The sequence below is a fragment of the Equus caballus genome, chromosome 14, assembly GCF_041296265.1.
Source record: "Equus caballus isolate H_3958 breed thoroughbred chromosome 14, TB-T2T, whole genome shotgun sequence".
Taxonomy (NCBI): domain Eukaryota; kingdom Metazoa; phylum Chordata; class Mammalia; order Perissodactyla; family Equidae; genus Equus; species Equus caballus.
The window spans coordinates 59294074-59745922 of record NC_091697.1 but is presented as its reverse complement, the minus strand read 5'-3'; the positions used below and the strand labels follow the sequence as shown (position 1 = coordinate 59745922).

The 451849-nt window shown below is 36.8% G+C and overlaps 3 protein-coding genes across 32 annotated transcripts; all 3 read right to left on the bottom strand.

The window, feature by feature from the left end:
- Positions 1-5573: 5573 nt before the first annotated feature.
- Positions 5574-207058, bottom strand: RAPGEF6 (Rap guanine nucleotide exchange factor 6). Of its 24 annotated transcripts, none has more exons than XM_023616911.2 (30): positions 206164-207053; positions 179978-180048; positions 178505-178561; positions 174480-174563; positions 154667-154736; positions 134663-134803; positions 101477-101608; positions 87714-87891; positions 85507-85643; positions 83225-83383; positions 82488-82640; positions 78597-78761; positions 75714-75821; positions 73365-73568; positions 70797-70905; positions 61464-61704; positions 54807-54964; positions 52159-52173; positions 46987-47227; positions 44954-45337; positions 37366-37577; positions 33147-33270; positions 30698-30721; positions 26990-27210; positions 23498-23689; positions 20883-21017; positions 15455-15683; positions 13404-13906; positions 11205-11519; positions 6914-10314 (listed from the first exon to the last, which is right to left on the bottom strand). In XM_023616911.2, exons 1-30 carry the CDS (start codon positions 206230-206232, stop codon positions 10289-10291), a joined length of 4857 nt encoding a protein of 1618 aa, XP_023472679.1. In that variant the 5' UTR covers positions 206233-207053; the 3' UTR covers positions 6914-10288.
- Positions 207059-212380: 5322 nt separating this feature from the next.
- On the bottom strand, positions 212381-342188 carry FNIP1 (folliculin interacting protein 1). Of its 6 annotated transcripts, none has more exons than XM_023617744.2 (18): positions 341706-342188; positions 298096-298222; positions 280192-280326; positions 276725-276825; positions 276388-276462; positions 270259-270350; positions 266293-266376; positions 265040-265111; positions 262256-262391; positions 259908-260109; positions 256175-256260; positions 245391-245537; positions 244317-244486; positions 239556-240975; positions 238611-238779; positions 220956-221153; positions 216860-216975; positions 212381-215157 (listed from the first exon to the last, which is right to left on the bottom strand). In XM_023617744.2, the coding sequence occupies exons 1-18, from the start codon at positions 341795-341797 to the stop codon at positions 215079-215081; spliced, it is 3501 nt and encodes a 1166-aa protein (XP_023473512.2). In that variant the 5' UTR covers positions 341798-342188; the 3' UTR covers positions 212381-215078. The 6 variants fall into 6 exon arrangements, with proteins under 6 accessions (XP_023473512.2, XP_023473514.2, XP_023473513.2 ...); XM_023617746.2 differs by lacking the exon at positions 341706-342188 and adding an exon at positions 302677-302724; XM_023617745.2 differs by lacking the exon at positions 266293-266376 and having other exon boundaries at positions 341706-341994.
- A 9729-nt stretch (positions 342189-351917) lies between these two features.
- MEIKIN (meiotic kinetochore factor) lies at positions 351918-449085 on the bottom strand. 2 transcript variants are annotated; one of them, XM_023617742.2, is made up of 14 exons: positions 448736-449085; positions 448490-448583; positions 447992-448079; positions 446263-446323; positions 438364-438501; positions 430876-430992; positions 426630-426669; positions 418898-418962; positions 414181-414251; positions 412709-412873; positions 409839-409919; positions 402194-402313; positions 360893-361016; positions 351918-352344 (listed from the first exon to the last, which is right to left on the bottom strand). In XM_023617742.2, the coding sequence occupies exons 1-14, from the start codon at positions 448851-448853 to the stop codon at positions 352313-352315; spliced, it is 1314 nt and encodes a 437-aa protein (XP_023473510.1). In that variant the 5' UTR covers positions 448854-449085; the 3' UTR covers positions 351918-352312. The 2 variants fall into 2 exon arrangements, with proteins under 2 accessions (XP_023473510.1, XP_070090533.1); XM_070234432.1 differs by lacking the exon at positions 402194-402313.
- Positions 449086-451849: the final 2764 nt, after the last annotated feature.

Below are 451849 nucleotides of genomic sequence, written 5' to 3'. Positions count from 1 at the left end.
ACGAGGATCTTATTTAAGAAATCCCTACCATTGTTCAGATTTTGTTATATGAGTGTTACTTCAAGTTTTTCATACAACTTACAGGCAAGGCCATCCAGGACTTGAATATTCTTTGTGGAAAGGCTTTTAAATGACAGATTCAACTTCTTTAACAGTTCTAGGACTACTGAATTTTCCTTCTCATTATGGTTTTGGTAAGTGGTGTTTTCATGAATTTATTTCATGTACATTTTAGTTATTCAAAGTATCTTGTTATCTCTTTAGTGACTATAATTATGATTCTTTTGCATTCCTAACATTGGTTTTGCCCTTTTTCTTTTTCCTTGATCATTCTCACCAAGAGTTTAGCAATGTTATCATTCTTCTTAAAAATTAACTTATTGTTTTGTTAATCTTTTTTGCATGTTATATATTTCATTAATTTCTATTATTTTCTTTCATTTATTTGAATTTAATTAGTTATTATTTTGGTTCCTGGAGAATGATTAGCTAATTCATTTTTAGCTTTTCTACTTTTTTTTTTTTTTGAGGAAGATTAGCCCTGAGCTAACATCCATGCCCATCTTCCTCTACTTTATATGTGGGACACCTGCCACAGCATGGCTTGCCAAGCAGTGCCGTGTCCGCACCCAGGATCCGAACCGGCAAACCCTGGGCTGCCAAAGCGGAACGTGCGCACTTAACTGCTGAGCCATCGGTCAGCCCCTATTTTCTAATATGTGCATTTAAGGCTATAAACTTCCCCTTAAGTATGGCTTTAATCACATCCAAAAGGTTTTGATATTCATATTTTCATTTTCATTCAGTTCAAAATAATTTCTACTCTCCACTGGTTTATTGGGAGGTACATTTCTTTACTTCCAAATTTTGTAATTTTGTGTGTGTGTGAGGAAGATTGGCCCTGAGCTAACATCTGTTGCCAATCTTCCTTTATTTCATGTGGGATGCCACCAAAGCTTGGCTTGACAAGCAGTGCTAGGTCTGTGCCCAGGATCTGAACCTGGGAACCCTGGGCTGCCGAAGTGGAGTGTGCAAATTTTACTACTACACCATCAGGCTAGCACCCCTAAATTATGTAGTTTTTGTTACCAATTTCTACTTTAATTTTGCTGCAGAAAACCCTCTCTATGTAAGTTCAACTCTTTGAAATTTGTTAATAGTTTCTTTATGGCTTAACATTTAGTCAACTTTGACAAATGCTCCATGTTCCCCTAAAAATAACATGTATTTTGTAGTTGTTGATTCAGTGGTCTATATAGGTCCATTAGATTAAGTTTGCTAATTGTGTTGTTCTAATCTTCTATATCCTTACTGATTTTCTTTGGTGGAAGAGGGTGTATCTGCTTCTGTTATTTACTGAGAGTTGTATTAAAATTTTATATATGCACTTCCACTTCTGATCAAGATGGAACAACTGGCCCTTTACCCTCTTGTCTGAAGCAACTAAAAAAATAGACAAAATGTATAAAACGGTGCCATTTAAGACACTGGACATCAGGCATTGAAGGACAGTAATTCTTCAGAGCACAAGAAAGAAAAGAAGCGAGCCCTATCACTGCCCCAGTTTACTGCCTGCAGAAAATTTACAGGCCATAACACAGGGGAGGGGAAACTCACACAGAGCTCAGCAGTGTTCCAGGGCCAAAGAGATGGAGGTGGGAGGCCAGGAAGGCGAAAGTGGCTAGAATTCAATCCTTCATAAACTTCCTGAGAACAGACAAAGAGGAAACAATTTCCAGATCTTTCCATGAGACCAGTTTAACACTAATCATGAAAAGGAAATTATAGACCATCTCTTAAATCTGGAACAAAATGTTGCAAAATAAATCTAGAGATATATAAAAATAACATATCATGACCAAGTGGGGTTTGTTCTGGGAAAGCAGAAGGTGAAGTGAGGGAGCAGGGGTATATAGTGAGGGTTAACACTAGAAAACCTATTCGAAAGGATGTTGCTAAGACCAATGTCAAAGAGTGTATTGCCTATATTTTCTCCTAGGAGTTTTATGCTTTCAGGTCTTACATTCAAATCTTTAATCCATTTTGAGTTAATTTTTGTGTATAGTGCAAGATAATGGTCTACTTTCATTCTTTTGCACGTCGCTGTCCAGTCTTCCCAACACCATTTATTAAGAGACTTTCCTTTCTCCATTGTATGTTCTTGGCTCCTTTCTTGAAGATTAGCTGTCCATAGATGTGTGGTTTTACTTCTGGGCTTTCAACTCTGTTCCATTGATCTGTGTGTGTGTTTTTGTGCCAGTACCATGCTTCTTGATTACTATAACTTTGCAGTATATTTTGAAGTCAGGGATTGTGATGCCTCTAGCTTCATTCTTTTTTCTCAGGATTACTTCAGCTGTTTGGGATCTTTTCTTGTTCCATATAAATTTTTGGATTCTTTGGTTCATTTCTGTGAAGAATGTGACTGGGATTCTGATTGGGATTGCATTGAAGAATGTGACTGGGATTCTGATTGGGATTGCATTGAATCTATAGATCGCTTTAGGTAGTATGGACACTTTATGTTTATTCTTCCAGCCAATGGACATGAAATATCTTTCCATTTCTTTGTTTTTTTCAATTTCTTTCAATAATGTCTTATAGTTTTCAGTGTACAGGTCTTTCACCTCTTTGGTTAAGTTTATTCCTAGAAATTTTATTCTTTTTGTTGTGATTGTATTCTTGATTTCTCTTTCTGCTAGTTCATTGTTAGCATATATACATGCAACCGATTTTTTAAAATTGATTTTGTACCCTGCAACTTTCCTGTAGTTGTTGATTACTTCTAATAGTTCTCTGGTGGATTCTTTAGGGTTTTCAGTATATATAGTCATCTCATCTGCAAACAGCGAAAGTTTCACTTCTTCCTTTCCAATTTGGATTCCTTTTCTTTCTTTTTCTTGCCTGATTGCTCTGGCCAAAACCTCTAGTACTGTGTTGAATGGGAGTGGTGAGAGTGGACACCCTTGTCTTGTTCCTTTTCTGAGAGCTACCTGGGCAAGGGAAACAAAAGAAAAAGTTAACAAATGGGATTACATCAAACTAAAAATCTTCTGCAAAGTAAAGGAAACCATGAACAAAATGAAAACACAACTCACCAACTTGGAGAAAATATTTGCAAATCATTTATCAGACAAGGGGTTGATCTCCAAAATATATAAAGAACTCATAAAACTCAACAAGAAAAAAACAAACCACCAGATCAAAAAATGGGCAGAGGATGTGAACAGACATTTTTCCAAAGAAGGTATACAGATGGCCAACAGACACATGAAACGATGGTTCAACATCACTATTAGGGAAAGGCAAATCAAAACTACAATGAGATATCACCTTACAGTGGTCAGAATGGCTATAATTACCAAAACAAAAAACAACCAACATTGGAGACGATGTGGAGAAAAGGGAACGCTCATATGCTGCTGATGGGAACGCAAATTGGTGAAGCCACTATGGAAATTTTTCAAAAAATTTAAAATAGAAATACTATACAATCCAGCTATCCCACTACTGGGTATTTATCCAAAGAACTTGAAATCAATGATCCAAAGAGATTTATGCACCCCTATGTTCACTGCAGCATTATTCACAATAGCCAAGATGTGGAAGCAACCCAAGTGCCCTTCTACAGATGAATGGATAAAGAAGATGTGGTATATATATACAATGGAATACCACTCAGCCATAAAAAGAGACAAAATCATCCCATTTGCAACAAGATGGATGGACTTTGAGTGTATTATGTTAAACAAAATAAGCCAGAGAAAGACAAGTACTGCATGATTTCACTCATATGTGGAAGACAACAAATACATGGATAAAGAGAACAGATTAGTGGTTACCAGAGGGGAAAGGGGTTGGAGGGTAGGCGAAAGTGATAAAGGGGCACAAACGTATGGTGATGGATAAAAACTAGACTCCTAGGGGTGAGCATGATGAAGTGTATTCAGAAACTGATACATAGGGGCCAGCCCAGTGTCACAGCGGTTAAGTGCGCCCATTCCACTTCAGTGGCCTGGGATTCGCAGGTTCGGATCCCAGGTGTGGACATGGCACCGCCTGGCAAGCCACATATAAAATAGAGGAAGATGGGCACGGATGTTAGCTCAGGGCCAGTCTTCCTCAGAGAAGAGGAGGAGGATTGGCAGCAGTTAGCTTAGGGCTAATCTTCCTCAAAAAAAAAAAAAAACAACAAAAAAGAAACTGATACATATAATGTACACCCAAAATTACACAATGTCACAAACCATTATGATCTCACTAAAATTACTTAAAAAAAAAAGATGAAAAACTGAAAACACTCTCCACCAATTAAATTTGTGGACAACACAAAATTTTCACTTTCATTCCTGTTCTTTAACGTTGCTTCAGAATTCTGAGCAGTGCAATAATTCATGAAACAAGAAGGGTAATATTTATGGAAGAGGAAAACATGAGATTAAAATATATAATTTTAGGGACCGGCCCCATGGCTGAGTGGTTAAGTTCACGCCCTCCCCTTTGGCTGCCCAGGGTTTTGCCAGTTCAAATCCTGGGTACGGACATAGCACCGCTTGTCAGGCCATGTTGAGGTGGCATCCCACATGCCACAACTAGAAGGACCCACAACTAAAATATACAACTATGTACTGGGGGGATTTGGGGATAAAAAGCACACACACACACACACACACACAAAGATTGGTAACAGTTGTTAGCTCAGCTGCCAATCTTTAAAAATATATATGTGTGTATATATAATTTTATATGCCCAAAACACTAGGAAATCAACTAATTCACCACACTAACAGATTAAAAAAAATCCTATATCTTCAATAGATTCGAGAAAAGCATTTGACAAAATTCAACATTATAAATCCATTTAGCAAACCATAAATAAAAGGGAATATCCTTAGACTTAAAAAATACCTACAAAAATCCTACGGATTTTGAAATCAAAAAGTTTTCCCCCTGAGGTCAGGAACAAAGGAAGGAATTCCACCCTGAGCACTTCAACATTGTACCGGCATTTTGACCAGTGCAGTAAGGCAAGAAATGAAATGCAAAATGACTAGAAAGAAATAAAAGTCATTATGAACAGATATGAGTATATACAAAAATTCAAAAGAATCTACCAACTGTTAGAATAAATGAATTGGGCAATGTTGCTAGATACAAGGTCATTATAAAACAACTATATTCCAATATTCTAGCAACAAACAAAAGACTTAAAAGACACTTCACAAAAGAGAATATCCAAATGGCCAATTTGAAAAGATGCTTAGCAATATTAATCATTATGGAAATTAAAAGTAAAACCACAGTAAAATACCAGTACAACACACTCACCAGAATGTCTGAAATGAGAAAAATGAAAAATACCAAGTTTGGCCAGGGTGATGTGTGTCCTTTCTGTGAACACTTGGAAACACAACAGGCTGACTAGGCTGCTGAAAAGGAGGCCTCCAGGGTGGCTGGTCCCTCTCCAATCTTTACCAAATGCTTCTTTGGGGTAGAGAGAGGGGGCATTCCTGAGGTATACGTTTGAATCACCACATCCTTTAATTGCAAATTCTGGGTCCTAAACATCAAATACAATGACATGTATTAGCTTCCTAGGGCTGCCGTAACAAATTTCCAAAAATTGGGTGGCGTAAAGCAACAGGCCACAAGTCCAAATCAAAGAGTTGGCAGAGCGGAACTCCTCTGGAGGGTCTAAGGAAGTCTCTTCTCTTCTAGTTCCTGGCGGCTGTTAACATCTTTGACTTCTGGCTGCATCTCTCTTCTGTTTTCACGTTGCCTCCTTCTATATGTCTGTTATTTCCTTTGCCTCTCTCTTATGAGGACCCTTGTGATGGCATTCAGGGCCCACCTAGATGAACCAAAGTAATCTTCCTCAACTCAGAATGCTTAATTACATCTGCAAATACCCTTTTCTCAAATATAGTAACATTTATAAGTTAAAGGAATTAGGGCTTGATATTTTTGGGTAGCCATTATTCAACCCACTACACTTGTGTTTAATATTTTCTAAACAAACTAGTTCGTTTAGTGACATTGCAGAGAGATGATCATGGGGAGGAATGGCCTGAGAAAACCAGGTGTGTGTGTCAGGAGGAGGCAGAAGCCTTACCTATCATGGGAGTAACATTCTCTGGGTGCAGAGGGGAGATTGGAAGGATTTTAGAAAGGAGTGCTAAAGCAGAATTTCTTCCTTCTTTGCCAGGGTTCTGAGATCTGATCTCATAAAAGAAATTGCTGCATTTACATATACTTTCTAAAGAAGTGGACAACAGGCATGCTGTGGCAGACCCAGCCAGCTGCCCATTCAATATCCATTCTTTCATTCTTCGCTGAAAAGAATCCCACTTTTATTTAGGGCCATCAATTGCTCAGCTCAAAAAGTTCATTTCCCAGGTTTCCTTGTAGTCACTGGTCATGTGACACAGTTCTGATTAGTGGGACATAAGCAGAAACACTCAAATGAAGCTTCTGGAAAAGCTGTTGTTTTGCTAATAAAAAGGGGCACACATTTGCACCTTTCCCTCCCCTTCCTTTGTGAAACACCTGATGTTTCACAAAGGTGATGCCCTGAGGTGAGGTGTAAACGTCAGGGCCTTGAGTCCTTGACAGCATTGTGGAGTCGCCTTATAAGCCCTGGACAGGGCTGTAGACTTTTCTGTTAAAAGACAAAAACAGGCCCCAATGGGATTCAAGCCACTGTTATTTGGCTTATAATCACACTTTTAAAAAACTAAACAATAGCTAGGTGTTTTACAGATACTATAAAGTCAACAATAAATGGACCATTTCAATTTCTCTGTAGACTTAAAAAATAAGGACATCACACCAACATGGGTCCCAGACTGGCTCTCTTGACTGGGTGTAATTATTTTGTCTGCTTCCATACATTTGCAATAAAGCGCAGAGAAGGTTATTGTAGATTCTTTATTGATTCCACCAATGTATTAGTAGATATGCTAATAATAATGGTACTTTTACATTCTCTTAACCAAAAATATAACAAATATTTACACTCAGTAAAAATACAAAAAGCATACAGAGGCACTGTCTTTCTAAAAGACATAAGTTTAAGAGGTATCAAAAAATAGGAAACAAACATTGCTTGTTACAGGATACTTTACAATCACTGAATTGTGCAGTATAATTGCTATTTGATTATTAGGACTGTGCAGTTCTGTTTTTGTCTTTTGCTGATAAGCTCATGTTTTAATTTTTAAAAAATCAAGTACGACTGCAGTCTGTGTATCAAAAATAAAGAAGCGTTAAAAAAGCACAACGAAAGCTAAAGATGAACTGGGATTCAAGTCTAAACTTGAAAATGTACTGTGACACTTTTCTGAAGATTTACCCCTTTGTTCTAGCCTTTAAGGTAATGCTAAAGGGATATATCTACTTTAATATCACATTTTTAGAAACAAAATATATTAGAATAATCATTGTTTTAAATATACAAGGAAACTTTCTCCCCATCTTTTTGTAGGGGAGACAACACTTTATAAAAAGTAGGTTTCTTCTTGAAAACTCCCATGATTACTGCCACATTTCCAGCCTGGGAGAGATTCTCGAGGAGGTCATGCACATGATGACATTGTGACTTATCACCCTCATGAAAACCATTTAAGTTTTTTTCTCCCTGAAGATCATATTGAAAGTAATCATTTGGAAGAAGTAAAAACCTATTAATTACAATAAACTTTTATGGAAGTATATATTAGATTTACTAATTCTCTGAACCTTTCATTACGAAGAGATTATTTTGTTGATACTTATTATTTGGCAAAAGTTTGCACTGAGGATTTACTGCTTCAACAGTCCTGATAGATTCAGAGTTGTGGTGGGATGTGGGCACTGGTCTCTTTGTCAAAGGTATAAATATATAAAATAAAAACAAAAAAAAAATGAGGATTTAGAATTGGAGCAAATACAGGTTAAGGCTTCTCTTGTTCTGGTCATATGACAAACTAAGAGAAGGCAGAAATGTACCCTAAATTAAAATGGAAAGATCACACTCCATGATTTTTAAGGGATACATACATATCAAACTACAAAGCATTTGGCTTTAGTGCCTGATCAATGTGATCGGCCGACTCAAACACTCACAGTTCAAGCTAGATGAAACAAAGGCAGCTACAAGGTGCAGCCTCAATCACAAGCCTCCAGCTCTCTGTGCAAGGCATTACTGACACCACTAACAACAAAGATGGGTAAGGCTCCCATTCGGTTAGAAAGACCTGCAAATAAATAGATACTGTGCAAACAGCACATTTTTCTGGGGTAATGGATATAAAATAGTGAGAATAAATACCCAAACCTGATAAAAAGAGGGTTATAGCAAAAATATCTTCCATTTTCTTTGTTTTGCTCTACACATAAAAACAATATTGTGTAAATCAGTGAAGGAAAAATTTGTGATCAGAGGACCACTGTTAATAGGTCAAATCACTAGTGTGACTTTCAAACCAGGATTTCTGATCCAGGCTACTTTTCATTGCAATGGACCAAGAAAGCTATGGAGCCAAGTAGCCTCATTCTAACATACCGGGGGTTAATTTCTAAGGCTTAAGTTTCACATAAACACTTTTTCCCCAGGTGGATTTTTCAGACATGCCATTTTTCCTAAAATGAAGAGACAATCATTTTGATGGAAAAGATGGACTACTGCCATTTACCACTTGGAACTGATTTATAATTTTAAAATGAAGGGCACAGGCAGAAAGACAGAGAGAGGGAAGAGATAGCGATGAAAAAAAGAGAACAAGCTCTTGAAAAGGAAGTCACTGACCAACTAAATCCTGTAAATTCACATATGGACAACCACTCAGAAGTAAATCCATTTTGGCTCCACTGTGATCTGGGTAGTGCACATTAATGGCTTTGGCTTTTTTTTTTGGTAGTCATAAAAGTTTATTAAACTTTCACTTGCCTTTTCACTAGAAAAAATGAAAAAATTTAAACTTAGGATATAGAAAACATTTAATTTGTAAAAATGTGGAAAGTCTAGTTTATCCAGTAAACAGTCACTGAAATTTTAATTAAACACTAAGAGCGCCATACCCAACAGGCTGTTAAAGTATATATCTCCTTTTCCTCAAGGGCTACAACTGAGAACAAAGAGATAACTATTCCCATAATTCTCGCTCCTCTTTCCTCAGAAAAGTTTCAATCAATTATACATCTTATGGGCTAATGAGCTTTACTGCAGGCAGCTGGGAGCTGCAGGCTGTATCAAGATGGAACATAGCCTCAGGGTCGGAGATGAGGAGAGGAGGTGCTGCAGAACACTGCAAACTGCTAAATTCATCTTCATGATTATACCATCAATGATTACACTTTCTTTACAAAAAATGAACTACATATTTGAGTTGTGAAAAATTTTACTTTTGGGTTTCTACAGAGTAGAACTCTCTAGAACCCATTCTCTATTTACTGAATTTATACTTTTAGTTGCAGTTAGATGCAGCATGACTTTCACTTCAGAAAGAATTGGTATACATGTTATTTAAAATGAAAATTTAATTCTTTGGAAATTCCCCATCATAGCCTTCTCCTTTTCCCAAAGAAACCCTCTGGCAGCTTCATTTGGCCTTCCCAATCACAACCAGCAGATGGCAGTATTTTTCCTTCCTAACACCTCAACCGCAAGGGCTTCCTATTCCACTCAAACTGAGACCCTACATTGCACTGGTGCTACAAATCGAGTTACATCTCTGTACAGATGGAGCATATCGCCCTGTCAAGACAATTTCTGTTTGGTCAGACCAGAGACAGTTTTATGGCCCCAAACATAAACAACAGCTAACGAGAGCTCCCAAATACAAACAAAACCACAAAACTTCAAATAATAAATTACTGTCAAATACACATGAATACCCTTGGTATTGGCAGACATTTTGAACTTGTCCATTAGCTTAAGCTATGGCTTAGAAATACTACTACCACTATCTAAAAAACAACTTGTTAAAGAAAATCTATAGTGATAGACATGGGAGGACTCTTGAGTTTGAATTTGTTCTAGTAACTGTGGTCCCAAGGCAGGTGTGGTGTGCAAAGTGAAGACTGGTATCCAGGCACAACATCCAGAGCTGAGGAAACTACGCATCTGCGGGGGTTAAACGAAAGGAAGTAGGATTCAGGGCTATCACACTGTTCGGAGTACAGGGAATGAAACTGCTGGGTTGGGAGCAGCAGCGAGCTGTTTGTTGGCAACGGCCTGCAGAATCATGAGGTGGTTCTGCCCACTCCTTCGCCATGACTTTCAGTAGACTTTAAACAGGTCATCCAAAGGCTAGACTGCTGAAACCTGTTCATTTTCTGAAAATAATAAAAACACAATTAAGTGGTGGATCAGCATATTAATAAAGATCAACTAACAATCTAGTTATCTGTTTACAGAATTAGTCAATTTCAACAAAGAAATTCTCTCAAATATCCCACCAAAGTCCAGATTTTATTGTAATGACATTTAGGAGTTCTGATTACATTGAAGGCTGACAAAAAACAGGAATTTCATAACTGCTTTTTAGTCACTTTATTATTCTATTGTTTAAAAGGATAAAATTTCTTAAAGCAAATCATTTTTTCCTTTCTGCTTTTTCTCCCCAAATCCCCCCAGTACATAGTTGTATATTTTAGTTGTGGGCCCTTCTAGTTGTGGCACGTGGGATGCCTGCGCCCAGGATCTGAACCAGTGAAACCCTGGGTCGCCACAGTGGAGAGCGCAAACTTAACCACTTGGCCACAGGGCTGGCCTAAAGCAAATCATTTTTTTAACTAATGCCACAGCTACAAAGTCGGTCAAGAGTTTTGCCAATAAGAGGAACTGTATCAACAGCATTATTTCAGATAATTTGGCATTTTCACACCTACAGTTCAAGTTTCCACGCGTTAATGTAAAACACAACTCTACTAATGTCAAGTGCCTCCTTTAAAAATTATCCTATTAGACTGAGATGCTATCTATCAAATATAAGAATACTCCATTTGACCCAGAAGAAAGGTACTGGGCACACAGAAATAAGCAGCTTGCCCTCTCCATTTAAAAAACACACCATCATATTCAGAGATTTTCTTTTTTTTTTTTTAACAGAGCTTTCTAAGGCATTTAAATAAAATATTACTGATTACGTAAAACACCAGACTAAAGACCATTTAATGTGTTCAGCAATTCATTTAAGAGCCATTAAGGTAGTTTGTCAACATACCATCTGCTTCGCTATCTGCGTCAGTCACAGCTGCTACTTTAGGATGGGATGGCTGCAAATTATGCCTCTGAGGCTGAGTTACAATCTTCGATGGAACACAGGCCACAGGGTTGCTACTGAGAGAAGCGGGTGGCAGTCTAGAGAGGCTGTTATGCATCATCTTTGACCTCTGCACTGCCACACTATAATCTGGAGGTTTTAGGTGTAGGTGGGGTCCTTCCTTTAGATCCGCTAAAGAAATCCCCATGTATCCTGGAGGAGTGGGAGGTGGCTCCCTATACCTATCCTCCTTCTTGGGTGAGGTGACACAGTACACTGGCATGAAAAATAAGCAATGGAAATGTTAATAAAAATATAAGAAATGATTAAAAAAACCATACTGAAACTTATTACAGTGACAAAACAACTTAAAAACAGACAAAATGAATATATTTGAATACTATGACAGTAGATAAAAAATTTTTTAAAAGTTTAATAAACTTTTTAAACCTGTTTTTAAAATACATAAGTTACATTAGGTTTTATAAACATTAAATAGAATGAGAGAGAGTTGAAGGAGATGACACTGATGATAAGCTTCCTTCTGCAGTTCAGCCCTCATATCACAGGTAACACCAGCCCTAAAGGTGATGGAGTCAGAAACATTTAAGAGTTTACCCTGAACATCTATCCCCTGTTGACTGGCAGGATTTTCTAGAGTAACTAATTCCTTCAACGGCCTCACTTCTAACTTCTGCTCTGTGATTAAGTGAAGAAGAAAAAAACCGTAATTTCAGGAAATCCATCTTACATTAAGTTTCTCTGATTTTCATGGACATTAAAAATAATGGTGACTTAAAATCCTTTTCCCTAAGTTTGCAAACCCTGAGACTAAGGCAAAGCTTCAAAAAGCACCAGAAACAGGTTAAAGAGGAAGTTCCATAAAATTAAGACCAATCCATAGGACTCATAGGACGAATGGCTCTGAATATCTTGATCATGTAAGTGACTTAAAACACAAACACTACCTATATACAAGCAGAATATATTATAAAGAATCATTAAATAATTTTAACATTAACTCTCTCTTTACAGGATCAAGTTTGCCCATAGTGAAATTTCTACAATTCTATCAGTCAAATTTGCATGTAGTATCAAGGTCAGAAAGGATCTCCATCCCCATCTGAGGATGATGGGGTGAGGAGGTGGAGAGGCTGTCAAGAGAAGTAAGAATAAAGAATGTAAATGATTTGCCCAGAGTCATCTAGAAATGAAAGAAATAAAAGATTTAAAAAAATCTATTTTCCCAAATGGACAAGAGAAAGATCTTATATCCTTGTACCACATGCTTTTATATCCATATTGTGGTTACCTACAGGCTTTAATAAAAAATCCTTGGAAAAAAATGAAGGAGCTAAAAAAATCCAATCTATAATGCAATTTGACAAATAAAAAATAAAGGTGTTATAAATATGCTATAGATGTGCTATAAAAATCAATACATCTGTCTTTGGCATTTTTAGTAATTTAAATTGACATCATGAATATGCTATAGAATTAAGAGTTGATCCAAAGTACAGTCATTCCATGTAAATAGAAAAGCAGAGGCTATTATACCTGAGTGTTTACATAATTCAATGAAGAAATGGAAAAACAAAGTGTTTAATGGCTAAACACTTAAGGAATACAGTAAGAAAACTGTGTGTGGTTAGAATGGAACCCACAAGCAGGAGTTGGCACATCCATAATGCGCCCAGGAGGGTATACTGAAAAGTGTTTTGGATTTCTTTATCACATTTTTTCTTACTACCTAAAAGTAATACCAGATTCAACGTTTCTATCCTGCATGCAGAGCAAGTGTGGTCCAATTTAAGAGGTGACAGAGAATAATTCCTTTATTACTAATGCATAGTAATGCAATGATATTTCCTCAACGAAACCAAAAACATCTCAAAAAGAAAACAAGACCAATAAACCTGTCCCCTTAATTAAATACCTCATACCAGCCTTTTCATTTTAATAGGATAGAATACCTGCCCCAAAGCCCTTGAGAAATCATGAACATTTTGAAAATAATTTACTTGTGGAGGAAGGAAAGAGAGGTTGGAGTGAGAGCAGGGATTTTTGTAAGAATAAAATTCTGAGCCAAGATATCCCAATGTCATTTTTTACCACTTAATATCTAAAGGCCACAGATAAGACTAAGAACACACAACTTACCAATCAAGCCCTTTTCTGTACTTGAAGTAACAGTTTTATAAACTGAGTCAGTGCCATCCTTAAGTTCCAAGCCTTCAGATGATTCACCTGGGGTGCTCTCCAACACTCTCCGCTTAACTGTCCCATAGTTTGGTTCATAAGTGTCAGACAGAGAACTGGAGGAGGCCCAACTCTGTCTCACCTGATTTGTCTCCAGGCTTCCTTTATTCTGACCACAAGTTCTAGAGCAGCCTTTAGGACAGGAATAGGGCTCACAGTCAGTGGGTTCAACTTCAGCAATGGGGCCATCCAAATGGGTATGTCTATAAGAGTTCAAAAAATCCCAGCCTTTTGGGTTTGGAAGGTTCTGGAAGTTGTCATGGGAGCTGCTTGAACAGGAAGTCCAACTTCCACGACCACTATCGGCTGCCTCTATAATGATATGCTCATGAGAAATCTCTTCATTGCTCATAGAAGATGAGACAGCTAAACTCTTGACTAGAGATGGCTTTGAGAGTGTCCACCTAAAATTGGAGATACACAATTAAAAGTAATTTACTGGCTTAATGGAAAAATTTTTGTCTGTCCACTGCAAGTAATACTGCCTACCAGACTATAGAACATGCGTCACAAGTGTTTGTGCCAAAACCACCTTGTGCAAAAATACTATAATCAATCATCATTAAACTTATATTGACATTAATGTTAATACTTAGCTAGAAATACACACTGAAGAAACTCAAATACTTAGCAAGGTTACCTCAGAATTTTTCTTGAATTGATTTTAAATGAAAACAAAAGATGAGGTTTGAAATGAATACTATTAAGCATATGTTTTGTTCTTGGTCAACATAAGGGTAGATTCTTTCCATGCACACAGAATTAAGAACTCCCAACTACAGGAACCATGTTTTATTTTTCAAGGTACCTCTGAGGTCAGCGTAGTACAGTGCCAAGTAAACAGCAACTTCCCCAACGACCTACTACTAAATGAATTCTATCATTTACAGCAGGGGTCCCCAAACTAAGGCTCATGGGCCAAATCCAACCAACAGTATGTTTGGCATGGTCTGGAACAAAGCACGGTTTTTACATTTTTAAAGGGTCCAACAAGACAAAACAAAATACTCCAAAGAATTTGACACAGAGACCATATGTAGCCTGCAAAGCCTAAAAGTTATTATCAGGCCCTTTACCAAAAAAAAAATTTTGTGAACCCTTGATTTATAGTATAGAGCAGGAGTCAGCAAACTAGAACCCAAGGCCAAATCTGGCCCTTGCCCTGTTTTTTGTAAATAAAGTTTTATTGGGACACAGCATGCCCATTTCTTCACGTATTATTTAAGGCTGTTTTGGTACAACAACAGCAGGGTTGAACAGTTGCGACAGACACTGTATGGCTTGAAAAATCTAAAATATTTACTATCTAACTTTTATAAAAAAAAGTTTGCTGACCCCTAGGCTAGAGAATCATAGTTTAGAAACCCTTACAAATATGACAATACTTTACAATATCTTAAATTTTTCATATTAAAGCATATCAGATTTACCATAAAGTATAACAGATTTAACAATATTTACCAGTTTAGAATCAACTTTCTCAAAGATTTCCATTTTGCTTGAATCTAAATAAAAACTGAGTTAACATTTTTTCAAAAATTGGTTTTTGCTAGCTGATAATTCTTACTAGCCATACTTTCAGAGAATAAGGATCAAGTACTGGTCCTACTTCCCATTATGCAATCTTTTTGAGCAATCTCTAACCTAACCCCCTCCATATCAATAGCAGCTTCACTCTGAGTTCTTCTTGACTGGAAAGATACATGACGACAGAAAGTTACTTGAATTCAGTAACACTTTAAAAATGAGCACCCACACATCTTCCACAATAGTACTTATTTGCATATTCAGCATAGAGAATACATGCTTGGCTCTCACATTCTTTTATGGATCTCCCTGCAACAACCCTATGGGGGCTGAAGATGAGGGGTCTAGGGTCAAGCTGTGGAGCACTGCTTGCAGTGGCCACTCCACTTGGGTTTTGTGATATGAACACAGGCAAGGACGTTTACCCAGGGCTAAGATGACTATGGTCTCCTGCTCCTGAGGAGTGCTCTGTCTTTTCCAATGCCCCAGTGGATTCAGGAACCGCCACAGCCTGGGAGGAACACCGTTCATCCTGTAGAGCTGCAGACATGGAGTCAACGGAACAATTGCTCACAATGCTGGACCGTGAAGAAATCTCACTATGGCTGGAGTCAGACAAGTTGTCAGATTTAGCTGATGGTATAAGTGTATAACCTGAACGAGAGAAGACAAGTGATCAAACTACAAAACAAGGAAACAGGTGGGGGTATGTGTTCAGGGAGAGGACAAGAAAAACATAAAAAGAACAAAAGACAAATGAGTAGCAATCTCAGTATCCATCTATGTAGATGAAATGGTGCCAATTTTATATCCAGATTCTTCTATACATCTATTCACCTACCTACCCATATCACATCAATCCAACTTCAATTCAAGAAATAGGAAGTCAAAATGGAGTATTACTGAGAAAACTAGTCCACAGGTATATCTGCTCTAGGCTCTCACACAGCTACAAGCATTTAATAAAATAAGAAAGTATTATACATATTACAAAACATTAAAAAGTAAACATCTTGAGTTTCTCTACTTCTTTTTAATCCTATGTCTCTTTCTTTGATTCACATAAATATTTCATGGCCTGATCTGACTGTCCAAAATACCACCTTGAGGTAGGGATGGGGGAAGGGAGTCAGGATTCAAGGGAAAGAATTATATTTTTGCTTTTTCAAACTACATATACTTACCCCAGATATTCTGCTTACGTCACCTAAGAAGTCTTTGCCCCAAGATGAAAGTCATTGTTTTCGTATTTTGAAATAAATTGTTTTAGATTTGGATTTAGTCTTACACCTAGTTTCCTTTTTCTTCATCAACTTGGCAGAATGTTAAATTAAACAGCTGAACTGACAGATTTATAAGAACGTGCTACGAAAAAATCAGTATCTACCTGTTTTAAATTGTTCTATAACTTACTGCACAGCAGACAGAGCTAGAGAGATTTTCTCTTGCATTCTTTGGAAAGAAAGGGTGGAGACAGTGAGGTGGAAAGATCCAAAAACAAATCTGCACCATGACAGTTAAATGTACATAATAGTCTGTTTTGATAACTATTAGAAAAGTAACCAAACTTCTTTTGTTTAGAAATAAAAGAAAATGCCATAGTAATCTCAACAAAGAGGTCTCAAAAAAGCAATTCTCTTCTTGTTCACCAAAAGAATGAGCTTCAGTAGGTAAATCAATCCCCAGAAATCTCATTAAGAAGAACTATAGGCTTTATATTCACATACAACTCAAGTTATTAAAGAAAAAAATCTGTGGAACAACAACTTTATTAAGTAGTTTCATTAACTATTTCAAAGAGAAATATCAAAACCCAGAAAATGTGTGATTTATTTGTGGCTTATAGGGCCTGGCACACAATAAGCCAAGATAGCCAGTCTCTTGGCTCCTAGCCCAGTCCCCTGATCTTGTGATCACTGCTATTTCTCATGCCCTTCATGAACTGACTGGTAAGCCTTCAAGAGGACTAAGAAAATGGATGTGGTAAATAAATTAAAAAAATCAATAAAATAAATTCTTCCTCAAAAAGAAAAAGCATCGCTCCTTTATCCAGGAGATAAGCTTGCTTTACTGTTTTAAAAATAACTTCATCCCTATGTCTGTCAGATCAGTATTTCTCAAATATAACCAATTTTAAGAGTCATCTGCAAAGTTTATTAAAATACACATTCTTGGGCCCATTTCAGGCGATTCAAATTTACGAGGTCTGCAGTAGGACATAGTAACCCTATTTTTTACCAAGTTTCCCAGATGACTGTGAACCTGCTATGTTAGACTATCTCCTCCTCCTCTGATCAGAGGTACACGAAAAGTGGGTGATACAAAAAGTATACGTGGACACAATGCACTTTCTTGCCTCCAAACACTTCTTTTTCCTTTAGTTTGCAAGTAGTTGCAGCAGTAAGATAGCAATAAAATTCTCAGAGGCAAAAGTTCTGATCAGATTGATCAGATCGTTACTGGCGGTTTTAATGTAAATATTGGTTCCTAAAAAGCCTCCTCTCCTTATTTCACTCACAGACCCCGCTGCTATCAGTAGGAAAAAAAAGCCAACTACAGAAAACAAAAGTATAAAGTTTACTAACATTAGTAAAATAACATTGTACAAATAAGGCACTTTAAATCAATATGATTTTGTTGCTAGAGGACCTGCAACACCAATCATAAAACGCTTATAAACTGTATTTTACTAAGTTGTTTGTCTAAGCTTTGACAAATGACTTAAATTTAAGCTATATTGACATTAATAAATGAAAACAAATTTAACACTAAAATTAAGTAAGGAACTTCATCAGAGTGTCTTTCTCCTTTTAGACTTGAATCGCGTATAGAAGCAGTTTAAACTGTTACTGTTGCCTCTGCTATTTGAATTGAAGATGTCACTCCCTTTCTCATCTTTGATGTTGCTTCCAACATCCTTCACTTTCTCACAGCTTTCTGTAGCTTGATTGTGATCTGCGTCCTCTTTTTTGCTGTTGGCTAGTCTCTCCCTTGAAAGAGTTCTTTCCCTAAATCTTCTAAACGGGGATGTCATTCTTTTTCTGGCTGTGTTCTCACAACTTGTCCTGTCTCTATTCTCCTCAGTGGCCTTCTTGGTCCTGTCTGTTCTTTTGGCTGTGCTCCCGGTAATCTGAAGGATTTTCTTTTGCAAGTAAACCCCACCTATTCCGGGGCAGCTCTGGCCACTGATCTTGGTGCTGGACTCACAGGGAGGGGATGAGGAAGACCCTGAGAGGCGAGGCAGGATGCTGTGATCAGATATGATACTGCCAACTGGAGGGAGAGATGCAAAAACCCTGTCACGGTCAATTAATTCTTTCCAATTAATCACAATTAGCCTGACTTATATAACATTTCTCTATTAAAAAATTCCAACATCTTGACAATATCTAAAAAAATTCATATCTAGAAACCTATTTTTTAAAACATGGAGAGTCTACTATATAGCATAAACACAGCAGTCATTGCAAGACAGAACACAGGAGAAAGATTACCTTTATCAGAATAAGTTAGTAATTAAAAAAACTGCTGAAAGTAAGTCAAGGTGGTAAAATCATAAGGAAAAATATAACAAGAGTATCAGATAACCAGAATTACTTGTCAAAAGTAACTATGTCTAGAATTTTCAGGCAGATTCTACTAAGAAAAAGCTTAGCAAAAACCAGACAGGACGTCTAACTAGTACATACAATAGATGTATTTACAAAGCACAATTTCGGATCCTGTTGTATCTCCAAGGTGGAGAGGCTGCCTTCCTTGGGCAGTGGGGAAGACAAAGGTTAAGGCCGCTTGACTTCTCACTTTTTAAAAGTTCTTACTTGTTTAAACTCTCCTTGTGAAAAACATGAGATAGGTTTATTTTCTTAATTGTCAGAACACAGAGAACTAATTCCAAAGTTTAGGAAGAAGTAAGAACAGATACTAATAATGTACTCTCAGTTTAAGGACATTTTTGTTCAATCACAGACAATTGGCAAAAATATATTTACAGAAATAAAAAGAAATATAACGTTCAGTTGGGGTTTTGATAGAACATATGTAAGAACAACTGGAAAAAGTTTTGAAGAAAGTAATTTTCTCAGGTTTCTAAAGATTCTAAACACAGCTCACAAATCTATAAACATCATGACTGATTGTTGGCTACACATGGCAAAACACAATGAAGAAGACTTCTCTATTCCAGTGGTGAGAGCAGATTTTCCATTAGGAGTAAGAGCAATGGGGAAGTTCCTGTTCCTAATATCTTTTGCCAAAAGTCACAGTCAGGCATAAAACCAAATCTGATTCAACTAGCTTCCTGATTAGAGAATAGTCTACAATGGGACCTCTGAATAGCCTTCAAAAGGAATGGAGGGTATAAAGGTGTCCCTGAAAGAGCATATGGGCACTGTTCATCAGGACCATTTGTGTGACTGGGCACTATAGTCAGTCCCACTCCTTGAGTGATCTGATAAGCGGCACTTTGGATAGGGCCAAACAGACAGTGAAGAGACGAAACAGATGTGTGTGCCTCACAACATCATATGAGCTACATATGACAAAATCAGAAACCTGTGTTTTGTAAACATACTTCTTATATATGCTGCTTATACGTCCTATTTGATTTTTACTAAACTTTTCTTAGTAAAATCTGAATGAAAATTCTAGCCCGTCTCAGCTATGTGAAGGGGGGAAACACAGGTCAGTAATGGAGCTACATTGCTCTGGGGTGGCAGCAGGGAAAAAGAAGAGACACTTCAATTTACTAAACACTTACCGTGTATCACGCTTTAGAAATATTTTGTTTAATCCTTATAAGGGCCTCCTAAAATAAGTGGTCTTTTCCCCATCTTACAGACAGGAAACATGACCTTTTAAATCAGTTGGTTATAATAACATGGCTTTAGTGGGGGACAGAGTCAGGATTCAAATTCAGATCTGACATCACTGTACCACATTGCTGCCCCATAGGTGGCAAAAATAACAGCCCTTAAAAGTGAGATGAAACTTAGAACATGGAAGCTGAGGAAAGCTCTGAAAGATTGTTGTTCCTGCTATAATTCGTAAACTTGCCTTCCCTCTGACCATGTACCATCCTGTACTGTGATTATTTAAAGACGTAGTTTTTTTACATCTGTGAAGACAATGCCAGGACTAAGGCCCCCTTTCTGCCAAAGTACACACAGAGTGTGGAGGGGCCCATGCAAGAAATACATGCACCATTAAGAATGCTATGTGTGCAGCTAACATAAAACGGCATCTACATGCACACTACCCAGACTAGTCAAGAAAAGAAAAGCTTCAGTCTGAATTATGAAAACATATGCCAATGAACAAGGGTAGTTTCAGATTTTTTTTACCTCAAGAGGTTCTGTATTAGGTATAAACGTAAAAATCCATAAAAGTATAGGTTAATTTAAATTCTGATTACTAAAAAGGTAATAATACTCTATCATGAAAGAAAGGAACATATCAACCTAAATACTTGTTTTTTTCCCTAAATCTTGTAGTTGGTTAAAAACAATTTCTTATAGAAATTCTTATTTTCAAATACTGCACAAAAATGTTTAAATAATTGGAAATTTGAGTAACATCAAGAATCTGCACAAAATGACTGTGATTTCTGCACTTATTCTTATCTCTGCTTGTCCTGTCAAAGGAGGACCATACGCTGAATACAGGAATTCTAGTTATATGATGCATAATACCTGGAAAGCATCTGAATAATTCAATCCAAAATATGAAAGTTCAAGAATTATTAGGAGTTACATTTTTCTTCCTACTTTCTATTATCACCATAGATTAAAAAGCAAAATACGTGGCACAAAGTATTCTTTGGTATAACAAGAACTAGTTTGAACTGTTCTGTCTTACCTTTGCGAGGGGAACCTTGAGGAGATGCAGGAGGACTAGAATGCAAGGATGATGCCATCGAAATAGTATCTTCTGTATGTTTCTTACCACTTATTTCTTCAGTTGTTCCTAAAACCTTCTGAGGTAAACCTGTACCTAAAAATAAAACCAAAGAAGCAAATAAGCATCACTTAACAATTAAAATGTCTGTAGTTGCCTAAATTACTACATAACTAAAGCCACGAGGCACAATGGCTAGTGTAGTCAATTGAAAAGTGTAAATGACAAACAGGACTAAATGACTGGGTAATGGCATACAGAGATTCTCACCTCTAGGTCATTTGTTCAAATTCAGCCAGTCAGCATGGACCAGACTATAACAGTTCTTTTTTGTTTGTTTGTTTTGTGGCATAGGGAAATCGATTTAACAGTCTGAGTATAGTGTCCCACCCCCTAAACTGACACACTTGTTAGAAGTCTTAATGGAGAAGGCGTGGGTTCAAGCTCTTCCCTCCCCTCTAGAGGTGGCCTCTCCAAATCAGGGTGAGGCATGTGGCAGGGGCAGTGTAGGGATGTTGGCACTGTCACTACCTGTGGTGCATCTGTGCTGTGGGTATACAGAAGAGGCTGCAGGGCTGCCAGTCCAGCCCTTTTCAAGAGCACTAGATTCACACTATAGGAGAGAGGTAGACAACAGAAAGAATCATGAATTTATAGAAAAATACTATGGAGCCCACTGGAAACATTCCTGCAGAGTTCTATTATTACTCTTGTCCAAGAGCTGGTCCTGTTCAGTATAGGTTAAACTTAGCAATGGTTTCAATATACTGACATTTTTACATACATCTCTAAGAAATGGCAAAGAGCTATTGACATTATTCTGAACCAGTAACATAACCCCAATTTTGATGAGAATTTGGCATAGTAACAAGCAGCCCTTTGACACTGAAAAAATTTAAATCACAGTATACTCACACTACGCCTAAGTGCCATTTTAACAAAATAAATTTATCATCTAACAACAATCTTACAGCAAGATAGGAAGAGGGCTACCTGGTACAAGTAATTGTGCCTCTCGGGTGGTGACATCTAAGTAAGAAACCAGAGCTATACTCATCCCTTTTCTCACTCCTACCAGCAAATTGATCTGCTTCACCAATTCCGCATCTAATCCTCTCTTCATTTCCACAGCTAGCAAACTAGTTCAGGCTCTGAGCAACTTCTAGTTAATTGTCACATCAGCTTTCCATTGGGAGTTTTATCTCTAGTCTCACTGCCCTCCCCACTACAGTCCTTCCCCAACATAAACTGGACCATAACCTTCCCTTGCTCAAATCTCTTCAAGAGCTACCCACTGACAACTTTCCTCTAGCATGCCATGTTATAATTTCGGCATGCCTAAGACTTCACTTCTCTTCATCCTGGGAGGCTGTTTAGTACAGTGGTTAAAAGCAAGGACTTTAAAATCAGTTAGCCTGGGCTCTTTTCCCAGCTCCATCACTTACTGGTAAGTTACTTAGACCCTCTGTGTTTCCTCTGGAGAATGAGAATATTACCTATCTTGTAGGGTTATTATGAAGATTAAATGAATGTAATATATAAAGTTAGTAAAGCACTTAGACCTGTGTCTGACACAAAGTAAGTGCTCTATAAGTGTTAGCTTTAATTATTACTGTCTCTCAACATTCTTCCTGCAGCTTTGCATGCACTCAAAGGCAGCAAACTGTCTGTAGCTCCTTGCAGAAACCAAGCTCTTTTGCTGCCTGAAGCAAGTTCTCTGGAATTTTTGCTTAATTATCTCCTTCCTGATCAACCTCTATTAGTTGTTCTCTCCAAAAAGCCTTCTCTGAAGCTCTACCTTACCTCTGTCTGCCCTAAAAGCTCTCCTTTCTTTTTTATGTTCTGTACATACCTGTGGTATAACAGCAAACACATTATACTGAAGCAATCGGTTTGTGTGTCTATATCACCAGACTGAAAATCTGGTAAAGGAGGGGGCATTTCTTATTTAGCTTTGGATCTCAAAACAAAATCAAATTAAATTCAAAAAGTTCTACTGAATATGTCCTATGTATAATGCATGGGTTAAGTAATAATGCTAGGAATCAAATCTAATCTAGCGTCCCATCTGAAAGCTAAAATAGTGATACTCTTAAAACAACAAATAAAAGTAATTTGGATAATGTCCACACGGCCTAACAGAGGAAAAAAAGTACAGTATATACCTTATATGCTTTATACTCTCTTCTCATCTCCTAACTAGGTTTTCAGAAGTGGTCATTAATGAGAAACCAACATAACAGTTATTTTTAGAATGAGCAACTTCTTTCTCATAGATTTCATTTACATTAGATAACTGATTAAATGCACCTATGAATGCAATAAGCCCTTTATACCCAAGTGTATTGCTGCAAGTTTTCTGTTGACATGATTATAGGAATTCCAACGTCAGTATTTAAAATATGTATGCTGTCATCAAATACCAATAGGCAAAATTAAACATTTTTTGATTAATGAGTGATTATATTACATAAACTACAATATCTGCTCTCCTGAATATTTCTATTTGTAATTATTTTTCATTCTAACTTCCCTGGAAACTCCAACTAAATGAATGTAATATGGTGAATACTCACTCAATGTGGCAGGGTCTTTTGCTTGTCCCTTCTTCCTCATGGGGTGCAAATTAACAGCTGGCACTTGAAGCACCTGGCTTACTCTGTGGGGCTGATGCAAATGGGCTTTAGCTGCTTGGCCAGATGACCTCGTAGGCACTGGAGACATTTCTGATGATTTGGCTGATCTCTTCTCATTTAAGTTCTTGGTCACTGATAAGAAGAGAGTAAGAAATATGTAATTCTGTACTTTTTTAGGCAAGGTTATTACCACTGACAATAATAAATGGTTGATGTATCTATAAAACTATAAATAGGTTCTTTTAATCCACTGATTTTTAACACAAAAAATAAAGTAATTTTCCTAAAAATAATTTAAGTATTATAAAATGTTATTTTAAAGTTTTTGTAGAATTAAGTTGTTAATTTTACTTCCTAAATACTTTTTGAATCCATTAACTTAATTAGTTCCATCTCCACCAACACCCTGGAGGCCAAGTTAACATCTTCATCTATACTACTGAAATACTCTCCTTATTGTATCAATCTTAGCATGCCTTCACGTCGTTCTCCATATAACAAGAGAGTGACTCTTCCAACATGAAAATCTGATGATAGCACTTTCCTTCTCCAAACACCCTCCAGAAACCTTTAGATGACTTGCTACTGCTCTCAGGATAAAGACCCAAATCCCTAAAAAAAGCCTATTAGGCTCTGCATGTTCTACGTCGGCCTAGTATTAGTTTTCCTAATACCCCATACTCTGCAGCTACTAGAATAGATCCTCTGTTTTATGTTCTCAAGGCATCCTGTATCTTTCCTTCCCACTACTGATTTTTGTTTGCAACAATATAATTATCTGTGTGATTAATTAATTAATGTCTTTTCTCCCCCACCAGGCTGTAACTAACATGAGAGTAAGGATTGTATATCTTACTAATCTATCCTTCTGTGTCCAGTGAATGACAGAAAACAGATGCATAATAGGTATTTGTTGAATGACTAAGTAAATTATTTCAACAGTTATACAGAGGAAAATTGTTTTGTAAGTTCATGCTTAGAATATCTGACAGTGAACATCAGAATTAAAAACCGAGAACTCTGACTTAAGAAACAAAAAGCTGCCTCCCTGGCATAAAATCAATACTGTAGTCCAAAGGAAAGAACTTCTTCCTTCAGGTTGTACTTTTGATTCTTCAGTCAGTCAATGAGTGGTTTCAAGGCAGGCCCGACCTCCGTACTCCATGATGTATTTGTTTTAAATACCAAGATAAAAGCAAAATTAGCATTTTAACCTGTCCCAGCACAGCTACAATAGTTAGCTAATACGCTTTTATTATGAGAGCCTAGAGAATATTTTGGGTGATAAGAATTTGGGAACATCTCACAAAGTCAAAACACAGGGACTCCTGGGGGTTAACTGGCAGTGGCTCATCAATGAACTGAATCCAAGATGTTATCATCTTTTAGTTAGAGCCATGAAACACATTTTCCCCCTTCTATCAATACTCATTAATTCTCTACTGACATCTTATTTTAATAATTGCTACAGTGCAAAGAAAAAATCAAGAGACTACTTTAAATATAAAAAAGGGTTCACAGACGAGTGCCAAAACCCACGTAACATTTATTAGGAAGGACCAAATTCCATAATACTCAGCAACCAACTGTTGTTTGGGCTTGAGACAGTCATTAAACATTTAAAAATCAATTATGCAATAGAAATCAAATAAAGATTCTCAAACCAAATTATAGGCATGTGCACTGAATTAAATTTTCACAAAACTCAGTTTAAAAAAGAAAGACTCACAGGTTTTCTCATTTTAAAGCAATATTAAATATGTAGGAAAGGACACCATTTAGTGTTATGAGAAAAGACAGATGTAAGTCTAGGGTAGGTGTGAGAAGAGAAAGGTGTGCAGGAGAGTGTGTGTGTGTGTGTGTGGGAAGGGAAGGGGGAGGGGCACAGGGTTAGGGAAGGAAGGAAGGTGCAGAGGTAGGTATGTGGGAATCTTTCCCAGACTAAAAAATTTTAATAACGAGCAAAGCATAAAAGAGATTTCTATGCTCTTAAATACCCCAAATCAGATATAGGGAACAAAGAAAAGCAGATAGCAAAAACAAAAGATAAAACAAATAACCTTTTATGAAGACAAAAGCAGGAATAATAAACTGTGTTCCATAACTATAAGATGATAAACGTCTATATTGAGTTAGGGAAAAAATAATTTTGATGATCATTCCAAGCAGGGCCAGAGTGCTTTAATAAATTAAATACACGTATGGCTTTGAACTTTAAAATAAGAATAAATTTTAAAGATTCTATACACTTTTTCAGTCTTTACCACTTTCACATGGCTGACACTTTTCTTAATAGCCCATGTTTAGTAAGAGATTTTCCTAGATATCTTCCAAGTTTATATACATTGGTTATTTAAAAAAATTTTTTTTTAAGGTCATAGTAGCGTATAACATTGTATAAATTTCAGGTGTACACTATTACATTTTAGCTTCTGTACAGACTGCACTGTGTTCACCACCAACAGTCTAGGTTTTATCCATCACCATACATATGTGCCCCTTTACCCCATTCACTTGTAATTTAACCGTCTTTTTTGGTTGTTACAACAGAGTATATTTTACCATCTTTTTTTTTTGAGGAAGATCAGCTCTGAGTTAACATCTGCTGCCAATCCTCCTCTTTTTGCTGAGGAAGACTGGCCCTGAGCTAACATCTGTGCCCATTTTCCTCTACTTCATATGCGGGACGCCTACCACAGCATGGCTTGCCAAGTGGTGCCCCGTCCACACCCAAGATCCGAACCAGCGAACCCCGGGCCGCCGAAGCGGAACATGCGCACTTAACGGCTGCACCACAGGGCTGGCCCCTATTTTACCATCTTTAATTTCCTTTACGACTCATGAGTTTCCTCGACCCAGAGACACGTGCATTCTATTGTTTGTACTTAATTAAAAAAAAACCCACCAATACTGAGAACAGGCTCTCTTTTGTCCATCCTATTTTCTATACGCTAACAATATCAGAATGTCTGATTTTTCTTGTTTTACCTTATTTGCTGACACTTATTATCTCTAAAAGTGTTTCTCTAAAAGTGTTTCAACTAAATCTCTTGTAGCTTCTAGTTGGTAAGTGATATTATCCACGAAAATTAAAAAAAGGGAAAAGTTTCACTTATTTTTACTCTTCATGTAGGGATGAAGGTAAAAATGTTTTCAAACAGAAGGGCTCCTCTCTAATGTTCCAGTGTTTACAAGAAGACCTTATAACGCTTTTCAAAGAATCTATTTATTCCTCTATTTCTTGCATAGGATATCACCAGGAATGAATGGGATTCAGTATCTGATTAACAGGATCACATGACGCTCGGGTTATGTCAGTAATCTTTTGTGAGTGAAAGTTAATTTTCTTGGGACTTCAGCATAACTCTAAAGAAATAAATTTGTTTTGTTGTGCTATTTTATTTAGAGTCACGAGTGAAAATCTGTACTCACAGGTACTATATGCAGGCTCGCACTGCAATGACATCATCTGAAACTTCTCCTCATCTGTCTCTACATCTAGACTGGAAAGATACTGCTTTACTTTCCGTGCCATTTGGGCATCTTCGTATAGCTTCTTGGCGTTAAGCAGAGAGCTGCGCCGTGCCCTTTTTTTGTGAGCACCTCCCTGAACATCCAGCATGTTTGAGTTTGTGCTGCCTTGACTCAGTGACCTGTAAGAAGATGGACATCACAATAGGGGGCTGTAAAGACGAGAATTAAGCATGGCAGACTGAAGATAAAAGAATTTTCTTCTGTTAATGCTATTGCATGCTGATGCAAATGAGTTAAAAGATGAAGAGCATTAATGCAAAGTAATAAGGCACACACGGCAATGTTCTCAGTTTTCAAATTTGGCAAAGTGCAGAATTCAAAAGAATAAGATAACAATTCCCCCCTGAGCAACAAATCCCATCAGACCTGTGTATGTGCCTATGCAAACCATGGCACAATGTGACAAGTAAAAGCATTCCTCTGGCCCTGGTGTCCATCCACACTCTAAAGATATGGCAAGAGCCTGGGTCAGGACAAGTTCATTCTCAGCCACATCTCTGCACCATGGTTCTTCAGCAAGGAAGTTTCTAGAGCAGCTTTGCTTGTCTGTGCTGCTTTGAACATGCTACTGCCATCATAACTCCTGTCTATAGCAGGCCCACTCTGCGCATGCTGACCGATTTTGCCAGTAACCAGATTTTGGCCAAAATCCAAAGAGAACCAGTAAGAAAAATTCCACTCACATACATAATGGTCAGGCAATATGTGGGTTCTAGGACTGGGGATCTGGGATCTGGGATCTGGGACCTTTCTTCTGCAATGCCTTTGAATGTGATGGAACTGCAAGCTGGATAGAAATAATCACAATTCAAACAAGCTATAGCTTCACCCAACTCTACTCTTTTTGGCAAACCTCCTTCTACAATGGCTACATCTAGAACCAATGAAAAACAGGAAATGCAATGCTATTTGTCCTTCCTAACAAGGCTACCAAACACAAGGTTCTTAGATGATTTTTATTTTACAGGCAGTTGTCATTCCAAAATAATAAAGGTACCTATAGGTTTTCTAAATTAGTCTCATATTTACACAAAAATATTCTAAATACATAGACCACAACCATAGAACAATTTATTCTTTAGTGCTCACATACCCAGTTTAAAACAGACACTAAAATCCTAATATTTTCATTGTAAATTAAGTGAAACAAAGTAGGAAAAGTGTTATGCTATTTCTTTCATAATTTTAAGATCTTTGAAATAGGGTGTGTCCTACATTTGATGGCAACTTTCGATTGCTATTGGTCAGGCAGAAACTGACATGGCTGTCACTGCTTACACATGTAGAATGGTTTGGAAGAAACTCCAATTACATCAGTGAATTACTCTTTTAACCTCCAGGAATCAAATGATTATAAGGAGGTAGTGAATCTGACAAGTCCAACAAAATTCCTAAAGCAGGTGTCAAAAGGAGGCTGGCTCTAAATACTTGCAAAGCCAGCCTAACAGACCAGCACCAGCAGCTTTTATTGCTTTTAAAAATGGTTTAAGAAATGTTGCATTACCAACACATTTGATGGCACACAAGGCAATAGTGTATCAAAAAAAAAACCCCATAAACTAATAACTCTAAAAGTGATTCAGAAGATTCATATTCTGAGTATGAAGTTTTACAAACACCTAAACCAATTTAATTGATGTATATTTTCCTTTTTATGAATACAAACGGGTGTTATGTGATTGAACTATATACCTAAGTTTATATAAGAGCTCTTTCAACAAGTATAAAGTAAAAAATTCTCAGTGGCAAGAAGGCACTGCAGGGATTTTTCTTACAGGTACGTGAAATATTGGCGTGTCCAACAACTGATGATGACTTGGATTCAGAGAAATGCAGCAAAACCAAGTCCCAATGTTGAGGAGCTTTTTAATAGAAATATTTAATAACTTTATCTTAGATGACATACAAAGGAAAAAAAAAGAGAAGTATCCACAATCTAGGACACATACAAAATTCTGATAAATGAAAACATTGTGAGAAATGACAATAAAACATCTTCTAAGCTACTTCCAAAGCAGAAAACACTCTGATGTAAAAACGAAAGTATGTAGTGTCTGCAAACATCATACAATACAACCCTAAAGCTGAATTAACAGTAAATGTGTTACATAAGTCACTCAAACACCCCAAATTTCCACTAAGATATACTGACCAAATATTCTTCTTCATAATAATGACAGGAATCAATTTCTATTTTTAGTGAGAAGAACCGGAAAAGACCAAGACACAAATGTATAATATAGAAGAAAACACATGAGAAACACACAGAGCAGGGAGGAAGAAAGTAGAAGGAAATTTAAGTTTATCAAGTTCCAACAGAAAACAAGACCACAAATAAGACAAGACTCAAGTTAAAGTGGCTCACAAAAAATTCTTCTTACATGTAATAAAAGCAACTAACTTCATGATTTGCTATAGTCCTAAAATAACAAAATTTTTCTTACGCAATCCATCTACAAGAACCATCTCTTTCTTCACCTAAGAACGAAAGGACTTACAAAGAAGGTTTATAAGATCCTAAATATTCTATGATTCTAAATAGGTATCTAGTTATGTATAAGCAGATATCTGAACCTACCTGAACAACAAAAGGTGGCAGTTTCTGATTCTATTATGGTTTTAAGAGAGATAAGGGAGTCTTTAATTAAAAATGGTAGGAATTTAAAACAAAATTGACTCAGTGTTGGGGGGCCAGCCACGCGGCATAGTGGTTGGGTCAAGTGCACTCTACTTTCGCAGCCAAGGTTCGTGGGTTCGGATCCAAGGTGCGCAGACCTACACCACTCATCAAAGTCACACTGTGGCGGCAACATACATACAAAATGGAGGTAGACTGGCACAGATGTTAGTAGCTCAGGGCTAATCTTCCCCAAGCAAAAAAAGAAAAGTGGCAACAGATGTTAGCTTAGAGCAAATCTTTCATATCAGAAAAGGAAAAAAAATCAATCAACGCTCTAAGTCCTATGGTATTAGTAGATCTGAGGAATTAAAATCACCTTCAATTTCAATTATTTACTAACTCAATTTTATAGTATAGTTTGGATAATGGCTGCCTCTTTTTGGAAAATGTAACCTTTATAAACAAATCTCATTCATATTTATACACCTATATATTTGTTTTTATAAAATATGGCATTTAAATCAAAGAAAATTGCGTGGACTCTGGAATCAGACTACCTAGGTTTGGATGCACCATTAGTGAGCTGTAAGAATCTGCATGACTCCATCTTGCCTATCTGTACCATGGGAACAACAGTATTCATCTCACAGGGTGGGTGGAAAATAATTCACATAAAGTGCTTAGAACAGTGTATGGCACATAGCAAGCACACAGCAAATATCTGCTATTATCGTCATCATTTAACTGACGCTGCTAAATTAAAATCTAAAAGGGACTTATGGGACTCAATAATGGAAAAGTAAAGAAAAAAAAAAGCTAGTTCTATCACTACTTTCACCTTGTTAGCAAAGGCATTTTTCAGGAATGTAGGTTGACAGGGTTAATAGAACGCATGCTATTTTATGTGCGTGCATTAATGAAAAGGATGCAGTATATGTTAAGAGTTGCACAACCTTCATTCCAGTTGCATTTATCTCCACACTTACCCCAGACTCCGCCACCTCTTCTTCCTGTAAGCAAGAGCCACAAACATTGAAGCATGTGTTTGAATAGGAAAGCACAGAAAAAAGACAACAGTTGAGAGTCAGAGAAACTATGGAGACAGAACAGAAAAACTTTACTAGGAAAAACTGATGGCTTAACAGTAAAACAACATTAATAGAATGCAGAGGGGTAAAATGAATTACGATATGTACTTAAGGAGAAAAAACTCTCCCAATATTTCCTACAATATGCTTTTAAACCAATTTAATTTATAACACCTAACTCATCTAGAGGCTTATGTTAATAAGAAGCTTAAGAAAAACATTTACTTACTATGAATTCTGAACTCAAAGTTTCCAGGAAGGAAAACTTAAATTAAGGAATAGAACTTTTGAACATTGTTTTTGAAAGATTTTTGAGCCACTCATTTAAGTGACAGGATGAAATTACAAGAAACAAAGATTTATAATTTCAATTTTAAGTGTAGAAATTTCTCTGACAACGTATTTTACAAGAAATTTTGACCAGCAAATCCAACTTAAAACGTAATTTAAAATATATTATCAAAATCTTTATGATGTAGTATATATCCTTATACTACAATTGGACTAAATATTGTTTATTTATATTTATTTATTTTGTTCTGGTTCCCCCAGCCCCCTGGCTGGCCTAAGTACACTCCAGGCCTGCACCCACTAAGCTCCAGCCGTGGGTAGCCCAAGATTGTTTTTCAGTCAGCAAACTGATTACTGTTGAAATAAAACAGGTTACTTTGTTCACACTAGATAATATACAACACCAAAACGGACAATTACTTGCTTAAAGAAAGATAGCACATTTCAGTACTTGCTGACAAATAAAACTGATTCAGGAAAAGCTCAGTCCAATCTAATTATAAATGTTTTATTTTCCCCTATACCTTATTCTACTTAGCCTAGACCATTCCCAAGAAAACAGCCAAGTTTATTAATTTCCTCCTCAGTTTCTTCCTCCTTTGCTCATTTCTGAATCATAGCTGGTACTTGGTATATTATTAACTGGTCTAGCAGGATCACAAATTCATGACGTCTTCAGGAACTAGGGTGATAACACATATGAGTAAATGGAGGTCCATGTAAGACAAAAGGGAGTGGTGAGGCCACTGTACAGGGACATGCAGCAACAAAAAACTTAAAAAACAAACAAACAAACCCTCCTCCAGGTTTGCTTTGGTTCCTGGTTCTTACTGTTTTCTGCTTTCACACTGTTCAGCAATGACATCTCTCATTACATGGAGTGATTCTCAGGGAAAGAAGTAGGATGGGTAGGCAAGAAGAGTGCTGATACACTCCTTCCTCCAGTCTTTGAGAATTTCTAAACTAGAGCAACCATCAGATCCACTACTTAGAAAAACAAAGACTCCTGAACAGTGATTTAACCACACCAAAACAAAAACAAAAACCCAACCCTGACACACACTGATTCTGTTTGGTTACGAAAACTCCATCTCTGATTTTTAAAGACCCAAATATTTTTGTTTCCTTAGAAGACTATAGTTTTTTAAGCCACAGAAATTGTGTCTGCCTCTATAAATATTTCATTATTTTAAAGCTTGTGTATACTGAAGCTATACATATAGGCCCAGAAGAAAATCAGACCAAAAATTAAAACTCTCATCGCTATTTGCCCTGAAAACTACAAAAATCACTGGGAACAGCTTGACAACATACTTCCTATAAGTTTTATATAACTTGAGGAAGTCTCTGTTACATACAGTCATGCACCACATAATGATGTTTTGGTCAAGGACAAACCGCATATACAACAGTGGTCCCATAAGATTAGTACCACACAGCCTAGGTGTGTAGTAGACTATACCATCCAGGTCTGTGTAAGTTCACTCTACGATGTTCACATGATGACAAAATCACCTAACATCACATTTCCCAAAATGTATCCCTCTCGTTAAGTGATGCATGACTGAATTTTAGAAGAATGAAGCATGACTTAGACAGAAACAGAACTTTAAACATATTCAGTAAAAATAAAAGACAATATTCAGACTAATACTTGAGAAATCAGATGAAAGCACTTGTCCTCTGTGAGAACTTCAGTAAAGATCAGCAATTTTCTTACATTTAAATTAGCTGATATTCTCAGTAACAATAACAATACACAACTATCCATGTACTCAAAAAAGTAATACAGAACTAGGGTTCAAATCTCAGCAAATTATGTAATCCTGGGCGCATTACCTAACTGGTCTGAGTTTCAGTTTCTTCATATGTAAAAGGAAGGCCAATACCACCTATCTTTAAGGATTACTCTGTAAAGCACAACAATTGACATGTGTAAAGCACTTCATACAGCACTAACAAATGGTAGATGGTTAATAAATGATAAATATTATGATTATAATTATATCATTTTCGATGCCACTCTCTAACACTTTTATACACTTCAATGTCATACCTCTGTCGGAACATCATAGCTGGGTCCATGTTAGCAGAAGTCATTCGAACAACCTGACGGATCTCCCTGGCAATCATTCTTAGCTTCTCAAAGTTTACTAAACCATCTACTTTGGAGTCATTTCCTATGGAATAAAAGTAATTTTTTAATTTTCAGAATTAAAATATCTATATACAGGTAGCAGAAGTTAAGATTTTACTCCTGAGAGGCACAAATCAGACCTTCTTCATCAAACCGCCACTTTTGTTTTTAAGAATTGATAAACCCACAGATGGTTCAGCTCTGCCCCCAGGGAATGAGCTACCAGGAGGAACTCTATTCCTATGGGAGTAATGATTATGAATACTGAAAAGTGATAAACTGCATAACTTCTAAAACCAATTTCACTATGTTATAGGCACACCTAAAAAATGCAGCTCCTCAAATTGAACTCTCCAGATGCTCAGCCCACTCTCAGGCAGGTAGCTGCATCTGTTCCTTTGGGCAGCAGGTTACAACACTTGAAAACTTAGGTTTTAGCCAGAGGTTACAAACAATGACTTTTGAGCTTAACCCAGTTAGGTTTTCTTCAGTTTACAATACTTAAAAAATTGTTAAATGAGTTGTCAACATTTAAGAAGTAGAAGACATCCCATGAAAACAAGAATTTCTGACTTCTCTTGAAGAAAAAAAGGTAGGGATTAGGTGAGGGATTAAATAGTAGTAGGTCTATTTTCCCAAATGGCAATAAGTAGTTAAAATTAAGAGGTGGATGGCTCAACTGGGGTAGACACTTTCTTGCCTGCCATTCACCTTCTGAATTTACAATCATGACTTTAATCATTAACACAAATTTTCTTGTTTATAAGTTCTATAATTTTTATTGCTGCTTTGTTAAGTAGTTCTCTGTTGGAAAATTTTCACAACTTTTGAAATGGTCTACTCTGAAGAGAGTAGGTATGAGACCAGACTTAGCCCATTTGTTGCCTTACCCAGTTCAAACCACAAGGTAAAAAATTATATTCAAAGGGCTATCTGATTGTCTGTAGTAGTGTTGTGTTTTTTTCCCACAACTGTCTTTAACAAATAGTGTGACCCCATTTCTCTCTCATGGTAACTGTTAAGATGCCTCTGTAGAACTCCGAGTCCCTGAAGACAAATTTTAGAACCATATGGGCCTGGAACATATGGTGGTCTCCCTTCTCATAGTAAACAGCACCTATACATTGAACATATGAATTATTCAGGGTCTCGACAAGAGCTGGAAACAAAACAATCACTAAAAATATTTTCAAATCACATAAACATGTTTTGAAGGAGCATGTCAGAAAAATATCTTTGAAGCCTATCATAACATTTCCTTATGAAAAAGAAGTGATAATGAAAGAGGGGGCAATAAGACTAGCTACTTAGAACAACCTTGCTGAGAACAAATAGAAAGTTGGACAAAAATAGAAAAAATGTTCTAAGGCATCAAAAAGCTATCAAGGCAGTGAAAATCTGGAAGAATGAAGATCTGGGGCAGGTTAGGGTTAGAGTTAGCATTTCCCAGTGCTTGGCCCTAGGGACAACTGCTGATTTCAGAAAAGAGGGATGATGAACAGAAAAACTGAATAGTGCCACCCTGACTTCAGAGGTTAGAGGAAAACAACTAAAGTCTAGGTAAACCTCCAGTGCTTTGGGTTGGTACCCTAAAGGGCTGTATCCTAGGACTAAGGATGAACTGAATGTGGACTGGGATAAAAGCTCAGTGTTAAATTATTTCAAAATGTGAAAATGGATTAAGGTGATTTTGGATTGTTAGCACTCCTAGCTGCCTGGTAGAAGCAAGCTTTAATTCTCTCTGGAGGAATGGAACATCATCTGAAACCTCTGAATATTTCTGTAATTTTTTTTTTGGGTGAGGAATATTGGCCCTGAGCTAACATCCGTGCCAATCTTCCTCTATTTTGTATGTAGGATGCTGCCACAGCATGGGTTAATGAGCGGTGTGTAGGTCTGCACCCAGGATCTGAAACCTCAGACCCCAGGCTGCCAAAGTGGAGCATGCGATCTTAACCAGTATGCCACTGGGCCAGCTCCTGTTTCTGTAATTTTCTATATACAATATCCATTTGGTCAAAAATAACTAGGGCTATCAGGAGAAAAGACGACATGATTGAAATGCAAGAGAAAAAGAAAAAAGACAACAGAAAGGGACCCACAAAGGATCTAGATTATGGAGTTATAAGAGAGAGACCTTATAATAACTATGTTGAGTATGTGCCAAGATATAAAAAACAGCACTGAGAACCCTGGCAGAGAAGACAAAGATAAAAAGATAAACAAATGTAAACTGTAAAACTGAAAAAACACAAGTGAAATTAGGAATTCACTGATAAATTTAACAGTAAATTAGACATAGTTGAAGAGAGAATTAATGAATTGGGCAATAGGTTGGAAGAAAATACTCAGACTAAAGCATGGTGAGACAAAAAGGTGAGAAACACAGAAAAGAGAAACACAAAAAAGAGACAATAGGGGCAGTGATCAGGTCTAACAGAAGTGAAAAGAAAATCCCTACAGGAGAGGTCAGATGAGGTCAGATAAAACACTTGAAGACAGAATGACTGAGAATTTTACAAAACTCATGAAAAATATCAAAACACAGGTTTCAATAATTCCTATAAACACGTCATAATTAAAACAAAAACCAAACTGTCACACCTAATGACATCATAGCAAAACTAGAGAAAAACAGAGATAAAGAGAAAATTATAAAGTAGCTCTCAGAAAAAGGGTAGAATATAGTCAAAGGAATGGCAATTAAGGCTGACAGTGAACTTTTCAGCATTAACAATGGAAGCCAGGAGACAATGAAATGTTATCTAAAAATGTTGAAAGAAGATAAATGCCAATCAAATTATGCCTTAAGAATGAACATGAGGGGTTGAGCCCATGTTGTAGTGGTTAAGTTTGGCATACTTTGCTTTGGCGGCCCAGATTTGTGGGTTTAGATCCTGGGTGCAGACCTCTATCACTCGTCAGCCGTGCTGTGGTGGCATCCCACATATAAAGTGGAAGAAGACTGGCACAGATGTTAGCTCAGGGCTAATCTTCCTCAGCAAAAAAAATAAAAAATAAAATAAACAAATTAAAAAAATATATGTATATCTATTAAAGAGACAAACTAACAATAAGAAAAGGCAAGAAACTCAAACTGATAATTGACAAAAGAGAACAAATATATAAAAGGTGCTCCATTTCATTAGTAATCAGGTAAATGCAGATTAAACCACACCACTACTGGAATGGGTAAAAATAGAAAGAATGAATTTACCAGGTATTGGTGAGGACGAGGAACAATGAGAACTCTGATAACACTGCCAGTGTTCCACTGCTTAGTAGATAATGCCAAATTGTTTTCTAAAGTTGATTATACGAATATAAGGACCCATAAATTCCACCCCGAATTATATGGAACAAAAATGTACCTGCACCAAAAGAGGTATGTGCAAGAATACTCACAGCAGCTTTACTCACAATAGGTGAACAGTGCAAACTATCAAATGTTCATCAAGAGAATGGATAAATCTATTGAATTGCATTCATGTAACAGAATACTAAATAGTTTTGAAATGAAGTATAGCTACACTCAAAAACATGGAAGAATCTCACAAATGTAATGTTGACTAAAGCCAAAAGCCAAACCAAAACATAACAAAACAAACAAACTCTGTGATTCTATTTATAGAAAGTTCAAGAATGGGTAAAACTAAACTACAGTCTTAGAATTCAGGACAGAAGTTACCTTTGGGGAAGAGAACGAGGGTGGTAATTTGGAAGGGGCATGAGTGGGGCTCCTGGGAACCTGGTAATGTTTTATTTTTGGCCTGGATGTTGGTTACGTGGGTATTTGCTTTGTCATAATTCATTAATTTATTCACATTTTTGGGGCACTTTTCTGTATATGTTAAGTAATTCAGTAAAAAAAAGCTGGAATGAAAAATATTACTAAATAAAACAACAAATACGATCAAACAGTCTGATCCTGGTGTAGTCAAGTTTATGTTTGAATGCATATGGTAAATGCCTAAATATCTTCTTGTCAATGTGGGTTTTGGATTCCTAAAACTTGCTGCGTTTAACTGGGTAAAGTGACATAATCATTAAGCTGAAAAATATATTACATCTAATAAATCACAATTTTATAGAATTAGCTGAAGCTAAATAGGCTGATTTTCAAGTAACTTTTAAATACCTTCATGTAGAAATGTCATATCTTTCTTGACCACAGGGTAGAGTGGAATAATTGGAGGCTGCATGCTTTGACTACTTAGAACATTTCTGTACTTTGCCATGTTTCTAGATGGATCAAAAAGGTCTTGCAGATCTTGAAGGTGTTTCTCATATTTGCTAGGTAACTTTTCCCAAGTACCTCTGAGTCGTGCAACAGAAGACAGGTTCAAGCCACTGCCATAGATCAGAATGAAAATATTAAAAAGGGAAGTAAGGAAAAGAGAGGATTCAGGTCAGTAAATCGGTATACACCAAATTTCTCTAATAAAGCTAAAATAAGCAAGGACACATTTCAATGTGTTGAAATAAACAGAAGATAACCATGAAATAAATAAATAAATAAATAAAAGGGACTTCTTGATCTTAAAACAAGGAAAACTTCCTTCAGAGGAACTGCATTACTTGTACACCCATGGTCTTTATTTTATAGTTTGCATGTAAGTGACAAATATAATAATTCCATAAAATAGACATTTAACTTTAAAAAAAAAAACCCTTCAAGTATCATAGTGTTTTTATTCGTTTTACTTAGAAATAGCTTCATGGGACAGTATCTGTTTAAAAGCTATTTCAGTAATGCTGAGCACAACTGTTATATAACAACCGAGGCACGTTCTGGGACTGAACCAGCCTCTTCCTCTGAGATTTTGTCCACTCATGTCCCTGATTCCAAACCTTCCATATGCCCAGGTTCTAATCTTGTCCCTCAGGCCTCTATATATACAATGTCTCCTTTCCACAGGATTTTAAACAATTCAGCCCTAACTTGAAAAATAATCTATGCCAATTAGGCTGCAACTCCTCTTTCCTTCTACACTAGCACCCATAGGCAGGCTGTCAGATTAGAGGAGGGCATATACAGTGCCTCAGTTTTCTTACCAGTTAATCCCTCTTTTATTCTCAGCCACCTGATTTTTACCTACACCACTGTATTTAATTTTCTCTTGACTTCTAATTTCAAGATGTGGAGTTAAGGTATCTTTGTTCCCTTTGCTTCTCAGAAATCATCCCAAACAACTACAAGGATGAATAAAAGAAATGCAAATTTCATCTCCGCTGAAACCAAGAGATATCTGTAACTCCTAAACACATCAGAAAGGCTGCCAAAAAGTAGCCAAGGTCAAACAGGAGTACGCAAAATGCTGAAAAAGGATGTCTGCAGCTGAAGATCTCAATGAAAGCTGGTAAAGCACAGTTCTCCAAAGCAGGTTACTCACCCTGAAGGCAAAAACAGCAATCCCCTATGTGGAACACCACAACAGAGTCCATAGGGAAAGTAAGATTAAAACAGTACACACAGTGATATAACATCTTGGTGAGAAGCAGTTTAACAATGAGACAGGATAGAAGGGGGAAACTGAATTGTAAGCAGCCCTAGAGCTGTCAATCTCCATTTGTTGAAAAGAGGAAAAGGTGAAACAATTCACACAGAAGCTCAATTCCTGCTAGCCTGGAATATTGCCTTGGCTCCTCTTCCACACGTACCTCCTGCAAATAGTTGGAACAGAAAAACTCCTCTCATTCAAAAAGAAGGAATGAACACAGGATCTATAACAAGCTGCTACAAGGAAAAACAAATAGGTGAAGAACATAAAGCAGAAAAATATTGCCAACAATCAAATAAAAACTAGGAGTAACCAACTACATAACCATGATTTCAAATGAGTCAATAAAGTAAATAAAGAGCTTAAAGCAGTAATATAAGAGATTAGGGAAAATATGGTAAGAGAAGTTTAGAAAAAAAAACTAGTAAAGTTCAGAAAAGAAATGGAAGAAAAAACCAACACAAAAATGAAGTCCACACTGGAATCTACATAAAGAAAATAAAGATACTGCTAAAAGCTTGTGCAAGTGACATGGAAGAAAAGATTAAAAAAAGCAATCAATGGAAATGGACAGAGTTGAAAAGGACTAGAGAAAAAATAATGGGTACGAAAGACAAGGAGATCTAAAATCTGTGTAATTGGTATCCTTGAAGAAGGAAACAAAAATAATAGAACTGAAAAAATATTCAAAGGTACAATTTAAGAAAACTTTCCAAAAAGAGATTGAGTCTACAGATTGAACAGGCACCCACCAAAGTTCCAGAGAATCTGATACACAACTAAAAGAATGTAGAAACATCCAGGCAAAGATAGATGACTACAGAGATAAGGAAAGAATCTGAGGAGTAATCTCAGAAACTTGAACAGCTACAGAAAATGTTAATTGTGGAGCCACTGCCTATGAAGTGCCCAAGAAATAACACATGAGACAAGAATTTTAAAGACAGACAAACTGTCACTGAAGTATGAAGGCAACAGTAAGACACTATGAATATGCTCAGGAAATATAATTCCCACAAGCCCTTCTTTAAGAAATGACTAGAAAACAAACTTCAATTAAGAAATGACTGGAGAGTGATGTCAGCATCATGGCAGCATAAGAAGTCCCTTGTTTTATCCTCCCACACCATCAACAAAAATTTGGCACCTATCCATGAACAGAAGTGCCTCTGCAGGAGTTGTGGGACCAACCACCACATGCCAAGGAACCTGGGAGGAGCCTTGCCCACCAGTGTAGTGGGTAATAGGCAGACAGACTTCGGAACTGGCTGTGGAGCCTACAGGAGGCTATGAAGTTGTTCTAACCCCTCTCAGCTGTGGTCTGGGAATGCCTGCAGAACGCTGACTTGGGTGGTCACCTACAAACAAGAGAGGCTTTGTGGAAGTCCAGGTTTCTAGAGAAGTTCCAACACTCCACTGGAGTGAAATAAAACAAAAAAAAAAGTTTGGATACACTAGAGTAGATAAAAGGAACACCTTGATTTTGCTGGCATTACCCCTCCCCCAAGGTGGTACAGCTCAGGGCTAAACTAGACAGTCTGTGATTTCTCTCCCACAGAGGAAAAGGAAAGTGGGTAAGTGAATGCCTGGTTTTCCCAGCTGTGTGGGACACTGCCAAAAACACTCCTTTCTCGCTCACAGCATCTAGAGCATTAAAGTGGGAGCTCCAGGATTAGGAAGAGGAACCAGATCAGGAGAGTGGCATGTAAAATATCTGGAGGGCATTAAAGGGGCACAGTTCCTGCTGACTGCTCTGGACTCCAAGAGGAAGCCCACCCAGGAGCCATGGGGAAAATCTCACCCAGAGATACCCCTACTGTCCCATGGGCACCTGTGGTACACCATGTACCAAACCCATACCTCCCCAAACTCTGCTGCTGGGCTCTCTGTGTGAGGTCCCAAGAGCAAGCTCTGGTAGAGAGGGAGAATGCACAGAAAACAGGCCAGAGTCTGTGGACAAAGGAGAAACCACAAACTTGAGCTGCAGCATCACCTTCAGGAAAACAAAAGAGGCTATCAGCTGCTGACATGGTGCACTGTAGCATCAAGAGAAGACATACAAGCTTCAGAATTCTCCCACAAGAAGGAATGAGAATCATGGAGTAGGTGTATCCATACAATGCTTGAGAAAGTCTCAGAATCTAAAGTGAAACTATTGAAAGGTTTTTTTGGTTTTACCCTGAAGGCAGCTAGTAAAAACTGGAGGTGATTGCTACTTCAAACGCAGAAAGAGGCAATGCAAAACTCCAAGTAGCATGAAAAATCAAGGAACATGACATCACCAAAAGTTCATAATAATCTTTCAGTAACCAAACCCAAGACATGGAGATTGACAATTTACCTGAATAAAGAATTCAACATAGGTGTTTTAAGGAAACTCAATGAGTTACAAAAAACCACAGTAAGACAATTCAGTGAAATTGGGAAAATAATGATAAACATGAGAAATGTAACAAAGATACAGAAATCACAAAAAAGAACCCAACAGATACTCTGGAGCTGAAGAAGTCAATGAATGAAATGAAAATTATAAGAGAGAGCATCAACATCAGAGTAGACCAAAGACAGGAAAGAATCAGTGGAATAGAGGATAGGAACTTTGAAATAACCCAGTCTAAGGAGGAAGAGAAAAAGAATGAAAAAGAGTGAAAAAGCCTATGTGATCTATGGAAACCATAAAAAAAACCCCCCAATATCTGAATCACTGGAGTTCTAGAAGAACAAGAGAGGGAGAAGGGGGCAGAAAGCCTGTTTAAAGAAATACAGTTGAGGGGCTGGCCCCATGGCTGAGTGGTTAAGTTCACATGCTCTGCCTTGGTGGCCCAGGGATTCACTGGTTCGGATCCTGGGCACAGACATGGCACTGCTCATCAGGCCATGCTGAGGCAGCATCCCACGTGCCACAACTAGAAGGACCCACAAGAAGAAGGACCTGCAACTAAAAAAAATATATACAACTATGTACTGGAGGGATTTGGGGAGAAAAAGAAAAAAAAAAAGATAGGCAACAGTTGTTAGCTCAGGTGCCAATCCTTAAAATAAAAAAAGAAATATGGCTGAGAACTTTCCAAACCTGGAAAGATATCTGGACATCCAAGTTCATGAAGCTAATAGATCACTGCATTATTTCAGTCACAAACAATTTTCTCCAAGACACATTATAATAAAACTGTCAAAAATGAGAGCATTCTAAAAGCACCAAGAGAAAAAAAGACTATAACCTACAAAGTAACCCCCATCAAACTATCAGCAGATTTCTCAGCAGAAAGCCAGGAGAGAGTGGGATGATATATTCAAAGCGTTGAGAGAAAAAAAATTGCCAATCAAGAATATTCTATCTGGCAGTTATCCTAGAGAAATGATGGAGAACTTTCCCAGAAAAACAAAAGTTGAGGGAATCCATCACCACTAGACCTGACTTAAAAGAAATACTGAAAATAATTTTTCAAACTGAAATGAAATGATGCTAATAGTAACATGAAGACATATGAAAATACGTAACATTCTGATAAAGGTAAATACATAATTAAAATTAGAAAACTCTCAATACTGTAATATGATGGTGGGTTAATCACTTAGAGTATAAAGGTTAAAGGACAAGAGTATCAAAAATAACCATAGCTGCTATAATTTGTAAATGAATACGCAATATAAAAAAAGGCAAACGGTGACTTTAAAAACATAAAAGAGGGGGAGCAAAGGGTAGAGTTTTGTACATGATTGTAGTTGTCATCAGCATCCAATAGATTGTTATAAGATATTTCATGTAAGTCTCATGATAACCACAAAGCAAAAACCTATAGTAGACTCACAAAAGATAAAGAAAAGGGAATCAGAGCAGACCATCACGGAAAATCACCAATTCATAAAGGAACGCAGCACGAGAGTATAAAGGGAACCAGAGAATTGCAAAGCAGCCAGAAAACAATTAATAAGACAGTACTAGTAAGTCCTTACACATCAATAATTACCCAATGTCAATGCAACAAATTCTCCAATCATTCTGCACAGAGTGGCTGAATGGATAAGAAAACCAAGACCCAATTATATGCTGCCTACAAGAGACTCATTTCAGCTGAAAGGACACACCTAGGCTCAAAGTTAAGCAATGGAAAAAGATATTCCATGCAAGTGGAAACCAAAAGAGAGGAGGAGGAACTATATTTATATCAGACAGAAATAGACTTTAAGCCAAAAACGGCAATAAGAAACAAAGAAGGTCATTATAAAGAGGTCAATTCATCAAGAAGATGTAACAATCATAAATAAATGCACCCAACATTGGAGCACCTAAATATATTAAGCAAATACTTAACAGACCTGAAGGGAGAAGTAGACAGCAACACAATAGTAGGGGACTTCAAGATCCCACTGTCAGCAATGGACAGATCATCCAGACAGAAAGTCAACAAGGAAATGTTGAACTTAAACCCATACTTTAGAACCAACGGACCTAATAGACATATACAGGTCATCTCATCCAACATCAGTAGAATACACATTCTTCTCAAGCATGCATGAACATTCTCCAGGACAGATCATAAGACAAGCCACAAAACAAGTCTTAGCAAATTTAAGATGACTGAAATCATACCAAGTATCTCTTCTGACCACAATGATGTGAAACTAGGAATTAACAAGAGGAAAACTAGAAAATCTACAAATATGTGCAAATTAAACAACACATCCCTGAATAACCAATGAGTCAAAGAAAAAATCAAAAGGGAAATAAAAAAATCTCTAAATAAAGGAAAATGGATCTGCAACATACCAAAACCCATGGGATGCTGCAAAAGCAGTTCCATGATGGATGTTTGAAGTAATAAACGCCTACATTAAGAAACAGATCTCAAATAAGTTACCTAATTTTACACATCAAAGAACTGGAAAAAGAAGAAACTCAGCCCAAAGTTAGGAGAAAAAAAAAAAAGTAACAAAGATCAGAGCAGAAATAAACAAAATAGATGCCAGAATAACTACAGAGAAGGTCTATGAAACTAAGAACTGGCTTTTTGAAATGATAAACAGATTGACAAACCTTTAGCTAAACTAAGAGAAAAAGAGAACTCAACAAAATAAAATACACTATTTAATTCCAGGCAGAACTGATTCATCTGTGTCATCTCTGCTGAAAAGTTAAAATGTCCTTTATATTCTTTGACATATTTTAATATAAAATTTAAGATATGAATACCAAGCAATTAACTTTACACAAAGTACTGAAAATGTGTATAATAAACTGTTCCTTATAACAAAACAAACCTCTTAACCAAAGCAAAGCTTCTTAACCAAATCCCAGGCCATCCTTATAACCGTGTCTTGGGGCTACTGTCCACCACCTTCTCTCAAATCACTCTCTCTCCTTGGCTTTAATGACAATATTATAACCGTGATGTTCTACCATTTCTTGTATTGATCCTCCATCTCTCTGGCTAGAGACTCTCTTCCTTACCCCCACAATGAGAATGGTCCCTAGGTAAGGTTTTTAGCCCTCTACCATTTTCTTTCTACACTCTCTTTTCATACAGAGATCCCTCTTGGTGTCAATCAATTTTCTTCATGGACTACTCCAAAATTGACCCTATTTTCAAATTCTGTACTCCATACTTCCTGTACAAATAGTTTCAATTTCTAGCCTTCCAAGTGTTCATCAATGGCATCTTTATTACCCATTTTAGACCCAGCTGTTAAAAACTGTGAGGTAGGTGGTGTAATTCCTGCATTTTACAGATGAGAAATTTAGTCTTTAATTTTCTATTGACACACTGCTACTACACAGGAGAGGCAGGATTCAAACACAGGTGCAGCTGATTCTAAAGGTAACTCTGTTAATCTCTATTCAATACTCCTCTACAGATTTTTCAGCGCCAAATCACAGTGAGGCAGGTTCTGAAAGATGCAGAGTACAGAAGTCTTATGATAAAGACCAGCTGTTGGGCACACATCAAAAGAGGGCACATCCATCAAAGAGGGAGAAAGGAAGAAAAATGGGAAGGCAATAACCCATATTCACCAAAAAAAAGTCTAACTGATAAAAAGATGGAAGAAACAAAAAAGAGGAAAAGGTAGTATCACCAGAATGGAAAATGTTAACTCTAACAATACTTTAATAAAAATATATTAACTGAACTTTTCTTCTCCTAGTCATTTAATACCTAAGCAGAACATCTAATATCAGGTCTAATATCATGACAAAGCCATACACAAATATTTGTACAAACTTACCTGATTACTGCAAACATGGAATTGAAGTTCTTACATTCTCGACAATGAAGTGCAATTTTAATAAAATGCTTAATAAGCTTCATTCGTTTGAGTTGATTTGATTCAGTTAAAATCTCTGTGGCAACCCAGAATGTCTCTTGGTTTACAATGTCCTCAAACTCTTTCAAATGAGTATTTCCTGTTTTGGAATCTAACTTAAAAAGGTCATCAATGTATTCAGTAGGCTCAATATTACGAAACAAATCAAAGTCCCTCATTGACAGCTGAGTGGCCACCTCAATGGTACTTAGCTGAAGCATGGATAATTGGCTTTCCTTAACTAGTTCTTGAGCATCTTCATCTGAACATAAGGTTTCTGTCTCCATGTTATTTTTTAAATAATACCTAAAAGGAAAAAAATTGTTTTGTAAGTGATTCACATTTATAAGAGCACTTTTGCTCTTTGTTATTGTTGTCAAAATATCATTATATTGGTAATAACGTTGCCAAGATGTTAGAATATTCACTTACAGATGATATGGAAAATTACCATTTTAAACAAGACGACTTTAAAGATGTTGTCCATTATTCTGCTATGTGACATCTATTATTTTAAAGAGTAAAAATAATGTTGATTATGCTATGAACTTAATCATTTTATTAAACTACTCACACAATGTGTCAACAATCGTGCATATATTCTTGAGGATAAAAGCTGTCTGATGGCTCTATGAGGGTATCTGACACAGAGTAGGTGCTATATAAATATTTGTTCACGGACAGCATGAATAAACACCTGAATCAAGACTGTTTACATCTCTATTCAGGACTTGTTACTGAACTCATTTCCTTCTTTAATTCTAAATTTCTAAGAGAAGCAAAGAAGAATAAAAGCCATAAAGGACGGGAAACTCTTCCACTAATGATTTCTCCCTTGTTAAATACAAAAACCTTGTTCCAGCAAACTGCATGGATCAGCAATCATAAAAAAGACCATTTTTCTTTCTTCTTTTTAGATCGACAATTCTACAGCTCTTAAAAGCTAAGAGACAGGTTTCACAATTATGAAATATCTTGCACAGGGTTGTCGCTAGGGAGAAAAGGTAATATATCACATGTAGCTTTTAATTCATTCTTTTCTAATATACAGCTTGATCTAAGCCTAAGTTTGTCTCCATCTATTTTTTACTGTCAAGGAACTACATCTCTTCTTCTTCAGCCTTTTTACTGTCCACGTGCCCAAGAGAATACCATAAATAATACTTTTGAGACTCATTATACTATAGATGATAAAATTATATCTAACATTTATAGACTGTGTTATATTTAACAACTCACTTAATATTTACAACATTCCCGTAAGGTAGGTTCTATTATCACTACCCTCATTTTACTGATGAGGAAATTCAGGCACAGAGAAACTAAATAACATGCCTAAGGCCACAAAGCCAGAGTTGGGATTTGATTTTGGGTAGTCTGGCTCTGTGGTCTATGCTCTTAATCACTATGTATAGCCAGCAAAGCAGAGATAAGCCTCTCTCTCTTAATGGCTACTGTGATGGGCAGTCATTTTAAGGTTTCCAAGGATCTCCTTCTCTGTGTGAATCTAGGCTCACTAAAAAGATTACACTATTCTCAGAGAAAATCACCAGAGTAAAGAACAAATGTACCACTCAAAAAATGTTCTACTTGATCAATTTTCAGAGCACAAAAATTTAAACATTTTCCTGCATATTCATAAAAGGAAAACTTAAAACAGGGATCTGACTACATGAGTGGTTCTATGGCTTTATTTTAGCAGGAGGGCTAAAATATTTTACCAGTTGTCCTCCCTTTCCTTCTCCCACTTTTGGGCAGCCCTTGGAGTGCTAACACTCCAAGATTACATTTACATGGTTATGGAGACAAAAAAGCTGATAAAAGAGAAATCCTACTTTAATTTTAGAGAGAACTCAGTGGTCCTAAAACATGTTTCTACTCAAAATATCTGTTTTAACACAGAATCTTCAAAAACGCATCTAGAAGTAAGTACATTCACTAATAAGCACATTCACCTTCCATTGAGCTGAATTCTATCAGCCAATTTGGAGAACTGGTCCGGAAGTCTTCGCTGTTTTATAACACCCTCAGGAGTAACAGAAACTTCACAGAGAGAATATGTGTCAGATGCACCAGACAAACCAAATTCATGAACAGCATGACAAACAACTTCTTTAGCTGTGGTGTCTTTACTGATGATAATGTAGCAACTCTGTTGATCTGCTTTGAAAACTCTTATAACTTGATCAGGAATATCTATATAAATACAAAAATGTGCCTTGTTATTTTTGAGAAAATTACTTTTAAACTCTTCAAAAAGTAATTTGGAACACAATGATCCCTCTAAACAGTGAAAAATAAATTTCTATTTAAGGAGGTTAACAGACATCAACTGTTGCATTTATTGATAAATAAATTTATCTTATCTTTTCAGGTGACAAAATACTAATACATGTTCACAGAAAAACACAAACAAAATGATAAAAATTAGGGTCAGATACATCCATACAATTTGGAATCCACAGTTTTTTTCATTTACTATAAACATTTTGATGTCATTAAAAATTTTCCTACAGGGGCCAGCCCCGTGGCCAAGTGGTTAAGTTTGAGTGCTCTGCTTTGGTGGCCTGGGGATTCTCCGGTTGGGATCCTGGGCCAGGACATGGCACCACTCATCAAGCCATGCTGACGTGTAGCATCCTACATGCCACGACTAGAAGGAACCACAACTACAAGTATGCAATTATGTACCAGGGGGCTTTGGGGAGAAAAAGGAAAAATAAAATCTTTAAAAAAATTTTTTTCTACAACATAATTTTTTAAAAAATATTGTTATAGTTTTTTTTATAAAGATTTAATTTTTTTTCTTTTTCTCCCCAAAGCCCCCCAGTACATAGTTATATATTCTTTGTTGTGGGTCCTTCTAGTTGTGGCATGTGGGACCCTGCCTCAGCGTGGTTTGATGAGAAGTGCCATGTCCGCGCCCAGGATTTGAACCAACAAAACACTGGGCCGCCTGCAGCAGAGCGCGCTAACTTAACCACTCGGCCACGGGGCCAGCCCCCAAAATAATTTTTAACGGAGGCAAAGGACTCGATAATATGTACCTTATATTTTTTAATTATCCAAATCCTTAATGATGGACATTTAGGCTGCATACCGTTTTCTTTTATCATAAATATCATTATAATAAACAATCCCCGACCTCCCCACTAGATAAATTTTTGCAGGCAATCTGATTATTTCTGCATTGGAGAAAATCCAAAAGAGAAATGCTGAGGTAGATGGCATGCATATTTTTAGGTTTTTGAAATACAATCCCAAACTGTTCTCCAGAGAGGTTATAATATTTTATAATCCCAGTGTAAAAGAGCAATTTTAGTCATACTCTTATCAAAACTGTGCATTAAATGTTAAATTTTTTTTTTCCATTTTGAAAGCCCTATGCTTTTCCTTCCTCCAAAACCATGTCATTATTTTATATTTCACTTCTTTGGCTACTAGTGAGATGCACTAGTTTAATGAACCATCAATATCCTTCTTTTCAAAACTATCTTTTAGTATTCTTTGTGCTTTTTCCTACTGAATTATACTAATTACCAACACTTAGTCTACTATAAAGTGCCATGTGTTTTCAGTTTTTATATTCTATTTACTTATTTTAATGCAGGAAAATTTTAAATATTCATGTGGTTAAATTTCAGACTTGGCCTCTGTGGTTTCTGCTATTAGTAGATAAATTCCACCTCAAGATAAGCACATATAGATAATGATATTTTCTCCCCTTCTTCTATTTCATTTTCTTGTCATACAGCATTGTTCTAAAACTTTCAGAACAATGTTCAATATGATGACAGTGGGCTAATTTTTAATAGAATTAAATGTAAGTGAAAAGTGATCTGGCAGCATGAATTTTTCATTACAAAATTTTTTCTCTTTTTTAAAATTAGGAAAATGTACTACTGTAGACTTTTTTGTGTGTGATGACTGAAGTTGGGGTGGATTGGGGAGAGTTTGGTGGCTCAAGTAATTGTATACCGTTTGTCTAGCATTACCTTCTTACCATTTATAAATTGTTAACTTTTATAGAAAAAGAAAAATTAAAAATTTGTCTCAAAACCATCTGTGGTATAATTCTGGCTAAAGGAAAGAAGACAGTAATGAAATTGATGTGGTTGGAAATAATTTCACAGAATAAGGTACACTCCCCCACCCCCTCACTCTGGTCTCACCCTTGAGGCTGATTGACTCCCAGGACTGGAAGATTCAACTGAATATATGTGAAAACAATTCCAGGGAGGAGTTGTCTTAGTCAACAGATGTTGAATGTTGCAGGTCCACTGTCAAGTTGCAAGCAGAATGCTTCATCTAGTCAAGCCCCTTTTGTAAGATGTATGCACCAAATTCTCTTTTCTTGATGCATGCAAATATTTGAGCCACCAAATGCCTCTTGTTCATAGTTCTCTGCAATGAGTCAATTCTTAGGGTGCTGCTATCATCATCAGGTTTCTAAATCTACAAGGCTTAAGGTGAGACTGTTTTATGATTCACCAAAATCAGAGAGGCTTCTCTACCCTAGGCTAGAAAATGACTGCAAGCAGACGAAAATTTCAGTTTGCCAAGAGAGATACTGGACAAAAGGGTTTCATTATCTCTTTTAACTCTACAAAAGTTTAAACAACACATTGTTACCTCTACTGTTTCTACCCTCTTTACAAAATTAGGTCTTAGTGGTCTGGAGCTCTAGAATTGGATCTGTTTACTGGAACTTTGGAGGCTGAGCCTCAGCCAGCAGGCCTCGCTGATCTTGAAGGAATAGGGAGATGTTCTGATCCCTTTTATTAATTTCTTCAGAGAAATTTATTCACAAAGATAGACTGAGAATTTGCACACATTTCATTTTCTCTTCTCTTGCTGCCAACATACATAATATAACATCATCTGGGAAGGAACAGAGTTGTGTATCTTGCTAAACAGTGTAAAAAAGTGATACTCTGTTAAAGCCATTATGTCCCATGCAAAGGACAAACTGCTATAAAGTAACATCAGAGGGATTCAGGCATCATAAAAGGGTACCTCTAGATCAGATCCACACATGAGATTATCCAAAGGGCACTCCATAACCCAAACCCTGATGAGTCTGCCAAGGTAATAAGTGCCAATTTGGAAATCCATTTGAGAGACATCAGAGGAAAAAATTTCTCTGCACTAATATCAGTGTAAACCTCCTTTTTTATTTTAGAATTGCTACATACATAATACATACATATTCTTTACAAATATGTTTGTTGCTAGAGGGAGAATATCATATATGCCAAACATAATACTTGGCACATGGCAGACACTCAAATGTTAATTGATTAGATGAATGGTAAATATAAGGTTAGTAGAAAGTTGAATCAAGAAGGAAAAATGATCTAATCATTTCAAATTTTAGGTAAGGAGGTAGAATGCACATAAAAATATAATCCCATAGGGCAAAACAGACATTTAAAAAGAATCTTGGAGGAGTACAGCATTTATTAGTTTTATGATTCATACTTTATTAATAAAATTCTTATATAAAAGGTAAATGAATTCATGAACAGGAATCTCAGATATCTGGACTTTCAACCCAAAGGCAAAATTTCTAGAGTGCCAACTATAATCTTGCATGAGTAAAATTAAATAATGAAATACCTGAAGGATGCAGGTATTGACCCTAAGATTACACTAACAATGGGAGAATATTTTAGGTATTTAAGACAATCCTAAAAAAATCCCCAAAGACTACCTTTTCATTCTGCTTTAAATTGTTAACTGATGAACAAATATTTATGGAGTGCTTGTTATGTGTCAACAGTGTTGAGGTGATGAAGATACAGTAATAAATGAGATGGACAAAGTCTCTGCTCTCAGGGATTTGCTTATATTCAAGAGAGTAACGGGTGGTACAAGGAAAGACAGAAAAGTAAGTAAATAAGACAACCCGTATAGCGAAAAGCGTCATAAAGAAAACACAGGGTAGTTGTATAACAGTACAGATCAAGGATTGGCGAACTTGTTACATAGAGAGTCCGACAGTAAATATTTTAAGTTTGTAGGCCAAGAGGCAAAACAGACGATATTTTGTAGGTACTTATATATCAGGAGGGGAAACAAATTTCCATAAAATTTTTAACAAAATTTAAAATATAATAATAATGCAAACATAAAACATGTAAAGATAGGTAAACACAGAGGTGTAGGCAACACTGTAAATGTCCATTGAAAGGGGACTGGTTAAATGTTAACACTATCAGCTGCTTAAAAAATTTTGGTAGAACAATACATCTCGATACAGAAAAGTACTCAAGGTATATTGCTAAGCAAAATGGGCTAAGTGGAGGAGAAGTACAGCATATCATTTGGGGTGAAGGGAATGGTATAGACATTTTTTTTCCTACACAGAAACTTCTGGAAGAATATACAATTAAATGAACAACTGTTAATTCTAAGAAATGGAGTAAAATAACTCAGACTTGCAATGCAGAAAAAAATTTAAAGTTTACTCAAAGTTTAAGAAATCAGGGTTGGTCCGGTGGCGGAGCAGTTAAGTGCGCATGTTCCGCTTTGGCAGCCCAGGGTTCGTCGGTTTGGATCCTGGGTGCGGACATGGCACTGCCTCTCACGCTATGCTGTGACAGGCGTCCCACGTATAAAGCAGAGGAAGATGGGCACGGATGTTAGTTCAGGGTCAGTCTTCCTCAGAAAAAAGAGGAGGACTGGCAGCAGTTAGCTCAGGGCTAATCTTTCTCAAAGAAAGAAAAAAAAAAAAAGAAAAAGAAATCAAATAAAAGGCTTGTGCCTTTAAAATGAAAAAGAGTAAGCCAAAAGTTCCACACGCAGACTCAGAAAACTTCAATTTCAAAATCCTTTTAGCCACACTCCAAATTCTTCTAGGCTTCATCTCGTATTAGGTCAAAAATTCCAAAAAACTTTTCAGAAGTTATAGAATAGTATGTATACTCTGATTCTATGAGTATAAAAACATATATTCAAAGAAAATGACTAAAAGAGTACACACCAGTTTATACCGGCAACCTTATAAGTGAATAGAAAAGTTCTGCTTCCTACTTCATTGAATTCTATATCATTTGACTTTCAAAAACTAATAAAATGCTGCAAACAAATCTAAGCACTAGAATGAATACAATCAAGATACTTACAGTAAAAACCAACAGCTGTACGCAGCAAAAACAAAGCAAAACCATAAAAAAGTCAGTAATCAAAAGCAAACTAACAGGTCTGTAGCTTTGTCCCCACTTTCTAATAACTTAAACATGCAGTATAAACATGGCTGAGATCAACATTAATATGTTAATCAAACCCAGTTGATGTTATATATGTATTGCAATATACATACGTGACATACACAGCTAACCTAAAATTCAGTGCTGTCATATATAATTTAAGGAGCTGAATTGGGAATTGGTAATGAATATCTTATTCAACATAAAATGGCACTATAAAAAGTCTTTCATAAAGTTGCACATTTTGGGGTTTAAAACTATAACATATAAGTTAAATACCTATCTTATATGTGTTCACTTATATTGCTGGTATGGACACAGGCTGCAGACTGATATTCTCTGAATAGATTTTAAAAGTGCATCTTCAGCTCTTTAAACATGTTTTCAATGAGAGAATTATGCAATCAATCTGAAATCAAGCTGAGCAGCACCTCCTCTCCAGAGATCTGACTTTAAGTGCCACGGGGCTTCCAGTGTCTAAATTTCAATGATTCCAACCTCTTCCCCTTGTTCCCCCAGCAAAATCCCCAGTTTACTTCTCTCTCTCCTCTCCTTAAAACCTACCCCTTACTCCCTCAGCCCCACTTCTGCATATACCTATGGCAAAAGGACAGACATAGAAATCAGTCAATCTATAAATCATGTCCCTAAACACTAGTCACGAAAGGATGCATATTTAGTTTGTGCTTTTGGTAGAGTGAAAATATTTTATTTGTGAGTATAGTGTAAGAAGGATCGCTGTGGAACACATACATACAGACATGGAAATAAATTCCCATGGTGCTTACATGACAAGCAACAGAGAGACAACGAAAATGTGCTAGAGTTTTCTGGAAAAAGAGGGACTGATTCTGCAGCAGAGGGACCTGGGTTTCCCAGATGAGGTAACATTTGAATTCAGCACTGAGGAGTAAGAAAAATTTCATGACATACGCAGGGAGAGGACAACACAGGAGGCAAACAGTATGGACAAAGAAAGAGTTCTGAAGGTACATGCTACACTCAGGAAAGATGGATGAGGTGACAATGGGGAGAATGGCAGAACAAGAGGCTAGAAGAGGTTTATAATTATGCCTTGAAAACTGGACACTGGCAATTATTAAGTTATTGTCTTTAGGCTCCTGACCCACTTGGCCTTGTCATGATGGGGCTGAAACTCTGCAAACCACATTTCTTCTTTGCCAAATGACTCTCTCTTAGGCTCTGCCAAAAGAGGGCACCAGAGGTAAACCGCAAGGTTAGATGAAGAGACTTGCTGCTCTGTTTTTTCGTAAGAGCTTTTTATTTCTGTATCACTCCAGGAAAACTTTCTTCAGCCTGGTAGTGGCATTTCTTTCATGTACCAGATGCTGAATCCAACCTGCAGTTTTCCTACCTCTGTGATACCTCAATGCTTGCTTTTTGACCCTTTAAAAATGGTAGTTAATTTATACCTTGGTGACAATAACTTATACTAACTTCTGATCAAATATCTGGAGTGGTTTCTATCTCATGACTGAATCCTGACTAACACAGAAACCACTAGAAATTTCTAAGCAAAGCAATGACTCACTAAAATCTTTGTTCTAGAAAGAACACTGGTAGTCACATAGAGAGTAAGATGTGTCAAAGACGGATTACTGTGTGTAGTTAATCTCTCTAGTGTTAAGAGGCAATTGAAACAAAAAGAAAGAAACAATGTGCAGAGAGACTTTCGTTAAACTGCATTCTTATCCTATATCCTAGAGTTTTTATTTAAGTTACTATAATAAAACATAAACTTTACCACTACACTTATATTTACTCCTTTCTAATACTGAGATTTACGTAATCAAGTTTCCTCCCTTTTTATGCCAGCTGCTGGGAACTTCAGATTCAAAACTAAAACTGAATTACAACTACGCTGATCTTTGTAGAGTTATTTGTTTCCCTCCCCTGCTTGGACCCAATTATATATTTCAGTTCTTAATTGTATGTGTTTTTTATTGAAAGTCATCTTAAATCCTCTCAAGTGATGGATATATAAACAATTCTTCAAAGTCTAAGCTGTTCTTCCTTGTAATGAAATTTTAGATTACACAGCTAAATGACAATTTCTGGCTCTGCAGATGTAGAAAAATTAACTTGATGTCCCAAATTGAAAGTATTAACACCAATGAAAAAGACACTATAGTACTTTAGTTCATAATATATGACAAAAAAAACTTTAGCTTCAGGCGTTGAGGGGGAAATCAATGTTTCTAGAGAATTACTAACACATTTCTGTACATCACAGAGGAAGATAAATGAGGCCACTTAGATTAAAAAAAAGTATTTCTGCTTTCATTCCACTGCTCGGATTAGGGTTACCAAGAGATACGTAAATATGATCTCTTTTCTGTGTACTTTTATTTCATATTGGAGGAAGAATCACTCCAGCTTAGACAAAAAGACATAATCTTCTCCTTAGCTTTTGCATGAAGTCATAAGCTGGAGGTGAGATAAGAGGGCTGCAAGCAAATTTAGTATTTGTTGCACAGGGCTCAACCACCTATTTGTCCACATGGTACCAATATGGCTACATAAAAATCACAAACAAAAATTACCTGAAGGATTGGAAAAATCCAACATGCTGGTGGTAGGCTGCAGGAGATCAGGGCTGCTGGATGACAGTGTTCCAGGAATAGGCATTATAGCCAAACTGTGCCTACAGTGTCTCGTTCCCACAATGCTGTCGTCTTGTGACTGGCTCAGGCCTCCATCACTTCAAAAAAAGCCATATATCACTTTGAAGTATTTGAGGGTTCTAAATAGTAAACATTTCTGTTCTCTGCACTAAGGCATAATAGAACCAATTCAAAGTGGTGATTTTAAAAATTAGATTGAAATATTACAGCAATTTAAAAATTAAGGACAACTAATAATGAAAATGGTAATAAAATATATTTTTAACAATTACACTCAAAATTTAACTTATACATCTAAGTAATTCTACTACATCATAGAGAAATAGTCATATTTAGTTACTGCTGGTTTTGGTAGAGAAAGTGAACCTGAGTGTTTAGGGAGCCCTTGAGATCCTCCACTTTCAGTGCACACTAATATATGTATCCAACAATGCATAGCTACACCACAGCAAGCTTCTCTCTCTCAACAGAAAAGCCTGGTGACCTTCTAGGCAAAGGAGGGAGCTGGGTCTAAATCCAAACCAAAAATATGGCAGGGTGTAGAAAACAATGGAGCCAAGCTTGAGTGACAAAATAAGAGAGGCCTTTAAATTTAAGAACAACCTGAGAACTGCCCAAACCAGCAAGAACAGGGAAGAGATAACAGGAACATGGCATAGAGAATAGCAACAAACAACAATGGGAATATGTGACAAATAAAAAAGAGAAGGAAAAAGAGGACCAGAAATGAAAATAGAAGAAAAAGAATTTTATAGTCTCTAAAGTTGATTCTAAAGGCACATTATTTCTTCTGTCATCTCTCAAGCCTAATTATTTGGCTGTTCCCTAGATGAAAACATCAAAACCAGAGCAGAAAGCAAGTCGTCTATAGTTAATTCCCTTTAAAGGTTTCAAAAACGAGTGTCAATTAAATGGCCATATTTAAGCAAACAGTACATCCTTCCTTTAAATATTTTAGTGGTGTTACACAGGCAACTCTAAATCCATCTAAGAGTAAAGACAAAAACAAAGAAACAGAAACTCTCTCACTTAAGTTTTAGATACCGCCCCCCCCAAGTCCTATAAAACATAGAATAAGTGAAACGCTCCTACACAAACACAGGATAGCAATGAAAAAGAGATTTCCATCAGCATCAACAACCAAAACACCACTTACTTCTAAGGGTTGTGCTTATTTAAAACTAATGCTTTACGTTAATATTAATTCTCATCTATTTTTTATTCAATGCTGCATTCTACCCAGTACTAGCTACACAAACAGAGGTATCACAGAATACTTACCTATTATCATAAAATAGATTGAGGTTTATCTTAAAAATGAGTGATATGGGATACATCTAGACTATGTTAGGAGTAAAAAATAGGATTTAGGCAGATTAGGAAACTACGCAAGATGGTGTGCAGAGGACAGTTAAATAAACAGCTAAAGAACCGTTAACAGCCAGACAAGGAAGACAGAGCTAGGATGAGAAAGAGCAGATGAGTCAGGAAGAGCATGAAGACATGGAAGAGAGCAAAGATAAGTATTTCAAGAGCAAGCTATGCCAGACAGACCTGGGTTATTAGCTGTGCAACCTCAGGGAAATTTCTTTCTGTTTTTGGACATTGGTTTCCTCATCTAAAAATGTGAATAATACTATCTATCCCTCAAGACTACTGTGAGGATTAAATTAGGTCATGTGGGTAACATTTTGGCACATTGGAAAATAGTGAAATACTCTTACCAAAACTAAAATAGACAGGACAAACCTAGGAAGAATAAACAATTCATATTGAGAAACAGTGCGGGGTACGTTGGGTACAACAGGCAAAGGCACTATAGAAACAGGAAATGTTTTCCTGGGGAGAGAAGGCAATCTAATCTGAGAGATAAAGATAAAGGAAGGAAATATCTTAATTTGATAAGTAATTTGTATTTATCCTAAATTGGCTCTTTATAATTATGTGTATATTCCTAAAGATTAGAGCTAAATGCTGTAAGGTTAGGTAAGAGAAAAAAAGGAGGGCTTTCACAGATATTTTATTCATAGTTTTTTAAGTAATCTGGCAACAATTTAAATTATGTAGAAAAAATATATATTTTAATACAACAGTGTTTCTTTAATTGATTTTTGAAAACAAATCTGACAATTTTTAGAGACAAAGGATCAGATAACTGAATTCAACAAAGCAAATTGTTAAGGAGATTAGCTGGTACTACTAATAATCAATGTAGGAGCAAATTTAACAATGTTAAGAAGTTAATTTTCTTTTAAAGAGAAGTGGCTGCATCAGTTGCAGTAAGTTGGAATTTACTACAGTGAGAGAAGGGCATGAAATACTAAAAGTCTTTCTCTCTCTTACTGCCGTTATTTAACATTACTTTTGCTTTTTAATAAGCAACAGATATGACACTGTTCAGTTATAATAATGTAAAGCTGGTTACAAATTTATGGTAAGCTGTGAGCACGTATAAATGAAACTATATTAATGTTATGGACAACTCATGCTATGACATGAATGAAATAGAATCTAATTGGAAAAATATCCATGCTTGTTTGGAAGCTGAATTGATAAAGCCCATTTGCAAATAGCCATGTCATTTCTTACCAAAACAGTCTCCTGAGAAGGTGATGCAGTAACAAAAACAAGATAGTTTTGAAAAATTCCTCAGTAATTCCCCGACACTAAACTGACTTCATAATATGAAACTAAAAAGGCTGCATAAATATCATCAATATGCAAATAAAAAAAATCCCAATATTAAAAGCAAACAAAGAAAGTATGCTGACAAGAAATGGGGAGAAAAATAACTTCTGATAAGCAAACACGGTAGTCTACTTCTGGGGCTGTTAACAATGAATAATACAAAGATGTTACTTAGCCAATTTGTGATTAAAGAAAACAAAACAAAAGCGGAGTGATTAAAAAACAGGAGATCACGTTTCCTGAATTGTGAAATATTCTCACGTCAATAAAAACCACACTATGTCTTAATTTACAGATGTTATTCAATATCAATAAATTTTTTTAATTCTAACTTTCAGCAGCATTCTTTCATTTGAAAATTTGTCATGGTTAGGGATTTAGGGAATTATCTATTCCTGCCTCGACTATTTGTTCCTTCCTTATGTTCGTTTTCTTTGCTCCTCTCCCAGATGTAGACATCCTTTCTTAAAGTACTTCTGTGACAATGCATCCTCTCCTCTCAGAGAAGGGAGTGCTGCAAAGATAGAGAGCAAGTGCCCCTTCCAAAGAACCCTGGCACATAGGAGATGTCCAGAAATTGTGGAATCAAATTCTTTTTCAATCAAAGTAGGAAATTTTAAAAATATAGAAAACAAGCAAGCAAGGAAGAACGGGAAAAAATTACCTATAAAACCACACTCTAGAGAAAACCACAATCAACATTTTTCCTTCTAGTCATTTTTAAGGTATAGAGCACAATTTATTTAACCAACCCCTAAAGTTGGACATTTAGGGTATTTCCAATTTTGTTTTTTCATAGATAATATTTCTAAGAACATCTGTATATAAATCTTCATCGAATTATTAGAAATGGAATTACTGAATCAAAGGTATGAACATTTTTTTAAGCCCTTAATAAAAAAACTGCCCAACTGCCTTATAGAAAGCTTGCATCATTTTATATTCCAACAGTAGTCTGAACTTATTATCTATCCTACGTTATTAATTGTGGTCCTAATAATTATCTCTGTCAACCTTTGATGAAACAAACAGTATCCTGTTTTAAATTGTGTATCTTTGATTTATTAACAGAACATCTGATTCACGTTCTCTGCCTATTTTTCTACTAAGTTTTAGCAATTTTGTGTGTGTGTAGCAAAATGGGTTGTCTGAATTTATCTGTAATAATTAAGTGCCAAGAAATGTGACATATGTTCTCAAAAATGCAAAGTGACTAGTCTGAAAGGTAAAAAGACAAATGGGTTCTCTCTGCAAAATATGCTCCAGTAGAAAACACTTATGATTTCTACTAAAATAATCTGTTTTTTGGCTTTTCCCCCCCCGGAGGAAGACTAGCCCTAAGCTAACATCTGTGCCCATCTTCCTCTACTCTATATGTGGGATGCCTGCCACAGTGTTACCTGACAAGAAGTGCATAGGTCCACACCCGGGATCTGAAGTGAAGAACCTCGGGCCACCAAAGCGGAACATGCGAACTTAACCGCTGTGCCACTAGGCTGGCCCCTTTTTGGCATTTTTAAGGCTGAAATTATTGGCAGTTTACTTCACTGAAACATGTTAGAAGAGATAGTCAGTTTAATATTAATTCCTGAAGGGCAGCATTTTACTCACGTTTGTATTTATAGCCCATAGCATCCTGTTGGCACAAAGCAAAAGACTCAACAAATACTTGCAGACTGAAGTGGAAAAAACCCAAAATCCCTTCTGAGTTTAAGTAAAACTATTTCTACTATATCTTTCATTTCTTGGGGTACCAATATAAAGAAAGAATGCTGGCGAATACTCAAATGATTGTTCCTGGTCACCTCAATTTCCATGCCTCTTGCTATAACCAAAGAGAGAATACAGGTGGAGCAACCAATTCTCACTCCCTGAAGGAGATACTGTGGAAAGGCGACAGTGATTTAGCTACCTGAAACTTGAATATAACCAGTGGGAATGTGACACTAACAAGCTAGTCAGTTACAATCACAATGTTCTCTGGTTTTAGACGACACATGTCACAACTGTGCTACTGTTCAAAATGAGAACCAGTTAAAAGAGATATATGTATTCCAGACCTAACCCACCAGGGTTTCTGGAAATGGAACTCAGGCTATTAGCTCCTGAGGAACTCCCCTTGTGAATTCTTTACTGCCTTCTGACCCTCCATTCTTTTCCCCTTTGCTCAGTGCATTCATGCAGACTTCTGGCCATCCAAAATTGTCCCCAGTCTCTTCAGTTTGGGCTGGCTCCCCTTACATTCTCCTTACTCAATTCTCATTTGTGAGAATAAAACTTGTCTTATAGTGTTTGCTGTGCTGCTGTCATACTACAGTATGCTCAATATTAAAAGAATTTTGCTATCTTAAAATTATGATTTATACAAACCACTCACCTCAAGGATAGCAGTCACTCAGAAAGGAATGAGTAATAAACTTTCTAGAAATGAGCGACATTAAGGACAGAGCTCAGGATGTTTCAGTCCTCTGTGAGGCCCAAATTAAATGAAGAGTAAATGCGTTTCCCTGACTGGAAACAACTCAAGAAGAGCATTTTCTGATCAGGAAATCTTTGAGATCTTTAACTAGGTAACAGATGAGAGCAAACATTTACCTAGTTCCAAGTTGCCTCCTAATTGGTCTCCTTGCTATTACTGCTACGTTGTGCGGCACCTTCAACTCCAGACCACTACCACAGCTAAGAGAGATCGTCCTAAAATAGCAAATCTTATCACATCATATGCCTTCTGTGGCTCCCTATTATGACATGATGAAATCACTATCCGTAGCATAACATTCAAAGTCCTTCACAACCTAGCACTTACCTATCCTCTCTTGCTTCATATCGAGGTGTGCACTCACAAACAGTCTACTCAAACCTACCAAGCCTTTTCTGACTTTGTACAGGTCAAAACACTTATCATCCTGTAATGCACCCATTTCCCTGCCTTCTCTTTTAGGAGATCAACTCTTAGAGGACAAAAAACTTGCTTTACTTATCTTTCTGTATTTCTATCTCTGGATATTGTGCCTACCGTATAACAAATGTGTGGAGAATAAAGGGTTCCTAATACGAATTCCTTAGAGGTAGGGACTACCATGTTCCAGCTCTGTAACTGTCACCTGGCACAGTGCCAGGAACTACCAGGAACCAATTAAGTATTTTTGTGAATATATTTTGTTTGAATATGCTTTCTTTCACTGGTCAATTCATTGCCCTAACTTACTCAACAAATACTGAGTGCCTACTGTGCACTAAGTATAAGTACTGCATTTGATTAGAACTTTTGTGATTGCTTTAGGAAGTAGATGATGTATAACATACACAGATATAATATATACTAGAGTCATTCTCAACCATGACACTGCAGTAGCTTGATTTCATCAGTATCTTGCAGACCTTAAATTACATTTAAAATGTTAAAGTTTTATGCAGTTTTTGCGACATCTCACTTTGGAAACTGAAACAGATTTGATTAAAAAGGTCAGCTTTAGGATTTTAGGAGGGAATAAATAGTGCAATAAAAGAAAGATGATTTAAAAGACCAAAAACTAGTATCACTGAATATGTCCCAAGATTTAAGGTGTTCAAATTTGTAGATAAAGGTACTGAAATGGGATCAAAAATATACAAAAAAAGATTTCATAAAACAGTCAGTCTTTTCTAATATTCAAAACAAGGCTAATGGAAGAATATGGAAGAATATATAATCTAGCAGTGGTAACTTCATAGAAGTGATGGGGAAACATTCAAAATTTATTCTTTCTTATTTATAGATTGCTTGTAGATTTTATGATACATTAGTTGTATAAAAAACAAAACTAACCCAAACTTCCCTTCCCCGAAATAAAAACTGCACAGTCAATAGGAAAATGCCTACACATGACTGAGATCAGCATTACCTACCTAAACAGTTTTGGAGGCAAGATACTAAATCGTGTTTTATCCAAAATTTTCCTGATTTTGTTTCTTCCACCTGAAACCGTATTTGCTTTTACTTTCTTATTTCCTTTCTCTTGTGATGTCTGTTCAATATCTCCTGGTACATCTTGGATTGAATGGCGATTACTTTTTTTTTCAGCAATTTTGGGAATATGAGGAACACCAGATTTCTCTTGTTCAGTCCTACTAAGTAATTCTTTGAACACTGTGGAAAGAAATAAATAGACTTGTCATTTCTTTCCTTCTCATTAGAAAGTTTTCATATCAACAACAAAGTTTAAGGATAAACAGTTGCTTTGTATTACTTGGCCTTTCACAGTCCCATTCATTAAACATTATGGAATTTATACCCATCCGTTATTTATCAGCTATACCCACTTTCCTCTTCATCTTTTATACCTGACTATACTTCTAATGTTGTCTACTAGTGATAAAACAAAGTCTCTTGGGAAAATGGAAAGGAAGAGGGCAGGATGCACCGTGTTTGAAAAGTCCAGGGGTTCCTATGTAGGTAATAAGCAATACAATTGCTAATCAACTCAGATTTTATAGAAACAGACCTTTAGATTCTATTAGTTATACATTATTCCTTATCATAATATATTTGAGATGAGATATAAGTACTACAGTCAGGCTCAGATTTGTAAAACTTAGCCATTAAAAAACTGGGAAGTGCTTCACTGGGCCTGATTTTACCAGAAATAAACACTACTAAATTTGGTGATATATGACAGTTTCCTCAAAGTCACATGTATGAGACTTATGTCACTCAGTAAAGCAGCTAATAAACATTCGCTATAGTGGTCTGAAGCAAACCACCAATTATTCTTAGATAACTTGCTGTCAACCCTAAGTCTAGTGAGTTACTTCATCCTTAAGGAGGGTTGCAAGCACAGTGAGGGACGTGCTGTCTAGCAATCTCTTTGCCTAGATTCGATTTTTCACCTTGTGAGAGGGGTGATATCTCCCTGGGATAAGGCGAAAGAAAGATCAATCTGTGTAAGACTATATATCGAGAACCTATTAGTGTGTCATTTTTCATTTAGGAAAGTCTGTATCACCTATTTCTCATTCAGTAACGTCATAAAAAGTTTTTTTGGTGGTTGCTTTAAAAAATAAGACAAGCTGCTAGAGGAAAAAAGTACTAAAAAGACAAATGCTAAAGTAGAAGCTAACTTTCCTAAAAACTCATGGTGCCTGGGGGAGTCCGCACATACACAAAAAATAGTGGCCGCATATTCTTGAATATGCAGGTCTTCTGCCACATGAGATACAGAACTACAACTTATCAGCAGGTGTAGCTTTGAGCAGTATTACTCTGTATGTTTAGAGAAGAAAAGCTGTAAATTGTACAAATGTGCCCACTGAAACCCAAAACAAAGATAACTGCAATCTTTTCTGTTGTTTTTGGGATAAATCAACAGTTTCCAACAATATCAAAGGACTTACAAGTAAGATTCAAATGGATAGAGCCTTAAGAATTGATGCATTACAACATAGTTTGATATTCAGTTGTAAAACTGGATCATTTTTAAAGTTTCAACCAGGATGATATCAAATTACCTAAGCACATTGCAAGTTTATTAAAAGCACATTTTCTGGGGCCGGCCCCATGGCTGAGTGGTTAAGTCTGCGTACTCCGCTTTGGCGACCCAGGGTTTCGCCGGTTTGGATCCTGGGCGCAGAAATGGCACCTCATATCAGGCCATGCAGAGGCGGCATCCCACATAGCATAATCAGAGGCACTCACAACTAGAATATACAACTATGTACTGGGGAGCTTTAGGGAGGAGGAGAAGAAAAAAAAAAAAGATTGGCAATAGTTGTTAGCTCAGGTGCCAATCTTAAAAAAGACAAGACATACAGCTTAAAAAAAAAAAGCACATTTTCTGTCTTCAAAATAATGGAAATCTTTAGGAGTCACTTTTCAAAGATACTCTCCTTGATTAAAATACAGTAAATTCCTTTCAGTTTCTATTTTTAAAACTTCACTTTATTTTAAGCCACGTGGTAAAGGTAAAAATGCTTTTCTGAGTTAAAACCAAGTTACTGTATTCATCCATTCAGAAAATATTTACTGACCTATGAACACAAGTCAGGTACTACACTACTATATGCTTGTAGATTCCTCCTGCTGTGGAATATATAGTCAAAGATACACGGTGCTGAGAGAACACAATGAGACAAACTAATTAAGATAGCAGGAAAGGGAAAATCTTCCCTAATTAAGTCACTGTGTAAGAAGAGATCATTAAGGTTAGCAGATTTTAACTAGGCCAAGGGAGGGGAAGGGGGAATGATGCTAGGCAGAGGAAATCTCAAGTCCAAAGTCCCTGTGGCAGAAGGAAAGTTCAAGAAAATGAAGATGACTAGAGAACAAGGTAGAAAAGGGGCCTGATAACGGTAAAGTGTCTGATCTCTCTGTTAAGAGCAACAGGCAATCTCTGAATGGGCAGCAGATATCCCTGGCTGTGGTGTGTATGTAGGGGGACTCAACAGTGTACACAGTGGTTTATATCTTCATTGTACTTGTGAATACAATCATAAGCAAAAATTTGTGAAGCTTGATTTATAGAAAAAGAAATTACTGTTAATTAAAAAAATTAAAGACAAAAATTAATGATTGTGAGCAAATGTAATTACAATGCCATTAAACAATATCAGATATGTGAATCAGAAATGAAAGTGGTCAAGAATCAATAAAAGTTTAATAAATTTGGCTAAAGATTAAAAATTTCTCACTCTCCACATATAAGTATGTGTGTATGAGTGTTTACACACATACAAAGAAAAAAACACAAACAAGGAAAGTCAAAAAACAAATAACTTGGGGAAAGTATTTGCAACCCTTAAGATAAAAGGTACTGTATTTATAAGAAACTCAAACAAATCAATAAAAGATAACTCAATATAAAAATGGACAATGAGAAAACTGTTTAAAAAAAAGAAATGTTAACATAAAAAAGGTGCTCGACCTCCCTCATTATTAAAGAATATATATCAATAACCAAAAGTTGATTATACCCACTGCAGAGGCATTCTTATACACTGATGAATGAAGTCTATGTAGATCGGGGTAAACTTTTAGAAAGTAAAACTGTGCAGTAATTGTCAAAAGTATTCCACTTTAAGAAATTTATCTTACAGGTATATCTACACAAGCATAAAAGATAAGTACAAAGGGTTTTTATTACACCATTGTTAACAGCAAAAACTGTCAACAAACTAAAACATCCTTTAAAATGCTATCAGCTCAATGGAATTCTATGTGGAAACAATTATACAAGAAGTAAATATTGGTTTGAACTGATGTAGAAAGGTACAGAATACTGTACACACTATGGCTCCATCATGTGGGTAGTATTTTAATTTTCAAAACATATGTATTACTTTTATTAAAAAATTAAAATGCTAACAATAACTTATGAGTGGTGGGATTTTTAAAGACTTTTTAAAAAGTTGTGAAAGCCAAGAGGAATAGATGGAATAAAATTCCAGAGCAGGAAGAGGGTAAACTGAGATTGCCAGCTGTCGTCTTCTCTGGGGACATTTGCCAAGTTTAAACATGAGATGCAGATCAAGTAGAGGGACTCTACTAGAGAGAGAATGTTTGACGGCCTTGAGTACTGGCATGAAAACTGGAATACAGAGAAGTCCAAAAGCAGGGTCACTTTTCTCCATGGGATATCTTGAATAGCAGGACAATTCAGGAGGCTGGGGATTGGCTGGAAATTTCTTACAGTCTCATGGTACTTAAGGGACAAAGTCACACAACAGGGAGGGACTTGCAACAAACACATGACTGACTTACCTGCTTGGGGTGGGAGGCTAAAGACCTAAGCTCAAAATCTTTGAAGATTTTTCGAACTCAGATTAAAAAAGGAGACAGAAAGCTACCAGACTGAATCAAAAACCACGCCTGAGGTAGAGATTGGGGGTAGGGGTAGGAGGACAAGGGTGAAAAAGCAGAGTGAAATTTCCCACAATCTCTCTCGGTGTTCAGAGACAAAGTTCCATTAGACAAGGGGCCTGCATCAAGCACACGACAAGTCTTACTCTCAACTTGAAACCACTGGACAAAGTCTACGTAATTCTGCAACCCAGCATGACCTGGCTCAATTCCCTTTACCCTACCTGCTTAAACAGAGGAAATGGCAAATCCTCCCTGTGAGAAAATATTAATTTCATTATCCTCTAAGGTTCCTTTATATATAAACTACAGCATACAATAACAAATTATAAGACACACAAAGTAAGAAAATATGACTGATAACCAGAGGGAGAAAACAGGACAGAAGATAATCCAAATGTTGGAGTTAAGACGCAAGGATTTTATAAGTATTATAAATGTATCTTTTTTTTCTTTTTTGAGGAAGATTAGCCCTGAGCTAACTGCAGTCAATCCTCCTGTTTTTGCTGAGAAAGACTGGCTCTGAGCTAAAATCCATACCCATTTTCCTTTACTTTTTTATATATGGGACGCCTACCACAGCATGGCTTTTGCCAAGCGGTGCCATGTCTGCACCCAGGATCTGAACCAGCGAACCCCGGGCCGCCAAGAAGTGGAATGTGCAAACTTAACTGATGCGCCAGCGAGCCGGCCCCTAATAACATATCTTAAAAATAGAGGAAAGATAAAATGGATGAAAAAATAGTGAAGTGCAAGAGAGGTAGAGTTTATAAAAGAGATTCATATGGATATTCTGGAAGAGAAAATTTAATATCTAAAATTAAACCTATTGTGTGTGTTTAACAGCAGAATGGATACAGCAGAAAACAGGGTAACTAGACTTAAACACAGGTCATTAGAAAAGACCCAAACTGAAGCAGAAAGAGGGAAAAAAATGGAAAGAATAGATTGTAAGAGGTACATGGAAAATAAATCTTCTAACATACAAGTAACTGATCTTCCACATGGAAAGAATACAGGGAGAGGGGCAAAGGCAGTATTTGAACTGATAATGCCCATAAAATTTCTAAAATTGATGAGAGTTATCAATGCACAAATTCAAAAGATCACCAAATCCCAAATGAAGTAAATACAAAGAAAATTGTAACAAGGGATCCTTTTTACACTGAAAATTGCTGAGTCCTGTTTATATCCTATGGACAATGTTGATATTTTTGCTTAGCCTTCTGTGGGGTGTGGTTCCAAGGTTCAGTTTTCAAAGCTTTTGCAATGCTAAATAGATTTGCCCACTTTGTGCCACCTAGTGGTTAGTCTGGGACCTGAGCAGAGGTCTACCTGTGACATCAGTTCTCAGTCTATGGTATGCTAACTAGGATCAGATCCATGCATGTGCAAAACAGGGGTGAGACCAGGATTTCATAAATAACTTTATGGAGTTGTCTCTTTCATCTCAGTCATCAATCTGATACTTTCCAGTTCCTCAGGCTTCATTTTTCAGTCCTATAGAAAGAAAATGTATAGGACTTTGTAATTGTAAGGCACTGCAGTGCCTTAGGGGCGAAGTAACAGGAGGATGGGGCAAAGCAATGAAGTTGCCCTTGCCTTCTTGGGGGCATAGGTCCACTGCAGGGGGAGGAAGGTCCCTCTCCCTCAGAATTCTGGCGTGTGCAGCCTTCTATTACAGGCCATTGTCAATGCCACTGGATTGCTTGGAGGCTGGGGCCTGAGAGAAAGAGAGCAGGAAAAAACCTGGGAATTCCTTAACTGTGTCTGAGCTTTAGGAGTTCCCTTTCCCATTTCGCAAGCCAGGCTTCTCCCAGATCTTTCTTGATCTATACCACAATACTCACATCCAGGTTTCACATTGCCTTGAGTCCAGCCCAGGGGATATTGGAGTGAAAAACATGGCAAACTCACTGATGGTGGTGGTACTTTGAATTTTCTGAGTTCTCAAAGCGGTAGGTCATGATTCTGTGCAGGTTTTATTATTGAGTTGAATGGGAGATGAGGGGTGGCATGTGTTTACTCCATCTTACCCAGAACTGGAATCCTTAATTTGGTTTTTATGATCATAGACATAAGACAGTTACCTTACAGTCTACGTTTGATATTCTGGAGCTCCTACGGTTGGAGCTCCAGGATAGGTTTCTGTTGGTTCTGGTTTATACTGACTGTTAAAAGAGTCTCACAATCTTTGATTGTTTGCTTGACTCTGTATTTGAAAAATTATTTTTACAAATAATAGGTTGCTGCTAGCATCCTCTAAAGAGGATTCTCATTTTCTTTTGCCAGGCATCTGAGGGCCAAGGCTGGGGCCAAAACTTGAGATTCTCTGAGTTGCCTATAGTACAGTCCACATCCACTTCAGAGGTGGGCATTCAAGGTCCCAATCTGAACAAAAGTTGTTATGCTAGAGTGTTCTGGCCTTTGGTGGGGTCTAAACTATAAACATGTGAGTTTATCCAGCAGCTCCTTCTCTCAGATACATTCTATGAATGAGAAAACGGCCCTGGAAAAAAAGAGACATCGTTTTGGGGTACAGTCTCAGGAAGGAGGAAGGGATTTGACACACCCAGAGTTTGTGCTCCTGGCAACTGCAGGCTTCCAACTCTTTCACCTTTTCCTGGGAGTCTGTTACCAAGAGGCTCAATCTCTCAGTTGTCTTCTTGTTCTGGTAAATGCTCGAGGACAGATACAGCTCTAGTCCATCTTTTTAAGATCTAACTTCCTCTCTGTTCTATGTCAGGTGGTAGTTTACTATCTTTTTGGATTTTTATGATTGTTTGTAACTACTTTTTATATTTAGTCTAGCTCTTTTAGTTGTTCTCAGTCAATACTGGAAAGAGAAGGTTGACATGAGTTTTTAAAATTTATTTTGCTCAGATTATAGGTGGCCTTTTGAATTACAAGAGTAACATCCTTCTTTCACTCTGGGATAATCTGCTGTTTCCTAAATACTTTGTTCTTCACATTTTCTTTTAGATCTCCTGGACTAGTGCTCAATTCCGTTTTTTTTTGTTTTTAGGAAGATTAGTCCTCAGCTAACATCCACTACCAATTCTCCTCTTTTTGTTGAGGAAGACTGGCCATGAGCTAACATCTGTGCCCAGCTTCCTCTACTTTATATGCGGAATGTCTGCCACAGCTTGGCTTGATAAGCAGTGTAGGTCCACACCTGGGTTCTGAACTGGCAAACCCCAGGCCGCTGAAGCAAAGCACGCAAACTTAACTGCTATGCTACCAGGCTGGCCCCTATTTTGTTTTTTTTTGTTTTATAGTCTGGGAGATTGCCTCAACCTTATTATTTATTCCTTCTATTAAATGTTTTTTCTTTGCTACTATATTTTAAGTCACTCTGCATGTTATTTCTTTCTCAATGACTTGTTTCTCTTTTCTTAACATCCTGTTCTTAAGGGATGAATTTTTAAATCTCTTTGAGCAGAGTTCTAGAAATGTTTTCTTTTTCTTCCTTAAATTAACTATTTTCTCTAGAATCTGTAAGCTCACTTACTAGGTTACTTACCATGCCCCTTAAATAGTACTAATTCTCCTATGGCTGGTGATCTCTGGCTGTCAGTTTTAATCAGTTCAAAATGACCAAGTATGGTTTGCTTTGGTATCATCTACACGAATTCATTTTCTGGTCACAGCTTTCCTTTTTGTAGGTGTTCTGACTTTGAGTTCCATGAAGGAAGACCTAACTGCTCAATTTTGTTTCATGGTAGTGCCAGAGTTACAAGGACTTTATCCCAGGTACCTCATCCAAACTAAAATGTTCCATTTCTACAAATGTTTTACTAACATCTCTTTGAGATACTCTTTGGTGTTTTGCTTGAGGTTGGCTGACTACACTCTGCCTGGGGTAAAAAAGAAAGTATTGAGGGTATGGGTCCCCTTTTGCAGCACCACGTAACTTCCATCCTCTGCCACATCTAATCCAGGGTTCTGCTGGGCAATTGTTTCTAATCACTCAAAGAATTATGAGATTGTGGCTTCTCTGACTTTTGTATCTTTCAGATCTAGTTTTTCTGTCTCCAAGGCTCCATTCATGTTGTGAACCACTATATTATACTATCTCTATATTTTTATACATAATAATATTTGATAATAGTTAGTAATTATTATGTGCCAGGCACAAAAAGTTTAAGAGTATTTGATCCTTATAAGAATCTTATGAAATAGAACTGGAGAAAGAGAAAGTGAAGCTTGGAGAGACGATGTAAGTTGTTCTAGGTGACAGAGCAAGCTCTGCTTTCATAGTTTTCAAAATCAGACTCCATTTAGTTTAACCCAAAAGTTGACGTTTCTAGATGTGAACCCAAACTCCAAGAAATCCAAAAACTGTGCAGGCTTATTTATTCTATGCTAAACTATTATAATATTAAGAAGTTGTTAACAGACAGTTATATATCAGATTTAATATAATGTAATTCAACAAACGGGACTCAAGTGAAAAGAGGAAAAATACCAAATGTTTCCCTTTTCATTATGACTAAGTGCAGTATACTGAGGAGCCAAAATGAAAAAAAGAGAAAATAAATAAACACTTCCTTTTCCACAGGCAGAGCTTTAAAATTCAACTTATTTCTCAAATTGTAACCTAAATGATCTAAAGGAATTTTTTCCTCCCTCCTTCATAAAGACTCATATTTTCTTTGATAATTTTCAACTGTTATACTGTTTTTACTGTTGCTCTTCTCAGAATTTCAGAGAAAATCCTATGGTATCTAACGAAACCAAATTACAGTAAGTCTTTCCTAAAAGAAAAAATAGTAAACTAAGTTAAAAGTACACACTTAGTCCTTGTTTCATTCAAATATAAACATGATCAAAACACACTATTGGCATGGTAATCAATATTTTTACATAGAAAGACAGAGTATGTTATTAAAAATCTATAATTCACTAATTAATTTGATGTATTACTCAATTTATTTCCATGAAATAGCTAACCTGGCATTCATAGTATTATTTCAGAAAGCTAGCTAAAACATTAGAAGTAGACTGACACATTAGCAGGGGGTGAAAGCCTGATCATGACTTTTTAGTCTGATTCATGCCATTCTAAGTTTCACTCAGTATCTTCCAGCAAAGTATATACATAACAAGATGCTCAGGAGACATTTCATAAACGACTGACTGAATGTAGTTGTACAGCTATTTTAAAATTCAAAACAATAAGTATAAATAATGAAAAACAAAAATTCTGTAATACACAATACTATATTTCAACACGAAAGATCCAAAAAATGTTCAAATAATTTAGATAAAACATGTTTATATTTTACTATCCCCTCTTTTTCCATTGTAATGACTTTTCCCTTTTCTATTAGCAAAAAAAAAAAAAAAAGCAAAAAGGCTGAGCTAGTTTTTACAACAAAACTCACCAAAAATGTTGGTCTTTACAGTAAGTGCAAGATGAGTATTATTCCTCAAAATTTCAAGGGCCTTCACAAATGTAATATTCTCAAAGTTTTGTCCATTTACTTCCATTATCTTGAGAAAAGTATTAGAAAAATACAAATTAAGACAAAAACAGTATTAGTTACTTCTGCAGCTTGAAGTATAATGGTGAAAAAATAAAACGAAACTTGAATAAAATGTACCCATATGTGACCAATGGTTATCTCTGTGAGAAATGGGAATTACTGTTTAGTTTTTTTCTCTCTATTGTTGTACTTCCCCAAATATCTACTATTAGCATTTTTTAAAAGTTCATTCCCTCTGGGATCATATTAAGAAAATTTTTTAACACAGCATGGTTTATATACTAAGGAAAAAATTTTAATCATGTCAGATCATAAAAATTATTGCCTGTGTATGTACAAATTTTAGTGCAATATTCTAAACCCAAATTTATTACATTTAAAAAAGAAGTAATTCATTTAGAAACAAAATATTAGGAAAAGGAAAAAAATCACACAAATAAAATTCCCAGAGTTGAAAAAGTCTTGAGTCTACATCCTGAAATGGATCATCTAGTACCATGCAAAGAAAATAAAGAGATCTATTTTTTAACATATCCCAATGAAAATTTTGAATTCCACGGACAGAGAAGAATCTATAAGCAACGGTAGGTGTGTGTGTAGGGGAACCAAAGGTACCTAGAAAAGAAAAACACTCCACTGAACAAAAGCATCGTAAACATTGCAAGGACATGTAAACCCATAGTATCTACTGCCCTTTTTGAAATCTACTGCCCTTTTTGAAAAAAGTACTAGACAAGGGAGTAGAAGAACCAGAAGTCAACTGTGAGATGAATCAAAATAATGGAGACATATGGCAATAGATGGAGGCGATCACTGAAATCAATAAGGCAGGTATAAATGTCTAAATGATTGTTAGTAATAAGCTTAGGAAACTTCATGCAAATATCAAAAGCATTTTTAAAAGGGAAAATACATGTTAAAAAATGTCAATAATTTAGATCTAAAATAGATAACTTCAATGATACTTGGGAATACTGAGAGAAGAAGTAAAAGCATAAATTTCTCTCCTCTTTTAGGAATGAAATCATTGAATGTCATTGTTTTTGTCTGTGAAGAATGAGATTTTTAAATGTGTTTACAATAAAATACTGGAATATACACACTGACTCCAGGATCCTAGCTCCTAGATATTCTTAATGAGTAGTCTGGGGTAAAGTCCAGAAATTTCTATCTTTAAAAAGCTCCCTTAGAGAAAGAAGGCGAGACTTAAAACTTCATATCAGAGTTTCTTAACCCCTTGCACTATTGATATTTGGGGTGTTGTAGGCTGTTTAGCAGCATCGCTGGCCTCCATTCACTCGATGCCAAGAGTAATCTCCAAGTGTCCACGACAATCAAAAGTATCTCCAGACATTGCCAAATGTCTCCTGGGGGCCAGTTAATAACCATTATTCTGGAGTGTAGAACTTTTTATAACGTGAATGCCCTCAAAATTAAAAAAAATAATAGTATGGTTCAGTTTAAAGTAAAATAAAGCCACATTCTTCATGAATAAACCAACAAACAAAAAATTTTAAATGGGAAGAAGTAAGCTCCCCAAGTGATTCAGCTAGATTTGGGAAACCACTCTTTGGTGTGCATGAGAATCATCTAGAGAGCTTTGTTAAAAATATAGATTCCCATATAAACAAGTACATGGACAAAGAAAACAGTTCAGTGGTTACCAGGGGAAGGGGAGGTGGGGGGTGGGCACAGGGGGTGAAGGGGAGTACTTATGTGGTGACAGTCAAGAAATAATGTACACCTGAAATCTCACATTGATGTAAACTGTTAGGAACTCGATAAAAAAAAATTAAAAAAAAAAGATTACCAGTCCTTATCTGCAGTGAATGTGATTAATATGATTAATAGGACTGAGGTGGACATAAGGTTGTCAGTAGTCACATTCTGAAATATATTGCTCTAGAGTTTCCCAACACTTATATGGAGAGAATAATTCCCCATCGAATTCCTCCCAGTCTCTCCTTTTTCCTAGTCCCTTACTAGCTCACTCTACTTACGGATGCAGTTGTGTTACCATACAAACGTTATTTAAGCTGAAACCATTGTTTATGGTAATCTTTAGCCACTTACATTTTAGAGTGCTATGAGCGAAAAGTGCTTGCTCCTTCAAAGTTTGCAAGTGTTAATTCACATATTGATCTTTCTGGAACATTCTGAAGTTGCCTGTTGTTACAGCTTCCTAATCCTTGGAGGATGGGCAGCATCATTCAAAAAAGGTCATACTGATAGTGCCCAGACGATCATGCTGACCATACTATATCACGTTTTCCATTAAAAGTAATGGATATACAACAAATAAAGTTTTGAAATAAACCATTTCCAAATACTACCTCTAAAAAAAGGCTCGAAAAAATACTTCCTCAAATTGATCATGCTTACTTGAAAAAAATGCCAGATGAGAAAAAAAGTAGCAGATATATTACTTATAAGGCTTTCATCTAAGTGGTTGCTTATTTTACTTACCTGATCACCACGTTTCAGTCCTGCATCAGCAGCTTTGCTGCTGGGTTCCACTCCTTCAACAAAAATACCAAATCCCTTCTCACTTCCTCCACTAAGGCTGAAATGCAGAGGGGACTCCCGGGAAGCCTTCTGCAGCACAACTTGTCTCCACTTAGCCTTTGCAGCACAGGCAATATTCAACAAACGGAGATGACCATTCATTTTCTAGGAAGTAGAAAAGGGTAAAATGTATATAAATGTATCTGTTCCTACAGACTTTTTAAAAATCACCTAAAATTATCAGAATTAGAGTTATGTTGGAAATATAAGAGTAAAGAACATGAAAGCTGGGGTAAATAAAACTGAAGGAGGGAAAACTTCCAACCCAGAGCATTCTCAAGAATAAGATCTCTTATTTCTTCAAAACTTCTAGGTAATTACGGGCTGTAAAATATTTCAAAGGGATGTCTCATTTACAGAGGGGACAAAAATTATATACTCTACTATCATCTTGCTTATCTCTTGGATGTTATATAAAACAGGAATCTATTTAAACCTTTATTTAAAACCTTAAAGGACTTGAACCAACTTTCCAAATACTAATATTCAAAGACACATTCAAGCCTCCACCTCTTCCAGGAATGTTGTTCCTATATTATTTTAGATCTTCCTTAAACTCAGTAATATTCTAACTTCCAGGTTCTTATACCAGCTTAATATTCAACTATTCTCAAACAATGTAGTATGTGTAAATCTCACGTCCATAATAAGCAGCTAAAGTTTTTTCAGGGCAGGGACCAAGTCTCACACCTGTTTTGATCCTATATAACACCTTGCAGTTTAAAGTAGAATTCAGTAAATACTTGACAACTGATTATTAAAAAAAAAATTGTATGATCGTAAGGCAGTTTCTGCTTTCCATTAGCCCTTTGAATAACTATACAGCCAGCACTGGAAGATCCAAACGATGGTTGTGAGCCTCTACAGTCTCTTAATCAAGTTCCCCTCTCTCTGTTCATTCCTCCCATTTTGCACAGAGCAGATGTGCCGCTGAGAAGGCTAGAGGAACCAAGGGGTAAAGAAAAGACAAAAATCTGCCAATTTCCCCCTTTATTCAACTCAATCCACTTATAGAATATGAGTAAAAACAATGGTTCTTGAGCATTTGATGTGCCAGGTTTTGTTCTCAGATTATTACCTTCAATAGCTCACTATAATCCTCATAAAAATCCCAATAAACAAGGGACTACTATCTGTAAAATAAGACAACTGAGGCATAACAAGTTGGGCAACTTGTCCAAGTCAATATATCTAGCAAGTGGTGGAGTCTGGATGTTAATTAAGGCAATCTGTCTTCTGGGCTGCATTACTATTTACTTCCTAAAATTTCAAGCTGCTTGGAGCAGACAATCCTACTTGCAGTTCAAAGCTTTATATCTGACAGAATAAAATGGATTTATAAATAGCTACTGTGAAAGTTAAGAGAACCTAAGGGGATTATCTTAAGTGTCATATAGTTAGAACAAGTGAAATCACATGCAGAAGGGAGACTTAGAAAGTCTAATGTAGATCTGATATGTAAGACAGGCCTTGAAGGCTGCATAGAGTTTCAAATAACAAGACTGGGAGAAGAGAATTTCAGCTTGAGAGAAGTGTCAAAGAATATAAAATAATGTAGTTGGCTATAATCTAGGGTGTACAGAAAAATGGCTGAAAACGTAGATGAGAAATCTGAATATACAGGTGAGGAATGACTTTGGGAGGAAATATTTTGGTTTATTGATGAACAGATAACAGTCATCTTATTTATGGTTTAAAAACAATTTCTTGGCCACAAAGAATGGACTAGAAGGAAGAGAGACTGTTAACAAAAACTAGCAGGCTATTATAACATATCAGGCATAATGAAATGAGGCCCTAAACTGGGGAGTGAAAAAAAAAACGGTTGAGAGAGAAAGACCAGAGGAAATATGTGTATGTGTATGCCTAAATCAATGACCCAAAGGACTTTAGCAAATGAGTGGACATCTTGGCCAGGGAATTCAAGGAAAAGAGAGAGGGGGCCCACATATACACCAGAGTTTATAAGTCTGGGTGACTGGGAGATAACATTATCATTAGTCTTAAAACAGAAGAATCAGGAAGAAGGATGATTTTTGTGTACGCTGGAGTGGCAGACGATGAGCAGACGTCTAGAATAAAGATTTGGAAGTTCTCAGAACAGACATTCAAGACACAAGAAAAGACGAAAGCTGTTTTGAGTTGCTGTTATGGCAGTGGAGGAGTGGGAGGTGGGGGGGTGGGGAGGTAGTGGGTGGAAGGGGGTGGGATTCCTAAACTCTGAAGAAGATAAATTCTTTTGAGCCTTACTGTATCTTCCAGATTTTTTTCAAATTCCTCCAGAAATCGAGTCATAGCAGGATCACCTTCAAAATCATTAAAATGATTATTTACCCATAATAATACAATCCGTGTTACCTGTGGAAACATGGAAGAGGCAGCAAGCATATAGTTAGGACAGGCACTCTTTCTGCAAAAGTAGATTCCAAAAGCATACTCAAAACTGAGGGGGAACTGAGCTTTATGGCTAACTCCTTTGATCCCTCTTTCTTGCACACAAAAGGTTCATCCTAACAGAGAGGCATGGTTTAGTTTGAGCGTCTGCTTCCTTGGGTACACTAGTAATAGACAGAGCCAAGACACTGTGCCCTCAGAAAACACAAGCCTGTATGCTAAGAGGTAGGAAGTATATGGGATGTATATTTCAGTGAGCATCTTAAATGCAAGCTTCCAAGGGCAGGCAATCATATCAAAAGTGTTTCTATAACCGGCGCCGGGCCCATGGCCGAATGGTTAAGTTTGCGCGCTCTGCTGCAGGCCCAGTGTTTAGTCAGTTCGAATCCTGGGCGCGGACACGGCACTGCTCGTCGAGCCATGCTGAGGTGGCATCCCACATGCCACAACTAGAAGGACCCACAACTAAGAATATACAACTGTGTACCAGGGGGGTTTGGGTAGAAAAAGGAAAAAGAAAAAAATCTTAAAAAAAAAAAAAGTGTTTCTATAACCAAGAACGTATTTAACCAAAGTTATAACAAAAACAAACCTGAAACTTCCTTCTTGTCAATACTGTGAATTTTCAAAGCTGTGAACTGATTTGTTTACTTTGTGCCACAGAGTAAAAGAAAAGTTTAAAAACTAATGAATGCAAATCTAATTGACTAATGTACCTAACTAACAATGTAACTTACGTCATATATTTTCAAAATTGTGGTAGAATACAGACAAAATTCACCATTTTAACCACTTTAAAGTGTACAATTCAGTGGCATTTAGCACATTCACAATGGTGTGCAACCACCACTACTACTTAGTTCCAGAATATGTTCATCACCCCAAAAGAAAACCCCTTCCCATTAAGCAGTCACCTCTCCTTCTGCCCTCTCTTTAGACCCTAAAATTTGCTTTTCTGTCTTTGTGTATTTGCCTATTTTGGATATTTCACATAATATGTGACCATTTGTGTCTGGCTTCTTTTAATTAGCAAAATGTTTTCAAGGTTCATCCATGTTGCAGCATGTGTCAGTGTTTCATTCCCTTTTATGGCTGAACAAATTTTCATTATGGTTATACCACATTCTGTTTATCCATTCATCAGCTGATGGACATTTGGATTGTTTCCACCTTTTGGGTATTGTCAGTGGTGCTGCTATTAACACTTGTATACAAGCTTTTATTTGGACATCTGTTTTTAGTTCTCTTGGATAAATATACCTAGGAGAAAAATTGCTGGGTTATGCGGTTCTCTATTTAACTTTTTGAAGAACCACCAAACCGTTTTCCACACCAACAATTCCATCTTCTCCACATTCACATCCATAGCAACATTTGTTAACTCCTTTCCTTTTTTAAAGCCATCCTAGTGGGTGTAAAGCAGAACCTTATTGTGGTTTTGAACATCTTTTTCATGTGTTTGTTGACCACTTATGTGTCTTCTTTGGAGAAATGTCTGTTCAAGTTCTTTGTCCATTTTCAAATTGTGCTGCCTTTTGTTGTTGAATTATAAAAGTTCTTTGTATATTCTGGATACTAGACCCTTATCAGACACACAATTTGCAAATATATTCTCCTATGCTATGTGTTGTCCTATCTTTCTTGATAATATCCTTTGATGTAGAAAAGGTTTTAATTTTGATGAAGTTCAATTTATCTAGTTTTTTCCTTTGTTGCTTGTGCTTTGCATATCTAAGAAATCACTGACAAATCCAAGGTTATGATTTTTTACCCATATTTCCTTCTAAAAGTTTTATAGTTTTAGCTCTTAAATTTAGGTGTCTGATCCACTTTTAGTTAATTTTGTATATAGTGTAAGGGTTCAACTTCATTCTTTTGCATGTGAATATCTAGTTGTCTCTAAATTATATTTTTGTTCATTCTCTAGCAGGCCTTTATTTCCCCAGCTACTGAAGTGACTACATATAATTCTAAAAGGGGTGGGAGCAAGCCTGTAGTTTTAGAAATTTTCATTCCTAAACAACAGAATTCGACAGTCCAGCTATATCTATTTCCTTTAAAATATAACTCAGAAAGACACACCAGGCAATTATGGCCCTTCTTTTATTTTTCTTAAAATAACTAATCCTACCTATTTGCTGAGGTATTACAAGTCCTTCCATTAAAGGTACAAACACTTGATGAAATAAGGTAAAATCATCTATTTAAAATAGCAAACAATGTTTAATGCAAAAATTATTCAAAGGTAGATTTAAGTAAGTCACAGCAGAGATAAACTCAGGTCAAAAAGATAAATTGTTTTCAAATGATTATTAAGGTCTATAACTCAGAAAAATCAATATATTTGTATTTTGGGACTAACAATTTAAGCTCTCTTGGAAAAAATTTACTTGGTAAATATTCTTTCTAAACTATTAATCAGCTTTTAAATGTTTTATTGATCTCCCTCAGAAACAACCAAATATTCTGATAAAGTTCAAAAATACTGTCATGAAGCTATCACGTTTTCTGAATTTACAGCTACACGACAGTCTTATTTCAGTTTTTGCCTGCTAAGGTTCATATCCACTTTTGACATATTATTTTGTCATAAAAGTAACTAAGCAGAAACACGTCTACATTGACTAATTTTTTAGGGGAATTAAATCTTGTTATCAAAATAAACATTTACCAACTATAAAAGGTTTTATAAATAAAGTTTAAAATCACTTTCATGCCCTTTATATTTATAAAACCAACCTTATCCCTTAAGCTGTCAATTTTAAACCATTCCAATAGTTTGACCCCAACATCCAACGGACTTTCAAGAAATGTCCTGTAAGTTAATAGGAAATCTTCTATATAAGTTGGGTCCACAATGGAATGCTCTTCTATTAAATGCATGATGAGACGCTCAGGTGTTGCCTAAAAATCCAAGGACAGAAAGGATTAGAAAATAAACAAACAGCTCAGAAACCAAAGAACTCCTGTTGATTACCTCCCTTTGTAGCCACTCCATTAGATACGTCCACAAAGTAGAGTTTCACCTTGAAAATCCTCAGCACTGGGAGAAGGTAGTCTCTATAGATTGTAATCCACCAGCACCCAGAGATTTAGAGAGAGAAAAGGCAGAGGAATAAAAATACCCACAGCATTTACTCCGTTGCTGTTTTCACTGGCATTTCATCAAAGCAGGGCTTTTGAACTTCACTGATTTACCCCTGGTGTGGACTGTTACTGCCACTCATCCTGCAATGGTGGGGATGTAATGACTGTCTCAAGGCAACAGATGGAAGAGGTGAGAGTTAAAAAAAAAAAGTTTTATTCAAATAAAAAGTTTTTATTAAAAAAAAGAGCAAGATTTCCTCCAAATTTAATCATCCTCAAATTCTCTTCTGCCCCAGGCTATAGGAACAACATACCAGTCCAAGATAGAGTTTTATTGTTGTTGTTACTTCCTAGAATAGAAGTTTCCTCTTCTATAATTTCTCCATGCTAGTTCACCATCTTGAGAGGAACCAGAAGTTCTATAGATAGTTTTTACATTAATCCAAGTTTCAACTGCTTGCTTACATAAAAAAGAATGTAAACAGTATCTACTCTTCAAGCTTCTGAATCAATGTTAAAATTTATCACCTTTGGAGCCTTTTCAAAAGTGGGTACACAGAACAAATGTAGAAATAAACCAGAAGTTAAGCCAAATATAAAAACCAACTGTTGTCCATAACCTCAAATTTCCATTTGTTGCACGCATCCAAATAATTTCATTGGTCATAGTAACTGTATGGTAAACATACATTAATACTAACAATGTCTTTATCTAAGAATTTATTTTAAAAAAGGTAGACACTGCTAACAAGGTATGTAAATAATTTCTTTAGAAGAAGGTCAGAAGTAAGGTTCTTCAGATAACCTATTCAACAGACAACACAACCACAGGTCATTCCTATTCTTTTCTCACTCTTCGAGGCATTCTAAGTCTAAGAGTACCAAACTGGGTTTATCACTCAGGCCAACCACGATTTGAGGTCACTTAATTCTAGTTCTTAGATCATGTATAGCTAAGTCAGTGGTGGAAGGGATCAACATGTTAAAGAAGGCCATTATTCTGATTGGCTAAATCACTGAGGCAGGAAACTGTGGAGACTAGACCATAGACACAAAACTTTATTTAAAGGTGAGTCCCACAGTCATGCAGAAGCATGTCACCAAGGTGCTCACTAGCATCCAACAAGGTGAGATACTGTAAGACAGAGCGTAAAGAGGTGGCAGGTGAAGGAAAAGGCTGGCATGGTTACACTGGCATGGTAGAAACTGGTAAGGATGAGGAAATAAGGAAATATACAGAGCATAACAGGAACCACTATTGGAGAAAGTATTTACAAATATGGAAAGGAAAAGGCTAGAAAAAAGCTCTGTGGTATACAGTACTGGAACTAGGAGTATTGGTATAAACTTATGATTGTTATAGATTGACAGATGGATAGATATAGAAAGTTATAGATGTGTATGAATTTATAGTAAATACATATATTTCCTAGCTCTGTTTGATGAGAGACTCCAGAAGCACTGACACTTCAGTAGCAATGAACTGAGTGAGTGCCCAGATCTTGGTTTTTAGATGCTATTCTCCACTAGAAAGATCCAGGGCTTTCTGATGAAATGGCTGATTCCAAAGCCGAAGCAGGAAAAGTACAAGATAATCCTGGAACATCTTGTTTTGCCAGATAATAAGGAAGTTCTCAAAAAATGATGGGGATATGTCAAAAGGATACAGGAGTCAGCCTTCAGAGGGTACCACTGGACAAATCTGGGACAATCTGATCACAGGAACGACACTGATGGTAAGGGAATACAACACAAAAGCCCATACCAATATAATGAAATTAATGTAAGAAACGAGAATGCTTATCCTTACAGTAGAATACCAATAAATGTAGACGAAATAATGGAAATAGAAAATCACCATTTCAGGCAGGAGTAGTCAATGGAAGTAAAGGTACACAGAGCTTTGCAGGACACAGTGACACTATCCCAGACCATTTCTCCTCCAAATGCTTATCAATCATAAAGGGTAAAATTCTGACTTTACAGTGAGGAAGCTTGGCAAACAGACACCAAATGACCAGGAATTAGGGTTAACTTCACCAGTGCTGGGACAGGTTGACATTTTGTATTCCCTGACATGATGCACTGAGAAGAGCACAACATCATTTCCGTGGAATTCCTGCCAAAAACCATGACTTGAGCCTGGTCACGGGGAAACAATGGAGAGATCCAGGCTGAGGGTTATAATACAGAATATAATGTCTGTATTCTTTAAAACTGCTAATATGAACAGGAAAAGACTATTCCTGGAGTAGACTGAAGTGACATGACAACTAAACACAACTGTGTTCCCAGATGAGATCCTGGAGCAGAAAGGAAAAAGTGCCATTGACGGGATAGTTGGTGAAAATCTAAATAGGGTCTGTGGGCTGAATGGTTTTACTTTATCAGTGTTCATTTCCTAACTTGAAGGGTTCTATGGTATTTATGTAGGAGAATGTTCTTGTTTTTAGGAAACAATGGAATATTTAAGAGTGATGGACATCAGATTTGCAGACTGCTCTCAAGTGGTTCAGAAAAAGACTGATGATAATGGAGAAAAATCAGTGAAATGTTAACAGCCGGGGAATCTGAGTCAGGGAGCTCTTTATACTGTTTTTGCAACTTTTCTGTAAGTTTGAAATTATTTAAAAATGAAGTATTGAAAATCATGAGGCCCCATAAAAAGAAAGCCTATGGCAGTCCACCCACATGTTCATCTTTTCTATGTACAAGGCTTACGTTTATCAGTTTAGAAAAAGAAAGACAGCAGTGAAGAACAGCTTGACTCCTGAGGAAGAACAAATCTCACATCAGTCCCTTATTATTAAATAAGCTGCTGCATTTTTAATGAATAATAACACATTTACTTATTTTGCAACCAAGACTAGCTTGAAAAGAGAAATGGTCATGTATTTATTTCCTCTCTTTCAACTGTAATAACTCTATTTTACATCTGGAGTTCTTTAAAGAAACAGGGGGGTCGGGGGGTTTGGGGAGGCAAGGGGGCTTAGGGGTAGAGGAGAAAGGAGTTAGAGAAGGGAAAACAGTATGGGGATTAATACTCAGACCCTACAATGTGCTAAGGCTTTTGACTTACCCCTAACAAAGCCCTGTCACATCATCCCCAGAGAAGTTAACTCCAGAGAAGTTAATGCCTCTTTCAGTGCCAGAGATTCTGTAAAGCACTCTGCATCTTCACTTAGAATTCCTTATACCTTTACAGTTGGTCCTTTCATTTTCTGTTTTGTGTCTAAATACTGCTGTCTTTGATGAAATTAACTCCCATTATCAATGGATCACAAAATAAATTTGAGAAGGAAAACTTTGAGCAGTATATTCTAAAATAATATCCATACTGATACTAAATGGTAATATCACCCTTCATCATTAAAATGTGTAAAAACCAACTTAGAAAAAGGTAAAAGAACCAACACATTTATTTAAATTAGCTTCTAAAGTTAGTGAATTATTTTGCACTACTCAAAAAGTGGTTCGAAGCCTTTTAAACAAGATGAAAGCTTTATTCTATCAGTGACTAGAACAATAAGCAAAATCACCCACCTTGATTACGATGTGTCCTTTCCTGGTTCCACTCCGATCAAGTTCACGGTGCTCATGAACCATAACAATTTCTCCCTCTTCTTCAACTTTATGGGTATTCTTTTCCACATGATTTAAAATTCTCCAATAATCCTGCTGGGCTATGCAGACAAACTGTCCGAGAACAACATGGGGACAATTAATAAACCTATAGTACATAAATATATCACTACGCACCAAGGCAGAGCACAAAGTTAAGAAATCAAGTGGCATCAGTTCTTTTTTATTTTATCCCTTTAACCCTTAAGAAAAAGCAAGACGAAATAAATAATTCCCGCACAAAGAGACTAAAGAAGTTAAATCTCTTTGAATCTGCTCTAAAAGGAGAAGTGAACATCTACTTCTCTCAAAACTGACACTATGAAAAGAAAACATGAAGCAGGACTAAGTCAGAAACACACAACTGAGAAGTTCCTATTTCTTTCCTTTATTAAAAAAAAAAGACTGAACTGGCTAATATCAGATAGAAATTTAATAAACCAAAACCAACATTTACTTGGTATAGTCTCTTTTAAAAATCTATAATTTGTTCAATTTCACAAATATTTAAGTCAGATATAAAATCTAGTTACCTTTATTAATTGTGATCTTTTGAAACTCTCAATTTAAATCAAGCTATTTTATTTTGAGGAAGGAAAAACAGGCTTAGCCATTTTAAATCAACAATCAAGAATACACAACCAAAGAGAGAAACTTACCTGACAATCATCTACTTTAGTCCTAACAACTCCATGCATGTACTGCTTATCCAGAGTGGGAGTAATTCCAAAACTATTTCCCATAAAGAGATTTTCAACTTTTCCATCTGGATGAATGATTTCCACGGTGCCGTTTAAAATAACATACCATGAGTCAAGCTATAGAGAAAAAGACAGATTTTAAGAATCTTTTTAAAAAGACAGTTATATGCTAACTTTAAAAAATAATCAAGCTATATATAGAACTTGTATAATCTAAAAAAGAAAAAGGAAGATCTGATTGTATTACTAAATACTCTGTTAGGAACACCCTATGCCTGTCTATGCAAACCACTAAAGCTTATTTTACTCTTTCTTCTTTTAGTCACCAAATGAAATCAGGAACTTTCATAATTGACCAAATACTCTTGGAATTTGAATCCACACCCTGCCACTGACTAGCTGAGTGACTCTGGGCAAGTTATTAACCTCTCTGGGCCTGAGTTTCTCTAATGCTAAAATGGGCGTAACAACAGTACCTATCTCATAAGACTTTTGTGTTAATTAAATGAGTTTATACATACTAAGTGCTTAGAATAGTGACTGAACATAGCAAACGCTCAAAAGAAGAGAAAAAGTAGCTAGTGATTAATTCAGAAAGACTACTTACTAAAAGCCTGAATTTTAAGGCATATCTGACAAAATATTCAAAGTTTCTCCTAATGTTAAGAAAACACGGCCTTCATTTATATGAAAGCATTTAATGCTCTAAGAAGATATATTCAAAAGGCCTACTGTGTACCAATGAAAGACCACTTCTTCTTCTTTAGTGTCCCTGCTATTAGTTTAAACTTTGAACAGTTTTAATGTGATTTAAAGGAAATCTGGATTATCATTTCTGAAGGAGAATCAGTGGCAACAATAAATATTTTTTCAAAAGTGTGCTTTTTTTTGATTAGTTCAAATATAAAATGCATTTGTTGTGGAATCTGTGGTTACATAAATTACTTGAGGACAGGGACTGCATCTGGTTTTTCTACCACCATACTCCCTGTGTCTAGAACAGTACCTGGCACAAAGTAAGCACACTACAGATTTTTGCCGACAGAACTGTGGAAAATTAAGAGAATACAAGAATCTGTAGAAAAGAAAAGTTATTGAAAATCCCACTGTTCACACAGTTGTTGTTAAGTTTAGTTTCTCTCCTATGTTTATATTATTTTATATTGTTGAAATATTTAGACTATCCTGCCTTTAAAAAATTTTAACACTAAATTCATTGCTCACCCAACTCTCTTTATGAGCATATCCTCTGTGCCAGACATTTTCTAGGATATGCGGAGAAAACATGTAAACAAAGACAGAGACAAGGCCCTTGCCCTCAAAGAATTTCCATCAAATTTTAAAATAACTTGAATATCTACATAATATTATATTCTGTGGCTGTATAATAATTTAGTTAACCACTGTTTATTATTGAATCATATTTTGGTCATTTCTAATTTCTACTATTATAAATATGCTACAGTGAATATTTTTTGGTATAACTCTGAGTTTTATATTATGACCTGAGGAAAGACACTCAGAAGTGGAATAATAATGTTAGAGATTGTTAAATACTTTGAGGCTTATGTTAAAAATTTCTAAAGGACTTTCTAGAAATACTGTTTATATTTCTACTGGCAGTATATGACAATGTTCATTGACTGACACCTCAGCATTAATTTTCATCAGTTTGATAAGAAAAATAGTGAAGTACTTTCTAACAGCAGTAATACCTTTCAATTCCACTGCATCCTCCCTCCATTCATCCACAAGTTGTCATCTGGGCATTCTGAACATAAATGCCTCAACTGACAGCAGTCCACTAGGAGGCATATGTACCAATAAATTTCTCTCATTCTTTTTTTTTTTAACGTATAATACAGAAAAGGGATAGAAGAATAAATACTTGATAAACACTTGAAACAATAATGATATAAATATACAAATGGAATACAGAAGATTTTAAAAAGTCTTATAACAATTTGAGAAGTAAAAACAAATTTGCTTCAACGAATGTTATTTATTGAACATCTATTCTGTGCAAGGTCCGCTGCTAAGAAATCAAAATTAAGACAAAGTAAAGCAAAAACAAAAATAAAAACTTATCTCTTCAGAAATGTAAACTACCCCAAACTCAGCATGCATTTTAAAAAAAACTGTATAAATTTCCAAAGTCGGGATTTACACAAGTTTATGGAAATCATTCTAAAGATTAGCTCCTGTATTAAATAACATGTAACATATATTTGCTAACTTACCTCTTGCCCATCTTCAAGAATAATAGCTCCAGCCTGCTCTACCACTTCAAAAATCATCACTGAGCAGAGTTCTCTCCTCACAGACATGGTCATGTTTGCAAAAGCAGGGAGCTGGTGCATAAACTCCAGTAATTGTTCTATAAAAAAACAGAAATTCTAGTATAGAGGCCATCAAGAACTACCCGTTAAAGATACAATAAAATCCAGAATTCTTCATAACCCAATTTTCTAATAAACTTATGAATTTATGCTGCTAAAGTAGATAAACCAACATACAAGATTACTGTCGGTTAAAAAAATCACTTTTGGTTAATAGATATATTCAGACACACACAAAAATACAGGCATACTGGAAGATACCAAAATCACAAGCTCCAGAGAGAACCAGGAAACCAGACAGATTCAGCTGAGGCTGGAAAGTTTATCTAATTTTCCTAGCCCAAGGCGCCAACTCCATGGTGGTTAAGTTTAGTGATATCCTTTGATCTAACAGATTAGTGAAAAGGCCTTTCATGTAGTTCTCATTGGGCTAGAGTTTAAAAAAAATGTTATTAATAAATGTCAATAAGAAATTAAATTAGGGGTAACAAATTCTAGTGAATTCTAGGTTCAAGATTTGTCGAAGCAACTACAGGCTAACTCTTTAATTTAACCAAGAGACGTTTATGAGTGTCTGCCTTAGGTCATTCCCTGGTATAGATACATAAGTAATAAAGATAAATATAAAAGAGAAACATATAAGCAGTCAGCTAAAGGCTGAAATAGAAATAACTATAAGGTGCTATCTACCCACAGGTAATTGGGAGTTAATTATATTTAAGTCTTTAAAAAAGCTCTGTGAAAATAGCATAGTATATAACTTTTTATCATTAAAAATGTACTTTCAGTTCCTGTCCCGATAACGTTCACAACATGAGTCTAAATCACAGCTTACTTAACTATATGTCCTTAAAATGGCAAGCAATGGTCAAATTTATTGATCTTTACTCACAGAGATTATTATTAGTAGTAATAGCAGCATCTTCTGATTTGAATGACAGCAATATGACTACTATAAAAGAGAAATCTAGGACAAATTCTTAATTGAATCATAACAATATATAATGACACTAAGCAATCTTTGTCCTTAAAGATAACATTAGATCTTTAGTATCATTCAACCACCCAATCAAAGTATAGTAACTAGTTTTCTAAGTAACTACATGAAGGAAAATTCATAAAGTTTTAACCAAATTTATATTTATATATATACACACACACATATTTCTTCAAGGTAGAGAAGTATGATTTTTGATAAAGTTTGAAATTTTTTTAAAAAGCTAATTCATAAACATTGGACACTGATGTAGTGTTTTAAAAGTCTTATGGACATGAAGGGGGAAATCATTTCAATGCAATCAAAGCTTTTGTTTTATAAATTGGGGCGGCCAGGATGTGAGGGTGATCTGGCTGCAACATCTGTCACTCCATTGATCGCCAGGGTTGAGTTAGCTGATCTGGCTGGCGAGGTGGGCGTCCCCTTGCTCTCTCATCACTCTATGTGTGTCACTCTTGAGGCTGTATACTGAGGACGACCGTTCAGTCAAGAGTATACCAGTGGCTGTGCATCCCTGCTAGAACCTCCAAACAAGCTCACAAATAGGGGCAGTCAGCCTCAAAGATGGCCCTAAATGATCCCTGCCTCTTGATATTCACGTCCTCATGCAGTACCTGCCCATATTGTACTGGGGTTGCTCTGTGTGACAAACAGAATTTGGAAGAAGTGATGATGTCATTTCTAAGGCCAGATATTAAAAGACATTGTGGCATCTGCCTTACTCTCTTTAGGATTACCTGCTTTAGGGGAAGACAACAGCCATGCTAGGAGGACATTTCAGCAACCTCTGGAGAGGCCCACCTGGCAATGAACTGAGGTCATGCCAAAAGCCACGTGAGTAGCCACCTTGGAGGTAATCCTCTAGCTCAGCCCAGCAAAACTTCAGATGATTATAACCCTTGCCAACATTCTGATTATAGCCTCATGAGAGACACTGAGCCACAATCACTCAGCTAGGCCACTCCTGAATTCCAGACCCACAAAAACTATGAGAAAATAAATGTCCATTGTTTTAAGTTACTAAGTTTTGGGGCAATCTGTTATGCAAGATTAGGAACTATATATAAATTAAAACTATAAAATTCTTATTGTGAACAGATGTATTTCTTACCAATGTCATCATCAGTTTTGTCTGCAGGTTCTTTTTCAAGGCATTCTCGAACAAGATCTCGCCCCTGCAGAGGATCTGTTCGATCAATCTCTTCATCTTCCTCTTCTTCGTCTTCAGAATCAACAGGTCCTTCTGGAAGACGTGTTAAATCTACATCTCCTACCTCACTTTCTGTAGCCTATAGAAAGAAATCTTGATCACTTACATTTCATGTTATAAAAATTATGTCACAGTCTGAATTAATCAAAACTATCCCTCCTTCCCAAATATCATAAAGAATTAGGCAATGCTGTATTCTGTATCAAAAACCACATGATATTTATTTATAAAAGGTTTCTCTCTGCCCAAAATACAGGCTCATCATTCCACATGTGAGATCTAGGTAATAAATCCGAGCCAGTAAGTATAAAATGATGAGATTCAAACATCACTAAATGTATTAACACCTGTTTTCCAACACTTTTATTTCTCAAAAGCACAACATTTCTGCATCCAACCCTGTGGCTGAGTGGTTAAGGTTCTGTGCACTCTGCTTCAGTGGCCTGGGTTTGCAGATTCGGATCCCAAGTACAGACCTACTTCCCTCATCAGCCACAGTGTGGAGGTGTCACACCTACAAAAAACTGGAGGAGGATTGGCATAGATGTTAGCTCAGGACAAATCTTCCTCAGCAAAAAAGAAAAAAAAAAAAAAGAGCACATTTCCTAAAACATGAAGTTCAGGAAAGAGAAAGTTTATCAACACCATTTTGTGAGGACCTACTAGTCTATGCCAGATCTTGTAAACAAGTGATTTTTTTCAAGACAGAAGTTTAGAGATCAGTAGGGTAGGCAATAATGTAAATCAAAAACAGAAGTACAAAACAAGCAAATAGTACTGAAAAGTACTAAAATAGGCCAATTAAGGACGGAACAAATACTCATCACTTCCTAATACCTTACTGTTGAATCTAACAGTGTGCAAAGAACAGCTGAGATTACTCTAACCAAGCTTTAAAATAAACTTATGCTTACCACCTCAACTTTGGAAACATATTAGTCTCAAATACTTGCAAAGGAACTAGTAGATTTTTAAAAAACTGTAAACTCAAATGCCATTCACAGAAAATAATGATATCTTTCAGGAAATAAAACTGTCCTAAAAGTGGATTATTAGGAAATATTTCTAAATATTATACCCATTTAACTCATATTATACATAAAAAAGCATGAATATTGAAGCAGTTACAGAAAAATGTGACTTGAACATACAGAAACTTCACAATAATAAATAAGTGCTTTAAACTAACAGCTAGTTAACAAACCAGATTTTAAATACCCAATTTGAGATCTTTAAGATTAGACAAGGTGGCTCTTAAGGATCACAAGGGGCAATCCTATCTCATGACTAGTATGCTCTCCTGAGTTTTGTGGCTACAGAACTTTAGGGGTTAAGTGGAGTGCATTTCTGAATACATCTTTGGAACCACAAACTGGTTAGCAGCTTAAAATCTCTTTTCAAAAGTAAGCAGTTTTAATTTAAATATGTGTACATGCTAAAGTGACTTTTCCAAAAACCTAATTTCTTTACATACAATGATTTTAATCCAAGAAACAAGTGTAAAAAACACTAAAGCAGTATTTCTACACAAGTTAACTTAATTTTTCATAATACAGAAGCTCACCTCCAGAACAGCGTTTTTCCATTTTATCAATTTTTAAGGACAATCTACCTTATAAATTTGGGTTCTTAAACCACCCTGTCATCATCTCAATCTCAGGTTTTTATCCCCTGACCCAGACTATTTCAATCTAGTCTTATTCTCACCTTTTAGATTATGTGTGATAAAAAGATGAATGGGAGGAGTGATATCAGCATCATGGCCAAGTGAGCTCTCCCTGTAAACTCTCTACTCTAAGATACAATCAAAATAACACTCATATTCCAACAGAGGACATCCACACAACATAAAAGACATCTGAGAGACCCACGTAGCCATGTTAGAAGGTGGAGGTGCTGGACCACCACCTGAGGAAGTGGAATAAAGTGGGAGAAAGGTTCTCTTCCTGACTGAAGGGCAGCAACCCAGGCAGAGCACATGGCTCTGAGAGGAAAGGTGGGAGGGCACGGTAGCCCTCCACGGGGAACAACATTGTTCTCTTAGGTCCCTTACAGCCTGGAGGAAAACCCCACACAGAGGTGACTAGCTAATGTGGAGGTGTCTTCATCAAGTTAACACCCCAGAGAGTAGACAGCCAGGGCAGAGAGAGAAGCCCCCGAGATCGCTCAGGAGAAAGAAAGCACCCGTCCCCCCCCACCCCAGTTCAGCACCTGGGAGCTCTACCACCAATCATGGTGGGCTCAGAATACACAGCTCTTGACCCCCACCCAGTGGTGGCAGGTGGAAGTCATGATCAAATACTACCACAGTGTGGAAACACAAAGCCATGTCACTTAGCAGCAAGGAAAAAAGCATTAAATCTCCAGACCAGAAGGAAAATGACAAGTACCCAGAAGGCAATCCTGAAGGCACAGAAATGTATAATCTAAATGATGGAGACGTCAAAACAGCCATTAAAAAAAACTCAACGAGTTACAAGAAAATGCAGATAGACAGCTAAATGAATTCAGGACCTACTTCGTAAGAGATGGAAACTGTAAAGAAGAACTAATCAAATATTGGAGATGAAAAACACAATGGATAAGGACAAATAGGGATTCCCTGAACAACAGAGCTGCTATTAGGGAGGAACAAATCAACAATATTGAGGACAGAAATATAGAAATGCTTCAGATGGAGAAGGTGAGAATGAAGAAATTCTCCGGAAAAAATCCAAATCTTTTAGGAAATGCAACATAAGGACTATAGATATTCAAGAGGGAGAAGAGAAAGAACATGGAGCAGAAAGCTTGTTCAAAGAAATAACAGCAGAGAACTTCCCAAACCTGGGAAGGAGCTGGAAGTGCAAGGGAAGAGTCCAACAGATCTCCTAATTACTATCAGTGTAAAAAGACCTACTTGCAAGGCATATAGTAATGAACTGGCAAAAGTCAATGACAAAGAAAAAATACTGAGGGCAGCAAGGCAGAAGAAAATAACTTACAAAGGAACCTCTATCAGGCTTTCAGCGGATTTCACAGCAGAAATCTTACAGGCTAGGAGAGTGGAATGATATATTGAAATCTTTGAAAGACAAAAACTCTTGACCAAGTATACTCTATCCAGTGAAAATATCTTTCAGCTATGATGAAGAAATTAAAACTTTCTCAGATAAACAAAAGCTAAGGGAGTTCATTGCCACAAGACCCCCACAAGAAATTCTCAGGCAGGCCTGCATACATGAAAAAAAAGACGAAAGTGGTTACAAAGTCCTGAATAAGGAGATAAATAGGTAGACAAAAATCAGAAAGCTGTAGCTATCCATCAAAACAGGTTAGGAGACACTCAAGTATAACACTAAAATGAAGGGAAAGAAAATACCAAACCCAAATATAATCTTGTCATTTTAACCACAAACTCACAACACAAGAAGGAATAAGATGTGACAAAAACAACTTAGGAGGGGAAGAAGAAAGGGATTGAATTGACTTAGTCTAAGAAAATAAGAGATTATCAGAAAATGGACTATCTCATCTTCAAGATTTTTCATACAACCACATGGTAACCACTAAACAAATAAGTAGAAGAGAGACAAAAATAATAAGTAAGGAAAAAACTAAGAAAACCAGCAGAGAAAACTAACTACTTGAACTGGCAGCCTGAAATACAAAGGATGAGAAACAAAGGAAATGCAGGAGAACTGGAAAACAAGCAATAAAACGGCAGCATTAGGTCCTCATATATCAATAATCACTCTAAATGTAAATGTATTGAATTCTGCAATAAAAAGACACAGAGTGCCGAGACGGATTAAAAAACAAGACCCAACAATATGCTGCTTCCAGGAAACACATCTTGGCTCCAACAACAATCAGAGCCTCAGAGTAAAAGGATGGAAGACGATACTCCAAGCTAATGGCAAACAAAAGAAAGCAGGTGTCACAATACTTACATTAGACAAAGTATACTTCAAGATAAAACAAGTAAAGAGAGACAAAGAGGGGCAATATATAACGATCAAAAGGACCTGTCACCAGGAAGAAATAACACTTATAGATATCTACGCACTCAACATATGAGCACCAGAGTACATAAAGCAACTATTAACAAACCTAAAAGGAGACATTAACAACAACACAATAATAGTAGGGGACTTCAACTCTCCAGTCACATGGGTAGATAACTCAGACAGAAAGCCACCAAAGAACAGTGGAATTAAATGAAAAACTAGACTAGATGGACTTAATAGATATATATCGAACACTCCACCCAAAACCAGCAGAATTACACATTCTTCTCAAGTACACACAGAACATTCTCATGGACAGACCATATGTTGGGAAACAAGGGAAGCCTCAATAAATTTAAGAAGATTGAAATAATAACAAGCATCTTTCTTGACCAAATGCTACGAAGCTAGAAATTAACTACAAGAAAAAAGCTGAGAAAGGGACAAAGATGTGGAGACTAAACAACATGCCACTGAACAACCAATGGATCACTGAAGAAATTAAAGGTGAAATAAAAAAATATCTGGAGACAAATGAAAATGAAAACACACCATACCAACTCATATAGGATGTAGTCAAAGTGGTACTAAGACGGAAATTCATTGCAATACAGGCTCATGTTCACAAACAAGAAAAATCCCAAATAAGGAATATCAAACCACACTTAACAGAATTAGAAAAAGAACAAAGCTCAAAGTAAGCAGAAGGAGGTAAATAAAAATCAGAGCAGAAATAAATGAAATTAAAACAAAAAAGACAATAGAAGGGATCAATGAAACTAACAGCTGGTTCTCTGAGAAGATAAACAAAATTGACAACCCCTATCCAGACTACCAAAAAAAAAAATGAAAGAGAGAGAAAAAGCTCAAACAAAAAAAATTAGAAATGAAACAGGAGAAATTACAACAGATACCACAGAAATACAGAAGATTATAAGAGAATACTATGAAAAGTTATATGCCAACAAAATGGACAATCTAGAAGAAATGGATAAATTCTTAGACTCTTACAACCTCCCAAAGCTGAATCAAAAAGAAACAGATAATCTGAATAGACCAAGCACAAGTAAGGAGATTGAAACAGTAATCAAAAACCTCCCAAAATATACAAGCCCAGGACCAGACAGCTTCCTTGGAGAATTCTACCAAATATTCAAAGAATATTTAATACCTATCTTTCTTAAACTATTCCAAAAAGTTAGGGAAGATGGAACGCTTCCTAACACATTCTAGGAGGCCAACATCACCCTGATATCAAAGCCTGACAAGGACAACACAAAAAAGGAAAACTATAGGCCAATAATACTGATGAACATAGATGCAAAAATCCTCAACAAAATATTGGCAACCCAAATACAGCAATACATCAAAAGGATCATACACCATGATCAAGTGGGATTTATACCAGGGACACAGGGATGGTTCAACATCCACAAATCAATCAATGTGATACACCACATTAACAAAAGGAGGAATAAAAACCACATGATCATCTCAATAGATACAGAGAAAGCATTTGACAAGATCGAACAGCCATTTATGACAAAAACTCTTAATAAAATGGGGATAGAAGGAAAGCACCTCAATATAATAAAGGCCATATATGACAAACCCACAGTCAACATCAGACTCAATGAGGAAAAACTGAGCGCCATTCTTCTGAGAACAGGAACAAGACAAGGGTGCTCACTCTCAACACTCTTATTCAACATTGTACTAGAGGTTTTGGCCAGAGAATGAGGCAAGAAAAAGAGAATAAAAGGAATCCAAATAGGAAATGAAGAAGTGAAAGTCTAGCTGTTTGTAGATGACATGATTTATATACAAAAACCCTAAAGAATCCATCAGAAAACTGTAGGAAATAATCAACAACTACAGTAAAGTTGCAGAGTACAAAATAAACTTACAAAAATCAGTGGTATTTCTATATTCTAATAATGAACTAACAGAAAGAGAACTCAACAGTACAATCTCATTTACAATTGCAACAAAAAGAATGAATATCCAGGAATAAATTTAACCAAGAATGTGAAAGACCTATACAATGAAAACTTTAGACATTACTAAAAGAAATTGATGATGACATAAACAAATGGAAAGATATTCCATGCACATGAATCAGAAGAATAAACATAGTCAAAATGTCCATACTACCCAAAGCAATATATAGATTCAATACAATCCCAATCAGAATCCCAATGACATTCTTCATGGAAACAGAACAAAGAATCCTAAAATTCATATGGGGCAACAAAAGACCTCAAATAGCTAGAGCAAACCTTGAAAAAAAAGAACAAAGTTGGAGTCATGACAATCCCTGACTTCAAAATATACTACCAAGCTACAGTCATCAAAACAGCATGCTACTGGTATAAAAACAGGCACACAGATCAATGAAACAGAACTGAAAGCCCAGAAATAAAATCACACATCTACAGACAGCTAATGTTCAACAAAGGTGTTAAGAACACACAACAGAGAAAACAAAGTCTCTTCAATAAATGGTGTTGGGAAAACTGGACGGCCACGTGCAAAACAATGAAAGTAGACCATTACCTTTCGCCATACACAAAAATAACTCAAAATGGATCAAAGACCTGAAAGTAAGACCTGAAACCATAAAACTTCTGGAAGAAAATATAGGTAGTATACTCTTTGACATCTGTCTTAAAATGATCTTTTTGAATTCCATGTCTCCTCAGACAAGGGAAATAAAAGAAAAAGTAAAAAAGTGGGACTTCATAAGACTAAAGAGCTTCCACAAGGCAAAGGAAATCAGGATCAAAACAAAAAGATAACCCACCAATTGGGAGAAAATATTTGCAAATCATATATCCAGCAAGGGGTTAATCTCTACAATATATAAAGAACTCACGCAACTGAACAACAGAAAACAAACAACCCAATCAAAAAATGGGCCTAGGATATGAACAGACACTTCTCCAAAGAAGATATACAGATGGCCAATAGGCAGAAGAAAAGATGTTCAACATCACTAATCATCCAGGGAAATGCAAATCAAAACCACACTAAGAGATCACCTTACACTGTTAGAATGGCTATAATCACCAAGACAAAAAAATGTTGGAGATGTTGTGGAGAAAAGGGAACCCTCATACACTGCTGGTGGGAATGCAAACTGGTGCAGCCACTATGGAAATTTCTCAAAATAATAAAAATAGAAATACCATATGACCCAGCTATCCCACTACTGGGTATTTACCCAAAGAACTTGAAATCAACAATTCAAAGAGACTTATGCACCCTATGTTCACTGCAGCATTATTCACAATAGCCAAGACGTGGAAGCAATCCAAGTGCCCATCAACTGACGACTGGATAAAGAAGATGTGGTATATATATACAATGGAATACGACTCAGCCATAAAAAAGACAAAATCATCCCATTCACAACAATGGATGGACCTTAGAGGGTATTATGTTAAGTGAAATAAGCTGGACAGAGAAAGACAAACACCGTATGATTTCACTCATATGTGGAAGATAAACACATGGATAAAGAGAACAGTTCAGTGGTTACCAGGGGGAACGTAGCTGGGGGCTGAGCACAAAGAGTGAAGGGAAGCACTTCAATGGTGAGGGACAAATAACAATATACAACTGAAATTTTGCAATGTTGTAAACTATTATGACCTCAATTAAAAAAAAATAAAGATGAATGGCTCACAACATAAAAAGGTAAGATGTAATTCAGTTATGTGGACAACAGTAGGGAAGGCTCATTGTCATCTGCATTAGAAGTGAAGACATTTAAGAAGCTAGCACTTTAGGGAGCATAAAAGTCATAGGTAGGGACTGAGAGAAGCCTACTAAAAGAACTCTTTCAGGGACTTGGTAAAGCCATCTACAAAGGAAAAAATATAATCTATCCTTACAATTTTCTTTTACTTGTACTTTTTTCAAAGCAGGATAAAAAGAAAAAGGATGAATAAAATTAATTCAGAGAACATACTAAACTTAAAATGTTAAGAGTATTTAGTCATAGTGTCTAATTCCTTGACTAAACAAGGCAAGCCAGGTCTTTAAGGGAAAGGTAGATATGATGACCACCAGGACTGGAAGCCACTGCATGATACTCCGGAGGATGCAGTCCCTGAGCAGAAAAGTTTAATTCTCTAATAACCAGCTAAGAATCTAAAAAATGTATTATCCACCATTTCCAGCATACAGTAAAAACTTACTGGATAGGAGAAGCAGGGAAATGTAATCCATAACCAGAAGAAAAATCAATCAATATAAAGAGACCCAGGAATGATAGACATGATGGAATTAAGTGATAGGAACTTTTGACATTTATTATAAGTAAGTTCAAGGATTTAAAAGAAAATACAAACATAGCTAGGGGAAAACAGGAAATCTCAATAAAGAAATGTAAACTGTAAAAAGAGAACACTTGGAGAAGGGCAGTAAAAACTACACACACTGAAGCAAAGAGAGAAAAAAAGCCAAAAAGAAACTTTAACAGAGCCACAGAGACTTGTATGATACTATCAAAAGTTGTTACAAAAAAGTAGGTCAAAAGATATGCCACATCCATCAAGGTAGGCTACACAGAAGACTGGAACCCTGGCCTTTCAACGGCTTTATCCTAGCAGTTGGAATAGAGCAGACCCTCAGAAAGATTATAAATCCAGAAAAAAATGTATACTGGTGAAAGTGCTAAGACGACAAGTATTAAACTCCCTGTGTTTTCCCTTCCTACAGTAAGAATGTGTCTCTGTGTAAAGATAATTTGGTGAGGCAGACAGTCTGAGGTGATTTTCTGATGACTTGGCCTTCCCCAAATAAACCCCCAGAGGATATCCTTTTCCTGTTTGCATCTAGATAAATATGAAGCTCCAATGAGGGGAACTACAGGTTAGAACAGAAAGTTATACCAACTTACAAAAACCACATTTTCAGATTTAGAGCACATATTAAGCCATAATCTTAGACTTTCAGTGCTTCTCTTTTCTGCATTCCCATTTTTAGTATTTCATTCAACCCTTTTCATGGACTATTTAGTCCTTATATTTCCTCTTTGTCTTTCCAGTCAGGGTAAGAACTCTGTGAAATTAATCCTTCACAGTAATGCTGTGGAGGCTGGCCCATTCCATAATCTCTACAACAAGGCAGGCAGGCAAAATAAAGCCTCCTTTCCCCTAGATAATCAAGCTTTAGTTACTAGTGATCCTCTGCATTTTCCCTGGAAACACTATTGGTTTCTACTCTCAAATGTAATTCAACTACTTCCTAAGTGCCAATACTGTGCTTAACTCAGCATGGAATACATAAGTAAGAAACAAACTCTGCCCTCCACAAATTTATGATGATGAAAAATGTCAAGTTTACAAGTGACTACACCAAGAAGCAGAGTGGAAAAAGCAACATGACCACAGAAAAACTGCTGTGGGGTTCCAAGACATGAGAGACAATATGAAAATGTCATCCAGGTGGAGTTGCAGGCAGAACAGCATAACCAAAACACAGGGATAGAAAAAAGCAAACATGATCAGGGAACAGCCTATGTATTTGTCCGTGGACCAGAATCTAGAATGTGCAAGTGGAGAACAGTGGAATATAAAACCAGATTGGCAGATTGTGGTTACAAGTAAAAGGCTTGGGATCTGAATATAAATTTGAAATGAAGAGTGTAAATTAGATAATGGTAAATCACGGAAGGTTAATAGAGGAGTAAAGTCATCCTGTTCCTGTAATTTATTTCAAGTGGGAGTACTCAAAGAAAACTGAGATTCTGACTAGGACACAGGCAATAGTCTTAACAGAAATATTAAAGACAAGCTGAAGAAAACGTGGTGGGGCAAAACCAGCTGAGGTGTCGAAACGACATCCCAGTGGAAATGTGGCACCAGAGTTCTGGAGAAATTGGCAGTGGAGCTCTGAATCAAGGAATCATACCACCATAGAGGTAGCAGCTGAAGCACTGGGATTTTTAGAAACATTTACTTTCTACATGGAAACTGAACAAGAGAGGTGGGGGATGAATGTGTGCTTCAGGTTATTCAAAAACAAGTTAATGAAAAGACAAGTGCTCTAGTTCAAGAATCAACATTTCATAATTTTCCAGCTCTTGGAAAAGACTGAAATAGACAGAAAAAGAAATCTAGAAAGAAGCACTCCTTATTTCTCGAGTACTCTTTGAAGATACATAAAACATTTTATCCAAGAACATTCTAAGATCTTAATGCATACTTTTAGTTAAATTTTAAGCTAATCTTGATTAGAAACATATTCACATCGAAACTGTAAGTCGCATTTTTTCCAGACTCTGGTAAATGATTTATTTTTAAGTTTCTTTCAGAGCCAAGGGCTTTTATTTTTAAACTAGAAGACATGAAAACTCTCAAGAAGGAAATGTATATGAGCACAGGCACACATTTGGCCATGTAAAAGGATGTAAACAATTTTCCTGTTAAGCATTGCTGTTAGGATGTCTCTTTTCTCTTCCTCTCAACCCTCCAAATTAAAAATGCTTGCATTATTTTGCAAGGCTTTGCTTATATTGTTACAAGCCATGACTGGGTTAGGTGTTTACTTTTAAATCCCTCAAATGCTGAAATTTGGATAACCAGAAAAACCACTTCAACTGTCACTGACCAAGATATACACACTGGCAACACACGCTTTTTACTAAAGGGCGTATTCATAGCTTTAACAGGTACTGCAAAGGAGGCCTGAGGCCAAGGGAAAGACTAAGGGTCCACTGTTGATATTTAACTCTAAGCCCTCTTCTTCCCCTTCAGTCCTATGGATCTGACTGGATACACACACATAATTTGGTTGCTTTTATTTACTTTCTTCATTTTTAATTGCAGGTTTAGAAATTCTGCATTTTGGAGGATATATTTATCAACCTACTATTGTTCTGCTCTTATTCCTTTCACCCTCTAGTAATTATTCCTTTAATAGTTTTCCACAATTTTACTCAGTTTTTATTTTTACTGTACCCTCTATTTACGTTGCTTTACAATTTGTTAAATATCGAAATAATAATGTTCATTGAGAAAAACACAAAAAAAGCTTAGGGAACTTAATAAAAACTACCTTTTTACCTTCTTTGGCCACTCTTAAAGAGAGCATGTCTGTCTTTAGTACTATGATAATTCTCTCCTTTAAATTTCTGTTTTGGTTCCAGAATTTCATTACTTTTGCTCCTTTGTTCACTCTCCCTAAATTTCACTGAAACTTACTTTTATCTTATTGGTTCCTTTATAAGTTTCACTGCATCATCTTTTAACTAAAGGTCCATCTATGTGACCTTCCAGAAAATGCAAAACTATAAGGGTAGAAAACAGATTGGTGGCAGCCAGGGGCTGAGGGTCAGAAGAAGTGACTGACTACAAAGGGGCATAAAGTACTTTTTGAGGTGATGAAAATGCTCTATATCTTCGTGTAGGCTATATGAAAGAGGGTGAATTTTATTAAATGTAAATTACATCCCAATTAACATCAAACATATAGATATAAACACAATTAATGATGTAGGAAGGAGAACTGATATGACTTGGTGCTGAATGTGATGATCAAGGGAGGAGAGCCAATGGTAACTTTCAGGTTTCTGGGGTATGAAAGTGTCTTCTTCACTTTGTAATGGAGGCATTTTGACATGCAGGACAGCTGGCAAGGACACCTGACCACAGTTTATCCAATCTTGAAGTGAATCTCTTAAAAGACAGAATGAGCTGTAGAGAGTGCTACTGAGGAAGGAAACATATAGAAGGCTGGAGCAGGGCAGCTACACATAAGGTCACGGTCCTATATCAGAAGACCTCCAACCACACCAGTAGGTGACTCCAGCCACAGCCTCAGGTGGGCAGCCAATAGGTGGACATCCTGTGGATGCTAATCTAAGTGCAATGCTTCAGAAGCTCCTTCAAGATCTTGCCAAAGATACAGGAGCCCACTGTGTACAGCCCACCTTCTAACTGATAGTAAAGCATTGGCCTTTCCAAATGACCTTGAATCTCAATCTACACACTATTCTCCTGTCTCTTCTCTCACAACCATCTAGGGCTCTGTTCCTTGCTCCAAAAGGGTGATCAAGTCTGGTTTAGAAAAGGATATACTGGTGACACCAGTTATCTATAGTTTGTCAACACCACATCTCTGCTGTACAGTCTCTCTTAGCAAGGTCCAGACATTCCCACGTATCCATAAAGAAATCTATAGAACATCCAAGAACTTCATTAATCCAGGGTCAATCTTCCTCAGGGTTCTTCTCTAGGAAAAATGCAGAATCCAGGGGCTAGGCCCGTGGCCGAGTGGTTAAGTTTGCATACTCCGCCACGGTGGGCCAGGGTTTTGCCAGCCCAGATCCTGGGCACAGACATGGCACCGCTCATCAGGCCATGCTGATGCAGCGTCCCACACAGCACAACCAGAGGCACTCAACAACTACAACATATGACTATGTACTGGGGGCCTTTGGGGAGAAGAATAAAAAAAACAAAGATGATGACAGGCAACAGTTGTTAGCTCAGGTGCCAATCTTTAAAAAAAAGAAAAAATTGAGTGAGAAATTGCAGTGGATGTGATCTGCTCCTATTTGTTTAAAAAAAAATGCAGAATCCAGAGAAGATACAGCTCTACTCTGACTTGTAGGTATGCGACAACTCTTATTTCTTCCACAAGATACTTCTTTTGGGAAGAGGCAGAATGCTGAAGCCGAACACAGTAAATGGCCCCAGAGTCACTGCATTGTTTTTAACTTTTCTAACTTTACTTTAAAAAAATTCCTTGTTCTATTATAAAATGTCAAACAGGGAAATGCCAAACTCCACAGCAATGAGTTTGTGGAGAAAAGGCACCATATAAACCAAAACTGGAGCTTTATCCATTTTGCATCTGCCTAGAAACTCCCCTTAACAGATAAACGCTGATTTTCCTAAGATATATGAATCTGGGAACTCGGCAAAACTACAGCCTAAAATGTTTTCCTCAGACAACAATGATTCTGTTTTAATTGATCAGTACTGTACAGTAGCCACTAGCCACATGTGTCTGTTGGGCACTTGAAATGTGGCTACTCTGAACTGAGATGTGCAGTAAGTTTATATTAAATGTTGGCTTTTGAAGATTATTATGAAAAAATAACATAACTCACTCATAATTTTTAAACATTGATTAGATGTTGAAATGATATTTGGATATATTGTACCAAATAAAATGTATTACTAAAAATAATTTTACCTGCTTCCTTTTCTTTTTTTAATGTGGCTACTAGAAAATTTAGTAAGAGCCTGTACAATACAGAAACAACTCTAACTGTCTTCATGACTTAACTTATAGAAGATGTATACATTCAACTATAATAAAAATCAGCCTTTTTCTAAGTTTAAGTTCATTCGTTTCAAGAACTATTTTCTACCAAAGCATGAATTATATATATATTACTATGGATTCACCTGTATAAAAGAAATTAAAAAGAACACTATATCCATAACACTGCTGGACTATATTTAATCACTCTCAAAAGAGAGAACACCTCTTTAGTCTTGCAAATTTGAAAGAGTAAATACAGCATAATTTCTCAAAGCTCATGCCTGCATTCCATATCCTAATCGAATGATATGTGACCACCTAAGCACAAGTACAGGACATATGGCAGAATAAAAAAGTCATACGCATGGCACACAAACTCCTAATGTGTATTACCTGATAGATATCAGATAAACTGCTGCTCCCAGAGTCACTGGCGATGCTACAACCAGACTGACTAGAAGACACATGAGTCACCTGTGGATGAGGGTTGTCTGTGATGTGCATCTTGGTAAGATCGGCTGGAAGCTGAAGAAGAAAAATAATTTAAGATATTCTAAATATCAAACTTTACCTATGTAAGAGTTCTTGACACACTGTAACTTCTGCAACAAATTTTTGTTTTACGTTCATTACTGTGCAACCTCATTTCTAACCTAAATTCTCCATTCTTAGGGAAAACTTTAGGAAACGATAAGAATCAAATTAGTACTCTGACAGTATTAGGCAAGCCTATAGTGGAAGCCCACTGAGCAGTTTTCAAAAGAGATTACCACAAGTAATTGTATTTTAGAGGAAAAACTTGGCCCCTCTTTTTCCCCAAATGAAAACATCAGCCATTGCCACTGTGAAGGGTAGGAATGCTACTGCATGCATGCATGCATGCATGCATGTGCACACACACACACTCATACACTACTAATACAAAACAGCTGTTAATACCAGAATAAAACAGGAATATCTTGGATTAATGTACAACATCTGGCAACAAGACTTAAGTAACAGTTGACTATATTCAATATTCCAAAAATTCAGTAAGCCTCTTTTCACTTAATATTGTATTAATTTGTAGTTGGCCCCTAAAAAATTTGTTACTAATCTTAATGATTTAATGAGTGTCTGTGCTAGGTGCAGGGATACAAGAGACAGAAGAAGGAAATGAGTCCACCACCTCATCTTTAATATGGTCTCACTTTAATCAGGGATGCAGGTTGTACAATATATTTCATACCATAAAAAGGAAAAAAAAACTCACAAAATAAATGCTACAAGAGTTAAGAAACAAACCATTGTGCTCCAGAGTAGTGACAAAGTTTCATAGGAGGTATGAGATATATTTTTCCAAATAATTTCTCTGCAACTTGCTACTCAGGACCATTAAGAGAAATCTATTTACCTTTTATTTATTTACTTATTTTTGAGGAAGATTAGCCCTGAGCTAACTGCTGCCAATCCTCCTCTTTTTGCTGAGGAAGACTGGCCCTGAGCTAACATCCATGCCCATCTTCCTCTACTTTATATGAGGGACGCCTACCACAGCATGGCTTTTGCCAAGTGGTGCCATGTCTGCACCCGGGATCGGAACCGGCAAACCCTGGGCTGCTGAGAAGCGGAACATGCGAACTTCACCGCTGCACCACTGGGCTGGCCCCTATTTACCTTTTAAAACAGGGTACCTCGCTGCTTTACGGTAGGAAAATGTTAAAGAAACACACACACAATACTGTAAACTAAATATACTGTAAAGGAGAAAACGGCCAAGTCTGAATAATATTATCTCAAGAGGAGTCACTATAATTATAAAAGCTACAAAGAAACTACATCACGAACTTCCCCTGCTGATAATGGTGGGTTAGTTAATTCAGAGGAATCCTATAACTAAGATAAACAGAAAAACTGGAATACACACAAACTGGCCTTTGAGGATGCCTTTCTCCTAAGAATATTTCCTGATTCTTAAAGAGGAGGCCAACAGGGTGAGAAGAACTTCTGATAGGCACTGGTTAAAGAGATAAAGTTATATTCCAAGGCCTAGCACGAAAGAAACATACTTTGGACTGGGACCCTGGAAGTACACTACACTCTAGGAGTAAGTAGGACCCAAAAGTAAACTAACAACCATTTTTAGAATCACCTCAATCCTTGACGCTGGATTAAGGTTATACAGGATCACTAGTGCTTCCAATCAACTATTGGAAGTAAACACAAATCTTCACCATAGGAAAAAATTATCCTAGGTCTCTAATTATTTAGAAAATTTTGTGTACACAACATCCACTGTTCAAATAAAACTAGGCACATTAGGAGACAAGATGGCATTGATAAAAACTAAGAGAACTAATAAACTCTAGAAAGCAATGAAGAACAACTTTCAAATAACGGAGTTGACACAGATTCTAAAATTACTGTATTTAATATATCTATATCTATATCTATCTATCTATATCTAGTTATATATACACACACACCAGGGGTTGGCAAACATTTTCTTTAAAGGACCAAAGAGTATATATTTTAGGCTTTTGTAGGCCACATATAGTCTCTGTGGTATACTTTTCTTTTTTTTTTAATAACTCTTTAAAAATGTAAAAAACATTCTCACCTTACAGGTCATATACCTCACTGGCCATATCTGCTCCAGTTTAGCAATCCATGATTATATACAATGACAAAAAGACAAGACTAAGAATTTTAGCAAAGAAAGAAAAACTAACAAAGAATGAAATGAAAATACTAGAATTGAAAAACACAATTATAGAATTAAAAAATAAAGATAGGTCTGAAAAAAATATCCAGAATGAAGCCAGGAGAGAAGTGGCAAGAGCCACAAAAGATATAGTGAGAAGGTAACATCTAAATAACCAGAGTCATAGAAACAGAACAGTATTTAAGGCATAGAAGATGATGGCTGACAATTTCCAAAACTGACAAAAGATACAAAGTCACAGATCAAGCAGCTTTAAGAATTACCAGCAAGATAGATAAAAACAAAACCATACCTACAAACACCAGGGTAAAACTGCTGGAAAAAAAAGACAGAGAAAAGTCTTAAAAGCAGTCAGAGAAAAAAGAGATTACTCTGACAAGAGCAAAATTAAACTGATGGCTGCCTTCTCAATGGAATTTGGAAGCCAGAAGACAATGGAGTGCTATCTCTAAGAGCTGGAATTCTACACCTAGCAAAAGCAGTCCTCAAAAGGGGTAAAATAAAGTCATTTTCAGAGAAACAAAAATGAAGAGAACTACTCCCCTGCAGACCTACGATGAAGAAAATCCATTGGGAGAAAAAAATGATTCCATATGGAAGTTTCTAGATGCAGGAAAGAAGGAAAACCAATGAAAAGAACAGGAAATGCATGGTTGAATCTACATGAATACTGACTATATAAAATAGTAACATTAATGCCCCATAAAGTTTAAAATGTATATAGAATTAAGATACATTACAAGAGAATTTAAGTCAGGAGAAGGGTAAATGAAGTTATTAAAGTGCTCTAAGTTCTTTGCATTGACCATGAAACTGCAGCCACAGACTCCATAGGTGAAGGATGTATTGTTATAATCTATGACTTAAGGAAAAAATGTAAAAAAGTATATAACTACCAAGCTAACATAGGGGAAAATATCAAATAATAAAAGGATGGAAAAATATATACCATGCAAACACAAACAAAAAGAAAGCTTATGAAGTTATATTAACGTCAGATAGTAGATCTTGAGGCAAAAGCATTAGGTAGAGACAAAATGGGACAAGTCAAAACGATAAAAAGCTCAACACTAAATAAATATGCTCCTAATAACAGCCTCAAAACGTACAAAGCAAAAAATGACAACAATAAAAGAATTAGATGAATCTACAATTACACTGTGAAATTTTACCACACCTCTTTCAGTGGTACAATAAGCAAATAAAAAAATAAGATAAGGAAGATGTGAACATAAAGGCAGCAGAAAATCAATGAGCTAACTATAACTGATTACAATAATACAGAAATATTGAGGGAAGTGTGTCTCAACTCAAAGATATTCCTCCCACTTGGTTTCTAGCATTTAGATTCAAAGAAAAAAACTCATCTAGAAATGAAACAGATGGAAACACAAAGACTGAAAATAGTTTTAAAATATCAGATGTTTGGTTGGGGTGTCAGAAGTGGGAGATATTCTATACTCCAAGATTACCACAGAGGTAAGACCAAGGAAAAGGTCATCCACAAAAGTAACACAATGAACCCAAGCCAGAAGAAAAGTCTGCAAACTGGCTTGGTAATGATCCTTACAATGTACTGAGCAATCTCAATCCTCAGTAGGCCCTAAAAGGCAGGCATTATTATCCCTACTTTACTGATGAGGAACGGAGGCAGTAGGATGAAGCAACTTGCCCCAGATCTCGCACTCAAGTAAGTAGCAGAACTGGAATTCAAACCTAGGTGTATCCATTCTAGTACTCTTTGCTATACTCTACACTTGGCGCCAAGAACTCTGCTGGTAACATAAAGATGAAAACGGAGTCCTACCTTCCAAGGAGCTCAGTCTAATAGTAGAGAGAGTAATCAGATTGCTTCCTGAAGAACACAGATCTTCATACAGGAATCCCCTCAACCTCTTTATCTGATAGGAAAAATGATGATGATGATAGCAGCTAATGTTTGAGTGCCCACTATATGTACCAAATATGTAAATGGAAGCAAATATATTCTTCTACATGCTTCTTACATAGAATATGTAATTTAGTCATCAAGCAACCCAACGAGGTAGATGCTATTATACGAAATTTACAGATTAGAAAATTGGGGCCCAGAGAAGTTATAAAGGTTGTCCATGGTCACACAGCTAGGAAGCAGGGGAACTGGGATCTGAAACCCAGGCAGCCTGACCAGAAATCTGTTGCTCTTTCCTACTAAGTTGTTTCCTGATATTAAGTTGGGAGATCAGAACACCCAACAGTTTCTTTTTTCTTAATAACAAAGGAGGCAAAAAAGGAAAAGGTTTTCCTCCAATAGGAATTTTTGATTTCTCAAACTTTCTCCACTGTCTCTCAGCTTGCCTGCCCCCTTGCCTTTTCTTCCTGATCCCAGCTGGAACTTAACTGCTGACCTTTCATCAACAACCTCAATTTAGTTACCCCATCATCCTTCCAGCCTACCAGGTCTGGAAAACATTCCTATTTTCTATACTTCCTGCATCCATTTCCTAAACTTGAACTTCTGAGCTCTGCTGGAACTCACATGTCCATGAGGACTAGTGTCAAAGTTTTATTTGGGGTGTGGGAAGGTTCCTTCAGCTAACAGCTCAAATACAGACACCAATTATTAAGGTACATAGTCTCTTGAAGACTATGTGTGTGTGTGTGTGTATATATATATACACACACACACACACAAGGAAAGAGATGTATTAAGAAGAGGCAAGAGGGGCCGGCCCGGTGGCATACTGGGTAAGTTCGTGCACTCTTCTCCGGCAGCCCGGGGTTCACCAGTTAGATCCTGGATGCTGACCTACACACTGCTCATCAAGCCACGCTGCGGCAGCATTCCACATAGAAGAACTAGAAGGACTTACAACTAGGATATACAACTACGTACTGGGGCTTTGGGGAGGGAAAAAAAAAAGAGGAAGATTGGCAACAGATGTTAGCTCAGGGCCAAACTTCTTCACCAGAAAAACAAGAAGAACAACAAGAGGAGGCTAGAGGTAGAACATAATCTTGAATATCAAGCTAGGTATTTTATTATTATTATTTTCCTTTTTTTCATTGAGGTTATGATAGTTTACGACCTTGTGAAATTTCAGCTGTACATTATTATTTGTCAGTCATATTATAGGTGCACAGCTTCAGCCTTTGTGCCCACCCTCCACTCCCCCTTTCCCCTGGCAACCACTAATCTGTTCTCTTTGTCCACGTGTTTGTTTATCTTCCACATATGATGGAGTCATATAGAAATTGTGTTTCTCTATCTAGCTTATTTCGCCTAACATAATACCCTCAAGGTTCATCTGTGTTGTTGTGAATGGGACAATTTTATCCTTTTTTATGGCTGAGTAGTATTCCATTGTATAGATATACCATATCTTCTTTATCCAGTCATCAGTAAATGGGCACTTAGGTTGCTTCCACATCTTGGCTATTGTGAATAAGGCTGCAATGAACATAGGGGTGTGTGGGTCTCTTAGAATTGCTGATTTCAAGTTTCAAGATAGGTATTTTGAATTTGATTCCTACAGGCAATAGAGAGCTACTCTAGGTCTCTGGGAAGGACCATGACATAAGAGTTGCTGTATGTCAGATAGGCTTAATCCAGAAAAGTGTGTATTTTGCTGATTCAAGGTGGTGTACAGGTGCAGGCAACTCTCTGGGGCAACTGCTTTACATGCAGAGACTCAAATATCCAATCTGCTTTGGTTTTTCAGATCTGCCATCTCAACATGGGGTCACTTAAGTCACAGCAGTAGGAGAAGAAACAGCTGGAAGAGATCGCTAAACCTTGCCAGCAATCAGGGAAATCAAACCTAAAACAAATTACTTTCCTTTTTTTCATCAGATTGGCAAAAAGAAAGTTTTTGTTTTTTAAAGATTTTTTGATTTTTCTTTTTAATTTTCCTCCTTCTCCCCAAAGCCCCCCAGTATATTTTAGTTGTAGGTTCTTCTAGCTGTGGCATGTGGGATGCTGCCTCAACATGGCTTGATGAGTAGTGCTAGGTCCATGCCCAGGATCTGAATCAGTGAAACCCTGGGCTGCCGAAGCAGACCATGCAAACTTAACCACTTAGCCACAGGGCCAGCCCCCAAAAGATAGCCTGACAATACAAAATTTGGGCAATGTTATGAAGGAAAACAATATTCTCATAAATTGCTAATACGAGTTATGAATTGGTACAGCCACTTTGGAGAGCTATCTGGGGAGTAGCCACTTTGGGGAGCGAATATGAGATTTGTTACATTTAAAATATATATACCTTATGACTCAACAGTTTCTCTTTGAGTATATACCCAAAAGAAGCATATAGGTACACAATTGGAAGGTACAAGGACATTCATTACAAACAATACTGTAATAGTTTAAAAAAGAAACCACCACCATAATGAGAATAGCTAAATTGTTATACAGCCTATTGTAGAATACTATGCAACCGGTAAAGGTATGAAGTAGATCTGTACATTCAAACTTGGATAGGTCTCCCAGATGTACTGACTAAAAAAGCAAGTTTCATGATAAACATGAAAGACATGATTCAATTTTTTAAAGCCATAAAAATAATATTATATATTTTCTGGGGATATACTAATCTGGGTTTGGGGGAAAAGATTCGAAGGAATATATACCAGACAATCAATAGTAGTACTCTCTAGTGAAGAAGAAAGATCAGGGCTGGTGGTCCAAAAGGAATTTTAGGTTTATCTGAATGTCCAGCTGAAATGTTTCATTTTCATATGAAGAAAGCACTTCTCTATCATTTCTATAAATAGATTGTTTGAAATTTTTCCAAAACTGAAAACACATATACAAGTACACGAGGGTAATTTTCTCTCACCTTCTCATTTAAGAATGGCCACCAGGTGGTTACCATTGGGGAAGGGGTAAGGGGGGAGGGCAAAAGGGGTGATTAGGCTCACATGTGAGGGGATGCACTATAATTAGTGTTCGGGTGGTGAACATGGTGTAATGTACACAGAGTTTGAAATATGATGTACATCCGAAAAAAATAAAAATAAAAACAAAAACAATGGCCACCAACACTGGACTGTGCTAAAATTCTGTAACCCTTAGCAACTAAGCGTTGCTATATAGCATAATCCTGATCTTTTATAATGATGAAAAAATTAAATTAATAAATTCAAAGATGAGTTTTATTAGAATGCCTTGTGAGAACATAATAAGTGCTAATATACTTGATGTAGAAAGTAGAGCTGTGGGGCCGGACCCATGGCTAGTGGTTAAGTTTGGCACACTCTGCTTCAGCAGACCAGGTTCAGTTCCCAGGTGTGGACCTACACCACTCATCAGTGGCCAGGCTGTAGTGGCAATCCACATACAAAACAGAGAAAGGTTGGCACAGATGTCAGCTCAGAGTGAATCTTCCTCAGCAAAAATAAATAAATAAATAATAGAAAGTAGAGCTGAGAATAAATATTTAACTTATAGGCACTGGAAAAAGAGGAGAAAGTGATATAAATTTAACAACAAAAAACTCCCAACATAAGAACCTCCTCTATGGGAAGCTGAGAAATGAATGGGAAGTGAAATACTTCTGTGTTTTCACTCCACCCTTTTGAATGTGGCACTCATGCTCTCTATATCCCTATGATGCTTTTATTTATATATATGATATATATATATATTTTTATATTTTACTTTTATTACCTAATGAAGGCCTAGCAAAGTGATGCTTGCCCCAAACAAAATACTTGCTCATTAAGCATTTGTAGAAAAAAATGATTGTATATATTTGACTTCTGAACACTGTACTTGCTGCTCAGAAGGTCTCCATGGATATCTGAACAGATGAAGTTTCAACACAGACAGAGTCAGTATTTCAGGGAAGGCAGCACTTCCTAAATTGTACACTCTCAAATACTGTTTCGGGAGAGAAAACTCATGGTTGTATCACAAAAATGGGGAGAGGGCGGTCGATGGCTGAATAAATTATCAAATAATGTTATACTCTACACCCTTTAGCTCTTTACAACAAACATTAAGCATATTTATGGAAGGTCTAAGAAGTCTCACAATAAACAAATTTGTTTCACACTGCATTCTCCAAACTTATTTTCCCCCAATATTCTTATTAACAGTCTGCCAGTGTAAGAAATAATGCTTTGGGACAATCCCACCCATTTACCCAAGAAACATTTATAGGGCAATTAGTTTGAGGAGGGAGGCAGTGGGAGCAGAGACCTACTTGAATCTAGATTGGCATGAATGCAGGTATGTATAGTGTAAGAGTAAGATTACATGAATGTTCAAGATTCTACTTCATGTTTAAAAGCTTAGCCTTCAAGAGTAGCCTACCACAACTAAGAACGATAGTATGGAAATGTACCCTCTAATAAGAAACTCTGCTATTTGAAACTTTTTGCCCTTACAACACATACTCACGCATTATTTCACTTAAGAGAATGGCATTCAGGGGGCTCTATAAGTATGAAATTTTATTATTAGCCCTGAGAATAAGGTTTAAGAATTGCACAATTCCCCAAAAGAACAGCATTCCTCAAAGATCACCGTTAATTCCAAACTGCATTGTTAGAACTTGCTTTTTATAGCATAGCTACCTGAAACAGAAGCACCGTGCCCATCCAGAAATCCCTTATCCATTAACCTTAAAAAGATCAAGGCATAAAGATGATCCTTAGGCACACCACAAAACCTATTAATTCCTGTGTGCTACTCACAAAGACATTTCAGAACTCTATACTCATTTTCTGTAAATACAAATACATTTCTAACAAGCTTGGAGATCTCATTTTCCATTTAGTAAACAAGGAGCAACTAGTGGGCACCTGAGAATAGTCATAACAACAAGGATAAAAGTCGTGGGGTTTATAAGATTTAAAAAAACAATTAAAATACTAAAATAACAAAGGCAACTTAGAGAGAAGGACCTCACTCTCACTGGGGGTAAAGAGCAGGAAGAAGAATGTTTGAGGTGAGTCTTGGGGATGATCAAGATGAAACATACTGAACAGCACTGCCAAAGATCCAAACTGCAGTGTCCGATATGGTAGCCCTCATCACACAAGCCTACTGAGCACAATGCGGCTAGTCAAACTGAGACATGCTGTGAGTGTAAAATACAAATTGGATTTATTAAGAAGAAAAAAAAAGTAAAACATCTCTTTAATAATTACTACATTTTTATGACATGTTTAAAAATTTACTAGATATATTATTACATTAATCTCACCTTAAATTTTTTTTTAAAGTGGCTATCATAAGGTTTAAAATTATATATGTGGTATGTGGTTCACATTAGATTTCCTTTGAACAGCATTAGGTCAGAGACTTGAATGAGCATGAAGCATTCAGGAAACAGTAAGCAAACCAGTGTAGCTCACTTAGGGATGTACATAGGAGGATACATGAGATGAAGGGCCAGATGTAGCACTCTTGGGTGCTTAGATTTCCTTACTAGAAAAGAGCTACTGAAGAGTTTTAAGCAAGAAAATGGCTGGAAGAGATTTGCTCTTTAAAAACATTACTCTGGAAACACAGAAGAGAAAATCGAAGAAAATCATACATATGGGAGACAGGAAGCATTAGTCAAGGCACAAGAAGATGGAGGCCTTATGAAATTAAAAGCAAGCCACCAGAATTATAAGGGAGCTTCTAGGACTAGACAGAGTGACATATCATAGAAGTGTCAGCTGACAATGAGAGAGAGTTAAAAATAGATTCCAAGGCCCAAAAAGCAGTCTGGAGTGTGTTTTATGGAGACAGTCTAAAATTTCTCAAAAGCCCTTAAGGAAATAGTTATATTTAATCATAGTAGCCTTGAGTATACACACCAGCACTGCACCTGAGGCATGTGAAACTACAGGGGAAACATGCATTCCTAACTCATTATTTTTACTAAAAGATGACGTTTGGGGGTATACTGTTAAATAACTCAGTAAGTACTCATTTTTTAATTCTAAGACACATATTTCTCCCCACTTTAACATTTTTTAAACATGAGAGCAACTTTCAATCAATATTTGCACTTAATACTGAATTTATTAAAAATGCAGATAGATTTGTTGAGAAAAGAGGACATCAGTATGAGAGTGCTTGACAAGTTTGAGGACAAGCAAGGAAACCAGTGTAGCTGGAGTGAACAAGGACTAAAAGGAGGAAGAGAGATCACGCTGGTCAGTAAGTCACGATGAAGACTCTGACTTTTACTCTGAAGAAAGTCTGTCAAGGAAGAGGGAGTGATCAGTTGTGTCAACAGTTGCAGATAGGTAAAGCAAGATAAAGGCCAAGAAATGACCTGTAGATTTAGTTGTGTGTAAAAATGAGAAAGGAAACACTTCCTAGACAAGAGCACCTAAAAGAAGAAAAATAGAAGCCAAAGCAGTAATGCCTTCTCCACCCAGTGAACAGCCATTTCAGGCAAGCCACTGTAACAGACCAGGAAGGAGAGCGCTCAACTAAGAATGACGCAAGGAAAGATAAACCCCCTGAGATAAACCCCCCAAAATTCAAATTAGAAAAGAATTTAAACTTGAAGAGCTAATAAGACAATGAGAAAAAAGGAATAGCACCCATAAAATGAACACAAGTTATTAAACAAGGGTGGCTATAAAAAGCATCACTTAAGAGATTTCAAAAATGAATAATTCAGTGATTAAATTTAGAAATTTAAAACATGAATAGCAGAATAGCAACTGGTCACAAATGGAGAATGAGTTAGTGAGCTAGAAGATCAAACTGGGAATGCACAGAATAAAGTATGAAACAAATGTTTAGAGATGTTATGGATAGATCCAGAGTTCCAACATCTGGAGCAATAAGAGAAAAAGAGTTGCAGTTTTCAAAAAGTAACGAATTTCCCACAACTGAAGACAAATGGGAATTTTCAGCTTGAGAGAGATTTCCAAGTGCCAAGAAGGGGAAACAAAACAAAACAAAAAATTAGACAATTCATGGTAAACTTCATGGCATCAAGGATAAAAAATAAAACAAAAACAAGGCAACTATCAACTAACCACTAACAAGAAAAACAGATTACTTTACAAAAGAATAAGAATTCTCATTATAAACCCTGAATGCCAGAAGACAGTGCATTAACTTTTTCAAAGTGTTAAAGGAAAAAAACTTTATACGTATCATTTTATATACAACTAAACAACTATTTTAAGAGTAAATATAAAGTAAAGCATTTTGAACATACAAGGACTTAAAGTTCCAGACACTTGCAGCTAGGACTATTTATTTTAACAAGAAAATAAATGAATTCAGAGGTAATGAAATTCAAGTAGGAGCAGGGGCAAAATACATGAATTAATAAATAAGACCAATAACATGTATTGGAAAACCAAAAGTAGCAAGCACGAAAAATTAATCCCAAATTTAACGTGTTTAATCACAATCCAGTGTTAAAATTCCGTCAACAGTAACATGAGAGATGAAGAAGGGAAGAAGGAGACATGTACTTTATTATAAATACTTAATTTACAAAGTAGAGCACCAATCACAGAATCCTGCTCAGATAATACTTGCTGGCATTTAATGAAACCTTAGACTCTGATCATTAAAATCTTCTTTGCCTCTTCTATCCTTGTTAAATCTTAAACCAAAAGCTGATTACCAGTACATTCAAAGGCTATTTTTTGGTTGGTATTCTAAAAAAACAACTCCTATATCTCATTCTCGATTTTCTTTAAAGCTTTTCATCTGGTTTCATGTATTTCCCTTCTACATGTCATTTTAAACCTCAGCAGTCAGCAATGTGTGGGCCCCACAGGTGGCATTTATACTAGAGAGGCCATCCATGTCTTACCAGATAATAGTACAAATGAAGTGTGTACCTAGGTTTCATTCCACCTCTTTACATTCCAATCAGCTTTCTGCCAAATGGGCAGTGAATTTAAACGTCATTCCAGAAGCTGTCTTTAAGAAAGATACGCAGTGAGTTATCTTTCAGATAAAACAGTACATCATGACGCTATCCTAGTATTTCTCCCTTAGTCACCATCAATAGGACAACCTTTAAACAAAGACATGATTTCAGATTATCCAAAGAAATACCTCTGTTGTCTTTCTCTGTTCAACAAAACCACAAAGAAATCTTAACACAGGCAATGTTACAATTAAAGTGTTTATTTACTAAAACATTTAGTTTTATAAAACAAAACTAAAAATTGATACTTCTCTCTTTTGAAATTTACATAACAGGAAATATAAATTGAGTGGCATCAAATTCCACATCTACGTAAACAGCCACTGTGAATAATTTACTAAATTACACTGTATATTTTCCTAAAACCAAGTATGTCCTGTTGTGCAGCATTTTGCTTTTTCTGTGAGTTATTACATTTGCTTTAAAATGACAAGTATAATAGATGATCTTAAACAGTCTCAAGCTATTAATGGTTCAGTCACTACTATTTTGAAAATACTTAAGAATATTAAAATATTTTCATATAATTACTTTTCATGAGTATTTTCTTCATATTATTCCACTATTATTACCCAGTCTTAGTAAAATCAATTCAATAATTTATTTGATAGCACTGTGTCAGTGAAAAATGTTGTATAATACAAATTAGAGGTTAGATTAACATAGCTAAATACATCAACCATTTAAGGAAATGAGGCAATACAATACATTCAAGTTAAAGAGTATGAACACAGAAGAGGACAGAATAGCCACAAATGAACACAATTCAGTCTGAAGATAGTACACTTCAAATGCACTGCATTTTAAGTCTACAGACTATTAAGAAGGCATTTTTCAAATCTTCTTAGAGATACATTAGAGTATTTTAGGGATTCCTTTAAATTGAAAAACAAAATGGCCATGAGATTGAGCTTTGTAGACTGCTCTGTAGTTCTTATTTTTAAAGTTCATAAAATATAATAGCACACTAAAACTCATTTACAATTCAAATAATAGAATTTAAATTTCATAACTAGATTATATCAATCTCAAAGAAAAGAATGACAATTACTTACTTTGGAGGCCCATGGCTGAAGACAATTGGCATAACAGCGAACAAGAAAAGCCATTTCCTAGGCTGGAAAGGGTAGTTTCCTTTTCAAACCAGAGCCACACCGATGAGTATGTTGACAAAATTCTGTTAAGTTTCTTTTTACAAATCACACGCCATTTGCAGTGTTATAGAAAGGCAACATCTCCAAATCCCTTTCAAACTGAATTCAGGAGCTTTTAGTAGCTCAGAGTATTGTTCTAAATAACTGCAACAGTTTTCATCTAACGTTCACTTTTAACAAGCAAATCACAGTAAATCAAGATGTTTATATTTCTGGCTCAGATCACACAGACATACACATGCTTCCTCAGGCACCTGGCACAGACATGCACAGTGGTAACACAACAATTAATACTGTATCAATCAAAGCAAATAAGGCACCATGCACCCAATCTGTGTTCCTGGATTCTGAGAAACCTTTCCTCTCTGTCATACAGCTTTGTCTTTTCTTCAAGTCATTTCGTTCTGTACAGCAAGCACTGCAGTAATTCTTCTGTATCAGAAGCAAACCAGAACACTGTATCCTTAAGATGAAAGTTTCTTCTTTTATTCTTAACCACCAGAGGTTAAAAAAAAAAAATCAATCATCAAGCAAATGGTAGTTAGAAGATAGATGCTCTAACAGGTTTGTCCTGTAGAATGCCTGAGAATCTCCAAAATTAAAATTTTCTCTTTTCACATGCACTATTTACAGCTCTGCAGTACTGCTTCTTGTTTTAATGCATCAGTAAGACAGTACTGTTGATCTAAGTCTGGCTTTTCTGGTTAAAAATTTATATATGATGTGGTACAAAAACACTAGGTCTTCTGCTAAAGCAAGACTATATGCTAGTGTCTTAATTCCTACTATCCTTGCCTGTTTCAAACCAGCTCCCTAAGGAGAAGCTCCTATTGATTGTATGCTCTGCAGTAAGATGAAATATCTAATAAGAAGGAAAGAGAGTGGGAGGAGAATAGAGCTAAAAGGATGACATCACCTGTATAGAAAGCCTTCAGAAACTGCATTAGATCAATTGGCTACTGTATCTGCAGATGTAGCCCAAAGCGCAATTTGTTGAAAACACATACATACACACACACACACACACACACACACACCCCTTCTGTGAGAAATGTCAGCAAGCCAAATTCTATAAGAATAAAATTGGCTTAAGCACCTTTCTATTTCACAGTTTTAAAATTCCATTTTGATTTTTAATTCTGTGCATTGACGTACAGCTTTATTTGGGAAGCCATATTTCCTAATATTACTATTCAAATTTAACACAATATTGTCCTCCCACAGACAATACAATAGCTCTGGTGAGATACTTTTACACTGCAAATATATAAGGCAGCCTAGTTCTCAGATGTTACACATGTATTTGTAACACTACTAATTCATGGGTCTTTGCTTGCAAAACTTCCTATTTATCAAATTACTGGTCTGAAAGCTATAACTTTGAGGACGACTCTAATTTAATATTAAAAATATTAAAACTGGCACTAAGATTTGTATGTAAATAGTAAAATTTAAACGGAAACAATAGAATTTCATTTTGCAAAGGAAAGCTGAAAAAGATCACAGGCATAACAGCAACTTGCAGCATGCACCAACTCCTCTGAGGAATAATCTATGCAGTATGGTCCTTTCCTATAGCCCAATGATCAATTCCTAGTAAGAGACGAGCAGCCAGAAAACTCAGAAGCAATCAGAGAAGAAAATGATTAAACCAGCTTCCAAACTGAGTTTGGATTAAAAGGAAATCTCATTTTTCTATAAAAATTACAGAGAAAAATTTAAATTTTGCCACACCCTCTTCAATCTGAAAACACAATTCCTTTAGTACCCACCCTTATTCTTCATGCCTCTGCCATCAGGCATCTACTGCAGATACTCCCATAAAGTGTTTGCACTTAAGGTTGCAACGGTGCCTCCCAATGGCCAAAGTAAGACATAGTTTCCAATAGTAATATACAGTTAGTATACTTCCAGGCAGTACAATTACGAGAATAACAATCAATGAACAAACCAAATAGAAGTATTCTACTTCATTCACCTAACACTATTTTGAGGGGAAGAGGTGTGCAACCTAAGAGGAGAAATTATTACCTGAGAGACAGGTATTACTACAAAGGACTCCACTGACTGCCACAGAAAAAAACAGCTTGTTATTAGCCAAAAAAAAAGAGTTCCTCAGTACCCCCATGCAAAGTATGAGTCACTTTCTGAACAACACTATGTTGCCAACCTGCATTATGCTGCTACTTATAAGACTAGAATTTATGTTAGCGAAACTAAGTACTATTCTGAACAAATTCAAGTCATGGATTAAAAATATATAATCATTTATGAATTTAAGTTTCCATAAAACAAGATTTATTTTCTGCAAAAATTTCAAAATACACAAAATTTGCACTTAAATATAAAATTAAATCTCACAAATATAAATAAGCATGACTCTAGTTTTCTACATGTAAAACAAAGAAAATGTGCAGCATATTATTTTCAAGCACCAGTGTATTTTTTTCAGTTTAATTAATTTAAATAAACTACAATGGGTTGGAATTTCAACAAAATGTTCAAGACTAAATTAACTAAAATCTAATTTCAATCACTCATTTTTTAAAATAGAAAAATGATAGTCGTAACTTTGTATGCAAATGAAGCCAAATATTTCCTAAAGATAAATTTCTAAGACAAGCATTTTGTACATAAATGTTAGTAAGAAGACTCAAGATCATTTCAGTTTCAGCACCAGAAAATAATTATATTCATGTATAGTACCAACAGGGTAAATTGCAACCAAACCAAAAAGTAAAATCCTAATGAGCACCTTTCCCTTTTCATAAATCATGCTGATAGCACACAAAGAAGGACTTCAAGCTGAGCAAGAGAGACAGCCATCTCTTAGCTGCTTTAAAAGACTGCTGCCCTGTATATGAAATGCAATCCACTAACGCCATATGTTAGAACTACTGTAGTAAACAGCAACTCAATAAAGGAACAACTCTCTTTTCCCTTAGTTTGGCCTTTAAGTGAAGATGACATCATCCTTTTCCTTGTTCTACCAATCACCTCATAGTACCTGCCATTCTAGGGAATTGTCTAGTGAATCTAGCATGCAAAATCTCCCTGTGCAACAATACCATGAAAGAAAAGAAACAGGTCAAACTCCATATTCAGCATGTGAAACCAAGAGCATTCTGATGATACACTACACTATACTGTTTCTTCAGCAATAATGACTTAATCTCTTAATTACTGAAGGAAGATATAAACATCTTTTGAAGAGAATAGTCAGTAATTCATCAAATAACTAAAATATATGATTACGTGAATCTAATCATTTTTCACTTCCATCACTTTTGGAATTTTATCGTGATCTCATTCCATTGTCCTGCCAATTCAAATGAAGTAACTGCAGCAAAGGAGAATACCCTGATACACACATTGTCTAGGAATCATCACCACAGGATAGCCATTTAAGAATACATTTCCCCTGCATATGAAATGCCATGATGCTAAGCCATACTGATGAGATCTTTAGCTCTTAAACGGTCTTTTGCACTACCACAAAATAAAGCAATCAATGTATGTTGGCTTTGCAAAGCTTCAAACCATTACAAAATATTTTTATAAAAATGCAAATGCTACAGTTAATAATTAAAATTTATGTTAACTGTATAAACTATTTCTAAACAAAAATACAAACTGGAACATTTGGAATCATATTGTATCGAAAGCGAAAGATGAGGTTTTGATAGTTACTAAACTAGAAATACACCTTTTATTTCAATAAATGACAAGACTGAAAAGAAGGGGAAAAAGGTCATCATGGATAAAGGTAAGTTTTGAGAGGATACACATTCTAGACATTATGAAAAACAAAAAACCAACAATAACAAAGACCAGGTTTGTAGTAATCTCAGGCATAGTCATACAGTTTATCCCCCTTCTGCATAGTGAAATATTATAATCACAATTTACAGAAGCCAAACTCAAAAGGAGGTGAGAAATTAAAGAAAAATGATGCAGTTTTACAAAATAAAACAAACAGGGCATTCACTTTTGTATTTTGGTTGTAAGTATTTAGCTTTTGAAATATAAACTGTTAAATGTACTGATTTTTATAGTAAAAATACTTTACTCCTTTGGAAAATGAATAAATGACACTTTACCGTAATGTCAGAGGTAACATGCAAGCCCTTTTAAAGGATCATAGCAAGCTTTTGCACCCCCTTCCCCCACCTTACTGAACTTGAACATCTGAAACGAATCTTTGTAGTTATTAGACATGGTTAACTCCAACTCCTGGTGCCCCTCAGGAATTCCTGCTTTCAAACTACATCCTATCTATTCCTCAGCCTTTCTGAAGGAAGGGAAGCCATAGAATCAGCACTATCCTCCTATTCTTCTGTAAGAAACAGTGTGCTTCAGCACACTGCCATCTACGTCCACTAAATGATAGCACCATGCTGTTGAAAACCCTGTCAAAGCCATCAGCAGGCCACATATGCACTATGAAATATGATCCATCCTTAGGGAGTGACGGAAGAATGAAAAGAAAAAAGGGAGAGGGAAGCCTTCATCATCAACTAAGGTGATGTAAGCCTCTATAATTAGAATCAGGGAAACCGAAGAAACAACAAAAAGACATCACCAAGCTTCTACTTTCCCCTACACTGTGAAGTTGTATCAAGCATTTTTCACTCACTTACACACACACATACACAAACTAAAGAATACACTTTGCACATTAGTAATCAATAAGTATGCTACATACTATATGCAAACCTAATGTAAAGGTTTAAAATACTGTATTATTTTCTTCAAAAAATAAGATCTAGCCAATAATTAAAACAGAGCTATCTATAAACATGACTGGAAAAAGAAATCTCATTTAAAAAATTAAACCATTGAAAATATTGTCTCAATCTGTAAATTCGTGGATTATATTAGTGATTACCTTTACATCACTTCTCTAATTTTAAATACTGCATTTTCTAGTACTATAAAAGCCAAATGCCAAACAGAGCATAGTTACTGAAAAAGTAACAAGTTAAACTAAAAGGCAGTAACAATCAGCATTAATCTGTTTGCTATGTCTGAGCAGTTATTCCCCTTCCAACTGGAAAGCTCTTGGAAACCATTATCATAGACCACTGGTATATTGGTAACAGAGCTGCTTCAAGCAATCTTCAAAACAGCTTTCTTTAACAATTATTGTGTAAACCGTTTCAAGTATGATAAAAATCTTTCAGATTCTGGTTCTCTGGGCAGATCCATGTAAATCAGTGTCACTGTTAAGGGAGAGAGAACTGGCCCAGACAACCAGAGATATGTGCCCTGTCCCCATCCCAACACTCCTGAAGTTCATATTCATATAGAGTGAATCATAAAGACAATTTCCAGGGCCGGCCCGGTGGCGCAGCGGTTAAGTTCGCATGTTCCACTTCTCAGTGGCCCGGGGTTCGCCGATTTGGATCCCAGGTGTGGACACGGCACTGCCTGGCATGCCATGCTGTGGTAGGCATCCCACATATAAAAAGTAGAGGAAGATGGGCACGGATGTTAGCTCAGGGCCAGGCTTCCTCAGCAAAAAAGAGGAGGACTGGCAGTAGTTAGCTCAGGGCTAGTCTTCCTCAAAAAAAATAAATAAATAAATAAAGACAATTTCTTAAAATGACTACTTAGAAGTTAGCAATATTTATGTAGAGGCTTAAAAATAGTTTTCATATCCTTAAACAAGTAATTTAACTTCTATGAATCAATCCTAACAAAAAAAATTAGTCATATACAGATTTTTTCACACAAGTTGTTTGTAATAGGAGACAAATTGGAAGCTTCATGAGAATACTTTGTTACACTCATACAACAAAACATTAACATTAAAAACAATGTTTTGAGTGATGTTAGCATCATGGTAGACTGAGATCTACCAGTGATCTATCTCCTCCATGATACAACAAAAAAGACATTCATGCTCCAACAGAGGACATCCACACAACAAAAAACACGTCTGAGAGACCCATGCAGCCATATGGAGGAGGGCGAAGAGGCTGGAGATCCCCTTGGAGGAGGTGAAATGGGGTAAGAGAAAACTTCACTCGCTTCCCAAAAGACTGCAATCTGGGACTGCACGCAGCCTCCAAGAGGGAAGGAAAGGGGGGAGGGAGTGCCCATTAGCAGGAACATCAAAGATCCCCAAGGTCCCTCACAGCCTAGGGGAAAGCCCTCTACCAAGGTGAAAGCTATCATGGCGGTGACTTCACCAAGCCAACACCCCAGGAGAGAAGACAGCAAGAATGAGTAAGCCCATGAGAGCACGCAGAAAAAAGCACCCCTCCCCAGCACTGGCTCCAGAGCCTAGGAACCTGGTGGAACACAGAGGGCTCAGAATATGCAGCTCTTGACCCAAATCCAGTGGTGAAAGGTAGTAACAGTGATCAATAATACCAGGATGTGGAAAAACGGAGCTGTGCCTTATAGCAGTATCAAAAATTATTAAATCTCCAGACCAGAGAGAAAATGACAAGTACCCAGAAATCAGTCCTGAAGACACAGAAATATGTAATCTAAATGACAGAGAATAAGAAATAACTATCATCAAAAAACTCAACGAGTTAAAAGAGAATGTAGAGAAACATTCAGTAAGTTCAGGAGCTACTGCACAAAAGAGATTGAAACTATTGACAAGAACCAATCAGAAATACTGAAGATGAAAGACACAATGGATGAGATAAAACAACATATGGATTCCCTGAACACTCGAGCAGACATCACAGAGGAGCGAATCAGCATAATGGAGGAGAGACATATTGAAATGCTCCAGAAAGAGGAGGAGAGAGAACTAAGACTAAAAACAAATGGAGAAATATCTGACTCAATTAGGAAATGCAACACAAGAATTATAGGTATTCCACAAGGAGAAGAAAAGGAAAATGGAGCAGAAAGCTTGTTCAAAGCAATAAGAGAGGAGAACTTCCCAAACCTGGGGAAGGAGATGGAAATTCATGTGAAAGAGGCTACCAGGTCTCCTAAATATGTCAATGTAAAAAGACCTACTGCAAGACATATAGTAGTGAAACTGGGAAAAGTGAATGACGAAGAAAAAATACTGAGGGCAGCAAGGCAGAAGAAAATAACCTACAGAGGAACCTGCATCAGGCTTTCACTGGATTTCTCTGCAGAAACCTTACAGACTAGGAGAGACTGGAATGACATATTCAAATCTTTGAAGGACAAAAACTTTCAGCCAAGAATATTCTCTCCAGCAAAAATATACTTCAGATATGATGGAGAAATAAAAATTTGCCCAGATAAACAAAAGCTAAGGGAGTTTGTAGCCACAAGACCTCCCCCCTGCCCTGCCCCAAGAAATCCTCAAGAAGGCCCTCATACCAGAATAAAACAAGGGAGAAAGGGGTTACAAAGCACAGAGTAAAGAGATAACTAGGTAGACATAAAAGCAGAAAATTGTAGCTATACATGGGAACAGGTTAGCAAATACTTAAGTATAACATTAAAGATAAAGGGAAGGAAAACACCAAAAACAAAGATAATCTTGTCATTTTAACCACAAACTCACAACACAAGATGTGCTGTGACATCTTGTCACATGTGAATAACATGGACAAAAACAACATTGGAAGGGAAAAGAAAGGAGACTGAATCGGTTTAGTCTAAGGAAATAAGAGGCCATCAGAAAATGGACAATCTTATCTACAAGATTTTGCATACAAATCTCATGGTAACCACTAAACAAAAAAGCAGAACAGAGACACAACTAATAAATAAGGAGAAAACAAAGAAACCCAACATAAAAAACTACATAAAACTCAACTGGTAGACTGAAACACACAGGACGAGAAACAAGAGAAATACAGGAGAACTGGAAAACGAATGATAAAATGGCAGCATTAAGCCCTCATATATCAATAATCACCCTAAATGTAAATAGACTGAACTCTCCAATAAAAAGACAGAGAGGGGTGAGATGGATTAAAGAACAAGATCCAACAATATGCTGCCTCCAGGAAACATATCTCAGCTCCAATGACAAACACAGGCTCAGAGTGAAGGAACAGAAGACAATACACCAAGCCAATGGCAAACAAAAGAAACCAGGCGTAGCAATACTTATATAAGACAAAGAAGACTTCAAGATGAGACAGGTAAAGAGAGGCAAAGAGGGGCAGTATATAATGATCAAAGAGACCCTCCACCAAGAAAACATAACACTTATAAATAGAAGTGCACCCAACACAGGAGCATCAAAGTACATAAAGCAACTATTAACAAACCTAAAAGGAGATATTAATAATAACACGATAATAGCAGGGGACCTCAACACTCCACTGACATCAATGGATAGATCATCCAGACAGAAAATCCACAAGGAAATAGTGGAATTAAATGAAAAGCTACATCCGCTGGATTAAATAGACATATACAGAACACTACAGTCAAAACCAGCAGAATACACATTCTTCTCAAGTGCGCACGGAACATTCTCAAGGATAGAACATATGTTGGGAAACAAGGCAAGCCTCAATAAATTTAAGAAGATTTAAGTAGTTACAAGCATTTTTTTGGATCAAATGCTATGAAGCTAGAAATTAATTACAAGAAAAAGCTGAGAAAGGGACAAAGATGTGCAGACTAAACAACATGCTATTGAACAACCAATGGATCACCAAAGAAATTAAAGGAGAAATCAAAAAGTATCAGGAGACAAATGAAAATGAAAACATACCATACCAACTGACGCGGGATGCAGCAAAAGCAGTACTAAGAAGTAAATTCACTGCAATACAGGCTCACCCTAACAAAGAAGAAAAACCCAAATAAACAATCTCAAACCACGCCTAACTGAATTAGAAAAAGAACAAAGCCCAAAGTCAGCAGAAGGACAGAAATAATAAAAATCAGAGCAGAAATAAACACAGTTTGAAACAAAAAAGGCATCAGAAAGGATCAATGAAATAAAGAGCTGGTTCTTTGAGAAGATAAACAAAACTGACAAATCCCTGGCCAGATTTACAAAGAAAAAGAGAGAGCTCAGACTAAATAAAATTAGAAACGAAAGAGGAGAAATTACAATGGATGCCACAGAAATACAAAGGAGTATAAGAGAATAATATGAAAAGTTATATGCCAACAAAATGGACAACCTAGAAGAAATGGATACATTCCTAGACACTTACAACCTTTCAAAGCTGAATCAAGGAGAAATAGACAATCTGAACAGACTAGTTACAAATACAGAGATTGAAACAGTAATAAAAAGCATCCCAAAAAATAAAAGCCTAGGATCAGACAACTTCCCTGGAGAATTCTACCAAACTTTCAAAGAGAATTTAATACCTATCCTTCTCAAGCTATTCCAAAAAATGAGGGAAGATGGAACGCTTCCTAACATTCTACAAGGCCAACATCACCCTGATACCAAAGCCTGACAAGGACAACACAAAAAAAGGAAAACTATAGGCCAATAATGCTGATGAACATAGATGCAAAAATCCTCAACAAAATATTGGCAACCCAAATACAGCAATACATCAAAAGGATCATACACCATGATCAAGAGGGATTTATACCAGGGACACAGGGATGGTTCAACATCCACAAATCAATGTGATACACCACATTAACAAAATGAGAAATAGAAACCACATGATCATCTCGATACAGAGAAAGCATTTGACAAGATCCAACAGCCATTTATGATAAAAACTCCTAACAAAATGGGGATAGAAGGGAATTATCTCAACATAATAAAGGCCATATATGACAAACCCACAGTCAACATCATACTCAATGGGGAAAAACTGAACACCATCCATCTGAGAACAGGAAGAAGACAGGACGCCCAATATCACTACTCTTATTCAACATAGTACTGGAGGTTTTGAAAGGCCAGAACAATTAAGCAAGAAAAAGGAATCCAAATAGGCAATGAAGAAGTGAAACTCTAGCTGTCTGCAGATGACGTATATAGATGATGACATATATAAAGAACAAAGCTGGAGGCATCACAGTCCCTGACTTCAAAACATACTACAATGCCACAGCAATCAAAACAGCACGGTACTGGTAGAAAAACAGGCACACGGATCAACGGAACAAAACTGAAAGCCCAGAAATAAAACTGCACACCTACAGGCAGCTCGTCTTCAACAAAGGTGTCAAGAACATACAATGGAGAAAAGATAGTCTCTTCAATAACTGTGTTGGGAAATCTAGACAATCACTTGCAAAAGTAGACCATTATCTCACACCATACACAAAAATAAACTCAAAATGGATCAAAGAGTTGAAGGTAAGTCCTGAAACCATAAAACTCCTGGAAGATAATATAGGTAGTACACTCTTTCACATCAAACTTAAAAGGATCTTTTCAAATACCATGTCTTCTCAGACAAGGGCAACAAAAGAAAAAACAGACAAGTGGGACTTCATCAGACTAAACAGCTTCTGCAAGGCAAAAGACACTAGGGTCAAAACCAAAAGACAACCCACCAATTGAGAGGAAATATTTGCAAATCATACATCAGACAAGGGGTTAATCTCCATAATATATAAGGCACTCACGACTGAACAACAAAAAAACAAACAGCCCGATCAAAAAATGGGCAGAGGATATAAACAGACATTTTTCCAAAGAAGATACAGAGATGGCCAATAAGCACATGAAAAGATGTTCAGCATCACTAATTATCAGGGAAGTGCATATCAAAACTACACTAGTGTAGATACCATCTGTTAAAATGGCTATAATCATTAAGACTAAAAATAACCAACAGTGGAGAGGGTGTGGAGAAAAGGGAGCCCTCATATACTGCTGGTGGGAATACAAACTGGTACAGCCATTATGGAAAACAGTACAGAGATTCCTCAAAAAACTAAAAATAGAAATAGCATATGACCCAGCTACCCCACTACTGGGTATCTACCCAAACCACCTGAAATCAACAATCCAAAGTGACACATGCATTCCTATGTTCATTGAAGCACTGTTCACTACAGCTAAGACACAGAAGCAATCCAAGTGCCCAGTGACTGATAATTTGATAAAGAAGATGTGGTATATATATATATATATATATATATACACAATGGAATACTACTCAGCCAGAAAAAAGGCAAAATCCCATTTACAACAACATGCATGGACCTGGAGGGTATTATGCTAAGCGAAATAAGCCAGACTGAGAAAGACAAACACCATATGATTTCACTCATACGCAGAATATAAACAAACACATGGACAAAGAAAACAGTTCAGTCACTACCAGGGGAAAGAGAGTAGGGGGTCAGGGGAATGAGAGTTGGGGGTGGGCACAGGAGGTGAAGGGGGGCACCTATATGGTGACAGACAAGAAATAATGTACAACTGAAATTTCACAATCATATAAACTAATAAGAACTCAGTAAAATTAAAAAAATGTTTTGAGAAAAACTTACAAAGGCAGGATATATAACTAAATATTTAGCATTATCTAAATTAGTAAAATGGTCTGAATTAATCAAGATACATACGTTTAAAAATCATTAGCAACACTAGCTATCTGTCGTGTTGAGGATTACAGCAAATTTATTTCCCTCTTAATATTCTTCTATAGGATTTTACATTTCTACAAAGAACTTTTTTTTTCACAAAAGTTTCTTTTTAAATCTGCTCTAGATAGGCATTTGTCCTATTTAGTTTAATTACAGTATCACTCCTTTGCCTTTTCTCTGTTCATTTGTGGACTCATGACCATGTAACTATCTACAAGAACCTTTAATTAGGAATTCTACATTATTTCCCAGAAGACTAGTGAGGAGCAGAGTTCTCCTAGGAGATGTTAAACACTCATGAATAAAAAGAGAAAAGTCCACTTGTGCTTTTAAGGTGAACGCACCATAAAGAACACATCTGTCCAGAGCATTCTGGGTCGTAAACAGGGTGAGAGGACGAGCAATATTGAAAACCCGCAGATTCTCAGAGGTAGGGCTCCAAATTTCTCAATAGCAGTCTCGTCAGCACTCACTGTCTTATATACTCCAGATACAAACGTCCTTACTTTAGAAGTGACAGAAGGTAAAAGATTGTTTATTCACTCATTCTTTCATTCTACGAGTATTTACTAAACACAAAATATAACTAAAAAAAACCAGATCCACCAAGTCCACAAATACAAAATAAAGTTCACAATGTTGACAGCTACTTCATCAAGCAGTGACTACGATTTATATAGTCCAAACTTGAAATTCTAATAACAGACGCAAAAGGTGTGTTTATACCTCTTCCATTTTGACTTGAGTAAATGTTTAAATCATTTGCTCACTGGTGCTCTGCTATGGTCTGAATGTTTGCATCCCTCCTAAATTCATATGTTGAAATCCTAATCTCCAAAGTGATGTTTTAAGAGGTGGGGCCTTTGTGAGGTGATTAGGTCAAGAGGACTCTGGGAATGGGATTAGTGCCCTTACAAAAGATGCCCCAGAGAGATCCCTATCTTTCTCCCACCATGTGGACACAGGAAGAAGTTAGCAGTCTGTAGTTAAAAGGGACTTAGTATCTAGATGAAGTCCCACACATGATGCAGGGATCAAGGGTCTTAAATATTCCTTAACATTGCAAATTAGTGCCTGAGATAGGACAAGATCCCCTATCATCTGACTCCTAGTTTAAGGTCTATTTTATAACATCAAACTGAGGAATCTGTCTCTTACAACCCTGACCACAACCAAGGATTTTATTTATTTGCACCTAGTTTCTTCGGAAGTCCAAATGGGTGGTCCTGAGACAAATGCTGGGATGCTGCTATGGTCTGAAGGTTTGTGTGCCTGCCAAATTCATATGTTGAAATCCTAATTCCCAAGGCGATGCTATTAGGAAGTGGGGCCTTTGGAAGATGACCAGGTCTTGAGGAAGGAGCCCTCATGATTGGGATCAGTGCCCTTATAAAAGAGGCCCCACAGAGCTCCCTAGTCCTTTCCACCACATGAGGAGACAGCAAGAGGTCAACAGTCTACAACCCAGAAGAGTGCTTTCACCAGAACCCAACCATGCTGGCACCCTGATCTTGGACTTCTAGCCTCCAAAAGTGTGAGAAATAAATTTCTGTTGTTTATAAGCCACTCACTTTGTGGTATTTTGTTAAAGGAATGAACAGACTAAGACATGCTCCATGAAGAGATCTCAGCAACCACACATTTGGATCAAAGTCCTCTATTTTCTCATAAGCTGGCTGGGGAGTAGGATTCTACTTCTTACTACAGGAAGAGCTTGATCAATACAACATACACAGAATCCACAAAAGCAAAACACATTTTGCTAAAAACCTTAAGATGCCAAATCCATGGTCAAGTGGATGCTTCCAGGCATTAATCAGCACACCAACATAAAGGTGGTTAAATGGTCTGGTCCTAATAATCAACTCTTATTCAGCTGCACTGACAAATGTGTCTTAATCTCTCTAAATATGCTCTGAATCCAAAAAAATAAGGAGCACTGCAGAAGGGCAGAAAACAAAGTGCAATCACAGAGGTAGTAAATGAGAAAGAGCTGCCTGCTGCATTAGTAATTTGTGAACCTAAAATAAAACAGTAGATTCTAGAGTGTCATATCATGCCTACCACTTGCCATACTATCCCAGAATAACAGACTGGGTAAAAAGAAAACATATAAAGAAGGGTGAGCAAAAGGAAGCCCTCCAAATTTAAAACCACAAACCATGATGCTGTCATGGAAACTCCTCTTTCCAGGTGTCCCTTTGGGAAGAGTTGGCTGGCTCCACTTTTGTGCAGGTGCTATGACAGAGAAAGAGAGGAAGGCGGCCAGTAGCTTACACTGTGCCTGAGAATGTAAAAAGCACTGTAAGCAACATAGGGAACAAGAAAAAAATTATGACTTAGTCTACTGAGGAATTTGGGATCTAGTTGAGAGAAGATAAGCATAAGCACCCACACAGTTTTCTTACTCAAAATTCTAACAGCAGCAGAAAAGAGAAATCAAGAAGGACTATAATTTCCTAAATGAAGTATTCAAACACAAACAAGATTTTTTAAACCTTTGAAGAATGTCCAGATTTATATCTGGGTCAATAATATTTCTATAAAAATGACTGAGCATGAATGTTGTCTGATATTCTAGAGATTCATTTCAAGTTAAATAAAGGCATATTTGGTGCTTGACCTTGGTGAAACCAAGATACTTCCCTGTTATTGGCCCTGGTTTAATTTTACCATTTAACTTTACAAATGCACCAATTATAAAAATTCAACTCAGGACATTTGAAAAATGTTCACTGTTGTGGGCTATTTAAAACACAGCAATCAAATTTATATTAAAAAAATACAGATATTTAAGAAATTCTTAAGTTGTTAATTTTGTTTCCTTTTATCTTTAGAACAGAGCAGAATTATATGAGCACACTGCATGTAAGCATGTGTAACATCCTAGAGAATCAATGAGGAGAAGTGTACAATGTGAAGAGAAAATGTCAGGGAAGTCTCCTCCAAAGAGGTTACAGATGAATGGAGTCTTGGGAGCTGAGCAGCACTTTGTCAGGAGGCCATTTGGTAGGGGGCCATTCTGGATGAAAGGAGTAAATGTTAAGATTCAAACTGATTCAACGGACAAAATTACATTAGGTAAAGAAGCCTATAAGAACCTTCCAGAGAGAGAGAAGAAGAGGACAAAACGAAGAGACCTCCAACAAAATGATGGGGCCAGAAGGCTGAAAAGGTAGAATGGGGCCAAATGAGGAAGCGATTTATATACCACATCATCTAAAAACTTTTTAAAATAAAAAATTTTTGAGCTACATTTCTAACATATGTAATTTACTGATAAATTAATATGTGTATTACCAGCAAAAATATTTTGTGTTCATTATGAAATATACACAAAAATCCCCAGAAATTTAGAAGAATAACAGTACATATAAACGCCACTATTTTCTTCCCATGTCCTGGACACTATTTTGCAATGTACGTTTTAAGACATTTGGGTTAAACTACCTGTTTTGCTAACTCCTATCAGAAAGAAGTCCTTCAAATCAATAATTCCAAAACCAGTCATCGGTTCTTGGCAGACATCCCGCCATCATTTAATTGGCTTCTAGTCACTAATCATATATAGTAAAGCAAATCATTCGGTGACTTGCATATACATTTTGCAACCACTTTAATTTTGTAAGGTTGGACAAAGAAATTACCTTGTTCAAAGTAAGCCACTGGGAGTGTATGCTACAAAAAAATTGGAGGGGCAGTGGTAGTTGGCTGATTGTTGGTTGTTCTAACTTGCAGCTAGCTTTATTTTATTGTTCCTACCTTTATTCTCTCTTTGTTCTGATTCTTTGGCTTATTTACTTTCAGTTATCCCAATATATTTACATTTTTGGTAAACAGGTTTTATGTCCAGGCATAGAATAGATAAGTAATAAAATTATATTGTAAGTAACAGGAACGAAGATTTTTTTTTAATATTTATAACAACAGAATAGAAGCTGCTGACATTACTGAATGTTTTTCAGGGCACCAAACACTAGGCAGAGCTTTTCATATATATTCTCTTGTGTCATCCTTTCACAAATGTATAGGTTATATATCAAAATAGACGTAGAAAGGTTAAATAACTTGCCCAAAGTTACACAGGAACCTAAAGCCGAAACAAGAACAGGAACTCCTATTTCTCCTTGACAGGCAATGTGAATTGAGTCTTGAGGATGATTAGGATTTTGCCAAGAAGACAAAGAATAAAAGGGCATCCTAAGTAAAAGGAACAGTATATATAAGAGATGTATATAAAAACAGGTTTCTCACATCATACATACACACACAAACAGTAACTATGTGAGGTGATGGATGTGTTAACCAACCTTATTGTGGTAATGAATTTGCAATATATATGTACATCAAATCACCAGGCTGTACACTATAAACTTACACAATGTTATGTCAATTATATCTCAATAAAACTGAAAAAAGTAAATAAAAACATGGTTTCTTCAAGGGTTAGCAAATTTGTTCAGTATGGCTTAAAGGTAAGGAATACATAGAAAAACAGAGTAAGATAAAGCTGGAGAGGTAGACAAAGTCCAGATCTGTCTGTCCAATAAGGTAGCTACTAGCCACATGTGAATTATTTAAAGTTGAAATTTTAAATTAAAATCCTCAGTCATAATAGCTACATTTTAACTCCTCAATAGCCACCTGTGGCTAGTTTCTACGACCAATTTGGAAAGCACAGATATAAAACATTTCCATCATTGCAGAAAGTTCACTAGACAGAACTAGTCTAGACTATGAAGGTCCTTATGTGCTATATCATTGGAATTTCTCTGATAGATGATGGTAGGCCATGAAAAGATTTAACAGTTTAACAGAAGTGATACTGTTAGAGCTTCATTTAGGACTGACAACTAAAGTGAATGGACTAGCTGGCGGGAGGGGACTGGAGAAGATATAAGGAATGGGTCTATCAGTAGGGAAACCAGAGAGAAAACAAAAACAAATCTTAAAACCAAATAAATAAAATGATCACGTAGATATTTTAATGAAGAGATTATGCAACACTTTTCAATTTTTAAAAAATTTTCCAAATCTCTTATAACGAAAAATACTGTTTTTACAGTGAGAGTTCGCTGAGGGAGTGTGAAAGATGCTATTACAACAGTTCTAGAAAGAATGGCAGTTAACACTAAGGAAATGACATGGGGAAACAGTGGAGGGCACAATTTTGAAATATTTGAGAGGAAGAATCTATAGATATTGTCGTCTGATTAGACTGTGAGTCACATATTCCAAATAATTCCGCAACCACTCCATAAGACAGGTAGACCTGACATCACTACCCTCAATTTAAGAGGTAAAGCAACCAAGCTTGAAGGGTTTAGATGAAATGCCCCAGTCATACGGTTAGTGAAGGAAGAATTCAAGACAGATGGCTCATCTAAATGCTAGACTACTTCCACTTGGCTTAATAGCCCATCCTACTCATCAACTATTGCTCTCAGTCATCCTTTTTCTTCTTCTCCCTAAAGCCTCCCAGTACACAGTTGTATATTCTAGTTGCAGGTCCTTCCAGGTGTGCTATGTGGGATGCCCACCAAAGCACGGGTTGATGAGCAGTGCTAGGTCCGTGCCCAGGATCTGAACCGATGAAACCCTAGGTCACCGAAGCAGAGCACATGAACTTAACCAGTTGGTCATGGGGCCAGCCCTACAGTCATCATTTTGCTGTTTCTAAATATCAAATACACCCTCTTCAAAGATCAAAGCTCTGAAGTCACTGAAAATATTCAGAGACACTTAAACTTATTGTAAGCTCTGCGAGCAACACCCAAAGGAGTTTCAAAAATATTGATACTGTTATAAATGTCCTCTTAATATTTAAAAAAAACCTTTCACATTAAGATTATGGTTCTCATCTTTATAGAAAGCAATGTATGACAAAACTATGAAAACATTTCATAAGAATAAACCACCTTTTTCAATCATTCTAAGTATTCAGTTAGAAAATAAACACACACATCATCTTTCATATTCACAAAACCTTGATACACAGGTTGTGCACTTTTAATAATTATGATACAGAAAACAACAGTAACAAAATATTCTGTACGACATTAAGAATTTTGATTTTCAGCAGTCTAACAAGAAAAACTTGATGATGGTTTGCAAATGAAAAAAGAAACTGTCAAATTTCCACTCCTGTCTACAACAAAGAATGATTCCTCCTGATCTGTCTCTACGAATTGCTGACAGTAGAACAGAAGAAATAAAGGAACCCATAGCAGCCATAAGACCAGTTCTCCTCTGGATGCTTTCACAAATACAAATTAAGATTTTTTGCTACATAACATCCTTATCCAGACCAACTACCAATATGTAGGAATTTGGCTAGATGATAGGTTTTACATAGTTGGTGACATTAATTAAAAGTAAATGAAAAGCAAGTGCAAGTACCATGACCAAAAATCTTTCTCTAACCCAGTCCCACAGTTAATAAATCAGTTTTGTCTACACTGAATCAACTTAGTTCTCTCCTTCCCATGACCTACCAAATTCCAGATAGTACTTAGTAGGATAACCACCTAAACTAGCTATACAGCCTTTATATGTGAAAATGCCACACTGTGGGGGAGAATCCCAAGCAGTGTGCACACTGCTCTTTCTGGTCCACTCAGAAAACCAGCATATGCCCGAGAGGACAACTTTCAGCACACAAGAGGGCTAAAAGTAAACGACTCACGAGGACAAACGAAAGCTACCAAGAGAAAATGCAATCTATCTAGGCTTCATGACATGACACCAAAAAATTTGAGAAAAGAACACACTACAGTTGAGACTAGACTAAACAAGTAATCAAAACACACACACGAACTATGCATTCTAGCTTATATGAGGAGAACCAAATAGTACAATTAAAGATACTTAAATTTAGTAATTCTACATCTCAGAATTTTTTCTAAAGAAACCAATATATAAGCATATATAACCACAAAGATATTTAGCATCTTATTTTTTAAAAAATAAAAAATTAGAAAAATCTAGATGACCAAATATTGGAAACTGAGTAAATAAATTATGGCAATTATTATAATTGCATACCACGACACTATTAAGAATAATGTTGTAAAAACAATCATTTAATAGCATTCAAAGATGTTTAGATCATATATTTGCTTTAAAAAGTTATAAAACAGGTCATATATAAGTTTTAAGAAATTAGCCAAAAAGTTTACATATCTATCTATATGTTGAAAAAGCTTATCCAAGAATACACAAAATGTCAGTGACAGTTACATAACTGGGTGGCGAGACTAATCAACTTAATTTTTCAAAAATAGATATGTTACTTGGGTAATAAGGCAAAACATGTTAGCTTAAATTAATTAGTGATGAGGAAATTATATAAAAAGAAATAATCAAACAGCAAGAACAAGAAATGAACTTTGCGTAGCTCTGGATGTGGTAAAAACTTTTGGGACTATTTCATATGTTATTGTTTGTTATCAGAAACAGAATGCGCTGAATCAGTGAAATTAGGCAAAGGTGACTGAATCCTTAGAGCTCCCTTAAATCTAACACTTATTCCAGTACAAACCCCAACTCTCTAAATAAGTCTCCTTATTTCTAACATGGAACAAGTGAATTTCTGTTTCTGACAACCAAAAGAACTAAACATATCCTTGGGAATTTTGCTGCACTCAGTCCTAGACTAACTTTTTATACTTGGGGTATCATGACTCCTTTGAAAACTGATAAAATACAACAGTATTTATTCTTTCTTAGATTATCCCTACTTCTTGAGTCAACTACTCTTCAGCCTAAAATGAAATTATCTACAATTATAAAATTGAAGACTTCTGAAGAAACAGCTATGTTTCTTCTGGTGTTACAAAAGTTAATTATTTCATCTGCTTCTTCTTTTTCAATATTTGTGTGTGAAAACATACCTTTAACACCTGCATATGTTTCTGCACTAACACTAGCATATGTCTCACATCTCAAAGAAAGAATTGACATATTTTTATTTCTTTTGTATGCCTTATAGCATACCAGAAAGAAAGCTCCCAATAAGTCTATTACCTAAATTCTCAGGTAGGACGCTAATCTATACTCTATTAGGCAATAAAAAGGAAAGAAAATCCACAACTATGTCTAAAAATATGTAGTAAGAACTTTTTTTTTACATTATTTAAGCAAAAACAAAACTCCCACTGGTAAGAATATTTCTACCCAACTCAACCAACCGTAAGTATTTAAAAAAAAATACAGATATATTTACCTGCCCCAAACTTTTCCACATCGAGCCCAAGGTGTTGATATTACCAAAACTATATGTATATTAAAGCTACTGTATATGAAAATTAAGGAATATCTATGAAATATTCCTAAATATACTCACAGAAAGATAGCTGTTAATGTCCACATCATCAGTGATAGTTTGACGCTCTCCTTTATAGTTAATTTTCCGAAATCTTCGTCGAGACTGTCTGGCAGGAATCTCTCTATGTAGAAAATCTTCATTATCTTTGGAATTCTCTACCTGAAACACATGTTCACATTCCTGATTAAACATCCAACTTTTCCATATTACTGACAGTCTATGGAGTCTTAACAGGCTCATAAGGAGGCTTCATTTACTTCTTGCAAGAAACTGCCTCAAGAAAACAGTGTGCATAGGACAGTGCTCATGAGTTCAAAAAGTTTAAAGGTGACGTTATTACAAAGATCCAGACCACAGTTTCCTTCCAGGAAATAGTCTCTCTCGCTCACATAAACACACATCCTCTAAGTAAAGTCACTTACCAGAAATGAAGGTTGTTAACTACACCTACACATTCAATAATTACAAGTTCTCAGTTAGTCCAATTACAAACTGCCTGATTATATACCTATTTTATTGAACAAAAAATCATGGTTATAATTTCAGTGAAGTGCTAAACGGTAAAACAAAAATGCTTCAGTTTATAGATGAACAAAGTAAAATCCAAAGAGATTAGTGACTTTCCAGTCTCACTGGAAACAACAGTGATACTTATTAAAGGTGAATTAGAATACAGGTCTGCCTTCAAAGCTTACGCTATCGATATAAGACCACACTGCCCTTCTAATTAACTAAACTATAATTTAAAAAATTATTTTTACAAAGGCATACTGATATGTTCTAAAGTATACCTTATAATTTACCTCACATCCAATAAACAAATGATAGTTTCAGTTTTTCCTCACAACTACTTTTCCTGCTAATGTCACATCTCTTGTTAATATCAAAAATTCCCAGTCACCCAAGTATGAAATTCCATCAACATTCCCAACTCCCCTGCTTGTCTTCCAAATCTTATCTTCAATCATTTTTCAAGATTTCTCAGTCCTTGTTTTTACAAATCTTCTCACAATGGCTTTTCCTTCATTCTCATTACCACCGTCCCTTATTCAAGCCTTAATCACTTCAGTCCTAAACTATAGCAATTCTGCTGCTTCAGGAATGCTCTTCCCCAATTCCATTCTGCATGGTCAAATAAATCACCTAGATAAATTATCATCACACCAGGTTTCCTGTTCAAAATGCTACAATGGACCTCTAACAGTTACCAAATAAATTTTAAACTATTACATTTGATATTTAAAGCCACATATGCTCCATCCCCAAAATATTTTTACCAGTTTATTTTATACGTGTAAGCCTGGAAAACTTGCTCCCTTATCCTCCTCTCTACAAAAAAACCCTCTCACATAAAAGGTCTAATAAGATATGCAAAATTTCCTAATGATTTCTCAGAAAGTTGATAAGAAAGAAGTTGTTCTGTTTCAGCTGTGAGAATTCAAGAGGAAGTAGCAGCCAAGTTAATGTGACCCAAGTCATGGGTCCCTATATATAAATAACTTATATTCTGCTAAGTAACTTTACTTTTATTTCCTCAATTTGTGTTATCCTATCCATTCTATCTTCACATGCTGAAACACCACCAATCATTTAAGACACATCTCAATTGCCATCTCTTCCATAAACACAAGAGACATTCCTTTCCTTAGACTGCATGACTGGTTGTGTGTATACAACCTAGACTTCTCATAAATAGGACATGCTCCCTACTGTCTTCAGGCCTTGGCATACGCTGCTGTTACTTCTGCCTAACTTCCTCCTTTGCCAATAACCTGACATCCTACACATACTTCACGACCCAGTTCAATCAATCCCTCCTCTGCCCCAGGAAGGTACTAATCCTTCTACAGCACTAAACATATCAACCATAATGATTAGATAAGCCACCTCACTACCAAGCTAACGAGCTCCCTAAGACAGGAAGTGCATTATATTATATTCATCGTTGTTCACTTAACATCCAAGAAGTTTTCCAAAGTGGGCATTACGTTAAATTCTTTCTCTCCAAATATGTTAGGTCCTTGGAAATATGTATAAGGTACTCAAGACATACATAGGCAGGCAGAATAAGTTACTGAATATTACTCTTGGGAAAGGTAAAATCCAGAAGACACAAGGGAATGGTTTCCTGCTCAATAATTATAAAATTTTGTGTAGGTAGCAAATACATGCTACCTTCTTGAGATTCAATTTCCTCTTCTAAAAAATGATGGGAGGATCATAGTATTTACTGAATCACTACACTAGGCCATGTACCAGAAACTCCATATCATTTAAAGCTCACAATGACCCTATTACATAGCTACTCTTTCTGTAGTAATAGATGGTACAGAGTCTCATAAAAAGTAATTCACACAAGTGAGTGTAAGGACTCAAAACCCAAGTGCAACTAAAAAGTTATCTCCTTCATACTGCCCTATCCCAAGGGATGAACTAGATATCTACTTTAGGTGAAATTCCAATATCATATGATTTTTAGATCTTTTAATATCTACCATTTATTGAGCAAAAGCAGAGATTTAAACAATAAAGGCTTTTCAAAATAGAGTAGTAAATTAAATTTAGGAAAGGAGTTTCTAAGCCTCAGAATTTGAAGAAAAGTACCAAATGAAAAGAAAAATTGAACAATGTATAAAGGATTAAGTGCCCTTAACAAAGTTCCCTCTGACTAAAACTGAAATGTGAGATTTAAAAAAATAAAACTTGGCAAACACGTACTGAATTGGCACAAAAGTAAGGAATCCAAAGGCCAAGAATGAAGTGAAAGCAAGAATACCAGGAGGTAGGATACCAACAATGCCCCTGATCTACCAGAGGATTTCTCAACTCTAGAGATGAAACCTTCCACTTTGATGTTTGTAGGGAGTGAGAGAGACAGGAAATAAAATAGAGAATCCACCAAAGATGGGGAATCCAATAGGAAACTTACTCACAAAGCTCAACCCAAATAGCTACACTCTCATTGTAAGGGGTGAGCAAAGTGTAAGCCCACTTTGCAGAAGGGGATAAGAAGAAAATTTGCTTGGAACTGAGAGAACTGGGGGGAAAAAGCAACCAAACAAAAACCTTCCTCTGAGAATTCAAACATAAGCTATCATGCAGGTCTGTAGTTTGAATTCATAAAACCTTAAGTACATAAGTAAATTTAAAGAAGTTCAGAACTGATAATGTACATATACAACTGCAAAAACAAATCTAAAATCTCTTTGCAAGAATGCAACTTTAACCCAAACCTCAAAGAATTCCCATACTTAAAGTTCAAGACATATGAACTCATAGACAAACACATAAAAAAATTTTTAAAAACCCCCAACCCACTACAACAAAACTCAACCACAGGAGCAAATAAGATAGGAGAAGCAATAATGGACAGAAAAAACACAGAAGAATCACACTTGCAAACATTCCTATTTACTGGAAGTATCAGAAAATATAAAGTTATAATAAAAAAACTTTCAAACAAAAAGAAACTTGAAAACAAACAAGAGATTATAAATAGCAACCAAGCAGGTGAAGATTGACCAGGACAAAAAAAAAATCCTCCCCAAGTGCCCTTCCTCCCCATTGCCAGACTGGTAGGCAGTGACTAACAAGCAAAAGCAGTCTACGTTTGGAAGACAGACAAGAACATGGAAAGATACCCTGTCTAAAACACAAGAGCACAGGGAAGGCCTAAAACTGAGGGTGGAGCAAGACGACTTTGAAAGATCTTCCAACAGACCAGACCCAAAACTAAGCACAAAGTTACCACCAGAGGAATTTGAAACCACTGGTGCACTGAAGGAAACCATAACAACAAAAGATCCAAACCTAGCTCAACCCTAGCAGAAGAGGTGGGTTCATCTCCAGGCCTAAACACTATCTACCCTCAGTCTTTATTGTCCTACACACCGTATCTAGCATTAAATCCAAAATAATGACTCATATAAAAATAAAAAGGGTAAAAAAAATCAAAAAACAAATACAAAGAACAATCCATGGCCAAGAGACAAATCAATCAACAGAGCAATCCATAAAAACTAGAGATGATCCAGATGCTAGAACTATCAGAGATTTAAAACAACCATGATTAATATGGCAAAGGCTCAGTGGAAAAGGTGAACAATATGAAAAGACAGATGGAGAATTTCAGCAGACATATGAAAAATATAAGAGTAAAATGAAAATGTTAGAAACAAAAAATGTGGTACTAGAGACTGAACAATGCTTTTGATAAGCTCATCAGCAGACTTGATGCAATCAAGTTAAGAATCAGTGAATTTAAACACAGGTCAACAGAAATTACCCAAGCTGAAATAGAGGGGGAAAAAGTAAAAAAAAGAAAAATGAAGGAATTAAATGACATATTGAGATTTAACTAAAAAGAGAATTAGTGAATTGGGAAGACAGCCAAATAAAATAACATAGTATGCAGCACAAAGTCAGGAAGAGATGAAAAAAAAGAAAGAAATCTTAAGAGATAAAGAGGATAGGCTGAAAAGACAACATATCTCTAAACAAAGATAGGCAAGAATAGAAAGAACAAGACAGTGTCCAAAGAGAAAATGACTGAGACTTTTTGATTAAAAAACAAACAAAAAAAGCCCAAAGCAGTCCAACAAATCCAAAGCAGGATAATTAAAAACCACAGCTACAAAATTCACACATAAAAGATAAACAGAATACTTCTCACATAGCCAGAAGGAAAATGTAGATCAGCTATAAAGGAAGGGCAATTAAAGCAATAACTGACTTCCCAAAAACAATGGATGCCAGAAAATAGTAGAAGGTATTGACTGTGCTGAGAAAAAAGAACTCCCCTCCTAAAACTGCATTCATGGCAATACAATCATAAAGTATGATGCAAAATAAAGATATTCTCAGGCAAAAAGAAAAACAATACACCTAGCTGAGATGTTTACCAACAAAACACCTTTATTAAAGAAAATTTTAAAGGGTCTACCTCAGATGTAACATAAGTATTCCCATCAGTAAGGTCTCGGATGCAGGAAATAATTAAAAGCAAAGAGACGCTAAATACATGGTTAAATCTGAGCAAATAATGATTGCATAAAACAAGACAATAAGCAAAATTTGCGGAATAAATAAGTAGAACTAAAATATTGAGACACCAATAGCAATTACATTTAGATACAGTCACAAGCATTAAATTTTTATAAGCTTTGCTACTTATTAACTGGTTATTTTTAAGTAAGCATATAAGAATACCTAGAATTAGCACAAAAAGACTAGACCAAACATTATTATCTAAGGGAGTATAGTAGGGGAGGTGGGAGCAGTGGAAAAAAAAGAACTTAATGTAAAAGAGAGGAAAAAAAAGAACAAGTACAAGCACACAAGGTAAAAGTAAATCCAAATTTGTCAGCAATCACAATGAATGTAAGAGGAAGAGTCTTTCCAGGTTAAAAAAAAAAAAAGATTCTGTATCAAATGCAGAAGAGGTAAAGGTCCCCAAGTATTAAGGCTCACAGAATCCTGATATGAAAATATGACAAAAAGAATAGGAGAAATTATAATGACATGCTAACATGTAAGAAATCTAAACTCGATTATCAAATTGGGCCAAGAAATGCAGGAAAAAAGATAATAGTTCAAGTTGTACTTTTACTGGGAATGGAAGGGTAATTTAATATTAGAAAACATCTATTAATGTAAATCATCATATAAGAGAGCAAAGGAGAAAAAGGTACAGATCACTGTAATGAATGCAGAAAAACTTTTTGCTAAGTTTCAGTATCCTTTCCTGATAAAAAATTTTAGCAATATTTTTTGATACTCAAGATATTGCATTTAAATTACTGTGAACTTTTGACAGAATCCCAATAGCTTCTGATATTTCTTTGCTCTCTGACACAAGAAATCCCAGTCTAATACAGTTCTTGTTCCACATGTGATATAAGCCATTATTTCATGGAGGCTTCTATCTTTTTAGTGAGGAATGGTATATTCACCATAATCTGGGCTCTACAGCCACTAGGAATGGTTAAAACTACTTGGTTGTCACCACTTCTAAGCTTTTGCAATGAACAGCCCTAGGAAACACATTTTTTTCATAAAATTGAACCAACTTGGGATTTTTTTTTTTTCCTGAGGAAGACTAGCCCTGAGCTAACATCTGTACCAATCTTCCTCCACTTTATATGTGGGCTGCCACCACAGCATGGCTGACGAGTGGCGTAGGTCCATGCCCAGATCTGAACTGGTGAATCCGGGATGCTAAAGTGAAACGCACTGAACTTAGCCATTATGCCACCGGCTGGCCCAGGGAAATATTTTTAAGAGGAAAAAAACTCATGTTGATGTTGACTTTCCCTATTCAAATTATGGACTAGAGATTTTTTTGTTTTGTTTTGAGGAAGATTAGCCCTGAGCTAACATCTGCTGCCAGTCCTCTTCTTCTTCTTCTTTTTTTTTGCTGAGGAAGACTGGCCCTGAGCTAACATCCGTGCCCATCTTCCTCCACTTCATATGTGGGACGCCTACCATAGCATGGCTTAGCCAAACAGTGCCACGTCCATACCCAGGATTCGAACCGGTGAACACCAGGCTGCTGAAGCAAAACGTGCAAACTTAACCAATGTGCCACCAGGCCAGCCCCTGGGCTAGAGGTTTTTGGACAATACAAAGGTAATTGTGCAATATCTTTGATTTTGTACAACTCTTTTAAGTTGGGGAAAAAAATTTGATTCCTAATGACGTTTATATATAAATATATTAGCTACATTATATTAATTATAAATTTTAGTTATGTCCAATTAAATTGTCTTAATATATAGAATTTATTTTTATAATATACACCTATATGTTATCTACATATATGATAGCTTTAACAATATCAACATTATCACCAACATCCTGGTACTACATAGTCTTGGTTCCTAATGCTTTATGTATATATTATATTAATTATAATTACATAGTTACATACATATAATTATAAAAGTACATTAAAAGATTTACATGGCTCCAATAAATAGCTCTTCTTTCTCAGGTTTTTTCTAGCTGTTCTAGCTTGTTTTATCCTTCCAAATGTAACAGGCACAAAGCAATAACCATACCTGACTGTACTTTTCATGATCTCATTAAATTTACAAGATAATCGAAGAAAAATAAATACCTTTATAATGGCAACTCCATAATTAAGAAGATAGTATCTCATTTTTTTCAAGTTTAATGTTTTGTTTTTTGGGAGTATTTCAAAATGCCTTTGAAAATTTAAGTTTATGCAGAAGTATTTTATTTTATATAGTTACTATAAATGTATTCTTCTCTTATGTGACATATATATGTTACAGGTCAATTTCTTGATCTCTGTAAAAAAATCTGATAGGATTCTGACAGGGATTGCCTGAATTTTATATGAATTAGGTGAGAATTTATACCTTAAAAATGCTGATTCTCTCAATTGATTTAGATCTAAAAAAGATCTCAAAAATTTTTTACCATTTTCTGTGTAGAGGTTTCCTACAACTTTTGTTAGATTTATTCTGATGTGTACGGATGTTTCTTGACATTTATAAATGGTATGTTCACTAAATTCATTTTTCTAATTGTGTTACTCATAAATAGAAATACAACTGATTTCTGTATATGAACAAATATCCAGTGACCCTGCTGAAATGATTTAGTATCAATTCTATACTTTCATGCGTAGGTATTGTTAGATTTTTTACATGCAAATCTTGCCATCTGTGAATGAAAGTTTTATATTTTCTTTTTCAATTTATCTTTTTTCCCTCGCCTAAACGCACTGGATGGGACCTTTCAGCTAGTGGTTTTAGGATGGTGAGCTTTCTTGACAAATTCTCAAATGCCAGGAGAAGGTTTTCAATGTTTATTATAATGTTTATGCAGATACCTTTAATCAAGTTATGGAAGTTTTCTTCCTTTCCTAAAAGCTTGCTAAAAGTTTTCTAAATCATGAATGGATTTTGAGTATTGTCAAATGCTTTTTCTGTATCTATAGAGATGATCATCTGACTTTTTTCTCTAATTATATTAATGTAGCAAATCACACTGATTTTCAAATACTAAATCAACCTTGCAACTCTGGGAATAAATTCAACTTAGTCATGATGTTTTATCCTCTTTATGTATCATTGGGATTTGATTCCTTAGTATTTTAAGATTTTTAGATCTATTTTATAAAATAAATACTGACGTGTAATATTGTTTTTGTGTAGTATCCTTGTCAGGTTTTGCTATCAAAATTAAACCGGGTTCTTACACAGTATTATACCACTTATCTCTCAATTAAAAAAATTAAACTAGACTCACAAAAAAGGGAAAGTATTCAATCTTTTTCTATCTCCTGTTAGACTCTATGTATTATCTCTTCTTTAAATGGAAAAATTCATCAGTGAAACCAGATGGGTATGAATTTCTAAATGGAAAGTTCTGTAATTACAGATTCACTTTCTATCTAGATATTGGATTATGCAGATTTCCTATTTGGGTGGGTGTGTGTGTGCATGCCAGCTTTGGTAAGCTGTGTTTTTTAAGGACCTTGACTATCTAAAATTTCAAACTTATTTCCTTTTTAGTTTTTCATCGTATCCTTTATCATTTTTTAAATGTTCATTAGAATCCACAATAGTGTATCCTTTTCTCACTCTTGAAAAAGGTTGTGACATCTGTTTTGTTCTTGATTATTTTTGACGGAAATTTATCAATTTTATTACTGTTTTCCGAGAACCAATTTTTGTCTTTGTTGATTCTCTTTATGATAAGTTTGCTTAATATGCCATTGATTTTTATAATTATCTTAATTATTTCTTGCTTCTAATTTCTGTCAGTATTGTTTTCTGCTCTCTAATTTTCTGAGGTGAATACTTAACTCACTCAATGTCAGCCTTTGCTCCCACAGCATTAAGGCTTAAATAGCTCAGCAAGAAAGGCTTAAGTCGACTTTCACACATTTTGATACGTCATCTTCATTCAGTTCAAAGTATTTTCTCATTTTCACAGTGGTTCTTCTTTGACAAGTGATTTAAAGTATACTCCTAACTTTCAAAAGTTGTATTTTGCTCTGTCTTTTTGTAATTGGTTTTTAAACTAATTCCATGATGGTCAAAAACTATAAATTGTAAAATTTAAAATCATTTTTTTGAAATTTGCTTTATGTTGCAGCATATGGTCAACTTCTAAAAATATTCCATTCGCACTTGAAAAGTAGATGTATTCTGTTGTTGACGGGTGTAGTGTTCTCTATACGTCTATCAGGCAGTGTAAATAATGAGGTTCAAATCCTCAACATCTTTATTGATTCCTGATGCTTGCTTTTTTCACTTTTAGAGACATGTTTAAACCTCCTTTCTGTAATTGTGGATTTATCAAGTTTTTATTTTACTAATGACAATTTTTGCCTTATATATTTTGCAATTGTATAAAGAAAGTACATTAAAAATTAAGGACTGTTCACCAAGACAAAAAACAACAAAAGTGGGAGAGGTTGCGGAGGCTTGTGGGAATGCAAACTGGTGCAGCCACTGTGGAAAACAGTATGGAGATTTCTCAAAAAATTAAAAATAGAAATACCATATGACCCAGCTATCCCACTACTGGGTATTTAGCCAAAGAACTTGAAATCAACAATACAAAGAAACTTATGTACTCCTATGTTCACTGCAGCATTATTCACAACAGCCAAGATGTGGAAGCAACCCAAGTGCCCATCAACTGATGACTGGATAAAGAAGATGTGGTATTTATAGGAATACTACTCAGCCATAAAAAAGACAAAATCTTCCCATTTGCAACCACATGGATGGACCTTGAGGGCATTGTGTTAAGAGAAATAAAGCAGACAGAGAAAGACAAACACTGTATGCTTTCACTCATATGTGGAATATAAACAAACTTACAGACAAGGAGAACAATTTAGTGGTTACCAGGGGAAGAGGGGTGGAAGGTGGGCACAAGGGGTGAAGGGACACACTTATATGGTGTCTGGCAAATATTAATGTACAACTGAAATTCCACAATGTTATAAACCGTTATGACCACAATAAAAAGAAAAGAAAAGAAAAAAAATTCAGGATTGTTTAACCTTGATGCAGTGACCCTGATATCATTATGAAACACTGTTTTTACATTAAATAATGCTTCTTGTCTTAAAGTATACTTTGAAAATTGGAGACATACCAGTTCTTTTGGTTATCACTTACATGACATAACTTCTTTCACACTTTTACTTTTAATCCTTCTCAAATTTCAGACTTACACTGCTGCTTTTGAAGTGGTATATAATTGTGTTTTTGAAAATTTAATCTGGTATTTGTCTTTTTACTGGAATATTTTATTTATATTTATTCTAACTTCTGAGATATTCAGAAGAAAATACATCATCTTATTTATTTCCTTTGTTTCTCCTGTTCTGCTATTTTTCCTCCTCTCTGCCTTCATTTTGATTACTCTTTTTCCCTCTTCTGAACTGTATATTCATTTAGATTATGACATATAGGCTTGAGTTATAACAATCCATTATTAGTAAATTTATTACTTTCTAGAAAATGCAAAGACCTTAGTAATTTTTCACTTATCTCTCCTTTCCTTTATTTTCTGATATTGTCATATATTTACATTCTTTCAATATGTAAAGTCCAAAAGACGTTATTATTGGTTTATATAGTTCAAAAGACATTATTATTGGTTTATATAGTCAATATTCATTTATACGTACCAAAAGACATTATTACTTAAAGCCCAAAAAACATTATTATTGGTCTATATAGTCAATTTTCATTTAGATGTACCTCTCTATATATTTCTATCTTTATTTCTTTCCACATATCTGTGCTTCCATCTGAGATCCTCTTCTCCCTGAAAAGCTTCCTTTCAGTAAACTGAGTCTTTGCCTACTGACAAAAAATTTTCTTAGCTTCTGTGTCGTAATCATTAAACTCCTTAACAAATGAAGGTGAAATTACTGCTGTCTTATTGTTACTCCTTTTCAAGTAGTGGGTATTTTTCTGACTAGTTTTTGACTTTATTTTTGGTTTTCAGTAGTTTTACTATGATGTGCTTATGCAGAAGTGTCTTTTTGTATACCCTCTTTGAGTTTGTAGAGTTCTAAAATCTGTGAGTTAATGTCTGTTGATGGTTTTGGGAAAAACTCAGCCATTATCTCTTCTAACACTCTGTCATTCTCTCTTTCCTCTCCTCATCTGACTCCAATTACACTTAGGCAAGACCTTTTCACTCTATTGTCTGTCTCCTATCCTCCACTAGGTATTTTATTTATTTTTCCTTGCATCTGTGTATTTTCTTCCTGATTATCATTCAGTTCCCTAAGTCTCTATTCAGCCAAGTTTACCTTCTGTTGATTCCACCTACTGAAGTTTTATTTTCAGTTATAGAAATTCCTAGCTGTAGAATTTGGCACTGATTCTTTCATTTTATAATTTCTTCTGCTGAAACTGTCCACTAAATTCCTGAAATACTAAATCAGCTATTTTAAAATTTGTGTATGTTATCTTTGATATTTGGATCTCCTGTGAATTTTCTCCTACTGTCTGTCTTTTTTTTCCTCTTTGGTTTTGGACACTTTTTGATGTATTCCATAGATTCCAACACAGTGTATTTTCACTGCTGTTATTTTGCAAAATTCTGTAATTTCACTATGTATTTATACTTTCACAAAAAGTTGAAAGGTTCAAAATTGTTCAGGTGAAAAAGCTTGTATTTTTTTTATTAGTAATTTAGCTTCATTGCATGTAATCAGAAAGTGTTTTTACTATATCTACTTTATGGAAATTACTGATTTTTTTGGTGAATACATGATCAATTTTTGTGAATGTGCCATAGGCACGTGAGATAGTATAGTATCATGCTGTAGAATTCAACATATATTCATAAGACCCACCTTATTGTCTATGTTGTTTAGGTCTTCTATCTCCTTTTTGTCTCCTTCATCAATTTTGTACTAAGATAGAGGATTAAATTCTCCTATTTAGTAATGTATTTCTAGGTTTCATGGAATCCAGTGTAGTTTTTGTCTTACATAGAGGGTTTCTCTGTATTTTGCTGCATATTCATGTTATATCTCCACTGTAAATTGTGGGTTTTAGCATTAAAAAATGTCCTTCCATGTCACAGTTAATGCTTTTGGTTTGAACTCTACTTTGGTATTTAGATTACTATACCTGTCCCCATCTTTCTCATTTGTCAAGTATACCACTGTTCACCATTTTATTTTTAGCATTCCTGAATCACTGGAGTGTCTCTTGTAAACAGTATATAGTTGGGTCTTCTTTTGTGAGCCAAATTGAAATCTTTTCCTTATAATAGGTGGATGAAGCCCATTCACATTTATTAGTATGACTAATATTTCTGGTCTCGATTTTGTTATAACATTTTATAATTATGTGTGTTTTGCTATATTTATTTCTCTATGAAATGCATATTCTTTGCTTTTTAATAAAAAAAAGTTTTTTCAGGGGTCAACCACGTAGCTGAGTAGTTAAGTTCGCGTACTCGGCTTTTGCAGCCCAGGGTTTTGCTGGTTTGGATCCTGGGCATGGACATGGACTGCTCATCACGCCATGCTGAGGTGGCATCCCACATAGGAGAGCCAGAAGAACCTACAACTAGAATATTCAGCTATGTACTGGGGGGCTTTGGAGAGAAGAAGAAGAAAAGAAAAAAAAAAAAGAAGATTGGCAACAGATGTTAGCTCAGGTGCCAATCTCTAAAAATATATATATATTTAATACTTAGGAAGACCTGTATTTTGTTCTAATGGTTATTTTGTACCTAAATCTTTTAAAATGCCCTTTTCATTTTTCTCATACGATTTCTTGAGATATAATTCACATACCATAAAATTCAAAATTCAGTGGTTTTTGATATATTCAGAGAGTAGTGCAACTGTTACCACTAGCTACTTCCAGAACATTTTCATCATGTCAAAAAGAAATCCCATACCCATTAGCACCTACTTTTCATCTATAGATTTCTCTATTCTGGATTTCATATAAATCGAATCATACATGTGGCTTTTTGTATCTGGCTTTCTTTACTTAAAATAATGTTTTCAAGGTTCATCTATGTTGTAGCATGTATTAACACCTGATTCTTTTCTACTGCAGAATGATATTCCATCATATGGACATATTTGTTTATCCATCTATCAAGTTAATGGACATTTGGTTTGTTTCCACTTTTTAGCTATTATGAACAATGCTATGAACATTAATGTGTAAGATTTTATGTGGACATGTTTTCAGTTCTCTTGGGTATATACTTAGGAGTGGAACTGATGGGTCATATAATTAATTCTAACTTTTAACTGTTTGAAGAACTGTCAAGCTGTTTTCCAAAGCAGCTAAGCCATTTTATATTTCCACCAGCAATGAGGGCCTTAATTTCTCTACATCTTTGCCAACACTTGCTACTGTCTGCCTGTTTTCTCATTACCTTTTTACTATCTGTTCAGAAACACAGTTTTCACTGGGCCTCTTATGCTTCTACACAGTTTGTTCAGTTTGCCAAGAATGCAAAGTCCTAGCTGCTCATTAACTAGGCCATTTCTCAGAGTTGTGTTTGTAGCAAGCAATCCTGAATGATGAAGTAACATTTCCTGCTGGAAAAAGAGCAGGCTTGCTTACGATAAAAGTAGAATATTCCCCAAGCTCAGTGTTTCTTAGCTGTAGTGCAGACCTACTAAGAGTATGGCATCCAGCTGAGCCATTCAGCATTGCCTCCATGGGACTTGGGAAGCAAGGGGAACCTACAGAAACAAGCTAATGATTATGCTGCTTGCTACGCTGTGAGTAATAAAGTTCTTTTTCTCTGACCCAAGAGTCTTGTGTCTTCTGCCAGCATCCATCAAATAAGTATTAGTTTGTAAATGTAGTAAAATCAAATACCAGACCTGATACTATCTAGTCAAGGAGTTTTTATTCATATTTTAACTCTCTCACCTATTGGTTATGCAATAGACAACAGGCTTATTCTTTTCACTCTGTTTTTAGTTGCATTATTTCTACTTTGTCACAACATATATGTACGATAGTCTTCCCCTCACATCTCTACTTTTGTTTTAGTCTTAGCAGTACATTTATATATTTTAAATGCCCATCATCACTTCTTTTGCTGAGCTTTTCCCAGTTCTCTCTCAGTTGGATAAAAGATTTTCTAGTAGATTCCTTAAAAACAGCTTATCAGTGCATAATTCCCTAAGTTCTTATATGTTAAAAACTGTTTTTCCCAACTTTGATATCTGAAAGACAGTGTAGCTGAATATAAAATCCTTGGTTCATACTACTTTGAGTTTTCTTTTTTTTAAATGCTGCTCCACCGTTGCCTTGCTTTAGCTGCCTCAGTGGACTTTAAAGCATCTGAACCAGTGCAATTCTTTTGCCTTTGCAAGTTCTGTAATGCTTTTGCCTGGAGGCAATGAGGATTTTTATCTTTGAAAACTAACAGTTTTACTAGGAAATGTCTTGGAGATGATCATTCTGGGCTAATTCTCCCAGTACCCAGTGGACCCTTTCAATATATAGATTCCAATCTCTCTCAATATCTGGAGAATTTTCTTTTGATATAGTTTTAAATATTAGATCTTTTCCATTGATTTTTCTTTCCTGGGACTCTAAAATGATGAATGTTATTCCTTCATTGCCTGTTTTTAATTTCCACTATTTTCTCTGAAACTTGTTTTTTCCCTCACTTTGAGATATAACTCACATATAACATTGTGTAAGTTTAAGGTGTACAATGGGTTGATTTGATACATGTAAATATTGGAAAATGATTACCACCATAGCCTTAGTTAACACCACCATTACATCACATAATTACCATTTCATTTTTGTGGTGAGAATGTTTAAGATCTGTTCTGTTAGCAACTTTCAAGTATGCAATACAGTACCTCGACACATTTTATTTAATTCTTTGTGTCATTTTCATTCACTTGGTTCTTTTCTTGCCTTTCTTCAATACACCTTATTAAATTTTCATTTGAGTCTATTTCACCTGGGGCAGCTTGTAATTTATTTGTTTCTAAGACAACTTTTTCCATTGTATTCCATTTCTTTACTGAGTTAATACCCTTTTTACTACCCCCCTCCCTTTGTTGGCCTACTTCTTTTTGGTGTTTGAATTTCTGATTCTACATGTTTTTTACATATCCTCAAAAGCTTGATTGAATATACCAACTCTGTCTGCAGTGTGTCACAGTTTTCATCTGCACTGTTCTTTTCTGAGGTGGGGAGGAATTTTCCCCAGGTGATATGTAATGAATCTCATTTTCTTATATTTTTGTTACAGCTATATATGGATTTATTAATCTTCCCTTTTTATCTTTTTGTGGTATTAGGATGTTTTACAAGATTCCTAGTTTAATAGCACCCTCTTTTGTCAGACTTTGAAGTCCAGATATTTTAGGATACTTGTTTGTTCTTTTTGTTTTGCTGGTGGGAGGAGGGATTTTAAGATCTTGATTTTGTTTTTACTTTGTCTTGCAGCGACCTAAAACTTCCCCACGTGCTTCCTTTTTTCATCAGCACTTAAATACCAAAGCGAGCTTGTTTCCTTTTTACCTTCTGTCTTAACCCTGAATCTACATGTTCAGAAAACTAATTTAGAGGGCCAATTCTGCAAATCACTCATAATTTTAAATAATTTCCCTGTAGTCCTTATTCTGATCTATCATACACATACTCACACACACACTTAATTTTAAACTTAGTGTGGAGTTAGTCTTTCTGGCAGTACAGGTCAACTGTACTTCCACTTACTAGCTTCCATCTTCTGTGTTTTCTGCAGATCTGCTGGGTCAGCCTTTGCTCAGCACAAAGTCTTGCTGAGGGTTGAGAGTAGAGACAGAGTGTGAGAGATCACATGCTGGGAATTGGCGGTTTCTGTCTTTTTATTTACAATTATTTTCAAGTTTGAACATTTTGTCTTCAAGTTATGCTGTAAGCACGGTTTATGTGTAGATTTCTTTTCCCTCTCTTGTAATTCTGCATTGTTTTTGGAGGAAACACTGGGAGACAGGTAGTCAAGTGATTACCATTGTCTTCAGCTACGCTTAACAGGTGAGACTTACAAGTTAAATGAAAATAATGGACTAGTAAAATTCTATAAAGCAATACAGCTTAAAAGGTCAATAATCTTGTCATGGGGAAAGTCTTTCTAAATAAGCATGACCTCAAACCAAAAAGTCAGAAGAGGAATAAATCTCAATAGTTCAAAGGAAAAATTAACTGATAAAACTCATTTTAGATATAAAGAAACTCATTTTAGATATAAAGTTAAAAATTGATAAATTTACAGCCGCTTATAAACAAAAGGCTCATTTACTTAGTAAGAGAAATAACTTATGAATAAACAATAAAACAAATAATCCAAGTAGAAAAATTGGCAAGAGATATGAATAAGAAGAAAAACAAATCCCCCATAAAGCATATGAGAATACACAGAAGTAAGTTAAAACAGGGAGAGTTCCTTATAACGTGTCAAATTACATGATTAATTTATTAGGTGATCATGAAGGTGTTCAGTAACAGGCATTCACAATCACCAGTGGATTTATTCAAATTTGTACAAACACACACATAATAAAACCATATGATGGAACTTATCAAAATAGTAAACGTGTACTTTTAAGAATATACACTCGGACCAAGCATTTTTATGAATTCTAAATAATTTCATCTAAAAAATACACAGCAGTACAAAAGATCTGTACTGGTACAAAACGTTCAATACAGTTTTGTACTTCAAAAGATAACAATGGTGAAAAACCAAAAAAAAAAAAATTGAAGATTCATTAATATGATGAAACAACAATAAATCCTTCAGAAATCTCAGAAGTAAGAATCTTACTATTATTTTGGATTATTTTCTCCTATAACTCAAAGCATTTTTCACTATACTGCTCATCAATAAAATGCAGTAGTGAAATTTAAAAATTACCAAACCTAACTATATATACTTGATGTGACTTTTTGGCCATTTTTAAATTTTATATACACAAATGCAAATTTTTTTCTGAAATATTTGAATATAAACTGAAGACAAGAGCATTTCTTGACCTTGAAATATGTCAATATTTATTTCCTAAGAACAAGGACTTTGTCTTACATAACCCGAGTAGTTATCAAAATCAGGAAATTCACTATTATCTAATCTATATTCCATATTCAAATTTCATCAATTGTGCCAACAACATCATTTATAGCAACTTCCTTGGCCCCCAATTTAATACAGGATCAAGCACTGTATTTAGTTATATCTCTTTTTTTTCTCCTTTAATTTAGAACAGTTCCTCAGTCTTTCTGTGTGTTCACTGACATTGGGATATTTAAAGAGTATAAGCCAGTCAATTTGTAGAATGTCTTCAATTTGATTTGTCTGATATTTCCTAATGATTAGATTCAGGTATGCATTTCTGGCAGGAATATATCATACAGGTGATGTTTTGTCCTCAGTGGATCATATGACGAGCAGTAAAACATCAGTTTGTGCCCATATTGATGGTGGTAATGATAATTTTGGGTATAGTGGTATCCTCCAGGTTTCCCCATCTGAAATTTGGTTATTTTTCCCTTCATAAATGATTTGTGGGGAGATACTCTGAGTCTATGTAAGTATTCTATTTCTCACCAAACAAGAGCCACAAGTTTTAGCGTTCATTAATGATATTCTAACTTAATCATTCCTCCTAGATTTACTGGCTGACATTCGACTATCAGGAGGAACTTTCCCTTCTCCCTCATTCATTTGTTCATTCACTCATTCATATCAGTAGGATTTATAAATTCTTTTTTTTTTTTTTTAAAGATTTTATTTTATCCTTTTTCTCCCCAAAGTCCCCCGGTACATAGTTGTATATTCTTCATTGTGGGTCCTTCTAATGGTGGTATGTGGGACACTGCCTCAGCGTGGTTTGATGAGCAGTGCCATGTCCGCGCCCAGGATTCGAACCAACGAAACACTGGGCCGCCTGCAGCGGAGTGCGCGAACTTAACCACTCAGCCACGGGGCCAGCCCCAATATAAATTCTTATATTATACATGAGGTACCGTCAATTACTACCAATTTTTATTTGGATACTCAAACTGTCCCAGATTTGGCCAACGGCAGTCCTTTCAGTCTGGCTCCTCTGTCCTTTTGCCAGGTCTCTATAATTTTCTGCATATTTCCTTACTTTATAGAGTGGGTGATAAAAATATTTTATATTTCAATAGGGAGGTGAGTTATCAGGGATATACATTTGTAAAATCCCAACAAATTGTACATTTAAAATACATGTATTTGTGTATGTTACTACTCTAGCTAGTAGCACTTTCTACAATGTTAGGGCAAGCAATTCTTAAACTCCCCTATATGTAAGTAAACATATTGATGATAACAGAAACCATGTTTCTCCCTGTTAGAGAAAGGAAGCACAAATAAGCAAAAAGGGACAGCCAGAATACACTCTGGGTTTTCAACATAGACATACAGATATAAAGAAATAAATGCAGACGTGTATATGTAAGTGTGTGTGCATACATACACGCAGACATACCTTTTCTAGCAATGTTCACTGAGAGGGCCTATAAGCAATGAGGCACCTGGTGCAAAGAAAACAACTTGGCAGCCAGAGTGCGGTTTCTAAAAACAATTCTCCACTAAAAGCAGGCAGATCTCCTTAGATAAAAGGCTGACTCCAGATTTGGGGCAAGGAAAAAGCTTTCCCTTTAATTTAAAGGGAAAATTAATTTAATAATTAATTAAATAATTTCATACACTGAACCACACCCTTAAAATGGTTAAGATAGTGAACTTTATGTTAAGTGTACTTTACCACAATAAAACAAAACAACGATGTATATGAGAACACTGACGTAAACACACAATTCTTTTCCCAGAAAGTATGAGAAATACAAAATACATCATGACAATGAAATGAAAAAACCAGTACTGCCTGAGGCAGTTTTCTTGCCATGTCCCTCAACACATTTATTTAAAAGAGAGTTCTCAGGCCTTAATAGATATTCCATGTATACCAATACTTAAAGAAAATAAACATAAAGTACATAGTCCAAGCCTTAAACAAATGAGTTCAAGCAACATCTACTGAATGTTTACAATGCAGGCAGCACTGTGCAATATTATGGAAGACATCAACTGAATAGACATAATCTTCACCTTTTAGGAGCTAAAATCCAGTTGTTTATATGAAATTTAGGACATTGAGTTCATGAAAATGTAGATGATCAAGTTTGAGGAAGAGAAAACAGAAACTGCTTGAAGATGTCAATCTAACTGCAGCACCATGAAGTGGAAAAGTGGTTTAGTTTGGAGCCCTGACATTAAAACGCTTCATTAAGAATTCAACCTCCCTTCTCAATAGTTTAAATCAAATCAAATGACATGATCATCTACATGAGATGCTAGTAGGACAATGAGTCCATTCAGGATAAGCTATTTTCTAGTAAGGTCATCTCAGAACAAGGTAAAAGAGAGCTATGTTCTTGATTCTTCTATTGCTTAAAAAAAAACAAAAAAGGCAGATTTTCTAAAGTTACATCAACTACCTTAGCTTTCTCAGGAAAAAGTAAAGAATTATTTCTTAAATACACTCTTAAAAATATTAAGAACTAAACTATTTCTTACTTGATAAAACTGTGTCTCTTTTTTCCTATCTCTTTCCCTCAAGTTCAAGGCACAGAATATGGATGCTCAAAGATTATTAACTAAATTGAATAGGAAAAGAGAAAACACTTGAAAAATCAGGGTGCCTTTTTAAAAAGCCTTTATTTAAAATTTCTGATAGAAGTAGTAAAAGAAATTAGCAAATGTGGAACATGTTCTATATAATTGTATCATGTTTCAAATTCTCTCAAGAATCAGAAAAAAATTAAAGTAGATGAAAATGTATCAAACTGGGCACATGGTTCTGATGCTATTCAGTAAAATGTTTAAAAAGTCACAGTAATGGAACGTCCTTGAGTATTTAAAAGCCTACTACATTTAAAGTTGAAACTGAAGAATTTCAAAAAACAATTCAGCATTCTTTAAAGTTCTTACCACAATCATTTCTGAAGGCTCTAACACAAGACAATCACATCCTCTTTTTCCTCCAAACTGCTTACCAAAACTACAAAAACAGAAAAACAATTTCTTTAGCAAAGGTTACAAACAAAATATATCAATATAGGAAAATAATGAACAACAACCCAAAAAACCCTAGATGTTAACCAAGAAATTATGATCCTAACACCTGTATTAATAAAATAAGGTTTTCTTAAAAAAAAAAAAAGCAAAACACAGTATTTCCCTTTTACTTGCCCAGATATAGTAAATGATCTCAATGCAGTTCTGTGTGAAAATTCTTTTAAAATTTCTTCCTTTAGTCTCTAAAATTGACTATAAAAGATACCTGCCTAATCTCGAATTTTGAACATCAAACAATAAGTTCAATTAACACACCTAATAAAGAGTAAGCCATATATAACAGTCATTTATAAAAAACTATACAATTTTATTAATGGACTAGAAATAGGGCTTGAATAAAGGCGATATATCGTGTACTCTTATGAAGCAGTTCAATGTTATAAAAATATCAATTCTCTAGAAAGTATAAGGTTATATACAAATATTAGTTTACAACAAAATCCTAATCAAAATCCAAATGAAATTATTTTTGTATATAACAAAAAAATCACTTGTTTTTTCTTAAGTAGAAGTGCATTTTTGTTTGTGTTTCCCAAAACAAACTCTCATATCATCTAATACATAAAATAATTAAAAGCAAATTTTTAAGAGATTGCTTTTATTCAAGATGAAGTAATGGGGAATAGATTTACTCTCCCACCTGAAAAAACTAGAAAATCAGAGAAAATACATAAAACAACAGTTTCAAGACATTGGAAAACAGGCAGGACAGGGCTGTGATCCCTCAGAAAGAAAATTTAAAAACTAAGATGACCCATACAATATCCCATTTTACTACCTACAGGCAACCTCTATGCTACAATGCAAGAAGGGAGAAGCCTATGAGAGCCTGACAATCTTATTGAATTGAAGAGACAGAGACAGTTTTGGGGCGTGGGTAATGGGGAAAATCCTTAAAATTTACAGGGCAGAGTACAGGAAAGGAGTGAGCAGCAGAGAGAGTGAGAAAGAGAGAACAAGAATGTGCATGAGAGAGCACATGTGAGAGCACGTATGCAGTGTGGCGATTTTCAGAAAGATTCTCTTGAGTCTTTGGGTCAATACTATGAATATGTGAGAACAAACCAACTAAAAGCCAGAGTGGAAAGACCACATAATAGATGGAGCATTGGGCAGGGTCCTCAGAAATGTATTGCCTTAGTAATGTGATACATAGTCCCACACTAAAAACGTGCTGGACTTGCTCAAATAAATATAATAATAAGACTCAAAATGATCACATGGATCCCAGTAGCTAAACTGCATGTCAGAAGAAAGTCCAATGCTATCCTAAAGAAATACAACTAAAGCTGGAACCCAGCAACATAAAATTCACAATTAAAATAAAAAAGAGGCATGCAAAAAAACAGGAAAACATGATCCATAACCAAGAGAAAAACCAATCAATAAAAACAGACCCAGAACTGCCAGTAGTGAGGGAATGAACAGACAAGAACATTAAAATGGCTATTTCTACATGCACTCCAAATGTTCAAGAAAGTAGAGATAAATATGAACATGATAAAGAGAAACAGAAGCTATAAAAAAAGAGCTAGTGGAATGTTTTATCACATCACATATACAGATACATAATATCTAGTTGTACCATTTTTTAGTAGTGTTAAAATTGGTGAGTGGCTTCAGACAGTGTCAACTTGATATATGATTATAAAATTTCCTCTCAATTTTTCACCTATTAGTTTTAGCTTCCATTTCTGATCACTGCCTAGATCTAAAGCGTTAACAGGGCTATTGAAAAAGGTATTTTCTAATTCTGTCATTCCTATATAAACAAACATACTCCTTCATAAACTATTTGTGTTCCTGGAACAACAGTTTATATAAGAAAGGTAGGACAAATGTTTCAACTGTAAATGACAGGATTGTATTAAGTAAATTCTATGAATTCTGTTTTGTAAAAAGCTACCAGAATTAAGTGAAGTTAGCAAGATTGCAGGATACAAGCTCAATACCCTAGAATCAATTGTCTTATTATATATCAGCAACAATCAAAAAAAATCATTTAATCCCACTAAAAACAGGAAACACTTAAGTGACAAATTTATCAAAATATGTAGACTCTTAGAAAACTACAAATTAAAAAAACTACAAAACATTGCCAAGAGAAATTAAAGATGACCCAAATACAATGAGATATATCCTGTTTTTGGATTGAATTGTTCTATGGATTCAAAGCAGTCAGAAAGCTGCCTCAGAGAAACTGACATAATGATTCTAAAATTTACATGGAATGTAAAGAACCTAAAATAGCTTAAACAATTTTGGAAAACAAATTGGAATATTTTATATTATCAGATGTCAAGATAAACTATAAAGCTAGCATACTCAAAATGGTATGGCATCAAATCAACTTATATATCAATGAAACAGGATAGAGAGAACAAAATGAGACCTATACATATATGTTCAACCGATTTTTAACAAAAGTGCCAAGGGAATTCAAAGAGGGAAAAAATAATATTTTCTATAAATGGTGATAAAACCACCAGGTATCAATACAGAAAACAAAACAAAGATCTTATATAACACCATTCACAAAAATTATTTAGAAATGTATCAATGCAAAAATGGAAAGTGTAAAATTCTCACAGTAATAGAAGTTTCCTTCTATATGTCTAGATGTTCAAAGGTTTTATCATAAACAGGTTTAGGATCTTGTCAAATGTTTTTCTCTGTATTTATTGAAAGGATTATGTAGGTTGTGTCCATTATTTTACCAAGAGTATATTATCTATGGACGCTAACCCTCCTTGCGTTCCTAGGATAGCCCCAACTTGGTCACAATGTTTAATACTTTCAATATATTCCTAGATTTGGTTTGCTGTTATTTTGGTTTGCAACAGTTTCTGCATGTACATTCATGAGAGAGAATTTGTAGTTTTCTTGTGATGTCTTTGTCTGGTGTCGGTATCAGAGTAATACTGGACTTATAAAATAGGTTGAAAGTGTTCCCTCAGTAGACTAGTCGTAGTAGTAGTTTTTCCAAAAGAGTTTGCACAGGATATGTAACAATGCTTCTTTAAATATTTGAAAACACTTAGCAGTAAACCCCTGTGGGCTTAGGCTTTTCTTTGTGGGAATATACTTAATTATTACCTTAATTTCTTTACTTTTTATAAGTATATTTAAAGTTTCCATTTCTTTTTTAGTCTATTTAGGGTAACGTACATCTTTGTAAGATTTGCCCAATTTATTGCTATAAAGCAGCTCATAAAATTCCCTAGTAATACTTTTAATTTCTGCAGGATAGTAACATCCCCTCTTTCATGCCTGATTTTGGTAATCTGTGTCTTCTCTTGTTTAAATGGTCAGCCTAACTCAAGGTTTATCAATTTTCTTGACCTTTTCAAAGAATCAACTCTCCATTTTATTTTTCTCCTAACGTTTTTCTGGTTTTTATTTCTACTTGATTTCTACTTGAACTGTACTTGTGTTTGTTTTGAGCTTACTTTGCTTTTATTCTTAAGATGGAAACTTCAGATAACTGAATTGACATTCTTCTTTTCTCAGAAAGGTGGTATAAATTTCCCTCTAATATGCTTTAGTTTAATCCCATAAATTTTGACATGTTCATTTTCATTAATTTCAAAACATTTTCTAGTTTCTCTTATCAATTCTTCCTTGAATTATGAGTCACTTACAAATGTGTTGATTAAATTCTCACATTTCTTTCTGGAATTAATTTATAATTTAATTCCAATATACTCAAAGAACAAAGTTTGAATTATTTCAATCCTTTTAAATTTACTGAGACCTGATTTACAGCCTACAATATGCTCTATCCTGGAGAATGATCTGTTAAGTATGAAAAAAGATATATCAGATCAAAGTGGTTGACGGCACTTTTCAAGCTTTATCTTTACAAACTTTTCAGTCTAGTGGTTCTGTTGATTATTGAGAGCAGAGTTTTGAAATCTCCAACTGTAAATGTTGAATTTCTACTGATTCTTTCAATTCTGTCAGTTTTTACTGCTGGAAGCTGAGTGTGGACAAATGCTGACAGTTAAAAACTCCAGAAAGAGAAAGTCATTGAAGGGGCCCCTACACTTTTTTGAGTCTTACCTCATGGATCTCTACCAGGTTCTTACAGTGAAAAGAAAAGAAAGTTTTACAGAAAAAGCCCCTGGTGCTTCTGGCAGGGGGAGGGGAAAAGGAAACATTTTGAAACATGCCACACATTCTGTTCCTCTTAACAAGGTCTGCCCTTAGAAGAAACTATTCCATCAGAGCCTAATAGACCTGCAGAAATGGAAATACCCAACTTAAGTTCTAGCCTTCCAAATGGAGAAAGGGAATTACCCAACTCCAGCCCACTCTAGTAATCCTGTCCCACCTAAAGGGAGGAAAAAAACCAAGAAACACATGTGAAGTTCACAGTCCAGAGGCAAAGGCTCACTAAAAGACAGATCTAACCACAGGACTATAAAATGCTTCCCCTCCTCCCACACCTTACAAAGGCCTATTTACAGCAACTCCTTTGACCTAGTACATTATGTCTGGCTATCAAGAAGAAATTACAAGGCATCCTCAAAGGCAAAAAACACACTTGGAAGAGAGAGATCAAGCATCAGAACCAGACTCAGATAAGGCAGGGAAGTATAAAAAAATTACATACCAAGACCAAGTGGGATTTAACCTGGGTATGTGAGGCTGGTTCAACATTCAAAAATCAGTTAATGTAATCTACCACACATCAATATGCTAGAGCAGAAAAATCACATTATCATATCAATAGATGCAGAAAAAGCATTTGACAAAACCCAACACCCATTTATGATAAAAACTCAGTAAACTAGGAAGAGAGAGGAACTTTCTCAACTTGATAAAGATTATCTATAAAAAACCAACAGCTAGTATCATAGTTAATGGTGAGAAACTCAGTGCTTTACCAGTAAAATGAGGAACTAAGGAAGGATGTCCCCTCAATCACTGCTTTTCAAGACTGTATTGGAAGTTCTAGCTAATACAATTAGAAAAGGAAATTAAAGGTATATAGATTAAGAAGGAAGACATAAAACTGTCCTTGTTCTCAGATGACAAGACCGTCTACGTAGAAAATCTGAAAAAAATGACCAAAAAACCTGGAACTAACAAGCAACTATAGCAAGGTTGCAGGATACAGGGTTAATGTACAAAAGTCAACTGCTTTCCCCTATAGCAATAATGAACAAGTTGAATTTGAAATTAAAAGTACAATGCCATTTAGATTAGCATCCAAAAAATGAAATACTATGCTAAAAATCTAATATATGAGGAAAATTACTAAGCTGTGCTGAAAATATCAAAGAAGAACTAACTCAGGTGATGGTCTATGTTCATGGATAGGAAAACAATGTTGTCAAGATGTCAGTTCTTCCCAAAATGATTTATAGACTCAATGTAATTCCAATGAAAACCCCAGAAAAGTTATTTTGTGAATATGAAAAACTGATTCTCAAGTTTCTATGGAGAGGCAAAAGACCCAGAATAGCAACACGACATTGAAGATCAACAAAGTCAGAAGACTGACACTACCCAACTTCAGGGCACATCATAAAGCTACAGTAATCAAGACAGTGTGCTATTGGTGAAAGAACAGGGAAAATAGATCAAGAGACCCCAGAAATAGATTCCCATAAATATACTCAACTGATCTTTGACAAAGGAGCAAAGGCAGCATAATGGAGCAAAGAGTCTTTTCAACAAATGGTTCTCAACAACTGGACATCCAAAAGCAAAAAAACGAATCTATGCAAAGTCCTTACACCCTTTACCAAAACTAACTCAAAATGGATTATAGATCCAAAGGTAAAATACAAAACTATAAAACTCCTAGAAGATAACATAGAGAAAACCCAGATAACTCTAGGTATGGTGATGACTTTTTAGTTACACCAAAGGTATGATACATGAAAGTTAACAATGGATAAGCTGAACTTTAGTAAAATTAAAAATCTATTCTCCACAAAAGACAAAATCAAGAGAATGAGAAGACAAGCCACACTGGAAGAAAATATCTGCAAAAGGTACATCTGATAAAGAATGGCTATTCAAAACTAACACAAAGAACTCTTAAAATCCAACAATAAGAAAACAAACAACATGACTAAAAAATGGGCTAAAAACCTTACCAGATACCTCATCAAAGAAGATAAATATATGCTAAGCAAGCACATGCAAAGATGCTCCAAATCATATGTCATCAGGGAAATGCAAATTAAAACAAGAAGACACCACTACACACTATTAGAAAGGCCAAAATCCAGAACATTGACAACACCAAATGCTGAGAAGGATGTGGAACAAAGGGAACTCTCACTCATCACTGGTAGGAATGCAAAATGGTACAGTCACTTTGGAAGGTAGTGTGGCTATTTCTTATAAAATTAAAAATACTCTTACTATATGATCCAGTAATCATATTCCTTGGTATTTGCTCAAGAGATGAAAACATATGCCCACACAAAAACTTGCACACGGATGTTTATAGCAGCTTTATTCATAATAGCCAAAACTTGGAAGCAGCCAAGATATACTTCAGTATGTGCAAGGATAAATAAACTGAGGTACATTCAGATAATAGATTATTATACAGCACTAAAAGAAATGAGCTGTTAAGTCACGTAAAAAACATGGAGGAAACTTAAATGCATATTTCTAAGTGAAAGAACCCAACCTAAAAAGGGTACATACTATATGATTTCAACTATATGACATTCTGGCAAACGCAAAACTAAGAAGACATTAAAAAGACAGTGGTTGGCAGGGATTAGGGGAAGGGAGGAATGAATAGGTAGAGCTCAGAGGAATTTTAGGATCATGAAACTACTCTGTATGATATATAATGGTGGATACATGTCACTATTTGTCCAAACCCACAGAACGCACAACAAGAGTGAACCCTAAAGTAAATTATGTATGTACACTGGGTGGTAATGATGTGGCAGTGCAGGTTCATCAACTGTAACAAATGTACCATTCTGGTGTGGGAAGCTGACAATGGTGGAGGCTGTGCATAAGTAGGGGTAGGAGGTAAACAGAAAATCTCTGTACCTTCTGCTCCATTTTGCTATGAACCCAAAATTGCTCTAAAAAATAAAGTCTATTTTGAAATAAACAATAAATTATTTCCTATCAAAATCCCAGCAAGCTTTTTTGTATAAATGGACAAGCAGATCCCTAAATTTATATGGAAATGCAAAGGAGCTAAAAAAGTTAAAACCATTGAACAAAGTTGTGAGACTCATACTACCAATTTGAAAACGTACAATAAAGCCACAATAATCAAGACAGCTGTACTGGTACCAAGATAGAACAAGAGTTAAATGGAAAATAAATAATTCAGAATAAACAAACCACCTCACATGTATAGTCAACTGATTTCCAACAAAGGTACCAAAGCATTTCAATGCCTTTTCATCAAATGGTGCTGGCTCAACTGGATATCCTTATGCAAAAAAACCAAAAAGAAAGACAATTAAGTCACAATGGACATAGGCCAAAATGCAATTGCCAGATCTGAAAAACTTCCAGAAAAAAAGATCATAAAAGAAAATATTTGTGAGGTTAGGTTAAACAAACATTTCTTAGTTATGACAACAAAACCTCAACCCTCAAAAGAAAAAACTTAATAAAACTGGACTTCATCAAAATTTAAAACATTTGTGCTTCAAAAGACACTATAAAGAAAAGGAAAAGACAAGCCACAGACCCACAGAAAATATATGCAAATCATATAAAGATGAAGATAAAGAATTTGTATCCAAAATATTTAAGTTTTTACAACTTGACAGAGGACACAATTAAAAATTACATACCTGATAAAGAGCTTGTACCCAAAACATATAAATTCTTACAAACTGATAAGAAGACAAACAATACAATTGAAAATGGAGAAAAGCTCTGAACAGACATTTCAACAAAGAAGGTACAGCAATGCCTGATAAGCACATGAAAAGATCCTCAATAGCACTAGTCACTTCTGAAGGGCAAATTAAAATCACACTGAGACACTATTAAATACATACTAGAATGGCAATAATCAAAAAGACTGTCAATACCAAGTGATGGAGAGGATGTGGAGAAATTAGATCCATTTATACACTGCTGGTCAGAGAAATAGTATAGTACAAGTTGGCCTTTTCCTCAAAAATTAAATATATACTTATCATATGACATCCTGGATCTCTACAAAAGAAATAAAAACACATGAGCCATATAAACACTTGTATGTGAATCTTGCTAAGAGCACTATTCTTACAAGTCTCAAAACTGAAACAATAAAAATTTCCAAACTTTTCAAAATTTTCATCTTCTGATGCATGGCTAGACAAAAACGTGGTATCTTCATCGAATGAAATACAAAATAGCAATTTAAAAAAATCGGTGTGCCACAACCAGTATACGCTAAAACATAACTGAATCTCAAAAACATTATGGTAAGTGACCGAAGCCAAAAAGAAGAGACTACTTGAAAATATTTGCAGAAGGCAGATATAGAGACAGAAAGTAAATCAGATTAACTGCAAAACGGCATGAGGGAACTTTTCAGGTAACGCAAGTCATCTATTAATTGTGGTGCACCAATGTATATATTTACTATAAATTATTGAACTGGAAAATTAACATAGGTGAATTTTATGGTATGTAAACTATACACCAATAAAGTTATTTTAAGAAAACTGTCTAAGAAAACAGAGAAGAGAACCTTTACAACTTGGAGTAGGCAAAGATTAGTTAAGACACATAAATACTACCAATAAAAAAAAAATCATCCTTTGGACTTTATCACAATTAAAGAAGTCACCATTGAAAATGAAAAGGCAAGACACAGTCTGGGAAAAATATTTGCAATACACATATCTCACAGAACTTTTATGCATAATATATAAATAACTCGTAATTCAAAAATAAAAAGACAACCTCAAAACAATTGAACCAACTTTTCACAAAAGAAGATATATGAATGGTCAATAACTATACGCAAAAAAGCTAAATATCATTAGTTATCATAGAAATGCAAATTAATAGCACAATAAAATCCCATTACATACACACCTGAATATCTAAAATTAAAGATTACCCATTATGAAGCATTGAAGAGGATGTTGAGCAACTGGAATTCTCAGAAACTGGTGGTGGGAATGTAAATGGTATAACTATTCAACAAAACACTTTGGTAAGTTTTAAAAAAAAGTTTAACACACCACCATACAACTCAGCTATTGTATTCTTAGGTACTTAAGAAAATAAAAGACATATGTTCATACAGAGACTTGTACATAAATATCCATAGGTGCTTTATTTGTAATAAACAAAAATTGAAAACAACCTAACGTCTTTCAATAGGTGAATGGATAAACATATTGTGGTATATCCATACAATGGAATATTACAGCAACAAGAAGGAATCTGCAAAACATCATGCCAAGTGAAAAATCTTAGATACAAAAAACTGTACAACATATTCCATTTATATAAAATAGCAGGAAATGTAAACTAATCTATATACCAGAAAGCATTCCAATCAAAATCCTAGGCTTTGCATTTTTTTTTGAATTAGCAAACTGATTTCAAAATTCATATGGAACTGCAAAGAACCTATAATAGCCAAAACAATTTGGCAAAGTTGGAGGACCCATACTACCTTATTTTGTGATTGATTATAAAGTTAAAGTCATCAAGACAAGGTGATATTGGCACCAGAGAGAAAAATAAAGCAATGAAACAAAGAATTGGGAAATAGACTCACAAATACATGGTCAATTAAATTTCAAACAAGATGCAAAGGTAATTCAGAGAAAAGATAGTTCTGTCAACAAATGGTGCTAGAACAATTGAATATGCACAGGTAAAAAGATGAAATTAAATCTATATATCATATCACATTAAAAAAAAAACTAGCTTGATATAGATCACAGACCTGAACAGATCACAGTAAAACCTAAAACAGTAAAACTTTCAGAAGAAATTCAGAAAACAATTCTTTGTGACCTTGGGTTGATCAAAGATTTCCTGCATACAACAACATAAGCACAGTCCACTAAAGAAAAAAATGTAATAAACTGAACTCCATCAAAATTAAGCTCTTCTGGCTCTTCAAAAAAACAACAGATGGAAAACACAATCCACAGACTGGGAGAAAATATTTGCAAATCACACAACTGTTAAAGGACTTGTATACAGCATACATAAAGAACTTCTGAAACTCAAAAATAAGAAATTAACCATTCTCCCACACCAAATGGGCAAAACATTAAAGAGACACTTCACAAAAGATATACAATTGACAAATAAGCACATGAAAAGATGCTCACCATCTTTAGGGAAATGCAAATTTAAACCACAATCAGATACCAACACATATCAATTAGGATATGTAACTTAAAAGATTGACCTTACCAAGTATTGGTGAGGATGTGGTATGGAACAACCAGAACTCTCATACACTGCTTGTGGGAATGTAAAATGGCACAAGAACTTTGGAAAAGAGTATGGCAGTTTCTTAAAAGGTTAAACACCCACTTACCACAAAACCTAGTCATTCCTAGGTATATATCCAAAATAAATGAAAGCATGTGTCCACATGAAGAGTTATAACGCAGTCATTCTATTCCTATGTATTTACTCAAGAGAAATGAAAGTGTACGTCCACATAAAGACCTGTACACAAATGTTCATAGCAACACTAGTCAAAAACAGCAAACATCTCAAATGTCCACAGTAGCTGAATACTAAACAAACAGTAGTATATTCATACAAGAGAATACTGCAATAAAAAGGAACGAAATATTGATACACATAACAACACGGATAAACCTCAAAATAATTTTACTGAGTATAAGAAGCCAGACAAGAAAAGAGTACATAGGGCAGACCCTGTGATGCAGTGGTTAAGTTCAGCACGCTCTACTTCAGCAGCCTGAGTGTTCAGAGGTTCAGATCCCCGGCATGGACCTTATACCACTCATCAGCCATGCTGTGGCGATGACCCACATACAAAATAAAGATTGGCACAGATGTTAGTTCAGGGCTAATCTTCCTCAGGAAAAAAAAAAAGAGTATATATTATATGCTTCACTTCATATAAAATTCTAGAAAATGTGAATCTATAGTGACCAAAAAAAAATCAGTGGTTCCTGGGACCCAAGGGAGGAAGCAAGGAAGGATGAGAGTTAAGGTTTACACAGGGGCATGCGTAAATTTTGGGGGGTGATGAATATGTTATTTTTATTACAGTCATGGTTTTATGGGTGTATATATATGCCCAAATTTATCAAATTGTACACTTTAAATATGTGCAGTTTATGACAATTATACCTTAATAAAAATTAAAAGGCAAGCCAAAAAATGAGATAAAATGTATTATCTGTCAGCTTGATTCCTACAAAATAATAATAAAGACAAACAATCCAACTTTAAAACAGTCTCCCTCCCACCCAAAAAACCTTAGACATTTGACAAAAGAATACAGAGGAAGCAATGGCTAATAAGCACAAGAAAAAGTGCTCAATATCACTATTCAGCATGAAAATGAAAATTAAAACCACTTCACAGGGACCAGAATAGCTAGACTAAAAGAATGACAACACCACATGTTGGTGACTACACAGAAATAGAAACAGAACTCTTATACATTGCTGGTGGGAATCTAAAATGGTACAACCACTGTGGGACACAGTTTAGGAGTTTTTTATAAATAGTTTTTTAACTTCAAGGCACATTATAAAGCTACAGTGTGGTATTCAAGCAGGGATAGACAAAATTTAATGGAATAGAACAGGAGCCCAGAAACAGGCACACACATATGTGGATATTTGATTTATGAAAAAGGTGGCATTGAAAGAGGGTGGGAAAAGGACATTTAGGAATCCATATGGAAAACCATGCAACATTATCATACTCAAGAATCCATTCTAAGTAGACTATAGATCTAAATATGAAAGGAAAAGAAAAGTTCTAGAAAGTAATAAAGGAAAATATCTTCATGACCACAGAAATATTTCTTAAGCAAAAAAGACAAAAAGAAAAAAACTGAATTGCTCGACATTAGAGTTAAGAAATTGTGCTCATCTAAAGACATTATTACTAAGAGAATGAGTAACTCAAGGCATAGAGTGGGGAAAAGATATGTGCAATAAAAATAACCAACCAAGAATTCTTATTCAGAATATATAAAGAATTTCTATATCTCAGTAACAAAAAGGCAATGCATCAGAAAAATGGGGAACAGACATAAACACTTTACAAAGGAAGTTATTCAAATGAAAATGTACTTACTCATCAGCAATCAGAAATACATAAATAAAAACTATAATATCTATATACTGAAAAGAATAACCAAAACTAAGCAAAAAAATTACAAATAAAAAGGCTGACAATACTAAGTGTTGATAGGGATTTGGAACAACAGGAATTTTCATACATTGCTGTGGTTATGTAAATTGGTATACACATTTTGGAATGCCTTGCAACGAACAATTAAAGCTGAATATAGGCACATCCTGTGAGCCAACAATTCTCTGCTGGGTATATACTACAGAAATGCATGCATATGTGCATCTAATATACCAGGATGTTCAAAGCTAAGTTATTTACAGCAGCCATCAACTATGCAAACAATGAAATACTAATCAATGAGAATGAATTAACTGTAACTACATGCAACAATATGGGTGAATGTCATAAACATAACATTGGGCCAAAGAAGCCACACACAAAAGAATACTGTGTAATTACATTCATATTACGTCCAAAAGTAAACAAAACCAAACTACAGTGTTGAGGTATGCACATCCTCAAGCTAAAACTCTACAGAATTCAAGACTGGTTAAAATTTAGGAAAATCATGTTCTTTGGGGGGAAGCAGGAGATTTGATTTGAGAAAAAGACATGCAGGCTGCTTCTAGAGAGCTGACAATGTTCTATTTCTTGATCTGGGTGGTGATTAGGAAAATGTTCAATTTATAGTAATTCATTAACATGTACACTTAGGTTATTTGCACTTTCCCCCATATATTTCAAAATAAAAGAGTTAAAATCATGGAGGAATGTTCCAATTTGGGTCAAAAATTGGAAAAATAAGAATATGTATGTGTTTTTGTTCACATATGTATTTTTAAAACACCAGAAAGACATACAAGATATTAATAAATTGGTTAGTTATCTATGCAGATGGGCTGAAAGGTGTGGATGACAATAAAAGTGGGAATAATACTTCTTTTTTTTTATTTTATTTTTTTTGAGGAAGATTAGCCCTGAGCTAACATCTGCTGCCAATCCTCCTCTTTTTGCTGAGGAAGAATGGCCCTGAGCTAACATCCGTGCCCATCTTCCTTTACTTTATATGTGGGACGCCTGCCACAGCATGGCTTGCCAAATGGTGCTGTGTCCACACCCGGGACACGAACCAGCAAACCCCGGGCCGCCAAAGCAGAACGTGTGAACTTAACCACTGTGCCACTGGCTGGCCCCAGGGTAATGCTTCTTAAAGTACAACTTATTATACTGTTTTGACTTCTGAATTGTACAAATTTATTAATTTGTAAAAAAATTTTAAAAATTATGTCTAGATAATGGAGAATGCTATTTACAGTGCTATTTAAAGGTGATAACTTTTCCCTGACACATGCAGGCACTCAATATATGTTTTCTAAATGAATTAATGCCTGAGTGTTTAAGATATTCTCTCTTAGTGAAATGCCTGTTCCCTCCTTCTTTGCCTAGCTAATCTTGCTTATCTGTAGAATCCATTTCCACAACTGCCCCCACAAGAAAGTTTTCTTTCCATGTCACACAACACTGAGTCCCTTTTTAAACAAAGCAGTCATCTCAACCCAATGTAAGTCAGTCCTTCTTTGTCTTAGTGCCGCTGCCTTAAATAGAGATGACACTCAATCAAGGCTTATTTGATGCATAAATGAATGTTTGAATGAATACATGCATTAAATTTTATTTTAAAACCACATGTAATGAAGTCCTTGCTTTGTTGAGCTACAGTGAAATTTTACTGTGACAACTAAACAGTGAACTGAATTTTAGAAAAAGGTTAAATTCATGTCAGAAGACATTTAAATTTCAGACTTGACTTATTAATTACCTACTTTGTTTAGAATAAACCGTAAAAAAATTTTACTTGTATAAATTACATATAAAATTTCATTATAAAATAAAGAGATGTACTTTAGATGTCTTATTAAAATATATGCAATCTAGAGTTTAGGAGATAAACTCCACAAAAATTCAAGGCCCTGCACCCTCAATGAAGTTTCTGGGAGTTCCATAATTTGGGGCATGACAAGATACCCACTCCAAGGTGAAATACAAGTTGCTGCACTTCACATCATCTACCACAAAAAGAGAGACACAATGCTTGGTTAATTTTTCTGGATTTTGGAGGTAACATACACCGAGTGTGCTACTTTGAACCATCTTTAGTGGCCCACAAGGCTGCTGGCAAATTCAGGATGCAGTATAAGCCACCACACCACTTGGGCCTGATTATCCAGCATATCCAATGACAACTTTAGTGTCCAAACAGGACAAGTGGGAAATAATGGAAAGAAGGGATGCTCTATGGAGCCTCCCACAAGCACTAAAAAGAGAATAAGAGTGCAGACTTCTAGGATTTCTGAAACACTTATGCCCTCTTCTGCAAATAACTATTCTACTTTGAGAAACAATTTCTGTCTTGCTACTGGGCCTTAAGAGAGGCTGAATGCCTAACCATGGGGATATCAGGTGACTATGCAGTCTCAACTTCCCATCACGAACTGTATACCTAGACATAAGGGTTGGGCATGAGCAGCAGCAATCTACTATCAAATAAATATGGTATGAGAAACTGAGTTTACCAGGTCCAGAATAAGTTGCATGAGCAGGTGGCTCAGATTCCTTCAACACCAACTCCTACTGCATTGCCTCTTATACCTCAATCTGTGCCCAATGCCCACGTGGGCAGTTCCTTATGAATAGTTGAGGAAGAAAAAACTTGAGCCTGTTTTATAGATGAGTCTGCATAGCATTCTAGTACCACCCAAAAGTGGACAGCCCCACTCAGAGGGGACCTGAAGGAAAGTGGTGAAGGAAAAACTTCCTAGAGAACAGAACTTCAAGCAGTACATTTGGTTGTCCATTTGCCTAAAATGAGAGATGGCCAGAGTCACTGACCTAAACAGATTCACGAGCAGTTACTATGGTTTGGCTGAATGGTCAGGGATTGGAAGGAACCTGATTGACAGATGGTAACAAGGAAGTTTAGGAAGAGGTATGTGGAAGGACCTCTTTCAGAATGGGCAAAGACTCTGTGTCCCATATGAATGCCCAAAGGACATCCACTGTAGAACAGGCTTTGAAAATCAGGTAAAGAAAATGGCAAGCTCTATGAATGTCAAACACTTTCCCCAGCCACCCTAGTGCTTGTTCAATGGGCCCATGAATGAAGTGGTCATGGTGGCAGAGATAGAGAATATGCAGGGGCTCAACTGCTAATGTTACTGCTAGATACCTAATCTGCCAACGGCAGGGACCAACGTGAGTCTCTGACAAGGCACCATACCTCAGGGGGACCAGTCAGTCAGACGGAATCAGATTATTTACATTGGACCTTTTGTATCATGGAGGAGGCAGATATTCCTCCTCACTAGAATAGACACACATTCTGGAAATGATCTGCCTTTCCTGACCATAATGCTTCTGCAAGCACCACTACCCACAAGCTTACAAGTGCTTTATCTACTGTCTTGGCACGCTAGACAGCATTGTTTTTGATCAAGGAACTTATTTCACAGTAGCAGAAGTACCACAATGGTTTCTGTCTTCCCCAATAGCAGAATATATGGGTCTGGTATTCAACACATGGAAATAGGAGTGGCTCTTCTCACTGCTATACCTAATAACTCATTCACAGAATTTTTGCTTCCCCTCCCAAAAAATTTTGAGCTCTGCTAGTTCTCAGTCTTAGTTACAAAGATTGCGTCTACCAGGAAACATAACTATGGTTCCACTGAATTAGAGACTTCCACCTGGCCACTGAACCAAGAGGTAGGAAAAGTGGGGTTACTTGATTGGTCTGAGTGACTGATCCCAATCAGCAAGGAGAAACTTGAGTTGCTGCACAGAATGGGAGTTAGGAGGACTAGCTGAAGCCCACGGAATTCTCTTAGGCTCCTTGTAGTACTTCTATGTCCAATATTAATGGTTAATGGAAAACTACAGCAACCAGAAAAAGGCAGGACCCTTCTGAAATAAAGATTTTGTTCCCACTATCAGGTAAAGAACCTGAAAAAGCTCAAATTCTGGCTGAGGGCAGAAGTAATAAATAGGTAGTAAAAGACGAAGCCAGAGATATCAACTATGGCTCTGTAACCAATTACAGAAACAAAGACAGTAGTAGCTTTTCATATTTTCTCTTTGCTTTATTGTATATGTCTGTACTTGTGTAAATGTTAACCATTTCCTTCTTCCCTCTCTTCCTCATTTTTATTTTATACATAAGTTGTTGCAGGTGAACTTTACAAGGTAGTCTTTAGTTAAAAAAATATTCACAGGCACTGTAAAGGAATATATAATTAATATAGTCAGTAACGACTGTTGAGACTGTGCATCTCATTATTTTGGGGAGAGAGTAAGTACTTCTTCACTTGTATGAAGGATAGCTATATCTTGTTAGGTGGAAACTGAGTTCTTTTGTTGTTGGATGGAATTTCAAATGTGTTTAGAAGCATTCATATAGAACTGAGTAGACAAGGGAACGGATTATGCCAGTTATTTATTGCCGCTCAACTTCCAACGTATCGGGTATCAGCTTCAAATCTTTGTAATAAAGGATCTGGATTTAGTCAACATTCTCCTCCTGTGACCTGGAAATGTTAAAGCTTTCTCAGTAGAGGATGCTAGTAGACAGACACTGCAGTACAAAAGTCTTCTTTGCTCTGGGAGGTATGTGTGTGTAAAGCAAAGGGAAGTCCTGTTCCCAGCCTCAGGGCCCATCTGCACCCTAGCAGGGGAGTGAATGTTCTCTTGCTTGCAAGTCCTGGTCAGCAGTTCCCTTCCTGCCAGCCTTGCCCCAATGACTGTGGACCAGCTGGTCCAGGGCAACCCAGTGAACTTCTCCACTGTCTATCAGGCTAAAACTAACACATTCTCCAACAAGGTCTGAATTCAAGTTTGGAGGAGAGGGCCCACATTTCAAGTTTGTTCCTTCCTTGGGTATTCTCCCTTAGCTTCTTTATCCTAATTCTTTGAAACAGTTAATAACTCTAAATTAAATTGTCCCTGTTCAAATTACTGTGTGCTTCCTATCTCCTGACTGATACAGTAACAAACATCTCAAAATCTAGAGAAATAGGCTACATTTTTATAAAGTAGAATACTATTTCTCCTTCTTCTATACTAGATAGTGCTCATATTCTATGGTATCATAATGCTCCTATCCCACCACTATTATACTACAATAATTAATATTAACAGAAGCCAAAAATTTATTTGATGCTTAATATATGCTAAGCAGTAATCTAGGTAGTTTATCTGCACTGACTCATTTAATCCTAACAATCACCCTACAATGACCTATTACAAATACCTTTCAAATGAAAAATATAAATACCCTACCCAGAACTCTTCTTTAAATAATTATGAAGTAAACTATAATCACATTTGCTGTGAAGTTCATGATGGTTATAGTAATGCCTACTATAACTTTGTGGTTTTAAAGTCTCATACATTTCTATCGGTTATTTAAAAAGTTAAACTTCACTGTCTTGACCACAAACTAATGATGAATTACTGTGGCTGATTAATGGCTACAGAAAGTCCTCACAACAAATTCTTGACCACTCATCACAGCAAGAAAGAGTGAGGAAATATTCAAAAGAATAATACTAATAATCCTAAAGCATCACTGTAATCAATTATCAATCCAGATTCTTCTGTCTCAGTGGCTAACTCATTACAAATTTATTAATGTGAGTTTCACACAGGGGAATGAACAATACCCAAAGGTTTAAATAATCAAGAACTACTATACATTTTATTTGTAAAAAAAGTTGATATGTTTTATTCTACTAGTTAGGAAGCACAGATTTTATTTAACCAAAGGCCAATGATGTAAAGTGTCAGGACTCAAAACATGACTTTAAAAACGGCATCAAAACTGAGATGTCCCATACCATCTATAGAGTAGACTGTAGCTTGATACTTAAATTTAATAGTTTTGAAACTAAATTAATTTAGCTTCAACTAAGTCTTAAAGCCTAAAGATTACAACATTATTTGAAAAGAGTGACTAAAAAATTACATTCTTTTCTTTTTGTTCAGGAAGATTTCCCCGAGCTAACATCTGTTGCCAATCTTCTTCTTTTTGCTTGAGGAAGATTTGCCCTAAGCTAACATCCATGCCAATCTTCCTCTATTTTGTATGTGGGTTGCCACCAGAGCATGGCTGCTGACGAGAGGTGTAGGTCTGCACCCGGGAACTGAACCCAGGCAAGCAAAGCAGAATGCACCAAACTGAACTACCAGGCCATGGGGCCAGCCACCCAAAATTATATTGTTATGTCACCAAATTATAATTTGAAGTCCAAAAATCTTAAGAATTGCTAACAGACCAAATTCTCTAAGAATACTACATCTGACCATCTTTCCAATCACCCTTCTCCTTTTTTTTACCCAATAATAATGATGGTGATAATTAACAATTACTTATAATAGCCAGGTACTGTTTTAAGAGCTTTATACATATTATTTATTCCTCAAAACTAGCCTATGAAATAGATTCTACTATTGTCTGCATTTTATAAATGGGGAAACTGAGGCACAAAGGGATTACATAATTTACCCAAGAAGTATTAGAGCACAGACATGAACTCCTGTACTCTGGCTCTAGAGTATCAACTTTTACAGACCCCTATTGAGAGCTCTGAGTAGTGGCTTGCTAAAATCTCATAAAGATACTTAAGTACGTACTATTATTATCCTTATTTTACAGACAAAAAAACTAAAATTTGTCCAAAGTTATATAACTAATAAATGATAAAAATCAGGATTCTAAACTAGTTTGCCTTACTCCAAAAACCAATTTCTTAACTATTAAGATATATTTCCTCTCTATACCCGTTAATAATAATGAGTTCAAAAACCATCAGATATGGGGCCAGCTGGGTGGCACAGCAGTTAAGTGCGCATGTTCTCCTTTGACGACCCAAGGTTCGCCAGTTCAGATCCTGGGTGCAGACACGGAACTGCTTGGCACACCACGCTGTAGTAGGCATTCCACATACAAAGTACAGGAAGATGGGCACAGATGTTAGCTCAGGGCCAGTATTCCTCAGCAAAAAGAGGAGGACTGGCAGCAGTTAGCTCAGGGCTAATCTTCCTCAAAAAAAACAAACCATCAGATAAATCAGAACAAATCCCACATAAAACTAAAGATCAAATAGGAGTAAGATACCATGTCATGGTATAAACTTAAAGAATAAGTATATAAGTATAAACTTATACCCTCAGAAATAGTAAGCATCAATTGATTCCTGCTGAGCAGTTCCAATACTACCAACCCAAAGACATTTATAAAATGTATCACCTACTGAGAGAAAACACACATCCCACAAAAACAGTTTAACATAAAAGATAAATAGTTGTAATGTTAACTTTGCCTGTCACATGCACTAAGCAGCAAATGCAAACATACCTGCAAGGAGGCAAGACCATGGAGTCTTTCATTAGCACAGATCCAGAAAGCAGAATATACCAACATCTGGCAATAGTTTCTGAACTGTTTAAATGAATAAGGAAATATATGAGTAAATAAACACACTCACATATATATAGATTCAATACAAAATACATAACACGAAATACATTCTAATAATGTCACAAATCATTAAAAATTAAGTAATACTACTTGGAAATCTGAGAAAGTTTGCCTTTTGCCTAAGGTTTTATAAAGACCATGTTCACACGGGAAAAAGTATAATCACTATCTTAAAATATAGACTTCAGAAGTATATGTTTATGAGTTCTATCTTATTAATTTTATCATTAACTTCACATTCTTCATTTTTGTGTACTGGATCATCAGGTTTGATGAAGGTTAACTTAAATACTGCACTACATCTGCATATTAGAACATTCTATTTCTGATAACTTTTAAGTATATTAAAGATATTATTTAGACTTCACAAGTTTATCAATGTTGCCTCTTAACTTTCAATTATAATTTGGATCATGATAATTTATTTAAATTTTATTCTGACAGACATAATAAAATGTCCACCCAATCTTTCACTTTATATGTGTTTGAGGGATAAAACGAAAGAAGATCAGATGACTTAAGTCTGTCAGCATTTTGGTTCAGTTAAATCTCCAATGGAAACCCAGAATCTTGCTAGATGTTAGTTTATAATCTAAACTAATCTTTCTCTCTCTCTCTTTCTCTCAAATACCTTTATTTACCATACCCAGGGCTTCAATTAATTCCAATATGTAGCAGATTCTAATATTTATAAAACAAAACCTTTCCTCTGAGCTGGAGAACTGTTTATCTATCTGGCTGTCTACTTGACATGTCAACTTCTATATCTAACAGACACCTCTAACTCAACGTGTTCAAAATCTACCTATCATTTCTTTCAAGCTTGGATCTTTTCTAGTATTTTCTGTTCTCAGTGAATAGTACCACCCTCCATCCAGAAACCTAGGCCTCTTTTGAAATATGACTTACAAAATCCAGAAGGAATAAAATCAATAAAGAAAAATTTGCCCAAAATTAAGACAGCAGAAAGTTATGACTGGATGCTACCATAAGCCTCCAATTTTTATCTCACGTGGCTGAAGTAGTCACAAAATAGTCAGTAAATTGTACTTTAAATGCAGGAAAAATTGTGAAGTTTATTCCCACCACCAAGAGAGACAGGCCAGGTCATGAACCAGAAACTGTTCAGACCTTGCAAAGAATTCCAATCTCAGAACATGGTTTGGAAAGTGAAACCCTTTAACTCTTTAGAGGCCATGCTATCTCCTTTCTCTTTGAAAGCAAATGAATCCAAGAATAATCTAGCCTAGAGAAGGGAGGCATCAGATCTTACTCCTTCAAAAGCTTCACACTGCTCCTAAGATAAAGATCAAAAACTCTTCAAGTGACCTTCACTTGCCTCTCCAGACTCCTCTTACCATTTCCTCTTCTTTCCTCAAAGCACTTGAATCACTGGCATATTTTCACTTTTCATATCCTGCTGCTTCCCAGTTAAGGTCAACTATACATTCTTTTCTCTGACTCCACCAACTTCTGAATGTAAACTCTTAACTTTCACATTCTTTTTTTTTAAAATTCTTGTTTATGGTTAGCCAGATACAAATCTGCATAACTCTTAATATTTTTAAAAGTTTTATTGAGGTACAATTCACATACTATAAATTCGCCCATTTTTAAATGCACAATCCAATGATTTTTATGAAATTTAAAAACATTGTGCAAATATCACCACAATCCAGTTTTAGAACATTTCTATCACCACAGAAAGATCTCCTGTGCCTTCTTTGCAGTCAATCCCTGCCCTGGGAGCAATAATCTGCTCTGTCTCTAGAGATTTGTCTTTCCTGAACAGTTCATATAAATGGAATCACATAATATGTGGTGTTTCTATCTTGCTTCTTCCACTTAGCGTGTTTTTGAGGTTTGTCCATGTTGTAGCATACCTAAGTACTTTATCCCTTTTTATTACCAAACAGTATTCCACTATATGGATATATGGCATTTTATTTATCCATTCTTTGGACACTTTGCTTGTTTCCAGTTTTAGGCTAGTATAAACAGTGCTACTAAGAACATTTGTGTACAGTCTCTGTATGCATGTATGTTTGCATTTCTCTTGGGTAAATATATCAAAGTGGAATTACTAGGTCATTTGGTAAAATTGTTTAACTTTTTAGAACGCGTCAACTGTTTTCTTAAGTGGCTATACTATCTAACATCCGCACCACCAATATATGAGGATTCCAGGTGTCACCATATCCTTGTAAACACTTGTTATTGTCTACCTTTTTTATTGTAGTTATTCTAATGGGTACAAAGTGATATCTCAATTTTTGTGCATGGTGTAAGGTAAGCATCTAAATTAACTTTCTGCATGTAAATACCCAATTAATTCAGTACCATTGGTTGAAAAAACTATGCTTTCCCCATTGAAATGCTTCAGCATCTTCATCAAAAATAAACTTTTCACTGTTGTTCCTTTTTAATCCTCAATCATGTTATACCCACACTGTGTGCAGATCTTAGCTAGAGGCCATAAAAAAAAAAAAACTATTAGTAAACATAATGATTTACTTCTGGGCTCTCAATTCTATTCCAATGATCTATATCTCTATACTTTTCCTTGATAACACTTAAATATGTGTAACTATTTTAATTTTCTCTCCCCTACTACACAATAAGCTCAATAAGGACAAATACTGTGTCTTCCCACCATTCTACAACAGGGTAAGAATAACATATAGCAGACAAACATTTAATAATAAATGAATGGATCAACAAATGAATATAACCATTAAAATCCTTATGAATCCAGTAAATACTTTAGAAATAATGATAAATGCAATGTGCAGGTAATGAAACATGAAAGTCAATACCATTCCTACATACCAGCTAAATCTATATAATAAAACAGGTCACTATTGCTAAAACTTTTAGAAGAAAAACAGAGAAGAGGATCTTCACAATCTTGAGAAAGAGAAAGATTTTGTTTTTTAAACAGGACAGGGAAAGCACTAATTACAAATAGAAAAATTGAGAAAGTCAGGAATTTCTCTTCTTCAAAATATGCCATTAAGAGAGGGGAAAGGCAAGCCACACAGTGGGAGAAGACATTTGCAGCATATGTATCCCAACAAAGGACTAGGATACAGAATTCATAAAGAATTTCTACAAATCAACAGAAATAGATTAGACACCCCAATTAAAAAATGGTCAAAATTTCAGAAAGGAGCTATTCAAATACCCTATAAAAACATGCAAATCATTTATCATCATTAGTAAGTAGGGAAATGTAAAATAAAAGCATAATGAGACATCAAAATGAAATACGTGTTAGATTCTAATATTAGAATCTTCTAAATTTGAGCACACATATTTCTAATAATTCTATTCCTAAGAATTTGCCCAAGAGGAATGAGAAAATAATGGCAGAAAAAGACATGAACAAAATGTTCATAGAAACTTTATTATTCACGATTGTAAAAAACTGGAAACAACCCAAATATCTATTAACAATGGAAAGCATAAACAAATTATTTTCACACAACTGTATACTGCAAAGCAATGAAAAAGAATGAATGCAAAAACACAAAACAATTTCAAACATTTGTGAAGTAAAAAAAGCCTAACCAAAAGATTTTTATCTATATGGAGTCAAAAAAGAGGAAAAACTAATTTATGATGATAGAAGTTAGAACTTGACTACCTTTCCAAGAGATTTGACTAGAACCTTCTGGAGAGCTGGCATGTTCTATATGTTCACCTGGGTAGTTTACACAGATGTACATATTTATTAAACTTCATTGCAATATACACCTTTTGGGTAATGTATGTTGTATTTCAGTTTATGCACATATTTCAATCTGCTCCACTGAAACCGTTCCAGAATCAAGTGAATCTCTGCTAAAAGTTAAATTTAAACATTAAAGCAATTAATTTAAGCTAATCATGGAAATACTTACCAAAAAAGAATTTGATTGCCACTGTATCTCTCGTATCGTGCTCTTGCAGACAACAATCTAACATATTAAAAAAGTAAAAATTTTAAAGATTTTACCTTAAATTGTGTTTCAAATATTCTGTTATAATTACCTCAACAGAAAATGATCAGAGCAACTACTAAATTTTTCAATAAACTACAAGTTTAGAAATACATACATTAAATGCAATATTTTTAAAAATAGCAATTAGATAATATTAACAAGTATAATACTCTTATGTATATTTTATAATCTGTCAATTTTGCAATAAATAGCGTCTTTGTTTTGAAGAAGAAGATTAGCCCTGAGCTAACATCTGCCACCAATCCTCCTCTTTTTGCTGAGGAAGACTGGCCCTGAGCTAACATCCATGACCATCTTCCTCCACTTTATATGTGGGATGCCTGCCACAGGATGGCTTGCCAAGCTGTGCCATGTCCGTACCCGGGATCCGAACCGGTGAACCCCCCCCAGCAGCTGAAGCAGAACATGCGAACTTAACTGCTGCGCCACCAGGCCAGCCCCAAAATAATGTCTTTTTTATTATGAAGAAATATACATTTGTCTGATTCACTACTGAATCCTCATGTGAAGAAAACAGTTACTGACAGAGGCATACACACATGCAAAACACCCATTGAATAAATATATAAACTTGCTTGAACTTAAAGAACACTTTTAGTATTACTAAATGCTCCAGTTTTCAGTTTTCTTCTTGATATACTTGACATATGCTAACATCTAAATTATGCTATAAAGAAAACAGAAAATAAAAATTTCCAATTACATTTTAGCAACTGGTCCATAACCAGAAACTTAAAGAACAGCCAGAAAAAAGGATGGAGAAGCTGGTCATGTAAGGAAAACACATTTTAATTAAAATGTTACACAAAGTTACAAGAGCTAGTGCTTTAAAGCAATCAAAAGTGTTTTTACAAATAAAATCACAATGATATAAGAGGAGAGAAAACTCATTTTACAGAATAGGAAAATGAGGTTCAGAAAGTTTATGGGTCTTGTCCATGGGAGCTTATACCAAATCAAGAGTCTTGGCTCTTTCCACTTTAATACAACACTACATCATACCGTGCCCATGCTAAGCATTTGACATAACAAATATCAAGAGCAACCACAAAAAGAAAAGTTTTTATTCACTGGTTAGCACAGACTGAGCACTATGCTTTGCTTTAGATAGTTTGTACTCTCATTTAATCCTCAAAAGACTGTAACAAAGATAATTTTATTATCCCTATTTTATGGAAGAAAAAACTGCAGCTTAGAGAGATGTTAAGACTTGCTCAAGGTCTTATGGCTAAGAAAAACTGTGGTGAGAAATGCAAACTCCTATGCTTATCCTACAAAAAGTCCCTATGTGATTTCGCCCCTGCAATTATCTATCCAAATTCATTTAAATAAGTCCATAGCACATGCTCTTAAACAGAGCATCACACTTACCTAAGCTGATGTTCCCTGAGATTTGATAATATTTCCATTCCATGAAGGTAAGAATAAATAGTATTTAAGTCCTGTAGAATAGAAAAGATTTTAGATTATTTTTCAAATACACTTTCTAAAATATGACCCTCCCCTATGCTGATTTTAAGCAACCAACCATTTAGGACAGAACTTTAATCTATGAAAGAGTCATAAAGTCTCTGAATTACAAGAGATTCGACAAGGTAGAGTGTGTGCTCAACTCACACAGAAACCCTTCGTCAGCATGGGTGTTGGCCTCTACCTCAAACAATGCCAGAAATCAAAAACTCTTTATTATATATGAAAGTCTATTTAATTTCTAAGTGGATGTAACTTTTCTTCTTCAGTGACCTCCAAGTATTTGAAAAGAGTTATTATATCATGTTTTAAGTCTTGTTTTGTTTAGTTTTCTCCAGATTGCACAGTCTCAGTATTTGCAGGTTCCACATCTTTAAGCATCCTGGCTGACTTCCGCTGGAGGTGACCCAGTTTGTCAATATTCCTCTTAAAATATGACTTTCTAAAAAATATCTTTCCAAAGAGATTCAAAGTGATATTAATCTACCACTAAACAAAAAAGACATCCAATGGGACAATCCTGTTCACCCTGTGAAAGAGGAAGGAAATCTTTCTCTAACCTTCTTTCAGATAACAAGGTATTAAAAATCCCAGGATGATATAGTATAACCTCAGCTAAGAGCAGTGGTATAGCAAAAGAAGAAAGTGGGAGCAGTCCACATTCCTAAAAGAATGGAGTATTTTACCACTGATGTTATGTACAATGTTGGTGCATGGTGACTATAAAAAAGTTTAAATTCTCTACATAAAATATTCCTACTCATTCTCCTAGAAAGAATAATGCCTGTACGCTAGGGTAGATGGCTCCCAAACACTGCCCTCCTGCTTTGATATGCAACTAGCCAAGAGAATTATCAGATGACATAGAGAAGAAAAAGAAGACACCTAAGACAACTTGTTTTCCAATTGGTTAATAAGACAACATGGAACTACTAAGAAAACAGCAATAATCTTTGATTCCAAAGATTACAACTGCCAATTAATCATGATGCATTCAATGACCACACATATCTCTGCTAAATCCTTACTAAATGAGAGTGAAAAAGATTTTAAAGTTATTAAAAAAAAAAAGAGATGAATAGATTAAAAGAGGAAACCACAGCAATGAAAAAGGTCTATAAAATTCCAGAGGACAGCTGATGGAATAGTCATATGACAGTATTTCCAAAGACGGCTACAATGATATTTCTTATTCCATTTGGTCTTTTCCAATGGAAGCTTACCACTCCCCCATCAAAAACTGGAATCTACGTGTTCTTCTCATGGATCTGGGTTGGTCCTGTGATTTGTTCTGACCAAAAGAATGCAGCAGAAGTGAGGCTGTGTAACTTTTAAGATTCAAGTACCCTGAGACCACCAATGTCGTGAGGAAGCCCAAGCTAGCCTGATGGACAAGGGAAAGGCCATATGGAACAGCACCAAAGCACCAGGTATATTAAGTGATGCCTTCTTAGACCAGCCCAGCTATTGGCTGATTGGAGCTAAGAGAATGATCCCAGCAGAGGTTCTATGGGTCAAAAGAACAAACCTCTCAGTCAAAATCTTCTGAATTGAGGTAAAAAACAGAGTTCTGGCAAAAGTCTGCCTCATAGTGGGCTCACTGAGCCTGCAGATCCACCTAATAGTCTGTCCCCACTCCCCGAGTTTATAGTCAGAATTCAGGTACTTGGCAGTTAGAATAACTCTCACAATGGATCCATGACCTATGCAGTAAAAGCTGTGATAGTGGAAAAAGCCAAGTGGAAACCTCTGAAACTTCCCCATTCCTCAGAAATAGATAGTAAATAAAAGACAATACTGCTTCTAGAGGGACAAAGAACAGCAAAGACTCGTGCCATCAGTAAAGGCTTCAAGTATGCAGGGGTGATGGTCCCTATCATGTATCACCTGCAGAAAGCTGACGGATCCTAAAAAATGACTGTAGACTGCCACAGACTTAATCAAATCCTAACTAATGTTCTTAACATAGTATTGTTGCTAGAACTGATTAAGCCTCAGGTATTGATTTGGTGAATGCATTCTTTTCTATTCCAATTACAGAACAGGGTCAGAAACCGTTTGTATTCATGTCATATAATATTAACTTATAGTTTTGCCGTAGGGCTAAAGGCTTTCACTCTCCGTCGTATTCTGAAGATATCTAGACATCCTAACCCATTACATAGATGATGCCTTGCTGACTGGACAGAATGAAAAAGAGAATCAGTGAGAGGTGGCTGGAGTCCTTGGTAACATACTCATTTTCCACAGAGTGGGAGATAAACTCTATGAGGACTCAAAGACTTGCCACTTTAATGATTTTAGGGGTGTGGTGGTTGGGGACATTTCAGGACATCCCCTCCTGACAAATTGTTGGGACTTTGGTTTTAGGTCACGATGGAACAAGAGGGACTGGATTTACCCTCCACCTAAAACAACAAAAATCAAAACAAATATGTAAAACAGTTTTCAAGAGAGAAGGCATCAGGAAACAGAAGACAGTGACACCTGAGAGAGGGGAAACAAATGACGTCATTCATATGATTATATGAATACCTTACTGCCTGGTGTTATCTTGAGTTAAGGAGAAGGGCTGGCAGTCTGGGGAGCAGAAGGTGGCTAGACTTTGCAGAGCAGAAGAGAGAGAGAGAACACTACACAGAGAGAAAGTATGTTCTGGAAACCTACAAAGGGTCTCTTTTGAGTCTTAAGTTGAATAGTGATCATCTCATATATGTGAAGAAATATCTGAAATCAGGGAAAGAAACACCTGAAAGGATTAGAGTAGTGGTCCTCAACCAGGACTGATCTTGCCCCTTGGGTGACATAGCAATGTCTAGAGACATTTTGGGTTGTCACAATTTAGAGGGGAGCATGCTACTAGCATCAAGTGACTAGATAGAGATGCTGCTAAATATCCTACGATGCACAGGACAAGGTCCCAGAATAAAGGATTATCTTGGCCAAAATGTCAATAGTGCTAAGTTTTAAACACCCTGGACTCTAGTCTAGTTTCCTCTAGGGAACAATACCCAAAACTCACATAGGGACAGGAAGAGTTCCTGTTCCCAATAGGCAGGGTGGAGAAGCTCAAAATTCAGAGCGTGTATTTAGTAGAGTACTCAGAAGGCTTTGGACTCACAGTATTGGAGCAAAATTAACCCTAGACTAAATGCTACTCTAGTGCTACATAACACAGCTCAGTAAAGGCCCGAAAGGATCAAACAATTTCCAAGTTACTTAACTGTCCCCCAAAACAAAGCTAAAGAATATTTATAGAAAATATAAAAATATCCAGCACAGGGGCCAGCCTCGTGGTGTAGTGGTTAAGTTTTCATGCTCTGTTTTGCCGGCTTGGGGTTCACCAGTTTGGATCCTGGGTGCGGACCTACACACCATGTATCAAGCCATGCTGTGGCAGTATCCCACATAGAAGAACTAGAAGGACCTATAAGTAGGATATAAAACTATGTACTGGGGCTTTGGGGAAGAGGAAAAAAAAGAGGAAGATTGGCAACAGATGTTAGCTCAGGGTCATTCTCTCTAATAAAAAAAAAAAAAATCCAGCACATAAAAAGGTAAAATTCACAATCTTTAAGTATTCAATCAAAAATTACCAGGCATGCAGACAAGCAGGAAAAGATGACCCACAAGGAGGAAAAAAAAAAACTGACTCAGTAATTAAAGATAAGAGAATTAGTAGAAAAAGACATTTAAAAACCTATTGGGGCCAGCCTGGTGGCATAGTGGTTAAGTTTACGCGTTCTGCTTCACTGGCCCAGGGTTTGCGGGTTCGGATCCTGGACACAGACCTACACACCACTCATCAAGCCATGCTGTGGTGGCATACCACATACAAAACAGAGAAAGACTGGCAGAGATGTTAGCTCAGGGACAATTTTCCTCACCAAAAAACCCAAAAAACACAAAAAAGACTTATTAAAACTACATTTCATATGTTCAGGAAGATACAGAAAACATAAGGATATAAGAGGGGATATTACAAAAAAATATTCCAGAGATGAAAATAACAATATCTGAGATGTCATGGGTTGAATAGCGCATTCCACATTGCAGAAGAAGAGATCAATAAACTTGAAGATACTAGAATTCAAAAATAAAACACAGAGAAAAAATATGGAAAAAATTTCAACAGAATACTAGTGAACTATGGGCAACTTCAAGCAGCCTAACAAAAGTGTACAGTAGTCCCCCCTTATCACTTTCCTCAGTTTCAGTTACCCAAGGTCAGCCTTGGTCTGGAAATAGATGATCCTCCTATTGACATATAGCTGGAAGGTCAACAGTAGCCTAACAGTAGTCACAATGCCTAAGTCATTCACTTCACTTCATCTCATCACATAAGCATTTTATCATCTCACATCAGTACAAGGAAAAGGGTGAGTACGATAAGAGATTTTGAGAGAGAAATAGAGACCACATTCACATACTTTTTATGGCAGTATTTTGTTATAATTGTTCTATTTTATCATTAGTTATTGTTCATCTCTGACTGTGCCAAATTTACAAATTAAACTTTAACGTAAGTATGTACATATAGGAAAAATCACAGTAATTATAGGGTTTGGTACTATCCACAATTTCAGGTATCCACTGGGGGTCTTGGAATGTATCCCCCAGAGATAATAGGGGGATATAACAGTAGTTAGAGTTACTGTGGGGGAGATGGAGAACAAAAAAAAATATCTGAGGAACAGTGGAAAATCTCCCATATTTGATGAAAACTATAAACTCACACATCCAAGAAGCTCAATAAACCTCAAGTGCAAAAAATAGGAAGAAAATACCACCAAAGTACATCATAAAATTGCTTAAAAAATGATAAAGAGATAACTGTAAAATTGTAAAAGCAGCTAAGGAAAATAAATTACACAGTGAGAACAAATCTGAACAAATCTCATACTTCACAGAATCTTCTGGATTTTCTACATATACAATAACATCTCCTGTGAATAAGTACAGTAGTATTTCTTCCTTCCCAGTCTATGTACGTTTTTCTCTTTTTCTTTTCTTATTACATAAGCTAGGACTTCCAAAACAATGGCCAGAGTAGGTGTGGTCATATACTACTAATACAGCTGCTGTGGCCCCACTCTTTAGGAGTCATCATAACCTGCCCACTCACAAATGCCCATCTCTTACAGAAATGAGCTTGTTATTTCTGACATCTAGATAATTTTATTTTAGTGGCAAACAAGTTCCAAAAACTGTAACACAAAAAAGTTATGTTATGGCAAACAGAATTAGAACACCCATAATCTGACCGCAAAAAGAGGATAGGGTAGTGTCAAGGAGCCTCAGAATTTTCTGAGATTCTTGGCTGAATTTATGTCATATAATTTCCTCTGTTCTCAAGTCAGAGGACATCTCTGGTACACCATGAGAGATGCCATCATTAGCTGACAAAAAATTAGGAATTCACTCTTCAATTTTAAAGCCTAAATGAGAATATGATACTGAACCTCCTCATCTCAAGTTCGTGTGTCCAATGTGTGGTAAGCCATCACCGATGTGCTTGGAGATGGAGAAAGGTTTACCCAAATTGGCCAAAAGAAGGGTGGGAGAATAGGTTCTCTCAAATCCACCTTAAGGAGAAGGCGGGAAAGGGGTTTTATAGAACTAAGGGGCTTGGCAGGAGGAGTTTGGAGAAGCAAAGGGGTAATCCTGTTTCTTTCACTCCAGACAAGCCCTTGGGCAATGTGACTTCTGGGTGTCAAGGGCAGCTTGGGGCTAGCTTTCTGGTGACATAACTTCCTTGAAGGCATTCTTTTTCTTCTATAAAAGTAGGTCATAAATCCTTGTGACCCTTGAGTCACCCCTCAGGTTAAACAAGAAAACACCCAATTAACAAGATTAACTTCTTTTCATCTATGTCTGGGAACAAGGTGGAAAGGTAATCTTATTCAATATTTACAGTAACCCACAGGTATCTAGCTTCATATATAATTCATAGGTTTTGAAATACATATGTGGATCTTCAGTTCTCTGCCTGAAGAGAGGCTGACAAAGTTTATCAACTTTAGAATCTAAAAGCTTCTCTTCAAATATCTGAAAGTTATTTGCCTTCAATCTCATTATTTCAGAGGGACAATGTGGCCATATGAACATGTAGTTCTCCAACAGCATCTAGAAATAGTGATTGCACGGACTTGAATAGAAGTATTAGCATTATTCCTTTCAGATGTTGGCAAACCTTTTCTGTAAAGGGTCAGACAGTAAATATTCTAGGTTTATTGGGCCATAAGGTTTTCATTACAACTACTTAACTTTGCCTTTGTAGCATGAAAACAAACATAAAAATGTAGGTAAATGAATGGGTGTGACAGCATTCCAATAAAACTTCATTTACAAAATAGCTAGGCTAATTTGGCCTCCAGGCCACACCTTGCCAACTCCTAAAGCATATGGTCAAAAATACCAAAGTGACGTCAGCATCACAGCAGAGTGAGTATTCCCTCAGTCTCCCTAAGTTACAACTAAATGGACATTCATTAACCAGCAGAGGACTCCTTGCACAGCACAACAGGACTTCTGAGAGATCCACACAGCTATACATCTGAAGGTGGGTGGACTGGATCCCCAGGAGTCAGTGGAAATAAGTGCACCCCTCCCCCTCCCTGGTACCAGTGAGCCAGTTTGCAGATTCTCACATAGCAGCCATGCATGACTGTAAGAGGAGGCAGGGACAGCCTGGCCTGTGTGAATGCTTTCAGAATTGCAGCCCAGCCCTAAGGAGCACCCAATATGCCATGGTAGCCTCATCCATGGGAATGCTCTATGCCAAGTGGCAGCAGCTAAGCTGACATCATACTTGACAATGAAAACTGAAAGCCAGCCCTCTGAGAAAAGGGACAAGACAAGGAGGCCAACTACATCACTCCTACTCAACATAGTACTGGAGGTGTTGGCCAGAGCAATTAGGCAAGAAAAAGAAATAAAAGGTAACCAAATTGGAAAGGAAGAAGTAAAACTCTGGCTGTTTGCGAATGGCCCTAAAGAATCTACCAGAAAGCTTTTAGAAATAATCAACAACTACAGTAAAGTGGCAGGGTACAAAATCAACTTACAAAAATCAGCTGCATTTCTATACACTAATAACAAGCTAGCAGACAGAGAAGTCAAGAATACAATCCCATTTACAATCGCCACAAAAAGAATAAAATACCTAGAAAAAATTTAACTAAGGAGATGAAAGACCTATATACTGAAAAGAATAAGATATTATTGAAAGAAATTGAAGAAGACATAAAGAAATGGAAAGATATTCCATGCTTGTGGATTGGAAGAATAAACATAGTTAAAATGTCCATATTACCTAGCAATCTACAGATTCAATGCAATTCCAATCAGAATCCCAATGACATTCTTCACAGAAATAGAACAAAAAATCCTAAGATTTATATGGAACAACAAAAGACCACAAATAGCCAAAGCAATCCTGAGAAAAAAGAATGAGGCTGGGGGCATCACACTCCTTGATTTCAAAATGTACTACAAAGCTACAGTAATCAAAAGAGCATGGTACTGGCACAACAACAGACACACAGATCAATGGAACAGAAGTGAAAGCCCAGAAATAAAACCACACATCTAAGAACAGCTCATCTTCAACAAAGGAGCCAAGAACATACAAAAGAGAAAGGAAAGTCTCTTCAATATGGGTGCTGGGAAAACTGGACAGCCATGTGCAAAAGAAAGTAAGGAGACCATATTCTTACACCATACACAAAAACTAACTCAAAATGGATTAAAGACTTTAAGACCTGAAACCATAAAACTCTTAGAAGAAAATACAAGCAGTACACTCTTTGACATTGGTCTTAGCAGCATCTTTTCAAATACTATAGCTACTCAGGCAAGGGAAACAAAAAAAATAAACAAATGGGGCTACATCAGACTAAAAAGCTTCTGCAAGGCAAAGGAAACCATGAACAAAAAGAAAGGACAACCCACCAACTGAGGGAAAATATTTACAAATTATATATCCAACACAAGGGGTTAATTTGCGAAACATATAAAGAACTTATACAACTCAACAAAAAAATGAACAACTCGATCAAAAAATGGGCAGAGGATAGGAACAGACATTTTTCCAAAGAAGATATATCAATGGCCAACAGGCGCATGAAAAGATGTTCAACATCACTAATTATTTGAGAAATGCAAATCAAAACTACAATGAGATATCACCTCATACCTGTCAGAATGGCTATAATTAACAGGATGAGAAATAATAAGTGTTGGAGACGATGTGGAGAAAAGGGAACACTCATACACTGCTGGTGGGAATGAAAACTGGTGCAGCCACTATGTAAAACAGTATGAAGATTTCCCAAAAAATTAAAAACAGAAATATCATCCAATCCAGCTATACCACTACTGGGTATTTATCCAAAGAACATGAAATCAATAATACAAAGAGATCTATGCACCCCTATGTTCACTGCATTATTCACAATGGGCAAGACACAGAAGCAACCCAGCTGCCCATCAATTGATGAATGGATAAAGAAGATGTGGTATATATATACACAACAGAATACTATTCAGCCTCCCCCCAAAAAGAGAGAAAACCATTCCATTTGTAACAACACAGATGGACCTTGGGGATATGACATTAGTGAAATAAGCTAGAGAAAGACAAACACTGAATGATTTCACTCTCATGTGGAAGATAAACAAACACAGGGATAAAGAGAACAGATTAGTGGCTACTAGAGGGAAAGGGGGTGAGGGGATGAGCAAAAGGGCTAAACGAGAACATACGTATGGTGATGGATAAAATCTAGACTATTGATGGGGAGCATGATACAGTCTATACAGAAACTGACATATAATAATGTACATCTGAAATTACACAGCTATAAACAAATACAATCTCAATTTTAAAAAACCCTCAAAAACATACAAATATATAAAGTTAGTCCTGGAGATAAAATGTACTACATGGTGACTAGAGTTAATAATACTGTATTGGATATTTGAAAGTTGCTAAGAGAGTAAATCTTAAAAGTTCTCATTGCAAGAAGAAAAATTCTTGGGGCCGGCCCTGTGGTCAAGTGGTTAAGTTCATGCGCGCCACTGCAGGTGGCCCAGAGTTTCATCGGTTCGAATCCTGGGTGCGGACATGGCACCGCTCATCAAGCCATGCTGAGGCGGCATCCCACATGCCACAACTAGAAGGACCCACAACTAAGAATATACAACTATGCACTGGGGGCTTTGGGGAGAAAAAGGAAAAAAATAAAATCTTTAAAAAAAAAAAGAATAAAAATTCTAACTACGTATGGTAATGGATGTCAACTAGAGTTATGGTGGTGAGCATCCTGCAATATATACAAACATCAAATCATTATGCTGTACACCTGAAATTAATATAATGTTATATGTCAATTATATCCCAATAAAAAAATTTAGAAAAAAATAAAAAGAAGATACACACACACACAAACACTACCAAAAAAGTCAAGCCATGAATGAACTCCTCTTTGGAGGTTACCACAGCTTATGAGTTTGGTGGAAGCTGAAAACATCAGATTTTCATTTTTCCAACCTCCCATAAATGTAGGGCATGGGCAGATGATCCAAGTGTTACCAATCAGACACATCTATCCCAGACTTTGAATCTAGTGATACCAAGAAGCAAGAACTGAACAGGATCCACTTTGGCAGCTAATAATAGCAGGGTCTGTCAATATATGCAGTGTACAGTACAGGGAGTCAGCAGTGCAAATTGTGGGATCCACTGTGTTCAGTGCTAGCAGGAGTAGTGTTTTTATCAAATCTGTGATAGAGAGTATAAATCATGGTTGCCCAGTCCCAAGTCTACTTCTCCTGCATTCCCAACAATTTTATAGCTACTCAGTAACCTTTTAATAAATTCTTTTTCTTTAAATTGGCCAGAGTTGGGTTTTGTTGCATGTAACAACCTTGAGACTCTTAGACTAGCACCATCAGCATCACTTGGGAACTTCATAAAAATACAAATTCTCAGGCTCCATCCCAGATCTAGTGAATCACAATCTTTGGGAGTAGGGCCCAGCAGTGTGTGGTTTAATAAATGCTACAGGTGGTTCTGATGCACACTAAAGTCTGAGAACCACTGGTTTACAGGTAGGATCTATGCTACTCTGGATTATTTGGCTGATAACCTATTAATGAGGAAGGGAAACAAGCACTGAGATATCTAGTAAATCCTGGGCCCTTCAGTGCCCCTGGTTTGAGGGTCACAGGATGCTAAGCATTCATAAAAAGACAGAAAAGAACCTCCCAGAACAAAGGATGGTTGTAGTAGCAAGCTGATTAATTCTCTCATATCAAGTGGGTGGTTATGGTATTTTGTTTACATGGGATAGCAAGTAGTCGTTGACTGTGTAATGCTGGGCTTAGAAAGGGGTTTCCTGTGGTTTTTGTACCAATTATCTCTGAGACAGGCTTGAGGTACTGCACTATCTATTAGGTTCTCGGTATGTCCAAGATCAATAAATGCTACTGTAGAAAGCCAAAACAAACAAACAAAACCCTGACAGAGGCAGACTGGAAGTCTTACAGATATTTCTTGGTAGTAAAAAATTTAAATTCTAGATTCAAGGAGGTGTTATTTACACAGCATCCACTTGAAAGTTGCTCTACTGCGCAAGAGGGAAGCCATGAGGAAGATGGAAAAAACTAGGAAGCCATGACATTCCACATCAGTAACACCTGTATGAGCAACTAGTTCTCTAACTACAACAAAATACTGCAAAAATTATCCAGTGGTAACAGAAGAACCAACACCAGCTCAGGATTAGAGAATAAAATAATGGGTTTCACCTGGGGAAAAAAAGGTGAGCTAGTGGTGATGACTCAGTACTTCCTAAAATACATCAGCCATACCCTTTCAGTCAGTCAGTTACAAGAGTGAAGATGGGCAAGTTGAGGTGGGTGGGACCACTGCCATCCTACCAGGAAGCAGTTATCTTTTTACACCCTTCAAATAATCTATACCTAATGCATTCACTGTAGGTATATTCTATGGGTTTTCAATTTCATTGTTAAATGAAATATTAAATTCATATTTACAGCTCTGCATGTACAAGAATTAATGAGCCCTTTAAATATATACTTCTAATTAAGCAGGCTGGAATTTTTATCCCCTTCCTCAATGCTGTGCCAAGCAGTGTGCTGCTCTCAGAGTAACTCCATCTCTCAATTCTGCTGACTGCCATTGTACACATGCTTAGAAAACCAACCAAAACTTGGAAAACTCAAATTGAGATGCTCAGAGCAATTCTGCATTTTTCTGTTTCTTAAAGTCTAAAACTAGTAAATTTCTTATCTATGATATACTTAATTCATCACATACAACTTTCAATACAACATCAATTATCTAAAACACTCATTAACCAAGATATTTTACTCATTATCTTTTTTACTTGGAAAACATGTCCATCCCAGGAATTTTAACAACAAAAAAACCTGTCCGGATGGATCCTAAGGTCAGTACAGATTCAATCCCAAGATACATATATATTCTGCAGCTGAAGGCAGTCTAACAATGTGGTTAAAAACTTGGACTCTGGAGACAGCCCTAGGTTCAAATTCTTCCCTTAGCAATTACTAACCATGTAACCGTGGATAATTTGCTTAATGTTTATTATCTCACAATAGGAATGATAAACTACTTCCCTTTGAACATTAAAAAAAATGCTTATTAAATGTGTAGCACAGAGACTACCATGTGGTAAACAGTTAACAAATATATTGTTTATATATGTTTGGATCATAAAATTACAAGGATTAAATTACATTCAGTAGACTACTAAGCTATTTTAAAGATTTTCAACAATATCTCCAAGTTAACAAGACCATAGATTAAACATAGAATTCCATTCCATTGGTTTTCTTAGCCATGGTGGGGTAAATATATTCTGCAAAATGGCAGTAAAGACCTATAAAACACTTACTACACGTGGAGTCCAGACCTTGGTCTCTAAACACCACTTCCTGCTAAAACAAACCAGGGTTCCTTGGATAAATGGCTGACTTCAGTAGTACTAAAGCAAGGAAAGTACAAGTCTGAAACACCTTTTTGCACCAGAAAGTAAGGTATTACTTAAAGACTAATGGGGTCATGACAAAAGGATATAGGAGTTGACTTTGAAAGGGCTCCCACTAGCTAAATATGGGGTAATCTAATAATCAAAAAAATAATTACAATATTAAAAATTAAAAACTAACCCTTGAATTCGTAATTTTTTTTTAAGAAAAAAAGGAGGAGGAGAGGGGAAGGTGGGGAAAATTCTTCTATACAGAACACCAGGTAACAGATGTAGAAGGAATATACAACTAGAAATTATCACTGTGTAACAGCAAAGTAACAGTTAATTTAGGCAAGGATCATCAATAAATGCCACTAGGTGAAACACTTGGAAAACGAGATAGCCATACATTCTCCAAGTATCACCTCAAGGATCACTTATAATTTACAGCATTGTACCTTTACAACAAAGAGATACAGGTGATCAAATTTAGCATCCCCAATAATGGAAAGAACTAATAAAATCTATCTTCTGATGGGGCAATACAGGAAGGACACAATACCACCTATGTAGTTTCTCAAGAAAATGACTTAAACTGAATCTAATCATGAGAAACCAGATGAATCCAAGTTACGAAACATTCTAGAAGACAAATGGCCAGACTCTTCAAAAAGTCACATTTACGAACGAAAGAAAAAGGCAGGAGGACTGTTGTAGATCAAAGGAGACTAAAGAGACATGACAACCAGATGTCATGTACCTTGACTGGATCCTGGATTGAAAAATAAAACTATAGGAGACACCTTGGTGATAACGGTGAGGGGAGAGTGTCATCGGGTCTGCAACTTACTTTCAATTGGTTTAGCAAAATAAAGTAGATGATAGAGAGAAAGTGATATGCTAGAGAGAATATGGCAAAATATTACTGTGAATGAAGGGTATATAATTAAGGGCACTATTCTTGTAACATTTTAAATTTATTTTAAATTTAGTTTTAAATTTTTCAAAATACAAAGAAGGGGGGTGGAGAACACATGACTATTTCCTTTTTCCATGTGGTAACAGATATTTCTAACTTTACTTAAATTTCAAGTCTTGTTTAATGATCTGCACTTTTTTTTATTATCTTTTCCCATGCATCCCTGATCATCACCATATGTTGATCTTTGTCCATGACACACTGCCCCCAGCAATGTTCTCTGGAAAAGCCTACCTCATTCCATCACTATATTAGAATCTAGTCTTGTCTTGCTATAGATTTGAGTGTACGTGTCTCACAGTAAACTGAAACTTTTTATTTCTAGGCTAAAATATGTTGACAGACTAAATTACTTGAATATTAAATTTTCTTAATAAAAACTAACATTAAAAATTATACTCTGGGGGCTAGCCAGTGGTGTAGTGGTTAATTCTGTATGTTCCACTTGGGCAGTCCAGGGTTCATGGGTTCAGATCCCAGGCACAGACCCATACACCGCTCATCAAGCCATGCTGGGGCAGCGTTGCACATACAAAATAGAGGAAGACTGGCACAGATGTTCTCAGCAATAACCTTCCTTAAGCAAAAAGGGGAAGACTGGCAACAGATGTTACTTCACAGTCAATCTTTCTCACAAGAAAAAAAAATTATACTCTGAAATTTTAGTTTTTAGAGATGAAAGTCTCAAATTATATGCTTAAACATTAGAATTCCAAAAATTAATAACTGAAATGAGAATGCGTCACAAGAGCAAGCATCCAATACTTACAAGTTCAAACTATAGTCTGAAGTTTACTTTTCTCATCCCACTACATATTAAGAAGTCACTCAAGATTTGCTAATCCCAATCCCACATGCACTTTTCAATTCTTATCTTTCTTCACATTCTCTATAGTATTTGACTGCTGACACATTCATCATTCATTCACTCCCACCTCTGATATCTTGTTCCTCCCATCCCTTCTGTAAGGTGGTTTTCTCTGGGTTTTTGTCCTAATGAGAAAACAGCAACGGTTACAAGCCCAGAATGTGAAATCAGAATGCCTAGGGCTGAATCCTAACTTAACTATTTCCCAGAAGTGTGAACTTAGACAAATTAATTTCTCTGTGATTCCATTTTCCAAAATGTAAAATGTGGATAATAACTTCAGAGAGTTTTTGAAAGGATTAAAAGTGTATAAAGGTTTTATAACAGTGATAGGCATCCGATAAAGACCACAGCATACAAGTCTTAACCATTCTTATTGCTATTACCACCTTTCTGCTCCAGCTGCTCCTCAGTCTCCCTCACAGGCTTCACCTTCTTTCCTTTTTCCCTTCAACGTTTATAAAGGTTATATTCCCAGAGCTGTGACATCTATCCTTTCTTTACTGGAGACTCTCCACCATCAGCAATATCCTTCACATCCATAGCTTCAATTACCATATACAGGCTAATGACGTCCATATTTGTATTGCATTTCCCAGAGCTCTTTAGTAAACTTACAACCCACACTTCCTACTACACACTGAACACTTTCACCTTGGTGACCCATTAGCATCTCGAGTTCAATACATCCAAAGCTAAACTCATTATCCATACACCCCTACCTGTATCTTGCTCCCCAGGTTCCCTGATTTAGGTGACAGTACTTACCTTCAATGGCTCCAGCCAGGAATCTGTCAATTCTACTTCCTAAACATCTCTGTTTACCATCCCAACTGGAGCAGTTTAGGGATTCACTATTTCTCACTAGATAACAGAAAACAGCCTTCTTGCCTCTACTCCGGCCTGTGATCCATTTGTCATAGTGCTGTCAGAGCTATCTTTCTAAAAAGCAAATACAAACTCCTCAATAAGGAGAACACGGTCTTCCACAATCTGAATCCTAACCACGCCTCCAGCCTCATCTATTCTACTATTAATTCTTGTCCCGATGTTCCAGCTGCCCAGGCAACTTGGATGTTTGTGCCAAGCGCATCTTGTGGCCTTGGCAAATGCTGTTCCCTTTTCAGGAAACACATATCGTCCCTTCTTCATCTAACTTTCACATATTCTTATCTATACTCAAGACAGGGTTCCCTTTTTTAAAACAACTTGAATGGTACCTGCCTACCCTTTACTCCTCTCTCCCAACTGTCCTACAAACTCCTGAGCACCTGATATTTACAACTATCAAAGTGCTTAACCAGCCAGTATTTTAACTGTCTGTGTATTTGCCTATCTCCTCTCCTAACGAAAGAACTTTAATCTTTCATTCCTGGCATTTAAAAACAGTGCTTTTTAGAATCATTTAAGCCTCAGAATCATTTAAGGAGCTCATAAATAATCCGAACTCCACTCAGCACGTGTGACACTCATAAACTCTTTACTAAACAATTTACTATGATGAAGCCTTCTCATATCAGTTGAATGCTTTTAAGAAGCCAAACTAGGTTACCATCCTCTGAAAACAAAAGTCTAAGTTACAGAACAGAATGGTATAAGAAATCACATATCAAGTTCACCAGTTTTCATTCTATATAAAATCTGAGAATTATAAATGTCCATTAATCTGACACAGACACCCTAGGGTACTTCACATAGCACAGGCAAGATTAAACAAGACACTTATTTAGGAAAATATTAAGCATCTATGTAAACGTCAGTACAGAAACAAAAGTTCAAAGCTTAAAATATAGCCTAAAGTTCACTGTTCTGATAAACAGAAAGCAGAGGGGTGCTAGTGGACTGAGGAAGTCACTGATGAATCATGTGACCTTGAGCAAGACATTTTACCTCTGTGGAGTGCAGCTCCTTTATCCTGTATGCAACTCATTTCACTAGCTCTTGACCCCACCAAGTATTTCTGGGAATGCTATATATATGCTCACAAACACGTGCTAGGCAGTGTTGCTACTTCTGCTGAGAACTAACTGTCCTGTCCCATGAGCCCCACTGTCTCTGCCATATGCTAAACCCTGAAGCCTTCCAACTGCCAAAAGTTTCAGTTTATGGCAAAGTGGTAGAGAACATCTAGTAGTGGAGAACATCAAATAGGAGGTGCTTATGCCTCAATAACCTCAAGTTCTTAATAAAATGGCTTGTTTAGTTTTTACTTACAGTCAGACCTAAGTTTACACAGGCTGGTCCAAGGTAAAGGCAAATGATAACCATAATGTTATATAGTTCACAATCACTGTATCTGTTCCAAAGGACAGGACTTTGTCATATAGTCAAACTCATCATGCCTGGCTGCTCCTTCTCTATGCAATTCTCTCACAAACAAAATCTTACGGTGTCTAAACTCCTGGATGCCCAGTTTTTTTCCTCAAGTTGGAAATCTCCAATACATGTAAAATAAGGTGCCTAAAGGCCACATCCAGATCTAACATTCCCTTTCTATCCAGTTGAGCTTTCAAATGAAGGTCAAAGGGCCCCATAAGCATAAATAAATTCTTTTACTTCCCAAGGAGTCCTCTGAATGTGCATCTGCTATAGAAAAGCACAAGAGAATCTTTGTTCTGTCACCCTCAGGGATGTGCACAGTGACTCACTCAAAAACGACTCCAAGTACAATGGTGCTCTTTTGCCAATTCAGAAAAAACCTCTACAAGAGTATATTTAAAGACCATTATTCTAAATTCTGAAACAGATTAATGATTAATTACAAGAATACTAAATTTTACCTTCTTTCAGTTCTACCTCCCTAATTTTTGGTTAAAAAAAATAAGCTACTTTAAAAAAAATCTTACTCTGATTGTAAATAGGCAATTATTTTAGCACCTAGTTGAGTATGAAATTTTTGCCCAGCAAAAGTTTTAAGTCATCTGATTAAAAGCATACAAAAAGTTAAAACTGGCATCTATCTGCATTTCTCTGTGAAGTTTCCTGCAAATGTGTTTTAAAGCCATATAAAAAAGGAGTTACCGTTTCAAGGTATACTAACTTTCCTCTATCTGTGTTGTCTCTAAAGAACTGCCAGGTAAAACACATAGTTTGTTTGTGGTAATTGTACTTTATTCATGTTTTAGTAGGAGAATATTAATAGCAAATTTTGCCATTTTGCCAAACTTCATCAGTCTTTTTATCTCAGTACTTCAAATATTAGACCAATAGAAATCACTATTAGAATGGTAGGGGAACAATATTTTTCACATTCCTTTTCTTTTTAAAGTCATTTACTCTACAAATATTTAGGTACCTACTATATGCCAAGTTTTGCATGATGGAAACTGGTAAATAAGGATACAGCGCAGCCAGAGACAAAAATAATCAAAATCATAACACAGTACAGTAATTACTGTAATGGCAGAGGAAGGTGCAAAGTATCCTGGGAACAAAAAGAAGGAGTGGAAAAGTGAGGAAGGAAAAACACACAATTTTGCAGGTGAGCAATGGAGATGAGATTTCAGTGAGGAGTTTAAATTTGTCAAGCCAGAGGATGACTTAGCAGTCAGAGGAAATAGCGATCTATCACGTACGGCTACCGTTTATTGAGCGTTCGTTATGACAGGCACTTTGCTAAATACATATACTGTCTCATTCAATCCACACAACAATCCCCAAAAGATAGTCAATCTTAAAGAAGTTAGGTAACTTGCCTAGGATGGCTCAAATTCCCAGTGCTGGAGCCCAGATTTGAAGTAGGCGTGTCTAAACACAAAATTCCAGGACCACAAACACTGCACCATACTTTGCCATCCTATGTGGAGCACGGAGACAGGAGAATATGGCACAATGGACAATGCTTCTCACCTCTGTCTATATATCAGAACTACTTAAGAAGCTCTCTATAAATACCAATGCTTCACACTCCATTCCAGAAGGTTCTAATTCAAGAAATGAAGGGTAGACCTGGGCATTAAAAAAAAATACCCCATATTGGGCTGGCCCCGTGGCCGAGTGGTTAAGTTCACGCACTCCGCAGCAGGCGGCCCAGTGTTTCGTTAGTTCGAATCCTGGGCGCGGACATGGCACTGCTCATCAGACCACGCTGAGGCAGCGTCCCACATGCCACAACTAGGAGAACCCACAACGAAGAATACACAACTATGTACCAGGGGGCTTTGGGGAGAAAAAGGAAAAAATAAAATCTTTAAAAAAAAAAAAAAAATACCCCACATCGAGAAATAGATATAGCCTAGGTTGAGAAGTACTGTGTTAGGATACTTATAAGTAGTTAAAATGCATCTGTTTGGGGTGGGGAATGATAAGGCGAGAATACAGGCAGAAGATCATGGTGGACTTTATCTTTCTCCTTCCCATCAGAGCTAAACTCACAAACAGTATACTTGCCGCCTTCGCTTTCTTGAGTCTTATTCTCTCTTCAATCCACTGCAATCAGGCTCTTTACTAATCAGTCCACTGATATCATTCTAACAGAAGAAATCCAAAGAATGTATCAGTCCTAACTTTTCTTGAACTCTCTACAGTATCTGACATTAGTTATTCGGGACTTCTTTCTGAAAAGCCCTCCTGTAACAGCACTCTTCTGTTTTCCTTCTACGTCTCCAACAATTTCTTTTCATTCTCTTTTGCAGTTTTCCTTTCCTTTCCCCATCCCTTTAATATTAGAGCACCCAAAGGGTCTGTCCTCCTATTCTCACACTGCTTTTTCACCCTGGGCAATCCTACCAATCCCATGACTTCGCCTAAGACCCATATGCTGTAGACTCTCATACCAACTCAGACCCAGAGCCTCGTGTGATCTGAAGCTCCACACGCTCACTGAATATCTTTATCTGTGTCTCAAACCTTTTCCAAAACTGAATTTTCTCCCCACTCTAATTCTGCTCCTTAATAACACACTCTTGGGCCAACCCTGCAGCCTAGTGGTTAAGTTCAGGGCATTCCACTTTGGCAGCCTGGGTTCGGTTCCTAGGCACAGACATACACCACTCGTCGGTGGCCACGCTGTGGCAGCATCCCATATATACAAAACAGAAGGCTGGCACAGACGTTAGCTCAGGGAAAATCTTCGTCAGCAAAAAAAATAATAATGCACTCTTATACATAGTTACCCAAATCAGGATCCAGAAATTATCTAAACTTCTGCTTTGTTCCCACACCCAGTCCAAGCCTGTTCCCAACAAGCAAAAGACAGGAGGTTTTGCCAGACTTGACCCGACACTATTGCAGAGGCTTGAGAGGAACATAAGGACAGGGAGTATCTGGGCCCAAACTGCAGTTATCCCATGAGTAGGCCTGGACAGAGTGAGGCAGACAGTCCAAAAGGGTAGACAAAAGGGTGAGTCAGGATATAAAGGATAAGCAGATGAAGAGGAAAGTCCTAAGAGAGGAGGTTCAAAGTGCGGTCCAAAGGTAAAATGCAAAGAAAGAACTAACGTAGCTTCACAGTCCTCTTGGCTGCCACTGTGTGATTCCACTCAAATGAAGCTGAAAAGCAGGCAGAACAAATTTATGCTGAAAAATGTCAGAATAGCGGTTTCCTTTGGGAAAGGGTATTCACTGGGAGGGGCAAAAGGGGAGTTTCTGGAGTGGTAGTAATATTCTATATCATCACTTGGGTAGTAGCTAAATATATTTGTAAATTAAGCTGCCTATATACTTAGGGTATGTGGACTTTACTGCATGTGTATTATAGTCAATTTCAAACTTTAAATAAAAAGTCTGGTGGGAGGCAGACACTCTCGCTCCAGTCAGTGATAATCTTGGCCAGTTCTACCTCCTCACTATCTCACACCCCGCCTACTGCATTTGTTTCCCATAGCCAGACATATCTCTTGGTTTCCCTGTTATCTTGATATAATCATTAATAGTCTTACCTTTCACACAGAAAAGTATCCCGATTTAGACAAAATGTTATATGTTCATCCCAACCTATAAGCCTCCCTGCCTCTAGTGTGGTCCAGCCCTGTCCCCATACATCTTCAACAATGCTTAGAGCAATCTTTGTAAAACTGATCTTATTTCCAGGCTCTGAACCTTCTAATGGTTCTCCTTTACTTATAAGATTGAGTCTAAATCCCTGAAATGATCCAATCCTGCTAGTACATCCAGCTTCAACATTTAACATCCAACACCACGTACCACCCCTTGCAATACCTCATATACTAGCCCAGTGTTTTGCAACCTTTTTTCATTATCACATCCCTCCCAAAGAGCATTTTTAGACAATTTTTCCTAGTTGCCATTGCATCTCGAATTAAGTACTAAGGAATAAGATTTTGTCCGGTAAGGGGTGAGTTTTAGAGGACCACAAACCACAATAATATCTAAGATTTTTTTCACTCCCCCCTAAAAACCAATTTCTGTCCCTTTGAGGATGATATCACCTCCACTGGGAATGCCAGCTCTAGACTTACAGATTGGCTTCTTGTTCTACGAATGTACCTCGTCTGCCACCATTAGTGCCTTTGTTCCTGTTGCTCTCTGCCTGAAATGACCTCTTTTCTGGATATCATCCAGTTATTCATAATGTTTAAGATCCAATTTAATGCTCCTCCAAGAAATCTTTCCTTCCCCGACTTGCAGTCCCAAAGTGCCCTACCCATACCTTTGTCCCTAATAACCTCAACATTTCACTAAAGCTTTCAGGTCTGTCTCCTAACTCATTGAAGAATAGGGACTATGCTCAATTTCTCTCTACAACCTTGGCTTTTAGTATTACGTGTGACATATCATTTGCTAAATGAAGGGATAAATTAATGTTATCATCTGGGTGAGGTCACCACACATCTCAGTTTACCTGAGACAGTCTCTCTTTAACCCATTATTCTGACATAAATATTAACAGCACCTCTTTTAATTCTCAAAAATAATTTGGATGATAACTTATATTGCTAAACTCTCTGGGCAGTGGGAAATAATTAAATTATGAGCAAGAGTAGAACATGATCAGATCCGAGTATTTAAAAGATCGCTCTAGCAGTAATAGGACAATAAATGACTCAAGCAAAAAATTCAAGGATAAAAGAGCCTGAACTAGGGTAGTAGAGCAGGGGAGGAAGAGGCAGAGAGATTCAGGACATAAAATCAACAAGGTTTACCAGCCAGTTGGATATAAAGAGGAAGACAGCAGGGGGAATCAAGAGTAAAAACAAATTTCTAGATTGAGCAACTGGGGCAGTCAGTCACCAACAGAACATTGAGGAGGAGGAATGATGATGGCCTCAACTTAGGACTAGTGATTGAAGGACAATTTAGGGGTTAGATATATAGATCTGAAAAGCACATGAAAGAGGGTAAGATGGACTATATAATACTAGGTGTCAGCCTATAAAAATCAGCTGAAGCCAAGTTGCTGAATGAGACTACCCGGTATGTACAATATCAGCAGTTCTAATGAATACAAAGTATTATCTGTCTTTTTTTTTGGAGGAAGATTAGCCCTGAGCTAACATCTGCTGCCAATCCTACTCTTTTTGCTGAGGAAGCCTGGCCCTAAGCTAACATACGTGCCCATCTTCCGCTACTTTATATGTGGGACGCCTGCCACAGCATGGTTTGACAAGCAGTGCAGAGGTCCACATCCGGGATCCGAACCAGCAAACCCCAGGCCACTGAAGCGGAACATGTGAACTTAACCATTATGCAACCTGGCCAGCCCCAGTACAATCATTTTGACATGAGGACTTTACAAAATTTCAAAATTTTGTTTTGTTTAACATATTTATTGACCATTTAATATATGTCAAGCACGGTATTAAGCACTTAGGGAAATAAATCATGAGAGAGAGAGAAGGAGCTCACTCTGAGGTAAAAAAGAAAGGTTAAAGAGGAAGAACGGTGTCGAATATGGACTGAATTGAGAAACAGCCAAAAATTCAAGGTCTCAATTTTGACTGTGCGTCTTTAATTTTGGTGTAAGGACTCAAAATGAGTATCTCAACAGCTTTTGTTGTCTTAGAGCACTTAGCTTCCCAGAGTATTTAAGTCTAAAAATTTCCATTAAAAAAATCTTTGCAAAGTGGAAAAGAAAATCAGAGAACTAGCTCAGAAAAGACAATGTGCTGTGAAAGCTGGATTTACAAAGTAGGAGAAAAGGTCAGAAAAGTAAAAAATTGTGTTAGAGCACAGTTCTAAATGGCATACTTTATATCACATTTCCACGCTCAGTGTCTGGCTCACTAGGATTATGTTTGAGTTGATAGTTTCACGTAAGGACAACGGATAGTTCAAAATAAAGGAACCACTAACTTTGTCCCAGAAACAAACAGAAGAGTTCTTTACTCATTAATTACATGATGCAAACATCTTATTACAAGACTATTAGACACTGATTTTTATCTATTTGTACAGTTTCTCACAATGCTTTGCACCCAGCAGGTATTCAAAGAAAAATAAGCTGAATGAATGAATTTTATCCCCTTCTATTATACACTTTATTTGCTTGGCTTCCAGGACACCACCTCTCTCTCTCGGTTTTTCTTCTACTACACTGTTTGCTCCTACTCATTCTCCCTTGCCGGCTTCTGCTCCTCTCCTGACCCCGTAGTGATCAAGTGCCCCAGGGCACTGTCTTTGGTCCTCTTCTATTTTCTGTGTACACTCACTACCTTCATAATTGCGTCTAGTCTCATGACTTTAAATAATATCTATAAGCTAATGACTATAAAATTTCTATCTCCAGCCCAGCCTTCTCCCTAGAAATATAAAGTTGTATATAGAACTCCTCAGTCAACGTTTCTAATAGACATTTCAAACCTGACATGTTCAAAACTGAATTTCTGATCTCCCCTCCCTCCTCCCCAAACCTACTCCTCCTGCAGCTTTCTCCATCTCTTTGACGGTAGTTTAAACTCTCTTTGATGGTAATTTCAGTTATTCAGGTCAAAAATCTTGAAATCATGCTTGATTCTTCTCTTTCCCTAAAAGCACATATCTAATCCATTAGCAAATCCTGTTGGCCTAAATCTTCAAAATATTTTCATAATTAACTACTTCTCACCAACTGCCTTACTATCACTTTAGTTAGAGTTACAGCCATCTCTTCTCAGCTTTAATGTGATAACCTCTGATGTGCCTGCTTCTTTCTACCCTTGCTCCCAGTCTATTCGCAACCTAGCAGGCAGCCAGCAGCTTCTTTAAAAAGTCAAGTAAAATAACATCACTCCTCTGCTTCAAAACCTTTTGGTGGCCTCCTCTTTCACTCAAAATAAAAGTCAAAGAATTTACAATGATTTAGAAAAGTTCTACATGATATGCTCCACCCTCACCACCATTATTCACCTCTCTGACTTCATCTCTTACTACTCTTGCCCTTGTTCACTCTTCTCCAGTCACTTAGTTTCTTGCTTGCCATTCCTTGAATGCACCAGACATATGATTACATATCCCGTAAGGGGTTAATACCCAAAATATAGAAAGAACTCATACAACAACAAAAAAACTCGATTAAAAAATGGGCAGAGGATATGAACAGTTTTCCAAAGAAGATATACAGATGGCCAACAGGCACATGAAAAGATGTTCAACGTCACTAATTATTAAGGAAATGCAAATCAAAACCACAATGAGATATCACCTCATGCCCATCAGAATGGTTACTATTATTAAGACAAAGAAATAACAGGCATTGGAGAGGATGCAGAGGATTTAATTTCTCAGAAAAAAGAAAGCCCTCACACACTGCTGGTGGGAATATAAATTAGTGCAGCCACTATGGAAAATAGTACAGAGATTCTTCAAAAAATTAAAAATAGAACTACTATGATACAGCTATTCCACTCCTGGTATCCAAAGAACACGAAAATGCTAAGTTGAAAAGATATGTGCACCTCTATATTCACTGCAGCATTAATCCCAATAGCCAAGCCTTGGAAACAACCTACTGCCCATTGACAGATGAACGGATAAAGATGATGTGGTATGTACATACACATACACATACACATACACACACACACACACACACACACACACACAATGGAATACTACTCAGCCATAAAAAGATGAAATCTTGCCATTTGCAACAACATGGATGCACCTCGAGGGCATTATGTTAAGCAGAGTAAGTCAGAAGGAGAAAGACAATTACAACTTCACTTATGTGGAAGATAAACAGACATATATAGATACAGAGAACAGATCTGTGATTACCAGAGGGGACGGGGGGTGAGGGGAGGGTGAAAGGAGTACAAGGGCAAAGGGGCACACATGTACAGTGACGGATGGCAACTAGACTTTTGGTGGTGAACGTGATGTAGCCTATACAGAAGGTGACAGACGATGTACACCTGAAATTTATGTATTATAAATCAACATGACCTCAAAACCTTTTTTTAAAAAGGTTATCTTTTCAACCAGCACAATACTGACCATCTCATTTAAATGGTAACCCAGCCCCTGACCCTTACTTCCAATCCCTTTATCCTGTCTTTTTTCTTTTTTTTGGTGAGGAATATTGGCCCTGAGTTAACATCTGTTGCCAATCTTCCTCTTTATGCTGCTTGAGGAGGACTCTCCCTGAGCTAACGTCCGTGCCAATCTTCCTCTATTTTGTATGTGGGATACCACCACAGCATGGCTTAATGAACAGTGTGTGGGTCTGCACCTGGGATGGGAACTGCGGGCCGCCAAAGTGGAGTGCTTGAACGTAACCACTAGGCCACCGGGCTGGCCCCCAGGTTATCACTTCTTTAGTCATACTTTGCACCCCCAACAAATTTGACACTTACTCAAAACCACTGCCAATGAATCAAGCAGTTAACACGTTATGCTGCTAGATGTCAGGGCTCTAGTCTGTCCACTGTGGGCAATTGTTCAGCATTTCCTTAAACAATGCTGCTGCTTCAGTAAAACAAGATATAACACAGCACACACTGGCCAACATAACTTTGAGAGCAGTTTAGAAAACTTCCTAAGGCTCAAAACTACACAATTTCAAACTAGGTAACTGTTATCAAAGAGAAGCAGGATTTTCCAATTAAAATGTGAATTTATCATAATTAATACTTAAAAGTAAAACCTACATTATACATTGTAAACTTTGTATGATACTTTCAAATGATATAAAAACCATGGCAGATTCACCTGTTCAAGGTGAACGCTTTCAATTAACTCATAATGACTTCAAGAATCATCACAGGGAAATTAAGACACATGGGATTATAAATGCAGGTCTCAAAAAGAGGACTTTGGAAAGTGGCAGAATTTACCGTGTTTCTATGCAAAGATGAGGATCTACATTAACAAAGTTTGACCCATCATGGCTACAATTATGGCTTAAATAATGTCATGTCACAAAAAGTCAGCCAAAAGTTACTGAGACCTACTATGCATAACACTATAAATCTGGAAAAAACTCGAGTGACTTAGGAAAAATTAACCAGAGCATTTCATTTCATTCACTGCAACTATACAGAAGACAATCCAACAAGTCATTCATACTGTTGTTAGTTTTTGCTTTTTGGTTTAGAAAACATACCACTTATTATAGAAACTTCTCCAAATCAGGGAAAATCTTCCCCCAAATCTGAGCACTCTATAGGGATATGCAAAGTTAACAGGTTTTAGTTATGTACCTGAAAATAGCCTCCCGGTCAAATGAAACCACTTAAGCTGATGCTATTACTGCTAACCCAATATAGCAAGTTTTGGATCCAAGCACAAAATACCGTAAAATTTCCCTGACAGTCTGAAAAAGTACCTCCAGAAGTGATCTTTAAATATGCATCATCCTCCACCAGAATTCATCTGACTGGATGCAAAGTTTTAAACTAACTTTCAAAATTTTATCTTTTAAGCAATAGTACAGTATTTCAGGAACCTTTATACAGAAGTAATTTCTTAATAACATGGCTATTACAGTTCACTTAAATTTCTACCTAGTTTTTCATAGTCTATCTACCTATGGACAATCTCACTCCGAGACTCACATTTTACTCTGAGAAAATACGATTTAGTAATAGTGCCTTCTTATCAAAAACACTAAGAAGTCATCGACAAGGACGGGTGTGCGAGAAAGGCGGCATCACGAGGAGGAAAGGCGGTCGTCACCCCGCTGGAGAGAAGGGCCCGGGTCAGGACTAGGGGACGCAGAGAACAGATACCCTGGCAGCAGGTGCGAGCCCCTAGCAAGGGGACAGTTGCCGCAGGTTTCGGACCAACAGGGGGGTGCTGTCCGTTGGACACCAGGACGAGCGCCGGGGTCGGCTGGCCTTACCTCGGGGGTCCGTTCGGGCGGCTTCTTCTTAAGCGCCTGCCTAGTGCCGGGGTCCACGGGCGAGTTCATGGCCGCGGCCCCGGTCCCCGGGCTCCCCAGCCTGCCTTTAGCAGCCCACGCGACGGCCCATTCACCCTAACGCGGGGGTCTGCACCGCCCCCGACCCCGGAGGAACGGAACTCCAAACGGCCGCAGGGTCCGCGCTTGAGCAAACAAGCCTTCACAACGCCCGCCCAGGGCCTCAGCCCACGCGCGACTGGCCAGAGAGACGCCCGCGCGGGGGAGGCGGGAGGACGAGTGCGCATGCGCAGCACGCGCGAGCACGCAAACTAGCGCCCTAGGGCGTGACTCCGCGGTGACGTAAGAAGCGGGGCGGTGCAGTTAGGCCTCTTCCAACCCGTCTTCGTGAGATTTAAAGACATATCGCGAGACCTCGCCTAAGCCCGTCACGGGATCCGCCGCGGAGTTGCGGTTTCGGCCGCTCCAGCTTCCGTCGAAGGGGCCGGAAACGCGCTCTGAAGGCCTGAGCAAAAATAGCGTGTTGGGTTAGAACCGTGGGGGACGGCGTTCTGGGAAGAAAGTTCTGTTTTTGCCCAAATCCGGAAGCTCAGGGCGTGGCCAAGTCCGCGGCCGAGCTCCTGCTCTGCAACTCTGACGCCGGTGTCTTGTAGAACCTGCTGAAATCGAAGCCGCCATTCGGCAAATAAGGAAGTTCGTGCACTCTTTCCTAAGTTTTTTCTAATAAAACCAATCTCTTGTGGAAGAGGCCCACCGAGAAGTACTTCCCATGTCCAAGACAGACGTCCAGAGATCAGAGCAGAGCAATCAAAGCTTCGCGGCCTGTGCCTGCGGCCAGCTCCACGTTACTGCTGCTTTGCGAAGCCGGGTCTGGACTGCGTTCACATAAGCGACGCCCAGCGCAGCCCTTCCTCCACCCAGCCCCTTCAGGCAGCGGGGCTTAGGGTTGCCTGGACTCAAGAGTGACCGCTTCCGTGCTACATTTTACATACTAGTCTGTTTCCCAACAGACCAAATAAAGTCAAATTCCATTTATTTATTGGTCCCTTCTTTAAAAAAAACAGACCACTCTTGGGGGCAGCCAGACAGCTGCAGAGGCTGTTTTCACAAGATCACTGACAGAACTCCAGAATTACTCATTCTAGACAGTCCTTTCACTCGTATCTCAGTGCACAAATGGGCCGCACTAGACACACAATGCCTTACTTTGGAGCCACCATAGGCATGTCCTTTCCACTGAATTTTAAGCTCCCTGAAGGCAGTGTACCACATCTAGGTACATCTTAGGATTTCTCAAAGCAATTAGCATAGGTCACTGATGATTCAAAGTCATGTATGATTATGACGTTATTCACAGTAATTTTTTAATGACGTAAGATTAAAATTATATTTTAGAGTAACAAAAGAGAAAGAAGAGATCAACATTTACCGTTTCTGGGACCTGGTAGTGATGGCTGATGTTAATCGTTTTGTTTTCCGTTGGCCGTTGGGCTTGCCCAAACTTGAAGTTTGCAACATAACATTGGCACATTTCTTTTTTGAGTATAGGACAAAAACCTTACCAGGGAGGTTATGGCTCAGCCACTCTAGAAAGAAAGTGATTGAGAGATTACAAAGAATTGCATGATTCACTTTTGTCATTTTGTGTGTGTATAAACATATTCTCTGAAAGGTCTGCCTAAGATCACAAAGGTTATCCCTTCCGTTCTTTAAGGATCAGTTTCCAGAGCTATATCAATATATTGAAAGAGGGAAAAGGAATTAAAGCATGATGACCATGAGCTTGAACTTTAGGGGCAAACACCTGAATTTGTGTCTTTATAGGCCATGTCTAGTTAAATGACTTGGAGAAGTTATTTAATATTGCTGAACTTCAGTTTCCTTATCTGTAAAATAGGAGTAGTAAAGTACCTATTGCTCTGAGATTCTCTTAGCATTACATGAGATAATTCAGGTAAAGCACTTAAGGATGTTGCCTGCACAATGCAAGCACTCTTTCTTATTTTTATTACTTTACCTCTGGGAAGTGATTTTTCAAAAGCAAAAATTCAAGCTTGAAGAATTGGATAGGTTTTTTTTTTAATGCCAAAATTTTTTCATCAGTAACTATTCAGAAACATTTAAGTATTCAGGAAGATGTGGAGCAACAGGAACTCTCACAAACTGCTGGTTAAGTGTAAATTGGGAAACCATTTTGAAAAAAAGTATCTGGTAAAGCTGAAACTTAACATACCGTTGTCTCAGCAAGTCCAGTTCTTGATATACGTCCTAAAGAATACCCAAGTACACCAGAAAAGATGAACAAAAATGTTCAGTGTTCATATTAGCCAAAAAGTGGAAATAACCCAAATGTCCATCAATAATAGAATGGTTAAATTATGTTCATTCAGTGGAATACCAGCTACAGAGCACATGGATGAATCTCCAAGATAATGTTGAGAGAAAAAAGGCAAAATACAAAATATGGAGTATAATTAAAGTTCACACACAAGCAAAATTAAAGTATATCACTTAGGGATGCATAAATAGAGGTAAAACTATAAACATAAGACAAGGAAATGATGTTCACAAAAGTCAGGTTGGTAGTTACAAAAACGAGAAGGGAGAGGATTATGATCACAATAGGGCACATGGAGAAGGGGAGCTTCTAGGTTGCTGAAAATGATTTATTTCTTGACCTAAGTGACAGGTACATTACTGAATATTTATTTACTTTTCTGTATATAATATTAAACAAGGAAAAATGAATTAAGTATAAAAAATAACTATTAGGCTTCATCATAAGACAACAATAGTTAAAACAGTATGTTAATAGCCACGGTAACTATACATATCTAAATTTAAGCACATTTTCAAAATCTATAATGTCCTTTACCATCTTGTACTATGCTCTGGTATGCTGAAAAAAGTGAGGAGACTGTCAAAGATCTAATAGCTAATTTCAGAGAAAAGGCAACCTCCAGGATAGGAGTCACCAGCATTAGCTTGTATCTGAAAGGAAAAAATAATGGCTTTGAATGCAAGTAATTTATTAAATTCTAGGAAAATAAATGTGCTTAAACCTTAAAGAAAAAGTGGCTTAATTCCTTACCCTACCTTATTTTTCTTCATTATACTTACCACAACCTGACAGCATATTATTTTTGTGTATCTTCTCCTCCAGTGGGAAATATGTAAAACTCCATAAGAACAGAGAACAAAGTTTGTTATTTACTGGTATATCCCTGGCACCCAGACTGTGCCTAGCACATAACAGGTTCTCAGTATTTGCTGACTGAACACATGAAACTATCTAAGAACTAAGTAATTAAGAGGAGATTTTGCTGTTTAAAAAGATAGGCACTTGTGATTGCTCTTCAATGGCGAAGAAAGATGTCTGGCTAGGCAACCATTGTATTATGCAAAACTGAATGCTCAGTAGGCAGACAATCAATCATATGGCCATCTTTCCAGGATAACAGCAAACCAACAAGAACATGAGGGTACAGAGCACTGGGTTTTGTTTCTTTTTTAAAGATTTTATTTTTCCTTTTTCTCCCAAAGCCCTCCAGTACATAGCTGTGTATTTTCAGTTGTGGGTCCTTCTAGTTGTGGCATGTGGGATGCCGCCTCAGCACGACCTGGTGGGCAGTGCCATGTCTGAGACCAGGATTCGAACTGGCAAAATCCTGGGCCGCCGAAGCAAAGCACGCAAACTCAACCACTTGGCCATGGGGCCGGCCCCAGAGCACTGGTTTTAATAGCACTGGAATGAAGTAAGGAATTGAGATCTGGAGTATGCTAGGAGATTAGGTCTCTACTAGTGGAAAAATAAGAGCATTTTCTGGCCCAAATCCAGAAGGTCAGTCACTATCACTGAATCAGACATCTAGGAATTAATATTTTCCAAAAGCTACCTAAGCGTTTCTAACATGCAACCAGGTTTGAAAACTAAACTAATTCAGGTTCTGGACTAGTCTGAGCCATCTTATTTCCAGCCCCTGTAACATAGTGAAGGATACTGACTTGTGAGTGCTGGACAAATGTGTGACAAGTGGCATCATAAGTTTCTTGAGGAAAGAACAATATTTCCCTTATACTTACACAACATTTCAACAATGTTGTTCCCTTGGGACAATTTAGGTAACACTGCATTTATCAATAATCTTAATTTGAGCACCAAGGTGAATATAAAGACATATTTTTGGACTGTCCTTGTTAAAATAGTCACTTGGAAAGAACGGAAGCTCAAGCCTCTTCAACTTAATACTCTCCTTAGAGTAAACACAGGTTTATCTCTGGGAGGTCTAATCAGACAGTGTTAACCCAGACAGAGAACTGTCTTCAATCTGATGAAGGGATTGGTCTAGATTTGTACTTTCACCAGACAGAGAGTCCCTTTTAAAAGAAATGTTATAAGGGACCAAGTCTCCTGGTGGTGGTGGGGTAGAGGGGGGGATGGGACCTTCTGACCTGAGAATATGCTTTAAGATCAAAAGTCCCACTGAAGTTCTCCTGAAAAACGGTAGGTGGGAATTTCACATATTCTTTAAAAATCTCTTTTGAACTGCTTGTATTTTCTTTTCTCTAGGGAAAATCTTAAATCCAGAAATCAAATCTTAAGTCTAGAGTAAACATGTTCAAGTCCCCAGGCTGCACTACAAAGCAAGGACAGTAAGCACTATACATTCTGTGACCTCCCCCTTTTCTGTCTGCCTAAATCCTTTCCACTGTTACAATCCCCCAACTCCCACTGCACCTTCAGCTCAGGTTTCGTCCCACTTGGCCATCCCACCCCTACCCTTCTACATTGGCAAAGACAAGTGAAGAAATCCCAGAAATCTTTAAATTTGTCACTACATACTAGTTGGAAACCATTCTGGTCTGAGAGAAAAAATTGACCTACATAGGAGACTTTGACCTCATTAAATTCTCTGTATCTCAGTTTCTCATTAGTAAAATCATTCCTCTATGCATCTCAGAAATGTTGCAAGATTTCTTAAATTTATATGAGGGAACAGCACCTATAAACACAGGCACCAATTAAAAACCTCTAAAATATCTGATGGATGCTTCCTAAATACTTGATCCTTCCTCTCTGCTTTAAAACAGTGCACTTGGGGCTGGCCCCATGGCTGAGTGGTTAAGTTCGCATGCTCTGCTTCAGCATCCCGGGGTTTTCTGGTTCAGATACTGACTGCACACCTACACACCACTCATCAAGCCATGCTGAGGCAGCATCCCACATAGAAGAACTAGAGTGACCAACAACTAGGATATACAACTATGAACTGGGGATTTGGGAAGGAAAGACAAAAGAGGAAGACTGGCAACAGATGTGAGCTCAGGGCCAATCTTCCTCACCAAAAACAATAAAAAATAAAAAAACAGAACAGTGCACTTATTCTCTTTGGTCAAATGTAAAAGTGATACATGTAAAATGATATGAAAACAAGTACTACAAAAACCCAATAGTCTAATCTTGCTTCCTGGCATAACTCTGTCCAAAACAACGTAGCTTGAGTAAGGCAGCTTCCCAATCAGCCTTCAGTACTCAAGGCTGAATCACTACTGCAGAGCAGGCACTAAGGAGGAAAAAGACAGACTTGCTCAGAATCACATGCAAATCAGTGAACCCAGGATTAGAACCTAAACCAACTGGCCAATTTTTTGTTTAATTGTAAAGTTAATAGTAATTTGTATTGGATACAATGTTCTTAACAGGTTTACATGGCTTCTTCTAGGTTTTAAATGATTTTCAGTTTGTTTTCATAAAAGCATTTAAAGAAATTTTCCATTTGTTATCATGAGGATTAGGTCAAATGTAAGCATATACCAATATTTTCTTTTTTACTACATTTTCATTCATAAGAATGTATGTTAAATTTTCTCCACAATACGCAGGGGTCATAGAGGGGAGACGGGCCAGATTATTTACCTAGTAACAGTAGCAGCCAAAAATTATTGAGCACTTGGGAGGTGCCATACATTGAGATAAATTCTTGACATTCATTGTTTCACTTGATTCTCACAAACACCTTATAAAGTAGATTCTACTAAATTACCAATACAGAAAATTAGGACTGGAGAAGGACATTATGAACAGGGTCACATGCCTAGAAGCATCACACTTGGGAAAAGAATCCAGGTGGGCTGACACCAGAGTCCGTGATATTATATATACCTTATTAACACATGAAAGAAAGACCAACATCATCCATCAAATTGACATGTGTATTTATTGCACAAATTTCCCCTAGAACTGGGAGGTTATTATAATACAGGTGTACATTTGAGAAATGTATACAGACAGGAACAAGTATGTACATTTTACATATCCCACCATCTAATAACTTAGAGAAAGCAGAACAATCTCATAAAGACATCTACCAGAAGTAGGCAATGTGTAAAATCTGTCGTTTTTAAAGTGATCATCCCCAGTGTACGCCAAATGCAACATAATGAAATCTGTGCTAGTATGTTTATTGCACTTAACATTTTCAAACTCAAAATTAAGACATATTAATAAAAGCCAGGACTATTTTAAATCAAACCAATTAGTTTATATACAAGGAAAAATTAGTTTTAAATCTACAATGTAAAACATCCCTTTTTCATTTCCTGTTGCAACAAACAGGTGTTTTTCATTTGTAACACATATGTGTCTGTACCATAAAAAGTTGAAGAACATTATTTCGAACAGGCCAGAAACTCTTTTCACATTCATCATAATGACCACACTTTAAAGCAGCAGCAGCTCATTCCTTGGGCTTTGTGTAAGGAAAGAATAACTATGATGAACGCAGTAGAAATTACAGAAGTTTGGGAATTAAAAAACTCAGTAATCCTATAAGGATTAAGGATTCTATAAGAAACTATAGGCCTTTTCCTTCGGAGCAAAGCTTAATTTTAAGAATAACAGTAGCATGAGCCTCAATTTATTGTAGATTTCCTAAATGATAATTTATTAGAGATTTCAAATAGATAGGACTGTGAAGAGTTTGATAATTCAAAAGAGAAAACACGCAAAAACAGACATTACCTACCTGCTACATATCATTCTAAACTACAATCGAAAAATAATGTACACTGGCCTACATATGAACTTTTCTATATTCTGAATTTTGCCAAAGACATTGATTCACAGAATTCCAAACAATAATAAAAGAGAGAAGAATTCTGTTAATGAATGGAATAAGAAAATTAAGCCAAAGAAAATATATCCATAAACAGTCTTTGGCAGCAAGTCATCCACAGGAGACTCAGGTACTAACTGGGACCAGCTGACAGAACACGGGGGCCAAACTGATTGCAGGCACACCAATTTCAGGTTGACATTCCAGTAAAACAACCATTTCTTCTTTGTCTAGTTGGAGATTTCTTGACTACATAAAGAGCAAGGTAAAATGTGACCCAATGCCATAAATTCAAGGTCAAAGACTAAACAAACCACAGAAATCTTCCCTAATTACTAAAAGTTTAAACAGCAAGAATAGATGTATCATACAATAAATGTATTTAGTAACAGAATAAGCAAGTGATTTTCTTTTTTAAAAGCTGATCAATTAATTATGATGCAAACAGTCCATGAAAGCAGAAACCAACTTCACTTCTAGCATTAAAAGTATTTTAGATCAGAAAAGTAAAGAACAAACTATAATGTAGTATTCAAGTAAACTGAGGTAGTAGAGTATGTTGAAAACTTCATCTACCCGGTCTTTCTATTTACATTACTTACAAGAGTTTGGTTCCATATTAGCCTTTCTCACAAGCAACACTCTACAGTATATACAAAAACAATAATAACTGAAAAGTGGAAATCTTTGAAAAAAATTAGCTTTTGGAAAGGAGGGACTATTAGAGAAAAGAGAATAATTTTAAGAGTTAATGAGTTCTATTAGTGTACATTGAATATTATGAAGCAGTGAAACAAATATTCAGTTCCTATGGGTCAAGAAGGGCTGATACCGAAAGCAAGGGCCTCAGCTACCTGAGCATGTTTGAAGAAAATAGTATTATTTTTGCCAATGCTTTGGTGTAATTTTTAATCCTAATTTTCATTTATTAAATTAGATGCAAATAAGTAAATATTAACATTTATAAGAATTAGCTTATATTTATAAACAAACAAATGGTATAAAGTAGTATTCTTATTTTGGGAATCTACATTCCTCAGCCTTAAAAAAGATTGGCTTTACTTCTATTTTAGGGTGTGTGAAGCAGAAAAATCACCAGAAAGTAACATTTCAACATTATATACAATTAATACTAGTTGAAAATATTTTTTTAAAAGGCATGTTTACCAATCTTGTATTCCTACCTCTGCTTTTTTAAAAAAATAGATACATATGTACACTTGGGTGGATAACATAACATACATTTATACTTATTATTCTGAGTTTATTATAATTAACAGGCTATTTAAAATACTTTGAGAAATACCCAGAAATTAGCTATTTTGAATTGAAAAACAAAACAACAAATAATTGAGGTTTTATAGATCTCTGTACCTTAGAAATAAAGGATTAAAACTAATGAAATGACTATTTCTTGAGACATCTGTTGCTACTTATGGGTTGTGGCAACATCATACAGATCATATGAAATTCTTCAATGTTATTCATTTTGTAGAAGTTTGTAAGTTATACTTTGGCCTTTTCAAATGCTTTCCCCCACCAAATTATTTATGCTGTTTTAGTTTCACTTGGTTAAAAATCTACCACCACCCAAAAGTCCAGTCCAAAGGAAAAAGTCATCCACTGATCATATAATATGCACTGCAATGCAGTATACTCAGGTGACTGACTCATTCAGATGGAAGTCTCACAGGGAAAAAAACTGTCATAAATGAATGTTGTGTCTGCTTCCTTGGTTTCTACTTAACTTTCCACCGAAGTTAATTTCTAACAACCTTTAGCTTAAAGGAGTATCTGAGCAACATATGGAGAGTGAGTGCTTGCTACAGCAGCCAGAAGAGGAAGATCACTGGATTCAATCCTGAAATAAGGAGAAAAGAAAACTCAGTTTAGGCTGTCTATACCTAGGACAGGTCCTACAGGCAAGGACTGCTACCTGTACAGTCACCAGACCTTATCAGTCAAGGACCTAGGCCACCCTGGCCAAAAGGAATAACAAAACTTAGAAATTTTTCATTAAGTAAAAACCAAAACCATAGATTTTTTAAAAAAGAAAGCCTCTGAAACCCAACTGTAACAAAGCCATGGATATAAGAAAGCATCTCACTGACCTGCTGATGGACCATGCATCAGGGCAATGGGCAAATGTCTAAGAAATATAATATGTATAATAATAGAATAATAGTGTATACCCATATTGTTTGGAATGCAAATGTTTCTATAATCAGATAAGTAATAAAAGCTTCTTAAAAATACATCCCACCACAAATAATTTGTAGGGAAAAAATGGCCAATAAACACAGAAAAAGTTACGCAGACTCACTCATGGTTAGAGAATAAATTTGAATAAAATCAGATTTCACTTTTCAGCGAATAGCTTGGCAAAGATTAAAAAGTTTGGTAATAGCCAGTAGCAGGAAGACTGTGCTTCCTGCTGTTCATAAGAATTTATTCTGGTACTTTCTGGATAGTATTTACTATTAACTATCAAAATAACTATTAGTATCTATCAAAAATTTAATACACATGCCCTTTAACCAAAAATGCTACTTCAAAGAATCTATTCTACAAACTTCAAACATTTATATTCATTCTAGCATTAGTTTGTAAGACAAAAAAACTGAAAATAATCTAAATTCCACCATATAACGGAATGCTACACAGCCATTAAAAATGAGATAGATGAGAACACACTTACATGAACACTCAAGATATATTAAAAGGCAAGTTGCACAACTATAAATAGAGTATAAACCAATTTATATTTTTTTATGTTATTCATTACAAAATTCTATAAGAAGAAACAATCCATTAACTATTTCCAATCTGGAGGATAAGGAATAACATTATTCCTTATGTAAGAATTTAATTTGGTTTCTGACATAAAGTAGCTACTGACTGATGTTGGCTCTTTCTCCCTTCATAAAAGCTGAATTAGACAAAAGATTCAGATTGTTTTAATTTATTCAACTATCATTCCAAGAAATAATTCTCACACACACACACACACAAAGTAGCCACAGAACATAGGGAAAATGACCACAGAATATAATGAAAAGGGCTATACAATGCCTCCCACCAATTTCCTGTTCCTCCTTCAGTTAGCATTTTAGCTAAGTGTCTTCTTCCCAGGAATAATTGTGGAGTAGATAGACATAATATATACATAATGGGGAATGAGTAACAATATAGAGATGATGTACTAACACCCATTTCAATCAGCTCATTTGAATGGCAGCACAGATGCTGGGAATAATGAGTCTACAACATATTTAATTTAAAAAAATGAGTATTTACTTAATTTTTCTAGGACAAAAATTTAGATTTTCATTCTTATCTGACTATATTCTCAACTTACTGTAACGGCACAAGGGACAATGCCTTTCAGACATGGAAGACAGGGATCTGCTTTCATACGGTATAGGGCAACCCAAACTGATAACAGTGTCCAATTTCTAACAGGAAAAGACACTTAAAAGGAAAAAAGGCAATTCTGAGGAATATTCCTTGCTGAAAGACAGTACAATGAGGCAGAAAAGCCAGAAAAGGAACCAAGAACATACCCTAGAACCACTCCCAGCTCCTTGACATGAACACGCATCTGCCCCCTCAGGTACTCAGACAGCATTTTGCTCTTGAAGTACAGCTCCTGTAACCGGTCTTCAAGATGCATCACACACTGCAGTCAGGAGGGAACCAGAAACCAAATCAGGAAATGGTTTCCATCTCTAAGCAATGGCAAATTCCAAAGCATCATGTGTTTGACAATTCTATTTAGTTATTCCATCAACTAAAATTTGGAGCACATTTTTAAAGCATGTCCTTCTAGCTAAAGAAGTATAAACTTTTTCTAGTTCATCTCAAAGATTTAGATTCTATAGAGTTTTGGGTTTTTTTTTTTAACATGGTAAATTACATATAATATAAAATTTACCATTTTAACCAATTTTAAGCATACAATTGAGAGGTATTAAGTACATTCAAAATGTTGTGCAACTATTGCCACTATTCATTTCCAGAACTTCAAAAATAGTTTTTATTCCAAATTTGATAAATTTAACATTCTTACAAATCAATACGTTTCAAATGTACTTACATGGAAAGGGTGCATTCTCCCGTGGTGAGTAAAAGAAAAAAAGTTTGCAATAGCTCAGAGAATGCTCTGTAGTCTTTACTAGGAGAGAGGTGTTTTTAAACTGGAACATTAAAAACTAAAACAAATACATTTTGTTTACTGTCAACTAACTTGCTCAATTTACTAAAATATGTGATTTTTCATGTGAATTGATGCTATATGTATATGTTTGAGGAAAAAGCATGAATTTCAGGTGTTAAAACACTAAATTCTTGCAGAGTATTCCTTTCCAATGAAAATCAGCTATTAAAGCTCCTAATAAAAACCAATTTTCTTCTTGGAAAAACACAACTGAATGTATTTCTTGGCACATTCACTGTTTTGTGGTGTATGTTTTATCCATAATGCTCACTTAGGCTGAAAAATGCCTTAAGTGAAGAAGAAAATGTTTACAGAATATATATATAGAGAGAGAGATATATAAAAAATTTACCATATTACTCATTTTTAAACATACAATTCCGTGGCATTAAGTACATTCACAATGCTGTGCCACCATTGTCACTACCCATTTCAAGAACTTCTTTTCATTATCTCAAAGAGAAACTCTGTACCCATTATACAATAACTCCTCATTCCTTCCTTTCCCCGAGCCCCTAGGAACTTCTATCTACTTTCTGTCTCTATGAATTTACCTATTCTAGACATCTCATATAAGTGGAATCATACAATATTTGTATGTATGATTTTGTATTCATACATATTTGTCTGTATGAAAAAACAAAACCTTTTGTGTTTTCCTTATTTCACTTAACATAATGTTTTCAAGGTTCATCCATGTTGCAGCATGTATTAGAAATTCATCCCTTTTTATGGCTGAAATATCCCATTCTACGTATTATACCACATTTTGTTTATCTATTTATTTGTTGATGGAAACAAGTTGTTTCCAATTTCTCCTTATTGCCAATAAAGCTGCTATGAACATGATGGCACATTTGCTTGAGTCCCTGCTTTCAACTGTTTTGAGAATAAACCTAGAAGCAGAATTCCTGGATCACATGACAATACACTGTTAAACTTTTTTGAGGAACTGCCAAACTGTTCTCCAAAGCAGCTGTGCCATTTTACATTCCCACCTGCAAAGCACAAGAGTTCCAATTTCTCCACATCCTGGCCAATACTTATTTTTGCTGTTTTTGACCATAGCCATCCTTATGGGTTTGAAGTGGTCTCTCATCGTGGTTTTGATTTGCATTCTCCTAATGACTAATAATGTTGAACATCTTTTCATGTGCTTATTGGCCATTTTTATGTCTTCTTTAAAGAAATGTGTATTCAAGTCTTTTGCCCATTTTTTTAGTTGTTTGTTGTTGAGTTCTCTATATATTCTGGATATCAATCTTTTTACAGATATATGATTTGCAAATATTTTCTCCCGTCGTGTGGGTTGTCTTTTCACTCTGTTGATACTGCCCTTTCATGTACAAAAGTTTTTAATTTGATGAAGTCTGATTATCTAATTTTTACTTTTGTTGCCTGTGCTTTTTTTGGTGTCAAATCCAAGAAATAACTGCCAAATCCAAAGTCATGCAGATTATCTCCTATATATATATTTTCTTCAAAGAGTTTTATAGTTTTAGCACTTAAGTTCAGGTGTGTTTAAGTTTAGATTTAAGTTCGAGTTCATTTTTGTATATAGTATAAGGTATACACTTATATTTGCATGTGGATATCCAGTTTTCTCAGCATGATTTGTTAAAAAGACTCCTTTCCCCTTTGAATGGTCTTGCCTCCCTTGTCAAAAACCAAGTGACCACATATGTGAGGGTTTCTTTTGGGGCTCTTTTTTATATACTATTGGTCTACATGTTTGTCCTTATGCCAGTACCACACCATTTTGATTACTGTCACTTTGTAGTAAGTTTTGAAATCAGGAAATGTGAGTCGTCCACATTTTTCAAGATTGTTTTGGCTTTTCAGGGTCCCTTGAGATGCCATACAAATTTTGGGATGGGCCTATTTCTTAAAAGAAAATAAGTCATGGTGATTTCTGATAGGGATGGCATTGAATCCTACACTGTGGGTAGTACTGTCATCTTAATACTAAGTCTTCCAATCCATGAACTTCTCTGAGACGTCTTTCCATTTATTTATGTCTCCTTTAACTTCTTTCAGGTATGTTTTATAGTTTTCAGTGTATAAGCCTTTTGCTTCCTTGGTTAAAGTTATTCCTAAGTAATTTATTCTTTTGATGCTATTATAAGTGCTTTTTTAACTGAATGTTCATTGCTAGTGTATGTAAACGCAACTATCTTTGCACGATTTTGTATCTTGCAACTTCACTGAATTTGTTTATTAGCTTTATCAGTCTTTTGGAATCTTTAAGTTTTCTATATATAAGATCATGTCATCTGCAAACAGAGATAATTTGACTTCTTCCTTTTTAATTTGGATGCCTTGTGTTTCTTTTTCTTGTCTAACTGCTCTGGTTAGGACCTTTCCGTAGCACGTTGAACAGAAGTGATAAAAGTATATTAGCTGTGGGTTTGTCATATATGGCCTCTATCATGTTGATCTACAGAAGTTTTTTTTTTTTTGAGGAAGATTAGCCCTGAGCTAACTACTGCCAATCCTCCTCTTTTGGCTGAGGAAAACTGGCCCTGAGCTAACATCCATGCCCTTCTTCCTCTACTTTATATGGGGGACGCCTACCACAGCATAGCTTTTGCCAAGCGGGGCAATGTCCGCACCCAGGATCTGAACCAGCGAACCCCAGGCTGCTGAGAAGCGGAATGTGTGAACTTAAGTGCTGCGCCACCGGGCTAGCCCCTACAGAAGTTTTTAACTATGCTATATTATATTTCTCCTAACAAGAAAAAGAAAGACTTTGGAAGTTGTAGATGATGTCTTCAGTAAGAGGTTAACAGTATTACGAAGAGGGATCATTCAAAGTCCTGACGTGACAATGAGGGTCTAAAACGTACTGGCGTTCTGCACAAAGCTTGGGGATGTTGCATGTTCATACTTTACACGATACTGGTCAGGCACTAAAGTCTGGCTGCTGAAATTATACATTGTATAGACATGTACACATCTCCTTCTGTCTTAGTCAGCATGGGCTGCCATAACAAAATACCATAGATGCAGTGGCTTAAACAGCAGAGAATTATTGCTTCACAGTTATGGAGGCTGAAAGTCTGAGATCAGGGGGCCAACACAGTCAGGTTCTGCTGAGATTTCTCTTCCTGGCTGGCAGATGGCTGCCTTTTCGTGGTGCCTCACATGGCGGAGACAGTGCAATCTCTCTTCCTCTTCTTCTTCTCCTGCCACTAATCCCATCATGAGGGCCCCACTCTCATGACCTAATCTAATTCTACTTACTTCTGAAAGGCCCATCTCCAAATATCATCACACTTGGTTTTAGGGCTTCAACATATGGATTTTAGGGGAATACAAAAATTCAATCTATAACACCTTCTTTCAGGAAAACAATGATGAAGGTAACAATAGTATTCAATGTAGGCACATACTAGACACCTAACAGAGTGCTCAAAGTAAATTCAAGCCTTACACATACTTACAAAATTTGGAGACAAGTTATGTTTATAAAGCTGAAGAGTGGAATGAAGCAAGTTGGAAACAAGACTGGAAACCAATACTTCCTTTCCCAATTTGTTATCTGTCATTCGTCTCTGGCTACTGGCCACTTGAACAGTCCATTTATCCATATCTGCTATAATACATACAGCTTCTGCTATTGGTTCATCCAACACTGGATGCTGAAAAGAAAAGAAGAATTCATATTATGATAAGCAAATTAATTTTTCAGAGATAATGTTAATGGAATGAGGCAGTGAAGAGACACTAAACAAAAACAGAATAAAAGAATATTAAATTCTGACAGCTACTGCCAAAGAATCCTTGACAATAGAGAACGGAATAGGTAGTTAACTCAATAACAAACATCCTAAGATATAGAAATCATCATAGCTGGAGATTTGTTACCAGAACTTTGTATTCTTTAAATCAGAACTTAACTTTCACCAGTCTTTTGATCATTCATTCATTTGACAAATTTACTGAGTGCTGACTATGCGCAAAGTAATAGGAAGAAAATTTTGTTTACCTTGAAAGAGCTAAACATTTTAAAAATAGATAGGACAGGAATTCACATGAACAAGTCAATGGTAGGTAAGGTTCTGTGCTAACTATCCCAAACTGCAGGCATTACTTTGTTTGAGCACCTCAGGGGCTATCCCTTGATTAGATGAAGTGCCTTGCTTGTGTGTGCTAGGTTTTTCTATTTTACCAAGACGTACATCTAGAGTATGGATATGGCAGTTAAAAAGAAGAAAAATCAACAGATACTAACATGACTCTCCAAGATACGAGGTTAAATGGGAAACAAAAGTCACTATATATGCAAACACTTTATATCCCAGTTACATTTTTAAAAATTCAGATCTATATCTCAATGAAAAAGTATAGAAAATACTCAAATTAAACTCTTTATTATGAAGATCTCTGTGAAGAACTATGGAATATTAAGACTATGAGGAAGGATTTCTACTTTTTGCTTTGTATATCTTTATACTGTCTGAATTCTTATCACAAGAATTTACCTAAACGACACTTTTATAATTAGAAAATTTAAGGTATAGTGAAAAATATTTTTAACTCACATATACCAACAGAAGGACTACTGGCAAGTGGCCGTGCCCTTGGTTTCCCATGCTTTACACACAAAGACCAAAATTGACAATTAAATACATAGCACAACTATCAGAAAGAGATGATGGCTTTAGAATGCTCAATACTTTAACATCTTTCTGTATTTGGAAAGGTAAAGATTTCTTCACCATTGGCCATATGGAATAGCAGCAATAAGACTGAGAGAAATACAATTTGAAATACTTGAACTCAATGGCCTTTTTCCTTTTTTTGGTAAAACTTGGCACCTGAGCTAACAACTGTTGCCAATCTTTTTTTTTTTTTCTTTATTCTTCTTCTCCCCAAAGCCTCCTAGTACATAGTTGTATATTCTAGTTGTGAGTGCCTCTGGTTGTGCTAAGTGGACGCTGCTTTCAGCATGGCCTGACGAGTGGTGCCATGTGCATGCCCAGGATCCAAACCAGCGAAACCCTGGGCCACCAAAGCGGAGCGCGCGAACTTAACCACTCAGCCATGGGGCCTGCACCACCTTTTTCCTTTTGAACTTTTACTGTTACTACAATTTCATAGCTAAGAATGTCAGTTTCCTCCTGGATAAATCCAGGTTTGGTATCCCCAAAGGATAGCCCTTTGCCCAGTTAATGAACAATCACTTTGAATAAAGCTTTCTGCTCAATGCTAAGGAAACAAAGACAACGAAGCTCAGAGTCTCATGAGGAAGACAGAAATAAACACACCTACAAAAAGACATAAGTATAACAGACAAAATAGGAACCAAGTGTTGGGGTAGCAGAGGAGGGCAATGGTGGGTTCTGTGTGACGAGCAGTTACACAGTAGAAGAGAAATAGGGCTATGATATTTAAGTATGGATAGGACTTCTGGTAAAAAATGGAGTGAGAGGGACAATTGTGGAAGAGAGAATATCATGAGAAGATTGAGAGAGAGAAGTAGGGGCATGTGACTAAATTCGTGAAAAAAATGATACTGAGAAGTGGGGAAGAAGAGAATGGGAAAGAAAATGCCTGGAAAGGTACACTGTGAAGACTTTCCTTAGAACTCTAACCTTTATATTTGTTTTTATAAAATTTATTCAACTATTACCAAAGATATAATATTTTTCTATTCATCAACTCAATTATCGAAACATAATTTTGAAAATGGTATATACATCTAAAGACGTAAGGTATATCTCACATTTTAAGAGATAAGATAAAAGTGAACACGTATGGGGCCGGCCCCGTGGCCAAGTGGTTGAGTTCGTGCGCTCTGCTTCGGCAGCCCAGAGTTCACATCCTGGGCACAGACACAGCACCGCTCATTAAGCCATGTTGAGGTGGCGTCCCACATGCCACAACTAGAAGGATCCACAACTGAAAAAATATACAACTATGTACTGGGGAGATTTGGGGAAGAAAAAAAAAAGAGAAGATTGGCAACAATTGTTAGCTCAGGTGCCAATCTTAAAAAAAAAAAAAGTGAACGTGTATTTTAATGTAAGCATCTCTGTGGTTATATAAGACAGAAGGTATGATCAAATAACCAAAGTGGAATAACAAACTGTTAAAGGTAGACTACTACTTTCAGAAGCAGTGGGCATCTTTAGGAGATGAGAACTATGAAGGGGGTCCATCCATTATCCTCAGAAGGAAATGCCTAAACAGACAACAAGGAAACTGCTATGAAATATACCTTGTTTAAAGGGTTACAAACCACTTTAGAAATTAACTTTAGAGCTCCCCAATCAAAAGGCATGTGGCTAAGATTTAAAAGGTTTATCAAACCAATATCTATAAAAGCTAATTTTTGGTAAGGAAAAGGATAATGGTCCCAAGTTAGTGGTCTCCCAAGAAAGAAGGCCCTAAATTTCAAGCTTGCGATCAGAAATAATTCAAATAAAACTCACTTTAGGAGTTGTTAAAACATAAGGTGGCTCAGGAGCAGTGCCAGTCATTCATTCTGAAATTACTAGGTTTCATTCAATGTCTTGCCATATGCACTGTCCTGGTCTGATAAAATTTCAACTTAAAACAACCTTAGTCCTTGCTTCCAACTTAAACTTCTGGAAAAGACAGCCTACACCCAATGGCAGTATGTTCTCAACTGAGACCTTGTAGCAGCCTCCTCCATAATCTTTACTAAGCTTATATCATCCAGCTTCAGAGACTTCCAAGTCACAAAATGGGAAGTGTATGTATGTGAGAGAAAAGCAGTAAACCTCAAGCTTTATTTTTCTTTAAACCTTCTTCTAAGAGTTCCATGATGTCTAAACTACAAATTCATTTACAATCTTACCCTCTTTTTCACTCTCCCAGGCATTTCTAGAATCTCAATACATAAACTCCCAAATCTTCAAGTATCTTTGTCCCATATCTCTACCCTGTTACACAATCTGATTTTTCAGTTGTGTGCTAGGTGTTTAAACATGGTCTTGCAAATTGCACTTTTAAACTCAAAATGTGCCACATCAACTTCAGTGAACTTTCCTCAAAACTAGCCAGTTTTCTTCAATTATCTTCAAAAATAAAAATGAGAATCTCAATATTATGGAGCGAACAGCAACACTGCAAATTGCTGTTCACATTGGCATTGCCTTTTGGGGAAAAAACTAACCAACATCTATCAAGAACATGAAAATAGTCCTAATCTTAAAAACTGGCCAGTAATTTCATTTCTGGGAATCTAGCCTAAAGAAATAATCTTAAATTCATAAAACATAGCAACAGTATCAGCGGTTACCTACAATAGCAAAAGGAAGAAAACTCTTTTAAAACCTGAGCAATAGAGAAAAGAGAACTCAGAAGTAAACCTACGCATATATGCTCAATTAATTTATGACAAAGGAACCCAAGAGTACACAATGGAGAAAGGATAGTCTCTTCAATAGATGGTGCTGGGAAAACTGAACAGCCACACGCAAAAGAATGAAACTGGACCCCTATCTTATACCATACACAAAAATCAATTCAAATTGGATTAAAGACTTGAATGTAAGATCTGAAACATAAAACTCCTAGAATAAAATATAAGGAGTAAGCTCCTAGACATAAGTGTTAGCAATGATTTTTTGGATTTGACACAAAAGACAAAGGCAATAAAAGCAAACTAAATTAATAGGCTTCTGAACAGCAAAGGAAACCATCAGCAAAATGAAAAGGCAGCCTATAGAATGGGAGAAAATATTTGCAAAACAAAGATCTGATAAGGGGTTAATATCCAAAATATATACAGATATAATATCCAAGATATAATATCCAAAATACACAATATGTATATAATATCCAAAATATACAACTCCACAGCAAAAAAAAAAAAAATCCAATTAAAAAATGGGCAGAGGAACTGAATAGACATTTTCCCAAAGTAGACATAAAAACAGGTAGATGAAAAGGTGCTCAACATCACTAATCATCAGGCAAATGCAAATCAAAACCACAATGAGCTATCACCTCACACCCGTCAGAATGGCTATTATGAAAAAAAGACAAGAAATAACAAGTGTTGGTGAGGATGCGGAGAAAAGTGAACCTTGGTGCAGTGTGGGTGGGAATATAAATTGGTGCAGCCACTATGGAAAACGGTATGGATGTTCCTCCAAAAATTAAAATGGAACTACCATACGATCTAACAATTCCACTTCTGGGTATATATCCAAAGGAAATGAAAACAGGATATCAAAGAGATACCTGCATTCCCATGGTTTACTGCAGCATTATTCACAATAGCCAGGCGAGATAGGAAACAACCTAAATGTCCATCAATGGATGAATGTAGAGAGAAGACTTGGTGTGTGTATATACATATGTATATATATATACACACACACATATACACACAATCTAATATTATTTAGCCATGAGAAAGAAGGAAATCTTGCCATATACAACAACATGGATGGATTTAAAGGCATTATGCTAAGTGAAATAAGTCAAAAAAATACAAATACTGTCATGATCTCACTCATATGTGGAATCTAAAAAAACCAAACTTGTAGAAACAGAGAACAGACTGGTGGTTGACAGAGGTGGGGTTGTAAGGTGGGGGAAATAGGTGAAGGTGGTCAAAAGGTACAAACTTCTAGTTATAGGATAAATAAATTCTGGAGATGTAATGTACAGCGTGGAGACTATACTTAACAATACTGTACTGTATATTTGGAAGTTGCTAAGCAAGAAGATCTTAAAAGTTCCCATCACAAGAAAAAAACTGGTAAGTGTGAGGTGATGGATGTTAACGAAACTTATTGTGGTAATCACTTTGCAATACAGTAGTCCCCCCTTATGTGTGGTTTTGCTTTCCATGGTTTCATTTACCTATGGTCAACCTTGGTTGGAATATATAAAATGGAAAATTCCAGAAATAAACAATTCATAAGTTTTAAATTGTGAGCCATTCTGAGTAGTGTGATGAAATCTCATGCTATCCTGCTCCGTCCAGGGTGGGACGTATATCATCCCTTTGTCCAGCATATCCATGCTGTATACACTACCCACCCATCAGTCTCTTAATAGCTGTCTTACTTATCAGATTGACTGCCGAGGTATCACAAGTGCTTGTGTTCAAATAACCCTTATTTTACTTAATAATGGCCCTAAAGCACAAGAATAGTGATGCTGGCAATTTGGATACGCCAAGAGAAGCCCTAAAGTGCTTCCTTTAAGTGAAAAGGTAAACAATCTCAACTTACTAAGGACAGACAAAAATCGTATGGTGAGGTTGCTAAGATCTACACTAACTTTTATTACAGTACAGTCATGTGTAACTTAACAAAAGGGATACATTCTGAGAAATGTGTCATTAGGTGATTTCGTAGGTGATTTCGTTGTCATGTGAACATCATAGAGTATACTTTACACAAACCTAGATGGCAGAGCCTACTACATACTGAGGCTATATAGTACTAATCTTATGGGACCACATGCATATATACAGTCTGTCATTGACTGAAAAATCGTTATGCAGTGCAAGATTGTATATTGTTATAACTGTTCTATTTTATTATTAGTTATTGTTGTTAATCTCTTACTGTGCCTAACTTATAAATTAGACTTTGTCATAAGTATGTATGTATAGGGAAAAAAATAGTATATATAGGGTTTGGTAGTATCTGCGGTTTCAGGCATCTGCTGGGAGTCTTGGAACATATCCCCTATGGATAAGAGGGGACTAGTGTATATACATACAGCAAATCATCATGTTGTAACACCTTAAACCAGTACGATGTTACATGTCAATTATATATCAATAAAACTGGAAAAATAAATAAAAGTCAAGAAATAGGAGAATGGTGAGAAAAACCATATGACAAAACCATGAAATAGTAAACATTAAAAACAATGCTTAAAAAGTATATTAATAATATGGAGAAATTCTCTTATATCAACTGTTAAATGACAAAAGCAGAATTCAATAATAAATATAATACGATATATGATGTGTATACACACGCACTGATACACATTTTATATATATGTACAGTACATATAAAAAATATATACATATATGTATTTACATTATATGTGTATGTACATAAAAATGTAAATTTTATTGTTTTATTATACAGTAAGGAAATTATGGCAAATCTAAATAAAAACAAAGTTTTTCAAGAAAACTTATCAAAACTATATGTGTATATAGTATATTTAAAAATATGTTTATATATTAAAAATATATGTGTGTATATATATAAAAGGCCTCAGATTTTTTTTTATGTATATATATATGGTGTGTATACACAACACACACACATATACACATAGAGAATAATAATGACGACAAGAAGATACAAGGCACAGAATGCCTAAAATATATATAAAACACCACACAATATAACTCTGGTATACAAACATTAGCATCATTTCACTACAGCCAAGGAAACTGAGGCTTTATTAGATTAAATATCTTGTCTTAGGATACATAGGTAGTGAGTGGCCAAGTCTGGGTTTTATCAGACACCATATACTGCATAATGACCAGAGTTGTTTTTATATTAAAAATGGCTGCCACAGAATGGTAGAGCTGGGAAAATTTTGTTTAGCTTTCTACACATTTCAACATTTTATAAAACAAATATATATTGATCTGATAGTAAGGAAAATGAGACTTTCTCAGAAACTGGGGAGAAAAAGAAAAGACACTGCTAATTTAGTTCAGAAGAATAAGATTATATCTTTTTTTTAAAAAAGTATTATCCTCAGTATTTATGTATTAAAAGGTTCCTACATGTTTTTCCATGTAGGCACATAAAAATTAGTTCTCATATTAAATGTAATGATGATAAAATTCAACAACCTCTTAGTGCTGAGATTAAGGTTGGTATCTTACTTTTCATTTTTTCAAAATTTTCTGTAATACTCTTTGATAATAAAATATCTTATATAATTACATGAAAATATGAGAGGGAAAGACCAGAAACTCAGTTACTAAAACAGAAGGCAGAAGACAAAATAAGCTCTTACTTTTTACCAGTGTAAAGAAAAATAAAACTAGGACCACTAATATACAAAATTCTTGAAAGCTTTGTAACGCGAGTTTTGCTTTTTGTACTCATTTTAACCTTTTGTGTGTGTATGTGAGGAACACTGGCCCTGAGCTAACATCTGCCACCAATCCTCCTCTTTTTGTTTTGTTTTGTTTTGTTTTTTTGTTGAGTTAATGATAGGTTACAATCTTGTGAAATTTCAGTTGTACATTAATGTTTGTCATTCGGTTGTAGGTGCACTACTTCACCCTTTGTGCCCACCCCCCACCCCACCTTTCCCCTGGTATCCACTAAACTGTTCTTAGTCCGTAATTTTAAATTCCTCGTATGAGTGGAGTCATACACAGATTATCTTTCTCTCGCTGGCTTATTTCACTTAACATAATTCTCTCAAGGTCCATCCATGTTATTGCAAATGGAATGATTTTGGTCTGTTTTGCAGCTGAGTAGTATTCCATTGTATATATGTACCACATCTTCTTTATCCATTCGTCTGTTGCTGGGCACTTAGGTTGCTTCCATGTCTTGGCTATTGTAAATAATGCTGCAATGAACATTGGGGTGCATAGGACTTTTGGGATTGTTGATTTCAAGCTCTTTGGATAAACACCCAGTAGTGGGATGGCTGGATCGTATGGTAGCTCTATTTTTTATTTTTTGAGGAATCTCCATACTGTTTTCCATAGTGGCTGCACCAGTTTGCATTCCCACCAGCACTGTATGAGGGTTCCTTTTTCTCCACAACTTCTCCAACATTTGTTTCTATTAGTTTTAGATATTTTTGTCATTCTAATGGGTGTAAGGTGATATCTTAGTGTAGTTTTGATTTGCATTTCCCTGATGATCAGCGATGATGAGCATCTTTTCATGTGCCTATTGGCCATCAGTATATCTTCTTTGGAGAAATGTCTGCTTATGTCTCCAGCCCATTTTTTTGATTGGGTTGTTTGATGTTTTGTTGTTGAGTTGTGAGAGTTCTTTATATATTATGGATATTAAGCCTTTGTCAGATACATGACTTGCAAATATTTTTTCCAAGTTAGTGGGTTGTTTTTTTGTTTCAATCCTGTTTTCATTTGCCTTGAAGAAGCTCTTTAGTCTGATGAAGTCCCATTTGTTTATTCTTTTTATTGTTTCCCTTCTCTGAGAAGGCATGGTGTCCGAAAAGATCCTTTTAATACTGATGTCAAAGAGTGTACTGCCTACGTTTTCTTCCAGAAGCCTTATGGTTTCAGGTCTCACCTTTAGGTCTTTGATCCATTTTGAGTTTATTTTTGTGAATGGTGAAAAAGAGTGGTCAGTTTTCATCCTTTCACATGTGGCTGTCCAGTTTTCCCAGCACCATTTGTTGAAGAGACTTTCTTTCCCCCATTGTAGGCCCTCAGCTCCTTTGTCAAAGATTAGCTGTCCATAGATGTGTGGTTTTATTTCTGGGCTTTCAATTCTGTTCCATTGATCTGTGCACCTGTTTTTGTACCAGTACCATGCTGTTTTGATTACTGTAGCTTTGTAGTATGTTTTGAAGTGAGGGATTGTGATGCCTCCCGTTTTGTTCTTTTTTCTCAGGATTGCTTTAGAAATTCGGGGTCTTTTGTTGCCCCATATGAATTTTAGGATTCTTTGTTCTAATTCTGTAAAGAATGTCATTGGGATTCTGATTGGGATGGCGTTGAATCTGTAGATTGCTTTAGGTAGAATGGACATTTTAACTATGTTTATTCTTCCAATCCATGTACATGGAATGTCTTTCCATCTCCTTATGTCGTCATCCAATTCTCTCAGAAAGTCCTGGTAATTTTCATTATATAGGTCCTTCACTGCCTTAGTTAAATTTACCCCAAGGTATTTTATTCTTTTTGTTGCAATTGTGAATGGTATTGTGTTCTTGAGTTCTTTTTCTGTTAGTTCATTATTGGAGTATAGAAATGCTACTGATTTATGCAAATTGATTTTATACCCTGCAACTTTACTGTAGTTGTTGATTACTTCTAACAGTTTTGCAATGGATTCTTTGGGGTTTTCTATATATAAGATCATGTCGTCTGCAAACAGCGAGACTTTCACTTCTTCCCTCCCTATTTGGATTCCTTTTATTCCTTTTTCTTGCCTGATTGCTCTGGCCAGGACCTCCAGTACTGTTAAATAAAAGTGGTGATAGAGGGCATCCTTGTCTCGTTCCTGTTTTCAGAGGGATGGCGTTCAGTTTTTGCCCATTGAGTATGATGTTGGCTGTGGGTTTGTCATATATGGCCTTTATTATGTTGAGGTAGTTTTCTTCTATGCCCATTTTGTTCAGAGTTTTTATCATAAATGGCTGTTGGATCTTGTCAAATGCCTTCTCTGCATCTATTGAGATGATTATGTGGTTTTTATTCCTCAGTTTGTTGATGTGGTGTATCACGTTGATTGATTTGCAGATGTTGAACCATTCCTGTGTACCTGGTATGAATCCCACCTGATCATGATGTATGATCCTTTTGATGAATTGCTGAATTCTGGTTGCCAAAATTTTGTTTAGAATTTTTGCATCTATGTTCATCAGTGATATTGGCCTGTAGTTCTCTTTTTTCGTGCTGTCCTTGTCTGGTTTTGGTATCAGCGTGATGTTGGCCTCATAGAATGTGTTAGGAAGTGTTCCATCTTCCCTAATTTTTTGGAATAGCTTGAAAAGGATAGGTATTAAATCCTCTCTGAAAGTTTGGTGGAATTCCCCAGGAAAGCCATCTGGTCCTGGGGTTTTATTCTTTGGGATGTTTTGATTGCTGTTTCGATCTCTTTCCTTGTGATTGGTCTGTTCAAATTGTCTGCCTCTTCTTGAGTGAGCTTTGGGAGATTGTAGGAGTCCAAGAATTTATCCATTTCCTCTAGGTTATCCATTCTGTTGGCATATAGTTTTTTGTAGTATTCTCTTATAATCCCTTGTATTTCTGCAGAGTCTGTTGTTATTTCTCCATGCTCATTTGTGATTTTGTTTATTTGAGCTTTCTCCTTTTTTTTCTTTGTAAGTCTGGCTAGGGGTTTCTCAATGTTATTTATCTTCTCAAAAAACCAGCTCTTTGTTTCATTGATCCTTTCTACTGCCTTTTTCATTTCAATAGTACTTATTTCTGCTCTGATTTTTATTATTTCTCTCCTTCTGCTGACTTTGGGCTTCATTTGTTCTTTTTTCTCTAGTTCAGTTAGGTGTACTTTAAAGTTGCTTATTTGGGATTTTTCTTGTTTGTTAAGATGTGCCTGTATCGCGATGAATTTTCCTCTTAATACAGCTTTTGCTGTATCCCATATGAGTTGGTATGGCATGCTATCATTTTCATTTGTTTACAGGTATTTTTTGATTTCTTCTTTAATTTCTTCAATGATCCATTGCTTGTTCAGTAGTGTGTTGTTTAGTCTCCACATCTTTGTGCCTTTCTCAGCTTTTTTCTTGTAATTAATTTCTAGCCTTATAGCACTATGATCAGAGAAGATGCTTGTTATTATTTCAATTTTTTTAATCTTGTAGAGGCTTGCCTTGTTTCCCAACATATGGTCTATCCTTGAGAATGTTCCATGTGCACTTGAGAAGAATGTGTATTCAGCTCTTTTAGGGTGAAGTGATCTATATATGTCTATTAAGTCCGATTGTTTGAGTTTTTCATTTAGCTCCACTATTTCCTTGTTGCTTTTCTGTCTGGATGATCTGTCAATTGATGTGAGTGGGGTGTTGAGGTCCCCTTCTATTATTGTGTTGTTTTTAACATCTTCCTTTAGGTCTGTTAATAGTTGCTTTATGAATCTTGGTGCTCCTGTGTTGGGTGCATAGATATTTATAAGCGTTATTTCTTCTTGATGAAGTGTCCCTTTGATCATTATATATTGTTCCTCTGTGTCTCTCTTTACCTGTCTTATTCTGAAATCCACTTAGTCTGATATAAGAATTGTAACACCTGCCTTTTTTTCCTTGCTATTAGGTTGAAGTATTGTCCTCCACCCCTTCACCCTGAGTCTGTGTTTGTCCTTGGGGCTGAGGTGTGTTTCCTGGAGGCAACAAATTGTTGGGTCTTGTTCTTTAATCCATTTTGCCACTCTGTGTTTTTTTATTGGAGAGTTCAATCCATTTACATTGAGAGTGATTATTGATGCATGTGGACTTAATGCTGTCAATCTGTCGCTCATTATCTTGTTTTCCTGCATTTCTTTTCCTGTGTGCTTTAGACTACCCATTTAATACTGCAATTTCTTATGCTGGGTGTCTCAGATTTTTCCTTATTTATGATTTGTGACTCTGTTCTGTATTTTATTTTAGTGTCTACCTTGAAGTTTGTATTTAGAATCTCGTGTATAATATAGTCTATTCTCTGGTGGTCTCTTACTTACTTGACCAATACTGATTTAGACCCTTTGCTCTTCCCCTCCTAAATAATTATTTTCATTTCTTATTCGAACTCGTCTTATGAATTTGTAGTTAGAGTGATAAGATCGTCCTTGCTTTGGTAGTTTTCTTACCTTCACCCTAATGCTATAGCTGAATATTTGCTATCCTGTTCTGGTTCTATCCATTGGTCTCCCTAGTCTGTGGACTGTGTCCCCTTTCTCCCTTTTTTCTCTTTTCAGGTATGAGAACCTTCTTGAGGATTTCTTGTAGTGGAGGGCTTTTAGTTACAAATTCCCCTAACTTTTGTTTGTCTGGAAAAGAGCTAATTTCTCCCTCATATCTGAAGGAAATTCTTGCTGGATAGAGTATTCTTGGCTGAAGATTTTTATCTTTTAAAGCTTTGAATATGTCACTCCATCCTCTCCTAGCTTGTAAGGTTTCTGTAGAGAAATTCGCTGACAGTCTGATAGGGGCTCCTTTACAGGTTATGCTCTTTTGTTTTTTTCCTTACTTCCCTGAGTATTCTTTCCTTATCTTTCCTTTTTGCCAATTTTACTACTATGTGCCTTGCAGCAGGTCTTTTTACATTGACAAATCTGGGAGATCTGAAACCCTCCTCTACACACATTTCTCCATCAATCCCTAGATTTGGGAAGTTCTCTTCAATAATTTCGTTAAGCACACTTTCTGCTCCATTTTCCTTTTCCACATTCTCAGGAATTCCTATGATCCTTATGTTCTTATTCCTCATTGAATCCATTATCTCTCAGTGATTTTCCTCATTTTTTTTAATTCTTAGTTCTCTTTCTTCCTCTGTCTGGAGCCATTCAGCCTGTCTATCTTCAATTATGTTAATTTGCTCTTCTATGGTGTCTACATGGGCATTCAGGGAATCCGTATTCTGTTTCATCTGGTCCACTGTGTTTTTCATCTCTAGTAATTCTGTTTGATTCTTCTTTATGATTTCCATCTCTTTTGTGAAGTAACTCCAGAACTCGGCTTGTTTCTCTATCTTTCTCTCTACCTCACTGAGTTTTTTGATTATAGCTGCTCTGAAGCCATTATCACTTAGTTTACCTAATTCCAAGTCCTCAGGACTTAATTCTATGTTTTTATTGTTTTCCTTCTGGTCTGGGGCTTTTATAAATTGCTGGATGGTAGAGGAGCGGTTTTTTCGCATGGTGGTAGAATTCAGTTGCAGTTACAGCCTGTCGCCACTAGATGGGGGTCGAGAGCTGCGTGTTATGAGCTCTCCGCCTTCAGGCAAGATGGCTGCACCCACTGGCTTTGTTGGGAGGGAGGGGCTGCTATTCTCACGCGCCGGTCTGGATTCAGATCAGTTCTGTTCTCTGGTCTCCCGAGCCCTGGGTTTATGGGGTCCCCGCGGACAGAAGCTTTCCCCCCGTCAGCCGGTTTCCACTGAACCAGCGGCAGGAGTCCTGGAGGATCCCCTGGTCGCATGGCCCCTCCCCTGCTCCTTCCCAACCGGCCAGCAGCGATCGCAGACTCTAGGGGAGGGAGCGATGTTCTCTCCTACCGTTCCAGTGCCTCCGAGGCCGTAAGTAGGGTTTATGATCTCCGCCTTCTTGGTATTGTAGGTCTCTAACATGCTGGCATTAGATTTATTCTCTGAAATTCAGTTTTTCCAGTCCTTTGTTGTATTTTGGAGGGGAGAGAATCCCGGGTCAGCTCACCCCGCCATTTTGCTCCCACATCATCTCCACAATCAGGAATAGTCTTGACCAATCCTCCTCTTTTTGCTAAGTAAGACTGGCCCTGAGCTAACATCCATGCCTATCTTCCTCTATTTTATCTGTGGGACGCCTGCCACAGCATGGCTTCATAAGCAGTACGTAGGTCCGCACCTGGGATCTGAACCAGCAAATCCTGGGCCCCCAAAGCAGAATGTGCGAACTTAACCACTGCGCCACTGGGCTGCTCCGTTTTAACCTTTGTTCATCTGTTTGAGAGAGAGTACGGCACAGAAGCTTAACAGCATAGCTTAAGAATAGGCAGATAGGACTGATTTTAGCTCTACCAGTCCCTATCTATGTAACTTAAAAGTCTCTCTGTGCCATATCTGAAATACAGGGATGATAATAATAAGTACCTCAAAGGATTATTATAAGGTTAAGTGAGGTATCACATTTAAGTCTCTGGCACACAGTAAGGACACAGGAGGAGACAGTAACCCCTTTCAATGCCAAGCTTTCAGAGAGAACACCAAAGAACACTGTGTGAAGTAATGGGTACAGATGGAAGAAGAAAAGAAACTGAGTGACTAAGATCAGAAGTAACGAAAGATAGCAGGACACAGAGAACATTAAAAAGACCCACATGGGATTTCCTAACCAAGTAATTCAACAAATACTGAGCACTATGTCAGGCACTGGGAAGACAGAATTGAAAAAAACAGAAACAGTTCCTTCACCCTGAAGGACAAATACCATCAACTGACATAAATTCTTTCCTCTGAACCATTAAATTACTTATCAGTATCCTCCTCAGGCATTTATTTTTTTACATCTTGTACTACATTTATTCATATATTTGCCTTATTTTTTCCATTACTGAATAAATGACTTGAGGTGAGAAACTATTTCTTTTTCATCTATATATCCCTTGGAGTATTAGCACTATGTCCAGAACATAGTATGTCAGTAAATATTTATCTGATTGGTGTTAAAAGGCTGAGCAAAATAGCTTTTAAATATAAAGAAAATAAGTTCTGAGATTTTCTTTACAATGTTTGTTTTTATCTAAATTTGCCATAATTTCTCCACTATATAATAAAACACCAAGATTTACAATTTTAGGTAATTTTCTACAGACACAAAAGGTTTAAGTGTTTCTGGCTAACAATTAAGTGACTGCTTGCTCAATGAGCCATATTTTCTCACCCATGATTTCCTGGTGGGCTTTCTCTATTTCCTTTTTAACGTTTTTTTGGGGGGAGTGAGGGAAGGAGAAGTGTTTGTGTAAAAAATTACTGAAATGACACAAGGAATCAAAGGGATAAACAGAACATTCAACAACTGGAGATTTCAATATTCCACTCTCAGTAACTGATGAAACAACTAGATAGAAAATCAGCAATGACATAGAAGTCTTGAATAATACTATCAACCAACTTGATGTGACATCTAGAGAACACTCCACTCAACAACAGCAAACTATTCTTTTCAAGCACACGTGGAACATTTTCCAGGACAGACCATATGCTGGGCCATAATACAAGTCTTAATAAATTTAAAAGGATTGAAATCATACTAAGTATGTTCTCTGACCACTACAGAACTAATTTAGAAACCAACAATAAAAGGAAATTTAAAAATTCCACAAATATTTACAAATTAAACCTCACACTTCTAAATAACCCATGGGTCAAAGAAGTGGCAAGGGAAATTAGAAAATATTCTGAAGTCAAGGAAAATGAAAACACAACAGAACAGAATTTATGAGATTCCATTAGAGTAGTACTTAGAGAAAAATTTACAGCTTTAAACGCCTATATTAGAAAAGAAAAAATATTTCAAATTAATAACCTAAGCTGTCACCTTAAGAAACTAGAAAAAGAGCAAACTAATCCCAAAGCAAGCAGAAGGAAAGAAATAATAAAGACGAGGATAGAAATCAATGAAATAAAAGAAAGAAAAATAGAGAAAATCAATGAAAACAAAAGTTGTTTCCTTGAAAAGATCAACAAAATTGACAACCATCAGCTAAAATAGGAATCAGCAAACTTATTCTGTGAACAGCCAGACAGAAAACACATTTTATGCTTTAGTGGGTATAGGGTCTGTCTCAATGACAACTCTGCTGTTTAATCAGGAAAAGAGTCACAGAGCACATAAATAAATGGGTGTGGTCATGTTGCACTAAAACTTTATTTACAAAAAGCAGGCCTATTTGTGCCATAGCTTGCTGATCTGATCTTTGATGTATATGGGCCCAAAATATCTACTGATGAAGTCAAGCCATGAATGAACTCTTCTTTGGAGAATTTCCCACCTGGGGGGTGGGGGGAGGGGAGGGACAACACACAGATTATAAAATCAGCAATGAAAGAGGGGAGATAACCAATGACTTTATAGAAATTAAAAGAATTATAAGTGTATAGTAAGGACAACTTTATTCCAACAAATTATATCATTTAAATGAAACTGACTAGTTCCTAGAAAGACAAAATTATCAAAATTGATTCAAGAAGAAATAGAAAATCAGAATAGATCTAGATCAAGAAACTGAATTAGCAATTTAAAAAAAGAGCCCAGGCGGCTTCACTGGTGAATTCTATCAAACATTTGGAGGAAAAATAACACCAATCTTCCAGAAACTCTTCCAGAAAATAGAGGAGGGAATACTTCCCATTCATTCTATGAGGCCAGTATTATTCTGATATTAAAGCTAGACAAAGACATCACAAGAAAACTATAGACTAACACTCCTCATGAATACAGGCTCCAAAACCTCCAACAAAATATGAGTAAATAAAATACAGCAATATATAAAAAGGACTATATATCATGACTAGTGGGATTTTATCCTAGGAATACAAGGGTTGGTTTAACATCCAAAAAAAGTCAATCAATGTAATCTATCACATTACCGGTTTATTCATTTTATTTTTTTTCCTGCTTTTTTCTCCCCAAATCCCCCCAGTACACAGTTGTATACTCCAGTTGTGGATCCTTCTAGTTGTGGCATGTGGGATGTTGCCTCAACATGGCCTAATGAGAGGTGCCATGTCCGCACCCAGGATCTGAACCCTGGGCCGCCAAAGCAGAGCACTCGAACTTAACCACTCGGCCACGGGGCTGGCCCCTACATTACCAGTTTAAAGAAGAAAAATCACATGATCATTTCAACAGACACAGAGAAAGTATCTGACAAAATCCTACACTCTTTCATGATTTAAAGGGGGGTGGGGGTGGCAAAAAAACTAGGAATAGAAGGGAACTTGCTCCACCTTAGAAAGGGCATTTTTAAGAATCCTCAGCTAACCTCATACTTAATAAGGAAAGACTCAATGTTTCCCCCCTAACACCAAGAAAAAGACAAGAACATCTACTATCAGCACTTCTATGCAATACTGTACTAAAGGTTCTAGCCCACACAATCAGGCAAGAAAGAAACGAAAGGCATCCGGATTGGAAAGGAAAATATAAAACTGTCTCTTCACTGATGACAAGAGACTGTATGTAGAAAATCCTACGGAATCCACACAAAAACCTACAAGAAATAAGAGAGTTGAACAAGGTGGCAGGATATAAGATAAATACACAAAAAGCAACTATACTTCTATATAGTAGCAATGAACAATCTGAAGATGAAATTAAGAAAATAATTCCATGCACATTTAAGCATTTGCCATTTTTTTGATATTATACATAATCTAGTGATGAACATCTATGAATACATACAGTACTTTCTGTATTTCACATTTCCACTTGGCTAGATTCCTGGAACAGTCTACTTGCTTTCATGGTGACAGCTACAAACATGTAGGTATTATACATAATACCTTATGTGTATATATATGTAATAAATATATAAAGTATTATATAGTATATACTTTATAAAGTATATAATACTTTATATATAAAGTGACGGATTCAGAGAACAATGATTGTGTTACACAGTGAAGTGTGACCACAATATAAGGCAATTCTGGATACTAGTGGTTAACAGAGTTCATTCTAAATAAATTCAAGAGCAATGAAGGTACTCACCTGTACAGCGTGAGATAAATCTGACACCAGACACTGACGGAGCCTCTCGTCACTCCCAATTCCTTGAAGAACAAAGTCAGGCACATAAGACGAGCAGTAGCCACCCAACAGGGACCTCCCAAAGTTGGCGATGTTGGGCTGAACAGCACTCACTTCAATTAACTTTGACCTGGAATAAAGGTCCCAAAAGAAGGCATACCTAATTAGCAATAAACATATTTTACCAATAAAAATATTTTTGGACTCTATTAGTCCATATTTCCAGTACCATCATCTTCTATAAAATCAGAATAAAATCCTCCTTAAGTAAAAACAGCCTTACGTAGTCAATTAGACCACAAAATACTCTTTCTTATGCAGAAAAGAAGGTCTAATGAACAAATTTGTAATGAGGTAAGCATAATTATTTCATAACAGACTTTAGGAATACTGTCCCTTGTACATGTAACACATTCTTGATACAATCACATTATGAAAACCATTATCTAAAACAAGTAGTTAAATAACTCACAAATCCAAAGCTTGGTAAATAACATTTCTCAAGTATGACTCTTCTCCTCGTATACTTGCCCTAAAGTATACATTCCCTGTTTTCCTCTTAGTCTCAGCCAAATGGTTATTTCTAATCATTTCCCTTCTCAGTGATTACCTCTCTCTAGTTGCAGGCTTATTCATTCCTAAAGGGCTTGAACACTCTTAAGCAATAAGGATTCTCCTACGTACCAACAAACGCTTCCCTAACACCTTTCCAAAGTCTTTCTAGGATGCCTGTGGGGCTTAGCCTTTAATCCTTCCTATGAGTAAGAGCACACAGTAATAAAACAGAATTTGTCCAGGACAGTGATCTCTTTTAAATTAGCTACTACCAACCTTCAGAGACCAGCTAAACAAAAGAATGGAACATATTTATATAGAGCCTATTATAGGTTAAAACTTCCTACTTACCCAGGAAAAGGTATCTCATCCTCTTCTGCCCAATCTTCTTGTTCTCCTCCATAATAACTGCTTACTTGTCTAGTCATATCATGCCCTGTATCTTCACTTTCACTATCCCCAAGGGCACTATCTGAACTTTCATTTCTTGGAATGTCCCATTCAGTTCCTACAGCAATTTTTTTCTCTGAACCCTCTTTATCCCCATGGGGGACAAGAATGGAAAGTGAATCTCTTTGGTCTTGCTGAGGAAAGCAGGTTTTACATGAATCTTGGTGAACTGTTTCTATACATTTACAAAATTCATTGTTCTGTTTGCTATTTTTTGTACACAATCTCTTTGAAAACTCTAACATACAGCAGTGTTCTTTACTGTCTGTACTTGTTTTAACTGGAATATCATCAATAGTCCTGGTTTCAATTGAATCATCATTAAAATATTCATCAAATAAGCTCATGCTTTCTGGGTCTGAATGATTCCAACAGGGAAGTTCACAGGGCTCTCCAGAAACCATGTTCAGTATATCAGACTCTCCAGAATGGTCTTTACTTGTTTGTTTAGTTTCTTGATGCTGATCAATAGCCCCTGTTTCTTCCTTCAGTGGCTTGGTGTGATGCCTGGTAATCTGATCCACTACTGCCTGACTCCGGACTTCAGTATCTGAATCAGGTGACATAGAATCCCCTATCAAGAAAGTAACCTTTGTCTGGGTTCCTTCACAAGAAAAGGCAGCAGTTACAAGCTTATCTGGAGGTTTTTTTTCCACAACCATTCCTGTAGATCTCAACACTTTGCCTGTGTGATTACCTGAATCCAGCAATTCCTCACTCTGCCATGTTTCCTCTGCTGGCTCTAAGCCTGACTCAGACAATGCACATTTGTCTACAGGAGCAGATCCTGTGCAAACAACTGTCTCTAACTTAGTATCAAGGCAAGTTCTTAATTTATCTCTATACTGTTTAACATCAACAGCATTTTCTTCTTGGCAGTCAGAAGGAGAAATCATTCGGCACTCATCTGAAATTCCTAGCAGCTCCTTAGAGCTATTTTGAATATCTTCTCTCTCTTGTCGTGAAACATTCTCTACATTTTGCCCAAGGAGTGGACGACTACAATATTTACAGTTACAGTTAGGAGTCCTTGTTTCTTCTGATTCTTTAAAGAGTAAACTGCTTTTGTTTCTATGCATTGTGATAAGCACATACTCAGATTCTTCTATTTCACCTTTCTCTAACGTGGTAGTAATTACTGTGCCTGGCATAACAATGGCTTCATCTTCTCCGTTTTCTAAAAGATGGGTTTCCTGAAGTTCAGAGCATCTTATGAAATAAGTAAGAAAATAAAGCAGCCTCTGGACCATGTCTTGTCGTTTGCCAACTACCACAGTCCTTGCTAATCGTACAGGAGAGCCAATAGCGCCATACAAGTCGCCTGCAATGGAAAAATCAGTTAATGGACATATCCTCTACTCATGCAGCTAAGCAGGCTATTTTCAATTATCAGAAACCTACTCTCATTGTATGAGAGGTACTTCTGGTTTTACTTTTGTTCTTTCATAGGTGAGACTATTCAGGAGAGTAAGATGAGATGAATGGTCTTAGCCAAAGAAAAAGGTGACTAAAGAGGTTTTCTAGCTTCCTCCTCAAGCAGCTACTGTGGTTCTGAAACCACAAGCAAAGAGTCAGTTGTGAGGGTCACGTTTACCAAGAATGTTCTCTGTGCCAGGCTCCACGCAGAGCACTTCATCTAGATGGAGAAGTACTGCCTGAAGTACTATGTGCAAAAGGATTCTGTAACTGCCTCCAATGCAGATAAGAGGAAGCACATTATCTGCTGTGGTACAAGGAGAGGAAGGGAGTAGTGGTGGAATGGAGAAGAGCTAGAGTAGTCACATTATACACTTAACCTTCCTTGATTTAAATCATATCCCTGAACCGTAACTGTTGCTGCCCTACCCAGGACCCCACACTAGCTCTCAGATTTTAAAAGCTCATTTTCCCTTCCATTCCCTAGAGGGCTGGGTACTCAGGAATAGACCATAAAAGGCAGGAAGAGTGAGACCTATGCTGACTAAGAGGAGAAGAAAGGGCAACATATTTATCCATGTGGTTCACTTTCACTTTTGTATTCATACTAGACATGAACAGCCATTATATTAAAAAAAAAGGAGGGGAGGAGGATCTAGAAGTTTTCAATGTCAATATAAATGTATATTTACACTATAGCTCAAATGAAATCAACAAAGAAACAGGTGCCAAAACACACTTAAAAATGGAGAATACAGTCATTAATTTTAATTTAACTCAATTTTCTTCAAGTTGTCAGTATACACATTTAAAAACTTTTATTTTTACTTTAAAAGAACCTCACAATTTTTAAAGGAACAAACATAAACAGGCGTCAAATAAATATATGCTATAGATAGTATTATGAACCTGCTTTGGCACAGCAAGTGAGTCTTTCATGACTGGTTCCACTTTACTTTTCCGGGCTTATCTTCTTATAGTTACCCTTTTTCATCTTTATTCACCCAAAGTCCCACTTAAAGTAGACTACTTAAACTGAACCACTGAACAAGCTCAGAACTTTTAACACCTAGACTCCTTTACTCATGCAGTGTACACGCATGCCTTGGAGATATTGTGAGTTCAGTTCCAGATCACTGCAATAAAGTGACATGAATTTTTTGGTTTCCCAGCACATACAAAATCTATGTTTATACTATACTGTAGACTATTAAGTGTGCAACAGCATTATGTCTAAAACAACAATGTATATACATTCATTAAAAAAATTCTTTATTGCTCAAAAATGCTAACCATCATCTGAACCTTCAGCAAATCATAATCTTTCTGCTGGTGGAGAGTCTTGTAAAAAAACACAGTATCTTTGAAGCACGATAAAGCAAAGCACAATAAAATGAAGTATGCCTGTACTTTCAATTCCCTCTGTATCCCTGCCAGCAACCTCCCTTGGGCAAAAGTAAGCTTCCCTAATTAAACACTCACTAAACTTTTCATTTCCCTTATAGTTCTGCTTTGAACTATTATTGCCTACATACATATTACCTACAGTATTAGACTATCAACTTCTTGAGGGTAAGGACTAGATATTCATCTTTATACCCTGTAACACTCTTTGCACAGAGCCTTAGATATATTATGCACTCAATAAAAGATTGTAGAATTGAAAACAGATTTGAAATGTCCAAATCAAAAAAGCATACTACTGAGGCCGACCCGGTGGTGCAGTGGTTAAGTGCGCATGTTCCACTTTGGCAGCCCGGGTCTTGCCAGGCGGATCCCGGGTGCAGACGTGGCCCCACTTGGCAAGCCATGCTGTGGTAGGTATCCCACATGTAAAGTAGAGGAAGATGGGCATGGATGTTAGCTCAGGGCCAGTCTTCCTCAGCAAAAAGAGGAGGACTTGGAGCAGATGTTAGCTCAGGGCTAATCTTCCTCAAAAAAAAAAAAAGAGTATACTACTGAATTACTTGATTTGAAAAAAGGTATGTTAATCTCCATACAATGGACTACTACTCATCACTAAAAAGGAATGAATTATTAATACATATGACATAGGTGAATCTCAAAATAATTACACTGAACAAAAGAAGTCAGACCAAAAGAAGCATGTACTGTGTGATTCCATTTATATAAAACTCTAGAAAATGTGAACCAATCTACAGTGACAGAAAGCAGACCAGTGACTGCCTGGGTATGGGGTGAACAGGAATGGCAGGGAGGAATCAAGGGAGGGCTTACAAAAGGTCACGAGGAAACTTGTGGAAGTGATGAATACGTTCACCATCTTGATTTTCATGATGGTTTCAGAAGCACATATATTTTGACATAGTATATATCAAAACTTACAAAAGTGTACACTTTATCTATGTGTTTGTTGTATGTCAATTATTCCTCAATTAAGAAGAAAGAAGGAAAGGAGGGAGGGATGGAGGTTACATGGATAAGCCACATGACAATCTACTTGGCAAGCTCACTCACCAGCACAACCTAAGGAAAGTTTCTACCAGGTCACTAAAATGTTCTCATCTTATTCCTCCCTCATCACCTAATAGCAATAGAGTAAGAGTAGGAGTAGCAGCAGCTACATTTACCAGACACTGTCCTAAGCACTTTACATATATTATCTCATTTAACTTTTACAATTTATGAAGTATGTGCTATCTATTATTATTCCCATTTCATAAATAAGGAAACTGAGATTCAACCATGGTCTGCCTGACTCTATGGCCTGTGCTTTTAAGCATTATGCTACACTTTCTTCCTAATAACTGTCAACTCATCAACTATCCCCTCTCTCCTCTGTTACCCATTTATTTAGTGGGGCCTAATATTAGGGGAAAATTTTCCAAAACTACTCAACGAACAAAAACGGAACAACAGAAAATTCAGTGACTGTTTCCCCACTAACCAGATTTATTCTACCTATCACAGGTGACTTTATTGATTCATTCTATCTAGGCAAAGTACCTAATGCAAAACACCATGAAGATCCTGAAGTTACTAGTAAACTATCCATCATCCTGTTCCTCTTGCTCCAGCTGCAGTTCTCTGTCTATAAGGAATGATGTCAGGCATAAGACAATTTAGCAGACACGAAAGGACAAGTAAAGAAAAGGTGTTTTAGACTGAAGGAGGTTAAAGAGAGCATTTTCTTTCTTTATTCTTGTTTTTGCTATAAAATAATACCAGACGGTTACACCAAAGTCTAAGTATAATGCATAATGTAATGGTTTTCAGACTACCTACCCAGTTGCGCCCAAAGTGGGTTATATGGATGAGTCTTTGCCAACATGTCCACACTCTGAGAGGAATGTTTTTCTAAAAATATTTTTATCGGTGGTTGTCCATTTGGCATGACTGTTGGAACCCAGGCAAGATGATTGGTCAGAACTGCAGTAATGAGTGCTGGCAAGAACCTGAAAATAAAATGCATGCCATCACATTCCAATCTGCCTTCATGAAACCTTAGGTAAAATGTAGTAACAGAATAAAGCAGAGAGAGTGTATATTCTCATGTGGCTAAAAAGCATAAAAAAGGAGACAAAAGAAGAAACAATACGTATATCACTAGGATGAAAATGAAAGTTAATACATTCTTGGTTAGGTAGGAGTTAAAGAAAATCCTTAAAGACAGCATTCACACAGAGCTATTTGTGATCATAATTACAAAACAAAAAGGCCACTCTACTTGAAAAGCTATGGATTCTTTTCAGTGTTTAACCTGCAAAATTTTATTAATGAATCAATCAGGTCTATACATTTCCAAATTACTGAATGCAAAAGTGAAGGAAAATACTAGGCAAACTTTGTCACTATCAAAGAGAATAAAAACATCTGAATTACTCATCTGGATTCTAGGAATTTGATGAATGGTAAGAAAAGAACAATATGATAAAATACCACATTAAAAATGTATCTCTGGAATCCTGGCACTTCCTTCTATTTTTTTCACTTCTTTTCTATGGAATGAAACTGTAAGTGGATAAAATTTATAAAATATAGGAAGTCTCAGAAAGTTTCATTAGATGTCAGGAATTTTAACTTAATACATAATTTAAAACATTTTTACTGTTTTTCATTCATCAGGTTCTGTAACTTTCTTCCATGTCCCATCTTTTAATTATCTTTTAGAATTCTGTTTTGATTATTAATAATATGAAATAATACCTAAGATAATGGTTAATTCTTTCACCTTTGTAATTGGGTTTGATCACAATCTAGATACTTAGTTAGATTAAATAATAGCTAAGATAGCACAGATAGATAGAGAGGGAGGGAGGGAGGGAGAAAAGGAGGGAGGTAGATAGAGTAAGCCATTACTGATTTTTGGAAGCATTCTCCATTAGAAAAGTGAACTCCTTCATGAAACGATGGCAAAGTTGATTCTTCTCTGGAGTCCCCGACATCATTGTAAGCCAGACAGGCTCTCCAATTCGTGGCATTGTATAAAGATTACAAATTGTTGTTCTAAAAAGAGGAAAACACATTAAGAAATTCATAGTGCCCAGAATTACATACTCTTAAAATAAAGTTTATGTTGCCACCCCTAGATTTATTAAAGCTTCTCAGAGAAGATAATCAATCAGTTGTTCCTTCTTTGTCATCAGCATAGTGCCACGAGAAATGTTCTGTACAAGAACTCAAAGCATTTTGGCTCTGGTCCTGGCTCTGCCCCCAATGACTGCATGCACTCAGGTAAATTATTTCCCTACTTTAAGGATGAGTTTCCTCCACTTATAAAATGAAAGGATAGGACTAGATAATTTCTAACGCCCCTTTTAGTTCTATATTTCTAAGGCATATTCTGTATTTAAACATACAGCAAATAATGCACAACACAGAAAAAAATATTTTAAATGGGGTAACAGCTTATCCATATACCCACTCAAAACTACAGCTTATCGACATAAGTTTGTTGCCTTTGCAGAGACTCTTTAGTAAAGTTCTGAAGGACAATGAGAATACTATACCTGCACACTATATTTTATGACTTTCTCAACTCTCTGAAGTTTTTCCTTGAATCAACACAAGTGAGCATCATTGCACAATTATGATAGTGCTTTTCCGGCTGTCTGCTGTATTTATTTAGACAACAGCTAGTCCTGTGACTTGCACTCTCTCCTGAAGGCTTCAAGGATATCTTTAAGATGTCAGTTCTTTCCCTTTTACATTAAAACCTATTCAGCAGAGTTCTTTATACTCACTAGACTAAGCAACTCCTGCAAAGTCGGGGTTTACAAAACTAGTCAATCTCTCAGAAGCTACAGAATGGTGTCCCACTTTCTACTGTCTAGGACAGTGCTGTCTAAGAGAACTTCGGGCAATGATGGGAACGCTCTATACCTGTGCTGTCCAATACAGTAGTCACTAGCCATATGTAGTTACTGAACACTTAAGATGTGGCCAGTATGACAGAGGAATTGGATTTTAAATTTTATTAGATTAATTTAAGTGGCTAACAGCTACTACATTAGAGAATACAGCTGTAGAAAGTTTTCTAAGATCTCCACAAGCTCTGATACCTACCTCAGCATAATTCTCTACCACCTAGAATACAAACAGGAAAAGAGTTCCCTTGTCTGTACAAGTTTTATTGAATAACAACACAATATAAACACAATATATTACAATGGATAAAAATAACAAATACAGGTCACACTGAGTTCTCAGCAGAGCATAAAATCATTGTTGAGTACTTAAATGGAAAAGAATGAAAGGCATTTTATAGAGAAAAATATAACTAAAATATAAACTAGGGATATGTCAAAATGCTTATTTTTAAAGCCTATTAAGGACATCCAGACAAGATGGAAAACTGAGCACAAATGTTTATCCTCTTTCAGTTCTGATGTCCCAACTGGACACCAGTTAAAGATTTGAAAACAGATACATCACTACAAAAAATAGAACTGGAGAGGAACCTTAGTGAAAATTAAAATTACAAATTTAATAAAATTCTAGAAGACAAAACAGAAAGAGGAATGTTAACTCAAGTAGTAGGGTAGAGGAAGATATGGATTATAGTGCTCACAAAGGAGGACATGTACAAAGAGGAGTTAATTTACCCCACTGAAACATGAAAAGGCTCAGGACTCATATAAGTGCCTGCTAAAGTAGAGGGCAGGAATTATATAAAACTGTAAACTGGGAGACTAATTCAAGGGCCATAAATGGTTGGTAACCCCTATCTCTACCCCATTTTCCCACAGAACAATTACAGATAGGAGAGCAGATGTAGCCATTGACTAGCCCAGAGAAATGACATCCCCCAAACCCTTCCTGATATATGAATCTTTCACAGTATATAAACAGACAGACAGTAAATCTTGTGGTGTTAAAATTTCATGGGGGGGTGATTAGGAGAAAAATGTCTAAATATGCTCCTTCAGAGAGTGATAAGGCAAAAAAGTTGAATAATTTTGCCCTAAAGTGAAGTTCTCCAATCTATGCCTGATTATGCACAGAGCTCCCAACCTGTATTTTGGTGATTCACTCTCAACTATGAATGGGCAACCAAAATACTGATACACAGGGAAAGCCTCAAAGGAGAGAGGGACACAGACGGAAAGACAGAAACATACACACACTCATACACACAAAATGAGGTCAAAGGAAATAGAAAATAATACATTCAGAAAAAGAGAAGGATGCAACTAGACTTTTGGTGGTGAATACAATGCAGTCTATAAAGAAGTCGAAATATAATGATGTACACCTGAAATTTACATAATGTTATAGGACAATGTGACCTCAATTTTAAAAAAAAGGAAAACATGATAGAAAAGAGACATAGAAGATCCAGGAGTGCCAGTTTCTAATAAAAAGAATTCAAGAGAGAGAAAATAGAGGAAAATAAATTATCAAAGAAAGTAGAAAATTTACCAGAGCTGAAAGACAAGATAGTGCTAGAACTATACTCAAAGGCTACAGGACTGAGGGGAAGGTATAAATTAATGGCAGAAAGTAAATATGTTCTAAAATTAATAAATCAAGAAATAGCTCCATTAACTATACTGTTTGAAAATATGGAGGTAAATAACAAAAGAAATATGTAAGAGTTAAAAGAGAATGTTCTTGGGAAGTAAATGGGGATGAGAAGAGTAGGATAGGGTTCATTTATTTTTCATTATTAGATCTTTCAGGATGTATTTTTTTATTTCTTAACCATTTGAAAGTACTTTTTGATTAAAATAAGCACTGTATAAATGAATGAATGAGCTGATCAATTCGTTTTTCATGAGTTTCTCCAGCACAGTAGTGTCTACCACAAGTCTTTATGTGTCACGGGCCAGAGGCAGACCACTAACTTTAGTATACTGGTCCAATGAGGAAATTAGTTTTAGTGTTTCAGTGTTTAAGGATATGTACTATGACCTCAGAGTGTATCCAGTGCAAAGATGGCAAAGAAATTAACTGTGCAATAGTGCTTCTTACTTTATACAACTCTATATTGTCATTAACAATCTAGAAGTAATGGTGCTTTCCTCCCCACTAAGATCATGCCCTATCCTTCAGATGTAAGAAACGCAAGTATTTTCAGTCATCTGACCCTTTATTTTTCCTGGTCTGTCCCTAGAGAATGAAAGATTCCTTTAGTTAGAAGGGAACTGTGAACATGATTTAGTTTTCCTTGACACGCACTAAGTCTAAGTAAAAATCCAAGAACCTCATCTTGCCAGGTAGCAATGCTAACTAAACATGCTTCCTGTTTCTCTAGGTTTCAGGGCTTCTGCATACACATGAATCATTTCCTTCCTCTTCTCAACTACCCCAAATTCATTAATCATCTGGTCTCAACCAACCACATACTTTAAAAATGATCTACTTGCTAATTTTTAATAATCACTTAATTTGAAAATTAAGTATGATAGATTCTCGTCACTGGCAGTAGTGTTCTATAAAGTCAATGTGAACACTGAATTAGTGAACACTGAATCACTGTTCTTAGGGGAAATAAAGGATTAGGCTCCCATGAGCCTCTTGTCACAACATTTTCATCAACCCATCAATCTATAATCTTGTTTTATGCGGGTTTCTGCTTAAAGACACTTTATGCTTGAGATACTTTAATATACTGTTGACTCTTTAACATTGAGTTCACAGCCAACAGCACTGACTCATGCCTGAACGAAACTCATTTAGCACATATATTTTTCTCTGTAAGGCACATCACAGCCTTCTTGCACTTAGGAACAGTGGACAGCGTTTCAGCACTACGCTTCGGAGCCATTTCTAATAACAAAATCACTAACAAAAAGTACAAAATGACTTTTTAAAAAGTGGCACTAAATAAATGTCAAAAAGGACACTTGTTTACAGAATGAGAACTGAAACAAGAAGGCAGAGCATGGTCTTATTTGATCGATGGGGATGCGTGTTAGGCCAAAATTTTCACTGCTCTGCGCATGTCCTCAAATGATCATAAAAGCTCTGTAAATATTATTGGGGGATTACAGATAAATCTTAGCAAGTAGGAGAATTCGTCAATACAGAATCCGTAAATAATGAGGTCAACTGTACATATGAAAGAACTTCTACAGATACAACTCTTAACAGAAATTATAAGAGTTTTATAAAGTATTTTTAAGATATTGTAAGAATGCTTAACTAACTTATAAAGGCTTTCACATTTGCACAGTGACGGAAGTCAGATAATCAAACTAATGCAAAAGGGAAGGTACACAATCATGAAATGATTTTCAGTGATTTTATAACTCATACATGTAAGTTCCAGGCAATCCTAAAATTCTAAGGCTAGGCCATTTATACTATTCAATACCACAGCAACTAACCCATAGGTATTTAATTCAAAAAACTTTTAAATAAAAATGTTATTTATAATCCAAGAGCAAGGTCAGTATTCTACTAGGAATGAGACTTATGACAATATTTACTATTCTGGTAACCTCAGCTGGATCTATAATGACAGTGTTTCCTCAGAACTCAAATAGGGATTCTTGGCCTTTTGCCACAAAGCTTGTGACTGCATAAAAGAAACCGTCAATCCAATAATGTAAGTAACAGCTCCAAGTGCAAGGGCAAAGATTCATTACTTTATGATACTACAAAATGTAAAAATCAAAAAGAATACTGCAGGATTCTTTTAGGCAAAAATAACTTTTCAAAACACATTTTTGTAATCATTCTAGTCCAAAGTCAACTAAACAACTTGAGTAAAACAATAAAAATTTTAAAATTATTAACAAAATGCTTGACCATATATTGCACATTTCTTTTACATTAGAGGTATAGTATCTACTTCAGGAAAAGCAAAACTCTTAAGAATCGTTGGTTGAACTTTCAAGCAAACTATAGATTAAATTTAGAAATTGACAATGATTATAACTTTTCATACTTCTTACATAATACTTATATTCATGACAGAGGCATATTTTATAGGTTTCTGATAGAAAAATCACTCTAGAATTTTTTTTCTGAGTTATGTATTTAAGTAAAATTTTCCAGCTATGTAAATGGCAGATAAACTAGGCTTCATGGGAATGTGTGCAAAGCAAAGCCGTCATAAACCATTAGAAATACATAAATAATCATTGTACCCAGCTGATAATAATTTAGCTTACCATGGTATTAAGGTTCAACATTTCTTGGTTTCAGCAAAACATAACAACTTCCCCCTTTGCATACATCATCTCTCTCAAGAATTTCCAAGCCTAGAAACTCAATTTCAAAGCAAAATTCTTCTCAAATGCTGACTCTCATATCCTCTCTAAGGGATGGACAGCAGGAATCATACAAGAGAAGGTTTACAGATATACCTAGCAATGCACTAGTACAGGAGTAGGATACAGTTTAATAATTTTTCTCCTTGAAAACAGTTTAAGTTGATAATTTCCAAAACAGCTTGTGAAGTAGAAATGCTAGGCCCTAGACCTATGGATTCGAACTCTAGGAGTTTGGGAAACAGTTCCCATTATGCCTGTCTAGTGATTAACTCAGTAATGGAATGGGTTTTTTTTTTTTAATCACAGGCTTATAAAGTAATTTAAGTTCCAAATAAAAGTCTAAATCAATCTTAGTTTTAACTAAATAAAGTTTTCAATTCCATTTCAATTCAGTGTGTTCTTCCATGAAAATATTGATATTTGAACTTTCAATTTCAAATATAACACTTCCAATTTCAATATAAAAATACTGATTAATATTTGAACTTCCAATGTCAGCTGACACATAAAGAGCTTCAAAGTCATCACACTCATCCTCACAAGAAAAAAGTTGAACTAAAAATCAATTTTTCTTAGCTACATTACAGAGGTCAAAAAATAAATTATCACCCTGAAAACTGGACAAATAGGGAGATACAGAGAATCACAGCTGCCATGAGCTTACCCTAAAGCTGACATCTCTAGTGCCAACAACAGGTAGGAACCTTTAAACAGGAATCGACTAATTGTTGGAGACTGAGTATGAACTCGCATTGAGTGATAAAAATTCCTGGGAGCCCCTCACACTTTCGTGGAGTACCATCAGATTTTCATCGTGAAGATCAAAAAAATCCCTTTATGTTTCATATAGGGGGAGGGGAAAAGTAACAATTTTTAAGTATACCCAGAGCATTCTCCAAAACAAAGGCCTGCCCTCCCAAGGGAAACTCCTATACAAGAGCCTTATCTGAACTGAGAGAAGGGCAATTAGACAACTCCAATCCCCACTAGCCTTCCTGGTTCCTCTAAAGGGAGCGGAAAAAGGGTAAGTAATGCTTCTGAAGGTCAAAACCCAGGAACTCGGGCTTACTAAAAAGAACTAAGATTTAGTCATAAGATTATAAAACACTTCCTCTCCTCAGCCCCAACACCTTACTACCACATCAACACGGCTCCAGTACAATAATAGTGGATTATAAATGAAAGACCTGCAGGACATAGAATCTATTTAGGAGGGAAACCAAAACAAACAAACAAACAAACAAAAAAAGAAAAACAAACAAACATGGAAATTATGGAAAAGTGAGGCTGGTTCCTTGAAAAGATGAATTAAAATTGATAAACTTCTATCCAAATAACCAAGAAAAAAAGAGAAATGACACAGAGTAGTAATATCAGAAATGAAAGAGGGGTCATCTCTACAGATCTATGGACATTAAAAGGATAATTAAGAAATAATATGAAAAACTCTATGTCAACATATTTGATGACTGAGATGAAATGGATCAATTCCTTGAAAGATGCAAACTACCAAACTCACACAGGAAGAAACAGATAATCTGAATAGTCCTACACCTATTTAAGAAATTTAATCAATAACTAATAACTCTCAGCAAACTAGGAATAAAGAGGAATTTCCTCAACATAGATAAAGATTATCTATAAGAAACTTACAGCTAATATCACACATAACAGTGAGAAACCTGAAGCTTTCCCACTAAGATCTGGTAGGAGGCAAAGATGTCACCTCTTACCACTGGCTTTTCAAAACTGTACCAGAAGTCCTTGCTAATGCAATAAGGCAAGAAAAGGAAATAAAAGCTATACAGATTGGGAATGAAGATATAAATCTGTCTTTACTTGCAGATAACATGATTGCCTATGTATAAAATCTGAAAGAATCAACAAAACACCCTCTTGGAATTAATAAGCAATTATAGCAAGATGGCAGGATATAAGTTTAATACAAAAAGTCAATTTTTTTCTTATACACTAGCAATGAACAGCTAAAATTTGAAATTATAAATACAATTTTATATTAACACCCAAAAAACCCAACCCTGAAATATTTATGTATAAATTTTTAAAAACTGTACAAGACCTATAAACTTTGATGAAAGAAATCAAAGATTTAAATAAATGAGAGAGAGTCCATGAAAATGTAATAATTAGAACTCTTAAGGTATAGGTATGAACAAATAAAATAACTTTGCACATAATTCATATATAAAAAGTGAAGAGGCCAACAAATTAAAGAAACATACTGATTAAAAATACTGTATTACTGAATTAGTGTTTAGTGTATATGGTTTCAGTGCTGCAAGATGAAAAAGTTCTAGAGATTTGTTACATGACAATGTGAATATATTTAATCCTACTGAACTGTACGCTTAAAAATGGTTAAGACATTAAATTTAACGTTATGTGGGGTTTTTTTCTGTTTTTTACCTTTTTTAAAGATTGGCACCTGAGCTAACATCTGTTGCCAATCTTTTTTCTTCTTCTTCTTCTCCCCAAAGCGCTCCCAACACATAGTTGTATATTTTAGTCACAGGTCCTTTTGGTTGTGCTATGTGGGATGCCACCTCAGCATGGCTTGATGAGTGGTGCCAGGTCCACACCCAGGATCTGAACCAGTGAAACCGTGGGCTCCCAAAGCGGAACACGAAAACTTAACCACTCAGCCACAGGGCTGGCCCCCCTACATGGTTTTCTTACCACAACAAAAAATTTTTTTATCACAAAGTAAAATACTGTGTTATTTATCATGCTTAAGTTGATAACTTAGGAAAGGCCTAAAATTAATATGTTAACATAAATATACAGCAGAGATAACAGCTCTAATATAATTTTTACCTGTGCAAATTATTTCCCTCCAAAACAAAAAAATTTTATATAGATTGAAAGTTAATTCTCTTATGTGTTTTTCTCTACATTTCTCCTAACCACTGAGTTTACAGCACAAAAATGTAAGACTTATAAACTCACTTTTAATGTCTTTTATCCTAAAAATTATGGTGAATAAAAGATGAATGAATAGAAAATTTTCTCCTTATCAATAACTGAGTCTAGTAGATAATTATTAAACAATAGCCATAAAGTAAACTTTTTCAATTTAAATAAATTAAAAACATGATAAAATATTCTATTAGTTTAGGTTATTTTTATCATTCAATTTCTATTTAATGGTTATCTGTAATTGCATTTCAAAAATTATACAGCAGAACTCTGGGGCTGGCCCAGTGGCGTAGTGGTTAAGTTTGTGTACTCCACTTTGGTGGCCTGGGGTTCGCAGGTTTAGATCCCAGGCTTGAACCTACACACCGCTCATCAAGCCATGCTGTGGTGGCATCCCATATACAAAATAGAAGAAGACTGGCACAGATGTGAGGTCAGGGACCATCTTCCCCAAGCAAAAAGACGACAATTGGCAAGAGATGTTAGCTCATGGCCAATCTTCTTCCCACACACACACACACAAATTATACAGAACTCTTCTATGCTACATAACTTTTACTTACGGAAATAAATTATTGTATCATAGATTCAAAGTTCCTAGAACACTGCTGAGGCAATGAAGTCTCTCCTTTTGAGAGAATTTAAAAAAAGGACCCAGACTGACTTTGACTTGACTTCATTTTACGTACTGTGGTTTAACACAATATGAGAAAAATGAAGAACAAAAAAGGAAAAAAGCTGAAAACAAACATGGGTTTTTTCTTGTCAAAATTACTAAATACACCACTCCTTAGTCATCTGCATTAAAAAAAAAGTATATATATGACATGCCTACCGTTTCACCACAGCAATCTTGCAATATCACAAGCTAAAATAGGCTCTCACTTCAAAATGTAATAGTGCATTTTCACAAACAATCCAGAAGATCTCTGCTCCAATAAGGGACTGCACAGTCACCAATGAACAAATATGCAGTCAGCTTTTCCGAAAGTAAGGTACATGGACTACTGGTGGTAATAACCTTAGGTGTTACAAAGATACCTATTTCTAATTTTAATTATTATGCATTCATTTTTACAGATCGTTCATTATGGCAAAAGGTATTGATTCCCCATTTAGAATAATGATGCATAAAGTTTCAAATGAAATACATTTATTAAGGTATAAGAGGGTCAATTTAAAGAGAAACCTTAAATTAAAATGGCATAGATGATATGAAGATTTGGCAAAACTGTGAGCGTGAGGATGTGAATGACTAAAGTTTGAGAAGCACTGCTGTAGGTTATATTTGTCATAGAAAATAGTGGTGTCATTAATGTCAGGCATGCTGCTAAGTACTTTAAACACATTATCTCATTTTATCCTTACAATAATCTATTAGATTATTACTAATTGAATTACAGAGTTTAGACTAGAAAGCTAAGCATCAAAAATGCTAATGAGCCTGCCCAAGGTCACCAGGGACAGTAAAAGGCAGAGCTAGGGTTAGGATACAGTCTGTCAGATACTAAAGTCTGAGTTCTCCCCCATGGGGTATACTATCTCTCCAGCCTAAAGGAGGAAATACTGACAGGATGACGTAGATCTGAATCGAACCTCTTTTTTTTGTTGTTGTTTTGTTGAGGAAGATTAGCCCTGAGCTAACATCTGCCACCAATCCTCCTCTTTTTTGCTGAGGAAGACTGGCCCTGAGCTAACATCCATGCCCATCTTCCTCTACTCTATATGTGGGACACCTGCCACAGCATGGCTTGACAAGTGGTGCATAGGTCTGCAGCCGGGATCTGAACCGGCGAACGTCAGACTGCCAAAATGGAATGTATGAACACAACCACTGCGCCACGGGGCTAGCCCTTGAATTGAATCCCTTTGAGGGAGACACACATCAGTCTCTTATTGTGATTCCCAATATAAGTTCATATGCAATACGTTTGCTTGGTATAATTAGAGCACAGTTACAGCAGCTGTTGGAGCTCCAGGCACAAGCTTTGTTTGTACCAGAAAACATTGGCAGGAGAAATACTATCTGCCGTGCCATATCTAGAGAAAGGATCAAGCAACAGAATTATTCAGAACATCAAGTTCATATTCCCTATATCCATGTATCTTTGTATTCCACCTATGCTAGAACATCTAATTACTATCACTGGTTAAGTAACACTTAACCAGTTCCTACATCTAGTAGTCCAAGACAGGACAAGCACATTTCTGCTAGAACAAGGGTCTCTTCTGGTCATATATGCTTGTCTAATGGTCCAATACTAAAAGCCATACCACTGATGGCTCCCAAATGTGCTTAAACTCCAAGTACATTTGCTATTTAATAACACAGGAGCTGATGGCCTACTGAATTACACTCTTATTTGAATATGGGACAAAGAAATCTAAGGAATTAAATTTTATTAGAATAAGTTAAAGAAAACAAATAAATCTTCCAGTGTACACTGCAAAACTTTATATTAAGAAAAGCTGGAGAGTATGTACCTGAATTCATTTAAAGCATCAACTATTCGATTATATGCCAAACTCCTCTGACTGGCATCAGCTGATCTCCGACTCATTTTCATAGCCTTGAAAGCAATCAAATAGTTAATTCTTATATTGACTATGGGCAAAATATGGAAAAAAAGTGAACAAAATCACATATTTCTACAACACTCTACCACCATTCTTATCCAGAAAGATACAAAGACACACAGATATTACAGTGGCTTTCTTTTTGCACCTTTGATGGCTATTAATGATTATAACAAAATTCAAATTTTTCAATATTAAATCTCTTATTCTAACTGTCAAATCAGAGAATGTCAACACACAAAGAAAGTGATGCTGACAGTTTCTTGGTTACATAAAACTTCCCCCCCCAACACAACAAGATACAATGATAACTCAATAACCATAGCTCATAGTTTTCTCTAATATTTCGCAGATAATGGTTCTAAGTAAATCTTGTTTTAAAATCTAAAATATAAAGATTCTACTGAAAGATATCTCAAGTTATTAATAATATTTGTTTTCTTAAAAATATATTTAGCCAAGGTTGAGAAACTTTGCTTTAGGTAGCCAGAAAGATCAGGATTAGGATATGAATGTAAAAAAAAATTTGTAATTTTTAAGACTCTTTCAAAGAGAATGGACTTCTACATTACATATGTGATTACTAATTAGTAAAAATAATTTTTTTTTAAATTTACATTTAAGAGAAGATCAGACTACTTCAGGCCAGAAATCATGTTCATGTACATCCAAAAGCTTCATAGGGTAAAAGTAAAACTTACTTTATTTTTTTACAAACTGATGAGAGATTCCCAATTTATAAAGAAATGAACATTCCTTAGCTAGAATTGAGCAGTATTCTTTCTTAAATTTAAAAGTGATAAAACATTTAAATTACATTATAGATCTCAAAAGGTGGAAAAGACTTCAAAATAATCCCCAAGGTGCCCAGAAACAAAATCCAGGGCTTTTTATTTAAAAAAAAAAAAAAAAAAAAAAAAGTGATAGTTTGAAAACTAGACCTAAAATATAACTTCTTTGGACAGTCCAGTGTTTACTATATTCTATCATTAATTAACAACTATAGAACTTCTAAAATTAAGTTCTATTCATTTATATAAAAGTATTCATTCACTCAGCTTTATCTTTCAGCTTTAATAAGAAATGAGATGTTAAATGAACAAATATACAGACAACTATGAGTACTGCAATGTACACTTTAGGTTGTAGAATGTTCAAAGCTTTAAAACGTTTAAAAAGCAATCTTTAATGATTATAGTGCCTGAATATTTTAAGTTTTATACAACCTTGAAACACTTCTCCCAGTAATTCAAAATGTCAGTTCAGCCACAGCTAAACTTGTGTGTACTGACTTTGGTAACAACAGACTACAAAAAGGGACAGCAGCCAACTGAAGAAAATGTCACCACTATCTAAGTTCTGAAAAAGTAAATGAAAACAGCCTTTACTCATTGGTTCAGTAAAAAAGTACTGCTGACGATCTACTTGTCTTTTGGCAGAATTAATGTGAATAACTAACATCAGTGTCTTCTCTAGAGGGAGATGATCTTCAATCACTAGTGAGTTACTGAAATGCATCCTCAGCTTTCTAGACCATTCCAATTGGTCTTCCCATCTCTGGCTTCTTATTCAAGTCTCTTTTAAACACACTGCTAAATTAATCTTCCTAAAGCACAATTTAGAGACAGCCTTAAAAACAAAGTCAGATCTTCTGACAAGCATTCCAGATTCTTTGTGATCTGGTCCCCATTAACTCTGCCAGCCATACCACTCATTACTCCTCTTTGTATCCTTTCCCTTCTGCATACTGTCACAGGGATTAAGAACTTTAGTTACACCCAGTGACTCATTAGTTTGACTTCTGGGAATCTGTTCTAAATTGGAAAATTTACCAAGAAAATCTGGAAAATTCACCAAGATGTTAACTATTGTGTAGCTATAATTCTGAAAAAGTAGAAATGGCCTAATAGAAAAATTGTTACTTAAATTGAGGAAAGCCACTAAAATATATTTAAGAACCATTTATAATGACATGAAAATGTATATTTTACAATGCTGAGCTTTTAAAAATAGGCACAAAATTGAAACAATATCGATGCAACACAATCCCAACCAAGTAAAAGTACAAGGACAGAAAAGGCCTGGATGGCAAAGCTTTATGGTTAAATCCTACACATCCTTTAAGATGCAGTCCAGATGAAATATCTTCCAAATAGGAAGTCATTTTTCTTTCCTACAAATTCCTAAAACACTTTTCTTGTCCTCCTTTTTTAGTTATCCTTATGCTCTACCTTGTATTCACAATTGTCTTATTTTACATAAATTCATTATATACAGCAGCAGCAGCATTTGACACAATCATTCCTACCTTCTTAAAACACTTTCTTCACTTGGCTCCCCAAAAAGAGTACTCTTTCTTGTTTTTCCTCCAACTTGAATGGCCAATACTCAGTCTCCTCTGCTGGTTCCTTCTTAACTCCTCAAATTTTAACTGTTGAAATGTTCCACAAATCAGGCCTCTCCTCTCTTCTCTCCCTCAATCAATTTCATGGCTTTAAATATGATCTATACACTGGTGACTGTCCAGCCTGGATCTTTCCCCTAAACTCTAGACTCACATAACCACTTGGACATCCAGGATGCAACTCAAACTCCTGATCTTCCTCCACCAAAACTGTTCTATCTGTAGTCTTTCCCATTTTGGTACTGGCAACTTCATTCTTCTTACTGCTCAAGTGAAAAATCTCGAGTCAATCTCTACTGTTCTTTTTCTCGTACACCCCAATTCAATCCATTAGCTAATCACATTAGCTCAATTTTCCAAATATATCCAAAAATTCAACCACTTCTCACCAACTTCATCACTAAATTGGTTTGAAGATACACCATCTCTCGTCTGGATTACTGCAACAGCCTCCTAACTGGTCCCACAAAATCCACCTTTGCCTCTAGAAATCTATTCTCCACCAGAAGAGCGAGCAATTCTCATAAATAAATTAGTCATTCTTCCACACAAAATCCTCCAATGGTTTCCCATCTTTCTTAAGAGTAAATGCCAATGCTCTTACAATGGTATCCTATGAGGTTCTACATGATCTGGTCTTACTTCTAACCCAGCCACTTTGGTCTCCTTACTGTTGCCCAAGCATCAGGTTTATTCCTGACACATGTCTTTTGCCCCTATCTGGAACATTCTTCTCTCAGATAGTTGTAGCTTACTTCTTCTGTATCTCTGGACCACATGTCATTTATCAGGAACCTTCCTGACTAGCCTATAACAATTAGCAATCCTTCCATCCAGCATTCCTTTAAACCTTTCCCTGTTTTAATTTTCTCCACAGCACTTACTATCATCTAAAATCTTACATATTCATCTTTTTATTTGCTGTCCCATGTGGTCAGGAGTGTTGCTTTTTTCCTCATCTTTATCTTCAGTTGCTGAAACAGTGCCTGCCACCTTACAGGTCCTCAATTTTTATTTATTGAATGAATGGATGAATGACCTTAGATCTTTTATTAGGCAGTAAGCTGCTTAAAAAGAACTGAAGTCTATTTTGCATCTCCCAGAGCACTTTGTAGGATACCTGCACAGTGCTTGTTAATCTTTCTGCCAAATGAATAAACATAATGCTTAATCAGGAGAGTAAGATTCAAAGGAAACCAAAGGATATAAACAAACCAACGACATGACTAAGCTTACCTGTTCTATTGCACTCTTTAATTTGTTCATGTGGCTTTCAAATAGAGGAAAATGTGAAAAAAAGAATTCATTAAATTTGTTATTTTCATCTTCATCTTTGGACAATGAAAAGATTACCCCAATTGCAATCTTCTTTTTCCTCACAATTCCTGGGTTAGGGCCACAGTTTTCATCTGACAGATTAAAGCTTTCTTCTACAGACCTTAAAAATAAATGTTTTTTAATATTAAAAAATAAAAAATAATTAAATTCACAATTCAATCTTCTTGCTAATTAAATGTAGGCAAGCTAAAGGTCCTATGCTGTTTTATCAAGCAAATTTAAAAATTCCTATCAGTTGCGTATCTCTTTGAGAAATCTACTGTCTATTTCCATAAAGCTCATATTTTTATAAGAAATTTTAATAGAGAGTCAGACTGGGAACATTTTTGTTAAATAAGATGACTAAAAATGTAGATAGTCCCAATTCATAGCCAAACTAAAAATGCCTAAATTTTAAGGTTTATAAATGATTCTGACACAATCTAATCACTGTTCTAAGATCTCCTTGTCTCTCCTTTTGATTCCAAGAATAAAATCAAAAATGAAGGAATAAAGAGAGTGAGTAAAGGGGAAAATAAGAAGCTTCATCATCTATAGTTGTCCTTAACACAGGATAAAAAAAAATCTTTCAAGAATGAATTAACTTGCCAAAATAGAAACATGAAAAATTGAAATATCCAAACATGCAGTACATGGATCAAAGACCTAAAGAGAAGAGGTAAAGCTATAACACTCTTAGAAGAAAACATAGGGTAAAAGCTTCATGACGTTGGATTTTACAATGATTTCTTGGATATGACAACAAAGGAAGAGGCAACAAAAGAAAAAAATAAATTGGACTACATAAAAATTAAAAACTGTTGTGCATCAAAGGATACTATGAACAGAATGAAAAGACAACTCATGAAATGGGAGAAAATATTTGCAAACCATATATCTGATAAGGGGTTAATACCCAGCATAAATGAAGAACTCCTACAACTCAACAACAACAAAATAAACCATCTGATTCACAAATAGGCAAAGCAGGGGCCCACTCGGTAGTATAGCAGTTAAGTTTGCATGTTCCGCTTCAGCGGCCTGGGGTTCTCCAGTTCAGATCCTGGGTGTGGACCTATGCACCGCTTGTCAAGCCATGCTGTGGTAGGCATCCCACATATAGAGTAGAGGAAGATTGGCATGGATGTTAGCTCAAGGCCAGTCTTCCTCGGCAAAAAAAAGGAGGATTGGCAGCAGATGTAGAGGAAGATTGGCATGGATGTTAGCTCAAGGCCAGTCTTCCTCGGCAAAAAAGAGTAGGATTGGCAGCAGATGTTAGCTGAGGGCTAATCTTCCTCAAAAAAAAAAACAGGCAAAGCACTTAATAGACATTTCTCCCAAGAAAACATACACGTGGCCAAAAAGCACATGAAAACATGTTTAACATCACCAGCCATTATAGACATGCAAATCAAAACCACGAAATACCACTTCACATCAATTAGGATGGCTATTACCAAAAAAAGAGAAAATAACTATTGGCAATGATGTGGAGAAATTAGAACTCTCGTGAGTTTCTGGTGGGAATGTAAAATGGGGCAGCCACTGTGGAAAACAGTATGGCAATTCCTCAAAAACTTAAACACAGAATTACCATATGATCCAGCATCTTCTGGATAAATACCCAAAAGAATTAAAAGCAGAGACTCGAACAGATATTTGTATACTCGTGTTCATATCAGTATTACTCACAATAGCCCAAAGGTGGAAGCAACCAAAGTCCATCACAGACAAATGGATAAACAAATGTGGTATATACATACAATGGAATATCATTCAGCCATAAAAAGGAATAAAATTCTGATACATGCTACAACACAAACTTTAAGGACATGCTAAGGTGACATAAAAGGACAAATATTATACGATTCCACTTTTATGAGGTATCTAGAGTAGCCAAATTCATAGAGACTAAAAATAGAAAGGTGGTTGCTAGGGGTTAAGGGGAGGGAGGAATGGGGAGTTATTATTTAACAGGTACAGAGTTTCAGTCTGGAGAGAGAAAAAAAAGTTCTGGACATGAACGGTGATGACAGTTGTACAACAATGTGGAGCTACTTAGTGCCACTGAACTCTACCCTTAATAATGGTTAAAATGGTAAATTTTACACTATGCATAACTTATCGCAATAAAAAAAGTAATACATTTTAAAAGTTTTCAGTTCCAGACTTAAAATATACAAAATACAAATCCAGGCTCTAAAAAAAACCATATAAAATTTTAAGGAACTTTTCAATCCTGTTATAAACTGAAGGTTCCAACTTACCATCTAGGAAATACCCCATTCTCTAAACTTGTTGTTTGGCTGCGTCGCCAGCGTCGCTGGTAGCTGCTAGCACAACTTCGGGTAAGTGAGGAGTTTGGTGAGGGAAACGGTGTAATAAGCAAGCTGCTGAGAGATGCTGTCAAGTCAGAATAAGAACAAGTATAAAGTATAAGTCAATAATAACTAAGCATAAGCGCAAATTTCTTTTTAACAGATTTAAGAGTGGTGACTCCAACTTTCCATTTTGCTTCTTAAGTCTCTAAAATTTCCATTTAAAAAAAAAACAACACTGTTGGAGCAGGGTCTCAAAAGAGAAAAATCATATATTAACAGTGTGTTGGAAAGAGACTCTGAGACAATCCTGTTTTGACATCCTTACCCCACCCCTGACCCAGAAGAAAATGCTGCTTTGAAACAAAGCATTATCCCTTTGGCCATGAGACTGTCCCTAGCTTCACTGATTCCTTAGTTCTTAAATTAAAGGAAATATGATATGATTCAATTTTAATGCAGCAGCTAGATTTTAAGAACAAAAGCCATATTTGAAAATAAGTGTTGGAACGTCATTTAAAGACATCATTTAAAAGTACTCATGGATGGCTTGTGCATAGGCAGTCAAGCCTCTGAATGCTTGGCCACTTTTAATAAGAGTCATGACTATACCAACTAAGCTCTGAAAAAGTAAATCATATAGATTGCTCTCCAGAGCATTCTAAGCAGTGAGAGACACATTCCAATAGAGTCCACTATGATTATAACTGCTGCAATCCCCTAACTGTGAGAATTCTTTTCTTCACAAAACCCCTTCTGTGCAATCCAGAAGTTCTGTTTCTTGACTGGGGGTCAAAAGCTACAACCCTGTATTTTTACTTGGACTAGGGATCCTTTCCTTCTCCCCACTGGATCTGGAGAGGAAAAGACCTTAAGGGCTTGCTTTTGTTTAAGTGATATTTTAGATGCCCATCTTCATGCTTACAACCACACACTGAAAATTAAAGTAATCAAAAACAGGGAAGTATTATCATCATCTATGAAAAGATACATACCAGATGACATATTATTTTGGACATGGGGACTGAAAACTAAGAGACTATCATTATGAAGATCTGTTCATTTGAATTTTCTCTGACAAATGATAAAAGGGAGAGCTTTCCGTGCCATGCAAACATCTGTACCACCAGTGAATTAATTCTACACTACTTCTTGAAAAGACCACATTTTGTCAATTAGTACTATAAAACTTTGTAGTCTAAGACTGAGTACATATAACTAATCCAGGTATGGCTTCAACGAAAACTCAAATGCCACTCAAAATGTGGAAAAGCTGTGTTTTACTACATTCTGGTATTAAAAATAACCCTATTAGAATACAGCCGAAAATACACAATTAACTTAAATGGCATATGTGAATTTAATGGCTTGAAGAAGGCTTACAGATCAATCTAGTCAGGCCCTTCAATTTATAGTTGAAGAAAATGAAGTATAGAGACATTAATTTACCCTCCTTAAAATCTTGGATAAAATAATGAGAATTAAATTCCTGCCACAGAAGAGAAAACTGAATCTCTACATTATACAGAAGCAAAGGGTATTAAGAGAAAAATACTCCAGATTAATTCCTAAGAACAAAAATAAACTCAGACAAGAAGGGTGAGATTATGTGAAAGATGCAGACTTTTCATTTTAGAGTGGTCCATCAGAATCAGGTGTTGCGCTTTCTCATTTTGTTGTTTCTCAAATATAGATGCCAAGCCTTTCTCTAGGCTAAATCAGAGTCTTCAGGAGTAGACTTCAGGCATCTGGAAAATTTTTTTTGAAACTTCTTGCTATTCTAATGCATACCTAGGATTACAATAGATGGTAAGTTTGGACTTCCCATCTATAACTCAAAACTGAATCGTAAAGAAGTTACATTGCAGAGTCTTATAATGTAACAACACATATGGATAACCACAGAAGATAAAGTTTCTCATATCTAACAATAATTCAAGCCTAAGATTACTCCTCCTTTCATGTACACTTATCTCTGGGCCCTGACAAACACTTTTCCTTTTAACTGGAATGCCCTTCTTCCCTGCCTTCGCCTGTATAACTCCTATTTATTTCTCAAGACGCAACTCAAGTATTATCCCTCTGTAAAGCATTACTGGCACCTTTCCCCTTACCGGGACTAAGTGAGGTCCCATTCTCTGAACCTCTTTGTACAGGTCCATCAGAGAACATATCACACAAAGAACCATGACACACGATTCTCCTGACTCTTCTCTCAGGAGACTCTGTGCTCCTTAAGGGTAGAATCTGAGCTTTACTTTTTTTTTATCCTCACCATGTTTCAATAAAAGTTTGGTAGACAAATTGTGGAAGAGTCCATATTTGAAAGAAATATGTGTAACCTTTGTTCAAAATGCCAAAGCTCTTCTGGGCAAGAGACAGTCTGACAATTTAAACTCTAGTTAAGAGCAAGCAGATATAAGCAAATGTGTTTTTTCTACTATGCTATCTAAGCAATCTCTTGAGCAATACTTTTTTCTTGTAATGGCTAAGTCTAAGCCAGTGTGCATTCATCCAGGCCATGTTCCACCAGGCACATTTAACAGTAAACATGAAAATTTTCAAATACAAAATATTTCCCTCTGCTGTTTCTAGAATTCTTTTGCAGGACTAATATCAATACTAAAAACTGTGTACATAAAACTGGATGCAAGGGCAAAGATAAAAAAGAAAATCAGTGTCAGCTAAGAGTGATCTCATAAAAACTGTATTAATACATGAAGCTGGCATTACCAGAGCGTGCTATGCCACTGTCTCTGTCCTCATTCAGCTCTCTTCCAGGCATGTCCATTGGGTTACTGTGAACTGTGAATCAAGATAAAACTGTCAGTTATAAAATACATTGCTATTCAGGTTGATGTTGTTCCTTTTACATAGCAAACTAAATCATGCTCATCTCATTGCATTCCTTTATTTTTTTTTCAATAGCATGGCACAAACCCAACACCAAGAGCTATTATTCAGTTGAACAAGCTTTGAGATCTATCATAAGATTTGACATATAATATGAAAACGATCTATGATATAATATCTAAAGAAGTGACTAAAATAGTATTTTAGAAGCATATTCAATGACATAGTAGGATATGTGCAATATGCTAATAATTGGAAAAAAGAAAGCTACTGAATACTAAGAACAATGGTTCCTAAGGCTAAGTGATGGGTATATGACAGTTCACTCTACTATTCTGCTTATATCAATGTATGTTTAAAAATTCTCCATAATAAAAATTTTAAGAAAACTGTGAGTAGTATGATCCCAATTTTGTTTTAAAAAAAAATAAGTTATTTCTGGCTGACAAGATGGCTAATATGTATTTTTTGCCTATTTTTCAAATTTTCTATAATAAATATGTATTGTTCATATATCATATTTGTAAGGAAAATAAATATTAATTAAAATAAGATGTTAGATAAAACTTCCTGGATACAGAAGCCTGAACGCACTCTACACCCATCAATTCAATGAGATAAACATACTCATATATGCCTTTTACAAAGCAATATAATAATGCTTGTTCATCTAAATCTTAGCTCCAAGAGAAATCATTTTACGGAATAGTGTAGATCACAAATTTTATGATAATAGAATATTTTCTGCAATTGATGAATTATGATACAAAAGCTACTCAGCCATGGAAACAAGATAGTGTCACATTAGAAATTCTAACTGATATTTTAAGAAATAATTTTCATACCAAAATTCAGTTTAGGATTCTAAAGTTAAAATCATTACTACATAATGAAATAAGAAATGACAAACTAAAATTTCATGGAAATGTCAATTCCACTGATAACCTAAAGTTTCTAGAAATTTTAAGAACATATTCAATAGAAAGGAAGGAAGTTCTTACACTTCCTAAGCAATGTTTTCTTAACCACTCCTCTCCAATTGCATTTATACACTCCCTTGTTTCCACAGCTTAACTACAGATTCTAGCCTCTTGGGCACACCAACTAGTCTACCCACACAGCACATCGCAAACCTGCAAAGAAAGAGGCGCTCCTGATCAGGCGGAGCGGACCCTGTTCAGAGAATGCCCGCCTGGGGCTGCAGAACTGTGAAAGACCTACATGGCAGAAACGTAAAATACATATGAAAGAGGGCTGTTAGAGAAGCCACAATGCGTCAGGAATAAAGGGTGAGCTAAGGCAGCACAAAAGCAGACCAAGAGATACGGATGGAAACTTTTAAACTAACTAAGAGTAATTCAAGCTGGCTTCGCTTTTTTGAAACAGAAAGGTTTCCTTCTGGTCATGGCTTATGTCAAACATAATTTCCTGCGTATTTACTAATAAATCTGTATATAATAAAAATAAGCTTCCTCTATACAAGGTAAAAACTATTATAAATCTTCAATCCTTTCTAATCTACAGTGATGTTTTTAAAGATTCAAAAAAGCACAGTAATGTTATCCATATAATTTGACATTTGTTAAATAAATTTATCTTTTAAAAAGTCAGTTTTAAGATTACAGTATTTTCCTGCAACTGCAGTAAAGGAAAAACCCCCTAACCATTTGGCTGAGAAAATAGAACACAACATACAACAAAGAGCAAATACATAAAAGGGATCTACTGACAAATAAGTATGAAAATTCGTTTTTCTAATCTAGTAATTAGTTATAAAGTAATGGAAGAAATCAAAGTTCCTAGACCAGGAGAAGCAGGAATAGAAGCAGGAATGCCCCATCAGGGCCAGGTTCCCATCTGTCCAAGAAAAGTGGCTGCCACATACTTGACCAAGAGAAAACAGAGTCTCAAGACCCAAAAAGGGCAACATTATAGCCTGGAAGCAAGTAGCTGGGTTACTTGTCAGTTATGCTTAAGCAACATGGCCTAAACAGCTATCTAGGAGGTTTACCCAGAAGAGAATAGGGGGCTCTCTGTTTTAAAAAGTTAAAAATGTATTTTTCAAATTTCTAATAGATACTTTTCTATAACAAGAACTCCTGTAATTATAGTGTATGTACAGCAATCCATCCATGTTTCATTGTTCAGGTCCTCAGATCTCCCTACTTACTTTAAAATTTATCCACTCTCTCTAAACTCCTTCCCTACCCACCTCTTCCTTACTCTCAGCATATGACTGTCTCTTACTGTGTGCAGATGCAGGTTCAGACGTGTGTACACACACAGAATTCATCAGATTGTAACTCTCCTTTGACAACACCCTATCTCCAAACTTAATTCTCACCCATCCTTGCATCCTTCCTGCCTGAGCAGTAACAGGTAACATTATTCAAACCTTACTATGTGCTAGGGACTTATTCAGTAAAAAAACCTGAAAGGTCCTTCCCTCCATCCCTTACAAAACTAGTTCTTCTACATCAGCTAGGACCTTCAGAAATCTTACTTTACCAAGTATTACCTCCACCTCTTAACCTCATGCTCTTTATAACTTTCTTTTCCATCAACATCCAAACACAGCCAAAACTCTTCTGCCTTCTGTCCATATATCTAATTCTATAGAGTTCAGTAGTTCTCAACATGTGGTCCAAGACCCCTGGAGGGGGGGTGTCCCTGCAACCCTTTCAGGGGGTCTGTAAGGACACAGCTTTTCCAATAACGTATCTGTGTGAGCCTGGATTTTAATACACTTCAACCAAAACAACCTATCACAAGAGACTGAATGCAGAAGCAGGTATGAGAATCCAGCTGTCTACTATTAAGGCAGACACATTAAGGAGATTTGCAAAAATGTCAAACAATGCCACTCTTCTCATCAAATTTTGTTTTTGTCTTAGAAAATAGTTATTTCAAAACATAGGTTATTTGTACGAATATGAAAGGGGTTGTGTTATTTTTTAATGAATTACTAAATATTTTTAAATTTTCTCAGTTTTAATTTCTAATGTATATATCAATAAATGTAACCAACATAAACAAAAGCTCTCTGTGATCCTCAATAATTTCTAAGTGTATAAAGGGGTCCTGAGACCATAAATTTTGAGATCCACTGCTTACACTGGTACCTAACTGCTCAAACCTAAGTCCAAATTCTTCGGTGTGGCCCACTGCACCCTTTGTGATCCGGCTCTTGCTCACTTTCTTTCTTTCCACTTCCTTTACTCCTATTCTTTGCTTTATCCACACTTATTTATTCACATTTTCTCCCATAGTCTATGAGGTCTGTGCACATGCTATTGCTTTTTCATAGAATATTTCTTTCCCCAACCATCAGGCTAAGCCTTCAAAGCTTAGGCCTCATGTATTCAAGGAAGCTTTCCCTGACTCTCCAGGACTGAATAAGGTGCTCCTCCTCTTTTCTATCACACTATGCTCTTAATCCTGTCCAAGAATCATCTACAGTATACTGTATACAGAATCAAATACTGTATACAGTTACTGTCTTATTCCCACTAACTATAAATCCACTGAAGCAGGAACAGTGTCTGCTTCACCAACGTACCTCAGGGCCTAGTAGAGTGCTTGGCATATAACAGGTGCTTGATAGGTATTTGTTGATTAATTGGAAATTTAAAGAAAATAAGAAATGGTGCTCGGGGGCCAGCCCCGTGGCCGAGTGGTTAAGTTTCCATGCTCTGCTTCCGCGGCCCAGGGTTTCACCAGTTTGGATCCTGGGTGCGGAAATGGCACCAGTCATCAGGCCATGTTGAGGTGGCACCCCACATGCTACAACTAGAAAGGACCCATAACTAAAATATACAACTATGTACTGGGGGTATGTGGGGAGAAAAAGCAATTAAAAAAAAAAAAAGAAAGAAAGAAAAGAAATGGTGCTCAAATATCCTTGATTCACAATTAAGAATGAGTAAGTGAAAGCCGTTCATTATTTAAAGTCTGTACTTTGTTAAATGGAGTAATTTCCTATTCTACATGAAAACAGAGAAAATGAATTTACCTAGCATCTACAGTGTAATTTATCTTTATAAGTGACAATGGATTCGTATTAAAATAAATAGCTTTTAATAAGCCCCTTGAGCTTTGAAAAGTGTTAAATTAGTAAAAAAAAGATTATTTCCTTGTCACATTTTTACCTTATTAAAACCAATGAAATAATAAGTGAGTTAAGAAAAAGCAGAATATCTAGTTTTCTATAAAAGATACGCACTTTCTAAAGTACATGCCTGACGCTGAAACTAACCCACAGTAGGTGCTTAACACTTGTTCAATAGAATGAACATAAATTATAAAAAATAATAGAATGTTATATGTTCAAGGTAGAAGAAAAATCTGTTTTTTACTAGTACATATAACTAATAAATATTTATTAAAATTATTACAAATAAAAAGTCTCACTAAACAGGGAACGAGACAAATATTCATCCTATTCTAACTGCCATTCACTCTTTAATATACTACATTTCTTTATGACTGGAAATTTGGTCAGCAGCAATTTAGTTAAGCTTTCTAGGATAAAACAAATGACCAGAAATTTTAGAAAGATGTTTGGCACTTCAAAATATTGAACTTAAATAATAACAATCAACTAACCAAATTAGTAAATAAGCTGTTATTCTAATAAATCTTTAAGGAACATCAAATTTTAATATCTGCTCATGTGAACTACAGGTCATAAAAATAAGGACCATTTTAAAATTACTTTTATGGTTAGGGAAGAGAGAACAGAGAAAGTATAATACCAGTCTTCTTCAGCTGAAATATTCAAAACAGCGAGTAAGGGCTTTTTATATCAATGACAGTGCCTTTCAAAGATGCATCAAAGTTAAAAACAAAAAACAAATTAGATATATCTTCAGTAATTCTCTTTTTTCAGATACAAAATAAATATTATGTTCAAATATATGAAAATTATGTTTGTCAAATAATACAAATGTTATACATACTTGCAATTTAAATGCCTTTTCTACTTCTGGTATTTCAAACTCTTTGGTCTTACATAAGATCTACATTATTTAGAAAGAACTGCAAATTCTTGTTATACTGTTAACATTTTTTAAACTTATAAAACTAGACAAACCATTTACCTATATTTCCAAGTAGTCCATTAATAACTGTGTTATTATCAGCCTTTAATGTACTGTTGTCCTGATTGATGAATTCAAGACTGTCTTGTAGCCTAAGAAGGAGGAGAAAAAAATAAATTTCAAAATCATTTTATGCTCTTAATGGTAATTCTTTGTACATCCCAATGAAATTTAAGTGCAAAACAGTTTTTTAACTTTTGTTTCCCTGTTAGTACTATAAACTAATTAATACTTTAAATCAGAGTTTGGCAAACTATACTCTGAGGGCTAAATCCAGTCTCCTGTCTGTTTTTGCAAAAAAAGTTGTACTGGAACAGAGCCACACCCATTCATTTATGTATTGCATAGGGTTGCTTTAATGCTATAATGGCAGAGCTGAGAAACTACAACATACTATCTGGCCCACAAAGCCAAAAATATTTACTATCTAGACCTTTACAGGAAAAGGTTACTGACCTTGATTTAAATTACAAAGTTTCCCCTCATATTTTGGACCTAAAAATGTTTTCTAAACTTCTGGCAGGAAAAAAAAAAAGAACTAAAATCAACCAAATATCCAAAAAGTATCTTTAGTCTACATATTATAAATGGCTTATATTATTTCTTTTAGTAAATTTTCCAGAATAACAAAAATAAAACTACTTTATGCTTTTAATATAAAGTACCCTTCCTAGAGATTTTAAGAACTGTCAATTAGGGGCTGGTCCAGTGGCACAGCAGTTAAGTGCGCATGTTCCACTTTGGCAGCCCGGGGTTCACCGGTTCAGATCCCGGGTGCGGACATGGCACCACTTGTCAAGCCATGCTGTGGTAGGTGTCCCACATATAAAGTAGAGGAAGATAGGCACAGATGTTAGCTCAGGGCCAGCCTTCCTCAGCAAAAAGAGAAGGAGTGGCAGCAGTCAGCTCAGGGTTAATCTTCCTCAAAAAAAAAAAAAAAAAAAAAACCCGTCAATTAGAATTTAGAAAAAATGAAGAAATTGAGGGAAGTACAGCTAAAATCTTCCTCAGCAAAAAAAAAAAGAGGAAAAAACAATCAGTACTTATGGCATCAAAAAAAAATTTTTTTTGAGGAAGATAAGCCCTGAGCTAGCTGCTGCCAATCCTCCTCTTTTTGCTGTGGAAGACTGGCCCTGAGCTAACATCCATGCCCATCCTCCTCTATTTTATATATGGGACGCCTACCACAGCATGGCTTGTCATGCAGTGCCACATCCACACCTGAGATCCAAACCAGTGAACCCCAGGCTGCCAAAGCAGAACGTGCGCACTTAACTGCTGCACCACCGGGCGGGCCCTGCTATCAAAATTTTTTAAGTGTCCATGATGTTGTAAAAAACCTCTCTCCCTTTCCTTCCTTCCTAAAAGAAAAGTTTAAGTTGAGCTACAGGTATCAGAACCTTAGCTAATAAAACCCCTCAGTCGTCTTTTTAGAGCATTTACAATTAAGGGGGAGACTCCTGAAAATTTCTCCAGTTTAGAGTAGGCTCCTTCCTACCTCCTGCTATTTCTGACTTTGGGTACCCCCACGGACTCTGGCTAGCCAGTTCTGATTTGGCACCTGCAGAATCCATTTCTGGGGTCCACCACCACCTCACCCTAGCCCCAGTCCATCATTTACTACATTCTGGCATGTAGCCCATGATCCTGAGATCAGGCCTTCCCTTGTTTCAGCTTTGCTATTCTACTCTTGGCACTAACAACTTGTAATATCTCTGTGCCCACCATATGGCTGACCTAGGCCACTCCTGACTGTATGATTAATTCTGCAGAGGATCTGAAAACTGAAGAGCACAATCTACAGATGTTAACTCAGTATGGCACTGCAAAATGGAAAATCAGCATGTCAACCTAACATGGAAATGCATTCAACATTTTACCTCCTGATATAGCTTCTAGCAAATTAGAGAAAGAGAAACCACATTTCCTGTTCTTCAATTAAACTCAAACGAGGAAGCAATCTGGTCTCCATACACAGAGAGGCTGGATGGATAAGAAAACAAGACCCAACAATATGCTGCCTACAAGAGACTCACTTCAGCTTTAAGGACCACATAGGCTCAATGTAAAGGGACAGGAAAAGATATTTCATACAAGTGGAAACCAAAAGAGACCAGGAGTAGCTATACTTACATCAGACTAAATAGACTTTAAGTCAAAAATGGTAACAAGAGAAAAACATGGTCATATAATGATAAAGGAAACGATTCATCAAGAAGATATAACAATCATAAATATATATGCACGTAACATTAGAGCACCTAAACATATTAAGCAAATACTAACAGAACTAAAGGAAGAAACAGACAACAATGCAATAATAGTAGAGGACTTCAGTACCCTACTTTCAACAATGGATAGACCATCCACACAGAAACACTGTATTTGAACTATACTTTAGACCAAATGGAACTAACAGATATACACAGAATATTCCACTCAACAGTAGCACAATACACATTCTCAAATGCACATGGAACATTTTCCAGGACAGATCACATGATAAATCACAAAACAAGTCTTAGCAAATTTAAGAAGACCGAAATCATACCAAGTATCTTTTCTGGCCACAATGGTATGAAATTGGAAATCAATAACAGGAGGAAAGCTGGAAAATTCACAAATATGTGGAGATTAAACAACACACTCCTGAACAACCAACGGGTCAAAGAAGAACTCAGAAGGAGAATCAGAAAATATCTTGAAACAAATGAAAATGGAAGCACAGAATATCAAAATCTATGGGATATTGCAAAAGCAGTTTTAAGAGGGAAGTTTATAGTAATAAATACCTACATTAAGAAACAAGAAAGATCTCAAACAACCTCACTTTACACCTCAAAGAACTAGAAAAAGAACAAAGTTAGCAGAAAGAAAGAAATGACAAAGATCAGAGGGGAAATAAATGAAAGAGATCAGAAAAATAATAGAAAAGATCAATAAAACCAAAAGCTGGTTAACTGAAGATACACAAAACTGACAAGTGGCTAGACTACCTTAGAAAAAAAAAAAAGAAAGAGGACTCTAATAATTAAAATCAGAAATGAAAGAGGAGACGTTAAAAACTAAAACCACAGAAATAAAAAGAATCATGAAAGAATACTATGAATAATTATATGCCAACAAACAGGATAACCTAGAAGAAATGGATAAATTCCTAGAAACATACAACCTATCAAGACTGAATCATAAATAGAAAATCTTAACAGACAATAAGGAGTCAGGAGACCGAATCAGTAATCAAAAACCTCCCAACACAGAAAAGCAAAGACCAGATGGTTTCACTGTGGTAAATTCTACCAGACATTTAAAGAAGAATTAACATTAATCCTTCTCAAATACTTCCAAAAATCAAAGGAGGGAACACTCTCAAACTCATTTTATGAAGCACATTACCCTGACACCAAAGCCAGATAAGGACACCACAAGAGAAAAAAATTACAGACAATATCCCTAATGAACATAGATGTAAAAATTCTCAACTAAATATTAGCAAACCAAATTCAACAGCACATTAAAAGGACCATTCATCATGATCAAGTGGGATTTATTCCTGGGAAGCAAGGATAGTTCAATATATGCAAAGCCAGAGCAATAAATTGGCTACACCACATTAACAGAATGAAAAAGAAAAACGATACGATCATCTTGATAGATGCAGAAAAAGCATTTAACAAAATACAACCTCCTTTTCATGAGAAAAATCTTCAACAAAGTGGCTATAGAAGGAACATATTTCAATACAATAAAGGCCATAGATGAGAAAAATCCACAGCCAACATCATACTTAATGGTGAAAGGTTGACAGCTTTTCGTCTAAGATCAAGAACAAGACTGGAAGGCCCACTCTCACCACTCCTGTTCAACACAGTACTGGAAGTACTAGCCAGAGGAATTAGGCAAGAAATAAAAGGCATCCAAATAGGAAAGACAGAAGTAAAACTGCCTTTGTTTGCAGGTGATCTAATTTTTATATACAGAAAATCCTAAAGACTCCACCCAGAAACTGCTAGAATGAATTCGGTAAAGCTGCAAGATACAAAGTCAACATACAGAAAACAGTTGCACTTCTATAAATAAAGAAAAAACTTCTGTTCACAATAGCATCAAAAACAATAAAATACTTAGGAATAAATTTAACCAAGGAGGTATAAGACTTGCACACCAAAAACTACAAGGCTTTGATGAAAGAAATAGAAGAAGACACAAATGGAAAAATATTCCATGTTCATGAATCATAAGAACGAATAGTGTTAAAATGTCCATACTACCCAAAGCCATCTATAGATTCAATGCAATCTCTATCAAAATTCCAATGGCATTTTTTACAGAAATAGACAAACAATTCTCAAATTTGTATGGAGCCACAAAAGATCCCAAATAGCCAGAGCAATCCTAAAAAGAACAAAGCTAGAGGCATCACACTCCTGGATTTCAAACTATACTACAAAGCTACAGTAATCAAAATAGTACGGTACTGGCACAAAAATAGACACATAGACCAATGGAAGAGAACTGAAAGCCCAAAACAAACCCCTAATATTTGATAAGGGAGCCAAGAATACTCAATGAGGAAAAAAGATTTTCTTCAATAAATGGTGTTGGAAAAACCAGATAACCACATGCAGAAGAATGAAACTGGAATCCTATCTTACACCACTCACAAAAATAAACTTGAAATGGATTAAAGACAAACATAAGACTCAAAACCATAAAACTCCTAGGAAAAAATCACAGGAAAAAAGGTCCTTGACATTGGTCTTGGCAGCAATTTGCTGGCTATGACACCAAAAGCACAAGCAACAAAAGCAGAAATACATAAGTGGGACTACATCAAACTAAAAAGCTTCTGCACAGCAAAAGAAACAATCAACAAAATGAAAAGGCAACTATGGAATGGGAGAATGTACTCACAAATCATTTACCTGATAAGGGATATAGATATATATTTAACTCAAACAAATCAATGGCAGAAAAACAAACTTGACTGAAAAATGAATAGTTTCTCTGAATATTCAGAAGAAATGAAAAGACAGCTTCCCCAATAACATACAAGCGGCCAACAGGTGCACGAAAAGGTGCTCAACATCACTAATCATCAGGGAAATGCAAATCAAAATCACGAGGTTATCACTTCATGATTGTTAGAATGGCTATCATCAAAAAGACAAGAGCTATCAAGTGCTGGCGAGGGTGTGGAAAAAAGGGAACCCTTGTGCCCTGCTGCTGAGAATGTAAATTGATACAGCCACTATGGAAAGCAGTATGGAAGGTCATCAAAAAATTAAAAATAGAACTACCATATGATCCAGCAATATCACTCCTGGGAATTTATCCAGAGGAATTCAAATAAGGATCTCAGAGATATCTGCACTCTCATGTTCAATGCAGCATTACTGACAATAGCCAATATAAGGAAACAATTTGTCTGTCACTAGACGAATAGATTAAAAAAAGTCATAAATATATACAATGGATGTTATTCATCCATGAGAAAAGAGAGAAACCTTGCCATTTACTACCATTTGAATGAACCTTTAGGGGATTACGCTAAGTAAAATAAGTTAGATAGAGACAGGCAAATATTACATGGTATCACTTACATATGGAATCTAAAAAAGCCAAACTCAGCAAAACAGAGAGCAGAGTGGTGGTTACCAGGGGCTGGGTGGGGGAATGGAGAGAGAATAGTCAAAGGGTACAACAAACTTCAGTTATGTGATTCACAACTTCTAGGGATTTAATGTACAGCATGCTGACTATAGCTAAAATAATACTTTATTATATACTTGAAAGTTGCTAAGAGAGTAAATCTTAAATATTGTCACCATAAAAAAGCAATGGTAATTATGTGAGAGGATGGAGTTGTTAGCTAATGCTATGGTGGTAACCATTTTGCAAAATATAAATGTACCAAATTAACATGTGTTACACCTAAATTTACACAATGTTGCACATCAATTATATCGCAATAAAGCTGAGAGAAAAAATTTGGCCTTTATAAACTTTCAAAATTAAGAGATGGAAGAAAATCTGCATTTAAGCTGCAATCCTGAGAGGAGTCTGTTACTTTTTCATACTCTGCACGTCTTGAATAATTCATTTCTCCCTGCATCCATAACTACTTACGTATTGAGACTTCCACAGATACTGCTGCCAGTCCGTGCAGTAAAAACTTTGCTGAGCATAAGCTGTGGAGGGGAACTATGAAGAAAAAGGGAGGGACAGAAAGATATCAAAACTAAAACACAAGGACTTTTTCAATTAATAATAAATAAAAATGTGCAAGTCACAGATTTCACAGCATAGTGACAACAGCCATGAAGCAGCACTAAACCTACAGAATATCATAAACTGAGTATCTGACATACGCAACCTGAGTGAAGACTATAAGAAATTTTCTCATCTTCAAAAAAATTAAATATTCTAAAATGGATTCCTTAAGAAATATCAGAAAATCCCTCACCGGATCTGATGAATTTTTAAGGTGGATCCTTTGTAGCTCATTGCTACTGAGCCAAACATCATCTCTCCAAGCATATTGGCATCAGAAGAGCACCGGGAACCCTAAACAATAATCATAACATTCATAAAACTGCAGAATTTAAAACCTTGTAACTATTTCAAATATTAATTTTTATTAAAAATTCCTTTGCTATAGATATCCTGCATAATGGGTTTTTAAAAAAACTGATTCTATATTGTACACACTGTTCTGCAGCTTGACTTTCTTCATTTCACAATTTCTTACAGATCTAACCATTTTGTTATACACAGATTACTTTTAAGAGCTGCATAGTATTCTACTATGAAAATACCACAGTTTATCAAGCAGTTCCCCTTACTGACAGGCATTTAGGTCACTTTTAGGTTTCCACTATTACAAATAATGCTTAAATACACATTCTTAACCACATCTTATGCATAAGCAGTGTTTCTTCAGGACAATAAGAAGCAGAATTTACCGAACATGCAGAACAGTTTTTACCACTCCTATTGTAGAAAAGAGACATTCATAAAAGGGGTAACTTGTACTATTTTGTATTTTTTTAAAAAGGACTTATTTGAAACATTAGAATGTCTTGTTTTCAAATAACTCTGATTAAAAGTTATCCTTTTCCATTATTCTTTAATTGTCCTCATAGGAGTTAGAAAAAATCTAAAAATTGAACTCAATCATCCAAATACTCATAGTATTTAGATACTATGAAAAATATCACTAATTACCTACCAATATCTCATTCCTTATTTTTTGAAGTTCAATTTGCTTCAGGGCAGCAATGGGCCCAACCGAAAAAAATCGCATTTCAGAGCCTCCTTTGTAAATAGGCTAAGTTAGAGTTGGTTTCTATATTCAAAGGGTTAAACTAATGCATGGAGTAGCAGCTTTCAAAACTATCCATTTATATGCATTCAACACAGGCCTGGTCAATGAGATATAAATGGAAGTCACTGGAGATGGAAATGCCATATGAGGACCACAAGGCAACAAATTACACATTAATTCTGGCTAAGTATAAAGATAGGGAGACTTGGTCTCTTGAGGCCATCTTGAAGCCCATATACCATATCTATTATGGCCAACCTCCGGACTTCTTGTCATATGAGGAAAATAATTCCTAATTTGTTTAAGCCATTGTTTTAAAGGTGTCCCAGTGCAATTCCTAACTGATACAATTATATAATAAAACAACTGATGAGGAAGATGACCTAAATAACAGGATTGTCTAAGATAGTAAATGAAAATTATTCACAAATTTCACAAATCCAGTCCATCACGGAAAACCAGGAATCAGTTTTTTAAAATACTTAAAAGATTCTTCTGACGATAATAACAAAGTGACAAGGATCCCCTTTTTGCAAGTGGAGGCCAGCGAATATATCTGCACACTATTTTTCTTTTCATAATGTGATTCTTTTATTCTTTTGCTTATGTATTGCCTATTTGGGTTTTAAAAATCTATATATTTACATTTTGTCATCTTTCTTAAAAAAGACATCTTCAAATAGCAATCCATTTCACTATACATAACTTTTTATATTGGTTTTTATATATAATCATTTATATATTGTTTTTTCTTAGTGCTGTAGTCTAAATTTTGTTTTAATAAAGGCACAAAGCTAATTTTTAAGGAAAAAAATCACTTCTGATATACCTAGGTTAGTAAAAATAAGCAATCCATCCATTCTTGTGATTTGGTTAAGATAAAATTTTTATCTCAAGGCACAGAGGTTTGGATATCAAGAACATTTTAGAAATAGAGTAGAATAATTTAATGATCAAGTAGTTTTTTTTTTTTTTTTTTAAAGATCACTGCCAATCAGACTTGGCAACCTAAATTGCTTCCGGCTAATGAGAGAAATGAGAGCCTTCTCTTACAAGCTTGTTTTTGCTGTAACACATCTAACTTCATTCTTAGTCTGACTAAAATTAGTATTTCTTATATTAAGCCAGATATATGAATTTAAATATCAAGGCACTTATAGATTTTACTATTATAAATAGGAAAGAACCCTCAGAAACCAAAATGCAGTAAAAAATTGGTGTTTAAATTTTAAGAGACCATATAGTTTGTTATTAAAGGTTCTCTTTGCCTGCTCTAATATATACCAAATAATAATCATGAATGTTACTGGTATGTTATATACTTTAATGTGACAATCTATTTATAAAGGTTATCATTAAGAAAATGCTATTATCTCTAATGCCTTTTTTTAAGGCTCTTATTTAAGAGTACTTTTTGTAAGTACTCATTGCTGGAAGCTAATAATCTCTGTAAATCAAAGATAATGTCCTTATTATCTAAAATCACAATTTATCAAGTGCAGTGAACTATATGCTACAATAATTCAATGGTTTCTTGTTAAAAAAGCAGATTTCCAGTACCATACTGAACCTACTATCAGAGTATCTGGACGCATGACCTATGAATCTGTACTTTAAAAAAAAATCTCTAGTGATTGTGATGCAAAATGAGATTACAATCACTCATTGCTTCAGGGTTTCTACAATCTGGATCCGTTTGCTAACATTCATTTTTAACTGCATTATATTGGGAAGAAAAGCAAGTTTGCACAATTGATCAAATTCAAAAACATCCAAATTTGCTTAAGTATGATGATGTTACATAGCATAGCACTATTAGGAACTTGTTAAGGTATCATGCCTAAGGTGGAGGAGGAATAGAGAAGGACAGGAGGAACTATGCAGTACCTCCTAATATCTGGATTTTAATAACTTCAGAGCTCTTGTTATGGTATAGGGGTCAATTTCCATCCAAACACAATTACATAATTACAAATAATTAAAAAGCCCAGGATGCTATTTTGGTACTGCTAAATATAAAATACTTGTGATTCATTCATGCAAGCCTGGATGACACAAATAAATTCACATCAGATGACATTTGTTTATTAGTATGAAACCAAACACCAATCTTACATAAAACGAGTTTATATAGAAGTTACTATGTAGTTACTGATTTAATTCTCTATTTTAGAAGAGCCACATTACTTTTGAAAAATAAAAATGTACACTTCTGATTGTGTATATTTCCAATCATACTTTAATTTCATACTATAGCTGAACTGTATTATTTTATACTTATCTTTATATTTCTATAATTACAAAGTATATAAAATAAGAAATTATTCTGGTAGCCCAAAAAATCTGAATTGGGAAATAAAAGATGGAGAAAATACCCTCATTACCTATGTCCATAGCTCTCTGTACTTCCCCTCTCCTAAAATTTATCAAAGTTCATAAACTGAGTCGTTTAATTATCTGTTTCCCTATCTACAATATAAGCTCCAGGAGGGTAACGACTAGTCCCTGTTATATATCCGCAGTCCCTAGGATGGTGCACAACACTTCGGAGGTAGTCAAAAATATTTGAGAATGAATGAATAAATAAATGACATCAGTGATCTTACCTGGTACTTAGGACACTGGTCTTTTACATCAGAAGATGAAGTCATAGAACTATCCAAAGAGGAAGAACTGTCTCCTCCAGGTTTCAGTTGGCAGCATTTCCCAAAGACTTTAACTTGAGCATCACTACAAAGTTTCTGAAATAGAGATATTATCATTCCTCTTCATATTTCAGCAGATTTTCCACCATATACAAATTTAATTATAGTAAAAAAACACCTTTGGAAAAACTAAAGATGAAATCATTCAAAATAATATAATCTTAATATAATTACTATGTGCATTTGACTATATTTTCTCCAGTATTCTTTTCTATTCTTCATCTAATAATTATATTATTTGTGGAGTTTGTATTGTGCTTTTCTTACCACATTATTAAATCATGGGAATTTTTCTGTATTACTATGGTCTACACAATGTTCAATACTAGTAAACAAATAATACACTGCAGCAATTTTCAAATTATTTGGTCTCAAAACCTCTTTATGTTCTTAAAAATTATTAAGGACATCAAAGGGCTTTTGTTTATGTGAGTTATATCAATATTTTCCCATATTAGAAATTAAAACTGAGAAATTTAAAAATGTTTATCCACTTAAATATAACAGCATACTCATTACAAGTTAACATAAGTGACATTTTTATAGAAAAATACTTCTGGGGAGAGATGTAGGGATGGGAGGAGAAATGCATGAGACTTTAATATTTTACTATACGTACACATATGTAAGTTTAATTTTCTAAAATGAGAATGTATTTATGGGTGACGTCAGTAACATGGCAGAGTGAGCAGTTTTCTTTGTCTCTCCCCCTTCGAACTACAACTAATTGGACATTCATCGGTCAACTAAGGATATCCACACAGCACCTCAGGATGCATGAGAGACCCGCGCTGCTATACATCAGAAGGTGGACAGACATCCCCCTAGGAGGAGGTGGAGATAGGTGAGAATGTATTTATGTATTGAATAGTTCAATTTTTAATAAGAGCTAAGCTCAGGACCAGAAGGTTGTGCAGTCTAGTATGGAAGAAGAATATATTTCTATTTATTTTTCTTTATGCCTCTTGCTTTCCTCCTCCCCCCCAAAAGGTTCTAGAGGTTTCACTGCTCACAACTATCAAAGTTGCAATCCATTACGGTCTTTGATACTCCTAAAAGTAATCCAGTGCTTGATCACAGACACCAGTATGTCCACTCTTCCATGTAAATATCTAAGGTAGGTTTTAAGAAGAAGTAATCTGATTGCAATCACAATTTTTTGAAGACTAATTGTTTTATAGTTGCCATCATCACCAAGGCATTAAAAAAGAGAACTCTGGTAATTCCAAAATCATCTCTAACCAAAAATGTAAAGAGACAGTATAGTAAAGTGAAAACAAGGGCTTAAAACTAAACAGACCTAAATTTAAATCCTGGCTCCTTGGGCAAGCTACTTGACCTCTCTAAGCCTTATTTGTTTAATGTGGAGAAAAACTCTATCTAGTGAGTAGATTATTCATGACATGTAAGGAGTGTGGGTGTGTGTGATTGTATACTTATATATAAATAAACATATTAAGCGTCCTAAACAATGTCTAGAAAACTAGCATATGGTTGCTGATTTGTAGTTATAAATATTATCAGGAAAAAAGTTAAAGTAAGGGAGTTAACATAATCGAATGCCTACTCTGGAATCAGGAACTTCACTAGATATGTCTATTTATATTATTTCATTTAAACACCTGCTTAAAATATTGGCATTTTTAGTATGGATATTCTTGGCCACATCTTAATAATTTTACTACTTATTGACCACCAACAAAATACTAGGCCTTTAAGTATATTTTCTATAATACTCAGTGTGGTAGATATTATAATCCAATTTTACTAATGACAAATCTGAAGCCCAGAGAGGTTAAGTAACTTCACCAAGGTTATAAAAGTTAGTAAGGCTATAATACACTTAGAGTCAAAATCCAGTTGGCCTGACTTATCCATAATTACCAACTACCATTTTATCAGTCAACAAAAGTATTTGATTACTATGTGTAACAAGAACTGGTAAATAGAGGTGAATAAAAGACAGTCCTTTTCCTCATGGAACTAAGAATCTAACATGGGAAACAGACATTTAACAAATAATTAGACAAATATGTATAATGAAATATATATTTTAAATATGTCTAATAAAATAATGATAGCACCTTCTAACTCATATAGCACTTACCATCTGGCAAGGTACTACTCTGTTTTACATATGTTTACTCTTTTAGTCCCCATAACAACTCTACGGAGTAGGTACTATGATTACGCCCATTTTACAGATGAAGAGGTTAACGAACCAAGATGCTTAAGTAAATTGCCCAAGAAAGGACTTAACTTAGTCTAGAGAGATCAAGGAAGTGACGTTTAAGTTGAGACTACTTTAAAAAAAGCAGAGGAGTTAAGGTGAAAGAAGAAGAGCGGGAGGGCTAGAAAGACATTCCAGGCTGAGGGAACTATGTATGTCCAACCTCTGAATCAAGACGCAATTTGCTAGAGAGAGGAAAGGGACAAACATACACCAGTTCCAGGACTGAAGTATAAAAGCGTGTGTAACAGTGTACACAAAAGCTCTCACATACATACATACATAAATACACACACACACACACACACACTCCTTTCTCCCACAGCTCCCCAGCTGTCCAGTATCTCTTCTCTTTTCCATTCTGAAGTCACGGCTTTTTTGAAACCAAACAGCAACAACTTCAGTGGAAGATGGTGTAGTGAGGGGCCAGGGAGAGTCAGCAACCCTCAAGTAGACACAGGTCTTCTATGAGCAAAATTGTAGGGCAAAAAGGGTTTAGTTTTCTTCTTACTATTTTACTTTCATTCCTAAGGGAAGTGATGCCATATTTTATTTTTAATCCACAAAAACAAATAACACACCCTACTTATGCATAAGAAATGTTATAAACATGACTGGAAAAAAACCCTGGCTTTTTATAAATAGACTATAATTTTTATTAACTTTTTTCACATTTTCAAACAATCACATAAACAAGTTGGAAGTTCAGTTCATTTTTTTTCTGAACCAAATGGGAGCAAGTTGACTCATCAACTCTGACTACTTTAATGTGTACTTCCTACAAAAAACGACATTCCCCTATGTAACCACAACACAGGCAAAAACTCCAGAATTCATCGTGAATACATCATAGCCACCTAATCCCCAGACTCCATTAAAATTTGGCCAGCTCTCTAAATAACGTTCTATACAGCAAAAGGATCTAATTCACAATCTTGCACTACATTTGTTATATATGTTTTTTTTTTTTTTGAGGAAGATTAGCCCTGAGCTGACATCTGCCACCAATCCTCCTCTTTTCGCTGGGGAAGACTGGCCCTGAGCTCACATTCCTACCCATCTTCCTCTACTTTATATGTGGGATGCTTAGCACAGCTTGGCTTGACAAGCAGTGCGTAGATCCGCACCCGGGATCTGAAGTAGCAAACCCCAGGCCACTGAAGTGGAACGTGTGAACTTAGCCACCATGCCACGGGGCTGGCCCCTACTTGTTAGATATCTTTAGCCTCCTTCAGTGTGGAAAAGTTTCTGTCTCTCTTTGACTTTCATGACCTTGACCTTCTGAAGATTACAGGGCAGTTATTTTGCAGGCTAAATTTGTCTGACGTTTCCTTATGATAAGATTCAGGTTATACATTCTGGGATGTAATATCACAGAAGTAACACTGTGTTCTTCTCACTGAATCTTATCATGTGGCATATGATTTCAATTTGTTCCATTAGTGATAATATTCTTGATACTGATGATCACTTGATTAAGGTGGTGCCTATCAAGCATTTCCACTGTAAAGAGACTTTTCTCCTTTGTAATTAATAATATTTTTGTCAGGGGAGATTATGAAACTATATGCTGTTTATATTTATATGCTATAAATATGCTATTTCTCATCAAACTTCCAGTTTATTCATTTATATTAGTATAAACTCATAGTTTCCTATTTTATTCAATGAGTTGTAATCTGCTACTATCATTATTTGGTTTTTATACTAAAGTTTTCCTGATTTGGCCAGTAAGAGCCCCTCCAAGCTGGGTTCTGTTGTCCTTTTGACACATTCTCATCATTCTTTAAGCTTTCAGTACAAGAAATTCCAGGCTCATCTTTTTCTTTCCCTGTCCCAGTCCAGGGACCAGTCATTTCCCCAAGGAGTGCTGGTTCCTTTTAGCAGAGAAGGAAATTTAGACAACAAGATCTAGATGCTAGGTATGCCCGTTATACTGGAATCTCACTGATCCTAGACAATCTCAGTGGACACAGCTAGAGAAAACATGTATGTGTCTACATACACACACAGAAGTTTATATCTACATTTATTGTGTTTGTGTATATATATGTGTGTGTACATATATATATAAACATAAGTTGACACTAATATCTCCAATTCCAATCCAACATCACAGGATTCTTCTAGTTTTCTCCCTTTCCTTATTTATAACTCCCGTCTCTGACACTGAGAAAAACATGTCTCTCATTTTCCTTGACATACATTTATTTTATCAACCCCCTCGTATAAAACTAGTCTCTCATATTCCCTGTCACTCCCTCACCTGCATAGATGTTTCCCTCAGGCTCAAGATACACAGGATAGATGCCCTCCTCATCCCGCTTGGGCACTAACACCCTGTGTCAGTCAACACCTTATGTAAATGTTGCACTCCTCAACCTACCTGGGCTCTGATATTCTGCTTTGGACCACCATGCCTCCAGCACCTGACATCCGTGTTCAGCCCTACCTAATGTTTTAGGACAATTGTTTAGAAGGAGGAGAAGGGTGGGAGGAAGGTGGGCATGGTGGATTATAATTTTTTAATCTGGACACACAATCATATTCCACGTTTTAAATTCTATACCACAACTAAAATACAAATAAATAACTGGTACTTATAAAGTATTTCTCAGTTTACAAAACTCTTTCAATGAATTTTCAACTTTTTTTCTTGTTCTGTCAACTTTTTAGAATGTTAAGTTGTATGTAAGTAATCTGTTTATAAGATTCAGAAATCAAAACAATATGAAGAAGTATACACAAAGAAATCTGGGTTCCATCCTTCTTCGACTATCTTATTTCTCACTCCACACATTCCCAACAGGCAAAGTCATTTTTCGTGGTTTATTATTATTCTTCAAATATTTCTTTTTGCAAATATAAGCATAATATTACTATTCCTCCTCTCTAACAGAAAAGGTAAGTAATTCAGTTCTGCTCTTGCTTTATTCTCCACTAATATCCTGGAGAATCTTTCTATCTTTAGAAATCTTCCACATTCTTTATATATATATATATATCTCCAGCTGCACAGTATTCTGGTGTATAAATACATTATAGCTTATTTAACCAGTCATCTGTTAATGACACTGCTGGTGAAAATGCTGAGTCAAAATGTAAATACATATAATTTTGGTAGATATTGCCAGATTACCCTCCAAGAAGACTGTACCACTTCACTCACTTTAACAGCAAAGTGTTGTCATTCAACATTTGGGTTTTTGCCAATCAAAAAGGAAAGAACTAAAATTACAATATAGTTTTAATTTTCACTTCCTTGATTATGAATGAGAGCAAGAATTTTATTAAATGTGTAATGGCCATTCATATGTGAATTCTCTGCTCTTGTCCTTCACCTAATTTTCTACTAAGTGGTTCTCCTGTTGATTTCTAGGAACTCTTCACATAGATTAGCCCTTGGTCGTATATATTGTAAAAGTGTTTTCCCAGGATATTATTTGTCCTTTAACTTTCCGTATGGTGGTGGGGTTTTTTTGTTTGTTTTTGCTTTATTTTGTTTACCAAAGAAGTTTTTTTCTTTTTAATTTGACTGTCAAATTTATCACTCTCTTACTTTATGGCTTCTGGGTTTTAAGTCTTAGCTAGAAAGGTCTTCCCTGCTCCAAAGATATATAGGAACTCACTCTTGTTTTCTTTTGTAATGTTACAGGTTGTTTTTTTTTACATTTAAATGTTTGATACATTTGAGATATGAATCCAAATTTATTTTTCTTCTAACTAGCTATCTAGTGGCCAGCCAAGTGGCGCCGCTGTTAAGTTCGCATGTTGCACTTTGGCGGCCGGGGGTTCACCAGTTTGGACCCCAAGTGCAGACCCACACACTGCTTGTTAAGCCACGCTGTGGCAGGTGTCCCACATACAAAGGAAAGGAAGTTGGGCACGGATGTTAGCTCAGGGCCAGCCTTCCCCAGCAAAAAGAGGAGGATTGGTGGCACATGTTAGCTCAGGGCTAATCTTCCTCAAAAAAATAATAAAAATTAAAAAAATAAATGGCTATCTAATTATCTTAATACCACTTATTAATCTTTACCCTACTGATTTTAAGATGATACTTTTATCATATACTAAATTCCTCCACGTATTTGGATCTATTTCTGATCCTCTATTTCATTCCATTAGTCTTTTTTGCCTATTTATGTGTCAAAAACACATTGTTTGAACCATTGAGACTTTACAGTATATTTTCAAATTTAGTAGGGCTAGCTCATCCTCACTGCCTTTCTTTTTCATTTTTACAACCCACTATTGCTAATTTTTTTCCATTTGACCTTTAGAATCTACTATCTAGTTCCAGACACCATCCTCCACCAAAAAAAAAAAGAAGCAGGCATTTTTATTGGTACAGCATATTTTACAAAGCAACTTAGAGAAAATGGACAGTTCTATGACACTGAATATTACTCAAAAATATATTTTACCTTTCCATTTGCTCAAGTAAGCTTTTAGGGACTTCAGGAGACTTTTAAAGTTCTAAATACATAGGTTTTTGTTAAGATTATGCACGGGCACTTTTTAAAACTGCTATTTTAAATGGAGTCTTGGCTTCCTTCATTATCTTCTAATTGGCAGCTATTTGTAATACACTGAGCTGATTTCTGTGTATTAACTTTTATCACCTCCAATTACCTAACCAAGTCCTATGTTTCAAATTTGATATAATTAAGACTCTACTATTAGCACTTGTACAATGCTTCAGAGCATACAAAACTCTCACACATTGTAATTTGCATTTAGTTTTCCAAAGTTATGTGAATTTGCTGATGTACAACTTTACCCTTGTGTATAACCAATGGAGGCTGAAACGTGAATGATCATATAACTTCACAGGGACTCATGAAATAGCACTGCATTATGGTTAGAACAAAAACAATGTCTAAGATAAGGATAATATCATGTGATCAAATCACATTGGATCCATTTGGGTATATCAGTGTTCAAGGAAACCACATCCCAATAATTTTTACATTTCAGCTATAAGATGAATAAGGTCTCAGGATCAAATGTAAAAAAATAAAATAAATTGTTACAAACCAGGGAAGTCCCTTTATTAAAATCACTGAATGTATTCACTTTAGTCAGGTTTTCCAGTTCAACAGTCATTTTCATACAATATAACAAGAGAGCTGTAAAACGTATGTTCTGAGAAAGCTGTACATTGATAAATATGATTTTATTTCAGCATTGTAAGACAGTATTTACGCATGAAAAGTTATTTACTTTCCAAAACAACATCAAAGCATTTATGTAATTCACCAGTCATAGTATTTAAAATACAATAAAATACACAGCTCCCTCATTTCCTCTCAAAACCCATTAAATATACTCTAAATACACAGTATTTGCTTTATGTGGAAATAGAGACATGATTTTCTTATCCCTATAAGGAGCTATCATGTTCTTTATAGAGTATTTGTTTCAACCAAATACAGAAATGAATGAGTATTTTGTTGTGAAATACTGCCAGACTTCTTCCCCATCCCAGATGAAAGGTACTCAATAAAGTAAATTATGATGACCTATCATCTTTACAAAGAAAACTATCTATCATGTGTCTTATTTAAAGGGACCAAGACTATTTTTACATGGGCATTCTTAATATTGCTATGGCTTCAAAGCAAACAAATTTCATTAATATGATTTTGATCCAATTAATTACACTTAAACTTATTTAGTGAGCCCAAGTACTACTATCTTCTACTCCTGACAACTTTCAAATAAGTTCTTCTCAAAGATAATCCTAAAATTCAGACTCAAGCTGGTATTAAATTGCCTAAGAAATTTACAGCTCTTTCCAAACTAGAAAATGTTAATTTATTTTTGGTAAAGGGAACAGAATAAAGCAATTTAGGAGGGCTCACGTTCTAAAGCTTGGCTCTCCTATTTATAACTCATGATGCTATTACTTTGTCAACGTTAAGAGAAAAATTTCTGTGAAGAAATTTTTGGTAAATTATTTGGCCAAATTAGTATTTATAATCCTATTCCCTCCTGTAGATTGTTTTAAACTAAGAAAGAGGAGGACATGAGAAGTGACCTTAACATTTATCATGTCAAAATAGAAGGCTGCTATGCAAAGAGAAGGTTGAACAATTTACCTTTATCCAGCAAACTACTAATGCCGAAACTACCTCATTATTATGTATGGACCAAAAATATTTTGTTAAGAAGTTTAAAATTATCATTTATATCACATAGTCCTTCTTTGCCTATATAGAACCCACATGATTTGATGCTCCAAGGGTACAGGTACAGTAAAGTAGACGGAACAAACCACTTAAAGATTCAAACAGCTTGCAATTTGGATGAAACAATGGGTATTTCAATGTGTTCTGTAGTGTTCAAAAGGAACATACAAGATATCCACGAAAATATTTACATGATTTTGATAATAAACAGTTATTAAAATTGATCAAAATATATCCTGAGCACTTACCATATGTGAGGCAGTGTGAAGCTTAGGAAACAAAGGTGAATAACAAATTTTTTACTTTGGTTTTCTTTTTCCAGTCTAATAAGAAATACACTAAAAATACATTTATGATACACAAGTCTATGAAAGACTATGTGCAAAGAATTATGAGAATTCTGATGGAGAAGAAAAGAAATATGCCTAGAGGAGCCAGCAGACAGATTACTATTGAGACGCAAAGAGAAAGATAGGGGACTAAGAGAGAAGAGAAGAAACCAAGAAGAGACACCAAAGAGAGACCAAGAGATAGGAGAGCCTGAGAAAAGAGACACTGAGTAGAGACTGAGAGATAGAGAGGCAGAGACTGAGAAACACCAACAGACAGTGAGAAGGAAGACTGAGAGGGACAAAGAGACACAGAAAAAGACAGAAAGACATATAAATGAAGGAGAAAGTAAAAGAATAATTATTTTGTTGGTATTGGGTAAAGAGGCTTTGTGAATGTTTGCAAAGAAAAAAGCTAACTGAGAGGGCATAAAGAAGACACCAGCAGGAGAGAAGACTAATGAGACTAATGAAGCATCTTCCCAGAAAAGGTGCGCAGGGAAGGTTCAAGAAAAGGCATGAGTCGAGACTCATAAGGCTGTTTAAGATAAAAAGGAAGAATACTGAAGAAACACACAATAAATAACATTAATTAACATAAATAGTAAAGGAGAGGTCATACACTGCAATCCAATGGAACAATATCAAGCACAAAGAAAAGCCTCAACAAATATTTGCTAAAAAAAATAATCAAGAGAGTACTGATTAATCAATGTCAAGCTGTCAGCCTCAGCCTAGTTCTGCTGAGCTATCTATCAGCAGTCTAAATACAAAGAAGACATGCTTATCACATTTGCTGCAAGGCCTTAGATTTCAAACTGTCTGGTTGACCATTTACAATTCTATGACGCTTAGGCATCTCACCACTCAGCTACTCAAATCATAATGTTGGATTCACCAAACATCTCTTTCTCCCTCATTCCCCACATCTAACTGTTCTCCACAAGGCAGCCAAATTGATATTTTTCCCTGCATTTTTTTAAATTGAGATAAAACTGACATATACCATAACAGGTGTACAAGAAAATGATTCAATATTTGTATATATTGCGAAATTCTTTCCACAATAAGTCTAGTTAACATCTATTCCTATACATAGTTACAATTTTTTCTCTCGTGATGAGAACTTTTAAGACTTACTCCTTTAGCAACTTCCAAATACACAATACTATATTAACTATAGTCACCATGCTGTAGATTAAATAAATCTCCATGACTTGTTTACAACTGCAAGTTTGTACCTTTGATTCCCTTCAACCATTTAGTCCACCTCCCATCTTCCCGCTTCTAGCAAACACTTATCTGTTCTGTGTCTATGAGTTTGGTTTTTCTTAGATTCCACATATAAGTGAGATCATACAATGTTTGTCTTTCTCTGTTTGACTTATTTCACTCATCATAATGCCTTCAATGTCCATCCACATTGTTGCAAATTTCAAGATGTCCTTTTTATGGCTGAATAACATTCCACTGCATATACGTATGTGTGTGTGTGTATATAATATAATATAGTATAGTATAATATATTATATTTTATATATATATATATACACACACACACAAACTTCTTTATCCATTCATCCATCAATGGACACTTGGGTTGCTTCCATGTCTTAGCCACTGTAAACAAAGCTGCAATGAACATGGGGGTGCATATATATTTCCCAGTTAGTGTATCCATTTTCTTTGGATAAATATCCAGAAGTGGAATTGCTGGATCATATCATAGTTTTTAATTTTTGAAGGAACCTCCATACTGTTTTCCATAGTGGCTGCACCAATTTATATACCCACTCACAATGCACCAGAGTTCCCTTTTCTCCACACTCTTGCCACTGCTTGTTATTTCTTGTCTTTTTCATAACAGTCACTCTACCAGGTGTGAGGTGGCTAGGATTTCTACTGCTAAGTTGAATAGAAGTGGTGAGAGTGGGCATCCTTGTCTTGTTTCTGATCTTAGAGGAAAAGCTTTCAGTTTTTCACCATTGAGTATGACGTTAGCTGTGGGCTTGTCATACATAGCCTTTATTACGTTGAGGTATGTTCCTTCTATACTTACTTTGTTAACAGTTTTTATCATAAATGGATGTTGAATTTTGTGAAATGCTTTTTCTGCATCTATTGAGATGATCATATAATTTTTATCTTTCATTTTGTTAATGGACTGTAGCATGTTGATTGATTTGTGGATACTGAACCATCCTCACATGCCTGGAATGCAAGGGGACTTGATCATGTTGTGAGATCCTTTTCATGTATGACTGAATTTGGTTTGCTAATATTTTGTTTTTGCTGAGGAAGATTAGCCCTGAGGTAACATCTACACCAATCTTCCTCCACTTTACATGTGGGTCACCACCACAGCACAGCTGATAAGTAGTGTAGGTCCACGCCCAGGATTCAAACCCACAAACCCAAGCCTCTGAAGTGGACTGTGCCAAATTCAACCACTACACCAAGCGGCCAGCCCTTGGTGTGCTAATATTCTGTTGAGGATTTTTGCATCTACGTTCATCAGAGATATTGGCCTGTAATTTTCTTTTTCTGTGTTGTCATTGTCTGCTTTTGGTATCAGGGTAATGCCAGCCTCAAAAAATGAGTTTGGAAGTGTTCCCTCCTCTTCAATTTTTTGGAAGAGTTTGAGAAGGACAGGTGTTAAATCTTCTTTGAATGTTTGGTAGAATTCACCAGTGAAGCCATCTAGTCCTGGACTTTTGTTTGTTGGGAGGTTTTTGATTACTGACTCAATCTCCTCACTAGCAACTGATCTATTCAGACTTTCTATTTATTCATGATTCATCCTTGCACGATTTTAGGTTTCTAGGAATTTATCCATTTCTTCTAGGTTGTCCAATTTGTTGGAATATAATTGTTCATAGTAGTCTCATGATTCTTTGTAATTCTGTGGTATCAGTTGTAACTCTTTCATTTCTAATTCTTTCATTTCGGATTTTATTTATTTGAGCCTTATGTCTTTTTTTCTTAGTGAGTCTAGCTAAACGTTTGTCAATTTTGCTAATCTTTTCAAAGAACAAGATCTTAGTTAGTTTCATGGATCTTTCCTATTGTCTTTTGAGTCTCTATTTCATTTATTTCCACTCCAGTCCTTATTACTTGCTTTGTTCTACTAACTTTGGGCTTCATTTGTTGTTCTTTTTCTAGTTCCTTTAGGTGTAAAATTAGATTGAGATTTTTGTTTCTTAAGGTAAGCCTGTATTGCTATGAACTTCCCTCTTAGAAGTGCTTCTGCTGCATTCCATAGATTTTGGTATGTTGTATTTCTGTTTTGCTTCTAGGTATTTTTTTATTTCTCCTCTGATCTCTTTGATGACCTAGTCACTGTTCAGTACCATGTTTAATTTCCACATATTTGTGAATTTTCCTGTTTTCTTCTTGTAACTGATTTCTAGTTTCATACCACTGTGGTCAGGGAAGATGCTTGATATGATTTCAATCTTCTTGAATTTATTGAGACTTGTTTTGTAGACTAACCATCTATTTTGAAGAATGTTCCATGTGTACTTGAGATGAATGTGTATTCTGCTGCTTTCGGATGGAATATTCTGGATATATCTATAAGTCTATCTGGTCTAATGTGTTGTTAAAGATCAATGTTTCCTTATTGATTTTCTGTCTGGAGCATCTATCCATTGATGTAAGTGGGGTGCTAAAGTCTCCTACTATTATTGTATTGCTGTCAATTTCTCCCATTAGGTCTGTTAATATATGCTTTACATATTTTGGAGCTGCTATGTTGAGCGCACATATATTTACCAATGTTTTGTCTTCCTTCTGGATTGACCCTTTATCTTTATGTAACGCCCTTCTTTGTCTTTTATTACAGTCTTTGTTTTAAAGTCTATTTCGTCTGATAATAAGAATATCTACACCAGCCTTCCCTTCATTTCCATTTGCATGGAATATCCTTTTCCATATCTTCACTTTCAGTCTGTGTGTTATTACTTTTGAAGTGAGTGTCTTATAGGCAGCATATAGATGAGTCTTGTTTTTTTCATCCATTTAGCCACTCTATGTCTTTTGATTGGAGAACTTAGTCCATTTACATTTAAAGTAATTATTGATAGGTATGGACATAGTGCCACTTTGTTAACTGTTTTCTGGCTGCTTCTGTAGTTCCTCTCTGTTTCTTTCTTAATCTATTTCTCTCTTCCCTTGTGGTTTGATGACTTTCTTTAGCGTTATGTTTGGATTCCTTTCTCCTTTTCTTTCGTGTATCTACTAATAAGTTTTTGATTTGTGGTTACCATGAGGTTCACATATAACATCCTATGTGTACAACAGTTTATTTTAAGTTGATAGGAAGTTAAATTTGAACACATTCAAAATTAGACATTCTCTCCCCTCACCAAAATTGTTTTTGATGTCACATTTTACATCTTTTTACTTCATGTATTCCTTAACTAATTATTATAGTCTTATTTAATTTTACTACTTTTGTCTTTTAACCCTCATACTAGCTTTATAAGTGATTAATCCACTACATTTACTATATATTTACTCTTAGTGTGATTTTTACTTTCATAAGTTTTCTTGATATTAATGAATGTCATTTCTTTTCAGATTAAAAAGTCCCTTTAACATTTCTTATAAGACTCGTTTAGTGGTGATGAACACCTTTAGCTTTTGCTTGTCTCGAAAACTCTTTCTCTCTCCTTCAACTCTGAATGGTAACTTTGCTGAGTACAGTCTTCTGGGTTGGAAATCCTTCCCTTTCAGCACTTTGAATATGTCATGACACTCCTTTCTGGCCTACAAAGTTTATGCTGAAAAAAATCTGCCAATAGTCTTATGGGGTTTCCCCTGTATGTAACAAGTTGTTCTTCTCTTGCTACTTTTAACATTCTCTCTTTAACTTTTGACATTTCAATAACGGTGTTTCTTGGTGTGGATCTCTTTGGGTTCCTCTCTTTTGGAACTCTCTAGGCCTCCAGGACATGGATGTCTATTTCCTTCCCTAGGTTAGGGAAGTTTTCAACCATTATTTCTTGAAATAAGTTTTATGCCCCTTTCTCTCTCATTTGCTGATCTGTTCTGCCTCATCCAGTCTGCTCTTGAATCTCTCTAGTGTATTTTTCACATCAGTTATTGTAATCTTCACTACGACTTCTGTTGGGTACTTTCTTTTATTTCTGTTTGTTGAATTTCTCACTGTGTTCATTCATTCTTCCCCAAGTTCAGAGAGCATTTTTATGACCAGTATTTTGAATTCTTTATCAGGTAGATTATTTATCTCTGTATTATGAAGGTCTTTTTCTGAAGTTTTGTCTTGTTCTTTCATTTGGAACAAATTTTTATATTTCCTCATTTTGCTTAACTCTGTGTTTGTTTCTATGCAGGAGGCAAAACACCTAGCTCTCTCAGTCTTCAAGGAGTGGGCTTGTATAGGTGATGAACCTTATCCTTCAACCTTGCCCTAGTTTTTGGTTGTCTCTCATACCTTTGTGATTTGTCTCAACAGCCTGATTTATTCTTGATAGGTTCCCATTGTTAAGAGTTTGCCCAGACCTGTCAGTGTTCCAAGGGGAGAAACCTCAGTTAGCACCTAGTTTCAGGCTGACTGAAAGCCAGACCCTAAGGTAGCAGCTTTAAAGCATGCAAATATATACAGTCTTGTGGGGCTTCAATCCTAAACCTTGCTGGCCTCCAGATCAGGAGATCTGGAGGTGTCCGCTGGGTGAGAGGTGCAAAAATTGGGTTCCAGATGAGTTTCTGGGAGGTATCCTTAAGCTGTAGTGAGACTTAACATGATGCACAAGAATACAGTCTCCCTTCTTATGTTCCCTAGAAGCACCTCTGTAGCCTCTAGATGCGTGAGAAACCTGAGGCCTGTCCCCCAGGCTGAAGCTCCAGGATAAGCAAATAGGCCTTTTTCACAGGAAGACTGGGGGGTGTGTTTCAGTCTACTGACTGCGTAGTATCCTGGTGGTGGCACCTGTCAAGAACCGTCTTTCCAATTGTTACATTCTTGTGAGGCCCAGGAAATCCAGCAACCTTGGCCACCAGGGCCAGGCAATCAAGGGTCATCCCCTGGGTGAACTGTGCAGGGCCTGCTGGCTTTACTGGGGCAGGTAGAGAACGTAGAGAGCAAGGAATGCTTGCTGGCTTCAGCCAGCTTTAGTAAAGAAGTAGGTAAATGCTATGACGTCTGGTGCTTGCCGGCTCCACCAAGGGAGTGCAGGAGTGTTGCAACCATCTGTGCTCACAGACTTTAGCAAAGGAGTAGAACAATGCCGTGACCGTTTGTCCTTGCCTGCCCTAGCCAGGGAGCAGAGAAGCACTCCATCCACCTATGCTCTGTGGTTTCAGCAAGGCAGAGAGATAGTGCCATGACTGCTCGGCCCCCTCCTACCTCAGCAAGGCAGCGGGAGGGTGCCAAGTCCAAGTCTGTCCACCTGTACTAGCTGGAGAGGTGAAGAGTACAGAAATGGCATCTGCCAGTGCCTCCGTGTCCAGAGAGAGTTTCAACTGTCTCCTGCCCCTGCAGCAGATGTCTTAAGATTAGCAAATGAATCTTCAAAAATAATCTAGGCATTTTTCAAACTGCTGCTTTTGCGCTGGGTCCCAGGGTGAGTAAGGCTGCACATGAACTCTTTAAAAGGAGAATCTCAGTTCCCTATAGACCTTTGAGTCCCTTGGACATCAGCCCATTTGTTTTCTAAGGTAGGCATTTTGGGAATTCATCTCTCCAGTGCAGATCCCAGGGGTTAGTGGTGCCTGATGTGGGGTACAAAACCCTCACTTCTCCAGGAGAAGAGCTGGACCAGTGAGATCCCTCCCTACTCTGTGTCAATGCACTGGGGATGAGGTTTTTGATGAGACTGTGTCTCTCCTAAACATCTCGATGTGGCCCTTTTACCCGTGGTTGTGGAGAAGCAGTTTATGTAGCTTTCAGATCTCTTTCAGGAAGAAATGATCCATATGTAGATATAGACCTGGTGTCTCTGTGGGAGGAGATAAGTTCAGGATCTTCTGATGCCACTATCTTGGACTCTTTCCAGATTGTTTTTTTGCTATTGTTATATGAGTTCTGTATATATTTTTGTTATTAACTCATCAGATATATGATTTGCAAATACTTCCCTTCCATTCAGTAGGTTGCCTTTTCATTTTGTTGATGGTTTCCTTTGCTGTACAGAAGCTTTTTAGGTTTGATGTAGTTCCAACTTGTTGATTTTCGCTTTTGTTGCCTTTGCTTTTGGTGTCAAATCCAGAAAGTCATTGCCAAGACCAATGTCAAGGAGCTTATTGTGTATGTTTTCTTCTAGGAGTTTTATGGTTTCAGGTCTAACATTCAAGTCTTTAATCTATTTTGAGTTAGTTTTTGTGTATGGTGTTAGACAATGGTCCAGTTTTCCCATCATCATTTATTGAAGAGACTGTCCTTTCCTCATTTATATTCTTGGTTCCTTTGTCATAAACTAAACGATCTTATACGCAATTTTTTGAAATGTAAACCAGATTCCTTTAACGACTTCCCTCTAAATTTAGGATATAAATCTGAACTTCTAACCCAGAGACCTATAAGGCCCTAAATACTCTGGCTGCTGCTCCATCTCTCTCCAACTTCATCTCTAGCTACTTTACATACTACTTACTACCATTCCAGCCAGACTGGTCTTCTTTCAGTTTCTTCAATTCGCCAAGCTCCTAAGTCACTTTGTAGACTGCATTTGTTGGTCCTGCTATGAGGAGTGCTCATCCCCTGTTCCATGCCCTCAATTTCTTCAGATCTCAGCTTGAATTTCACTTCCTTAGTGAGATTTTCCTTAATATTCCTACACTCAAATGGAAGAAAACCAGGTTCCTTCCTGTGGAATCTCATAAGCATCCTGTGTGTTTCATTCATAGTACTCAATCACAATTTGGAATGATTTATTTGTGTACTTATTTGTTCAATGTCTACCTCCCCTAAAAGGGTGCCTAATTGCAGACACCAAGAGGGCAGAGACTGCTAAATCTCCAAGTGCCTAATACTTCATAGATATTTAGTTATTTTCACAAATAAACAATACTTTAAGAACATTTTGTAATGCTTTTTTCTTACCAGATTGAAAAAAGTGCCTAGAGAATGTCTAAGAAACCTGAACAAAGCACAATCGCCAGAAAACTGAAAAATGTGTTAGTAATTAGAACGACATCATAAAATTTGGCAATTAAACTAACTCAGAAATAAGTCAAGTACCTATTACATGCCACTGTAACAGACGCTGAGGATGTAGTTGTAAATAAGACAGTAGAATATGGCCAATATATTAAATTTTTCTAAGAACATAAAATCTCAAATACAAACTCCCAAGTCTCAAAAAATAAACATTTGTTTCCTTTAATAGACAATTCTACTGGTAGGAGAAGCTCTCTCAAATTATTTTGTTTCAGTTGCTTACTGAAATATTAGTGAAAATTGTCAATTTAGGAGAGGAGAGAAAAAAACAATTACAGGCTTCCATGTCCAGATTACAGGTCCAGGGGACCAAGTCTTTATGTCAGAAAGTGTAATAGCAGTAGCAGCAACAAAGATAACCGCAATCACTTAGGTTTTCTTGGACAACCAAGTGAATGTCCATATAACTACTAAACTTGTCTTTTAAGTTAGTCCAAAATATGACACTGAAAGTTAACAGAATAGATGCTCTCGCTACCACTGTAAAGTAGGGGAAAATACAATAGAGTAAGGGCTGAATATGCTTTGCACCTTCAGAAAAATAATTTCACCTCTCTAGGTCACACTTTTCACGAATGTGGGATGAGAGGTTTGGACCAGATCCTCTATAAGGATCACTGTAGCTCTAGTCATATCGCACAATACAATTATATAAGGAAATAAATGTCAAACTAAAATGTTCTCTGGTACTAGAGTGATGACAAGGCAAGTGTTTTTTCCTTTAAAAATTCTCAAAATCAGGGCTCTGAATTTTAAAAATCTGGTGAAGATGTTTTGTACTCACAAACAAAAGTACCATAATTGAAATTTTACCCATTCTATCTTGAATTAAAATATTTAACATTATATTTCCAAATCAATAATGATGCTCACCGATACTGATATGTCCTCATTTTTTCTCTTAACACTGGAGTCAAACAAGACATTTCTCCCTCGTCTTTCACAGTCTTGATAAACAATCAGTCGAATTTGGCTTGGATCAAACTCTGGCAAAGGCCAACTTTAAAGAAAAATAGAGATCCATTAGCGTTACTTTAATAAATATTTCACATAAATACCTAGAAATAAAACCTATATAATAAAACCCAAGGTTGTATTACTGCTAAAGAATCTATAGCAGATATCTTTATAAAATACTACTATTTAGTTTAGGGCTGAAAACTTATAGCTATGTCATTTTAGATTAAAAAGTAAAAATAAAAGTTGTAGCAAGTATTACTCAGTGTATATAAAATACAGTAATCCAAGATGAATCTAAAAATAGCTAACAATAAAAATGCATAAGTACATTTAATATAATGAAAATACAAATTGATTTTATAGTACGGACCCAGACGGCATAAAGTTAATGTCTATTTTTAAATAGTTTTGTTACTGTTTCTTTAACTAGAAATGTAAAAACAGAAACGGCTTTCAGTTTAAATAACAGCAGCTAAATATTTATAAACCAGTAACAAGTGAAAAAGTAACAAACGTCCAAATGTAGTGGGAATTCTCATATATACTGATGTTGAGTAAAAACTGGCACAATCTCTTTAGAGAAGAGTTTTTTTAATATACATAACTAAACAGACAAAATCTAGTAAAACTGAAGTTGACTACACCAATTCCATTACAAAAAAGTTTACTATTATACAAAAATGTTCATAGCAGCACTGTTCCTACTAGTTGAAAACTGGAAAAAATTCAAATGTTCATCAATAATAGAAAGGGTAAACATATTATGGTTTATTCAGATAACAAAACACTACACAACAAACACAATGAATGAACTTCATTACAGGCAAAACTTCAGCTACAGGCAAAAGATGGATGGACACTGAGCAAAAGAAATGAGAAGACACACACTGAAACACACATACAAATAGTTACTGTATGTTCCCATTTATATAAAGGTTTAAATCAGGCAAAGTTTTATCTATGGGTGCATATTTAGTTTTTAAAACTATAAGGAAAACAAAGGAAGTGATGGCTTCAAAAGTTTGGAGTAAGGTTGAAGGTGGTGGAGGTGTAACCAAGAAGGGATTTACCAGGTAAACTGGGGCACTGACTATGTTCAATTTTTTGACTGGATAGTGCTTACATAAATATTTACTTTACAGTACAACTACAACAACAAAAGCCACTGCATTTGTTTCATATATTTTTATATATGCATTATATTTCACAATTAAGAAGATTAATGGAGTGAGTGAGATGTGGAGGAGAGGGAAAGAGACAAAAGAACAAAACGTATGGTGGAGATACTAGTCTGGTACACAACACACTACAACTGATAGGACAGTTGCTAAGAAACAGGAGAACTGCCATTCCAGGAGCTGTTTGTCATTAGTTACATCAGGCTGAATGGTCAATTCCTCACAATTCATCAGTCACAGCTTTTGATTGGGTTCTTTCATTTCCTTATGAGAACCTTAGCCCTAACCCCATCATGCATGTTAAACAACCCATAACTGGCAACATAAAATATCTTCATGCCAAACTCTTGACAGTAAATACAATTTTAGTTTTCTCCTGTCTAATCTCTAGCAAATGTATGTGTGTAAGGAACTGATGAAAGACTTACCCTAGACATTCAAGCTAAACCAGAGATTCATCCTTAGAGCTGAATGATTTGCATGCTACTGAAGTGCTTTTAGTAAACTGAGCTTTGATATTACACAAAGGAAACTGTAAGACAGAGCGAGGTAGAGTGAAAATCAGGAAAGTGGTCTCACAAAAACCAAGAAAGAACAGCATTTTAGAGAGGAAGAAAAAATGCCATGGCAGTCACTAAGAAGCATCCACTAGCTTTAGAAACAAAGAAGTCATTGATGACCGTGGCAAGAACAGTTCTAAAGAGTAAAGAGTACAGGGGTCAAACTGCAGAGGACTGAGGAGTGAAGGGGAACAGAGAAAATAGTAAATTTAAGAAAACTGTCAAGGAAAGAGAGAAAGAAAAGGAATCATGAAATAGAGTGATAGTTATTTTGTTATTAAAAAAAGCACAACTGAACATGTTTACATACTGATCTCAAAGAATGTGAAGTGGAGGGGAGATGGTGACTGATAAAAGCAAGGCCTCTGAGGATGTGAAGGAGGATACAGTATAGAATACAGGTTAAGGCATCAGCCTCAAACAGAAGAAAGGATAAACCCTGCACGAGCATGGAAAGAAAGGAGACAAAGAGAAACATGAGTATAGAAAGATTTGTAGATATGATGGTACAATGTTGAGAGAATTCATGTTTAAGAGCCCTATTTTCTTTGTAAAGTAGGTGAAGGGAAATAAAGGAAAGGTTCTAAAATGTGGGAATAGTAGAGAGCAAAAAAGAGTCAAGGTAGAGGCCAGCCTGGTGGCTTAGTGGTTGAGTTCTCGCGCTCCACTTCAGCGGCCCAGGGTTTGAAGCTTCGGATCCTGGGTGTGGACCCAGCACCGCTTGTCGGGCCGCTCTGTGGCGGCATCTCACACAAAGTAGAGGAAGACTGGCACAGATGTTAACTCGGCGACAAAAGAGGAAGATTGGCAACAGATGTTAGCTTGCAACCAATCTTCCCCACACACAAAAAAAAACAGTCAAGGTAAAAATTTTGATAGGTAAGATGGGAAAAAGAGTAAGATAACAATAGAGTCAGAAACAACGTAGCCTTATATTTAAACAGAAATCTTGTGTGAAGTCATTTTGGTCGTACAACACAAGTCCCTAGAGTCACTAATTATTCAAAAAAAAAAGCTAGTCGTAAGTTATCCGGGAAGACATCTGTGCTTCTGCAGAGTATATCCCTGACATGGAGAGTGTTTACTGATAAAGCCTTGATTCCCTTTACCTTATAATGGAAAGAAAATGTGAAGTCTGAAATTTATAGACACACAAAATTGACTCAATAGATTTGTTACCAAAAACTTGCCTGACAAATTAATTCTATCTTAAATATGCTAGGAGAACATGATATTAAACAACAAACAAGAACCCCAAAGGGATTCCTTTAATATGCAAATAATTTTGAATCGTTAATAGTCACCCTAAATTTATTCATTTTCAAATGAAAGAAGTGAAAGAGAAGCAGAAATGACCTAGCTAAATTCATTGTTCTGCTTAGTGCTGGCTGCTCTCTTCCCTTCCTTTCACTCCCATCTCTATCTTTCACTGGTATCACTTCTGCTCAGCACTCAAAGGGTTTGGAATGATCGTTTATTATACTAGAACCTAAGTCTTCTGAGCTCTAATCCACCACGCTTTCCACTTTGCCTCTTTTTATCAAAATTTAACTGAAGACATAACTAAGCCAAATCATTAATAGCGGTAAGCACATCATCACCATTCACAAAAATTATCTATATACTATAGCAAAACTTTGCTCAGTATTAAGCTATTGTGTTGAGGATAATATTAATTTAAACTTTAGTAAGAAAACTACTCAGTGATGAGCCACAAACTATTTTAAGACTCTACACAGATGTTATTTATAGTTTATGTCAGCTTATCTGCTCTGCATATTTTTTATCTGACACCTTCAAAGAATGCTAATAGAAAATAAACATGCTGGAATAGACACTTGCCTTTACAAACCGACGATGCACCTCAGAAAACCATATGAATTCCTATAACACGTTACTGGCTACTAAATTAGGGCTAAATCTCGCATGCTCAATGAGAGCAAGATGGCTTCCAAGGAGGCAAATTTTGGTTGGCGGGGGAGGGGAGGAAGAGACAAAAAACCTTAGATATTACAATGAGCGTAGCCCTCAAAGAACCACAATACATAGGCAAATACACAGTATATCTACGGTATTAAAATTTCATGGGGGGGGGGTGGTTAAGGGGAAAAAAATGTCAAAGAAAAGGCTCCTTAGGGGGACAGTAATGTTAAAAAAAAAAAAAAAAGGTTGAGAAACACCAGGATAAACGCTAGTTTTTGTATCTCAACACATTAACGATTGTCATGCTTAAAGAAAACATCTAAAGGGGCCGGCCCTGTGGCTGAATGGTTAAGTTCCCGCGCTCCACTTCTGCGGCCCAGGGTTTCGACGGTTTGAATCCTGGGTGCTGACATGGCACCGCTCATCAGGCCATGCTGAGGCAGCATCCCAAATGCCACAACTACAAGGACCCACAATTAAAAATACACAACTATGTACTGGGGGGCTTTGGGGAGAAAAAGGAAAAATAAAATCTTAAAAAAAAAAATTTAAAGAAACAAAGAAAACATCTAAATAATTCACCTTTTTTTTTCATTTGACCAACTCTTCTGCCTCATCCATCATCCTAAAATACGATTTCATGCACTTGTAGATAAATATCAACTGGTCTCTTCTCTTTTTCTACACCTATTTCCAAGTGATCATCCATACATTTTCACTTCTACTTAGCATCAAAGGGTCTGGGATAATCTCTCTTATACAGCATTCTTATCAAACTTGAAGATTTTAAGTTCATTCATTCAATAATTATTTGTATAGTGCCTACTATGTACCTGGTACTATGTTAGCTCTTCTTTCCTGAGCCTTGTCCATCATTGCTGTCTCACTGAAATGGAAATATGCAAGATGATGCAGATTAGCTCTGAGAAACTACTAACACCCTATACTCTTGCAAGAAATGGAGAGAGAGGGCAGCCAAGTTTCAAAATCTATGTATGTAGAATTACAGAAACTGCCCCCAGTCTCAGAAAACATTTTGAGTTTGGTGAAGGATGTATTATGGGAAGGAAGGGAAGGATGGGGGAAGAAAAAGAAGGAGAAAGGGAGGGAGAGAGAAAGGGAAGAATGCTAAATTAGGCTACAAGAGACAAGCAAAAAGCTTTCCCAACATACCAAGAACTGGTCACCATCAGATCAGAGCCAAAAGCACCATATTCAATTGGAGAAATATTTTCTGTACATGGGGAAAGTGATCTGAGTTGTTGGGTTTTGTTTGTTTAAGATTGGCACCTGAGCTAACATCTGTTGCCAACCTTTTTTTCTTCTTCTTCTCCCCAAAACCCCCAGTACACAGCTGTATATTCTAGTTGCAGATCCTTCTAGTTGTGCTACGTGGGATGCCGCCTCAGCATGGCCTGATTAGTGATGCCATGTCCACGCCCAGGATCCGAACCGGCGAAACCCTGGGCCGCGGAAGCAGAGTGTGCGAACTTAACTACTCCGCCACAGGATTGGCCCAATCTGAGTTTGTTAAAAACCTGGAGACAAATTTTGCCTTAGAGAAATCTGCTGCAAACTAGCCAACATTCAAATATGTCTCACGAAAGCAAAATATCTAAGTCTTAGAATGCTTTTTTACTTTACAAACATTTTGGTTTTGGGTCACACAATGCAGAAATAATATTCACCATTCCCTCTGTAAAACATACTAACCAGCAAAGAACTGGCAAATGAATGCACATTTATGTTTTAAGCTAAAAATAAAATGATACACAAGATGTATAATTCTTTAAATTCCTCACTTCAATTAACTTTTTCCATTAATCTGGGAGTCCCAATTGTATCAGATGAGAGCTTATTTTCCTTTTGATATATTTACTGTGCATTAAAAAAAATAAAAATTGTGAGCATGTAGTCTATAACAGCAATCCCCAATCATTTCTAGTAAAAGGAGACCTTTTTAATGTTTAAGAAAACTAGTATCCAGTACCTGAGAAAATATGATTGAAAGCTACTATGAATTCAATATAGTATTAATCAAAAGAACATCTATATACATGCGAAGAACAGAACTACATATGCATCAGACACTTACTCAGTTTATAGATAGTACTCAATATTTTTGTAGAGTCAAGGACCCAAGTCACTAACTCCCCAACTCAGGGGTTGAAAGACCTAAGGTCAGGATATATACAAAAATAGAAGAATCATATACATAAAATTATAGGAATCACAAAATACATGTAAAAATTACAGGGCAGAAAGTTTTAAAAGTATGTAAAATAAGAAAAAATACAAATCACTATTCAGAATATCACTGCACTTCTACTAGGAGTCATACATTAAAGCAGTGCTTAAAAAAAGTTTTCTTAAGCAGGTAGGATCATCAGCGACAAGGTGCCATTATTGCACCAATTTTGCTTTTCAATATAATTCAAACCGATTTTATAAACAGCGGAAATTCCTCCCAGATTGACAACTTGTTAATCATAAATTTCAGTTCATATTTTCATTTTGCTTTTCATGTTTCAGTATCTTCCTAAGTACCACAGGGAGAAGCTTGGAGAGAGACGAAATATAAGACAACTTCAATTAATTTACCGAACAAGTAAGTGAATAAATAGCTATTTCAGGAGGTACCATTTTAATATTGGAAGCCTATATGTATAGGATTTATGTATAGTAATTACTTCTCTACACAATTATAATTCTCTAACCTGACAGAAAAATAATCCCATGATTTATTTGTTAATCTCAGTTCCAAAGAACTTAGTTAGCAACTAGATGTTTTTCTTATCAGAAAAATGGTATTTTTATATAGGTTGTTTACATCCAGTTATTTTTCCCCAATTACATTTTAATAAACTAAATATTATAAAAACACTAGATAATCCTTAGTCTGTCTTTAGTCATACTAAATTCAATTATACCCAAAACAAACAAAATCCTAATGATTGTCATTTATACTTCAATGACAAGTATAGTCACCTACTGGGCTGTACTTCATCAGTACTTCCTAGCTGTACAAACACCAATGATGATTACTATCATCATTTAATCAAACTAGATAATACATGTGAAAAAATACTGTAAGATAAAAATATAAACTATTACCAGCATTAAACATCCCCAAATCCATTTATACTTATCCCATAATCTAGTATGTATTAAAAATCATATACACAAAGTAAAATTTTACATAAAGTATTTCAGAGAAGGGAAATTAATAATCTATAACATGAATTCTTGGTGAAATGGAACCTCAGTAATAGTAAAGTTCTAAACCATGAGAGGATACAAAGTATCATATCTGCTAGCATATTTACTTAGTATTTTTCAGCAACACATACACTTAATTGAAATATACTTGACCCATGTGGTTTTCAACTTTCTGACATTAATTCTATATACCTGAGAACTTAAGAAAGTACAATGGAACACTGGAAGAATGTTAAAATGAGCTAAAACAATTGAGAGAGCCAAATCCAAGTTGTTCAACTGGGTTACACATATTGAAAAAATATTTTTAAACTTTCATAGTAAGATTTATTTAAAATATAAAAACAATGTACCTTAGTCTAAATTTACTACTATTTCAAATTATTTAATTCGAGTCATAAAGCTGTGTCACATAGTTAAGATGTTCACAGAGCATCAAAAACATTACCAGATAAATTAAGGTCCATATCAAAAAAACTTTAAAAATGACTGGATTATGATCAATGAGTTGAATAATACAATGTCAAGTTTTTAATTTAAATTTTACTTAGAAATATGTACATGAGATACATACACAAAAGCACACTGCTTTCCAAATATCTGTAGTGAGTGTTCCTATGTAAACATGAGAAAGAGCAGTGAATGACAGAAAGAGAATAAGAGGCACATACACCAAGAACTAATATACAGTATTTATAAATTAGATATTTGAAATAATTATTACCACCTGCTTAACACATTCTCAAGAAGTCCTTCTAATTATAATATATCACCACAATTTTAATCAACTGTTCATAAAGTAAGTATATCTAAAAAATTTCAGAATTTAAATTTTTACTTCAGATATTTTAAAACAAACATATCACCAAATTTATAATTAGATTTGGGCTGATTTTGATGTTAACAACACTTGAAAATAATGAGTTAAGCCGTACTTTAGTGGCATCTCTATTTCTCTTAAGCAGTTCCACTTTTCAACATCCCTAAAAACTCCAGTTATGCACAACTACCAGCTCAGGATAATAATAGCAATGAACCATATTCATCTGAAACCACAAGACTGTCAGGTGACATACCAAGAAGTCTGAACTTAACTCAAATAAAAGCCTTTCCATGCTGCAATGCAAGAAGGCTAAATCCTAGCACCAGGACTATGGGGGACTGGGAGCCTTTAAGAAATCTATTGCCCATGACAAAATCTATTTTTACAAAAGGCTTCATTTATTCAGTCCTACTGTTTCATGAGTAACATCCAGTTCTTTTGTTTCACTGGAGTCTGAGATTTTTACAGAAGCAAATTATGACTACTTTGCAATTCCTTTATCTCTTCTACTATAAATATATGATTAAAGAAAATCAATCTAAGCATTCTGTAGACTAAGTGCTGTTCTGGCAGCCGGTGCAGACTAGGAACGCCAATTTTTTTTCAAGGGTGCTTTAACCCAATCGGGCTGGTCCTGCGCAGAGTGCTCATGCAACTATGGCTAGAACCCAAATCTTCCACAATCCCCATCTATAAGGAACTCAGGCTCATTTAATAAACAAGAAAACAGAATAGCTCCTTTCTCAACTTCCCTGTGTCCGAACTCTGCCATTTCAGACAAGCACACATACACATTCTTGGAAGCCACAGCAAGCTTGTGTTCTAGCCAGATGACAAGCAACTGGAAAACCAAGCCCTAATGATCACAGGACCCAGACTGGCCAGCATGCAAACTGGCTCACTAATCTGAACCCTGTGTTGAATTCAGATAGACAAGTCTAGCACAAAATACTACCTTTGAATTTATAAACTTCAACAAGACTACCATATTACATTATTTGGTTGGTTCATGAAATAGAGACATTTCAACTTGCTTTAAAAATGCTGTCTTTCACTGGGTTTGTATTTTAACATATATCAGCATGTTCTTCCAGAAAAACCAGAGTACATCTGTGTATTATGCAGATATGACTAATGCAGTAACAGAAATGCCTTAATACAACGGGCTATTAATCCACAACCTAAAAGACAACATGCTAAGACCAAGAATCATTCCTCACATCCAACATGACAGAAACAGAACAATGGGCTCTCAATCAGCCAAACTTGGATTGAAATACCAACTCTGTCACATACTGACCGACTGTGATCTTAGAAAAGTGCCTTAACTTTTCTAGTCCTCAGATGCCTCTTCTATATCTATAATTAGTACAGGAACAGTGTTTTACCTTTTCAACACTTAAAACAGTGTGTCACACCTATCAAGCATTAATAAACATTTGGTGAATTACTGATGTGCTACTGGAGATACCTGTCTCTTTCAAATACAATGCCTTCTTGTCCCAGTTACAAAACTTGTAACCTTATTTTAATTGTGATACCTTATAATGAATTCTAATAATTCTAGTACTTGTTGAGATATGCAAATATCTGCCACAGTGGTTCTAGCAATTTCTCCACAATTCATTAGGCAGAAACTTTTAAAATCCACCTTTCACGCATAGGGGCATGAATATATGGGAAATCTATGTACCTTTGCTCAGTTTTGGGGGGAATCTGAAATTATTCTAAAAACTAAAGTCTATTTTTAAAAAATCCATCTTTGATTGTTTAAGTTAGAAGCCTGCATACAGACACAAAAATAAACTAAATGGTTTTACAGGGCTAACAGATCTAAGGTTTCACAGCTCATTCATGATAGACCTGTGATGCAGATTTGAGTTTAATATGATCATACATAATACAAGCATGTTGACTGCAGCACTAAACGTATCAAAGGAGAAAAAAACTAGAAACAACTAAAATGCCCACCAGCAGAAGACTTCATAAATAAATTGCAGCACAATCACTTAGAGGAATACTGTGCAAACCTTTAATAGGACGAGATAGAGCAGCACACAAGATCTCCAAGGTAATTATTATGTGAAGAAAAGTAAGGTTCAAAACAGTATGCATGCCATGAGAGTGGAGGCAAACAAACATATCACTATGTTTGTATGTGCCCTAAACATTTTAAAGAAAGATAAATAAACTTAATACAAAGAGACACAATTAACTCTTAAAAGAAGTGACCCTTAGGCAACAAAACTAGGAATTGGAGAAAGGAAGGAATACATTTACTTTCGCATTATGCTCTTCTATACCCTCTAATCTGGTATCAAAACTTCACATTCATTTCAATAAGCACTTCTTTGACTCCCCAGGTTTTGGATAACCTCTCCTCCAAGGAAGACAAAATAGCTGGATAACCATCATAATCTTATGGCAGAACATGATCTGCTTTTCCACTGAAAAGTTTTGGGATAGAAAAGAACTAGCCAGAGAAAAGTTTGATGGCCACCAGCTCAAAAAGCAGCAAAGTGACACAAAACTAAGAAACAATGGAACAAAAAGGAAGTGTTCCAAAACAGGAAAGCCAGTAGGTGAATTAATTAGAAGTTTATTTCTCTAATGTCTACCTACTAAAGTTTCTATTCACCCAAATGCTCAAACCAAAAATCTACAAGTCACTAAGTCATTTTCATTCTATCTCCTAAATGTCTTGAGTCAGACCACCACAACCACATTGTCACCATCCTAGTCTGAGCTACCACAATATCTCACTGCTTAAATTAGTCTCCCAGTCTCTCCTCCTGCTTTCCTCCAATTTATTCTCCACAATGTAGCCAAAGTGCGAAAACCTCAATATGTTTATCACCTACTTAAAAATCCCTGGCTAATACCTCATTGCTCTCAGGTTAAAGTTCTAACTTTTCAATAGACTTGGCCTTCGCCTAGTCTCTCTTCTCACCCTCTGCCCATATTCACTCCAATCAGTTCTTTAAATGCAAAGTTTTTACTTCCAGCTATCTTTACTGTGTTTTTAATGTGGTCTGGCACACTCTTTTCTGTCCTTCCCCTATTTGCCTGGTTCATTTTTCAGGTCTCAACTTACTTGTTACTTCCCACAAGAAACCTTCCTGATCACTATGATCTCCCACCCTACAACTGGAATAGGTTCCCTTGCCCATTTGCCTCCAGAGCATCTCTCTTTCCCCAAATAGAGCCCTAAATTGACACTCTGTACATCTTCCATCCCGTTGCTTAACCGACTACTGTCGTAAACGTCTGTTTATTGTCTCTATTTCTACAGGACCATAAGCCCTGTGAGGATGGGACCACACTTCTCTTGTGCACAGCTGTATTTTAGTGTCTAGCACCATGGCTGATATTTAGCTGTCTGTCAATAAGTCAATAATAATTTCTAACCCTGAGATGAGTTTAATGTTAACAAAACATTAAATGGGATTTTAGTGGGTTTTCTTATGAAAATGAAATAAAAATATTTCTTTCAGTACCTACTTGCTCATACTTAGGAGTACGGCGTTCAGTATTCCCCCCCAACCCTTTGTCCTCAAAAAGAATAATCATTCAAAACATAATATAAACTGATTATACAATCCTCTTTTCTCTCTTCCTCCAAGATTGTGGGGAGGGTCCAAGTCATAAACATGAGGGAGATTTTAATGGGAAGCTATCAAAACACTTAACTTTAAAATTCTCCTTTCTTAACTTTCTTCTCAGTGCTGATCAAATTTAAACGCATAAATCTTTATGAAAGAGTATTTACAATGTTTAGAGTTCATGGAAGCTGGCCTCCAAACTTTATTAGTTTTGGACATCATTTAAGCTCCTTAAATTCTATTTGCTCACCCACAAAATGGTTAATGAAACTTCTCTCCTCTACCAACTTCAAGCACAGACTTGTTGGGAGAATTAAGTTAACATACATGAAAGAAATTTGTAAACTACTATTTCTGGCTTTGTCTACTTAGGGACAAGGCATTCATTCTACAAGAAAGCTAGGAAACCAGCATGAATAAAGCCAGATGACAGTGCAGAAAGGAGTTAATATGGCAGGCCTAAGACTGCAATCCTTGGAAAGGCCTACTTGCAAGACTGGCTTTTGGCTGGCATGTGGGAACTGAACTGGACCTTACATTGATATGAAACTTTCCCCAAGTGATAAGTGTGGCTTCCTATGACTAAATAGTACAATGTGGTTTATGCTGAAGAGCAGCTTTTCTTCTGGGAGTCTGGATTTTGGTACATGCTAAGCAGAGGTACCTACATGATCAGTCCCCAATAAAAACCTTGAGCACTACCTGACCAGTCCCCCAAAATAGCACATCATTGCTGGAGGATTTAAACACATCCTATGTGACTCCACTGGGAAAGGACACTTGGAAGTTTGAACCTGGTTTCCCCTGGATCTTGCTCCATGGCACCTTTTCCTTCGCTGATTTGTATAAACTTTGTATCCTTTCACTGTAGTAAGTTTTAGCTCTGAGTATGACTATATGCTGACTCCTCTGAGTTCTTATGGTGAATTACCAAACCTGGGGGTGGTGTCGGGGCCCCCCACCACAATAATGAAAAAGTGTTCACAGAGTTAAGTACTATGTCTATCTGGCTGGAATGGGGATAGAGCTTGCAGTATAAAAAGAGAAGTAGTCCTCCTTTGCTCAGAGTCATTAAAACACAAGGGGCTGGCCCTGTGGCATAGTGGTTAAGTTCAGCATGCTCCACTTCAGCAGCCTGGGTTCACAGGTTTGGATCCCGGGTGCAGATATATACCACTTCCCAGCCATGCTGTGGTGGCAACCCACATATAAAGTGGAGGAAGACTGGCATGGATGTTAGCTCAGGGCTAATATTCCTCAAGCAAAACAAAGATGAAGACTGGCAAACAGATGTTAGCTTAGGGCTAATCTTCCTCAGCAAAAAAATATTTGTTCAGTTGTAGAATAAACAACTTTTTTCACTCTACCCTGTCCCTCCAGTAACTCAAGTCCCCTAGTTCATTAGTTCTAGTGCAGATGCCTTCTGGTTGAGCTACACTCTGCAGCCTGACACTTCAACACTCCCTTTACCATCACCCTAATTTCCTCAGATCCCCTACCTTCTAGATATACTCTTGGCCATTTTCCAATCCTGAATTCCCACCCTCACCACATCCTTCCCTCTGACTCCATAATCTTTCTTTCTCAACTAAAGAGCCTTGCTATAGGAAAACAGAAACATTGTATAGTAGCCTCCTAATGAACCACTGCTGTTGCTTGGCACAGCTTTAATTTATTTCTTACTCATTATCTAGCAAATGCCCCCCATTTAGCCCTATCATTGTTATCAAACACTATATTAAGGCTTCATCTTATATCCTGAAATCTCTACAGCCAATTCATATTGAAAACTAAACTAAGACTACCTTAGTTAAGGTAGATACACAGTGACACCAGTCTGGGTTTGAGTCTTACTTCTTAGACAAATTGTTTTCCCTTTCTGGGGTCAGAATCCCTGAAAGACCACTTCCAATTCTGAATTTATGATTGGTATACACTGCCCTCTGATTTCCTGTCAAACTAGACTTTTTTTTCACAGTGCAATGTATGGGTTAGACCACTATCCTATATTTTAGGAGTATAAATTTACAGAGTAAGCTTCATATTTTTAACCATGCACTTAAATATGAGATAGTTTTAGGATGCTTAATATAAATGTAGACATCTTAAATACATAAATTCACATAAACACACTTTACAGGAAGGAGCACAGCACAGTAATTAAGTGGTTTTAAAAGCAGAGAGACCAAAGTACAAGTCCCAGTTCTATCATTTATTAGACTTATTGCTAAATGTTACAATTATTAATGTAAATAACACTTATTTCATACAACTGTTCCAAGGATTTAGAGGAGCTTAATATGTATGAAGCATTTAGCACAATGCATAGCATAATATAAATATACAATAAAAGGTAGCTATTATTAATTGATTAATTGCATTTAACTCATTGATCACAACTACATTAGAGACCTATTTTGCACCAGGCACGAAATGAAGCTTAAGATACAAAAATACACTTGTTTATTCTATGCTACAGAAATATTAGCATTGCAAATATGTATTTTTATTATTATTATAAAACATAAAAGTCAAAAAAGGCTTTTGTAGAGGTAAAAACAGCCATCCCAGCCCTGGAAGAGCCTATAATCTAATTAAGATGACAGGATATGTGCCAAAATATTAATCGTTATATGATGGGGTATTATAAGATATATCCTAAATTCTTTATAAGTTTCTATACCTAAGGAGGCACTGTGATACGGGGAGATGCACAGTACTGACTAGAACTTACAAGATGAGAGTAAAGTATAAGCAGCAAGTTCACAGGCTGACTAAACCCAAGGGTTGTGTACAGATTTGGAAAATAAGGATGGAAAGGTAGAATTCACCCACTGAAATCCTCAGACATAAGAATTCTAAAACTTTCAGATATGAGCCCCAAAAAAACCCAAACAACAAAAAGAAAAACCCAGGAACATCACATATTCTTAGCAAGGAAGTAGCACAATACAGGTGCCGTTAAAAATGTAACAGAGAGAACCAGCCTGAAACTACCAAGACTGGGCCTAGGATGATAGTAAAGGCAATGGTGGATAAAGTATCTGAGAAAGCAAGAATCAAAAAGACTTAGTAAATAATTAAATGTGGTACTAGGGCAGTGCTAACTATTCCTCAAAATAACCTACTGGTAGACATAAGAAGCCTAAAAAATTTGATTTTGTAATTATCCTAAGGCACTGGAGGGATGTCACAATCAAACATGTCCCAAAAAATGCTAAAATGTGTGTCTGGATGTACCTCTGCTGGAAAGTCAGGCATAAAGACATAATTTTGAAAATCAGAAGCACAGAGCTGACAGCTTCTACAATAAAATCTATTTTTTTCTTTCTCCTTGTTTTTCTCTCCAATTCTAAAATGATCTCCAAATTAACAGATTTTCATCTACTTTTAGGTTGAGAAAATCTCAGCATTCTTGAAGACAAGAAAAACTCAACAAAGTATGTAGATAACTTAGTAACGTCCCTTTTTTAGCTAGTAGCTTGCCAATACATTTAACTCCTAAGTTACAGAAGAAATAGAAGTAGTTTTAAAACCAGCCTGCTGGTATTTTATGTATATATAATAATCAACCTGTAGGCCACTGTTTTGAAGGGTCTTTTAATTGACCAGATGCTTCTGGACTTATGAGAATCAAGAGGCTATCTGAAAGAAAGCAAACATCACTCATCATGTTAAAGTCTTTTGAATCCTCAAAAAGGAAAAATTAAAAGGTTTCATTTTTCAATATCAGCCTAAAGTTAATACTTGAAAATTGGGATGTTGTCTAAAATAAAGAAATAGGTTTTAGAGAAGTCTTTGTGCTACGGGTTATTCAGAGAAGGCTTCACAAATAAGAACTAAAATAAGTTAACTTAAAATCACACTGGTGATTCTACAGGCACATACAATCAACGCAAAAGATTGGAAGATCATGCATCATTTCAATGACACCAATTCCATCAGGTTATTAATCTTTCTCCAAATAATTTTTTAGCTAATAGTTTAAATTGCTAACAATTCTCAAAATAACCTCTAAACCACAAAAAATATAAATATTTCTAGTGTCTATCACTTCCACTTTTCACAACAATCCTAAAGTCCAAGCCCTCAATGTATCATACGTACATAGAGCCTTTTTTTTAACTTCAGGATCTCCCATTCCAACTCATTCCAGGCTCACCTTCTAGGAATATAATACTTCATCAGGTCATTCCATTAGTGTAAAACTATCAATGACTATTTTCTTTCATATGAATGCTCACAAATTTTCTAAGGTAACCATTCCTCCGTCATCCTTAAATTCACCTATAACAGCACCCAACCACATCACCTCCTCCCCTTTTACCTTAAAGGGAAAGGTGTTCCTCTCCCTCTCTACGTCTACAGAGTTGATCTCCTCCTTTCTGGACTCTTACTCATTCTTGTCTGTTTCTTATAACTCTGATTTGTTTCTTCCACCCATTTATCTTTAAAACACTCGATATTATTACCACATTTCCTTTCCTTCTAAAACAAACTTAAAAAAATTACCTAAGCACAGCCTCTTAGTGCCCCATAAACCTGTCACAACAGGTCACAAGTGACCCTGTCACCCCCTTGCACTCTATTCCCTGATACCCTTATCCAGTTTCCAACACATTACCATTTCCTGGCTATCTTTCTGAATTCAGATATAGTAGGGTTTGGAGGCCAGGTCTACGTGTTTTTAAAAACCTTCATACATACAACAGAAGACTACTCAGCTTCAAAAATAAACTACTGAATATACAATGGAGAAAGGACAATCTCTTCAATAAATAGTGTTGGGAAAAGAGCTACATGCAAAAGAATGAAACTGGACCACTATCTTACACCAAATACAAAAATAGATTTAAAATGGATTAAAGACTTGAAGCTAGGACCTGAAACCATAAAACTCCTAAAAGAAAACACAGGCAGTCAGCTCTCTGACATAGGTCTTTAGCAATATTTTTTTGGACCAGTCTCCTCCGGCAAGGACAACAAATGCAAAAATAAACAAACAGGACTACATTAAATTAAAAAGCTTTTGCACAGTGAAGCAAACCATCAACAAAATAAAATGGCAACCTACTGAATGGGAGAAGATATTTGCAAATCATATACCCGATAAGGAGTTAATATCCAAAATACACAAAGAACTTATACAATTTAATATCAAAAAACAATCTGATTAAAAAATGGGCAGAGGAATTGAATAGATTTTTTTTCCAAAGACGACATACAGATGGTCAACAGGCACATGAAAACATGCTCAACATCACTGATCATCAGGGAAATGCAAATCAAAACCACAATGACATACCACCTCATATCTGTTAGAATGGCTATTATCAAAAAGACAAAAAATAACAAGTCTTGGTGAGGCTGTAGAGAAAAGCGAACCCTGGTGCAGTGTTGGTGGGAATATAAATTAGTACAGCCACTACAGAAAACAGTGCGGAGGTTCCTCAAAAAATTAAAAATAGAACTACCATGCAATCCAGCAATTCTGCTTCTGGGTGTTTATCCAAAGAAAACAAAAACACTAATTCAAAGAGATATATGCACCTCTGTGTTCACGGCACCATTATTTACAATAGCTAAGATACGGAAGCAACTTAAGTGGCCATCAAGAGATGAATGGATAAAAAAGATGTGGTACAGGGGCCGGCCCGTGTAGTGGTGAAGTTCTTGCCCTCCAGTTCAGCAGCCCAGGGTTCACCGGTTTGGATCCTGGGCACGGACTTAGCATTGCTCATCTAACCATGCCATGGTGGCATCCCACATAGAGGAACTAGAAGGACTTACAACTAGGATATATAACTAGGTACTGGGGCTTGCAGAAGGAAAAAAAAGAGGAAGATTGGCAACAGATGTTAGCTCAGGGCCAATCTTCCTCATCAAAAACAAAAACAAGCAAGCAAAAAAATGTAGCATATACATATATACACACAAACACACACACACACACACACTAGAATATTATTCAGCCATAAAAAGAATGAAATCTTACCATTTGCAACCACATGGATTGACCTAAATGGTATTATGCTAAAGTGAAAAAAGTCTGACTGAGAAAGACAAATACCATATGATTTCACTTACATATGGAATCTAAAAACAAAACAAACGAATGAACAAAACAAAACAGAAACAGACTCACAGATACAGGAAACAAATTGGTGGTTACTAGAGGGGGGAGGCAGGTGGGAGGGCAGGCAAAAGAGGTCAAGGAGATTAAGAGGTACCAACTTCTAGTTATAAAATAACTCATGGGGATGTAACGTACAGCACAGGGAATACAGTCAATAGTTTTGTAATAACTTTATATGGTGACAGATGATAACTAGACTTATCATGGTGATCTTTTCATAATGTACATAAATATTTAATCACTATGATACATACCTGAAACTGATAGGATACTGTTTGTCAGTCATGCTTCAATTAAAAAAAAACGCTGATACATGCAATAACATGAGAGAATCTCAAAAGCATTCATACTAAGTGAAAGAACCTGATATAGAAGGCTACATAATGTACAATTTCATTTATATGACATTCCAGAAAAAGCAAAACTATAGAGACAAAAATCAGATCAGCAGTTGACAGGAACTAGATGTGGGGTAGGGGAGAATCACTACAAAAGGGGTATGAATGAGGGAACTTTTTGGGATAATGGAAATGTTCTATATCTCAACGGCAGTTGTGAGTGACTACATATTTGTCAAACTCGCCAAAAACTCCAAACCTAAAAAAGAGTGAATTTTAATGCATGTAAATTACATCTCAATAAAATAACCTTAAAAAAACCAAACCGTCACAGATGACTGCAATGCACTGATTTAAAGATTTCAAAATCTCTATCTCTAGCCCCAATTGTCTGCCCACTAAGAAACCTCTACCTGAATCTCAAGGTAGCTCAACCTTATTAAGTATAGCTAAACTTCCTTATCTTCACCACACCTACTCTTCTCTCCTGTATTCCTCACCTCGGTTAATGACACTATCTTCTCCCATGCTCCTGTCTCCCAAAAGAGTAGATTCAGCCACAACTCCTTCTCCTTCACATTTCATATTCAGTCACCGATCCTTCTCTCTCAGATATAACTACTCCTTTCCCATCTTTCTGCTACTGTCATGACCTCCCCTTCTACAGACTGTAACAAATGTAATAGTGCCTTCACTGGCATCTACTTTCAATCTCTCCCCACTCTGTCCCATTTGTTTGTCACAATGCCATCTGAGATAACATCCTAAAACACAAAGATGATCGCATCATACTGCTAGTTCTCAGCTGCCTAGTATACACAAAACTCTGCTTATAATTTGAGCCTCAGCATTATCCCAACTTCTCAGTTCCTGCCATTCCTTTATACGTATACCCTAAAACTCTCAATAATCCACTAAACTTGCCATACCTTTTCCTTAGGCTATGCCTATGAGCATGCCTCAACTATAAGGACCTCTTCCTTACTTCAGCCAACATGACAATTCCAGTGTATCCTAAATTTAGGATGCAGCTCAATAACACATCCTCTAACAGAAACAGAGGTAACCACTAAAGAGAGGTAATCTCCCCTAATGCACCTTCAGAACTACTTACATAGCTCTATTAGAGCATATTATAGTCATCTGCTTAACATTTACTGGGCATTGTGGGATTATGAAAATACAAAGATGAGTAAGACAAAATCCCTGCCCAGATTTCAGCTGTAACTACCTATTCAAGTGTCTGTCTCACAGCCTAAAAACTAAGAGCCCTTAAAGGAGAGGTTCTTAACATCGAGTCAACTAACCCACAAAGGGATCTGTGGTTCAGTGTGCAAAATAAACTTGGATAGGGAAAAAAATGATATATTTACTTTCACTAACATCTAACCTCAATTTAGCATTTCCTTCAATTAAAATGTAGGCAACAAACCTCAGAGGTATTAGCAGTTCCTATAACTTTGATCACCAAGAGGAATCATAGTTTCATCACACTATATCTAGATATCTAGAAAAATTATTTACGCTTATCATTACTTCAAAATTAGAATACTTATTAGACCCAATGCTGGCTCTTAGTATTTGAGTTAATATGTAGTACATGCTACTATATCACAAATTTAACATTTTTGACAACTATTTCAATATAATGAGGTTCCTTTATAATCTAATGTACTTTAATGCATTAATAAAGATTTTTCTGAAAAGAGGTCTACAAGCTTTACCATGCTACCAAAGGGGTACTCAGCAGGAAAAATAATTAAGAACTCCTGCCATAGAGGATCTCATTCTTCTCCAAAGGCCCAGCATGGTGTCTGAAATTTTTTTTTAAAAGTGCCGAGAATGTGCTTACCAAATGAATGAATCCATATATGTCTGAAGTTAATTTTTTTAACTCCTTTGCATTTTTAAAACAAAGTCAAAGTACTCTTTATTTTCCAAACAGTACAGACAGTACAGTAGTTGACAGCTGGTTCTACCAACCGCTGGTTCCAGCAACTGCAGATCGTGTACTACGTTTACAACCTGAGGTTGGTGGAATGGGCCCTGCAGATACAGAGGGCTGACTAAGGGACTTGAGTACCCAAAGATTCTGGTATGGGGGGAAGTCCTGTAACCAATCCCCAGCGGATAACAAGGGACCACTGTATATCAGATAAGACATCTTATACTACTTCTAAAAAAAAGACACTGAACAAATCTTGGGTGATGGATTTTTAAGCGCTTAAGCTTTAAGGTCAACTTTTGAAAACCACATACCTGACATCTTTTTTTTTTTTTTCATTTCATACTTTCCCACTATGCTCTGTAAGAGTTTGCAAAATTCATTCACAAAGGCTCTTTGTTATTATGAAGAAGTAACCAGGCCAACTAATAAAAGTCACTCCCAGTATAAAACGAAGCCATCCCAATGCATAGGGTCTGCATGTTGAAGGAGGTAAGCAAGGTTAGACAATGGCTAAATACCAAGAAAAGAATAAACACACAATTGAAATGACCTAGTAATATGATTTTTAAACACTTGCTAGTTCTTAGAGCCCTAGAATATTTAGTATATAACTGAAATATTTTAGGAAACACAGTCATCAGATTTGAGATTCCTCCCAACAAAAGCTCTTTTCTTGAGAGGAAGGAGTCTGGAAAGCTTCTACAGCCAAACAATACTGATAAATGTCTCTTCATGCTTTCTCTCCGTAACTACTGAGTATCATTAATATCTTCTATTAATTCATAACTTATTAATAATGTTAAAAAGCTTTTACAAATATCACCTAAACAAATGAGTACATTTAGATATGCTACATATTGTTTCTGTAATAAAGTATATAAAAACGGATTCAAGTGAGCTGCCAGTTTCTCAAAAGTTCCTGGTTTCACAGAAGTATACGTGCAAGTAAAAACAATTTATGATCAAAAAAAGACACTAATGCATAGTTAAGCTACAGTGGAACATTAGTGTTTGTTTAGTATCTAGTTTCCAGTTCCAAACGACTATAAATAAGACATGAGACACCAAACAAACCTACGTAATACCAACTGGTACTAGAAGACAACAGGGCTTTTTTTTTTTTTCCTGGCAAACAGTTATTTTATTGTGCATGCTATGTTTTCAGAAAGCTGAAGAATAATCTTGCCTCTGAGCTTCTAAAATTAACATGTAAACATATCAGTATATATTTAACTGAAGATTTTGGCAGGGAGAAAATGTAAAATCCCAAAGCATCTTTTATACACAAATAAAACAAAACAGTAAGGATAAGAAACAGTTTACTAAAAAATAAAATACCTATTTAATCTAATAATTTCATGTTGAATTTATAAAATATTTCAAGATAATATTCTTGGCAGCTGTCTCTGCTCTCTTGATAAGTGTAGAATTTCATGCTAGTAATTTTAATTTAGTTCTTATAATTAGCAAGTTGGAAAAACTGAGTTTAGTAAATACATAAAGTATTTCTAGTCCCTGGCTTCTAAAACATTGTCTCTAATTCTAAAAATTTAACTCCTGAGAAATCCATTACACACCTAAGGAAAGCCAGACTACATAGCTGTGATACTACTTAAATTTCTTACTGCTATAAAGCCAGAGAAGAGATCAGCGGTTGCCAGCCATTAGGAGGGGAGGGTCTGCTGCAGAGGGAGCATGAAGGAATTCCCTGGGGCAGCGGAATCGTTCAGTATTGGTGGTGGTGATGGTGGTTATAATAATGTAACCACGTGTCTGGACTGAAAACAAGTACACGTAAATGCATATTCTTAGCAGCACTATTCACCACAGTCAAAAGGTGGAAATGGCCCAAATGTCCACCAGTGAGTGAAAAGATAAACAAATTGTGGTGTATACATACAATGCAATATTATTCAGCCATAAAGAGGAATGAAGTATTGGAACAGGCAACAACATGGATGAACCCTGAAAACATCATGCTAAGTGAAAAAAGCCAGACAGTAAAGGTCACATATGGTTCTATTTATATGAAACATTCAAAATGGATAAATCCATAGAGACAATGCAGATTGATGGTTGCCAGGGACTGAGGAAGAAGACAAGGAGAAACTGCTTAAAGGATAAGGGGTTTACTTTGGAGTCATGGAAATGTTTTGGAACTACTTATAAATAGACAGAGGTGGCTATTGCACAACACTATTAACGTACTAAATGACACTGAATTGTTCACTTTAAAATGGCTAATTTTATGTTATATGAATTTGACCTCAATAAATTATATATCTAAACACATATATATGAAGCTTCATAGAAAAGCAACATAAGGGTGATAATGATGGTGACAACGACGATGATGATACAGTGGTAATGATATGTGCTTTACAAAGACCAGGGAGAGTGTAGTGTCTGCTTTCAACACGCATAACATGAAAAATATGCAGAACCCCTGGAACACTTAAAACATATTAATTAAAAAAAATAAAAAGAGTTCCATCCCTTCATAAAAATGTAGTCACAGGATAAAAGGAAAAATGGATTCTTGTTTGACTGGCAAGTCTTGTTTGAATGACAAAGGTTAAAAACAACCTCAGTTTACCTTTGAAATCAGTTACTGACATTTGGTTTTGATAATTGCATCAGGATATGAAACTCATCAACAAAGTGGAAACATGGCCTTGCCTACAGAGTCCAAAAGCTGCTGTTGTTGGTGGAGAGGGAGAGCTTGTCACCAACACAAGAAAGCCCCTGATGGGTAAGTAACTGCTTCCCAATTGCCAGAGCTAAGTGATACGTTATCAAGATCACAGAACATTAAACCAGAATTTATGCCCTTATTTATTCCCAACTGGCATCTTCTGGGCGTCATTTACTGTGACAACAAGTGGGTACACCAAAAAGATTAAGACTTAGGCCCTAAACTTTAAAAATTCCTAGTTCAAATTCAAGCCTCATTAGAATGTGAAGGAAATGGAACTCTCATACATGACCGTTAAGAGCGAAAACTGGTACCACCACTTTAGAAAATAACGTGGCAAAATATAATACAGCTGAACATGTACATATCTTATGATCTATAAATTCCATCCAAGGTACATGTTCAACAGAAATGTGTATACATCTTTCCCAAGAAACTTGTAACGAAAATGTTTGTAACAGCATTATTCATTACAACTTCAAATTGGAAATGATCCAAATATCTATCAACATAGTAGCCTGGGTAAATAAATTATGGCATACTCACACAGTGGAATACTGTACTGAAGTAGTTCTCAACCAGGGACAATTTTGACCCCTCTCAGAGGACATCTGACACTGTCTGGAGACATTTTAGGTTATCACAAAAAGGGGTGCTACTGGCATCTAGTGGGTAGATATCAGGGATGCTGGTAAACATCCTTCAGTGCACCGGAGAGCCTCCCATAACAAAGAATTATCCCATCCAAAATGTCAACAGGGTCGAGCTTGAGAAGTCCTGGCTCACAGCAATGAGAATGAACTAGACTACACAAACTATATGGATAAATTCAAACATAATGTTGAGCAAAAAAGAAGTCAAAGGAAAGCACATATATATGATTCCATTTACATAAAGCTCAAAATCAGGCAAAATTAATCCCTGGTGTTAGAAGTCAGAATAGTGGGGGTCGAGAGGGTTATGAGGGGACTTTAGGAACACAGGCAATGTTCTGTTTCTTGAGCTGGGTACTAGTAACCTGGCACAGCGTGTAAACTCACTGAGCTGAATAGTTAAAATACATACACTTTTCTGAAGTGTGTAAAAAGTTTACTAAAAAATACCTCACAGCACTGTACACCACAAAAATGGAAACTGTATATAAATTTTAAAAATAAAAAAATTTTAGCAGGCTGGCCCCATGGCATGAGGGTTAAGTTTGGCACACTCCACTTCGGCAGCCTGGGTTCATGGGTTCGGATCCCGGGCACAGACATATGCCACTCACCAGCCATGCTGAGGCAGCAACCTATATACAAAAGAGAGGAAGACTGCACAGATGGTAGCTCAGGGCTGATCTTCCTCAACAACAAGAACAAAAAATTTTAATGTTTTTCTACTGCAAATCAGTTAAAATTCATATCACATTGATAAATATTTGCCTGTAAAACTTCTCCCTTGGAGTCTGATAATTCCAAGTCCTACTCTGCCACTTACCAGTTGCGTTGATCTGGAGCAAGTTATATTTTTATATCTTTTTAAAATTATAGAAGCAACAGACTTTACTGATAAGGGAATACAAACAATAAATAAGAATAAAATGTAAAAAACTCTATCCTACCAATCTTTCTCCCCAGACTTAACCACTCTCAATACTCTTGTATTTCCTTCTACACTTTTTCCTATATATGTACAAAATAAACATACTAACAGAGTTAACATGCAAATATTTATAAAAGCAAGATCATATTGCATACTACTCTACAACTTTTTTTTTTTTAAAGATTTTATTTTTTCCTTTTTCTCCCCAAAGCCCCCCGGTACATAGTTGTGTATTCTTCATTGTGGGTTCTTCTAGTTGTGGCATGTGGGACGCTGCCTCAGCGTGGTCTGATGAGCAGTGCCATGTCCGCGCCCAGGATTCGAACTAACGAAACACTGGGCCGCCTGCAGTGGAGCGCGCGAACTTAACCACTCGGCCACGGGGCCAGCCCCTACTCTACAACTTTTTTAACTTAATATATGTGGAAATCTCTACCAGGACATACAGTTACTCTATTCTGTTTAATAGCTACACAGTATTCCAATGTATATACCATAACTTATTTAATGAATCTACTAATTATGGACACAGTAAAAACTTAAATTGGAAACAACTTCAAATAATGCTTCAGTGAACATCAGAATAGGCTTATATGATTACCTCTGCACAACCGTTGCTCTCCAAAACAGTTATACACACTCTCACCATCATAAAATAGGGCTTACTTCACTACTGTTTTGCCATAAGATATCACTCTTTCTAATCTTTGTCAGACTGATGGCTTAGTAAATTATAGACATATCTTTATTTTTTAATTATTAAGTTAAACATCATTCAACATGTTTAAAGCCACTTTAAAATGTCTTCTGTGAATTTTCTTGTTTATATCACTTGTGGAACAAGGTATTTAATCACAGTGAGTGTTACCTTCCTTACGTGTGAAACTAACCTAACACTACTTGTCTCAAAAGATGATTGAGAGGTCAAATGAGAAAAAATGGAGACCATTAATCAGTGATTGGTAACTGGGGCTGTACATCAAAATCATGTTGGAGAGCTTCAAAACAAACTTACCTGCCCAAATACCTCCCTAGAAGATTGATAATTAATTGCAGTTAGGGCAATCTAAAGGACTTTTAAAGAGGTTCATAGGTGACTCTCATGCACACAGCAGGTTGAGAACCACTGCCAAATTAGGAAATAAAGGCCATTCCCTTTCTCACATATTACCAAATATGTGCTCTCCTTTTAGATATATACAGAACCTCTGCCACTGGATTCTAAATTTCTTGGGGTTGGAGATTCTACTAAAAGCAGTCATCTATTGCTTTTCACCCTACAGACTGCTTAGAAGAGCTGAATAAAAATATTTTATGTGCAGCTAAAGCTAAGTCCCAAAGCAAACATTCTTATTTATTAAGCATATTATGTACAGGATATTGAGTTTTTCTGCTGATTATTAGAATAAAGTGTCATAACTTCTCTTTCTACATTTCAAAAATATGCATAATCTTATACTATACTACCTCAAGTATATGATGGACAACATTTATTATTGTTCATTGGGAAATTCCCTCTGAACTAGAATGCATCAATATGAGAGAGATACATGTTAATGTATTCTAATTAAGCAAAAATCAAAAGAGCACATCTCAACAAATGGGGCTGGATAAACTAGATATTCATATGGAAAACATTAAAGCTCAACCCCATCTCACTCCACATACAAAAATTAACTCAAAATGAGCCATAGATCTAAATAAAAAAGCTCAAAAATTATAAAATCTCTAAAACATGAAAAAATCTTCCTGATCTTTAAGCAAAAATTTCTTACAACACACAAAAAAACAAAATTTAAAAAGTACAATAAACTAGACTTCATCAAATTTAAGACTTCTAATCTTTGAACTATACCACTAAAAAGTAGAGGCAAACCAGAGAAAATTAGCAATACGCATTATCTTTTATCCAGAATAAATAAAGAAGTCTCACAACTCACAACAGGAAGCAAGTAATCCAATTTTAAAATGGGCAACATACTTGGACACTTTACAAAAGAAGATATATGCATAGCCAAAAGCACAAAAAATATGCTCAACCATCACTAGGCATGAGGGAAAGGCAAATTAGACTACAATGAGATGCCACTATACAACCACTAGAATTGCTAAAATGAAAAAGACTGATACCAAGTGTTGGTGATAACCAGAGTTATCACACAACGTTGGTGAGAAAGTAAAATGGTGCAACTACTTTGGAAACCAGTTTGGCAGTTTCTTATAAAGTTAAACACATATTTGCATACAACCCAGCAATTCCACTCCTAGGTATCTACCCAACAGAAATGAAAACATGTTCATAGCAGCTTTATACATAAGAGTCCCCAAAATGGAAATAATCTAAATATCCATCAACCGGCGTATGAATAAACAAAATTTTGTATATCAATATCATGGAATACTGGTCTTCAATAAAAAGCAATGAACTACTGAAACAAGCAGAAACACAGATGAATCTCAAAAACATTCTGCTGAGTGAAAGAAACCAGATACAAAAGAGTACATATCATAGGATTTCATTTACAAGAAATTTTAGAATAGGCAAAATTCATCTATAGCGACAGAAACCCAATCAGAAACTGTCTGGGGGTGGAGGGAAGTGGGGGTTGGTTATCGACTACAGAGCCACTTGACAGGTCCATGATTCTAGAAACAATGACTCTCCCTCCTACTCTGCAGCCTCCACACTACAGTCCAGAAATTTTATCATTCCAGCTCCTATTAATTCTTACACATATCTCCTGGTCACACAAGCATGAGTTGCTCTACTAGAACACGTACAAGGGCTGTACATTAGTCAACATAGGCTAGGATATAACCATGGAGGGTGAGAGGGAGGAGAGGAAGAAGGGGGAATGGAAGGAGGAGGAGAGAGAGAAGGGGGAAGGGAGGAGACAGAAAAGAACCCAAACTCAGTAGAGTTTAACATATAAGTAAATTTCTTTCTGGCTTTAAGGTCCACCGTGAGCTCAGCTGCTCTCTAGGGCAGCTTCCTTCCAAAGGGTAGAGTTAGGGATATGGGTTGCTTTCATAGCAAGAGATGACAGCATGAAGAACTCATGTCATCCATTCCAAGCTTGACCCCAGAAATGACAAGTAAATGGCATTTACAGCCAATAAGCAACAACAGTCACATGGCCCTGTCTGACTACAAGAGCTCTGAAATACAAAAGAGCATATGAAAATTTTCTGAGAAGTAAACAAATCTGCCATAAAATGGAACTAGTGGCTCATACGGTATGAGTATTTTCTGTTTTACTTAATAAAGCCAGACTGCTTTCCAAAGTGGTTGTACCAATTTATATTCCCATAAGGACTATTAAGAGTTTTCACTGCTCCATATTCTTGCTACTTTTTGGTACTATCCAACTTTTTGGCCTTTGCCAAACTAATGTCAACCTGCTTGCACTGTTCTTTCCCCAAATATGTTCGCTGTGGGTTTTGGTAGATACCCTTTATCTACCAAACATTATCCAGATTAGGAAAATTCCCTTCTATTCTTAGTTTACTAAGAGTTTTTGTCATAAATGGATGCCGAATTTTCTCAAGTAAATCCGTATCTATTGACTAATCATGTAGTCTTTCTCCTTCAATAAATAATAAAAACAATAACTAACACTTAGTTCAATGTCCCAGATACTGATGAAAGTGCTTTACATATACTGACTCAATCCTTCTAATGAACCAGTGAAGTATTATTTACATTTAACAGATAATGAAACTGAGGCACAGAGATTTAATTACTTGCCTCAGGTCTCACCAACAAACACAAAGCTAACATTCAAGACCAATCAGGCTGCAGCATCTGGGTTCTTAATGCTCCACCTCCTGCTACCTGTTAGGCTTTGAGCAAGTTATCTAACCTCTTTGTGCTTCAGTTCCTCATCTACAAAATAGGGATGATATTACCTACCTTGTAGAGTTGTTCTGATGAAAAAATGAATTAATATATCTGAAGTCCTTAAAATACTGCCCGGTACATAATAAGCACTGCACAAATATTTTGCTGTAACAATTACTAACATTCTCTTATCTTTTTCATTTCTTCTCATCTGTAGATCAGTCCCATTTTTTATTCCTAGTATTATTTATCTATGCCTCATTTCTTTTTATTATTTTTACCAGGTTTGCCTACTTCAAAGAACCAGCTTTCAGTTCTTTATTCTCTCATTATACATTTGTTTCCTATTTCATTAATTTGGGCTCTTAGCTTTATTGTTCCTTTCTTTCTATTTTCTTTAGGTTTATTCTATTTTCCCATTTCTAACTCCTTAAGTAGAATACTCAACTCATTGAACTTTGAACCTTTCCTCTTCTCTTATGTAAACATTACAAATTTACTGCAAGGTTTTAGCTACATCCCAAGTTTTGTAATATGGCACTTATTATAATTCAGTTCTAGTTATTTTTAAACTCCATTCACGATTTCTTCTCCTTTGACTCACAAGGTTTTCCATAACTGTTCTATGAATGTTAGAAAAGAATGTGTTTACTCCAATTGCCAAGTGCAGGTTTCTATATATGTCTATTAAATCAAATAAGTATGTTGATTTTGTTTAAAAAATTTTTATTTTTTTTTCTACCTGACCTTCAGTAACTAGGAGAGGTATGTGAAAAATCACCTGCTATATTAGTAGATATGCCCATTTCTCCTTGGCAATTTCTGCTTTACATATTTTCAAAATATATCGTACCTTCCTGATGAATTAACCTTTTGTCATTATTATCATTAGTAATTTGTGTGTCTTGAAGTCTATTTTATTTGCTATGACTGGATCAGCTTTCTTTTGGTTATTTGTCTAGATATCTTTTTTTATCCTTTTGCTTTTAATCTTTCTGTATTTGTATATCTTGAGTATATATTTTTTTATAAACAGCAGCATACAGCTGGACTGGATTTTTTTCCAGCCTAACAAATTTTTGTCTTAACTGCATTATTTAGTCTGCTTTCACTTAACGTGATCCATATAATATGCTAGCATTTATTTCAACTACCTTATTCTGTTGCTTTGTACTTGTTCTATGACTTCTCTTCATTTTCCTACCTTTTCTTACATTCTCTTTATCTTTCTATACTCATTTTCCCTCTATTAATCTGGAAATTATATACTCTACTTCTATTCATTTAGCACGTAACCTTGAAATTTTAATATGCATATTTTATACTTTAAGTTATCACTGAACTGTTACCATCCTCAAAAAAAGAAAAGAGCTTTAGAATGTTTACTTATACTTCACTCTCCACCTCAACCACTTATTCCTTCACAAGGCACTATTTTCTAGTATTTTAACTCTGTCTTTGACATGTTTGTTGTTTTTATACTGCCAACATCTGTGTAGATATACTCATGTGTACTGTTTACGTTGCTGTCTATTTCTTGTTCTTTACCATTTATTCTCGTATTGCAAATATTTTTCTATTAGTGGTATTCCCTTACCTTTTGTTTGTCTAAAGGATATATATTTGTTGCCTTCACTCTTAAACAAGTTTCCCTAGATATTCTGAAGAATTCACCAGAATTCTAGGCTTAAAGTTATTTTGTCTCAACATCACAAAGATGTGTCAGTGGATTCTTTGGAAAATAGTACAGTAGTTCTTCAAAATTTTAAACATTGAGTTACCATATGACCCAGCAATTCCATTCCTAACACATACCCAAGAGAAATGAAAATATGTTCACACAAAAACTTGTATATAAAAGTTCACAGAATTATTCATAATAGCCAGCCAAAAAGCGGAAACAACCCAAATGTCCATTAACTGATGAACGGGTAAATAAAATGTGGGACATCCATGGAACGAAACAGTATTCATCAATAAAAAGGAATGAAGTACTGATACATGTTATATAACATGGATGAACTTTGAAAACACTATGCTAAGTGAAAGAAGACAGCCACAAGGGACCACATATTGTATAATTCCATTTATATAAAATGTCCAGAGTAGGCAAATCTACGGAGACAGAAAGTAAGACTAGTGGTTGTCTACGGCTGGGACAGAGTAGGTGGCAGTCAGTGGGGGTAATTGGGAATTATTGCTAATGGGTACAAAGTTTGTTTTTGGATGATGAAAATGTTCTAAAATTGATTGTGGTGATGGCTGCACCACTTTGTGAATAAACTAAAAACAACTAAATTACACACTTTAAATGGGTGAATTATATGGTATGTGAATTATATCTCAATGAAGCTGCAATTTTTTTTTTTTAAAAAGCAGGCTGAATGCAGGCATAAGAAAGGGGTGATACAGCCTTTTATTTTTATGAAATGCTTCTAAAACTGAAGATCATAGCTATGGTTGTGGTACACAGAACCACTTTAGTATTCAAACATCAACATCACTCCTCAAATTTCCAGGGATCATCCACTGTTCACAAAAATTTCTTGGTATTGCATTCTACACTATCTAGACCTAACTCACCTTTCACAAACCATATGGTCAAGTAAACCTGTATTCCTCAAAGTTCCTTGAATATACTTGTGGTCTTCCCCCTTGAGACTCTGCTCATGTTGTTCCCACTACCTGGAATCCTATCTATCTATCTAAATTCCAACCGTCCTTCCTCTGGCTAAACAAAATCTATCCTGCTTCTACCTACTATAGTACTTCAAACATTCTCTATGGCACTTAAATGACTGCAGCACAACATAAAATAGGTATGTTCACATCATACATTATCTATTAGGCTGTGAGTTTCTTGGCAGCTGTCTTATTCACCTCTGTATCCAGAAAGTTTGACATACTGCTTTTAAAATGGTATATGTGCAGAACTGTACTGCTTACTGCAATCACAGCAAAATTGATATCACTGGTGTCTACTTTTACATATTTTACATGGAAAGGTCTGGTTTCATCTATATCCTCTACATGTTAGAGGATAACTATATTGCATAATTATATTAGGGCTAAATATGCAGTTTGACATGTGCAACTTGTATTACATAACATATTCAGGAATGCAATCTGTGTGTCTTGGGAACTGTCACGTAATGTATACTCCAAACATGCGAATGCTAAAGAGAAATTATCAGTTTAAAGTATTCAGCATCTGTTCACTAAAAGACATATGTAAGAATATTCATAGTAGCATTATTCTTAATAGTCAAGAATTAGAATCAACTCTTTGGTTGGAAATAATTCTGTATCAATAAAAGAATGAATAAATTATTGCATATTCACACAATGAAATACTACACAGCAACTACTAATGCTACATGCAACAAAATGGATAAATCTGAAATACATTGAACAAAACAAGCCAGACACAAGAGTATGTGAATACAATATGATTCTATTTATATAAAGAGACAAAACTACAGTGTTATTAAGTCAGGATAGTGGTTAACCTGCACAGAGGTGACAGAGGATGACTAGAAGGGGGAAGCAGGCAGGCTTCTAGGAAACTGCTAACATTCTGTTTCTGCATCTGCGTGCTAGTCACATAAGCGTATTCACTTTGAGGAAGTTTACTGAGTTGTACATTTTATGACCTGCACACTTTTCTGTATATGTGTTATACTTCAATAAATTGTACTTCAAAAAGCGGAGGAATAAGATGACAGAGCAGTGGGATAAATTAAAGAAAAATTCAACTGTTATAAAATGTTTGGAGCCTCCTGCTGTTTCTCTGACAACTGTCAGTTGAATTTGCTAATCACATCCCCTCTGAATTCTTTCTGTGCCTAAAAGATCTTGTAGCCGCATGTCAAAGCAATCACCTCTACAATATTCACTTTATATGCTGTTGCACAGATTACATGATGTTAGCTTAAGTTTTATAAAGTAAATGCAGAACAGAGAACCAAGTATAATTCTATGAGGTATTAAAAAGTATACACAGGAACAAAAAGCATATCCTTCACAGGACGTGAAGCTGGCCTTCTCCATCCTCCTAGTCCTACCCCTTGTACAGAACAGATGTTCATTCTCTTGGGAAACTGTCAAAGAAGCACCAGCCTCAAGGTCTTTACGAACTTCAGTGAAAACGGTTGAGACAGAGGGCTGAAAACAGGAGATTATGAAAAAGAATAATAAACTCCTGGAAATTAAAAATATGATAGCTGAAATAAAAACAGAGATAAAAATTCATCCAAAAATAATGTTGAAGAAATCTCCCAGAAGTAGGGTGGAAAGATATGAAGACAGAAATTGGGAGAGAAAAACAAGAAATTTGACGGATCAGTACAGAAATCTCCCCCAGAGGACTTTACTAGTAAAAGTTTCAAACAGAAGTGAGGAAACCATGTAAGAAAATTCCCCGGAACTAAAATGTCTCCAGAATGAAAGGCGCACCAACAGGAAATGAATTTTTAAAAAACAAAGGTATATTACCATGAAATTTCAGAAAAAAAATAGAGAAAACTCCAAAAGCTCCTTGACAGCTGAAAGTTATGGCTTTGGCCTTCACAGTAAGCAATACTGAAAGTCAGAAGACAATGGAGCAATGCCTTCAAATTTCTGAGTTAAAATGATTCTCAACATAGAATTCTTTACCTACCAGACTTCAAATCAAACATAAAAATAGAATAAAGACATTTTCGGATTTGCAAAATCTCGAAAAATTTATCTCCATGCACTCATTCTCAGGACGCTCCTGGAGCGTTATGCACCACCAAAATAAGGGAATAATCCAAAGAGGAAGAAGTCGACGAAGCCAGTTGACAGGAGATCCTAACAAAAAAAAATGTTAAAGGAATTTCCAGGAGGAAGGCAAAAGAAGCCTCATGATGATGCTGTGGAGCAGACCTAGGGGCAAGCAGTCCAAACTAGAGCAGGAGAAGGGCAGAGGGCTCCAAGAAGGACATATCCAGGAGGAAAAAATATGAACTAATCAAGTATCTGATAGGTTTAATTAAGAGATAAGTTGTTTGAGGGGTATTTTATGGAGCTGTTGAAGGATGCAGAAATACCAAAAATTTCAAAGAAAACGAACAGAAGCAAAAAAAAGGGCAATTAACTCCAAAAAAAGTAAAAAGTACAAGAAAACATAAAATATACTTAGCTCAGTAGTGAATATTAATATTATAATAATACAGTTAACCTTGGTCATTTAAATTAACCAAAAACTATAATATTGGAAGAATGAAGGGGAAAGGGAAGGATATAAGTATGTGTATATATGTGCATGTTTGAGAACTAAATCTTTACCAACACAGGAAACAGAGAATGTCCAAGATGAATAAATTTTTTTTAAAAACAGTACATTTGTATTATGTAGAAATACAAAAGCAAATACTCAAACAGCAAAATAATTGAAAAAGTAGTTGCCTCAAGGATCAGGATTGGGTTTGAGGAATTTACTATGATAAATTCCAGCCATAATGCTGTTGGGCTATGGGCAAAAAATTCAATATGTAAAATTTAGAGTCAGATTATCACAAGTAATGAGCTTGCCTAGGTAGCCAGTCAGGGGTTCCAAGGGTCTAGGAGCCAGTCATGTCATAGCTGGTGCATTAACATGGGGTTTTACGATCTAATGTTTAAAATGCGTCCAGGCATTTCTTTGGTACAAATTTAAGACATTTAAGTTATTCACAAATAATTTCTGCTATATTTATGCATTCTAGAAATGTACAATGTATGTTTTATATTCTAAAGTAACTAGGAATTAACCAAAATTAACACAAAATCCCTGTTTGTGGAAGTCATATCACGACTCCACTTTATTCACCTTCTCACTAACTTCACGATCTGTAGTTTCTTGACATAAGTGGAAATCTTTAAATTATGTAACAGACCACAACAGAGTGGGAAAGCAGGCCAAAAAGTTGTAAAGAGCCTGCCAGCTTCGTCCTACAAATGGGATCATAACTGTATAAACAGGAATGGCTCATTATCCCACACATTCTTGAAACCAATTCTGCCGCTCTAACCATTAGGATTAGCTAGGGAGAACTGAAAAGTATATGACAATGCCGAACCACCTCTGGGGTGACTTGGGATAAAATGCTGTTATGTCAAGAGATACTCTATATTAGGCAGTGTGAGTACAAGGATGCAGACCTCTAGAGCTCTGAATGTGTCCCCAAAGAACTAGGTTAAATTGTTGCTCCAGTTCCCGATAAGGTCTGCTTGACAATCTTAGAGGGTCCAAGGACTCAGTATGCTCAAACGGAAGGAAAAGGAATCTCATGGTACCTCAAAACCTCTTGTGTTCTTGAAATAAACTCCTACTACCGAAAGGAGTATATTAGTTCATTTATTCATTCTTTTACCCATTCAGCAAATACTGACTGTGTCAGGGAAGGCATCTGTGTGTACACACACACACACAAATTCTGAATGTGATAAGCGGTAAGAAGGGAAAGTAAGAGGTGTTACAAGGGATATAAATGCAAGATCTATCCTATTTCTAGAAAATCAGACCATCCTTGCCATCTTAAAAAAATCAAAATAGCAATGAAATTTTCCTTTAAATTAGTAAACACTGATGTCAAAGAAAAACCTGCTTAAATTACTCAGAGTGAATAACAACTTTGGGCAAATAACCCAAAACAGAAGCATCTTTGTTAAACAAATCAAAATTTCCTCAACTCAGTGACTATTTTTATTCACTTGTTCATTCACCAAATATTTATTTAATGTGTTCTGTGAGCCAAGCAGCAGGAATATAGCACTACACAAGTCAGACAAAGGTTGTACCTTCATGGAACTTGCCATCCAGTAAAGGATATAGATACACAAATAAGCAACAACAACACAAGAAAATAAATTGCCATGATGCAGGAATACAGGAAAAACATGGGTTCTATTGGAGCTTGAAAGAAAGATGTGTTGTAGCTGTGTTATTCCAAATAGTGTGCAAACCAGATTATTCTCAGGAAATATTAAGTAGTCTGATTCAGAACCCAAAGCTAGAGGAAAAATGAGAAAGAAGACTGGAAAGGGTAAACTGAGGGGTGAGGAGATGTGGGAAGTAATTCTAACATTTGAGAGATTGCCATGCCATTTAATCTTCAAAACAATTCTAAGATGGTAGGTGCAATGGACACTAGGACTATCTCTGCAGCATCCACTCCCCAACTCAGACATGCACACACACACACCCCGCCTTTAATAACAACATGCTACTGCTTCGCAAGGTTATATATATACAGAAACTCTTGAAGTGGATCTGAACTCAAGTCCATCACAGCAAGATACAATTCTAGAGGCTGATATGCCAAGTTGAAGAGTTTGGACTTTGTTAAACACAAAGGCTCTGGAACTCGAATGTCTGAGTTTATATCTTAATTTCATCACTCACTAACTGTGTGACCTGGGGCAAGGTTCTTAACTTCTCTGTGTCTCCATTCCCTCGTCTATAAAACAGGGATAATCAGATCCACTTTATAAAGCTATCATGAGAATTAAATGAATATGTGTAAAGCACTTAAAACAGTGTGCGGCACAGAACAATCCCCTATTAAGGAGTAGGGAGTCAATGGAGATTTCTGAGTGATTTGCTCAGAATTATGTCTAAGAAAATCAATTTAGAAGAATGGTGTAGAGGGGAGCACACATGAAGTGGGAAAGTTATAGCAAACTTTTACGAAAAGTGTTAAAGGTCTAAATGAGATAAATGGAAAAGAACTAAGACACTGCAGAATCTGAATCAACAGGACTTAACAAATGACTGAATGTGGCAACCAGAGACGGAAGGAGTAAAAGATGATTTTCTGATTTTCAACTTGGTAACTAAGAGAATGGTGGTGCCAGGAACAGGAACAGAAGATTGTGTGAGGATGGTTTAGGACTCCTTTAAGAAAAGGAGATTATGTTATGTTTTATGTAGGGAGTGTTTTAAACAAGTCTTTCCTAAAAGATAATTTAAACTCAGTAGGATTTAAGACAATAATTATTATATTAGTAAGAAATGAAGTCCAAGTTTTATAAACTGAATATTGAAGTTATATTTTTCACTAACTTATTTTCTTTTAATAAACATGGGTCTAAAAAAATAAATCTAATACTACTACTCAAAGATAGAAAAGAAAATCAAATTAACAATACAATATAATACTTGCATTTATTACTGCAAAATTAGACTCTTACTGACCAAATATTGATACCACAGAACATTAACATGTGATTACTTAAAATTCTCAGCTTCCCACTTTAATAAGAAAGACATGATGCTCTGTAAAGAATTATCTGTAAAGAATATTATAACTTTCTACTATTTCTTTTTTTTTTTTAAGGATTTTATTTTTTCCCTTTTTCTTCCCCAAGCCTTCCGGTATATAGTTTTGTATATTTTTTTAGTTGTAGGTCCTTCTAGTTGTAGCATGTGGGATGCTGCCTCAGCGTTGGCTTGATGAGCAGTGCCATGTTCATGCCCAGGGTTCGAATTGGTGAAACTTAACCACAGCGGAGTGGGCAAACTTAACCACTCAGCCATGGGGCTGGTCCCTACTATTTCTTTTTTTTTTAAAGATTTTATTTTTTTCCTTTTTCTCCCCAAAGCCCCACAGTACATAGTTATATATTCTTCATTGTGTGTCCTTCTAGTTGTGGCATGTGGGACGCTGCCTCAGCGTGGTTTGATGCGGAGTGCCATGTCCGCACCCAGGATTCGAACCAACGAAACACTGGGCCGCCTGCAGCGGAGCGCACGAACTTAACCACTCGGCCATGGGGCCAGCCCCCCCACTACTATTTCTAATGTAAGATTAAAAGGTAAATTTATGGAGGAGTATTTTAAAAATAATAAAAACCTTTGTGAAGGCAGCAAATCTTTAAAAGTCACACTGAGAAAACAAAACTTCTGAAATGTGGTTCTTACAAATATTGACAATATTAAGAAGCTAGCTTTTAAGAATGCAGAAGCCCAAAATGTGACATAAAATCAGAATACTAAAAGTGAAAAAAATAACTCAGCACTACACATTGTTTCTTCTACAAAAACAGAAAGCTTTAGCAATAAAACCATTTCCTTGCCTCTCATATTTACTCCACATCTATCCTACTTTCTCCCACAAAGATACCCCGCTCAAAAAAAAAAAAAAAAAATTAAGGTCACCAATTATCTCAAACTTGACAAATCCAGTAGATACTTTTCTGGTTCTCATCTCAGAAGAGCTATCAGTAACCAGCATATAAAACAGTTTATCACTCCAACATTTCTGAAACACTTTCTTTTCTGGGCTTTTCTACCACCACACACCCTTGGCTTTCCCCTTCTCTCTTTTGCAGTTCTGTTTGTACACTTTCCTCTCCCACATCTGTACATTTTACATTTCCTCAGCACAAAGCCCTGTTCTTTCCAATTCTCTATCTACACGCTTTTCCTAGACGATTTCATCCACTCCCTTAGTTTTAAAATTGACCATAAGCCCAAATTCTTATCTCCAGTCCCAACCTCTACTGTGAACTCCAGATTTACTTTATTAAACTGTCAAATGGACAACTCTGTGGGTATGTCACTGGCAATTAAAACTAGACAAAACGTCCAAAACAGAACTTTTGACTCTCCCTCTGCCCTTAAAATTATTTCATATATTCATTCTACAAATATTTTCTAAGCATATGCTCAGGCACTGTGCTGTACACTGGCACAACAACGTGAACTTGAGGGAGACAGATGCTAAGTTGTAAAAAGAAGTATGAAGGAAGGGAAAAGGGGGGGTGGGGGGAAGGCACAAAGGGGGAAGTGGTGTACCCACAACATGACTAACAAAAATGTACAACTGAAATCTCACAAGGTTGTAATCTATCATAACATTAATTAAAAAAAAAAAAAAGAAGTATGAAGGATATCAACAGTGTGCTCTAACAGAGAATAGGGGAGAGGTCTGCTACTTTGGATAGAGTGTTCAAGACAGGCCTCCACAACATTACATTGTCTCCTTCAAAAAATGGTGTCTACCTAGCTGCTCCAGCCAAGAACCTAGGTATCTGTTCTCCACTCACAACCCATCAGGTGGCTCCATATGGTTCTAACTCCAAAATACACCTTGAAGTTGAAAAGAGCTCTCAAACAAGCAAAGAAGAGAGATGTGGACAAATAATGACAACTGTGACAGATGTCACAGAAGGAAATGCAGTAAGCTATGGAAGATAATTACAATGAAACCTAACTAGGTCTAGGAGAAATCACAAAAGGCTTCCTGGAGGAAAGATAATTAGGATAAGCTCAGATGATCATTACAAAAAGCTAAACTGAAAGGTATAGAAGACTATGCCAAGAACAGGGAAGAGCACAGCATGGCACATCCCAAAACCTAAAAAGTCCAAGGTGATAAAATCAGAGAAGAGGGAAAGAGGATTAAGACAAGGTCAAAAGAAAGCAAGAAGTTATCAAAGACTAATGAGATCATGTCAAAAGGACAAAGAAGTCAACTTGAAAAGTCTTCCACTGACCAAATATAGATTAAAACACATTAAAATCCAAGAGCTCATGATGATATTAAAATTTATAATTAAAACAAAAACCTGGGGCTGGCCCAGTGGCACAGCGGTTAAGTGTGCACGTTCTGCTTCGGCGGCCCGGGGTTTGCTGGTTTGGATCCTAGGTACGGACACGGCACCGTTTGACAAGCCATGCTGTGGTAGGCATCCCACATACAAAGTAGAGGAAGATGGGCATGGATGTTAGCTCAGGAGCAGTCTTCCTCAGCAAAAAGAGGAGGATTGGCAGCAGTTAGCTCAGGGCTAAACTTCCTCAAAAAAAAAAAAAAAAAAAAACTTCACTGAACAACTCATAAATTATTCTGAAAAATGATAAAATGAAACAACCAAAACTTTTATGCTGCCTTTCCTGTAGCAAAGAGTAACCAAATAGGTGGTAAGAAAAAGTTCTTCCAGGAAACAAATGGAGAAAGAATGAATCAGGATATCACCATTTCACAACCCCTAACAAGATAATAGATTCAGGCAATAATCAACAAAAGATGCTAAGAGCATTAACGAAAGGGGAATTTTATAATGGAAGAATAAGGCTGATACCACCTGAAATCACTAATCAATCTTAGCATCACTAAAAGTAGGACAACCAGACATTATGCAACTCTGATGGACAGGAAGTACACAGCAACATCTGTGATATATTTTTATTAAAAAAAAAAAAAAAAGACTGAACCTCCATCTAATAAAGTATCTAACTACCAGTTTTCAGAAAATAGAGAATAAGTTACATGAATGGTTCTCAAACTTGAGCATCAGAATCACCTGGAGGGGGCTTGTAAACACAAACTGCTGGGAACCAGTGAATTAAAGGAAACTATAAGGAAGCAAACAGCAAAACAGAGAATGGGGGAGATTTTATAGGAAAAATGACCCAATTTCAACAACAAATCATATTTTTAAAAGGGGAGAAGGCTGTTACTTAAGAATAAAGAATAAAAATTACTTAAGTGACATAACTGCAAATGGAATATGCAGACTCTTAAGATTCTGATTCAAACAAACCTACTGGAAAAAAGACATCTTGAGACAACTGAGAAAATCTGAATATAGACTAAAAATAAACTATATTAAGGAATTTCTATTAATTCTGTTAAATATAACAGTAGAATAATGGCTATGTTTAAAAAATTACCTTATGGGGAAAAAAATGGTCAAGGCTAGAGACCTTACAAAAACCACACCACACAGGGCCACTTTAAGGAGTTCGTGCCTACACTGAATGGTTTAACACATAAGCATGAGATCATCATAGCAACAATGACTTCTGGTTCCTGAAAGCCATGTGCTAAGCACTGCATTAAGTACATTACACGACTTATCTCTTTGAATCCTTAAAATAATTCTGTAATGGAGACCTAAAATTCTATACCATTTTGCCTGCTGATCATAATGAGAATTTACACTTTTTCAAAGGATGAAGTGTTGAGAGTAGTTTGGAGAAAGGCGAGTGATGGAAAAGACCAATTAACAGGTTGTTTTAACAAGTCAAGAATTCCTGCTACAGACAGCAAATGCTCATGCAGTGGAAACAAAACAAAAATATAGAAATTGTTTTTGAACAAAACACGAATTATATCCTACATTTAACTCTGAAATAACCTTCTTCACTAAATTAGACATTTTTTTCAAGAATTTTATTTTTAAAGCAATCATTTTATATGTACTGCAGTTACTGGACTTACACTTAATTCTTAATTCCACTGGAAGGTGGCCTGATGGAGAAAACATAAAGCAGTGTCTTCTCCTAGAAAGCACCTTCTCTCTCAAATTCTTCAGAAGATGAAAACAAGTGATTATTTTAATTCTATAAATGACTGAAATGATCTCCCTCCCTGTGATACTCCCTGTAATGAAACTTTGGCTCCCTCCTAGGAATCTGCTTAATTCTACAAATCTTAACAGGCCTGTTCCTAGCTATACATTACACATCAGACACAACCACCTTTTCCAATGAGCTAACTATAAAAGACGAATACTGAAAGGCTCCTAAGGCTTCTTTATCACAAGCCTCTCCTATCCTAGAGCTCTACTGTGGCTTTTCGCACTGGGTCCTGTATACTGCTTACTCTAGGAACTGACTCTTAGAGGCTGAGCTACACTTAGTTGCCAAAGGCTAACTGTGTCCAAGCCCGATTTAACAACTTAAGCTGACTAAAACAAAACAAAACCAAAAAAGGAACCTAGAAAGGAAAACATGGTATACTAGAATGAACATTAAATTTTAGTCCACTCAAAAACCTGAGTTACAGAAAAAGATGCTGAACATCATTTGTTATTTGGGAAATGAAAATTAAAAGCACAACAAGATACCACTGTACCCACTAGAACGGCTATTATCAAAGATTCAACAATGGTTAAGCTAGTAAGTTTTATATTATGTGTTTATTACAATACTTTTTTTTAATTGAGTTCGTAATAGTTTATATCAATGTGAGATTTCAGTTGTCCATTATTTCTTGACTGTCATCACATAAGTGCTCCCCTTCACCCCCTATGTCCCTCCCACCCCCTTCCCCTGGTAACCCCTGAACTGTTTTCTTTGTCCCAGTACTTGTTTATATTCCACCAATACAAAAAACTTTTAACTAAAAAAGAACAGACGAACAATATCAAGTATTGGAGAGGATGTAGAGCGACCATAACCTTCATACACTGCTGGTAGGAATACAAAATGGTACAATTACTTTGGAAAAGTTCAGCTATTTTTTTTAAAGTTAAGCATACACTTAGTATTTGCCCCAGCAATCCCACTTCTAGGTATACACTGAAAAGAAACAAAACCATATGTCCACACAAAGATTTGTACACAAATGTTTACAGCAGCATTGTTCATTACAACCCAACTCTGGAAACAAACCAATGTCTGCCAACTGGTGAATGGATAAACAAATTACAGTATACCTGTACAACTGAATACTACTTAGCAGTAAAATGGAAGGACCTTCTGATAAATACAACCACATGGATGGAATCTCCAAATCATCACTCTGAGCTAAAATAAGCCCGACACAAGAGACTATAAACAGTATGATTACATTTATATGAAATTCTAGAAAAGTTAAAACTGCTATCATTAGACAAAAAGCAGTTCAGTGATTGCCCTTGGTGAGGAGGGGTTAAGGACTGACTGCAAAAGGGCACAAGGGAACTTTTTGGGTGATGAAAGTTTCTAAAACTTCACTGGGGTGGTGGGTACACGACTGAATACACATAAAATTCAGACAACTGTGCACTTAAAATGGCTCAATTTTATTGTATGTAAATTATAGCTCAGTGAAGTGGTTTAAAAAAAGATCCGGGTTAATCAGATCTGCAAGTTACTAGCTGTGTGACATTAACCAGCTTTCATTTTCTCATACGCACATTTGAACACGCTTTATTTTTAAAGCAATCACTTCTATAGTGTACCGCAGTTAATGGGCTCACACATAATCTTTACTTCCACTGGAAAAAAGATCATCTAGTTACAGTGCTACTTGCCCTATCTCACAAGGTTGTTGTGAAATACCACATGAGATAACTAATGAGAAAGTGCTTTGGCAACTCTAAAGAAGTATTACACAACTGTATAGTAAACTTTACATTTTTAAAAAACAAACGTGAAAACGTTTTTTTCACGAGTGACTTGAGACCCTTGGAAACTGGAGTACCCCAGAGTCAATCTTTGCCCAGAAATAGAAAGCCTACTTGAAAGCCACCTTTTTAATATCCCTCCTGAACTTGCTTTCTACTGACTCTTAATTAACTGAATGGTTCAATGTGGTTTTATCTAGACTGCACTTTCATTTTTCAAAAGAAAAACACTAAGGAACTGTTCAAAGAAAATCATTAGATAAGCATGGCAAGACATTTATTTTCCAGTGGAAAAGACGAAAACCTAGAAAACTGTCTTTTATTAAGCACTTTTCCAAGATGTTCAAAACTGAGATTTTTCTTCCTCTAAAAGTCAGTTAAATTTCTTTCCATTTAATACTTCAATTCCACATGTATTACTGAATGTTTACTAATGTGATCTGCATTAGTGAGAGAGCGTGAATAATTTTAAGAACACCAAAACCTTTTAAACCAAGGTGGTACACTCATTTCACACTTCTGTTGCAAAATTTAAGAGATTCTCATTTTTTCCTACTACTAATGTACTACTGGGCTCTTTGCTATCCTACCAGGTTTGAGTGATATTTGACATCTAGCCTAGTTATATTTACAAGTTTCCACACCGTAACAAGTACTAAGGCTGTTTGGAAGACATAATCTCTTCTTCAAATGCAGTTTGGCGACTAAATTTTACCTTGAATTCAGATTTACATTGCCTTACCATTTTAAAGTTTTTCTACCAGCAACAGGTACTGCAACCAAAAATTAAATAGCCTGTAATACTACAAAATATTTTGCTGTCGTTTTCAATATTTAAAGATTCCTTTTTAGCAACGGTTATACGGGGATGATTCTACTGTCAATTCTATGGCCATGCTTCATTTGGTTCGGTCCTGCTTCACTGTCGGTAGTAACCATAACCTCTTAGGTTTCACATTTCTCCTTCGATAACAGTAAGGCCGTTCGGTCCGGTAACTGCACACCTCCAATTTTAGTTTCCAAGAAACCTTAAAACGGCACCTTGCCTACTCGCTCCTCCAGCCTTCTCTACACTCAGAAGGTTGGCCAAAACGTGCAGCTCTCTCCTCACCTCCAGCCAAGCTGGAATGGAGCACCCAGAGGGCGACTGGTCGCAGGGAGGAGGGGAGAACTTCTCCACCCGGAGGACGGCGGCAGAGATCCAATCCAGCCCGCGCCCAACTACACTCGCCGTCAGGAAGGCGTGTGGACCCTACGCTCAGGCCGCGGGGCTCGGTCCCGAGGGGCAGAGCTGCGCGTGGCTGCCGAGCAGGACGTAAACAAACCGACCCCGAAGAGGGGGAAGGGGCGCCGGCGGGAGTAGGGGGTGGGGAGAGGACCTCGCTCCAACCCTCCAGCGCAGGTCCGCAGCTGCCCGTCCCCTCCCGCCCGCGGGCCAGGGGTCCAGGTCCCCGCGCGGCACCGCCGCACGGGTGTGAACACCGAAGGCCCCAGCTCTTCCGAAGCTCGGAGCCCACAAGGCCACCGACTTGGCGCCCCCCGCCCCGAAGCGCCCTACCTGAACGCGCAATCCGGGTCCCGCGCGTCCCGACCGGATGTGCCCAGCCCGCTCCTCTTGCTGAAGAGCTTCTGGAACAGCGTAGGGGCCATGCTGGCCACGGCCAGGCCGGGGTCGCTCCTCAGGGCGCTTGCTAGGCCCCCGCTCCTACAGCCGCCCCGCCACCCCCATGGGCGCCTCAGTCATATGACAGAAATTAGTCACTTCAAACGGCCACGGCGCGCGGGGCGGGGCGCGAGGCAAGGGCGGCGTCCATTGGCTGGCGGTGAGCCGCATCACGTGGCGGTGCGAGGAGCAGGGGCAAGGCGGGGGCGTGGGGCGGAGCTGGCGCCCATAGGCTGGCGAGAGGATTCCCTCACGTGGCAGCTCACGGGGCGGGGCGTGCGCGGAAAGGAGGGGCGGGGAGCGAGAGCGGGGCCGGGGAAGTGAAGGAGAAACGCGCCCAGGTCCGGTCCTTCTCCGCGACGCTGTCAGCTGCTATCTGAGGCTAGGGCGGGGTGGCGCGGGCACGACGCCAGGGACTTGAGAGTGCAGAAGCCTTCGGCTCCCCGCACCCACAACAGAGCGATGTTTAGAGCCCCACTGGCAGCCGACCCTCCCCCGCCGTCCCTTCCTTAGCCTCTGTGGCTTCGCACCTCTATCCGGCGCTTGGCTAGTCTGGCTGCCCCCTGAGCAGAGAAGGCGCTGGAGCGTACCCGTGAGGCCGCGGCACAGGCTGGACTTCGAGCCCGGGGCCAGAGGCCCGCCCGCGCGGGGCCGTGAGAGGTCTGGGCTCAGAGCTTGACAGCGCGGGGCTGGCTCTCGGGGTCTGGTGGAGGACCCTGCCGAGACGCTCGCCACAACCATGGCTCCTAGCAGAGACGGCCTCGGCCGGGACTGCGAGCAGCTGCCCTCAGAGTTTGCGATTAGCTCCTCAAACCCTGACACCAGAAATTAGCTCCTTGGAAGAGCTGGCGATGGATGCTCAGGATTTAGGCTCAGTCTTAATGTCTAGGTATGGAGGGAGAGAGGAACTGTGGAATTCTAAACAAATGGGCTTCAGAGGAGGAAAACCGCTTTCCAAAGAAGAAAAATAGGTGCTGGCCCGGTGGCACAGCGAATTAAGTGCGCACGTTCCGCTTTGACGGCCTGGGGTCCCCGGTTGGCATCCCTAGTGGGGACATGGCACCGCTCATCAAGCCACGCCATGGCAGGTGTCCCACATAGAAAGTAGAGGAAGATGGGCACGGATGTTAGCTCCGGGCCAGTCTTCCTCAGCAGAAAGGAGGATTGGCAGATGTTAGCTCAGGGCTGATCCCCACCCCCCCCCAAAAAAAGAAGAAAAACATTCTTCATAAATGACCTTATAGTCTTATTAAACCCAAGGAGCCAACATTTTTCAGGGTTCAGATCAAATTGGTCTTACAAATTTTCAGCACCCTTACTCATTCACCCACTCCCCCTACGGGATGAGAAATTTTGTACCATGGGATGCAACTCTCTGACAAATATGGATGTCGGGAAATGACTGGTATGTGGTTGGAAGGTTAGATAAAAATACTTTTTTTGAGAATTTTATTTAACTAGGCATACAAATCAAATTTTTTTTTTTAAAGATTTTATTTTTTCCTTTTTCTCCCCAAAGCCCCCCGGTACATAGTTGTGTATTCTTCGTTGTGGGTTCTTCTAGTTGTGGCATGTGGGACGCTGCCTCAGCGTGGTCTGACGAGCAGTGCCACGTCCGCGCCCAGGATTCGAACCAACGAAACACTGGGCTGCCTGCAGCGGAGCGCGCGAACTTAACCACTCGGCCACGGGGCCAGCCCCTCAAATTATTTTTATATAGAAAAAAGAAAAGAAAGTAATAGGCAGAATATATATTTGAGAATTTCAGTGGTCATGTTGAGTTTCAATGTTTACAAGATTTTTTAAAGCACTATTTATAGACAATAAATTATTCATTTCACTAATGTTTAAGTGCCCTTGGTCTAGGCACTGAGTATCCAAAGTAAACAAAAAAGAAAGCTAACTTTATGAGGAGACAGTAAATAAGTAAACAAGGTAATTTCAGACTAGTATTCTGTATGAGAACTATGAAACTATGAAAGCTATGAAATAGAGTGGGAAGGTCTCTCTGAGGAGGTGACATTTGAGGTGCTCAGGTTAAGATTCATTCAAAGTTCCTCTGTATATTGCCCAAGCTCCAGAAGTTACTAGGCAATATAGGCTCAAAATAGCAGGACTATATCACCTATAAACTTAAGATAATCCTCTGGACTCTGGTACCAAACACTGAAAGATTTTAATAAGTCAAAATGAGCTATGCATATTTTTCTCACACAAAATGTGAACACGGAATGAAATTTTTGTAAACCAAAAAGTGAAATCAATGCAACTTTTTAAAAATGAGAAAATGTGCATCCTATAAGTCAATTAATGAATCAATCATTTGGGGAAGTTTTGTTTTGTATTTATAATAGCAAGTTACACCAAATGAGTGCAAGTGGAAACAGGCTCAACCCTGTCTGTATAGGACCAAAGACACTGAGGACTCATGGCTGGTCCATGGCTGGCACAGAGAAGAGTAGTTTCAGGGCCCCCAGAAGGTAGTTTCTAAATACAATAACCTTGTGTGCTTTCATCTTGGGAAAAAGTTACTTCATGGATAATTATAGATATTAATAGTAAGGGAAAGAACAGTCCTGCTTGCATAAGAGATACTTTGTTTTAGTATTCTCTTATCATGTAATAACTTCATTTCTGTAGTCTCATTTAGTCTTATACTTGAAAGGTACAGAAAAAAGTAAATTTACTTCCATTATTCATCACATTTCCTTTATGTTGCAGCATAATAAATTACATAATCAGAGAGCACTGAAATGGTAGAAGTTTGTCATAAAAGAGGACATTTAACTATACTTAATTATGGAAGTTAAATTGAAAATATTTCCAAGTTCAGTAAAGGTGTATATTATCTTTTTTTTCCCATTTACTTAACACTACCTCTTCCTATAAAGAGGCTGAGGTGTCTTAAAGTAGCCTCTTTAAGTTTAGGGAGTCAGCAAAGAGGAAATGTGAAAGAGAAAATAACTGTTAGCTATTCACTAATGTTATATGAATGTGGAACTGTTGGGTTAGAAAGATTAGACATCTTAGCCTGTACTTTCACTCAGGAGTAGAAGGTTCAGTGTCCCCAAAACCCCAACGGCCTATGGGTCTCTGTCCACCTGCTTCCAATAATGTAGAACACAGGGGCACTCATTCTGGTTACCATATATAGGAAATGGTGGCAATAAAACTGGAATCTTGCTCCTTAAACCACGATGCTACTAAGCATGGCTTCAATTGTGCTAAATTCTCCTGAAACAAATTAAATTCTCATTGATAACATCTCAGAACAAGACATTCAGAATCAAGATGATCAAGTAAAACGGTTTGAATAACACAGATGGACTCAGGGTACCTCAGTTTTTAAAAACTCTTAAAGCAACTAATAATTTACTGCTATACAGTAAGAGAATGTCAGTGGTTTTAGGCACCAGAAAACATAAACAACATTCATTTATTCAACAAATATTTCCTGAGTCCCTCCAAAGTCTGAGACTGTGTTCTAGGGCACTGAGGATATGGTGCTAAACAAGAGAGTCCCTACTCTTGGGAACTTAGTTGTTAGTGGGAAGAGGCAAAATAAACAAGTTTGCAAGTTGTGCTAGCAGATAGCAAAAGAAAGAGTTGATAGCAAGCAACAGGAGGGGGCCAAATTTAGACAGGGTGGTGAGGTAAGGCCTCTCCAAAAATGTGGGATGTGAACTGAGGTCTAAAGAATGAAGAGGAACCAGCCATGGGAAGAAAGTAGTGAAGAACACTCTGGCAGAGAGAAGAAAAAGTACAAAGGCTCCCAGGTGGCAATGGGTTTGACCTATTTGAAGAAGAAAAAGAAGGCCAGGGGCCGGCCCCATGGCTGAGTGGTTAAGTTTGCGTGCTCTGCTGGGGTGGCCCAGGGTTTCACCGGTTCAGATCCTGGGCACGGACATGGCCCTGCTCATGAGGCCATGCTGAGGTGGCATCCCACATGCCACAACTAGAAGGCCCCACAACTAAAAATACACAACTATGTACTGGGGAGCTTTGGGGAGAAAAAGGAAAAATAAAAATCTTTAAAAAAAAAAAAAAAAAAGCTGCAACATTAAAAAAAAAAAAATGGAAGAAGAAAAAGAAGGCCAGAGTAGCTGAGTACACTCTCGGAGGGGGAAGATGTTTGCAATGTGGGTAGAAAGAAATAAGGGGTGAGATTATGTAGGACCTTGTAAGTCATTGGAAGGAGATTAGATTAAATTTGATGGGAGCTATTGCAAGAGTTTAAAACAGGAAAGGGACATGATCCAATTTATGACTTTAGCAGATTACTCTGGCTGCTCTGTGGAGAAGGGATTATAAATGAATGAGAATGGAAGCAAAGAACCATATAGGAGGTGACCATGTATTTTAGGCGAGAGCTGATGGTGGCTGACTGGGGTTATTTTGGAGATATAGCTAACAGGACTTCTAATAGGAGTGAAGGCAAAAAAAAACAGGTTGACTCCTAGGTTTTTGCCTTGAGCACCTAAATGGGTGTAATTTCCTGACAGAAAGGCCAGGGAAAGCATAGGTCTGAAGAGGAAAATCAAGCATATTAAATTTGGGTATGTTAAGTTTGAATTGCCTAACAGACATCCATGTGAAGATTCTGAGTAGAATATATGGGGAGAAGGCAGGATTGGAGAGAGAAATTTGGGAGGCATCAGCTCATACTTAGAATTTAAAATGATGGAATGTATGAGTTTACCTAGGGAGAATGTATATATATACAGAAGAGCGTTCAGGACTAAGACTCAAAAGAGGACAACACTTAGAAGTGTTGAAGAGAAGGATCCAGCAAAGAAGAATGAGAAAGAATAGTAATAAGAAAATGCCCCAAAAAGGAGGAAGGGTTCAACTGTGTTGAATGTTGTTGAAAATTTAAGTGTTCATTAGATTTGTCAACATGGCTATCTTGACAAGAGCAATTTCAATGGAGTCATGTGAGCAAAAGCCTGAATGAAGTGGGTTCAAAAAAAAAAGAGTAGAGAGGAAGTAGAAAAGCAAGTATAAGACAACTCTTCTGTTTTGCTGAGATAGGGAGCAAAGAGATCAGGATTGAGAGGAATTTTGTTTTCTTTTCTTCTTTTGAGATGGAAGATATTAGAGAATTTTGTGTGCTAATGGAAATACTCTAATAGAGATGGTGAAATCAAGCACCTACTATATTCCAAGTGCTAAGAATACAATAACAAACAAGACAGGTACAGCCCTCACCCTTAAAAAACCAATAAGTAAACAAACAAACAAGTTATTACAAGTTATGGTAAGTGCTTTTAAGGAATCAAACTATTACCTTCAAAATAAAATAAACTAGCTTGAAATCATCACCTTGAATTCTATTAGAAGTAGACAAAAAGCAGGTCTTTAAATAATGGCACACTTCTATGACAAACAGTCTTTCAACAAATATTTTTCAAGCACTTAATATGTTTAATATGTGTCTGGCAGCTGTGCTAGAACATGGAAATACAATGATGAATAATATGTAGTTCCTTCACTTAAGGAGCTTACAGTCTAAGGAAAAAAACAGAATTTGACAGGCAATTATAGTACACTGTGATAAATGCTATGATGTGAATAAGTACAGGAAACTGTGCGAATATAAACAAAGACAACTAGCCTTTTGGGGAAATTAAGGAGAGTTTTCTGAAGGAAGGAATAAATAAGGATTAAAAATAAAATCAGAAGCAGGTAAAGAAAAGAAGATGTGGGCAGGAAAAGTATGTTTGTGGCAGATGGAGCAGTACATGCAGGGCTTGGAGGCAAGAGAAAATATAAAAATCAGTGACCTATAATATAATCTAGTGGTAAAATTGAACTGGATTAAGGAAACTATGTAAAATATACTTAAAAGATTAGACTTTATCTAGGAGGCATTGGAGAACTATTGAGGGATTTTAAGCAGAATACAACATGATCAGATAAGCATTTTAGAAATCTTCTAGATGCACTGTGGAAAATTAACTATAGGGTACAAGCATAAAGGTTGAAAAACTAGTGAGGAGGCTGTTACACTAAACCAGGCAAGAAAGTACAAGCATGAACTCAGACAACATCCATAGGGATGGAGCAGAGTGGAAAATATTGAGGGCTATTTAGGATTCAAAATCAACAGGACTTCATGATTGACTGCCTGTGAGAAAGTATGAGAAAGGGAGGAATCATGGAGGATGGCCAAATTTCTGGCTCAGGTAACTTGGATGGATGAAGATAGCTAACATTGAAAAGGATAACAAGAGGGCCGGCCCAGTGGCGCAGTGGTTAAGTTCGCACGTTCTGCTTCTCGGCGGCCCTGGGTTCGCCAGTTCGGATCCCGGGTGCAGACATGGCACCCCTTGGCTACACCATGCTGTGATAGGCGTCTCACATATAAAGTAGAGGAAGTTGGGCACAAATGTTAGCTCAGGGCCAGGCTTCCTCAGCAAAAAGAGGAGGACTGGCAGTAGTTAGCTCAGGGCTAATCTTCCTCAAAAAAAAAAAAGAAAAAGAAAAAGATAACAGGAGAAAGAACTGCTTCAGGGGGAAGATAAATTCAGCTTAGGGTACACTGAGTATGAGATACCATGTGAACCCCTGTAGTGGTAGTGATGACAAGTAAGCATTTGGCTACACAGATCTAGAACTCCAGCGAGGTCTTGGTTGAGTCCGTGAGTCCAGGATGTTCTATTTTGCACATGATAGAAAACCCACACTAAACTATGGTAAGCAAAAGAAGAAATTGATTAGCTTTCATAATTGGACCTAAAGAAGATGGACAGTTCAGGCACAACTGCATCCAGGGACTGCAACAATGATATCAAGAATCCAGTTTCTCCATCACAGCTCTAATTTCTCTGTGTGAACTCCATTCCCAGAGGGCCTCCATTTGTGGACATAAGATGGCTACCAGCAGCTTTCCTTTCAGGTAAAATCCCTTCAGGTAAAAGTCCAAGAGAAAAAGGAAAAAGTCTGTATCCCAGCATTCCCAGAAAAAGCTCTGAGATTTTAATCGGATAGGATCATTTTGGGCCTTTTTAGAAACCATTCCTGAGCCAATCACTGTGTCAGAGTTGAGAGGGCTGTGTTTATTGACTTAAGCCATTAAAGGCCACCCCTGGAACTAAAGGGTGGGATCAATCCCACCTAAACCATATGGCTTGGAAATTCAAAATCCAGTTAGGATGGAGGTAGAAGGGAATAGAAATACCACGATGAAGAACATGTAGCTCTTTCACTCAAGGAGTTTATAGTCTAGGAAGAAAAAACAGAATTTGACAGGCAATTGTGGTACATTGTGATAAATGCTATGATGATGTGGGCAAGTACAGGATGCTGTGGGAATACCAGGAAAAACAATGAACCTTTTGGGGGACAGATGCAGGGACAGTCACCATACATGTCCACTACCAATATCCATGGCAGTTAGAGACAAAGATTTGGGGTCAACTTCACAGAGATGGTAACTGAAGCCAGTGGTAGATAAGATCACCCAGGGAGACTGTGTAACATGAGAGGAGGCCCTAGACTAGAGCCCTGGGAAACACCAAAATTTAAAGACTGGACAGAGGAAAATGAGCCTTCAGAAGAAATGGAAGAGAAAGAGCTAGAGATGAGATGAAAGCCTGGAGAGTAATGTTTTAAAGAGGTCATTTCTTACTGGAGGCTTTCAAAAAAAGCATACTAATCTGCAACATCATTGGCTAGGAGAGATTGGGTAAAATGAGAACTGAAAAATACTCCTTAGGTTAGCATCAAGGAGGTTGCTGGTAGCCTTGAGAGGCCCAGTGTCAGTGGAGAACCAGAGCTGAAGCCAGACGCTATGTTTGTGGGGCGGGTGGTGCAGAAGGGCTAAGGAGCGAGGATCAGTGAGAAAGCAGAAAGCATTCTTTTTAGGAAAAACGGACCTAAACAGGCGTGGAAAGATTGGGTAGGTAGAAGAACATATGGAATCAAGAAAGGATTTAAGACATAAGATGATTCAACATTTTAAAATTCAGGTTAGAAAGCAACAGTAGAACAGGAGAAGTTGAAGACAATTTTTATCTGGAAAATCTGGGCATTACACCCTTCATATAAACACCTATGCTATATATACAATATGAGATAAAGAGGCTTTTCATAACTGAACCATGATGAATTATACCTTGGAGAGGTGAAAAAAACACCAGTTAAAAATTTTAAATGGAAATGACATCATGCTGGACTTTCATGCATTTTTAACTGGATTTTCTGGTTACTTATTACCTGAGATTATTGTTTTTCATGAAGTACAATTTGAAAATATAATTTTAAATGCTTAAAAATGAAATTCAATTACTTATATGCTGAAGTAAAGGGTTCCAGTCCCAGTGTTAACCTTTTTTATTTTATTTTATTTTCATTTTTCTTTTGTTCTGTTTTGTGTGTGTGTGTGTGTGTATGTGAAGAAGATTTGCCCTGAGCTAACATCTGCTGCCAATCTTCCTCTTTTTGCTTGAGGAAGATTGTCGCTGAGCTAACATCTGTGCCAATCTTCTTCTATTTTGTATGTGGAATGCCACCACAGAATGGTTTGATGAGCTGTGTGTACGTCCACACCTGGGGTTCCAAACCTGTGAACCCTGGACCAACAAAGCAGAGCACGTGAACTTAACCACTACACCATTGGGCTGGTCCCTGAACTCCTTTTTTGATGCTCTTCCAGGGACGTTCACTGAAAGACCTCTGAGGCCTACCCACAGATATAAAGTTAAGAGTATAGGGGCTAGCCCCATGGCCTAGTGGTTAAGTTCGGCTAACTCCAGTTCAGCAGCTCAGGTTGGTGGGTTTGGATCCCAGGCACCAACCTACACCACTCCTCAGCAATGCTGTGGCAGCGACCTACGTATAAATTGGAGGAAGACTGGCACAGATGTTAGCTCAGGGCTAATCTTCCTCAGGGAAAAAAAAAAAAAAAAAGTAGCACCTTCTAGGATTTGCCAGCAGGAATCTTTGGATTTCTTGTGTCTGCCAGACAGCAAGCAGGCTTATTCTATTTTCTTTCCTCTTAATCATAATTGATGTCCTCCACCCCTAAGCATTGAATGCCAATTGCATCTTCTTCCTCCCTCCCACCTTTCCCTGTGTTCTAGCTGATAAAACAAAAATGTTGGACTCAAATAGTCCTGCCTTCAAATCTGGGCTCTATCACTTTCTAAATTACATCGGCCTGGCCAAGTATTTACTTCACTGCGCTAGTTATATTTTCCTTCTGAGCAGTGTGAAACTATCAAATGTTTATTTCTTCCAGCCCCACTAGGCCCACCCTAAGAATGAGATGTCATTCCTTCTCCCAGGAACCTACCACCTGAATGGAAACTAATAATTCATTCTCATTCTCTCCCCTCCCCCTTGGATTATAAACTCTTTGAAGGCAGGGAATAGGCCTTCTATTTCATTTCTTTTCCCCCCACTGCTTATCACATTTCTGCTTTTAAAACCACCACAAGAGTTACTGACTTAGTTGAGTACTGATTTAGAATTCAGGTCTAAATTTGGTTCTAGCCTCCATCATTAATGAGCTCTTCTACATTTCCTAACAATTTTCCCATATTTCACCTCCATATGAAAATGTGAAACAAATCAAAAATAGCTTTGTTAGTGGCTTAAGGCCTTGTCAAATTATTTACAAGACTATCTTCACGAGACTCCTATTTAAAAATCAATACTATATGAATTACATAACCTCAAATTGTTCTATCGATTTTAGAACTTTCTTATTTAAGCAGCTTTGAAATTTTTACTCTTACTTACTTTTATGTATAATAACATTAGTATAACCATCAGAGCTAAAATCTCACCAACAGTTATACAAGTGTACTATGTTCACTGACAACAGGATTGCTGCTTTTTAGGAAGCGCGTTGTCAGGATGCCACAACAAATTATATTACCAAAAAAAAGACCAACCTGCGGATAGTATTAGCTAAACAAAGTTGTTGGGGATGGGGTAATATATTCAATACTTAGTGTATGATTGCTTGTACATATTATACATTCCCTGCTTCAGCAAACCTTGAGTATAGAGTTTCTTTCAGTCAGACCTGGAATTAGGTCTCTCACTCATGTGGTTTCAATTAAGTTCTGTTAAAAATAGCTCGTAATATAAGCATTTTCATTTTTAGCGCTTCAACAACTTTACTACTTTTAGTCCATAGAAAGGATAAACTTTGGGAAAAAACAATCAAAGGAAGTTACATAGTACTCTGGTGATGGCTCTTTATAGATAGCTGGAATCATCTATTTAGTGTACAGTCTTCTAATATAAGCTATCTGTTCTTATTTTACAACACAAATACATATGTATTGAAGAAGCATAAAGAAAAATATTTCCTTCTTAACTATTAAAGGTAAATTACAAGAATCTCAGTAGAATTTCAACACCAGGATATATCACAAATAATTAGAGGTTTCTGATCTTTGAATTTCATGCAATTTCAGGCAGACATTTTGCTTCACAGACTTTGACTTCATATTCATGTCTTCAAAGTAGTTTAAATTCAGCCACAGCTGCTACATCCTGCCATTTGTTTTTATTATAATATCTGGAGAAAAAAATATAGCAATAGATTACTTCATATACATCACAAGCAGGTGTCCCATAGTTACAAATAACCAGTCCCTGAAGGAACGAACTCTTTTTTTTTTTTTTTGAGGACGATTAGCCCTGAGCTAACTACTGCCAGTCCTCCTCTTTTTGCTGAGGAAGACTGCTCCTGAGCTAACATCCGTGCCCATCTTCCTCTACTTTATATATGGGACACCTACCACAGCATGGCGTGCCAAGTGGTGCCACGTCCGCACCCAGGATCCAAACCAGGGAACCCTGGGCCGCCGAGAAGCGGAACGTGTGAAGTTAACCACTGTGCCACTGGGCCGGCCCCTGAAGGAGAAAACTCTTGATGCCCAGGCCACTCTAGTTTCACCCAGTCAAGCCTTAGGAAACAATTCCAGAGGCCATTGGAAAAAAAAAAGGAATAGCTGGCTCACTCCTTCCTGAACATGCTGAGAACACTTCTCTTTGGAGACACAAAGAGACCTGCTCAATAACATTCCAGTGGAAAGTGTAGCAAAGACAGCTGTCTGGGGCCATCATAAGGCCTCTAACCCCTGCCTTGTAACCTGGAGGAATTGATCCAGTTGTGCTTCTCATCCCTGCCTCCTCAGCCACCACCCAGGAAGAAGCCTCTCACATTTTCCTACCCACCATTCCTTTGCATTCTCCTACTCTTTGTTGTAGCTGAACCCACGTTCTTCCCAGTACAGAATTCTGGGGCTTCCCCCCATATCTTGTACCAGGAGATCCAGAGTAGAGGCAGCTTTACCTACTCCCATTGCCACTTTCTTACTAAGATACACGTCTTCCCCTGGCCTAATCAGCCTATATCAATGGTTCTCAAACTTCGTTGCACCTTAGAATTACCTGAGCTTTTAAAAATCCTTGATATCCAGGCCATACTCCATACCAATTAGATCAGAATCTCTGGGCAAGGGACTCAAATATCCAGGAAAGTCTGATGTGCAGCTAAGTTTGAACACGAGACCTATATTTTTGCTATTCAAAGTGTGGCCCATGGACCAGTAACTTCATCATCACCTAGCAGTTTATTAGAAATGTAGAATCGTGGGCTCCATTCCAGACCTACTGAATCAAAATCTCCATTTTAACGGGATCCTTAAACAATTCACGACTGTATTAAAGTTTGGGAAGCACTGGCTATTCTACCCTCTACTCCTCCTTACTGTTGTCTTTACTGACCTCAGACACTGTCTGCTCATTTATTAAAGGCTTTGGAAACTGGGCCACAGTCATCCTCTGCATACCAACTTTTTTTTTTTTTGAGGAAGATTAGCCCTGAGCTAACCACCACCGATCCTCCTCCTTTTTGCTGAGGAAGACGGGCCCTGAGCTAACATCCATGCCCATCTTCCTCCACCTTATATGTGGGACGCCCACCACAGCATGGCATGCCAAGTGATGCCATGTCCGCACCCAGGATGTGAACCAGCGAACCCTGGGCCGCCAAGAAGCAGAATGTGCGAACTTAACCGCTGTGCCACCAGGCCGGCCCCTGCATACCAACTTTTGAGTAACTTCCTATTGGGTAAACAGCCCATTCAACTACCTAGTCTCACCTACCCCTGCTTAGCCTTCATACTTCCAGGGCTATGTCCTATATTTTCCCCTGACATCACCTAGAACGCATAATTTCTGATACTTCACAATACAAGAGACTCAGGAGTCATCCTCTAACTATCCTTCTCTTTCACTACCCTGTACTAGTACCTAATCAGCCACTAAGCCCTGACAATTATACCAATAAACATTTTTAGTTTACACTGGTTCTAAACCCCCAGATTTCCTGAATAAAATCACTGAAGAAGCAATGACCTGGGAATTTGCATCATTTTTTAAAAATTCCCTAGGTGGTCTGAGTACCACAATTTGAGATACAAAGCTCAGATCCTTATTTTCTCAACTTTGTTCATCAGGACTTTTGCAAAACTCCCAGCTGATCTTTCTGCTTCCAGGTTCATTTCTTTGCAAATTACTCCACACTTCTAGCCAGAATGATCTAATTAAAAAGCAATTTGCGGGGCTGGCCCCGTGGCCGAGTGGTTAAGTTCGCGCACTCCGCTGCAGGCGGCCCAGTGTTTCGTCGGTTCGAATCCTGGGCGCGGACATGGCACTGCTCGTCAGACTACGCTGAGGCAGCGTCCCACATGCCACAACTAGAGGAACCCACAACGAAGAATACACAACTATGTACCAGGGGGCTTTGGGGAGAAAAAGGAAAAAATAAAATCTTTAAAAAGCAATTTGCCCAGGATACAGTCAAAAGTCAGTATGGCATAGGAGGCTCTCCACGATCTGACCCCTGATTACTACTCAAGACTAAGTTCTCAGAGAGTCCAATCTCTACTCCAGCCGAACATAACTACTTTCAGTTCCTTAACTACCCGAGGATGCTTTAAAGCCTCTGTGCATTTATTTATGCCGGTGCCTCTGCCTAGAAGGCCTATGCTCAGCATACCCCTGAGGGCTTCAGGTCATCCTTCAGAGCATTTCCTATCTTCCCTATGTACCCCAACAGGGTCTCACATATAACTCTATGAAAGCACCTGTGCCTCCTCTGGACTTGTATTACGTATCTGACTTCCTCTCTGAGCTACGAACTTCATAAAGACAACTATGTCTTTATCTTAATATTACCAGCAACTAACTGCATGTAGCACATGACATATAGACTCAATAAATATTTGCTGAATGAATGAACCAAACAACTGCAGAACTTCATCTTTTTATTCTATAGCTACATGACACCAAATCAACAGGCTTAAAAGGTCTCCATGATGTCAAGTTTGATTTCTTTTTCCCCAACAAACTAACTGGCATACTTCATTTCTGTATTTGTATTAGATCAATGTGTCTGTGTCAAGGACTACACTTAACTGATATATTTTTTACATGAGATAGCATAACCAAATCTATCATCAAATACAGTAACGTAGCACATATTTTAGGTTTGTTGTAAATTAATAAAAACAAAGGAATAGTTTTCAAAGAGAGAAAAGGAAATGTAGTGAGCTAGACTTCAGGAATTAACCTAACCTATAGAAGCAAATAATAATTATTGTAAAACGAATAATGAATATTCTACTACCAGCTTGAGATATGAATTTATAACACATCATTTATCATCTCTTCTGGAAATCAAAATAAAATATAAATCTTAAAATCTTACTATAAGGATAGCTACAGGTTCTGTCTGATTTTCCAAAAGGTATTGTTAGCTTGGAAGTGTTCCCTGACACTTCAAAGCAAAGTTAAAAGTATCCCCTCCTGGGTTCTTATAATGCCTTGTTCTACTTCTAGCTTATCACCTTATAGAGAACACTGTGACTATTTCATCACTAGTCTGTAAACCCCAGAGAGCTATGGTTGTACTCATATCCTAGCTAATATTGCAGTGCCGAATGCATGCTTGTTGGACAAATTAAAGTACCAATATATTAAACATCCATTGCTATAACTGTAAGAAGTACAAAGCGATGATTGCCCAAGCCTTTTCTTGGCACAAAAAAAAAAGTCTCTGTTTAAGTAGAATACAGAAGCCCAATGTGCAAAGCAAAGAGAAGTAAAACTGCTTTGTCTGGCTGGATGAACTGGGAAACTCAGAGCCCTATCTACTGTACCCACCATCTCCTATTTGACAACCAACCAGTCAAATTACTGAAAACTGAGAAAGCTAAGCAGTAGTTCTAATTCAGCCAGTAATTAGCTGTGTGAACGTGGGCAAGTCACTTATTGATTTGGCCAGGTCATTTTTCTCACATGTAAAATGAGCAAAATAGATTAGATCATTATATGCTTTCAAATTTTAGACCTTATTGGATATCCCTTTGAGCGGTCATCAAATTGCAGATTCCTGTGCCATATCTCTAGAGATTATAATTTACCAGGTCTACAGTGATTCTGGTGCAGGTAGTCAGAGGACCACACATTGAGAAACCTTGGGCTAGATGTTTACTAAGGCTCTTCTGTCTGTCTGTCACCATTCTTGGACCTCTTCTTGCCCACACCACCTCCTCTCTCACATCTTTTTTGGACTCCTATAGTGGTGTACTTTCACCAAATTTTTTCTTTAATCAGCATAGTGCCAGTTATTAATGAACAAGCAGCATACTGAACAGGGGTCCTAGACTATCAAAAGCGAACCTCACTCTGTAGTCCTGATTAGATTACTGCCAAACTAGCTAAAATGTTAAATGCCAGCACTAAAAATAGGCTGCTGCATGTTTAAAATAACATGACCACCAGTTAGCTTGTGGCTTTGCTATTTTTACTAAAGGAAAGGAGAGACAAGTGGCCAGAGGTTGAAAGGTAATTACTTAAATGAACAGGCTGCTAAATAAGGTGAGAGCCTAGAAAGAAGCCAGGAGGTGGCACAATTGATTCAACATGCATCAGGGGGTCTTTCTGTAAATTAAACTAAAAATTTTGGTCTGAACACTCAAAAGAACTTCCCAGACACATTTCTGTTTTGATTTATTGCACATTTAAACCCAGAATTGTGACATTAGCTGATGTCATAAAGAAAGATGAAAGGCCATAAAGATCAAATTAAAGAAAGTTTCCCTATTTTTACATTTTAACTTTTTACTAAAGTATAGCATACACACAGAGAAGTACACATAGGTGTACTGTACGGCTTGATGGGTTTTCACAAATTTAACGCACTCATGTAACCAGCATTCAGATAATGAAACAGAACACTACCAGCACCGTAGAATTCCCTCTTATAATCCTTTCGAGTTCATACCCCCACCCCAACAAGGACACTCACTATGGTTATTTCCATCATAGTTTAGTTTTGCCTACTTTGTACTAAATATAAGTAATATTAAATGCACTCTATTGTGTCTGACTCCTTATGTGAGATTCATCAATATTGTTACATGTAACTGTACATTGTTGATTCTCACTGCTATATAGCACTCCAAAGAATGAATATATCACAGCTTTTTTTATCCATTCCACTGCTGATGGCCATTTGGATAGTTTCCAGTTTGGGGCTTTTATCAACAGAGCTGCTACGAACATTCTAGTATACATCTTTTGATGAACATATGTACATATTACAGTTGGATATATTCCTGGAAGTGGAATTTCTGGGTCTCTTTGCACCTCAGCAAAATTTCTAAGGGTCCAGTGATACAAGAGATATGTCTCCTAAGGTAAAGGATAAGTTGTCGCATCTGGCCCCTCCTATAACAAAAAAAGAGGCACAATGCATAGTGGGCCTTTTTAGATTTTGGAGTCAACATAGTCCTCATTTGAGTGTACTAATCCAGCCCATTTACTAAGTGACCTAAAAAGATGCTGGTTTTGAGGGTCTCAGAACAAAGAAAAGGCTCTGCAACAAATCCTGGCTACTGTGCAAGATAATCTGCCACTTGTACCATATTGATCCAGCAGATCCAATGGTGTTTGAAGTATCAGCGGCAGGTACAGATGCTGTTTGGAGCCTGTAGGTGAATCACAGCACAGGCCCTTAGGATTCTGGAGCAAAGCCCTGCCATCCTCTGTGGATAACTACTCTCTCTCTCTGTTTTTTTTTTCTTTTTTTTGAGAAACAGCTTTTGGCCTGCTCCTGGGCCTTAACAGAGACTGAATGCTTAACCATGAGCCACCAAGTTTCAAAGAGAGACAAGCTGCTCATCATGAATTGTGAGTTGTCTGATGCTTTAAAGTTGGCTGTGAAGAGCAGCACTCTGTTATCATATGAAAATGGTGTCTACAAGATTGGACTCAAGCAGGCTCTGAAGGCACAAATTATACAAGGAAGTGGCCCAAATGTCCATGGCTCCTACTCCTGCTACATTACCTTCTCTCTTCCAGCCTACACTCATGGCATCATGGGGAGTTCTCTACGATCAGTTGACTGCGAAAAAGAAAACTCAGCCTTGGTTTACAGATGGTTCTGCATGATATGCAGGCACCACCTGAAACTGGACAGCTACAGCACTACAGCTGCTTTCTGGGATATCCCTGAAGGAAACTGGTGAAGTGATATCCTCCCGGTGGGCAGAACTTTGAGCACTGCCCCTCGTTATTCACTATGTTGGGGAAGAAAAAATCGTCAGATATACAATTATATACTGATTCATGGGCTGTGGCCAATAGTTAGGCTGGATGGTCAGGGACTTGGAAGGGACATGACTGGAAAATTTATGACAAAGAAATCTAGGGAAAAGGCATGTGGATAAGACTCTCTGAATGGGCAAAAAATGTGAAGATATCTGTGCCTCATGTGAATGCTCACCAAAGGGTGAGCTCAGCAGAGGAGGATTTTAATTATCAAGTGGATAAGATGACCTGTTTTGTGGGTACAAGTTAGCCTCTTTCCCAAGCCACTTCTGTCATTGCCCAATAAGATGATAAACAAACTGGCTACGGTGGCAGGGATGGAGGTTATGCATGGGCTCAACAACATGGACTTCCACTTACCAAAGTCAACCTGGCTACAGCCACTGCTCAGTACCTAATCTGTCAGCAGCAGAGGCCAGTACCTAGTCCCCATTATGGCACCATTCCCTGGATTGATCAGCCAGCTACCTGGTGGCAGGTTGATTACATTGGACCATTTCCATCAGGGAAGGGGAAGCATTTTATTCTTACTAGAATAGACACTTAAACTGGATATAGATTTGCCTTCCTGCACACAATGCTTCTGCCAAAACCACCATCCAAGGACTTACAGAATATGTTATCCACCATCATGGTATCCCATATAGCATTGCTTCCGATCAAGGAACTCACTTCACAGCAAAAGAAGTATGGCAATAGGCCCAAGCTCATGGAATTCACTGGTCTTACCATGTTCCCTACCATCCTGAGGCAGCTGGTTTGATAGAATGGTGGAATGGCCTTTTTGAAGACTCATTTACAGCACCAGCTAGCTAGCAATACCCTTCAGGCTTGGGGCAAGGTTCTCCACAAGGTTGTATATGCTTTGAATCAGCATCCAATATGGTGCTGTTTCTTCCATAGCCAGGATTTACAAGTCCAGGATCGAGGGGTGGAAATGGAAGTGGGATCATTCAATATTACCCCTGGTGACCCACGAGCAAAATGTTTGCTTCCTGTTCCCATGACTTTACGCTCTATGGCCTAGAGGTCTTAGTTCCAAAGGGAGGAATGCGTCCACCAGGAGACACAACAGTGATTCCATTGAACTGAAAGTTGAGACTGCCACCTGGCCACTATGGGCTCCTCATGCCTCTGAGTGAACAGGCAAAGAAGGGAGTTTTACTGTGTTGGCTGTGCGGATTGATCCTGATTTCAAAGGGGAAATTGGACTACTACTCCACAGTGGAGGTAAGGAAAAGTATATCTGGAGTACAAGAGATCCCTTAGGGCATCTCTTACTATTGCCATGCCCTGTGATTGAAGTCAACGGAAAACTACAACAACCCAACACAAACAGGACTACTAATGGCTCAGACCCTTCAGAAACGAGGGTCTGTGTCACCCAACCAGTTAAAGAACCACGACCAGCTGAAGTGCTTGCTGAGGGCAAAGGGAATACAGAATGGGTAGTGGAGGAAGACAGTTATAAATACCAGTTACAACCACATGACTAGTTAAGCAAATATCTTTGTTTTCTTCCCTGTCTTATCCCCATACTATCTAACATAAGATGCATTAATAATAGTCAAATTTATATCACAGTACTCGAATTATGGGATATCAAGGAGAAGAGTAAACTTCACCCAAGGATTCTGCATCCTCTTCTAGGGAAGGAGTTAGCATATTTTTGGTTGTTTGTAGGAGAGTTGTATTAGATTACACAGAAGTGTGACTTTGTTATTGTCTTTATTTGGGGATTAAATACAGTTTAAGGAAATGTGTGTTTAGAAGCCTTGAAAGATTGAATTCCTCTCCACCACTTGGTAGCAGTATGATCTTGGACAAATTGCATACTACTTTAGGCCTCAGATTCTTCATATATAAAATGAGGATAATAGTACACATTCTATCTATCATAAAGTCATAGTGAAAAACAAATGAGATATAATAAGGTGCTTAGCTCAATGCTTTTCATAGAGGAAGTGCTCAACCAACGTTAAGTGAATGTAAAAATATCTCCATATCTTTAAAAAGAATGCTACTAAAAATGAAACTCAACAACGCTAAATTTCAAAAGTTATAAGAGGAAGTATCCTAGATAAATACATTTTAAATCAACAGCATCAGCTAATTTTTCAAAAGATGAAGTATTTGACTTTCAAAAAGTTATTTTACTCAGGTTCTGAAACCAATTAGTGTCTGGAGTGGAGTAACCATTTCATAAATGCTTTGTATTGTTAATATCTATGAAATGTGAATATTGAGACTATTTATCTTTGAAATAAAACAACATACAAAAGTAGTACTGACCAAACTTTTTACAACTTTATCATTTTCGCTGTGTGCAAGAACCCCCAGAAGACAATTTATAACTGCCCTTCCTGTGTATATAAGGAATTTACAATGAAAAAATGTTTTATATCTTCCAAAAAGTAGGCTCCGTATTCATACTATAGTACCTTGAGGAATATCTTTAGGAGGAGAATATGTCTTCTTCTTTACAATAACACTTTTACTTTTCACTTGTCTAGTTCCTGGTGATGCTCTAATAATATAACAGACTTCTGATGTTTTTGAAGGAACCTGAGAAAGAAAAAAAAAAAAGCAGATATTTCAGAATTTTTCCTTCCAGGTCTGCCTGTATGTTGTTTTATTTCAAAGATAAATAGTCTCAATATTCACATTTCATAGATATTAACAATACAAAGCATTTATGAAATGGTTACTCCACTCCAGACACTAATTGGTTTTCAAACATTTGCTTATTTTCAAACATTTTGCTTATTTAATACTCACAAGAACCAGGCAAGGTGGATTATATTATCCCCATTTGTAAAATGAAGAAACTTAGGTTCACAGAGGTTGGACAACTTATTTAAGGACAGAGAGATAGTAATGACAGAGTTGAGATTCAAGCACCACAAAGTGGGAGAGAAAGTTTACATGATTTACTGAACTAAAACACAAATTTAAATTTAATTCTGTGTCAAACACTAAATTTCTTTGATTTCCCAATTCAGTTAATTTTGACAATTTCCTATCAAGCAGTCTCTTGAATAAAGAAATACCACATCTTTCAGAAGTGACATATCTTACTTCTTAGAACTCAGAAGTAGAGATATGTATTTATCAAGGGCTACCCCATTTTAAAGAAAGCCTGCATGGAAACCTCTTCTACTGTAAAATTCATATCATCCTCTGTGGTGTACGTCTGCTATTTTCCTGCCCAGCATTCATTTTCCATCCTTCTGGTACTAAATAGTACTACAGTTTTCTTGGAAGAATCTACTCATTCTACCAGCCTGCACACCACTCCTTCCTTATAGATCAGGTGGAGCTGAGAACATTTCTGAGCACTGAGATGGCCACATGACCCAGCCTAGCCAATCAATGTATTCCATGCCCCTGGACATAGTGACTGGCTCAGACAAGGACACTGTAAATGGGCCAGCAGGAAGAAGGAAATGCTGAACCTGATATTCTGGTACTAATCCAGAATCCTTAAAGGGGTCCAAAGTGGTCCCAGATTGATACCCAACCCTAGCTATAGCTTTTGTAGTAGAAACAGATCAAATCCTCTTAGGAAGATGGGATCCCCAATTTGGGCCCATAAGATTCTTATCAAATAAGAGCAAGGAAATAAATGATAAAGGTCAAGGTCAGTGTCAGAGTTGTTCTTCAAGATTCAGCTCAGAATATTTCCAAACAGAAATGATGGCCAAAGCACATTTCACCTTCTCCTATAGTTTCATTATAACAACAATAAAGGAAGTACCAAACTCACGAGAAATCAAGCTAACACGTGTAAGACCGTACAGAAATATCAAACAATGGATTTAAGCCGCCAGAACATCAGATATTAGAACTGTCAAATCAGAGAGAATAACAATGTATGAAATGATTAAAAAATTAACCACTGAAATCTCACAGATGAGCAAGTAATAAGAAACTATCAGGCACAAAAAGCAGATTTGAAAAAAAAACGAGAACTTCTTGAAATGAAAAATAAAATTCTTGGGGCCGGCCCCGTGGCCAAGTGGTTAAGATTGAGCACTCCGCTTCGGCGGCCCAGGCTTTCGCCCGTTTGGATCTGGGGCACGGACATGGTATCACTCATCAGGCCATGCTGAGGCGGCATCCCACGTGCCACAACTAGAAGGACCCACAACTAAAATATACAACTATGTACCAGGGGGATTTGGGGAAAAAAAAAAAAAAGACGATTGGCAACAGTTGTTAGCTCAGGTGCCAATCTTAAAAAAAGAAAAATTGCTGAAATAAAAAATTCAGTGGGAGGCTTAAGCAGTAGAAATGACAGCTGAAGAGAGAATTAATGAAGAAATTACCCAGAATACAACAAATAAATGTAAAATATTCAAGAGAGGTTGAAAGATATGGAGGATAGAAAGAGGCTTAACATGCTAATTACCATTCCAGAGAGAATAAAACAGGTAACAGCTAAGAAATTTCACAAATTGATGAGAGATATGAGTCCACAGATTCAGGAAGCCCAATATCTCAAGCAAAATTAGAATTAAAAAAGAACAGCAAACAAAAATGTTAATCAATTTATATACACATTCCAGTGAAATTATACCATATCCAAGATAAGGAGAACTTAAAAGAAGCCAGAAAGAAAAGATATATCAGTCCCCAAGACTACCATTAGGCTCAACAATTTGCTAAAAGGACTCAGAGGATTCAGAAAAGCTGTTATACTCCCAGTTATGGTTTATTACAGCACAAGGATACAGAATAAAATCAGCAAAGCGAAAAGGCACATAGAGTTGAATCCAGAAGGACAAGCTTCCAGTTGTCCTCTCCAACTTGAGTCACATGGACAGCATTTAATTCTTCCATATGCTAAATGTCGGCAACCAGGGAAGCTCAGTGAGCCTTGACATTAGAGTTTTTATTTGGAGTCAGTCACATAAGCATGTGGGGCCTGTGTGATTGACCTGAGCTACTCAGACCCCAGTCCCCCAGAGGTCAAACTGATACAAGGTGGCCCAAAGTCTCAGGCATTAGGGTGTTTACCATAAATCACATTGTTATCAGAAACTATCTGGCTGTGGCTCAGGACATACAAAGACACTCTTATCAGGCAGCATACTTCAAGGGCTCAGAGGTCATCTCCCAGGAGCCTTGCCCCAAGACAGTCCTGAGGATCTTGGGAATGTGCAGGCTTGCTGAGCTAACCCTTTCCAGCATACATATAATTTACAAGGAATGAAAGTTAGACTAACATGGGCCAGCCCAGTAGCACAGCGGTTAAGTGCACACATTCTGCTTTGGGGTCCAGGGGTTCGCTGGTTGGATCCTGGGTGCGGACACAGCACCGCTTGGCACGCCATGCTGTGGTAGGTGTCCCATGTATAAAGTGGAGGAGGATGGGCACGGATGTTAGCTCAGGGACAGTCTTCCTCGGAAAAAAGAGAAGGATTGGCAGCAGTTAGCTCAGGGCTGATCTTCCTCAAAAAACAAACAAAAAAAGAAAGTTAGACTAACAGAAGAGTCGCAAAAGCAACATGGAAGTCAGAAGACAGTGGAACGATACCACTGATCAAAGAGCAGAGAGAAAAATCACTGTCAATACAGAAGTATGTACCTAATAGATGCGGAAAAAATATTTAATAAAAATCATATTCACATCATAGTGAACTAGAAATATGGGGAAGTTCTCAACCTAGTTAAGGATGTTGGTGGTCTTGTGTATTGTTTCTCAAAGATTTTTGGTTTTCCTTGGAGAAGATGCACTCTCTGGCTCCCTTGTGGTTTAGTAAGGCCACGTGACTATTTCTGGCCAGCAAGTTTTTTTTTCCTTTTTCAAGTGCAATGCCTTTTAATACACAGTAAATAAGTACATGATACAAAGTGATACTTTGACATCACAGTTTCAGACGAAGACATTCCCCCAATTTATTCTATGTTTCTAGGTAGAAATTATGATGTGGAACACATTTGAATTGTGCACTGTATTTGGAGAATACATAATGTTTTACTCTGTATAGCATTTCATATGTCTCTTCAGTCTATCGTCTATGCACACTTTTCCCACATGTTTCAAAGTATTTTGCTGTTTAGTCTTTTAAAATTTTTTTTTTTATTTTTTAAGGATTGGCCCTGAGCTAACATTTGTTGCCAATCTTCCTGTTTTTTTTATCTTCTCCCCAAAGCCCCCCAGTACATAGTTGTATGTTTTAGTTGTAGGTCCTTCTAGTCCTGCTATGTGGGATGCTGCCTCAGCACAGCTTGATGAGTGGTGCCAGGTCCACACCCAGGATCTGAGCCTGTGAAACCCCAGGCTGCCGAGGCCAAGTGCGTGAAATTAACCTCTTGGCCATGGGGCCAGCCCCTGATGTTTAGTCTTTACTTTTCCCTCCAGGCATTTTATGTGTGTTATAACTTTATTTTTGTGTTGGCTTAAGTGAAGCCCTCAAAAATCTTAAAAAATTGGTAAAGAAAAATATAATATCACCTTTAAAGAATAACTCATTTGCATCTTTCCTCTCCCAACCCCCACCAAATATTTTTGTTTGTTTGTTTGTTTTTGTTTTGGTGAGGAAGGTTGGCCCTGAGCTAACATCTGTTGCCAATCTCCCTCTTTTTGCTTGAGGAAGATTTGCCCTGAGCTAACATCTGTGCCAACCTTCTTCTATTTTGTTTGTGGGTGCTGCCGCAGCATGGCTTGATAAGCAGTGTGTAGGTCTACACCCGGGATCCAGGCTGGCGAACCTGGGCCATCGAAGCAGAGCAGGCAAACTTAATCACTACACCACTGTAGCCAGTGAGTTTTGAGCAGAAGTAATGAATGTCATTTCCAGGCTAGAATGTTTAATTGCCAAGGTAAGAAGACCTTTCAGAGCTTTCTTTTTTCACTAGCATAGTTTCAAGCAATATTCAAGATGGTGGCTGCTCTGTCAGCTACAATGAGCAGAGCCCTTAGTCAACCCAATGGAGGTATAGCATAAGCAAGAAATTAACCTTTATTGTTTTAGCTGCTAAAATCTTTTGAGTTATTTGTTACCACAGCTTATTCTGCTTAGTACAAGTTATCTATAAAATAAGTTGCACAAGCTTTAATCTTAACAGTGATTCTTTGAAAAAAATTTCCCTTAAGATCCCACATAAGAAATATGTTATACTGGAGGTCTTATCCAGGACAATAAAGTACAATTCACAGGGAAGAAATAAAATTGTTATTATTCACTTACGATATGATTGTCTACATAGAAAATCCAAAAGAATCTACAGACATATATTAGCATTAATAAGATTTAGCAGGGTTCTGGTGATAAACAAATATGCACAAATCAATTGTATTTCTATACTCCCTTAGTGAAAATTAGAAAATGTAACTTACAAAAAGATATAATTTACAATAGCATCAAATAATATAAAATACCTAGGAATATGTCTACCAAAAAAATGCAAGATCATTCTGGTTATGATAAAAATCTATTGAAAAATATTAAAGAACACCTAAATATATGAGGAGATATACTACATTCATGGAAAGAAAGATTTAGTAAAGATGTTAGTTCCAAAAAATAAAAATAAAAGTAGAGGAATGAATGACACAAACCTCAAGATAATAGTTACTTATAGGAGAGAGTGAATGGAATCACGGTGAGACTCATTGGTTGTAAGGGGGGTACAAATTTGTAATGTTCTATTTCATTGTTTGCATGGTGGGCACAAGGGTGTTCATCTATTTTTTCCTTTAAACTATGCATAGGCTCTTTTGTATGAATGCTGTATTTATATAAAGAGAAAGCAGTCAGATTCCCAGACCTACTTTCCCACTTCTTGTAACTGTTCTTCCCCAACTCAAGCAAAAGACTGGAGGATTTTTCAATGAAAAGGGTAGAACCGATGGTATCCTCTCTGAGGGATTCCCTGCAGCTGAAGGTGGAGGTGTTGTGCTGAGACTCAGCCCTAAAAGAGGCCTTTATCCTCCAGGCGAGAGAGTGAAAGATTCTTCTCTCAGCAGTCCAAAAGGGAAAAATCTAAAGTTGCTGATACAAGTAAAAGGCTCAGCCATATCACCCTACAATGAATTTCACAGTTGAAAAACCCCATCCAGGAGCTAGAGTTTCCAATCAGCTTTCTAGATCCACAATCAATAATATGAGTAGACAGCTGAGTAATTAACATAACAGTTAGAGACAGGAAGGAAGGAAAGAAGAAAGGAAGAAAGAGGGAGGGAGGGGAAAGGAAAAGAAACAAGGAAGGATGCATTTTGGAGGAAACAGAGACTACCGTAGTAAAAGAAAACATCAAGATTAACTACTGAACATTAGAAGATATGGCAACCATGAAATGAGTATGATATAATAAAGGAGTATCCAAGGAACAAAAAGGAGCTCTTGTAGGGCCTGCCCGTAGCACAGCTAAGTGCACACGTTCTGCTTCGGTGGCCCAGGGTTCGCCGGTCAGGATCCTGGGTGTGAACATGGCACCGCTTGGCAAGCCACGCTGTGGCAGGCATCCCACATACAAAGTAGAAGAAGATGGGCACAGATGTTAGCTCAGGGCCAGTCTTCCTCAGCAAAAAGGGGAGAATTGGCAGCAGATGTTAGCTCAGGGTTAATCTTGCTCAAAAAAAAAAAAAAAAAAAGGAGCGCTTGTACATTAAAAACTATAGCATAAATGCAAAATCTTCAATATAAGATTTGAATATATATTCAATATATTCAATAATATAAGGGAATCTCCCAGAGAGTAGAACCAAAGGATAAAAGATTTTTTTAAAAGATAAGAAGATGAGAGGGCCAGTACAGGAAGTCCACTATCCAAATGATAGATGTTCCAGAAAAAGGAGAAAAAAACAGGGAAGTAGAGATTATCAATAAAATAATTTGAAAAATCTCCCAAAACCAAAGTGCACATGTTTCCAGATTAAACGAATCCCCCATGTTCTAGCACAATGCATGGAAAAAGACCCATACGAAGGCACATCATGATGAAATTTCAGAATACTGATGAAAAGGAGAAGATCTAACTTCCACAGAGGAAAAGTTGGTTATTAATAAAAGAATAGGAACCAGCATGCTTCTCAAAACAACACTGGAGACTAGAACCATAATCAAGTTATACTGGTTGAAAGTTATTTCCATCCTAGAATTCTCCAGCCAGTTTAAACTATCAATCATATATGAGGACGGAATAAAAACATTTCAATCATGAAAGGTCTCAAACAATTTCTATACCATGTACCCTTTCTCAGGAAGCTAATGGGTCACCAACTCCACCAAAATAAGGCAGAAAGAGAAAGCCATGGGATAGGAGAAACAGGAAATCCAACCCTGGAGAGAGGCAAAGTAATCCCCAGGATGATGGTATGGGGAAAGCCCAGGATGACAACTATGTCCCAGGCATAGAGGGTAATATAGAACAGAATATTAGAACAGGTCAGAAGGCTCAGGGGAGATTTTAGTAAGTTGAAATTCATGGAAAACTTGATGTAACTGAAGATCTAGAGAGGCCATATGGATAACTGGAAAAGAGTTTAGGATTGATTAGACAGAAAAATAAGAAAGCAAGTCTCATGGGTTGAATTGCATCCTCCCAAAAACAGATATGTTGAAGTCCTAACCCTCAGTACTTGTGAAGGTGACCTTATTTAGAAATACGGTCTTTGCAGATTTAATCAAGTTAAGATGAGGTCATTAGGGTAGGCTTTAATCCAGTATGTCTGGTGTCCTTATAAGAGGTAAATTTGGACAGAAAAACACAGGGAGAGTGCCACGTGAAGACATGGAGACACAGACACAGAGGGAAGACAGTTACAAGAAGATAGAGGCAGAGAGTGGAGCTGTGCTGCCACAAGTCAAGAAATAAATGCCTGGGGCTAACAGAAGCTAGAAGAGGCAAGGAAGGATCCTTCCCTAGAGGCTTGAGAGGGAACATGGCCCTGCTAACACCTTGATTTCAGACTTCTAGTTTCCAGAGCTGTGAAAGAATAAATTTCTGTCGTTTTAAGAAGCCACCTAGCTTGTGGTACTCTGTTACTGTGGCCCTAGGAAACTAATACAAGTAAAGAGGATAATTATTTACTCCAGAAAAAACAGAAGGAAAAGTGGTAATAATAGTTTATCTTATACCATAAATAGCGTAGAAGCTCCATTGAGTTTAAGATTTATGAAACTGAATTGAGAAAAACCCATTGTGTCTCAGTCTTACAAAACTTCCATTTTCAGAGTGCCTGAAAAAATTAAGAGGAGGATCTTTTCTCTCTCATCCACCATCTGACTATAGTGCAGACACTCAGCTGCGGTTCACATCTGTATCAGTTATCTGAGGTTGATCTGATTGGGCCAACGTCCATTTTGATAGATCAGTAGCTGTACCTCTGCCTGAGCTATTAAATATTTTGAAGATCAACCCTTTCCCAAATCAAAGACTCAGTGCCTTTCCAGAATGAACAGCCTCTATGTAGGTAGCTGCTCTATCAGGTTGCTATAATTTCCAATATTTTGAAGGAAACACTTGGGAAGCTCTTTCAAAACACAGAGGAAAAGAACCAAAAGATGCAAATAATAAGAGAAAAGATAGATCAATACAGAAAACAACAGAAACATTCAAATAAAGATTATTTTGTACTAGAACAGAGAATAAATGAAGTTAAGCAATAATCAGAGATATACTAGAAAATCTTTGAGCTAAAAAAGAAATTGTGCAAGAGGACTGAAAGCCCTCAACATGCTCCTAAAGCCTCCTCTCCCTCTTTTGATTCCTTCCAGTTTTATTGAGATATAACTGCCATACAACACTGTATATGTTTAAATATACAGCGTAATGAGTTGACATACATATATATTACAAAATGATTACCACAATAAGTTTAGTTAACAATTATAAACTCATATTTACCAAAAAATTATTTTCTCCTTGTGATGAGAACTTTTAGGATCTACTTTCTTAACAATTTTCAAATATACCACACAGGATTGCTCCCTCCTCCTTTATTTTAATCAAAAAGAATTACATTCAAGTACTTCAAAAGAAGGACGTTTTCTGCTTACAAATGACCAGGTATAAAAATAAACAAGTTATCAGGAAAGGAACAAAAATAGGCTAGTTTTTTTCTTCAACACTAAACACAAAACAAAAAATTACAATGGACCATGTTAGCTATTGTTTTGTCTGCTCAGCAAGTTTCTCATCCTCTTTTCGGCTATAAATCTGGTTCCCTGACTTCAGATGTAGGCAAGTGACCCAGGCTTGGCCAATCATAGTTTGACATTTCCCTGGCAATGACAGTTGGTCCATGAGGCAGGCATATGGCCCAAGCAAAGTTAACTGGAGTCCTGACCCAGGACTAAAATACATGCACAGAAAAAGAAACTCCCTCCTTCACTCAAGGCTATGAACCACAGAAGAACTGTGGAAGCCTGTTTGCAGTAGGAGCCCAAGAAAATGAAGCTAACCAAAGACAAGATGAGAATAAAAACACCTAGAAGCTTCAAGAGGGATTTCTAACAAGATTCAGTTGAGTTTCTGGATTCAATCCTCTCTTTCTCATTTATGAGTTGATAATATTCCTTCTACCCTTTTGCTTTTTGCCTTAGGCTACTTGAGCTGAGTTTTGTGTTTGTAACCAAAGAAACTTGTAAAATAAAACAATAAAACAATGTCTACTAAGTTCGGAAAAGAAAAGGCTTGCAACCTAAGAATTTTTTTAATTTTTTTTTTTGAGGAAGATTAGCCCTGAGCTAACATCTCCTGCCAATCCTCCTCTTTTTGCTGAGGAAGACTGGTCCTGAGCTAACATCCATGCCCATCTTCCTCTACTGTATATGTGGGACACCTGCCACAGCATGGCTTGCCAAGTGGTGCCATGTCCACACCCAGGATCCTGACCAGCGAACCCTGGGCCACTGAAGCGGAACATGTGCACTTAACCGCTGCACAACCGGGCCAGCCCCATAACCTAAGATTTTTATACTTAACTTACATTCCCCCTGTACAGACAAAAAGAGATTTTCAAATAATAAAAACTCTGAAAATGCATCACTGTGTTCTTCATGAAAATCTTGCCTTCAGATACACCTTGTCTAATTAAGAAATAAATGAAAGTTAAGAACTCAGAAAAGGGAGGGTCATGATGTAAGATAACTGGGTGAATACTGAAACAAACAATGATAAATGTTAATAATTTTTGTAAATCTGGCTACAAAACTGAATGCAAGTATTTTGGTTAGGAAGGAAAAATACACTAAAATCATCATTTTAAATTTGGGGGACACAAACGATAATGTTTTACTCTGACAATGAACAAAATATAAGTTAAAGTACACTTTTGAAAAGTTTAAAGGTGAAGCTTCCGGATCAAGATAGTGTACTGAGTACATGCATATCAAAAAAGAATGATGGGACTGGCCCCGTGGCCAAGTGGTTAAGTTTGCATGCTCCACTTTGGCAGCCCAGGGTTTCACCAGTTTGGTTCCTGGCTGTGGACCTAGCACTGCTCATCAAGCCATGCTGAGGCAGCATTCCAAATAGCACAACTAGAAGGACCTGCAACTAGAATATACAACTATGTACCGGGGAGCTTTCGTGGGGGAGGGGAGGAGAAGGAGAAGGAGGGTGAGGGGGAGGAGGAGGAGAAGGAGAAAAAGATTGGCAACAGGTGTTAGCTCAGGTGCCAATCTTAAGGGAAAAAAAATGAATGAGACCACATACATACAAACAATGGAATATTATTCATCCATAAACAGAAGGAAATCCTGCCATTTGCAACAACATGGATGACCTTGAGGGCATTAAGCTAAGTGCAATAAGTCAGACAGAGAAAGACAAATACTGTATGATCTCACTTTATATGTGGAATCTAAAAACATCGAACTCATAGAAACAGTAGAATGGTAGTTGTCAGGGGCTCAGGGGGAGAGGAAATGGGGAGATGTAGGTCAAAGGGTGCAAACTTTCGGTTATAAGATGAATAAATTCTGGGGATCTAAGGTACAGCATGATGACTACAGTTCACACTACCATATTGTATACTTGAAAGCTGCTATGAGAGTAGAGATTTAATGTTCTCACCATAACAACACAACTACTAAACGGTAATTGTGTGAGGTGAAGGATGTGTTCACTAACATTATTTTGGTAAACAATATATATATATTGCAATGTATACATGTATCAAATCACATTGAACACCTTAAACTTAACACAATGTTTTATGTCAATTATAACTCAACAAAACCAAAGAAGAAAAACCTGAGGCAAGATTAGCATTGTTCTTCCCAAACACACCCCATAAAAGCTCCAAACTTAGAATTAATGGGCTCCCAAGTTGAACAGCAGTAGGCTATGGGGTAAACACCAAGATAATTAAACAATTTATACAAGAACGTCTAGACCAGTCACATTTCTGCCCTCCACCATAGACAGTGATGCTGCAGCTTTTACCTCCTAGCTCCGTCCTTCCCCCAAATCATTCTTTAAAGCACTGATCTCAAAGTTTAGTTATTCAGTATCATCTTCTTTGTTTTGTCATATCCACATATCAATTATATATTAATATTTTCCTTAAATTAACCAACTTTTTACTTAATTTTAAAAGGAAACTGACTATTTTGGATACCGCTTATAAATAGAATTATGCAGTATTTGTTCTTCTGTGATTGACTTATTTCAGTTAGCATAATGTCCTCTAGGCTCATCCATGTTGTCTTGTATTTCAGAATTTCCAATTTTTTTAAAGGCTGAATAATGTTCCATTGTATACCACATTTTAAAAAATCCATTCATCTGTCAATGGGATGTTTAGGTTGTTTCCACATTTTGGCTATTGTGAATAGTGCTGCAATGAACATGGGGGTGATAATATCTCTTTGAGATCTGGCTTCAATTCTTTTGGATAAATACCCAGAAGTGGGATTGCTGGATCATACGGTAGTTCTATTTTTTTTTTTAAAGATTTTATTTTTTTCCTTTTTCTCCCCAAAGCCCCCGGGTACATAGTTGTATCTTCTTAGCTGTGGGTCCTTCTAGTTGTGGTATGTGGGATGCCGCCTCAGTGTGGCTTGATGAGCGGTGCCATGTCCGCGCCCAGGATTCGAACCAACGAAACACTGGGCCGCCTGCAGCAGAGCGCACGAACTTAACCACTCGGCCACGGGGCTGGCCCCTGGTAGTTCTATTTTTAATATTTTGAGGAATCTCCACACTGTTTTCCATACCAGCTGCACCATTTCTACCAATAGTATACAAGGATTCCAATTTCTCCAGAACCCCACCAACACTTGTTGTCTTTTATTTTTTTGGATAATAGCAAAGAACAGAACTGTGATTGTCAGGGACTGGGGGGAGAGGACAACAAGGAGTTGCTAATAAACGGGTATAAAATTTCAGTTACGAAAATGAATAAGTTCTAGAGATCTGCTGTAGAACATTGTGCCTGTAGATAACAATATTGTATTGTACACTTAAAAATCTGTTAAGAGGGTAGGTCTCATGTTAAGTGTTCATACCACAATAAAACTAAAATAAAAATAAATAAACAAAAGATTTGTATCATTTTCATGAATGGAAAATCATTATTATTCGTCAAAAATAAAAAGTGATCCTAAAAACAATTACAATAAAAACAGCAAAGTTATTGAATTTTTTGTTTTGAGATATGTATTTTATTGAATTATATTGACAATTTATTGCTAGATCAAATCTGCCTCAATGACAAATTTGAGAGAAAGGGTTTTTTTAAGTTACTCAATTTTAAAAGTTTAACAGGGCCAGCCCAGTGGTGTAATGGTTAAATGCACACATTCCGCTTCTTGGCAGCCTGGGGTTCACTGGTTCGGATCCCAGGTGTGGACATGGCACTGTTTGGCAAAAGCCATGCTGTGGTAGGCGTCCCATGTATAAAGTAGAGGAAGATGGGCATGGATGTTAGCTCAGGGCCAGTCTTCCTCAGCAAAAACAGGAGGATTGGCAGTAGTTAGCTCAGGACTAATCTTCCTCAAAAAAATAATAAAATAAAAAATAAAAGTTTAACAAACTCATAAAAATCAAAATCAATAACGTGGCATTAAAAACTCTAAACTGACCAACTTTTTCTCACCATTCAGCCATATCTTAAATCATCCCCTCACTTGTTTTCACCACTCTAGTCATGATGGCATTCCCTCAGGCCCTTCCCACCACAGGGCCTTATGTCAAGTCATCTTTTTTTTTTTTTTTTTGAGGAAGATTAGCCCTAAGCTAACATCTGTCACCAATCCTCCTCTTTTTGCTGAGGAAGACTAGCCCTGAGCTACCACCTGTGCCCATCTTTCTCTATTTTATGTGGGATGCCTGCCACAGCATGGCTTGACAAGCGGTGTATAGATCCACACCCAGGATCTGAACCGGGAAACCCCAGGCCACTGACGTGGAACATGCGAACTTAACTGCTGTGCCACTGGGTCAGCCCCCAAGTCATCTTCTTCAAACACTCTTTCTAACCTTCCTTGCCTAGATAACTCTTACTTATCATTAAGATCTAGGGTCAATTGTTAGCTCCTTAGAGAAGCTTTCCCTTATCTCCTCAACTACGCCAAGTAGCCTCTTATAGTACCATGTGCCTCTCCTTTGTAGCACTTGTCAGAGTTGTAATTTTCCTCTTGTTTCTGTCTTCCCCATCAGACGGAAAGGCAGATATTCTGTCTGCATTTGCTCACTGTGCTAACTCTAGCACAGTGTCTGGTACATAATAAATGCTCAATATGTATTTGTTGAATGAAAGAATAATTAAAGTATCCTGGGGATTTTTATAATGCAAATTAGTGAATTTCTGAAATTCTCTTTGGGTGAAATTTTTCTCTACTTCTTCATTTCACCCTCCAGATCAGAGCAATTTAGATTCTGAGAATCTGATAAGGGGTAGGACAATAATGAATATTACCAGCTTTCTTCTAGAAGTAAAGGAAGACCTCCTCTAGAAGAATTATGATCTCTTAAGGCAAAGGATAGCAGAGAGCATTCTAGATGGATTTTGAACTTGGAGATCTTGCCTCTGTTTATAATTATACTGTTTGGGTGCATCACCCTCAAATACTTCTTATAATTTTCATCTACAAGATCTCATATTCTTTCCCTACATTCACAGAGGACTTCAGAATTTGGCACTTCAAGTTCTTTTGTTATTCTGGGAAATTTTACTGCCCATGTGGACACCCACTCAACACTTGCCTTGTCAGCTCTTTGACCACCTCAATTCTATCCAGATTAATCTCCATTTCATTCGAGCAATTCCTTTCCATGGTCACACTCTAGATCACATTGTTAGTCAGAACTGCTTTAATTTAGGAAAATAAAATTGAATCACTCCAGTTTCTGGTCATTTATCTTTCTAGCTTTCTCACTCTGTTACTCAGCTCCCACACCTGTCCTTTGACCTCATAACTCTTAATCTCTTTACATATCAGTCCCCTTTTCTATCCTCTCTTCCTTCTCTCTCCAATCTAGATACTGTGTTTCATTATTTTAACCACTCTCTTCCAATTATTTTATCTTTTTGTCCTCCCAACCCAACCTGCAGTTAAAATACAACTATAGGTCAAGCTAATTCTCCTTTCTTCATACCTTCATGACTACTGATGTTTACTAGAGAAAAACTAATAGATTCAAAGATTTCTGCTTCTACTAAGATGGAAAAATGGATTAATTTCCCCTTTTGTCTTAAACAACAAAAGTAAACTGGATAAAATGTATGAAACAACAGTTTTAAAAACACTTGGCATCAGATAATAATGGATAATAATCTCTGGTGGAAAAAAACGAGGTGAGCCTTAAAATTGCCCCAGCTTATTGCCTTGAAAGAATTTCCAGGTTGCAGTATAGGGAGAGGGAATGAGTCAGAGCCCAGAAGGCTCCCTGACTTGAGGAGATGGAGCTGAAAGTCCAGGGAAACCAAAGCAGCTAGAGCTTACAGGACAGAGTATCAGAGAAAAAAAAGAGCTGCACAGAGAGAACCCTAGCAATATGCAGAGGTTCTCCTTGGAGTATTCTGGTAGAGTACTGATGAGCACATGTTTGTCATGAAACTACCGGAATCTGGGGAAAGAACTACCTGAAAAGATTAGAAGGTCATGCTTCAATAAAGGGAAAAAACTATCCAAGATGAAACACTGCTCTAGACCTTCCTAACAAACCTTAAAGGCAAGACCTGAAAGAATTAAACAGTTTCCAAGTTACTTAAAGTTCAAGAAGATAGATAGAAATACAGAATTATCCACCAAGATAAAACTAACAATGTCTAGCATCCAATCAAAGATTGCCAGGCAGGCAAAGAAACAAGAAAACAATCAAAAATCAATTATTAACTGATACAAACCCAGAGCTGATATAGATGATAGAATTAGCAGAGAAGGACATTAAAACAGCTAGTTTAACTATACTCCATATGTTCAAAAGTTAAATAGAGACAGAGGATGTAAAACAGACTGAAAGAATTTCTGGAGATGAAAACTACAATGACTGAGATGAAAAATACACTGGATGGAATTAACAGTATATTAGACACCACAAAAGGAATTAGTTGAGAACTTGAAGACATGGCAATAGAAATTATCCAAAGTGAAACAGAAATTTCTTATCAAAAACAATGCAAGCAAGAAAACACATAGGCAACATTTTAAAAGTATTTAAAGAAAAAAACTATCAACCTAGAATTCTATATCTAGCAAAAATATCTTTAAAAAAATGAAGAAGGTTGGGGCTGGCCCCGTGGCCGAGTGGTTAAGTTCGCGCGCTCTGCTGCAGGCGGCCCAGTGTTTCGTCGGTTCGAATCCTGGGCGCGGACATGGCACTGCTCGTCAGACCACGCTGAGGCAGCGTCCCACATGCCACAACTAGAGGAACCCACAACGAAGAATACACAACTATGTACCGGGGGGCTTTGGGGAGAAAAAGGAAAAAATAAAATCTTTAAAAAAAAAAAAAGTTTAAAAAAAAAAAAAAATGAAGAAGGCAAAGTAGACTTTTCAGTTACACAGAAGCTGAAAAAATTTACCATTAGCAGATCCACACTACAAGAAATGTTAAGGGAAGTCCTACGGGCAGAAGGAAAATGATACCAGATGGAAATCTGGATCTATACAAAGGAATAAAGTAAATCTGGATCTATAACAAGGAATGAAGAGCACTGAAAACGAAACTACCAGGATAAATATATAAGATTATTTTCTTATTATTTCAAACTTTAAAAAAGACAATTGTTGATAAGTGATGTCAGCATCATGGCAGAGTGAATTGTTCCCTTTATCTCTCCCCTCTAAGTCACAACCAGTAGGACATCCATTGATCAACAAAAGGCTGTCTGCACAGCATACCAGAATGTCAGAGAGATCCATACATCTATACATCTGAAGGTGGGTGGATTGGACCTCCTGGAGGCAGTGGAATTAGAAGAGCAGTGGCAGAGGCTCACAACACTGGAGGTTCCAGGATCTGTGGCTGTGCCTGCAAACAGAGTCCCCAGGAACTGAGGTAACACCCACAAAACAAGGCCCTAGGAATTTGGGAATCCATGCTCCCAGAGGTGCCAAGAATCACTGATGGCCTGTGACTGGAGACTCCAGAAACCATGAGATACCTGTGACCCATCTCCTTCCCCCTCCCTTAGTGGCAGAGCCTCTGACACTGGTCCTTCCAGCAGCAGCGGCTGCACCCAAGAAGTACATACTCCTAGCAGCGGCGGCAGTCCTCATGACCTGAAGTTTCAAAAAGCCACCAGCACTGGAGACCAGAGGCTGCAGGAGCAGCAATAGCACTCACAACTCAGCTCCTACACCTCCCCCAGCGGTGGTGAGAGGCAGCCAAGACCTGAGGCTTCAGGAAATGCAGTGGTGCCTGTGACCCAGCCCCCTCTTGTGGCAGCACCTCTGACACTGGCCCTTCCAGCAGCAGGAGCTGCATACACGACTCCAATACCCAAGGCAGCAGTGATGATGCCCCTGACCTGAGATTCCAGGAATTAGGTGGTGCCCAAGACCAGAGGCTGCAGGAACCACAGCGGCACTTGTGGCTTACTCCTCACACTTCCCAAGCAGTGGCAGGTGGGTACCTGTGACCTTAAGGAGCCACAGTAGTACCCACAACCCAGCCCCCTGTGGCAGCATCCCTGATACCAGCCCTACCAGCAGCTGGGGCTACATACAAGACCCCAAGTCCCTGGCAGCAGCAGCATCTCTGAACCCAGCACCCCTGGTAGTGACACTGCCAGCACCCCCAGATAACCCAGGAGAAGCAGCACAAGTGGTACATGTGGCACCAGCACCCAAGCCCACGGAGAGCCCAGAGAGAGCCAGGTAACAATGACAGCAGAGCCCACGAACCCAGTCCCCTCTAGCTGCAGAAGCACCTGCAGCTTTGGTCCCCTACCCATAGCAGTAGCCCCTGACGACCCAATAAACCTGGATGTGGCAGAGGTGTCCGTGACCCCAGCTCCTGACCCACTCTCCCCCTCCCCACACAACAGTGTGGGAACACGAGACCCAGGTGACCCTGGAAGGAGTAGAAGTGCTCATACAGCCTGGTGACCCCAGTGACTGCAGTGACATTGTAAGCAGGAAGGCACCAGCAACCTCAGAGGCACAAGGATCACAAGGTGAGCAGTGACCAGGCTGCCAGTGGATTTCTCATCAGATACTCTACAGGCTAGGAGAGAATGGAAGAATATATTCAAAATATTGAAAGATACAAACTATCAGCCAAGAATACTCTATCCAGGAAAGTTATCCTTCAGATATGAAGGAGAAATAAAGGCTTTCTCAAACAAACAAAAGCTGAGGGAGTTCATTGCCATTAAACCTGCCTTACAAGAAATGTTGAAAGGAGCCCTCCTACCTGAAACAAAAAGGCGAAGGTAGGGGTTGGCTTGGCGGTGTAGTGGTTAAGTTGGTGCACTCCATTATGGTGGCCTGGGGTTCACAAGTTCAGATCCCAGGCACAGACCTATACACCACTCAACAAGCCACGCAGTGGCAGCATCCCACATACAAAATAGAGGAAGATTGGCACAGATGTTAGCTCAGGGCCAATCCTCCTCACCAAAAAACAGGCGAATCTTTGAGCAAGGTGATAAATAGAATGAGAAAATTGCAACTTGATATCAGAACAGGTTAGTAAACACTTAATTATAACATAAAGGCTAAAGAGAAAGAAGTCATCAAAAATAACTATAACCATTTCAATTTGGTAACAAACTCACAATACAAAAAAGGATAATTTGTGACAACAAAAACATAGAAGAGGAAGAGGAAAAAGAACCTCTATCAGCAGATAAAGGACTATCTCATCTATGAGATCTTTTATACACACCTCACAGTAACCACAAAACGAAAACTCAGAGCAGTGTCACAAAACATAAAAAAACAGGAAACTGAGAAAAACAAACCAGAAAACCACCACACTGAAATGGCAGACAGAAACACAAGGAAAAAGAAACAATGGAAATATAGAACAACCAGAAAACAAAACATAAAATGGCAGTATTAAGCTCTCGCATATCAATAACCACTCTAAATATAAATGGATTGAGCTCTCCAATCAAAAGACACAGACTGGCTGGATGATTAAAAAACAAGACCCAAGAATATGCTGCCTCTAGGAGACCCATTGCAGCTCTAAAGATAAACATAGGCTCAGAATGAAGGGATGGACGATGATATTCCAAGAAAATGGCAAGCAGAAGGAAGTGGGTATAGTCATACTTATATCAGACAAAACAGACTTCAAACCAAAAAGATAACAAGAGACAAAGGTGGACATTATATAATGCAAAAAGGGACATTCCACCAAGAAGACATTTATTAATGTATATGCAACTAACACAGCATCACCAGAGTATACAAAGCAACTATTAACAGAACAAAAGGGAGAAACTGACATCAAAACAAAAATAGTAGGGGGCTTTAATCCCACTACTACTTTAAACCCCACTAACATCAATAGACAAATCATCCAGACAGAGAGTCAACAAGGAAACATTGGCCTTAAATGAAATGGACTTAATAGATCTATAGAGAACATTTCAGCCAAAAGCAGCAAAATACACATTCTTCTCAAGTGCACATGGAACATTCTCCAAGATAAACCATATGTTGGGACACCAAACAAGTCTCAATAAATTTAGGAAGGTTGCTATCAAATCAAGCATGTTTTCAGCAAGCATGTTCTAGTTTCACAACATTGTGAAACATGGTATGAAACTAGAAATCAACTGCAAGAAGAAAGCTGGAAAAGTCACAAATATGTGGAGACTACACAACATGCCACTGAACAACTATTAGTTCAATGAAGAATCAAAGGAGAAATCAAAAAATACCTGGAGGCAAGTGAAAATTAAAACACAAAATACCAAAATGGATGAGATGCAGCAAAAGCAGTACTAGGAGGGAAGTATATAGCAATACAGGCTCACCTCCAGAAACAAGAAAAACCGGGGCTGGCCCCGTGGCAGCGTGGTTAAGTTCGCGCGCTCTGCTGCAGGCGGCCCAGTGTTTCGTTGGTTCGAATCCTGGGCGCGGACATGGCACTGCTCATCAAACCATGCTGAGGCAGCGTCCCACATGCCACAACTATAGGGACCCACAATGAAGAATATACAACTATGTACTGGGGGGCTTTGGGGAGAAAAAGGAAAAAATAAAATCTTTAAAAAAAAAAAAAAAGAAAGAAAAACCTCAAACAATCTAAAACTACACCACAAAGAACTAGGAAAAGAAGAACAAACAAAACCCAAAGTCAGTAGAAGAAAGGAAATAAAAATCAGAGTGGAAATAAATGAAATAAAGACTAAAAAGACATTAGAAAGGATCAATGAAACTAAGAGCTAACTCATTGAAAAGATAAACAAAATTGACAAATCCTTAGCTTGATTCACTAAGAAAGAGAGAGAGAAATAAATAAATAAAACCAGAATGAAAGAGGAAAAATTACAATGGATACCACAGAAATACAAAGGATTATAAGAGAATGCTATGAAAAACCTACACTAACAAATTAGATAACCTAGAAGAAATGCATAAATTAGACTCATACAACCTCCTAAAACTGAATCAAGAAGAAATAGAGAATCTGAATAACCAGATCACAAGTAAAGAGACTGAAACAGTGATCAAAAAACTCTCAAAAGACAAAAGTCCAGGACCAGATGGCTTCTCTGGTGAATTCTACCAAACATTCACAGAAGATTTAATACCTATCTTTCTCAAACTCTTCCAAAATATTGAAGAGGAGGGGATGCTTCCTAACTCATTTTACAAGTGCAACATTACCCTGATACCAAAACCAGACAAGGACAAGATAAAAAAGGAAAATTATAGCCCAACATCGCTGATGAATATAGGTGCAAAAATCCTCAGTAAACTATTAGTAAATCAAATACAACAATACATTAAAAGAATCACAGACCACGATCAAGTGGGATTTATTTCAGGGACTCAGGGATGGTTCAGCATTCGCAAATCAATCAATGTGATACACCAATTAACAAAATGAAGAATAAAAATCACATGATCACCTCAATAGATGCAGAGAAAGCATCTGACAAGATTCAACATCCATTTATAATAAAAACTCTGAATAAAATGGGTATAGAAGTACCTCCACACAATAAAGACAATATATGACAAACCCACAGCCCATATCACACTCAATGGTGAAAAACTGAAAACTATTCCTCTGAGAACAGGAACAAGACAGGGATGCCCACTCTCACCACTCTTATTCAACATAGGATTGAAAGTCCTAGCCAGAGCAATTAGTCAGGAAAAAGAAATGAAAAGGGATCAAAATTGGAAAAAAAGAAGTAAACTATTGTTTACTATAAAATACATAAACTATATAATATATAAAAATAGATAAAATAGATAAACTATAAAATATATAAAAATATATATAAGTAAAATATAGTTTACTACAGTTGACAGTAAACTGTCACTATTTGTGGATGACATGATTCTATACATAGAAAACCCTAAAGACTCCACCAAAAAACTGTTAGAATAGAAGAGTTCAGTAAATTTGCAGGATACAAAATTAATATACAAAAATCTGCTTCATTTCTATACAATAATAACAAACTATCAGAAGAAAAATAAAGAAAGTTATCCCATTTATAATTGCAACAAAAATAATAAAATACCTAGGAATAGATTTATCAAGGAGGTGAAAGATCATATGCTGAAATTTGTACCACAATGTTGAAATAAACTAAAGAAGATATTAAAAAAAGGACAGATATTCCATGCTCATGGATTGGAAGAATAAACATAATTAAAATGTCCATATTAACTAAAGCAATCTACAGATTCAACACAATCCCAATCAGAATCCCAACAATATTTTTCATGGAAATAGAACACAGAATCCTAAAATTTATATGGAACAACAAAACACCCTGAATAGCCAAAGCAACCCAGAGAGGAAAGAAAAAAGATGGAGGTATCACACTCTCTGAATTCAAAATATACCACAAAGCTATAGTAATCAAAACAGCATGGTACTGGCACAAAGACACACAGATCAATGGAACAAAATTGAAAGCCCAGAAACAAAACCACACATCTATGAACAGCTAATTTTCAACAAAGGAGCCAAGAACATACAATGGAGAAAGAAAAGTCTCTTCAATACATGGTGTTGGGAAAACTGGACAGCCACATGCAAAAAGTGAAAGTAGAACATTATCTTACACAATACATAAAAATTAACTCAAAATGGATTAAAGACTTGAATGTAATACCCGAAACCATAAAACTCTTAGAAGGAAACATATGCAGTATGCTCTTTGACATCAGTCTTAGCCATATCTTTTTGAATATCATATCTACTCAGGCAAGGGAAACAAAAGAAAAAATAAACAAATGGGACTACATCAAACTAAAAAGCTTCTGCATGGCAAAGCAAACTAGGAACAAAATGAAAAGACAACCTACCAGCTGGCAGAAAATATTTACAAATCATATATCTGATAAGGGGTTAATACCCAAAATATATAAACAATTCATGCAACTCAACAATAAAAAAAACAAACAACCCAATCAAAAAATGGACAGAAGACATAAACAGACATTTTTCCAAAGAAGCCATATAGATGGCCAATAGGTACATGAAAAGAAGTTCAACATCACTAATTATTAGGAAAATGCAAATCAAAGCTACAAGATATGATCTCACACTCATCAGAATGGCTATTATTAAAAAGATAAGAAATAAGTGTTGGAGAAGATGTGGAGAAAAAGGAATGCTGGTGGGAATGTAAATTGGTACAGTCAGTATGGAAACAGTATGGAGACTTCTTGAAAAATTAAAAATAGACATACCATATAATCCAGCTATTCCACTTCTGGGTATTTATCTAAAGAACATGAAAAGACTAATTTGAAAACATGTATGCACCCCATCTTCATTGCAGCATTATTCACAATAGCCAAGACTGGAAGCAACCTAAGTGCCCATCAATGAATGAATGGATAAAGACATGCTATATATACACAATCGAATATTGCTCCAACTTTAGAAAAGATGAAACTGTGCCATTTGTGACAACATAGACAGACCTTGAGGGTAATTAGGCTAAGTGAAATAAGTCAGATGGAGAAAGACAAGTACCATATGACTTCATTCATATGCAGAAGATAAAGAAACAAACATATAGACACAGAGAACAGACTGGTGGTTATCAGACAGGAAGGAGGTGGGGGGAGGACAAAAGGGGTAAAGAGGCACATGCATATGGTGACAGATGGCAACTAGACTTTTGGTGGTGAACATGACACTGTCTATACAGAAGTCAAAATACAATGATGTACATCTGAAATTCCTATAATGTTATAAACCAACGTGATCTTAAAAAAAACATAATTGCTTAAACAAAAATAATAACACTTTTGAGGCTGATCCAGTGGTGTAGCAGTTAAGTTCGTGTGCTCTGCTTTGGTGGTCTGGGTTTGCTGGTTTGGATCCTGGGCATGGACCTACACACTGCTTATCATGCCATACTTTGGCAGGTGTCCCACATATAAAATAGAGGAAGATGGGCACAGATGTTAGCTCAAGGCCAATATTCCTCAGCAAAAAGAGGAGGATTGGTGGCAGATGTTAGTTCGGGCTAATCTTCCTCAGAAACAAAATAAATAAATAATAACACTTTCATGGGGCTTATATGTAAAAGTAAAGTGTATGCTTACAATAGTATAAAGGCTGGGAAGTAAGAAATGAAGGTACTATAGCATATGTGAGGCAGTACAATATCACTTTAAGGTAAACTGTGGTAAGTTAAAGATGTATAAACCATAAAGCAACCACTAAACAACAAAACCAAGAGTTACAGCTAAAAGTTAACAGAGGAGATAAACTGCAATCACCAGAAAATGCTCAATTATTCCAAAAGAAGGCAGAAAAAGAGGAAAAATTAAGAATGATAGAACAAACAGAAAACAAACAGCAAGATGATAGACTCAAACCTAAACACATCAATAACTGCATTAAATGCAAATGATCTAAGTACTCCAATTAGAAGGCAGAGATCAACAGACTGGATTAAAAACCAAGACCCAATTATATGCTGCCTATAAGAAACACACTACATAACCACAAATTAATGAAAAGCAAAAGGATGGTGGTTCTACAAGTAAGGAGCTTGGAAGTCTCCATTCCATCTTAACAATAAATACAAAGCTGAACAGATTGAAAAATCAGCAACTCTTCTTGGATCCATAAGAGAGAAAAAGACACAGGATAAACTGCTGCCTCTAAGATTGAAGAAACAAACAGGTGAATACAGGGGTCTAGGCTTACAGGAACAGAGACTCAAGAGTTGAAACTGCCGTGGGAACCAGTGCTGGGGTAGGCGAACCTGAACTGTAAGTGATGAATTTCTGGAGGCTCAGTGTGGACAACCCCGAGAGTTAAAAAATCCAGGGGGACCCAGTCATGGGAAGGTCCCATAATATTGTGAGATTTACCTACAGGAGCTCCACTAGATTCCCACAGTAAATGTCAGAGGAAAATCCTCTCAGGCTTCCAGTTAAGGGGACGAGAAAAGGAATCACTTTGAAATAAGCCACAGCGTTCTGTTCTTCTTAACAATACTTGTCCTCGGGGGAAACCAGTTAATAGAGCCTAACTAACTGGGGGAAGGGAAATACCTACTCCAGCTGGCTCTATCTTTCCATGTGTGAGAGAGAACCAACTCCAGCCCACTCTAGCCATTCTATCCCACCTAAGTGGGGAGGAGAAAACCTGAGAAACACTTGTGAAGTTAACAGTCCAGAGGCATAGGCTCACTAAAACACTGAGACCTAATCATAGGACTATAGAATGCTTCCCCTCCCCCTACACCTCACCAACACATTACTAAAGACGTCTTTACAGCATGTCCTTTTAATATGACATCATGTACAACTATCAAGAAAAACTTACAAGCCAAACCAAAGGCAAGAAACACAATTTGAAGAGACAGAGCAAGCATCAGAACCAAACATGGCAAGGATCTTGGGATTAAAAGACCGGGAATTTAAGACAACCATGATTAACATGCTGAGGGCTCTAGTGGATAAAGTAGACAGCATTTAAGAACAGATGGATAATGTGAGCAGAGAGATACAAATCCTAAGAAAGGACCAAAAAGAAATGTTAAAGATAAAAAATACTGTAAGAGAATGAGGAATGCCTTTGATGAATCATTAGTAGACTGGACACGGCTGAGGAAAGAATATCTGAGTTTGAGGATGTGACTATAGAACCTTGTAAAACTGAAAAGCAAAGAGAAAAAAGACTGGAAAAAAACCCCGAACAGAATATCTAAAAACTGTGGAACAACTACAAAAGGTGTAACGTGTAATAGGAATACTAGAAGAAAGAGAGAAAGGAACAGAAGAAATACTTGAAACAATAGTGACAGAATTTCCCCAAATTAATGTCAGACACCAAACGACAGATCCAGGAAGCTCAGAGAACACCAAGAAGGATAAATTCCCAAAAAATTACACCTAGGCATATTATATTCAAACATCAGAAAATAAAACAGAAATAAAAAATCTCGAAAGAAGCCAGAGGGGAAAAAACACCTTACCTATAGAAGAGCAAAGATAAGAATTACAGACCTCTCCTCAGAAACCACCTGAGCAAGAAGAAGGTGAAATAAAATATGTAAAGTGTTGAGAGAAAAAACTCCAACACCTTAGAATTCTACGCCTTGTGAAATTCACTTCAAAAGGGAAGGAGAAACAAACACTTTCTCAGACAAACAAACGTTGATGGGATTTGTTGCTAACAGGCCTGCTTTGCAAGAAATATTAATAAAAGTTCTTTAGGAAGAAGGAAAATTATATAGGTCTGAAACTTGGATCCTACATAAAGAAAGGAAGAGCATGGGAGAATAAATAAGTGAAGATAAAATAAAAAATTTTATTTTTCTTAATTGAAAAATCAATTGTCAATTAAAATAAAAAATCAATTAAAAATCAATTCTGAATTGATGTAACACACAACAGTTTGTTTAAAATAATAATAGCAGCAATGAATTCAATTGTGATTCCTTATGTATATATCTTATACATATATAAAATATATACTTATGCATGCTTATATATAAGTGAAATGAAAGACAACAATGATATGAGCAACGGGAGGAATGAGTTAGGATTATTTTTGTATTATAAGGTATTTGTAATACCCATGAAGTGGTATAGTGTTATTTAAAAGTGGACTTGGATTAGTTGTAAATGTGTATTGCAAACACTAGGGCAACCACTAAAAAAATTTTGAGTATAACTAATGTGCTAAGAAAGGAGAGAAAATGGAATCACACAAAATGTGCAAATAAAATGGCAAAAGGAAGAAAAAATGTGGAAGAAAAAGAAACAAAGGACAAGGGCAACAAATAGAAACCAGTAGCAAATATGCTAGATATTAACCCAACCATATCAATACTCACTGTGAATGTCAATGGCCTAAACGCACCAATTTAAAGACAGAGATTGTTAGACTGAAACAAAAAACACAACTCAATTTTATGTTGTCTATAAGAAACACACTTCAAATATAAAGACACATAGATTAAAAGTAAATGGAGAAAGATATAAAATGCTAACACTAATCAAAAGAAAGTGGGAGTAGCTATATTAATTTCAGACAGAGCAGAGTTAAAAGTAAAGAAAGTTATCAAGGGTAAAGAAGAACATTACATAATGATAAATAGGTCAATTCTGTCTATGAAGACATAAAAATTCTTAATGTGTATGCACCCAGCAACAGAGCATCAAACTATATGAGGCAAAAACTGATGGAACTGCAATGAAAAATAGATAATTCCACTATTGTTCTGGGAGAATTTAAAACCTTCTCTCAGAAATGGATACATCCAGCAGGCAGAAAATAAGTAAAGATATAGTTGAACTCAACAGAACCATCAATCAACAGGATATAATGGACATCCATAGACTATTTCATACAAAAACAGCAGATTACACATTCTTCTCAAACTCACCCAGAACGTTCACCAAAACAGATCACATTCTAGGCCATAAAACACATCTTAACAAGTTTAAAATAACAGAAATCATACAATATGTGCTAAAAGACCACAGTGAAATTAAACTAAAAATCAATAAGAGAAAGACAGCTGGAAAGTCTCAAAACACTTGAAGATTAAATAACACACAAATAACATGTAGGTCAAATAAGAAATCTCAAGATATATTTCAAAATATTTTGAACTAAATAAAAATGAAACCACAAGTTATCAAAATTTGTGGGATGCAACAAAAGCAGTGTTCAGAGGGAAATTTATAGCATTGAATGTATATATTAGAAAAGAAGAAAGATCTAAAATTAGGAATCTATGTTTCCTCCTTAGGAAACTAGAAAAAAAAGGGATCAAATTAAATCCAAAGTAAACAGAAGAAAAGAAATAATAAGAATTAGAACAAAAATCAATGAAATTGACAACAGGAAATCAGTGGAAAAAAATCGATGAAACCAAAAACTGCTTCTTTGAAATGATCCATAAAATTGATAAGCCTCTAGTCAGGCTACCTAAGAAAAAAGAGAAATAACGCAAATTACCACTATCAGAAATGAAAGAGAAGACATCAGTACAAAGCCCATGAAAATTAAAAGGAAAATAAAGGAATACTATGAATAACTTTATACACACAAATTGGATAACTTAGATGAAATGGACCAATTCCTTGAATGACAAAATTGGCCAAAATGAACACAAGAAGAAACAGACAATCTAAATAGGCCTATATTTATTAAAGATATCGAATACATAATTAATAACTTTCCAAAACAGAAAGCACTAGGCCCGATGCACTTACTGGTGAATTCTACCAAACATTTAAGCAAGAAGTCATACCAATTCCCTATAATCTCTTTCAGAGGATAGAAGCAGAGGGGCTAGTATTATCCTAATACCAACACTAGACAAACACATTGCAAGTAAAGAGAACTACAGACAAATATCTCTCATGAACATAGATGCAAAAGTCCTCAGTGAAATATTAGCAAATTGAATCCAACAATGAACAGAAAGAATTATACACCATGACCAAATGGGATTTAACCCAGGTATGCAAGCCTGGTTCATCGACTGAAAATCAATTAATGCAACCCATCACATCAACAGACTAAGGAAGAAAAGCCACATGACCATATCAGTAGATGCAGAAAAAGTATTTGACAAAATCCAAAGCTGTGCATGATAAAAACTCCCAGTAAACTAGGAATAGAAGGGAACTTCCTCAACTTGATAAGGAATATCTATAAAAAACCTATAGCTGGGGCTGCCTGGTGGTGTATTGGTTAAGTTCAGTACTCTCTGCTTCAGCAGCCCGGGGTTCACAGGTTTGGATCCCAGGTGTGGACTTGCACCACTCATCAAGCCATACAAAGTAGAGGAAGATTGGCACAGATGTTAGCTCAGGGCCAATCTTCCTCAAGCAAAAAGAGGAGGAATGGCAACAAATGTTAGCTCAGGGCCAATCTTCCTCACCAAAAAAAACCCTATAGCTGATGTCATACTTAATGGTAAGAAACTGGAAACTTCCCACTAAGATCAGGTACAAAGCAAGGATGTCCCCTCTCACCACTGCTTTTCAACATTGTGCTGGAAGTGTTTGCTAATGCCATAGGGCAAGAAAAGGTTAAAAAAAAGATATACACTGAGAAGAATGTGTATTCTGCTGGTTTTTGGACGGAATGTTCTATATACGTCTATTACATCCAACTGGTTTAGATTTTCATTTAATTCCACTGTTTCCTTGTTGATTTTCTGTCTGGATGATCTGTCTAATGATGTGAGTGGGGTGTTGTGGTCCCCTACTAGTTTTGTGTTATTTTCAATATCTTCTTTTAGGTTTGTTAATAGTGGCTTTATGAAGTTTGGTGCTCCTGTGTTGGGTGCACAGATATTTATAAGTGTTATTTCTTATTGATGGAGTGCCCCTTTGATCATTATATACTGCCCCTCTTTGTCTCTCTCTACCTGCCTTATCTTGAAGTCTACTTTGTCTGATATAAGTATTGTAACATCTGCTTTCTTTTGTTTGCCATTAGCTTGGAGTATCATCTTCCACCCCTTCACTCTGAGCCTGTGTTTGTCACTGGAGCTGAGATGTGTTTCCTGGAGGTGACAAATTGTTGGATATTGTTCTTTAATCCATCTTGCCACTCTGTGTCTTTTTATTGGAGAGTTCCATCCCTTTACATTGAGGGTGATTATTGATGCATGAGGGCTTAATGCTGTCATTATATCACTCGTTTTCTGGTTTCCCTGCATTTCCTTTGTTTCTTGTCCTGTGTGTTTTGGGCTACCCGTTGAATTTTGTAGTTTTTTAAGAAGTGTTTCTTTGTTTTCTCCTTATTTATTTTTTGTGTCTCTGTTCTGCTTTTTAGTTTAGTGGCTACCCTGAAGTTTGTATTCAGAATCTCGTGTATAAGACAGTCCATTTTCTGATGGCCTCTTATTTCCTTAGTCTAAACTGATTCAGTCCCTTTCCTCCTTCCTTCCTAAGTTATTTTTCTCATATCTTATTCCAACTTGTGAGTTTGTGGTTAAAGTGAGAAGATTGTCTTTGTTTTTGGTGTTTTCCTTCCCTTTAGCCTAATGCTATAGTTGAATGTTTGCTATCCTATTCTGGTTCTGTTTACCTATTTGTCTCCTTACCCTGTGTTTTGTGATCCCTTTCTCCCTTTTTTTCTTTTTTCAGGTATGAGGGCCTTCTTGAAGATTTCTTGTAGTGGGGATTTCGTGGCTACAAAGTCCCTTAGCTTTCGTTTGGGAAAAATTTAATTTCTCCCTCATATCTGAAGGATATTTTTGCTGGATACAGTATTCTTGGCTGAAGATTTTTATCTTTTAAAGTTTTGAATATGTCATTCCATTCTCTCCTAGCCTGTAATGTTTCTGCAGAGAAATCTGCTGAGAGTCTGATAGGGGTTCCTTTGTAGGTTATTTTCTTCTGCCTTGCTGCCCTGAGTATTCTTTCTGTGTTATTTATTTTTCCCAGTTTTACTACTATATGCCTTGCAGTAGGTCTTTTCACATTGACAAATCTAGGAGATCTGGAAGCTTCCTCCACATATATTTCCCTCTTGTTCCCTAGATTTTGGAAGTTCTCTGCTATTATTTCTTTCTTTTTATTTCATGCTTTCTGCTTCATTCTCCTTCTCTTCACCTTCTTGAATACCTATAATTCTTATGTAGCATTTCCTCATTGAGTTGGATATTTCTTGGAGACTTTCTTCATTTCTTTTTAGTCTCAGTTCTCTCTCCTCCTCTGTCTGGAGCATTTCAACATGTCCATCTTCAATTATGCTGATTCGCTCCTCTACAATGTCCACATGAGCATTCAGGAAATCCATATTTTGTTTTATCTCTTCCATTGTGTCTTTCATATCTAATATTTCTGATTGATTCTTCTTGATAGTTTCAATCTCTTTTGTGAAATAGCTCCTGAACTCGTTGAATTGTTTCTCTATATTCTCTTTTACTTCATTGAGTTTTCTGATGATAGCTATTTTGAATTCATTGTCATTTAGTTTATATATTTCTGTGTCCTCAGGACTGAGTTCTGAGTGCTTGTCATCTTCCCTCTGGTCTGGAGATTTGATAAAGCGCCTGACGCTGGAACGAAGGGTCTTTCCCATTCTGGTATTATTTGGTTGCAGTTACAGCCTATCACCACTGGGTGGGGGTCGAGATCCACGTATTCTGAGCCCTCTGCCTTCAGCAGAGATGGAACGGCACAGGTTGGGGGAGGGGCATTTTCTCCTGTGTGCAGTCTTGGGTTTCCTGATCAGCTCTCACTGTCTGGTCTCCTGGCGTCTTGCTTGATGAGGTCACCCTGTGTGACAGCTTTTGCACCATTAGAGGGCTTGCCTCTAGGCTGCAAGGGCCCTAGGGAGTCCTGGGTGATCCTGCAGATGCACGACCCCTCCCCAACTCCTTACCTCTTGGAGCCTCCCATGGCAGTGATCCCAGTCTTTCGGGGAGGGAGTGAAGTTCTCCCTTATCCCATTCCAGCTCCTCCAAGAGGGGGTCTAGCCTCTCCACCCTCCACCATGGGGCTGCTGTGACTCTCTGAGGATTTTGTGCTTTTAGGGTATTTTCTTTTGGAATGCGGTTGCTCCTTTTTGTCATATGTTGGAAGGGAGAACGTCCTGGGCAAGTTCACTCTGCCATGATGCTGACGTCACTCCCAAAAAAAGATATACAGAGCATGAAGAAAGGCATAAAACTATTTTTATTCACAGATGACATGATTGTTTATATAGAAAATCTGAAAGAATCAACAAGAAAACCCCTGGAGCTAATAATCAGTTATAACAAGGTTGCAGGATACAAGAGCTTGGTGGCATCAGCAACATGGTGGAATGAGCTGTTCCCTTTGTCTCTCCCCCTCCAAATTACAACTAAACGGACTTCCATTAACCAACAGAGGATATCCAGGCAGCACAATAGGATGCCTGAGAGAACCACCCAGCTACACATCTGAAGGTGGTGGACTGGATCCCTGGGAAGCAGTGGAACTGGGTGAGCGCACCCCTCCCCATCTCCAGCAGCAGTGATCCAGGTTGCAGAGCCTCACACAGCAGCCAGCATGACCCTAAGAGGAGGTGGAGACAGCCCAGCTTGCATGAGAACACTATTGCAGGTAATCCAGCCTACAGGAACACCCACCATGCTGCAGCAGCCCTGTCAGTGGGAACACTCCCCACCAAGGGCCACGGCTTAGCCTCTGTGAAGGAGCCCCGTCCACCAAGCACAGCAGCTGGCATGAGTGTAAGCGGAGGCAGGGGCAGTCTGGTGTGCACATGAACACCTTCAGAGGGGTAGCCCACCATGCACGAGCACTCCCTGCATACTGGCAGCCCTGCCAGTGAGAAAACTCCCCACCAAGTGACCTCAGATCGGCCCCCATGAAGGGGCCCTACTCAAAAAGCACAGGGGCCAGCATGACTGTAAGAGAAGGCTGGAGAAGCCCAGTATGAACACCTTCAGAGGGGTAGCCCAGCCTGTGTGAGTGCCTACTGTGCCCCAGCAGCCCTGCCAGTGGGTATGCTCCCCAGTGAGTGGCCTCAGCTCAGTCCCTGTGACAGTATCCAGCACAGTGCTGGCCCATGCCTGCACAACCCACACACTGAGCACAGATGCCATGCCCCCACAAGAGCAACTCTCTGAGCAGCTGTGGCCAGCCATGTAAATGCAAAGCAGCCATACCTGTACAACATTCAGCAGATGAGACAGGATCAGAAAAACAGCTCCTGCCTCCTCTCAGCAGTGGCAGATGGAACCTGTGACCACATACTACCACAAAAGTCCTGGCAAAGGATCAGTTCATCAAAGACCATGAAGGCTACAGTAATACTTCAGAGCAGAAGGAAAATGACAAGTCTCCAGAAACCAATCCTGAAGTCACAGAAATCTACAATCTAAATGACAGAGAATTCAAAATAGTTGGCATAAAGAAACTCCATGAGTTACAAGAAAACTCACACAGTTCAATGAGCTCTGGAATAAAATTAATGAACAGAAGGAATACTTCACTAAAGAGACTGAAACTCTAAAAAAAAAAAAAAGAGAGAAATTCCAATATGAAGAACACAATTAATGAGATAAAACATAATCTAGAATCCTTAAAAAATAGAGGTGATGTTATAAGGAAGAGAATTAATGATTTAGAGGACAGAAATACAGAAATGCTTCAGATGGAGAAGGAGAGAGAACTAAGATTTTTCAAAAATAAAGGAATTCTTCAAGAAATATCTGATTCAATTAGGAAAAGTTCTATAAGGCTTATAGGTATTCCAGAGGTAGAAAGGAGCAGAGAGCTTCTTCAAAGAAACAATAGCTGAGAACTTCCCAAACCTGGGTAAGGAACTGGACTTACAAGTACATGAAGCCAATATAACTCCTAATTACATTAATGCAAAAAGACCTTCTCCAAGGCATATAATAGAAAAACTGGCAAAAGTCAACAACAAAAAAAGTATTTAGGGCAGCAAGGAAGAAGAAAATAATCTTCAAAGGAATGCCTGTCAGGCTTTTAGCAGATTTCTCAGCAGAAAGCTTACCAGCTAGGACAGAATGGAATGACATATTCAAAATACCGAAAGACAAAAACTTTCAGCCAAGAATACTTTATTCAGTCAAACTATCCTTCAGATATGATGGAGACATAAAAGCTTTCCCAGATAAACAAAAGCTGAGGGAGTTCATCACCACTAGACCTCCCTTACAAGAAATGATGAAGGAAGCCCTCATAGCCAAAACAAAAAAGGAAAAGTTTTACAAAGCTTTGAGCAAGGAGATACACAAAATCAGAAAATTGCAGCTCTCTATCAGAAAAGGTTAGCAAACACTTAATTATAATGTAAAAGATAAAGGGAAGTAAAGCATCAAAAATAACTATAAATACTTCAATTTAGTCACAAACTCACAACAGAAAATAGATAATTTGTGACAAAAATAACTCAGAAGGGGAAGAGGAAAGGGATGGAGCCTGCCTAGGCTACTGGAGATAAGAAGCTATCGGAAAATGGACTATCTCATCTATGAGATCTTTTATACAAACCTCATGGTAACCACTGAACAAAAAATCAGAGAAGAGCCACAAATCATAAATAAAGAGAAAACTGATAAAACCATCACAGAAAACCACCAAACTGAAAAGGCATTCAGAAATACAAAGGAAGAGAAACAATGGGAATATATAACCACCAGAAAACAAGAGATAAAATGGCAGTATTAAGCGCTTGTATATCAATAATCACTCTAAATGTGAATGAATTGAATTATCCAATCAAAAGACACAGAGTGGCTAGATGGATTAAAAAACAAGACCCAGCAATACGCTGCCTCCAGGAAACATCTCTCAGCTCTAAAGACAAACAGAGGCTCAGAGTGAAGGGATGGAAGATGATACTCCAAGCAAATGTCAAAAAAAGAAAGCAGGCATTGCCATACTTAGATCAGACAAAGCAGACTTCAAGACAAAAAAGACAATGAGAGACAAAGAGAGGCAGTATATAATGATAAAAGGGACATTCCACCAAGAGGACATAACACTTATGAATATATATGCGTCTAACACAGGGGCACCAAAATATATAAAGCAACTATTAACAGACCTAAAGGGAGAAATTGACAGCAACACAATAACAGTAGGGGACCTTAACACCCCACTTACCTCAATGGATAGACCATCTGGACAGAAAGTCAACAAGGAAATAATGGACTTGAAACACTAGAAGAGATGGATTTCATAGATATATTTGGAGCAGTCCGTCCACAACCAGCAGAATACACCTTCTCAAGTGCAATGGAACAGTCTCAAAGATAGACTACATAAACAAAGCAAGCTTCAAAAAAGTTAAGAAGATTGAAATCAAATCAAGCATATTTTCTTACCACAGTGCTATGAAACTAGAAATCAATTACAAAAAAAAGATGAGAAAGTCATAAACACGTGGAGACTAAACAACATGCTACTGAACAATTATTGGATCAATGAAGAAATAAAGGAAAAATAAAAAATACCTGAAGACATTAAAATGAAAATACAACATACCACCTCTTATGGCATGCAACAAAAGTGGTTCTAAGAGGGAAATTTAAAGCAGTACAGGTCCACCACAATAAACAAGAAAAATCTCAAATAAGTAATTTTAAACTACACCTAACAGAACTGGACAAAGAAGAAACAAAGCCCAAAGTCAGCAGAAGCAGGGAAATGATAAAAATTAGAGCAGAAATAAATGAAATAGAGGCTAAAAAAAAAACAGTAGAAAGGATCAATGAAACCAAGAGCTGTTTCTTTGAGAAGATAAACAAAATTGACAAACCCTTAGCCAGACTTACTAAGAAAAAAAGAGAGAAGTCTCAAATATATAAAATTAAAAATGAAAGAGGATAAATTACAATGGATATCACAGAAATACAAAGGATTATAAGAGAATACTATTAAAAATTATATGCCAACAAATTGGACAACCTAGAAGACAAGGATAAATTCTTAGACTCATACAACCTCCCAAAATTGAATCAAGAAGACATAGGGAATCTGAATAGACCAGTTACAAGTAAAGAGATTGAAACAGTAATCAAAAACCTCCCAAAAAACAAAAGTCCAAGACCAGAAGGCTTCTCTGGAGAATTCTACCAAACATTTAAAGAAGATTTAATATGTAACCTTCTCAAACTATTCCAAAAAATTGAAGAAGATGGAATGCTTCCTAACTCATTCTATGAGGTCAACATTACCCTGATAACAAAACTAGACAAGAACAACACAAAGAAGGAAAATTACAGGCCAATATCACTGATGAACATAGATGCAAAAATTCTCAACAAAATATTGGCAAACCTAATACAGCAATGCATTAAAAGGATCACACACCACCATCAAGTGGGATTTATACCAGGGACACAGGAATGGTTCAACATCTGCAAATCAAACAATGTGATACACCACATTTACACAGTGAGGAATAAAAATCACATGATCATCTCAATAGATGCAGAGAAAGCATTTGACAAGATCCAACATCCATTTATGATAAAAACTCTCAGTAAAATGAGTACAGAAGGAAAGTACCTCAACATAATAAAGGCCATATATGACAAACCCACTGCCAACATCATACTCAATGGTAAAAAAATGAAAGCCATCCCTCTGAGAACAGGAACAAGACAAGGGTGCCCACTCTCACCACTCTTATTCAACATAGTACTGGAGGTTTTAGCCAGAGCAATTAGGCAAGAAAAAGAAATAAAAGGTACCCAAATTGGAAAGGAAGAAGTGAAACTCTTGCTCTTTGCAGACAACATGATTCTATATATAGATTACCCTAAAGAATCCACCAGAAAACTATTAGAAATAATCAACAACTACAGCAAAGTGGCAGGGTACAAAATCAACTTGCAAAAATCAGTTGCATTTCTACATATAAACAACAGTCTAGCAGAAAGAGAAGTCAAGAATACAATCCCATTTACAATCACCACGAAAAGAATACAGTATCTAGGAATAAATTTAACCAAGAAGGTGAAAGACCTATACACTGAAAATAATAAGACATTATTGAAAGAAATCGAAGAAGACATAAAGAAATGGAAATATATTTCATGCTCATGGATTGGAAGACTAAACATAGTTAAAATGTCCATATTACCTAAAGCAATTTACTGATTAAATGCAATCTCCATCAGAATCCCAATAACATTCTTCATAGAAATAGAACAAAGAATCCTAAAATTTATATGGAACAACAAAAGCCCCTGAATAGCCAAAGCAATCCTTAGAAAAAAGAACAAAGTTGGAGGCATCACAATCCTTGACTTCGAAATATACTACAAAGCTATAGTGATCAAAATATCATGGTACTGGCACAAAAACAGACACACACATCAATGGAACTGAATTGAAAGCCCAGAAATAAAACCACACATCTATGGACAACTAATGTTCAACAAAGGAGCCAAGAACATACAATGGAGAAAGGAAAGTCTCTTCAATAAATTTTATTTGCTGGGAAAACTGGACCGCCACGTGCAAAAGAATGAAAGTAGACCATTATCTTACACCATACACAAAAATTAACTCAAAATGGATTAAAGACTTGAATGTAAGACCTGAAACCATAAAACTCCTAGAAGAAAATATACGCAGTACACTCTTTGACATCAGTCTTTGCAGTATCTTTTCGAATGCCATGTCTACTCAGGCAAGGGAAACAAAAGAAAAAATAAACAAATGGGACTTCATCAGACTAAAAAGCTTCTGCAAGGCAAAGCAAACTAGGAACAAAATGAAAAAACAACCAACTAACTGGGAGAAAGTATTTGTAAATCATATATCTGACAAGGGGTTAATTTACAAAATATATAAAAAACTCATATAACTCAACAACAAAAAACAAACAATCTAATAAAAAAAATGAGCAGAGGATATGAACAGATATTTTTCCAAAGAAGATTTACAGATGGTAAAACAGGCACATGAAAAGACATTCAATATCACTAATTATTAGGGAAATGCAAATCAAAACTACAATGAGGTATCACCTTACACTGGTCAGAATGGCTATAGTTACCAAGACAAAAAATAACAAATGTTGGAGAGGGTATGGAGAAAAGGGAACCCTCACACGCTGCTAGTAGCACTGCAAACTGGTGCAGCCACTACGGAAAACACTATGGAGATTTCTCAAAAAATTGAAAATAGAAATACCATACGATTGAGCTATCCCACTACTGTGTATATTTATCCAAATAACTTGAAATCAACAATTTAAAGAGATTTATGCACCCCTATGTTCATTGCATCATCATTCACAATAGCCAAGACGTGGAAGCAACCCAAGTGCCCATGAACTGATGATTAGATAGAGAAGATGTGGTATATATACACAATGGAATACTACTCAGCCATAAAAAAGACAAAACCATCCCATTCACAACAACATGGATAGACCTTGAACATATGATGTTAAGTGAAATAAGCCAGACAGAGAAAGACAAACACCATATGATTTCACTCATATGTGGAAAGTAAACAAACACATGGATAAAAAGAACAGATTAGTGGTTACCAGAGGGGAAGGGGTGAGGGGTGGGCGAAAGTGGTGAAGGGGCACATGTGTATGGTGACAGATAAAAACGAGTCTATTGGTGGTAAGCATGATGCAGTCTATACGAAACTGATATATAATATGCACCTGAAATTACAAAGCTTATAAACCAATATGATTTCAATAAAATAATTGAAAAAAAAAAGAAATGTAAAGGACTTGGAATAGCCAAAACAATTGAAAAAAGAAAAACAAAGTTAGAGAGCTAACACTATCTGATTTCAAGAATTATTACAGTGCCACATTATTCAATACTGTATGATACTGGCATAAAAGAGACAAGTAGATCAATGGAACAGTATAGAAAATCCAGACACAAACCCATACACACACACACACACACACACACACACACACACATATATACACATGAATAACTGTTTTTCAACAAAGGTATGAATGCAATACAGTGGAGAAAGAATTGTCTTTCAACAAATGGTGCTAGAATAATTAAATGTCCATATGCAAAAAAATTAAGTTGAATCCATATTTCACATCACATACAAAACTTAACTCACAGACATGTATAAAACTTTAAACTATAAAATTTCTAGAAGAAAACATAGGTGAAAATCTTTGTGACCTTGGGTTAGGCAAAGATTTCTTAGATATGAAAACAAAGGCACTCTCCATTAAAAAAAAAATTGACAAGTTGAACTTCATCAAAGCTAAAAACTTATGTTTTTCAAATGATAGTTTCACAGGAAACTACATATTGTAGGATTTCATTTATACAGAATGCCCAGAAAAGGCAACTCTAGAGACAGGAAGTAGATTAGTATTTGGCTGGGACCAGTGGTGAGAACAGGGCTTAAGTGTAAGTGGGCATGAGGGATCTTACAGGGAGATGAAAATGTTCTAAAACTAACATATGGTGATAACTATACTACTCCATAAATTTACTAAAAATCACTGAATTGTAAACTTGAAATGGGTGAATTTTATGACTTGTAAAATATACCACAAAAAGTTTGTTTTTTCATTTTTTTAAAAAGATAGTGGAATGGATGAAAAGACAAGGTTCAGACTGGGAAAATGTCTCTCAAAGTATATATCTGGTAAAGGATTTGCATCCAGATTATATAAAAAACTCAAAATCTACAATAAGAAAATCAAGCAATTTTTTAAAATGGGCAAAAGATTCGAACAGATACATCACCAAAGAAGATATACAAATGGCAAAAAAAAAAAAAAAAAATGAAAATGTCATCAATATCATTAGTCATTAGGGAAATGCAAATTAAAACCATAATAAGATATCACTTCATACCTATTAGAATGGTTAAGATTAAAAGACTGACCATACTAAATGTTGAATGTAGAGAAAGTACAACTCTCAAACACTGTTGGTATAAATGTAAAATGGTACAATCACTTTGGAAAACAGTGGCAATTTCCACTCCTAACTATTTACCCAAGAGAAAAGGAAATATACATTCATACTGTTAAAGAAAAAATTATTCTGATACTTGTTAAAACAATAAGGAATACTTTACTCAAGACTATTGCAACAGAGCAGAGAGACCAGGCTCAATTCCAAATACAGTAAAGGCAGTTGGGGATTTATAGCCAATGAGCAGAGTAAGGGCATCAGTGGTTAGGAAATTACATCAAGGGTAAGGGGATTCTTGCTAAACTGACCTGTGATATTGTGATTTATAGCAGGAAATATATATTTGTTCTTCATGACTGTTTCTGGCACAGAGCTCCTAAAACCTCTGGAATTTCCTAAGGGATGAAAGCAAGGAAGGTGTCTTTTGCTATGTTAATGAAGTCACCTTCGGACTGCACCTAAGGATGAGGACTGGTTGCCCAGGGAACCAACCATGTGATTAGAGGGTTGGAACTTTCAGGCCCACCTCTGAACTCCAGGGAGGGAAAAGGGACTGGAGACTGAATCAATAGCCAATAGTCAACGACTTAATCAATCATACCTATGTAACAAAGCCTCCATTAAAAAAGCCTCCAAAAGGACAGGGTTTGGAGAGCTTCTGGGTTGGTGAACATGTGGAGATTTGGGGATAGTGGAATGTTGGGAGAAAGCATGGAAGTTCCGTGCCCTTTCACCATAGTTTGCCTTATGCATCTCTTCCATCTGTCTGTTCCTGAATTATATCCTTTTATAATAAACCGGTAATCCAGTAATTAAAATGTTTCTCTGAGTTCTGTGAGCCGCTCTAGCAAATTAATGGAACTGAAGGAGGGGGTCATGGGAATCTCCAATCGGTAGCCAGTCAGTCAGAAGCACAGGTAACAACCTGGGCTTGTGATTGTCATTGAAGTTAGGGGTGGTCTTCTGGGACTGAGCCCTTTACCTTTGGAATCTGATACTATCTCTGGGTAGACAGTGTCAGAATTGAGTTGAATTCTAGGACACCCAGCTGGTCTCTGCAGCATTGCTTGTTGGGGGTGTGGAGAAATTGCCTCCTCTACACACACACATGTTATTGGGTCTAGGAACCCAATTAGACCTAATAGGACAAGGTGCTAAAGGCAGGCCAGGGTAATAAGATATCGGGATGGAAGATTCTCTCTAAAGTGACTTCACAGAATTCTTGCTAAAACTGTACTCAGCAAGTCCCAGTTTAACGCCTAGGTGAGAAGAGGGCTCAAAGGATGCTAACTAAAGTTTGATCGAGGAGAGAGTCCTTGTCAATACAAATACTTGTACATGAATAGCAACTAAGCAACCCAAATGTCCAAAAACAGGTGAATGGATAAACAAATTTTGGTGTACCATACAATGAAATACTACTTAGCAATAAAAAGGAACAAACTACTGATACACTCAGCAACATAAATGAATCTCAGAAAAATTATGCTGAGTGAAAGAAAGACCAAAAAAGATCTCTCTGTCTGTCTCTCATGACTCCAAACTCTAGAAAATGTAACCCAATCTATAATGACAGTAACTAAATCAGTAGTTGTTTGTGGGGCAGGGGCAGGAAGAAAGAAATTATAAAATGGGAGGAGGAAACTTTTGGTGATGGATATTTTTGATACCGGTCTAGGATAAAGCTGACATGAGGGAAGCTATACTGTAACTCAGAATGACCTCTGACTAATTCACTCACACTGTATATGTTTTACCTTGCACATAGCCTAGGAAATAAATAGCTTCATTCTGGGAAACGTGCACACTCTGTAGATTTTATAATCCTGGCCAATGCATGTACTCCCTGTAGTGATAGGTGATGACGTCGTTCTTTTGAGTTTCTTAGGAATATGATGACCTCCTCAGAGAAGAACTTCTATGCTGGTATCCATCATCGATAACTGAAAGATCTGGTTTGGTGTTTCTGGTCACTCATGCCAGATGGCTAACATACCTGACCTCTCCTTCATAGCCCATTAGCCCTGTATAACTGCTTAAACTTTGTGCTTGTTTATGATGGTCTTTGGGACATGAGTCCACCGTCTTTCAATTTTATTGACTAACTGAATAAATTCCTTTCTCAAGCACAGACTCATCTTGCAATTGATTGGCTTCAAGATTGCAGTGTGTAGAACGAGCCCTTGCTCGGTTACATTTTCCCTATCTTGATTATGGGGGTGGTTTCAAAGGTGCATATGTACATGAAGACTTTCAAATTTTACACTTTAAATATATGCAGTTTATTGCATGTCAATTATACCTCAGTAAAGATTCTTTTTAAAAAAGTAATAGTTTCCACCTTCAACTGGGCTCTCAACAACGTGCTATAATCGTGTTCCCTAGCTCTTCCATTCCCCCAAACTCCTGTTTCAAACTATTTTTACTTTCCTTAAGCCTCTTATCCTACATTTTCTCTCTCTCTCTCTCTCTCTCACTCTCGCTCTCAGGAGATTATCCCTCTAACTGCCTCTAGTCTCAGCCTTTCACAATCTGTTCTCCACCACTGGAGCCAGAATAAACTTTTCACAAGAATATCTGATATCATCTTCTGTTTATAATTCTTTATTGGCACCCCTCAGGAAAAAATCCAAATTTTCACATGGATTATGAGACCTTTTATGATTTTGGCCCTTGTTTATCTTTATAATCTCATCTCCAGCTTTCTCCTCACCACCTGGATCCCCACCCTTATCCCAGGTCACACTGAAAAGGTCCAGCTACCCTGAGCCACTACATATCTCTAAAGTACTGCCTCTCTATTTTTTTTCTCTCTGTCTTTCTGCCCCTACTGCCCTTCTTTCTGGCCCTTTCTCTCTTCCCTTCTCTTTTTTGTTCTTCTCTCTTTTTCTGCTCATCCCCTCTCTCTACTCCCACCCCCGATGGCTCTTAGAGTCATGAGTTTTATGTCTTTTGAATTAATGGAGCATAGCACTTCCATATATTCATCCTAATATAATGAGGTTGGTGACTACAATTTATATGTACAAACAAAAATTGAATTTTGGATCAAGTAGGATAATACTGTTTCTTCTAGTTGTTTAATACCCCCAAGTCCTGATGATACAAAGCGTTTTGGCTGTGGCAGCCTAATATCCTTTATTTAGAATTGTGACTGATACTTACTCCACATGTGGATGATATTAGCCTTAATTGAATTACAGGTTTCTTAAAGTATCTCATATACAAAGTATCTCATATAACAGTAATTATTTCTTTTAGTAATTAAAGGAAAAATGGAAAATACTACCTCATTTGAAGCATTTTCTTGCAAACTTGACCCAGAAACAATTTCATTTGAATTAACATATTTGCTGACATTTGGAAATAGTTCTTCAAAAGATGCTTTTTGCACTGAGGACAAATCAATCTATAAAAGAATATATTACTCTTTTGTAGAAGTTAAATGTTGCAAAAACAATTATTTTTAAGTAATTAAAGGAAAGTTGAAATACTGTCTCATTAGAAGCATTTTCTTGTGAGCTTGACATACCAACAATTTTATCTGAATTAATATAATTGCTAATATTTGGAAATAATTCTTCAAAAGACACATGTTTGGGGACAAATCAATCTATAAAGAAGATTATAATGCTCTTTAGCTTTAAAGTTCTTTTTTAAATAGGAATTTTTGTTTGTTACAGTATTATGTAATTTTTTCCTATTCATTCATCCAATTAATATTTATTAAGCACTTACTAAATGAGATTCATCTACCCAGCAACCACACCTCCTGGAATAATTTCCCCTGCTCTTCCCTTCAACATCAGCCTTCCCCAGTGTTCTGCGCTTGCTATATTCTTGCCCACAAATTGAACACCAGAGATTTAAAAATCTCTGGCTCTAGCAAAGAACTCTTTCTTGAGCACCATATCCACATCACTATCGAGTTACTGAAATCACCACATATTTCTATATTGAACTGAAAATATTTAAAACCAGACTCATGATCCATAATCTTTAGGTTGGGACTCCAAGAAGCTCTGCCATGTTGACCAGCTAGACCTGACTAGAGTAATCTGGCCTGAACCTAGGCTAGACCACATGCATGGGTGCTCAAAATGGATTATCAGCTGTGCAGGGTGGGGAGTGGGCAGGTGTCTACCCTTGCCTAGCTCCTCTTTCTCTTAGGAGGACAGAACAACTTCTCACCTATTCACTTGTATCTTAGAACAGTGTCAGAAAGGCCACATTAAAGTGAGACCCAGGAAAATTAAAATCTCCCAAAGTTCTGGAGTTAAACAGCCTTATTTAGAGGTGGCCAGCCAAGGACTGACAGCTTGTAATTGAAGGGGATATACATGCTTCATTTGGTGGGAGCAAGCTGTGGAATGAACCAAAGAGCATTCAGTCTCAGACTCATTCGGTAAGAAAATGCAGACTTTAAAATGTCAAGAACATTAAATGTTCTCAAAAGTATTTTTACTTATTAAAAGATACTAGAGGGACTAGCCTGGTGGCACAGCGGTTAATTTCGCACATTAAGCTTAGGTGGCCCGGGGTTTGCCGGTTTGGATCCTGGGTGTGGACATGGCACCGCTTGGCAAGCCATGCTGTGTTAGGCGTCCCACATATAAAGTAGAGGAAGATGGGCATGGATGTCAGCTCAGGGCCAGTCTTCCTCAGCAAAAAGAGGAGGACTGGCAGCAGATGTTAGCTCAGGGCTAATCTTCCTCAAAAAAAAAATAAAAATAAAAAAACAAAAGATACTAGAATTTACCCACAGAATGGGAGAAAATATTTGTAAACCATATATCTGATAAGGGTCTAGTATCTAGAATATATAAAGAACTCTTACAACTCAACAATAAAAAGACAAATAAGCTAATTTAAAAGTAAGCAAAGGATCTAAGTAGACATTTCTTCGAAGAAGATAAACAAATGGCCAATAAGTGCAAAATCACAATGAGGTACCACTTCACACCTAAAAAGATGGATGATAATAAGTGTTGGTGAGCATATGGACAAATCAAAGCATATATATGATGCTGCTGGGAGTGTAAAATGGTTTTATTACCTTGGAAAACATCCAGCAGTTCCTCTAATACTTAACCATAGAGCTACCATATAACCCAGCAATTTTACTCCTAGGTACATACTCAAGAGAAATGAAAACATATATCCACACCAAGGCTTGTAGCTGAATGTTTATGGAAGCATTATTCATAATAGTCAAAAGGTGGAAACAACCCAAATGGCCTTCAACACAATGAAATATTATTCAGCCACAAAAAGGAAAGAAGTACTTATATATGCTACAATATGGATGAACCTTGAAAACATTATGCTAAATGAAAGAATGCAATCACAGAAGACCACATATTATATGATTCCATTCATATAAAATGTCCAGAAATTTATAGAGATGGAAAGTATATTAGTGGTTGCTTAGGGCTAGATAGTGGGATGGAGGAATAAGGGAGTAAAAGCTAAAGAGTATGGGGTTTCTCTCTTTTTTTTCTTTTGGTGAGGAAGGCTGGCCCTCAGCTAACATCTATTGCCAATCTTCCTCTTTTTGCTTGAGGAAGGTTGTCACTGAGCTAACATCTGTGGCAACCTTCCTCTATTTTGTATGTGGGATGCCACCACAGCATGACTTGATGAGCAGTGCACAGGTCTGCGCCCAGGATCCGAACTGGCGATCCTTGGGCCGCCAAAGCAGAGCACACAAACCCAACCATTATGTCACTGGGATAGCCCCTGGGGTTTCCTTTTGAGGTGATAAAAATGTTCTAAAAGTAACTGTGGTGATGACTGCACAACTCTGTGGATATAAAACAACCGCTGAATTTTACACTCTAAATAGGTGAATTGTATGTATGCGAATTATATCTCAATAAAGCTGTTTTCAAAAAGCCCACTACAAAAAAAGTATTAAACATACAGTTACCATTTGACCCAGCAATTCTACTTCCATTTCCAGGTATATACCCAAGAAAACTGAAAACATAATTGACACAAAAACTTGTACATGTATGCTCATAGCAATCTTATTCATCCAAATGCCCATAAACTGATGACTTAGTAGATAAAATTGGTATATCCTTATTATGTGATATTATTCAGCCATAAATAACAAAGTACTAATACATCTTATAACATGGATGAACTTTGAAAACATTATGCTAAGTGGAAGTAGCCAGACACAAAAGGCCACATATCATATGATTCCATTTATATGAAATAGCCAGAATAAAGCAGAGACAGAAAGTAGATTAGTAGTTTCTAGGAACTGGAGGGTGAGAGGGGGTGAATGGTAAGTAACTGCTAATAGAGTGGTAAAAAATGTTCTTCAATTAGATTGTAGCGATGGTGGCACAACCTTATGAATATGCTAAAAAACAGTGAATTCACACTCTAGCATGGTAGATTTTATAAAATGTGGATTATAGCTCAGTTGTTTAAAGATGTTGGTATTCATAAAATAGTCACTAAATTAGTTTTTCTGGGGAAAAAACTCAGTCTGAAATATTTATTCCCCTTCCATACATTTTAACCCCAAATATTAAGTAAAAATGCACAAAAAATGAAACACTCATTTTCTGGAAAAAGTACTAACTTTTAGAACACTGAAAAGACTGTGAGCAGAGTGTTAACAGAACACTTTTACCTAGCTTGAGAAATGGATCTTTGGGGGCTGGCCCCATGGGCGAGTGGTTAAGTTCACGTGACCCATTTCAGTGGCCCAGGGTTCACCAGTTTAGATCCCGGGTATGGACCTACACACCGCTCATCAAGCCATGCTGTGGCAGCATCCCACATGGAGGAACTAGAATGACTTGCAACTAAAACACACAACTATGTACTGGGGTTTTAGGGAGAAGGAAAAAAAAAAAAGAGGAAGATTGACAACAGATGTTAGCTCAGGGCCACTCTTCCTCACAAAAAAGAAAGAAAGAAAGAAAGCCAAGGAGAGCAGAGATTTAAAAAAACAAAACAAAACTTATCTTTGGTTAACTTTCTAGCTCTGTTCCACTAGGAACCTGATAAAGGTAAGAAAGTCAACTGTGTCACCAGACAACATTGCTTATGGTAAAAATGATGATTGTACCTGGAGGGGGAGAAGTTATAAATGTGCTATAAATAAATGATAAATGCATTATAACTAAATAAATACTATAAAAAGCCCCATACTTTGGGTTTCCTTGATTCTTGTAATTAGGCATGTCCCTTGTGGGGGCCTTGGAAGCTATGTATGTGTTATTAAAAAGACATTGGATCTCTCAATGGACAAAAACTGAAAACCATCCCTCTGAGGACAGGAACAAGACAAGAGTGCCCACTTTCACCACTCCTATTCAACATAGTACTGGAGGTGTTGGCCAGAGCAATTCGGCAGGAAAAAGAAATAAAAGGAATCCAAATAGGTAATGAAGAAGTAAAACTCTCACTGTTTACAGATGACATGATCTTATATATAGAAAACCCCAAAGAATCCATAGAAAAACTATTAGAAATAATCAACAACTACAGCAAAGTAGCAGGGTATAAAATCAACATACATAAATCAGTAGCATTTTTATACACTAACAATGAACTAACAGAAAAAGAACTCAAGAACTCAATCCCATTCACAATCGCAACGAAAAGAATAAAATACCTTGGGATAAACTTAACCAAGGAAGTGAAGGATCTATACAATGAAAACTACAAGACTTTCTTGAAAGAAATTGACGACGACATAAAGAGATGGAAAGACATTCCATGCACATGGATTGGAAGAATAAACATAGTTAAAATGTCCATACTACCTAAAGCAATCTACAGATTCAATGCTATCCCAATCAGAATCCCAAGAACATTCTTCACAGAAATTGAACAAGAATCCTAAAATTCATATGGGTCAACAAAAGACCGCGAATTGCTAAAGCAATCCTGAGCAAGAAAAACAAAGCTGGTGGAATCACAATCCCCGATTTCAGAACATACTACAAAGCTACAGTGATCAAAACAGCATGGTACTGGTACAAAAACAGGTCCACAGATCAATGGAACAGAATTGAAAGCCCAGAGATAAAACCACACATCTATGGACAGATAATCTTCGACAAAGGAGCAGAGGGCCTACAATAGAGAAAAGAAAGTCTCTTCAACAAATGGTGCTGGGAAAACTGGACAGCCACATGCAAAAGATTGAAAATTGACCATTCTTTTTCACCACACACCAAAGTAAACTCAAAATGGATCAAAGACCTAAAGATTAGGCCTGAAACAATAAGTCTTCTGGAAGAGAATATAGGCAGTACACTCTTTGACATCAGTTTCAAAAGAATCTTTTCGGACACTATAACTCCTCAGTTGAGGGAAACAATAGAAAGAATAAACAAATGGGACTTCATCAGACTAAAGAGCTTCTTCAAGGCAAGGGAAAACAGGATTGAAACAAAAAAACAGCTCACTAATTGGGAAAAAATATTTACAAGCCACTTATCTGACAAAGGGTTAATCTCCATAATATACAAAGAACTCACACGGCTTAACAACAAAAAAACAAGCAACCCGATCAAAAAATGGGCAGAGGACATGAACAGACATTTCTCAAAAGAAGATATGAATATGGCCAATAGACACATGAAAAGATGTTCATCATCGCTAATCATCAGGGAAATGCAAATCAAAACTACACTAAGATATCACCTTACACCCGTTAGATTGGCAAAAACATCCAAAACCAAAAGCAACAAATGTTGGAGAGGTTGTGGAGAAAAAGGAACCCTCATACACTGTTGGTGGGAATGCAAACTGGCACAGCCACTATGGAAAACAGTTTGGAGATTTCTCAAAAAGTTAAAAATAGAAATACCCTATGACCCAGCCATCCCATTACTGGGTATCTATCCTAAGAACCTGAAATCAGAAATCTCAAGAGTCCCTTGCACCCCTATGTTCATAGCAGCATTGTTTACAATAGCCAAGACGTGGAACCAAACTACATGCCCAGAAACTGATGATTGGATAAAGAAGATATGGTATATATACACAATGGAATACTACTCAGCCATAAAAAAAGACAAAATTGGCCCATTCGCAGCAACGTGGATGGACCTTGAGGGTATTATGTTATGCGAAATAAGCCAGTCAGAGAAAGACGAACTCTATATGACTCCACTCATAGGTGGAAGTTAATATATTGAAAAGGAGATCTGATTGGTGGTTACCAGGGAAAAGGGGGGGTGGGGGGAGGGCACAAAGGGGGAAGTGGTGTACCCACAACATGACTAACAATAATGTACAACTGAAATCTCACAAGGTTGTAATCTATCATAACATTAATAACAATAAAAAAAAAGACATTGGATCTCATCTCCTTGTACCTGAGCTGTCCCCAGACTGCTATATAAGCTGCTACATGGCCTCGTATGAGGACTGCTTCCCCAGAAGGGAACACCTGATTCTGACCTGCTTGCAAGCTGTATTCCTGTTGTTCACTTGAACCTAAGAAGAACCTGGTTGGGTTTGAGCTAAATTATAAAACTCTTAGAAGAAAACAGAGGGGGGAAACTTCATGACATTGGGTGTCACACTGATTTCTTGCATATGACACCAAAAACACAGGTAACAAAGGAAAAAAATAGATAAATTTGACTACATAAAAAATAATCATTTTTGTGCATCAAAGGACTCTATCAACAGAATTAAAAGGTAACCCACAGAATGGGACAAAATATTTGCAAACCATATATCTGATAAGAGTTTAATATCCAGAATATATAAAGAAGTCCTACAACTCAACAACAACAAAAATAAACAACCTGATTTTAAAAATAGGCAAAGGACTTAAACAGTCATTTCTCAAAAGATACACAAATGGCCAATAAGTATGTGAAATGATTCTTCTCAACATCACTAGCCATTAGGAAAATACAGATCAAAACCACAGTTAGATACCATCTCACACCCGGGAAGAGGGCTATTATTCAAAAAGACAGAAAATGGCAAATATTGACAAAGATGTAGAGAAACTGGAACCCTTGTGCATTGTTAGTGGGAATGTAAAACAGCGCAGCCGCTATGAAAAACAGTATGGTAGTTCCTCAAAAAGTTAAAATGAGAATTATTATATGATCCAGCAATTCCACCTCCAAGTATATACCCAAAAGAACTGAAAGCAGGGACACAGAAATATTTGTACATCCATATTAATAGCAGAATTATTCACAATAGTCAAAAGACAGAAACAACCCAAATATCCATAGAGAGCTGAATGGATAAGCAAGATGTGGTATATACACACAATGGAATATTATTCAGCCTTAAAAAAGGAAGAAAATTCTGAAACATGCTATCACATGGATGAACCTTGAAGACATTATGCTAAGTGAAATAATCCAGTCACAAAGGGACAAATAATATATGATTCCATTTATATGAAGTACCTAGAGCAAATTCATAGAGACAGAAAGTAGAATGGTAGTTGCCAGGGACTAGGGGAGGGAGGAATGGGGAATTATTGCTTAATGAGTATGGAGTCTCAGTTTTGCAAGATGAAGAAAGTTCTGGATATGGATGGGGTGATGGTTGCACAACAATGTGAATGTACTTGATCTGTACACTTAAAAATGGTTAAAATGATTGATAAAAAATGACTGATAAAATTGATAAAATTTATCATTACCATGATAAAATTTACGTATATTTTGCTACAATAAAAAAATGAAAAACAAAATAAGAAGAACCTTGTCGGTGCTGCAGTATTCTAATCTTTCTTTCTTCTATGTATAGCAATATATAGAGTACATCCAGTGAACGTGTTAATGCAACAGAAAAATACAGACATTATTCTCTATCTGCAGTATTCCCCTGGTGTGACAAAAGTATTCTACTCCCCAGTATTCTAATGAGGAGGACAAAGAGCCAGAAAATAGATACTACAAGTGCCAAACTCTAATACTTACCACGAAGCCAGCTGTTTGTGAAGACGGAGTACTTGTTAACAGGCCTCTGCTTTTCTTATCAGGAGTACTGGAATTTGTGTTCTATCAATGTTTTGTGAAATAGGGAATTGAATAGCAGAAAGAAATAAACTACTTTAATACAGTAAAAAAACAATTTAAAATTAGTAGACTAGATCATAACATGTCATACTAATAAAATTTTAATCTGCTAATTAAATTTTAAATCACTTGCCAGGTAACTAAAGAATTTTCCAGCTTGAGCTAGGTCAAACAACTCTCAAGAGACCTCTATGAGGTACAACAACTATATGAGAATACTTTGGTTGAAATAACTGTTAATTTAGGAAGAAACCTAATTAAAGTTTTTTTTTTTGTTTTTTGAGGAAGATTAGCCCTGAGCTAACATCTGCCGCCAATCCTCCTCTTTTTGCAGAGGAAGACTGGCCCTGAGCTAACATCTGTGCCCATCTTCCTCTACTTTATATGTGGGACGTCTACCACAGTATGGCTTGCCAAGCGGTGCCATGTCTGCACCCTGGATCCAAACCGGAGAACCCCGGGCCACCAAAGCAGAATGTGCAAACTTAATCGCTGCGCCACCAGGCCGGCCCCCTAATAAAGTTTTGAATTAGGAAACGGTGCTTTGATTATCTTTGTTAAGTGCTAATAAATGTATTTTACATTTAGCATTTGTTTAATTTCTAGTATACTATTGTACTTTTTCTGGAAAGGGATTATAAGTTATTTCTGACACTGTTAAAATATATATGGAACAAAGATAATTGGTTTAAAATACATACATTTAAATGTATATAGATACTTTTTATGGAACATGAAGTTAAAAAAATTATAAAGTAGGATACAAACTCATTTTCTATTTCTTTTTTTTCCTTGGAGGAAGATTAGCCCTGAGCTAACTGCTGCCAATCCTCCTCTTTTTTCAGAGGAAGACTGGCCCTGAGCTAACATCCATGCCCATCTTCCTCTACTTTATATGTGGGACGCCTACCACAGCATGGTGTGCCAACGGTGCCATGTCCGCACCCAGGATCCAAACCAGCAAACCCCGGGCCCCCATAGCGGACGTGCATACTTAACCGCTGCACCACCGGGCCAGCCCCATCATTTTCTATTTCTTGAAGATGCAAAGAGACAGACAAAGAGAGACAGGCAGACAAATCAAGAAGAGTGAGAGACACAGCAAGAAGAGAAAGAGACAGGATCAGAGAGCTAAAGAGTTTAAGAGAGAGGGGGAAGGACGGATTAACAAGTTGGGAGGAAGGAAGGGAGAGGAAGGCAGGGAGAAGGAGGAAGCGGGTAAAGAAGGGAAGAAAGGAAGGATGGGGAGACAAAAGGCAGAGGAAGGAAAAAAGACAGGAAGATTGAGAGGAGAGAGGGAGGGAAGAGAGATGGAGAAGACAGATATCAACAGAGACTGAGCAGAAAGAGATTCACAGTCAGAGAAACCAAGTCAGAGACATAGAAGGACGGAGAGAGATCAAGACAGAGACATGGAGAAGAGAGAGACAGAGCTTGAGACTGAGAGACAAAACTAGGGAGAGCAAAGACAAAGAAACAGAAACACAGAGCAGAGAGAAACAGAGTAATAGAGATAGTCAAAGAGAGAGAAGATGGGCAGTTTTATTTCTAGCAATCTGCGGCCTTTTCAACTCCTGGATTCCATGCAACAACCACATCTCTCTGATAAATCTCTTTGAATAGGTGTCTATTATACGCTGCCAAGTCTGGAACCCAAACTCAGTGTTAAAACTTGAACATCATAGGAAAGTTTCTGTTAGGTTTCTTTTTCGTTCTTTCCTCTTTTCTTTCTTTCTGGCTTAAAATCTCTTAAACTAGTTGTTTGTTCAAGACATAATCTGGAATAGTTTATCAGGAAAATTTTTATCAAAAATATTTTATGGGGGCTGGCCCATTGGTGTAGTGGTTAAGTTCTTGGGCTCCACTTTGGTGGCCTGGGGTTCTCAGGTTCGGATCCCAGGTGCGACCTAGGACCGCTTGTCAAGCCATGCTGTGGTGGCATCCCACATAAAATACAGATATTAGCTCAGGGCCAATCTTCCTCACACACACACACACACACACAAATTTATGGATATATTTACTTGTTACAATGAATATGTCAGCTCTATAATTATTAGTTATATAATCTTTTAATTTCTTCATTTGAACAAGGGCTATTATTCTACCCTAGGGATTGCTGTGCAAAGATTACAAACAGTACATGTAAAGAGAATCTATGGTGCCCAGAGAGTAGGAAACATTCAATGATAGCTATTATTATTATCACTGTGGCAGCCATGGAGGTGCTCTACTCAGATCTCCTTCAACAAAGGACCCACTGTTCCACTGCAAGGAATGCAGTCAGCAGATAGCCCCCAGGTGCAACATCTTTAGAATCTCCTTCAGTTTTCCGGCTGAGGCCACCATCTTCTCAGGCAATCCTTAGCCAACATCTGAACACAGCAGCCCAACATAAGATTCCTCTAATGGACAATCTTTGCTCCAGAGGTCCCCACTGGGAGAGTTTTTGTCAGATCATTGAGCATTGAGGACTGAGGCTATTCCTGCCCAGTCCTGCTTCCTCCCTGGTTTACTTTCTCAGCTATTAGCCCCTCCAATATGCCACCTGAACTCTTAAGTCTATCTGCTTCCCAGTGGTTCCAAGTGATACAACTGTCAACTAACAGTCCACTTAAAAAACATCTGCCTGTATATAGCTGTAAGTATATAGCTTCTCTGCATTTTTTCCTAAATTTGTTAAGAAATTATGCATATCTAAATCTTCCCAATAAGTACATTTTCTTTTTATAGTCTTTTCAAGAATTAGTTAATAAAAGGCCAGTGCTTACCAATGCAGTTTCCAGGGGCTGAGGCAGCAGAACTTTGGTAACTGATCTACCTGCACTGCTTTCAAGAGTAGACTTCTGCTGAGATGACGGAACCTTGATTTTTAGATGCTGAGAGCTTAACTTTGTTTGAAAATTTGTATCTCTAGGTTCAGGATCTTTTTCAGGCTGAAACAAATTCACAATTGTGAAATATATTTCACAGTATTCAATTGCTGTAGAAGCATTTGAAGTAGTTCTCAGATGTCCTCTTTTTATTGTAATATATATACATTGTTGACCACTCCCCCTTTTAGGAGTAAACATTCTTCTTGGCTTCTATGATATCATATTGTGTTTATTTTCCTCCTTCTTTCTGTCCACTCTTCATTTTCTACTTGACTACAGAGTTTTCCAAGGATTGATCCTGGACCCTTATCATTTTCTCACTCTATAGATACTCTTTCCCAGGTAATTTTATCTATTTTCATGAATTTAAAAATATCTATAATACTGTACACTCCTCTTCTATTTTCCTGACCTGCAGACTTATAGCCAATGGCCCTTCCAACATTTTCATATTAATGTGCCTTCAGACTTCCTTCCTGCCTTTCTTTTCACGTTAAATAGCACCTTTAACCAAAGCTTCTTAAGACAGAAACCTAGAAGTCTTGACACCTCTCACTCATTCATCCTCTATATCCAATAAATGAACTCTACAGGCAAAACTATCCTGAATCCATTCATATTTCTCCATCTTCCTTACAAAACATCCTAGTCAAAACTTCCACAATCTTGCACCAAAAATCTTTGCAATTTCATTCTAATGAGTCTTCTTGCCAACACTCTCGCCCTCTTTCAATTTGCTCCCTAATGTATAGAATGACAGTAGGTTATAACGGAAAGAATACAGATTTTAGATCCAGAAAGACCTACCACAAGCTCCTCAAACATCTTAGTTAACATCCAAACCTCTTTTTTCTCATCTATAAAATAGATAAAACCAAAACAAAGAAAAAACTTACATGATAGGAATGCTATAAAGAAAAGACATAATTAATGAAAAGTGCTTAGAATAAAGCTTAGCACTGAGTAGCCACTCAAATAGTAGCCCCTGCTACAAACAAAATAAAGTCCAAATTCCTTCTCAAAGACCTCCAGATTCCAGGTCTAATGTACTAATTCACAAGTGTTCCTCAGCATAAAACACTGCTCTGGCTACACAGCAAATGTCTCATTTTTACCTTAAATTAATGATTAATAGACATCCACCTATCCAAAAGGAAGTTGGAAAGATTGTAAATTTTAACTCTCTTTCATTAAACTTATATAGACTACATATTCATGTAACAATAATGTAACCTAATTGCAAACTCCAAAAATGTTTTAAATTATTGACTTAGATGAAAAATAATTCCAATAAAAGTGATGGTTAAAAGTACGCCCTATACTAATGAAGTGTATGGTTTTTGTAGTTATTCTGCTTCAATACTTGCTTTTTTCTTTGTTTTTTCAGGGGTTGAAGGACAAGTTTTCTCAGCAAGTAAAACTTCACAAGCTGCATTATCTATAAATAAAAACATACTTTAGATTTTAATTATTTAACCTCTCATTAACTATAGGTACAGAAAAGAGAACTCAAATTTGGAAAAAAAAACAAAAAAGATTTTACCGACTATGCCTTTTAATAGTTATCAAAGAAAAACAATATATGTTAAATAATCTGACTTGCTACAGATAGGAGAAAGTATTCTTTAAAATATCTTTATCTCAAGAGCTCCAGATTTCACAGGAGTAAATAAACTCTATATAAGATTTACTTTTCGATTAGTAGAAAAAGTTCTATGTGATTAAAATTCTTCATTAATTATCCTTCCATTTCTACTTTCCTGTATTTTCAGGCTTTCCCTTTCTACTGCAGCTTTTCTATCAGCATTTTAAAAATGCTCAGGCCTCTTTCATCTTACCAAAAACTTTATCTGTATCCCAACCCCCTTCCTGCTACATCCCCTCTCTCTTCTTATCCACAGGTAAGTTTCTTCAAAGAGCTGTCCACGTATACTAACATAACTTCCTCTCTTCCTATTTATTCCCAAACCCACAGCAATCTAGTTTCAGCTCACATCAATATGAGCAGAAACATTTCCTGTTGCACCTTACTGGACCTCAGTACGACAGGCAGGAACATCTCCCCCCTCCGGCATCTTCAATCTTGACTCTTCTCTCTTCCTCACTCTCCAGACTCAATCCAAAGCAACAAATATTTAGTGAGTGTCTGCTATGTGCTAATTTTACCTATCATATATACTTAATGGCTGTTCTTTATTCTTAACACCAGTACCTTGATTTAAGGCACCAAAATATTTTCCTTTAGATTATTCCAATAGCTTTTCAATTCACCTCCCTCTGCAGTCCATTGTTCACACTATATACCTAAAATACAAATCTAATACTATTTGCTTAAAACTCTCCAAAGGCTTTCCACTGCCCTCAAGTTAAAACTTAACCTCCTGAACTTGGCATACAAAATTCTGGTTTTTATGATCCCTGTATTGTATATATATTCCCAGTCTCATTGTCGAGGGCAATAGTTTGCTAAATAAAATACAGGATGCCCACTTAAATTTGAACTTCAGATAAACAATGAATAATTTTTTAGTTTAAGTATTTTCCATGTAACAGTACAAGCATGTGCAATATCTATGACCAGACTATATTAAAAAATTATTTGCTGCTATCTGAATTCAAATTTAACTGGGCATTTTGTATCTTTATTTGCCAAATCTGGCAACCTTTGAGGCTGATCACTCCTCTCATTTTCATCTGCCAAGGTAGAGAGAAGGAGTAGGTTTGAGAGTTCTGTAAGAGATAAAATTGGTACCAATTTGGTAACAGATCAGAAATAGGAAGTATTATAAAGAGGAAGGTGTTGAGGATGATCCCCATGTTTCTGGTTTGCTAAGCTACATTTGCTAACTGAAATGGAGGACACCAGAGGAGGACCAGATTAGGTCTTGGTCATGACAATTCTCAGTCCTCAATTCTCATTTTATTTAATCTCTTGGTAACTTTTGTTTTAGCTACTTCTAAATGTTGGAGTGTTCCATTTATATTCTTTTTATATATGTCTTTTCTATTTATTTTCACTTCCTATGTGATCTCATCTAATCCTATGGCTTCAAAACATCTATACTCTGGCTCTACATATTTATCTACAGCCCGTTTCTGCCCTGAACTCCAGACTCCTGTGTTACAAACTGCTTTCATGATATCTTCACTTGAAGGCTAATAAGCCTCTCAATGTTTTAATATGGCACAAATATTGTATGCATATGTATTCATCCATATAATCACCAAACAGATCACGATATAAAATATTTCCAACACCCCAGAAGTTTCCTATATATTCTTTCCCAGTGAGTTCCCTCTTTCCATAGATTACCACTATTCTGACTTCTATCCACCAGAATAGTCTTGCCTGTTCTTGACTTCATATATATGGAATTACACAGTATACACATGTTTGTGTTTGCCTTCTCTCATGTAACATTATGTACGTGAGCTGACAGATTCTCCCAACTTGCTCTGCTCTACAGAGCTCCTGTCTTAAGAAATGATACCACCATTCATCCAGTTGCTCAAACCAATAATTTAAGACTCATCCTTGACTTCTATTTTTCTCTCCTACCCAATATCTAGCCTAACCAGAAAATCCTGGCACATCTGCCTTTAAAATATATTCCATATCAGACCACTGCTAGCACCTTAGTCTCATACACCATTATCTGACCACTGCAATAGTTTAACAAGATCTCCTTGCTTCCACTCTTGCCTCCTTAGTCTATCTCCACATAGTAGCCAGAGTGATGATTCTAAAAAAATATATATCTTTGATCACATCATCCTTCTGCTCTAAAATGTCCTTCTTAGCACATTTAGAATAAAATCCTAGGGCCAGCCCTGTGGCCAAGTGGTTAAAGTTCTGTGCACTCTGCTCTGGCGGCCCTGTGCTCAGAGCCCGGGTGCTGACCGACCACACTCATCAGCCATGCTATGAAGGCATCTCACATACAAACTAGAGGAAGATTGGCATGGATGCTAGCTCAGGACTAATCTTCCTCAAGAAAAAAAAAAAAAAAAAGAGGAGGATTGGCAATGGATGTTAGCTCAGGGTGAATCTTCCTGACCAAAAAAAAAAAAGAAAGAAAAGAACAAAATCCCTACTCCTTACGACAGCATACGAGACTCTACAATACACGACTTGACTAGCTCTCTGACCACAATTTCAACCGTTTATTTTTTTACTCTCTTTGCACCAGTCACACTAACCTCTTTCCTCTTCTTCGAACACACCAAGCACATTCCCATCTCATGGCTTATTCTCTTGTTGTTCCCTTTGCCTGGCATGTTTTGCCCCTAGATTTTGGCCCACTCTCTCACTCCATCCAAGCTCTGCACATATGTCACCTCCTCAGAGGCCTATCCTGATTACCCTGTCTAAAATAGCATCCCTAGTCCCACTCTCTGTTTTTACTCTGCCTTATTTTCCTTCATTACTCTTATTTCTGAAGTTGTTATGTATTTATTTGTTTATCTGTTTATTATCTTTCTTCCTCCACTGTAACATAAGTTCTGTTAGGACAAGGACTTTGTCATGTTCCCCAGCAACTAAAACTGTTTGTGTTACACTGCAGGTGCTTGATAGATATTTGCTGAATGAATGGTATTAATGAACGGCGAGATGAGGTGTCTCTGAAACACTGAAGAGAAGATGTTCAGAGGCAGCCGCATATAAGGGTCTTCAACTCAGAAGAGATTCCAGACTGAGAGAAAATTTACAAGGCCTGCTTTTTACTGGATACCTGTACATATCAGGGGGTAGATTGAAAAGAAGTTAAAATCTAGGAACCAGCCTTGAAGAACTCCACATTTAATGGCTAATAGCAGTAGATAAGATTGCAAAGGAAACTACGCAGGAGTTTCCTGAGAAGTAATTTCCTGTTTATTTGTTTCTATTACTAGACTACTGGATCCTTGAGGACAGGAAAACAGCCATTTCTCAGTTTTCGAACACTTAGTAAAGAGCCTGATACACAACTGGAACAGAGTTGGATTTGCTGAATTAAGGAATGTGTAAAAAGTAGTTCTAGAGCAAGACATGATTTATTTAATTTTAAATTTTACATCGATCAACCACATAAAAGTAAGAATACAAAAGCATACACAAATCCAGAATCACTATTCTGCCTTACTACCAGGCTTTATAAATAATATTTTCCACAGCCAAAGCAAAACTTTCTATTAGGCAAGACCTAGGTGAAATCAAGATTGTTTTTTGGTACCCCAACCACTTTCCCTGTCATCTCCTCTCTTCTCTTGTTCACAAGTTCCCTTACTCTTTGATCTATAAAACAAATCCTCCTTCTAATGCTCACCCTCCAGGGTAATAGGTGCTATTCCTTCCAAGGATGTGTGCTTTCACAGGTATAGTTTGTATCACTAGACTAATTTTCCTTAGAACAGAAACTATCTTAATCATTTTTATACCCACAGTTCATAATGTAATATCTGGCATTTAGTAAATGCTCATTAAGACAACTTCTTAAACTGAAAACTTTTTTTTTAAGTTCATACAGACATTTAGACCCCTCAGGAGCAAAACCAGCAATTCTTCAAGTTTACCCTCACATAGATACTATAAAACTTGTTGCCAGAAATAAAGAAAACAGGAATCTTGAGATACAGCAGAGGTTAGTAAGGTTGTAAATGTCTTGCGAAGTTTATTCTAATAGTAAACTAAATAACAGAGTGCCTAATATGCAAGGCACTTTGATGATCCTTTTATCTTTCAATCATCACACCTAACTCCAATATATCTGTTTACTGATTATCTTCCTCTGCTATGACTGGAACTTACAAGGGGAGGGAATGTATATCACTCCCCACTGGTATATGTATATAGCAAGGCCTAGTACAGAGTACATACTCAGTAAATATTTATTAAACTAATTAAGGACGGGTGCTGTGGGGATAGTTAAGACCCACTTTCTATCCTCACATATCTTCAGTTCTTAAATACTTAAACACAATAGCTTAAATACAAGCTAAAAAGTACTCAGTTTCCTTGCTATCAATTTTCTTAATATACACTACATTGTGACAAAAATAAAGAAAAACAGAATTATGAAAATAATTAGTTTCACTATTTATTACCTGATTCTGAATTTGAAGTATTCTTTGGTTTTGGAGGAATGTTTTGGTCTGCTAACAGCATCCCTCTATAATAAGAACAAATTCATGGTATACTCTTAATCTTTCAGTAACCTTCAAGAATCTTCAAATAATACTTAAAATCAGGACACTTATATGCAATCAATTATCCTATAGAGAAAATACTGGTTAGAAAAAAATGTTACCATATCTATATGAACAAATAGTTTAATAATGAAAGGCAACATATTTATATATTTATCAGTTTGAGACAATATATGTAGAGGACAAGGCCATCAGAAGACCTGAGTTCAAAGCCCAGTTCTGCTACTCGCACTTGAGTAGCCTTGGGAAAGTTACTTAATCTGCCTTGAGTCTTGGTTACCTCATTTATGCAAAAGGAATATCAATTTTGTTTCTCAGGATTCTTATGGTAAGGATCTCAAGTAACATGACAGATAAAGCTTTCTTAAAATTAATAGCCTTTTCTCTTTTATACTTTCATAAATAAGACCACCTCCAAATCTATCTAAATGTGTAGGAGAGGATTAGCTATTACAAGAGGAATATAAAAAGATCAAAACTCAGCCTGTGATCACCAAAATGGGATTTCTGAGTCCCTAGCAAGACAATGGAGTTGAAAATCAAATGTGAGAAGATGATTTTCTAAATTCCTTTTAGGGGTTTATTGAAAAGTTGAACTCAGTAAGCAAAAAACAATTTTATTCTTTCATATTTCCCCTTTGAATTCATCCTGTCAAAATAGTACTTTTTCTTGCCCCTGAATGAACGTTCAGGTGTATTTCATTGCTTTTGTGGCACTCTCTTGTAGTAAATAGTCATTTTTTGGATAATAAAAAGCCCAACACCAAACTCTTATTATCCAGTTTAAATTTCTTTCTTTTCCCAGCTTAGGCCTGATTTAGATTTATAAGCTGCAGTGAGGAAAGCAACCATGGCTGGTTTCTTCTTTATTTCTTGTTCTTTTTCCTCCCCCATTTGGTAACTACTCTTTGGGGTCTTCTGGCATTGGAGTAGGGGGATGGGATTGTAGAAAGGGAGAGGAAAGGTTTTTCTTGATCTTGACTGATACTATTATAATACACTATTGGTGCCGTTTGGGTGTGACAGATAACCAAATGCTGACTCTTTCAAATTTGAAGTATTTTGAAGTGTTCAGTGATAGGATTTCCCTATCCCTGGGGCTCTCTCACTTGCTGCTATTAATGATCTCCTCAGCTTTTGCCATTCGATGAGAGAACTTCCAGCCTCTTTCAATTGAGTTTACTTTGTCCTTTGCAGGAAGTCTCACTGGGCATGATCCCTTTCAAGATAATCTATAACCGGCTCCCTTCTGAGGGATCTATGTCTGACCTATGGGCATTATGCACAAATCTTTGTTGTGCCAAACTCTGAAAGTACATCTAGCCTCCTCTTGATTCTGCCACTCTAAATCATCTAACACACCCTCTTGCCTTTAGACTTTTCAGGTGTGAGTCAGAAACCAAATTCCAGGGGACATATGTCAAACTTTCCAAATGATTCTCCTGGAGCTTCCTCTCTTGTATCAAGGTGACAGAGAAGTCTCCCTCTCTCCTTGCATATGACACCAATAACTCTTATCAAAGAAATACACATTCTTGGTCATTTCACCCTTTCAGTGCATTCTTAGTTTTTCTTAAGTAGTTTGGAGATTGATGATGGGCTTACGCTCGAAGAATTGGGTTTTGACCTTACCTTTTACAAAGTCTACATAGATGGTCCTATACAGAATACGGATAAGGGTAATTGTCATTTTTATTTTGTTTTCATCTATTGAGGTCACTATCCAAACTCTAAGGCTACATGAAAGCCACATTTAACATCCTGCTACATTCCTCAAGTTCCTATTAACATACGTAAATTAAGGCTTGGTGGACAAAACCACAGAGTTTTACTATTAGCCATAGAATATAGAAAGAACTCAGGCTGCAACCAAAGACAGATCCCCCTTCCGCACCTTCCAGCCTAGAGGATTCTTCGAAAGAGAAAGAGGACAGAGGCTTAGGAAACAAGAAGTAAGACAACGGGAACTGACATCTCTCCCTCAAGCCCAAAATCTGGAGGTAGGGGTAACAGGTAGGAAGATGACATTAGAAAAGGGAAAGAGGAAGCCAAAAGTAGAGGAAACGTGTGCCAAACTCCATTTAGAACTCTAGCAGGAGACATCCACCCAGGGTGGAAACACAACATAAAAGTAAGAGCTTGGGACATTCAAGCAGAGATGGGACCTCAGTTAGCCCTTCTGAGAGTCCCTTAATTCCTGTACATTGTGAACAAGTTCTCAAGGTTCCACATACCAAGGGCAATGCAGAAGATGGCCATGTTTAGAACCAAAATACCTGGCATAGGGCTGCTGTGGTGAGGTGACTTTACCACAAAGATTGTAGAAAGCAACCAAGTCAAAGTCTGGATGAGGACTCCAATGAGACTCAAGGGGTTTGGGGTAGCAACAAAAGCTAAGGTGAAGAAAAATCAGCAGTGGAGGACCTCTGGCCCTAAATAAGGCCCTTTCACCAATGACTTTATCTATGGAGTCCATCCCAGGTACAGATCCAGTCTTGAGACCTGAAGCACAAATTAGTAAAAATCCATAGACAATTCGTGGATTCCAGACACCCTCAAGCCCCAACTTCACCCCTTCCCACCTCTGGCCTGCCCCTATGCCTATGAACCCATATTTAGGGTGACTATTTGTCCAAACTGGAACCTTTCTGAGAATAAAAGGGAGCTCAGTTAAAAATATGTCAGAACAACAGGCACGTACTGGGACTGTCCCAGGCAAATCAAGAGTTATGATCACCTACCTACATGCCATCCTCAGAAATATGGAATGGGGAGAAAACCTGAAGGACTCAGTATTCATCCAAAAGAGACTTTTAATTGGAAGTAACTGGATGGCATTAATAAGTAAGTTTAACTCATAATTACCCAGCTAAATAGGGTAGAAGGATGATGAGAGCCCATGAGCAGTTTAGATCAGTTATTATAAGAAATAAAGATATAGTTTCTTTGCACATTCAAGTGGTAGGTTTTATTTTTTAAAGATAGGGCAGCATTTAAGGGAGACAGGAAATAGGATCAGATACACATAACCAAGCGTTATGTTACGTTTGCTCCATTTCAATACTCATGCAACAGTCATTGAAGTGGGTCTACACAGATCTTACAGCAATATAAACAAAACTCCTTTTCCCCACCTCGTATTATGTCAAAGTTGTACAGTTTTAACTTTGTGAATGTGCTGTTTATTAAAGAGAATGCCAAAATGTCTAGTAGATAACAGGTGCTCAAAATTGGTATCATTATTCTTCAAACATCACTCCTTCCTTCTTAAGAATATATTGCATTGCAAATTGTGGAAAGGATTAAAAAGTGAGTCCATCATCCTTTCTCTCTGGTGACCTTAATAATTTATCTTTAGAATTTTCTGTTATTTACCAAAGAAGAATAATTCACCCAAGAATAACAGTAATCGATTTTATTTTCTTCAGAAATTTCTCACCATTTAGATACAAGCATATTTATAGGAGGCTATCACACTAATGCTATACTTCTCTTACTCTAAGCACTTTCCCAAGGGGACAACAACGTCTTCAGCCCAGAACTTTTCCCTTGCCCTCCAGGCTGGGATATCCAACTGCTTGCTAGATATCTCCACTCCAAAATACCGTGGGTATGTCAGTGTTTTCCAAACTAAAATAATCTGTCACCCCAACTCACTCTTGCTTTTCTATTTGAGTTCCTTCACTCAGTGAAAGAGTCATCCTTCATCCAGTTTCCTAAATCAGAGGGCTGGGGTTCCATCTTCCTCCCTTAACAAACCAATCATTAAAAACTATTGATTATCCCTCCTGAATTGTTCTCAAGTTTTTCCTTATGCTGTCCTTGCTGCTAAAGTTCAGATCCTAATCATGTCTCACTTGGAATGCTACAATAGTCATCCCTTTAATCTAACCACTTCCTCTAATCCATCTTTTTTCTTTGCTGCAAGAATGATTGCTCTATGACAGAAATATGATCATGTATATCTCTGTGAAGAGGTGGGATAACAGGCAAGAATTTTGGTTGAGTAATGTAAAAGTTCTACAGAAAATCTGCACTCAAAAATATACCGATTCTCACCCTCACACACTCATCAGCACAGAATACCTATACTATAGATCCCCAACAAAGAAGACAACATTGTACAGTCTACCACTTAATTCTGGTGAAAAAAAAAAAAAAACCTATTTATAAGACAGTAAGAGTTGTACAGGATTATTTGAAGGACACAAAATCTACAAAAAGCTACAGACTTTTTCCTTGTATTTCAAGAAGCTGAGAGCCAAAATATGGCTCAATTAAATCATCTGACTCAACTCTTATGGCTTATTCATTTTTGTTCTATCCTGTTTCCTATCAATACCTCCTATTAAAAACTGTATTTCCAGGGCTAGCCCAGTGGCATAGTGGTTAATTTCACATGCTGTGCTTTGGCAGTCTGGGGTTCACAGGTTCGGATCCTGGGCGCGGACCTAGCACCCCTCGTCAAGCCACGTTGTGGTGGCATCCCACATAAAACAGAGGAAGATTGGCACAGATGTTAGCTCAGTGACAATCTTCCTCAAACAAAAAGAGGAGGATCGACAACAGATGTCAGCTCAGGGCCAATCCTCCTCACACACACACAAATTATATTTCCTTGGTTCTAAATTTGGTTTTTTTAAACAGCTTTATTGATATAATTCACATACCATACAATTCACCCACTTAAAGTGTATAAGTCAATAGCTTCTAGTATATTCACAGAGTTGCACAATCACCATCACAATCAATTTTAGAACATTTTCATCACTCTAAAAAGAAACCCTGTACACATTAGCAATCAATCCCATTTCTTTCCAAATCTCCCAGTCTTAGGCAATCACTAATCTGCTTTCTGTCTCTACAGATTCGTCTATTCTGGCTATCTCATATGAATGCAACCATAAAATACGTGATCTTGTATGACTTGCGTCTTTCACTTAGCGTAATATTTGTGGGGTTCATCCATGTTGTAGCATACATCAGAATTTCATTTCTTTTTATTGTTGAATAATATTCCATTATGGATATCCCACATTTTTTTAATCCATTTATCAGTGGATAGACACTTGGATTGTTTTCACTTTTTGTCTATTATGAATAACGTTGCTGTGAACATTCATGTACAAGTTTTCACATGGACATAGGCTTTCATTTCTCTTAGGTATGCATACCTAGGAGTGGATTGCTGGGTCACATGTAACATTTTTGAGGAACTGTCAAAGTATTTTCCAAAGCACGATTTTAAATTCCCACCAGCAATGTATGAGAGTCCCAACTTCTTTTTTTTCTTTTTTTGAGGAAGATTAGCCCTGAGCTAACTACTGCCAATCCTCCTCTTTTTGCTGAGGAAGATTGGCCCTGAGCTAACATCCATGCCCATCTTCCTCTACTTTATACGTGGGATGCCTACCACACCATGGCTTTTGCCAAGTGGTGCCATGTCCGCACCTGGGATCTGAACCAGTGAACCCCAGGCCGCCGAGAAGCAGAACGTGCGAACTTAACCGCTGCACCACTGGGCTGGCCCTGAGAGTCCCAACTTCTCACATCTAAGACAACACTTGTTACTGTCTTTCTGATTATAGACATCCCAGCAAGTGTGAAGTGGTATCTCAATAACACTGATTTGCATTTCCCTAATGGATAATGATATTAAGCATCTTTTCATGTGTTTATTGGCCATTTGTATATCTTCTACAGATAAATGTCTGTTCAGATCCTTTGCCTATTTTTAAATTGGGTTATTTGTCCTTTTATGGTTGAGTTGTAAGAGTTCTTTATATATTCTGGATACAAGTCCCTTATCAGATGTATGATTTGCAAATATTTTCTTCCATTCTGTGGACTGTCTTTTCACTCTCTTGATTGATATCTCCCGACTTTTTAAACTTGTGTGAAATTTTTTATAAGATCCTTCAACCTTTCCAGATTAAGCTGTTACAAATTTTCATTCTATTTTACAGTCCTATTGAAAATCTTTCAGAGGCTCCCATCATATTCAGGATAAAAGAAAAATCCCAGCCCTTAAGACCATCCATGAGCCAGACTATGACCACCTCCTTGAACTTGGATACCGTCTCTCTTACATACACCTTATCCTTCAGTCTACATGCCCCAAACCAAACTCTTGATCTTCCCCAGTCATACGTTTCTCCTCAGTCTTCTGCATCTTAATAAATGGCAACTCCATCCTTCTAGTTGCTCAAGCCAAAACTGTGGAGTCAGCCTTACTACTTTCATACTCCACCATTCAGTCCATCAATAGATCCTGTTAGTTCTGCTTTCAAAATATATCCAAAGTCTGACTTCTCACTACCTCTACTCTTACCACTCTGGTCCATACTCCATTATTTCTTGCCTAGATTAGGGGCAACAGTCTCCTAACAATAATCTCCCTAATTTCTAGACTCTTCCTCAGGAGTCTTTTTTATTGCAGGGGAAGATTCACCCTAAGCTAACATCTATTGTCTATCTCCCTTCTTTTTTCTTCCTTTCCTCCGTCCAAAGCCCCACTACATAGCTGTGCACAGTTCTAAGTTCTTCTGCTTCTTCTATGTGAGCTGCTGCCACAGTGTGACTACTGACAGGTGAGTGGTATGCTTCCGCACCTGGGAACTGAACCGGGGCTGCTGAACTGGAGTACATGGAACTTTAACGGCTAGGCGATCAGGGCTGGCTCCTCAGGAGCCTAGTCTTAACACAGAAGCCAGGGGCAATTCTTTTAAAACAAATGTCGGGGCCGGCTTGGTGGCGCAGCGGTTAACTGCACAAGTTCCTCTTCGGCGGCCCGGGTTCACTGGTTCGGATCCCAGGGGCAGACATGGCACTGCTAGGCACACCATGCTGTGGTAGGCGTCCCACATAGAAAGTAGAGGAAGATGGGCATGGATGTTAGCTCAGGGCCAGTCTTCCTCAGCAAAAAGAGAGGAGGATTGGCAGCAGTTAGCTCTGGGCTAATCTTCCTCAAAAAAAGAAAATAAATAAATAAAACAAATGTCATATCATGTCATCCTTCTAAATCCTTCAAAGGCTTCCCAATCCACTTGTATTCACCTACAATGCCTTATATGATCTAGCCTCCTGCGTCTTCTCTCATTTCATTTCCTACCTCTTTCCTCCTCCCTCACTCCACTCCAGGAACCCAGGGTTTTGCTCCAGCGATTCCCCCTACCTGGAATGCTCTTTTCTCCAGTGAGTCAGACAACTTGCTCTGTCTCCTTCTTTAGGTCTCTGCTAAAATGCTACCTTTTCAATGATAACATCTCTGACCATAATACTTAAAATAAATAGCAAACCTCCATCCCAAACTTCCTAGCCCCCTATCTTGCTTTATTTTTCTCCACAGCATTCATTACCATATAGCACAATATAAATTTACTTGCTTATTTGTTTATTGTCCATCTCCTGCAACTAGAATGTAGACTCAATGAGGGCAGGGATTTTGTTTTTAATCAATTGCGTTTAGTACTATCTATCTCCAGAAATCACAACAGTTCTGGCATGGAGTGAGTCCTCAACAAATATTGAAAAAACGAATACGTGAATTTGTGGGCTAACAATCATACTGCTATATAACTATTAGAACACAGAGTTTCAAAAAGCACAATTTAAAAAATGTAGTTCTTACATTTTCCTATGGCATTTCTGATAGTCTTCTGAAGAGGTACCTAGGAAAGGAAAAAACTCCAATCTATTAAAAATATAATTCAAACATAGGCCAGAAGCTAAAATTACTCTAGGTAAAAAGAAATAATTCCTTTAAAATACATGTTGATTGTGCAGTTTATTTTTATAATTTTATTATTTTATATTGTTTACGTCTGCCACTTAAATTAGGTGGAAGTATTTTCAAAATACCAAAATAAAACAAAATTGTTGCAAAATTTTATGAGATGCAAGAATATATCACCTTGTATTTAGATAGTTCTTTATAATTTTTGAAGTCCTCTTACGTCTATTACCTTAATTGATTCTAAAAATAATCCTGTGAGGCAAATATACCAATTTACTATCCCCATTTTACATATAAGAAAAGAAAAACTGGTCAAGTTATGAAACTTGTATACCTAGCTGTACACCTAGAACTTAAACTCATGGTTCTTAGTCCAGTACCAAATACACAGGTATGCATATTAGTAGATTGATTAGTTAAAAGAATTCCTACCAGTCAACATTTTACTGCCTAGGTACACTAGAATATTATTACTAGGAATATAAAAAACCACAGGAGTAGTCTTCTAAGAAGTTATAACCCTCAGCAGCTGCTGAATTTGCTTACGTTAAATTAGAATTTAAAAATCCCAACAGTTAAATGAAAGTGAAGTGAATAGTGCCTCCCAATCATTGCAAAGCATTTCCCTGAAAGGAAGGTTCCCACAACACAAAGAACTACTGTAGACCCTTATCATCCAGCATATATTCTCTGCTTTTGCTGATAACAGTCTCCTGCTTTTTCTTCTGATGCTCCAGACATGGCCTGTGACTCAACGCAGTAAGAGCCCTGCATCTCCTTGGCCAAAGTGACTGTTCAGGGATAGGCACATAAACTAATTTAAGCCAATGTGTACGGCTCAGGACTTCTTGTCAAATCACTGGGAAAGAGAAGCACTTTGTTCACTGCATTTGAGGCTGTGAGTATATAAACCTGGAGCTAAAAGGACTACTATATGAAGGGTCCCTGGATGAGAGCATAACTGACACAGAGGAATCCTGAGCTGAGAGATGGAAAGAAACTGGGTTCTACTGATATCATTTGAAACCCTGGATCAAGTTGTATCTGCATCTGATTTACTGTTGCATTTTTCAGGTATATGTGGCAATAAATTCCCTTTCTAATCTAACATAGTCTGAGGTAGGCTTTTTTTGTCATTTGCGGTGGACAAAGAACCTAACTGAAATACTTGCTAAAGAGACAGGCCACTTTTTTGGGCACTTTACATCAGCAAAGGAGTTGCCAAACTAACATAACACAGAAGACAAGGCCTTCAAATACTGTTAGAAATACTGCCATCCAGACAGCTATCAACTCTCCCATAAAGGATCCCGACCCCAATGCCTAATTCTTTGACTGATATTCCCCCTGCAGGCTCTCATAGGTGGGCTGACAATATCCATTTCTACTCCTCCTCTCCATTTTTCCATTTTCCTTTGCTTTCTACCACTACAGAGGCTAAGAAAGCAAAATACTTGGTTTCCCAGCCTCCTAAGGAGTCAGTAGATAGATGACTCAGTTCTGGCCAATAGACTTATATAGAAGTCTGGTGGGGAATTTCTTGGAAAGCCTTTGCTCTTCTGATAAAAGGAGATGTACATGGCTGGTACCGCCCTTTCTCATTCTTTCTGCCTGGAACACAAGTGCAATGCCTGGAGGTTTAACAGCCATTTTACACCTATACAGTAACAAGCAAATACACTTGGTAGTAGAAAGATAGAAAGAGTCCACGATCTTGATGATAGTATAGAGCTGCTCCACTAGCTCTGGCCTGGGAAGAAAAGTAAATTCAATATAAATAAACATTTTTTGCTGACAAAAAATACCATAAACAAAAAAACCCCAACAAACTGGGAGAAAATATTCACAATATATATCATAGACAAAAGGCTAATAATATTAATATATAATGAACTCTTAAAAATTGAGGGTAAAGGATAAAAAACAGATAGAAAAATGAGGAAAACACATGAACAGAAAATTCACACACACATACAAAATAAAAATGGTCCTCAAACATATGAAAAATGTTTGCACTCACATATAATTAGGGAAATGCTAATTAAAATAACATTGAGATACCATTTCTCACCTATTGGAGTAGCAATAATTTAAAAATATGACAATATATTTTCTTGGTGAGGATATGGGGAAACAAGCACTCTAATACATTGCTGGTGGAAATGAAAACTAGTATAATCCTTGTAAAGGAAAGTTTGGCATACTCAATAAAACTATATCCACTTACCTTTTGACCAGCCATCCTACTTCTGGAAATCTACCTTGAAGATATACCACCAATAATACGAAAGTATATATCATAAGTTTATTCACTGAAGCATTGTTTTTAATGACAAATATTGGGGAAAAAACCCTAAATACCTAATTGATAGGCAAGTGGTTGAATAAATGAACGTACATCCATACAGTGGAGTACTATGCAGCTATAAAAAACATGAGGAAGATCCCTGTAAAACCGTATTGAGTGAATTCCAGAACGTACTATTAAGTGGAAAAAGCAAAATGAAAACACTATAAGTATGCTATCCTTCATGTAAGAAACAAGAGGATATAAGAAAATACATAGGTATCTGTTCATTTGCGCAAAGAAATACAAGAGGGATAAACCATAAACAGAAGAGGTTGGTACTTACAGGGGTGGGTAGGAAAGAGGTAGAAAGAAAAGGGGAATGGGATTGGGGTAGCAGGAAGAAGGAGGAAGCAAAACTTTTCTGAGAATATTTTTTTTGTATACCTATGACTCTTAGAGCCATAGTAATGTTTCACATACGTTTACATAGTCCCCTCTCCTTGAATAAATAAAGAAACCAAATAGGATGGGAGAAACAAAAATTGAATCCAACACTGACAAATGAATCTAACTATATTACAAGTGAATAACAACTGCATTGAAAAGAGAGGGGAAGAAAAGAACTAACCTACCTAACTTTGGAAAACAGTATTTTGACTGGATATTGTAATGCTAAAGACAAAAGGAACTGGACATAAACGCTATAATCTATTTAGTAAACGTGTTTCTCACAGAGGTCTGGTTTAACAATTCTAAAACTTATTTATGTGTATACTAGAATTAAATAAATATGAAAATAAATAATGAAAGTATTGGATTTTAACCCATAAAATCAAGTAAATATCCATGAGTCCATGCTGATATAAATAATTGAATAAAGAAATGGCAGAGAAGAGACAGTTATTCTGCAGTAGAATGCCAATTAATAAATATAGCAGGAAAGAATAAAGTAGAAAATCACCATTAGTTGAACACCACAGTAATAACTGTTGTAGTCAAGTTTCTCTGATGACTGGTAATATTAGTGAATGAAAGTTTGAGGAGAAACAGGATTTACAGAGCCTCAAACTATCATTTTTTAGATATTTATTAACTACAAAGGGAAACTAGTAACTTTACAGTGGAGAAAGCCAGCAGACACCACCTTAATCAAGTAATGAAGTTTAATGTCAGCAGTAATAAGATATATTGACATCAAGAACTCCTTAATACAATGTACTGAGAAAAGTGTAACATCATTTCCGTGGTGTTCTTATAAAAAATCACATAACCTCATTTCAATCATGAGAAAACATTAGACAAACTCAAATTGAGGGACATTCTACAAAATAACTGATCAGTAATCTTCAAAAGTATCAAGATTATGAAAAAGAAAGACCGCGGAACTGTCACAGACTGCAGTAGACTAAGGGAGAAACAACAATCAAATGCAATGTAGGATCTTGGGTAGGATCCTGAAACAGAAGAAAAGACATTAGTGGAAAAACTAGTGAAATGTGAACAAGATCTGTAGTTCAGTTAACAGTTTATACCAATGTTAATTTCCTGAATCTGATCATTGTACTAAGGTTATACAAGATAACACTGGGGAAAGGTGGGTGAGAGGTGTATGGGAACCCTTTGTAGTATTTTTGCAACTTTTCTGCAAGTCTAAAATTAATTCAAAATAAAAGTAAAAAAGTAAACCCATAAGTGCTTAAGCTACTATTAGTCAGATGTTACTTGTAGCCAAAGGTAATCCTAGTTGATGAACTTAGCTTAGAAATCATTCAAAGGAAAAAATACTTGGCTTTCCCAACAGAGGCGAGGGTTTTCCACTGTGACAAGAGAAAAAAGAATGTGAAAACTCACTTAAAATTGCAGAGAGGTTTGAAAACTGTGATGCCTTCTCTATCGGTACTGCTTTACTGGTATCCAGAAGAGTTGAATTCTTGCATTGCAGGTATTCTAACTTGGGACGTTCCCAATCTAAAAAAGCAGAGAGAAATGGCACAAAACTTTGAACAACAGCACACAAATGGCAGGTTACCTTCTCCCCTCAACCCAGGTCCCCCTACAAGCTGTGGTAATTGAAGACGGTTTTGAGTGAGACAGAGAAAAATGAGAAGGATTGATGACATGAGTACAGTAAATAATCTTTGGCCTATTCCAGTGCTCTAATCGAATTTCTTTCATAGATTTTTGCCTCATAAAGATTATTGATCTTAGGGACAGATGGCATACGTGGGAGCTGCCTCTCATATTTTATGCATGAGTTATATCTATGTCCCATTAACTATCATATCACTAAATAGCGCACTGCTATTACTTGACATCAGTTTTAAGTTTTCCACCGACTTCCCACTATGGAAAAATTAGGCTATTCTCTCTTATATCCCCTGTCCCCACTTTTCCCACACTTGCCATTGTCCTCATATTATTATATTACATGTTTGGTTAGATCAATACTCAGTGCAGACATTCTGATGATAAATTACTATAAAAGTGCTATTGACTCTTGCGTTATACTATGACCACCTTTTGTTTATCCTGGAGTCAACAAAAGTCTTTTTTGTTTGTTTCTTTAGTTTTCTCAGTATTTTTCATCTATTTAATCCCAAACTCTACCAAATTGTATAAATCCATTCTGTTTATTCCCTTCTCTGGTGTTCTGAAGTTTGATAATGCTTTATCTTGGTGTTTTTCAACTATTGTGCTAGGCACATTGTGACCCTTTTAACCCCCAAATCATATTCGTTAGCTCTAGAAAATTCTCTTGAATCATCTCTCTGATAATTTTCATCCTCCTGTTTATTTCATTATCTTTTTCTGGAACTCCTCTCATTTGATATTAAATTTCACATTCTTTTCCTCCAACATCTTTTTTTCCTCCAAATTGCAATCTTTTTTCCTCTTTTTTTCTGGGAAATCTCCTTAACCTTATCTTCTAATTCTCCTACTCAGTTTTCCATTCTGCTATTGAATTTAATTTGTTCTCTGAATATTCTCTTTTTTATAGCATCCTATTCCTATTCAATGGATGCAATATATATTTTCTTAGCTCAATGAAGAATTTTTTTTCAATATTTTCCTCTCCTTGTGTTTCTATTTCTGCTTGGTTCCTTTTATTTTTTTATTTTTTATTTTATTGTGGTAGGAACACTTAACATGAGATCTACCCTCTTAAATTTCTAAGTGTACAACAGAGCATTGATAACTATAGGGACAGTGTTGTACAGCAGATCTCTAGAACCTATTCTTCTTGCATAACTGAAAGTTCATATCTGTTGAATGGCAACTCCCCATATCCCCTCTCCCTAGGCCCTGGCAACCAACATTCTATGCTCTACTTCTATGAATTTGACTATTTTAGATATCTTATATAAGTGGAATCATACAATATTTGTCTTTCTGTATTTCTGGCTTATTTCACTTAGCCTAATGTCCTCAAGGTTCATCCATGTTGTTGCATATAGCAGAATTTCCTATGGTTTTAAGGCTGAATAACATTCCATTGTATATATATACCATATTTTATTTATCTATTCATCCATTGATGGACTTTTAGGTTGTTCCCACATTTGGCTATTGTGAATAATACTGCAATGAACATGGGAGTGCAAACATCTCTTTGAGATCCTCATTGCAATTATTTTGCATAAATACCCAGAAGTAGGATTGATGGTAGTTCTATTTTTAATTTTTTGAGGAACCTCCATACCGTTTTCCATAGCAGCTGCACCATTTTATACTCACATCAACATTGTACATGGGTTCCAATTTGTCCACATCCTTGCCAACACTTATGTTTTTAAATTTTTTAATGATAATCCTAACAGGTGTGAGGTGATATCTCATTGTAGTTTTGACTTGCTTTTCCCTCATGCTCAGTGATCTTGAGCATCTTTTCATATACCTGTTGGCTATCTGTATGTTTTCTTTGGGGAAAAGTCTATTCAAGTCCTTTGTCCATTTTTCAGTTGGGCTATTTGGATATTTTTTTCCCATTGAGTTGTAGGAGTTTCTTATAGATTTTGCATATTAATCCCTTTCAGACATGTAGCTTGCAAATATTTTCTCCCATTCCATAGGTTGCCTTTTCACTCTGTTAATTATGCAGAAGCTTTTTAGTTTTATGTGGTCCCACTTGTCTGTTTTTTGCTTTTGTTGCCTGTGCTTTTGGTGTTATATCCAAGAAAACATTGCTAAGACCAACGTCACTGAAGCTTTTCCCCAATGTTTTCTTCTAGGAGTTTTATAGTTTCTGGTCTTATGTTTAAGTCAAATCCATTTTGAATTGATTTTTGTGTATGGTGGAAGGTAAGGGTTCAATATCATTCTTTTGTATGTGGATACCCAGTTTTCCCAACATGATTTGTTAAAGAAACTATTCTTTCTCCATTGTGTATTCTTGGCATTCATGTCAAAGATCAGGTGACTATATATGCATGGATTTATTTCTGGGCTCTCTATTCTGTTCTATTGTTCTATATGTCTGTCTTTATGCCAGTACCATACTGTTATAATTACTGAAGCTTTGCAATATATTTTGAAATCAAGAAGTGTTTCCTGTCTGGATGTTCTATCCACTATTGAAAGTGGGGGTACTGAAGTCTCCTACTATTATTGTACTGTTGCCTATTTCTGCCTTCAGTTCTGTCCATATTTGCTTTATATGTTAGGTGTTCTGATGTTAGGTGAATATTTATTTATAATTTTTATATGTTCCTGGTGAATTGACCCTCTTATAGTTATATAATGTCCTTCTTTGTCTCTTGTGACAGTTTTTGACTTAAAGTCTATGTTATCTGATGTAAGTACAGTCACTCTGCTCTTTTTTGGTCACCATTTGCATAGAATATCTTGTCCCACCCCTTCACTTTCAGCCTATGTGTGTTCTTAAATCTAAAGTGAGTCTTTTGTAGATAGCATATAGTTGGATCTTGGTTTTTTAAAATCCATTCAGCCACTCTTTGTCTTTTGATAGGAGAGTTTAATCCATTTATATTTAAAGTAATTATTGATAGGGAAGGACTTACTATTACCATTTTGCTAATTGTTTTCTGCTTTGTAGTTTTTTGTTCCTCTTTCCCTTTCTTGCCATCTCCCTTTGTTTCACTGATTTTTAAAATACTGATATACTTTGATTCCTTCATATTTTTACTTTGCATATCTTCTATAGGTATTTTCTTTGTGGTTACCATGGAGCTCACATAAAGCATAGTTTTAACAGTCTATTTTAAGTTGATAATAACTTCAATCATACACAAAAACTCTACACTTTTACTTCTCTCACACATACTTTGTTATTGATGTTACAATTTACATCTTTTTATATAGTGCATACATTAACACATTCTTATAGCTATTTTTAATACTTTTGTCTTTTAACTTTTATACTAGAATTAAGTGACTATTAATTATATTTGTCTATATGCTTATCAACAAATTTTATACTTTTATATGCTTTTATGTTTCTGTTTAGAGCAACCTGAAGAACTCCCCTTAGAATTTCTCTTAAGGCAGGTTTAGTGGTGATTAACTCTTTCAGCTTTTGTTTGTCTGGGAATGTCCTTATCTCTTCCTAATTTTTTCTTTTTGAGGAAGATTAGCCCAGAGCTAACTGCTGCCAATCCTCCTCTTTTTGCTGAGGAAGGCTGGCCCTGAGCTAACATCGGTGCCCATCTTCCTCTACTTTATATATGGGATGCCTACCACAGCATGGCTTGCCAAGTGGTGCCATGTCCGCACCCAGGATCCAAACTGGCGAACCCCAGGCTGCCGAAGTGGAATGTGCACACTTAACTGCTGCACCATGGGGCCGGCCCGTCTTCCTCATTTTTTAAGAACAGATTTTCTGGTTACAGTATCTTTGGTCAACAGTTTTTTTCTTTTAGTGCTTTGACTAGATCATTCCACTCCCTTCCAACCTGCAAGGTTTCTGCTGAGAAATCCATTAGCAGTCTAATGGGGGTTCCCTTGTACGTATCAAGTTGCTTTTCTATTGCTGCTGTCAAAATTCTCTGACTTTGACAATTTGATTATGTGTCCCAGTGTGGATTTCTTTGGTTCATCTTATTTGAGGTTCATTGGGCTTTCTAGGTCTGGATGTACATTTCCTTCCCCAGATTTGGGAAGTTTTCAACCATTATTTCTGTGAATAAGCTTTTTGATCCTTTCTCTCTCTCTTTCTTCTCCTTCTGAAACTCCCATAATGCACATATTAATCTGTTTGGTTTTGTCCAATTAGTCTTCTAAGCTTTTTTCACTCTTTTACATTCTTTTTCCTTTTTGCTCCTGACTGAATAATTTCAAATGACCCATCTTTGAGTTCAGTGATTCCTTCTTCTGCTTGATCTAGTCTGCTGTTGAACTCCTTTACTTAATTTTTCTGTTCAGTTATTATACTCCTCAGCTCTAAGATTTCTGTTTGGTTCTTTAAAAAATTTTCTATATCTTTCTTAAAAATGTCACATTTTTCATGCATTGTTCTCCTGAGCTCTTTGAACATCTTTATGACAATTATTTTGAATTCTCTGTCAGGCTATTCATACATCTCCACTTAATTAGGATCAGTTTCTGGAGCTTTATCTTATTCCTTTTTTTGGACCATGTTTCCTTGTTTCTTATTTTTCTTTGATTCTTTGTGTTGGTATCTGCACATTAGAACAAAGAGCCACCTCTCTCAGTCTTCATGGACTGATGTCATACAGAAGACCCTACCAATCAGCCCAACCAGAGATTCTGGGATTCTCTCAAACCTTCTTGCTAATCCAAATCACCACCTTTGTTCTTAGTGGCTACCAAGCATCTATAGTATACTAGGTCCCATCAGTGCTCTGAGACAGGTGAGACAGAAGCCATCCCCTCGGGCAGCCTCTTGAAACATTGCAATGTTGGACACATGATCCAACTCTTTCTCTCCCTAGAGAGAACGTGGGATCTAGTGAATGCTTGCATGCTAGACCAAACTGCTATCTTTGTTCTTAGCACCCATCAAGCTTCTAGAGTATGTCAGGTCCCATGAGCACTCTAAGATAGGTAAGACGGTATCCAATCCTTTGGGAAGCTCCCAGGAAATTTAGAACATTTGATGCCTGGTTCAGTCCTTTCCTTCCCTCCCCAGAGAGAACCTGGGAGCTAGGAGTTTGTATGGCACTGTGTGGGGGGTAGTGATTATGCTGAGAGTGTGTCTTGAATGTTTCCTACTGGCTTTTAAGTGGTTAGTCTCATGCTTCCCTTGGGTGCAGGAGCCCCTCAACTAGTTTTTAGATTTCTCACAAAGGGAATTGTCTGTGCATTGCTGTTGAATTGGTATGTCAATAGGGGAAGAAGGGGCCAGGGCTTCCTATTTAACACCTTGCTTACATCACTCCTATATTTTGCTTTGCTTTGATCTCTATGTTTTATGTTACAGGCTTTCCTCAGAAGTCTGGTGATCCTTGGTTCTCTGCTCGTATTTAAGAGGGGTCCCTAAAAGGCTAAGTGGATCTCTATGGCCTAGTTGGGGCTTGTCATATAGTTGGCTTCACTGTAGGGTGTTCTTGTCAGTTTCATTGAAGAACTACTGAGGTCAGTATCTTTAAATATTTTCTTTAGGGTTGCTCAGATTTCTCATGAAAGAATCTTCCATTCTTCTGCCTAGAAAGTTCAAGTCTGGGTACTACTATTCTGAAAGCTGAGCAGAGACATGAGCTGTTGGGTTAGGATGGGAATAGGCATTGGGTGAGCAGGTCTCACAATTCAGAATGCAGAGTTTCATTTAATTCCCCCTCTTCTACATTCAGTATAGTATCTGAAGCAGTCAGCTTTTTCTGTATAATAAATAACTCCAAAATCTCAGTGGCATAAAATAAAAGCATTTATTTCTTATTCCCATATTTACTGGTTGGCTCAGGCAGCTCTGCTTCAGATTAGAGGCCTGCTGATCAGCTGGTGCAGCTCTCTGCAGTGCACAGGTTGTCTGGGGCTGTTCTGCTCTGTACTTCTCATTGTGGGGTCCCATAGGAGAGGCAGAAGCTCATTAGGATATATTCTTCTCATGATGGCAAAAGCATAAGAGGACAAGCCTAACCATTTAAGCATATTTCAAAGGTTTGCATATGTTTCATTCACTGATATCCTACTGCCCAAAGCAAGTTACATGGCCAACCCCAAAGCCAAAGGGTGAGAGAATATACTCCACCCACTACGAGGCTATGGCAAGAGCATGGATATATAATATTACTACAGTGGAATGAGTAATTGGGACCAAGATTTCAAAATACCACAATATCCCTGCTCTTAACAGTGCCTAGTATACTCCAGTCAAGAGTCCTTCCGTTTCAAAACATCCCAAAGAATAAATCTGTAGACTCCGTTTGAGTAGGAAAGGAGTAATTACCACATCTTTCATGTTTCAGAGGCATCTTTTTTTTTTTTTTGAGGAAGATTAGCCTTGAGCTAACATCTGCCACCAATCCTCCCCTTTTTGATGAGGAAGACTGGTCCTGAGCTAACATCTGCGACCATCTTCTTGTACTTTATATGTGGGATGCCTCCCACAGCCTGGCTTGCCAAGCAGTATGTAGGTCCGCACCCGGGATCCAAACTGGCAAACCCCAGGCCGCCAAAGCAGAATGCATGAACTTAACCGCTGTCCCACCGGGCCGGCCCCCTCAGACGTATCTTTTCACAAGTGTTTGCTGCAGCCAAATTGTGAGCTTTTCTGGGATACCATAGTACAAACCAGCTTGTTTCTGGTGTATTTCCATTGTTGACTTAGGACTCAGCTTTCTCAAGTCTGCTTTATCAGACCATTTGCTCTCTAGCTTTCCAAACTTTATGCTTTATTCTTTCCAATGCTCTTTACCCTTAAGTGTTTGTGTCTTTAAAAAAAGTCACTTTTTGCTACTGCAAAAAGTTGTGGAGGAAGGCATGTGTTCAACCTGTCATCATTAACAAAAGCCTTTAATTACATGTATAGTAAATGTAAATAACTGTTAATTTGTAGAGAAAATTCAAGCAGGGAATAGCCTAGTTAACATTTAGCTTATCTACTGAAAAGTAAGAGAAGTACAGGAAATAAAAGCTAGCCCATAGTTCAAGAGAACAGTATACATTCATTACGTGCAAAATTGCTTAATAATTGGATATGTATTACACGTAAATGCTAATCTCTTCATCTTTTCCTGATCTGAGGGCTTTCGATCTATAGTCCCAGGATTGAGGATGGAACACAGTAGACAGTGGGCAGAGGAAAAAGGTTTTGGGGAGGAAGACAAGTATGCCTTCTCAAAAAGAAAATTATTCATTGGAGGATTTGTGGACAAAGGAACAATTTCTATATGGAGCAACTTAAGGTTGAAATTATTTTCTCACCTAAACAATCTGATCCTCTGAAGAGTTCAGGTGACGGGAAGCTACTTAAACTCTCTTCAAAACTCTTATATTCTGTATAAGAGTCTGTGATTGAATAGCTCAGAAGAGAACTAGAAATTTCGTGCTGCAAACTTAGCCCTGTAGAATAAACAAACAAAAAGGGTAAAATGTTTCATTAGTAAACAGACTAAAATTCCTAAGAATCCAAGGTTAAAGAAATGTACATGCAGTTGTACACTAAGACTGTAAAATTACTTCCACATACAACTGAAAACACATGCTATTGTATACCACTTGAATTTCAAACTTAGAAAAGAATCTTGTTTTTGATGTAGAGAAAATGCATTATAATCCTTTTCCATTGTTTTTCAAATTTTCACAACTTATTCGTTCCCTACTTTGACTCCCTACTTTGATTCTTGTCTCAAAAATCCAAGTTTTATATATAAGTGACCCACTAACTGTAAGCTAACTAACTGAGGAGAAGAAAAGGTGATTCTAGTTATGCCATGTAAAAAACAATGAGCCTAAACACAGACAAATAGATCAAAATAACTGGACAGAAAGCCCAGAAATAGACTCACACATATATGAGCAACTGATTTTGGCCCAAGACGCAAAGGCAATTCAGTGGAGAAAGCTATTCTTTTAACAAATCATCCTGGAACAACTGGATATCCATAAGCAAAAGCAAAACAAAATAAATAACTTCATACCTTCCATCATATAAAAAATTAACTCTAAATGGATCATAGACCTAAATGTTAATCCTAAAACTACAATACTTCTAGAAAAAAAACGAGGAGAGAGTCTTCATGACACTGAGTTAGGCAAAGATTTCTTTTATATAACACTAATGTGACGATTCATAAAGCAATAGCAATGATAAATTGGACTTCATCAAATTTAAAAACTTCTCTTCAAAAGAGACTGTTAATTTACATTCCCATCAACAGCATATGAGGGTTCCCTTTTCTGTATATCCTCTCCAGCACGTGTTATTTCTTGTCTTTTTGGTAATAGGCATTCTAACAGGTGTGAAGTGATATCTCATTGTGGTTTTGATTTATACTTCCCCAATAATTAGTGATGTTGAACATCTTTTTGTCTGCTTGTTGGCCATCTGTATGTCTTCTTTGGAAAAATATCTGTTCATATCCTCTGCCCTTTTTTTCAAGCCACAGACTAAGAGAAAACATTTGCAAATGGACTGGAATCCAGAATATAAAGAACTCTGAAAACTCAATCATAAGAAAACAAACATCTCAATAAGAAAATAGGCAAAATATTTGAAGAGAATCTCTGAGACTCAGAGATCTTGAAGTCATCCATGTGGGAGTAGACTAGCATGAAGACCTTTCCAACAAATGATAGAACCTAGTACTAAAAGTTAAGAACCAGAAGGTTTAGTAAGAAAAGGGAAAACACACTCTGCTATAGTCTCAGCATTCATTAAACACTTCCAACATGACAAAATAGAGGTCAACACTAACAGAAGCCAGCAGGGTAGGGGGTAAGGAATGAAAAGGGAGCATTGCTCTTAAATCCTATTATTTCCTGTCCTGGAGCTGACTTATGCCTATCTCTGATCCATTGCCACTAACTACCTGAGACAACTAATTCTTTGTCCTTCCTACTTTGACCTCACCACACCTTTCTCTCCCACTCCAATCACCTCCTTAAAGTTGACAATTATTTTCTATCTGGCCACCTCCTCCAGCCACCATTGCAACACTTAAACTGATCAACCCAATCTACCAACCTTCTTCACCTCCTCAGACGTCAGAGGTGGGTTATCCCTCTGAGTATCTTTTGCTTCCCCTATTCCAACTGCCCTGGAGTGTCCTGTCCTTGTCCTTGCTACTTTTTACACTTCTCACTCTGTCTTCATCCTTCCCACTCACATGTTGTTACATCTCTCTTGCCTTCCATCTCACAAAATTCCCTAAATACCACTCACAGGAAAGCTATCCTTTCCACCAAACCCCAGAAGTCAAGCCAGGTTCAGAAATTTGGAAAGCCCTGTATTCACCATCTGGGTAGTTGGGTAGAGAAAAGAATAAATAAATGTTCAGACTATATCAGTGGAAGGTTGTTCCTGGTGTCACAATTTAGAAATGTAATTGCATTTAAAATTACATTTATAGCAAATTATACGATACATTTTTTAAAAAGTCAAGTAGTCCTACAAGGCTTATAACAAAAACTGCAATGTCTTGTCTCATACCTCCCCATCATAATTTCTACACTCTAGAGACAACTACTTTCAGCTCTAGTAATTTTTTCTTTTAATATCCACCTTTATATTTCTAAATTAAATGTATTCAATGATTGTGATTGCTCAAATATATTTACAGATGATCTATGTACTAAGAGTTATATTCATCACCTTTTTGCTACAAGTTTTTATTTTCTCTTTGTGTTGATTATGTAATGTTTAAATTAGTTTTCTAAGTATCTATCACTATTTCATCCCAACTTCTGTCAAACATGTAAATTTTCTGTCAATACTTTAAAAAACACCAGGTTATCTACCAGTTCCTTTCTTTCTTTTCTTTTCTTTCCTTCCTTCTTCTCCTCTTTCTCTTTCTTTCCTTTTTTCTTTTTCCTTTTTTTAAGAAGTATTGCTATGGGCAATCTCAATACACTCACTCAAATTTGGACTGTTTGTCCTCTGGACATACTGCACAGGTGTCTTCTTGGGATTTCCCTTTACCTAAGAAATTAATATCCTATGAAATTATTTTGCATATTTCCTGTATTCCTTTGATTCCTGGATCCCATGATTTCTTATTGATTTACTCTCTAGTTTTGCTGGAATATCTCCATTTCCTGAGAAAAGATGCATGGAAGACCTGTCTAAAAATTTCTTTATACTGTCTCCATACTTGAGTGATTATTTGGCTGGGTATAGAATTCCAAACTGGTACCTTAAAAAAACTGATTCCCATTTTTTTTTTTTTAAGATTGGCACCTGAGCTAACAACTGTTGCCAATTTTCTTTTCTGCTTTTTTTCCTCCCCAAATCCCCCCAGTACACAGTTGCACATTTTAGTCATGGGTCCTTCTAGTTGTGGCATGTGGGACACCTCCTAAGCATGGCTTGATGAGCTGTGCCATGTCCATGCCCAGGATATGAACCGGCGAAACCCTGGGCTGCTGAAACGGAGTGTGCGAACTTAACCACTTGGCCACGGGGCCGGTCCTGATTCCCATATTTGATGTTTGACAGATTTAAACCTCACTGCTCCCTCTTCCTCTTCTGCCCCACATCTGGGCAGGCTGATAAGATAGCCCCGGTGCTCCATCTTTTGGCAATGATGGCAAGTTATAACCATACACAGGAAACCTCATCCTGGCCCCATCCTCTAACTGCATAAAACCCCCAACCCAGTCTCCCTTCCCTGCTCTCTCAAGACATTTTCAGGCCTGCTTGGGAGATGCCCTCTTCTCCAGAAAGTCTTATTTTATATGAGTAACAAACTTTTCCATATCCTTTTGGAATGTGGGTGGCATCATCAATCTTGAAATTTAAAACCAAATTTTGGGTGGGGAATCATCCTGTCTCTGCAAAATCAGTTCTCTTCAGAATTTTAAATGCATTTTTCCACCATGTTCTAGTTTCTGGAGTTGTTCTTGACAAGTTTAATGCCATCCACACTCTTGATTGCATAATTGCAATCAACAATTTTTTTCTCTGGAATACTGAAGGATTTCTCTCTTTATCCTGAGGATTTTTAAATCACATAATGTTGTGCTTTGGTGTGGGTCTTTTTTCATTAATTGTGATGGGCAGTTGGTGATCTCTTTCAATATGCACACTCATGACCATTTTTAATTCTAAAAATATTTCTAGTTTTATGTGTTCAATAATTTCCTTTCTGTTTACTCTATAATGTCTGGAACTACTATTTTTCAGGTGTTAGAATGCCTGGACTCGTCTTCTAATTATTTTTCCTTTTTAAATAGCAGCTTTATTGGAATACAATTCATATTCCATAAATCTCAACCTTTTAAAGTGTATGATTCAGAAGTTTTTAATATACTCATAGAGTTGTGTCACCATTGCCACTATTTTTATCTTCTCTTTGACGTTTGTTCAACTTTTAGACTACCTCCTTAAATTCTTCATCTAATCCTTCACAGAATTTTTTATTCCATATTTTTATTTTTTAAGAATTGTTTTTGTTCTCTGAATGCTCCTGTCTATAGTAGCCTGCACTTGTTTCATGGACACATTTTTTTTTCTTATCATCCTGAGGATAATAATGAAAACACGGTCTTTAAAAGTTTTCTTACATTGTCTATGTCCTTCAAGTTTCTTTTTATTTGGTATCTATCTTTTATTTTAAATGTTTTCTTTAAATGCCTGGCAATTCTTGAATGTTCAAGAATGAGGCACTAAAGTAGCTATTGGAAACTCTGGATTCGTGAGAGGGTTTGGGAAGTAGTGGGATTTTCTGAATGGTATTTAGACAAGAATGAGGTCATTACTGCCAGAATATAGGTCCTCTCCTGGACAGAAAAGTTTCCAAAAGAGGAATCCTCCAGTCTCCTAGTTGAGGTGTATTTTCCTGAGTGGGATAAGGGGTCTGAGGGTTTTACCACTAAGTATACAGACTTCTCTTAATTCCCTTCCCTCCTCCTCTCCTTACCCCGCCCACTAGTTTTCAATATAGCACCCCAGCTCTGAACAGTACCTACCATCCCTGAGTCTACAACCTCTGCTTCAATTGTCTCTGGACTGCCAGGGTAGGAAAAAGAGTAGTTGCCTGGCCACACAGTGTTTGGTAAGGGATCAAAGTGTCTAACTGGTACTTTTAAAGATTCCCAGAAATCCTCCTATTTTCAACACTATCTATACTCATTCCTTCAGGAATATGTGATGCCTCTTAATTCCTGAACCTACAGCCTGAGTCAGTTTGCTTATTGGTTTGTCCTTACTCTAGACAACTAGCTTTCAGTTTTTTGGGATTCTTTTTCTTTTGGTCTGTTAGGCCAGTTATAATTTATTCATCTACCTTCCAAATTCCAAACTTTAGTTGATTATCTATGTCAGCTGAGGTCTCTTCTCTCTCTTTTTCTCCACCTTGTGGTTTCATGCCTTTTTTATGCCTTTATTGATATCTTAGTGAGGTTTCAGAAGGGAGAAGTAAATGTGTATATTTAATTTTCCACATTAAAAATGAAGTCCTGAATTAATTTTCATCATGTTGTAAAATTACTAGATTCCAAGACAGAATTAAAACAATTAATTATATGTTAAATAGAATTCTGTGGGCTACTCAAAACCTAACCATTTACATCTTATTATGGGAAACAGTATTCCAGGTTTCAAATATCAATCAACAAATGAACTCTTAGAACACAACCAGTCTGTAAAATAGACAGTCTATTTTCTATTTCCCTATACCTTTTACACATCAACTTGACAAACCTAGTAATCAAGGACATTTACCATATATTTAAAGTACAATTTTAGAAAATACTGATTATAGTTAAATGGTTTATTTTCCCTAAATAGAGTATAAAACTTATTCAACAAGCATTTGAAACTATATTATGTCCCAAGTATGGGAAAGAAAGATAAAAGATAGTGTTTATTCTCAATGGCTATAGAGCCAAGAAGAACAAAAAACAATTATACTGCTGTTTTGAGTCCTATGACAGTATACAAAGAGCGCCACAGAACTACCGGGATAGAAAAACTCATCTAGAAAGAAAGAAGAGCAGTCAGGAGAGGCTTCCCAGTAGAAACAGCACTTGAATTTGTTTTTGAATAAAAAGTAGAAGTTAACCAGGCAAAGATGGGAAGGGAAGGAGAGAAAAGCATTTGTTGAGCACCTCCCATATTCTTTTGCACTATATTCTAGGAAATATTCCTCTGTTCTATTCTCTAGCTCGCTAATTTGATTTTCAGCTGAATTCATTCCAATATTGGGCACATTTATTGAGTTTTTAAATTTGGTGATATTTTTAAGTTTCCAGGGACTATAATTTTTTTTTATAGCAGCCTGTTACATTATGGATTCAATGGCCTCTTGTCTCTAAAGGGATATTTACTTTAAAGTTTTCTGCCTTTTCCTCAGGTGTTAGTTCTTCCATTTGTTGCACTTGTTGCCTCTCTTCCATGTCACTGGTTTTCTTCAAAGATTTGGCTGTTTCTGGTTGTCTGTTCATATCTCTATTTGAGAATCTCTGTTTGTATGGCAATGAGTATAAATTCTGAAACAGTACCCTACCTCTGGAGATTTTAGAAGAGTGATGAGACATTTGGGGAACTTATGTTCTGGGTGGGGATGTCCTCCTATATTTTCTGGGTACTGTAGGTTACATGGGGGTGCTGCCCTAATTATCTGGCTGGTGTGTACACTGGAAGTCTCCTGTATTAGAATTCACACTTCAGAGAGCCATACTATATCTATATTATATAGTTAACAAGCATAAGCATAATGTGTATCTTTTAGTTTTTTCTCCCTCTGCTATCCTGTGGCAATTTGGAGTTACTTCACACTCTCCTCTGCTTCTCACTGAAGCCCCAACACTGAACCTTAGGAGCCAACCCCTTAGTTCACCTTGCTTGAGAGTAATTCCCAGGGTTTTAAACTGGCAGCAGGCACTGGTAACTGCCAGTGTTCCCAGTATAAGAAGGGGATAAGGAGAAGGGGGCCAGGTCATGTAGTGCCAGAGAGTAGTACTTAATCCACTACCTTGACAATTCCTTTAGGGTCCCCTCTACTAGAGTTTTTTGCATTTATTGACCAAGTGTTTCAACTATCTCTAGAACTATTCTTACCTCTGCAGTGCTTTTTCTCTGCTCTTGATATATTAATCAGTCTGATCTCATCTGCTTTTAAGAATTCCTTCAGTATTTCTGGTGTGTTGACGGCATCCTTTCTTGTTTTCAAAAGTAACCTCAAGTATCCCAATATGTACTGGCTCACAAATTTCTATCAGCAGTTGTTCATAACCAACTGTCTATCTGACACTGCTACTTAGTCACCTGAAAGGTACCCATACTTAATATATTAAAAACAAAATTTGTGATCTTTCCCTCAAACAAGATTTTTTCAGCAACTGATACCACCTTATATGCAGTTATGTAAACCAGAGACAGGTGTCATCTCTAATACTTCCATCTCCTTCACTCTTCATTTGTCAAATTCTGTCAATTTCACTTCCTAAACTAGCCATCAGATAGGCCCACTTCTTTCTACCTCCAATGCCATCCCTTAGTACAAACCACCATCACTTCTCCCCCAAACTACTGAAATAACCTCCTAACTAGTCTGTTTGTATCCACTCCTGCTTCTTTCCATACTGTAGCTAAAGTGATCCCATCATTTCCTATTTAAAGACTTCAGTGACTTCTTGCTGCTCCAAAGATAAACATCAATATCTTTGACATGGCCTACAAGGCTATGCAAGGCCTCTGTCTGTTCAATCTTGTCTTATTATCGCATTTTCTCTTCTTCTCTGTACTACAGCCATACTGGCCTTTTTTCAGTTCATGAACACATAACGGTCGGTCCTACTTTGCTGTTCTTTGCACATGCTGTTCCTCTACCTGGCTTGCTTGTTACTCATCTCTTTGCATAGCTAATTTGCACTGTTTTTGGATCTCAATTAAACTGCCATTCCTTTGTGGAAGACTTCCCTAATCTCTCCAACTAAATTCAATTAGTTACACTCAAGTCGATCTCTTTTTTGTAGCATTTATCACAATTGTAGTTTACTGGTATGTGCTTGAAGGCTTTGAGGATGAGGTCCAGAGAACAGGCAGAAGGATTCACCTTGGACTAGGAGAAAGATTGAGTTGGGAAGATGGGGCAGAGACACAAACGGATGCTCATGTTTGTAAGAAAGAAAACTGAAGGAGTTCATACCTAACAGTCTTACCTGATAACAGTTCACTATTTGATGAACTACTGTCAATCTGGAGGTCATCAGGGACTGACTCCTATGTGAAATAATAATTAAAGATATAGCACAAATTAGGAGATTGAATATTTTTATATTATAATATCATATCACACTGATTTGGTTATTTTGAAAATGAAACACTAAGGTCAACTATGCATATCAGTTTCATATATATAATAAATTCTTTCAGTTTATTGATCACAGATGTAATCTCATATTTAATATTAAATCTAAAAATAAATATTAAAATATAATATTGTGGACATATCTAGAGAATCAACAATACACTAGTCAACTAACTACTGTGAGATAAACCAGTAACTACAAGATAAAGGTGAATATTTTTCTGATCCCCTAGGTAGGAAGGGTTTTCTTCTCTCTAAATATGAAAGGAAAATGAATCAAAAGAAAAGATTGAAGATAAGTCTAAATACCAGAAATAAAATTAAAGGCAAACAAACATGAAAATATTTGTTATATACGTATGTGTAAAAGTATAACTATCTTCAATATATGTAAGTATTTCACACAAAAAGAAACAACATGGTCAATAAAATGAGGGGAAAAAAGTATTACCTTTCCTAGCATTCAAAAAATGGAAAATGAAACAACATGCCACATTTCATCTATCAAATAATAAATATGTATATTTTTTAAGTTTCAGGTAAGATGGTGGAAATTTGCCAATATGAATCAAAAATTTTAAACATGTTCCAACCTTTGACCCACTGCAAAGTATTTGTCTCAGGATAACAATTTGAGGTACACAAAAACTTCCATAGTGGGACGTCCACTGATATCTAAACAGCAAAACCTTGGAAACAACCTCATTCCTCCAACCACAGGGAACCAGTTATATAAACCATGGTATATCTATCTATAAGACAAAGCACTATACTGAACATCATATTTCTGAAGACTAATGTTAGAGGAATACACAATAAGGTAATTGTAAAATTTTAAAAAGGCACAGAAAAAAGTAATGGAAAGAAATATACAAAAATTAGAAGAAACTGTTTAAATAATTTTTTCAAATAGTCTGAATCATCTACAAGGAACACTTAACACTGCTAAAATCTAGGGTAAAAGCCTTTTCAAAAAATGCCTTTTGTTCAAACTGCCCTCTCCCCAAAAAGCATGCTATAGAGAAACATCTAAGTTAAAACACTGAAACATGACTATCAAATTTAATGCTAATGTCAGATGAGTCACAGCAATTTTTAAAAATCTGAGTTTCTCCAAACTATTGCTATACATCTTTAAAATATTACACAGAATTCATATTAAATAGAGTCGATCAAGAAGTTACATAATATTCTAATGATAATGAACCCTCTGTCTCTAGTTGTTAACGGAAAGTCAAATGAGAAAACATGCAAATGGCTTTAAAATGTTTCACTGGTACCAAACATGAGAGTTACCAAGAAACGCTTTGCAGCAGTCACACAGAAAATTAGCCAGTAACAGATATTTCTCAAATTTTTGTCGCAGGAAGGAAAAAATGAAAATGCCTGGCTATGAAACTACCAGAATCAGAAATTCAAGGCCCTGACTAAAGACACAGCATCAATGTCTACAAAAACACTAGAAAGCTGTGTGGTCTCTATGTAACAAAGACCGTATTATCCTTTCATCTGGAGGGACATCAGGTACCGCTGGTTTCTACACCAAGCGTATCCAAGGACCATAGGAGAAACATACATACGCTCAGCGGAGCCATCTTCTCGTCCCGGAGCTCTTCACTAGTGCTACTTTCTTGCAGGTTTTTCTCTCCTGTAACTCTTAACTGAGTGCTAACAAACAAACAGCACAATTAGTTGGCCCGGTCTGGGCTGGGCTCTCCACGTGTCTGTTCACTGCTCACGCTGTTCAGAATCTGAAAGGCTCTCTGGGGACATCATTAGGAAAAAGGAAGGACCAGAGGGGGAGAATTGTACCGATACCCAACGAAAGCTACAAATGCTTTCTCGGAAGTTCGATCTCGCTTGCTTTCAGGGGACTTGACGAGATTTCTTTTTTTGTTTTTTAATTAAATCTTTCTGAAGTCAAATTTGTGGGTGTATGTTTTGAGAAGAGCGAAATTAGAGTATTCTATCTATTTTCTTCGTTGATTCCTAGACTAAGCAGCTCTTATTAGCAGAAGATCAGGACTGAAGGTTTGAGGCGGCCAGAAGGCCCGGGGCTGTTGCTCGGGGCTACGCACCTCGGCAGCCCAGAGCAGCCAGCTCCCTGCGCACTGCGCTCCGCTTTCTCCGCAATCTTCGGCAAACCGTGTGCTTTGTCATTTCCTTTCAGGCCTGAGAGAGGGCGACACGTTTCAGGGCAAAAGCCCTGGAGGCCCGCCCGCCGGTCTCAGGCGTCCCCGGGCCGAGGCCCAGCCGCCCCAGCCCCCGCGCCCCACGCTCCCCACCCCGGGCCCCGCCCCGCAGGCCAGCCCGGCGGGGCTTACAGCGGGCAGCGAGCCTTCGGCCCGGGCCTGGGGGAGGCTCCGCTAGGTCCGGCGTCGGGGTTAGGTTGAGTCTCTGGTCGGCCCGCTTCTTGCGGGTATAGACTCGTAGCGGCCACATTGTCACCCCACTCCCAGGCCTCAGCGGCCTCTCGGCCCTTGACGGCCTGTCTCGTCGCCTTCCTGACTAACTGAGCTACAGTCGGCGGGAGTCAGCGTCCAGCGGCGGCCTGCGCAGCAGCCTGAGAAGACTGAGGCGAAGAAACACCACCACCAGGCCTGAGCGCCCACCTCGACGCTGGAGCGAAGCCGCTCCCGCCTTTTTATCTCAGTCAAGTCGCGCGATGGCTTCTGGGAAGACGGAGTAACGTGGCTGCGGCCCCGCCCTCCTGGAGGCACGGCGCTCTGGTGTTTGGCGGGGGCCTGGTGGCTTCTGGGCGCCTGGCACAGGGTCTTTCACCGTTCTCAAAGGAAGCTTATTGGAAAAGGCCTTTTCCTTGCCCAGGAGGTACTCCTTGCTTTTCATTTTCTCATTAGTCTGATGGGCGCAACATGTGCTACTGATGCCTCGGCTGGGCTGGTCTCCCTATCAAGACTGCAGGAAGGCCGTGGTAATGCAGTTTTAGGTCTCTGAGCACAGGGAATCTAGCTGGGGGTCAACCTGGCTCAGTACAGGAAGGTCAGAGAGGAACGAAAGCACATTAAAGCGACAGGGAGTATCCTCCTGAGCAATCAATTTCAGTCCTTGGGGGCACCTATTTGCTGGGGGGTCATGGTACTTGAGAGACTAACCAAGCATTCGAAGATCTTGACTTCCAGGAGGTTTCTTCTCACCAACAAGCAGAGTCCCTTAGCCCCTGCCCAGCAGTCACCTCCTTGACATCTGGGCAGCGCTGCGGTCAAAGTAGAGAATTCCACAGGGGCTCCTCAGCTAGGGCCCTGGGGCTCAGCTCTTTTGCTCTACCCAATTGGAGGGACATAGGATTGACCTCCTTTGGTAAGGGATTTAAAACATAATTAATATATAATTTAATATATAATTAATCATTTATTTAATTTATTTATATAACTAATCGTTAAAACTTAACTTTGTAAAGAGCAGAGGGTAGGCATTCTTAGCTAATTAGATATAATGCTTTGAGTCACTGAATCTATACTTAGCCCCTTACTCTGTGTTAGGCATTGTGATAGATGCTAGGGATACAGAGGTGAGTTAGAAACAGTCCTTCAGTCGAAGCTCGCAATTTTGTTGCAGTATAAAGCAGTTATCATATTTCAACATCATTTTTTTAGTCACATCCATAACATGCAGGCAGGCAGTCTCTAGTTTACAAGCCAGGACTCCAGGCTCCTTCTCTCCCTTTGGGAGCTGTTGTGAAAAAACTTGGGAGTTCTTAAATGACCTTTGGGAAGTCTGGGTTCTAGGAGGCCATAGGCCTAGAAATGGAAGAAACACTGAAAAAGGAAAACAGCTTAAAGCAAAAGCTGATCTGCCTTTTAGTGGTCCTATTCCCTAGAACTCTGTCTCACTGTACTGAATTACATTCACTGAAGTGCCATCAAGTAAAGATTTATGGGAGTTAGTGCACAGGGTTTCAAAACTGGAAATAACCTTTGGTATGGTTTCTTGAGCCAAAAAATTCCTTAGAGATGATCTACTTGCCCCCACATTTTGCAGCAGAGGAAACCACAGCCTAGGGAGGCTCATTATGACAGTTGGCATAGGTGGCATTTGGCTAGTGTGCTTGTCATGCTCTCATTCATCCTAATACATGCCTGGGAAAAGAATAGGAGTAGCCGGGAAGTGAACTTGAAGCCCTTGGTAGCAAAGTAGGGGAAGGGACTACAGACAGGTCTGTTTAAAGCCTTACCTAGAGCCAGCCTGTAACAGGGGAGGGAAATGTGTCCCCTACAAAAGGATGAAGTAGGGCAGAGACATCTCAATTCAGTCATCTGTCTCCCCAGATTCCATCCCCAAATACACAAACGCCAGAGTAAGCATTCAGCCATGAGTGTTAAATGGAACTTCTTCCATTTCTCTGTTGTACTGCTCCCATATCTAGACTCAGAATTCTGCTATCAATGTTTCAGTTCAGTCAGGTGATGGGTATGCCTAGGTTTGGAACTATCATGGAGATGCTAACTTCCATGGGAAAACAAATTGCAAATTTCAAAGAGATTTCTGAAGAAAGCTTTTGGAAAACCACCAGTCCGTGAGTTTAATATTCCCTGGAGCCCAGAAATCTTTCTGAACAATATTTTCTTATGGAGTGACCCACTGAGCAGCTTCATTTGTGGTACCATCCATCGGCTTTAGGATCCAACAGAAAACCCGTTTATTTTTGCTTAGTTGACAAGAATGGAAAAAATCACAGTGATAGATGAAATGTACCTTCAGGTATAGCAGTCTTAATGCTATGCAACATATGAAAAAGGGCCAAGGGGATTTTCATTCAATAGATATTTCTTGAGCATCCACTGCAGTTACAACCCCAAGCAACTCACAGTCTGAGTAGAAGGGGGCAGAGGGACAATCAACCAGTCAACCATGTGGGAAACTGCTCAGAGAAAAGGATAGTTGAACTGAGTTTTAAGAGATGAGTGGTAGGAATTAGGGTGATTAAAGGAAAGGGCATTCTATGAAAAGAGGACTGTATATAATACATGAAGGCACAGAAAAGCATGTGCTTTTAGGGCACTACAAAAAGAAGTTCGTATGATTGGAGCCAAGGCTCCATGGAGGAAGGGCAGGAGAAGAGATGCTAGGCCTTGTGTGCTGAACCGGGGAGCCTGAACTTTATCCTGGAAACTATGGGATTTCATCAAAGGAATATTAAGCAGGAGAGTGGCATGACCAGATTTTCAATTTAGAAAGATCGCCCTGACTGAAGTGTGGATGGTGAAATTTGAGGGAGCTGGAGTGGAAACAGGAAGACTAATTAAGAAAGCACTGTAATATTCCAGACAAGAGATGAGAGCAGCCCCAACTACACTAACAGCTGTGAGAATAGAGGAGTGGACAATAGCAAACATGAAGAGAAGGCAGAATCTGCATAACTTAGACTTGGCAGAATGTACCATTTTAAGAAAGTGTACCTGTTAACTTGTACATGGGTA

What these genes read in the sequence shown, in the direction of transcription:
- MEIKIN (XM_023617742.2), bottom strand. Translation starts at nt 448,853, where the DNA reads ATGTGGCCGCTACGAGTCTATACCCGCAAGAAGCGGGCCGACCAGAGA. An exon ending in AGAAGATGGCTCCGCTGAGC is followed by an intron (nt 446,324 to 447,991) that starts GTATGTATGTTT and finishes TATTTCACATAG; the next exon opens with GAGTCAGTCCCTGATGACCT. An exon ending in AAATAGTGAACTGTTATCAG is followed by an intron (nt 438,502 to 446,262) that starts GTAAGACTGTTA and finishes TTTATTCTACAG; the next exon opens with GGCTAAGTTTGCAGCACGAA.
- FNIP1 (XM_023617744.2), bottom strand. Translation starts at nt 341,797, where the DNA reads ATGGCCCCTACGCTGTTCCAGAAGCTCTTCAGCAAGAGGAGCGGGCTG. An exon ending in ATGAGGACATATCAGTATCG is followed by an intron (nt 280,327 to 298,095) that starts GTGAGCATCATT and finishes TCTCTATTTCAG; the next exon opens with AAACTTTGTAGTGATGCTCA. An exon ending in TGGACTACTTGGAAATATAG is followed by an intron (nt 266,377 to 270,258) that starts GTAAATGGTTTG and finishes TCTGCCATGTAG; the next exon opens with GTCTTTCACAGTTCTGCAGC.
- RAPGEF6 (XM_023616911.2), bottom strand. Translation starts at nt 206,232, where the DNA reads ATGAACTCGCCCGTGGACCCCGGCACTAGGCAGGCGCTTAAGAAGAAG. An exon ending in ACATTAACAGCTATCTTTCT is followed by an intron (nt 101,609 to 134,662) that starts GTGAGTATATTT and finishes TTTCTTCTTCAG; the next exon opens with CTTCCAGCCGATCTTACCAA. An exon ending in GACTGAAACGTGGTGATCAG is followed by an intron (nt 70,906 to 73,364) that starts GTAAGTAAAATA and finishes ACTTTTCTCAAG; the next exon opens with ATAATGGAAGTAAATGGACA.